The sequence below is a fragment of the Dipodomys spectabilis genome, unplaced genomic scaffold, assembly GCF_019054845.1.
Source record: "Dipodomys spectabilis isolate Male_0828 unplaced genomic scaffold, ASM1905484v1 ptg000054l, whole genome shotgun sequence".
Lineage (NCBI taxonomy): Eukaryota > Metazoa > Chordata > Mammalia > Rodentia > Heteromyidae > Dipodomys > Dipodomys spectabilis.
In genome coordinates, this window is record NW_024870731.1 from 13,003,885 (window position 1) to 13,580,600 (window position 576,716).

The 576,716-nt window shown below is 38.1% G+C and overlaps 1 protein-coding gene and 1 pseudogene across 1 annotated transcript; both read left to right on the plus strand.

The window, feature by feature from the left end:
- The first annotated feature begins 16,374 nt into the window (after positions 1 to 16,374).
- Positions 16,375 to 410,959, plus strand: Kcnh8 (potassium voltage-gated channel subfamily H member 8). The gene is made up of 16 exons (XM_042680104.1): positions 16,375 to 16,450; positions 135,357 to 135,590; positions 165,397 to 165,528; positions 217,133 to 217,260; positions 222,014 to 222,254; positions 257,552 to 257,709; positions 263,142 to 263,349; positions 317,941 to 318,138; positions 330,599 to 330,798; positions 332,130 to 332,379; positions 337,889 to 338,103; positions 375,589 to 375,627; positions 380,942 to 381,297; positions 384,045 to 384,151; positions 387,408 to 387,484; positions 410,255 to 410,959. Exons 1-16 carry the CDS (start codon positions 16,375 to 16,377, stop codon positions 410,957 to 410,959), a joined length of 3,324 nt encoding a protein of 1,107 aa, XP_042536038.1.
- Positions 410,960 to 502,696: 91,737 nt separating this feature from the next.
- LOC122107921 lies at positions 502,697 to 542,528 on the plus strand (annotated as a pseudogene).
- Positions 542,529 to 576,716: the final 34,188 nt, after the last annotated feature.

A 576,716-nucleotide genomic window follows, 5' to 3' on the forward strand; every position in this document is an offset into this window, starting at 1 on the left:
TTTATTTTTTGCTCCTTCCCTGCTGGGAGGTCTCTGGTATTCACAACAAACAAATGGGCAGCCCTGGCCTATAAAAGGATGGTTTAAGTAGGTAATCGCTTTGTGATGAGGCATCTGATTTTTTATTAATTCTTGTCCTTTTGATTTCAAGGGAAAGCAAGGGGGAGACACTGCCTGAAACTTGTCCTTACCAGCCAGTAACTGAGGGGTTTGTTTTTTTCAAGTAGATGGTAATTATATGATGCTAATGTTCATTTCTAATGCATCTTACAAAATACTCTATGTGCATTTTTTTCATAATAATTCTGTCAAGAAAAGGCAAGCAGACATTATTATCTCCATTTTATTCAGCAGAAAACTGAGTTGCAGAGCCATCTTGCAAAATAAGCACTTTATTTGTAAAGAGTTAGGGAGGGTGTAGCTTTAATATCACTGTCTGACTTTTAGTTTCCCTGGAGGCAGATACGGAGCCAAGAATACAAGCACAAAGAATTTCTTTCAGAGAAAACAAAAATATCAAAAGAATGGAGAAGTAAGTCAGGGAAGAGAAATCAATTCATGAAAGGATATATTATCCAAATCTATCACTATGTACTACAGGAATTTAATCCTGCTCTGGTAACCAGGGTCACATATGCACTTGAGAATGCTGTTGCCCCAGAGCAAGGGCTAACTACATCAACTTCTTATCTATGGCTGGTTGAGTTGGTGGGCAAAGAAGGTGGAGGGTATTGACACCTGGCCTTGGGCAAGCATTGATCTGGTTTCTGTTACTACCTATTAATTTTGCTATTTCTAGAATTGCATATAAACATTATGATATGCCATACAATATTCGGTTTCTGGCTTGTATATACATGATACTTCTGAGACGTATCCATATTGTCACATTTAGCAGGCATTCATTCTTTTCATGGTTCAGTTTTAGGATATTGCAAGGATATAGTTTTCTATTCTTCCAACTCCAACTCTGAGGAGTTTGGAGTGATGGTGATTACAACTACAAGATTGTGTGTACCATATATTTAATTTCTACTAGATAAATATGTACAGTTGGACTTTATAGGTATGTGTGTGTGAATCACATCAATATATATGCTTAGTTAAAAAACTGATTTCAAAGTGTCTTCATGTGTCCACCAGATGTATGAAACTTGTAGTAACTCCAGTTTTTTTTTTTACCAATATGTTATATTATCAACCTTCTGAAAAATTTCACTATTCAGGTAAGTATCTATTGGTAGCCACTGTTGTTTTAATTGTATATGCCTGATGATTAATAATATTGATCCATAGACTTATCAGTAATTTCTCTATCTTGTGTGAAGTGTTTATTCAAATATTATGCACTCTCTTATTTAGTTAGCTGAGTTATTTCTCTTCTTATCTGTTCACTGGAGGATTTATTTTTTTCATGTTTGTTGGGCACTTTCAGCAGATATGTATATTGCAATTTTTCCAGTCATTAGCTTCCCTTCTTTCTTTGTATATTAATTTTTTTCACAAAGCTATTTCTTATTCATTTTTATTACATCCATTTTGTATTTCTCCATATATAGTTGGTGCTTTTGTAGCACTAAAAAATTACTTTTACCCTACATTAACAAAGATTGTTCTTCTTGCTACTAGCTTTTATGTTTAATTGTACTGATTTTTGTATATGACCTGAGACAAGGATCAAGACTCACCTGTTTGGGCTGGGATGTAGCTCAGTGGCAAAGTGCTTACCTAGCAAATGCAATGTCCAAGGTTCGATCCCCAGTACCAAAAAAGAAAAGACTAGAAAAATACAGTTAAAAAAAAGACTCACCTGTTTGACAGAATCAATTTCCAATTGTTAGCTCAAAATTTTATAATTTCTCCACTGAAATATTATCCTTTAAAAATTCAATTAATCCTACATAAATAGATCAATTTCAATTGTCCTTTGTGTTGATCATTCCTGTCTGTGTTTGTACCAATATTGTATAGAATTCATTATTGGAACCATGTGCTCTCAGGAGGGTCTTGGGTAATGAGCTATATTCACATCATAGCTTTGTCTTGCAAGTCTTTCAATAACAATAAATGCACATGAATAACATGTGCATGAAGTACCCAAGATATAGGGAAACACTTGCAGTCCCCCAAATTTAACTCTAAGATACACAAAAGACTGTATTGTCATTTTTGTTTGTATAGGTTTGTTTCCCCTTTCAAGTGGTTTGCTTTATGAGAAATAAATATTTAAAAATTGGAAGAAATCAGCCAGTGCACATAGCTCACACGTGTGATCCTAGCTACTCAGGAAGATGAGATCTGAGGATCACAGTGCAAAGCCAGCTTAGACAGGAAAGTCTATGAGACTCCAATTAACCACCCAAAAGTCAGAGAGGGGCTAGCCTTGTGCAAAAATGCTCAGGGACAGAGTCCAGGCCCTGAGTTCAAGCCTTAAGACTGGTACATGTGCACACACGTACGTGCATGAATGAGTACATACACACACACACACACACAAGCACACACATATACACCTAGAAAAATCTCAAATATCAGAAAGTGTTGCAATTCCCACACTGAGATGTAGAGGATCTATGGATTATTTCCCAGTATGATAATGCCACTTACATGTTTTTTGGTTACACTGATGATTTGGTTCACCCTTTCCCCAACATTTCTGTGCTTTTTCTTCCCCACCACAAAACGGATAAACCTATACACCAAAAAAAGGGTACAGAAATTTAAAAACAAAAACAAACAAACAGAGACAGAAGGGAAATAACCAAATGAAAAAAAGAACCACAAACAATATAGTAAAAAAAAAAAAGCTCTTCTCATTTCTTGGAGTTCATTTTGATAAGCATCATTTTATATGATCTTATGCACATAGCTATTGAGCCTTGCAATCCTCTTCTAAGAATATCTTCCTTTGTTCTCACTGTATAAATATTTACATTGCTGTTTAATTAATCATGTCCAAGTGCAATTATTTGTCTTTTACTGTCCATTGGGTTTAACTGTAAATTTAAAGGCACATTCTAGTTTTTACAAAAGAGGGAAACCATGAAGCCTATGTTTCTTTGAGTCTGGCTGACTTTGGTTTAATTTTTTTTTTGTCGGTTGTGGGGCCTGAACTCTGGACCTGGGCACTGTCCCCCAGCTCTTCAGCTGTAGACCAGTGCTCTACCACTTGAGCATCAGCCCCACTTCTGGCTTTTTCTGCTTATGTGGTGCTGGGGAATCAAATCGAGGGCCTCATGCATGCAAAGCAAGCACTCTACCACTGAGCCACCTTCCTAGCCCCAGCTTTAATTTTTTTTAAAGAAAATAAATGTACTCTTTATCTGACTTATATAACTCTAACCCCTCTGTTCATCAACCTTTATAACACTAAAATGCATGAAAGTGCAAAAAGAATATTTTAATCACTGCTGAGATGAAGAAATAATTCTTTAATATTCATACATATAATTGATCATTGAAATGAAACTATGTCATCGTGGTACAAACCTAAAATCATCTTACAAAGAATGCCTAACTTCATACTCTGAGACAGAGCAGAAATGTAAGTATTAGTGTATTAAGCCAGGAAATTTCATTTTTGGTGGTAAAGAGTTTGAATATTTGCAATACAATCTAGAAGTTGTACTTACAACTAAGGCTAATGGCATCTGATTCCAAGACTAGTAGTTTTATGTAACACCACTTTTTTCTATTTGTTCTCTGAAATACATGTGTTCTAATTGTTTCCCATGGGTTTGATGTGGATGGAGAAATGGACTACATTAATAAACTAATCTAGAATTGGTAAGTCAAACTTTGCTTTTGAGTCTTAAACTTCTACAAGGAAAGCAGTAAGTTTTCAGCTTCTTTTAGGTTATCTCAGTAATTAAATAAAGTTGAAATGTTGATGAGAAAATAAAATTTCAATTCATTATTTTTAATGATGTAGTTTTATAATGGAATTTTTAATTTTTCTCTGAATACAATCAATAGAAATTTAATTCATTCTCTGGATATAATAGTATTTATTCTCTGAATATAGTAACACATTATTTGCCTATTATTTGTAAAAAGAAAAAAAAGCCACTGAAAGACTTATTTAAAAGAACTGAATCCTTTAAAATACATAAAGCTAATACAGGTAATTTTAGTTATTCTTTTCAAAATTATTCCACTTGTGCTTAAATAAGCATTTAACAGCAATTAATATACAGTCATTTAGATGTTCCCTTTGCAGAGCAGAATGAGGAAGGTTTTAAAAAAAATGCTATCCAGGGAAGTGTTTAACTGATGAAATCGGAAGTCAGTGTAAAGGAATTTTCTGCCATGAGCACATGCTGATCCATAAAAATACTCTTCATTTTCCAATTCAAATACTTGGGTAACCACAGTACCTGCTGCTTAGCCAACACCTGCCTGATTTCATTCACTCACTCACACTTCACAGGGACAACATCACTCTGTCACACGGGAATCATTTCTGTGAATTATGTTCCTTTTGTATCTTTTAGTCCCGCAAGCACAGCTGTGGTGTTAGTCCTATGTATTGTCAGTGACAATAAGCCATGGTATCCTTACCCCATTCACAGGTATTTAGGACTTTAAGTCCTGTTTCTCCAGATATAATCTCTCACCTCCCAGAAAACATTGTGACACTAATGGAAATACCAGCTGAAAGAGACAAGTTAATTTCAAATTAGATTCTCTTTAGGGGAAAAAATAAAATGTGTGTGGTCATCTAGCAAGGTACCTATGTCTTGTGCCTGTAATCTTCATTATTCAGGAAGGCTGAGATCTGAAGATTGCTGTTCAAAGCCATGGTAGGCAAGAAAGTCTGTAGGACTCTTCAATTAACCACAGAAACCTGAAAGTGCAATTGTAGCTCAAGTGGTAGAATATTAGCCTTGAGCAAAAAAATGCTAAGGTATAATATCCAGGGTCTGAGTTGAATACCCCAGTAATCTCTCTCTCTCTCTCTCTCTCTCACACACACACACACACACACACACACACACACAAATCACCATCTTTGTCTTTGGAAAATAACTTCTCCATAAGCTCTCCATAACAATGTTAAAGTATTGGCTGTAATTACTTATTTATTTTTTGATTGATTGGTTGATTGATTGCCAGTCCTGGGGCTTGAACTCAAGGCCTGGGGCACTGTCTTTGAGCTTCTTTTGCTCGAGGCTACTGCTTTACCACTTGAACCCTGCTACTTCCGGCTTTTTCAGTGTATGTGGTACTGAGGAATCGAACACAGGGTTCCATGCATGCTGGGCAAGCATTCTACCACTAAACAACATTCCCAGGCCCCAGCCCCCAAGTATTGGCTTCTTGGTTAAAGAAAATCCACCAATATAAAGATATAAAATACTAATGATTGCATTATTTCAGAAACTTTGTTAAAGTTTTCCATTTCCTTTTTTTGATTAAAACTCTAATGTTGGCTTCTCTTTAATCTTACAAAGGGATTTTCATGTGGGTATCTCTTAGGAAGGATAAAACAGCATATAGAATCAGGTAATTGTATAATAAAATGGTCAATTAATGTGCATGTAGAAGTTACTGAGCTTTCTATTCTTGTTCTTATAATAAGGTTCACTGAATTTGCCATCTGTTTTCTCTCACATCAGCAATTTAAAATGGAAGTGTTTCTTAAACTAAACCGAGAATTGTTCCTTTCTAATTTTTCTTAGAGTCTAAAATAGTCTCCAAGTTTGGTATGCTCTGTAAAGTTCTGTGACATGTACTATGGTACATGTTTGGAGGCACAATCTGCCATGCCCTCTTGTTTCACAAAGAGTCTCAATAATTATTAGTCATCCTCAATATATATCCACATATGCTAAGAATTTTAGTGGTATTGAGGCTGGCAATTTGAAATGGTAGGGAATTCAAAATGCAAGACTGACAAATAGAAAGTCAGCATCAACCCACAAGTGGTATGGAAATTGTAATCCATTCTCTAAAATTGATGTTGCATATGGTTTCTATTTCACGACGTAATGTCACCTTCTCTACTTCCGCTTCTTTTCTTGAACTCTGATAACCTCAAGGCAGCCTTTGAACCTTTCAGAAAGAATAGCCCAAAGAGAGAACTTAAAATGTTTTAATGTCTTCGTTAGAAAAGAAGCAGATCACTACACTTTAATATGAAAATAAGTTTCTGGAAGAAAAACTCTGTTTACCCCGTGACTTTAGAACTAGCATCCTCACATACGATAAATCAACAGAAGTGGCTATACGCCAGCTTGAGAAACTTTGAAGGTGGTCTACAAAAGAGGAGCTGCAATAAATATTTTATCAGGAGAGTTCCATCTCAAAAGAAAAAAGAGACTTAATCTTCTTCCATGGCTACATTAAGAATTGAGAACCAGGAAGTGTACCCTGTTGAAATAGTTTGAAAAATATTGATCCAGAAAACAGCAGAGCTACAAAGGCAAAGTCATGAGGACATTTGACTAAGACAACTTAGACCTGAGTACTTTGTGACTTAAGTACCCACTTTTTCCTAAGGCTCTTTTGCCCTTGGAAAGTCCTATTTGTTTTCAATGTACTCCATCTCCTCTGATAGTGATTGCTTGGGCTCTAATGTCTTCTCTTGCTTTGCTATTTTGTATTTCTAACATGCATTGAATTTCATGCCACTTGATAGCATTCTGCTTTGAATTCATGAATGCAGTAGAGTGACAATGGTCCCTTACTGACAAGCTCACCACCAGAAATAATCTCAGGAGTGCATTTTGAAACGTATTTTGACGGCCGTTATTTTGATACTGCTACAAAGAGAAGAAACTGGTATTTATTGAGCTCTTTCAAAGTGCCAGGAATCATATATATTCAGCAATATATTCAGAAATAACCTTACATACACTGCTCTTTCTACTCCATCTAGACACAAAGATTTTAGCGTGCAAATGGGGAAATATTCAAGATTTAAATCACTTCAAGCTAAAGTAATGGTTAGAGTGGAACAGAAATTAGGAACAAAAATCTTTTCAAGGAAGAAAATTTTGAGCTGGATCTAGAAGAAGCTAAGTAATAGAGGGGGGAAAATGAAAGAAAGTGGAGTTGGAGAACTAACAAATAGTACAGTTGAATGAATCTGCCATTCCAGGATTTTGAAAGAAGAACCAGCAATAAGGTGGCAACATGGAGGTCCTAGCTAAGTTTCCTTAACTATCCAACACTTCCTGATTAACTTACCATAGACAGAAAACACAAATTGATAGTGGAAACCTACAAAAAATAAAAAGATAGGGTAAGTACCATGAGACGTACAAAGTATCTACATCACAATGCCTACCTCAGAGACAGATCTGTTCTACTAGGAAACCCAAGACCTGCAGCATCAAAGATGTTTTTGATGAAGACAGATCTTGATGTTGCATGAGATTTTAGCAAATAGAAAATTTGGAGAGTGCTACAATAACCCAGGAAAGAAAGAGAGCACTGAGCTTAATACATGCAATAAGGGATACATGAGAAGAGTATCATCATATTTGACCCCAGGAAATTCCATTTGACAAACATCTATGTGATGAACACACAGAGCTGCTCAAACTCTCTCCTCTTTATTTCTGGGTTCTATTAACTGAGTGATGACGTCATTGCCATTTGCATCAGCACCAAGAATCTATTCTCATCTTCTGCTAAAACATTGGGTTTAAATACATACAAAGGAGCAGCAGGAGACTTGGAAAAGACTGACTTTGTATATATATTTTTTTCTTGTGTGAAGTCTAAAAACAGAAACTGGGTAGAATCTAGAGAAGAGAAGGAGGGTGTGAGAGTCTCTCTCCTCATTTGAAGTTCCTAGGCAAGACTCTGAATTGTCTGTATCAGGGACAGATACAGGTTCTTTTCAAGTTCTCAGGAGTGCCGAAGATTGTGGCTGAGTTTCAATTTCCATAATTTCCATGTGTTAATGAAAAGACCTCCACATCTTTGTTTGAAATTTTCTGCCTGAATATAGATCATGTTGTACTAGACCAAAGGGACCTTGAAGATCTGGAGCTCCTCTTCTTCTTTCTCTCTCCATGTGAATCCCCGAGATAACAAGTAATGTGTTTAACATGTCAGAATTAGTTGAAAATAAGCTTGGAATGGAACTTGGATTTTTTATGTCTATTATTGTGCTATTTCATTCTTTTGATATCCATTTTTGTGCTACTTCCTTTCCTTTGATCTTTCCTTCCTTCCTTCTTTCCTTCCTTCCTTCCTTCTTCTTTCCTTCCTTCTTTTCTTCCTTCCTTCCTTCTTTTCTTTCTCCACTCCTAGATTTTTTTGAGTAGTTTGTCGGAGTTAAGAGTCTCACCCGATTTCCTGCCCTAGCTGGCTTCCAACTGAGATCCTCAATCTCAGCCTCTTGGGTAGCTAGGATTACAGGCATGAGAGACCATTGCCTGGCTTTTTATGCTATTTCTAAGAAAAGCAAAATTCACAGTTTCTTCTTAGAATTTAGTACCAGGGAAGATTTTGATCTCACTCAAATCACTAAATTTTGACTCTATTAAAATCAGAGCTTAATTTGATGTTTAGATGGGTAAATTACAATCTTTGCATGATAAATTTCTCCTAGCTTCATAATTTCTGGAATATCCCATTTTCCATATATGTTGAATTTCATTATTAAAGATACACATGTGCATTCAGACAAATTTGGAAAACATTTTATACTACATTCATATAGTCCTACCACTTACATCACTTTGCTTGAAATGCAACTCTAAGTTTTATTTTAAACTATAGCTGTGGAAGTAGAAAATATGATAAATAAATGTAGTTTATGAAGCAGAAATTGCATAACTATACTTTCCACAAATCACTCATTTATTAATATGCATACTATGTTGCAGTATTACAAGCACCAAACAAATGAGACTTCTGTTTTCAAATATTGATGTCATAAGGGAAGGAGATGTTAATACAGGACAGGGGTGGGGATCTTGGCTATCTAATGAATAGTTTCTGGTTTAAGAAAGATGCTGAGACAGATGTTATAGTTGATGAAGCAGCCCTGAGAAGTATTACAGTTTGAGGAAAACCAAAGCAAAATGTTCATGAAACCTTATCTCAGTATGTACAAATCTGGTGGTGGGGGCTGGGAATGTGGCTTAGTGGTAGAGTGCTTGCCTAGCATGCATGAAGCCTTGGATTTGATTCCTCAGTATCACATTCCCAGAAAAACCCAGAAATGGCACTACAGCTCAAGTGGTAGAGTGCTAATCTTGAGCAAAATAAGCTCACGGACAACGCCCAGGCCCCAAGTTCAAGCCCCAGCACTGGCAAAGTAAAAATAAAATAAATAAAACGTATTTAAAAAAATCTGGTGGTGGTACTTAGGAAGCTAGCTACTTAGGAAGCATAGTAGAAAATGGAATTCAAACCCAGGATTCCTGGGGAAAATAAGACAATAAGATTCTATAACCTAAAAAAAATTCTGATTTAAAGAAGTGCATTAACAGAAAAATACCTAGATGTCCAAGCATTTGAATGGGGAAGTTTGGCTCACATACCAAGTCCTTCATCTTTGTATGCAAATGATCCATCCACTGTATGGATATTATTTTCTAGTTCAGTGCATGGATGACATTGTTGAGCTTTTAAACTTCTATCTGCAACTATCCCTATTACATAGCCACTTGATTTAGAGAACAATAATCCTGGTTGCTTAAGCCAAAATTAGTTGTCAGATAATTAGATATCCTAATAAACATAGGCACTTTTCTTTGTTTTAGCTGGTCAGCACAGGCTTGAATATAAAGAGAAAGGGTTATAATAGAGGCATACATGGGTTACTGGTGAGGTGCTAGGAAAGACATCCCTATGTTGGACTGGGAAACTCACATAAAGGTTTCAGTGGAAGAAACAGTGAAAGTAATGCTTAGGCCGGGTGCTGGTGGTTCACATGTATAATCCTAGCTACTCAGGAGACTGAGATCTGAGGATCACGGTTCAAAGTCAGTTTGGGCAAGGAAAGTCCGTGAGATTCTTTTTTTTTTTTTTTGGTCAGTCGTGGGACCTGAACTCTGGGCCTGGGCACTGTCCCTCAGCTCTTCAGTTCAAGGCTAGCGCTCTACCATTTGAGCCACACTAGCCACTTCCGGCTTTTTTTCTTTTTGCTTATGTGGTGCTGAGGAATTGAACCCAGGGCCTCATGCATTCAAGGCAAGTACTCTACCACTGAGCCACCTTCCCAGCCCCAAGTCTGTGAGATTCTTATCTCTGATTAACCACCAGAAAACTGGACGTGGCACTGTGGCTCAAGTAGTAGAGTGCTTGCCTTGAGCTGAAGAGCTTAGGGACAGCCCAGGCCCAAAGTTCAAGTTCTACAACTGACAAAATGCATTACTTATCATAGCTAAGATATGGAACCAACCCAGATGCCCCTCAGTAGATGAATGGATCAAGAAAATGTAATATATATATATATATATATATATATACATATATATATATATATATGCCTTCATCAGAAAGAATGACATTGCCCCATTTGTAAGGAAATGGAAAGACTTGGAAAAATTATATTAAGTGAAGTAAGCCAGGCCCAAACTAACATAGGTCCCACGGTTTCCTTTATTTGCAATAACTAGTATATGTCTAGGACAAGCAGAAAAGGTCAAAAGCTATGTACATATGACCATATAAGATGATACTAAGCAAAATGAACCCCAAGATAGGGACACAAGTGGTTTTATCTTTATTACTGTTGTTTTTAATGTATTTATAATGTACCATGTGATTTTTTGTTTCTTTTGTGTGTTCTTCCCCTGTGGTATAACCCCTGTTGTGACTGTATTCGATTCCGGTGCCCTGCATTCTTCTAATTTGGGGAGGGGAAGGGAAATAATAAAATGCTGAAATTAGGATACAGGATGACCCATTGTAACAATGAGATGAACAAGACACTATGTTGGAAACGAACTTGGCTTGGGGAGGGGGGAGTGAGGAGTTGGGGAGGTGGTAAGGGAAGGGATGGTAGGGGAAAAACAAAGGAGGAGGTAACAATGCTCGATAGAAAATGTACTCATTTCCTTACTCATGTAACTGTAACCCCTTTGTACAGTATTTTACAATAAAAATAGATAAAATTTAAAAAGAAAGAAAGGAAGTAATGCTTAGGCCCATAAGTTCAACTGGTGTGAAAAGTTATCAAGTGAGAGTCATTTGGGATAAAGAGGTAACGGGGTGGGCTGGGAAGGTGGCTCAGTGGTAGAGTGCTTGCCTTGCATGCCTGAGGCCCTGGGTTCGATTCCTCAGCACCACATAAACAAAAAGAAAAAGGCCAGAAGTGGCGCTGTGGCTCAAGTGGTAGAGCGCTAGCCTTGAGCTGAAGAGGTGAGGGACAGCGCCCAGGCCCAGAGTTCAGGCCTCACGACCAGACCCTTCCCCCTCATCCTCCAAAAAAGAGGTAATAGTGTGTTATAAGGATGGAGGCCTGAACTGAAGCAACACATTCTGGGGAATTGTACATGAGTCAGAAGGTAGCAAGTGCAAGATGATGCCGAGGTTAGGCTACTAGGTGGGTGGTGAATGAGTAGAGAGAGCTAGGTGGAGGACAGCCCTTGAATGGCTTTTATGGACAAGAAAACAATTTTGCTTTGTTCTCAAAGATATAGAGATTTTTAAGGAGTTACATGATTCATTTATATTATTTAAAATGACCACAATGCAACAAACAGGCTGATTTGAAGAAGAACGGTTTTGTGGAAGGAAGACCAGGGAAAGAAAATAGAGTGAGAAGCGGAGGCAGGAGGATGAAAAGTTAAAGGCTAGCTTGGGCTATGTGGTGAGATACGGTAGGAACAGCAAGAGGATAAAGCAACTAAAAGGAGGAGAAGAATCCTGAAGAAACCAGAGGAGAATGATATCTGGGGACAGATGACTTATTTATGTCTAAGTGAAAATATTTAGACTAGTTCCTAGATTACAGTTCAAGAAAGTGGTGAATCATGGATGATAAATTGGGGAAAGAGGAACAGATGCTGCTGGGAAGGCAACAGGGAGAAAGAACTGTGAGGTGTTCTTTGTTGGCGTTTTTTTTTTTTAAATGATGAGTCAAGACTATTGTCAGCAGTGGAATCCAGCAAATGAGCTATGGTTCTCTCTTCTTACTTAGACTCTCTGATTTGCAAGGTTGGATATGGAAATTCCCAGAAGTGTTCAACCAGACTGGATTAGCTGTTGAGACAGAGCCTGTGATGATGAGTATGGGGAGTAGGTAGGAAGAATCTTCCAACTTGAAGACAGGACTGACACTCAAAGAAGAAAGAAGGTAAGGTGGATAGGAAGAGTGATATTCTACTAAGAGGGTCTTTGAGGAGCCAATGGGAGATCCTTGAGCAATGATCACCTGTTTGCTACATCATAGGACTGGGCTCTGATACTATCCTCATGTTGGCCATTGGCTGGAGCCTCAGAGGGGCAGGGCCCAGCATGAATGGAGCAGCAGACTCATGGGCATGGCAGCTGCAAGCTGTTACTCACAACCTTTCAGGCAGTAAGGTCGCTTGAAATGAGATCTGAATGGTGCTCTACTAGAAACACCGAAAGTTTGCTCCTAAATATTCCAGAGGTCATCTTCCTTGATGGTTATGGTTGCACGGTATTTGAACACCTCTTTAAAACTAATATGGAAGTTGAGAACCAATGGCTCATGATTTATAATCCTAGCTTCTCAAGAGGCTGAGCTTTAAGGGTTGAAGTTCTAAGCCAGCCTGGGCAGAAAAGTTCATGAGACCCATATCTCCAATAAACTAGCAAAAAAAAAAAAAACTCTAGAAGTGGAAGTATGACTCAAATGGTAGAGCGCCAACTTTGAGCAAGAGAAGCCAACCAAGAGTGTGAGGCCATGACTAAACAAAACAAAACAACAACAAAGAATAGGCTTGAACTTCCCAAGTTGTTTATATTTAGAAGGAAACACTTTACAGGTCAGTTTGTAACAAGTTACTAATGAAAAAAATATAGAGAGCTCACCCAATGTAATAAGCAGTCACCAATATGGCCAGGTACAAAGAACTTTGAATTAGATCTGTTCAAATGCATATATAGAAATAGAAATTATGTACTGTTGGTATAAACAGCATTCACTGTACATTTTCAGATTCAAAGGCTTTATACTAATGCTTTCTTCCATTCAGAAAAGCAGGTAAAGGAGTGTTACCAAGTATTATGGGAAATCAACAGATTGAAAGCTTGCTGAAAAGTCACATGCAAGTCAGGAAGAAAGTAAGTGGTGGGAACAAAACTGTATTTAAACATTTTTTGATAGTTTATATTGTTTTATTGTTGCTGTTTGAGATGAGGTTGTAGTGTAAACAGCTGGCCTTGACCATGTGAACCTTAGGCCTTAGCCTCCTGAGTGCTGAGACTACAGGAATGTACTACCATGTTTACACAGGTGCTTATTTATACAACATGTAAGTAAAAGATGTCCTTCTCTTGAGGGTTAAAATTCTTGGTGCTGGAAAAGGTTTTAGAATATTTCCAGTGTGTCCAGTCAAATGTGTATTTATCAACAAGGCATACACAGATGTTTTAAAACTGGATGCGGACTCTCCCAAGGAAATGAGGAAGGCCTAAAACTATCAAGCAAACAGAGGGTCTTTGATTTCCAGGTGACTAAGTAAATCTAGTAAGATTTTCAGCAGGATAAACTCCCCATCCAGCTGAGAAGTTTGGCCTCACTGGCATCTCCAACGTAGGAAAATCATTGGGCCTTTGTGCCATAACATAAAAAGGGCCCAGAACACCACCCCAAAGTGGTAAAGGCAGTGTTCATTATGAAAATCTGGATGATGGTAGAGCCGGGCCTCAGCAATAGGGAGGTCCTGAGTTCAAGTCCCAGTAAGAGTGTAGAAAAGGATCTGCGTAGAGAAGAGTTATGAAAGAGGTGAGATCTACCTCTTTGCAGATCAACAGGATCCAGGCCTTGAGTGTTGATTTAAGGCCAGGATCATGTCATGCCCAGGATGGACTCCAAACAGCGTAGAATGAGGCAGTGCTTTACCAATGTCTGGCTCGTTTTGAAATCATACCTAGCCATCTTTTGGATTTCTCTTTCTGCGCCTTCTGCAGTTTATTGCTCACCAGTGATTTCTACCATTAGACAAAAGGGGCGCGCACACATACACACACACACACACACACACACACTCACAGCTCTGCAGTGCACATATTATGAACTGGAGTCCTGGCTTACAACTCATCAATTTTACTGTGCACTTCAAGCCACGTCTGGCTTTCCCATCCACCGAAGCAGCCTGGGTTTTCTTGGGCGCCATGCAGCCCCGGGAAGTGGCAGCAGCGGGAATTCCCTCCTTGTTCTGGCCCGCGCAGCCCGCAGAAGCCCGCGCAGCGGCGCTCGGGCGCTCAGCTGGCGGCCGGCGGGGACACCGCGTCGGCCAGCTGGCTTTCTGCAAGGCACAGCCCACTTGGGACAGAATAGGGGGCGTGTGTGAGTTGGGGGCGGGTGGGGGGGGGCAAAACCAGCGACCGGGATCTAGATCCCGCTGGGAAAGGGACCCCATGCGGAGAGCCTCCCGGCGGGGCAGCCACGCGCGCCGGGATCCCGCGCCCTCCCAGGCGCGCCCCCGCCCCGCTAGGAGCGCGCGCAGCCGGATCTTGAATTTCAACACAAAGGGAATCCTCGGCCGGCCGCAGGAAGTGCATCACGAGAAAGGGGGACCAGGGGCGGGGACTGGGGGATGCCGCCTTCCTTTCTCCCGCCCCCCCCCAACCGCCCGCCCACCCGCCCGCCCGCCCGCCCGCCCGGAGGCAGGGTGCAGCCGTGATGAAACTCGTCCGCTCTCTGCATCTCTCCTGGAACCCTGAGCCCTGAATCAAGACCCTCGCCTTCCCCCCTCCCCCGACAGCTGCAGCCACGCCCGAGCCCCTGGAGGCGGGGATGAGCGCGGTCCCGTCACCGCTCAGCTCAGACACCTGTTCGCGTTCCCGCTCCTTTCCTTCCGGGTGCACTAGCACCTGGGCTTTACATATGTCGTTCGCTCCCGGGGCTCTCAACTTTCCTCCCTTCCGGGGTTTCTGCAGCATCCCGGCTCGGGGGTGATCGCGCACCCCCATCCAGTCCCCAGGAACAGGGCTCCCCCGCAGACCTGGGCGGGCGGGGGGGGGCAGCTGGGGGCTGGGGCCCGGGGTGGCCGCGAAGGGCGTGCAGACCGCTTTCGCTTTCCGGCGCACCTGCAGCTCCGGGAGCCACGCCAGGCTTTCTGTCTTTATTTCTCGGAGGTGTCCGTCGTGGGGGGCGGGGAGAGGGAGGGGGCAGGCCAGGGGATCCCTAGGAAGGCTTTTTTCCCCCCTTTTCTTTTGCAAAACATCCTCAATGTGTTCACCTCCAATGCTATTTTACAAATCAATGAAAATAGCAAACTTTCCACATTTCACCAAGGAATTAGAAATCACCCATTGTCCATTTAAAAGGCTCTCTCTCGCTCTCTCTCTCTCTCTCTCTCTTTCTCTCTCGCACCACTTTTCTGGAGATTAGGTAGGAAAGGTCGGGGAAACCCCGGGGCTTAGGCCGATTTCCTGGTAATCGAGGAGGGGGCCGCGCAACTAACTTGGAGCAGCCCCTACTCGCGAGGCGGGAAGCTGCAATAGCAGGTGCAGCAGAAGTGGGGGGGAGCTGCCTCCCTCCCAGGAGCCCCGGGCTGTCTCCCCTCCTCCGGGCTTCCACTGGGATCCTCCCACCCTTCCCAAGTTGTAGGCGGAGGCGGGTTACCTGCCCGGACCTGTCTCCTCCCCTGGAACCACACCACACCCTCGGGACTCCAGTCTCCCCCGGAGAGGGACAGGGCGGGAACAAAGGGGTCTTTGTTCACCAGCTCCTGGTGGGGCGGAGTGGGGTGGGGGGCGGGAGTGTGCGCGAGCGCCCCTTGGAGATCGGGAGGCCGGCCCCCACAGCCTCCCCCAGATGGGGCGCAGTCTTCTGTGACCCCGGAGCCTTAGGTCAGGGCGCGGCGCCCTGGCCGCCGAGGGCGAGGGGGGTGTGGGGCGGCGCCTGGCGGGCCGTGTGTCGCCTGGCCGGCTGAGGTGTGGGAGGGGGGGTGTCCCCGGAACGGGCGGGAGCGCGGGGCTGAGCCTCGAGGTGCGGGGCGGGCTCGGAGCGCGCGCGCGCGCGCGCGGGGCTGCTCCTGCCTCGGCCTCGGCAGCTAGGACTCGCCGCCTCTCTCCTCCCTCCATCCTTGCGCCCCCCTCCACACACACACACACACCCCAACCCGTCTCCGGGATCGGCCCCATACCACGCCAGGCCCCCCCTCTCTCCTGCCGTCGTCTTCACGCTCTCCTCCCTTCTTGGGCACTTTCCTTCGAATCATCCTTCCGGACAAACTTTGATGGAGAATCTCACACCGCGCTGGAAAGATGCCGGTGATGAAAGGATTATTGGCGCCCCAGAACACCTTCCTGGACACCATCGCCACTCGTTTTGATGGAACACGTAAGTCGGGCACTTGGCTGAGTTGCCTGTGATCGTCCGAGAATGATCTTTGAAACCATTACTTTTGCCTCCCCGCCTTCCTTTCGGCCCCAGTGGAACGATTTGCCTTCTGTTCTTGCCAAGGTGTCTTTTGTGCGATCTATGTTTTTTTTTTTTTAAACTCTTCCATGAATCGGTGTCGTCTTCACAGTCGGGATGGAAGTAGTTCATTCTCTTGACTTTCTGGGGTTGAAAAGGGCTGGAAAGAGCCGGGAAGAAAGGGGGTACCCTGGGACCTCTGTGTTGGTCCATCTTTAGGAGATGGTGATGTTAGGTGGTGAAGATCAGAGAGGCTGCACTTTTATTTTTCTAGAGTTTCGAGGCTCTCTAGATTCGAATTTGGAGTTTTCTTTCTCAGAGCTTTATCCTGAGGTGTTTCTTTTTTTTTTCTAGACCTGATTTCCCACGCGAGTTTAGGAAATACAGTCTAGAATCAGGACCGCCAAGCGGGAGCTTTCTTTAGACTGAGTTCTAAGTTGGGCAGAGCCTTCTTTCCTGCTTTTTAACTGGAACAAGTAACCTCTTAATTCTGAAATTATCCTAACAAGGAGACACCTTGCAGGTAGGTCATTATAATGGCTGATCTGAGCAGAATAGAAAGTCCCAACATTTTTTGGTTTGGTTGTTGGAGGATGGACATTTGACTCTTTTAAGCTGGAGAGAAGAAGAAAATAGCCTTGTTTTCTGCATGGAGACAGTTAAGAACCAACCCCCTGTTAAGTGACTCTGTTTCAGGACCACGGTCAGGTCCTCCAGCAGTGGCAGGTTTATCATTCTCTGCCTGAGTCAGTGGGTTTTCAGGGTAGCCCTGTGAACAGGAGTCTGTGCTCCCAACCCTAACAAACTGTCCTCGGTGAGTTCCACTGGGAAAATCTACCATCCTCCTGGCATATGCTGCGTCTGCGTGCTCTATTCCTCCTTTCTGCCCATGATAGGAGATCTAGATAAACTCACTTATTCTAAAAGCCTCCTCAGCAGTTCAAGAATCATTACTGTTATTATGACTGTGTATTTCTTAGAGACAATATGAGAACTTAGGTCTACTTCCATTTCCACCCTATTAGCCTAGACACACACTGTTATTAGCATAAGGAGCAAGTCTTGCATTTCTATGTTTCTGGAATAGTTGGATAAGTTTTACATTGAGAGCAGAATGAAGAACTTCCTTTGATTTCGTTCATATTCTGTGTCTGATACTCAGCTTCATCACAGGCTGGTGTGGAGGAGATTTGGTCACTTCTTCCAGTGTTTTCATCTTCAGGAGTACCCATTGTTCCCCTTCTTATATTCTACTTGTGACAAATAATATGGGTGAATTGAGCCAATAGATACTCACTTGTCTTGTGTAGATACTAGTTAATAAAATATTGTAGGCAAAGCTCAGTTCCACTGTTGCCACCACATAAGTGCCACCAGACATGACCACAACTGTCTCTAACCTTGCCTGGTTATTGGAACTATAATTATTACTCAAGGAGCCGAGCACTTTTATATGGATGTTGGCCCTTCAAGTTGAGTGTTTAAATGCTCTAAGCATTGATCCTCAATGCATCTCTTCAAAATGAGTTTATTAGAAAATGGTAATTGCTTATCTCAATGTCATTTAAAGTTGAATGGAGTGCAATATGTACTAAATTATCCCAGCAGAACTCCAGGAAGTACTGCAGAAGATACAGTTAGATACCAGTTGCTAATGAAAAAGGATTTAGATTCTAAGGAAGAGCAGATCCTGGCATCTTTTCTACTTTCACCAAAAGAGGGGTGTGTGTGTGTGAATCACTCATATTGTGTTTTAGCCACACATTAGTATGAAGAAAGAAATTAGAAAATTGAAATCTTTATGAGGAAAAACTGTCACCCACCAACCTTTAGGCATAATAGAACGCTTAAAACTCTGTTGAAGACTGCAGAGACTGCCAGCCCCAAGGTTTAGAAGATCACTGGAGGGATCCAGTCTGCTTGAAATCTGACAGTCAGTGAAGTAAATTTCAAAGTGATCAAGTAATGTGAAGGTTGACTCTGGCAAGATTTTCTTTACAGCGCTGAATGAATTCCTCTCTCCAAAGAAACACATGCCTTAAAAAGTGATTGTAATTTCTCATTTGCTTTTCTTTTTCTTTTCTTTTCAATTGCTGGGTGACCTGGATAACCTGAAATTTAAAGAAAAGGCCTTAAGGAAATTGGTGCTGTAGCTAATATCATAGGAATATCATTTCCCTGGCTAAACTTTACCTTATCTTCTGGTATCTATTCTTATAGATATCCTTTTATTATATATTGCCACTCTCCCTGAAACACTTTTGCAGTATTCTTCTTTTCTCTTGATTTTTAATAGAAGTTGTTTATTTTGTGAGATAAAACTATTTTTGAGTTTTAAGTTCTCAAAATTGTCACCCATTCAAATAAAAACTATGCTGAAATGAATATTGTTACTATACTCAACATGTGATAAACTGACTTGGTATACTTCCTGCCATGTTTCTGAGATATATATTATGATCATGCTTTAAAAAAATCTTACTTGAAACAACTCTAATGAAAAAATAACACCACAAAACCCTGACCAACCACTTTCTAATCTATAGTACAGAATTATTATTACTCCTGTTGACTTAGAATTATAATGGAAAATTATAAACTAACACATCACCTAAAATTCTTCCAAGAAAAACTAAATCTATGCCCATATAAAAGCTTATAACATAATCTTACAAATTTATCAGTTGTGTTCGTAACATAAAGGAAGTTAATGTATCTTTTTATCTGGTGACACTTTATTGGCTTACAGAATGATATTATTCTCTACTTTTAATATTTATGAAGTAGAATCTTTGTTAGCATTGAAAGTAAAATGTGGAGCACTAGTTGAAATCATTTTTCCTGATTTGCAAAGCAATTTGTAAAGATTATTGAAAAATGCAAAATATTTTCTATAGAATAGAATAAATAAAATATACTATTCTTGACACATGTTCGTCTACTTAGTGCTTAATTAAATATAAATGAGGCAGACAACCATTCAAATATTGAATATAAGTGCCCTGTTTACAAAAAAAATTCCAATTAATTTCTTTAGCTCTTAGCATGAAACAACACCTCTCTGGAAACACTCTACTACACATACCTCACAGAACTTACCATCATGGCCTGAAGATTATACAACAGCCTATTAATCTAGACAAGAGAACATGTAAGGAAATATTTGAAAAAATAGTTTTGTAGTACAAATATTTGACACGTGGTACCATTTCAGAAACATTTTTCTTTTTCTTTTTTTGAAGATATAAAACTTTCAGAAGGAAGCATCCATTTTCAAACATAATGGTGCATTAGCCTACATTTTCTAGCCATATCAGAACTTGACCACAATTCTTCCTTCCCTTTGGGGTTATTAAGACAAGATTTAAGTTTTAAAGGAAGTTTGGAACCTAGTTTGCTCCATCAAAAAGATATCACTTAAAATATCCAAAGTAAAAAGGATTTAGTTCCCATTACTATCTGCGTGTATTTAATGCATGCTTACATAGCATGTTCAAAAGGGTTCAAAGAAATTTGTTAAAATTGAAGTATTTTCTTAACAGAGCAATTGCTAGTATTTTTCACCTTTATGCTTTCTTCTAGATACATAAATCTCAAAGCAGGAAATGTAGAAATGAATACCTCAGTATTCAGTGCTGGATTCAGGGGAGGAGTAAGGTGGGACAGGAGGGTTCTTTCTGAGCCTTTGCTTAGTTGTGGTCTGGAGATGACATTGAATATGCCTAACCAATAAAAAAAATGTGAGTTTTATTGTGTGCATCCTGTCTGTAAAAGCCTACTGCATGAAAATGTTTAGGGAAAAAAATCGCACACTGCATAGATATTACTCACCAATGAAAGTTTGTAAAGACTTCTGTTTTCTTTTTTTTTTTTATCCATGTGACTAGTAGTCTCTTTTCTTCCTATTTATTCTGTTTAGAAACCTAACTTCCTATATTTGTGTTATATTTCTGAGTAATAAATGACCATAAACCTGTAGACTTTTTTCTCCTTTCTGGAGGTCAGGAACTCATGCATGATGAGCTGGATTCTGTACTTGGCATTTCAGAAATCCATGAACAAACTATCAGCTGGAGTTGAGGTCTGGTCTGAGACCTTGAGATCCTTTTTCCAACTTCATGTAGCTATTGGCAGAGTTTCAGTTTTATGATTGAGGTCTCCGTTTTCTTAGCAGCTCTCCACAGGAGACTTTCCTTAGCTTCTGCAACCTGCCCTTGGGTTTTTTGCTCTAGGGCCTCTTTCCTATGCTGTCTCATAACAGGAACAACTCACTGATTTATGATCAGCAGTAAAGTCTTTCTTTTAGAAGTTCACCTGACTAAGTCAGATCCACTTAGGATAATCTCCACTTTGAAAAACTCAAAGTCAAATAACTATACATCTTAATTCCAACCTTAACCTCTGCTATGTCAATCTTCATATGTTTTCTGCATGCTCTGGAGAAAGGGGTGTGCAGGAGTTGGTCTCTTGGGAGTCACTTTCGAATCCTTCCAGCCACTCTTTCTGACTCTTCACCATTGCACTACCACCACCACCACCACCACCAACAACAACCCCAGCATCTCATACCCACTGTCCTCCATGAAGCAGATTTTGGGAGCACATTGTGACATTCAGCATGCAAGACACTCTAACGTCTTTGGGAACATAAGGCTCTACTCACTGGAGGGTTTTTCCTCACACCTGGTGATAGCATATGTGTAAGCCCAACCCGGAACTTTGCAGTCATCTGTTCTGTCATTCCTCCTTCTCTGATCTAGATGTGATGTGTGACATAGAAGAATACTCTCAGCATATTAACCTTAGTCTCCTTCTCAGAGAAATAAGTAAACATGGGGTCTCTTGGTCTGCCTACAGGTGCTTTAGCCTTCACTGGATGGGGAACCCATTTATGAACATGGCCTCTGAAAGAATGGTACCCAAGGCAAGTTTACATGTTAAGGAGACAAAATGACAGAATTATTCTTTCTTAGTTAACCTGAGCTGTTTCTGGGCCGGCTGTGTGGACTGTTTGTATTTTCTTTCTCATGCCTCTAACCTTGTTTCAGTTTCAAGAGACTCCCCATGATGTACTCTTGTAAGAATTTTACAACAAATTACATTTTTAAAATTTAAACCTTGCTCTGGGTTCCCCACAACATGTATGTACATATATATGCATATAAATGTTTGTGCATATTATATGTGCATATATGCACATATGTATGACATATGTTTATATACATAGAGATAAACTTTATTTTTATCTTGACTCTGTAGAAGATTTTTTTTGCTCATCAAAGGAGTTAAAGTAAGGAAGGTCCCATAATTTCCCTGTAGTCATTTGTAAAAACAGTATTTATGTCTTTAGCAGAAATTCATTTCTTTTGGTAAGTCAGTAATGCAAATAATAGAAGAGTTGCCTTGTGTAGTCTTAAAAAAACACCAGATAATTTCATTTTGCCATCATTATACAGAGGAAAATGCATATCTAATATGCTGAGAGCAGAAATTAGGTCCAAATTTTTCTAGGTTCTGGAATTTCACATTACTTCAGATAGAAGACCATGGCATGAGATTTCTTCTGGCCAATGAGACTGGCAAAGAGCAAAAGTCTATTGAATACATGTGCCAAGTTACCAGTTCCCGAGATAAGCCAGAGTCAACATAGTTCTAAAAGTGGCATATTCCCTCTAGAGAAATATGTACTTCATTTCTTCAGTCATTTTCTAATAATGTCTAACAAATACTATCTATGTACCAAACCATACACCAGGATCTTTGAGATACATCTGACTGATCCTTTTCTCAAATGAGGCAATAAACTTACAAACAGATTGCCATAACTTAGGTTGTAAAGTGTAGAAGCTCAGGAGGTACAGGCAAAGGGCTGTGTACGTTTGAAGGAGAGGGCAACTTCCAGGACAGGAGTAGGGAGAGTGACTTGGGAGGTCTTCAAATAGGAGATAGCTTCTGTAAGAAGCCAGAATTGTGTTTACTTTGCTAATCTTGGCAGTGTTTGACTTTTGAATCTTAATGGGACATTCCAAGAGGGCTTACAGTAGAGCATGTGCCGGAGGCAACATAGAAAAAGAACCCATGGAAACATTTTAGGTTAGAATTGGAAGATCTATAAAGACAGGGCTTTGTCATCATAAGCCATTAAGGTAAAAGATCTCTGTCTTGCTCTATAAGAAGGAAGTATGATACCTCTTATGTCTGGCCTGGAAAAAAAAAATCTCAAAATGCTCAATCTCTCCATGTTTTACAATCTTCAGGACAATACAGGAGGAGCACCAACCTTGAGACTTAAAACATTTCTTTTCTTTCAAGTTTTGGCAGTACTGGGGCTTGAACTCACAGTTTTGCATTTCATAGGCAGCCACCCTAACACTGAGCTAAACCTCCAGCCCTTCATTCTCTCTTCTATCCATACCTTTTATTCAGGTCCCATAGATTGCAGTGATTTTTTTTAAAATGCCTGTTTTTTCCCAAGGGGGTTAACATTCTTGTAGGAAGGACCAATATTGACCCTCTTGCTGACTACTCTTGTTCTCTAGGGCTGTTCACTTCTGTGTTCTGCCTGTGGTGAAGAAAAAGAATTGCAAGTGTGTTGGAATGCAGCCCCAATGACTCAGATTGGAGAAATGCCATAAGAAAAGGTCCAGAATGACAACTGCTACTATACAGAGAGTAAAGTTCACCTGGAAATGTAGGTTTGCTGATATCATAAAAAAAATACTAAGTTTTTAAACCATTGGGCTTAGCAGAGGTATAAAAAAAAAGATGAAATTTCAGCTTTACCTATGGCATAGTGAAAACTTAGCAGCTGAAGCAAAGAGCTTTCTCAGTAATCTAAACCATCATATCTATTTCTTGGCTTATCATTTCCCTACAAGGTACATGTTGCTCTTCTTTAGAGTTGTTAACATAGCTATCTATCTCCCGTAACGCCATTGAACTCACTTGTCCCTCAACAAACTAATAATCTTTTTGAGCCTTCAACCTATTTGTCTTCTTTCACTTTCTGGTCCTGTCTGGACTCTCCACCCACCCATTTCTTCAAACTGGAAATGTGAGTTGCCTTGGCTGCCCACACATTTAATTGGTGATGGGAATTTTGAGGATTTTTGCTGTCAAGAGTGTCCTAATTTGTCCCTTCCTGTCCCTCTTCATTGCTTCTGATTTAATTTAGGTCTGCTTTTCCTGAAATCTCCACAATTTCAAACTGAATCGAACTTGTGTCCATCATTCCTTTCTCTCAGTTCCGACTCTTTAGTCTCTACCATCCTCAGAAGTGCTGTCTGTTAGAAGCAATAGTAGCATTTAGTCATGTAACACTCTGGCTTAAAGCCATCCATTGGCTCCCTGCTACCTCTTGGATAATGTCCAAAGTCCTTAGTGCTATGTAACTTGAAAATGATTCTGCAGAATCTTTTCCAACTACTGTCGCCAAAGCTATAGACGCTCATTCTAAATCTGATGTTCATTCAGGCTTCTGGGACATCATTTTAGTTGAAGATGGATCTTGATATTTCAAGACTCATCCTGAGTGTTATCTCCTGTGTGGCTCCAAGTAACATTTTTGAGTTATTTTTCTCTTTGCTTTCAAGCAACCTAGTCTATCATTCTAACCAGCCTGTATACAAGATGTAATTAGATCCTTTCATATTTCAAAATGCTGTGGTGAACTCTATAAAGCTGAGTTTGGTTTTATCCATTTTGTATTTACATTTCTTGGACTTGAGACAAAGTATTTTTTAAAATTATTATTTATTTATTTATTTTGTCTGTTATAAGGCCTGAAGTCAGCGCTTGGGGCTGTTTTGCTCAAGGCTAGCACTCTACCACTTTGAACCACATTGCCATTTCTGGTTTTCTAGTGGTTAATTGGAGATAAGAGTCTCATGGGACTTTATTACTTGAGCTGGCTTTGAACTGTTATCCTCGAATCTCAGCCTCCAGACTAGGATTATAGGTGTGAGCCACCAGTACCTAGTGGAACAAAGTTTTGGTCAATAAATACTTATGTAGAAGAATTTCAAGTTACTTGAAAGCCTAGGATGCATATGAAACACTTTTATTTCCTCTCAGTGGTAAATAGACTCTATGTGATTGGACTATTTAGAATGATGGGTTTTTGCCTCATTTTGAAAACCAGCTTCCAGTCCCTCATCTTCACATGGTTCAAGCATGTGAAAATTCAAAGCTCGTGATAACAGTGACATTGGTTCTGGGTGCGACTCCATGGGTGCGACGCTGGTACCTCACCTATCTGTTCCTACTACAAACCAAAGCCCTGCCCAGTGGAAGGCACGGCCCTCTCTTTAAGAGAAAGCTGACTTTGTTAGGAAATGGAAAGACTTGGAAAAAAAATCATATTAAGTGAAGTTACCCAGTCCCAAAGAAATTTAGGTCCCATGGTTTCCCTTATTTGCAATAATTAGTATACATATAAGATACTCTTATCAGATGAGCTGAAAAGCTCAAAAACCATGCACAAATGAGCATATAAGATGATGCTAAATGAAATGAGCCCCAAGATACAGACACCAGAGGTCTGTCTTTACTGTATTTGTTTGAAATGTACCATGTGATTTTATTTGTTGTTGTTGTTGCTGTTTCCTTTGTGTGTTCTTTCCCCTATGGCATTTCCCCTGTTGTCATTGTACTTGATTTTGATACCCTGTATCTTGTATATACATTTGTCTAATCTGGGGAGGGGAAGGGGAATAACAAAACTCTGAAACAAGGACACAGGATGATCCATTGCAACAAGGATACACAGAGGACAGTATATTGGAAACCAACTTTACAACTTTGGGCAGGGTGGAGGGGTGTGGGGGGGAGGAGTATGGGAGGTGGGAGAAGAAGAGATAGTGGGACACAACAAGGAAGGAAGGGAAGGGGTAACAATGATTGACAAGTAATATACTCATTGCCTTACTCTTGTAACTGTAACCCCTCTGTACAGCATCTTAACAATAAAATAAAGTGAAAGTTGACAAACTTCAGCCTTGGAATGCTGCTACATCACACCAGCCTGTAATTTTCCCATATAGCCTGTGATTTTTCTACTCTGTCCTGCTGCCTCTAAGATGTATTTATATAGAAAGTATCAACAGGCCAGAGTAGCAATCAGTGGTGATGTTTCTGGTTTTAAACTTTCAAATTTTACAAAAGGGAATTTTCCTTCAATATTTTCAGTCATTTCTAGTTCATGTGCTGGTTTCGTTTCCTTCTGAGGTATTATATCTTGAGCAATTGTCACTTAAAGAGTGTTTTTAAATTGGTATTTAAGACTCATATCTAACTCGATGTACTGTATTCATTGTACAAAGCAGTTTTTCTCATCAAAGAAAATCTCCTGTTTTAAGAAGTAAAGAAGCCCATTTTCTCTGTGATTTTGGCGCTTGGAATTTGCTGACTTTAGTACTTCCTTGGGTGTGTGTTTCTTTTTCATTGTGAGGCTAATCTCCCTGCAAAGATACTAAGTCTCAAGGGTGTTACAGTGATATGGTTTTGGATTTTTACCTTGTTAAGGTTTTATGAAAGCAATTCTACCTACTTTCAGTTTGCTCTTATGGAGAAAAAAATATTCTCCAATGTCAAGTACTGATACATCTTTCAGCAGAAATCACTTACCTTTCCTCGACAATGAATTTATAGCTAGAAATAAGTGAGCCTAGCTCTCCAACTCTCAAATCTAATCTAAGCTTTTTATTTATTTTTTCCTCCCCTGATTTTCTTTTTGTTCTATTACGACTTTTGAATAGATGTCCAAATGAGTTTCCTATTTCAGTTATTGAGCTAAAGAAAAGTCAAACTAGGATACTTCTCTTTTCTACATATTCTATATTCTTCTATGTCACTATCTAAGGTTTTTACTTTGTGTCCTATTATATTCTTCATTTTCTTGCATGTCCATGCTGCATTTGGTATAGTAAGAGTCTTATGCTCTGTCTCAAATCTCATTCCAGTATTTTTTTTTCTAGAATTTTTTTTTTGGCTTACTGTATTTATTTGGAAGGAAGTCAACTGGCACTCAAGTATCAGCTCATCTTGTTGAAAAGAAGCCTGATTATACTTTTAGTTTAATATACTACACAAAATTACATTTTCAGGATGTTGAAAAATCCATAGCCAAGATTTTGCTAAGTATTTATATTGTTTACATCTATTTGGAAGGTTGTCAATAAAATTATCAAATGGATTCTGCTTATTTTATTCCTAGCAATCTTATCTTTGTATATGCTGTATAAAATATAATCTTTCCACCAATATTTTATGTAATTGAATCATATTTGCTTATTGGAGGTTATGAGTCCTCTTTATTGACATATTTTTAAATCAGTCAGCTTATAATATTCTCTTATTCTTTTTTAATTTTTTGTAACAGTTTTTCAATTTATGTCTTGAAATTTTTTAGGTAGAAATAATATTAGTCTCAAATAGAAACAAAATTATATTCATTTTCCTGTCTTTACAACTCATTTTTCTTCCCATATTTGCCTATTGTCGAACTGTTTTATTACTGTAAGAGAAATGTTAAAGAATGATGTTCCCAACTGCAAATTTCTAATAAGTGTTTTCTTTTAGTTAAGTTATTTCATTACATATTTCTGTCTTATTAAGATACTTTGTCATGTTCCCCAATTTTGCTAGGCAGCCTTACCAACTGCCCTTCAATTATCTATCAATTATTTGCTTTCTAGTGAATCAATTAATATAATAAATATAACAGATTTCATATCACTAAACTATCTTTTCATTCTTTTGCTCAAAGTCACATATTCAATTTTCTTGATTCTCCCCCACATTTTCTTGCCCTCAGACACATGCAGATACACACATCAAAATATGTATGCATAAATATATACATATATACACACATAAGGCATATTTATATACATATATAAATATTATATAATATGTATAACATATAATATATAATATGTAACAATATACAAATATACATTTATATATACATATATATAAATATTAACATTCATTTTCTCTCTCTTTGCACATATTTATGTTATTGAATTTTCATGGGTTAACCACATCTTCATAATTTTTAAAAATGTATTGGTGAGTATTCAAACCCAGAGCCTCATGAATGCTAGGCAAGCACTCTAGCACTAAGCCACATTCCTAGCCCACATCTTTGTATTTTTAAAAAAATTATAATGGTTTTTAGCATTTGTACCAAAATTTTCATACCTTAGGGAAATATTATTAACTGCTACACTAATACAGAGCTGAAAATGGGTTGGTAGTTAGCCAGATAAAGTATAAAGCCTTGATGATGATCTTTTTAAATAGTGTCTCAGATGGTCCTGCAGTGAATACAGTTTTTGAATGTGTGTTAAAATCTGAAAGGTGCTGGCCTAGCTTACATTCTCCCCTCCCAGCATTTTCCAGATACAAACTATCTTCTCCTATATTTCTACCAGTGTCCACAGAACAATGCACATGTTCTCCCCCATTAGTGATAGGGACTGTAGGATGCATGAAGTGAGCAGGCCACAAGCCATACACACAGCAGGACCTATTTATGGACTTATGTATATATGAACTGTATGCTACATATATTTGTATTTTTGGAATTGATTTTTTCCTAGCAATAAACTCTTTTGAGTACTAAAGACCTCACAAATTGGAGCATTGGTTCCATTTCTTAAGAATGCTAATGTTGAGTATATAACTGGGAGAAAATTTTGACATTTGTAGCTATCATTTTGTATCTATTGCCAGCTGCTTTCAAATAAGAACACACAAATGTGCGATCATCTCCTTAAAAAATGAGTTTTTGTCTTAAGGAGTCTCTACCTAAATATGGTATTTTTCCTTCTGAAGGCTTCTTGAACATTTTGTGTGAAGCATGACTTTTCATTTAGATCTAAGGACTTCTCTTCCAAATGAATTTTGTCCTTTCGTGTTTGGCAAGGTTTATGAATACATGACTGACAGCCAATGAATGCTACCCCTGAAGAACAGAGCTCACTAATTTTGCAGTGTCTCCAGTCACATATGAACCATCACAGTTAAGACATGGAGAACCATTTTTAGTCCATGGGTTAGTACCTGTCTGCCACTCCCTTCTAGCAACTCATAATCTGTGCTGATTCCTTGAGTTTATTTCATTTTATTTAGATATAATACTAATGGAGAATACAGCATGTGATGTTTTTTAACCTGAATTATTTTACTTGGGTATAATGATTTCAAAATGTGTTCATTTGTTGTTGTTTTGATATTTTTGGGAAGGAATGAGTAGTTCTATTTTTTAATGAAAACTTTTATTTTTAATTTCAAGAATTCCTGTGCATGTAGGAAAAATGAAGCATGAAACAAAATGTGCTATTTCATTAGCAAAACTTCATAAATACAGTAGCATCTGAACTCTAGAAGAGAACATTAATTTTAATAATGCTCAAAATTTTCCATCTAATTTTTGGATGTAAGTAAAGTTTAACAAAGTTCATTTTGTAGGAAGAAAATTATATATTGTTCTAATTTAGTTTAGAGATCATCTGGTTGTTAGTGGCTCACACCTGGAATCCTAGCTATGAAGGAGGCTGAGTTCTGAGGATTGTGGTTCAAAACCAGACCAGGCAGGAAAGTTTGAAACTCTGATCTCCAGTTAACCAGTAAAAAGACAGAAATGGAGCTGTAGTTCAAGTGGTTAGAGCACTTGCCTTGAACAGCAAAGGTCAGGGACAGTGCCCAGGCCCTGAGTTCAAGTCCTAGGGCTGGCATACACACATAAAATCATTAACCTTACTAATTTTGTGGTGACAGGAAAAATGTTAATTTTGGTAGAGCACTGTGTTATGATAAAGAGCATATCATTAAAATTTTATCAAATATGTGGAGTAGAAAAGCTCTTGGACTTAGTGTGTTAAACACATAATTTAATTTAATTTCCTAAAAAATATGATGCTCTTCTCTCCATCACCGTACAAACTGCAGTGGTGAAAATGACCAAAGACCTTTAATGTATGAAGAATTATGATAATTACAACACACATTTATGCTGTTAAATAGAGAAAATACACTTCATGGTAGTGTGCAATTTCTCCTTTCACTGTCTCTTGTCAGAATTCTGTGATGTCTTATCCCGTGAATTTATACTGTGTAAGTAAATCAAGGGTCAAGCAATGTTATTGGTCTTTTCTAAGTGAGCCTTCCATTATTTTCATTTGATTTTGTGTGAAATCACTTAAAAATTTAATCAAACTATTAAGGAACAGAATACTAAAATCTTCAGCTTTCAAACATTTAGTGAATAGCAATTTTAAACTAAACCTGCAGGCATGAAGACATTGAGATGTATCACTAGATAAGCAAGGGGAAACATTTAACAGTGAGAGTGTAAGTTAGGTACTAGATTTCATCATTGAATTCTCTAGTTTTCATTTGGAATATTTCAGACAAAAAGAATATTTTGGTGGAATTTTTTATAGTCTCTAGGATTGATCTCAGGCCCTCACAGCTTGTTAGGCCAGTATTCTACCACTCATTATTCTTCTTGAGACAATGTATTAATCATTTTGTCTGGATTGTCCTCAAATTTATAATCCTTCTCTTCTGATCTCTCAAGGAGCTTGGATTACAAGTATGCATGCCATTATGTCCAGCAATATTTCTAATATTTCTGTTTTTAATTGCATAAGGTTATGTTTGGGGCATTTTATTTTAGCACATTCTTTAAGTCATTTTTTTAAGTGATGCTGGGGCTTGAACCCAGGGCTGCAGAAAATTCTAGAAACTCTATCCTTTAAGCCAAGCTTGTAGCCCTTTCTGCTCTGGTAACTTTTTGTGGAGTTAGTCTGGACTGTTTATTCTGCTACCGCTGAGATAACAAGTGTGGGACCCATGCCCAGTTTCTTCTGTTGATGGAATTTTCCATACTTTTTTTTTCTGGGCTGTCCTAGAACCACAATCCTCCTGATCTCAGCCTCTGGAATAGTTTAGATTACAGGAGTGACCCACTAGTTCCTTCTAAGTTTAACAGTTGTAGTTTTAGTTAATATATAGGATAGTTGAAACTCAAAAAGGTTCCATTAATTCTTAGAGTCACATCATTAATATGTAACAAAACTGCCACTTACACACATGGTTTTTTGACAATTTCAACCTGTGTTTAATAAAAGACAAAAAATGGACCTAAATGGTGAGGCACTAAATATATGATTAGTATCTTGATAGTCATGCTTGACTTTACTGGGAGACATTTCACAACCTGTTTGAAAATTTTTCAAATTGAGGTAACTTAATCATAAATAAGGCAACATTTAAGAAACAGGTGAGTTACTTATGATTGGCCTCCTCTGTTAGCAGTAAATAACTCCTTTTATCTGAGGAGTCATGACATACCTGTGTTGGAGATTTGAATGTGTTACAATAGATCCAAATGCACAATAACAGCAGGACAGATTCCAAGATATTGGTAGAATACTGTAGGATAAAATGCTCAGGCCGGCCAGTGCTGGCTTAGAAGTTGGATAGAGCCAGGGAGGTAGAGTTGCAGGGGAGCCTGGAAAAACTTGTGATCAGCCATGGCGATATATTTAGATATGTCAACTGGTAATTTATTTATTTTTTAAATATTTATTTATTTATTTTGCTGTTCCTAGGGCTTGAATTCAAGGCCTGGGCACTGTCCCTGAGCCTCTTTTTGTGCTGAAGGCTAGTGCTCGACTATTGGAGCCACAGCACCACTTCCAGCTTTTTCTGAGTAGTTTATTGGAGGTACAAGTTTCATGGACTTTTCTGTCTGGGCTGGCTTTGAACCACAATCCTTAAATCTCAGGCTCCGGAGAAGCTAGGAATAGGCATGAACCATTGGCACCTGGCTTAACTTGTATTCTTGATGTCAAGTTTACATATGTGAATTATACTTCAACAAACTGATAGAAATACTTTCTGGTCTAGTCCAAGAGAGGTGTAGGAATGCTGTATACTCTGTAGTCAACCTATTAAATATTGAATAATTTCTTTTTTTCTGTTTTTGTTTGTTTTGTTTTTGTCAAGTCTCTTTATTAGCAAGTGCTCTACCACTTGATCTATACTCTCAATCCTTTTTTCTTGTTGTTTTGCTTTTTGTTATTTTTTTCAGATCGGGTCTCTCTTGTTGCTAGGCTGGCCTTGGACAGAAATTTTCCTACCTAAGCCTCCTACATAGCTGGAATTAGAGTCATGAGCCATCATACCTAGCCCTCAGCTTCTTGATGAGCAATCTTTTTAAATTTATTATTGTATGAATTCAAACCATTGGCAGTATGAAATGAGTAACAAGTGAAATCGACAATAAATACATTGAAATTAATAACTTAAAATTGTCATTTGAACATTTGCTTCAGATTGAAGTAAATGCTGACTTTGTTTTTGTCCATAATATAGACTTGCTTCCTATCTTAATATTGTATTATAGTTCATGTTTGTGGATTGGCTCCAGATTGGGCTTAGCCAGGTTGCTGTGGGATCTTGGCTGGGCTCACTTATGCATATGCAAATTGTCTTCAGGTTCCTTTTTTTCAGGCTTGGCTGAAGAAGCTCAGTTGGAGTTTTTCTGTTCCAGATGTCTCTCTGGTTATGCTGGTGTGAGAATGGTGATCTCCTGGTAAAGGGCAGAGGTAGAACAAAGCCAACCTAGTAACACAAAGGATTTTCTTGACATGGCATGTTTGCTAAGATCCTAATAGTTAAGCCAAGTCCCATGGGCCATTATTCTCCTACCACAGTTTGTGGATACTGAAAGTTATATCATAGAGTAACCAGAGCCAGCAACAGAACTATCACATTTGCCTTGTATTGTTATTGTTGGAAGGGAACTACCAGTTTCAAAATTTTAAAGTTCCTTAAAAATATGACCCACATTAATTTTCTTTGTAAAACTGGAAGTTTTGTAACCCCAGATGGCTGTTTTATTCTCTCATATACACTCAGTATTCAAAATGAATAACATTGAGGCCACTTGTGCCATACATAAAAATGTTACCGAAAGAATTCTTCGCGTTTGACTATGATGGAAGACTGCAAAAATATTGCACACTTTTGCATGTTGCTTTGCAGCATGTCTATGTAGTTTGGTAAGAAGAATGCAAGTTAATGAGGAGGGCAGGCTCAACATTGGATCCTGTGGCCTAGTGGAGGATTACTTCATCCTGGTTCCCAGTAAATGGTCAAATGTGTGCTGAATGGACTTGCACATTACACAAAAAGCTTTCATGCAGTGAAAGTTCTATGGATCCAAATTTGATTATATGAACTTGCTGGAATGCTGTTCTGTAGTAGAAATAGCATATATATATGTACATATATATGTGTGTATATATATACATATATATATATGGTCAGGGGGAACAATAGGAAAAACCAATAGCTTCTTTGAAAGTCAAATCAAGGATGATGTTAGCAAGTAATTAATTATAAGCACTACATTTAACAAAACATTGAGCAGCGATATGTAATACCCTTAAATCTTATGTACTAAGGTCCTCAATAGTGTTTATGTTGTGTGTCTGTGGCAGTTATCCACATGAGATGTTTGGCAGTAGGTCTTTAACAGGACCACTGACCTTAAGACATGGTAGAGGAAATTGAAGGCTGAAGCTCTGTCCTGAGCAGCTAGCTCAGCTGTGGAGCTGGAATGTCAGGTATAAATGATGAGATTGTAGCCAATCCTGTCTCTACTAGATACTGTGATATGTTTGTGTGATAACTATTAATGTTCTCTGTTAGAAGTGACCATTTTATTTGTCGTTCACATTAGCAGGAGATAGGCTTGGAACAAATTAATGGATATAGTTACTGAGCAGATGAGCCACAGACTCAGTTGGGGCCCATTGTCCTAATTGGCAGGACTGTGTTTTCAAATCATATCACATTGCTACCAGAAAGGGTTGGATGAGGGAACTGAAATGATTTACATAAGACAGACCACATGGAATTGAAGCAGTACAGCTTTTGCCAATGTAGATGTATCAAAGCATTATTCAAAATGCTCCTTTGTGCAAATGCAAACGTCCTTATGGCTTTCCACATTTTGATAAGTTGAAGACTCTTCTTTCATGAGGGAAGACTATCCATTGAGTTTTCTTATTTTGAAAGCAAGGACTGTGATGACTATGATTCTACACCCCACACCCCCGCCCCTCAATACAACATGTACCTGCACTGTTGCTCTCAGGGTTTTTTTGTAAATCTAATGAATGTACCCCTGTTGTAGACATTTATTGTTCTAATTTTTGGATGTAATTACAGATTCACATGCAATCATGAGAAATGAGGCAGAGATCCTATCTATTCTTCAGTCAGTTTCCCCCGACGCCAAACAGTTGTGTCTTGTTGAACTGTAGCATAATATCACAACTGGAAAGTTAACATTGAAACCATTCATCTGCCATACTCTAATTTTACATGAACTTATTTGTGTGCATTTAACTGTATGAAATTTTGTCACATTCATGGATTCAGAACAACTACAGTCAAAACACAAAATAGTTTTCTCTCAAGTCCCTTGACTTACCTTTACATGACTTTGGTACCCACTAATTTATGCTTCATCTCTACAATTGTATAGTTTCCACAACATTATACAAATGAAATAATATAGCAAATGCTTTGCGAAGTTGACTGTTTCACTTGGCACTTGGCATCATTCCCTTGAGAACCACCCAAATTAATACATGTTCCTTTGAGTAGTTTGTTATTTTTGATTGTTGAATAGTATTCTATCCTTCCATTTAGGTCCAATTTCTTCATTTGTTTTATACAATGGGTTCTGAGTTCTTGACCCTGGCCTCAGATGGTTTGCTTGAACAAATAATGAAACACCCCCAGAGAGCCAAGAGATACCGCGAGATTTTGCGAGCTACAAACCTGAGGAAGAGGGCTGCCTCAAGACACTTTTCCAGTCACAAGATGATCATATTCAAATATGAAAGTTGAAGAGTAACAAATTTTAGCAAGCACTTTAAGAGGTGGCTCATTAACAAGTTTCCTTAGAAAAACTTTTGAAGCTATTGAATTCTCATCCCTCAGAAGATTAATAAACACAGTTAAATATAATTATAAATTCAAAGGCTTATCCATTGCAGTCATTAGCAAGGGCTGCCTTTTAAACTATCTTGAAGCATCCCCAGGGCCTGGAAGACCCCTCCTCCTCCTTATCCACTTCTTCCCGGCCCACCTACAGCAACTCTGAGGCAATCTATTTTACACTTGGACTTTCTCATCAGCTCTCCTTTGAAGAATGAGTTCTGTGACTGGAAGGAAATTTGAAAACACCAACGTCATCACCTACACATTATGTAACTGCAACCATTTGATTGAATAAACAGCCCTCAATCCAAAGCCTGTTCCAGGTCATTTTTATGGAGTTTAACCCTTTTTAAAAAAAATTTGGATGAAATCTAGGTCAAGTTTCATGACATTTCTGGTCAATGTTAACTTATTGAAAAATAGATGTTTTACTTTCTAGAGTTCTTAAAAGAAGTTAAAGTCAATTAATAAAGGGCCAATCTAGTGTAATAGTACCAATAGCTATCATCTGTTGAAATGGCAGCTTGTTCCTTCTCTCAAAGTGGCTTCAGTGCAGCCAGGCAACAAGGACTGGGAAGTTTTCCACTTATGGTTTATACAGCATTTTCCTTTGTCTGTCTCCAGCTCACCTAGATTGACCATGGAGAAGGGAGGCCAAAGGACAAGAAAAATCATTCTTCTTAGACTACAATTATTGTAAGCTGTCACTGGCATTTTAGACCAAACTGAAATTCATGTGGTATATACTACTTTTGTGAAACTGGTATGAGCCATTCTGATTGGTCACTGTCCTGTTGTTAGCTGGTTGTTATGTCATCTGGTTTTTCTGTCTTTGGAATATGGCATATGCTTTGTGGTCATGCTGAAGACGATTTCATTTTGGAACATTTTATTTGGGTACTTAAAACTTTCTCTAACACTCTTTCTCCCACCCCCTCCCCTCTCTCTCTCTCTCTCTCTCTCTCTCTCTCTCTCTCTCTCTCTCACACACACACACACACACACACACACACACACACACACACACGTACCACCAGTGGGATTTATCACCTGTATTCACTGTAGCAATCTCTGCACTCCTCCAGATATGTAGATAGTTCTCATTGGCAGATGCCCAGCCATCATATCTTGCTTTTCAAATTGGTTTCTACAAATTTCCAGGTGGTATTCTTCTCAATGGAATTTTATCCATCCATCAGAAAGGATAATGTATCATTTGTAGGGAAATTGATGTATTTGGAAAAAATTATATTTCATGAAGGAAGTCAGGCTAAGAGAGGCAAAAAGTATGCATGTTTTATCTCATATGAGGATGTTAGCTATAAACCGTAAACATGAAAACACATGCAGGGCCATATGTACATACATGTAGTCTGACTACAGTATGGTATACTAAGAAGTAGATTTCCATGGTGTCACTCATTGAAAAATTAATAATAATTTAAAAAAATGAATACCAGGAAGCCTCAATATGTCTGAGTGGAGTGGTAGCCAAGGATAGGGGACAGACAAATAGAGAAAGGCTTGGTGGATGAACACAGTCCTAATATTCAATGTACATATGTAAGAATGGGACAAGGAAACTAGAAGAGACAGGTGGGATTGGAATAGATGCAAGGAGAAAGAGAGAATGATGGAAGGGATGATCCTGATCAAGTTGCATTGCATTGACTTTACAAAAGAACATGTCATATTGAAACACTTCTGTACAACTATTTCAAGATAATCTTAAAAAGGGTGTCTTTTTGATTTTTCAACATCTATTATGTCACTATCATTTGAATACTTTTGACTACTTTCCTCAGGTAAGCAAAAAAGTGGTGATACTACTGTAAATGTTATCACTTCTTAATATCTAGATTATCTATCTTCACAAAAATTGTATTTAGAAATACAGAGAGCAAAAGAGCTAGACTTTGTTAGCACTCATAATTTCTTTTATTTTGGTTGGTCATGGGGCTTGAACTCTGGGCCTGGATGCTGTCCCTTAGCTCTTCAGCTCAAGCACCACTTCTAGTTTTCTGGCGGTTAATTGGAGATAAGAGTTTCAGGGCCTTTCCTGCTCAGGCTGGCTCTGAACCATGGATCCTCAGATGTCAGCCTCCTGAATAGCTAGGATTGCAGGTGTGAGCCACCAGTACCCTTCCAACACTCATAATTTTTTTTAACTTATATACTGGTCTGTCTCTCTGTAATGCTATCTCCTTAAAGACAACCTTATTTTCAATGATTATTTCTCTTAATGTCTTGCAAAGCAAGACATTATATATTATATATTATAATATTATATTAGATGTACAATAATGATAATTACTGAAAGTTCTTAACCAGAATAAAGGCAAGCAAGAAGCAGCAATCATTACAGGAAGTCTTCCCTATTCAACTTATTAGTTTTTCAAAATTCCTTGACCATTATGTTTAGAAATCCTTGTTATCATCATTGTCATCATCTGCATCATCTCACCTTTCCATTGTTGATCTCTTACAAGATTCCAGCTGCTCTTCTAAGTGAGTTTTATATGTAACCTCATTGAATTCACACAGCAATCTTCTGAGTTAGTGATTTAGAAATCCCCTGTTTATAAATACTCATTTCTCTATGAAGTCATTGATTTGACACATGTAAAATGATTGTTTTGTAATTGTATCAGAAATACCTTTCTGTATTCATTCTTTTATTTCAAAATAGCCCATAAAATGATAATGAATATTTTAAACATTTTGTGACTATATGTAGTTGGTATGCTTTATTTTCTATAAATCTTATGACAAACACAAAGACACAAATTATGCTATAATTTCTAGTATTTTTGGAACTCCTGCCAAATCACCTGCTCTTCATGGCTTCCCAAATGAAATTTAGTTTATCATCTTGATTTCTCTATGATCATATATTTATCTAATGAAGTACAAAGGCTGATTATAAACTGCTTCTGTGATATTACAGAGGAGAAAATAATCTGCTGTCTATTTATATTTACATTTAAATTCAAGTCCAAGTTCTCATAGGGTAGTCAGACTTCATATTGGACATTTTTCTTCCACTATTGAATTTTTAGCAGCTGTGTGGGAGTTCAGGATCAATTTAGGTACATTGTCTTGTTTAGAAATAACACTACTCAAAAAATGATAAAAATTCAAGTGATGTCAGTATTTCTGCTGAACTTGTTTCCTGTGATTAGAATTTTCTCAGAAAATGTGTGCAGCTCAGTTTGGGGTAAAATATTGTCTCACCTCTTGTCCTTTCCTATTTTATTATGATTTTGCCCTCCAGCACATTCAAAATGCCTTTTTGAGACTTACTTTATTTTGTAAATCCCTGAAAAACACCTGAAGGATTATGTTATTTCAGCTCTTTATTTAAAGATTAAGGAAACTGAGACTTAGAGAGGCCCAGTTAGCTAGAACTTGCTGTGTGTTGTCATGGCCATGTTAGTAGGGTAATATGTGAAATTAGAAAGATTTGAGGTTGTTTTCTACAGACTTTACTTTTATGAGAATCAGACTCTGGGAAATAAAAATAATTCTTAGAAGTCATGAGAGTTTCTTGAATGACATCGACTGTCATGCTAACTCATGGGTAATTATTTTGGAAATGATCATTTGGTAGACACTAACGTTGAAGTGATACAAAGATAGAAGAACACAAAAGCATAATGAGGACTCAAAAAGCAGAAGATTTTGAGGTTTGAACTATGTTATTGGCTCTTCCCAATTTCCCACAATAGGCAAGGTCCTTTTTAGCAGAAATGTCCAAACAATTTATCATTTTTTTTCTAAAGATTCTAATATCCTAGGTTATTGACTGAGTACAAAGAAAGCCTATACTGAAAGCTATGTAAGTTCTACTGGGCATCGCTGTTGTCTGAAGTTTGTCTTTTCTTATTGCGCTTTCTGAATCACAAGCGGCCTTTGTTATCCACTCAAAAATCAGGAAAGTAGAATCCCCTTTTTATTGTAATCTTGGCAAGTGACAAATGCACCCTCTAAAGTCTATATTCTGGGATTTGGATTGAGTTTGTTATCCAAGTTCCAGCATCCAAAATCAATGCTACATCAGTATTAAATATCTGTGCTTTCCAGAGCACGAATTTGTTTTCTGTGTGGACAGTCAGTCACATCCTGGACATAGAGTAATTATTGTCCTTTATGTTCACTGTAGTTTATCCAGCAGCATTCTAATATCTTTCTCTGGGTCCAGGACTGAGTGTGGATAAAGCACTTTCCTTGAGCAAAGCAGCTCACAGAATTCTGTCTCCTCTCCTCAAGCCATATGGCAGTTTATTCTACATCTTGCTGTGCTGCTTGCTAATATGTCTAAGACATCTTGTCATGATGAGTGGGTAGTGAGGGAAGTTCTTGCCAATGCATGTATTTGTTTCCCTGTTGTCTAGTCCTAGCAATGATGCCTTCAACAAACATTCACTGAGCACTTACTATAAGCCAGGCATTGTTCTAGGTAGCAGGAATATAACTGAATAATTTAGGAAAAGCCTGTACCTTCCTGAACTTAGATTCTGATGGTAGTTGGTGATGGGAGGAAATCCCACACAAATAAAATCAGTTCAGAAAATGATGCCTGGCATTAAGAAAGTAGGAGGAAAAAAGAGACGTGGAACATAACTGAAGGGAGGGAGTTTTTTTCTTCGCACAAGATGGTCAGAAACAGGCTTTCTAAAGAAGTGATCTTTTAGCTAATTCTTAAATGAAAACAAGCCAGCAACGGAAATATTGAGGGAACAAATAAAGCAGATGTGAATAAACCTTGCAGATGAGAGGTTGAGGATTTTGGAGGAGCTCTTGCCTAGCAAATGCAAGACCCTGAGTTGGGTCCTCAGCAGTGCAAAGATAAACAATAAATAAATTTTAAAAAAGATTTGTAGGTGCTAGCAGAGAGTGAACTTGTATAAAACAAGTTCTGATGACAAGAAGAGGCCGTTTAATTAATGACTTAATTAGGTTACTTAATAATGATTAATGACTTAAATTGTGATAAATTCCAAGGTCCCTATTTATTCTGCAATCTCATTGATTAACAGGGAAAGATTTTCATACATGATAGATGAAAGCAATCTCATTTATTTTAACAAAGCTTGAGAACATAAACTCAAGGAACAGCTTAGGCTGGAGGCATTGTTTGTACCATGCATTTACCTTACAGAAATAGAGAGGCAACACAGCATGTGGATCTGCCAACATGGAGGAAGAGGACTGGACTATCAGCAACCTTTCTAGTTTAAGCAGAACAATGGAGAGATGGAAACCTGGAAATAGCTGAAAATAATATCTGCTTGTGGTTAGTAGTTGCTTTTAGTGGGACAAATAAGTTCCTCCTTACTTTCCCAAGACTTCTTTAAAATTATTTTCTATCTTTGAAGTGAACAGAGAAGTTAGTTAAAAAAATGTTTTTCCTCTTACTAGTATGCTGTATTCAGTTTGACTAGATCATACTCATTTAGGGTAAGAATTGTTGTTATTTTACTTTTCATAGCATATTGTTTTTTATTTTATTTTGTTTCATTTTGGGGCTGAGATTGGACCTAGAATTCAATGTCTTCTGCTGTTGTTTCATTTTGTTTTTTGTTTTTGTTTGTTTGTTTTGGTCACGAGGCTTGAACTCTAAGCTTGGGTACTGTCCCTCAGCCTTTCAGCTCAAGGTGAGTGCTCTACCACTTGAACTACAGCACCATTTCCTGTTTTCTGGTGGTTTGTTGGAGATAAGAGTTTCTTGGACTTTCCTGCCTGCGTTGGCTTTGAACTGAAATCCTGAGATCTCAGCCTCCTTAGTTGTTAGGATTACAGGATTGAGCCACTGGTGTCCAGCTTAATTTTTTTTTTTTTTTTTTTGCTTGTTGCTATTATTCACTATTCCAGCCACATCTCCACTTCTGTTTTTAATTAATTAATTAACTAATTAATTAATTAATTTGTTAGTTGTCAAAGATAAGAACTTCACAATGTTGTCTTCTCAGACTAGCATTGATTATAATCTTCAGATCTCAGCTTTTTGAATAGCTATGATTAAAGACATGAGCCACCTGTGTCCTACTGTTTTATAATTTTAAAAAGTGATTTTTCTTTAAATTATCTCTTTCTATTTTATTTTTTGTGTCAGTCTTGAGGCTTAAGCTCAGAGCCTGGGTATTGTCCAGAGCTTTTTTGCTCAAGGCTAGTGTTCTACCACTTGAGTCACAGCTCTACTTCTGGATGGTTAATTGGAGATAAGAGTTATTAGAGGTAAGAGTCTTGCAGTCTTTCCTGCTTGGGCTGGGGATCCTCAGATCTCAGCTTTCTGAGTAGCTAAGATTATAGGCATGAGCCACCAGTGCCTGTTCAGCATTATTTATTAATCATTTAATTGGTTAACCTTTATATCAGATCATACAATGTTTATGGATATGATATGCAGTTGATTATTTTTGTTTGCAGGAACTATAATCAACAAAGTTTTGTGAACATTGAATTAATGAATACTAAACCATTTTTCTAGGGGTAGATAACAGTTTCCTATGAGCATCTCATACCAATTGTCCACTTTTTCATACATACCTTTAATTTATGTATGTTTCTAGTTAAAAAAAGTTAAAGCTTATTCTTCATTCATTTGCATTTACTTAAAACCCAAAGAACTATAACTCAAAGTTTCTGTGACACATGCATTGGTGTTAGTCTTGTACTTAAGAACGCTAGATAGCACCTCAACCCTATACTCAGGTGCCAGTTTAAATAGCAAAATCAGCAACTAAAACACATGTGTGCATGCACATGCACACATGCATGCAAACACACACACACACACACACACACACACACACACACAGAGGAAACACAGTACTAAGTAACCCTCAAAAGAAGACAAGTTGTTTTCAGTGAGTTATGAAACAGGAAAGCAGAGATTGTGTTTGTTCAACCACAAATGGGGACACATTTGGTGACTCAGGGAGTCTTGTTCTCTGTGTGCAATGCAAATGGCCATAGGATCTCCATACGTACTGATTTTGTAGTTACCAATATATTGGAATGGGTAGGCAATGAATGAATCCAGGAGTCAGAATCAATGATAATATCATGCATGAATGGCTTATTGAGTTAATATAAGTTGGGAATTATCAGCTCTTAAATCTCAGCCTCCTGAGTAGCTAGGATTATTGATTAACAGCATCTTCCATTCTTTTCTTCCATTTATTGTTAGTATAAGAAAATTTCTTTATGCATGGTATTTAATATCTTTCAAATACATAATTATTAACTTGAGTATGTAAATGCATATATATTTAAACATGTATGCAGCATTTATCTACACATGCCAACAGGAGAAAGCAAGAGAGACAGAGTATAAGAACATGTACAAAAGAAATTCATTGTAAAAAGTAATAGATATCCTAATTATTCACATGTTTTTGCAGCAGCCTGCTTAAAATTTCTTTGATGTACATAAAATTGACTTAACCTCTAATGTTTATAGACAATTAAAACGAAAAGCCTTCCTAATTAGTATAATCTAAACATTATTTTAAAATGTAGCTAATGGGAAGTCATCTGTCTTCTGACACAGGTAATTTGGTTTTTGCCACACTTCTGATTATTGAATTTGAATATGTCATTATATATCAGAAGGTGATACATTGCTTCACTTACCACTTTCTAAATGTGAAACCAGTAGAATGTTTGTCTAGTATGTTACCAACTCAATTCTTTGCTCATTTATCAAAATTAATACATGCCATATATTAACACTCAATAGTGCAGGAATATAAATACAGTAAATGAGTGGCTTATTCCAGGAAATTCTGAAAATAATAAGACTTGGAATTGATTCTTCTTTGAAATAAAATTAGTTCAATGGCTTGTATTATAGTTTACACTTAGAGATTTTTTTTTTGTTACTATAATTTTTGAAGAACAAAAACTTGTGGTCATTTTAAGTTTTGATTAAACAACTGAATAAGATATTTTAAAGAATCGATGTTTGCTTTCATTTGCTTAAGCTCTGACTTGATGCTTCAACCATCAGTTAAATACTATCTCAGTATTGTTGACTGGCTGCAATGGAAGAATGATCCTTTCCTGTCTTTAAGTCATTCACAATACAGAAAGTGCTAAGACTGGCATGACTAAGACAGGAGGTAGACTAGAAAGGTAATAGGGAACAGCAAAAGTAGCAGCAAGAAGTTGCAGATGAGAAGAGGACTGTTTTCTAAGGAGAACCTTCAGGTAGGAAGGGAGTGTGTTTTACTATTGCAGTGCGCTCAAGATGAATAGTTGGGGGCAAATTTTAGGGAGTATGGAATATTAATTAGGATTTGTCATTGAGGTCTTGCCTGTCAAGTAATGTGATTGTACGTGAGTGAATAGGCAATGGGAATCTATTGCAGAATATTAAGTTGACAAAATCAGAGCTGTGTAAACCATGGAGCTAAGTAAGTTCAGACAAGAAGGTCGCTAGAGATAAAAAGACAAAACACAAAACAAAAAAAAAAAACAACAATTGGGGTTATGGTGTCAAGGGTCTTGATCTGAGAAACAAATATAAAGAAGGACCAATGAAAATTAGAGGAATTAAAAAAATACCCAGAAATTAACCAAAAAGTAAAGGACTTCTATAATGAGAACTTTAAAAACCTGAAAAAGGAAATTAAAGCAGATTTAAGGAAGTGGGAAAACCTCCCATGCTCCTAGATTGGGAGGATTAACATCATGAAAATAGCAGTACTGCCAAAGGTTATCTACAAATTCAATGCATTACCCATCAATATCCCAACAGCATTCTCTAAGGAAATAGAAGAAGCAATCCAAAATGGAATAATAAAAGATCCCAAATAGCAAAAATAATGCTTAGCAAGAAGAAAAGTGCTGGAGGCATATCAATACCAAAGTTCAAACTCTATTACAAAGCCATAGTAATAAAAACAGCTTGGAACTGGTATATGAACAGGCCTGAGGACCATTGGAATAGAACTGAAGACCTAGAAATGAAACTGCAGACCTGTGTTTATCTAATCTTTGATAAGGGAGCCAAAAAAAAAATAGGATGGAAGAAAGCCTTTTCAACAAATTAGATCCTTATATATCACCCTGCACCAGACAAACTCCAAATGGATCAAAAACTTCAAGGTAAAAGCAGATACCCTGAAAACATTACAGGAAGGAACAGGAGAAACACTAGGGCTACTTGGCACAGGTTGAAATTTTCTTAATAAGCACCCAGAAACACAAGAAATCAAAGAAAAACTAGATAAATGGGATCGCAAACTGCAGAGCTTCTACATGGCAAAGGACATAGCTAAAAAGATAGAAAGCCCACAGATTAAGAGAAGATCTTCACTGGCCATACAACAGACAAGGGGCTCATATCTAAAATACACTTAGAGCTCAAAAAATTAAAACCACTGGGTGCCAGTGGCTCATGCCTGTAATCCTAGCTACTCAGGAGGCTGAGATCTGAGGACCAGGGTTCAAAGCCAGCTGGGCAGAAAAGTCTGTGAGACTCCTATCTCCAATAAACCACCAGAAAACCGGAAGTGGAACCGTGGCTCAAACTGTAGAGTGCTTGCCTTGAGCTGAAGAGCGCAGGGACAGCTCAAGGACAGCGCCTAAGCCCAGAGTTCATGCCCTACTATGGTCAAAAAAAAAAAAAATTAAACCCACCAATAACAAAGCCTCAAAGAAACAATCACCCCATTAATAAGTGGGCTAAAGAAAATGTACTCATTAGCTTGCTCATGTAATTGTAACCCCTCTGTACGGTATTTTCACAATAAAAAACATTAATAAAAAAGAAAAAGAAATTGCATTTCAGAAAACTCTTCATGGGAACCAAATTATACCAATGTTCTAACACACATAATCAAATAAAGTGCCCCACTGCAAAAAAAAACAAAGTGGGCTAAAGACTTAAAAAGAGACTTGTCTGAAGAAGAAATAATAATGGCCAAAAACACATAAAGAAATGCTCAGCATCATAGCAAAAACGCTCCTCAACGGAAAGAACCTGCTGGAGGAATATCAATACCAAATTTCAAACTTTACTATAAAGCCATAGTAATCAAAACAGCTTGGTACTGGTACAAGAACAGATCTCAGGACCAATGGAATAGAATTGAAAACCCAGAAATGAACCTACAGACCTATAGCCATTTAATCTTCGATAAGGGAGCTAAAAAAATAAAATGTAAGAAAGACAGCCTCTTCAGTAAATGGTGCTGGCAAAATTGGCTAACTACTTGTAGAAAACTAAAGCTAGATCCTTATATATCACCCTGCACCAGAATCAACTCCAAATGGATCAAAGACCTCGGAGTCAAAGCAGACACTCTGAAAACATTACAGGATGGAATAGGAGAAACCCTAGGTCTCCTTGGCACAGGCTGAAATTTCCTTAATAGAGACCCAGAAACACAACAAATCAAAGAAAGGTTGGACAAATGGGATTGCATGAAGTTGCAGAGCTTCTGCATGGCAAAGGACATAGCTAGCAAGATCAATAGAAAGCCTACGGATTGAGAGAAGATCTTCACTAGTCATATAACAGACAAGGGTCTCATATCTAAAATATACTCGGAACTCAAAAAATTAAATCCCCCAACAACAAATCCTCAAAGAAACAACTGTCCAATAAATAAGTGGGCTAAAGACTTAAAGAGAAACTTCTCTGAAGAAGAAAGAAGGATGGCCAATAGACACATGAAGAAATGCTCAACCTCCCTAGCCATAAAAGAAATGCAAATCAAAACAACATTGAGATACCACCTCACCCCAGTTAGAATGGCAAAAATCAAGAACTCTAAACACAACAGATGCTGGAGGGGATGTGGACAGAAGGGAACCTTACTTCATTGTTGGTGGGAGTGTAAACTTGTTCAACCACTTTGAAAAGTAGTATGGAGGTTCCTCAAAAGACTCCACATAGAGCTCCCCTATGATCCAGCAATCCCACTTTTGGGCATTTACGCAAATGTTTACAAACAAGACCACACTAAAGCTACCAGCACAACTATGTTTATTTCAGCATTATTTACTATAGCTAAGATATGGAACCAACCTAGATGCCCCTCAGTAGATGAATGGATCAAGAAAATGTGGTATATATACGCAATGGAATTCTATGCCTCCATCAGAAAGAATGGCATTGCCCCATTTGTTAGGAAATGGAAAGGCTTGGAAATAATTATATTAAGTGAAGTAAGCCAGGCCCAAAGAAACATAGGTCCCATGGTTTCCCTTATTTTCAATATCTAGTATATGTATGAGTCAAACAGAAAAGGTCAGATAATGTGATGTTAGGAAAATGAACCCTAAGATATGTATTCAAATGTTTTTTTCTTTCATGCATTTGTTTCTAACGCATTTATAAGATTATTCCTTTGTTGCTTTGTATGTCCCTCCCCCACAGTATAACCCCTGCTTTCACTGTATTTGATGTCGGTATAATTTGTGGAGGGGAAGGGGAAAAACAAGTCGTTTAAATAAGGATACAGGTGGACCCGTTGGAACAATGAGAAGTACAAGTCTTTGTGTTGAAAACAAACTTTACAACTTCTCTGGGGTGGGGGAGGATTGGGGCGAGGGAGGGGGAGGGGAGGCTGGGAAGGGATGGGAAGGGGAAACAAAGGAGGAGGCTACAACGCTTGATAAGAAATGTACTCATTATCTTGCCCATGTAATTGTAACCCCTCTGTACAGTATTTTCACAATAAAAAATAAAAAAAGAAATGTTCAGAATCTCTGGCCATAAAATAAATACAAATAAAAACAAATAAATACAAATAAAAACAAATAAAAACCTTATCCCAGCTAGAATGACCATTATCAAGGAATCTAATAACAATAGATACTGGCAGAGATGTGGCCAAAAGGGCTACACTGGGTGGGAATGTAAACTGGTTCAACCACTCTGGAAAACAGTAATCAAACAGTAATCAAAAGATTACACCTAGAGCTCCACCGAGACCCAGTAATCCCACTCCTGGGCATTTACCCAGATGACCACAAACAAGGCCATACTAAAGCTACCAGCACAACCATGTTCATTGTAGCATTATGTACCATAGGAAAGACATGGAACCAACCTAGATTTCCCTCTGTAGATGAATGGATCAAGAAAATGTGGTATATATACACAGTGGAATTTTATGCTTCTTTCAGAAAGAATGCCATCACCCCATTGGTAAGGAAATGGAAAGACTTGGAAAAAATCATATTAGATGAACAATATAGCATAGGCTCCATGGTTTCCCTAATTTGTAATAATTAGAATATGTCTAGGATAATCCTAGCAGAGGATCACAGTAGCTCAATAGCTATGTACATATGACGGTATAAAATGATGCTAATTGAAATGAATTTCAAGATATGAAAACAAGAGGGTTTTTTTTTTTTGGTTGTTGATGTTTTATTTCTTTTTTCTTTCACTTTCTCTCTCCTCTCTCCACACCTTTGGTTTATCTATGTTGTCACTGTTTTGATTTTGGTACCCTTGGTATTGTGTATGTATTTATCTGATTTGGGGAAGGGAAAGGCAACAACAGAATGGCGAGACAAAGGATAAAGGGTGAACCAGTGCAACAGCAATGCTCATAAGACACTATGTTGGAAATGATCTGTAAAACTTGGGATCGGGAAGATGAGGGGGAACGAAAGTGGGAAAAATGAGGGAGGGGGTAACAATGTTGGACAAGAAATGTACTCATTACGTATGTAATTGTACCCCCTCTGAACATCACCTTGATAATTATAGTAAAAAAGAAAATGAGAAGCATTTTGGAGAAAGAATGTTTTCAGTAAAATTACTTTCCCCAAATATACTATTTACCTGACGTATGAGACTGTAATCCCTTTGTACATCACCTTTATAATAATAAAATAAAAAATAATTTTTCCTAAAAATTTCTCTGTTCCACCTGCTGTGTTTTATATATAAGTCACTTCTGATGAACTGTTGGTTGTGTTGTTCTGGTTTTTACTAAAGATGAATGAATATCTGTGGTCTTAGTCAAATAGTATACATGATTTAGCTGTTTTTGAGTAATAGGGAAAAATGTTTCACTTAGATATAAAGATATGGTGATGGTAATTTTTTCTCTCCTGAGCATTCAGAAGATACTTTAATATCATGGAACTTCATGTTAACATTAAGAAAATCAGTTATCTTAAGACTCTCTTTATTATAATAAGGTGATTTAATGGAATTCAGTGGAAGAACTTACGATTATATACTTCACTTAGTATTTTATAGTAATCAGTTTCAATTACTTGATATATAAAGGACTTTTGAGCCCAGCATTGTTGCTTGTACCTTTTATGTTTTTCTTCAAGATGAAAGATAAGTAAGACAATCAAATACTTTTGATATCTATCTTACTAAAAGCAGGAATATTCTTGTTTGTCTCAGGGAATTCAGAAGAATTGATGGCTATCTTAAGAACAAGTTTTCCAAGAAAGAGTAAAAAAGTTAAAAATCATTCATTATAATCTTTAGCAAATTTAACAGAGCAAAGAACAGTAGTAAAACACCAATAAAATCATTCTTTTTATTAGAATCAGAAAATATAGTAATAAAATTATTTAAAGAAAGCATTGGAAACAAAGGTAATAATGGTTGTTCAAAGATAGTAATGTTTCACATAATGGAAGACTTTGCCTCCAGCCACCTTAGACTGTATTCTTAACTCTGATTACAGTAGAGAAGACACCTTTGACTGGTATGATGCAAACAGTGTACATAGGGATTTTGCAGTAGAGTTGATGATCAGGAAGAGGAAAGACTTACAGCATTTGACACTACTAAAAGAACACTTCATGAAATGCAGGTAGAATCTAGTTTTTTTTTTTTATATATAAGAAGTTGATGCTTTTAAACATGGCAGAATGAACAAATATCTTCAGATAGTCTTTAAATGAATATATTTACTTCAGTTTGTACCAGCCACTTTATATTTAGCTCTCAAAACACTTGAAAGTTAAAATCATGACTGTAGGTAAGAACCAATCTTTTATATTAAAACATTTGGATAAAATACATTAGGTCCGAGTAGAAAAACATTTTAACAAATATAAACTAATTTAGGAGAATGAACATATCTTGTTTGTTGAAGCTATTTCTATAGAAAGACTTCTTTAGTCCTAAGACTGCAGGAATTTGTACTCAATAAACATTCAGAAAATTCTTTTTCAACATATCCTGTATTAAAAGGGAGGAAAATTGAGCCTAGAAGAGATGTATGCTGATCTTTGCTCTCTTCCCTGTCACATTTATTTCTTGTCCTTTCTCCTATTTTCTTTGTATTTGTTTGACTCCCGAAGTCAGAAAAAGAAAAATCAAATCAAAACACCATAAAATTAAAGTATGAGGAAAGAAGGAGAAAGAACAAAAATAGAGCTGGATAATTGTTCAGTATAAGATCAAGGACGATGCAACCAAGCAAACCAATGTGTGTGTGTTTTTTAAGGGAATTAATGACATAAATATATGTGAGGTAGCCTAGAAGAGGAAAAAAATGAAAAGCCATAAAAATTTATTTGGAATAAAAAGAGACATGCAGATAATTTTAAACGTTCGTTATTACCATGAACAAATTCAAACTGCTGCAAAAGCAAGCAAGCAATGGATCCATGTCTATAAAATTATAAATTTCCAAAGTTAACTAAAATGTAGAAAAATTAAGTGAAAAAAATGGAATAAAATTCGACTAAAAAATGCTCATGCTGTTAAGCGCCAGTGTCTCACACCTGTAATCCTAGATTCTTAAGAGGCTGAGAGCTTAGGACTGGAAATGTGAAACCACCTGGGCAGACAAATTAGTGAAATCCTCAACTTTAATTAACAAGCCAAAGGCCAGAGGTGGATGTGTGGCTCAAATGGAAGAGCACCAGCCCTGAGTGGAAAAGCTAAAGGAGATAAAGAGGTCCTAAGTTCAAGCCTGGTACTGGTGCACACACACACAAAAGTGCTCCTGCCACCCTTCCTCAGCCTTGTCTTGCATAGACAGCAGGATTGCAAAATCTGCCTTGAAGGAACCAGGGACCTCTTCACTGGACAGAGGACTAAAGGAGGAGGAGTGAATCTCTCTACTCTAGAAATCTTAAGATGCTAGAGTAGGGGCTAATATTCTATATATAAAATGTGTAACAATAGCAAAATGGATTTAGTGTCTTACATATGTGACATTTGTGTAAGAACTAACCAAATTCCTAGGAATCTGTCGCTCAGGAGTGGTCTGATGTAAGCTTTGGAAACCCTTTTCGTAAATATGCTACAACAATAAATGGACTCGGGATGGCAGAATGGCCAAGTATTCTTTTTTTAACTTAATTTAATTTTATTGTAAAGGTGATGCACAGAGGGGTTACAGTTACCTAAGTCAGGTAATAAGAACATTTCTTGTTCAATAGTGTAACCCCCTCTCTCATTTCCTACCACCTTCCTTCCCCCACCAAGTTGCAAATTTCATTTCCAACATAGTGTCTTGTGAGTATTGCTGTTGCAATACTTGTTCACCCTTTGTCCTTTGTCTCACCATTTTGCGATTTCCCCTTCCCTTCCCTGATCAGATAAACATATATGTAAGACACAAGGCACCAAAATCAAAACAGTGACAACAAGGATAAACCAAAGGAAAATAAGATGAAAGAAAAAAGAAAGTCACATAGTACATTTACAACAACAAAAACAACAAAAGAAATCCTCTTGTTTCCATATCTTGGAGTTTATTTTATATGTTTGTATGTACGTAACTATTGAGCTATTGTGGTCCTCTGCTAGGACTAGCCTAGACATATACTAATTATTACAAATTAGGGAGACCATGGAACCTATATTTCTTTGGGTCTGGCTTACTTCACCTAATACGATTTTTTCCAAGTCTTTCCATTTCCTTACCAATTGGGTGATGTCATTCTTTCTGAAGGAAGCGTAGAATTCTATTATATATATATCCACACACACACATATATATATATATATACATACACACATACATACATACATACATATCACATTTTCTTGATCCATTCATCTACTGAGGGGCATCTGGTTTGGTTCCATATCTTCACTGTGGTAAATAATGCTACAATGAACATGGATGTGCTGGTAGCTTTAGTATGGCCTTGTTTGTGGTCATTGGGTAAATGCCCAGGAGTGGGATTGCTGGGTCACAGGGGAGCTCTATGTTTAGTCTTTTGAGGAACCTCCATATGGCTTTCCAGAGTGGTTGAACCAGTTTTCATTCCCACCAACAGTGTAATAGCAGTCCCTTTTGGCCACATCCCTGACAGCATCTGTTATTATTTCTTTTCTTGATAATGGCATTCTAACTGGGGTGAGGTGGAATCTCAATGTAGTTTTTATTTGTATTTCATAGCCAGAGATATTGAACATCTTTTCATTTATCTATTGGCTATTCTTATTTCCTCTCCAGAGAAGTCTTTTTTAAATTCTTTAGCCCACTTATTAATGGGGTGGTTGCTTCTTTGAGGATTTGTTATTGGTGGGTTTAATTTTTTAAGCTCTAAGTATATTTTAGATATGAGGCCCTTGTCTGTGGTATGGCCAGTGAATATCTTCTCCCAGTCTGTGGCTTTCTATTTATCTTTCTGGCTCTGTCCTTTGCCATATAGAAGCTCTGCAGTTTAATGCAATCCCATTTATCTAGTTTTTCTTTGACTTCTTGTGTTTCTGGGTGCGTATTAAGAAAATTTTGACCTATGCCAAGGAGCCCTAGTGTTTCTCCTATTCCTTCCTGTAATATTTTCAGGGTATCTGCTCTTATCTTGAGGTCTTTGATCTATTTGGAGTTTGTCTGGTGCAGGGTAATATATAAGGATCTAACTTCAGTTTTCTACAGATGTATAGCCAATTCTGGCAGCACCATTTGTTGAAGAGGCTGTCTTCCTTCCATCTGATGATTTTGGCTCCCTTATCAAAGATTAGCTGGCCATAGGTCTGTGGGATCATTTCTGGGTCTTCATTTCTATCTCCCTGGCCTTCAGGTCTGTTCATGTGCCAGTACCAAGCTGTTTTTATATCTATGGCTTTATAATAGAGTTTCGGTATTGATATTTTTCCAGTACTGTTCTTCCTGATAAGGATTATTTTTGCTATTTGGGGTCTTTTATTATTCCATATGATTTTTTGGATGGCTTCTTCTATTGTTGGGATATTGATGGGTATTGCATTGAATTTATAGATAGCTTTTTAGTAGTATTGCATTTCCATGATGTTAATCCTCCCAATCTAGGAGTATTCGAGGTTTTTCCCACTTCCTTAAATCTGCTTTAATTTTCTTTTTCAGGTTTTAAGGTTTTCCTCATAGAAGTCCTTCACCTCTTTGCTTAAGTTAATTCCTAGGTATTTTATTTTTCGATGGTCAGGTGTTCTTTGCTCCACTTTCCTTCATGGTGTAGGATCTCGTTATTCATCCCTTGAATCTTGGCTCAGCATGGGCCTTGCATTGACCTGTGGGCCATTAGCAAACCTAATGGAGGCAGAGGTTGTATATCTGCCTTCCTCTTTCATGCTTGGCCAGCCTGACATCTCAGCCCTCCCTCATTTGTACAATGAAAAGGCAAATTGAAGTGGCCATCAGTGGCAGGCATTAGGCCTCTCAAGTGGATATATGCTGCTTCACAAGGGAACTCAGTGGAATCATGAGAAAAAAATGGAGTCATGAGAAAAAAATCATTTTAGTACTACTATTGTCATTAACTTTTATTATTTTTTAGTGATACTGGGGCTTGAACTCAGGGCCCTGTGCTTGCTAGGCAATACTCTACGACCGAGTCACACCTACAAGCATGTTTTGAGTTAGTTATTTTCTAGATAATCTCAAGTTTTTGCTCAGGGTTGGTCACAGACTGTGATGGTCTTATTTATGGTCTCCTGTGTAGCTGGTAATAGAGATGTGAGCTGCTCAGGTTGTTGGCAAAGAGAAAATCTTGCTAACTTTTTGCCTGGATGACCTTGAATCTTCCAGTTTCCCCCTCCTATATACCCATCTCCCAAGGAGCTGGGATTATATGTTTAAGCCACAACACCATTCTAAATTGTTTTAAGCCACTAAATTATGGGGACATCTTATTAATTCATCAAAGGCTAAATAGTAAAAAAACACATGATGTGGAAGTTTTAAACTTGTTTTCAATGCTTCCTTCATATGAGATACCACAGCAAAGTATCAATAGAACTTTCTCAAAGTATCAGTAGAACCTTCTCAACCTGATTAAAGATATTTATCTAAAGCTTAGAGCTAAGATATTTAGCTGACAAAAGTAATGAAGCTTTAGAAGCATCCTCATTGACAGTTGAAGCCAGTAAGAATCCCACTATTATCTGTCCTTATACTGGAAGTTCTAACCAATTCACTATAACAATGAAAAAGGAAATGAGATATGCATATTAAGAATGAAGAAAAAAGTTGTCATGATTTGTAGGTGATATGATTCTGTATGTAGAAAGCACTGGAGAATGTACCTGCTGACAAAACAGAGAACATTGCAGATAGTGCTGAAGTATAACAAGGTGTGGAGAACTAATTACCCAGTGGCCACATTTATTGCTTAGTAAGTAATTATCTTACTCAGTAAGGTAAATTGGTAGGTATTGTGCAGGCATTGGAAAATAACCAATGGAATAGAATACAGAGCCAAGAACCAGAACCACATGTTTATAAAATCTTGACATGCCGTGCTAAAATAACAGAAAAGTTGAGAAAGAATAAACTGGCTCTTCTGGGGGAACCAAGATTTGGATGTATGAATTAAAAAAAAAACAACCCACACTTAAAAAAATGAAATTGTAAGAATATCTTAAGAGTCGTTATGTTTTTAAAATATACAAAACAAACTCAAGCTATAACAAGATTGAATAAATGTTATTAAATTATAACTTTAAAATTACTTAGCAACCACAGTAATATCTATTTGTATGTCTGAATTTTATGCTGCCTGATAGAGATGTTTGTTGCCTTAATTTTTTTTTTTTAGTAGTAGTGGTACCAGGGTTTGAACTCTGGGCTTTGTGCTTGCTAGGCAAGTACTTTATCACTTGATCCATACCTCCAACCTAAATTAGAAGTACATACCACACAGAACTAGCAAATGATTTCACGCAGAGTTTTCTGTCAGTCTACATGGAAAGTGGAGGAGGAAGACTACAGTAGTGCAAAGTTTCCTGGTACATCAACTGAAAAAGAAAGTCAAGAAAGACATTTCACTTCACCAGTAACCAAGAAAACTCAAGTCAAAACATGTCATTCTCCATGGTCTGCATAATCTTGAAATTCAAAAATCTGAATATAACTTGCATTGGGAAGAATTCGAGCAGGCTTGAGTTCTTGTGATGGGATGAAGTAAAAGATCCTCTCAGGCAAAACCATGTAGCCAGTTACTATAAATGTGAATATAAGCATATGCTTAAACAAAATTGTTAAAATTCCACTTTTGAAATACATTTTAGGGGAAAAAAACCCTGTGAGTGTACAAAAAGATATTCTAGAATGTTGAAATTGACTTTTTTTTTTTCCATATGAAGACTCCATGTAGATATAGCTTTGGCTGGCCTCAAACTCTTGGTCCTCTACATCTCAGGCTTCCTAGTGTTAAAATTATAGGCATGAACTACCATTAATCATTATTTATTGCAGCAAATTTTACTATGAATTGGCTTGTATCCAGTTTGGGCCATTGTGGGTAATTTTGTTATAAGTAAATATATCCAAGTCTTCTATAGCCATAGCTTTCCTTTTCTCGTGAGTAGATTCAGAGGCATAAAACTGTTGGGTCATTATAAGTTAATGTTTAAGTTTTTAAATTAGTACTAAATTATTTCTTTAAATGATCGATGACAGGTTATTTTGTGTGTCTATGTCATAACACATGAACATTTGATTTTGTCTGCCATATTTTAATCTACCAAATTTGTTTATAGTCTGTGCTTCAATTATAGTTGTTCAGTGGGTGTGCAATGGTATTTGAATGGTTTTACTATGAATTTTCCTGGCAGTGAGTGATGTTGAACACTTTTTTTGTATATTCATTAGCTATTAAATGTCAAAGAAGGTGAATTGAATATGGCTGTTGCAGTACTTAAACTGGATGGTGGCTATGATGATGATGATGTTATGAAAATGATGATAATGGTGTTGATGATGATGAACTCATCAAGGGTGCTGACCTTGAAACACGTCCTTACTAGATAAAAGAATTGCAGATGAGGGGCTGGGAAGGTGGCTCAGTGGTAGAGCGCTTGCCTTGTACGCATGAGGTCCTGGGTTCGATTCCTCAGCACCACATAAGCAAAAAGAAAAAAGGCAGAAGTGGTGCTGTGGCTCAAGTGTTAGAGCTCTAGCCTTGAGCTGAAGAGCTGAGGGACAGTGCCCAGGCCCAGATTTCAGGCCCCACGACCGGACCAAAAAAAAAAAAAGAAAGAAAGAATTGCAGATGATTCAGCCAAAACAATTATCTTATTTTTTTTTCTCTGCTTTGTTTCAAAATGTATAAACATTGTTGAAAATACTTTTTGAAATATTCTCTTGATTTGTTTTTGATCCAGTTTTAAACCCCTGTATATTATATCATCTATCTACCTATGTATCTAATTATCTATCTGCTATCTATCTGTCTATATATGTTTATTATATATACATGTGTATGTATATATATATATATACATATATATATATATACTCGTGGTTTTTTTTTTTGCTTCAAAATTCTGTAATTAAACATTTTCAATTGTACATGCTATTTTCATAGTTTTGGGGCAAATTCCAGTTGGCAAGATTAGTGTCATATGGAAAACAAGGTTTATTGAAAAAAATTCACTAAAAATAATCACTAATTATCTTTTAAAAGCCAATCAGAAGTAATAATTCTAGAAGTCAAATGGCTCTGTGAAAGAGATAGATTAGTCAGCATAAAACCTGCTGGGTAGGTAGCTCAGGAACTGCCCTCTGGGGTTGTCTGGGAGATACTGCTGAGAGAACACAATGTACTGGGAGATTTCTCTTGCAATGTCTTTGGATGCCAAGTGTGTGTGCCTCTTTAAAAAAGAAAAGAAGAAGAAGAAAAAGGGGAGGAGGAGGAGGAGGAAAAGTTTTGCAACTTGCCCTTACTGGCTTGAAATAAATGTCTTTCAGACTTGAATATACCTTTTGTTTCATTTTCAACAGTCTTTCCTGAAGAAGACCTTGCACCAACACCTGGCATTTCACAAATTGTCTTGTTGCTTAAGGGTACTTTTTCTAGGCATTGTCTTTTATTCATGCATTGAAAGGGCAGAGTACAAACAGACCCAGATTGTTTGTCTGTGTTCTACCTTCATGTGATGTAAGAGTTGGGGGGCAGGGTGAGTAACACATATTCTTTAATGTGTTCTTTGAAGGATAATTTCTATTGTAATTTTTTGGCTGTGCTGAGGATCAAACCCAGTGCCTTTAAGCAAGTGTTTTCCCACTGAACTACATCCCTAGTACTTGAAGGATACATGTGGGTACGTGAGTACATGTGTGTATGCATGTGTGTGTGCATATGTTTGCGCCAGTACTGGGCTTGTATTCAGAGCCTGAGTTTATCACTTAGTTTTATTGCTTATGACTGGTGCCCTACCCTTGGAATCCCAGATCCACTTCTGGCTTTTTGCTGGTTAAGTCAAGATGAGAGTGTCACAGACTTTTCATCCAGGGCTGGCTTTGAACCAGGATTCTGAGGTCTCCACCTCTTGAGTAGCGAGGATTATGCACATGAGCTACTGGTGCCTGGCTTAAGTCTTTTAAAAGGAATATGCATAGCTCATACTAGATATAAATGTGTTAAAGATTCAATTCAACTCATAAAAAGAGAACTGGGTTGATATTAACAATATTCAAAAGAGAAATGAATGTAGCCGAAATTTATTGGAATAGACGAATGTCAGAATGATTGTACAGAAGATAACACTGAAGGTGAGATAGGCAAGAATGTTTTCTTTGGAGATACTGGGGAATCTTGTTTACTCCCTTCTTAATTTCCATAGTTTTAAATGGACTTTGTCCAACAGTATTCCATAACATGCCAGAAGATTTTTAGGATTTGTTGGCCTCAGGGTCTCCTTTCCACTCAGTTGTTGTACTATGAAAATAGCCATAGACAATACATGAATAAATCTAAGCAATTATGCCTACGTAAAAAATTATTTGTAGACATTGAAATTTGAAGTTCATAGTATTTTCCCATATCATGAAATATTACTTGTTTTATGTTTTCTGTTTTTCAACTATTTAAAGGTCTAAATGGTTTGTAGCTAATGGATCATACAAAAGCCACCAGAAGACTGGCTAACATCTAATCTACAGAAAATACCTGGAAATTTAAACTATATGAAATCACAATAGTTTATCAATCCCAGAAATCCATATTTTGCTAAAAGATCAACTATGGGTAACTTCTCTTCTTTACTTAGAGCCATAACCCCTGTAGATTTGAATACTTAAGCAAACTGTATCCCTAGATACCAGGCCAAGTAACCAGCAAGTCCAGGGTTTTTAGAAGCCAAACAAGCCAAAGGTACCTGAAGAAACTTCAATTGTTAAGATAGAATGATAGATTTTTCTTAACATAATAGAGAAGAAATGTGTACAGGCTGATCAGTTCCCCTCAAATTGATTTTCGGAGCTACCAATTTGCATAATCAAAAAATTACTGTTTCTGCTTGAATATATTCAAGGGATATTGAATACTGAATTAACTATTTTTGTGACTAAATTTATAATGCCTTATTATTTCTAATGAGTCTAACCAATGTTCATATGAGAATTAACATAATAATCTCTTTCAATTCTTCATTTCCTCTTCTAAAGGATCTTCCTAATTCCCAAGTAATATTGATTTTGCTTATTTTAATTATTTAAATTATATTTTTGTTATCATTAAGTACTTTTGTGAGGGGGTTTCCATTCAACAAGTCTATAAGTACAATGGGTCTTGATTGATAGAACCCCTTTTGCAATTCCTCCCTATCTGTTCCAACCCAACCCCTCCCTCAATTTTCATGGTTTAATAGGATATTCATTAATATTATTACTGTATTTTTCCCCCACACCTATATCTCTTCATTTGTCTACCCTCTATTTTTAATTATTTCTATATAGTATTGTAATTCACATTGTGGGGCTGCATTTGGTAGTTTTATATTTCTGTATTTTTCAGCTTCTTTGGTTTTCTTTTTTGTTTGTATAGTAATATTTTGAAAGATTGTTTTGTGGAATGTTAATTTTTAGAACGTCACAGTAGGATTTAATTTTTTCTTATGGAGGATTTTTTTTGTAATGTTCAGAAGTTTGTAATTCATGTGGAAAATCCAAAATTAGAAAGTCAGTACCCATGAGCTGATTTATAATCACCTTCAGAAATATTGCTTACCTAGAAATGTTCCAAAATAAATACATCAATATCAAGTGCTAATGACTTTGCTATTAATCATAAAATTATGGCTGATGCAGCATTTAGTGAAATTATAGCAAAATTACATAAAGTGTAAAAGAAAAAAAGCATTAGGAAAGAATGAGAAAGAACTAAAAAATTTAAAAGCCAATAACAGTTTTGTCATGTTTGAAATGCTGAAAGTTTATATTTCAATTGCTACTGATACAAAATTAAAGACTGGATATTAAGAGAATGATAACAAGTTCATAAACACAACTTATATCTGATAACTACCATTTAAACAATATTAGAAAAGTTGAAGCATTTGGCAAAGGTTGGTGATTATTTCGCAAAACTGATCTACAGTGAGTCAATATCGCTGTGAAGTCTGATTTCAATTAACATCATAGAACTGGTGCACACAGGTTTTCCATTGATTCAAGTAAGGAAGAACTAATCACTGCTTTCTTTTCTTTTAAAACACACAGAAATGCAAAGAGAAATAGTGTATTTATTTGAGCTCTGTATTCTACCAGTAGCTGGCCTACTTTGTAAAAAGTCTACTTTCTTGTGGTTCTATGTCTTGCCTAGAGCAGATGCACACCAAATTCAGAGAGCTCCAAGCTTACCTAACCAAAGCTACTTGTCCCCAGTACATCAAGTTGCTTTGTGTTGTTTCTTTTTCTCCAACATTTATTATTATTTATTATTTTTTAAAGGTGCAAAAGAATTCAAGTGCATTTAATTTGACTTTTGATGAGGTATCAGAAAGAAAAGATACCAGCCTGAGTATTATCAAAATATTTTTCCCATAATAGCTCTATGGAGGATTTGTTTCTAATTTATTTATAGCCAAAGGAATATTAACTACATGGGCAGCAAGTCCAAAGTTTATTGCGGGGGGAAAAATAAAATGCTATTGGGGATGTGCTGATTTCTTAAGGCAGGATGTGGAAATGGCAGTGTGGCCGCATTTGATTTTCACAATATGTAACAGAGGGCAGAATTTAGGACTAAGTACACTAAAAATTTACTTGTACTCTCATGTTTCAATCCTTCACTCAAAGTCTCTCACACAGGAGCTGCATAGAAGCAGAATAGCTTCTCTATGTTTTTAGGGCCTTATTTTAAGTGACTTGTACTATTTTATTTGTAAGGAGATAGAGATATACAATAACACTTTGGATATATATTTAAGAAGTGGTTTTTATTGTTCTTATTATATAGAATTACTGGACTGTGAGCTGGATTATTTTGAGAAATTAACATGATTAAAATTTTCTTTGAAAATTGAAAATGGACCATTAAAATAATTTTCAAATTATAAAATGGGTACATGAATATTGAAATAAAATAGTAAATACATATGAAACTAAAATGTAGACTCTTCCAACTTCAAGTATTATAAATGCACTGATATGTGGGTGTGTGCATGCATGTGTGCACATGCATGAACGTGCACGCACACACACACACACACACACACACACACACACACACACACACACACACACACACACTTTCCTGACCCTCTACAAGATGTTTTCTAAGCATTTTTTCAGATCTTTATTATGTATATTATAATATGTGTGAATATTATTATATAATATAGATAATACAACTTTTTCCCCTATTGTAATACATCTTGGGGATCTCTCTATGCTAACATACATTTATTCTTTCAACATTTGTATAACATTGTATAATGTGGATAACTTTTGTAGTCATATGGAAATTACCATAGTTTATTCCTTTGTATTGCTGTCTTGTAACAGATTCCAAAGCATAGACATAAAATCCTTCAAAGTTTTCTGTTTTATATATTTCAAAACTGTTTCTGTTTTTACTAAGCAAACCTTCAATAAAGAGATTCTGGTAAGGGCTGGGTACTGCAGGAAGAAGGATGAGCTAACAGACAGGATGAATGATGATAAATGTGGTCAAAGTAGACTGTGTGAAAACAGAACAATGAAACCTGTTGGAGTTGTTCTAGGAAGTGGGGAAATGGGGAAAGGAGAGTGATAGAGGGGTGGGTTTGATTGTCATATATACTTGATAGTAAACCTCCTCTTTTCTATAACTAATGTATGCTAATAAAAAGGCTTCACTAAACTGAACTTTTGCATCTTCTAGCATTGTTGTGCACATCTTTAGAAAAAGTCCTAGAAATAGAATTGCAGAGTTAAAATATACTCACAGTGAATATTTGAATAGTCTAGTTTGCCTGGTAAGTTAATTAGGACCCCACTGAAGTGTGAGGAAATCCATTTGCTATTAAGCTTGCAGGCATTACATATACATCAGCCTTATAGTGTCTGCTAATATTATGAAAAAAAGTGAGAGATCAAGTTATGTTTTTGATATTTTTGATTAGCAATACAATGAATTTCTTTTGTATGCCAATTGTCTGATCCATTTATAACGAATTGGCAGATTTTATTACTTTGTGTAGTATTAATTTTTATTAGTTTTTCCAAGGCAAAGAAAAAATTTCTTTGATTAGTCATTCATCTTTGTCACCTCTTTCTAGAATAGCTATTAGAGGAATGTAAACTTTTATATTCAATCATTATGCCTTTACCTTCTCTCTCAATACTGTTCAACATTCTGTTCTTCACTGTCTAAGTCTTGTCCACTGCATTGAGCAGTGGTGACCATGGTCTTATCCCAGTGTCAGAATTTCTTATTTGATACAATGTGTTCTTGTTTGGTTTTGTTTTTCAAGCTAGAAAGCACAATCATTACTCTTACCATTTGCTGGTGACTCATGCTTGTAATCCTAACTACTCAGGAGGCTTAGATCTGAGGGTGAAGGTTCAAAGCCAGCCTAGGAGGGAAAGGCAATAGGACTGTTATCACCAATTAACCACTAAAAAGCCAGAAATGGAGCCGTGACTCAAGAGGTAAAGCCCTCCCCTTTTGTACAAGGGCTCAGAAACAGTGCTCAAAACCTAAGCTCAAGCCTCAGGATGGAAACAACAACAACAATGAATTAACTACTTTGATGGGTGATTAATAGAATTTTTTTTCTCTTCACTCAGTGATCCAATTCTTTTTCTTTTTTTGCTTTTTGCTTATGTGGTGCTGAGGAATCAAACCCAGGGCCTCAGGCATGCAAAGCAAGCGCTCTACCACTGAGCCACCTTCCCAGCCCTCAGTGATCCAATTCTTGTCTTTACCCTAGGTTTAAGGTCTTCTCCATTATCTTAATTCAATGGATTATGACAGTAGTCTATTCTTATTTGCTTTATGTATCCAGGAAATCTACCTGTAGTCTTTTGTATTTATGTCAGTGTTCTTTTGTATTTATGTCATTTTCAAAGGTATGTAGGAACTGAGAAGATCTGTTCAGTAAGCTTTCTTCCATGCTAATCTAAGAAGATATCATTTATCACTGAGAATAAATGTCTCTAGCTAAACAAAACAATCATTTGAAGTAATTGACTCTGTGTGTGTGTGTGTGTGTTTGTGTGTGTGTGTGTGTGTGTGTGTGTGTGTGTGTGTGTCTTGGTAATGGGCTTAAATTCAAGGACTTATGATTTTGCTTGGCTTTTTCTTCTCAAGGCTGGCACTCTATCACTTGAGCATCTCCACTTCTGACTTAGTGATGGTTTTGCACCTTAGTCCTCAGATCTCAAGCCCCTGAGCAGCTAGAATTACAAGTATGAGACACCAGAACTTGCCTAATTATACTTTTCTTCAAGTTACTCCATTTTAGCATTCCCTGAAATTAGCTTGAAGTTGTGGTTGAATTTGATTCCATTGTATTTATTTTTGCTCTGTGTTATTTCAGTAAAAGAGATGACTAACCTTGTTGAAATACCTGGGAAATATATTAAGACATGGGTTACAAACTAGCTGACAAATCAAACCAATCAAGTATTATGGAAGCATTATCTTTCATTTATTTTACTGTTTTATACTCAGGATTGCTAATGATTGTCATGATAGATTTAACATTTACACATGACCTTTTAGAAAGTTGTGTTTATAGAGGCATTGAAAGTTCCTCACTTGAAAGCCTCAGTAATGACAAAGTTTTGCTTTCAAAAGCAAAGCTGGTCCAAGACAAGGATTATGTTCATTCCCTATTTGACTAAAACTTTTAAACTCTCAAACCTGTACCATTTAGAAGAATAGCAAAATAAGAGCATCTTCTAAGTCCAGGTGCTGGTGGCTCACACCTGTAATCCTAGCTAATCAGGAGGCTGAGATCTGAGGATCATGGTTCAAAGCCAGCCCGGGCAGAAAAGTCTGTGAGACTCTTATCTCCAATTAACCACAAGAAAACCGGAAGTAGTGCTGTGGCTCAAGCAGTAAAGCGTTCGCCTTGAGCTGAAGAGAGCAGGGACAGCGCCCAAGCCCAGAGTTCAAGCCCCACGACTGACCAAAAAAAAAAAAAAAAGAGCATCTTCTAATTCTAATAGTTACTGCAAATATCTTTGCAAAACCTATGTTTAAATACTCACCACAAAGAATATATGGAAGATTTGTTGTGAAATTAAGATTAATGTGAAATTTTTAGTGAAGCTACTGCACAAAAACAAACAAGAATGATTTTTCTGTCCAATTGCAGATACTGATCTTTCCTTGCTTTAGAATTATGCCATTCTTCCTCTTTTCTCCAAGATTTTCCTCATCCTGTTTCATTGCAGTTCATTTCACAGCCCTCCATGCAGGATTGCATAGGTGCCAGGCATCTCGTTTGATGCAGTGATGCAAAGGTGAGTGTGGAAGATATGGTTTCTACCTCATATTTGATGTGTTTGTGTGTGTGTGTACATGCGTGTGCACGCAGGCATACATGCGCATGTCTGTATGTTTGTGTGTGCAAAGATTCGATGTAGGGACAGCAATGCTTTCTGGCTTTATAATCTAAAATGTGGTCAAAGGTATCATAGAAAGTCCAAGTCACTACAGAACCTTCAAATTTTAAATTTGGATGGATAAAGTTGTAAAATTAGCCTCAAAAGCTTTCTGCCAGTAGTCTTAAGTATGGCATGTGAAATCGGAGATAATTGTGGCATTGTGAAATACTATACTCCCCAAGAATTATTTCACTCAAGAAATTTTGCTGTAACTTTTAAAGTTTACACATTTATGAGGAGCTTATTAAGCATTCACATTTATTTGTTGTAGTTGTTATTTGTGCAAAAAAAAAATCAAATGGTGAAAGAGTAGGTGTGAAAGTTCTCCATAAACTGTAAAGTGCTGTGTGAATAAGAGGTGCTATTATCAGAAGGGAGGTGTGGTTAAGGGGATGGGGAGTGAGTTGGATAGATTGGGAGAGAGTTAGGTTCCTGAGAAGCCATACAGAAGGTACGTTAGGTAGTAGGATATAACAGAGCAAGTTTTAAGCAAAATTAGCATGACTTGTAAGATACACTTTAAAACATGCTAGAAAAAGCCTTCATTTCCAAAAATACCTGTGGTCTGTAACCTGCTATGGCATTTGGAATTCAACTAGAGAAATTGCTTTTGTTTGAAGCTAATAATATGTAATAGTACGTGTCCAAAAATAACATTTTTATCACACAGTGTTTCAATGTTTCCAAAGGACCTTGCTGTGTTTTACTGGCTCAATATTTTGAGCAGGGTGTTGGTTATGTTTTAATTTTCATCATCTTTATGGTTCATGTTTTTATGGATGGAGATGTGAAGTCAAAACTAGACTCATTATTTATTTATTATGACCAGTATGGAATTGTCCTATTTAGTGGAGGACAGTGGAGGTCGCACATTACATACACCAGCTCACCTAGGTTTAGGCATACACTCTACGCCCCCAGCCCTATTGAAAAACTAGAATTACAAAATGTTCAGTTGGCTTCAAAGAGGAAGAATGTTTAGGGCAGGTTAAAAACATTTTTAGGAAGACCCTCTTCACCAAAAGTGGCATTAAAAGATGATAAGACATTATGTTTTAGGAGGAAAATACAAATAACATACAACCCAACGTTCTCCTGAATGTAAGCAGCAGTGGCCACCGAAACAATTAATTCCCGTTTGTCAGCCACCTTGGGTTTCCTGTCAGTGTACCATCCGTTCGTTTCCCCTGCTGTCTCCATCTGTGTCTGCTGTGCCCCTAATCTCTGCTGCCCTCAGGAGCTGCTGGGGCTTCCTGAAGTTCTCAGAGTCTGTGTGCTCATCATCCCTCCTGCTGGTTGTGAAATGCTGCTTCTTCCTGATTACTCAGCCTTTTAAGAAGGGATGCTACAGAAGAACTGCTTGTCTCTGGCACTGTAGGCATTTTATTTTGACTCCCATAGTCTTCTCTTGCATAATGCTGAGTCAAAAATCAAAACAGTATATGTAAACTAGTACAAAAAATTCTAGACAGCAATCTGGAGACTCCTCAAAAAAAAATAACATAAATCTTCCCTAGGACCCAGCCATACCATTCCTGAGCATCTACTAGAACATCACAAGCCAGGATACCATAAAGACACTTGCACATCCATGTTCACTGCTGCACTAGTCACAATAGCAAAGTTGAGGAAAAAGCCTGGATGCCCTACAGTAGATGAGTGGATCTGAAAAATGTGGTACCTATACACAAGGGAATTTTACACAGCCATTAGAAAGAATAATATTACATTATGTCACTTGCAGGGAAATGGATGGACCTAGAACAAATCTTGTTAAGTGAGGTAAGCCAAGCTCAGAGAGACAAATGGCATATGTTTTCTCTCATATGTAAAAGCTATATCTACAATACATTGGGACATGGTAAATTATACAGGTCTCTAGGCATACACACTTAGTGAGACCAAAGGAGGATACTTTTAGGAGACGAACACAAAAGCACAATGCTTATGGACATTGGATCATATAAAATAATAATTATTGAAATGAACTCCAGGAAATGGAAACAAGTTTTTTTTCTTTGTTGCTCTTTTGCTTTCTTTTCCTTTAGTCTTGTTTATTCACTTTTATGTAAGGGAATAAGGGGGGTAAGGAGGGCATAGAAATGGAGGGGAAAATGGTGAATAAATGTGGCAGTGGTACTCACTGGACACTATGTCTAAAATGAACTATATAAATTGCGAGAGAGGTAGAAGGGCAAAAAATTGTGAAAGAGTGAGAGAAGGGGTAACGTTGTCCAAAAGTAAATATATTCTTGATTTTGAAAATAATTTTAATGGCTATTTTTCCTTTTATTTTATTAATCTTATGTGGTACCAAGGAATTGAACCTAGGGCCTCATGCATGCTAAGCAAACACTTAACCACTAAGCCACATTCCCTGCCCAGGAAATGTACTCTTTACCTGACTTATGTGACTGTAACCCCTGTGTATATATATCACCTTTACAATAAAATCTAAATTTAAAAACATTAAAAAACAAAGAAGTATATGTGCCTTATTCACCCACTGAACTCAAAAGATAATCTTTCTAGTCTCAGCTCCTAGCCAGTCCAAGACTTCTTCCTTAACACTTGTCAATGAAACATCTTACTTCTTTATTTTAGAGCAGATTTAATGTCACGTGCTGTGCTCTCACTACAAAAGAAGAGGGGGAACCTCCATCCATCTGATCATTAATTTCCTACAGCCCAGGGTGTGGCAGGTGGCTAGTCCAATAGGACTGTGTGGGGACCTTGACCTTAAAGCAAGTGGCCCAAGAAAGAAGGATCTGTCATAGTTACACTGATGACAAAGTTTTCTGAGTTGGGTCATTTCTTTCATTATCATCATTTTTATGGGACTCACCTTGCAGTGAGTCAGTCCAGGCCTTCCCTTTGTCTTGCTTTTTTCCCCTAGTTTACATCTTCCTCTAGACTTCTTGCATATTCTACACATTTGATAACCTTCTGTCAGATTCTTGGGTATGTCTTGTTTTTATTATCATCATCGTCATCATCATCATCATCATCATTTTATTATACAAAGACAACTCAAGTTTGTTTTCCTACAGCCACATAGTCTGAAATAATAGCTTTGATAGCCAACTCTAGCTTCTGGGCCAGGTTGACATTTATTTCCTAGTGCTAGATTCCACACCCCCTCCACCCCAGGACAATACATTTCTCCTGTTCAGCTATTGTCTTTCTTTACCACATTAAAAGTAGCCAGATATACTTACATAAGCTTCAATCTCATGAAAGATATACCCCTTTTTCTTTTTTTTTCTTTATGAATCTTTTAATTAACTGCATATTGAGAAAACGATAAGATACTCTTTAAGAGATGGGGAGAGAGAAAGTGCGACTTAATCCTATGTGTTAAGAAGCGTCAAATCTCTTCTTGGATCCGGTACCATAGACCTTATCACTTAATGCTCCTGTCAATATCTTGTAATGTGCCTTTTTGCTCAGCAAATGACTGAAGAGGGGGAAAAATTGCTCCATGTCCTCAGTGAAAAAACTCACAAGTTTTTAGCAACACATCCTTCCTGGTTATCTGATTCTATGAAAGTCTCTAGGGTGTTGGTTTTGTTGAGCTACTTATAACTTTTAATTGTAGATAAGCCATAGAAGTGCAAATGGGTCTTTGTCTGGTGAAGGCTAAGTGGACTTCCTTTCCTTACTGTGGAAACCCATTTTTAATCTATTTATAAATATTTTTATTTAGTATTTCTTACTTCCTGTCTATATGACTCCTTGTATTCGTCTTTGAACTAGTTATAATTATCTGAGTGGTTATCTCACTAATTAATAAGTAAAATCTTTGGCATCTGTGTACTTTCTATGTATATAAGTCATACCTTTCTTTTTTCTTTTTTTTTGTCGGTGGTAGGGTTTGAACTCTAGGCCTGGGAGCTATCCTTGAGCTTTTCAGTTCAAGGCTAGCTACCACTTGAGCCACAGGGCCACTTCCGGCTTTTTCTGTGTATGTGGTACTGAGGAATCAAACCTGGGGTGTAATGCATGCTAGGCAAGCACTCTACCACTAGGCCACTTTCCCAGCCTAAGACATATCCTTTTTCTTTTCTTTTTATTTAATTATGAAAAATGCCATACACAGAGGGGTTGCAATTACATGGGCAATATAATGAGTACATTTCTTATCAAGCATTGTTGCCTCCTCCTTTGTTTCCCCTACCCATCCCTTCCCATCTCCCCCCCCCCCCCCATCCTCTGCCCCCCCCCACCAAAGTTGTAAAGTTCGTTTTTCGACATAACAATTTGTACATCTCATTGTTGCAATGAGTCCACATGTATGCCTATTTAAACGATTTGTTTTTTCCCTTCCCCTCCACAAATTATATCAAAATCAAATACAGTGAAAGCAGGGGTTATATATATATATATATATATATGCTTTTTGAAAAATTATTCTGTAACCATTTTATCACATTAGAAATAGTAAAGTTTTATTGTCCAATGACTAGGCAGAGATAGAATTTTTTTCCAGATATATTTTTTATTGTAAAAATACTGTCCAGAGGAGTTACAGTTACATGAGTAAGGTAATGAGTACATTTCCTATCAAGCATTGTTACTTCCTCCTTTGTTTTTCCCCTACCTTCCTTTCCAACCTCCCCAACTCCTCTCTCCCCCACCTCTGAAATTGTAAAGTTTGTTTTCAACATAGTGTCTTGTACATCTCACTGTTACAATGGGTCAACCTGTATCCTTATTTAAGCATTTTGTTATATCCCTTCCCCTCCCCAAATTACAAAAATGTATATACAAGATGCAGGACACCAGAATCAGATACAGTGAAAATAGGGGTTATACTGTCAAGGAAGAACATAGAAAACAAACAAAAGAATCATGTCCATTATAAGTATGCTAAAAACAATAGCAAGAAAGAATAAACTACTTGTGTCCCTATCTTGGGGTTCATTTCACTTAACATCATCTAATACGGTCATATGTACATAGCTTTTGACCTTTTTTGCTTGTCCTAGACATGAACTAGTTATTGCACAAAGGGAAACCATGGGACCTATGTTTCTTTGGGCCTGGCTGACTTCACTTAATATAATTTTCACTTAATATATATATATATATATATATATATATATATATATACCATATTTTTTGATCCATTCATCTACTGAGGGGCATCTGGATTGGTTTCATATCTTAGCTATGGTGAATAATGCTGCGATAAACATGGTTGCGCTGGTAGCTTTGGTATGACCTTGTTTGTGATTGTTTGGGTAAATGCTAAGAAGTGGGATTGCTGAGTCATAAGGGAGCTCTATGTGTAGTCTTTTTGAGGAACCTCCATACTGCTTTCCAAAGTGGTGGAACAAATTTACACTGGAACAATGCAGTAGGGTTCCCTTTTGGCTACATCCCCTCCAGCATTTGTTGTTACTAGATTTCTTGATTATAGCTATTCTAACTGGAGTGAGGTAAAATCTCAATGTTGTCTTATTTGCATTTCTTTTATGGCTAGAGAAGATGAGCATTTCTTCATGTGTCTGTTGGCCATTCTTATTTCCAGTTCAGAGAAGTCTCTCTTTAACTCTTTAGCCCACTTATTTACTGGGCAGTTGTTTCTTTGAGGATTTGTTGTTGGGGGACTAGGAGTTAACTAAAGAGGTGAAGGATCTCTATAAAGAAAACTTTAAAAACCCAAAAAAGGAAACTAAAGCAGAACTAAGGAAGTGGAAAAACCTCCCATGCTCCTGGATTGGAAGGATTACCATCGTAAAAATGGCAATACTGCCAAAGGCTATCTACAAATTCAGTGTGATACCTATAAACATCCCAACCTCATTCTTCAATGAAATAGAAGAAGTAATCCAAAAAAATTTAGGGAACAATAAAAGACACCAAATAGCAAAAGCAATTCTTAGTAGAAAGAACAGTGCTGGAGGAATATCAATTCCAAATTTCAAACTCTACTATAAAGCCATAGTAATAAAAACAGCTTGGTACTGGCACAAGAACAGACCTCAGGACCAATCGCATAGGACTAAAGACCCAGAAATGAACCCACAGACCTATTGCCACTTAATCTTTGACAAGTTAGCTAAAAAAATAGAATGGGAGAAAGACAGCCTTTACAGTAAATGGTGCTGGCAAAACTGGTTAAACACCTGTAGAAAAATAAGCCAGATCCTTATATATCACCCTGCACCAGAATCAACTCCAAATGGATCAAAGACCTCAGAGTCAAAGCAGACACCTTGAAAACATTACAGGAAGGGATAGGAGAAACTCTAGGTCTCCTTGGCACATGCTGAAATTTTCTTAATAGAGACCCAGAACCACAACAAATCAAAGAAAGGTTGGACAAATGGGATTGCATGAAGCTGCAGAGCTTTTGTATGGCAAGGGGCATAGCTGGCAAGATCAACAGAAAGCCCAGACTGGGAGAAGATCTTCACGAGCCATACAATGGACAAGGGTCTCATATCTAAAATATACTTAGGACTCAAAAAATTAAATCCCCCCAAAACAAATCCTCAGAGATAGAATTTAAACTTATACTTTCCAACTTCAAATGCAAGATATTTTCTTTCAAATTCACATTCACATGGGAAAGAATGACAATAAAAACAAGAGTGCTATCACTTCTATGGAAACCTCTAAATTAATGTCCCAGATTCTTTCCCCTTGCTTTTTGCTTTGCCAGACACTGGGAGATTATTATTAAAAAAACAACAACAACAGTACTTTCTTCAATCTCTTTGGCAATTTGTCCCAATGACTTCCATGGTCAGCTAGAATGTATTGAGCTACTGACGCTAGAAATTATTGCCTCTATGTATTCTCCAATGCTGTCTTATAAAGAACACTTCCTGTTCTTCTGTCTTTGTCTGCTCAGATTTTGTTTTCTCTCTTATGAGGCCTTTTACTCTAACATGCCAAATCCAGTCAATTCAAAAGTTACTTTCAATTCATGTTCACCTCTCCCACAAAGTTTCCAAAATTGTTTTGGACCCCTTGTTGCCCCCTCTGAAGTTACAGTTACAACACTGTAATTTTTGGTAGTTCATCTTACTGTTCAACATTAGAATGGTTAATCTTAACAAGGGTTTGGTGTTGCAAAGGCTTCCATGTTGTTAGGGCAATATAACGCAGTAGTTAATGAAGACATAGATTTTGGAGCCAGTCTGTCTGGATTCAAGCTCCAGCATGGCCATTATACCCTGCACAGTTTGGGGAAAGTTACATAACTTATTAATTTTTTGATTTCTTTATTTTAATATTATTAATAGAATCTTGAGAGTTTCTATCTAAATGGATTTTTGTGAGAAATTCAGAAGATTAATGTATGTTAAATACTTAGGAATTTATTTCACTCACAGTACGTGTATAAAGTTTTACACAATTGTTGATACTATTCCTATTTTATTCATTCTTGGCTTATTTTTTCCCCGCTATATTAAAAATTATTTGGCCAAAGAAACAGCTTAATTTTTTTTAATGTGTAACAAATGCCCTTAATCACTTGGCAAAGGGGAGCGATTGATGGACGGCTTTGGAGCAGAAGTTTATGCATCAAAGGCAGTATTTAACCACTGTGCAGAAGGTATTGGAGAGGTTTTTAGAGAGGTTTGATCACACACTACTGAAGTAATTCCAATGCATGATAGATCTGATCCATTTCCTAGCAACAATTATCTGTGGAGTATTCATCTCATGCCTCACATAAAAATAGTTGCAGGAATTGTGAATGATCTCATAATCGTCCCCATCTTCAAAGCACTTAATGGACATCCAGTAGAGGGGACTTGACTTGGGACTATCCAGTATATAGTTTTGAACAAAACTATGCAGAGGTTCAGGATTCAGAGGAAAATAGGGCAAGGATAGAAATGGTTTCTTGAAGGAAGTGGTTCTTAAGTCTTGGATGGGTAGTACAGGCAGGACAAGGTCCTGCAAGTGTGTGGTGGCCAGAACCAGTGTGGCAGCATAAAGCAACTGTGGTGGGTTCTGGGTTAGGTGAGGCATAAGATAAAGCTGGAGAAACAATGAGTCCAGTCTGCTATAAGTACAGATTTTGACTCTATTTCTTTTGGCCAATAGAAAATGTATGCAGATTTAAGTTTCTTAAATATCCAACAAGATATAGGGACTATGGCAATTCTAAATTATGGCTGGTTTTAATATTATAGAAACGAGGTTGCATCATTAATGACAGTCAGTTGAGAACAATAAACTTTCCCAAACAGTAACAGCTCATGCAAACCCCTACTCTTCACTGATATTTTTAAATTCTTCGTGATACACTACAAATATACGATTTGGTTTTTAAGAACATCTTAAAGTATAAAATCCTATAGCTTTTGAGATAAATTAGCGGTATCTGAAGAATAGTGATCTACAGAAATAAGATTCAGGTGAGTATATACAGAGGAAGAAGATAGGAAGTGAATGCCTCGTGTGTGGTCACTTCTGAGAAGAGCTAGAAAGTAACCAGAAACTCAAGGGGGGACTGGTGGCGGGTAAACAGGTTAAAAAAAATAAGGCTGGCTGTTTGACTCTTGTCTATTAACAGCTTTCTGCTTGTTGGAGGAAGAGATAGCTTGACACTTCCAGAATTGTCATATCCTCCCATCAAGCATTTAACTTTTACCTTGCTGCTGTTCTTCCATTCCCTGTACTGTTCCGGGCTATAAGATATAAAATCGGATAGTCATTCATCACTAGTCAGGTGGAAGTAAGTCCAGGGTGTTAAGCTGAGCTTAATTCTACCCTTTTACATCTGACATGGTGTTTTAGAACAATAAGTTCCATAAATGTCAGAGGAAAAACCTTTCATTATAGGAGCAACTCACGAATATTACATAAACCATGACGAGAAACAAAGGACATAGTGTCCTCAGAAGCAAAGTTTTCAATCATGTAATAAAGGTACACTGTCCCAAATGTGTAAATACGTATTTCAGCTTGTAATATTAGAAGGTTTTGTAGCTGTTGCAAAAACTATTGATGCATGTAATTTATGCAGCAAAAATGTGTTCATCAGTAATTATTAGAAACATATAATTTTCTATTTATATGCCTTCATCATATACGTGCATATATCACATAAATATATGCTTAAAATCCCTTAAAATCAAATTATAAGGAATAAGTCTCTCCTCACAAACAATATCCTTTCTCTCAATATATTCAGTATTAGCAAGTGACAGATGTGTAAAAAAATAATGTTAGGCATGAACGTTCTTGACTGTCCAGAGAAAGTGGATGTTATTCAGTTTATTTCCTGATCTAATACCACTGTTAATAATGAAGGGGTTCATCACATTGTATTATATACTGTCACGATGTTTGAATTTCTTGGTACAAATTTTCAGTGTCAACCTAGTAACAAGGGGGAGAATAAGCCATTCCAGAAACTAATATGATGATTTCATCCGAGGTTCAAACTAAGCTCAATAAAATGGTTTTCCACACGAGAAAATAATCATAAATGGTTGAGGAATTGGGTGATGAAAATAATAAAGTTAAAAAGTAATATGAAGTTTTAAGAATAACATTGGTGTAAAGGATGATTTTCCAAATTTGCTCTAAATGTCAATCAAACATATCTAAATCCCAAGAGGAAGTATAAAGCCTAGTGCTGGTGGCTTATGCCTGTGATTCTAGCTACTCAGGAGTCTGAGCTCTGAGGATCAAGGTTCAAAGCCAGCCCAAGCAGGAAAGACTATGACAGTCTTATCTTTAAATAACAACAAATCCAGAAGTAGAACTGTGACTCGTGAAGGAATAATAGCTTTAAGCAAAAAAGCTAAAGGGCAGTGCCCATACTGTGAATTTAAGCCCCAAAGCTGTTACCAAACAGCAAAAACAAGTATAGCTAAGTGTCATGTTTTACACCATTAATTCTAGCTTACTCAAGAAATGAATGCAGAAAGATAGAGGATCAAGTCCTACTCTGACTGTCTTTGAACTATACTCAGCCTCCTGAATAGCTAGACATGAGTTACTAGTGCCTGGTACTAATTACATTTTTTAATATGTAATATTTTATAGAGAACTTTATACAGCTATTAGAAAGAATAATATTATGTCTTTTGCAGGGAAATAGCTGGACCTAGAACAAATCATGTTAAGCTCAGAGAGAAAAACAACACATATTTTCTCTCATATACAGAAGCTAGATCTAAAATGTACTCGGACATAATAAATCAGGTCTAGGCATTCACACACAGTGAGAACAGAAGAGGACATTTGTAGGGGAGGAACAGAAAGGCACAATGCCTATGTGCATCTGATCATACAAAATAATTTATCGAAATGAACACCAGGAAATGGAAGGAAGAGATTTTGTTTCTGCCCTTTTTTGTTTTCTTTTCTTTTTGTCTTGCTTGTCTGTATGTCTTTGAGAGAGTAAGGGGAGGCACAGAAATGGAGAGACAAAGGGTGAACAACTTCAGCAATGGTTCTCACCAGACACTATGTGGAAAATGAACTATACAACTTGTGGGTGGGATGGGAGGGAAAAACGGGGAGACAGTGAGGGGAGGGGTGCTCAAAAGGAAATGTACTCTTTGCCTGGCCTATGTAACTATAACCCCTCTATTTTCAGCATTTTCAAATAAAAATTTAAAATTTTGGAAATATATATATATATATATATAATGTTACAAATCTGATTTTTGCCTACAGTTTTGACAGTTTATAGTAACAGTAATTTTGGCATGTGAGTTTTCCATCCAATAAACTGAAATGGGAATTTTTCTCCAGACCATTACTTGTACAGTAAAATAGTTTTTATGAAGTTCTGGCCTTAAAGTTGCACTATTAAATTAATTTTCAATATATCCTCAGGTTAGGCAATGGTAACTGAGATATTTTCAAGTCTAAAAAATACACACACACACACACACACACACACACACACACACACACACATATAATATTTTCAAGTCTAAAAAATACACACACACACACACACACACACACACACACACACACACACACACACACACATATATATATGTATATATTAACAATTATTCCCTCAGAAATTCTCTTACTATTTATATATGTGAATGATAGAATTTTCTTATTGTAGCATGTTTATTTTGTTAATTAATGCTTTGTTTCTAGCTAATTATCTTTTTGTTTTGTTTTGTTTTTGCCAGTCCTGGGGTTTGGACTTAGGGCCTGGGCACTGTTCTTGAGCCTCTCTGTGCTCAATGTTAGCGCTCTACCACTTGAGCCACAGTGGTGCCACTTCCAGTAGTTCATTGGAGATAAGAGTCTCAGAGACTTTCCTGCCCAGCCTGCCTTTGAACTGCAATCCTCAGACCTCAACCTCTTGAGTAGCTGGGATTACAGGTGTGAGCCACCAGTGCTCAGCTAGCTAATTATCTTTCACCATATTTGTTTCGGGGTCAGTTATGTACCAGTATGCCCAATCTTACCCTTCTTGCCTTGGAGAACATTGGCATCTTACAGATTTGAAAACTGAGTCAGCACAGGTCATAGTGAGTATAAATTTCAATACCTTTGCATAAATATAAACGAATTAAAAATTTAAACATATTTACATAACATACCATCAGCTGCCACATAATAAAATTCTGCTGAGTTATATCCTTACTGATAACCCTGTTGTGAAGTTTTATGTCACTAACCCCATATCTTAATTCATCAGTCTCTTGGGTGCTTTGAAGAGCTAACCACACTGACATACATCAGATCCTCAATCTAACACAGAGTAGGTGGCTGATGTCTCAATCTTACCACACCAAGAGTTTTCCCTTCATAAAGTCCCATTAAGTTCCCTTTCTGTCTATAAACAAAATAACTAATAAAGGCAAATTCCTGATTTGATAGATTCATGATTATTTTTAAAGATTAACACTTGATAGTGTGACTTAATAAACATAGTTTCATTAGGAGTCAGGAGAATTGGATAACAATTCCCAAGTCCTCTTGGACTTAGGCTGGTAGTACAAGGAGTCCTCACAAGGCACTGGTTTGTGTTGCGCAGTTCTGGTTTCTTCATTTTTCTGGCAGCTCATCTGGTTTAGCATCTAGCCAAGTATTTGCATCTTTTAAGGACACGTTATTATGATTCATTTTACAAAATTGAAGTGAAGCCAGGTGCTAGTGCTCATGCCTGTAACCCTAGCTATTCAGGAGGCTGAGACCTTGAGGATCATGGTTCAAAGCCAGCCTGTGCAGGAAAGTCCGTGAGACACTGATCTCCAATTACCCACCAGAAAACTGGAAGTGGCACTGTGGCTCAAGTGGTAGAGTGCTCGCCTTGAGCTAAAGAGCTGAGGGACAGTGCCCAGGCCCAGAGTTCAAGCCCCACAATGGACAAAAAACAAAAATGAGCTGGGTTTCTATATTCCATGTACACTGGTGAAATGCCTTATTTTAGCAAGCAGTTAAATGGAAAGCAAAAAGACTCACCTATCTCTCAGTTCCCAACCTTTCCTAACTCCAGTGTCCCTTCAAAGATGGCATGTACTGGATTTGCTGATAAAACAAAGAGCTGTCAGACTTTACAGGCAAAAAAATAGCTAACTTCTTCTGTGCCAGATGCACAAAACTGCCAGGCCACCAGTAATTACAGGTTGTAAGAAATGTTGAAGACCATGCTTGGGGTATGGGAAATATGTACAGAAAGTGGACAAGTAGCTCTGTTGTATAGAGCGCTTTCTGTATTGTTATTTGATCACTCATTGCACATACATTGTAAGTCTGCAAATATATTACATTATGTGAAAAAGTATTTTATTTTGTAACAAACCCTTTTGGTGATAATAAAAGAGGGAAAAAAGAAAAAAGAAACAATGAATGAAATGTTAGGTAAAAAAAATTACTCAAAATGTTGATGATAAACCTATAATTTATAGATATTTGTTGACATTACATGCTTTGAGGGCCATTGGCATGTCACTAATCACATGACCACTAAAAGAGGTAAGTTGACTGAAGAACTACAAAATTTGTTGAAATTTAGAATAAAAAAAATTCATGTTTGAACCTGCAACAAACCTGTACCTATTGTAAACAATGCTCACAAATAAGAACATATTGACATGGATTCTTATGAAAAGAAAATCTAAGTCAGTTAAAGCAAATTAAATAGGAGAAGCTCTCTGGGCACCAGTGGCCTATAATCCTAGCTACTAGGGAGTCTGAGATTGAGGATCATAATTCAAAGCCAGCCCGGGCATTAAAGTCTGTGAGACTCTTTTCTCCAATAAACCATGCAGAAAACTGGAAGTGGTGCTGTGGCTCAAGTGGTAGAGCGCTAGCCTTGAGCTGAAGAGCTTAGGGACAGTGACCAGGCTCAGAGTTCAAGTCCCACGACCAACCAGAAAAAAAAGATTAAATAGGGGAAGCTCAATTGGTATAAAAAGTTAATTTTGAATTTTATAAGTGCATCTTGGAATATCTTGAGCTACAGGAAGATTTTTTTTTAAGTTAGAGTTCAATGGACATAAGTATATATTTTGGTATTTTGAAATGTTTAAATGTAACTAATCTTAATGTTTTTTCTTTTTTTTTTTGGTTGGAGGGTCCTAAGACTGAAATTGTGGATGATAGTCTTAAAATCTACTTGTACCCTCTCCTGTAAAGAAAGAGCCAAAATGAGTCCTAAAGGAAGTTTATATATATGATTGGCAATTTATTCCCTTTTAAAATTTATTATTTAAAATAATTCAATATAGCTTATAAAATGCATTAAGAATTTAATCTAGCTGGGAAGGTAGTTTAGCAGTAGAGTGCTTCCTAGCATGCATAAAGCCCTGGGCTGGAGTATTCAGTACCACATAAACAGAAAAAGCCAGAAGTGGCACTGTGGCTCAAATGTTAGAGTACTATTCTTGAGCAAAAGAAGCTCAAGGACAGTACCCAAGCCCTTGGGCTGGCAAAAAAAAAAAAAAAAGAATTTAATTTATCTTTTAGGTGATAAGAGGATTAAGCCAGGGCCTTCTACATATAAGCATGCATGTTATTACTGAGTTCCAATCCACTGTGGTACAACCGAAATATTTAAAATAGACTGGGAAAAAATACTGGGTTTGGAGAAGCGTCCATAATCTATCTAAAGGAAAGACCTGAAATGCTCTTGTCAATCCATTATAAATAAAGTCAACATGCTGTTCATGCAATCCAAAAATATTGATCTACTATATAAATGCTCTGAGTGGTCTTTGTACCTGTTTGTCCTAAATCTTGTCAAAGTGAAGGACAAGAGCATGTACAAGGTACTTCAACAGTTAGGCACAGAAGTGTTTTCTTGTCCTATGAGCAAGCAGGTGGCATAAAAGTGACCCAAAGAGGTTGAAAGTACATAGTGTTTATATTACCAATGAGTAGACCATTCTTGAGTCTACTCACCCATCCAAAACCATCTATCCTTTCTCCTATCAATTCATAACTCATCAACCTACCTACCCATCCGTCTACCCATTGATTCACACATCTGATCAAGAGTAATTAGGCTATGCTTTCCACATATTCAAGTGTTAAAAAGAATATGAATACCAGACCTATCTTTCAAGTTGTTTTTATTCTGTGCAGGTATTTGATACTAATAAATATATTGCAATATACTAAGGAGATTTCTGCTATATTCTACTACCTTAGGGCAAGATGAGTTGTTTTCTGAGAGTTTGGAAAAATGATACCTCAGAGTTACTTTTTAAGCTAATGAAAGTCTGGTCCTCAGGTGAATCAATCTCCACTTAATTGTTCAAGTTGATTTCAAGAAATGTTTATTGATTGCTTACAGTCCAAGCTCTAAGAGGCAGAGAAATCAGATAAAATACCATCACTACAATAAAATAAAGGGTACAGACCTGTGAATATTTTGAAAACTACCCCAGAGATTTTCTGGTAAAGCAATTCTTTTTGTAATGTGAGAATACAAAGAAGGGGCATCTATATTGACCTGAAGTTCTGGGGAATGGGAACTGTAACAGCGAAGACCTCTACAAAAAGTCTTCAAGGATTATGAAATGCATCTCATGGATTTTGAGAAGCACTTCTGGCCTATACTCTTAAGAAATCAGTTGATTTTATTTAAAGTTTGTTTCAATAAAGAGAAAAATTGTTCTAAGAATCATCATTTTGGATGAATCATCCAGTGGATGAATTTAAGAATGAAGATAAGGGGAAAAGTCAGAAATGAAGGTTTTGGAGGAGAATTAAATGAGAAACCAGGCAAATACCACTGATACCAGGAGAGACATGGGGATGGCAAATATCAGAAAAGAAATGGTGAGATGGGAAGGGGTGGTAGAGCTGAGTCTGGAGTAGAAGATACAAAGCCTTAAAAATCCAGGAAGTTTGCTCTTAAAGGAGAGATTTTTGGGGTTGTAGCTAAAAGTAAGGTTAGGAAAAGTGTATTGAAAGGGTTCCCCTAATTGAACCTGTACAAATAGAAGTAGAAGAGTAGACAGCAGGAGAGAAAACTTCAGACAACAAGGAATGCCAGGGAAGAGTAAGGAAACTACAATGTCAAGGCTTTTAAGAAGAGAGTATCTCTTAGGAATGGTGTACAGAAGCAGCATTCAAATGAGAAATGAAAAACATTCTTTGAACACAGAAGAGAGTTTGAGCAGAAACACTAGTCTAAATGAAAACTCTGTAGACTTGGTGGCTGGCTTATAGTAGTTGCTCAAAAATGTTATGAAGTGAACAGAAGAATACACAAATAAATCACAATGACTTATACTGAATCGAGGAAGTTTTTTGAGAATATAGCAATTCTATAGACCTAGATTAGTTAAGTGCCCGTTGGTTATTTTGTCAATATCATACCTAAAAATATAGATATAAGCACTGCTTCTCTTTAATCACATTATAAAAGGACAAAATACTTCTGAAGTATTTTGAGACATTCCAGACCAAAGAGCTGAATTATGCCAATGATAAAATAAAGCCGGTGTATAATTGGATCAATTTAATTTATAAATGATTGTTTATGTGTACAGAAAATGATAAGATTTGTCTAGAAACGTGTGAACAGCTACTTACTTTTCTCACCAGAAATGTAAAAGTAGATATGTAATACAAAATGTAAAAGTAAAAACTGGGAGAGCCAGTGAAGGCATAATATAGTCCAGAAAGTAATGTATTTTTTACCTGACTTTTGTAACTCTAACCCCTCTGTACATCACCTGTATATTAACAATAAAAAATTTAAAAATGTAGAAGTAGGTATAATAATATTCATCACCTACATGATATGCGCTGTATACCAAAGATGGGAAAACTTTTCTTCTTTGTGTGAAATTTTAACGTAATTATTATAGATTTCAATGGGTTATTTTACATATAATTTAGAATATTCAGTGTGCTTTAAAATCATCTTGCAGTTTTATTAAGATTTTTTTTAAAATGAGAAATTAGTGACAGTTGAGTTAATAAGACTCTAGCATACATAATCTTGGTGTGTTTATCTTATCATTCTGTACTTGAGGATGTCAAATGCTGAATACTACAGAAATTAATTTCCCATGATTGAAACTCAATTTAAGGAAATTAGTCATTTATTCTTTTTGTCAATGGTGCAAGAAAGGTGTTATACAAAATGCAAGAGGTTCTCAATTTGAAAAACACTATATTTTATTCACAAGGGGGCACCTTATTCTTTGTATTTATTATCAGAAATTATCTATTTAATATTTCAAACGTTATTTTTATTCCTATTGTACATCTTAAGCATATTCTAAAATACGGCAAATGATTTGTTCAGAAGTTGCCTGGATGTTTCCCAAGAATAAACTCATTTGCTTCCTCCAAAATCTATTGTGGAGATATATTTTCAAGGACTTAAAAGACTATGAATCATATTTGGTGGTATAGACCTATAATCCCAACACTTGTGAGGCTGAGGGGAAGATTTTGAGTTCAAAGCCAGCCTATGCTACATAGCCACTATAGGTTAGCCAGTAGTATAAACAAAACCCTATTTCAAAAAAAGAAAAAAATAGAAACCAAGGAAAGAAAAGGAAGTCAGGCAGGCAGGAAGGAACAAAGGAAGGAAAGTACGATTAATATTTGTTTTTCAACTGATACAGTACTGGGTACTTTGAAGCACAAATAAATACAAATTATAGACAAATGCATAGAAATTATCAAATTTATAATTAATCAAATTATAAATACTTATAAATTACCAGATGTTTGCTACAAGCACAGTGGAGAGAAGGAACAGATCTATATCAGTAAGAGATCAATTCAATGTTGAGCTCTGTAGGACCCCACCAAGTGATGAAGGCATCCATTTAAAGAAGGGTAGATCCACAGGCATTGAGGGAGTTAAAGGAGGCTTCATAGCAGAGGTGGCCTCTCTGTTTTCATTGAGGATAATGATCCCAAAGGGATTTGTTTTTCCCATTTTGTACTAAAAAATGGAACTTCACCTTGAAAAATAGCAAGTGATTAAGGGTTTCAGGTCCTTGGTATTTTGGGATCCCAGAAGTGTTTCTCTATATTTCCTTATTCAGGAAACAGAAACACAAAAACTGCTTTGGGCAGAGCTAATTTTCCCTCAGTCTTTTGAGACTTGTAGTAGCTTAGCTTTGAAGAACAAACTGCAATGGCTCCTTCAAAAGAAGATTAATGTGTGTGTGTTTATGTCATTTACCTACGTGTGTGTGTGTGTCTCTGTGTGTGTGTGTGTGTATAAATTTATACCTCTTTAAACCCTTTTTCTTGGCTATTTCTATGATAGATTTTTCTTTGGTGCTTAAAGCACTATGTATTTTTTACTTAAAAGGATCCATTGTGATTGCCTTCACAAGCAAACCAATAGTCTCTTTTTGCCTAAAAGTTTATTTACTAGTGAAAATAAATCAGTAAAGCATGCTTTTTTTTCCCCCATGTAGCAGGATAATTTGTATTTCTTAGGTACAACGTTATTACACTTTTTGAGGCCAAGGAAGTATATTTATCTAGAAATTAATGCTCATAAATTTAAGAACAGACATCGACTATTTTAAAATAGTCACTTTGCTAGCAAAGCGAATTTACTCCTGGGGAGTTTGGAGGATTATTTAACACTTACCCAGAGATTGGCTATTACATTTTAAAGCATTCAAAGCAGTCATGTGGACTGCTTCAAATTATCCAAGGGATTTGAATTCCTTTGCAGAAGTAAGCAAATGATTGTGCCTTCACATCTGCTGAGTATACAGTGCAGCTCTGTCTGCTAGATCCTGAACTAAACACGACTTTGCATAGAGGGAGGGAGATGTGTCCTCAATAGAAGCATGAAACCTGAGAGTTGTACTGCCTGTTCACTCCAGCTGCCAAGGAGAGAAGCACTAGACAGGAGCCATATGCTTGCTAAAGGCTTATTAGCAGGACCATTAGTAGAAGAGTGTCAGGTTTTTGTTTAAGGTATGTTCCTGCTTCTCACCCTTACCAGAGCCTGACCTGACAGGGAGGGAAGGAAAGCCTCACAGAGTTTGGGCTCAAAGAAAACTTTGGGGGAAGTGCTGGAAAGGTTGAAGCTGCAGGCCTGGCTCTTTGTCAAATCTAACTGAGCTATCAGGCAATTTACACTCTTTTCTAGTCTTCTTTTTCTTTGTACAATGTAGAGTTTGAAGTAGGCAGTTTTTGTAACATGCCCCTTTTGAATTTCCAGTTTGCTTCTTGGAAAATTTTTACCACTCCATGAATAGAGAGACTTGACTTCACATTTAAAAATGAGGAAAGATAGAGGGCAGGAACACCCGGTTCTCTACTACGATTCGTTTGTTACTTATACTTGCTTACTTTCCCGTTATCTGATCTCCTCCAGAGTGGCACTGCCCAAATGCATAAAATGAAATTATGTACTTTGAAATTATATATCTAGCTATGTGATGATTAATACCTTGTTTATTATACAAGGCTTCACAAGAAAATAACATGAACCCCTACTACTGGGTTAGCAAACCCTTCTTACTGGTGTTCCAATTTGACTAAAAGCCTAGGATGTTAGAGGGTTCAGTTTCATACTTTACCTTACTTTGTAAGATACATTTTTGAGCACATATATTTTTTACTTTATTTTCTTCAAGATTGTTTTCTGAAATTCCACGATGGTGAGTCCTGACACACCATAACATAGCCACTTCAGTGTTGTAGTAGGTTGTTTCATAAACCTACCAATAAAAGAGGAGAATGTGATTAGAAAGCAGAGCAATCAATCTGTTCAAAAAGGAGTCACTCACATTTCATAGTGAGTCAAATGAGATGCCATGAAGGTACACTACTTGAGGAAAACATTTCCCCACTATTCAGCTCTCAGATATTTGTAAATCAATAATGCCTAGCAAACACTAGACTTGATTCCTGTTGCTGCTTCCCTTGGAATTCCATTGCCACCTCTTCTACCTAGATATGAATGACTGTGATTTATTGGTTGCTTCTCAGCTACCAGGTATTTATTAAGTTTCTCAAATGCAATGAGCATATTTTTATCAAAACTTCTCTCCAAAGAGGCAATTTGCCTCCATTTAGAATTAGTCATCCAGGATCACACAGCTGATTTGAACTTGACACTCAAGTGTACTTAATCCAAAGCACCTATGCATCTTTAAATATCAACATGGAAACTATTGTCTCTGTTCTAAGCCCAAATTTCCAATAGGTATTAATCTCATCTTTAGCCAACAGTAGACATTTCTGAGTAGCAATTTTCTTCTCCCTTTCGTTAGAATTATCTGGCCATCTAATGCTAGATTGTAAATCCCAGGAAGGAGTATTCACACATCCCAAGTCATTCTGTGTTATACCTTTCTGGTGACCAGCACTATTATTGTTTGAATTGGGCTAAATTTCTTCCTTTCTCATAGCTTATCTCAGAAATCCAGCTGCACCATCTAAGACTGGAAGTGGAAACAGGAATTCTAGCCAAGATAACTCAGGAACTACCTGAAAAGGCTTTGCCAAGAATCTAATTAATTAATTTTGAGGAAATCAGCAATCCTTCAGATGTGTTAAATCCTTTTGGAGTTTTCTATAGTTAGGTTTTTATAACATCTGAATTTAATAACACAAAATGAATGTCTAGTAATTGTATACTTCTGGTCTCACAGAAAAATCTTAAAGGAATATCTTGTCTAACTCTTATTTTATCAATGAGAAAATTAAAAACTAAGGGGTCTCATGATGAGTTTCTTGAAATCAAGTTCAGATCAGGCCTTAATGTCAGTTAAGGTCTGAAGTTCTCTCAATTTCAACTCAATTATCTTTTATATTATTTGTTTTGACCTTGGAGGTCTTAGGTTCCTCCTCATCGTAGAAGTACCTGGCTGATGTCCACAGGTGCTGATTGTGAATGTGTCATAGGAACTCATTACCTTTGGAAACAATTTATTCTTTTTAAATTAAAGTATTCTCTGTTGAGCAACACAATAGTGTAATTCTGTCCTAGCTTAAAGGAATTCTCCAGAGCTCTTTTGAACATTTCTGCTTTGTTACCCAAGTGGACTCCACCAGTGATCCTCTCAGCCCCAAGGCTTTCCAACATCTACTCATTTTTACATTTTTATTACTACAACAGCTATTTGTACTCTGAACTCTAGACCCGTGTTTAACTGCTTATTGGATATTACCCTGTGGATGTCTAGTAGGAATCAAGCAATATAAAAAGTGAAATCTTGATTATACCTTTCTCTCTCCCAGTCTTCACCTTATGAAAGGAGACTTTCTTTTCCCAGCTGCATGAGTCAAAGGCCCAAAAGTCATGCTGATGTGTTTTATTCTCTTGGTTCTTATTTAACAGGCAAAGTTTTACCAACTTCTCCCATTCAGGCTAGCATTCTGTTATGTACATACAGCTTCCTGTCCCCCTAAAACTCTTTGCTATAAAACAGCCTGTTTTCTTTGTAGCTGGAGCATAACTCTGCTCATGTCATTCCATTGCTTAAACTCTCCAATGGCTTTCCATTATATTACCAGTAAAATAAAAATCCTTACCAGGGTTGCAAGATTCTAAATCTGTAGGCCTTGACCTTTTTTTTGCTGATTTTATCTTCTACTTCCTTTCCTTTCCCTTCTTTGAGTACTATGCCTCCATATTAATCCCGTAAATGTAAGAAGTAAAGTCTTACTTTTTTTTTTGTTTTGTATTTGCAGTTTCCTCTGCTTAAATTACTGTATCGTCTGACAAACTTTTTTTTTTGGGGGGGGGGGGTCCAGTTGTGGGGCCTGAACTCTGGGCCTGAACTCTGGGCCTGGGCGCTGTCTCTCAGCTCTTCAGCTCAAGGCTAGCACTCTACCACTTGAGCCACAGCGCCACTTCTGGCTTTTTTCTTTTTGTTTATGTGGTGCTGAGGAATCAAACCCAGGGCCTCATGCATGCAAGGCAAGCGCGCTACCACTGAGCCAACTTCCCAGCCCCATCATCTGACAAACTTTTTACCTACGCTCCCTTTTGCTGCCTTCAGGACTTGGGAGGCTTTCTCAACACATAGTTCCAATCTCCAGCTGATTTGTTTTCACAAGATTTGAAGTGATGGTCTGTGGCAAGCCACTTTCACCTGTGTTCTATAGTTTTGTATAGGCCCAAAACTGAGCCCAATGAAATAGGGAATTTTTGCATTTTTCTGTTTCCTATAGCTTCTGTACTACCTAGAACTGTGGCTACAAAATAGAAATATTGCTTGTACTTGTTCATATAGTTGTTAAATGTATTTTTCCTTCAACTTTACCCAGTTACCAGGTCTTGCACTATATTGATTTTGAAATACATTTACAAGAATTTACCCTTTTTTAGAAATAAAAATCATTCCACCTTAGAACCATTAGACCAAGTAGGTAAAACTTTTTTTTCTAAATCTGAACTTCGCATAATATGAATCAGGGTTACCACGCATTCAACACTTATCTCTTATCATTGTAAATGATTTTATAATATATATATAATGTGCTCCTCACCATGACTTTATGGGGAATTTTGCTGTCAACATAATTTTATATTAAATTTTCTCTCTTTAGTTTACGATGTGATGTTTATATCTATATTAAATCCAGACTGCTATAGTCCCATTTCATAGAATATGCTAGAATAACTGGATACTAAACCCACAGCTCTTTCATTTCATGGATAATTGCCCTCAGGTGATAGAAGTTGCCAGACCTGGGAGGTTAACAGTCTCCTCCACCCACCTGGACAATGATGAACCTATAAAAGCCAACTCCTCTGGCTCACCTATGGGAGGGAGGATTCTGCCATATTGTTTTCCAGTCTAGGGTTCTGAAGATCACAACTAAGCTATGCCAAAAACCTACGTTCTTCTATTTTTCCTCTCAACACCGCTTTCCTTAGGTCTCTTTCTAAGAGTATTTTCTTGGTAAACTCAATATTTTCTAATCTTTTCCTAAAGCGCTGTGTCTAAGAAACCTAAACTTAAAGGGGAATTGGGGCTGGAAGCTAGGTGGAATGAAATCCGATCTAAGAATTTGGAGCTAAGATCAAGTATTGCTGAAGAGCTGCTAAACTCTACCAAAAAGAACGTTCTTCTACCTCCTCAATCCTGCTTCTTTTAAAGCCTTTCCTGAGCGTACTTCCTCTGTGAACTTAATCCTTCCTGACTTTTACCTACCGCTACTGTCTGGGAAAACTAACCTTGAAGATGAATCAGGGCTGGGGGCTTGGTGGCTGCTCTTACCTAAGGATAAAAAACTATATAAAAATTTTGAGCAGGGCTCCTGATGGGCCACTTTTGTAATACTGGCTGCTCGGGAAGCTGAGTTCTGAGGATTGAGGTTCTAAAACATCTCAGGCAGGAAAGTCTGCCTATACAGCCAAAGGCCAGAGGTAGAGCTGCGTGACTCCAAGGGTAGAGTGCTAGCCTTGAGCAAACAAGCATGGGAAGGCAAATGTTCCCTGACTGGAAGCCCTAGTACTAGCACCACAGGCATAGGAGATAATGAAGCTGGTAGCTATAGTGGGTTTAGCAGACTTAGTGCTGTTAGCTGCTTTCATCTCATGTTGTCATGGTTGAAGTAATCTACCTCCATCATGTTCTCTCATATCCAGTTTGTCTGACTTTGGGTTAGAGTAGTGTGATATCATTGGTTCTAATGTCCAAAATCTGAGGCCAGTTACAAGAGGTCTGCAGCAATCAAGAGTTCTAAAGATTACAATTAAACTCTACCAAAGTACCCCCCCCTCCAAAAAAAAACTCCTATATTCTTCCTGTATTCTCTTCCCTCTAAATGCTGTTTCCCTAAGGTCTTTTCCTAAGTACTTTCCCTGCAAATTTGGTGCTTGCTAATCTTTTAGATCTAAATAACTTAAAGAAGAATCAGGGCTAAGGGCTGGGTAGATCTCTCCATCAGGAAGGAAGGCAGATTTTGTAAGAGTTTGGGCCTGGGATCTAGCTCAGTTAACTCTATCAAAAACTGTTAATGCCTATTACAATCTAAATTCTTTTTCCGGTCCCTTCCCACTCAGTGCTGCTTCTCTAAAAGCCTTCTTCTACAGTTTCTCTGTAAATTTGGTAGTTCCCAATCTTTGCCTAAGACTCAGGGTCTAGGAAACCTAAATATAAAGGTGTATTGGGGCTAGGGGCTGAATGGTTGGTCTCAGATTCGTCAGGATTTAAAAACAACATAAGATTTAAGAATTTGGGGAGGCCCTCTGAGTCACTTCTGTAATAACTATTCAAGCTGAGGTCTGAAAATTGCGGTTCCAAGACAACCCAGGCAGGAAAATCCACAAGACCCTTTGTCCAACTAACCAATACAAAGCCAAAAGTGGAGCTGTAACTTGAGGTAGCGCACTAAGACTTGAGCAAACAAACTCAGACAGCACCCTGCCCTGAGCTCAAGCCCTAGTACTAGCTGGTTCTCAAAAAATTCTACTGGTACCTTCATCCATTCTCTCGTATCTTTTGTCTTCCATGCTGAGCCATCTGATTTTGGGTCTGAGGAGTGTGTGATAATTGGTTCAAGTATTCACACCTGCACCTGGCAGAAGGTCTCTGATGTTGGTTGCCAATCTAGAGTTCTAAAGATCACAGCTAAACTCTACCAAAAAACTATTACCCTGTATTTTTCCTCTGCTCTGGTACTCAGTCCTGCTTAAGACCTTTTCTGAGAGTAATTCCTCTGTAAATTGGTACACCTAATCTCTCCCTAAGAGGTAAAGTCTAGGAAACCTCAACTTAGTGGTATTGGAGTCTGGGGCTGAGTGGCTTGTTTCATCTCCATGTATGAAGGCTGATTATATAACAATTTTGGCTAGATGCTGGTGGATCATGCCTGAAAGACTAGCTATTTAGGTGGCTGAGATCAGGATTGAGGCTCAAATACAACCAAGGCAGGAAAGCCAATTAAGGCTCTTGTCTTCAAATTAACTAACAAGGGAGTCCGGAGGAAGATGGTGGAGGAAAAGCTGTGGGCTAAATAAGCTCTCATGTAGAAACCAGTTTCAGTGTTCCAGTGAAAAGCCCAAGGCTAGAGAGTCACACCACACCAGAGTGCCATCATAGCACAGAGAGTTTGGCCAGAGAGGGAAAATCCAGGCAGCTTGGTTAAAGAGACAGATTCAAGCACTCGCCCGTGGCCAGGGTGGTGGTGGTTGCCTCGGCCAACAAAGCCCAGGACTAAGGCACCAGAGACAGTGTGTCAGCAGATTCTATTCACTGCCAGCAAGAACTGACAAGGAGCTGAAATGTTCATCCTGCTGACCAGAGATGGTCACACTACTGTTATACCCCATGGTATAACCCCTGTTGTCACTGTATTTGATTTCGGTGCCCTGCATCTTATACATACATCTTTCTAATTTGGGGAGGGGAAGGGAAATAACAAAATGCTGAAACAAGGATACAGGTTGACCCATTGTAACAATGAGATGTACAAGATACTATGTTGAAGATGAACTTTACAACTTGGTGGGGGGAGGGAAGATTTGGGTAGGTGGAAAAGGGAAAGGATGGTAAGGGCAAAATGAAGGAGAGGATCACAATGCTCTATAGGAAATGTATTCATTACCTTATTCACATCTAGTTTGTCTTCATGCTGAGCAATCTGACTTTGGGTCAGAGTAGTGTGTGATAACTGGTTCAAGTGTCCACACCTGGGCAGAGTTAACAGGAGGTCTGTGATGTTTGCTAATCAAGAGTTTTCCTGAAGATCACACCTAAACAATGCTCTTCTGCATTCTTCCATCTCAATCCTGCCTCCCTTAAAGCCTTTCCTAAGAGTATTTCATTTGTAAAATTACTACATCATCATTTTCTCAAAACTCAGGGTAGGAAAAATAAACAAAAATGTATCAGGACCAGGCAGAAAGTTTAGGAGTATCTTTAATTTCCAGTTAACTAACCATCAAAAGCTGGAAATGGAGCTGTTGCTGAAGTGGTAGAGCACTAGCAATGAGCACAAAAAGCTCAGGGACAGACCTGATGCCATTAGTTCAAGCTCTAGTACTGGACTAAGCAAAAAAGTGGCTCAAGCTTATAATCCTATTAAGAAGGCTGAGAGCTGAGGATTGCAGTTCAGAGACAGTCTGGGCATGTAAGTCCCTGAGACCCTTAGCTCCAGTTAATCACCAAAAAAAGAAAAAAGAAAAAAGAACCAAGGTGTGGATCAAGTGGTAGAGCGATAGCCTTTAGCAAAACAGCTCAAGGACAGGAGTTCAAGTACCAGGACTGGCACAAAAAGTGCTCCAGGATCAGGAAAAAATAAAGCCTGAAATGGTGTTGTGATACAAGGGGTAGAGTGCTTGCCTTGAGCACAAAGGCTCAGGGACAGCACCCAGGTCCTAAGTTTGAGCTCCAGGAATGGCAAAAAGTAAAAAGTCCAGAAGTGATGCTGTGATTCCAGGGGTAGAGTGCTAGCCTTGAGCACAAGAGTTCAGGGACAGCGCCTGGGCCCCAAAGGGTAGAGTGTTAGCCTTGAGCACAAAAGCTCAGGGACAGCACCCAGGCCCCAAGTTCAAGCTCCAGCACTGGCAAAAAAAAAAGGCCAGAAGTGGTGTTGTGACTCAAGGTATAGAGTACTAGCCTTCAGAAACAAGCTTAGGGATACCGCACATGTCATGAGTTGAAGCCCCATTAAGGGCCCATGGAAACACACACACACACAAATGCACTGGTACCAAGAATGTAGGAGATACAGAAGCTGGTGGTTGTTCCTGGTTTATTGGACTCCAAATCTTGGTGCTATTAGCTCTCACTTTCTCATGGTTGAAGACAACTAGTGAGAGACCAGAGGAAGATGGTGAAGGAGAAGCTGGAGGCTAAACAAGCTCTTGCGTAGAAAGCAGTTTGAATGTTCTAGTGAACAGTCCTAGGCTAGAGAATTACACCAAGTGTGCCATCACAGTACAGAGAGTTTGGCCAGAGAGGGAAAATCCAGGCAAGGAGACAGATCTGAGCACTTGCAAGCAGCTGCGGTTGTGGCGGCAGCAGCAGCAGCAGCAGCGGCGACTGTAGGCGCCCTACCTACAACACGAGTCCGGGACAAAGGCACCAGACGCGGTGTGTGAGCAGATTCTACTCACTACCAGCAAGAACTGACAAAGAGCAGATATCTTCGTCCCTGAACACTGACCAGGGACATCCCAGGAACCAACAATCTGGCATGAGTAGAACCCTGACATCCTCACTCCATCTCAGAGCCACGGAGAAGATCTCCACCTTTGATTCTGACAAAGGCTGGGCCAAGCAGCTAGCTCATACCCAGGCCTTGGAAGGAAACAATTGGAGCCATTAGCAGGTCACAGGAACCTGACCTGACCTTCCAGGCTCAGCTCTACCCAGGGGAAAGTCACCCCACCCAGGAAGAGGAAGCTGTCAAATTGGGAGGCTATTAGAAAGCCTGTGACTTCGAGAGGACGCTTGTTACCCTCCAAAACTTGTAGAAAAACAGTCTTAACAAACCACTGTGGCATGCACAATGAACAAATCTACTGGTACCATAGATCCATCAATACTGAATCTAGTAATTGAAGCAGGTTTAGCAGACTCAAAATCTTGGTGCTGTTCTTTCTCATTGTAGTGGTACTTTCTTTCTCATGGTACTTTCTGTCCATGTTCTCTCATATCCAGGTTGGCTTCATGCTGAGCCATCTGATTTGGGGTCAGTGGTGTGTGATGATTGGTTCAAGTGTCTAACACCTGAGCCAAGTTACAATCTGGATGTTCCACTGTTTCCTGGCATTTACAAACTACCCACCATTGACATCCTATTGCCCATCTCTCTGTTTCTGTTACTGCCTCTCCTTCTCTCCTGTGTCTCTTATTTGGTTGTTGATGGGCTAGGCTATTTTCCATGCCCTATAAATTCTTTCCTGGCCTTGACTAAAGTAAGGAATGAAGATGACAGCTATCTTGAATTCCTTTTAGGTAAATAATAGAATTTGTTTTAGGTAAATAACAGTATCTGAGGGGCCATAACAACAATATTATAATCCTTCCACCACATACTGGCCTTTCCAGAAAGCATGAAGAGCGAGGTAATAGAAGAGATTCTTAGCTTCAGGAGAACTGAGAAGACCTAGATTTATCAGAGATTTGGTCTTGCAGGATAATTGGGCCAACACTGTGTGAAAAGAGCTTTTATCACCCTCTTCATTGTCAAAGGCTCTATCACACAGGAAATAAGCCAACAGGTTTCCTGTGGAATCAGTCTCTTTTCCACATTTTAGCATGTATTTTGGTGTTAGGAGTCACTTAGAGTCCACTAGGTAGAACTAACTAGACTCAATTTCCCTGTTTGGTGGTAGATATATAATGGCCTTTTCCCTCTCTTCTTCAGAAAGCAAAAGTAGCAATATATAAAACACTGGTGTGCCTTGTAGTTGGCGCTCTCTCCTTCAGGGGCAAATGATTTCCCTTGCAACAAAGGTGCTTCTGCTCTCTTCTCGGCATTACTACTTCCTTAGTGGCTGGATGTGGTACAGCTGTAGCTAATTTAGTCCCATTTTCAGTTGTCCCAGAGTTAGATGAAATTATTAGCCATTCCTACAGAGTGTCAGCAACTGTAAATAGAAATGTGCCTTTTGAAGACGGGGTAGCCAACTGGGAATTGGGAACTTAATAGGAATTTAGAATAATGGACATGCTTGCAATGAACTATTTATAGGTTCAGAAGCTCAACTCCTCTGATAATTTGAGCAGTTTTGCTAATACAGTTAGTCTGTGTTTGTGGATGACAGGTAGATATACTAGATTCACTAAACAACTTGAACTCTCCCTTATCAAATTTTACTCTTGTCCATAACTTGCTGGCTTTCTCCATTATACATAAGGGATAGACGAAAGGTTTAAAAAAAAAACCCTCAAGTGAACCTTACTGCATTGTTGGTGGGAGTGTAAACTTGTTCAGCCTCTTTGGAAAACAGAATGGAGGTTCCTTAAAAGATTCCACATAGAGCTCCCCTATGACCCAGCAATCCCACTTTTGGGTATTTACCCAAATGATCACAAACAAGGCCACACTAAAGCTACCAGCACAACTATGTTTATTGCAGCATTATTTACCATAGCTAAGATATGAAACCAACCCAGATGCCCCTCAGTAGATGAATGGATCAAGAAAATGTGGTATATATACACAATGGAATTCTATGCCTCCATCAGAAAGAATGACATTGCCCCATTTGTTAGGAAATGGAAAGACTTGGAAAAAATTATATTAAGTGAAGTGAGCCAGGCCCAAGGAAACATAGGTCCCATGGTTTCCCTTATTTGCAATAACTAGTATATGTCTGAGTCAAGCAGAAAAGGTCAGATAAGGTGATGTTAGGGAAATGAACCCTAAGATATGTATTCAGATGTCTTTTTCTTTTATGTGATGATTTCTAACACATTTATAAGATTATTTCTTTGTTGCTTTGTATGTTCCTCCCCCACGGCATAACCCCTGCTTTCACTGTATTTGATGTTGGTATAATTTGTGAAGGGGAAGGGAAAAACCAAATCGTTTAAATAGGGATACAGGTGGACCCATTGCAACAATGAGATGTACAAGTCGTTATGTCAAAAATGAACTTTACAACTTTGGTGGGGAGGAGGAGGATTGAGTGGGAGGGCAGAGGAGTATGGAAAGGGGTGGGATGGGGAAACAAAGGAGGAGGTTGCAATGCTTGATAAGAAATGTACTCATCTTGCCCATGTAATTGTAACCCCTCTGTACAGTATTTTCACAATAAAAATACGCTCAATAAGTACCATCTGAGGCAGGCTGGCCTTAACCTTCATCCCTGATAAAGATATTTTTCTGAGGGTAGGAGGTCTGTCTCGGTAAAATCTCATGCTTTTGCTCATTGGCTGGCATTCTGAGTCCCAGTCTCCAACAAAAAATAAAGAAATTAGGGACTGAGCACCAATCACTCACACTTGTAGTCGTAGATACTCAGAAAGCTGAGATCAGAGGATAGAGGTTTGCAGCCAGCACTCAGATAGAAACATCCAGAGATACTTTTCTCCAATTAAGCTTGACTTCTGGCATTTTGGAGGTAAAGTGGTAGAGAACCAGCCCTTGCCAAAAAGCTAATGGACAGTATCTAGGCCATGAGTTCAAAGCGCCAAAACTGGTGCACACTTGTGCACACAGGGTGCACGTGACTCATGCCTGTAATCCTAACTATGCAGAAGGCTGAGATCACGGTGATATACCAGCCTGGGCTGTGAGACTCTTAACCAGAAAAGCTGGACGTGGAACTATGGCTTACGTGGTAGAGCACTAGCCTTGGTCAAAACTCAGGGACAGCCTTTGGGCTGTTGCACAGGAATACGATTGCCAGATACAGAGAAGCCATATTTTGAGAAGTCAAATTTGGGAGTCTATTAGAAAGCCTGTGACTTTGAGAGGACACATGTTACCCCCAAAACCTTGTAGAAAAACAATCTTAACAAGCCAGATCAACTGTAGTGGAGAGTTGAAGAGGGACTCCATGGTGATCTGAGGAGAGTTAAGCACTGTTGCTCTATGCCTCGTGTTTTCTGAGGTGGTTGGGGCCTAAATAGGGTCGTGGTCAGAGGGCAAGATCACATTTAGTTTGAGTTCAGTCTTACTTGTTCATCTTACAGGTCTGGCAGGTCCAGTAAGCTATTTGTCTAAGTCCCCACCCCTGCCTGTAGGAGTTAAGGCATGCCACGGGGGTTGAGGTTTTAGAAAGTCCCCCATCCACCAAGATGCCAAGATTACACCAGTTAGACCCAGTATCCTTATTTCAGGACTTGAAACAACTTCAAAAATGGATGAAATCCATGTAGCACTTCAGTAGAGAAAAATGCTCAAAAATTTCCTACTATGCTCAGCATTGATTGGTAGTTCCTGAGCTTTCTACTTGGTAGAAATGGATTTTACCTACTGAAGAATGAGCAGATGCCAGCAGCTTTAGAATCTTGACAATAACAAGCTATAGTGGTGAGGAGTGATTGAGTTTTTCCTTTGCACTTTTGGAGGGAATTTAAAAAAAAAATGGTGGGCGGGGGAAGATGGGAAGGGATGGGAAAGGGAAACAAAGGCGGAGGCAACAATGCTTGATAAGAAATGTACTCATTACCTTGCAATGTACTCATTACCTTGAAACCCCTCTGTACGGTATTTTCACAATAAAAAGAAGAAAAATCATGATCTTAGGCGTGTCTATATACCATTCCATTCACCACTGGACATAGTTCCTTCAGGAAGTGAAAAGCCTACCCACTCTCAATGAGTCAGGAACTCCTGTATTCCCTTAGCTCCTGTATTCACAGTAGTTAAAGTGCTGTTCTCAAGGAAACAGTTATCAGCATAATTGATTCCCCGCCCCCCCCCCCATTTGGCCCCTGGGATTGCAGCAGTGAGGCAACAGCCCTGATCCAGGCTGAGGCCCTCTGGGAAGGGCGAGGAGGGAGCCACAGAGCTGAGGGTAGAGTGAAGATCTGACAACCTTGTTTTGGAGCAAGTGTGGGAGAGGGCTCAAGCTAGGCTTCTGCCATCACTTTCCAGCTGGTGAAGGGCTAAAGAAAGTACTTTAACATCTCTGAGGTTATTTGTCTTATGATTATGATCCCAGGATGCTTCTTGTAAAGATTACTGAAAGATGTATGGGAAGACATCGCCAAGTGCTTTCTGTCAGTTAACATTAAAAATTGTTAGCCTAATTGTAGAATAATGTGTACTAACTGAGGCAGAGGTGAAAGCCACTTGCTTTTGCTGGAAGTCCTCTGTTTCAATGTATTTGATAATTAACTTAAACGTCACCTGACATTTTGATAAACTAAAAAAAATGTCAGGTGAACATCTTAAGCCAATTATCAAAGTATTGAAGTAAGGAGGGCAGGTCTGGCTGGCACCATACTGGCCACATGGTGGATGGTAGGGTCTGGCATCTTGTCTTCATGTTGGGGGAAGGACTGCCCCCCCCCATCATCTGCCTCCCAGGTAATGGGTATGCCCGGATCCCTGGAGACAGGGGCAGGCACTTGGCTGATAGGTTCCTGAATCTGTCAGTCTAGTGCCTGGGACTGGGAATTTCCTAAGGCTCTGCCCCTTGTGCCCCTATTAGACCCTGACCAACCTAACCACTGCATGCCATGTGTCTCTGTGATCATATCCTGTGTCCTGTCTCCTGGCTCATCTCCAGTCATCATGGTGTCACAGTTCAGTTCTCCATTGGAGCTGAATTTGCTTGTTGGTATTGTTTTCGTTATTTTTTTCCTCTTTAGCATGTTTCCTAGCTGTGTTATGTGTATTTACGTGCTGCCGGCCTTTGTAACAACTGGCAGCCTGCAACCTGTTAACTGTATATATATATAACTCCAATATTCTATATTTTAAAATGTGGCTTCTGGGATGATTTACCTTACAACATATGGCACCCAATATGGGTCGCCAGTGCCAAGTAGGGAATCTTGGGGTTCCTTGAAGCCACTGGCAGATGGTCTCGGTGGGCCGGCCGCCATGGGATGGAAACCACTACAGGGGAGGTGTGCCCCCTGGGAAGTTCCAGGGCCCTGTGGTCTTTCCTTCACTCTGACAGCCAGCTCATCGACACCAGACTTGCCATCCAAATGTCTTTTTTTTTTATTTTTTATTTTTATTTAATTTAATTTTTTTTTGTGAACATACTGTACAGAGGGGTTACAATTACATGGGCAGGATAATGCGTACATTTCTCATCAAGCATTGCAGCCTCCTCCTTTGTTTACTCTTCACATCCCTTCCCAGCCTCCTCTCCCACCCCCCCCCAATCCTCCCCCTTCCCCTAGCCCCCCCCCCACCAACGTTGTTTTCGACATGACAACTTGTACTTCTCATTGTTGCAACAGGTCCACTTGTATCCTTAAACGACTTGTTTTTCCCCATCTCCTCCACAAGTTATACTGACATCAAATATAGTGAAAGCAGGGGTTATACTGTGGGGGAGGGACATATAAAGCAACAAAGAGATAATCTTATAAATGTGTTAGAAACAAATGCATGAAAGAAAAAAGCATTAAAATACATAGCTAAGGGTTCATTTTCCTAACATCACATTATCTGACCTTTTCCGCTTGACTCATACATATACTAGATATTGCAAATAAGGGAAACCATGGGACCTATGTTTCTTTGGGCCTGGCTCACTTCACTTAATATAATTTTTTCCAAGTTTTTCCATTTCCTAACAAATGGGGCAATGTCATTCTTTCTGATGGAGGCATAGAATTCCATTGTGTATATATACCACATTTTCTTGATCCATTCATCTACTGAGGGGCTTCTGGTTGGTTCCATATCTTAGCTATGGTAAATAATGCTGCAATAAACATAGTTGTGCTGGTAGCTTTAGTGTGGCCTTGTTTGTGATCATTTGGGTAAATACCCAAAAGTGGGATTGCTGAGTCATAGGGGAGCTCTATGTGAAGTCTTTTGAGGAACCTTCATACTGCTTTCCAAAGTGGTTGAACAAGTCCAAACATCTTTTTGGAGTCACTTAGAAATCTTCTGGAAGTAAGTCTGTTTCTGTGTCCTATATTGTGTTTATATGTTTTTCTGAAACCTGGGGGACGGTCCATCTGGAAATTGAAGAGGATGGGGGGCAGACCTGCTTGGTAACCCGCCATTCTTTCTCTTGATCGATGGATCTGAGAGGTTCTGGGACGCTGAGTGGGAGTGGCTCATTTGGCAGACTCTGGTACTGTGGAGAGTTTTGCAGCTTCTGTGACTCTCATACAGTAGGGAATTCTGGATATGGTTGTGTTGGGGGGGGAGGTGGGTCCCACTCATGGTGGGAGAGGCCCCAGCTCAGCCGGCTTTCCCGGCTTTTTCTGTATTTGTCTTGGTCTTGTGTCTCTTCTTGTGTTTGGTCTTGTGTCTCTGTGGGGGAAATCAAAGCCTGCTATGTGTTGTACCCCGCTCCTTCTGCAAAGAGGCAGTAGGGAGTTTGCAGGCAGCTGAGGGCCTGGTTCAAACAACTAGCTAATTTTAGCAGTCTAAAAATTAAGTGCTCCTGGTTAAAATTGGTGAAAAAATGAGGCAACCTGGTGGGCTGAGAGATTAGCTTCAGGTAACCTCTCCCTCCTTCCAATTGATGGTATTCAAAAAGTCAATTGATGTATAAAATGTTCTAGATAATTGGGACAAAACTAGAATAAAGTACTGGGTGTGTCAAATTTGGGCACCAGGGAACCTCCACCCAGCATTCTTCAATAGAAATATTTGAGATGCTAATATGCCTTGGTAAAACAAGCTAGCCCTGAAAAAAGTAGACCAGCAAAGTAATTGGTTAAAAATTTTGTCTTAAATCTTGGTCAGCGAGAGTAAGATTGGCAAAAAGATCTCTTGCCACTAATATTCAGGAAAATGTATGACTGATACTCATTTTGTACACTTTAAGATCTTTGTGCAGGGCTGGGAAGGTGGCTCAGTGGTAGTGCTTGCCTTGCATGCATGAGGCCCTGGGTTCGATTCCTCAGCATCACATAAGCAGAAAAAAAAACGGAAGTGGTGCTGTGGCTCAAGTGGTAGAGCGCTAGCCTTGAGCTGAAGAGCTGAGGGACAGTGCCCAGGCCCAGAGTTCAATCCCCACGGCCAACCAAAAAAAAAAAAAAAAAAAGATCTCTGTGCACAAATTATGTATGAACTTGTTAAGATAAAAATTGTCATCATGATGTTAAAGAAATGTATGTTAACTTTAAACTGCAAGGAAAGTCAGCAAGTTTGGACATTACCAAAAGTGTAAAAGGATTATTGCATTTTTTTTGCATTTGTTTTAAAGAACTTTAGTTAAAAGATTTTGTAAGGATTCTTTGATCTGGAAACCAAAAAATCTCATGTTTTGATGCATAAAGCTGTTTACATTGTAATCAAGTTATCTGGCTTAGCAAAACACATTGGAAACTTGACATTTCCCACCACTGCTAAAATTTAAGAGTGATTGTTATAATTTGGATGTAAAGTTTTGTTTACCACTGTTAAAGACATTGCTTCCTCTGTGTGTCTAAACTGTTTGGTTTCTCATTCAGAGATTAAAAGGGACAGGACAAATTTAGGATAAGCCTGCTTGTGTATCTTCAGGGGTGAGGGGTGCTCTGACAAAGGTGCAGTTCAGCTGCTCCATGCATGGTGGGACAGGCCCTGGGGGAGTCCACGCATGGTGGTAGAGGGTAAGCTGGCACAAAGACAGTTCATCTAACCCTAAAGAGTCAGATTGGGTGTGTGCCCATTCTGTAGGACTGGCCAACTGGCCCATCTTCATCCTGTCTTTTTTCCATGCAGATGGACACTGGAAACCTGATGGTAAAAATTGATATTTCTAAAATTGCTCCTTATGATGTATTTAAATTGAAAAAGTTTTAAAGAAGCGTTTAAAAGAGTTTATGTGATGTAATTTGATTTCTATGCTATATTTGCAATTGGATGTATTTTTTTAAATAAAAGACAAAAGATGTTAAGTCTAAATTCTTGGTACAGCATTAGTGCTTGTAATTCTCACTTTTTTTTTTTTTTTTGCCAGTCCTGGGGTGAACTCTGGGCCTCAGCTATCCCTCAGCTCTTCAGCTCAAGGCTAGCGCTCTACCACTTGAGCCACAGTGCCACTTCCATCTGTTTCTGCTTATGTGGTGCTGAGGAATAACACTGATAATTTCTTAAAGGTAACTTGGACTGCAAGAAAATGGCCAGTTTCTGTCAGATAAGTTGATGTTAGACGAAATGAACCCCAAGATAAGGATTCAAATGTTTCTTTCTTTCTTGCAATTGTTCCAACATATTTATAAGATGATTTCTTTGTTGCTTTGTATGTACCTCCCCCTTGGTATAACCCCTGCTTTCATTGTATTTGTTGGTATAATTTGTGTAAGGGAAGGGAAAAAACAAACTGTTTAAATAGGGTTACAGGTGGGCCCATTACAACAATGAGATGTACAAGATGTTATGTTGAAAAATGAACTTTACAACAACTTTGGCGGGGGTTGGGGGTGGGGTGGGGGTTGTGGAGGGGGTGTAAAGGAGAAGGGATGGGATAGGAAAGGGAAACAAAGGAGGAGACAACAATACTTGATAAGAAATGTACTCACTATCCTGCCCATGTAATTGTAACCCCTCTGTATGGTATTTTCACAATAATAAAAAAAAAAGAAAGAAAATGGCCAGTTTCAAAACCTTTGGCTGAGAAGTGTTCCAACCAAGTCCAGTGTTCCAACCAGGCATTTAAATAATTAAAGTCCCTTTTGGAAAAGGGATTAAAAATGGCATCCCCATTGTCAACATTGGGAAGGAATAAGGGAGGGGCTGGCCTCCCTGAAGAAGTTTAAAATTAAAATTGTCCTAAAAGTTTCTTTAAGAACCCAAAAAGATAAATTAGGATTACCAAAATGATAGTTTAATTGCTATTCCAGTTTTCCCTTATAGATTTTTTGTAAAAGTTTCCAGCGGGCCCGCAAGTTTGTTAGATATTGGCTCTTAATAAGTTCCAGGTAAAGGGCTGGGAAGTTGGCTCAGTGGTAGAGTGCTTATCTTGTATGCATGAGGCCCTGTGTTCGAAGTGGTAGAAGTGGTGCTGTGGTTCAAGTGGTAGAGTGCTAGGCTTGAGCTGAAGAGCTAAGAGACAGAGTTCAAGCCTCATGACCGACAAAAAAGTTCCAGGTTAGACCATGCTTATAGAACTACTTCCAGTGACCATCTTTGTTGCTTTTAATGGGAGTAAAGTGGCCATATGTATAAGACTCATTGATCTGAAAACTGGTTCAAAGCCAGCCCAGGGAGAGAAATGTCCCTGAGATTGTCATTGCTGATCTACCAGCAAGTGCTGGAAAAGCAGAATTGCTTTGGAGCTCAAAGTGGCAGCCTTGAGCTGAAGAGCTGACGGACAGTGCTCAAACCCTGAGTTCAAGTCCAGCAACTGACCAAGGAAAATGCCAAGGGTGCATTTATCCCAGCATGGAGAAAGGCACTCCTGCGACCCTGGCAAATGATGGAGCATCCTGAGGCATAAGCCACTGCGCAGGTGACAGAAGTGGTGTCAGATCCTGGAGTCATTTTTGCATGGCCCTTCAAAATTGGTCAGAGCCAGGAGGTCATGGGAAGATAGTTTATAAGCATGCCTAATGTCTATGACTGTCTACCTTGTAAAGGAACAGGGACTTGCCAGTCATCTGTGATAGTAGTAAAAAACTAAGGTAAAATGTGGGAGATAGTTTAAAATTCCAACTCCCTTGTATTTGCGAAAAGCTCTAATTGGCAGTAACTTTTTGGGCTGGCAGCAGCCACCTAAATTCATCTATTCAGGAAAGAAAGTTGTGGACCTGAGATTGTGTTCTATTGAGATCTGTCTAAAGGCCTACACAGGTAACTTAGGCATTGGTAGGGTCACTAGAGATCATGTTCCTATGCCAGCCAGAAAGATGCTTTTGCAAACTAGTGTGCTAAACAAGGTACACTGCTATAACTGGAGAAAAGGTCTATGCATTTGTTAAAAGTTAAATGTTGTACATAATTTCCAGTTTGGAGTAAAATAGTGCTCCTAATAACATCTCATCCTGGCAACCCATTGGTAAAATAGGCTAAGGCTACAGGTTCCTGACTAGGTAGTCTCAATGTCCCTGAGTCAGCTTGAAGAAGTTACAGAAGATGGATCTTCACCCATCAACCCTCTTAAGATCAAGGGCCCAGAGTCATTTTAAAAATGAAGCAGGATAAATTAAAAGGAGGCATGGAAAACTAGTGGTGACAAATGGACAAGTGTAGAAACTGCACTTAAAAATGGTTAGAAACCCAAGCCCTCTGTGTCTGCCTAGAAAAACCTAGCCTTATTTAATAAAAACTCTGGTTATTAAAAAGGTGTCACCTTGGTAAATTACCCAGGAGGAGCTACTCCCTAAACTGCCTTAAAAACCAGTGGGGCTCCAGCCTTGCAAGAGCCAGTGTACAACCAGGAAGGTAGTGGGGGAATTTTACTAAAGTCAGACCTTAGGTTAAGTTTCTTAAACCAGTTTGTGCAGAAATGGCAGGTACCTCAGCAGGAGGTGTGAGTTACTGGGAGACAGTGCTGCTGCTGTCTAGCCCATCCCTTCTAATCTGGAGATTCCTGTTTGAGTAAAGTTCAAAAATGGCCTGGCAAATCTGGAGGAGACTACATTATCATCCTGACCCCCTCCACCATGGTCAAAGTGGACTGAAGTCCTTCTTGCCTGACTCCATCCTCTGCCTGCAGCTGATAGCTGGCGAAAGACTGTTTTGAATCTGCCTAACCTAAGATTTTTGTTGCAGGACATTCTTTTGTGGGACATAGACTTGTAAATCAGAATGTACCTGACATGGGAAAGCAGTGCAAAGTCCCCTGACTGTATGGTGACAACCTTATGGACCCAAATTTTTATTTTTAAATAAGTTTTTTATTGGGAAAATACTGTATAGAGGGGTTACAGTTACATGAGCAAGGTAATGAGTACATTTCTTATCCAGCATTGTTGCCTCCTTTGTTTTTCCTCTACCATCCCATTCCTCCCATCTTCTCATCTACCCCCCCCTCCCCCCGCCTAATTTTCGACATAGCATCTTGTACATCTCATTGTTGGGCCCAACTTTGAACTGCTGGAGACTCCATAAATTACAGGAGTAAATGGCCTAGGCAAAAATTTGGCCCTTTTACAGAGAAGTCAATGATTTGGTTTCATGCACATAAGTAAAAAAGGAGGGAACGAAGTAAGGAGGCCAGGTCTGGCTGGCACCATATTGGCCACATGGTGGATGGTAGGGTCTGGCATCTTGTCTTCCTGTTGGGGAAGGAAACCCCCTCCCCCTTATCACCTGCCTCCCAGCCAATGGGCATGCCTGGATCCCTGGAGGCAGGGGCAGGCACTTGGCTGATAGGTTCCTGAATCTGTCAGTCTACTGCCCAGGACTGGGAATTTCCTGAGGATCTGCCCCCTGTGCCGACCTAGTTAGACCCCGGCCAGCCTAGCCAAGGGACACCGTGCCACATGTGTCTTGTGATCGTGTCTTCCTGGCTCATCTCCAGTCATCATGGTGTCACAGTTCCGCTCTCCGTTGGAGCTGAATTGGCTTCTTGTTGGTATTGTTTTTAGTATTTCTTTGCTCTTTAGCATGTTTCCCAGCTGTATTATGTGTATTTGTGTGCTGCAGGCCTTTGTAACAACTGGCAGCCTGCAGCCTGTTAACTGTATACTGAAGACTCCAATATTCTATATTTTATTTATTTTTTTTGGGTCCGGTCATGGGGCCTGAATTCTGGGTCTGGGCGCTGTCCCTCAGCTCTTCAGCTCAAGGCTAGCACTCCACCACTTGAGCCACAGCGTCACTACCGGCTTTTTTCTTTTTTGCTTATGTGGTGCTGAGGAATCGAACCCAGGGCCTCAGGCATGCAAGGCAAGCGCTCTACCACTGAGCCACCTTCCCAGCCCAATATTCTATATTTTAAAATGTGGCTTCTGGGATGATTTACCTTACCACAGTATTCACATTGGAACTTTGTGTGTTCCATGAGCAGGTGGGCCCACAAGTTTGAGGAGTTTGACGCTGGGGAATTGAGTGTTTGCCCTACCACTCAGCTACACTCTAAACTACACTAATCCTGTAGTCATTTTTTGTACCAAAGCCTTTTTTTCCTGGGGAAAATGCACATTTGTTCATGTATTTCATAACATTTAATACTTAGTGTATGTTTGTAATGCTCCCATTACAAATATCCACTCATTTAATCTTTTAACTTTATGGGGTTGGTTCTATCATTCTTGATTTCCAGTTTTATATGTTCAAACACAAAGTAGTCAATTGCTGAAACTTTTAGAGCTAAGGTCAGTCTTTGAAAATGGCTAGCAAGTCATATTTATTATGTGAGCTTTTTTTTTTTTTTTTTGGTCAGTTGTGGGGCTTGAACTCTGGTCCTGAGTACTGTCCCTCAGTTCTTTAACTCAAGGCCAGTTAGTGCTGTACCACTTGAGTCACAGTGCCACTTCTGGTTTTCTGGTGGTTAATTGGAGATAGGAGGCTGAGATCTAAGGATCATAGTTCAAAGCCAGCCAGGGCAGGAAAGTCCATGAGACTCTTGAGTAGTTAGGATTACAGGCATCAGCCACTGGCCTGTCCAATGTGGACTTTTTTGAGTAATTGGATTTAGGATTAAATCATTCTTTGAGAAGTGTCTAGTCTGTGTTAACAAGGTCTTTTTGTTTTGTTTTGTCCCCAGAGACCTGTAATTATTATGGTTTTCCCTTTTGTCTAAGGCTGTGGACTTTCTCCTTGCTTGAAACTATTCTGAAAATAGAGGGAAGGCCTATAAAGGGAGGGAAGCCAGCCAAAATGCTAACTAAGCATCCCCATTAACAACCTTGATCATTTCAGTGAGGCACCCCAGAATGGATTGAGAGTAGCTAATTTGTATTTGTTAACAAAATAAGCTTCAGAGAACTAGACCTTTGTGCTGCTTAGAACTATCTCAACTTGACCCAATAAGCAACAATTCTTAAGGTGACACAGAAGGACAAACTGGGGAAGGAGACACAACCTCAGAGATGGGATTTTATCACTTAATTTCTTTTTCTGAAGGAGGAAAAAAAATATAAGAAAGTTTAAAACCACAATGCATTGTGTGGATTTGAGATTGAAAGCCTATAGAAACTGAACAACAATTCTTTGTATTTTAAAATGCTACTGAACAGAGACTGTTAAAACACTAGCTATCTAGATTGAGGGACAGAGCATTGATGTTTGTGGAATATAAAAATACCAGGAGAAGCATTCACAGCTGTACTTAATTCTGATTGTCCTCTGCAGATGGTAGACTGCTTTGCACCTCCTTTGCCATAAACCCTCTTTTCCTGGAGCTTCTAAAGCCAAAGTCTCCTAGAACTCAGCCTGTAGTCAGTCCTATTCTGTACTCAAGCTGCTGTAATGACTCCTTGCTGGCAATCATCACAATAAGAACCATTATCTTGTCTGTTGGGTTTTTTTTTTCACTCTTTATGGAAAACTCCATGCAATTGGCAAATCAGGTAAAAAACAAACAAACAAAACAAACAAAACAGCATTTGGAACTCTTGAACCTGTAATCCTAGCTATTCTGAACCTCAATCCTCAAATCTCAGTCCAGGCAGGAAAATCCATGAGATTCTTTATCTTCAATTTACTGCTTGAACTATAGCTCTACTTCTGGTTTTTCAGTGGTTGAGTGCTAGTCTCCAGCAAAACAAACTAAGGGACTTTGCCCAGGCATATTGCCCAGGTCTTCTGTTTAAGAACAGCATTTATTTCAAGTTTCAGAGGCCAGGAATTCAACATCAAGGTGTGGGAAGGGCTAGATTCCTCTGTTGGTGCTAGAGAAGATTTGAAGCTGCTTTTCTAGTCTCTAGGTGGCAGTTACATGTTCATACACATGAGACTTCTAGACATAGACCTGAGGATCCCAAGTTGTACTGGAATTGATTTTTTTTTAATTGTGAAAATACCATACAGAGGGGTTACAATTACATGAGCAAGGTAATAAGTACATTTCTTATCAAGCATTGTTGCCTCCTCCTTTGTTTCCCCTTCCCATCCCTTCGCATCTTCTCCCACATCCCGCTTCGCCCCGCCTCATGCCAAAGATGTAAAGTTCGTTTTTTGACATAATGTCTTGTATATCTCATTGTTGCAATGGATCCACCTATATCCCTATTTAAACATATTTTCTCCCTTCCCCTCCCCAAATTATACCAACATCAAATACAGTGAAAACAGGGGTTATACTGTGGGGGAGAGACATACAAAGCAACAAAGAAATCATCTTATAAGTATGTTAGAAACAATAGCAAGCAAGAAAAAACATTTGAGTCCTTATCTTGGGTTTCATTTTGCCTAACATCAACTTATCTGACCGTTTCTGCTTGTCTCAGACATATACTAGTTATTGCAAATAAGGGAAACCATGGGACCTATGTTTCTTTGGGCCTGGCTTACTTCACGTAATATAATTTTTCCAAGTCTTTCCATTTCCTAACAAATGGAGCAATGTCATTCTTTCTGATGGAGGCATAGAATTCCATTGTGTATATATACTATATTTTCTTGATCCATTCATCTACTGTGGGGCATCTGGGTTGGTTCCATATGTTAGCTATGGTATAAACATAGTTGTGCTGGTAGCTTTAGTATGGTCTTGTTTGTGATCATTCGGGTAAATGCCCAAAAGTGGGATTGCTGGGTCATAGGGGAGCTCTATGTGGAGTCTTTTGAGGAACCTCCATACTACTTTCCAAAGTGGGTGAACAAGTTTACACTCCCACCAACAATGCAGTAGGGTTCCCTTCTGTCCACATCCCCTCCAGCATCTCTTATTAGAGTTCTTGATTATATCCATTCTAACTGGGGTGAAGTGGTATCTCAATGTTTTTATTTGCATTTCTTCTATGGCTTGGGAGGTTGAGCATTTCTTCATGTCTATTGACCATTCTTATTTCTACTTCAGAGAAGTCTCTCTTTCCCTCTTTATCCCACTTAATTAATGGGCAGTTGTTTCTTTGAGGATTTGTTGTTGGGGGATTTAAGTTTTTGAGTTTCAGGTATATTTTAGATATGATATGAGACCCTTGTCCATTGCATGGCTAGTGAAGATATTCTCCCAATCTGTGGGCTTTCTATTAATCTAGCTAGCTATGTCCTTTGCCATGCAGAAGCTCCGCAATTTCATGCAGTCCCATTTGTCCAACCTTTCATTGATTTGTTGTGTTTTTGGGGCTCTATTAAGAAAATTTCGGCCTTCGCTAAGGAGACCTAAAACCTTCCTGAATATTTTTGGGGTGTCTACTTTGACTCCAAGGTCTTTGATCCATTTGGAGTTGATTCTGGTGCAGAGTGATATATAAGGATCTAGCTTTAGTTTTCTACAAGTAGTTAACCAATTTTGCCAGCACCATTTGCTGAAGAGGCTGTCTTCCATTCTATTTTTTTTTAGCTCCCTTATCGAAGATTAGATGGCTTTAGGTCTGTGGGTTCATTTCTGTGTTTTCAATTCTATTCCATTGGTTCTGAGGTCTGTTCCTGTGCCAGTACCAAGCTGTTTTGATTACTATGGCTTTGTAGTAGAGTTTGAAATTTGGTATTGATAATCCTTCAGCACTGTTCTTTCTGTTAAAGATCATTTTTGCTAATCCTCTTAACTGATTAATTACAGCATAATTTCATCTTTTGTGGCTGTTTTTTTTCCCAAAGAAGCATGTGAATGGATATAACATATGAATGGATATAAACTTTCAATCCAAAACATACCTTTGCTTCTCTTTATCACTGTAGGCAGCCACATTATCCTCTTTCCTGAAGACCCTTTGTGTTGTTCCTACTGGCTAGCACACCACTTGCCATCCATCCATATGTCTCATAACCCTCTAAACCTTCCAGATCTTCCCTTCTTCAGATGCCTTATTTTAAACCAATCTCTATTCTTCCCCAAGCTGTCTTCATCATTTTTCTCTTTTCATCATCATTTTTCTCTTTTCCCATCATATTTATCACCTTCTGACATAATCCCTAACTTGCATATTTACTGGTTTATTTATTGTATGTCTTACTCCCATACGGACACAGGAGTTAATGCATATGTGGAGTTCTGTTTTATTCTGATATACTTAGAACTTACTAGCTGCTCAAACAACAACAAAAAACCTTGCAGCTCAAAAAAAGAAACCTAAAATCTACTTGAGTATTTTGAATTTTTCTTTGTTGGTTTGGTTTTATACTATAGATGTTTGACACATTTGAGTAAAGCAGGGAGGAGGAGGGCCAAATATATTTTAAACCATTGTTTTGAGCTCTGGGGTTTGGCTTTCCCAGGCCCCTACACTGTGGTTTGCCAAATCCCCCATTGGGTAGACTACAGTTAGTTCCTAGTGGGTGTAGTTTGTCTCCTGTGGATGAAGCCAACCCCTGCTGGTAGGATGCACAAAGGCTTTATTTGACTTGTTCCTGCCCTCCTTTAGCACATGGGGAAAACAATCACTAAGGCTCCAGAAGGAACTGAGAACCAGGATCCAGGGTGAGAACTCAGACGCCACAACCCACTGTGATTTTCCCTTTTGATACTTGTAGAAAAAGACTCCTGGAACACTTTGTGGTCACTTTTGAAGACATCTCTCCCTGCCTACTTTGGAGCAAATGAGGTTAAAACAAACCGCAGATGTCACAACCAATTGGGTTAATGGTCACATCAAAGCCTCTCCAGGGTCCATGGTAGCCCATGTCAGGAGAGATTCCCAGCAGAAGGACTGAGATCACCAAGCCACTCTGCCTTTCTTGATCATCAAATCCATCATTTTATATGTAAATGACTCACTTGTTAGCAGCCTCTGTCCTCTCAAATAAGGGCAAGCAAGCTTTCTATGCCCATTGATGGTGTTCACTCCATGCTGGCATTTCTGCTTGGGAGCCAGAGTAGGTGCTTGAAAAATGCCCCCTAGCCTCACACTTCAGCTAAAGCTTCAGCACCCTTGAGAACACAGTCCTCACAATTTTATGTAGGCTGCATTACCATTCAGCGTCCTGGGCCAGATACCACTGCTGAAGGGCATCTCTTCACTTCTGTTTCTGAAGAACTGCTTATGAGCCACCATTTTCTGCTTTTATCTATAATCCTTGCTACTTAGGAGGCTGAGATCTGAGTCTCATAGGTGCATCTGCCCAAGCTGGCTTTGAACCATGATCCTCTTACTTCAAATTGAAAATGAAGTTGTGGTTCAAGTGGTATACAGTTCAAGCTTGGGCCAAAAAGTCAAGCCCAGAGCACAAGGCCCTGAGTTTAAGGCACAGTAGTAGCACACAACCTCACCCACCCTACAAAACAATAAAAAAGGCTTACAAAAACATGCCAAAACACTGCAAGGGAAGGGTGTTTCTGATACCATAGGACCTGGGTGGTGAAGCATTTCCTCAATGCTTCCACAATGAATGAGGAACAAGAAGGGAAGGTCTGGCTTCACAGATGTGAGAAATGCCAGATTGATTATTTTTTCATCCATGTTCCTCCATGATGGCAACATTATCCATGACTGACCATAAAACAGGAAGGGTATTAGGAGTCATCTGCTAACCAAGGCAGCACAGTCCCCTCAATCCCGAGGATAAAAGGTCTTAGAGGCTTCCAGAACAATGACTCCTCTTTCTCTGTAGTTCTACCAGAGCAATCCACATGAGTCAGTTCAGAAGAAACTGCTAGATGGGTCAAAAGCTATTTCTTTTTGATGGGGTTAAATTCTTCTGATAAATCTCCACGTGCAGAAGAGCCCAACTCTAACAGGGATTTAAATTTCAAGGACTGCTAAGGTCCCTGCCAAGCCATCATTGATAAACTTTAGAAAAGTAATATATTTCAAACAGCAGATTTGTTGTAATACCACTTCCATTCTGATTTTCCTTCTGCCACAGTTTCTTGGATTTCCTCGTAGGCAATTTGGGGGTCCAGTTACAAGGGAGATCTGGGCTAAGAAGGCATTTATTGGAACAGGATTATTATGTTATTTGCAGTAATTTCCAAGAGTAGCAGTTGCTGGTTGTCTTGGGGGTAGAAACAAAAGACTGGCAAGAATACTGCGTACTTTCTAGTGTCCTAACACCTGGTGAGTCAGAGACTGGGATCTGAGGCAAGACCTCTTTTAGTGCATTGTCTTCTCCATTGCTTCGATGATTCTGCAATGCAGCAAAGTCCTAAAACAGGTCATTCTGCCCAGATTGGTGTCAGTCTTGACCTAAGGGGGTGAATCATTCAGTTGACCAAGCCATTATACCTTTTTTTTTTTAATGATGATGATGATGATGTCTGGTAGTCTGTCACTTTCTGTCATTGCTTTCTGCTTTTGTGCTTTCCCTCATACTAAATAGATGTTTATGTCCATTACTAATTTTTGTTTTTTTCTTTTTTTCAAAATATGTTTTTTATTGTGAAAATACCATACAGAAGGGTTGCAATTACATGAGCAAGGTAATGAGTACATTTCTTATTAAGCATTGTTGCCTCCTCCTTTTTATTTCCCCTACCATCCCCACAACTACACTCCCCCCTCCTCCCCCGCCAAAGTTGTAAAGTTTGTTTTTCGACATAACATCTTGTACATCTCATTGTTGCAATGGGTCCACCTGTATCCCTTTTAAACAATTTGTTTTTTCCCCTTCCCCTCCCCAAATTCTACTAACGTCAAACACAGTGAAAACGTGGGGGAGAGACATATGAAGCAACAAAAAAATCATCTTATAAATACGTTAGAAACGATAGCAAGAAAGAAAAAAACCACTTGTGTCCTTATCTTGGGGTTCATTTCCCTAACATCATCTTATCTGATCTTTTCTGCTTGTCTCAGACATATACTAGTTATTGCAAATAAGGGGAACCATGGGATCTATGTTTCTTTGCACCTGGCTTACTTCCCTTGTCTTTTTCTTATATTATTTCCCTTTTAATAAAGCATTAGGACTGCCAAAACCATGTATCTTCTCTAATTCTGCCCTATCGGTTTTCTTTTAATTCATTACATTTTTGACAAGTTCTCTTGGAGTCTAATAGATTAAAATGCCAAATAAAGTCTAGAGTTGTTTTTAAGCTGATAGAAATAATTTTATTGATGCTTCAGTAAAATGTGATGTAAATACTAAACATTAGGTATAGATACTAAGCAATTGGATATTAAACAATTAAACAACTATTAAGGTTGCAAGGAAAAATTGATTCCAGTTGGTTCTTAATTATTGTAAATGTACTCACTAATGTCACCTCTCTACATCACATTTCTTTATTGAAAGACAGAGCAGAAGGTAATGTTATTAACATCTATCCTAACATTTTCTAATAAATTGGTATTTCCAGCATCAGCATTATACATTCTTCCATACCAGAACAGTAATATTTAAGGTTAAGGGTTATGATTTGGTAAGTAGGTTAGGGTTATGATTTGGTGAGTAAAGAAAACTTTGGCAGCCATGGTTGTTGGTACATAGACCCCTTGAAATATAGGAAGTCATATTTTAAATGTCCAGGAAGTCTTGAAATGTGAGCATTGAACTCCCCATGAGTATACGTACTTCCAAATGGCGGCGAAGTGAAGAGGGCCACTAATCATGTTCCATCTTATCTGATCTTTCTGAGGTGCAGTAAAGAGCACACAGGAGCATGTAGTTTGTTAGAGCTACAGCAACAAAAATGCTCTGCCTGTGTGATGAAAAGATCATGATATTTCTGTGTGTGTGTGTGTGTGTGTGTGTGTGTATAACTTGCCTCATTGTGGAGGGCCATAATGGGTACTCAGGAGCATGTTTTGCAATTAGTGGCAATAATCATTTCCAACATACCTTTGATATATTACTATTCTACAAAACTTATTTTTCCTGTTACGGTTCTTTAGAAAACACGAGTGCTAAGAATATAGGCTGACATTGTCACAAGAGGAATTTTTCCTATGTAAATCTATAGTGCTAGTCCAAAGAATTAATAATATTAAATTGCTGAATATATATTAATAATATATGTTATATTAATATACTATAATATATTATATTAATATATATACATATATATGTATTCCTAAGGAGGTGGATTACCTCCTTAGACTTGGAAAGTGTAGTCTGTAGGGTTGTAATGGTGGTGTTTGTCCATAGTAGGGGCTGAGTTAGTTGATACCAGCTGACATATGGTCTATATTGTTTTGAAAAAGCTCTTATAACACCTTATTTTGTCAAGGTGATGTACAGGGAGGCATCAGTTACATAAGGTACATTTCTTTTGGAACAGTGTCACCCTTTCCCTCATTTGTCATCCCTTCCCACTCTTTCTCCCAGATTTTCCCTCCCATCCCCCTCCCACAAATTGTATAGTTCATTTTCAACATAGTGCCTATTGAGTATCACTGCGGCATTGGTTTACCCTTTATCCCACCATTTCCGTATTCCTCCCTTACCCACCCCAAAACAAACAATAACTTATAAGGCAAAAGGTATAGAAAACAAACAGCCACAAAGGAAATCAGAAAAGGAAAACAAAAACTTTCTTGGACGTGGTAAATTATACAGGACTCTAGACTTTCACACAGTGAAGCCAAAGGATATACTTAGGAAATGATCACAATAGCTATGTTCCTATGATCATGTAAAATAGTATTTATTTAAATTAACACCAGTTTTATTTTACAGGATAAGTGGAGTCAAGTAACTTGAGATTTTTACAGCTCAAAAACTTTTTTTTATTTATTTTTTTGGTCCTGGGGCTTGAGCTCTGGGCCTGGGTGCTGTCCCTCAGCTCTTCAGCTCAAGGCTAGCACTAACATTTAAACCATGGCGCCACTTCTGGTTTTCTAGTGGTTAATTGGAGGTAAGAGTTTCATGGACTTTCCTGCCTTTGCTGGCTTTAAACTGTGATCCTCAGATCTCAGCCTCCTGATAGCTAGGATTATAGGCGTGAGCCACCAGAGCCTGGCTAGCTCAAAGCGTTTTGAATCATTATTTATCTGTCAGCCTTACAAATGAGGCTGTTGGCATCTGCATTACATAGTTCTGATCATTTGCAGATATTATCAGAGAATTAACTGAATGTGAATCTGCATTATACAGTTAAAATTATTTGCAGATACCAGGGCATTAACTGAATGTACTTTTTCTTTTTAATGTCTTTATACATAAATGATAAATACTTTCTTGAAAAAAAAACAAATGTTTTGATTTTGGTGCTTACTTTATACCCCTGAGCTAAATATGCAGTTCTATAATGTATGGTTATATACTGTAATATGGGAACTACATCAACGAGATAGAGAAGCCAAACTTAAAGAGGTGAGGTGGGGCGTCTTTATTAGAAAGCTAGTGACTGTAGGTGAACCAGCATCCCAATGAATCTGCATCACTGAATGTAGTTATTACACAGTTTATAAAGGCAAAAACCATATGAAGGCAGATGCTATCTAGGGGGAACAATCAAGGACAACCAAGGGCAAGTATTCTCTGGAGCAAAACTTTCCTGGAGCTCAACACATCATTCTTTAAATTGTAGGTGTGTCATCTCACCTCTATATTGCTTAACAACCCACAACACAGCTTCAGGTCAAAGGAAATCCTATATCACCTCTACAGTTCTTAGAACTGGGGGAAAATTTCCCATCATCTATGCCAAAATGGCAACGGAAGAGAAGATATCATTAGCATTACTTAGATCCAGTATCCATATGTCAATACTAGTCTCAGAATGTGCTAACTGCAGGAGCTTTGGCCTGTTATAATTAGTTGTTAGGCTCACAATAACCCTTAACCCTTGTATCCAACAGTGAAAGTTTCAGAAGATAGTAATAAACTGCCTGTGATGTGCTAAGAACTATCTCACTTTTTAAATAAATGGAACCACCATAAAAAAGGGAAATTCAGCTTTGATAACTCCTAGAATGGTCCTGTAAGGTCTTCCCTGGTCATACAAGCCCAGTGCAGACATCTTCCTACCGATTGCCTAAGTTTCTGCCAAGTATCTGCTTCCAGGTGTGCCAGTTACCTAGGTAACACAGTCACCCCCCCCCCCATCCTGCTAGGTTATATATATCCTGGGCCACTTCTGGTCACATGCCTCCTATCTGACCTCTGGAGGGTCCCAGGCCCTGAGGTCACATCCAGATTCAGTGTAGCCACACCTTTCCCCCACCTGGCCACACCTCTTCCCATCCCTTGCCTTGATAAGTCCTGGTGTGGGTCGCCCCTTTTGGCCATACCTCTGCACCATGCACAGCAGGGTCAGCAGTTCAGTAAATAAACTTCTTTTCCTGCTTGATTATCGAGTGGTGTGCTCTATTGGCTACCTGATTAAACTTAGTATATTTAATTTAACTTACAAGTCCAAAGCTCAATAGTTTCTAGCTCAAGTGTTAACCAGCCAGAGAATCTATTGAAATGTTTTGAAATTTCTGGTTTGTTCACAATTACAAATCTGCAGCAAAGTCACTAGATCTAGTTTGTTCCAGGATACTGTTAGAATTAAGCCTGCAGAGGGAATTTAAAAAACAAAAATCTTATCTATACTTTCCTTTTGAAAGAGGATTTCCATTTCCAGTCCTCAGCAAAGGGTGGTGAATATTGCACTTATTTCTTCAGTTTAGTCTCTTAAGTGTAGACCTTGATCAATTCCTGTGTACCTTTATCTTGGGGTCTACATCTCCAGTTATAGCTCTGTCACAACTTTTCTGTCATACCTGTTTTCTATAAATCTGACCCTGGTACTTATAGCTGATCTAGTTAGCGTATGAAAAAAGGAAGAGTAATTTAGCACTTCAGGTATATTAGATGACTCAGAGGGATGAATATAACCATTTAAATCTTTAGGAGTGCCTTGAGTTATCACTTAAAACTTGGACCACAGATCACTTGAGAGGATAATTGTCTGGAGATGTTCATCTCAAGACAGAGTTATGGAGTTGTTGAACTCCAAATAGGACATTTGGATTGAGTTGAACATGATCACAATTCTTTACAAATGTCTTTAAGATTAAATTTCCATATGATCCAAATTAACCTACCACTGTACTTACGAAGTAAATCTATTGTGGTCTGTTACTGTTATTTTTTTAAAGAATACTGACAGATTTTTCCCAGCATTGAACAGAAAACTAGTCCTTGGGTTGAGCTTCTGATGAACTAGCTAGTTGCCTTGCATTTTGGGGGCCATGTCCCATGTATGTATGTTTTTTATATTCACCTTCAAACAATTCTAATGGAATGGTTCAGCCAATTTAAATGATATTTCTTTTCCTTGATTTTAAATTATTTGTGTATGAAGTTGTATATGTGTATGAAGTTGTATCTTGAGATTTCGTAGTTTTATATTGAGATTTTTGTAAAATATTTGTTGATTTGGATATGGAATCCACTGTACCATCCACTTAAAGACTCAAAGTTTGCTTCTGACAGCACAGGTTTGTCTTAGGTGATCCGGTAAGAGGAGCCATTTTTAGAATTTGCCTACTATTCATGCTTTACCATTAGAGACTGTGAAACCTCCAAACTTTATATCTCTTCTCTGATGGTTTACTACTTAGAAACATAATGCCTTTTCCCCCCTTCTATTTGAATATCAGCCATCACCTGAGGATTGAAGTTCAGAGCCAGCTTGGGCAAATTGGAGGGACTCTTATCTCCAATTAACCAGTACAAAGCAAACACTTGGAAGTGAGGTGTGTCTCAAGTGGTAAGAGTGACAGCCATGAGCAAAAGCTAATCTGCAATGTGAGGCCAGGAAGTCAAGCCCCAGTACTGGCACACACAAAAAAACTAAATAAAACAATAAGAAACCCCTTTATTACTAGTTCATTTTCTAATTTCAAATGTTTTAGTATTTAGTATTTTAATGAGCTATAAAGGTATCCAAAATCACTCATGAGGAAGGTATAATTATTTGAAATCATATGTGATGAAACACAAAAAATAGATTAAAACCAAAAGTAAAAAGTAAGTAAAAAGCTTTAAGTAATGACCTCTTTTTTTTTCCATTTGTTGTTGGTTTTGGGGCTTGAACTTGGGGCCAGGGCACTGTCCTTGAGCTTTTATTGCTCAAGGCTAGCTTTCTACAACTTTGACCCACTGAACCACTTCCAGTTTTCTGGTGGTTAATTGGTGATAAGAGTCTCACGGACTTTTCCTGCTTGGTGTAGCTTTGATCTGTGATCCTCAGATTTCAGCCTCCTGAGTAGGGCAGATCACAGATGTTATCAGTCTCAGGCTTCAGTACCTCTCATCTTTATTTATTTGCCAGTCTTTTAAGGCATATCAACATTGTCCCACAGGAAGCAAAACAAACAATTTCTTTTAATTATAGTAGATTTTCTCTCGGTGATTTCAAAAAGAAGCTTTTTTTCTACATGGGAAATAAGAGTAGTCTAATTCAAAATGAACCAACTTTTCTTAGTCCAGTGGTTAAGTTTACAGAACACTTTGACAGCATTGTTTCATAAAAATATCCTGTAGGGGCTGTGAGAACTTTGTCAAGCAATGGTGATAGTATTTACCTGAATAATAACTTATTTGAGCACTAAAAATTCTATTTTTGTTTAAAGAGAAAATAATTTGTAATATAAAGTGGCACATGTTTCTGTCTCTTTTTGAAAAAATATAACCACTAGAGTGAGAATTCGCTTTTGTTAAGAGTGATTCCCTTTGTTTTAATTTCAAACAGTTGATGATTAAAGTTTAATACATCTTTTGTTGCTTTCTGTGACATAGATAGGAATCCCGAGTTATTACCCAACAGAACACAGACCAAAATACTGACTTGGAAAGACAGCAATGGCTTTGGATAGTGCTAGAATGAAGAGAACAGTATTTCAGTTTGACAGGAGGAAAGAAAAAACATAGATAACCGTGATTACTACCAAGAAAGAGGATTTATTGTGGTTTCAGGAATAAAACAAAAGTCCAAACATGGAGAGTCTTAGATTGGCATGTAAAAATTGTAAACCCTTTGTGTAACCTTTTACTTTATTTTTTTTCTGAGGTTTAAAAGGTTATACACATACAAAAAGAATTAAGAAAAATTGTATAGACAAAGGCATGAACACATTGAGCAATTATTGGCTAGACAAAGGTAATTACCAAGCAATTACTCTGCAATTACTGAGTCATAAGTCATAAAAATCAAATTATATTTTATACTTTAAAAGCAATAAATTATTTGATTAAAAGCAATAAAGTTTACCATTAGCTTATATGTGGGTGTATTAATGTGTGGATCTATTAACTCATATGAGGGTATATTGTGATTTCATCACTTTTCAAATGTATTTATATTTTTCTAACATGGAGAAACATCTGTCAAAGGTAAAAAAGAAAAAAAAGCAAATAATATCTTGAGACATCTTTAGATGTTAACCTGAAGAATTGAGATTTTTTTATGTCAGTGCATGTAATTAGAGGACAGTATGATGATTCGTGTGAAGACAATATAGAATTACACATTAAGGAAGACAGGATCCAGAAACATGCAATCCAGTGTTATACAGATAGGGAAACTGCTGTATAAGTTAACCTCTTTGTGCCTCAGAGTCATATAGAAACCAACAGTGAAACCAACAGGACAAATCTGCTGATTTTCAGCTTAGAGTCTTTCTACCACATCAGCTATACAGTGTTATTCAAGGTCAAATATTTCAGCAGTTATTGCTTCTTGAATATGAAGCAATTGGCCTAGTTGTCAGTGAGTTTTAATATTTGTTTTCCTTCTAAGGGCTTCTAAAAATTAGACCTTTCCCTCTGCTTTCTGAATGTGGTGTCTATGGTAATAATGTTTGTCCTACGTGTGTGAAAGACTTAAATTTCTTTTCTTTCTTTCTTTTTTGTTGGTCGTGGGCCCTGAACTCTGGGCCTCAGCTATCCCTCAGCTCTTGAGCTCAAGGCTAGCCCTCTATTACTTGAGCCACAGCACCACTTCTGGCTTTTTCTATTTATGTGGTGCTGAGGAATCAAACCCAGGGCTTTATGCATGCAAGGCAAGTACTCTACCACTAAGCCACATTCCCAGCCCCTGTATTTTCATCTTTACCTTCACTTGGTCTTAATCCCTCATTTTTCTCTTTTATTCCTATCTCTAGCAGTTATTATTTATAGCATTACTAACAAGAGCTTGGCAAGAAATACATGTAGGGACATACAAATATAAGACAATATAAGACACCATATTAACTAGGTAGCATTCCAACTATATGGTCAACAAATCATTTTGTCTTGTAAAGATTCACCAAAAGTTTAGCATAAAAATGACAATACAAAAATGTTTAAACAGCTTATCCATATCTTGGATTCAGGGAAACAGTGTCTATACTTTTAACCAAGTTGCATTTCTGGAGTTTAGGTCACACTGGATGCACAGTGTTCTAGTACAATAAGCTGTATCAAGTTTGAAAATTAGTTGCTGTGATTTGGTGTACATCTGCCTGATTTCATGATAGTCCATCTCTGCTATACTTCATGCCTATGAAAATGAGATATTGGGTGAGAAAGAGTCCTGCCATCCCAGAAGGGGTCTCTAGGAGTCATAAATTCTTCATCAAAACCATATGAACTGTGAGTTTACATCATTCTTGTGAGAGGAGAAAAGAGGCTCATTTGTTCCTGATTACCCAGCTATACATAGGTCAACCAGAATTTGAATCTAGACAGCAGTGGCTCGAGAGCAGAACTTTGTGGGCATCTGGGTACTGTGGTACTATCTATTCTTTTGAACAACTTTTAACATAATAGTAATTATGTTAAGTGGTTAAAATAGGAAGAGATAATATTTACCCATTTCTTGTAACTGTTTTCATAATACAATGATAGATGCACATTATGACAGAGACCATATGGCTCTTCACACCTCAAGTCTTTAGATTCTGGCCTTTTCCAGAAAGCTTGTGACTTTTCTTCTAAAATCTGTTTTTTTCCCCTGAGGCAATACTTTATTGGCCAGCCCATATTAAACACATATTGATTACTATTATGATTCTCAGCTTATTTGTGCATCAATCAAGAGTTTTAGAATGAAAATAGTTTTGCAATCAAAATAACAATCATTTGGCATTCTGTGGATGATAATAACACAGATGTGAACTTTTAGGAACAAATTTTTTTAAAAAAACCATGAAATACATTCTGTGTTATAGTGGGACAACATGACAATGTTTTTTTCCCTATGGTTGCTGGCTCTACAGCTTGATAGAAAAAAATTGTCTCCATTGACAAATAAAATGCATGTTATTTTATTATATCAACTAATAGGTTTAGCTAATTTATGTTCATTTGTTTTTCATCAAATTACAAAGGATCTTAGGTATTAAAAAGAATTGTGATGAAACTTCCTGCCATGTGCTGTGCACTTTCATGGTCTCTCTCTCTCTCTCTCTCTCTCTCTTTCTCTCTTTCTCTCTCTGTTTCAAGCAAGACGTAGAGGTAAAGTAGCTACAAGTCACAAAGCTAGTAAGTGACAAAGCCAACCCAGTTCTTTGAACTCGTAATTTCTGTTATAAAAAACATGGAGATTTGAAGACATTTACCATTATTAGTTGTAAAATAGTGGAAAATCTGCTCATCCAGTTGGTCAGAGGATTCTTTAATCAATATTCATTTTTTGACTTTACCACTTTGTATTCAAAGGTACTTCAAAGGTAGAGGAATAGTTGAAGTAAATATCACCTATGATTAATCCTTTATAAAACTATAGTCAGATATTGACCAGTAAGAATGTGTTTCAATAATTTTGGAGCTTCTATGAATTTTATTACCAGAGTTCATAAAATCTGGAGAGGTGACTTTCTGATTTTCAAGTATGTGACTAAGTCTAAAAGCTAAACCTTAACATTGCAGTAATTTTTTAGTGAATTGAAATAATATTTTCACATTAAGATACTACTCTATCTTCATATCATGTAAATACATACTTTTGTTCAGAATGAATAGATTATCAGCACCTATAAAACTCACAGACTTGCGTTTAAGGATTCAGGTGGACCTGTTGCAACAATGAGAAGTACAAAATGTCATGTCAAAACCAGCTTTACAATGTCGGTGGGGGCGGGGGGGGAGGGAGGGTATGATTGGGTGGGGGGGAGGGGGGAGGCTGGGAAGGGAGGTGAAGGGTAAACAAAGGAGGAGGCTGCAATGCTTGGTAAGAAATGTATGCATTATCCTGCCCATGTAATTGTAACCCCTCTGTACAGTATGTTCTCAAATAAAATAAAATTAAAAAACAAACAAACAAAAAAAAACCCTCACAGACTTGGAAGAAATCAAGAACCACACAGATTATGTATGTATTGTATGTTTTCTAGAAGACTGATTCAGAAGCTAAGTAGTTTTCTAAAACTTTTGGCACATATTACATTGCTTTCCAAATTACATGCCCACGAGAAACATTTTCTTTAACTTGTGGGGCTTGGCTTTAAGAAAACTATAAAAGATGTTCATCATTATGATGGTTGTAAGATGCATGAACAAATATAACAAAAATGCCTATAGTTAATATATCCACATCCATATATATATATATATATATATATATATTAATGGGAATGTTGCTCGATTCCTTGGAAAAATCCAGAAGTGGCACTGTGGCTCAAGTGGTAGAGCTTGAGCATAGAGAGCTAGCCTTGAGCATAGAGAGGCTCGGGGACAGAGCTCAGGCCCTGAGTTCAAGCCACAGGACTAGCAAAAAAAATAATTTTTTACTGGTCATAAATTATCCCATACTTTGGATATACCATAATTTCCTAGCCAAATAATTTTACAGTGTCATAATAAAGGTATGTATATTTTACATTTATTATGTTTTGTTATATATAGTACTCTCTTCATTAAGCCACACAAAATTGAGAGCAGGAATCATGCCTTTGTCACTAGCAATCTCCTACATAAGGATTATATATATATACATGTACATAAATATATATTATATATCTGTAACATCTCTGAATAAATAGAAAAGGTGAAATAAAATGATTTGTATGCATATAATAGAATTATGGTAGAATAATTCTTTTACATATTGGAAAAAAGATGGCAACTTTTTTTCTCCAGAACTGTTGATAGCTTTGATATGTATTGTTGAAATTCTTCTTTTTCAATTTGGCTCTGGTTTAAATTTGTTTCTAGTTTAAACAACTTTCTCTTAGTGGGCCAGCCTGCAAGGGCCTATCTATTCTTTCTGTCCCATGGTATGTTCCTTCAGAATGAAAGTCTCTCTCAGTGCAACTTTGAATTATTATTAGCTCTAATTTGGGGAATTGTGCATGAAGTAATGAGTGATGTGGGTCTGATTCTAAATGATACCCACTCTCAACTTTCAATCAAAAGAACTCATATTTTACATTTGTAAACAGAAAATGCATTTCTCCTGGAAACATCTCCCACAGAGCCCTTAACAGGTAAATACATGTCTGCCTGAGATATTAAATCAATACATCAACTTAATTGCAACAATACTGAGACCTGACACAAGAGAAATGTAATGCCCAGCTGAAGTCAGAGGTGAGGTAAAATTAAAATCTTTGAACTTTGACCTACTTTGAAGTCTTTGAACATTTGAGATGATTGCTGTTGTATCTCAGTTGGAATTTATTTTTTGCAGGAGAATACTTGAGAGGAATTAGTGCTACAGTTTTCCCTTTCTCTTTTGTAAGAAAAATCCAGGGTCCAAAGGAAAGCACCTGCATGATCAGCAAACAAAACACACCTTACAGCTTTATTTACTTCAATCAATAGATTGCAAATACGCTAATGTAACCGGAACACATAATCTCTGTTTGGTTGCCAAGAAGATAATCTGAGTCCTCTGACTCATTTCATTTCCCCAACTGTATCTGTCCTCCACTGAGAATTTGAGGAACTTAGTGAAAAAATTGTCAGCTGCAAAGAGATGTCTTGTTGTAGAAGGAACTGAATTAGGAGAATGACAAGGATTCAGTATAACCTGGTAATGTGCATTCACGTGTATTATGATGTCCTGGTTCATGTTACCCATCCAGTTCATTTTATGCTTCAATTGAGTTGAGACTCACACAGAATTTAGGAATGATTCAAAGTCACCTGTAGTGTTCGGTTTTGGAACATAGCCAAGGAACACATACGGGATAGATTATTTAAAAAGAATTCTACCTTGAGTAGATTCTGGGTGTTAGTCATCAGACCCTGGGAACCACATTGAATTTAACCCTCCAGGGGGTAGCCTTGAGTAAAGATAAGTATGTGATAATTGTATGAGGCATTTAAGAATTGCTTTTCTGTTCAAGGCAAGGGCTTTACCACTTGAGCTATAGCCCATTTCTAGCTTTTATGGTAGTCAATTAGAAAAAATTCTGAGTCTCATGGATTTTCTTACTTGGACTAGCTTCCAATCATGATCCTCACATCTCAGCCTTGTGAGTAGCTAGAATTAGAGGCATGAGCCACCAGCGCTCAGCTTGATTTGACATTATTACTACTGTTAGCACACTGTGTCAGTGCCAATTTCAGGATCCAATAGTAAGTGAAAGTTTTTTCATTCGTAGGGATTTTGTAGCAGAAGAGTCATGGGCATCCTAGAAAATGAGAATTGCTGGATTAATTACTGCATACATATTTCAGAAAATGCATGCATTACTTTTGTAGATTGTAACACTTACAGCAGGCTTCAAGAAACTCTGATGTTCATACACCTGCTTTACTGCTTTGTTCAGTATTGCAAGAAAAGAGAAGGAAATAAAGGAGCATAGAGGAATGGAGGGAGGAAAATGTCCATGCAGCAAAAAGTGGATAAACTATATACGTATCCCTAGTTAACTATACATCTAATTGTTTTATTTTGAGTGTTCCTCAGTAACAACTGGTATCAAAAAGAATTTACTGGCAGAGGGAGAAGATCTCAGAGCTGTCTCTAAAAAATGAAGAAATGTATGTAAAATTTACAAAGATGTACAGCGTTTCTCTATGCTGTTTTTATACATATTATATATTATGAACTTGAAGATGGGTTTAGATACATGCTCTCTGTAGTGTTATATATGTTTATAGATCATATATGTACCCCACTGGGAAGGATGAGAGAGACTGTTTATATATTATATTTGTCTGTAGTATAGAATGGTATGAGATTATTGGATATAAATGTAGCTCTTATGGTATGAGATTATTGGATATAGATGTAGCTCTCATGATGAAGTTAAGGGTGCACTTTAATGCATCAAATGCAGTATAGCTGCATTTGTTTTTTAATATTGCTATTTACAAATCTCATGGGAGTAGCATTTGCTGAGAGGTCACAGGAAGCATCTGTCGATGTTTTCACTGCTGTTTTCATTGCTTAGTAATGGTAGAGTCTTAAGATAATAGTCAGGACATTCTCAGAGCTACTCATGTCCTTTGTAGGAATTAGACAAAGACATTCTTCCTCCACTAGGCCCATGGGTTCATGGCCAATTGAATTATGGGATGTCTGAGTGGAGACTGAAATCAAGCTGGCACTCAGACACTCTTGTTCAAAGTGTAATCTGTATGTGGCAACCTTAGCTCTTTTCTCTAAGAACCATGAAGTCTTTACAAATCCCTTTTCTTCACATTAGCACAAGGAAAACACACCTGTATGCTATAGGGCAGGTAGATATAGCAGACACATGCGTAGGATTGAATGCAATGATTGACAGTAATCTGTACAGAATAACATGGAAGAAAACAACTAGGGTCCTATAAATGCAGGTGATAGAGTATCAATACTTTTAAGGTGGAATTTGGAGCAAATACAAACAAGACTGTGAACTATGTGCAATTAGTATATCAACCCTGATAGATGAATATATCAACTCTGATTAAAGTACATGGATGATTGAGAGACCCAGAATAGAATCAAGAGATAATGTAGATTCACTCACATCTTTTTTGGTTTGTTTGTTTTATTTTTGTTTTTGGTCAGTTGTGGGGCTCCAACTCTGGGCCTGGGTGCTGTCCCTCAGCTCTTCAGCTCAAGGCAAGTGCTCTGCAACTTGAGCCATAGCACCACTTCTGGTTTTCTGGTGGTTAATTGGAGATAAGAGTCTCATGAACTTTCCTGCCCAGGCTGGCTTTGAACCATGGTCCTCTGATCTTAGCTTCCTGAGTAGCTAGGATTACAGGCATGAGCCAACAGCGCCCTGCCACCTTTTGCTTTAATACTACCAATCAGATCTTTATTGTCTTAGATAATCCTGGGCACTTTAATTACATTCTTCTAATTTGCCTATATCCTATAAAATTTATGACAAGAAACTTCACATTTAAGGGCTGGGAAGGTGGCTCAGTGGTAGAGTGCTTGCCTCGCATGCATGAGGCCCTGGGTTCGATTCCTCAGCACCACATAAGCAAAAAGAAAAAAGCCGGAAGTGGCGCTGTGGCTCAAGTGGTAGAGCGCTAGCCTTGAGCTGAAAAGCTGAGGGACAGCGCCCAGGCCCAGAGTTCAGACCCCACAACCGGACCCAAAAAAAAAAAAAGAAACTTCACAATTAAATGTGCAGTATATTTAGAAATTTCTAACCTTCAAGACTTAGAGGATATAATATAAAAATCTTGTAATATATATTCTTGGATTTTTCTAATGGTGTTAGAAGCCCTTGATGCAATGCTTCTTCTCCTCACTATGGCCCTTTCTCAGTTGGATCATGCTAGGAATAACGAAGTCATAGAATGTAATGTAGCTTATGGCCTTCTAACAGATGTGTTTGCCAATAAATAGTAATCGGATGCTGAGATCAAGTATTTTTCATTGTAAATGCTGCCTCTTGTGCCTCACGTCAGCTTTCTGAACAAACATAGAATGTGATTCCTCTTTCTTGTATTAGTGCAGGAAACATACGAAATGGCCCAATTTTGCTCTCACTCTAAACTGAAGAAATAATATTCTAGACATTAACCAAACAAATATGGGGAGATGGGGAGAAAATATGAAACAGAGATGTTGTTCTAGGTCGTTGTGTTTGAAGACACTTGGACCCCTTTCTGAGAAGTTCTTATTTTTGCAGAATAATCACTCATCTTGTGATTTAATAACCAAATGCTAAGCAAGTGCATAATGCTTTCCAATTGCAGATGAATAACAGTCCCAGGACAGCCTTTCTAAGGGCAAGAGAACCAATTACCTAACCTCCCTGTCTGTACCAAAGTGTAAAGTTAAACAGGAAGCATCCAGTGTCCCATGATGTTAACTTTGTAGAATGTGTTTATTCCATCTTTGGATTTTTACTTAAGTGTGCTTTTGTCGGAAATTTTAGAAATTGTTTAAGTTTGAAGGTTGATTTTATTCTTATTCCAGATGAGGTTCTAAAATATTAACTTTAATTTTATTAATGCTATTTTTAATGAGCAAACATTAAAAGTTCCAAGTAAACATACATAATTCTAAGAGAAGAGGACTAGCTAAGTAACTCTTAATGCATTATTGATCTTGATTATAAAGACAGGTGTAAATAGAAAAATATTCCTGATATTTCAGTTAGTTGTTTCTGATTCAAATACCAGAAAACTTCAAAGGGCTTAGAAGTTGGTTCAGTGGTAAAGTGCTTGCCTTGCATGCGTGAAGCCTTGGGTTCGATTCCTCAGCACCACATAAGCAGTAAAAAGCCGAAGTGTCACTGTGGTTCAAGTGGTAGGGCACTAGCCTTCAGTTGAAGAGCTGAGGACAGTAGATAAATATTTTTATCATTTAATAAAGCATCTGAATATGTTGCTATTTCTTTTGCTGTACCATCAACTCCTGAGGTCTCTTCATATGTTAGTTCTGACATATCTAGACGTAACTGCCTCAAAGTCACAAGATGAATTCCACAGCTCTGAGTTCTGTTTCAAGGCAAGATTGAAGAGCCAGAGAAAGTAGAAGGGCATGAAAGTTTCATGGAAAGAACATTCGTTTTCCCATGTTCTCCTTTAATACAAATGGAAATACCTTACTAGATATGTCTCAATGAACAGATCTAACTTACCTAGTCATATATTGACAAGTGAAAGTAAGTTTTACTACTGTAACTATGTTTCAGAAACAGGTGTAAAATTAGTACCAGTAGCTGAGAAAAGTAGAAAAGTATTGGTGTATGTGTACATATATATAGATAGATAGATATAGATATAGTGCATACGTATACATAATATGTATACATAAACATATGTATATCTACATCTAGATTTGTGTTTCTATCTGGTTTCCTTCTTTTCTACTTCAGAATGTGGCAACATTCATTTAAGTATTAAAACATGCATTTATATATTTATTTATATTGTGAAAATACCATACAGAGGGCTTACAATTACATGTAAGGTAATGAGTACATTTCTTATCAAGCATTGTTGCTTCCTCCTTTGTTTTCCCCTTACTATCCCTTGCCTTCCCATCTCTATGACTACCCCCCGCCCAGCCAAAGTTGTAAAGTTCAGTTTTCGACATAGCATCTTGTACATCTTCTGACTAACTGAGGCAGAGAGAAGGCAAGAAGCAATGCTGGTGTCTTTTGGTCCTTATTTTTCATAGACAATGTCACAAAGCCTCCCCAGTGTCTTTTGGCTCAAAAATGGTCATACTGATTCATTCATAAACATTTAAACAGGGCTTAGAAGTTGGCTCAGTGATAAAGTGCTTGCCTTGCATGAGTGAAGCCTTGGGTTCGATTCCTCAGCACCACATAAGCAGTAAAAAGCCAAAGTGTCACTGTGGTTCAAGTGGTAGGGCACTAGCCTTCAGTTGAAGAGCTGAGGACAGTACCCAGGCCTAGAGTTCATGATCAACAAAACAAAAATGAAAACATTTAAACATAAAATATGCTTAGTATTTATGTGGAAATACTGGTTTCATGGTCCCATTCTTGATTCTTCTTTTGAAGGCCCTCCCTGAGTCTTCCCACCTGTAACCATTGAAGACCCCTCAACCAGTATTTAGACTTTGTCTTTTTCTCTATATGCACTCCCTAAACTATTTCTGCAAATTCTTTTCTTTGTTTTTACCAGTATCTTTAGTTGTGCAAAAGAGTTGCCATTAAGCAGAACATTTTATGAATATAATATACTTTACTCAGTGTCATTCCTTTTAACGTGCTCACTCATCCCTACCCAGCCTTCCCTCACTCTTCTTAGTTTTGGACTTGACTGTATTCTCCCTTTTCTTCTTTATTGGTCTACCCTTTCCCTTGACCTTAACCCACCCCTTTTGAGTACTCATTTCCTAGTTAAGGGAAAACATGCATCCCTTGTCTCTCTGAGCCTGATATACTTAACCTTTTTTTCCAAGTCTTTTCATTTCCTTAAGAATGGTACAATGCTATTTTTTCTAATGGATGAGCAAAATTTCATTGTGTGGATATGCCACGTTTGCTTGATCCATTCATTCATTGAAGGGAATCTGGGCAGATTCCATACCTTGGACTGTGGAGATGGTGAATAGTACTGTGATAAACAAGGTTGTGCTAGTGGTAGTACAGTATCCTGATTTGCAGCCATTTGGGTAAATGTCCAAGAGTGGAATTGCTAGACCATAGGGTATTTCTGGTTTTTTTTTTTTTAAATTTTTATTTGTCTGTCATGGGACTTGAACTCTGGGGCTGGACACTGCCCCTCAGCCCTTCAGCTCAAAGCTAGTGCTGTACCATTTGAACCGCTTCCAGTTTTCTGGGTGGTTTATTGACGGTAAGAGTCTCACAGACTTTCCTGCCTGGGTTGGCTTTGAACCCCAGATCTCAGCCTCCTGAGTAGCTAAGATTACAGGCATGAGCCACTGGCACCCGGCTTTTTCTGTTTAATTTTTTTGGGGAACCTCCATACTGCTTTCCAGAGTGGCTAATCAAGGTTATAATCCCACCAACAGTTGTACTAGAATGGCCATTATCAAGAAGACAAACAATAGTAGATGCTGGCAAGGTTGCAGCCAAAAGGGATTACTGCAAATTCTTAAGCTGACATCTTCAGGGTACCATCAGTCTGACACTCATACTCATTTATCCATGTGTCAATGTTATGTCTCCTTGTAGAAACTTTAATAATCTTCTTTTTTTATTGTGAAAATACTGTACAGAGGGGTTACAATTACATGGGCAAGATAATGAGTACATTTCTTATCAAGCATTGTAGCCGCCTCCTTTGTTTCCTCTTCCCATTCCTTCCCATCCTCCCCACCTCGTCCCCCCACCCAATCCTCCCCCCCACACCAAAGTTGTAAAGTTCGTTTTCCACATAACAACTTGTACATCTCAATGTTGCAATGGGTCCACCTGTATCCCTATTTAAACGATTTGTTTTTCTCCTTCCCTTCCACAAATTATTCCGACATCAAATACAGTGAAAGCAGGGGTTATACTGTGGGGGAGGGACATACAAAGCAACAAAGAAATAATCTTATAAATGTGTTAGAAACAATCGCATGAAAGAAAAAAAACATTTGAATACATATCTTAGGGTTCATTTCCCTAACATCACCTTATCTGACCTTTTCTGCTTGACTCAGACATATACTAGATATTGCAAATAAGGGAAACCATGGGACCTATGTTTCTTTGGGCCTGGCTTACTTCACTTAATATAATTTTTTCCAAGCCTTTCCATTTCCTAACAAATGGGGCAATGTCATTCTTTCTGATGGAGGCATAGAATTCCATTGTGTATATATACCACATTTTCTTGATCCATTCATCTACTGAGGGGCATCTGGGTTGGTTTCATATCTTAGCTATGGTAAATAATGCTGCAATAAACATAGTCGTGCTGGTAGCTTTAGTGTGGTCTTGTTTATAACCATTTGGGTAAATGCCCAAAAGTGGGATTGCTGGGTCATAGGGGAGCTCTATGTGGAGTCTTTTGAGGAACCTCCATACTGCTTTCCAAAGTGGTTGAACAAATTTTCACTCCCACCAATGCAGTAGGGTTCCCTTCTGTCCACATCCCCTCCAGCATCTGTTGTTTAAATTAGCACATTTAAGATCAAGTCTTTAAGATCTTCCCCTGTAGTCTTTAAGGCAAAACTATTGACATTTTTCTTAAAGTCATTTCTTTTTTATAGCAATTATTTTTATTATGATTAAATGATTACATAAATTTCACAAATTTCACAGTATTGTGAGATAGTGATAGTTAAAGTTGCAAACACATTCTAACCTTCATGGGGCAAATTGTCTTTATCGTGGTCTATAAAGTTTATGAATTCTATGAGCTTCAACAATACAGTTATTTCTTCCACATGGGGTGATATGTACATTTTTTTCATTTGGCTTAGTGTCTGCTGTTTCCGCTTTCCCTGTTCATTTCTTCCTTCCCATTGCTGCCATTGAGTTGCTTAGTTCATTTTGATCAATGACCAGTAAAGCTGATGGGTCCCGCTGTTGTATGTCTTAAAGTCATTCTTAATATTCCGACTTACTTTCAGCTGCTGCTTCTTCTGTTTTGTTTTGTTTTTTTGGTCAGTCCTGGGGCTTGAACTTCTGGGCTTGGTTGCTATCCCTCAGCTCTTCAGCTCAAGGTGAACACGCTACCGCTTGAGCCACAGCGCCACATCCAGTTTTCTAGTGGCTTATTGGAGATAAGAGTCTCACAGACTTTTCTGCCCGGGCTGGCTTTGAACCGTGATCCTCAGATCTCAGCCTCCTGAGTAGCTAGGATTACAGGTGTGAGCCACCAGCGCCCAGCTCAGCTGCTTCTTCTAACAATCATGTACTATTATAATAATTTTAATTGGTCATCCATGGTTGGCCTTCTTTTCTCTTAAAGCACTTGGAATTGCCTTTCATTCCAAAACTTAGACAGCCACCTGCCAACTCCAGCTCACCTCCTGCTATTACACAGAGTAAAAGTCAGAGCCCTTGTCAATATCACCTACCTCTGAATGACTTCAAGCTGTCCTGACTTTAATATTGTAACCTCAACTGCCCTGAGGTTCTTCTGATCACATGCTGCAGATACAGAGACCTTGTTTCTTTCTATTTTCAGATCACCAGTTCCAGAGCACGCATCCCCCACACCTCCAACCTGGAAATGCTTTCTCTGTATACATCCTTTGATCACCCGATCACTTCTCTTAGGTTTCCTCTCCAATCTCACATAATCAGCAATGCTAATTTATATTATGCAAATTATAAAATCTCCCATGAATCATTTCTAATTCTCCTTAAGTTCATTTTGCTTTTGCCATATTATTTACATTTTTGCTTCTTCCTTCTCTCCTTCCTCCTCTGCTCTCTCCCTCTCTCCCTACATACTTTCTTCTGTCATTTTTAAGATTAATATTGCATACAGTATTTTTATTTCATTTATTACATCCATTATGTTCCACTCACTGTTTATACATACCAGTGTATCCATAATTTATTGCTTCGCCAGGTGTCTGAAATGGAAAGAATCTTGGAGATCATATGATTCCACTCTCTCTTTACACTGAGTCAAGAAAGGTCCACAGTGGGGAGAGGAGGTGGGCATGATTACACAGCTTGTTATTTATTGAGCTAGAATCTTGTTCTAAGATTTCTCACATGAAGAACATTGTGTATTCAAAACAGAAAATGTGTACCAGGTAGGCTGTATTTCCTATTTAATCCTCTTCATGACTTAGGTCTAAAAAATGTTCCATCTAAAATCTAAATAGCAACCAAAATTCTCATGAAAAGATAATTTGTGTGTTGTAAATTAGATGGCCACCATGGTATCAATGTAACTAAGATTACATTCTCTTAGGAAAAAAAATGTGTGAAGGAGAGAATATTCAGGTAGAGAAACCACAGAAACACAGAGGCAGTCACATATACACACAGAGACATACACAAGGCACCAAGGGCTTTTTCCATATAGATTATACAGTTGGGTTTGTATTGATTGTTTTGTGTAGAGTAACTTAAGTATGAGTAGCTCACACATCATAAGGAAATAGCAATCTTCAATTGCAATTGAAAATTGCAATCTTCAGTCTTAAGGGAAAACCAGCTATATTGTTAGAATAATGGCAGGAGTACTTAGGTCTACTGATAAGGAAGCAAAACAGAGACCTGAAGTATGAAAAACGGGGGTGGGGGTGGGCACTGTATACATAAAAGCCTTGGAAATGGACAAAGCTGAAAAGAATGTTCTCAAGTGTAAGGTTCCAGGTGATCAGTGAGTAAACTCTTAGGCAGGTAAAGCAGGGATGAGGGAAGGAGTTAGCATCACATCCCTGGTGTAATGGTAAGTAAACCTTTAAGAGACTTACACGTAGGAGTGTAGAAGACTCTCCTCGTGATTTTCTTCACAAAGATTTGGTAGGTAAGAATGCCAAAGACAACTGATAAATTGACATGTGAATTAAATTAGAATCTTTCATCTCTAAGGTCCTAGAGGATAGACCAAGTCACCACAAGATGAGCGTATCACATAGGGGAAGGATTCTACATGGCACAGGAGGTTATGGGTTGACCTTTCTGATCCTCCCAAACTTTAGCTCAGATCATAGAACTATAGAGGCTGAATTATTGAAAGTCTCCCTAGTAATTAAAAACATACATTAGAAACACACACAGGGATTACTCTTCATAAATGGTATTCACTAAGCTTTAGAAATCTATTATAGACCTACCTACAAAGGTGGTAGTCTTCCCAATTGGAGTTGAGAAAGATAATCTGAGCCTTTTTCCAATAGGGCATATGGTCTTAATTGTGTGTGTGTGTATGTGTGTGTGAGAGAGAGAGAGAGACAGAGAGAGAAAGAGAGAGAGACAGAGAGAGAGAAAGAGAGAGAGAGAGAGAGAGAGAGAGAGAGAGAGAGAGAGAGAGAGAGATGTGTATCCCAAGAGTGTGAGACCTTTGAGTTCAAGTCCCTGTACTGTGGTACTGACAAAAATAAATAAAAATAAAAGATCTTCAGGTTCTTAGAGATTTCTGTTTAGTGGATATGGATTGAGGTTTGGGAAACTGCAAATGAAATAAGGAAACCCAGGACTTGGTAATAAATTAGGTGGAGAAGGAAGATGAAGACCATACTTGAGAAACAGAGGACTTGGTCATGAGGGAGCTCCTCTTCAGACTGGCTGTCCAATGCACATGGTCATCTGCTTAGCTCAAGGATGTCATAGCTCTGAAGATATTTTAACTTGCTGTTTCTCATTGTTAGGCTAGTCCAGCTTTCTGAGCTGAACTCCCTTCATCTGCGGTGACACTTAGTTTAAGATGCTACTATGAAGGCCAACGCTTAAAATTTAAGATGCTATTATGAGGACCAGAAATTCAGCATCCAAAATGCTGACAGGAGCACCTGGTGTATCACAGCTGTGTAACAAACAACAGCTATTAATCTGCCTTTGTTCATCCTGTCTTGTTTTATTTGGATGCTTCCTGCCTACTCATCTTTATTTCATAAATGCTGGGTCAGCGTTCACCTGTGTGGGATTCGTCCAGCAATTATCAACTTTGTCCATGTCCCTCAAAATCCCAAGAAACCTACCTTTATTAGGTGCTATCACCTTCCTTAATGTCTTGCAATTCAGTAGCATAAAAACATTGATACTAAAGCCATGGAATATCCATATTGAATTAGTTGAATTTCCTGCTACAATTAACTTACAATTATCTCCTGTAAGGACACTCATCTTTCCTGGTTAATCTAACATAAGTACTATGAAGCAGAGAAGGCTATGTAGTGGACAGATGAGGCTCTGCAGAATGCTACTGAATTATGAAAAATACTTGAATTTCATTAGCTCCCATGAAGTACAAACAATGCTTAAGCAGAGAGAACAAGGTCAGGTGTTCCTTAGTATGTGGAACACACTGATGTGTATATGTTGTCTTCACATTTTTTTTTTTTTTGGTCCGTTTATGGGGCCTGAACTCTGGGCCTGGGCGCTGTCCCTCAGCTCTTCAGCTCAAGGCTAGCGCTCTACCACCTGAGCCACAGCGCCACTTCCGGCTTTTTTCTTATGTGGTGCTGAGGAATCGAACCCAGGGCCTCTGGCATGCAAGGCAAGCGCTCTACCACTGAGCCACCTTCCCAGCCCCCTTCACATTTTTTTAATACAAAAGACTTAAGTGTAAAAACAAAATGAAGCGACAAAAACATGAATCCATTGATGACCTTTCTGCCTTTAAATCTTCATGTGTGTTTGAAAAGCCTTGTTCCAGTCTGTTTAAAATCAAAAGGAAATACTTGTTGAATTAACCATGGTAGGAAGCAAAGTCTAGCTTCTGCTGCAGGAGAATCAGGGGAGGAGTTAAATACTTAAGGAATCTGAATATTCATAGTGTCTGGCTGGTTTTGTTTGCTGTATTTCATTTAATCTGTTTTCCCTTTGGGGTTAATAAGATCCAAAATCAGAGCCTGTTTTCCAGAGCAAAACTACTTTCACATGGTCTTAACTTTGTGTTTCAATAATCTCCTTTAAATGTTTTACCATGGTATAATAGTTAAATTAGAATGATTTACATAGCTATTTATATTTATGAGAGTATAAAATGACCGTGAATGATCATTGTTCCAGAATACTGCAACCCTATTACTCTTCTTATGTCTCCACCTCCCCTTGTTCTGGGTTAAGTGAGTTGGAACTTTCACCACACCCCATTGTGTATTCAGGGAGGAACATCTGAGCTCTCTCTCTCCACTTCTGCTCTTTGTAAAAGCAGAAGATAATCTTGACTTGCCAGGATGCTCATCTATGATTCACATTTTATTTGGGAAAGGGTAAGGAAGGACAGGAATTCCAAAGATAAAAATTTGTGGAGAGTTGATACGCAAATGTGAAACTTCTTCATCGTACCATGTTCAATCCACAGTTTGGCATAGGCTAGCCAGCCCTCATTAGGTCAGAGACTGAGATGCAGCATCCTAGACCAGAAAGTGCCAAAGCAGCCCATTTGCCCCTTAAGAACCCCCAAATCCCATTCTAATCTATATATGTTTAATTCTTGAATGCATAGGTTTTCTTCACTGTTACTGTAATGTCTCATCTTTTATCAAGTATACTGGAGAATGGGATTTCTATAGCATTATTTCGCTTTCTAACTGTTCAATCAGTTTCTCCCCTTTCCCCCTCCCCCTTTCCCTCCCCGCTTCTCTCCCTTCCCCTTCTCCTCCCTCCTCCCTGTTCTCTTTTCCCCCCTCTCCTCCTCCCTCTCTTCCTCCTTCTGCCCCCTCTCCTTTCCACTTCTCTTCCTCTTCCTTCTTCCCCACCCTCACCCCCACCCTCCCTCCTTCCCACTTGGCCCCACTCTTTTTCTTATTTTCTCTTTCTGATAGTACCACGCCTTGAGCTCAGGGCTTTGAGCTTGCTAGGCCAGGAGCCACATGTTAAGTGGCTTGCTGTTTACTAATAGGAATAAACTTCTGTTTCTGTTTACCTAAGCTTTTTCGGAAAGTAGTATGTCAAAATGAAAACTTTGAGCTGTGAATTGCATTAAGTCCAAGCTACTAATTTGTTACAAATGATTTCTGTTTAACAACAGGGTATGCTTTGAAACAAATTTATAGCATATTTGTGGAGCCAATGACTGATGAACAATATTTGTGTACCTGAGATACCACCTTACCCCTGTCAGAATGGCCCATATCCTAAAGTCAGCCAACGACAAATGCTGGAGGGAAGGCAGAGAAAAAGGAACCCTATTACACTGATGGTGGGAATGTACATTTATACAATCACTTTGGTAAGCAGTCTGGAGGGTCCTCAGAAAGCTAAATATTGACTTCCCCTATGACCCAGCCATATGTATATAATATTGACTCAAGAAATTATGAAGAAAAAAAACCAAAAAATTAATTAATGAAGTCATCACCATAATAACATGATTTGGCATATCGTAGCTACTAAACAAATATTTGTTTTTGCAAATTCTTTATTGTGATCAAGTGATTACATAATTTCACAAATTTAACAGTATTGTGGGATAGTAATGCTTAGTTAAAGTCACAAACATGCCTGTAAACCTAGCTACTCAGGAGGCTGAGATCTGAGGATGGGGGTTCAAAGCCAGCCCAGGCTTTGAAAGTCCATGAGACTCTTATCTCCAATAAACGAATAGAAAACCAAAGTGATGTTGTGGCTCAAGCAGTAGAGCGCTCATCTTGAGCTGAAGAGCACAAGGACACGGCCTAAGCCCAGAGTTCAAGCCCCATGACCGACAAAAAAAAAAAGTCACAAACTCATTATAACTTTCATTGGGCAAATTGTCTATCGTGGTCTATAAAGTTTATGAGTTCTATGAGCTTTGCAATACAGTTATTTCTTCCACATTGGGTGATATGTACATTTCTGTTGTTTTGCATAGCGTCAGCTGTTCCCTCTTTCCCACTCGTTCCCTCCCTCCCATCGCTGCCATTGAGTTGTTTAGTTCATTTTGATCAATGTCCAGTGCAGCTGATGGGTCCCACTGTTGTATGTTTTTCCCTGATTCCCTCTAGTTCTGTGTTGTCCTCCTGGTTTCCCTCCAGTGTGCACATATATATCATATATGTGATCAGCAGCATGAGGTTATTTAGTAGTGATACGACCAGCTGAGTGGAGGTCCTTTGTTTCTCAAGTCTTCTTAAATGTCATATCACCTTACATTTTAGATTTAACACCCATTTATCAGGGAGACCATGTGCATTTGTCTCTTTGCTCTTGGCTTACCTCACTCAACATGATTTCTTCTAGTTCCATCCATTTCCCTGCAAATGCCATTATTTTGTCCTTTCTAATGGCTGCGTAATATTCCATTGTGTATAGATACCACAATTTTTGGATCCATTTATCTGTGGTGGGGCATCTAGGTTGTTTCTATATCCTGGCTATTGTGAACAGTGCTATAATAAACATGGAGGTGCATGTGTCCTGTATACTGATTCCTGTTGTTCGGGATAGATGCCTAGAAGTGGTATGGCTTCAAATCCCTTGGACAGAGCATCCAAATGACAAAAGTATAGACACCAGTGCTAATTTGTGGAAGACCAATAACATGATAGATGCCGGTGGCTCAAGTGTTTTAATTTCAGTTTTCTTGCTCACCACTGGTTCTCCAACTTCATGTTTCAGTACTGGCATGTATATGTGTGCGTGCGTGTGCGCGTATACACACACACACACAAGAAAATATCAAATTTGTTTTAAATTTTATCTTTTTTATTTGGAAATTAATTTAGATGCATGTCACATATACATAATTGATTCTTTAAAAGGTTAAATACCCTTCGTTTATGTATGGGTAGTGATATGCCCATGAAGAGTTCTGAATCATTATGGCTCTGGCTTTGTTTTACATAATTCTAAAGTAAATGTCATGTTTCTTCTTTGGGAATTCCAAGACTGGCATTCAGAAAAGCATATGTTTCCAAGTAGATAGCTGGGCGAAGGAACTATACTTTCCTTGAACAGAAGGGCCATTCATGTAAGTGAGTACACTAAGCTTTACAAAGCAGACTGCCAGTAAATTCTTTTTGGAATTGAAATGCAATAACATATTGAGGACAAGTGCTAAATATAAATAGAAAAGACCAAATACATCCCTTTATTTATTTTCTTGCTTTGTTTTAGCAGTATATTTGCAGAAGAATTATCCACCTCAAATACCATAATCCTTAATTGAAACACATGCAACTTGGTGGTCTTTCAGCATCTTTCTCCAGGAGCTAATTGTAATTCTAAGACTGGTCTTTCCTTAGGTCCACAAGCAATTACAAAAGTACAAAATAAATTTTAAAATCATGTCTCTAAGAGATACATGGAATCTTACTATACATGCCATAAATATGAGAGGGGGAAAAAGACAATATTTTGCCTAAGGATAAATAAAAAAGTGGTAAAAAATTCTTATATTCAGTTTATAAGTTTCTTTTTTGGGGAAGAAAGAAAATACAGTATGTATGGTACACAGAAACACTTTCTGTGGATGAATGGGTCCAAAGTGTTGTTTTGTATTTAAATATTATATAATATCAGAGTATATTAGATTTCTCAATATTTGTAATTTTCTGTTTCTAACACATCTGTAAACTAAAACATTATAATCTTTGTAATGTACCTACCAATGACCTGTAAGCATTATCTTGACTCATCTTGCGATCATGTGAAGACTGATTTATTAGATACCAGTAGATTTTAGTATCTGCTTGAGTTGGCTTTCAAGGATGTGGTAGGTGAGAAGTGTAGCACAATCACACCCCAAAAGTGATCCTTAATAATGATGAGTGGATGTTGGTGGATAAATAGTTTCTTTAATGAGTTGTGTTTTCCATAGTTACTTTTAGGACCCAGGAATGGAATAGTTGCTATAGCCCTAGATTCCCTTTAACAGGTCCTTTCTTCCCTGTCTTTTCCCAGTTCTTCACTTACTTCCTGGACTTATCTACCAAGTAACCTAGATTCAAGCCTTGATCTTTTCAGAAAATCAAACAACAAACATGTTCATCTACAGATAAGGTTAAACCAGGATATGAACCAGAAGCCAAAAGCATCATCCCTAACTGCCAACCACATAAGTGCCTCAAAATAAGCTGATCAACCCTCAAAGTCAAAGCTACCATTCAATATGTTAAAGCAATTCGTCTTCTGCTTCATGTCATTCTCTGTGTACATGTATCTCCATTTCACGTAGAACATCAGGACAAACCTTTTAATCACCCTTTGCTAAACACATATGCTTATAACTTGTTACTGAAACTGTGATTTAAAGAAAAGTTGTACAGTGCTGAGTGTGTTCTTCTCATGTTTCTGCAGATAGCAATTTCATCCTGGCTAATGCACAAGTGGCAAAAGGCTTTCCCATAGTCTACTGTTCGGATGGCTTCTGCGAGCTTGCTGGATTTGCCCGAACTGAAGTCATGCAGAAGAGTTGTAGCTGCAAGTTTTTATTTGGGATTGAAACGAATGAGCAACTGATGCTTCAAATAGAAAAGTCACTGGAGGAAAAGACAGAATTCAAAGGAGAAATTATGTTCTATAAGAAGAATGGTAAGTTGGTTTCTTTGGTATACTGGAGAATATGAGAGATTGTCTTGCCTTCCTTCAACTAAGTAATTACTCCAAAAGTTCCATTTCCATTAAGGCTTAATGAGATTTCACACACACACACACACACACACACACACACACACACACACACACACACACACACACACACACACACACACAGAGTCTCTAATAGAAGTTCTACAAAGGACTTAGATGATGGCCTTGTTTTAGCCATTCATAGCATAGACCAACTGGAAATTTATCATTAGATTTATAATATTAGTTCCTATGCTGACATGGAGTAAATCCAAGTTAATATATTATGTTTTATATATAATAATGTATTATATATTATATAATATATGAATGGAGTATATTATTATTACATTATAGCAGTTCCTTAACATGTATTTTGTTGGTGTTAACATGTTGAGGTTTTTTTTCAAATTTTATGTGTTTAAGAACTCTACTTAAATCCCAGACATTAAGAATAGAATTCGATAATTCAGCAGTGATACTCATAGACACTAGGAAGGAAAACCTGGGAGGAAACAAGGGAAGAGGTGACACTGTTACAAAAAGAAATTTATTCATTACCTGACTCATATAAAGAAAGCTCTGAGTACATTACCTTTCCAATTAAAAAAAAACCAACAATGGTTTTTTTAAGGGTCACTAACAGAAAGTTACTTTAAAGGATATCACTGTATGCATTTCATTTCTAGTTCCCTTGGTAGAGTTTTTCTTATTATTCTCTTAAATTCTTAAGGACAAAAGAAAACACACTGGTCTCTCAGGGAAGAGTAGATGGCTAAGAATCAAGACTACCAGTAGAGAAGTACCAAGTATTTTTTTTTCTTTTTTGTCAGTCCTGGGGCTTGAACTCTGGGCCTGGGCACTGTCTTTGAGCCTCTTTGTGTTCAAGGCTAGTTCTCTACTACTTGAGCCACAGTGCCACTTCCAGCTTTTTCTGAGTATTTATTGGCAATAAGAGTCTCATAGACTCTTCTGCTGATATTGAACCCTGACCCTCAGATCTCAACCACCTAAGTAGCTAGGATTACAGGCATGAGCCACTGGTATCTGGATTACAGGCATGAGCCATCCATTTCTGGCTCAAAGTATTTTCTTGTTGCTGCAGTTTTGTGACTCTTTCCAAAATGAAAGACAGTCTGTAGAGATGTATGTTGTCTACAGTGTCTGCATCTCATGATATAACAGACATCACTCAGGTATGGTATTTACAGGTAATCTAAAAGACAGTATATAGGATAAATGTAAAACACTAATTAGAAGAAACCATCATTTCTCAATATTCCAAATTCTTCCTTTTCCTCATTAACATAACCCCATAAGTTTTAAATGAATATATGCCTATCAAACTAAAAAAGCTACTAGCAGCCTTCTTTGTACTTAGGAGGGGCAGGCATGTAAGAAAGTTTTAAGACAATTGTATGTAAAAAGGAATGGTCTATTTTACCTAGACCTGTGATCTGTTGCCTAAGTCTGTGATCTATGATCTAGGCAAAAACCCTAAAAGTGAAAGTATCTTCCCTCAAATTTTCTTTGCTTTTTTATGGCATTATTCACAGAATTGTCTTGTCCCCCCAAATTTCATATGTTGGAGCTATAATCCTTATTGAGATTGTTTGGTGATAAAGTGTCTAAGGAGGTAATTAAGATTTAATGAAGCTATAAGACTGTTTTTTTCTGTTTATTTTTATGTTTTTGGCAATATTGTACTGGGAATTGAACTCAGGGCTTTGCGTTCAGGACCCTTCTTCCCACTTGAAAATGACTCTACCTCTCTTTTTGTATTGATGACATTTTTTTTTGCTGGTCTGGGGGCTTAAACTCAGGGCCTGGGCACTGTTCCTAAGCCTTTCTTTTTTTTTTTTTTTTTTTTTGTTCCTAAGCCTTTCTGTGCTCAAAGCTAGCGCTCTTATCACTTGAGCCACAGTGCCACTGCTGTCTTTTTTTGAGTAGTTTATTGGAGATAAGAGTCTCATGGACTTCCCTGCCTGGGCTGGCTTTGAACTGCAATCCTCAGGTTTCAGCTTCCTGATTAGTTAGAATTACAAGCATGAGCCACCGGTGCCTGGCTGTATTGATCATTTTTGAAGTAGGGTCTTGCTTTATGCCTGAGCTAGCTTAGGCTTCTAATTTGTGCTTCCTATGTCACCAGGGATGACAGGTGTATACCATTGTGACTAGTCATTGCTTTCCCCAGACCTGCCATAGCAAACATGCACCACTGTATCCAGCCATTGGTTGAGATGGAGTCTCGTGAACTTTTAGGGGAGCAGAGGTGGGGAACTGGTTTGGACTAGCCTTAAATTGTAATACTGCAATACCCCCAAACTCTACCTCATGAATATCTGCAGTGGCAAGTTTGGTCAACTATGCCTGCCTAAGAGTATATCTTAATCCACTATTACCTCTGTCCTTCCAAGAAGTTAAAGAGGCACCAGAAACATGGAGAGATGTAAGGGTACATCAGGAAGACAGTTCCCTGCAAGCCCGAGAGAGAGGCCTCAGCAGGAATGAGTTGTACAGGAACCTTAATTTTGAACTTTTGACATTCAGAACTGTGAGGAAATAGATTTCCTGTTGTTTAAGGCACCCAGTCTGTGGCATTTTGTTAATGGCAGCCCTAGAAAACTAAAGCACATGGATCAGAAAAGTAAGGCAAAGCTGGAAAGCCAGCTTTAAACATTGGACAAAGGCAATGCCATAGTGGAATTTAGAACTGGGGCATTATTACAGATCCACCTTTCAACCTCAGATAAAAACTTAAGACATTTCTGTTTTGAGTCCCTGCATTTGGGATCGCTGAGGATGTTTTACGGTGGTTCTTTGTTGTTGGGTTCTTTCCTGTGTTTGTAAGTGATGAGTCGCATCCTGGACTTTCTATCTGAACTCTCCATTCTTTGAGGACATTGAGGGAGAGGCGGACAAAAGGAGGCTGCACATGGAGGCTTCATCAGCATTGATAGTGCGCTTGTCCTTACAGGACATTGCCTGTCCCTGTGGATTTGGGGTTACACAGTCATTGTGACATACTGGAAAACACCCTTCTGGAACAAGATGCCCTCATTCCTTGGCACCAGGGACATGGTCAGACCACCATGTTCCTCTCCGTGTCAATAGATAAGGCCTACCTAGCAAATATGATAAAATAAAAAAATTCGAGTTCTGTGTAATTATGCCATAATCATTGAAAAGAGAGCCCGAGATAAAAGAAGATGCTGACTGGCAGGGAGTGATTTAAAAAAGGAAAAGCCACACCATCCTGTGGAACAAAGCAGAAAGGGTATTTTTTTTTGTCTGCAGTATCCGCTGACTACACACTCATTCTTGTACAGGGTAGATAGAACCCTCCTGTAGGGCACTCCAAATCCATTTGAATATCTTGCTTTTTATGCTACTCTGGAATATCCAAATATGCTACGTGAGACAGGGTTCAGGACAAGGTGGAGAAAAGAGGCACCAAGAACAAAGGATGGAAGGACCTTGAAGGCACAAGTGGGAAAAAGTGCCAAGTGTATGATGGGAGCCAAAACTCAAATGACTTTCCAAACCCAATTACTTATTAGCTGCCTGCAGCCTTGGACTCATGTGGGTGGAACTCATTCATGGCACCAGTCCCCTCTGAGCAGCCACTGTGGGGAATTGTCTGACATTCTGAGCAAACTAATTGATCCAGTTACAAATGATTGAAAATTGCTATCTACTCTATGCTAATCATGAGGTATTATAGCTATTTATATGAATATCTGTCTCTTCATGCAATTGTGAGCCTTTGAAAGCACAGGCTATATTTCTCAGACTTTCACAGACCCAGGGCCTGGAGACTTGAGTCTTGATTTGCATTTGCTGGATGGTTTGCTAAATGTTTGCTGAGAGGAACTGAAATGGGTTGTTAGAAGGACTTAGGCATACATGCCAGGATGTCTGGTTTGTTTTTTGTTTACTTTTTTTGTCGGTTGTGGGTCTGAACGCTGGGCCTGGGCGCTGCCCCTCAGCTCTTCAGCTCAAGGCTAGCGCTCTACCACTTGAGCCACAGTGCCACTTCTGGCTTTTTCTGCTTATGTGGTGCTGAGGTATCAAACCCAGAGCCTCATGCATGCAAGGCAAGCACTCTTCCACTGAGCCACCTTTCCAGACCCTGGTGTTTTTATTTTTTAAAAAAATTATGATTACCAGGCTCTTCTTTTTCTCTTACAAGGATCATTTTCTTTTTTCTGCTTAAAAAAAATCTAAATGAATTCTTTAAAAAAAATTAACTTTATTGTCAAAGTGAGATACAGAGGGGTTAGTTACATATGTAAGGCAGTGAATACATTTCTTGTTGAATTTATTACCCCCCCACTCCCCCTCCCTAAGTTGTGCAGTTGATTTCCAACATATTGTGCTGTGAGTATTGCTGTTCATTTAATGTGTTTTAGGAAGCTTCCATAACAACTCCTGTTGGTCAACTGGTTGGTGACCAGCCTATCTAGCTGATGCTCCCCATGGCTGTATGCAGCTGAGATTTGTGATTTAGTGATAGTTCCCCAAATGGCTTCACTTCTCCATGTTTCTTGTGATTATTATCCATCTCTGTCAATCGTCGCCTTCTCTTTGATGATGTCACTGGTCAAGGCATTCACTGTTGGTTTTTCTATCATTTCCCTTTCTCTCCTAGAGTTAGTTATAGGTGAGGATGCCTATCCTTCTTGCTGCATAGAAGCAGTGTGAGTTTTTAAGAATACATTCCTGGGCTGGGAAGGTGGCTCAGTGGTAGAGCGCTTGCCTTACATGCATGAGGCCCAGGGTTCGATTCCTCAGCACCACATAAGCAAAAAGAAAAAAAAAGCCGGAAGTGGGGCTGTGGCTCAAGTGGTAGAGCACTAACTTTGAGCTGAAGAGCTGAGGGACAGCACCCAGGTCCAGAGTTCAGGCCCCACGACCGGACCCCCCCCCAAAAAAAAGAATACATTCCTGTGTACTATCACCTTTCCTCAAAAGCAAAAAACCACCTCTATACTGGTAGAGTAAGCCTGACAAACAGCTTCTCTTCATGAGTCCCAAAATAAGGAGAGACAGTTGTTTTTGATTTTTGTTTTCTAGAAGGAGCAACAAACAAACAAACAAAAACCTATTTTCTGCATTTCTTGCTCCCTCAAGCTGAAATAGATACTCCAGGATATTTGCTTCCTCCTTCTCCCTAGCTTCTCAGATAAATTTTAATGGTGGTTAGTTGTGTCTTCTCTATATCATGGAAGATAGATTGGCTTGACTACTCCCATCCCTTAAATGTTCTTTTGAACATTGTTCCTCCACAGATAATGTCTCCTCCAGTCCTTTCTTAAGTAGTTTCAACACCATTACTTGCCTTCCTTGGGGATCCCTGCCTTCTTGGTGTCCGGGAATAGAAAATCTATTGAAGAGGTAATACTTATGGAAGAAGTTAAAATAATTTATTATAATTTTATGAAAATGTGTTCCTGGAACATTAGGTTTTAGGGCTATTATATGTATTTATATATGTATGTATATTTATATATTAAAAGTGCTACAAATTAAGTGACTTAAACATCAGAAATGCATCATTTCTAGCTAGGCACCCATGGTTCATGCCTATAATCTTAGTACTCCGGAATCTGAGATCTGAGGATTATTATTCAAATTTGGCCTGGATAGGCACATCTGTGAAACTCGTATCTCCAACTAACCAGAAAAGATCTGGAAGTTGGGGTATAGCTCAAGTGCTAGCGTGCCAGCCTTGAGTGAAAAACAGTGTTTAGGACCTGAGTTCAAGTCTTAGCACTGGCACAAAATATAAAGGGATAGGGACGGGGAGGAAAAGAATATCCTCTCACAGCTCTGGAGGCTAGAAGTCCAAGATTCAGTTTTCTACTGTGTTGTCCAGGTGTCCTGTGGACTCTAAGGAGGAATGTGCTCTTTGTGTTTGGTGGGAACCATTGGTATCAGTTATCTATAGAAGCATCAGTCTGATGTCTGCCTGTGGCTTCACAGTCTTCTCCCTGCATGATGTCTAGATCTAAATTTTGCCTATTACCCCAATCCTCATTTGTATCTTTAGAGAAGCTGCTTGCGAGGCTAACTTAATTATAATAAGATTCTATTTCCAAACACGGTCATAGTATAGCATAGTTAAATTGGAACTCTAACACATGTGGGAATGTAACCGAGCCTTTGGTTACATTCACTATATAAGAAGTTCAGTTACCTGCTCATGATCATCTAGTAAAGAAGCAATTATGCACAAGCAAAGAGGCTTGCTTCCTCTTGTTCTGAAAGTCCTGTATTCTCTGTGGAAATAGGGATGATCCCACTCACTTCCCAGGAGGACTTTGCAAATCTCCAGGGATATTTGACTCCATTATTAGAGAAGAAGTTTTCATCATTTCATGGGAAACATTCAGAGATGCTAAATATCCTGTAGTGTGGTTGGCGGCCTTGCAAGAGAATTGCCCTGTGTCTTGTCTGATGTCTTGATACCCATCACACTTTCCAGGAAGTAAAACACTGGTTTCTAATTACCTGAACCCAGAATCGATTGCACATTTTTTCTGTTATTGTAGTGGAAGGCCTTGATTTCCCACTGAGAATAAAACCAGAGTGTTAAGTGAGGGATGATGGAGCTTTAAATTGTTCACAAATCTACCAGTTCAGAAAAGCTCAACACTGTCAGGGTTCTTGTTTGGACACAGCCTGTCCATTTGCAAGGTCCACCTGTGAGCTAGGCATTCGTTGATTCCACATATGGTCCAGATACCCAGCACTGTCGTCTTCTCATCAACTCTAGTTGGTCAAGCTGAGAAATTCTTGTTAAGATCCACAGTGCCACTTTAATTTTCTGTTTTGTTAGTGACATTTGATTTTAGGTTATGTTACTGTTCACAAGATATATACACGGATTTTCTGAAAATCAATTTGCCTCCTAACAAAGTAGGCAAGTTTCATTATTAAAATTTTCACTTGTAAACATGAAAGGAGATACAAGTATTTGTTATAAAAAGAGACCTTGAGTTGATAAGAAGGTAGATATCTGCTGTAACTCATTCCCATGTCACCTTTGAGGTTGCTTATTTTCACTTACCTTCTGAACTATTGCTATCTAATATTTTTCCTTATGTGGATGCTCTTTGATTTTCATAAACCACAGCAAAAGAAAATTAGCCAGACATTGTGGATCATTCCTGTATTCCTAATTAGTCAGGAGACAGATCTGGAGGCTCAAAATGCAAAGCCAGCCCAGGCAGAAAAATTTGCTAAACTCCATCCCAAAAATAACCAACAAAAAGCAGGGCTGGCTGGTAGAGTCAGCTTAGCCAGCTTAGGGTCCTGGGTTCCAATCTCAGTACCCTTTCTCCAAAACACAGAAAGAATTAAATCATTACTCTGCATGGAGAACCAGAATAACTAGCTTCAAATCAAACGCAACAATGAACATGCAATTGCTTTTGATAAAATTTAAAGTTTAAAGAGAGGAAAGTATACCATGAAATTTAAGTTGTAACCAACCTAAATATCATTTACATAGCGCTGAGTAGCACTTACACTATTTCCTTTTATTTTCCAGATAACCCTTCAAATAAATGAATTATCTCATTTACCTAAAGAGAAAGTATTAGGCAGAAAAATGATTTAGCCTGTATGTGAGGTCATACAGAGTCCTCAGTCATCCTTCTATACTAACTTTTTAACCCATTGGTATACTATATATTTCCTTATTTACAAATATTTTTATTCAGTTATCTGATGACCTGGTCCAAAAAATGTCTTGTTCAATTTCTTTTACCACTGTACTACTATAGTTTTCAGTGTATAGACTTTCAGTGAACAGGTCTGTTAAGGTCCTTCTAACACTGAATTTATATAGACATGTGTGTGTGTGTGTTTGTGTTTGTGTGTGTGTGTGTGTGTGTGTGTGTGTGTTTGATGTTCTCAGTGGACTTCTTTTATATTCAGTTCAATATGACTCTGAAGTAGGTTTTTAAAATAGTTGAATATGTCCTATTGGTATTTTAGAATGGAGCTCAGTGAAGGAAAACAAAGTCTTGGGGTTGCAGGATGTTGTATTATTTTCAAAATTAATAGTTTAAATGTATAGCATATGTGATTAATTGTTAAGAAATTTATATTGCACACATAATGGTTTCATATAAGATTCAAAGAGTATGTCATGTCAACCTCCATATTAAGAGAAAGAAGGAAAGAAAGAAGAAAGAAACATGGAAAGCATATTCCTATCATCCCAGTCCTTGGAAGTCTAAAGCAAAAGGTTCATAAGTTTAAGGCAAACTTGGACCACGTAATGAGAAACTGTCTCAAAACAACAACACAACAACAACAACAAAGCACCAACAAAAGCATAAAACTCTCAGAATGAATTCTACCAAGATGTACAGTGTAAGGCAGTACCCTGAAAATCTTTTATCACCACTAAGGAAGGAACTATTTTCTCTAAAAAGAAAATGTATTCACATTTTAAAATAAATTAATTATATTAAATTACATTAACTTTATTAAAATAAAATGACACATATTAGTTCTACAGGAGGGGTTTCTTTTGTGACATTTTCTTCTATCTATCCATCCATACATATATACATACATACAGTGCTTCTCAATCCAACTCCCCCCCTCCCCTCTCCCTCCTTCATACCCTTGTGGATGTACCTTCTCAAGAAAAAGATAAATTGGACTCCAGGATCCATTGATCTACCAGCTTTCATAAATGCTCCCCATTAGATGGTCTCAACATAACAGACTCAACGTAATCAACAATGAGTTCATCTTCCTTATTCCCAAACCAATTTCCCCATTCACAAAAATGGCACTACCATTTGACAAAACACCCCAAGTAGAAATGAAAGGTCTTCTGTCTTTTTGTTTTCTCTCCCTATCACACACACACTTCTTAAAAACATAATCCTCTTTCTTTCTGTTACCAGTATGATCCCCTTAAATCTTTGTGTTTTGCATCAGGATTGTCTCCTGACTCAGCTTTACCTTTTGTCACCTTATCTCCAATCAGAAGAGCCTCTTTGATGTTTTCTAATGCATCAAATGTTGACCATGTCAGTAAAACTCTTTAGGGAAAAATAAAAGTGATCCTTTATAATGCAAAGAAATTCTCCCATAAAGTGCATTTCATGTTTGATAATAAAAATATGAGAGAAAAGAACATGAAAGTATAGACACCAAATAAGAGTTTCCAACATCATCATAGCTTGAAGTTACTTCATTAATCTCCAAATGTGGTCAAATTTTAAAGAAGGCCAGTTAGAAATCTATTTCAACTTGAAATGCAAAACACAATTGGAGATCACAGAGAGAAAAGGTACTTTATCCTAAACTTGAGTAAGACCTGGAGTGGAAAAAAAATCTTTTTAGCAAAGCAAGATCAATGCAAGCCAAGAGGAAGGTAATGCAATGGTAAGTGCAACACTTATTTTGTAAAGGGCTGCTGACGACATTGAAATCATCAACGTTGTAAAGTTTCCCTGCATGGGAAGGGATTAGGGATTGGCAGCAATTGAGAACATCTCCCAAGATCCTGGAAAACAATGCAGAAATTTTATTCTTGCATCCTTGGAAGTCAGCAGGGCTAGTTTGTGGAGAGATTTCTGTTGAATTTTAGAAATATTTGTGAAGATCTCAAAGTGAATCTTCCTGAATAATTATAAAAGTTGAGACCCTGAAGTGTGTGTTTTTTTTTCCTGTGGCATGAATGTCACCATATTCTAATAAATTGGTAGAGTTAAGAAAGCACAGTATAATTTTCTAGTATTGCAATTAGCTATTGCCATGTAAAAACTTGTATCTTAGTTGCTTAAAATAGTTATTAATATAGCCTATAAATGTGTGAGTTAGATTCAGTCTGAGCTCAGGCAGATAATTTTTCATCTCTGTGGAGTTAGTAAAGGAGGTTGGTTTTTTGATGGTAATCAGTTGAAAAAAGCATCTTCATGTAAGATGCCTTACTTATGGAGATCTAAGAAGGCCTCACTTAGGAATAGCATCTTGGCAGCCTAGGATCAGTGAAGATAAAGAGTCCAGATGTGGCCTTTTTGCTGGGGAAAGCCTGGTTGTCTAGCATTTGATGAACCAAGCAGAAGCTGGAAGACCTTTTGTGACCTCATCCAGGGAGTCCCATAGCATGATTTCTACCATACCACACTGACTAGTGGAGACAAAGTGCCCTCATTAGAAAGGAAGCTCTAGATCCAAACTCTTGATATTAAGAGCAGTGGAGAATGTACAGCCATGTGATATGCCTCCGCATGATATATAGTGTACCATGTTTGTTGAGTCTGTATGTCTGTGGTCACAAGTATGCAGAGAATTTCATTCCGATGCTTATAAACTCAACTGTTTCCATCAAGCCTGTAGGTACTATCAAATAAGTACCGTACTTTTCTCTCCACTAGTGTATGAGAGAAGAATAGGTCTATGTCACTATGGACTCCCAATTGCTTTCTCTGGTTTGATTCCCCTGAGACTGCATGACTTCAAATGGAAAACATACATTACTCTGGATGGGTTGGCTGAAGATTCCGTGTGTGGGGGGACAGGGAGAAGAGGAGGTGATGGTTTTCTAGTATAACTTCTTCCTGTATCTTTTACATTCCACATGTGAATCTCACAGATAGTAAACAACTTCACTATGATAGCTACAGGGAGACAAAGGGCTCAGAAAAAAAAAAACAACATGCTTGTGGGTAGCATGTGTGAGCTGTATGCGGAGTGGGCCTTGTAACTCCTCTTTCCTGCTTGCATGTATTCAGGCTTTGTGCTTGGAAGTGTAGGCAGCTTTTCCCTTCTGCCACTCAGATCAGAGTGAGCCACTCAAAGAGAGAGCCTATTCTCTTTCTGTGATCATGGTTAAGGTAGTATTTTTCAATTAGTAGAGGATTTGCGCCAGTCCAGTCACTGAAGTGCTCTGTGATAGCCTATGCTCTTCAGCCTGGACGCTCAGAACAAAAGCAGGCTTCATGCTGATCAGGCTCCCAGCATTCTTCAGACACTGCTTAGCCTTTCCTGTCAAATATTAGTGTTCTCTCTTAACTGCATAACTAGATTCCTCTATGTGTTACCACTTCCAGATCATACTCGACACCTTCCTAACTGAGAAAAGATAACTTCATAAAAGAGGAAGGGCTAGCATTTACGAAGCATTCTTTGTGAGTGATCTTCTTGTGACTTCAGTTAATCCTTTCATTAACTCTTTGAGGCAAATCCTACTGACATCCCATTTCACCATTAATGATACTGAATCACACTGAAGTTAAATGAAAGGCTGGGATCCAAGTCCTGACTGTCTGTCTCCTGACCCTTTTACTGTGAAACACCAAGCCATAATCACACCGTGGCAAACCCAAACTTCTTACTTGGGAAGCCCATGGCTCCCTCCACCATGCTCCCTGCCTGCATCTCTCATCTGTGAGAGTAGATGGAATGCTTCCCAGGTGTTGTTCTTGAAGAGACATTTCATGTTCTTGACCCTGTTGCTATTCTTTATAAACCAGAAAGAAAATATAACCACAATGTTGGAAACTCTTTGGAGCTAAAGAAGTTCCCTTTCCAGTAAGAGTACTTCTCATTTTAAAGATTGTCTCAGTAGTGGGAAGAAATGACAGGGAAAGGGAGGACCATGTCCTGGGATAGGTTCTCCTGTTACACTTACACCCAAGTTTAAAACTAGCCTTGAAGGTTACAGTGAACAACAGTTAGATTCAGAAAAGTTCAGAGTAGGATCTCAGTTCTCTATGGCTCAGTAAGTATATTCCCAAGTTAAACGACTCTTTCTCTTTTACCTTTTACCTCCACTTACCTTCTTCTAAAAATGTTTTAAAGGTGATATAGAGAGGGTTTAAAGTTGCATAAGTCAGGTAAGGAGTATATTTCTTCTTGAACCCCCTTCCTCTCTTTCTTCACTTTTCCCTCCCATCCCACCCACAAGTTGTATAGTTCATTTTCAACATATTGTCTAGTGAGTACCACTGCTGCATTTGTTCACCCTTTATCCCTCCATTTCTTTGCTCCTCTTACCCTCCTAAAGACAGATAAACAAGACAAAGGAAAACAAAACAGAAAAAAAAAAAAAACAACCTTGTTTTTACTTCCTGAACTTCATTTCATTAAATATTACTTTGTATGATCAGCTGCACCATGGGCATTATGAGTTTGTGCTCCTCCATGAACGCCTAGAGACTTGTATGATTTATTATATTCCAGTGTATTTTAGATCTAGCTTCCACATATGAGAGAAAACATGAGCTGTTTGACTGAGCTTGGCTTACCTCACTTAACATAATTTGTTCCAGGTTCATCTACTTCCCTGCAAATGATACATTATTCTTTTTAATGACTGTGTGTAGGCACCACATTTAAAAAGAAATCTACTTATCTATTATAGGATGTACAAGTGTCTTTGTGGTATCCTGGCTTGTGATGTTCTGGATGGATGCCCAGGAGTGGCACAGCTGGGTGGTAGGGAAGATCTGGGTTGGTCTGCTTATCTTCTTAAAAAGAGATTCACTATCATGTAGATATTTAATGAGAAAATTGAAACATGGGTCAACAGCTAGTTATCCGGCCCAGCCACATAAGCTGCAGGGCCCACTGCAGACCATTTTTATTGAAAGATTACTAAGGCATGTGAAGACAGCAAGGGCAGAACATGAAATGAAAATATGGGGCCCTTCTGATCAGAGGCTCTTGGTTTTGCACAATCCATATGCCCATGATGTAGGCCACAAACATACTAGCCATTCAGTCATCTATTCCCAAAGTGCCAGGTCCTCTGAGTCTCATTGTTAGGTTGTGGAAAGGTAGTGTGTGGCCCCTGACTAAGAATATTACTCTCCACTCTGAATCCTCACTCTGACAGTAGCTAATACAACCATCATGACTCAATTCAAGTTCATCTTCATGGTGACCTTTTCTTTAGATTTTCCATGCACCTGTCCCTGGTGCTCCCTTTTCTTTCCATTTTGTGACATAAGATTTTATTTTGGGGATATTTTCTTCTTTTCTACTTAAAGAGTCTCTTTCAATTCTCAACCTTCACGGAGAGATGTTCCCAACGCTCTGGGAAATGGCCAAGTTAGCTTAAGGCATCTTAATTTAGAATGCGAGATTGACATCTGGGTGTTATTCATTAACGTCTCTTTGCTCTACCCTGGACCTGTCCATCATAATTGCATCTGAGAGACTGGACCAATACTGGGATAAAAGAGAGCAAACAGATAAGGCAGCCAAGAGAGAGGAATGGCTCCCTAGAGCACACTGGCAAGAAAAAGTAAGGCGAATATGGCTGGAGAGCCCCTCAACAGAGAATGCAGAACAGTACCAGCCACTTGCACAGAACTCAGGAATTTCTGTCCTTGGTGATGAAGACAACAGACCATGGATGACCACGCTGAAAGTGAAAAGAAGTAGTATTGAGCTCCCTAGGAGCTCTTCTTCTGAAGCTATCTTCCAAAGCTGAAAGAGATCTCTCGGAGAAATAATTCGATTGTTGGCTGTTAGCAAGTTGGCAGGATGCATTCACATTTGAGAACAAAAATGAAATGAAAACCATGTGTTAAAAAAGCAGCTTTTGGCAAGTTCAGTCTGCTAATGTGGAGAAAATTGTGACCTTTGTGTGCAAGGTTCTTGTAAGTTCAAGTTCTGTCCAGTCAGTAACATGCTGCATGTGCTTTTAGCTAACCACACTATTTAACTCTTCAATACTTAATCTTTCCTATAAAAGCCAAGAAGAAATCTATATCTTAATGCTGGTAAGAAAACCAGACAGTTGGAAGCAAGCTATTGAAAATATGAGGAATCACATATATGCTTGTTGTAAAGAGTGGCAGTCTAGACTTCTATCTGCCCATCCAAAATCAAGAAACAAAAAATTTCCATCGCACCTGTTGCAACAATGAGAAGTACAAATTGACATGTCCAAAACGAGCTTTACAACGTCGGTGCGGGGGGAGGGGGAGGAAGGAGAAGGATTGGGATGGGGGGGAGGGGGGAGGCTGGGAAGGGATGTGAAGGGTAAACCAAAGGAGGAGGCTGCAATGCTTGGTAAGAAATGTACGCATTATCCTGCCCATGTAATTGTAACCCCTCTGTACAGTATGTTCACAAATAAAATAAAATTAAAAAAAAATTTCCATCGCTTAATGAACTGTGTGCTTTGGGGAAGTTTAGAAAGCCTTGGCTTTCTCTTCCATCAGTAACAGCTGCTTTAAAGGATTAAAGGAAATATTGATTATAAAAATGTTTTGCATAGTATCTGACAAGAGTGTCTTTGTAAGCAGTAATATCATTTATCTCAAAGTTTGGACACATCTTAGAGGAATTAACATATTTCTTTAAATGATGTTTTGTACATCGTTTGTTGTACCTACTATATTTTGACCAAATGCCCGTCTTTGTTTGGAGTGAGTACAAGAACAGGAATGACATAGTCTTTGTTTTCTTGAATCTGTTAGGTAGTTTAGAAAAAATGCAGGATCTATAAGGGGGATCTGGTCAAATATAAGGTATAAGGAAGTTTTCATTAAAGGAACTTTTTTGAGTTGAATTTAAGAAGGAAGAACATACATTGACTAAATGGAAGGAAGAAAAAAATCATAGGCAAAAAGAGTTGCATATACAAAGGCCTTGGGGGAGTCTATCTCATTTGAAAAATCTAGGTAAGATTAGTGTAGCTAGCAGACAGGCAGCCCAGTATCATACAAGTGCAATAAAGTAGGTAAAGCAGATTATATAAGGTTTGGTAGCATTGTAGTGCCTGACCAATCAATTATAGTTACCAAAGTGATTCCAAGTATTGGAAGCAATAAAGTCACAGTACAAATACTTCATTTTACAAAGATTATTCTTGCTCCCACGTGAGGCAGGGGATCCATATGAGGAATGATGATCAGTAGGAAAACTGAAGACCAGCAGCACTGGCATCTCCTGAGACATGTGAGTGATGTAATTTATGGGATTCTACCCGAACTTCTGAACCAAATTTGGGAGCATGGCTCTGCAGTGTGTGCTTTTCTATGCCCTCCAGCTGAGTCTGATGTCCACAAAGGGTTGAGAAGTCCTGGCTTAATCTAGACTTTAGCCAGTGAAAATGGAAAAGGGACTAGATTTAAAATTGATTTCAGAGGTATAGCAGCTGGAGTTCCAGGACTAGGTGATCTTGCTTGATTATGGCACTAAAATGTGTGTAGAAATCACTTAACCTGGAATTTTACTCTATTAAGCATATGGATTTGTAGGTTGGGTTATAACAAAAGAAGTACTGCATCATGACTTTTGGTTTTCATATGCATGTTTGCACTTGGTTATTATACATCAGTCTATACTGTTGATAAGATCTAAGATGGATGTTATGAAAAATGACTGGATTCAAGAAAATACCTTATGACAAGGCATCCCTACGGATGGATAATATAACCAAGTTATTTCTAGAGAGCTGATTTCCTCTATGATGAGGGAGGCCATCTTTCTGTAATTTCTACTTTCCCAGAATTCCTCAGTTTAGGACTCAGTCAATTATCTCTTGAAACATCATGTTCCACTACCTAAAAAAGACACTGTTTCAGAAATGTACTAGAACTGAAACCACAAAAGAATTCTTGTTAACAATGCTACTAAGAACAGATAGTATTAAAAGAAAATGTTAAACTCAAGATGTGTTTCAAGGTTAAAAAAAGTCCCTGACTACTTAAGGTTTTTCATTGTGCATAATGTCTATAATGACTTAGAAATTACCTGTTCTTCTCTTTGCATAAAATTATTGCCAGAATGGAAAAAAAGTGTTTAAATTTTTTGGATTTCTACTTACACTGACCTGACTGTATAGATCCTTGATCACAACCTTTCATTTCACTCCTTTAAGTTTCTAAATTATATTCATTTTTGCCTTTAGATACAACTTGTAATGCTGCTACTCAAGTTATAATTACCAACATAGCACCTATTCATGGATTGATAGTTAAATATATTCTCATCATCAAATGGGAAAGGAAAAACATAGCCTTTATTTGAGAAAATAATTTGTCTTACTTGTCTTTTACAAGGCACCATTTTTGGTCTGTAAAAAGGCTATATGCTTCTTGTACCAACAAACAGTGCTTCGTAAATACTACCAAAATTGTATTTAAGTATTCTTGGTGGTCTCAAACACCAGAAATCAAGAACTGACCCATAGTGTACAATAATCTGGAGATTTCTACATCAGGAGTGGCACATTATGGCCTGTTTCTGTCAGGATGTCTGTTTTAGTAAATGAAAATTTATTGGACAACTGCCATGCTCACTTGCTTCTGTATTGTCTATCACTGTTTTAGCAGTATAATGGCAGAGCTGAGTAGCTGAGACAAATACCACATAAACTTTATGTCCCAAAATATTGACTCTCTGGTTTGTTATAAAATGTTTGCTAACCTCTGAAGTTAAATAACCCAATCTGTTAGGTTGACTATCCAAATGGAGCCTTTACGGTTAAGAATTCTTTTGTGTGTTAAGTGCACATACATACAGATTTAATATGTTCTCTTCCCCCAACCACCAGTCCTAGGGCTTGAACTCAGGGCCTGGGTGCTGTCTCTTGGCTTTTGGGCTCAAGGCTAGTGTTCTACCATTTGAGCCACAGCTCCACTTCTGGATTCTTTGTGGTTAATTGAAGATAAGGGTCTTTCAGACTTTTTTGCCTTGGCTGGCTTCAAACCTTGATGCTGAGATCTCAGCTTCCTGAGTATCTAGGATTGCAGGTGTGAGCCATCAGGGCCAGGCTGTCTTCTTGTTCCTTTAATCATATGGGAGCTAATGAGAAAAATTTGTCTCAAAATGATGTCTGCTTGAGGACAGGTGTCTGAGAAGTAATCTGAAGAGGAGCTGGTTAGAACTAATAGCTCACCTCAGTAATCTGGGTCTAGCAGTGCTTACTTAGGAACTAGAGTTTAGCCACGAGTTCTGGCAGGTGCAGGTGTCCGCTGCATTTTGGAGGAGAGACAGTAAGTTGTGGAATGTTGCCTCCCATGTCTGCCAAGTTATGACTCAGAGCAATCTGGCACAGCATTCTCAAGTCTGTATTGAAAGTTGAGTTTGCATGATGCTCGGTATGTTTGCTGACTATATGTTCTTGGAAAGTGCTAAATTGCCACATAAAACTATAATCACAGATTTGTGTGCTAAAAATATATGATATTCTTTATCCTTTTTAATTCAAAGTTCTTTATTGCTAATTCTCATATCAGTGTATCTATTAGAGGACATACTTTCCATGACTGTAAAATTGTGTTTTCCCAGTCTTTTAAGCACAGAATCTAATTTTAAACCTAATTGCCTAAAAAAATAGGACTTGAGCTGGAAGGTGTCTCAGTGATAGAGTGCTTGCTTTTCATGCCTGAGGCCCTAGGTTTGATTCCTCAGCACCACATAAGCAGAAAAAGCCAGAAGTGGCACTGTGGCTCAAGTGGTAGAGCACTAGCCTTGAGCTGAAGAGCTGAGGGACAGCACCCAGACCCAGAGTTCAGGCCCCACGACTGGAAAAAAAAAAAAAGGACTTGATTGATGCTGCATTTGTTACACATTTTAACTTTTTTTTTTTTTTTTTACCAGTAATATCAACATTACATGAAAATATCACTTCTTTTAAAATATCAAGTCTTGGTCATACTTTCATAATAATTCCTTTATTACTTGTTTTTAATATCTGAAGAAATATAGCAGACTACTCATGAACCTGAGTTATAGGAAAACGACCTCATCCCAAATCATCCAGTAATTAATCTCTGATCCATACAGCTTACTGAACTACTCTAAACTCAGGCTTTTCTTCTTTACTCTAAAGAATTCCATCTCATCATCTCTAAGACTTTTTCTAGCTCCAGCAAAGTAAAGTGACCTTGCCAGTTTCAATTTAATATTAAATGAACTTTTCAAGGAAATGCTAAATTCTCTATTTTTCAAAGTGTTTGTGTGATATGTGTTTCCTTCACTAAAATTATAAACTATCTCATACATAAAGACATAATCTATTATAATAAATTCTTGTCCTACCCCACTGCTTTCACAAATGTTAGTACTGAGTCAGAGTTGTACCTGATAATTTTCATAGTGAAATAATCAAAATGTTGCTGGGTGCCAGTGGCTCACACCTGGTAATCCTAGCTACTCAGGAGGCTGAGATCCAAGGATTGAGGTTCAAAGCCAGCCTAGGCAGGAAAGTCCATGAGATTCTTATCTCGAATTAACCACTAGAAAACTGGAAGTGGTGCTGTGATTCAAAGTGGTAGAGTGCTAGCATTGAGCAAAATGCTCAGGGACAGTGTTCAGGCCCTGACTTCGAGCCCCACAACCAACCAAAAAAAAAAAAAGAATCAAAACATTATCTATGCAGCCAAATTCCTTTATGCAGCTTTTTAAAAATATATGAACAACTTCACAGATCTTAATCCTAACCTTTTAAAATCTCTTAACCATGAAAAGTAGCTTTATATCCAGTATGTAAGTATGTTGGAAATATAAAAATAACAGATGAGGATACTCAGATGGAAAAGTCCAGGACTTGACCACATAAAATGGCATCTTGGCTCTGTATTTTCCCCAGTACATCTTGAGTCTCTATTTCTAAATATAACACTGTTAGTTGGGATTCTTTGTTAGCAACATAAATTGATTCTGATTATTAGGCAAAATAATAATTTATTGAGAACATATGATCATATAACTTACAGAAGCAAAGAAAGTAATGAAAAAGGCAAGAAGGCTTTTTTTGTGTGAGGTCTAGATAGCAGGAACAACGGTAAAAATTTCTCTTCCTTTGATGATCTAGTAAGGAAAAAACTCATTCATCTAGCGTGGCTTATTTGCCCTGAAGTTTTAGTCAGAGCGTCAGGTGGGATGGATGGTTCCTTGAAGGCCACATACAGAGGAGAGGTTTGGTCCCTAATCATTTGGAGGTATGATAGAAAAAGAAGTCATGGATGGTACTCTGAGAAAAATGAGTTCTTGTCTATACCAGAGAGGCAACCATGAGAAGGTACCACTCATCCATCCATTTATAGGAAGATAGTTGGCTGGTAGTCACAATTGCTATGTTATAAAACACCTCACTCTGTTGGCACAGAGCCAAACTTGCCATGGAATACTTCCAGTCAATGAATGAATGATGCATGTAAGGTCAACCCTGTTCCTCAGCCCAATGTCTCCTGATGGCCTTGCTCAACTGAGATCTGCTCTGTGACTCAAAGCACTTGGTCCAACATTTCTTGCTGCTCTCCTTTTTTGATCTCAAACCTTCATCCTAGTCTTCTCATGGTTTATATCTAAATGGGCCTGAAATAGTACACTGGTAACTCATCAATATTCAGAAGCAATATTAAGAACACTTTCATAAACAATTTGAGAATTGTCATGAAGTCCTACCTTTTCTTCTTATATACTCATCCTGCTCTACTACTCTTTCTTTTTATTAGAATGTATTAAGTATACAGAGATATCAGAGAGATTTTTCTTGGGATGGTTCCATAAAAACAAATAATGTATCTGGAATGTATCTTAGCACTTTCTTCTTATCCCCACCTCTTTTCTAAAAATAATGGGTTTCTTATTCTATCTTCATGTTTGCAGATGTAGTCCTTGGGTTATAATGGTTCCTATTACTCTCTCCTTTATTTTTCATTTTTCTGTAGCATTTTAAGATCTTTGGACTTATCTGTCACAGGTATAGTTTGTTATTTTCTCTTTAAAAGAGAATGTAGTGTTGTTGCTATTTTAATTTTGTTTTGTGTTGGTTTTTTTTTTGGGGGGGCTGGGAGTACTGGGGTTTGAACTCAGGACCTTGTGCTTGCTAAACAGGCAATCTACTTTCATTTTGGACTAGGGTTGTGACTCAAGAAGTAAGTTCTTTCAGGGCATACGCAAAGCTCTGTTCTATTTTATTTACTTACATACCCAAACAAGCAGAACAATGGTTTCCCTGATGAATATATTAACATCTTTCTGTCCAATTTCTTGTCATAAAAATATTTTCATTTGGGTCCTAAACTAGGTTTTCCCAGAATGCTGGTTCCAGACACCATGCTGAGTTCATGTAGGCAATACAAGTGTTTATTAGTACCAACAATTGTTACCATTGCCCTAAAAAAGGCTATAGATTCCTTTAACTAAAGCCTTGTGCAATCGAAGAGGGTTAATGTAGTCCTCAGATTCTCATTTAAATCAAGGTCTTTTTCATGGAACAACCACTAGTTTGATGAAATCTTAAATTGTTTTCTTAAAATCAAGTATCAAGGGAAATGAGTTAATTTTAGTGCCTATCTTCAGACAGAAGTAGCAATCATGAAACCACCAACCTGCCAAATTAGACCTGTTTTTTTCTGGTCTTTCACAATTATCAATCACTTCTGCCCATAGTTCAGACCTTGATGAAGACCCAAGGCCATTTATTATTTCCAGTCTTAGTCATGAGGTTAAGAGATGTTTCTGTGGGCCCTACACAGAGCTGCCAGGGTACACCAAACACAATTTCAGGAGCTTCCTAAAAGAATAAAGCAGAAGCTTGGTTACTGCTCAAGCCCATGAATGTTGTCAAAAGACGCACCTATACTTGGAGACTATAATCATGATGTTTGTATTCCTATACTCCCTCTTTCTTATCTGGAGATGGAAGTCACCACTAGTGTTTTTCTAATTCTAGTTGACCATTGGATACACAAACAAATTCTAAAATTGAAAAGCACAAGTACCTTAACACAGTGTAAGTTCCAGTCCTAAACTGAAATAGTGAACTTTCATTTCAAAAAGAGGTTATACTCTTTCGGGGGCTGAAAGTGAGATTTGTGGATTATCCAAAGACCCTTCTTCACCTTTTCTCTTTCCTCTTCTTTTTTATTGTAAGGGTGATGTACAGAGGGGTTACAGTTACATACTTCAGATACTGCGTACATTTCTTTTGGAACAATGCCATCCCCACCCTCATCATCCCACCCTTCCTCCCCCGACAAGTTGTAACGTTCAGAGTGTCTGGCGAATATCACTGCTGCATTAACTCACCCTTTTTCCCACTTTTTCTTTTACAACAGGAAAAATTTTAAAGCCCTGTAAGAAAAGAGAATGAATGAAAATGAAACTCAATTGTTCACAGAATAGTGTCATTCCCAAACTATTATAGTAAAATAAATTAGAAAATCAAACTCATACTTGTGTGTAAATTCTAGTCTTTGACATTGGCTGGCTGTTAAACCTGAAAAAAAAATTGATACATAGTTCAATTTCTACAACTCTTAAGTATGTTTCCAAGTGTGGGTCATAACTGACCAGTGGTGAGTTTAGATATGATACATAGTATAGATCACATAGTAGATGCTTAGCTAATGACAGCTCTTACCAACAATTCTCTGTGTCCTATATTGCGTGAGCTCTTCTTCTGGATTGATTATTGAGCAACACTTAATTTTTCAGCTTTCTACTCTAAGCTAATCCCAGCTGGTTCTGTATTTCCATCGGCAATCCTTTTAATGATAGGCAAGAATTCTCCTTGTATATGAACCAAATTGACTACATTCTAGAAGCATGCATACTAGGCAAGCACTCTGTCACTAAGCCACATTACCAGCCCTAATGTATTCTTTTTTTTTTTTTTTGTCTGTCATGGGGCCTGAACTCTGGGCCTGGGTGCTGTCCTTCAGTTTTTCAGCTCAAGGCTAGTGCTCTACCACTTGAGCTACAGTGCTACTTCTGGCCTTTTCTGACCTCATGCATGCAAGGCAAGCACTCTACCACTGAGCCATCTTCCCAGCCCATATATTCTTTTTTTTAAAGAAAGTAAACTTAGAGCAAACAGAAAGAGAAACCTTCTTTCATACAAATCAGTTCGGTATCATTTGATTTTTTTTTCCTTTCGTCCCTTCTTCCTTTCCTCCTTCTCTGATCACTTTTTAGAGATATTCTGACTTAACCTAATACTTCTTTTTAAATTTAATTTATTATTTAGGTGAAGTACAGAGAGGTTAGAGTTACATATGTAAGGTAGAGAGTACATTTCTTCTCAAACCTTGTTATCCCCTTCCTCATTATTCTCCCACTTTTGCTCCCCTCCGCACCCCGCCCAGTGCCTCCCCACAAGTTGTAAAGTTCATTTCCCACATATTGTCTTTTGAGCATCACTATTGCATGGTTCACCTTTTGTCCTTTGTCTCACCATTTTGTTGTTCCTCTTCCCTTCTCTATTTCAGATAAATGCTTATACAATACACAGGGTACCAAAATCAAATACAGTCACAATAAAGGATAAACCAAAGGGGAACAAAAAAGAAAAAACAGAAAGAAAAAAGAAATAACTTCACGTAGTACACTTAAAAACAACAACAACAAAGAAAAACCTCTAGTTTCCGTATCTTGGAGTTCATTTCGCTTAGCATCATCTTATGTGATCATATGTACATAGCTATTGAGCTATTGTGATCCTCTTCTAGGACTATTGTAGACATACTAATTATTACAAATGAGCGGAACCATGGAGTCTGTTTCTTTGGATCGGGCTTACTTCACTTAATATGATTTTTTCCAAGTCTTTACATTTCCTTACCAGTGGGATGATGTCAGTCTTTCTGTTGGAAGCATAGAATTGCATTGTGTATATATGCACATATTCTCGATCCATTCATCTGAGGGGCATCTGGGTTCGTTCTATATCTTAGCGATGGTAAATAATGCTGCAGTGAATATGGTTGTGCTAGTAGCTTTAGTATGGCCTTGTTTGTGGTCATTTGAGTGAATGCCCAGAAGTGTGATTGCTGGGTCATAGGGGAGCTTTATGTTTAGTCTTTGGAGGGACCTCCATACTGCTTTCCAGAGTGGTTGAACAATTTTACACTCCTACCAACAGTACTCTGGTTTCTCTCAGACCATATAAATCTTTTTCTTTTTAACATAAAACTTTTAACAATGATTAAAGTGGACTATGTTTGAAGTTCTCTTTTAAATCATGGCTAATGTCTTAAATAGTGATCTCTCCAGAAATAGGACCTCTTGTTGTGCCAATCTTGAATCAATTCCAATTAAACCACTTTAATCTCAAATCTCTAGACTTATTAGAATTTCACTTATATTCTTTACATATATTTGAAAAAAATCTAAACGTAGAGATGTTTGGAAAGAAATGAGAATGAATTACAATTGCACATTCAATCAATATTAATATTTTATATGTATTCTGCTGTTCCTTTGTTGTTGTTGTTCTGAGGTTCAAACTAGAGCTTTGTGCATGCCAGCCAATTTTCTACCACTGTGCTTCATCCTAGCTCCATTTTTATTTTCACAGAAAGAAATTTCAAACACACTGCTTTCTGAGGCCCTTGTTTTCCATTCAACATTGAAATGAAGGTTATTCGTAGCCTCTGTCTTGTTCTCAAAGATCTCCAGCTCGTTCAGCTCCAGTTCATCTCTTGTCTAAGCCATTCTACCCAACCCTGCTACAGAAAAGCTGGGGTTCCCATTCATTTTGGTCCATTGGTGTCCTGGGGGCATTTAGAGGAAGGGTTTCCACTGAAAGTCAAATTAATGTGTACTGAGAAAAAGCTTACAACCTGTATAGACTATATTAAACAAGTCCACAGAGAGGTGTTCATAACAGAACAATGAATCCTCTATCTGATACTTTAGTAGAGAATCATTAATATCATCCTTAGCAGAGGATACCAGTGAAGATACAAGAATCTTCATTAGTTAAAGCAAACTAAGCCAGACTCAAAGAAATACAGGCTTCATGGCTTCCCTCATTTTGTGATAGTTAGAATGTGGTAAAAGATAAAAATATACCAGGACATAATAAATTATACAGCTCTCTAGACATTTACACAGTGAGAGAGAATCACAAAGACTCAGAAGCTATGTGTATATGATCATAATAAATAGTAATCAAAATGAACTCCAAGAAATGGAAATGAGTTGTTTTATTCTTTGTTGCTGTTTTTGTTTTCTATAGCTTTTGACTTATTTGTGAGTTTATCTGTTTTGGGAAGGGTAAAATGGGGCACAGAAAGGGTGAGGAAAAGGTGCAGATGCAGCAGTGGTACTCACTGGACACTGTTGAAAATGAACTATATAACTTATGGGTGGGAATGAGAGAGAAAAACTGCAAGAGTGAGGGGAGGGGTGACATTGTTCAAAAAGAAATGTACTCACTACCCAGTTTATGTAACTAACCCCATTGTACCTCACCTTTACAACAATATATACACATATTATATATTGTATATGTATTATATATATGTATACTAGAATCTCCATTGTAGCTCTGGAACCTTCCCCTGGTTTGTAATGTAATGCTTCCTTTATCTATCCAGCCCTTGTTTTCTCTTGTCGTCTATTGGACACAGAACCCCTCAGGCTGAAAAGAGGCTGGAATGTCATACTAATAATTTACACAAGCATTAAAAGATATTGGGTGATTTTAATCAGGACCCTATAGATTCAAAATTTATTGGAAGCAACATGGCAAGAAGACTAGAAGCAGGAGAAAAATTTTGGAAAATAAGAAGTACTAGAAACCAGGACGCAGCTTCAGGAAGTGTGATAGAGAACCGTGAGGGCCAGCGTGGGGACTCCTAGCAATGCCCACACTCCTTTCCGCTTCCAATGCAGGTGTCCTGTCACCCAGCTGCCACTGCCACTGACAGTGACTTTGTTCACACATCTGAATCCCTTTCCCACTTCGTCCCCAACATGCATTCTTGGACTAATATCTAAAGTTGGCCAGCTTCTCTTGACATCATTGCAGAAGTAACACCAGTGAGAACAGAATCCATTAGACTTCCTGTGAAACATGAGAAACATCTGATAATGGTTAGGTCATATGGCACAATGCTGCTAACAATGAAGGCATTCCATTTGTAGTTGCCAAAATTTCAAAAACAAACAAGAGGTCCTGCCAAGGTATGACAGTGATCAAGATGCGTGGCATTGATAAACTGCTTTGTGGAATGACAACTCCTTTGTACAACCACTTAAAGATAATAAAAAAAAATGACATGCATTCCAGATCTTGTTGAGGATAATAAACAATTGGTGATATGGTGTTTTGAGAAAAAGAAGACACCTGTCATGATACTGCATTCATTGTAGAGAATAAGACCCCTCAACCTCAGCATTCTTCATGTCAGTACCTGCTTGTATTGAGTTAGTAGACCTGATAGTCACAGTAGACACCTTATTATTAATCCCTGCCTTCTGACAAATACAAAATGGATTGTGGAACCTTCCACTAGTTTAAGTTCCTTTGTAACTATTTATTTGACTCCTCAAGTACACTTTACCATGTATGGTAAAAACCCTATGTGGTTTTATTTTTCTCCATCAATTGTATTTATCCTTGGAAATTAAAGGTGTTATTAACCTAAATACTGGAAGGTCTTTGTTTTGGCGCTCCCAGACCTACATGATGATTACTGTTGCTATATACAGAGGACTTAAATCTGACACAAGATTTCTGCTCTGTAACCCTTCTCTTAAGAATCACTCACATCTCTTTATTCAAGGTTGAAGGACTGTGCAAATTCCATGAAAAGTCTATTAGAGGTTTATTACACTGGGATTGAATTACTCTTGACTGAAGTTGGTCACCTTTGTGCCATTAAGTAAATGAAGAAAAGCCATACCCTGTTGAGTAGCTTTGAATAATTAGATTTTTCCAAGATTGGAGATATTGTCCAATAGCTAGTGTGGAAGCCTTCTTGGAGAGATTTAGGAAAGTAAAAGATAGGACAAATGATCTAGCTAAGTGTGAATGATCTTGTGTTGGGAGCTTTTGGTTATTTATTCTCCCTAGAAGAGCTACAACTGCAATATGCTTTACTTTCCAACTTTTAGAGGTACTCAAAATTTGTCAAGGCATTTGATGTGGATAAATCTGTAACAGCAGCAGAAGGAAAGATAGAAGGGAAAGAAGGGAGGAAGAGAGGAAGGGAGGAAAGAAGAAAAGGAAGGGAGGGAGGAAGGGAAGGAGGGAAGGATGGAAGGAAGAGAGAGAAGGAAGGAGGGAAAGAAGGGAAGGAGAGGAGGAGGAAAGGGAAGTGCAGGAGAAGAAAGAGGAAAGGGAGGAGGGAAAGGAAGAAGAAAAAGGAGGAAGGAAGGAAGGATAGGGAGAAAGAAGGGAAGGGGAAGTGGAAGGAAAAGGGGAGAGGGAAAGAAGGGAGTGAGGAAAGGGTAGAAAATAAGTAGTTCTATATGTTTCTTATACGGTCATAATTTTTAAAACGAGGGTCACATGTACTTATCACAAATAGAAAGTTGAAGTTTTGCTAAAAACTTGAATGCTTTTAGTCATGTAGGACCTATAAAGATAGACATGGTCTTAGTTTATGCCAAATCATTATAAATTGTGAATAAAGAGACCCACATTAATGAAGTCTTACTGAATTTACAAAATGTCAAAGATCACATCTCCTAATTTAAAAGACAATTTTCAAAGTAAACTTTCAGCTCTCTCAGAACATAATGTGAAATGATGGCTGTGCATAAGGAGCTGATCAGAGCATATTTCCAGGTTGGTTGCTATTTCCTTAGCTTTCACATCATTTTGTACTTTTCCTTTCTTGCAAAATACCTTGGTGCACTTGGCTCCGCAAGACAGTAATGATGCTTGTCTGACAGCGTAGGTAAGAGGGACTTTCAGGAAAAAATAATAGACTCTGTAATGATTTGGTGACATTTTCCCAAGGTAATTGGCCACCAGATGCACTAAAAATGTGAACGAAATGCTAGATTTATGCCATTCCCCGTATCCTCCTCTGTTACTTCTATAGGATCTGATTGTTAGTTTAGTTTGACCTGATTGCTTTTGGTTTTTTTTTTTTTTTTTTTTTGCCATAGCAATAGCATTAATGAAAAAAATCCCAATTTGATAAGGTGGTCAGAGGTAAAATTTAGGATGATGGCGGGGAGAGCAGTGGTTAATCAGAGATAAGGCTCTTTCATGAGGTTCCTGGATATTCAGAAGAACTGGTTTGTTCTATCAACTTGTTTTGGTTACCAAATCCACCTCTAGATATGGATATGAGAATGTTATAATGGTGGAAACCAAGCTCCAAACAGCATAATTGGCTTCCCCACTGTCACGTGGCTTGTTTGATGTTGTAGAATTCAGAGTCGATTAATGAAAGAGGAAAAAACAGTTCTGAGACAAAAGAGTAAGGAGGAAATCATATCTCAAACCATGTGCATAAGCAGGCATCCTTCACTATGTAGGTATGTTATGTTCCATGCATACGTCATGATACTTAGGATAATCCAGGATGGATTATGATAGCAACACACCATAGACATGTCCATTGTGTGTGAAGTCATCCACATGTCTCAAAATATAACAGCTTAAATAAAATACTATGCTCCTTACAAATGGCTTCTAAATAGAAATCAGGTGCTGTATGCAGTACTCAATTGCATAAAGGAGAAACAGCAGACTTCACACCTGGGATATGTCACCTGTACTGGAAGTTATGATTCAAATACAGTATATATAACACAAGTTAAAATAGCAAAAACAGGGCGAGGAAGGTGGCTCAGTGGTAGAGCGCTTGCCTTGCATGCATGAGGCCCTGGGTTCGATTCCCCAGCACCACATAAGCAAAAAGAAAAAAAAAGCCGGAAGTGGCGCTGTGGCTCAAGTGGTAGAGCGCTAGCCTTGAGCTGAAGAGCTGAGGGACAGCGCCCAGGCCCAGAGTTCAGGCCTCATGACTGGACCCCCCCCCCAAAAAAAAAATTAAAAACATTTTTTACTTTATTTTTGTCTTCCACCTTGACTTTGAAGTTAATTCCCAAATAAGAAGGAAATGTATGTGAGCATGATTGAAGTACCATCATATTCATGTATGAAAATAGAATAATGAAACATTAAGAATTGTGATAAAGGGATTAAGAAAGAATAACATGGAGTGAATGTGATCAAGGTATATTATATGCATATATAGAAATATCACAATGACAGTTTGTTCAATTAACATATTACACAAACACACATATATAATTACAAATAAGAAAAGTACTTCATAGCATTGAACTCTTTATCCTCATTGGAAAATTAATGAGCTGTATAAGAACAGATTAGTAGTTTAATTTTGAGTTAAAATGACTGTTACATAACTTCCAACATTTCTATCCAGAAGGCCTGCTAGTAAATAATGCAGTGAAGGAAATGTCATACATTTTAAAAATATTTATTTTGTAATAGATAAAAATATTGACTCCAATAAGCCTCATGTAAGACCCTTTGATGACTATATTTTTAAAATATGGGTCTTAATATTCCTCATGTTTTTTTTCCAAAAATTGAATTTAATTTGCTTATTGCTCTTTAAAATATAATATCCATATAGAAAAGGTAGATATTTTTTCAAAATCTGAATGTAAATAGCATGAAGACCATAGGATGAAACCTGTACAGCATCTCAAAGTTCTTCCATTACCCTTTCCTCAAAGGCAAACACTAATCTGACTTTCAACACTAGAGATTAGTTGTGCCTGCTTTTGCAGTTTATATAAGTGAATGCATATTTCATTCTACTCTCAGTGTTTGGCTACTTTTGCTCAACATTATGTTAGCAATGTTCATCCATTTGGGTGTGAATAATTAAATCGCCCATTCATAGTGATGCACAATGTTATATGGTAAGAATAAATCTTCATGCTGACAAACTGTAAAGGAGGTGTTAATTTCAAAACAGCCAAGTATATATGAGAATAAGTGGTTATGCACACTCCCTCACAGGTGGTATTTTCTTTTTCCTTTCTTCTATTTTAAAGGTATGTTAATTGGCTTTATATATTCCATAGGGGAGGGTTCCATTGTTACGTCTCCATATTGTTTATATTGTATTCCAATCAGTTTTACCCCTTCAGTCACACTGTTTGCCCTTCTCCAGTACAAAACAGCGTCCCCAAGTCTCCCTGTTCTGTTTTCATAGCTGGAAATAAACCGTTTCCTCCCTGCCAACACATACCCCTCCTGCTAGTCCCCACCTACCTATGGGATTTATTTCTCTCCCCTCTCATCCTTCTACTGTGTTCATTGATTTTTTTTAATTGTTCAAGCTTCTAGCAAATGTGGGCAAAATAGGTGTCTTCATTTAAGAGCCTCTTGAATCTAAAACTTGCAAGGTGCTGAGTTCAAATCCCAGTAGTGCCAAAAAAAAACCACCTAAAGCACCCCAAAACCCTGTATGCTATGATGTCTGGAACAACCTCTTTTAAATAATGTGCATTGTTTCTTCAGCAAAGAAGAAATATAATTTGAATGGTGTAAGCAGAAATATCTCAACACAAATCATTTCATTTAAAATAAATGGTCTCTTTTCAAGAAATTATTTTACTTAAGAATCAAGAGATATGCAGATGGGATAGATATTTACGGAATAGAAAAACTGAGCTGAGTGCTGGTGGCTCACACCTGTAATCCTAGCTACTCAGGAGGTTGAGATCTGAGGATTGTGGTTTGAAGCCGTCCTGAGCAGGAAAGTCTATGAGATTCTAATCTCCAATTAACCACCAGAAAACTGGAAGTGGTGCTGTGGCTGAAACTGGTAGAGTGCTCACCATAAGCAACAAAGCTCAGGGATAGCACTGAGGTTGAGTTTCAGCCCCAGTACTGGAAAAAAGAAATCCTGATTTTTTTTTTTTAATATGGAAGAACTGTGGGATAGAAGAAAAATCATTGAGGGCTTTTTCTATTATTAATGATTATTTCATAGAAAAAGTTGAAGACAATGGTTGATATATGCTTTTATTTCTATTGCAGGGTCTCCATTTTGGTGCCTACTGGATATAGTTCCTATAAAGAATGAGAAAGGAGATGTGGTACTTTTTCTGGCTTCTTTCAAAGATATAACAGATACAAAAGTGAAGATTACTCCAGAAGATAAAAAAGAAGGTTTGTACTGTTTTCTGAAAACATTGACAGATGGGGTAACATTTTGAAATTGTTTACTCAAAACCTTGGGAGAGGAAAAAAACTGCCTTTTAATAGCAGCAACTGATAAATATTCATAACTGTGAAAGTCAGTATTTGCTACATAGTCCAAAATCACAGAGAAACACATGTGTTTACTTTCTTGTCTTTGTAAGAAAATACAAGACATGTTTAGCAGGAAGCAGATGTTCATTTTCCTACATTACTAAAGTGAGGGCATGAAAACAATTTATCACACTATAAAGATTTGTACCAACTCATTTTATTAAGCCACCAAAATTTCTTGATAGCAAAAATGGTGCAATTAAAAAGACATGTCTGGAGCCAGGCTGGTGGTTTACACCTGTAGTCCTAGCTACTCAGAAGGCTGAGATCTGAGGATGGGGATTTGAAGCTAGCTTGGGCAGGAAAATCCACCAAAAAGCAGAGAGTGGAGCTGTGGTTAAGTGGTTGAGTACTAGTCTTAAGCAAAAGAAGCTCAGGGACAGTACCCAACCATAGAACCAACGTGCGCACGTGTACACACACACACACACACACACACACACACACACACACACACACACACTAACTTTTATCTAAAGATATTGTACCTTAAAGCTTCCAAATGCACAATGTTATTTATGTATAGTTGTTAGAATAAAATGTTGCTGCTAAATGTTGAGCCTGTGCTTTATAATATCTAACAGTATATTTCATATATATATATAAAACAGACTGTTCATCAAATGATTATTTTGTGTGAAATTAAGCATCATTTCTATAAGATACTAAACCCTCAAAATCATTTTTCCCTTATTGCTACCTTGTATCCGTCCCCTAAAAGCATATAGGCTTTTCAGAGAGCCAAAGTAGCTATTGTAAATCATCCTTATTATAAAACAATTATTTTTTACTAACCTTAATTAATAATATAAAAAACATCTTAAAATTCACCAACTGATGGCATATCTCACAGGAAAGGTATTAACACGGCATTTTTTTTAAACTTCAAGTTAAGTGTTTGAAAATCATTAAAATGTCACTGGGTAAGCAGAGCAGAATTGTATTATAGCACCTGAAAACTCGGCGGACTGAGCTGACTTTACCCCAAATGACATCACTGAAGTTCATCTAAATGGTGCAAATAAGGTTTGTGTTAGGTAAAGTAATTTCCTATAAGCTCAGGCTACAGTCTTTATTTAAAAGACATGACCTGTATGGGTTTCTATTTTTTAAATATTTTATTATTTATTTATATATTGATTTGGATAATTGAAAATGAAAAAAACACAGTTTAAAGAAAGGGCTGAGAAACAATGGAATACAGCCAGGACTGCATCAATGAATTTCATTCAAGGAAGATTAGCACAGAATGCAAGCTACCCTTTGTATTTGCTCTTGTGTATTTTCACTTGTATGTGTGTAAGACATGCACATAGTGATTGATACATATATTACTTCCATTACAAAAAGAAAATATGTATACTGTATCAGATTCACACCTATCATTACTCATCGAGTTAATTTGATATGGGATCCTGTTTTTTATGCTTCTCATCAGTTGATTACATAGACTCAAATTTGATATTAAAATGTATCAGTCATCTTACCAATTTGGGGTTCTTTTCTTAAGACTTAAATATATTTAAAAATAAAATAGGCAGTGTTTCCGGCCACAGGTTTTTTTTTTAAAGGGGAAAAAAATTGAGAAAAACTTTCCCTGGGCTTAAAAGGGATCATTTCTAAATGAAACAAGTGCAGAGGGCATTAAAAATTTAAAACTAACTGTAACTAATTGAATAAAAGCTAATTATATAGACAAAATTTGAATAAAGCTAATTATATAGACAAAATTGTTGAGCTTTATTTAAATTGGGAAAACATGGATGAATTGTGGGAAAACATGGATGAATTGTGGATGGACTAAATTCAGCAAATACCAATTGAGTACCATTCTCCCGGCCTAGCTCCTGCCTAGTAATGAATTCTCATTTAGAGATGTCAGGATGAAGTTAGTGTGCTTTGTATTATCACACTCGTAGCTCAAATTTTGGTTCAATCATATGTTGGCTCTTCAGCTTTATGCAAGCTTCAAGAAGAGAGAAGTGAACTTAGCAACTCTGGAAGAAGCACAAGGAGGAATCATTAAGAGATAGAGAGGAACAGTGATCAGTCAACAGAGACAGCCAGAAGTTGTACAGAAGTTAAGTCAGACGGAAACAGAGATGTTCCCATTGGATTCTGCAGTTTTCAGACTGCTAGGTTTTTCAAGACAGTGCTGAGAATTAAAACCAGACAGCTTCCATAATAAAATTTCATTAACTTTCTGACATTTGAGGCCATCGCATTATTAAAATTAAAGAGGCACAATTGAATCTTTTTCTGGCATACTCTTTTCTCACATTAAGGGTTTTAAAGTTCAAATTATTTAAGAATCAGCTGCTAAAGCTCCTCACAACCCACTGTATCACTACCATTTCACCTCTTAACCTCCTAGCAGTGTCTGGGCAAGCCAGCTGGCCTGATTGTTCTAGCTAATAAACCTCTCACCCTTTTTTCTCACTGTCTACATGATCAAATTTGCCCTCAATTGGAGCTTTCCTGTCACCCATCTTTTCTCATGGAAATCTTTTCTCTGTATAGTCTAGTGAGCGGGATTTGCTTCTCTCACCTCACCCTCCTTTTACCAATCTATTCAAACTTCTATACATCTTCTTTCCCAAGTCACTATGGGCACTGAAGCTGGCATGCTGCTTTGTGTTTCCTACTGTAACCTGCAGATAATAGATGCTGAGTAAATACTTGCTTAAGTAATTAATTTTGTTAAAGGAATATTACCCATGTAACAGCATAAAGTACCTTTCCTTTCCACTCTGAGTATGTGTGTTTAACCTTTCAGATTTTTTTCCACCGTGGCTTACTCATTATGCTAATTTTGTTTTTCATTCAAGCCAGTTGAATATAATAATAGGTGTCATTTTTTTCCAGACATGGGGCTCAATTCTATTATTGTTGTTGATTTCTTATAAGGGAGCCCTGCATTTGCTTTGCCGCATTGGTTGATGCTGGGTTATTCATTGGTTGGGAAAAATATCATCAGTTATCACAGAACAGAGAAATCCCAATTACAATTTCTTTTTTTTTCTTTTTTTTTTTTTTTGTCGGTCGTGGGACTTGAACTCTGGGCCTGGGCGCTGTCCCTTAGCTTTTCAGCTCAAGGCGAGCACTCTACCACTTGAGCTACAGCGCCACTTCCGGTTTTCTGGTGGTTTATTGGAGATAGGAGTCTCACGTTCTCTCCTGCCCAGGCTGGCTTTGAACCACTACCCTCAGATCTCAGCCTCCTGAGTAGCTAGGATTACAGGCGTGAGCCACCAGCGCCCGGCCCAATTACAATTTCTATACAGTAAGCACTTCCAATTTGTCCGGACAACTCCAAGGATAGGTGTGTGGCTTGTCCTATCATATTCAGTGCAGAAAAAAAAATCAAGAACCTTCTTTGTAGTCTAACTTTTGGCAAGCAGCAGCAGGTTGTCATTATCAAGTATACTGACAAGTTTTATGTTACACCTGCCTCTCCCTATGACTAAGGCCTTGAGGAAAGATAATCGTATTCATAAATTAGTTTTACTAAATATTAGATGTACATTTCATTTGGCTCAGAGAATCTGGGAATTTAGGAGCTAATTTTTCTTACATTTTCTGTTTTTTCATTTTTGTTTTTGTTTTTTAATTTCCTAGCCTCTCTTGCAGCTATAAATGGCCATGATCACCTGTCAGAGTTACTTCCTCACGTTCCAGTAATATCCCCAATATGTGACTACCACTGAGACGGAGTATCCCTAAGAGAGCTATTGACCCAATTCTTTTACCGTACTTGATTTTATTTAAGGTCCATATGATTTAAAGAATGGTCTGGATGCCTGGCATATCAGCATCACCTGGGATTTGCTAGAAATGCAGAATCTTAAGTTCCACATTAGAATTTACTGTTTAACAAGTCCCCAGGAGGCTCCTAGGCACACTCAAATTTGAAAAAGTCCTGTACTCACCTACAGTCCCTAGAAAGACCTTCCATGATGACCCAGATTAAAGTAACCCACCTCCAGCCGCCAACAGCACATCACTTCATTGGTGGAGGTTCACAGCATTGATGCCTTTTGGAAACAACTTTTTCAAAAGATGATCCCTATTCATTGTTCTCTGCTTCATCAAAGTTTTTGTGCTTTATTAGGGTACAGGCTTTGCTTTCATGTTTAGAGGATCATATCCCCAGGGTGTGACAGGCTGATGGTAAGAGCTAGCTAAATGAATATACAAATGAATAAATAATGTCCTCCATAGAAGGGTAGCTATATGGCTACAAAATAATTACACCATTATCATCAAAGCTGGATGTCTCCTGTGCACAATCTGATGACTATATTGCATGGCTGTGTTTCACTTGATTTGATCTGAATAAATCTGTGTGCTCTCTCCTTGTGTTCTTATTGCTAGTCTAGACTGACATTTTCCCTTCAAATTCAATCTCCACGATTGGCTCACATTTTGTTCTAGTTGACTCTCCTACTTAATTTCTGAGAATATTAATTTGGTTACATTTTACTAGATAATGGAAGTTATTTGGTGAAAAATACATAATTATCCAGAAGACAGAGGACTGTAATTCTAGCTACTCTAGAGGCTGAGATCTGAGGATCAAGGTTTGAAGCCAGCCTGGGAAGGACAGTCCTTGAGACTTTTGTCTCCAATTAACCACTCACACAAAAGCTGGAAGTGGAACTGTCAATCAAGTGTTAAAGCACTGGCCTTGAGCAAAAAAGCTCAGGACAGCACCAATATCCCTGAGTTCAAGCTCCAAGACTGTTTGCATGCACGCACATGCACGCGCACACAAATACACACACACACACACACACACGTCAGAAGGAAAAGCATAAAGCTACTGATTAGATATTAATTAAATCTAAGATGATTTTGTGCATTTTGATTATCCACATGGAATATTGTAATAATGTTCTACTTGCTGAAATACTCTGCATGTTTTCTTTTTGTCTGTGTAATGGAAGTAATGCATATATAATACCAATAAAGAGCAGTTGCCACATCAGAGAGGTGTTGTAATAAACATTAATCCACATTAGAAAAAGAAAAAAAGATACATTATCCAGGGAAAAAGACTTATTCCTTCAGGAGATTTATGCAGTTTTCTATTCAAATATGTTATGAAGTTGGAATGGAAGAGCTTAGGTAGATATCCAAAGTATTTTATTTTACTGGATTTACTATACTGCACACATACACACAAACACACACACACACACACACACACACACACACACACACACATATATATATATTATATATACACACATATATATTATATACTTATATATACACATATATACTTATATAATATATATACCTATATATTCTATATGCTGTATAACTACTACATACTTACATATATGTATACTTATATATTTGGGGTTTTTTTGTTGTTGCTTCCATCAGTCGTGCGGCCTGAACTCTGGGTCTGGGTGCTGTCCCTCAGCTCTTCAGCTCAAGGATAGTGCTCAACCACTTGAGCCACAGCTCTACTTCCTGCTTTTTCTGCTTATGTGGTGCTGAGGAATCGAACCCAGGGCCTCATGCATGCAAGGCAAGCACTCTACCACTGAGCCACCTTCCCAGCCCAACTTATATATTTGTATATAAAGAAGTATATGAGAGAGAGAGAGAGAGAGAGAGAGAGAGAGAGAGAGAGAGAGAGAGAGAGAGAGAGTTTTGCCTTTAAAGACCAGAGGATAATTTAAGAGGGAAATGTTGTCACAGATGGTCATAGGGACGGAGAGTAAAAGACATGTTTTCCTGGGTCATTCCATTGGAAGCAAGGAAACATTGCATCCAATCAGAAGACACTTGTGCAATGATTTCTTTTCTCTATGCTAGTTTTTTGTGATCCTTGGACAAAAACTATACAAAGATACCATTTCTTTAGCCTGATTTTTATTAAGTTGAATTCCTACTTTTGTTAACTACAAGAATGGAGCATGTTTTAAACCCTTTTTTAGAGTTAATTTAACCTTGTAAAACTTTTTGAAATTGAATGAACAGTTCAATAAAACACTAAGCAAATATGGCACTAATAAGTTCAACATGCAAGTAAGAAAGAAATAGAAAGCCACATAATTTGATTCTGTGTGGATATACATTTTCATGATATTCACTCTACCCAGGAGTCACCTAGACATTTATTTATTTATTTATTTATGTAAATTTTTGACATCAGTTTTTAAATTCAGCCTTGTGCCACTTGGTTGGCTTTCTTGCTCTTATATTTACCACTTGAGCCATTCCTCTAGGCTGACTTTTCATTGATTACTTTGGAGATGGAGACACAGGGCTCTTCTGAGCTAACCTCAACCTGGGATCCTTTGGATCTTAGTCTCAGAGGAGCTAGGATTACAGGTGTGAACCACTGGTATCCAACATCTAGACACTGATTTTAAACACGATTCAAAATGAGGATCAGATATGGCAACAGCATTACTTGGGGCAGGCTGGGACCGTTCTAGAAACATGCATCTCCCGGCAGTTGTAGCAAGGCATGTTTGGGACCGGCAGGACACACTGTAGGTTTATGTTTCAGTGGGTGAATGGAGTGTATTTTCCTTTTGGGCTTGTCTGTTTATATGGGGTTAGTGTGGTGATGACTTCATCAGTATGTTTTGGGACATTGATGGGATTAAAAAGCCAGACTAGCCTGGTGCTGCTGGCTCACACCTGTAATCCTAGCTACTCAGGAGGCCTGGATAGTCTGGGAGAGTCGTATTATCTCCAGTTAACCACCAGAAAACCAGAAGTGACAGTGGCTGAAAGTGGTAGAGTGCTAGTTTTGAGTGAAAACAAACTGAGGGATAGCACTCAGGCTGAGTGCAAGCCCCAAGACTGACAAAGAAAAGAAAGAGAAGAAAAGATAAGCCAAACTCTTTTTGTGCCAGAAACAGGGGCATAGGGGCAAGCTGTTAGGAAAGGTGCTAGGACACTATGTGTTTCTGAACAAGAGAGAGTGCCCCCAGTGTCACTGGATTTCAAGTATAGTTTCTTCTTTTTGCTTCAGTAAAAATGAGCTCTGAACTCCAGCTAGCTTGTTTGGGGACCCTGAGAAAAATGTCCACAAGTCATCATCAAACCAATCCTGCTGTCTTCACAAAGAGCCCTTCCAAATCCTATGAGTTTTTTTTTAATCCTTCAGACATTCATTTGACACATTTTTGAGGAACAATTTGACTTATACACAATAGAGAAGTTGCAAGGGCAAATGGTCTTAGAAATATTTATGTAATTGGTTCACTCTCTAAAGTAGTTACTCCATTAATTTGATATACTTTAGAAATACAACTTTCAGTCCTTAAAAAAATACAAATGTGCTTGGATGCTTTTTTTTTGCCCAAGAATTAATATTTCATGGCAGACACTTATATTAAGATTTATGCAAATGAGAGGAATGAGACAAACACAAATGAACTAGAAAGCTGCAAGAAGGACTGATTATATTGGGGGGGGGGGAATTCAGTACTTATAGATGCTGCTTATGGACCATTGGCTTGTACTCTTGGATTTTCTTCAAGTTTAGCCTAGGGCACCTGTGATAGAAGAGTACCAGTGCATCAAGATATGCAGTATGCTGAGTGCTGTGGCTATTTAGAGTCGATCTCAGATGCTTTTGTAAAATTATATTTTTTATTCTTTTAATTGGTTGTACAAAAGGAGTTACCAGTAACAACTCAGTTTAGGAGTACAGTGCATCTCAGTTGGTGTTCACTTTTTCATTGTTCTCCCCTCCCTCCCAACCCAAGCCCTCCCCTGAATTTTCCTAGTGTCATAGGATATGTGTTGAATATTATGACTGCATTCTCTCCCTCTGTACCTCTCTTTCTCTACCCCTCTCCCCCATACACACTTTTCAAGGGTGGTTTCCTGGTATTCATTTTATTGGACGATGAGTTCATTTTTCTAAGGAATTATACCATTTGAATTCCCTCCTACAAATATCATACTTCAGGGTATACATTTGTGAACACTTGCATACAACCCACATATGTTTACTTACACATTTATGAATTAGCTCTATCTTCTACATCTGAGAGTAAACATGTTCTTTGTCTCTCTGGGTCTAACTTACTTAACATAATTTTTATAGGTCCATCCGTTTCTTTGCAACTGATGTAATATCATTCTTCCTAATGGATAAGTGAAGTTTCATTGTATATATGTACCACGTATTCTTGATTCATTCATCCATTGAGTGGCATCTGGGCTTTCTAAAACTTGGCTGTGGGGAGTAGTGCAGCAATGAAAATGGTTGTGCAAATACTTATACTGTATGCTGATTTGTAACTTTTTGGATAAATGCTTGATTTCTGGATCATAAAGTATATGTTTAGATCTTTGAAGAATCTCCCAAACTGATTTCCAGAGTAATTTTAAACACTTGAAGAAAAGGAACATTACCAGCAATAACCTGAGACTTTTACAGAGTGTGTAAGGATATTTAAGAATCTAAGAAATCAGCTGGGCATTGGTGGCTTATGCCTGTCACCCTAACTACGTAGAAGGCTGACATTTAAGGATCATTATTCAAAGCCAGCCCTGACAGGAGAGTCCATAAAACTTACCTTAAATAACCACTAAAAAGCTAAATGTTGAACTGTGGCTCAAGTGAAAAAGTGGTAGTCTTCAGCACAAAAGCACAGGGACAATGGCCAGGCCCTGAGTACAAGCCCTAGGACTGACATGAAGGAAGGAAGGAAGGAAGAAAAGAAAAGAAAGCAAAGAAAAAAATTAAGAAATCGTGAGCAATAGAATGAAATAAAGTACCAAGGAAAGCAAAAAACGTGGAAATAGTGAAGAGGAGCAACTTCTAACAAATAAAAATTGGAGATGAAAAAAATGTATCGAGACAGGGTTTCACTCTGTGAAACAGTTTGGTCTTAAATTAATAATCTTCCTGCCTCAGTGTCCCAAGTGCTAGGATTATAGATCTACCTGCAAATCTTTCATAAATTTATTAATAGAATATAAAAAGTAGTAGCTAGAAAAGATGACATTTATCAGTACAATCTTAGTGTTAAGGTGGGGAAGTCACAATTCGGTAGAAGATGAAAGCCAACACATCATCGTATCGTAGAGAGAGGCACCTGAGTGTCTTTCTCTAAAAAATGGTTTAGAATAATGTGCTCATCAACAAATATACCAGAGAGCATTGAAAGAACAGTTACATGTCACAGAAGGAGGAATATAGTATGGTCCTTATGGCACTAGAGCACATTATTGAAAAGAAGTTGTTACAATGGGAATCCTGATTTAATACTTATGGTACACATTTTCATTCTTGTTTTATACCATAATTGGAGCTCTAGAAGAAAGAAAAAACGAATTATCCTATAATGACTGAAACTACCAAATTGTTGTTTGCTTTTTTTAAAAAAAATATCACCTCCAAAATATTAATCTTAAATGATAAAGATGATAAACGCAGGACCAGCTGGAGAAACAGGAAAAAAGAAAATGACAAGCTAATCTCACTGTAAATATAGGGTATAGGTATGAGAATTTAAAACAAAAATGTAAACACACTAAACTTCAAACATATTAACTTGTGTGAATATGTGGCGTATGACTCTCAGTCCTCACATAAAACAACATACAGTGTGATTCAGAAGTCTGTTCAGGGAAGGACACAACTCTCTCCTAGCACTCCTGGAGCCCTAGTCTAAATCATCCCATTCAAAGTCCGTCTCTGAGCTTCTATTTGTAGGCAAGAACAAGGAACAGTCATTTAAACAGCCCTTAAAGTCAGAAATGCACAGGTGGAGTACAATGTGAGCTCTGTCATAGGTCTATGGACTATGGGAGTGGTGTTCTGCAGACTCTGACAGGAAAATTACCTGAAATAGATATAAAAGAAAGCAATTCCATCTATGACAGCTACAAAAACATACTCAAGAATTGTTTTAACAAAATGTTAATGAAAAGAAAAAAAAATGAAGAGGAGACAAAAGAAGCAGAAAGTTATCTCATGTTCATGGATTAGAAGGATCAACATTGGCAAACAGTGATCTAATAGAGTCCATGCAATCTCTGTCAAAAATACCAAAGACATTCTTTGCAGAACTAGAAATGTCAACTCTAATATTTAGAAGAAACTATAAAATAACCGTTGTCTACTCAGGAAAGGGATATTTTCAGTCAGAGTGAGAAGCGTGACACTACCTAACTTCAACATTTACTATAAAGCTTTTTTTACTTTTTTTTTTTTTTTTTTGTATGTCATGGAACTTGAACTCTGGGCCTGGGCCTGGGCACTGTCCCTCAGCTCTTCAGCTCAAGGCTAGTTCTCTACCACTTGAGCTACAGTGCCATTTCTCATTTTCTGGTGGTTTATTGGAGATAAGAGTCTCACAGACTTTCCTCCTCAGGCTGGCTTTGAACCATGATCCTCAGATCTCAGCCTCCTGAGTAGCTAAGATTATAGGCATGCACCACAGGCACCTGGCCCCAAAACTACACTTTATATACTATGTGGTGCTGACATAAAAATAGACAAATAAGCAAATGGAGCAGATTAGACAACCTAGATGTAACCCACACATCCACAGCCTACTGATTTTTGAGAAAGGTTCTAAGAACATGCATTGGTGAATGGTAATCTTTTCGGTAAATGGTGCTGGAAAAAATGTGTGTGTGTGTGTGTGTGTGTGTGTGTGTGTGTGTATATATATATATATATATATATGTATATATATATATATGCAGAAAAATGAAGCTCAACTCCTACCTCTGTCACATTAGAAAGATGAACTAAAATAAAAAAGGATTTAAGAATGTAATTTGATCTGGGTGCCAGTGGCTAATACCTATAATCCTAGCTACTCAGGAGGCTGAGATCTGAGGATTGTGGTTCAAAGCCAGCCCAGGCAGGAAAGTCCTTGAGACTTTTATCTCAAACAAACCACTAGAAAACCAGAAGTAACACTGTGGCTCAAGTGGTAGAGTGCTCACCTTGAGCTGAAGAGCTGAGAACAAGCATCCAAGCCCAGAGTTCAAGCCCTACGACTATCAAAAAAAAAAAAAAAAAGGAATGTAATTTGAGATCTAGAACTACCAAATAGTTCATTGAAAATGGGAGAAGATATTTACCAGCAATATATCAGACAAAGGCCTAATATCCACTAGGTACAGGGAACCTAAGACACTAAAACATCCTAGATGGAACAAACCAATCATTAAATGGGCAAGGGGGCTAAAGAGAGATTTCTAAAAAGAAGAGGTTAAAATCGCAAAGGAACACATGAGGAAATGTTCATCATCCCTGGCCATAAAGGAAATGCAAATAAAAACAACAGTGAGATACCACCTTACCCCAGTCAGAATGGCCTACATCCTAAATTCAAGCAATGACAAATGCTGGAGGGGATGCAGAGAAAGAGGAACCCTACTGCACTGCTGGTGCGAATGTAAACTAATACAATCACTTTGGGAAGCAGTCTGGAGATACCTCAGAAAACTAAAAATAGACCTTCCCTACAACCCAGCTGTACCACTCCTAGGCATCTACCCAGATCAATAGGAACCAGGATACAAGGACACATGCACCTCCATGTTCATTGCAGCACTGTTCACAACAGCCAAGATATGGAAACAACCCTCTTGCCCCACTACAGATGAATGGATCCAAACATTGTGGTACTTATATACAATGGAATATTATGCAGCCATTAGAAAAGACAAAATAATGGCATCCCTAGGGGAATGGATGCAACTAGAACAAATCATGTTGAGCGAGGTAAACCAAGATCAGAGAGGCAAACTGCATGTGTTCTCCTTGATACGTGGATGTTAAAATTAAAATGCAATGAGATATGATAAAATAAAACAGGACTTGTTACCCATACACAGTGAGACCAAAAGAGGATAGTCTTAGGAGAAAAGCACCAGATTGCAATACCCAAGCACCCCTTCATTTGTATATGAAATAATAGACATACTGAAAAGAACCCCAAAGATAGGGAAACAAAGGATCTCTTCTTAATCTGTCCTATCATTTTTTAGATGACTGTATTCTTTACCTCATATATGGTGTATTTACATGCACAACTTAGGGAAAGTGGAAGCAGAGCACAGAATCAGAGGAACGCGAGTGAAATAAATATAGCAGAGGGACCACCAGCTACACTGGACATGGATGAAAGTAAACTAAGCAACTCAGAGGCAGTGATGGGAGGGAGGGAATGAGAAAGAAAGAGGGAACAGCTAAGCAAGAGGAAAGAAACGCACATATCACCTGATTTGTAAAAAAATAGTTTGATTGTTAAAGGTCATAGAGTTCATAAGCAGTGTAGATTATTATAATGATTTCTGTCATTGTGAAGATTAAAAGGTGTTTCTGACTTAAAAAATATATAAAAAAAAGAATTTACCCAATGCACACACCAAAAGTAAATATGTAAATATTTAAAAATTAAAAAAATAGGGGAAACATTCAAGATATTGAAATGGGCAAAGAGTTTTGCTTTTTCCAACAAGATCCCTAAAGTGCAAGGAAAAAAATGAAAAGTATATGAATGGGATTCCATACACCAACATGCTTTGCACAGAAAAGCAAATACTTAACAGAATAGAGAGACAACATGATATAAAAAAAACTAAATTGGAATGTGTATATCTGACAGGAAGTGATATCCAGATTACATAATGAACTCCAAAAACCCTAGAACAAAAAAAACTCAAATATTTGGATTAAAAAATAGACTATAACTCTGAATAGAAATTTTTGAAAAGAAAGCATAAGGGAAAAAAACCAACATCACTAATTATTAGGAAAATGCAAATCAAAGCAACAATAGATGCTATCTCATACTTGATAACAAGAGTTAAAGTAAAAAAAAAAAAAAGACTGGGTCCAGGAATGGAGATACAATGCTATAATCCCAGCTACTCAGGAGGCACTGGTTTGCAGGATTAAGGTTTGAGGTAAAGAACTGTAGTTAGTGGTTTAAGCATGGGCAAAAATTTAACAGGACCTCCACAAATAAGCCAGCTTTGGTGGTTCATAATTTAATCCCAGCTACATAGGAGGGATAGGTAGGAGGATCAATCTGAGATACACTAGACAAAAATGTGAAACCTGTCTGCAAATTAACTTGGTGTAGTGCACCAAGATTAAATAAAAATGCTGGTAAGGATGTGGAGCAAAAAGTACCACTGCTGAAGGGAATGTCAATTACTACAGTGATAATAAAAAACAGTATAGAAGTTCCTCAAAAAAAAAATAAAAATAGATTTACCCTATGCCTTTGGAGGCAATGAGATTATTATACAGAAGAGACATCTATACTTCCATGTTCATTGAAATTTTTCTCACAGTAGCTGAGGCATTGTATCATCTTAGGTGTGTATAGACTGATGAATAGATAAAGAAAATATTGTGCATTGCACAATGGAGTAGTATTCAGCCTTTAAAATATTATAGTCCTATTATTTGCAACAATGTGAATAAAACTGGAGATCACTATGTTAGGCAAAATAAACATTTAAAGACATAATCTCACTTATACTTGCATTCTAAAAGAGACTCATCTCACAGAAGTTGGTTAGAATGGTATGTACCTGAGGCTGGGCATGATAAGGCATGGGTAGGTTGGGTGAGGTAATGTTGCTCAATGGTTACTAATTTACAGATGTATCACACATATCTGAGGTTCTATTGTAAAATATAGTAAGCATAGGTATCAACAATGTACTCTCCAGTTTAGAAAGCTTGAAGAGTCAAATGTAGTAGCTCTGAGAGTAGAGAACCACAGCTACTTGGCAAATAGAGATTAGAAAGAATCACAGTTAAAGGCCAGTCTAGGCCTCATCTGAACAAAGAGGAAATAATTGGCACACATCTCCCAGCTACTTGGGAGGCCTAGGTTAAAAAAAATCATAGTCTGAGGCTGGTCTTGGGTAAAAGCCTGGAAAATAAACTAAAACAGAAAAGAAAAAAGGAAGGATTCTGAGTTGTGGCTCAAGTAGTAGCTTGCTCGCTTAGTAAACATGAGGCCATGAATTCCAATTCCAGACACAGACAGACAGACAGACAGACAGACAGACAGACAGACAGACAGACACACACACACATACACACACACACACATACTCATTAGACTTTGAATGTTTTCATCACAGAGAAATTATGAATATTAGAGGAGATAGATAGATATATTTATTTAACCTGAATTAAACATTGCACTATATATACATAAATATATGGAATATTACATGATACTCCTGAATGTATACAGCATTTGTTTTTGTATATCAGACAAAAATAGAAAAAAAAAAGTGAAAGAACTAACCCAGCAGAAGAGACACAGGCTTGATTTTCAGTTACTGATGTGATGTTTCCTCAGGCTTTCCCTTGATTTTCAGTTAGCAACGAAGTAGAAGTTGCAAATTAGAGATTATTAGCTTTCACATTTAAAATAACATTTAATGAGTATATGTGCTTCAAAGTATAATTTTCCAATTTAATATTTTTGGTGTAGCAGTACAAGTCATGATTACTGCTAGCAATATACTGTGACTTTTCAAAGGATACACAGAAAGCTTCTTATAGAAGAATTTGATATTTTAATATATACTGGGAAGCAAATAATTAATGCATGGGCATTATTAAAATGATAATACATAAATAATCTTGTAATCCTAGCTATTTGGTAGCAGAGATTGAGGGATCCTGCTTCTAGGCCAGCCTGAGCACAAAATTCACGAAGCTTCTTCTCAATGCTGAGGCAGTGACATGTGCCTGAGACTCCAGCTCTAGGAGAACACAACGGCTGAGTACAGTGAAGCACTTGTTAGCCAAGCTACAAGGAAGCAGAGTGACTGGACTCAGTGCCCTACGCCTGTCATCCCCAGCAACAGAAGTCCAAGTAGGATGACTGGAACCCAGTCCAGCTTGGGCATACAGATTGACCCTTCCTTGAAAATAAGAAAGGCCAAAAAGGCACTAGATGCATGGCTCAGTTGGTAGAGTGCCTGCTTAGCCAGCATGTAACCCTGAGTTCAATCCCCAGTACTACCATAAGTGTTTTTTAGAAATGAGTTGTTCAGATGTAAGTTTAAAATAAAATGTATATGAATAAGCATTCTGTAAGGATGGGGGAAAAAGGGAAGGATGATTTCAAGTGACTGTAATGTGGTTATCATGTATTATCATCCATTGGAAGAAGACTCTCCATGGGGTAGGGTGGTGAGTAAAAAAACAAGTCAGGAAATTGTGATTGGCTCCAGAAGCATTACAGATTTCTTAGGATATTGATCTATTTCCCCATAACTCGGCAGGGGAAACACAAGCTCCTACTCAAGAGCACTTTGCTACACAGTTTTGATTGATTTCTGCAGTTTAGGAGAGAGGTAAACTTGCATTAAAGGATGCCAGGACACCTGGGTATGCAGTAATATTTAGAAACTGAATTTGCAAGGTGTTTTAAGTGTGGAGATTATATAACAGGTTCACATTTTTAATAAACAAGTTAAGTATCCCAATGACCTCTTTATGAAAATCTTAGAGCAAAATTTCCCTTAGGTCAGGTGGGGTTTCGTGTATTTGTTTATTTTTTATTTATTTGTAAAGTGATAGGCTCTGTGATTATTAAAAATGAACCACATTTTTAATTGAGAAAAATTTTACAGTACTAAATTAAATTAATAAATAATATGACAGCTCGGTGCTGGTGGCTCATGCCTACAATTCTAGCTATTCAGGAGGCTGAGCTTTGAGGATTGCAGTTGGAAGCCAGCCAGGGAAGAAAAGTTCCAGTGAGAGTCTTATCTCCAATTAATCACTCAAAAACAGGAATTAGAGCTGTGGTTCAAAGTGGTAGTGTGCTAGCTGTAGTTCAAAGTGGTAGTGTGCTAGCTTTGAGCAAAAGAGCTCAGAGACAGTGCCTAGGCCCTAAGTTCAAGCACTATGACTGACAAAATAATTAATTAAAATTTTAGCTCCTGTGAGTTCATTTCATTATTTTCTACCCTTCTCCTAATTTCCCTTGACTTCTTGAAGGCTTGCTAATATATTTATTTTCATAAGCTATATCAAATGTTTTCAAGATAAATAGGATGCAACATTTATTTACTGCTTACCATTAGCCAGTTGTTCTTTAAATGGCTTATAAATACTTAGCAGTTTAATATACTCAACAACCCATTAATGCAACCAATATGACTATCAATGTGGTCTTCCTTCTGTTTTCTTCATATGTAATCTAGGGCAGCCCCAAACTCATGATCCTCCTACCTCACCCGCTTGAGTGCTAGGATTATGGTATATACTACCACACAAAAGTGTGATAGCATGTCCACATTTACAAAGTTAGAAAAATAGCCAGGATAGAACTTAGATCCACATCTAATTTCGTTCATCTCATCACAGTCCTATAGAATTTTTACATAACAGTGCAAGCAAATATATCGCATGCAGTGTATTATGTTGTAATTAGCTCTAATTAATTGTAGCATAACATATTTTTTATTGTGAAGATACCATACAGAGGAGTCACAATTACATGGGCAAGATAATGAGTACATTCTTATCAAGCATTGTTGCCTCCTCTTTGTTTCCCCTTCCCATCCCTTCCCATACTCCTACCCTCTCCCCACTTGATCCTCCCTCCCCCGCCACCAAAGTTGTAAAGTTCATTTTTCGACATAACGACTTGTACATCCCATTGTTGCAATGGGTCCCCCTGTATCCCTAGTTAAATGATTTGGGTTTTTTTCCCCTTCCCCTCCACAAATTATACCAACATCAAATACAGTGAAAGCAGGGGTTATACCGTGGGGGAGGGACATACAAAGCAACATAGAAATCATCTTATAAATGTGTTAGAAACAATTGCATGAAAGAAAAAAAAAACATTTGAATACTTATCTTGGGGTTCATTCCCCTAACATCAACTTATCTGACCTTTTCTGCTTGATTTAGACATCTATTAGTTATTGCAAATAAGGGAAACCATGGGACCTTTGTTTCTTTGCACTTGGCTTACTTCACTTAATATAACTTTTTCCAAGTCTTTCCATTTCCTAACAAATGGGGCAATGTCATTCTTTCTGATGGAGGCATAGAATTCCATTGTGTATATATGCCACATTTCCTTGATCCATTCATCTACTAAGGGGCATCTGGGTTGGTTCTATATCTTAGCTATGGTAAATAATGCTGCAGTAAACATAGTTGTGCTGGTAGCTCTAGTGTGGTCTTGTTTGTGATCATTTTGGTAAATGCCCAAAAGTGGGATTGCTGGGTCATAGGGGAGCTCTATGTGGAGTCTTTTGAGGAACCTCCATACTGCTTTCCAAAGTGGTTGAACAAGTTTCACTCTCACCAACAATGCAGTAGGGTTCCCTTCTGGTCACATCCCCTCCAGCATCTGTTGTTATCAGAGTTCTTGATGATAGCCATTCTAACTGGGGTGAGGTGAAATCTCATATTAATCAAAATTTATATGAGTCAAATAAGTGATAGATTTTAGAAATTTATTTGTGTGATCACTTGTGGAAAAATCTGAGACATAACAGAAAAAAATGTTTAGAGTAAGTTCACTGTTCAGGATATCCTTATGATTTAACTCAATTCAATTCTAACATTATTTGGAGTTAGCACCCTCTGTACAGGTGAAAGGCTCCGTTCCACAAGACTACTCCTATGTCACACAAGTCATGAGACCTCTAGTTGTTATTTCTTCCATCCTCCCCAGTTACAAGTGTGCTTCCCAGAACACACTCCTCAGAGACTGCTAGAGCACTCAGGAAAAACGGTGCACATTTATTAGCTTCTTAGAAAGGATATCATTTAAAGATACAAATGTAAATGAAAGAGTCCAGAAGGTCCTGAGGCAGGATTTCTGTCTCAGGAGAGTTGGTGTATACCACCCTCTTACACATAAGTGTTCCCCAAAGCTCTCCAAGCTTTTTAATGGAGGTTCTGTTATGTAGACATAACTGGTGACAGCATTGGCCTTTGGGATTAACTTGGTCCCAAACCCTTGTCTCTGGATGGGAAATGCTGAAAACTTCAACTCCCTAATCCTAAAATTGATTCTTCAGGCACTGGCCCTTCACCTTCCAGGAGTTAGCTCATTAGCATAAACTCAGCCTTGGCTGGAAAGGGGCTATTATGGATAACAAAAGGCAATTTTTGCCTCCCTCATTGAGAAAATCCTAAGGGATTTAGCATCTCTAGGCCAGAATCCATGGAAGAAGGCAAATATGTACCTCATTCTGTACTATAATGTCATACTTCCATTCATTTCTCTGATTAATAAAGTTTTATAGGAATTCTATAATCTATCTTCTAGGAAAGTATTTGGGAGAGGTTCATTCCTCTTGTTGAAATTAAAGATGATTTTCTTTCATCATGCTTAAATCCTTCATGGAAGAGGAACCTTGACCCAGATGTCCTGCTAGCAACAAGGTACTTTTACTTACCAATTATCCAGTTACGTTTTCTCAGAAAAAGCACTTAGAAATGAGTAAAATACTGAGCATTACCTCGTGTGCTTTACGGGTATTAGAAAACCATTTAATTTCTCTTCTGAAGAAACTGCATGTCCCTGTAATGACTACTTAAGTTTTCTCCCATCCCTCCCATTTCATCACAGTTGCAATTTTCCTTTGAGGCCTCTTGAAGTACATTCTACCAACCTAGAATCTAGAATAGTACATACTAATGCACCCCATGTCATCAACATGGAGTATGTGAAAGAATGGCTTTTATGAACTTACATGACTGCCAAAGTCATTCAAGATAAGGTCTGTTTCTTATAATCCATATGCAACCTTTTCTTAAAAATCATCTTGTAATTGCAATAGTTGTGGGAATGAACACTGTAATGAGCCTGTATCTGATAGGTTCTGGCTACTTACTTCCTCAAGAAATTATCAAATTTCAGTCCTCATTCACTCTCCTTTGCCACATTACTACAATCAGAAAAAAATAATAGTAGCTTTCATTTGCCATGTGATATGACCTGCTAAGTTTACATTAGGAAACTTCCAAATAAACCTACTAAAGTCAAACAATTGTAAAAGGCATAGTTTCTACCCTCAAGTCCTCTAATAGCTCAGTAACAAGTGCTTGTAGAAGTAACACTGAATTAAGATAATTTGAAAGTTTTTCTTTTGGTTTGGTTTTTGGTTTAGGTGTCCATAGTGGGGCTTGAAGTCAGGCCCTCAGGTACTTCCTCAGCTTTTTCTGCTCAAGGCTGGCACTCTACCACTTGAGCTTTACTTCTGGCAGTTTTTTGTTTGTTGTTGTTGTTCATTGGAGATGGAGTCTGCCAGGGGCTGGCTTCTAACTGCCATTTTCAGACAGATCTCAGCCTCAGATTGTAAGAGTGAGCCACAGCCACCAGGCTTGAAAGGATTTTTCAGAAGTATCTATATCAACAGATTTGACCCTTAATCTATGCATGGAGATAGTTGCCCTTGGAAAACTATTATATTCTCTTGGAGACAATATTAACAGCATCAGTGTCTGTGTGGGGAAGAAAGACAGGAAGATTAAACAGTTGCTGGGCTCTGATATACTCCCAAAGTAGCTTTCCCAGCTGAGATGAATTTACAGAATCCTGGTCCAGGGGCTGGGAAGGTGGCTCAGTGGTAGAGTGCTTGCCTTGCATGCATGAGGCCCTGGGTTCGACTCCTCAGTACCACATAAGCAGAAAAAGACAGAAGTGGCAATGTGGCTCAAGTGATAGAGCACTAGCCTTGAGCTGAAGAGCTGAGGGACAGTGCCCAGGCAGAGTTCAGCCCCCATGACCTACAGAAGAAAAAAAAAAAAGAATCTTGGTCCAGAGTCCTGGGCATTTATAAGCACTCATACTGACCAATCATGACCGGTAAATTGCCCTCACAGATACTGCCGGAAAACAGAAAACATGATCCTCTTTAGCCAAGGACGTTGAGGAAAGAGGTCCATTAATCATGAGGTCCATTAATCATGAATGGGATGGACTACTTTGATCATCAACAACTAATGAACTTTTTAATATACCATGAACCACCTCCTTGCCAGAAAACTAGAGGCTTGTTTCTTTGTTTTGATGTTAAAAATCTGATGTTTGAACTAGGCCCCCAAAAGCATACTTGGCCTGCATCTATACCTGAGCAAAACCCAAGCCTCCAACCCTGCTTTTGGCTGATTATTTTGGAACCTCTCAGGTTTCTTTTTCTAAGCTAGCCTTGATCAGCCATCCTTCCAGTCTCAGCCTCCCAAGTAGCTAGGATGAAGGGTGAGCCACTAGCTCTCTTTTTTACAGAGTAAATTAGAAGCTTTCTGGGCTAAACAAAGGAGGAGGCAACAATGCTGGATAAGAAATGTACTCATTACCTTGCTCATGTAATTGTAACCCCTCTGTACAATTTTCCATAATAAAAAACATTTAAAAAAAGCAAAAAAGAAACCATGCAATGCCAGAAAATGAGAAAATATGCATGTGTTTATATGAATACCAAGACTTCCAGTTCACTTGCTCACCTTGACATCTAGAATGCTAGACAGAACTCTGTTCCCTCTCAGTAAGGCTTTGGAAGAATCTTCAAAATAATCTGGATAGTTCTGGAAGAGAGTTCCATGTATATTTATACCAGGCCTTATTCAAGGATATGCTTCACTCTATGTCAAAGAGGAAGGTCCATACTTCCCATATCTGTACTCACATGATTTCTTATTTAAATTGATTCACAGGTTAAGTCAAAGAATCTGGCAAGAACATGAGCGAAGTGGTAAAGACAAGGAAATGATGGTTAGGAGATTCAGTTGGATTTGGCTGTCCTGTAATTTCCTGTGACGATGGAAATGGTCTTTGTGTTTCTCCATCAACATCCATTTGGTGTGTGTGGCTATCAAATACTTAAAATGTGGCTAATGGGCATAGTTGTTTTATTTAATTTCAATTAACTTATGTGACTAACAGCTATTATATTAAACAATACAGATCTAGGAGGCTTAGAAACTTACTTACAAAGAAAAAGGGACCTAACAGAAAAGGAAAGAAAGAAAAGGAAAAGAATGAGAAGATAAAGAAAAGCAGACAAAGACAGAGGGAAGAAAGGAGAGAGGGAATAAAACTAGTTGGAGGGGAGAAGACTCATCATTATCAACTATTCTATATTATCAGAACTGTAGGATATGGGTTTCTATACTATGAATTATTTTTTTTAATTTTATTGTCAATATGGTGTACAGAGGGGTTATAGTTACATAATTAAGGTAGTGAGTACATTTCTTTTCTAACTTGTTATCCCTCCCTCATTTTTTCTCCCTCTTTCCCTCCTTCCCCAATACTTCCCCAAACTTGTACAGATCATTTCCAACATATTGTCTTGTAAGTTGACACTGTGATACTACATAGAAAAAGACAATTCTTTTGGCCTATAGAAAAGAAAAAAATTCTAAAACACAAAAACATAGCACAGAAGTTTAGGTATCAGAATGACTTTCAACTTTTTTTTTCTTTTTGGTGGTCCTAAGGCTTGAACTCAGAGCCTAGGCTGTGTCCCTCAGCCTCTTTGTGCTCAGGGATAGTGCTCTACCACTTGAGCCTCAGCACCACTTCCGGATTTTTCTGAGTAGTTTATTGGAGATAAGAGTCTCATGGACTTTCCTGCCTGGGCTGGCTTCGAAAGCTATTCAGGAGGCTGAAGTCTGAAGATCATGGTTTGAAAATAGTCTGAGCAGTAAAGTCTGTGAGACTGTTATCTTCAGTTAAACATCCCAAAAGCTGGATGTGGAACTCTGGCTCAAGCAGTAGAGCACTAGCCTTGAGCACAAAAGCTGAGGGACAGCACCCAGACCTTGAATTCAAGCCCCAGGAATCACACACACACATACACACACACACACACACACACACACACACACACACACACACACACTTAAATAAATATAGTGTTCAAAGTGTATCTATATACAGCCAAAATGGCAATAAAGTCAAAGGTAGAACAGATGTAGTTTAAGACAGGAAAGATCTAAAAGTATATCTCTTTAATATGCCTTTCCCAAGGAATCTACTAGAAACTATAGTACACCAGAATAAGTCAATAAACTAAGATGAAGGCATTATGAGCTTCAGAAAGTGAGGATAGGACTCAAGAGTACATGGTATCACAAGGACCCTAAGCAAGGCACAGCTCAGGGTGAGATCTGGGCCTGGTTCCCCACTTGACCCTGTTCTGGTTATGACAGGAAGAAGCTCCATGAGAAGATTTCAAATTATGTTGATGACCCCCTTTGTTGTACCGAGGGCAATTGAGAAAAAATTCATATATACAGTTGCTAAGGAATTTGCTTCACACTTACAGAGTTGCATTTAAGCAAATCCGATCACCCCAATCAGAGAATTATTAGCTCCAAAGGAAACAAACATTTATGCAGAAATCCACAATTCTCATGCATCAGGACTGGAAGTGTGGCTGAGGGGTAGACCTGGGTTCAATCCCCAACCCCAAAGGGTACAAAAAAACAAGTGTATCATATGTCTCAGCCCACATTATCATGAACATTGGATACAGATCTGGGCAGAGTAGAGCCATACCCTCTTTTCCAGAGGTTCAGTTATGCATAGTCAACCAGGGCCTGAATATATTAATATTTGTCATAACTCAAAGCAAAAGATCACATTCATATAACTTTTAAGATGGCATGTTATCATGATTTTATTTCATTAGGAGATGTTAATTTCTTACCCCCTTAATATATAAATTAAATATTATCATTAGTATTATACATGGGAAATAGCTAGGATACCTAGTGTTTGTAAGTGTCTGGTATCTCAGCCATCCACTGCAGGTCTGGAGCTCAGCTCTCATGGATAAGGGGGGAAACCTTACCAGTATGACCATACTGGAAGAAGAGAGAGGTGTGTGTGGCTGATGGAATATAAAAATGAGCTAGTGTCATCTGTCATGCTGGGTAACAAATTGATAATGCCTACAACTGGAAAGCGGCAATTGCTTGTGTGTATACACATACACACATACATATATATATACACACACATACACACACACACACACACACACACACACACACACACACGCACACACACCTATATGCCTGAATATAGCATCCTGAAACCTACCAACTCCTGCTTGAAAAAAGGAGGTAAGGAAGGAGAAGAGAAATGGAAATATGGAGATGAATGAGTTTGTTCCAAGTACCTGTGTATATGGAAACATCACTGTGAAATTCCTTCATATTACTAATGTATGCTAACTCAAAGACAAAATTAATGCTTAAACAAAAAAAGAAATTTATAAGGAAGTGAATGCTTAAAAAATGACAAGAGACTTGCAACATTTTGCTTCTAATTCTAAATAATGGGATGAAAGGATCCGGAACTTCTGGTTTTGTAGGAACCATTGGACTACTTTAATGCTACATGCATTTATAAGCTTGATTTAATTTTTAAAGATTTTTGTATGTCAAATTAGCAGCACCAAATGTATTCAGAAATTACCAACCTTTGCTTCTACTGGCACTCATCCAAACCTATACTTATTAGTAATAATAAACTTCCTAAAAGCTTATGAAAACCTAAAACAAATTAAATTAAATTGAATAAACAACTTCTCCCCTTTTCTATATGAGGTAGTTATAATGGATGACTTGGCCTATTAGGTAAGGGGAAATGCATAATAGGCCAAAGGACGAATAACAATAAAAACACTATATGAAGATGATGGGGGATAGCAGAAAGACTTCCATGGTCTTAGCAAAGCCACACTCTGTGTGGAAGAGTGATGTCCACTTCTTCTGTGAATGCCAGGCAGTCTGGTGGGTGACTTCACCAGGGACCTTAGTAAGCCTGCGCTAAATTCCTGACATCTAGTGAGAGCCTGACATTCTATCCTAGGCCATTTTCAAAGCTAAAAGAAATAATGCAGTGTAAAGAAGAAGCAAAATGTTACCAGCAAGGAGGAAAATTAGGGAAAAGAGGACTAAAGGTGAAGCCTAGAGTCAGAATGGCTCTTCCATATTCCTTGGCAAGGGAAAAAAGTAGTAGGATTTGTACATGTGACTCCTTGATTCTTTTCTCTAAAAAAAAGTAGTAGGATTTGTACATGTGACTCCTTGATTCTTTTCTCTATTAGATGTGTTATTATATTAAGAATTAAATATTACAGATGATCTATGTCCTTCAATTACTTTTAAGAGCCCTAGATACAGAAGGAAGAGGAGGAAGAAAAGAAGAGGAGGAGATTTTAAAGGACTGCCTTGTAAAGCTTACAGATTTCCTAAGACATAGAAACTAATTTGCCCACATTTTTCTCAAATGATAACTAGAGTTTATATGGCTTTACCTTACTCTAACTCATCTGTGCAAAGCAACCTTAGCTGGACAGCGACTCACCCACCTGACCTAAGCCTGAGCCATCTGTCATAGGTCTGGATGGAAATTTAACAAGTTACCTTTGGGAAGGTAACTGGTTAAAGTTTTGTTGCTCAACCAACAAGGGTTGCTCAGCCATCACCTCAGCAACAAGGCTGATTCCATCACCATCTTCACATTTGAGTGAAATCTGGCATGTCACATTTAATTCTACTGCAACAAGACTAAAAAAATTCCAAAATTGTTTTTTGTGCTCATCCATGAGGAGCCTCTTTTGGGGGAGGAGGGAGCTAAATGCAACCTCCATTGAAATCCAACGTTTCCAGGACGTGGTGTTTTGGCCTCACTTGCTAGTGAAACTTCTGAATATGTTGGATCTTGAGACTTTCCCATTTCTATTTCAGCCACGGTCCTGCAGTGGCTTTTGTGTGATCAGCAATAGTGCATTTCAAGGGAATCATGTGGAAACCAATAGTCAACAAGTCTCAAAGCACTGTGCCAACTACTGAAGGCCCCTGTCCCACTTGGGGCAGAAATCAGTCATTCTGTTTACAAGGATAGAGAGTGTCCTCCTACATCTTGTTGGGAAAAATATAAATGATCACTTTCAACTTTCATTTTACAATAACTAAGAGAGAAATGTAATTCCAGAACAAAGGACACTAGTGATCGAATAAACTTGCGTCCTCTTGGTATAAAAGCCCTCAGTGCCTTTAATTTCACATATGCTCCCTGAACATTCTTTTTCCTCAAAGGATCATAAAAAACAAAACTAGACAAAATAGTAGAAAAATAAAATAACTTTAATACCTCTAGATAAAGAGATCTCCCACGTCCAAGTTAGATGAGAAGGAAACAAACGTTCAAATTACTGCTGTGTTGGTTCCTAACCATCATTTCTACAGCTATCTTCCAAACACAGGATTTTGAGAGAATTATTTAAGATATTCCAGATGTTGATCAAGAATACCATGTTATGCTCTGGATCCTTGTTGGCATTTAGTACTTATTCCCAGAAGATGTTAAGTGACATCTCCCAGGGATTTTCTGGGTGAAGAAAGAAACCCTTGGTCCTGTTCCTTTCCAGGCAATCTTCAAGCAATGCCTTGTCAGCTGTAGGAGCGCAAAATCTAAACTATACAGTACAGCCCCAATTCTCTCTTCTAATTTGGAACAGTTCGGAAGGCTCTTTCCAGCTCTAGATTTCTTCACAAATTGGCTGAGTCCTTTGTTGAGATTTAGCATGCCCACCCTGGTTTGTTCTGACAGATGCTAACCCTGAGGATATTCCTATGATCACTTGCATGCAACTCTGATTTAGTTGGCTTCTTGAGATACACTGCTCTCTCATTCTTTCCTTCTGTCTTCATCTATGCATAAGTCTTATCACTGTCTCAGTCTCTCTTCTCTGTCTGCCCTCTTCTCCCCCATCCCCCACACAGACACACACACACACACACAGACCCCACCTCCCTTGATGCCAAACATATACAGCAAATATGATTTCTGGATTTCTGTCATAATGAAAACCAAGGATTAAATTAAATCAGTTTTCAAAGGGAAATCCCAAAGTTGCTAACAAGCACAAATTAGTGATGTGAGCATCAGTAGCAAGCAGAAATAACACTGAATCACTCACAACTCTTTAGCATTCCAGTAGAATCAGAATGTGAAACTAGGATTAGCACTTGACACTGGCAAAATGCTTATCTTACAATATTTCTATTGGATTTGGCATGCATGGGTAAGGGGGGATGCTTAATGATTTAAGCTGAGGTCCTTAAATGTTCTCTCTCATCTATCACCTAGGTCTCTGTTCTTCCATGCTGTTATGTAAGTCATTTTTTAAAAGATTCTCTTACATACATGAAACTTATGGCAGGAAGAAACAGGACTTTACACCCCAGAAATCCCAAAATAGGCAGAAAGCATCCCTGTCAAATTGGTTTGTCTACAGTTGACTATTGTTTTGTTACAACATCACACTTTGGCATGGACCATTCCTGTTCCCATTGGGAAGGTCTCCTCACCCCATGGCCCATCACAGCTGTCTACTATTCTCTGTTAAGGGCTCTTTTCAATGTTCTTCCCTGCTCAGTGTAGAAATACTTTCTAGCCACTGGTGTTTTATCTTTGCTTTTCACAGCTAACATTAGTAACAATGACAATAACAATGAGGTAACGTTTTGGTAGATGATCAGGCGTTTTATTGCTTTTACCATATTTAATTATCACAAAATACTCTGTGTAGGTATTATTGCATTCACCATGTTTTAGAAATAAATGGGAGACTAAATCACCTTCCTGGGCTCACAAACATTAGTAAATGGTGAAGTGAGATTTTGAACCTATACTTTGTAGTTCCTGAGCCTTGACTATAAACTGCTACGCATTTATTGCCTTTTATGCTACCTTTTTCCATGTCATATATATCTTCAATAATTTTTAGTGCACGATGTCAAGGCTAGGTTTTGCCTCTTGGTCTTCTCATATTTTTTTATTTTTCTGGTCGGTTGTGAGACTTGAACTCTGGGCTTGGGCGCTGTCTCTCAGCTCTTCAGCTCAAGTCTAGCACTCTACCACTTGAGCCACAGTGCCACTTCCAGTGTTCTGGTGGTTTTTATTGGCGATAAGAGTCTCATAGACTTTCCTGCCCAGGCTGGCTTTGAACTGTGATCCTCAGATCTCAGACTCCTGAGTAGCTAGGATTACAGGTATAAGCCACTGGCAACCAGTGCCATCTTGTATTTATTGGTTTTATTTTCTATAAACTACTTGGGAGATAAGGGGTCACTCAGGCCATTGTTCTGGCCAACTTTTTCATCTTTCCTTACAGATTAGAGGGATGGAAGGAACACAGACTGTGTTGGACAGAGCTGCTGTCTAGTCATGGCTTGGCTTAGAGGTAGACATAATCTCAGCAACACAGAGGAAAGGGAAAATGCAGGCCTGTATTTTTTTCTAGATGAAAATTAAGGTGATGAAAATCCTTCAAAACTTTTTAAGAGTGGAGTTAACCAGAGGCTTGATCAAAATCTCCCTTTCCCAAAAAAAAAAAAAAAAAAAAAAAAAAAATCTCCCTTTCCCTTTGTTTAGTCAATTCAAATAGAATTTGTTTTGTCAATTGCTGAAGAGTCTCTAGTATCTTAATTGATATAGATTAGATTCTCCTAGACTAATGGTGAATCTTTAGACCTAAGGACTGCTTTTCTCAAACTTGTTAATCTACACAGTGTTTTTACACTTTCAAACAGTGTAATATTGATTGTACTAATTTTGAAAATTATCTGAAAATTCATGCTAAGTATACTTCAAATTACATACTGACTTAGGTGACTCTAGTGTGTTCAACTTAAATGTCTTTGCTTGAAATCAAGCACTTTAAAAGTGCCAATGTCTATAAATTCATCAATGGCATAAAAAGGAACTAAATTATTTCTATCTCTACCTCCATGATTTTTCTTCCTTATTTCTTTCCTCATATTAGAATATGTGGAAGACAGAGCTTTGTGACAGGTTTGCTATAGAAAATCCCATTTATAAAGTAGCATACAAAAAAATAAAAATAATGTAGTATATAATAGTGGAATACAATTGACCTAGAAATGGGAAATTTGGCAAGCTACTTTTGGCAGGTGAGTTCTTGAATACACTTGCAGATATGGGCCTTAACTTCCTCATATATACCCTATATTCATTTGATAATCTCGCTTCTTTGCTTCTACATTTTTTGTATTTTATTCTATTTTCTTACTTTCATGTTTTTATTGGCTTATATCATTTACACAGGAGAGGATTTTGTGACATTTCCATAAGTTAACACTATATTCCAATCCATTTAGGAAGTTAACCGTATATTCCAATCCATTCTCTACCTGCCCACTTCCTTCTAAGAAATAGTATCCCAAACAGGGTTCCTGGTACCATTTTCATAGCTACAAATAGTTTATGCCTCTACTTTATTGAAGGAAGGGAAACCATGTCTATAGACATTTCTGGACCACCAGTCACTTCCCAGAATCCTTCTGGGGTTACTTGCTAACCAATCAGAGCTTCAGGTTTGTGATGTAAGTAAATATTATTCAAGATAGCATAGATTAGAAGAGTATTAACTAGACCCTATCCTTCTTGATGCCCACAAAGTTTTACACCATATTAAAATTAAGTCAAGAGTTTGCTCTCTCATTGCTTCTGTAAACCATCTAATTGAAACCCTGACATCACTGGGTCACACTTTCCACAAGGCTCCTCTCAGCTTCAGTTTGCTCTGAAAAGATGCAGCCATTGTCTTGATGGATGCTGGGAGCATTTCATGGGTCAAAATGCCATCAGCTTAAATGCATGATTTTGCCTTGTTTCACATATCCATTCTTCGGAATTAGATAGTTGAAGTGTCCAAGCTTCCTAAAGCTCTTTCTAATCTGTCTTCCTGCTCTGTTGCTGGCGTTTAAGATTCTCAGAGACATCCTTGGCTGTGAGCTGCTTGGGAATTCCAGGAGCATGAGTGGTAGTGCTCAGTGGGAGAGCACCGAGGCAGAGCAGGCTTCCCATCACAGGCCACTGCTAGGGACATTTAGTTTTATACTTCACTCAGTGCTGACCGAGTTTTCTGGCCAAAGAAGACAATGAAAGGGAGGTTAAGTTACTTAGAGTTACCTGAGGCAGCTTTTCTATGTTTCCTAATCAGATCTGCAATAGGTCTTCTTGCTAGCCTTGTGATACAATAAAAGGATTTAGGAGTTAAAGTTTCCACGTCTTATTTCTGTTTCTAGTTAACAATGTGACCTCAGCCTGTTTACCTCTCCTACTTGCAGTTTTCCTACTACAACATGAAAGAATTGGACAAGACCATTTCTAAGACTTCTTTCATCATAAGACCTTTAGTTCCATAACTACACCTTGGGTCAGAAAGGCTTATAGGATGCTGGATCATAGATACTCATGGGTTGTGAACTAAAGACCTTATCTTTCAACTTTCCCATCTAAGTGTACTAAAACCAGAAACTACTCAGAGTGTTTGCCGCATACAATATTCTAACCAAACTCCTGCTCTGCCTAGGTTCTCGTATATGACATATATACAAGTGTACATTATATCGGACATACCCCAGATTCAGTTGAAAAACTCAGTAGGCAGCTCTGGTCAAGGTGAAATAACACTTCCTAAGGAATTTCATGCATAGGATTATAGATGGTCACATGACCACCCTAGATAACCTATGGTCCTATTCCAGAAGGATAAAAATAAACGTTAGCATTCCTGCTGAATTTAGTATGGATTTGTATTACAACAGTAGTACTTTAATGATTTGATTCTCTTAAGCTCTACATTAGGATGTTTTACACGCCATAAAAGTGAAATGAATAGAGTTGGGAAATAGTTGAACTTCACACACACTTGCTGATGTGCCCACCTGCTTTAAGCCACTATCTACCTAAAACTCTGGGATCAAATATATGAAGTTTAATTTCCAAGTGTTTTGATAAAACTCGGTCGTGACACCCTCTCCTTCTGTAGAAAATTAGTTGTTAAATGGGATATAGTTTGAAAAACAGTTAGCTCAGATTTTCTCTGACATTTTTTCTTAAATCTAGATTAGAAATCACCAAAACCTTCTGTAAAAAATCTGATAGTGATTGGGGTCTTGTGGGTCATACAACACCTGCCACAACAACTTATCATCCACTATATCAGGAAAAAAGCTTCAGATATCATGTGAACAAATTTTCACAACAGGGTTCCAATAAAACTTCATTTATAACAAATACTGGATTGAAACATACACATCTCTGTTCTAGATGTTGAACAAGTGATTTTTCCTTTGAAAACCTCCAAACCTAGACTTAAAAAAATTTTTTTTGCCAATCCCAGGGCTTGAACTCTGGGCCTGGTGCTGTCCCTAGGCTTTTTTGCTCAAGGCTAGCACTTTACCACTTGAGCCACAGTGCCACTTCCAGCTTTTGATGTGATTCATTGGAGATAAGAGTCTCATGGACTTTCCTGCCTGAGCTGGCTTTGAACTATGATCTTCATATTTCAGCTTCCTCAGTAGCTAGGAATTCAGTCATGAGCCATAGGTGCCCAGCTAAACCTAGACCTTTCTATATTGAAAATAGCATTTGAATAAGGACTTGGGATACCTACCGTGCAGTGTGGGTTTTTCTGATCATTAGACATCACTAGACATAATGCTTTGGAAAGTCTCATTGACCTGGGTCTTATTTAAGTTTTATTTTACTCATCACATTGAATATTTAAAGTGTATAGACTAAGAATGGATAAGATTGTTGTTTGTGGTGTGTTACATATCTCATGTCATATTTTAACTATTAGGTCACAGGAAGTCCTGTAGCTTACATTAAAATTGAAATTGATAAGGTTGTTTATATAGATTGGTTTGAAGACAGGGAAGAGTGAATTTTCTCCATGGTGGTCTTAGAAGTACTCATGTTCTCAAATCATTACAGACATGGCACAGAAAAAGAGAGAGTTGAAATTAGGAGATGGGGAGTAAAATGGTAAAGAAAATGATGGTTGGCTTTCTGACTCAAAAGTTGTGATCAGGAGATTTGGGTCTCTGAGGTCACCCTAGAGTAAAAACTGCCAAGTATTAGAATCCTAGGAATCCGCAGGATCTGACCAAGATAATGAGACATAAAAGCTTGCCTGCTTTCTCTGTGACACCTCTGCAACCCTTGGTAGCTTCTTGCATATTTAAGAGTTTCTATTGATGGTCTAAGCTTTTGTTTCATAAAATTTAAAGGTACCTGGGGACCGCTTGGTATACAACATAATAAACAGGAATAATAAAATGTTGACCTATAGAGATCCTTTGGATACCTATTTTGATTACTAAAAAGCAAATAAATGGGGTGTGATGGTACAAGCCTAAAACAAGACATTTTCTAAAAAACAAAAAACAAAACAAAACAAAAGGTGAATATGTGTGTTAGTCAGCTTCCTGATGCTAGGACTAAACACCTGGCATATACAAGTTAAAGAGAGGAAAGATTTCTTTTCCCTGAGGGTTTCAAAGTTTCTGTAGACTGTTGTTTGGCCCTGAGGCTTTGGGCCTGAGGTAATGTCAAACATCTTGGTAAGGAGGATGTGAGGATATCAAGCTGTTCACTTCATGAAAACCAGGAAGAGAAAGCGGGAGGAATTGGATCAGAGCCTTGCTATTCCCTGCCAATGACCCAAAGTCCCTTGAGTAGGCCCAGATGTTCCCACCACCTCCCAATAGTGCCTTCGACAAGGCGCTTCAACAGGTGAGCTTTTCAGACATTTTAAGAACCAAACTGAAAGTAAATTGAATCATGAGGTTATCAGGATAAAGAAAGGTCAGAAAGTGAACTCTACAGATTTGGGAGTGATTGAATTTCTTTCAGCATGAGCTTCCCTTACAATTCGGGTCTCTTTAAAAATGAGGCAGAAATGAAGCAGGGTGAGATGGAAGTGGAGTAGGTGCGCAATGTGACTGTGACGGAAGAGTTTCAAGGTCTCAGCAGCCTCTGTGCTTATCAGGGGACTCAGCATCAGACATGGCCTTGATCTAAGGTTCTTTTCCTCAAAACCATAGGGTTTGTTTGTCCAGGGGGATGGGAAAAGGAAATAGTTCAGCCAGGTTTGCAGCAAGCTCTACGACTGGGTGCTTTAGGTTAAATCATTTTCCATCACAAACTATGACATTATATATTATCTCTTAGTGGGTGGACAAACTACTGGCTTATCAAGAATGCTTTAAAATGCCTCATAACAATTCTTTTGTGTGTTTTATAAGGTCTATTCATTTACCTATATTAGTGATTTTACTGAATTTAGAATCAAGACTAGAATCTGGAGTGGGTGACTCACTAACTTCTCAGAAAGCTGAGATTTGAGGATTACAATTGGAAGCAAGCCTAGATTAAAAAAAAAAAAGTCCTTGAGAATCTTATCTCCAATTAACCACCAAAACATGGGGAGTAGAACTAAGACTCCAGTGGTAGAGAAAAACTGGGAAGAGAGTATGCAAAGGGTGACATTATCCAAAAAAAAGTATACTCTTTACCTGACCTATGTAACAGTAACCCCTCTGTAGGTCACCTTTATACTAATAAATAAGAAGGATACAATTGTAAAAAAATAAACATGAATTGGACATCCTTGTCTTGGGAGCCCAAGAATTAGATGGGTCATTTTCTAACTTCCCATGATACTCTTTGTCTGTATAGATTAGATTATCAACTTTTCTTTACAATTAAAAAGTGTGATTTACTTTTTCAACACCAAAATAGATGCTCTAAATCTATATGAATAGGTTGAATTTACTTGTTGACCTTATAGACAAGGCGTTGGCATAGAGTTTCAAATTTTTCTATTCTCCCTCTTCCTCTTTTATTACTACACTTGCGCTCCTAGCTATATTATAGTAGTAGTAGCAGCAGCAGCAGCAACAGCAGCAGCAACAACAGCAGTAGCAGTAGTAGTATTTTGGTTGTATACTAGTAATGGACTTCAGATTCTCACCTGCGTTTCTTATTTATGGTTGTAGCTCTACCATTTGAGCCACACTTCTAGTCTAGCATTTTGTGGGAGTCTCAAGGTCTTTTGAACAGAAGTCCTGCAGATCTTAAGCTCTTGATTGGCTAGGATTGTACATATGAGCCAGCAGTATCCTGTTTCTGAATTGATTTCTTTGAATATCCTGTTGGGTTCCATCATTGCCTGAAAGTATGACCATGTATTTCTCATTTTGACTTCTGACACAAATTCAGAACCAATAAGCTCTTCAGTATAGGACATTGAGGAACAACAGTGAGAAAAATATTGTCTCATTTCAATTCCCAACATTATTTTTTTTATTGTGAAAAAGCTGTACAGAGGGATTACAATTACATGGGCAAGATAATGAGTACATTTCTTATCAAGCATTGTAGCCTCCTCCTTTGTTTCCCCTTCCCATCCCTTCCAAGCCTCTCCCCTCACCCAATCCTCCCCCCTCCCAACATTATTATAATAAAATTATTATTAAGGACACTGTACAAGGCAAGTCAGCTCTCTTACCTCTTACCTCTCTTACCTTCTCATTTATGAACCAAGCACAGAGGGAAAAACTTACCTTAAGTGGTTTATACATATTGGTGAACTGAAACTAAATACTTTTGTTTTGACTAAAAGAAGCATTTCTTTTTGTAAATTTCTAAACATTGCTTATAGCAATCAAATATATATATTTTCCTAAGCCTACTGATAACTTTGACAATTACTATTCTTCCATACTGAGAGGATTCCAGTCTTTTCTGTTTTATGCTCCCCTAGACCTCAGCTCCCATTTTTCTTTTGCTGGGCAATACATCTCTTCTTGCTATCACTTCCATATGATATCTTGTTACCTCTAAAATTCTTGTTTGAGTCATCTGGTACTTGGTGTAATGTTTTCAACTTTGTATTTTAATTCCTTACGTTCTAAAATCTTTTCATGAGTGTTGTGTCCAGTGATGACTTAAGTCGAGTCTTTATGCCATTATCTCCCTGGTCACCTCACTCTTATTTTACATACTGGCTGAATAATTTATATAATTTTAGTAACAGAATATTGAAGTAAATTCTTCCCCCAAGTGACTAAAAGAATCATTAAATATTGGCTTTTATTATCCACATCATCCATGAACTATTCCACAGACAGCATTACTCAGTGACTTGATAAATTCTGTGAGAAAAAATAGAAACTGATAGTAATGGCCATGATTAGGAGCAATTGAGTGACTGTAATTTTTGAAAAGTCAAAATTGGTAGAAACACATCATCTTTCTTGATTTGTGTATTATTCTATGTGATTAGAATTTCTACCAAAGAAACTCCTAACCAGTGTGTCACTAAGCATTAACATATAATAGTGAAAAAGTAAATTTTGCTTCTATCACATTATAATTCTTGTTATAGTTGGAACATGCAAGGACCTAATTAGTGTGTGTTGCTAGATCATTTCCTTATTGATATCCTTGATTCTTACTCTCACAATTGTGTTCTAAGACACTAAATAATTAGGGCACATTCTTTTTATCATTCCAATAAAGTTTTAGAAACAAATTAACCATCGTTCTCTCTTTCTATTTCTAAAATCTTTCTCTTCTTTTAAAATCAGTCATGGGGCTTGGACTCTGGGCCTGGACACTGTCCCTCAGCTCTTCAACTCAAAGCAAGTGCTCTACCACTTGGGCCACAGTGCCACTTCCTAAAACCTTTCTTTAGTATGTACTTTAATATAAATCCAAAAGTGAAGGTCAAATATGATCTTCCTCTTTTAAATTACCCTTATATTTCTTTGAAAAGTAAATACTGTGTAAGGTCACATCTATAATCCTAGCTATTCAAGTGGCTGAGATCTGAGGACTGCAGTTCAAAGACTGACAGGGCAGGAAAGTCCATGAGACTTTATCCAATTAACTATGAAAAAAGCCAGAAGTGGTGCTGTGGCTCAAGTAGTAAAGTTCTGTTCTTAAGCATAAAAGCTCAGGCACAATTCCTAAGACCTGAATCCAAGGCCTAATACTGCCACAAAAAAAGTGTGAATATTAACTTCTTTAACATATATGTAGGTGAAAGTTTATTCCCAACTTCATATCTCATAACATCCATCACATATCCTGTTATAGCATACTATAAGGAATGCTAATATGTTTTTGTTTAAATCCTCTTAGTCTTTGATATTCTTATTCCTTGAATTTGGCCAAATGTATCTTTGTTGAGTCAAATCAAAGGCCTACTTTTCCTTTTGTTGTTGTTGTTGTTTTTCTATCTTGTAACTCTTTCCTTGTTTTCAACAAGTTTGTCCGTGTCAAGGTCACACCATCCATCTTCAGTCAGGACCATCTTTGCAATCAGAGAAGACTTTGGGAACATCAAACCTTGAGTAGGTCAGTTTGGTGTCTCTACACATCTTTCTTGTATATCTGATTGCATTGTACATAATTAGACTTAATGAATTTCCATCAGGCTTTGTGAAACTCTTGTGAGAGTTATTTATGTTGAAATCTAAGTTAAATTAAAATTAGTTTGGGGACCATCACAATTATACTTAGATTAGTGTCATCCTGGTATTACATAATCACAGAGATTTGTAATAATATTTAGAGGTTAAAACAGGAAATAGGGGAGCAAAAAAATTCCTTTTAGTCTTAACCACGAATAGGACAATTTTAGGTTTTATTTTATCACTGGATTTCTTAGGAAAGTTTAACCAGAGAAAAACCTGTCATTTTTATAACTTCTTCGGTCTTGCAGGATACATCTAGACAAAGGATAATAATTTGTTGTCATGTGTCAGGTTTTAAAAACTACATTTTGATGTCTGAATTCCATAAAACATTTTTATGCTCTCTTAAAATGTCATATTGTCTACTAAAGCAGCAAAGTTCAAAATCATAGTAAATACCAATCTCTGTAGAAGAACATGAAATCTCTAACCAATGAGACCAAATAGCTGTAAATTCACTGAAAGCAGGCTGCTTTCCATATCATAGTATGACTGTCTTTAAAATAAAAATTAATAGTTTGCATCATTTATTTTATAGTTTGATCAAGTTAGAAGCAATGCTACTCTTCTGATTTGACTTAACGTTAATTATTTAATAATTGCCCTTTCTTTAACTGACATAACTCAAAAGCCCATTTTGTGACACCAGAACAGAGTGAGTTTTCTTGACTTACAGCATTAGCTAGTAAATTTTTCTGAATTTCTCACATGCTTTTCCATCCTCACAGGATGAAAATAGAGGGCATAAAATATTTCTCTTTAAATATTACAGCTTCTCAATGGCTGAATATTTGGTAATACTAAAGCACTGCTATTATATTTTCATGTGATCATTATTATAATGGTGATTTTAGAACATTTTATCCTACATGTGTATGTACAGATGTGGATAGAGATAAATACCAAGATAGACAGGTAAATACAATGTTTTTAATTTGCCTCCCAAGAACTTAGAGAAGTGAGTGGAACTAAAAAAGACTCTAATTGTATTCATAATTCTTTTTTTTTCTGGTCCTGGGGCTTGAACTCAGGGCCTAGGCACTATCCCTGAGGCTCTTTGTGCTCAAGGCTTGTGCTCTACTGCTTGAGCCACAGTACCACTTCTGGCTTTCTCTGAGTAGTGTCTTAGAGGTAAGAGTCTCATGGGCTTCTTCTCAGGCTGGATTTGAACTATAATCCTCATATCTCAGCCTCCTCAGTGGCGTGAGCCACCAGCACCTACTATAATGCTTGAAGTTGGATGCTGAATATATCAGTCACAGTTCTACAAACAATAAGAAACAGATATATACATAGAGACATAAAAACATAGAAATACAGAGAAATAGTTACATGTGCATATGAATACAGCTATTAAGAGTTTTACTTCAAGGAATTAACACATGCAAGTGAATAGCATTACAAATCTAAAATGCGTATATCCAACTGGAAACCTTCAGGTAGAAATGGATGCTACTGTCTTGAAGTAGAATTTGGGTTTTAGGAAACTCCTGTTTTTCTCTTTTCTTATTGTGAAAATACTGTACAGAGGGGTTACAATTACATGGGCAAAATAATTCCTGTTTTTCTCTTAAGGCTGTTGTTATCTGATTGGAAATTTTAGGATGTTAATGTTTGAATTATGGGAGCTAATCTGCTATACACAAAGCTAACTGATTGTACATGGGCATACCCACAAACACATTCCTAGGAAATTACATTAGTGTCTGATTGGATTACATAGAGTTCTAATATAGCCAATTTGATAAATAAAACTCACCCTTAGCAGGCCATTCTCTGTTATTTTGTGATTTTTCTATACTGAAAAGTTACACAAATTAAATCCAGTTTTCAAGTTAATTAGTTTGGTAAGAGCTAGGCTTATAATATGAGCTTAAGTCCAGTATTTGATTCGGGCTTTGTATTTACAGGACTGGACAATGTCTACCAAAGTTAATATATCAAAGTCAAAAATATCTCAAAAATATCAAGTCAAAAATATCTCAATATTTTTGACTGTCAATTCTGCATTTCTACATTTGGGATTGTTTGGCAGCTTTTTGGAAAATGTGTTTTTGTTTACTTTAGATTTCTTTAAAGAGGATGAACAGATTTAGATATGCATTTGTAAATTCATTAAGTCTCTAGTGAAGTATAATTGATACAAAATCCATAACAGAACCATACACTGGATGATCAATTACACAGAGGATGGAGTTTTAGTGCCACTCAGAGCCCTCAAAATGTAGAAGTGATGTTTGAAGCAGAATTAGGGATGGGGTAAAGGGATTCTAAGATATTTCAAAGCAAGTATCAATTTTATCTCTATAGAAATTTGGAAGTTAAACATTTTGCTTTAGAAATTTTATTTTTGAGGAAAAGGGGACAAAGTGCATTCTTTTAAAAAAGCATGTATTACAGAATCTAACATAAGAATTCTAAATTATAGACACTATATTTCTAGCTTAAATATTTGATCAAAAGTAAAACGAAACACACAACATTAAAAACTCACACTTGACAAATTGTTTTATTGTTATTATAAAGATGATATACAGAGAGGTTAGTTCCATAAGTCAGATAAAGAGTACATTTCATTTTGGACAATGTCACCCCTTCTCTCACTCTCTAAAACTCAGTCTCACCTGAGAGTAGGAATGGGATGGGGAAAGATGGAGAAGGATGAAAGGGGAGACATTGACCAAGATGCATTTTACTCTTAACCTGACTGCTGGAACTGAAACCCTTTATAAAATTACTTTGTAAAAATAAATTTTCAAAAGGCTAGGTCTTGTTATCAATTTAGAGAGTGGGAAGGTGAGCAATTTCTACTCACCTTAAATCTGATGAAAACTGTGTCCCAGGAAATGGTTCACAATCTCAGAACCTTATCATAACCTTCTACTAGTATATATTCAAGATGAACAGCAGTCAGAAATGAAGCTGCACAATTTTGATTTGTTTCATTCTGTTTATATACCATATTCAAAATATTTACCAAAATATGAATAAGATGAATAATTAACAATATTTCTATGAAGCTGGCCATCAGTGGCTTATGGCTTTAAGCCCAGCTTTGAAGCCAGCCTGGCATGAATATCTAAGACTCTTATCTCCAATTAATCACCAAAAAGCTGGAACTGGAGCTTTGGTTCAAATGGTAGAATGATAGCCTTGAGCACAAAAGCTCAGAAATAACACCCAGGCCCTGAGTTCATGTCTCAGAATCAGCAATATATGTGAGAACCTCATAAAGTATACACTTCTTTGTGAAAAAAATGTGTGTGTGTGTGTGTGTGTGTGTGTGTGTGTATAATGTGTGTGAGATGCATATATGTGATATATATGTACATATACATATATACGTGAGTATATATGAGGGGCTCATATTGTGTGGTATTGGATTTGCATGTTGTGGTATTGGATTTGCTTTCATTTCCAAATGGGTAGCACAAGCCATAGAAACACAAGAAAAAATGGCAACTAAAGGAACCTCAATGCCCCCTCAAAATAAATAGGCCACAGAGTCGTTAATGAAAAACCTAGAGGATAGTTCTCAAAATGCTCTACAAACAGTACTGCTAAACATGCTGAATAGAATGATTGAAAGCCTGCACATGGCTATGCATGAGCATGATGAGGCTAATCAAAGATTAATAGAGGAACTGATGGGATCCACAAACAGAAAGCTGAATGAATTCCAACAGAAGGAAAGGGAGTCCAATGAAACTATAGCCACTCAGCTAAAGGATGGGAGAGAGAACCCTGAAAATCAAATCAAGGAAGTAAGAAGTCCATACAAATTGAAAACAAAACTTCAACAAAGAAATTAAAGCCATCAAAACTGACCAATTAGAAGGCAGAGAACTAAAAAAACAAAGTAGAAAGTCTTGACAACAGATTAGAGAATACAGAAGTTAAATCTTTGAACTTGAAGATAGTCGAGACTTTATAGAGAAAGAACAATTACTCAATACAAATCCAAGAAACAAGATATATCCTTATAAGAGATACAAAGCTTTTTAATCCAACTAGACAGTCTATGTTGCTTAATTGGAGAGTAAAGTCCGTTAATGTGAGAGTGAGGATGAGAGGTGTTTGGTAGTTCCTACCATGTTATCCACCTTCTTGGGGTCTGCAGCAACTAGGTTACCCCTCCTAGATGAAAGGATCAAGAAAATGTGGTATTTATACACAATGGAATTCTATGCCTCCATCAGAAAGAATGACATTGCTCCATTTTGTAGGAAATGGAATGACCTGGAAGAAATTATATTAAGTGAAATAAGCCAGGCCCAAAGAAACATAGGTCCCATGGTTTCCCTTATTTGCAATTACTAGTATATGTCTGAGACAAGCAGAAATGGTCAGATAAGTTGATGTTAGGCAAAATGAACCCCAAGATAAGGACTCAAATGTTTCTTTTTCTTTCTTGCGATTGTTTCTAATATATTTATAAGATGATTTCCTTGTTGCTTTGTATGTCCCTCCCCCACGGTATAACCCTGTTTTCACTGTATTTGATATTGATATAATTTGTGGAGGAGAAGGGAAAAAACAAATTGTTTAAATAGGGATACAGGTGGACCCATTGAAACAATAAGATGTACAATTACAACTTTGGCAGGGGGGGGGAACTAACGGGGAAGGGGAAAGGGGGAGATGGGAAGGGATGGGAGGGGGAAACAAAGGAGGAGGCAACAATGCTTGATAAGAAATGTACTCATTACCTTGCCCATGTAATTGTAACCCCTCTGTATGGTATTTTCACAATAAAAAAAAGAGAGAGATACAAAACACAACCAGAAGATCAAATTTAAGGCTAAAAGCTGTTGTGGAGAGTCTAGAAAGGGAAGCTAAAGGGATAGGTAATATATTTAACAGAATCCTAGCAGAGAACTTTCTGAACATTGGTAAGGACAGGCTTATCCAAATACAAGAATCCTTTAGAACCCTAAACATTCCAAACCAGCCCAGAACAGGACATACCACAACCATACTGCAATCCACACAGGATCAATAGAGACCAAGGAAAGGATCCTTAAAGCTGCCAGGAAGAAGAGAATAATTACCTGTAAAGGAAAACCAACCAGAATAACTACAGATTTCTCAGCAGAGACCATGAAAGCAAGAAGAATTTGAAGTATGCCACACCATGATAACAACCAAGAATAGTGTACCCAGTTAAATTCTTCTTCATAATGAGGAACAAATACAAACCTTCTACAGAAAAGAAAAAATTGAAGCAATGTATCTCCACCAAACTAGCATTACAAATGATACTTAAAGACTTTCTAAACATAGAAAACCAACAAGAACAGGATATTGACAGAAACAGCCCCTTAACAGAGAACCAGATAATTATAGTAAGAATTCATGAGGCACAGCCCCTAAGAAGGTGGATAACAGCTGGGTGCCAGTGGCTGACGCCCATAATCCTAGCTACTCAGGAGGCTGAGATCTGAGGATCACTGTTCAAAGCCAACCTAGGCAAGAAAGTCTGTGAGAGCCTTAACTCAAATACACCACTCAGAAAACTAGAAGTGGCACTGTGGCTCAAGTGATAGAGTACCAACCTTGAGCTGAAGAGCTGAGGGACATTACCCAGGCCCAGAGTTAAAGCCCCACTACTTACACACACACTCACAAAAAGAAGGTGGATAACATACCAAGCATCTCTCAATCCTAACTCTCAATATTAATGGACTTAACTCTCCAATAAATGTCATAGGTTGACTAGTTGGATCAAAAAACATGATCTATCTGCTGTCTTCAAGAAACATACCTTGCCCACAAAAACAAACCTATTCTAAGTGAAAGGCTGGAATAAAAATCTGTCAAGCAAATGGCCCCATAAGCGGGCCAGATTTGCAATCCCTGACCTTACTTGCTGAAGGCCAGGTCTCTATTACTTCGAGACACAGCACCACTTATAGTTGTTTGGTGGTTAATTGGAAATAAGAGTCTCAAGGAATTTCCTGTCCCTGGCTTTGAAAGGCAATTCTCAGATCTCAGCCTCTTGAGTAGCTAGAATGACAGGCATGAGCCACTGCCTTGCTATATAAAATCCTAACAGAGAAGAATTTCACTTTGTTCATTCATTAACAAAAAGGAACTTTCTATTATTACTAGGCTCCATTTTAAATATTAATAGTATGATAACAAGCCATCCGTATTTCATAAAATGTATGAATCATAGAGTATACATATTTTCCTTGTAGGTAAGTTAATGTGTATATGACATAACAATAGTAAGGTGGCATTTTCTAATAAAACCAACATCTTGTAACAATTTTTTTAATGCTACATGGAGGGAGCCTTGTACAAATCTGCACAACACATGGGGCAGGCCCTCACTGCAAGCACAGAAACTCAGCTCCAAGTTTTTCTGCCACTTAGATTTCCAAGTGTGGAAAACAATTAAAAGCACCTCAATACGCTTCAATTACATTCAATAAAAGACATTAACAACTAGTCACAATGTGAAAATAATTTTTGTAACAAAATAGTTATAGATTCACAGGAAATTGAAGGACACTGCAGACTGACCTTCATCCACTGCTCCTGGTACTTCCAATTATGTAACTGTGGTACAATTTCAAAACCAAGAAACTAACATTGAAATATGTGTGTAGTTGTGTTGGTGGTTGCACAAGTGCAGGTCTGGGCAACCAACAACACAACTAAGATACCTAGCTATCCCCACCACTATCAAGATTTCCTTGTTGCAGATGATACAAATATATACACAAACACATTAACTTAAATATGGTATATGCAGAAGAGGATTCCAATGGTGTTACTCCTTTTACTCCTCTGAACAATTAATTTACAGTTTAAAAACATGAATATCAGGAAGGTTGAGCATATGTTGGTGGAGGAAGTCAAAGGCAGGAATGGCAGACAAATGGATACGGGAAGGATAGGCAAATACAGTCATAATATTCAATGTCCATATGTGAAAATGTACATATGTGAATATGTAACTTGTACAGATGGGTGGGATTGGGAGAGATGGGGAGAGTAATAGAAGAGGTAGATCAAGATGCATTGTACCCATAAGCGAATATGTTCAAATCCTTTTGTACAACTACTTAAAGACTTTAAAACACTTTTTTTTATTATAAAGATACTGTACAGAGGGTTATAGGTTGGCTTTGAACTGCGATCCTCATCTCAGCTTCCTAAGTAGCTAGGATTACAGGTGTGAAACATTGGCACCTGGCTCTTGTCTTTTTAGCATTGATTTTTTTAAAAATTATCTTTATATAGATATCCATATCCCCTTTCATCATTCTCCCCAGCTCCAAATCCTACCCTTTGACTTTGTTATTTTGTTTTGTTTTGTTTTTGTCAGTCCTGGGGCTTAAACTCAGAGCCTGGGCACTGCCCCTGAGCTTCTTTTGCTCAAGGCTAGCATTCTACTTCTTGAGCCACTTCTGGTTTTCTCTGTTTATGTGGTACTGAGGAATCAAATCAGGGTTTCATGCATGCTAGGCAAACACTCTACCACTAAGCCACCTTGACTTTGATAACTGAATTCATCTTGCTTTTAATGAAAAAAATTAATAAATAAACTCAATGTACAATGCATATGTGCATAGGATCATACAAAAACACTTACTGACGTCAACAACTAGAGTTATTTTTTTCTATTTTTGTTTTCTTTTTTTCTGTTTGTTTATATGTCTTTGGAAGAGTAAGGGGAGACACAGAAATGAAGGGACAAAGAGTGAACAAATGCAGCAGTGGTGCTCACTGGACTACATTGAAATGAACTGTACAAGTTATGGATGAGGATGGAAAGGAGAAAACTGGGAGAGGGTGAGGAAAGGGGTGACATTGTCAAAAAATGTACTCATTACCTGATTTATGTAGTTGTAACCCCTGTGTATGTTACCTTTATAATAACAATATTTTTTAAAATGCAAGAAAAAGAAATAAATGATCATTCTTATCAGAAAAATATAAATAAATAAAAAATAAAATCTCCCTCTTGGTACTTTCATAGAGCAGAACTCCTATTATCCCTGTTTTCCACTTTGAGCATTTGAAGAATTCTGTATAAATGGAATAACACAGTATGTAACCTTCCATCATTAGTTATTTTTTCACTGAACAGAATACAGGTTGTTTTCTCTGTTCTGGTAGAAATCCATTGCTGGCATGTATTTCTCCATAGGAATATACTCATGCAATGAACTATTTCCAATTTGAGGGACATTTTGGTTATTCTCAATTCTTGAGAATCTTCTATGGACAAATGCACATCTGTGTATTTGTGAGGGCATGATTATATTTCTCTGGGATAGTTAGCTAAAAGGTAACTGCTGATTGATATAGTAAGAATTGCTTAAGATGCTATTCCTTCAAGAATTTGCCAAACTACTTTTCAGAGTGACTGGATCACTTACATTTGCACCAGCAATGCATGAGAGACCCTATTTCCTCTCTTCTCCCTATTTCCTCTCTTCTCACTAGCATGTGGTACTGTCACTGTACTTTTTTTTTTGCTGTCATAAGAGGTGTTCATTGAGATCTCAGTGTAGTCTCAATTCTCATGGCCCTAACAGCTGGTGTTCATTAACATACTTTCATGTGATTTATTATTGCTTTTGTACATTCACTAGTGAAATGACTCTTGTCTTTTGTTTTCTGGTTGAATTGTTTGTTTTTCTTAACATGAGTTTTGTGAGATCTTTGTATTTTATACCAGTCTTTTTTCAGATAAATAGTTTAGAAATGTTTCCTCTTATCATATTATTTGTATCACAAATGCACTCATTTGGCATGTAATCTAATTATTAAAATTTGCTAGTAACCATAGCAGTTGTTTTGAACCTATATCGACAAAAGATTTTTCTTTGTTTAGAATTGCCAGCCCATGTTGATAATAAGAAGCTGACCAAATACAGTTGCATCATTTTAGATTTATTTATTATTGTGCTATATGTCTCTATCTCTATATCTATCTCTATCCAGTGTATTTGTGTTTGTGTGTGTGCCAGTATTTGCCTAGGCATTGTCCCTTACCTTTTTCACTCAAGGTGGGCACTCTGCCACTTGAGCCGCAGCTTCACTTCTGGCCTTTTCACAGGTTAACTGGAGATAAGAGTCTCATGGTTTATCCTTCCCAAACAGGCTTCAAAATGCAATCCTCATATCTAAGCCTCCTGAGAAGCTAGGATTACAGGCATGAGCCACTAGCATGTGGCTTTGTTTTAAATTTCTATTGACTGCATTTCCTTTATCTCCTACTTCTCATTTATTCTGAACAATATGCTATGGATTTCATCTGACTGCCAAATTAGCTCACTTTGTGAGGCTCTCATAGTTAAATATTCACAACAGACTATTATACAATTTATTATAACAAAAATGGAAAAATAATAACATATACAATTGCCATACCTCTCAAAAAGTATAATAATTCAGAAAAGCTCAAATGGTGAAAATTTGGATCAGTGGAGGGAAGATTTTTTTTACCCACATGGGTTGTGGTGGGTTTTCTTTATTTTTCCTTTTTTGGAACATTTTGAAATTGTCTTTGCAGCATAAAACTAACTTACATTTGTTTCATGTGCATATGAAAAGAAACGGAAATTCCTTGTTCGATGGATTCCTTAGATATATGTTCATTGATTATAAATATAAATACTATCCAAATTCTCTACAATTTTAGTTGATTTTACTCCTATAATATACTAATTTCTGAAGCAAAATTTTAATTTTCACTTCAGTTAGATTTTCGAATTTCTTGTGTTTCTCTAGCAGTCCTTTACTTTCAATACTATATAATTCAGAACATCAAAATTCATAATGGTTATTTTAAGAAGGGCATCCAGAGCCAGAAATCTGCACCGGTAGTCAATGTGAGCCAGGCAGGGTGGCTCACACCTGTAATTCTAACTACTCAGGAGGCTGGAAAGTTTATGAGACTCTTACCTCTAATTAACCATCAACAAGCTAGAAGTGAATCTTGGGCCCAAGTCATACAATGCAAACCTTTAGCAAACAATGCCAATCCAGGGTGCAAGGCCATGCATTCAGCCTCCAATACCAGCATAAAAATAAAATTAATGAAGACAAGTGCTCAAATACTTTTGTTGCTGTTGGTGGTGGTTGTAGGGCTTGAAATCAGGGCCTCGGCACTGTCCCGGAGACTCTTTGTGCTCAGGGCTAGTACTCTACCACTTGAGCCACAACACCACTTCCAGGTTTTGAGAGGTTAATAGGAGATAAGAGTCTCACAGAGGCTTTTCTGCCCAGGCTGCCTTCAAACTGCAATCTTCATATCTCACCCTCCTAGGTAGCTAGGATTGCAGGCATAAGCCACCAATGCCTGGCTGCTCAAATACATTTTTAAGCATATTATAAAAGTAGACCATAAATGCAATGGTAGATCTGAGGCAAAACAGAAGAGAAATGGAATCCAAATTAAAGCTGAAGAGGGAACATTTTTTAGTCTATATATGCTTTTTGGTTTTGGTTTTGGTTTTTTGTTTTTATGGGTCTTGCAACTTGAACTCAGAGCCTATGCACTGCTCCTGTGCCTCTTTGTGTTGAAAGCTAGTGCTCTACCACTTGAGCCATAGCACCACTTCTGGATTTTTTGAGTAGTTTATTGGAGATAAGCCAGTCTGCCCAGACTGGCTTCTAACCATGATCTTCAGATCTCAGCCTCCCGAGTAGTTAAGACTTACAAGTGTGAGCCACTGGCTCCCAGCCTATATCTATTTTGGTGCAGCAAACTAGAAGAGTAGACCCAGTTTAGAAGAGAACACAATTGTCTAAGAGACACCTATTTTTTACTCTACTGGATAACACAGAGAAGATAAAACATTTAACAAAAGTCAGTGTTCATAGTTCTAAAATACAGTATGTTGTAGAGGAAAGAACAGGAAATTTCAATTCTCATTAATGCGAATTCAGATATCAATCCCCCTACTTGTGTCAATTTGCACAAGTACATAATTTCTATGACATTTTCTTTCTCTTTTTCTTTCTTGTGTATGTGCCCAACCTGGGGCTTGAACTCAGGATCTGGATGCTGTCCTTCAGCTGCTTGGCTCAAGGTTAGCACTCTACCACTTTGAGCCACAGCTTCACTTCTAGTTTTTTGGTGATTAATTGGAGATAAGAGTCTAATGGACTTGGCTGTCTGGGCTGGCTTTGGACTGTGATCCTCATTTCTTAGCCTCCCAGGTAGCTAGGTTTACAGGTGTGAACTGCTGTCCCTCAGCTTACTTTACTTTTTAGTAAGTGAAAGAACTAATGCCCAATGGAATAAGGATTCAATGTGGCACAAAGCCAAGGCCCTGAGGGGAATTAGGGCATATCAGTCATACATAATGTTTTGTACAGAAGTTCTAAATCATCAGACAGAAACAAATTAATTTTTGGCCAAAAATTATCATCACTTTTTATTACTCAATAATTAAAATTGCTTATTCATCCACCCATGGACTAACAAGTACATCTCCTCCTTTTTGTTTTTTTGGTCAGTCGTGGGGCTTGAACTCTGGGCCTGGGCGCTGTCCCTGCACTCTTCAGCTCAAGGCTAGCGCTTTACCACTTGAGCCACAGCGCCACTTCCAGCTTTTTCTGTTTATGTAGTGCTGAGGAATCGAACCCAGGGCCTCATGCATGCAAGGCAAGCATTCTACCACTGAGCCACCTTCCCAGCCCTATATCATCTCCTTTCTATCTCAACATTTACCACCTTTTACCAGGTAATAACCCCCAGATCTCTGAAATGCCTACCTTCTTCCTATTGGCCCACTACTGTTGCTTTCATTTTCCTTATGCTTTAATTTTTAATTATCTACACAACATTAGTTTTACGAGGAAGAATGTTCATTGTGACATTTTCACACATGTCCAACTCATTCCCATCAATGACACCTCCCCATCACTCTTCCTTCTTAAAACAATTTCAACAGCATACTTTAGCACTTCATGGATAATCATTTTAAAGTTGCTTTTGCATCTACCTTAAATCTTGCCATACCTCTTTATTTTCTCTATACCTGTCTGGCAAATCTATAAACCCAAAAGAACCAACAATCCATTTTCATTGACTGCACACAGACACCTAAGAACAGTGGAGTTAAACCCTACACTGGAGCAGATGGAAACTACGTTAGTTATCTAATAAGCTCATTGGATTCCCTGTTAGAACTATCACTTTTCTTTATGTGCTTGATCTCCCTGCCATCACATTTCTTAGTATAGTAATTTCTGTGTGTGTGTGTGTGTGTGTGTGTGTGTGTGTGTGTGTGTGTGTGTGTGTGTGAGTGGGTGTGTGTGTGAGAGAGCATGCACATGCAATAATACTGGGTCTTGAACTCAGAACTTCTCAAACTTACTTGGGATTTTTCTTGAGCCATGCCTCAATTCGATTTACTTCCATAAATATTTACTCTAGTCTTTTTTGAAATAGGGTGAGTCTGCTTGGCTTCTAAAACCCAACTGATAGAGCGAAAGCCTTCTGACCTTACCACATTCCTATTGTCACTGTCTTAAAACTCTTAAAACTTAAATTTGTTGTCAAATTTTAATACTCTTTATTTTATTCTCAGCTATAGCAATATTTCCATTTTTAAGTGTAAATTAGAAGAGTTCCACGTGAACCAAAACAATTTAACACATGAAGACATGGTTTGAACTTTTAGTAACATAATAAAATTAACCTTTCAGTCGTGATTTTTTTTTTAATTTGTCCCGTCAGGATGTATGGTGGCTCACTGTCCTACCCTCCCATCTGTGAACATGCCTCTCTCAGGTAGCTGGGGAGATGGAGACTAGAGCTTCCTGGTGAAGCATTTCATAGGGTTTTGCTTTTGTTAAATTCTTGCCTTCACTCACAGCTCAATTGTTTTCATTCTGGGTAATTCCTTAAATACACAGACAGACAGATACATGCAGAGACAACCACATATTTACATAAAGCTGCTTTTGTGCTTTGGAGAGATCTTTTTCAAACATCTCTCTCATCTTCTTATTTTCTTGTCACCTTATTTTATTTATAAGATAGTGAATGACACTGTTATAGACACTGAAGGTAAGAATAGTCTGGTTAAATATATACATCAAGGGAAAAGTAATCTTAAGCCCTAAAATGGAATGAAAAAGTAGCAACATCTCATAAGTTTATGTTCACTGTGTTCACAATCTCATGTTCATTGTTTTCTGTATCAATATACCTTTTTATCAAGCAGAATTTGAGATAAATAAAACTCTTATGCCAATAAAGAAAACTCTGTCCCTTTTCATACTATTTTAATCTCCTTTCATTGAGTCAAGTCTATGGTTAAGTAACATATTTATGTTAATTTTTTCAAATTACCTTGTAACAGGTGAACAATTTATAAAAATAAAATTGTATTGGATATTTGCTTTGAATAAAGCATACTGATTATTGGTCAGTCAAGCATCCCAGCCTGCTATGGGGATGGAGGAGTCATTAAAGTCCTTTGAAGACTTGAAGTTCAAACTCAGGCAGAGCCTATTATACCCATCAGTCTATTAAACTCTGTACATGATGTAGCAATCCTGAACAATGGGGTCATAAAAGGTCTTGGAGATGTTTGTGTAAGGTCTAGGGTCTTTAGACCAATCTGGATTCACATCTATCTCCACTCCTTAGCAGCTGTAAAACCATGTGATATGTTTTCACATCTGTCAATGAAAGATATAGTATTTGTCTCACATGGTGTTATGGGGAGTCCCTAAAATAGTAAATACTAAAGATCTAGATCAGAGCCAGCAAGTACACAAAAACAACCATACATCAATATGCATGGCTTTCCCAGCATAACCACCAAACCTAATTATTTTTGTGAATGAGAAAGAGTTTGTAATGCTAAAGAGAATTTAATGATGAAATAAATAATGGGACTCAAATGTTGAATTTTTTTTTGTAGGTTGTTGGGCTTGAACTCTGGGCTTGGACACTTTAAAATACAGATACAATTTATTGAGAATAAGATGGTGTATTGACCAGTTAACCAAAGACAGACTAAATGTTTCTTGAAGTAGTATAACACTTTATTTTTATTGGACAATGACACTTTAGAAAGAAATAAACTAGTTAGATTCGTACATCACTTTATGAGCTCAGAATTGGACTTAGATGTCTAAACATTTGAATGTAAAGACAGTGATATCAGAAGAAATGTTTAGATTATTAAACATCTTTTAAGTGAAAAAATTGAACTATGCAGATATAATCTTTTAAAAGGTAGATAAGTGTGAAAACAATGCAAAAAAAAGAATGCAAAGCACAAAGTCAAGTAAAATAATTGGAGTTATTTTTGACAGCACAGATGACAAGAAAATAGTAATTAGTATATGAAGAACTATTATAAATCAAATTTAAAGTACCATATTTTATAATTGGCAAAAATAATGGCTTCTGAAAATTCAATGCAAATGAACACTAAATATTTAAAGATGTGCTCACCCATATTTATGAATTTAAAAGGTAAATCCAAACTATAGTTTGTTATTTCTCAACATTCAAAATGTTAGAGGCCATTCTGGTGATATTTTGTAATTTAGCTATGTATGATAAAGTATGCTATCCATTCACTTGCTTTACTTGTTAAATTTTTTTAATGAAATTTAGAATGTTAATACAAAACTCTGTATGTATTTACACATAATCTTCTCTGGTAACTTATTTGGTGGTATGTTGGCCCACATACGTAAAGCTTTATACATTCAAGAATTTTCACTGCAGGATTATCTACACAAGTTATTTTTTATACTCCTTGATAATCCTAAATATGCATGATAAATTCTAAACTGAAAAGGCTAATCAGATTCTTGATATGGAAGCTCTTAGCCAATGACGTGGACAGGAAAGAATTACAGTGTATACATTTGGAATGACTTGCAAGTTATTTTGAGGTTAAAAATTGGTGCTTATAGCTAGGGGTCAGTGGCTCATGCCTGTAATCCTAGCTATTCAGGAGGCTGAGATCAAGGATCACAGTTCAAAGCAAACCCAAGCAGAAAATTCCAATAGACTCTTATCTCCAATCAACTATTCAGAAAAAGCCACAAGTGGTGCTGTGCTCAAGTGGTAAAGTGCTAACCTTGAACACAAAAGCTCAGGGACAGAACCCAGGTCCAGAGTTCAAGCCCCAGAACCAAAAATAAGTAAGTAAATAAATAAATAGTATTTATTGTAGATTCCATTATACAAATATAAACAATTATAAATGTGGCTATAACATATATTTCAAAAAATTATATTAAGTGAAGTAAGCCAAGCCCAAAGAAACATAGGTTTCCCTTATTTGCAATATCTAGTATATGTATGAGTCAAGCAGGAAAAGTCAGATAATGTGATGTTAGGAAAATGAACCCTTAGATATGTATTTAAATGTTTTTTTTCTTTCATGCATTTGTTTCTAACTCATTTATAAGATTATTTCTTTGTAGCTTTGTATGTCCCTCCCCCACAGTATAACCTCTGCTTTCACTATATTTGATGTTGGTATAATTTGTGGAGGAGATGGGGAAAAACAAGTCGTTTAAGGATACAGGTGGACCCGATGCAACTATGAGAAGTACAAGTTGTCATGTCAAAAACGAACTTTACAACTTTGGTGGTGGGGGGGGGGGATTGGGTGGGGGGGCGGGGGGAGGCTGGGAAGGGATGTGAAGGGTAAACAAAGGAGGAGGCTGCAATGCTTGATAAGAAATGTACTCATTATCTTGCCCATGTAATTGTAACCCCTCTGTACAGTATGCTCACAAAAAATAAAAATTTTAAAAAAAAACAAAAAAACATATATTTCAAAACTTTTCTGAAAGAAATTTTCTCATGGTGAGTAGAATAAGAGATAGAAATGTGGGAATCCCAAGAAAGGGAAACCAATGCTCCTTAATGCCTTCCTGAATGAGCTGAAATGCTCCTCTATTCTTATGTATGTTTTACTTTAAAAAACGAATTCAGTTAATGTAATGATGAAATATATGGATTAAAATATGCTACACTTAAAGATTACTAGGAGCTCTGCAACAGATAGCCACTATGTGATTTTGAGAGTAAACTATCACAACATGACATTCCTGAGATGAAATGATGCATTTGTTGGCATCTAATGAGTTTTCTTTTACTTCCCCCAGACAAAGCCAAAGGAAGGTCGAGAGCAGGCACCCACTTTGAGTCAGCCCGGAGAAGGAGCCGAGCGGTCCTTTATCACATCTCTGGACACCTGCAAAGAAGAGAAAAGAACAAATTGAAAATAAATAATGTAGGTGGTATGTGTACACCTGATGAATGCTAGAGTTTCCCTTGATGGTCATGCTGGATCCACTAAAGAACAGCTCCAATTATTCATTTATTGGCTCTCTCAGATTATTTTTTTTTCTACTATGGCTTGTGCTTGCTTATAAAGAATGAACTGAGAAAAGCCAGTGGTCATAAGGCATTGTATAATAAAAGTTCTTAATCATGCTGTTATCACAGCCCAGAGATTAGAGTATTATTGCAGTGCAGTAATACATGGAACTACAGACCCTGCAAATCAGGACATACTGGCTGCGCTGTTTGAAAGAATGGATGTGGCAAGTCACATTATACATTCAGAGTTTGTTGGTTTAAATTCCTTGAATTTATTTGTAGTTGCATCTATTTTGCCCTTTATGAACAAAAATTCATTAGAAGTTCATATTATGTACAGAACGCAATTGGTAATCCCCCACAGTGAAACCATAACTCTGACATTACATACCATCCCTTTCACAGTTCCTTAAAAGGTTGTGCTTTTAGTAAATTACCGTCAAGTTCCCTATCCCTGTCTATCCCTATGGAAAAAAAAATTTTTGTTTTAAATAAAGACTTTACTTTCATGAAGATTTCCAGATCAAGGCCTATTTAGTTGCAGATGTCCAAAGCTAGCTTTTTTTTTTTTTTTTTTTGTCGATGGTGGGGCTTGAACTCTGGGCTTGGGTGCTGTCCCTGCGCTCTTCAGCTCAAGGCGAGCACTCTGCTGCTTGAGCCACAGCACCACTTCCAATTTTCTGGTGGTTTATTGGAGATAAGAGTTTCAGGGACTTTCTAGCCTGGGGCTGGCTTTGAACTGTGATCCTCATATCTCAGCCTCTTCAGTAGCTAGGATTACAGGTGTGAGCCACTGGCGCCTGGCTTCAAAAAGCTAACATTTTGAATGATATTAATGTCATTAGTTTACCTTGTGGAATCATCAGAGCAAATGGGGAGTGAGAGCAGTTGTGACTAGGAACAGGAGCGCGAATACCTGGTCTACCTCACCAATGCTATTAGCATCAGTCACACCAAACAATCAGAACTACTTTAAAATTGGTCCCAAATCCAGATGTCTGAGAGTTAAGGATACAAGGGATTCTTTGGAAATTTACTTTAACCCAATAACTTCTGGTACACTGTTATCTTACATACAGATAATTTTGATAAAACAGGTCTTTCATCAGGCACAGAAAGCATCTATTTCTCTAATTTTAGTGCAGAGAGAGAGAGAGAGAGAGAGAGAGAGAGAGAGAGAGAGAGAGAGAGAATACAAATGTTGCAAGCCTGGTCCTGGAAAGCAGAATAAAATATTTTAATCCAATTATATTTATGGACCATCTCCATGCCCTTTTTGGTCAGCCATGAACCACTATGGAGAGTTATATAATGTATTATCTTTGCCCTGCCTAATATGAAGGTTTTCTAGGTGGACCTACTCATTGATTCCTGAGAATCTAGGGAAAGACAACATCACATGTCACTCCCTCTCTGAATCCTACCCCTGGTTCCCTTAAGTTACTAAGTCAGCCTTGGTGAAAGCAAACAAGTTCTAGGAAAAAACAAAGGTAACTACATCTGAACAGGATTCCATGCAATCCAACCAGCAAAGCACCTTTATAAATGCCATCCAGAGATCCTATTATGCAGAAAGCTGACAGGATCTTCTAGGTTTGTACTGAGAATCATTTAAATATCCCAACTATTAGTGAGCTTTCCGATGCATTTGCTAAGCTTTCTGCTTTTCCCTTTCGACTTAACGAAGTACAAAACACCCCTTAAAATTCTGATTAAAAAATTCGTAACTCCCACTGCTCAGCTAATTGCCTAATTGCCTTTCGTAGAGGAAGTATAAACATCAGGGTGGAGTATTAAAATAATATACAATACAGTATTCAAGGATGTCGCATCCACACAGGGACTCTGCTGGGACAAGTAAATCTTACTTGTAAAGCCAATTGTAGAATCGGGACTGACTGGTCATGTTTCCAACTGTTTTCCAGGAGAGCAGAGGAGAACGTCTAAAGCACACAGAACAAAAAGAGAAGGAAGGGGAGAAAATACTCTGGATAAATTACTGGCTAAATCATCTTTTGGGGGGTGGGAAATTCTGATGATAGTAACATGGACACACACACCAGAATTATAGCCCCTAGCTGTTTAAAAATACCACTAAAAGTTCCTTTTGCTTATATTATTTGGTTCTTACGTTTTTCTTAGTCTCATTTTAACAATTTGCAGAAACTAACTTACCAACTTACTTAAAATTTCTAAAGCAGGAGGAGACACCGTGGGACTCAGCCCTTAAATCTTCTGACACAATGTAGACACAAATCTCCTCACCTTACTTCTCCTCTGAGATAGTTTTATGGGACAGGTACATAGGCTTCAAACTCTGAAGAAGAAGAAAGAAAAACACATTTTTTTTCACCCAGTTGATTACATAATGATTTGTGCACGACTTTAGTGAACATTTCAAAAGTTAAGATGTACCTGAGCTGAACTGAATTCTCAGTATAATCATATAATAATAATACAAGAATATTAAATAATATGCTTTAAGTGGCCTACATAAGTGAAATTGTGTATTTCATTTTCTGAGTGGTGGAGATAGCTAAGGTTCATTAGAGCAGTAGTTCCCAACCTTGGCCTCTCCCCTTGAACAAGGTAAAACTTAACTTTCACCTTATTAAAATTACTTAGACTGAAAAATGTGTTGTTCCTGATGTCTCTGATCATTTCCTATTGTGGTAAATATTTAGGAAAATGTATGAGCTATAAATATAAGCGGCAGTACTCACTGATTTTGAGGAGATGAATATCATAATGTTCTCTGCCATGTTCATGCCTGACTTTTGTAAGAAGTTCAATTCAGGACTTCATCTCCTCTTCTTAGTTTTATGTTAAAATCCACTTTGTAACTTAACCCTCAGAATCAGACTGGAGTAAAAGCAGCAGTTCTTTTTTATTGGGATCTGTGTGGAATGTAGATGCAGTAATTCATTGGGTACCAACAAACCAATTAGAAGAAGCAAAATACGGGCTTATCATGAAGAATTGGCACGATGAAATGCCTACATGGGTTGAGTAAGAATATTAACAGGAAAGGGAAACGTGTTTGGTCTACCAGACATTTAGCATGACTATTTAGACAAGGATAGTCATGGATAAGAACCAATTCTTCCTGCTCTCTCTTGCTGATTCACGAAGTCTCAGATACTTTTGGGTTCTCTGAACATCCCACATTATTTGTCTTTCCCTCAATAACCAAGACAAGAAAACAACACTGTGACCTGAAAGTAATATGTATTCCAGAACTTTAAGCTAGTCTGTTCATTCGAACTTCACTTTCAAATTTAAGTTTTCATTACCTATCTTGCATTTCTCATTAATTGAGGTCAAAGCAAGGTCTGAAAGTATCTAGTTACAGGCTTGTCAAATTTCCACACACAGTATTGTAGGGCCTGCCTTTGTGTCCTGGCAATAAGGGAATTGTTCATCAATTTGGACTGCTTTCAAAGTAAAAAGCTTTTGCAGTTATCAAAAACTCCAGCTATTCTTCTGCATTTCATCAGCTATACAATGAACATGGCCTTCCTCTTTCAATGACCCAAATAATAACCCTTAATTAACTATTTCTTGCCTTACCCTGGAACCAAAGTCTGGCCAGTGTGTGAATGCATTACTGTTCATAAAGATAATAAACTCTTCATGAAGATAATAAACTAGGAAACTTCACTAACCAACATAATGAAAACAGCATATACAACCTGGTTCTATTTTGAAAGAATGTAAACAGCTATTTAGAATAGAATGTTGGTCATCCCTATCCTTTCTAAGAAAGCAAATAAACTACCTTTGCTGATTTCAGCAAATCTCAGGTCAAATATACTCTAGACAATGACTGTCATCAGATTGTCCTCACAGAATCAAAGCATAGAGACATAGTTTCATGTTTCTGATGTGTGTAGGGTTATACTAGCAACTCTAGCTATTTTTAGATGACATTTAAAACAATGGTCTGTTAGTTTTTTAATGAGTGAAATCTAGATTACTCACTCCACATTCATGAGAAAACTCTGAAAATACCTGTTATTCACAAGAAAGATCTCTGCTCAATTTTAGAACAGTCACATGCCACATTGTAGCAGCAAGAGACATTCTGCGCATTGTGGCTTAGATTATTTCATCTTTATGTGAATACTACAGGATGCACTTCAACAAGCCTAGATAGTGCAGGTCAATTAATCAAACTGACTGCCTGACAAATCAATAGAGAGATAAACAGGAGATGTCTAAGGCTGCTGCTGGTTGGGATGTTAGGCACTGCTTCAAATAACTCTAAAATAACAGTGTTTGGAGTAATTGTGTAAACCAACAACACTGTTGGTTATTGTAATTTTCAAAGGTCATCTACTGTACATCATCAATGTGTGGGCCAGACCTTTACATGACTGTTAATCTAATAAATTGGCTTACATTAACATCATCAAAAATGAGTGGTATAATTGGTCAGCCTTTCCAACGTGGTCACCATTGTATAAGAGGTCCTTCTTCAACTGAAATATAGTTAGGCAGCACATGGTTGGATGTCCATATCAAGTCTTAAGAGTCTTGAAAAATTTATTGACACTCTATGCACAAATGAGCCGTCTCCCAGAAATGTAATGTTTAAGCCTCTCTGAGCCTTGCTTCTAATGTATTTCTTTTCCTCCTTCTCTTCTTTTTGTCTTTCTGCACAGAATGTTTTTGTTGACAAACCAGCATTTCCAGAATATAAAGTTTCTGATGCAAAAAAGTCCAAATTCATCCTTTTGCATTTTAGCACTTTTAAAGCTGGCTGGGACTGGCTTATTTTGTTGGCGACGTTTTATGTAGCCGTGACTGTCCCTTACAACGTTTGTTTCATTGGCAATGATGACCTGTCCACAACTCGGAGCACGACAGTCAGTGACATCGCAGTGGAGATCCTTTTTATTATAGGTAAGAGCTGACAGCTGCTCTCCTAAGTTTGCATATGGGAAGTAAGTGTATCCCAGAATTTTCTAACAGGAATTTGAACTTAGATCCATTTGCATAGGCATGCCTCAGCCTGGGATGCAAATTTTGGATAGGTACATATTTGGGTTTCTGGAAATTGCCTCTTTCAGTTTTTCCACTGTTCCTGTTTTCAAACGAATATAAAATGGTACATGTTTCTAACTTTCATTGTTTTTTTTGAAGGCTTGAAAAAGATTTAATGGCTGCTTTGTCAGTATTTATGTATCCTTCATGATGTAAACCATGTATAGTCACCATGGAGATTAACAGGATTTCATGAGTATTATTCTAGAAGTGGTCCAGAAGGTCCACTGGACATGTAGGTCTTATGCCAAGTCTTTCCATGCTCTTTTTAGCATGTGGATGGAACTTTCCACAGGTGGTTTGGTTGCAGATGCCAAGCTCATAAGCCAATCAGAAGCCATGAGTGTCTGATTTCAATCAAAGAAGAGGCCCCAAGAGATGTTTGCTAGGATATTTCTCTTTCGAATACTGGATTGGTTGTTTCCTGCTCCAACATTAGAAGCTCTATACTTTATATATTCATCTTAAGACCATTGCCAACCTTTGGCTTACCCAGGTAGAACAGATTGTGGGTTTCCTTTAAAACTTAGATTGACTTCCTGTTGTGTAATTGACCTTCATTGATGAATGATACCTCTTCATCTAGTAGTGGTGATACATCCTGATTGTAAAGAGAAGAGAATATGTGGAAAATATTTCAGTCAAATGGGTAAACAAAGGGGTGAAAAGGGAAAACCAAAAAGGTCAAAAAATTGCAAGGCAAATCGAAAGCTTGTTTCAATGGTGATAGGGTTAGTTTTTGTTTTCTTGGTTTTTGTTTTTGGTCTTTTCTTGGTGAAACTACTAAAGCTTTGAGCCTCACATACTCTCTGTAACTGAAAGTCAGTGCGATCTTGCTCTGGGTGAGTTTGGTGTAGCTTCCTGGACCACTGTAAACATCACACATAGTGGGCTCTTGGCTTAAGAGTCCTTTTGGGACCCCAGCTCCCACCCCAAAAGTGGCAGATGTAGTATGTTTAGACCACTAGATGGCAATGTTGTCTAGTCAGGTAGTTTTGGAAAAGCTACAAACTACTAATTTTATTTTGTTGTTGTGTGTTCATCCTGGGGCTTGAACTCAGCCCTTGGATCCTTTTGCTGAGCTTTTTTGCTCAAGTTAGCTCCCTACCCCTTGAGCCATACTTCCTCTTACAGCTTTTTGGGGTACTTAATTGAAGATAAGAGTTTCACAGAACTTCTGCACAGGCTGGCTCAGCCTTCTGAGTAGCTAGGACGACAGGTGGGAGCCATCGGCCCGCCTTAAAAATTTTGGTTTTGTTGTTGTTCTTGCTGTTACTGGTACTGGTGCTTGAACTCAGGGTCAGGACACTGCCCTTTAGCCTTTTCACTCAAGGATGGTGCTCTATCACTTGAGCCACAGCTCCGTATCTGGCTTTTTGGTACTTCACTGGACATGTCTCATGGACTTTCCTTTCAGAGCTGGCTTTGAACCATGATACTCAGATCTTACCCTCCTGAGTAGCCAGACTTCCAGGCATGAGTAACTGGCACCCAATGAGAGATAGTCTTTATTATAATCATACAGGAATCTATTAAAATCACTGTTAAATGGCAAATACCATCATTCCAAAGACAAACTGGGTGTACCTAACCACCAGTTCATTGTGGTTTCTTTGCTAATCTTTGATGTCTCCTTTTACCTATCTAGGACGTACACATATATTATCATCTTAAAACCACCAGGACTTGGCCAATCATTCAACATGACTAACCCTGGGTTTTGTTTTGGTTTGGTCTTTTCCCATGTAACCACTAGTTGGTAGGGCTTCATGAAAGAGTAAACAAAAATATTTGTTTACCAAATATTTCATCTTCTTGTATGTGGTTATTTACAATCTGTCCTTAGGACAGAGATATCTCTTGATTTTTTTTTCTCCCCAGCTTTCCTGATTTTTGGCATCTTCTGGATTTAGAGAACATTTACATGACTATATGCTATGCTCACTGGAAGACATAACTTGTTTGCCCATGGGAAATCCTTCTTATGACAGATATTCTGTAAAATTTTGCTTGTTTGTGTTTGGGTGCTTCCCCCCAAAGAAATGATAAAAAAGAAACTAGTTGCCTTTTGCTCTTTTTCTCTATGTGCTTTCCTGTGTCACTGGACGCTGCCATTTCTGCTGATTCAGGCAGTCAGTTATTCCAAAAGATAATTCAGTCCATTACTAGCAGGATTTAAAAAAAGATGGAGACTCACTGCTATTTTTATGCCATTTAGCTCCTACAATGATTACTTCTGAATCTGATTGGCTCATTTTGATGAGGCCTAAGAAATTCCTTGCTATGTTCTACTGTTACCTTCCTCTATTGTGTGTCTTTGCTATTTATCTTCAGACAAGTTCTCATTATGTAGATCAAGCTGGTACTCCTTTCACTTCTTCTGGGATTGTAGATGTGCACTGCCATGCTGTTCATTCTCCTAAATGAGATTAAGTATACCTACAATTTATCACAACATACTTGGGAAAAAATAGCTTAACCTAGTATTCCTTCAAGTGTATTTTTCTGAACTTTCAGTCTAAAAAGTTTTCTTTTACAAAGGAAGGAAGAATTTATTATTGATAAATAAGTTATTTAGGAATACAAGTTAATAAGAATTAGAAAGTACATAGCCTGTGTTGTGCCTTTACAACACGAAGATATTGTTACACCATTTAATAATCTTAAATATGTGTGGTATACTTCATCCATATATTTAGCATATTGTTTTCTATTTCTAGAATAGTGTTACTGAATTGGCATCTTACATGAACTGAGTTGAGAAGGAGGGTTTTCTTTTTGCTTTTTATTGTTATTATAAAGGTGATGTACAGAGGGGTTACAGTTACATAAGCCAGGTATGAATGCATTTCTTTTTGGACAATCTCACCCCTTCCCTTGCTTTTTCATGAGTGTCTAGTAAGTACCACAGCTGCATTTGTTTCACCCTTTGTTAGGAAGGGTTTTCTTATAAGTAAAAGATGATTTTTTTTTTCATTTTCACCAAATCCATAGAAATGATAGGCAATGTCATTATTTTTTAAAAGGAGGAATCAGTAAATGTTCTAGACCCCCCCCCCCAAAAGATTCATGATGAAATTAAAGTTGGGTAAGAACAATAGATATCTTTTGGAGATGGCACAATACACTTTAGCAATGTAAATTCTCTAAGAAATCCTGTGATAAAGAAATCTATTTAAATGTAGTTAGCTGAGCATCTTGCTGGATTTACTTTTACCTCAGAACTGATCTCTCTACAGACCACTTAGTAATACTTCTGGCATGACTGACTGCAAAGCATTCTTCCCTGTGGATTCACCAAAAAGAAAAATGTCAGAGTGCACTTTTGTTATCAGAACTTCATGTGAACTGTGAGCTTGCAACTACAGGATACTCTCCCACTCTGAAAGTCAATACTTTTGGAACCCCCCCCCTTAGCTTTTGGGATTGATAGCATGCAAAGGCTTGGCTGAGTCATGAAGACTGGGAATACAGTTAACTTTAATCTGAGATGATTGCTATGAGCAAGTTTCCTAATCCAGTCCTTTTTTTTTTCTTTTTTAACTTTCTAGCTGGGGAAAGTCTTAGTGATATATCCAAGACCTCAGACTAACTGATGTCAGACTCCAGTCACTAAGGGTGTTGGATCAGATTTTTCACATGAATTTATAGTTAATATGATTCTACTTTATGAAAAAGTCCACTTAACTTCTTTTTCTTTATTTATAAAACCGAAGCAGAAAGGGAGAAGATGAAAGACTAACTTCCTTTTTTTCCCCTTCCATGAATATAAAAAGTAATGGCTTGAGTCTCTGTGGTCTTGGTAATGAAGCTGCTGTCCACTAATAGGTTCGATACTTAATTCCCTCATTTCTGCAATAAAGACTCAAGGATTGTGCAGGAAATAATATAGTCAGACCAACCTAATAAACTAAAGGTTGTCTAAGCCACTGCTAATTCCATTCCCATTAGTCTGCTTGGGGGTGAGGGGGAGGGACAAGCATGGGACCAAGTCTGTCCAAACATAAAGAGATCTCTTTGTGTGTGGGGGTGGGGCAAGTACTTACAAATAATTTGCTAATTGCAGATAAAAGAGCCATGTGCTGGAAAGATATTTGCATCACCACTATTTCCTTCTCTTCCCCACCCCATTTGTGGGTGGGAGGATATGATTATAATCATCTGGAGAACAATAGCATGGATGATGTGGATGGATAGAAGAGAAAAAAAGTTTGACCTCCAGATAGATTCCTTGTGGGTTAACATAAAACCTTCCTTTATTTAAACTACTGTTACTAGAGTGCTCTGTTACTAATAGTTATATCATTCTAAATGCACAGATACCCAGACAGACACACTCATACACACGAATAGTACTTGATACCTTCTAGTACCTTCCACTGGATCATTTAAGGTTCACTTAGAAATAGTACTTGATACCTTCTAGTACTTTCCACTGGATTATTTAAGATTCACTTAGAAATTGATTAAAATACATGTTTTTTTGGTCAGTCATGGGGCCTGAACTCTGGGCCTTGGCACTGTCCCTCAGCTCTTCAGCTCAAGGTTAGCACTCTACCACTTGAGCCACAGCACCACTTCCAGCTTTTTCTGCTTATGTGGTGTTGAGGAATTGAAGCCTCATGAATGCAAGCAAGCACTCTACCACTGAGCCACCTTCCCAGCCCTATTAAAATGCATTTTTGCTGGGCATGGTGGCACCTGTGTACTCAAAATACTACGAGAGGAGGTCATAAAGTTTGTGGTCAGATTGGGATACATAAAAGGACTCCTTCTAAATACAGATGAAAGTATAAAAAAGAGTATCTTCTTTAGCAGGGAATGAATACAGAAGGAAAGAATTGATTCAACATATAATATTATTTAGAATGAAAATTGATAAAAGTATTATAACAAAGCTAGATTAACTGCTGTATGAAAAGAAAATTATTCTGGTTGACCCAAAGGGAAAACATTCATGTTATAGCAAACATTGAGGAAACATGCCAGAAAATTTAATCAACTATTTTTCCTGTAAAACCACATTTGTTCTTGTTTTTCTGTTTTCTCTTACTCTTTCTTTCTTTCTCTCTTTCTTTCCTCTCTCTCTCTCTCTCTCTCTCTCTCTTCTCTCTCTCTGCTAAGGATCAAATTCAGGACTTACTTCATGTTGCTAGACAGGATTTTACCACTTGAACTATACTCTTACCCGGTTTTGCTTTTAGTTTGTTTATATATAATATATATTATATATAATATATATATTTATATAATCTCCTACTTTTGCCTGGTCTTGCCTTAGGCTACAGTTCTCCTGTTTCCCCTCCAGTTTAGCTGGGATTATAGAGATTCTTCTCCAAGTTTAGCTATGCCATGTAAGCAATGGTGACTAGAAGGAGGTAGTTGCAGTTATGTAAAAAAAAATGTCATAATTTAAAATGTTCAGAACAACTATAAAGAGATTGGAACCTGGGTGTTATTATTAGAGAAATTAGCCATTATTTGTACATATTAAAAATATTGCCAGCAATGGTGGCCCATGCCTGTAATCCTAGTTACAGGTTGAGATCTGGGATCAAGGTTTGAAACCAACCCCCACAGGAAAGTCTATGGGTCTCTTATCTTCAATTAACCACTGAAAAGCTGGAAGTGGAGTTATGGCTCAAGTAGTAGAGTGTTAGCCTTGATCAAAAAAGCTCAAGAACAGTGCCCAAACTCTGAATTAAAGCTCCAGGACTGGCACAAAATTAATTAATTAATAATAATAATAAACTATGCAAAGATTAAAATCAAAATTACTGCTGGATCAATTATTTCCAAGCAACCAGGTAAAAGAATGGGTAAACTACCAAAAGGAAGATCCAATGAAGACTTTACTGTTGACCTTGTATAAACTTTTAGGGTTTTGAGATAGTCTGCCAGTGAAAATTGTACGAACAACATAAAAATTAAAACCTTAAATATAAGAGTTAAGTTATTGCTAGAGAATTTAGAAAATTGTAAGCAAAACACCTGAAGAGAGGATGCAGCAAGGGCAAGATCAGAACAAATACTGCAAAGACAAATGATACTAAGAACGATGTACAAATCTGATTGGGTTGGAATTGTGCGTGCCACAGGTCCCACAGGTAGAGAATTGCTTTGAACTGAATGTGGGGGAAAGGTAAATCATTTGCTGGGACTTTCCCTGCAGAAGCTGAACAATACAAACAAACTAAGTCATCTCTGAGTAGGGTGGTTGATGTATACAATGGAAAAAACTCAAAAGAGAATCTTGTGCTGAAATAGGCAAACCAATTATCAGAGACTGAAGCTTCTCTCTGTCTGTGTTTCTAAATAAAAGTAGAGTGCTAAACTAACTGCATGAATTTCCAACTTTTCTAGCATCCCTTTCACAAGACAATGTCAGAATTAAGCAGTTGTGGCCAAAACTACACAACCAACAAAGTCTAGAAGGTTTCTGATGAGGCCCAAACAGAAAACTTCTGAACTAGAGACCTTGGCTTCTCGTGCAGAACCTCAAGATGAACACAAACTAATACAGCACGTTCACTCTAACATCAATGAGAGTAAAAGGACATTAGAATTCCTAATGAATTCCTAATGTATTTTAATTTGTAAGACAGTGAGCCTGACAGAAAGGGAGATAAATTCCTGCACTTACTTATAATAAACAGATCAGATAATTCAACTGAAAATGCATGCAAATCAAAGGAGTAGAAGAAAAAGTAGATACTACATCTCATGCTAACTCTTATTCTGTATCAATGAGAGCAGATATGTCTGTTTATGAGAACAGAAATAAAAATTAGCTAACTCTTGTAGGAATAACTACCCAAAACACACTCTATCAAAATGGACAAAGCTGGGTACAGGAGTTGTTGACAGTTGGATGATGTCCTACAGTCCTATCTTGTCAATTGGATTTTGTCTAGGACAGAAAGAACCCTGAGAAACCTCACCATTGCACACCAGAAGTACCCACTGACCATCATGGCCACTCCACATGCCCCCCAAAGAGTTGTAAAGCATTTAAAATAATTTTCTTAGCATATACTAAGTGTACACTGAGATTTCATTGTGATTTCCCATTCATGGCTATAGCATTCTTTGATCTTATTCATTACCTCTACTAGTCTCTCTAATCCTCCTTTTAACTTCCTTATAAATTTTAAAAATGTGTTTCAGTATGATTTTTTTTCATGATGAATGTATTTGGATCATAGGCTCCATTGTACACAAATTAACCCCTCCATACTCTCACTGGCCTCTCCCCCAATATAGTTCCCCTGTGATGTTAATATTTGTTGATTCTTTTTTGGATCTGGTTTCTGCATATGAGAAGAACGCATGTAGTATTTATCTATCTGAATCTGGCTTATTTCCTTTAACATGATTGTTTTCAGTTCAATTCATCTTCCTGTAGATGATAAAATATTATTCTTCTTTATGGCTAAATAATACTCCATAATGCTTCTGTAACACATTTTATTTATCCATTCATCTGTGGATGGGCATCTAGGCTGGTTCCTTGGCTACTGTGAATAGTGTTGTAAAAAACATTGGATGTGCATAAATCTCCATTGTGTACTGACTTACATTTCTTTGGGTCTGTGCCCAAGAGTATAGTAAGATCGTATGTTTGCCATATGTTGATCTTTGTTGATTCTCAACAAAGCCACCGAAACCAGAAAAGATAGACTCCTCAACAAATGGCACAGGAGAAAAAAAAAACTAGATAGCCATGTGTAGAATTTCTTATTCTGTACAAAAATTAATGCAAATGCATCAAAGACTGTACTGCAAGATTTGAAAATACTAGAGGAAAACATACAGAAACTGACTCAAGATATGGGCACAGATGAGGACTTTCTGAATCGAGATCCAGTTGCTCAGGAAATAACAACAACAATGGGATAAATGGGATTGTATCCTAGCAAAGGAACTTCTTCATGTCAGATAAAATGATCACCAGAGTAAACATGAAGAACAGAAGAAAATCCTTGTGAGCTATTCATGTGCCAAGGGATTATTGCTCGCAATATATAAAAAGCTTAAAAAGTAAACACCAAAAGAAAAGCTAATCAGATTAATAAAGATGCAAATGAATTGCAGAGACAGTTCGCTAAAGAAGTACAACTAACTAATAAATATATGAGGATTATCCAACTCCATAAAGGAAATACAAAGCAAGACTAACTAAGGTTCCATTTCACCCAAGTCAGAATGTCCATCATCAAGAAACAAACAACAGATGCTGGTGAGGTATTGAGGAGGGAGAAAGGAACATCCACTATTGGCAGAAATGTAAATCAGTTCAATTACTATGGAAACCTGTACAGAGGTTCTTAAACCCACTGGTCAGTAGCTTAATGAATGGATGGATCTGACTTCAATTCTTGTATTTATAAGTACATAAGTTTTTTCTTTGCCAACACTCCTCTTCATTGTACACCATATTTATGTGTATGCCTTTTCCCACTTGGTATGGAACTGTATCACTCAACTACTTCCAAATAAACACTCATTACTTTCTAGCGGAGAGCATTCCCCATATAATTCTGTCATGATTCTTGCATGACTTTTTCTATGAGGGTAAAGTATTTAAAATTTCAGTGGTTCCTGAAAGAGTATAAATATATTACTATCATTTTATCATACAAACAAATTCTAATTTATAATGCTTTCACTTTCCTGGAAAATGCAAAAGTAGGTTATTTTTCTCATTAGTTGAATGATGAAAAGTATGGGTACATACTTAAGTGAGGGTGATGATTATTTCTCTCAGTAAATTCACTGAAAGCTTCATGGTGGTGAAGAAATTAATAATATTTACCTTCAATGACTTGGGTATCCCAGATTGGGCATTCCTGTACTGCGTAGTTGGAAACTTTGATGACTTAAAACTTGTCATTTAGTCTTTGAGGACTTCCTTACAGCCTGTCACCCTCATAGTGAAAGATTGTGGTAAAAGTATGCAATCCTACACTCCCATTCACTCTCGAATCTGCAGACTTGATTGCTAACATGTCATGTCTTAAGTAGATTAAGGAATGTCTTTCTGGATGTTTCACTGGGCCATTCATACTGATCTTGGATGCAGATAGTGTCTCTTACTAACAACTCAACATGGTGAACATAATAATGGCTCAGATTTGGCTCGTGTGGCTCCTGTGAGGCTATTTATAACCTCCTCATGAGACTACACCAGATGTGTAGTCTTCGATAATATATTTGGAATAGCAAATAAGTGAAATGTATTATATTGACTACTAACCAGTGACTTGAAATGAAGCAGAGCCCATTTGTGTATCAACCGGCTATTTTCTGTGGAGTTTATCTAAGCCAGAAGTTGGAGCAATAATTAGAAGCCAGAAAACTATCTTGCCATTTCAGACTCCTGCTGAAGTGTAAAACAGTTTCATCTCAAAAGTGAGGAGATTCTATGTGTCAAAAAGTCTTCGAGGAAACAGAGATTGTACTGACAAGTACAATAAACTGACACATTGAATTGAAACCCCTTTGTATAACCACTTGAAGATAATTTTTAAAAAATTAAAAATTAAAAAAAGAAAAGTAGAATACTATATTCATTGTTGGTCTTAACAGCTTCCAATTAAGTTGACTTAAAAGTACCTACTTAAGCACTTACGCAAAGACTAAAGCTGCACTTCTTTTGCAAATGCATTATTAGTGTGCATGTATTGCTTTTTTAGCCTTTCTAGAATTCCCGATGGGAAGATGAAGTGCTATGGCAAATTAACTATTGAACAGATACCCAAGCTGTATGACCACTGTATTGTCCTTAACTGTATGAAACTGCAAAGCAGTATTCTTTACATAATTGGGTCAAACATAGCAATTGATGTTTTCCTTGGGCTAGATATAATAGGCTCAAGTTTGGTTTCCAAAGTGCTTTATCACCATTAGTTTCCATTATACAGGCTCACAGATTTGGGGAAATATTTTAACAATTCTTTATGTGGAGAAAATCATACTCAATAATATCATTCTTAACAAACCTTCAAATCTCATTCTGAAGGCTTTTGATAATTTAATTAAATTATGTTGATTAGTTTCTCCTCCGTCAATATACTATACCAATTATGTGAACTTTAAAATAGAAAAAGTTTTTTTTTGTTTTTTATTTTTAATAAAATAGTCTTGGAGCTAGGAATGTGTCTAGTGGTAGAGTGCTTGGCTAGCAACATAAAGCCTTGGGTTCAATTCCTCAGAACCATATAAACAGAAAAAGCCAGAAATAGATTATTATTATTGTGAAAATACCATACAGAGGGGTTACAATTACATGGGCAAGAGAGTGAGTACATTTCTTATCAAGCATTGTTGCCTCCTCCTTTGTTTCCCCTTCCCATCCCTTCCCCTCTCCACCCCCCCACATCCCCAACCCCCTACCACCCCACACCCTGCCAAAGTAGTAAAGCTTGTTTTTCAGCATAATGTCTTGTACATCTCATTGTTGCAATGGGTCCACCTGTATCCCTAGTTAAACGATTTGTTTTTTCCCTTCCCCTCCACAAATTATATCAACATCAAATACAGTGAAAGCAGGCTTATACCCTGGGGGAGGTACATACAAAGCAACAGAAATCATCTTATAAATATGTTGGAAACAATCGCATGAAAGAAAAAAACATTTGAATCCTTATCTTGGGGTTCATTTTGCCTAACATCAACTTGTCTGACAGTTTCTGTTTGTCTCAGACATATACTAGTTATTGCGAATAAGAGAAACGATGAGACCTATATTTCTTTGGGCCTGGCTTACTTCACTTAATATATTTTTTTCCAAGCCTTTCCATTTACTAACAAATGGGGAAATGTCATTCTTTCTGATGGAGGCATAGAATTCCATTGTGTATATATACCACATTTTCTTGATCCATTCATCTACTGAGGGGCATCTAGGTTGGTTCCATATCTTAGCTAGGGTAAATAATGCTACAATAAACATAGCTGTGCTGGTAGCCTTAGTATGGTCTTGTTTGTGATCATTTGGGTAAGTGTCCAAAAGTGGGATTGCTGGGTAATAGAGGAGCTCTATGTGGAGTCTTTTGAGGAACCTCCATACTACTTTCCAAAGTGGTTGAACAAGTTTACACTCCCACTAACAATGAAGTAAGGTTCCCTTCTGTCCACATCCCCTCCAGCATCTGTTGTTATTAGAGTTCTTGATTATAGCCATTATAACTGGGGTGAGGTGGTATCTCAATGTTGTTTTGATTTGCATTTCTTTTATGACTAGAGAGGTTGAGCATTTCTTCATGTGTCTATTGGCCATCCTTCTTTCTTCTTCAGAGAAGTTTCTCTGTAAGTCTTTAGCCCACTTATTTATTGGGCAGTTGTTTCTTTGAGGATTTGTTATTGGGGGATTTAATTTTTTGAGTTCCAGGTATATTTTAGATATGAGACCCTTGTCTGTTCTATGGCTAGTAAAGATCTTCTCCCAATCCATGGGCTTTCTATTGATCTTGCTAGCTATATCCTTTGACATGCAGAAGCTCTGCAATTTCATGCAATCCCATTTGGAGTGCTAGCCTTTAGCAAAAGGAAGCTTACGGATAGTGCCTATGCCTATGCCCCAGGACTAGCAAAAACAAAAACAAAAGATCCCCAGTCTTTAGTTATAGCCATTCTGAAATACCTCCCACTCTCCTCTTAAATACTTCTGATTGTTGTTCTTGTTTACTTCTTGAATGTAGTTGTGATCATAAGTTAAGTGAATTTGAGTAATTTTTCCATGGAATTTAATATGAGTATCTTTTGTTTCATAAATATTTATAAACTCTTCATGATTATATAATATGCCATCATATAAAACTGTTTAATATTTGGAACTGATGTATGACTCAATGGTACAACACAAACTATGAGCAAGTAAGCCAAGAAAGAGCAGCACATGGCCCTAAGTTCAAGCCCCAACACTGGCACTAAAATAAAATCACACAAAAAAATAATTGTTTACTTATGTCCTTGGTATTCCATATTTAAAATAATTTTTGCTACTTAAAATATATAATGAATATTTCTGTGAAAAAAAAAATACCCGTTTACTAGCCTAATGTACATTGCATGCCTGCTATTTACCATTTACTATTTGGATGTTAGAAACAAGAATAAGACTACTTCCCTTTATATTCTAATAAGAGGAAAACAGTTAACAAAGAAAGTAATTAAAATACATCAAATGCTACCTAATGGTAACCTGATAAAGAAAAATAAACTGGAGACAGGCCCTGGTAATTCACAACTGTAGTTCTAGCTGCTCAGGAATCTGAGATCTAAAAGATCACATTTCATATCCAGCCTGGGCAGAAAAGTTTGTGAGACTCCATCTCTAAAATAACGAGCAAAAAAAAACAAGGCTAGGTCATGGCCCAAGTGGTTGAGCATTAGTCAAACAAGCAAGCTGAATGAATGCTTGTGTGGGACCCTAGGGTCTAAACCCCAGTACTTCCTCCTGTAAGGGAAAAAAAAACCAGAAAATAAACTATCAAGTAGAGGAGGAAGCCATGGGCTGCAGTTTTAAATAAAGTCAGGGTGAATGTAATTGAGAATGCAACAATAAACAAAGGCAGCAGGAAAATGAGGAAGCGTTCACCATAAATCAAGTCTTGAAGTACATTCTAAGCAAAGAGTACAACACATGCAAATAGGTTCTCTCGCCCACCTTTAGAGTTATTTTCAGGAGAAGTGGAATTATTGGGTCAACGAATACTATTAAACACAGCTTATAATACACTTTCAAATGGGTCTCTTTGAAAAATCACATCACCTTTAGAAGAGTATATCGGTCAATAAAGCTTTAGTTGAAATGTAACTTGTCTAGGCTAATATTTATCATAGTAATAACCATTGTGAGAAATTCTATGTTGCATGCTGCTTTGTGAATTTTTTATAGTACTATGAAATCATTGTTTAGTAATTCAAATAGCATATCGTCAACATTACACTGTTGTTATTTATTCTGACTTTTGTCAGATGTAAGGAAATGGAGTTATTTTTTTTCTGACAAACACAAAGCTTCTTTCACAATGCACTTGAATGTCCAAATATAAAGGTTTGTGAGATCGGTACGGTGGGGGAGAGTGTGGCTGCCCTATGACTCACCTGTTACTGTAAATAGACTAGAAGAAGCACGTGCTCATAAAATATGAAACAATGCTGCTTCCTTTGAACGAGATAGGGGTATTAAGAATAGAATGTTACTAAATTTCAAAACCCAGAAGAAAACTGTGAGCTCTAGATTTAGAAACTTATTGCAGGAACAATGAGGTTTTTTTCCCCCCATTTGCCTCTTACAACTCTGCTATGTCATCTCTCCTCTCCATAATTTTTCTACTTTCTAACCAGAAATGACATTACTCATGTGAATTATATTTCCCATTTTAATATGTGGAGTTAGCATTAGAATAACCTCCTTTCTCGCTTTCTCTGTCTCTTTCTGTCTCTCTTCCGTTACCTCCATAAGCGTTAAGTGAATAAATACAGAAGCAGTAAGAAATAAAAATAATAAATAGATATGGAATATAGCAAGAAGTTGTTTAGGGCCCATCGATGACATGAAATGTTATGGTTACTGAGGCCTCTGTGGGATTCATTATGTATTGTTCAATTCATTAACTACTTGTTATAGGTTGATATGATGTCACCCAGTTCAGTAGACTCAAGGATTCCATGACATAGAAGAGAAGACCCTTCTGGTCTGGTCTCTCCATCTTCTTCTTCTACCTTTTCCCACTTCTCCTTGTAGTTTCAGCCAAACCTGGACCACTTACTATTCTTAGGGAGTGTTTTATGTTTTACCTTCCCACCTGTCTTTTGTGTGTTCTACTCATATAAAAAGTGTAAGATATATCCTTAGTCCCTCTTCACCCAAATTCCTTGTGTCCTTGAATTATCATCTCAGTTCCTCTATCACCTCTTCTTTAAACCTTTCTTCTTTGTCCCCAAGAATCTAGGCTAAGTTCTTAACTATTTCTCTCACCCCAAATATATATAATGAATAAGCAATGAACTTTTTTTTGGGGGGGGAGGGTCCGGTCATGGGGCCTGAACTCTGGGCCTGGGCTCTGTCCCTCAGCTCTTCAGCTCAAGGCTAGCGCTCTACCACTTGAGCCACAGCACCACTTCCGGAGTTTTTCTTTTTGCTTATGTGGTGCTGAGGAATCGAACCCAGGGCCTCATGCATGCAAGGCAAGCACTCTACCACTGAGCCACCTTCCCAGCCCAGCAATGAACTTTTAAAGGACATGGACTATAAAGTTTATTTTCGAGTTCTATCATGTGTAAACCCCTGTTAGGAAGTTTTAATTCTGAAGGTAGGTTTAAATATTCTTTTTCTTAAAACTTGGCTCAGCAAGTGATCTTTATTTCTAAACAATACATCTAAAATTAGACTTATCAAACATAAAAAATCAAGTACCAGTAAGCAAATGGAAGATACCTTGAGAAAGCCCCTAGATTGTTGTGTCTTGCGTAGACCCTGACAAACATGCCACTAACTTATCAAACTCCTTCCAAATGATTCAGTAGAGAGAACATGGAATGATCCTTTCAAGTCTAAAGAGTGTTTAGGATGTTCTCATGACAACTGTAGAAAGAGTAATTATTCACAGACGCAGGAGAGGCTACAGCCTCAACTCAGCTGGACATATTGGCCAGCATGCAATTGACCAGCTTTCTTTGTAATAAGCTATTATCATGATAATTTAATTTAATTGTATCAGGCCTGATCTAAGCCTGATATGCTTTGGATGATATAAGGGGCTACTGAAACAACTGCAAGTGTTCTCTATGTCTTCAGAAAGCTTATAGGGTGATTAGAGAAATTTGTCTTGAGCCTGAACAATCTTCTCACATAATAAAAGAGCCTGTGTCAAGTTGGGGCTGGTGAGTCTATGCTGTAGGGAAGATGTTGTGTTGTGTTTTGAAGCAGAGGTCGAGCTGGTCCATAATCGTCATTAACTCAGAAAGCACAATTAGAGCAGTCAGATTGAAAGGAAAGCGAGATGAGGTATGGTGAATAATGAATACCTGGAATGAAGAAAAGCTTATGAAGGTAATGACAAGAAAGTTGTGTTTGTGTCATTCACTATGGGCCAAAAGGAAATTCATTAATGGTACAGAATCAAGAATTCTCCCATGAAGCTATAGCATATCATTCATGGAAGCAGAGTTGTGCATAAGCGCATTGGATCCCTGGTGGCTGCATGCAGAATTATTGAAAGGCATCCTGTGTAAGAATGGAGGGCTAGGGCTGGGAAGGTGGCTCAGTGGTAGAGTGCTTGCCTCGCATGCATGAGGCCCTGGGTTCGATTCCTCAGCACCACATAAGCAGAAAAAAAGCCAGAAGTGGTGCTTTGGCTCAAGTGGTAGAGGGCTAGCCTTGAGCTGAAGAGCTGAGGGACAGTGCCCAGGCCCAGCGTTAGGCCCCACGACCGGACCAAAAAAAATAAAAAATTTAAAAAGAATGGAGGGCTAGAGTAAATATTCACTTGGGCTGATTCATATACTGACACAACTAAAACAGCTGGGCTCATTGAAAAATATTCCCCACAAGAGTTTGTCTATTTTTAAATATCAGTAGTGTTGCTTATCTAAAAAGGTATTAGAATATATAATAGCCCTTTTCTACTTATCCCAGACATATACTAGTAAAAGCTATGTACATATGACCAAATAAGATGATGTTAAGTGAAATGAACGCCAAGATAGGGACACAAGTGTTTTTTTTCTTGCTTGCTATTGTTTCTAATGCATTTATAATGTACCATGTGATTTTTTTGTTTCTTTGTATGTTCATCCCCCGTGGTATAACCCCTGTTGTCACTGTATTTGATGTCGGTGCCCTGCATCTTGTATACACACTTCTCTAATTTGGGAAGGGGAAGCGAAAAAACAAAATGCTTACATAAGGATACAGGTTGACCGATTGTAACAATGAGATGCACAAGACACTATGATGAAAAATGAACTTTACAATTTAGGTGTTGCGGGGGGAGGGAAGGGAGTGTAGTTGTGGAGGTGGGAGGGAAGGGATGGTAGGGGAAAAACAAAGGAAGAGGTAACAATTCTTGATAGGAAATGTACTCATTACCTTGCTCATGTAACTGTAACCCCTCTATACAGTATTTTTACAATGAAAACATAAAAAGAATATATAATAGATAGTTTCCTTAATTGGGTGACTGTGGCTCGCACTTGTAATCCTAGCTGCTCAGAAGGATGAAATCTGAGGATCATGGTTCAAAGCAAGCCTGTGCCATTAAGTCCAATTAACTACCAAAAAAGAAAAAACAAAAAAACAACTCAGAAGTGGAGCTATGCACAACTATGTTTATTGCAGCATTATTTACCATAGCTAAGATATGGAACCAACCCACATGCCCCTCAGCATATAAATGGATCAAGAAAATGTGATACACACACACACACACACACACACACACACACACACACACACACACACATACAGTGGAATTCTATGCCTCCATCAGAAATACTGACAGTGTCCCATTTGTTAGGAAATGGAAAGACTTGGAAAAAATTATATTAAGTGAAGTAAGCCAGGCCCAAAGAAACATAGGTCTCATGGTTTCCCTTATTTGCAATAACTAGTATATGTCTGGGACAAACAGAAAAGGTCAGATAAGATGATGTTAAGCAAAATGAACCCCAAAATAGGGACACAAGTGGTTTTTTCTTTCTTGCCATTGTTTCTAACATATTTATAAGGTACCTTGTGATTTTTTTGTTGCTTTCTCCTCCCCCACTGTATTTGATGTTGGTATAATTTGTGGAGGGAAAGGGAAAAAAACAAATAGTTTAAATAGGGATACAGGTGGACCCTGAAACAGTGAGATGTATAAAACGCTATATTGAAAAACAAACTTTACAATTGAGGGGGGGCAGGGGCCAGGAATGGGGAGGAGTGTAGTTGTGAAGGTGGGAGGGAAGGGATGGTAGGGGAAAAACAAAGGAGGAGGCAACAATGCTCAATAAGAAATGTACTCATTGCCTTGCTCATCTAACTGTAACCCCTCTGTACATAATTTTCACAATAAAAAATTTTAAAAAGAAGTGGAGCTATGGCTCAAGTGGATTCCACATTGAGCATAAAAGCTTAGGGACAGTACCCAGGCCCCAAGTTCAAGCCCCAGAACTGGCACAAACACATACACACACACACACACACACACACACACACTACTTCCATTTTAAACATAGAAAAATGCATTTGGAAGACTGACTCCTTCTTGTTTTTCCTATCTCAAAATATATCAAGAGCTGACCTTACCCACCATAATATAATGAAGAGCTATGTTAGATGGTAATATTCATGACAGTTTATAGGTTTAAAAAAATACACCTGAAGCATTTAAAACAATAACAATAAAGATAGACCTCATGTACTCATATCTTGAGGTTCATTTCACTTAGCATCAACTTATATGGTCATTTGTACATGGTTTTTGAGCTTCTAAGATCACCTGATAAGATTATCCTATATGGATGCTAATTATTGCAAATAAGGGAAAACATGGGACCTAAATTTCTTTGGGACCGGGTAACTTCACTTAATATAATTTTTTCCAAGTTTTTCCATTTCCTTACAAATTGGGCTGTGTTGTTCTTTCTGATGGAAGCATAGAATTCCATTGTATATATGTACCACATTTTCTTGATCCATTCATCTACTGAGGGGCATCTGGGTTGGTTCCATATCTTATCTTTGGTAAATAATGCTGCAATAAACATAGTTGTGCTGGTAGCTTTAGTATGGCCTTGTTTGTGATCATTTGGGCAAATGCTCAGACGTGGGATTGCGATTTTATTATTTTTTGTTGTTGCTCTTTCCTTTGTATGTTTTTTTCCACTACAGCATATCCCTTATTGTCACTGTACTCGATTTTGAAATCCTGCATCTATGTATATTTGTATGTCTAATCTGGGTAGAGGAAGGAATAACAAAACGCTGAAACAAGGACATAGGATGACCCATTGCAACGAAGATACTTACTGGACAGTATATTGGAAATGAACTTTACCACTTCAGGCGGTAAGGGGGGGAGGGGAGTAGGATAGTGGGAGCTGGGGGAGGGAAGGGATAGTGGGATAACAGCAGGGAAGGGAAGGGGTAACAATGATGGACAAGTCACGTACTCATTGCCTTACTCGTGTAACTGTAACTCCTCCGTACAACATCTTAACAATAAAATAAAAAATAAAATACACCTGAGTGAGGGAGGTGGGGGGGAGGGACAGTAGGAGAAAAACAAAGGAGGGGGTAACCATGCTCAACAAGAAAGGTACTCATTACTTACTCGTGTAAGCGTTAGCCCTCTGTACAGCGTCTTTACAATAAAATGAAATTTAAAAAATACACCTGAAACTTAGAGCTCAAATCACTTTGAAAAGAAAGCTAGAGTGAAATGAGGTATCAACTTCAATGTTGAGCAGCAAACTTAAGATGAGAAATTATGTATTTCTTTTTTTCCTTTTGAAAATTTATCTTTAAGTAGTGTTACAAAGGAGTTACCATTCAGCAGTTTATGAATACAATGCATTTTGATCCAGGTCACCCCGTTCATTATTCTCCCACATCCCTCTCAACCCATCCCTTCCCTCAACTTTAATTTTGTAGGATATGCATTGAATTTTATGACTACATTCTCCCCTTCCAATGATTGTAACAAGACTACAGAAAAGGTTTTTAGTCACAGGTGTTTGTCAATTGCAGCTCTTAGATTTTATCTCACTAGGTATCTTTCCATATACTATTTCCTCTCTTCTTTTACATACTAAGTTCTGCTACTTTTCCTTGTTTCTGGATGTTTCTACTCAGCATCTTTCATAAGTCTTTCTCCTTTTCCTTGTACCATGAGTGACACTTCACCCCCCGGAACTTATCCTCATCTCTCTCATGTTTCCATGATTCCATCTTTTCATCCATGGTGATTTTATTCACTTTCTGCTGTTTCCATGTTGATGGTTCTCAGAATGGTACTTGGGTTGTGATTCCTTCCTTCGCATGTTTATTCCACCACTTGCAATGTATCAATGAGACATAACTACTTCAATACCACAGTTCAGAAGTTGAGCTCATCACCTTCACAGAAAAAAACACACAGACGTTACTTTCCTGGGTTTTTACCATGACTGTGAATGATCCCATAAGCCATAAATATACAACTCTTCAAAGATTCCATACCTCAGTTTCCAGGAAAATCAAACTCAAATCCCTATCATATAACAGTATTCTCTCTTCTTTCCTTCCTTCCTTCCTTCCTTCCTTCCTTCCTTCCTTCCTTCCTTCCTTCCTTCCTTCCTTCCTTCCTTCCTTCCTTCCTTCCTTCCTTCCTTCCTTCCTTTAGTTTATTTATTTATTTTGCTGGTTCTGGACTTGTGTACTCAGTTCCTGGGTACTGTCCTCTATGTGTTCAAAGCTAGTGCTCTATGACTTGAGCCACAGCTCTATTTCCTCTCTCTTCCTATTTATGCTGCCACTAAGTTCTACTCACGATCACTTCTGCCTAGATTATGACAATTAGCAACCTCCTTCATTGCTTACACTGTTGGCATGTTTACTATGCTTGGAGCAGTTGTGGGACTTTTGTTATTGTTCTGATTTTTGTTTTAATAATGTGTCTATTTTGTTATTTATTTTCTTACACTTCAATCATTTCTTATACCTGAAATTGAAATGCATGGGTAATTGTTTCCTGTACATGGTTCCTCTTCACCTTGCCACCTCTTAAATTCCACCTGTACATCACAAGCTTCACCTCCCAAGTTGTTGTTGTTTATTGCTTCTTGGTGTTTGGGAAGCATATTGTGTGTGACCTTCTAATTCCCAGTTTAGTTACTGGTGTTCTGTACTAAAGTATAATTTCTTTGGCTTCAGGAACAGAATATTCACTATTTAAGTTCTTCCAATGCATTGTATATGTCAGATGCTAAATAGATCTTGGTTCAATAAGTAGATGAAGGACAATCATTGTCATTTAAGTGGAAATTTGAACTGAGGGAAGGTAATTAATTTTTTGTTCATTTTTTTGTGCCAGACCTAGAGCTTGAACTCATGACCTGGGTGCTGTTCTTGAGTTTGTTTTACTCAAGGATAATGTTCTACAACTTAAGTCACCATTCTGCTTCTGGCTTTTTGGTGGTTAATTGTAGATAAAATTCTCACAAACTTTAGTGCACAGACTGGTTTCCAACCACAATCCTCAGACCTCACCCTCCTGAGTAGCTAGGATTAAAGGCATGAGCCACAGGCACCTGGCTGATAATTAAGTTTTCAAAGAGCACACTCTTCTTTTTTTTATTGTGAGAATATGGTACAGAGGAGTTACGATTACATGGGCAAAATAACGAGTACATTTCTTATCAAGCATTGTTGCCTCCTCGTTGTTTCCCCCTCCCATCAGGCAATAAGACTTAACAATAAATGAAAAATCAGTATCATCCTAAAGGATCATGACATTTTAAAATATTATCACACCTATCTTAAATTCAATTAGGTAAAGAACAAAATACAAAGCCTATCTTTTTCAAGCTTTCTAGCATTGAACCTATAGCATAGTTATTATTGTGGCTTCCATAGAAGCCAGCAATTTTTGTGATACTGTCTTCCTCCACAGAAACTTCAAATACTTTGGTTTCATTGAAATACACTGGTATAAAACAAAGCTATAGTAAATAAGCAATTTCCATTTAGTTGACCAATAGTGAGCAGATACATCCAAAGTTGGTGATTTTTTTTAAGTGTGAAGAGTTTTAAAAACTATTCTGTGGATATACAGAAATGCTGTATAAAAATAAGATAGATGTTGGATTGCCCAATCATAAAAATTGATGGAAGGAGGCAAGTAGAATTTTCATTGCTTTGTATGAGGTGATAATAGAAAGTCTTGAGTACACTAAAAGTAAGTTCTAGATTTCTACACTAAAGTAAGTTCGAGATTTCTCTAAACAATTTTTTCCTAGCCTGCACATATTCATATGATGAACCAGGACAGAGAACAGAACAACCATAGCAACCAACAAATGATCTCTTTCAAAGAATAAACACTAAATTTATTAGTGAATAGGAGGCAAAGAAGAAGGTGCTAGATCATGTGTGTGTGTGATGCTGGAGCACGTTTCTTCTGTATAATACACTTCCACATCAGGAACTGATGCACATACACTGTAGATTTGTGATCTGGACATTGGGTGGATTTGTGCGTGTTGGATGGAAATGGATACCGTGAAGCTAAAGAATGCAGACATGCTTATAACAATAGAAGGACACTTGCTTTTGTATGAGATACATTTACCCTAAGTAATAATTTGTTCTTCATCTGAAGTTTAAGGTTAACTGGCTGTCCTGTGTTCTCTTTGCTAAATTGGCAAGTAAATACAAGGGTGACCTCATGGGATTGTATTAAGGCCTTGGCTTAGCAAATACCGCCAGGAGGTTCTTGCCCAGGAGCAGGTGGAAAAAAGATGCATGATGAGATGATACTTATCAATATTACACAAGGCATTGCAAAAGAAAAAGAACTGCTTAGGAATCTGTTATCTTGGTGGAGACTATGGAACTAGGAATTGGTGAGTCTCTTTTCCATAATGATAAAACTCTTTTTTTGTTGTTTGCTTTTTCTGACAATGGGAATTGAACTCAAGGCCTCATATTTTCTAAGCAAGTGATCTACAACTTGAACTATGCCCATGGTGCTTTTGCTTTTCTTAGTTTGTTTTACAAACAGGAGTCTCATGCTAACATTGGCAGGGCTGACCCTGAACTGTGATTATCCTGTCTCCACCTCTTGAGTCGCTGACATTTCATGCTTGAACTACCAAAGATAATGGCCTAACGGCTTTGTTTTGATTGAATTTTCAAGACTATTCACCAAAACACTATTCTCCTAAGGCTTGAAAATTGTCTAATATTAAATTTAATAGAAGGAAGAGGGCAGGGACCTTAAAATATGTCTTAGTATTAATGTACTCTTTTAGCAAGAGCTACAGTAATAATTCACTGGTTTATGAGGGGTAGAGATTTATTTCCCTTTCATTTTAATGATCTGGAGAGGCTAATAAGTCTAGTAACAGAAATAAGTGTGTGTGTGTGTCTGTGTGTGTGTGTCTGTGTGTGTGTGTCTGTGCGCACACGTGCACTTTTCAGCCATACTTAATGGGTAGCTAATGTTAGTCTGTCTATATGACCTTAAAGAAAAAGATCCTGAAGAAATAAATATATACCTGTGTGCACAAACCACAAAATTTACACATTATTCCATTGCAACAGCCCACTCACGGAGCCATGCTAGCTTCAAAAGTTTCATGCTGCTATTAATCCTACTGCTCTAGAGGAAAGCTAGGTAGCTAATATATTGAAGGAAAAGCAATAAGGAAAAGAAATGGACTATTTAAAATATTAAAGGCAATTTTCCTCGTCAGTGAATTCACAGAATACGTAGTAAGAGCTGAGATGGGTGAGGCCCTTGATTGGTCTTTGTTTCTCCTCTAGAGTAACAGTGTAATAGATTTGAATGTAATTACACTATTGAAAAGAATGCAACATCATGGCTAATAGAAGCAAGCCATCTCTTTTTACATAGAATGAAAATGTGACACAAGTGATTCACATGCTTATTAAAGGTAACAGAGGAAAGGGAACCAGTAAAACAGGGAGCATATTTAGGGGCAGAAATTAGATCAAATGTATTAAAGCTGTCTTGTTCAAATTTATTCAATAATACAAATTAATCCTTATCACCAAGAATTTATTTTTGTAACAGATTGAAAATTTGGATTAACCATACACAAGAAAGTCTAACTATAATTGAAAGTAGGACTGGGAGATGTGTGGCTTAAGTGGTAGACTGTTGTCAAGCCAGTCAGGCTTCAGTTCAAACCCCAATACTATCAAGAAACCAAATAATAATTTGAATTATACAGAGTAATGCAGCCAATAGAAATAGCAAAGCAAGTTGAAAAGCACTTACGTTTGAATCTCTTGAACAGTTTCTGTGACTATCTAAAGTTCTGGTTATTGATCTTTTCAACAATCTGTACCTGCGAATCATATGTAAAACACATGCCAGGTTGGTAGATATTGTGGAGTTATGTTTTGTCCTGCCTGAAATATCCTTGAGAATATCTAGACACTTTATTTTATTCACAATAGCACATACAGAATATTTGTTTCCCCTTCCATCTACAAATATTTCATGAGGATTTTAAAGCTTTGCCTGAACTTAAAGAAAAAAAACACTTGAATATGAAATGTAGAGAAAGTTAAATAACTGGCAATGTTACATTTCTTTTAAGTGTCCAGCTCAAATTTGTCACCTCTTCAATTCTGTGCTTTTCCAACACAGAGATGGACTTCCGGTCACCCGTGATCCACCCTAGACTCATTAAAAGCCAAGTATATCTTGACAAAGGGGCTGCTGTTTCCTCCTAGTTCACACACTTCCATGTTGAGTTCCCCATATGACTTTTTGGATTTTGAATTTTTCTTGCATGTGATTTTCCTTTCTGGGTTTACAATCTAGCTCCCACGCACAAGCTTGGTTATAAATGGCTAGTGATACTGAATTGGCATGTCAATAGGAACTCTCTATTCAAATAACACTGAGAAAAAAATAACAAAATGTAGACACTATTTTGATTCCAATCTGCCTTTTGGTGTAAGTGATGTGGATTAAGACCATTACATTGTGCCTCATTCTGTCATGAGTGCTTGATCCTACTTATGTATTACCAACAGCAAATAGGTGAAGTTTGGTACTAGGGACCTTTTTTCTTAGTACTGTTCATAAAGGCTGAAAATACACTGAATTATTGAAACCACAAATAGAAATGCAATTTTGGCATAACAAAAGTAAGAGAATTTATACTGATAATATTCACAAAAATAACTGAAATCCCAGTGTGCTTCAGAGAGAAACTATTTTTCCATTAAGCGTGGTTTTGTTCTTTCAAATAGTGAATACTTTACTGTATTTCATTTTTCAATATAACATTTCACATTCTTTACTAAACCATATTTAAACTTAGCTTTAGAACTCAAATTGGTTAGTTATATTTAAAATGTCTTGAGTATTCTTAAAAAGAGTTTGGATATATTTGCTGCTGTACATCCTAAGAAAGTGGAAAAGCTGGTATTTAATAAACAGGCCATTGGAACAAATTTGCATGTGTGATATCACACATATCTCTTATATAACTATCCATAGATACATACATGTATGCATATACACACATACATATGTTTGTATATGTGTTCCTAATAGCTTTAGCAGTAGTAGCCCAGATTTGAAACAACACAATTCCCATCAAATAAAATTAAAAAGTGAATTTCTTTAGTTTTGTAATGAAATATCATAAAGCAATAAAAATATTTCAGTGTCTATTGAAGGAATTTATGCTCAAAAGTTCTATCATTTAATTTACATAAAATTTTTTTTAAATTTCATTTCATTTTTTTGTGAACATACTGTACAGAGGGGTTACAATTACATGGGCAGGATAATGCATACATTTCTTATCAAGCATTGAAGCCTCCTCCTTTGTTTACCCTTCACATCCCTTCCCAGCCTCCCCCCTACCCCCCCACCCAATCCTCTCCCCTCTCCTCCTCACCCCCCCCCCACACCAACAGTTGTAAAAGCTTTACAAAAGTTGTAAAGCTTGTTTTCGACATAATTTAAACAATCTTTTCTGTTCTCCACAGAGATTATCTATTGGGAGATTACTATTAGGTTAGGAACTTAAGGTGTTCTTCTGATATTTTGATCCCGGTTATCTTTTTTTTATAATTTTTAAATATTATCTTTTAGTAGTTGTGCAAAGGAGTTGCTATTGAACAAAGCACTTTATGAATACAATATATCTTGATCAGTGTCACCCCTTTCAACATTCTCACCCACCCCTCCCCTATCCACCTTTTTGTCACTCTTCTTAATTTTATGAGATATACATTGGATTCTTGACTGCGTTTCCCACTTTTTCTCCTCTTCATTTGTCTACCCCTTTCCCTTTGGTCCTATCCCTACCCCTTTCAAGTACCCACTTGTTTTATTTTGCTGAACTTTGATTTTGTCTTTCCAAGGAATTAAACTATTTGAGTTTTACCTTGAATCTAGCTTATTTCAATGAACACATTATATACACTTGCATACCACCCAACATATTTACTTATATGAGTTAACTCTAGCTTCTACATCTAAGGGGAAACATGGATCCTTTATCGCTCCGAACCTGACTTAGTCCATTTAACATTTCTTTGCAAATTTCTTTGTACAATATCATTCTTTTTAAGTAATGGGTAAAATTCTATTTATATATATATATATATATATATATATATATATATATATATATCCCATTTTCTTGATCCAGTTGTCCATTGAAGGGCTTCTGGGTTGTTGCCATACCTTAGTTATCATGAAAAGTTATCATGAAAAGTTGTGCTGGTGGCTTTACTATATGCTTGTTTGTAATCTTTTGGGTAAATGCCCATGAGTGGAATTGCTGGATCCTAGGGTATTTTTATATTTAAGTTTTTGAGGAATTTCCACACTGGTTATGTCTTTAATCATGGGTGATTACAGGGAATTTTAGCTTCGGGGAAATTCATCAAACTACCCCTTAAGTCAGTATCTTTATAGTGAACAATTTTGCATGTGCCAATCTATAATTGAAATATTAAATATTATCTTTCTGATCCCAAAAAGTAATCAAATGAAAAGAAAAAAAACTAGTTCCTAAATATTACTTCAAGACTTCTTTTCCTGTGTTGCAAGAAGGAAAGAATTATATGTAGAAAAGAAGGAGGAGGAAGAGTTGGAGGGGGAGGAGAAGGAAAGAAGAAAGAAGGAAGAAGAAGGGGGGAGGAGAAGAAGGAAAGAAGTTGAAAGGAAGAGGAAGTAAGTGGCAGGAAGAAGAAGAAATGTTTTACTGGGTTCTGCTGGCTCATGCTTATAATCCTAGTTACTAAGAGCAGTAAGATCTGGAGGATCACTATCAAAGCCAGCAAGCAGAAATGTCTATAAGACTCCATCTCCAAAACATCCAGCAAAAAGTTGGGATATAGGCATGAGCTCCTTCCAAGGAGGAGGCTCAAAGTTAAAACCCCAGTATCAAAAAAGAAAAGAAAAGAAACAGATAAAGGAAATAACAGAAAGAAAAGAAAAAAATGTTTTGGTGCCTATATATAGACAATTCTGGCTTTCAATTGGGTAGTGCTGAGAAAATTAATTTTCTAAAGTTACCTATTATTAGCCTTTTCATGGCACTGTTATGTGGTGTGCATCACTCTGTCAAGTGAAAATAAGAGTAATATCATAAACACTCTATGCAATCCTCTATCACTTGTTGATTTTGGTTTTCCAATTTTGAAAGTTGTGAAGTTATTGTAATACCTCAGCAATTGTAACCGTGACAAGCAACATTCATTCAATTGTCCTCAGCTCAAGGAGTCTGAGTCCAGATGCTACACACTGAGCAATACTCTTGTCTGGACTGTCAGAAATCTCTGTCAGCCCAGATATACCTGCTTTGCTAACAAGCAACTTCGCCACCTCATTGGAATATAACACAAAGGTGTATGTTTCTCTCACCCTGAGTTCATGATAGGTCAGCTGTGAGCTATAGCTGAGACAGTCACTCAGGCCTTTGGGCTAACAGAAGTTTCATTTTTTTTCACAAGTTCTAGCAACTGAGAGATAAATTAGGAGAAATTACTTTATTTGGGGCATTAAGTTAGCAAAAGTAAATAGTGGGAAATTCAGTTTGGTTGTCTTTTTTAATGTATATTTTTATTGTAAAGATACCATACAGAGGTGTTACAGTTATATGAGTAAGGTAATGAGTACATTTCCTATCGAGCATTGTTACCCCCTCCTTTGTTTTTCCCTACCATCCCTTTCCTCCCACCTCCTCAATTCCTCCCTCACCAAGTTGTAAAGTTCGTTTTCAACATAGTGTCTTGTACATCTCATTGTTACAAGGATCAACCTGTATCATTGTTTCAGCATTTTGTTATTTTCTTTCCCCTCCCCAAATTAGAAAAATGTATATACAAAATGCAGGGCACTGCAATCAAATACAGTGAAAACAGGGATTATACCATGGGGGAAGAACATACAAGAGAAACAAAAAAAATCACATAGTACATTATGAGTACATTAAAAAGAACAGCAATAAAGATAAAATCTCTTGTGTCTCTATCTTGGGGTTCATTTCGCTTGGCATCATCTTATCTGGTCATATGTATGCAGCTTTTCACTTTATTATCTTTTTTATACATTTTTATTAGAAATATTGTGCAGAGGGGTTACAGTTACATGAGCAAGGTCATGAGTATATTTCTATCAAGCATTGTTGCTTCCTCCTTTGTTTTTCCCCACTATCCCTCCCTCCAACCTCCACAACTACACTCCCCGCCCCCCACCTAAATTGTAAAGTTTGTTTTTCAACATAGTGTCTTGACCATAAAAGAAATGCAATCAAAACAACATTGAGATTCCATCTCACCCCAGTTAAAATGGGTATAATCAAGAAATCTAATAACAACAGACGGGAGAGAAGATGTGGCCAAAAGGGAACCCTACTGTATTGTTGGTGGGAGTATAAACTTGTTCAACCACTTTGAAAAGCAATATGGAGGTTCCTCAAAAGGCTCCACATAGAGCTCCCCTATTTCCCAGCAATCCTACTTTTGGGCATTTACCCAAATGATCACAAACAAGGTCATACTAAAGCTACCAGCACAACTATGTTTATTGCAGCATTATTTATCATAGATTATTATCTTTTTAAAAAGCTACTCCAGCGTTTACTGTCTCAATCACTAGAAGTATTAGAAATCAATTCTAGCCAGGCATCAGTGGCTCATGCCTGTAATATAGGTACTCTTGAGGATCATGAATTCAAGACAGTCCAGACAGGATAACCCCTGTATTCAGAAATGGAGCTGTGGCTTAAATGGTAGAGTACTAGCCTTAAGTGAAACAGCTCAGAAACAAGTGTGCAGGCCCTGATTTCAAGCCCCAGGACAGGCACACACATGCACATGAAAAAATCCGTTTTAACTGGACTTGGCTATGTATAATACCAGCACTCAGGAAGGTGAGGCCATAACATTGTAAGTTCAAGGTCAGCCTAGGATACATAGAGAAACTGTCTTTGAAAACAAACAAAAAAAAAAAAGAAAGAAAGAAAGAAAGAAGAAAAGCCAAGAAGCTGGGTGCTGTGGCTCATGCCTGTAATCCTAACTACTCAGGATGCTGAGATCTGAGGATGGTAGTTCAAAGCCAGCCCAGGCAGGAAAGTTCGTGAGACTTTTATCTCCAGTAAACCACCAGAAAACCAGAAGTGGCGATGTGGCTCAAGTGGTAGAGCGCTTACCTTGAGCTGAAGAGCTGAGGTACAGCACCCAGGCCCAGAGTTCAAGACCCATGACCGACAAAAAATAAATAAATAATTAAGAAAGAAAGAAAAAGAAAGAAAGGAAGACAGGAAGACAGACAGAAAGAAAGAAAGAGAGAGAGAGAGAGAGAGAGAGAGAAAGGAAGGAAGGAAGGAAGGAAGGAAGGAAGGAAGAAAGAAAAAAAGAAAGAAAGAAGGAAGGAAGGAAAGGAGCTAACCATTTCTGGAAGAATTTAGTGACTGGTTAACTATATTCTGATCAAGGTGGTTCTTGCATTAAAAGAAAAATTAGGATGGAGGAACTTTTAGGTCCCTTCCATACCACAGAGGTCTGTATGTTGTGGATGTTGAAGACCACCAATATGCATACATGTCTTCCATGACATCGACCCCAACGGCACCAACAGAAACAGAAATAAGGATCCTAACTGACTTGTCAATCTCTCTGGCTGCCTTTTTTTTTTTTTGTCCTTTACCTGGGGCTTGAATTTAGGGCCTGGGCACATTCCATGAGTGTTTTTTTTGTTTTGTTTTGTTTTTTCTCAAGGCTAGTGCTCTAACCATTTGATTCACAGCTCCACTTTCAGCTTTTTGGTGGTTAATTAGAGATAAGATCTCATCATTTTTTTCCTGCCCAGGCTGTCTTCAAACCATGATCCTCAGATCTCAGCATCCTGAATAGCTATGGTTACAGATGTGAGCCACTAGCACCCAGCTTGGCTGCATTTTTGTCCCAATATTTCTTCTCAGTAGAGTCAGTAGCTCTTACATGCTATTTCTCACAGGATCCACTGCTGTTTGATTCCCATAACTCTTTCACTTTAGAGTAGAGAAGAGAGACAAATGTTAACAAGATGCTCAAGGGTGGAATGATAATGAAATCTTATCCATTAATATTGGTGATCAATTGTAGGTATTCTTAGGATGCTTAGCCCTCAACTCTCTTCATCAATCAGCTTTCCAGTCATTACTCTCACACCTGCTAGCCCTCATATGCTGTGACATCACGCCTGGCTCCAAAGAGTACCTCACAAGCAATGAAGAAAAGACAGCACATTTTCTGACTATTAATAGCAGCTGGTTTAAATATCCCTCCACCCATGCTGTGCTACATCAATTAATTTTTAAAGAAATGGCTAAATGAAGTTATTAATTATTTGTGCGTAGTGCATATGCTCTTGTACGCCTCATTGTAGTTTAATTTACTTCTTAACGAGCAAGCCCAATATAATTTAAAATTATTTTCCATCTGGCATGCAGGCTAATAAAGAAATCTACTTATTCATGCCATATTACATTTAGATTTTTGTTGTTGTTCTTTCTAAGTATGTAGTTCTTAAGGATCTCAAAGAAAATAATGGATAAAACTCTCACGGTTTTTTCCCCCATGCATAGCTACTTAGTGCTGGAGAGAAATAAAACACTCATTGTGGAAGGTCTTAGCTATATGTAAACAACCGCCTTCCAATTATCTCTAGTAGTATTTATTTTAATTACACAATGGAAAACAATGAGGTGAATTAATTGCTTTGCAACAACCTGTGATCTGGACTATCAGAGAATTCCATTATATGCTGTTTTATTTTGGTGTAATGTATATTAGGATTAATGTCTTGAAAATGTTATACACCATAATGCGTATTATGATAATTCTCTATTCCCCTGTTTACCTACTCATTACCTATGAAACCAGTACCAGGGCCACAAGGGATTATTCCTGCCTATGTGAGCACATGGAGGTATTGAGGTTTGACGGCGACAAACTCTTCAGAGTCAATTGGCTATGGATTTAGGAGTATATTTCCTGGTTCACACTGTGTGGGTGTTTTGTACTCATTTATAATTGTATACATTAATAATTAATAGAATCAAGAAAAATACATATGAAAATCTGAGTGTTAATAATTCTATTTTGGTGTGGTTTTCCACATTAAAAAAAAAGCTTTAAAAGTATTATACTTAGACTCTCTAGATTCTCAAAATGAACCTACACTGCTGCCTTTTAGGTGGGTTGTGGAATGCCCAGAGGAGACCATTTTCTTACTGCGGTATTTGAGTAAGCCATTGATTTCATTAGCCAAACACACCATAGTCTTGTGGGAAACAAGACAGTCCTGGGGAAAAAGCAGGTGCTCTTTTGTCCCTGTGACACTCTCGGGAGGGACAACAGCTCTAAAAGCTCTTCTTCCCTTTCACAGTCTTATTTTATTCTGTGCTTTCCTCAGTCTGAAAGAAGAATGTGTCCCAGTCTCATAGAAGGAGATATTTGCAAACACTGAGTTCACTAAGTCCTGTTCTTGAACACTACTACCCCATCCTCAGTACCAGAGAGAAGGCAGAGTGTGTTCTTTGTGCCTGAAAAAAAAAAAAAAAAAAAAAAAAAAGCAAAGCTTAGTCTGTGGATTTTCAGAGACAAAGAAAGTTCATTCTCTCACATTTAATTCTGTGACTGATTTGATAGTCTCTTACCTGGGTGGTGAGACTCAAACTGTTCTAAAAACTAAAATAAAAACAATCAGAAATGCATTTCCTTGCAGAGACCTATTGATATTTAGTTTAACATACATTTGAGGGTTCCATAATCCTTAGAGTCTGTATATAAAAGATCAAATGTCAAAGATGGCACCTCTGTGCTGACTACTATCTGCATGACTTAAGTGCATTTGCATGAATCTTCTGCATCTTCTTCTACAGGAATCACACAAACTAAGGAATAAGAACAGCTTTTTTGTAAGTAAGCCAGTACCACATCTTTTCTTATGAGTGTGACAAAAGTAGGTTTGTATTGTTGTTTTGAAATTAACTATCCAAAAAGGATAGTTATAGAATAAACCACTGCATAACTCTTTTACTTTAGTCCTGAAATAATTCTTAGAATAGGAAGTATCTCTGGAATTTTTCTCTGAAAATGAGGTATGTAGACATTTTAAAAATAGATTTACACATATAGATTTTAACAATCCTTTGTTCATTTGCTATTACCATTAATTGTGTGTCAGATTTTCCAATTCTTTGTAAACCTAAAACTAGAATATTACTTTTTATCTAACTCAACTGAATAAACAGCTTTCCATGTTAATACTCTATGATGACTCATTTCTAACGTTCACCCTAAACCTCTATTTTGTTTCTGAGTCAACCACATAGTTAGCTACATAGCTTTTAAAATGTTCGCTGACTTAATCAACCAGATATTATTCATATAATTGATTCTCCAGTCAATGGGAGTGCTTCAGTGTATGGATTGCAGCAATGCCTTTTCTGTGAAATTTATGGACACCTCATGATCAGTTAATAAATAAATATACAAGGAATTTGTCCACTAAATTAAAAATATAGTTTATGACATATAGTAATTGTACATATTTATGGGGTTCAGTATGACATTTCCATACCTGCACTCAGGACAACTGATTTATCAATGACCTCAAACACTCATCATTCATTGTGCTAGGAGCACCCCATCCTCTCTACTATTTTGAAGATTGTTATCAATTATAGTCACCCTGCTGTGCTATAGGACAATGGAAAGTAGTTCTATTCAATGGTAGTATATCTTGGTCTTACCCCAGCCTGTGTCATTCAGGTGTTGAGAATCTACAAACCTCCCTGTGCTTACTTTTGGTAACACAGAAATTGCAATGGTCTGCCTGTGTTTCTGTTTTGGTGCCACTACCATTCTATTTTGGTACTATAGCTCTGTTGTCTAATTTGAAAGCATGTATTGCATGGTTCCTAGCATCTCTTTGTTTCCTTGGAATTCGGTTGGTTGTTTTCATTTTTTTTTTTTTGTTCTTTTATTCTCCTGGGATTTTTAGGCATGCACCATTATTCCTAACTTGGTATTTTTTTTAATGTAGACACTCATAGCTATAAACTTCCTTCTTATGTCACAGATTTTGATATACTGTGTATCCACTTCCATCTGATTCTAGAATTTATTTTTCAATACCTACCAACTTCCTCAATTATCTACCAATAATTCAAAAGTATATTTTAGCTGGCACTGTCATTTACACCTGTGATCTTAGCTACTCAGGAAGTTGAGATCTGAGGATCATGATTCACAATCAACAGAAAAATCCCTGAGAATCTTATCTCTAACCACCAAAAATCCAGAAGTGGAGCTGTGGCTCAAGTGGTAGAGTGCTGCCTTGAGCAAAAAATCTAAGAGGTAGCATCTAGACACTGAGCTGAAACCCCAGCTTAGTGCACACACACACACACACACACACACACACACACACACACACACGTGTATTGTTCAATCTGTTTTGTGGGTATAATTTCTGCAGTTCCCTTTGTTATTTATATCTAGTTACATTCCATTCTGATCTGATAAAATACAATAAAAGTTTTCCACTTCTTGTAATAGTCAAAAACTTGCTTTATGACCTAAAATAATGATCTTTTTGAAGAAAATTTTATTCAGAAAACAATATTTATTTATTCTGAAGTTGTTGGATGGCAAATTCTGTACATGTTTGTTAAGTTTGTGTGAGCTATAGTATAGTTTACTTCTGAAGTTCCTTTGCTTATGTTTGTGTTCATGATTTATCTATGGTTACAAATGGAGTGCTGAAGTCACCCTTAATTATATAAGGGATTATTTGTCCTTTATATCAATAAAGATTTCATTATGAAACTAGGTGAGCCATAGTTCAGCTCATCTATATTTAAAATAGTTTTATCATCTTGAAATATTATCATCTATCCAATATGAACTGACTTCTTTGTCTATCCTAATTTTGGCCTTAAGTTTGTTTTACTAGTTTGTTTTGCTTGCCTCTAAATTCTATTTGCATGGATTATCATTTTTCTTTTCTTCCTTTTAATGTTTTCTGGTATTATTTCACTTAGATTTTTGTATATTTTTAGTATACCTCTACGTCATCTTCTACACTCAAACACACATGCACATTCACACATACACACACACACACACATACACACACACTGCAATTTATGTCTTTTAATAGTGTTTCAGAAGTCCTGCATATTCTGATTATAATTTCTTATTTGTTTCATATTACTTGGTGACTGATCTAATCATTAGTTTTGTCTTTGAGCTATAAAATGTTCTCTTATGCTTGTTCTGTCTGTTCACTAGGCTTTCCACAGAATTTTTTATTTGCCCAATTGAGCTTTTCATCACCCAGATTTGTTTGTTTTTTCCAAAATATATGCCTCTTTTGTGAACTTCTAACTAAATATTCTCGATTGTTTTCCCTAATTCATTCCATTGTTGTTCTGCTTTATTTTCTTGAAGTTAGTTGCTCATTTTAGCTATCAGTTATTTGAAATGCTTACCCACAAGTTTCTCCACTTCATTGACTGGAGAATTATAAAATTTTGGAAGATTGTGAAATATTGCTTTCTGGTGTTTATTGTATTATGCTTTCAGATTTATGCATCTTGTTCTCACAAATGTGAATGGAAGTGAAATGTAGGTACATACATATGTACAAACATACATAAATACAAACCTTCATACAAAATAAGGATTACTATAAATCATTTTTATTATCGTCTTCATGGTGACAATAAGAACAAATTCACTACATTGTACTATAGCTATAAAGAATATCCATTATATTATGTAGCTCAAGGCTTAGCATTGACTTCATTCAATCATGAAATTATGCTCTCATTAACTGGAGAAACTTTTTCTGGTAACTTTGATCTTTGAGTGACTGAACTATCCTGCTTTGATCTTAATTAAGGTGAGCTCCAAAACAAAGTTCCGTTGAAGAAATCCCTTTCCGTGGAAGTCAATGATTCATTTATATGTGTACACATTTTCTCTGACTTGCTTGTAGTGAATCAAATCAAACAAATCAGGGGGAACTTATTAATGTTATTTAACCCAGGAAACAATATGGCAATCTTAAATATGTTTATCCTTCACATGATGTGAATTTTAAATGATTCACTTGGGTGTATGGTTGTCATTTGATCAGTGAATCTGGTACCTCAATTATTGTACAGTGCTCAATAAATGTGTAGTCAAAGAATAATTTAGGGAAAAGCTGAAATCACTTACATAAAATACAAAATTAGAATGGTGAAAGTTAATCTTGTTACTCCAAATAAGATACAGCAAGGTTTTTTTTAAATAGGAATCCCTTCAAGTCAGGAATGAATTCCACAAATAACAGAAAAACTTACATGTGGGGAATTTGCTATATCTATGCACAAATAATCTGTTTCATTGTTTGAAATATGATCATGGATAGTGTTTTCTCACCAGGACTTAGTTTCTAACTCCTTTGAGAATTGATGGGAGATAATTTAAGAGTAAAATGAAATAACCCATGCTACATTCTTTGACAATGTACATAGTGAGCATTTATACATTTTGACTATGGTTATTGTTACAATTATTTAATCACACTCAGCATATGGCCCAAAGTTGAGCACATATTAAATGCTCAGAAAATACTACTGTTTCATCCTTTTATAATTCCATTTTGACTGAGTCGATCTGTTAAACAGTATTTGGGACATTAAATGGGCTGAGGTTACTGTTTTTCTAATTTTGTATAAATTTTATACAATTTCCTTTCCCTTCCTTCCTGTTTGCTTCCTTTCCTTCCTTTCTACCTTCCTTCCTTCCTTCCTTTCTTCCTTCTTTCTTTCCTTCCTCCCTCCCTTCCTCCTTACCTTGCCTTTCATTTTTCTTCTCTCACACTTCTTTTTCTCTCCATCTTTTTTTTTTCCCCAAGCAGATATTATTTTAAATTTCCGAACAACCTATGTCAGCAAGTCTGGCCAAGTTATCTTTGAAGCAAGGTCAATTTGCATCCATTATGTCACAACCTGGTTCATCATTGATTTAATCGCTGCCCTGCCATTTGATCTCCTGTATGCCTTCAATGTCACAGTGGTAAGTAGACAGCTTCCTTCCACGTGGCTGAGAAGCTTAATTTTTACTCCTGCATTGGATTTTGACATGCTCCCCATATTTCTGGTAATTTGTGCTTGCTGCATTTTGTGCCTTCCTTAATAAGGATGCTTGGGTGCCCAATAATATTCAGGACAAATTCCTCAATTGAGGAAGTTACTTCCTTTCAAAGTCTTATTTAAATACCAGGAGGCCCATATTTGTCATAAATACTGAATCACCAAATGCTTTGGTGAGGAAAATACCTGTAATGATGTAGATATATGAGAAATAGTTTATATTGCCATACAGAGAGTCGCTTCTGTAATTTAATGAAGTGTTTGAACTCTTTTCTCCTTTTATGATTTTTACCTCCCTACATCTGCATTATTTCACTATTCACTGGCAAAAGCAAGAATGATTGGGAAAAAAAGAAGAATGCTGGAATAAAGTAAGGAATTCAAGCACTTCTTAGAATTTCTCATGAAAATCTTGGATGGAGTAGAAGCCTAAATGATAAAATAGCCAACATTAAAGTGGAGCTCTCTTGCATTTGCATTAATACTTGTACCATCTCTTTCTTCTTCTGAACTACTTGTTCTCTTGTTCCTTCACAACTTTTGTTTTTTCTTCCTACTTAATGGTTAATAGTCCTGAAGATACTGAGTGCTTCATTACAAATAGATTTTATGGAACCCATTGAAGATTAGTGCAATTTCCTGTATATAAAAATTTACCAAAGATTACCTCAAATAGAACACATTTTCTATTAAGTTGACAACACCTTATACTAGTCATATTTTTATTATGAATTTAAAGATAGGAAACGCTAGGAGAGAGCGAGGGAAGGGGTGACATTGTCCAAAAAGAAATGCACTCTTTACATGACTTATGTAACTGTAACCCCTCCGTACATCACCTTTAAAACAACAATTAAAATTTTTAAAGAAAAGAAAAAAGAATTTAAAGGTAGATCTTTCAAGATTAAACTGATCAATGTTTCAAATCCAGTCATTGACTTCCTGATGAATACAGAATTGTAATCCCAGCTCTTAAGTGTTTGCTTCTGCAATTGTTAGTTGCATGTACAATAGTGTTTTTTTTTAATTTGGGAGGTTGAAAGTGTCAACATTATTAAAAGGATTATATTTGAAATGAAAGATGTTGAGAAAAGTCTATTATACCATGTTAGTCATGACTACAGTGAATTGTTATCCAGGCTTTCTAAAGTGCTTTTAAGATTGACTAGATGACTACTCTAATGAAAGTATAATGACTTAAAACAAGTCTTTTTAAGACTGAAAAAGAATCTAAAACAAATATATAATTCACAATTTTTAAACTTTTTGAATTTTCTTGGAAATTGTTTCATAAGTACAGTTCCATAGAATTCTATTACAAATAAATTTTCTACTTGGCTAATAGATACTAATGGTTTTATTATGTTTCATTTTTCTCTGAGCACTAACAAAAGAAGACAATTTAAAATGTACATAATATACAATTATGTTATAAACATACATAAAATAAATAAAAATTTATACATCATTAATATCCTTATTGCCTAACATTAACATGGATAAAGATTTTTCATAAGTCTGATGCTCATGTGTGTGTAGGTGGGTGTGTGAGTGTGTGTATGTGTGTTTTGGTCCTGGGATTTAAACTCAGGGCCTTAGTATTGTCCTTTTTGTTCAAGGATAGCACTCTACCACTTGAGCCACAGCTCCACTTTCTGATTTGTGTCAGTTAATTGCAGATAAGAATCTCACAGACTTTCTTTCCTAGGTTGGGTTCAAACCATGGTCCTCAGATCTCAGCCTCCTTAGTAGCTAGGATTAAAGCTGTGAGCCACCAGCGCCTGGGCTGATGCTCACATTTTGATAAATTATGATGTTTGTTCTGCCCTCCTGTTCCACTTCCATCTTGCTGTCTTATTTGATTCAAGATGTAGATCAACATTTTCATCATGAAGAAAGACAAAAAGGCCTGAGGACATCTCTCCTTTAGGGGTACTTTGCTTTGCTTGTAAATGAGCATAAGACCATTATGTTATATGAACATATAATATAAATTTGTTACCCTCCTCAAATGAGTTAATCATAATGAAATATTCTCTTGGAACACAAAAGCTTGTTGAAGATACTGTATTTACTTCCCAAGAAAACATAAGTTATGAGAAATAACTTATGATTAATTTGAGCAATAAATACCAACAAATATATAACTAGCTTATTTTCCAGATTTAACAAGTATCTAGTTAATGTATCTTCTTAGATGATAGTCAAGATGCATTATATCCACCACAAAATGTATATGTTGGCTCTGCCTGTCATTAATTCTTAATGGCCATTGTTTTAAATACAACCCAACTATTAGTTTATTGAACTTGATATATGTGACTATAAAAGGCATTGTGAGAGATATAACTATGTGATCGGTGGAAAAAGCGAAAACTAAAATTCCTGGTTTTATCAAATAACATCTGAGTGACTTCCTTGGGGAGGTTAATACAAAAATAGAACTAAAATGGGCACAGAAATTTCCTTCAATTTCTGTGCAGCCTAAAGAGGAAATATTTCTACCAAGTCTGTTGCTCAATGTCTGACATCTAGAAAGGTCTCACATGTTCGTAGCCTTTTCTCTCTTCTCCCCTCAGCCTCCTCTTCCCCAACTGACAACCAGGAGGTAGTTAGGCCACCTAGTAAGAGAAATTGGTTTGACTAAGGGTTTTGATGAATGTTGTGGTCTGCAAGAAACTTAAAGTTCTCACCAATGACATATTCAGAATAGCATTCCAAGAGTAATAAGGATCCTGTCTTTTGATATGGATTACATATTTCCATTTAACTCAAATAGGCCTCTTTCTTCTGGCATTCATCAAGAATGAAAAATCCATATTTATATCAGGAAGCTGATGACTTTAATTAGAGCAAGCATGATTATTATTTTTTTAATGTCAGCAAAATAACTAAGGATTCTTTGTCCCAAGTACCCAGGCTTATGTTCTTTGCCTCTGCAAACTACTATTGTTCTTGTGTGAGGACACCTCCATATTCTTCTTTCAAATATTCCCTTTCTGTCTGATAAGAGAAAATCAGGAGATCACTGCATCACTGTCATGGTTGTATCTCACTTTTTCCACTTGTAATGTTTGTACCACACTTCATTTCACGTGAAAAATTGTCACCAAGCTGGATTCTGATAGCTCACCCCTGTAATCCTAGCTACTCAGGAGGCTGAGATGTTAGGATCAAGGTTCAAAGCCAGCCTACGCAATAAAGTCTGTGAGACTCTTCTATCCAATTAGCCACAGAAAACTAGAAGTGGTGCTATGGCTCAAGTGGTAGAGCATTTGCCTGGATCTAAAGAGCTCAGGGATAGCCCCCAGGCCCAAAGTTCAAGTCCCACGATGGAAAAAAAAAAACACAAAAAACAACCTGTACAGACAAATCTCTGAAAGTCTTACTTCCAATTAACCAACAAAAAGCCAGAGGTGGAGGTATGGCTCAAGTGGTAGACTGGCCAGTGTTGAGCAAAAAAGCTAAGGAACAGTACTTAGGCCCTTAGTTCAAGCCTCAATACACACACACACACATACACACACACACACACACACACACACACACTTGTCACCTATCTATCAAACCTACCTACTTGTCAAATACATTCCATCCCCAGTAATTCCTCCAAACCACAAAGTAGAGGTTATAAAATTGCGGCATGTGACCCCCTAGTTCAAGACCAGTTTGAAAAATGGTAGATGAGAACTTGGTCATGGTGAAGGTCAAAACTACAGCCATACCAACCCCCATCTGGCAAGTTCCGCAAATGCCATTAAGATTTTCTTATATTTGAACAGAGAATAATTCCCAAGATTACAATTGAGCAGACTTTTATTGAATACTATTTTTATGCCAAGGTTGATCTGTTTTGTGTCTTAACAATGATTTATTTATCCCTTCATCTGCACAAGATACATTGTACTCTTCCAATGGACCAGGCATTGCTCTGGGCATGTATTTTCTTAGTGATAAGGGAAGATGGCAATTAGAGGAAGAGCTCAAAAGTCAGTGGACTCCAGCTAGTTACAAAGGCACAAATTCCCCAAAGGTGCTGAGCACTTTTAGGGTTGCCTTATGCATATAGAGGATTTTAATAATGATAACCTACAAACAACCCTTTTCCTTTCTGCTTAGGGTTTGTCTCCCTAAATAAGACATCAAGGTGTCTTTCCTCGCACTCGATTTCCACATGAGTCAATATTTTCTGTTTTCTATTTTAGAACACTCCCTGAGACTCTTTGAGGGTGTTTGTTATGAGCCATGTTTGTGTGTAGTGGGTTTTGATCAAAATTCCCAGAGGTCTATATCTTTCAAATGATCACTAATCAACATAAAACAACCCCCAAGCTGTTAAGTCTACCATTTGTGTGCATGAAAAGATAGAATTTAGTTGTTTGAGAACATTTGTGAAACTTTGGTTTTCTAAGCATGCTTGAGAGAAAGTTAAGGATGTGTTTGCTCCAGGCCAACAATTTCTGTGTGCATGAGAGTGTTTGAAGCAAAGCAGTTTAGCAAAAGAGGCAGTAAAGATGTGTTATGTCCGTCATGATACTATAACGTTTCAGTTGTGTATCCAAATACATAAATTGTATTTAATCAAGCAAGTAGAGAAGAAAAAAGGTAAATCTTAATTAAGATTGTCCTATTCTTTAGCACGTCTTCTTTCACCTTCCCATCCTTTATCTTCCTTTCTTTTTATAACCTGTTATGAGCAAAGAACCATAAAAATGACTTTAGGACTGAAACAATGGTTATACCCAGCTACAGGAACTTTCCCCAGTGGCTGTAAATGAAAGAAACATAGGTCCCTTGGTTTCCCTTATTTACAATAACTAGTATATGTCTGAAACAAGCAGAAAAGGTCAGATAAGATGTTAGGTGAAATGAACCCTAAGATAAGGATACAAGTGATTTTTTTCTCTCTTGCTATTGTTTCTGACGTATTAATAAGATGATTTTTTTGTCCTTCCCCCCATGGTATAACCCCTATTTTCAGTGTATTTGATGCTGGTATAATTTGTGGAGGGGAAGGGAAAAAAAACAAATTGTTTAAATAGGGATACAGGTGGACCCATTGCAACAGTGAGACGTACAAGACGTTATGTCGCAAAATGAACTTGGCAATTTAGGCGCGGGAGGTGGGATGTAGTTGTGGAGGTGGGAGGGAAGGGATGGTAGGGGAAAAACAAAGGAGGAGGCAACAATGCTTGATAAGAAATGTACTCATGACCTTGCTCATGTAATTGTAACCTCTCTGTACAGTATTTTCACAATGAAAAATGTATTTTAAAAAAAGAAAGCATATGGAGATTGTGCCATGAATTTCACCCAGCAGAGTACCAAGCTGTGCTTCTCTCTCTCCTACCACAGGTGTCTCTGGTGCATCTGCTTAAGACAGTAAGGCTGCTGCGCCTTTTGCGTCTCCTGCAGAAGCTGGACCGTTACTCCCAGCACAGCACCATCGTCCTGACACTGCTCATGTCCATGTTTGCCCTCCTTGCCCACTGGATGGCGTGTATCTGGTATGTCATTGGAAAAATGGAGAGGGAAGACAACCGCCTTCTCAAGTGGGAAGTTGGTAAGGGCCTATGTTTGTCACAGTTTCCATTTTGACTATGAAAAAGTAGAGTTACCTAGGATTTTGGAGGAGGTGAAAATTCAGTCTGTAAATTTATTCTGTCTTACAGCCAATCTGTCTTTCTCTCTTTTTGTTTTCATGGATGAATATCCCTGATCCAAGTGATTTTTTTTTGTTTGTATTTTTTAAGTTTCCTGAAAGAACTTCCCATTTTTTTTTAATCAATGAGTTAAAACTTTAAGCTAGAATAACTTGAGAAAAAGACCTGATTTCTTCAGACTGGCCAGCAATGCAATAGAAGTGTTTCGATAAATAACGTGTGATTTTTATCTTGACGTGTTCCAAGACAGAGCTTATAATAATAATTCACTAAGAAACTGGTCTATGCCCTATCACTGTGAGATTTTAAAATCCTAAGAAAATAATTGTTTACATTTGAGGTGGTGTGTAAAAGGAAAAGTTTCCTTCCTTTCTTTTCTTTATTTTTTAAGTGAACTATCAAAATGACATACTTTTCACACTTAACCTTCCATGAGCACTAGGTATTTGCCAATAACATTTGTAAAGTGTCCCCATAATCCATAGAATTTTGTTTCTAAGTAATCCAGATTTATTTTTTAAATTTTATTTTTTGTAAAGATGATGTACAGAGGGGTTATAGTTACATAAGTACGGTAATGAGTGCATTTCTTACTGAGCATTAGTGCTCCTCCTTTGTTTTTCTCTTACTATCCCTTCCATCCCCTACCATCCCCACTCTCCCCCAAAGTTATAGAGTTCATTTCCAACATGATGTCTTGTGAGTATCATTGTTGCAATGGGTCAGCCTGCATAATCCATAGAATTCCATAGAATTTTAAGAGATTTTCCAAGTGTTACATAATTCTGCATAGATGAATCTGAAATACTATGCACATTTTTAATCTTATGTTAACCACAGGAAATTTTTAGAAAATAATAATTCTGAAGATCATAACCCTCTATCCAAAAATATTCCACCCCTTGTCACATTTATACACTTTAGAAAACCATCATTGTATCCTCTGTAGAATAGTTTATTTTTCCTTCATGTGACATTTAAGCTAATGATTTTGTTTCTTAGTTGACTAGATTATCCTTCACTTAACTTTTCCAGCAAAAATCAATCCCAGGAAGTAGAGCTGTGGCTTAAGTGGAAGAGTGTTAGCCTTGAACATAAAAAGCTCCAAGGACAGAGCCCCAGGCCCTGTGTTCAAGCCCCAGAACTGCACCAAAAAAAATTCAAACTTTTCAATAAAACTCAGACCTTGCACAGGGATCAAACCACAGGAGAGTCTGCCTCAGAGCAGGAGAAAAAAAGCCCCAATTTTTCCAGTGAACACTTAATGGGAGTATGCACTTAGATTATCAACATGTTAGCTTTCCTGAATGCTACTCTCGCACCAAATCCATATACAGAGCCTTCAAAAGGCATTGCTGGATAACAAGCCAGAGATATCTGAAACCATTTAGAAGAAAGTGAATTCCTGGTTCAAGTTGTTTTTTTTTTTAATACCCTTCATATCAGCAACTGATGTGTTGTGAGAATTTTGTTCTCAGAGTGAATGATTTTCTTATTTTTATTATCAAAGTACTTCTTGTTTGCTTTGCTGTGGTTCTCAACTCCCAGAAACCAAGAAGGGGTAACTAAAACCTTGAATGAAGCAAAAGTATTCTAGATAAAAATAAAGTTTGGAGGGGCCATAGTGAGGAAGAGAGTAGATCAAAGTCTGAACTGTTCTATGACAAACTCTAGCATGGGTTTAGTTGTCTTGAGTGAATTACAGCCTTAGACCTCTGCCTTTTGTTCTGAATCCATATTAAAATTGTGACGTGACCTCATTTCCTTCAAACCCCAGACCTATACATTTATATTAATTTGTTAGACATGTCTAGTCAGAAAGTCTCCAGACGGGGGAAATCCAACTTATTCACGCTCTCAAATTTAGTTATGTGAACGAAGTTTAATGTTTCATTTCCACTCTGTCAGTCTTGCAGATGTACAGTCTGCTTGTTGTTTTTCCTCCCACAAACATCTCACAGTATTGATTGTCCCAGAAAATTGTCCACAAACAGTCAATAACCTGAATCTCCTCCATGCTACCCACTTCCTTGGTCCTGCCCTGTGGCTCCATGGAAGCTAGGGGAGAGTGCCAAGTGGAGCTGATCCAACCAAGATAGCGTTGGTCTGAGACAGTGCTGGGATGAGCACCGCACAGGGGACCTCTGCTGTCATCATGGTACCATCACTAATCAACCTACATTTCTGATCATTGCATCATCTGTGTTGGCCTTCCTTTCTTTATTTTACAACATTCTTTTTAAAGTTCCTTGTGATACGCTTCTCATAGCAACACAAAGTTGGTGTTTTCTGTTTCATGTGAATATATACACATACAAATATTATTATAGCTCAGTCTTTAGAGAGGGGTGGGGAATGTCTGGCTCATGTACTTAAAAAGACTTCAAAATCACTTGGTATAAAATAGAACTTATATGTTTTTGCTCAATGGCTACCTGTAGTATTTGACTGTATTGATCATTTTTATGGCCCGTGAGTGATATTATAAATACCTAAATGGCCTTTGGCACAAAAACAAAACAAAACAAAAAAACAAATGTTCTCAAGACTCACACCATCAGTTGCAACCATCCAGCGGCAACTAGTTTGAGGGCTTGTCAGAAAGCACATCCTTGGCTGACATGTCAAGGATTTGGTAGTTTTATACAATTATAAGAGGAATAACTGAACATTTGTCTTTAGAGAATTAGATTTCCTGACCAAGCCCCTCTGAGGATATGATTAGGAAGACACTACCCTTATTATGTCTATAAATATTGTGTTTTTAAACATGGACAAAAACTTGCCTTTCCTGTACAATTACTTCTGTCATTTGTTCACTAAAAACATTCTCCAGGTGAGATTGCTATGCAAATTAAATAATTGAAACCTTTCCTAATCTTATAATAAATCAGATTAAAGGCTAGGTTAATTTAAACAGTGCAAATGTTTTCAATAGATATGTTTTACCTTCCCTGGTATGATTAACATGAATCAAAAAATTCATCACACAAGATCCAATTACCATACATATTGTTCTTTTATGTTTGTGAGTTTAATATATAGAGCAAATCCATCTTACTGAAGGATAAATTCCTTGTTAAACCCTGATAATTGCTCTGAAATGATTTTTGACCTTCTTTTGTTATGCCAGACCTAATACTTACAGATAAACAATATTTCAATATTTGTATGTGGATGAATCAGAGTGAGTGTTCTAAAGAGATTCAGTGTCACTATCACCTCTTTATAAGATACCTATTTCTTCAAAGGAAGAATTTATACCTATGGACTTGCTCTTTTTTTTTTTTGTTTGTTTGGTTGCTTGTTGGTTCTGAATTTTTTTATTTCTTTATTTTATTGTGGAAATACTGTACAGAGGAGTTACAATTACATGGGCAAGATAATGAGTACATTTCTTATCAAGTATTGCAGCCTCCTCCTTTGTTTCCCCTTCCCATCCCTTCCCATCCACCCCCAACCCCCGCCCCACCACCCAATGCTCCCCGCTGCGCCCCCTCTTCCCCGGTTCTGAATTTTTTTTTCAATTTTATTTTATTTTATTTGAGAACATACTGTACAGAGGGGTTACAATTACATGGGCAGGATAATGCATACATTTCTTACCAAGCATTGCAGCCTCCTCCTTTGTTTACCCTTCACCTCCCTTCCCAGCCTCCCCCCTCCCCCCCACCCAATCATACTCCCCCTCCCCCCCCACACACCGACATTGTAAACCTGGTTTTGACATGACATTTTGTACTTCTCATTGTTGCAACAGGTCCACCTGAATCCTTAAACGACTTGTTTGTCCCCATCTGCTCCACATGTTATAGTGACATCAAATATAGTGAAAGCGGGGGTTACACTGTGGGGGAGGGACATACAAAGCAACAAAGAAATAATCTTATAAATGCGTTAGAAACACATGCATGAAAGAAACAAAAACATTAAAAAACATATCTAAGGGTTCATTTTCCTAACATCACATTATCTGACCTTCTCCGCTTGACTCATACCTATACTAGATGTTGCAAATAAGGGAAACCATGGGACCTATGTTTCTTTGGGCCTGGCTTACTTCACTTAATATAATTTTTTCCAAGCCTTTCCATTTCCTAACAAATGGGGAAATGTCATTCTTTCTGATGGAGGCATAGAATTCCATTGTGTATATATACCACATTTTCTTGATCCATTCATCTACTGAGGGACATCTGGGCTGGTTCCATATCTTAGCTATGGTAAATAATGCTGCAATAAACATAGTTGTGCTGGTAGCTTTAGTGTGGTCTTTTTTGTAGACATTAGGGTAAATGCCCAAAAGTGGGATTTCTGGGTCATAGGGGAGCTCTATGTGAAGTCTTTTGAGGAACCTCCATACTGCTTTCCAAAGTGGTTGAACAAGTTTACATTCCCACCAACAATGAAGTAAGGTTCCTTTCTGTCCACATCCCCTCCAGCATCTGTTGTTGTTAGAGTTCTTGATTTTTGCCGTTCTAACTGGGTTGAGGTGATATCTCAATGTTGTTTTGATTTGCATTTCTTTTATGGCTAGGGAGGTTGAGTATTTCTTCATGTGTCTATTGGCCATCCTTCTTCTTCAGTGAAGTTTCTCTTTAAGTCTTTAGCCCACTTATTTATTGGGCAGTTGTTTCTTTGAGGATTTGTTGTTGGGGGATTTAATTTTTTGAGTTCCAAGTATATTTTAGATATGAGACCCTTGTCTGTTGTATGGCTAGTGAAGATCTTCTCCCAATCCTTGGGCTTTTTATTGATCTTGCTAGCTATGTCCTTTGCCATGCAGAAGCTCTGCAACTTCATGCAATCCCATTTCTTTCTTTGATTTGTTGTGTTTCCGGGTCTCTATTCAGAAAATTTTGGCCTGAGCCAAGGAGACCTAGGGTTTCTCCTATTCCATCCTGTAATGTTTTCAGAGTGTCTGCTTTGAGTTCAAGGTCTTTGATCCATTTGGAGTTGATTCTGGTGCAGGGTGATATATAAGGATCTAGCTTTAGTTTTCTACATGTAGTTAACCAATTTTGCCAGCACCATTTACTGAAGAGGCTGTCTGTCTTCCATTCTATTGTTTTAGCTCCCTTATCGAAGATTAGATGGCTATAGGTCTGTAGGTTCATTTCTGGGTTTTCAATTCTATTCCATTGGTCCTGAGGTCTGTTCTTATGCCAATACCAAGCTGTTTTGATTACTATGGCTTTATAGTAGAGTTTGAAGTTTGGTATTGATATTCCTCCAGCAGTGTTCTTTCCGTTGAGGAGCGTTTGTGCTATTCGGGGTCTTTTATTTTTCCATATGAATTTTTGGATTGCCTCTTCTATTTCCTTGAAGAATGAGGGTGGAATTTTGATAGGTATTGCGTTGAATTTGTAGATAGCCTTGGGAAGTATTGCCATTTTCACGATGTTAATCTTTCCAATCCAGGAGCATGGGAAGTTTTGCCATTTTTTAAGTTCTGTGTTGATTTCCTTTTTCAAGATTTTAAAGTTTTCATCATACAGGTCCTTCACTTCTTTAGTTAATTCCTAGGTATTTTATTTTTTGTGGGGCTATTACAAATGAAGTTGCTTTCCTAATTTCAGCCACACTTTTCTCATTGTTGGCATACAGAAAAGCCATTGATTTTTGGGGGTTAATTTTATACCCTGCTACTTTGCCAAAGTTTTGAATCAGCTTGAGTAATTTGGGAGTGGAGTCTATGGGATTCTTTAAATACAAGATCATGTCATCTGCAAAGAGGGAGAGTTTTATTTCTTCTTTCCCTATTTGGATCCCCTTTATGTCTGCATCTTGTCTTATTGCTGTAGCTAGGCATTCTAATACTAGATTGAAGAGAAGTGGAGAGAGTGGGCATCCTTGTCTTGATCCTGAGTTAAGAGGAAATGGCTTTAGTTTTTCACCATTGAGTATAATGCTGGCTGTAGGTTTGTCATATACAGCCTTTATTGTATTGAGGAATGTTCCATGGATTCCTAATTTTTCCAAAACCTTCATCATAAAGGGGTGTTGGATCTTGTCGAATGCTTTTTCTGCGTCTATTGAGATAACCATGTGGTTCTTATTCTTGCTCCTGTTGATGTGATGAATAATATTAATTGATTTGCGTATATTGAACCAGCTTTGCATCCCTGAAATGAATCCTGTTTGATCGTGGTGTATGATTTTTTGGATGAATTGTTGATGTCGGTTGGCCAAAATTTTGTTGAGAAGTTTTGCATCAATGTTCATCAAAGAAATGGGTCTATAGTTCTCTTTCTTTGATGAGTCCCTGCCTGGTTTTGGGATGAGGGTTATGATGGCTTCATAGAATGTGTTCGATAGTGAGCTTTCTCTTTCAATTTCATTGAAGAGTTGGAGGGGAATTGGTGTGAGCTCTGCTTTGAAGGCCTTGTAAAATTCCGCTGTAAAACCATCTGGTCCTGGACTTTTCTTAGCTGGGAGGTCTCTTATTGCTGTTTCTATTTCAATGCTTGATATGGGCTTGTTAAGATAGTTTAACTCATCTTGGTTTAGTTTTGGCATGTCAATATTTGCTAGGAAGACGTCCATTTCTGTCAAGTTCTCAAACTTATTAGCATAAAGTTTTGAGAAGTATTCCCTTATGATGTTCTGAATCTTGGTTGTTTCCGTGGTGATGTTTCCATTCTCATCTCTGAGTTTATTAATTTGGGTGTGTTCTCTTCTTTTTCTGATAAGATTTGCTAAGGGTCTGTCAATTTTATTAAGTTTTTCTAAGAACCAACTCTTTGTTTTGTTGATTCTTTCTATAGTTTTTTTGGATTCTAATTCATTTAATTCTGATTTAATTTTGATTATTTCTTTCTGTCTACTGGATTGGGGTTTATCTTGCTGCTCTTTTTCAAGGAGGTTTAGATGTGTCATTAAATTGTTAGTTTCAGATCTCTCCAATTTGTTGATGTAGGAGCTCAGAGCTATAAACTTGCCTCTGAGTACTGCCTTTGCTGTGTCCCAGAGGAGCTGGTAATTCGTGTGTTCATTTTTGTTGAATAGCATGAACATTTGAATTTCCTTTCTAATCTCTTCCATGACCCACTCATGATTCAGCAGTGTGTTGTTCAGCCTCCATGTGATACCGGACTTTCTTTGGTGGCTTTTGGTGTTGAGTTCTAATTTTATTCCCTTGTGGTCAGAGAGAATGCAAGGTATAACTTCAATGTTTCTGAATTTAGACAAGTTTGCTTTGTGGCCTAAAATGTGGTCTATTTTAGAAAACGTTCCATGTGCTACTGAGAAAAACGTGTATTCTGATGCTGGTGGGTGAAATGTTCGGTAGATGTCTGTTAAGTCTAGTTGATCTATGCAGCTGTTTAGATCTGCGGTTTCTCTGTTGAGTTTTTGCCGAGTTGATCTATCTAGTGGGGAGAGTGGTGTGTTAAAATCCCCAACAATTAATGTCTTTGGATCTATATGGGATTTGAGGGAAAGTAGTGTTTCTTTGATAAATTTGGGTGCTCCATTGTTTGGCGAATAGATATTTAGAATTGTAATATCCTCCTGAAGGAGAGATCCTTTAATTAGTATGTAGCAACCTTCTTTATCTCTTCTCACGAATTTTAATTTGAAGTCTATTTTATCTGATATTAGGATTGCAACTCCCGCCTGTTTATGGGGTCCATTTGCTTGGTAGATTTTGTTCCAGCCTTTAACATTGAAAATGTGTTTGTTTTTATGGGCAAGATGTGACTCCTGGAGGCAGCAGATAGAAGGGTTTTTGTTTTTTAATCCAACTAGACAGTCTATGTCGCTTAATTGGAGAGTGTTAAGAGATAGGACTGAGAGGTATTTGGGAGTTCCTGCCATGTTATCTACCTTCTTGGGGGCTGCGAAAACTGGGTTCTTCCTATGGTTCTTGGATTCTCAGTTTGGGTGCAGTTTCTTGGCCTTTATTGCGGTCTTGTTGGTTTTCTATGTGTAGGACATCTTTAAGAATCTTTTGTAGGGCTGGTTTGGTGGAGATGTATTGTTTCAATTTTTCTTTGCTATGGAAGGTTTTTATTTGGCCTTCAGTTATGAAGGAGAGTTTAGCTGGGTACAGTATTCTTGGTTGATAGTTGTTTGTTTTTAGGGCATGGCATACATCATTCCAGGCTCTTCTTGCTTTGATTGTCTCTGCTGAGAAATCTGAGGTGATTCTAATTGGTTTCCCTTTATAGGTGATTACCCTTTTCTCCTTGACAGCTTTAAGGATCTTTTCCTTGTTCTGAGTTGATCCTGTGTGGATTATAATGTGACGGTGAGATGTCCTATTCTGGTCTGGTCTATTTGGGGTTCTAAAGGCTTCTTGTATCTGAACAGGCCTATCTTTTTGCATGTTTGGGAAGTTCTCTGCTAGGATCCTGTTAAACAAATTTCCTAGACCATTAACTTCTGTTTCTAGGTGCTCCTCTACACCCATTATCCTTAGATTAGGCCTTCTGATGGTGTCTTCCAGGTGTTGGATAGATCTATCATATTTCTTGGACTTGTCTTGGATGGTTGTATGTTCTTTCTCTATAATATCTAGGCTGTCTTCAATCCCTGAGATTCGATCTTCTGCATGGTCTAACCTGCTGTCAAGACTCTCTACTTTGTTTTTTATCTCTTTTCCTTCTAATTGGTCAGCTTTGATGGCTTCAAGTTCTTTGTTGAAGCTCTGTTTTAGGTCTTGTATGAATTTCTTTACTTCCTTAATTTGGTGTTCAGTGTTTGTCCTCAAATCACTTAGTTGATTGGTGATGGTTTCTTTGGACTCCCATTCCTTCTGTTGGGTTCCATTCAGCATTCCCTTTGTGGTCTCCCTGACTTCCTTCAGCTTTTTGTTAATGGATTCCATGAATGCCTTTAGTGATCTTTGTGTGTTCTCTACCTGGTCTCTTAATTCCTGTATTACTCTTTGATTAGCTTCCTCCCATTCGTGGGATTCCTGCAGTTCTCTTTGAGTGTTCTCAGCCTGCTCACGCCATTCCTCCCTTTCTCTTTGAGTATTCTCAAGTTGTTCACACAAATCCTGTATCAGTTTTTGAGTAGCTTCCTCACGCTTATGATATTCCTGTATAAACTTCTGGGATGCCTCCTCTCTCTCCCTATCACGCTCATACAGAGTCCTTTGTACGTTGTCAAACTTCTCATTTATCATGTTTGCCAGCAGTGTTTGTAGAGCTATTTGGGAACTCTCCTCTGGATTATTCATTATCTGTTCTAACCCCTGATTATCAAGATTGGGAATTGAGATACCCGAATTTGCCATTTTTCTTGTGTTTTTCCGGCTTACTCTGCCCATTTGAGATGAAGATAGCACCAGTTTTGTGCTAGAACACTATCTTAAGGCAACCATCAACCAAAGTTTGCATTTGTACAGTCAATAGTCTACAGATACAATCTAGTTCAACAGATACATCTATTCGACATCAAACAACTATATGTTAAAGGACTTCGAACCGCAGAGAAGAATTTGGAAAACCAGAAATTATTAGGGTTAGGGAGAGATGTGGGTAAAAAATAGGAATAGATTGGTGTGGGGAGGCACACGGAGAGTTAACTATGTCCTAATCACAATGCAGGAAATAGGTTGGGTAGGATGCAAGTAGAGAGAGAGAGAAAAAGAAGAAAGGGAAAGGGGAATGAAAAGAGACCAGAAAAAAAATAGAAACGTAAAAATTAATGTTATTATAGAGAATAAAAGACCCTCTGTTTAGAGAGGAATGTGAATATATTGAGAGAAAGGGAGGGACATAGAGGAGATGTGAAAAACTTTAAAAAATGCTTAAAATATTATATAGGTATAAAGAGGTAGTACTGCTATTAGTGAATTTAAGTCTCAGAGGTTTTGAATTGAGTAATAAGTTTGTGGATTAAGTGTGTACACAATGGGGGATAGGGTCTACTAGTTAACTACGGGTTTATCTGAGGATGTACAGGACAAGAGTTAAGTCACATAAAAAGAACAAAAGAGAGGAAAAGGTGGAAAGGATAGGAAAGTGAGAAGAAAAGATCAGAAGTTCAGTAGAGCTAGAGAAAAAACAAAAAGATAATTAAGAAAGAAAGAAAAAGAGAAAGAAGACAAGAAAAGAAAGGAAAACGCACATTCACGTATTCCTAAAATAAAAATTATAAGAGGAGAAAAAAAAAAGTTACTGGAAAACAATTATTTTTTCAGAAGAGGCAAAAATTAAAGATTAATAAAAGTTTTAGAAAAGGAAAAAAAATTTTATATAGATAAGGTAACAAAAAACAGAAAAAAAAAAAAAGAAAAGAAGAAGAAGAAGAAAAAAAAAAGTTCTTTGATTTTTTTTTTTTTAGGAGGGGTGGGAAGAATCCTGTATCTCCCTTTTGTCTGTAACCAGCCTCTTGTTGGAGTCTCTGGTCAGCTTGAGGTCCTGTGGCTTGATTGGTTTCTTAAGTCAGTTTGTTGGAACTGGCAGAAAAATGCTCTGCTTTACCCAAGATTTTGAGATCCCCCTCCCAGATTAGTTTACTGGGAGGGTGATCTGCTTTGAGAATCACAAAAGTGGGGGATGCAGTGATGATTCTAGGTTCTGGGTAGAGTTGAGGCCTTTCAACAAACAGTAGCTTTTCCCTGGGGCTATTTTGTGAAAAAAGTCACAGAGCCCAGCCTGGAGCCATTCTCAGGGTTTCTGTTTTTCAATTGATTGTGGTGGCTGCTAGAGGGAGGGGCAGCCTCTGGCTCTGGTTATCCAGTGAGGAGAGCCACTCCAATGGCTGGCGCCTGAGCTGGGTGACTTTTCCCTGGATGGAACTGAGTCTGTGAGGTCACTTCCCCGTTAAGTTCTTGTGACCTGCAAAATGACTCGTTTTATTCCAAGGCCTGAGCTGGAGCTAGCAGCTCCTCCGAGCTTTGTCGGTATCCAAGATGGAGATCACCGGTGCTGGGGGGGGGAGGGGTGGCCTTCCCTCCTCTGCTCCCTGAGAAGGAGTGAGGACGTCGGGCTTCTACTCACACCGAGTCTTGGATCCTGGGTCGTCTCTGGTCTGCAAAGTGCAGGATGAAGATGTCCGCTCCTTGTCGGTTCTTGCTGGTGTTGAGTAGAATCCGCTCGTCCGCTGCGTCTGGCTCCTTCGTCCCGGACTCTCTGTGTCTCAGGTATGACCCCGCGGCGGTGGTCGCCGCCTCGACCCTGCTGGCAAGCGCTCAGATGTGTCTCCTTGGCTTCCCCTCTCTTGACTAACTCTCTGTCCTGTAATGGCACACTTGGTGTGATTCTCTGGCTTAGGACTGTTCACTGGAACTCTGAAACTGCTTTCTATGCAAGAGCTTGTTCAGATTCCAGCTTCTCCTCCGCCATCTTCCCGGAACTCCCCCTGGACTTGCTATTATCAAGAGTTACGCAATGATTTTCCTGGCAGGATCCCTTACTTCATAATTTTATCTGTTTTGAATCTGCAGTTTAAGAAATTTTGAGATTTGGCTTTTAGTTTCATGGCATTTTAGACCTAAAAAGACCGTAGTCCAATTCTTCATCCATAGGACTGATTTGATTTGTCACACAAGTTCTGTGGTGGAAAGAGCTAATCTACTGTAACCACAGCTCTACTTCCACTATGAGGTACAGCTCTCAGCCATGACAAATATACACAAAAAGTATAGAAGTTCAAATTCAATGTTGAAGGTCATTCCTTTACTGAGTAAAAGTCAGGGAAGAAGAATCTAGCTTCCCAAAAATCCTTGTCTAGAAATCCTTCTTATAATTTTGAATACTGTGAAATTAATGAAGAAAGCCCATTCAGCAAATTATTTCTTACCAGGAAAAACAAATGATGAGAACAAACAGGCTGATCATTTTGGGTTTTCTTGCCCATTATTTGAAAAAAGAAATCTTTAAGCAGTTGTATTATGCCATACCACCAATGAAAGTTCCAAAGGAGGGAATACATTTACTATCATGGAGCTTAAAGGCTAGTGAGAAAAACACAGATAATTCAGTGGGTATATTACAACATGGCACACTCTATCAGAGGAATATGCACAGAGGGGTGACAACTAAATCTAATGGTACTATTAGTGAAAACATCTCAGATTGACCTGAGGTTTATAGGATGGTTTGGTCTTGTTTGTCCAGGCATTGAGAATGGAGCGTCTGGGAAAGCAAGTTCACAGAGATATTACATAGTTCACCAGAACTATGGCACCAAGGGTGAATGGAGAATAATAGTAAAGTAAAACTCTTTAGAGTTAGATAGGCAGCAGAATGTGCCAAGCTTGGGAAGGATTATACTTTATCTTAAGGCCACAGTGAACCACAAAGTTCTTTCATAACAAATCCTTTGAATACAGAGCACCAGGAAATGGCAAGAAGGTTTTCTCTGCTTTGTATTCAATATTTGTAAAATAGCAATCATAGTACCCACCTCTGTGTTTGCCAGTATCCAATTACATAATCTGTATGAACCATCTATCTGTCTCTAGTACTCACTATATATTATATTTTATAAATATTACTATAACTTCATTATAACCAGTATTATCATGCAAGAAGCTAACATGAGCTATAACTAAATACTTAAACTTTGACATGGGAAAGTTATTTAGAAATTGCTCTAAAAGTATTGTTTGGGACCACCAAAATAAGTGGGCTTAGAGCCATGGCTCAAGTGGTAGAGTACTAGCCTTGAGCGAAAAAGCTAAGGGACTACACCAGGATTACAAGCATGAGTCACAAGTACCTGGCTTGTAACTTTGTTTTTGTGAAGTAGTGCCTTGAACTTTTGAGTACAGGACTCAATGGTGGATCTCTTTAACATACTGATTCAAATTTATTCCATTTGAGATTGAATCCAGTTCCTTTTTTTTTTCTTACATTCCTAGGTGGCACTGGTTTTTCTTTCACCAGACATTGAGGGTTTTTGTTTGTTGTTTGTTGTTGTTATTTAATTTTCTGACTGTCATGGCCAGTACTGGGATTAAAATTCAGGGATCCAGGCTAGGTAGGCAGGTGCTATGCCACAAAAGTCACACCACCAACCCATATTTGCTTAGAAGTGTTTTTCCCAGGACTGACCTTGAACAAGCAATCCTCCAGTCTCCTCCCGAGCAGGTGGGGTTACAGGCATGTGTGCCACCACACCAATTCCAGTAGTAAAATTTAAAAAGTCTTGGAAATTATACAGCCCTAGCCAGTGATCATTCAGGGCTTCCTGACTTTTTCCTTCTGTGCCCTTTCCTCTTTCAACCCCCAACATGTCTATAAACCTACTGGGATCAGGCTTATTCCTAATGGACCAAGGCATCCACCAAAAAGTAATGAACCTCACCGCTAAAGCCAAACCACACTGTTGTCATCATCAGAAACCATTTACGATTCTGTTAGTTCTGAGAAAGTAATCAACTGCTATTGGTTTTTTAAAGAGTTTCCAATTCTTCTATATCGAAATGAAAGTTTTTAGAAAATAGAAAAAAAAACCCATCATTTTCTGGGGAGGACTAAGACTTTACTTTTTTGTTACAAAGAATAAATGGTTTATTTTTAAATTTCAGACTCCCTTTACATTTTATTTTCCCTTTTTATTTTTTTATTTATTCTTTATTATCTTTAAGGAACTGTACAAAGGAGTTGCCATTTAACAAAGCAGTTTATGAATACAATAAATCTTGATCAATATCACCCCTCTTCAACATTCTCAAACTTTCCTCCCCCATACACCTCTTCCTTCATACTACTTAATTTTATAAGATATACATTGGATTCTTGTCTGCATTTTCCCCCTCTTCTCCTCTTCATTGGTCTACTCTTTTACCCTTGACCCCACCACATCCTTTTGAGTACTTGCTTCTGGGTATTTAATTTTGCTAAACTTTGACTTTGGCTTTCTAAAGAATTACACTACTTGATTTCTCCCTTGAGTTGGCCACATTTCAGTTCATCCACTTGCATACCACCAAACCTATTTACTAATGAGTTTGTAAGATAAATCTGCCTTCTACATATAAGGGAAAACATAGATTCTTTATTTCTGTGGGCTCAACTTACATATTTTAAACATAATATTGCACTTCACTTATTGTAAAAAATAGGTAAATAAATATATGTGGATTCATTGTAAAGTTGAATTGTTTTTGCATTCTGATCTTGAATTTCCAAATTATTTGAGCATTTTATCAATGAAGAGCAAGAGAGTAATCAGACTTCACAGCTGTAATCTTAGCTACTTAGGAGGCTAAGATCTAAGGATCATAATCTGAAGCCAGCCTGGGCAGAAAATCCCATGAGACTCTTATCTCCAATTAACTAGCTAAAGGCCAGAGGTAGACATGTGGCTCAAGTGGTAGCAGCAGCCTTCAGTGAAAAAGCTGAGGGAAAACACCTAAGTCCTGAGTTCAAGCCCCCAGAACCAGCATTTTTTTAAAAAAGTGAAGAGTACAGCAATTAGCCTTCAGTTGCATGTTCTCAGTTCTTTGAAAGGGTACTCCTGCGTTTCAGGTAGCAGAGTCTGAGATTATAGAATTTTATTCAGGGTTGTTTGGAAAAGAGGAAGTAACGCTTAGAAAACAATGACACTACAATATACGTAGAGTCTCTGCACTATATTTTCTAAAATATTTCACACTTCTGACTATACACTTCAAATGACAAAAGTTCCATTGCAGTGTAAGTTTGAAAAAGGTAGCACAGTCTGTCTCTGTACATAAGGACTGAATGGGTTTGTTAGTCTAGGGTAAACTCCCAGAAATAGAGAATGAAGAGATTAATCTTTAACCCAAATGATTCATCCATTTGTTTTGTCCCCATAATTCTTCCCTTTGGTGTAAATCATTAATTTTTACTCTATTAATATTTATGAATTGGGAATTTTAAATTTATTTATTTATTTATTTTTGGTCGTGGGGCTTGAACTCTGGGCCTAGGCACTGTCCCTCTGCTCTTCAGCTCAAGGCGAGCGCTCTACTACTTGAGCTACAGCACCACTTCCGAATTGGGAATTTTAAAACACATAGTTTAGTGGAACTCTGGTGTCTTGTGCCTACAATCCTAGCTACCCAGAAGGCTGAGTTCTGAGGGTCACAGTTCAAAAGAAGTCCATAAGCCTCTTTTCCCCAATTAACCACCAAAAAGCCACAAGGAGAGCTGTGGCTCAAGTGGTAGAATGCTAGCCTTGAGCAGAAAAATCTCAGGGACAGCACCCAGGCCAAGAAGAATAAGAGAGGAGAGGAAGGGAGAGGAGAGGAGAAGAGAAAGGAAAGGGAAGGGAAGGAAAGGGAAAAGAAAAGGGAAGGAGAGCAAAGAGGAGAGGAGAGGAGAGGAGGAAAAGCAAACACCTTAAGGGAGAAAATGATTAATACAGTATCCTAATAGGAAGAATAAAGATGACTAAGCTTTTTAGCATATAGGATACTATATGTATCATCTGACAGAAAATCCTTTTATAGATTTTCCTCTATACATGGAGATAGTAATACCAATAGCTAACTGGAAAGTCATTGATGAGCCTGAATATGATTGTGTATATTTTTAATAGTTAATAATATACACATAAACACACAAATATCTGTATAAAAGCACATATACGTGTGTGTGTGTGTGTGTGTGTGTGTGTGTGTGTGTGTGTGTGTAAATGTGAGTATCTCTAGCTCTGGAGGCAGATAAATATACCATATATATGTATATATATAAATATATCATGTTCTATAACACAAATTCCTGCTGATGTGTTCTTTCCATGATATTGACCAAATATTGAATCTATACATAATACATGTATTTGAATCAATTCAGGAATGAGTGTAGGAATAAATAAGTAGACCATACCACATAAGAAAATCATTCTTCAGTGTTCGGAAATGAACTACATTTTCTATATTTTTTCATGGGAACTTATTCTTTTATAATTGAACAATGATATGCATGACTCATTTGGTTAAAACTGGGCTTCCATGAACTATACACAAGAAACAAAATGTTGAGATTCTGTTTTTATTGATAGTCTACCCCTTTTTCTTTATCGTGTGTGTGTGTGTGTGTGTGTGTGTGTGTGTGTGTAGTGTGTGTGTGTTGATGCTGGGGCTTGAACTCTGGCCTGAGTACTGTCCCTAAGCTTCTTTTTGCTCAAGGCTTAGCACTCTGCTACTTCAGCCACAGATCCACTTTCAGCCTTTTTTTGTGTTTAATTGGAGATAAAGGTCTCATGGACTTTTCCTGCCCAGGCTAGCTTTGAACTATGATCCTCAGATCTCACTGACCTGAGTAGCTATAATTACAAATGTGAGCCACTGGCACCTGGCTTGATAGTGTATTTCATTTTTTTTTTTTTTTTTTTGTCGGTCGTAGGGCTTGAACTCTGGGCCTGGGCGCTGTCCCTCAGCTCTTCAGCTCAAGGCGAGCGCTCTACCACTTGAGCTACAGCGCCACTTCCGGTTTTCTGGTGGTTTATTGGAGATAGGAGTCTCACGGTCTCTCCTGCCCAGGCTGGCTTTGAACCGTGCTCCTCAGATCTCAGCCTCCTGAGTAGCTAGGATTACAGGCGTGAGCCACCAGCGCCCAGCTGTGTATTTCATTTTTGAGATTTTTTTTTCCCTATCTGAGTACTGCATTTACTCAGTGTTCAGATCATGACTAATGAGTTATTGTTTTGTGTCATTAACATAAAGTGAATTACTAGTGAGTGTTATAATATAAAGTAACATAGTAATATAAAGCAAAAACACTAGTAAGTGTTCATAAGTATCATTTGTTAGTCTGTTTTGCTTTTGGAGCTCATAAAATATTAATTAAGCTACTATAACCTTGACTAAATTGTTCAAATGTTTCTTGAACACCTACTTCTGACCTTTTTGTCAGTAATCAACTTCTACTCCATTGTCCAATTATTCCTCCAATCTTCTTACAGTCTCAGGGAAACAATTGTTAGCTTCTTTCTATATTTCACTCTTCGAAAATGAATTATTACTTGCTTTTTATTTGTTAATTTAAATTGGAAGTAAATTTATATGCATTATAATTCTTCTGTTTATGGAATTACTAAAGAAGAAGTTTTAGTTATCATGTTAAGCAATGAAAAATCCATTGCAATCATTAGTCTATTATATTTATTATGGAAAACGGTAAGTCTCCAGGCAGTGACTACAGCATAAAGATTAAGTATTGACTGAATCTATGGTCCTGATTTGAAATATGAAATGTGAAATTTCAAAGTGCTTTCAGAAAAGCGAAGGTCTGGGTCACTTACGCTGTGTTCTAACTGAAATAAACAAGACAAATATACTTTGACGATGGAAATAAAAACCAGAACCACAATGTCATCTTGAAAATGAAGAGATTTTGAGCAGTTAATACCTTATGACCAAGGCTAATTCTTCTTTAGGAATAGAGCAGTCATCTCAAACCGGTGGAAGTACCTAGTATATATTTTTTCAACACCCCCTTTTTTAAAAATAAGTTTTTATTGTGAAAATACTGTACAGAGGGGTTACAATCACATGAGCAAGGTAATGAGTACATTTCTTATCAAGCATTGTTGCCTCCTCCTTTGTTTTTTCCCTACCATACCTTCCTTCCCATCTTCATAGCTACATTCCCTCTTTTTCCCCCTACCCTGCCTAAATTGTAAAGTTTGTTTTTCGACATAGCGTCTTGTTCATATTATGTCCCCTGATATTTAACATTTTAGAAGCCCTATATGGTGCTCCTCAGACCTCATGAGCAACTCGTGCCTGGCCATATGCTTCTTTTGTTAAGGGAGTATCAAGGTTGAAGAAATATCATACAGGACATATTAATTCTAGAGTGGCCCAAAGGTAATGTGAAAAGAGAAATAACGAAAGCTAATTTCTAGTGGCCAAGAGGAGTTTTATCTAGTTGATTTGAGGCTTGGATGTAATTTAATCAGTTAGCCAATTAATTAATAAATATTATAAATGCCTGTATGGTTTCTCATTATAATTTATGGAATAATTTATGTATTCCTGCTAACTTAAGATGACATTTAAATCATATTTAATGATGACTTATGACTGTGTACTTATGACTGTTATTAGGCTTCATTTTTCTTCCATTGACAGCCTAATTTTACACCAACATTTCAATTTTGACTACTGTGTGGCTTAACATTTTAAGATATGTTAGTGTAAGGAGAAATCTTGATACAAAATAATCTAAGGCTTTAGATTTCCGTGATAACTTCTCTGTGATGAAGACTCATAATCTGGTGGGAAGAACATGGACTGGGGTCATAGAAGGTCTGGTACTGACTCTAGGATTCACATTTCTTCTCAATAAGATGAGGTTGTCTTTGTGTGTCAATTAAACATAAATAGAGCCATTTCATGTGTTCATCTTTGGAAATACCATAGAGTAGAATAAGTCCACTTAAAAGCCCATGATAACACTTTTATGTATACTAACAAGAGATTCTGATACTCTAAAGGTCTCAGAGACCATGTATCCATATTTCTACTTCCCCAAATACATGAAATGGCTTCTATGTCTTTTGGCCCTTCCTTCAGAACCAGAGTGGATTTGACCCAACTTATGACTTCTAATATGCTAGATATCTCCCAGATAGTATGTTTTTAATAATATACAATTACTTCATCATTACTTGCAAATTAAGGGAAATGAAGCCAGACCCCTACTGCAATTCTATTCTCACTACTCCTTCTTTCTCTAGCTTCCCATTCAAAAGTTGATGAATAAGCAATTGCTTAGAAATTTCTAATAGTGTACAAATATACTAGAAAACGCATGTTTGCTATTATTTCGTCTTCCTATTTCTATTAAATCAGATCAACTGGCAAAATTAGTGGTTCATGCCTATAATTTTAACAACTCAGGAACTAGGATCTGAGAATCATGGTTTGAAGCCAGCCCAAGGCAGGAAAGTCTGTGTGACTCTTATCCCAATTAGCCACCAACAAGTCAGAAGTTGAGCTATTCATCGAGTGGTAGAGAGCTAGGCTTGAGCACAAAAGCTTCAGAGACACAATCCAGGCCCTGAGTTCCACAACAGGGGCACACACACACACACACACACACACACACACACACACAAAATCATAAAATCAGTGGAATTAATGATGAAACAGTTGATGATGATAATAATAGCAATAACAATAACAATGTTATATATGGGTTGTTTTCAGAGCCAGGCATTTTTCTTGGTGGTCATGATCTATACTGAGTAACTCACTCCATTCTGCAATAATGTTAGAAGCAAAATATTGTTATTATCTCTTTGTACAAGATGAAACAGAGCCACATAGATTAAATAACTTGTCCAAGATCACATGGGCACTATATACAGGAGCTGGGTTTGCTGTATTCCTTTTATCTTTTTATTTTCACACTGAGATTTTTTTAATATGTAGTTTGTATTGTAAAGCTACTGTACAGAGGAGTTACAGTTCCATGAGTAAGGTAATGAGTACGTTTCCTCTGAAGAATTGCTACCCCTCCTTTGTTTTTCCCCTACCATCCCTTCCTTTCCCACCACCACCAACTCCTCCCTCCCCTCACCCCACCCTACCCATTCCCCCGCTGAAGTTGTAAAGTTTTCAACATAGTGTCTTGTACATCTCATCGTTACAATGGGTCAATCTGTATCCTTGTTTCAGCATTTTGTTATTTCCCTTTCCCTCCCCTAATTACAAAAATGTATTTAAAAGATGCAGGGCACCAACATCAAATACAGTGAAAAGAGGGGTTATATCATCAGGGAAGAACATACAAAAAGAAATATCACATAGTACATTATAAGTACATTAAAAACAACAGAAACAAAGATAAAATATCTTGTGATCCTATCTTGGGGTTCATTTCACTTAGCTTCATCTTATATGGTCATCTGTACATAGCTTTTGACCTTCTATGATTGTCTGGTAAGATTATCTTGGACATACACCAGTTATTGAAAATAAGGCAAACCATGGGACCTGTGTTTCTTTGGGCCTGGCTTACTTCTCTTAATATAATTTTTTCAAGTCTTTCCATTTCCTCACAAATGGGATGGTGTCATTCTTTCTGATAGAGGCATAAAATTCCATATGTATATATATATACATACATACATACATACATATATATATATATATATATATATATATATATGTATCACATTTTCTTGATCCACTCATCTACTGAGGGGCATCTGGGTTGGTTCCATATCTTAGTTATGATGAATAATGCTGGGACAAACATAGTTGTTCTGGTAGCTTTACTATGGCCTTCTTTGTAATCCTTTGGGTAAATGCCCAAAAGTGGGATTGCTGGGTCATAGAAGGGCTCTATGTGGAGTCTTTTGAGGAGTCTCCATACTGCTTTCCAAAGTAGTTGAACAAGTTTATACCCACCAAAAATGCCACATCTCCTCCAGCATCTGTTGTTATTACATTTCTTGATTGTGGCCATTCTAACTGGGGTGAAGTGGAATCTCAATGTTGTTTTGATTTGCATTTCTTTTATGGCCAGAGAAGTTGAACATTTCTTCATGTGTCTATTGGCCATTCTTATTTCCTCTTCAGAGAAGTTTCTCTTTAAGTCTTTGGCACACTTATTAATGGGGCGGTTGTTTCTTTGAGGATTTGTTGTTGGGGGTTTTAGTTTTTTGAGTTCTAAGTATATTTTAGATAGGAGACCCTTGTCTGTTGTATGGCTAGTGAAGATCTTCTTTGGATATTGCTAGCTATGTCCTTTGCCATGCAGAAACTCTGCAGTCTCATGTAATCCCATTTGTCCAAACTTTCTATTATTTGTTGTGTTTTTGGGTCTTTATTAAGAACATTTCAGCCTATGCCAAGGAGTCCTAGAGTTTCTCCTATTCCTTACTGTAATGTTTTCAGGGTGTTTACTTTGACTTCAAGGTCTTTGATCCATTTGGAGTTGATTCTAGGGCAGGGTGATATATGAGGTTCTAGCTCTAGTTTTCTACAGGTGTTTAACCAGTTTTGCCAGCACCATTTACTGAAAAGGCTGTCTTTCTTCCATTCTATTTTTTTAGCTTCCTTGTCGAAGATTAGGTAGCTATAGGTTTATGGGTTCACTTCTGGGTCTTCAGTCCTATTCCATTGGTCCTCAGGTCTGTTTTGTGCCAGTACCATTGTTTTGATTACCATGGCTTTGTAGTAGAGTTTGAAGTTTGGTATTGATGCTCTCTAGCACTGTTCTTTCTGCTAAGGATTGTTTTTGCTATTCAGAGTCTTTCATTGTTCCCTATGAATTTTTGGATTGCTTCTTCAATTTCACTGAAGAATGAGGTTGGTATATTGGTAGGTATCATATTGAATTTGTAGATAACCTTTGTCAGTATTGCCATTTTCATGATGTTAATCCTTCCAACCAGGAGCATGGATGTTTTCCACTTCCTTAGTTCTGCTTTAATTTCTTTTTTCAGGTTTTTAAAGTTTTTATCATAGAGGTGCTTCACTTCTTTAGTTAACTCCTAGGTATTTTATTTTTTGTGGGCTATTACAAGAGGAGTTGTTTTCCTGATTTCAGCCGTGCTCCTCTCATTATTGGCATACAGGAAAGCCATTGGTTTTTGAGGGTTAATTTTATACCCTGCTACTTTGCTGAAGTTTTGAATCAGCTTGAAGTAAATTGGGAATGGAGTCCATGGGGTTCTTTAAATACAAGATTATGTTATCTGCAGAGAAGGAGAGTTTTGCTTCATCTTTCCCTATTTGGATCCCCTTTAGGTTTGCATCTTGTTTTATTGCTCTAGCTAGGCATTCTAATACTAAATTGATGAGAAGTGGAGAGAGTGGACATCTTTATCTCGTTCTTGAATTTAGAGAAAATGGCTTTAGCTTTTCACCATTAACTATAAATCTGACTGTAGGTTTGTCATATACAGCCTTTATTATATTGAGGAATATTCCATGGATTCCTAGTTTTTCCAGAGCTCTCATCATTAAGGGGTGTTCAATTGTCAAATGCTTTTTCTGCATCTATTGAGATAATCATGGGGTTCTTATCCTTGCTCTTGTTAATGTGATGAATTATATTAGTTGGTTTGCATATATTGAACCAGCTTTGCATCCCTGAAATGAATCCTGTTTGGTCATAGTGTATGATTTTTTTTGAGTTGTTGAAGTTGATTGGCCAAAATTTTGTTGAGAAGTTTTACATCAATGTTCATCAAAGAAATGGTCTATAGTTCTCTTTCTTTGATGAGTCCCTGGGTGGTTTTGGGGAAGAGGGTTATGATGGCTTTAGAGAAAGAATTTGGTAGTGAACTTTCACTTTCAACTTAATTGAAGGGTTGGAAGAGTATTGGTGTGAGCTGTGCTTTGAAGTCCTTGTAGAATTCAGCTGCAAATCCATCCAGTCCTGGGCTTTTCCTAGGTGTGATTTATCCTATTGCTGTTTCTATTTTGATGCTCAATATGGGTCAGTTAAGTTGGTTTAAATCATCTTGGTTTAGTTAGGGAATGTCAATATTTGCTAGAAATTCATCCATTTCTTCCAGATTCTCAAACTTATTAACACAAAGTTTTGAGAAGTATTCCCCTATAATGTTCTTAATCTTGGTTGTTTCTGTGGTGATGTTTCCATCACACTGAGATTTTTTTGTTAATATTTTTTCATGATAATAAGTGTAAATCTTATTTAACTATTTGTTAGAATATAACAAACTATAGAAACTATTTGTTTCTATGATATAACTAATTAACTTATTCTTTATTTATGTATACATTCCTGTAGTAAAGGAAGATTTGTTGCTTTGCACTTATTATAAGTTGTAAGCAATAGGCAATTGCATTCAAATTTTCTTATACATGCATAAATTTATATATGCAAGAATTTTTCTGTGTCAGATATATACAGGTATACCTCATGATTCAAAGGGCTTGTGCATCATGTTTATTGCCATATTCCTTTCTGATAATTGTACTCTCTTATTAGTTTTTAATGTTATGTGTATATTCCTTCCTCAGACCCTTGCTAATGTGTTTGTGCAACATGTGTGCATGCATGCCCCCAGTAACCGAGTTTGAACTCAGGATCTCAAGTTCTCATTCAGCTTTCTTGGTCATGGCTGGCTGGCCTTCTACCACTTGAGCCATACCTTCAGTCTAGTATTTTGCTGGTTATTCAGAGATGGAGCCTTGCAAACTTTTCTTCTCAGGATTGGAAGGTTTCAACTCTGAGTAGCTAAGATTATCAGCATGAGCCACCAGCTACTGGCTTACCATCATTTTTTTTTTTTTGTATCAGTCTTGGGGCCTGAACTCTGGGCCTGGATGCTGTCCCTCAGCTCTTCAGCTCAAGGCTAGTGCTCTACCACTGAAGCCACAGCGCCACTTCCAGCTTTTTCTGCTTATGTAGTGCTGAGGAATCAAACCCAGGGACTCATGCTGCAAGGCAAACACTCTACCACTGAGCCCCCTTACCAGCCCCTTACCAACAATTTTTCATCAGTATATTTTAAGATCTGAAAATTCAAGGGAAGGTCATATTAAAAACTACATAACTGTTATTTCCTTTATCCTGAGTTTATGAGGAAGAACATCTTTTTATACATTTGTTTTGGCCAGCCTGCTTCTCATTAATGACTTAGAATAGGTCATTAATTTAAAACTTCTGTACCTTCCAAAATCATCTTTTTTTTTTTTGGTCATGGGACTTGAACTCTGGGCCTGGGCACTGTTCCTCAGCTCTTCAGCTCAAGGCTAGTGCTGTACCACTTGAGCCACAGTGCCACTTCCAGTTTTCTGGTGTGTTACTGGAGATAAGAGTCTCACGGACTTTCCTCTCCAGGCAGGCTTTGAATTGCGATTCTCAGATCTCAGTCCCCGGAATAGCTAGGATTACAGGCATGAGCCACCAGCACCCAGCCTAAATAATCTATTTAATACTGTATATTTTTCTGTGAAGAAGTCTTTAAATTACTACTCAAATCAAGTAAAACTTTGAAGTCCTTTGTTTTTAACTTCCAATTTTGTCTATTAGTTTTCATAGAACTTAATGTAACAAATCTTTAATATTGGTGAAGATTGAATTCATACATACATTTGTGCATTCAAAATGTGCACATACTTTTGAGTTCAAAGGTTTTATATGTCTACATTTGATCCAGGTTCTGAATTTAGTTATATGCATATTATAGATCTTTATTGTTATAGCTTTTTCTTCAGTTATGAAGTTATTCCATTTAGATTTTTTCCAGATCTCTTTATCTTCCAATGTTTTCACTCTGCTTTTTGTAGTTCAGGTATTTCTGTTAGTTCCAATTTTGAACTGAATATAAGTATTTAAAGAATATTATCTGACTGCTTTTCATATTTTTGTTTCATTAATTTAAATTCATTAGTTTCTTAGTTTTGTTCTGCTAACTCTGGTGATGGATTGTTTTGTGTCTGTGTGTGTGTGCTTTATAATTATTGTAGTACTTCCTCAGTGGGTCTTCTTTCTGCTCAAAACCAGCACAAAAATAAGTAAATAAGATAAAATTTCTAATGATAAATGGAGACTAGGGAATACATGGGTGAAGCAGGCTACTGATGGACAGTTTAGGAAGAAGGTTTAATCTCATCCGAGGGGACTAACCACCATTTACCTCCAGCACAATGCAGATGACTTGTGGTCAGATCTGAGAACCTGGGAATCAAAATTATTCAAGCAATCTTTTAATTTTTAAGCAATGAATATAATTTAGAAATTGGAAAATAAAATCTAAACATTCCAAAAAATACTGGTGTTCCTGATCATGTCCATAGATCACTGATTTACCATCCCAGATTCTAGTTATAAAATGTGGGCTGATCCCTAAGACAATAGAGACTGAATTGATTCATGCTGTATTTTAAGAATTTTTAATCTAGAGAGTAAAATACAGAAGGAAATCCTTCTCTGTATGTTATTTTTCTGTTTCTTCCAGCTGTACCTCCTTTTGGAAAGGGACTTGGTCATTGTTTTTAGATAATTGATCTCACACCCTATACATTTGCACTAGTAACAAGTTTTTCTCTGTTAGCCAAATTGTGTGCATTTTTATAAAGAAGTTTTGCATAATGAAGAATTGCCACTGAATTTTCTTGCTCTATGTGAGATTTTAACAAACACGTACATAACTCATAGATAGATACATGAGAGGAAAAAAAGATAATTAAACATTTTATCTAAACTAATTAGACATCTGGCATAAAAATATCAATGCATTTTCCCCACTCTTGTCGTATGTGTATGTGTGGGTGTTTGCTTTGTATTGGGGATTTTCCAACCAGCCTCCAACAAAAGAAATAATTAAATATGTTTCCTAATGATCAAGTTCCTAAGGAGACTACTGCCAAAATCTTGTTGCTAACATATCCTTATTTGGACATTAAAATCTCTTTATATTTTTGTTTTCTCTACCTATAAAGGCAGAGAAAACACCATTTTAATTTCTCAGAAGCTCAGAGCAAAGTATCTCAGATTTAAGAGCAGGTACCACTTCTGCCTTATCAAAAACTGGTGCTTCTCACCTATTGTACGTGTCTACACCCTTGTGGTATAGCTACCACATTCAAATGTGGTACATAGAAAAAGTTGGATACCTAAAAACAGAACTTAGAAAGTGGCAAAAACTCCCATGCTCCTGGATTAGAAAGATCAACATCGTGAAAATGGCAATACTTCCCAAGGCTATCTACAAATTCAATGTGATACCTATCAGTATTCCAACCTCATTCATCAAGGAAATAGAAGAGGCAATCCAAAAATTCCTATGGAACAATAAAAGACCCCGAATAGCAAAAACGATCCTCAACGGAAAGAACAGTGCTGGAGGAATATCAATACCAAATTTCAAACTCTACTACAAAGCCATAGCAATCAAAACTGCTTGGTACTGGCATTAGAACAGACCTCAGGACCAATGGAATAGAACAGAAAACCCAGAAATGAACCTACAGACCTATAGCCACTTAATCTTTGATAAGGGAGCTAAATATAATAGAATGGAAGAAAGACAGCCTCTTCAGTAAATGGTGCTGGCAAAATTGGTTAATTTCTTGTAGAAAACTAAAGCTAGATCCTTATATATCACCCTGCACCAGAATCAACTCCAAATGGATGAAAGACCTCGGAGTCAAAGCAGACACTCTAAAAACATTACAGGATGGAATAGGAAAAACCCTAGGTCTCGTTGGCACAGGCCAAAATTTTCTTAATACAGACCTAGAAACACAACAAATCAAAGAAAGGTTGGACCAATGGGATTGCATGAAATTACAGAGCTTCTGCATGGCAAAGGACATAGCTAGCCAGATCAATAGAAAACCCACAGATTGGGAGAAGATTTTCACTAGCCATACAATAGACAAGGGTCTCATATCTAAAATATACTTGGAACTAAAAAAATTAAATCCCCTAACAAATCTTCAAAGAAACAACTGCCCAATAAATAAGTGGGCTAAAGATTTAAAGAGAAACTTCTCTGAAGAGGAACGAAGGATGGCCAATAGACTCATGAAGAAATGCTCAACCTCTCTAGCCATAAAAGAAATGCAAATCAAAACAACATTGAGATATCACCTCACCCCAGTTAGAATGGCTATATCAAGAACTCTAATAACAACAGATGCTGGAGGGGATGTGGACAGAAGAGAACTTTACTTCATTGTTGGCGGGAGTGTAAACTTGTTCAACTACTTTGGAAAGCAGTATGGAGGTTCCTCAAAAGACTCCACATAGAGCTGCCCTATGACCCAGCAGTCCCACTTTTGGGCATTTACCCAAATGTTCACAAACAAGCACGACTATGTTTATTGCAGCCTTATTTACCATAGCTAAGATATGGAACCAACCCAGATGCCCCTCAGTAGATGAATGGATCAAGAAAATGTGGTATATATACACAATGGAATTCTATGCTTCCATCAGAAAGAATGACATGGCCCCATTTGTTAGGAAATGGAAAGACTTGGAAAAAATTATATTAAGTGAAGTAAGCCAGGACCAAAGAAACATAGGTCCCATGCTTTCCCTTATTTGCAATAACTAGTATATGTCTGAGTCAAGCAGAAAAGGTCAGATAAGTTGATGTTAGGGAAATGAACCCTAAGATATGTATTCAAATGTTTTTTTCTTTCATGCGATTATTTCTAACACATTTATAAGATTATTTCTTTGTTGCTTTGTATGACCCTCCCCCATGGTATAACCCCTGCTTTCACTGTATTTGATGTTGTTATAATTTGTGGAGGGGAAGGGGAAAAACAAATCATTTAACTAGGGATACAGGTGGCCCCATTGCAACAATGAGATGTACAAGTCATTATGTCGAAAACAAACTTTACAACTTTGGTGGGGGAGGGGGAGGAGGGATGGGTAGGGGGGGAAGGATGAGATGGGAAGGGGAAGCAAAGGAGGAGGCTACAATGCTTGATAAGAAATGTACTCATTATCTTGCCCATGTAATTATAACCCCTCTGAACAGTATTTTCACAATAAAAAAATTAAATCCTGAACAACAGGAACCAGGAAACAAGGACACACACAAAAAAAGAAAAAGTTGGATACCAGAAAATCCAATATGGAGGACAGCTGGGCCCCAGTGAGTCATGCCTGTAATCCTAGCTATTCAGAAGACTGAGGTCTAAAGAATCACCTTTCTAAAGCTTCCAGACAGAAAACTCTGAGATTCCAGCCCAGATAATAAGCAAAAAGCTAGACTGGCATTATGGCTCAAGTAATAGAGTGCCAACCATGAGCAAACAAACTGAAGGAGAGTGTGAGGCCTTAGGTTCAAGCCCCGAAACCAGCGAAAGAAAAAAAAAAGAACAAAAAAAAGTGAGTGCATTCCTACCTTTATGTAGCTTCCGCATCTTTTGTTCATTTTTGTTTAATTTTTTTTTTTTTGGGTCCGGTTGTGGGGCCTGAACTCTGGGCCTGCGCGCTGTCCCTCAGCTCTCCAGCTCAAGGCTAGTGCTCTACCACTTGAGCCACAGCGCCACTGCCAGCTTTTTCTTTTCTCTGCTTAATGTGGTGCTGAGGAATCGAACCCAGGGCCTCATGCATGCATGGCAAGTGCTCTGCCACTGAGCCACCTTCCCAGCCCACTTTGGTTCATTTTTGTTTAAAGAAGATATTCAAAGTTGACCTTTGACTTGACAACCTTCTGTGAACTTACATTGGGTCTCATACAATAAAATATACATGCTCTAAACATAGACTTAAAAGCCCAAATGCTGTAATTACTATGGGTGAGAATTTACCAGAGCTACTAGTCTACATTTCACCTTATAAAACAGAGACAAAATTAGGGACTTTAGAAGGTAGTTAGAAGGTTTAAATGATGTACCGTGATGACTGAATCCTTACTACATATTCATTGTCACTGCAGCTACTTGCTTCTTTTGTTGTTTTAGCTCCTGGTATCATTGATGTGTTGATACTTTATTAAAATGACTACAAGGACTGATGTGTTCTTAAGACACTCAGTGCACCTTTGGTACTGTTATTTGTGATTGTAACAAATCCAGCCCCAAACTTTCTTCAGTCTCTCCCAAAACCTGCTGCTGCTGGTGGTCAGAGACTTACTGTGGTCTTATTTTTAGCAACCTTTCTAGCTTGAAATGGAATTCTGTCAAGGTTGGCTTTTTTGAGCATGACGCCCAGAAGGAGGGCAGTATTTCTAATTTTATCATCTGCCCAGAAAAAAAAATCATGCTTTAGTGCAAGCTAATTTCATTAATTTTTAAAATGTACTGGTTTAGGTTTACAGGTTGCAAAACTGTTCTGTGGCTGCAAGGGTGTATTTTGGGATAGGTGATGACTGTTGGTGAACCCACTAGGGAATTGGGAAAGAAACACATCCAGAATCAATTAGTACATGAATCCAGTCAGGATCAAGTCATCAGAGAGAGCCTGCCATTCCAGAGTATTTCTTGTGTGCCTCATACAAAATAATAATAATAAACTAATATACAGCATAAGGTAATATACAGAAATATCAGTTATGTCTGCCAAAAGTAAGTTAAGAGTACTTAAATAATTCAGCATTCTTTGTTTGGCAACTGAGACTGTATGAGTATCTGTAGCTTTTCTTTTGAAAACATGTTTTGTGAGTTGTATAAATGAGTCATGTTATGACGGTCATTCTTAACAAATATCATTGTATAGCCTATGTTCTGTGTGTGCGTGTGAGAGAGACAGAGACAGAGACACAGAGAGACAGAGAGAGACACACACACAAGCAATGTATTGCCAAGTTATAGAATCAAATTGATAGAATTTCGTCTCCTTCTCCTTATATTCCTGCTTCTTCTTCCTGTATTCCTTCTCCCTTTTCTGGTGGTTAATTGGAGATAAGAGCCTCATAGATGTTCCTGCCCAGACTGGCTTTGAACCATGATCCTCAGATCTCAGCCTTCTGAGTAGCTAGGGTTACAGGCGTCAGCAACCAGCACCTGGCTTTCTTGTCTTTTTTTAAAAAAGAAAAGAATGTTTTTATTTTCTTTAAATAGTTGTACAAAGGAGTTGCCATTCAACAGAACAGTTCATGAACACAGTGCCTCTTGATCAGCGTCACTGCTGATCACCCACCGCCTCCACCCCATTCCTTCCCTCTCTTTTCTTAATTTTTAGGTGATGTATTGAATATTTTATCATTTAAGAAACCAATTTATGAATACAATGCATCTTGATCTGTGTCATCACTTCAGCATCTTTAACCCCCCCCCCCATTTCAACCCACCCTTTGCCTTATTATTTTTCAATGTTGTGGCATATGCAATGCATTCTTGCCTGCCTTCTACTCATTTCCCCCATTCATTCTTCTCCTCTTCTCCTCTTGCCTCTCCCTTGCAAGTCCCCATTTCTTGGTACTTATTTTGTTGGATATTGACTTAGTCTTTCTAAAAGATTATACTATTTATATTCTCCGTAGAGTCTATTATACTTCAGTTAATTCACTTGGATACCACCCAGTATGTTTACTTGTAGATGTATAGGCACATTCTAGCTCTCACAGATGAAGGAAACCATGAAATCTGTATTTCTCTGGGTCTGGCTTAATTCATTTAATATAATTTTTCCAAGTCTTTCCATTTCCTTAAAAATGGTATGATATCACTCTTTCTGATGTAGGAGTTGTATTCCACTGTATCTTGTCTTTTATTGTATAGCCAAGTCTGGCCAAAAAATCCCAATCCTTATGCCTTAGTCTTCTAAAATCTGAGATTACAGGCATGTACCAACATCCCTAACTGAATTTGACATTTTTCATTTGTTCAGATAAATAACCTTTTATTTCTTAAAAAGGAAGTGTTCCTTTATAGAAATAGTTAAAGATATTTTAAAAATTGAAAGAAACCTTCCACCATTGTGTGACAAAAGTTTAATGAAATTACTTTAGTAAAATTTATCTGTAGTACCATGATGGAAATCTACAGTAAAGCTAAAAACAAATGGCATGTGAAACAGAAATCACACCCCAGCTCCATGCCAGATGGTTCATAGAATTATATTCTACCCTCAAAGAATAAGGAGACATTTTTTAGTTCCATGTCATAGCAGAAGCTAAAACTTACCCAGATCACTTAAAAGTTGCCAAGGCTGATGGCTCATGCCTGTAATAGTAGCAACTCAAAGGGCCTATCTGAGGATTGGGGTTCAAAGCCAGCTCTGGCAGGAAAGTTCATGAGACTCTTTACTCCAGTTAGCCACCAAAAAGCTGGAAGTGGAGGTGTGGCTCAAGTGGTAGAGTACCAACCTTGAGGAAAAAAGTCAAGAGCAATGCTCAGGCCTTGAGTTCAAGTCTCAAGACCAACACACACACACACACACACATTCACACACAGGCAAACATACATTGTTTAGGAGTGTTGCCTCATACAGGTAATTCATAATGGTTAGAAAGTGTTATCTAACTACCAGTTTAAACAAGTGCCAGCAACTCGCAATCTACATTAAGACCTTCTCTGAAGAAGAAAGTATCTTGTAGGCTACTACGTTTTTTGGGCTTTATTAATCAGACTAAGCATCCCACGATAAATCTAATTTTTTTAGTGTTTTATAAACACTTCAGTATTGTTTGCCTTACATCTCATTTTTTTAAATTGTCTTACATTTTACTAAAAACTGAAGAAAATTGTGCGTTGACTTTGACATTGTAAGTTACTATGAAGATAAAGTACAAAGAACTCCTCAAGTCTAGAGAGGATGGCACTAAGTTCTCCTCAAATTATTTGTGATTTTTCCCTGCTACACACACACATACACACACACACACACACACACTAACACACACACACAGAGCAAAGGAACATAATAATTTTTTCCTGTTAATTTGTTCAAAAAGGCTTAAACTTTTTTCCCCCAGAAAGGTAGCCATTATTGGAAAGAGGTAGACAAGGGAAGAGAGAAAGAAAGAGGCAAATGAAGTCACAATATTCAATACATACCCTGTGAAATTAGGAAAATTGAGGGAGGGCATGGGTTAGGAGGGATGAGGAGGATAATGAAAGGTACAATCAAGATCCATTGCATTCATAAACAGATTTGAATTGTAAACCTTTGCACAGCTACTTAAAGATGATAAAAATACAATTTAAAAGGATAGTTAACCATTATTATTCCTAGTATTAGTAATCTATTATATCTAAGTAGTTGTACAAAGGGATTTCAATTCAATGTCAGTTTGTTAGTACAATGCATTTGATCAATGTCACTCCTTTCTTCATTCTTCCTTATCACTCCCAATCTTAGCCCTTATTTGTAATATCATCCTAGTTTACATTTGATGGATCAATTTAAACCCAGTATTTCCAATATGTTTTATTAACACATATTAATTGTACAATAAGGAGGGTATGTCTGTGTGATTTTTCTATACATGAATATAATACATCTTTATTAAATTCAGCCCTTCTATTTGTCTTTCTTATCTTCCTTCTACCCACTCCCTTTGCTATTTCCTCCAGTTTTTAAAGACATAATTTCCTTTTTACATAAACCTACAGATAAGTCTATCTATTTTCCCTTCCCCTATAGTCTCCTTCCCACTTCCCGTGAAATCCCCAAGTTTTCTTGTGATTGACTGATTTTAAACACCAAAGAAGAACACTCAAAGATCTGGAAATTTGTAGATTGAATATACTGGACAAAACTTCTGCCCCCACACTGTTTTGAGAACCAACTGTCAAGGGTAGGAGTACTCCGAGACCCAAGAAAGACCCAGATACATCCAGATGGCACACAGTGCAACTTATTAGAGACTTGTGGACAAAAGCATGTCTTGGGTGATGGCAGTGTAGGTGGATTTCCTGCCTCACAGTGAGAAGAAGGGAGCTCACATGGCCCAATGAACAAAGATGGGTTTTGACCCACTGAAATATACCTTGACTTCCTCAGAAAGGAAGAGGACATCAGCTGGACATCTGTGGCAAAAACCACTCAGTTGGCAATTTTCCTCATCAGGCAGGGTTTAGAAAGTATACCCATCACCATATGGGAAAGATGATGGTTAAAACCAAAATGGCAGTTGTCTTGTCAAACTGGGTCCCTTCACATATCTTAACTTGAACCAATTGTGTTGGTTTTACTTCCCCCCACACCTGCTGTGCTAAATGCACTTTATCTCTGTCTTTGTTACTCCATGTACTACTCACTTGACCAGTGCAATTTGAATATTCCCTTCTGCTACAAACCATCTCTGATTGCTTCAGACAAAAACATTTAGTTGCTTAAACTTATTTACACTCTTAAGGAGGTTTCCCTAGGAGGTGAAGGTATGGCTTAAGCAATAGAGCACTATGGCCTTGAGCAAAAAAAGCTCAGGGATAGTAATCAAGCCCTGAATTCAATCCTCAGGACCAGCACAAAAGGCGGAAAGGTATTCATCTCTCTCATACAGCATCTTGAATATTATTTAGAACCACAAAATAATTTCTGAGGGAATGGGTTAATTAACTAATGAGGGGGCTACAGACAACTGGACAGATGGCAACAGTAAAGGTGATACGCTATTCTGGTTAAAGAAAAGCTTGTCTAGAGACCATCTGAAGATATACTTGGCTGGAGACTGGATATGAAGATAGAGACTTGAGGAATTGTCTTTTCATGAAAGGAAATTGCTTACATAAATACCATTGAGTGTTCAGTTCTAGGACAAAACAACAGATTAGACTTTGGCAATCTGCAGGTGCTTAGAAAAGGAAAGCCAAGCATGAGAATTGGTGTCATATGAAAAAGATGACCTTCTAGCAGGATGGGGTTGAAGCTGTGTTGTTAATAACTTTATTCTTAATCATTGGAAATACAAATGACATGTATGTTTCCCAGAAATTAGATCTATAATCAATATCTTTTTCCCCAGACTGACAGGATGAGACTTTGGCAAATAAACAAATGAGATTGCTTTTGGATTGTTTATTTTGAGATTCTCCAAACCTCTAAAGCAGTTATTCACCTTGGGCCTCTAGAGTTTAATTACACCAAAAAGAATATTTGGTTAACCCCAAATTGTTTCAAAATTGATGCAGCACACTTGAGACATGAAGCCAATTCGGACTTTTTCTAGTTGGTCAGAGGCTGGTTGTCACTTGATTCTATGTTGCAAGTTAAATAACAGAGTGGATGAGTTCCTTGTTATTTCCATGACTGAATGGAATGGCCCTTGAACAAAGAGGAAGCTAAACACACACCGAAAAAACAGGCAACAGCCATCCATCCTAAAACATCCTTCTACTTTGCCTTAAGTCAAATGTATTTTTCCTCTTGATTGGCCAGTTTTATTCTATACTTTTGCTCCTTGGCCACTACATTTTTCCTTCATTTCCAGCGCATTTTCATGGACCTTTTTTCTCTTTCATGTTCTTGTATAACATGTCTCTCCTTTCTAGAGAGTTCTTTCATTTTCTCTGTTGTCTTGAATTGGTGGTACAGAAAATATCCCTGGGTTGGAATATTGAAAGTGCTATCACCAGTGGAAAGAGCTAAGGGTCAGAGTGGACATGGACAAGGGCAGGAATCTGAAGCCTGATGCAAAGGGACAGAGGCATTGTCAAAGGAAGCTGGGCCCTGGATGCCTGTGTGGGGAGTTGGATCGAGACATAGCCCAGACACACCATTTATATGCTTCAAAGGCACTGGTTCATCTGCATTCTAGCAGTACTTTTAACAAGTCACAGTTGACCCTGATGAAACTTTCCTATTTTAAATAGCACATTGTACTTTGGTTGTACCAGAGTTAAACCAGCCTTTGGGTGTCAAGATGTAGACTAACCCACCTTTTACCCTTGTGCCCATTTTTTTAAAGTCCATTAAAATGCATTGCAGTTGCCAAATATGTATGTGTACACAGAGAGCTAATGTCTGTGAGTGAAAATAGAAGTCAAATGCCTTTGAACGCGATGGGTAAAAGGTGATCTAAAGTGCTTCATTTTAATTGGTTGAAGAAACTACACAGGATAGTGGGTTCTCATACAAAAAATGAAGTCATGAGGTCTTTAATTTCTCTAAAGTGTGGGTCTGACCTATATAAAAATGTCTTGCAAAGTCCATAAGAGAGAAGGCAAAGAGAGCTATTCCTGGAAAATGAAGCATTGAGAAATTGTAGGAATTCAATCTGTGGTTCCAAAAAGCCTTCCTCCCCAAGCCTTTGCATACACACCATATAAACATATCGATTCCTGCCAGTGGTCTTTGTAATAATAGCTAAGGCTCCTGAGGGAAGGAAGGAGGCCTCAATGAAGTTTCTACTCAAAATAAAAATGGCACAAGGTCCACCAACAAGATGGCCTAGACGATGACAAGTAAGCAGAAAGAAATCAACATAAGAATTTCTCACTACTCATAGGTTAAGAGCTGAGGATCATGGCACAAAGCCAGTCTAGGCAGACAAATCTGAGATACTCTCATTTCCAATTAACTACTAACAAGCTAGAAGTGGAGTTATGGCCCAAGTGGTAGAGCACTTGCCTTGAACACAAAGGCAAAGGGAGGTTGCCCAGGCCCTACTTCTGTTACATAGACGCACACACACACACACACACACACACACACACACACACACACACACACGCAAGAAATTTCCATTTTCAGTAGAAGGGAAGATCAATTTAGATCAATGTCTACTAGGGAAGACATTTCTATAAAAGAGATGAAGTCTTCAGAAATTCATTATTTCAAAACCTTGATTAGAAAGTAGGATGACATGCTAAGCAATGTAATGATCTAAAATTCAGACAAATCCAGAATCCAAACCCTGTCCTTCTCCTTAACACATGTATCTAACCTTTGGTCATGTCTTGTTTTAACCTTCCTAAGTAACAGCATTCTAATATTGACCTTTCAGACGGTAATCCCTAGTTCTTCTAGTTCAGAGAAGTAAAAATGTTCTTTAAAGATGAATACATACATGAGAATTATAACATGCCACCTTGATCAAAAGGACTTGAACAAGAGCAGTAAAAATCGATTCTAGAAAAGATTCCATGTGTTGTCCTTTGAGAGTTTTCAATATGCCATAATGCAAGTGCCATTTGCAAGCACCAATCATATAAAGACCCTGGTTTACAAAAATGATGCAACCATGAACACTATTTTCTAACATATATGAAGTTGGAATTCTGGGTTTATATGTCATACAGATTTTCACTAATGAAAGATTCTTTTAATTTTTTTGTAAAGATACTGTACAGAGGGGTTACAGTTACATGAGTAAGGTAATGAGTACATTTCCTATAGAGAATTGTTACCCCTCCTTTGTTTTTCCCCTACCATCCCTTTCCTCCTCACCTCCCCAACTTCTCCCTTCCCCCCTCTCCCCCCCCACCTCCCCCTCCCACCCCCGCAAGTTGTAAAATTCCTTTTCAACATAGTGTCTTGTACATCTCATTGTTATAATGGGTCAACATGTATCCTTGTTTCAGCATTTGGTTATTTCCCTTCCCCTCCCCAAATTAGAAAAATGTACATACAAGGTGCAGGTCATCGATATCAAATACAGTGAAAACGGGTTATACCATGGGGGAAGAACATACAAAAGAAACAAAGGAAATCACGTAGTATATTATAAATACATTACAGCAAGACAGATAAAAACCTCTTGTGTCCCTATCTTGGGGTTGGTTTCTCTTAGCACCGTCTTATGTGATCATATATGCATAGCTTTTGACCTTTTCTACTTGTCTGGTAAGATTATCCTAGACATATACTAGTTATTGCAAATAAGGCAAACCACGGGACCTATATTTTTTGGGCCTGGCTTACTTCACTTAATATATTTTTTTCAAGTCTTTCCATTTCCTAACAAATAGTGGTGTCATTCTTTCTGATGGAGGCATAGAATTCCATTGTGTGTGTGTGTGTGTGTGTGTGTGTGTGTCACATTTTTTTGATCCATTCTCTACTGAGGGGCATTGGGGTTGGTTCCATATCTTAGATATGGTAAATAATGCTGCAATAAACATAGTTGTGCTGGTAGCTTTAGTGTGGTCTTGTTTGTGATCATTTGGGTAAACTGCATAAAAGTGAGATTGCTGTGTCATAGGGGAGCTGTATGTGGAGTCTTTTGAGGAACCTCCATACTACTTTCCAAGGTAGTTGAACAAGTTTACACTCCCACCAACAATGCAGTAGGGTTCCCTTTTGGCCACATCCTCTCCAGCATTGCTTGTTATTAGAGTTCTTGATTATAGCCATTCTAACTGGGGTGAGGTGGAATCTCAATGTTGTTTTGATTTGCATTTCTTTTATGGCTAGAGAAGTTGAGCATTTCTTCATGTGTCTATTGGCCATTCTTATTTCCTCTTCAGAAAAGTTTCTCTAAGTCTTTAGCCCACTTTTTTATCAGGCAGTTGTTTCTTTGAGGGTTTTGGGGGGGATTTAATTTTTTGAGTTCTAAGTATATTTTAGATATGAGACACTTGTCTGTTGTTTGGCTAGAGAAGATCTTCTCCCAATCTGTGGGCTTCCTACTGATATTGCTAGCTATGCCCTTTGCCATAAAAAAGCTGTGCAGTCTCATGCAATCCCATTGGTCCAAACTTTCTTTGATTTGTTGTGTTTCTGGGTCTTTGTTAAGAAAATTTTGGCCTGTGCTAAGGAGCCCTAGAGTTTCTCCTATTCCTTCCTGTAATGTTTTCAAGGTGTCTGCTTTGACTCTGAGATCTTTGGTCCATTTGCAGTTGATTCTGGTGCAGGGGATTTAGCTTTAGTGTTCTACAGATGTTTAACCAATTTTGCCAGTACCATTTACTGAAGAGACTGTCTTCCATTCTATTTTTTTAGTTCCTTTGTCAAAGATTACGTGGCTATAGGTCTGTGGGTTCATTTCTGGGTTTTCAATTCTATTCTATTGGTCTTCAGGTCTGTTCTTGTGCCAGTACCAAGCTGTTTTGATTACTATGGCTTTATAGTAGAGTTTGAAATTTGGTATTGATGTTCCTCCAGCACTGTTTTTTCTGCTAAGGATTGTTTTTTTTTTCTATTTGGGGTGTTTTATTGTTCCCTATGAATTTTTGGTTTCTTCTTCTATTTCCTTGAATAATGAGGTTGGAATATTGATAGGTATCACATTGAATTTGTAGATAGCCTTTAGCAGTATAGCCATTTTCACGATGTTAATCCTTCCAATCCAGGACCGTGGATGTTTTCCACTTCCTTATTTCTGCTTTAATTTATTTTTTCAGGTTTTTGAAGTTTTCATCATAGAGGCCTTCACTTCTTTAGTTAACTCCTAGGTTATATTTTTTGTGGGCTATTACAAGAGGAGTTGTTTTCTTGATTTCAGCCATACTCCTCTCGTTATTGGCATACAGGAAAGCCATTGGTTTTTGAGGGTTAATTTTATACCCTGCTACTTTGCCAAAGTTTTGAATCAGCTGGAGTAATTTGGGAGTGGAGTCCATGTGGTTCTTTAAATACAAGATCATGTCATCTGCAGAGGAGAGTTTTACTTCATCTTTCCCTATTTGGATTCTCTTTATGTTTGCATCTTGCCTTATTGCTGTAGCTAGGCATTCTAATACTAACTTGAAGAGAAGTGGGGAGCATGGACCTCTTTGTCTAGTTCCTGAATTTAGAGGAAAAGGCTTTAGCTTTTCACCTTTAAGTATAAATCTGACTGTAGGTTTGCCATACATAGCCTTTATTGTATTGAGGAATATTCCATGGATTCCTGGTTTCTCCAGAGCTTACATCATAAAGGTGTGTTGGATTTTGTCAAATGCTTTTTCTGCATCTATTAAGATAATCGTGTGGTTCTTATCCTTGATCTTGTTGATGTGATGAATTATATTAATTGATTCGCATATATTGTTCCAGCTTTGCATCCCTGAAATGAATCCTGTGGGATCATAGTATATGACTTTTTCTTTTGAGCTGCTGAAGTCGATTGGCCAAAATTTTGTTGAGAAGTTTGGCATTGATATTCGTCAAAGATAGGTGTCTATAGCTCTCTTTCTTTGATGAGTCCCTGGCTGTTTGGGGGATGAGGGTTATACTGGCTTCATAGAAAGAGTTTGGTAGTGAACTTTCACTTTCAATTTCATTGAAGGGTTGGAGGAGTATTGGTGTGAGTTCTGCTTTGAAGGCCTTATAGGATTCATCTCTAAATCCATCTGTATTTACAGATTTTCTTGGGTGGGAGGTCTCTTATTGCTGTTTCTATTTCAATGGTTGATATGGGTCAGTAAAGTTGGTGCAAATCATCTTGGTTTGGTTAGGGAATGTCAATATTGGCTAGAAATTCATCCATTTATTCCAGATTCTCAAACTTATTAGCACAAAGGTTTGAGAAGTATTCCCTTATGTTCTCAATCTTGGTTGTTTCTGTGGTGATGTTTCCATTCTTATCTCTGAGTTTATTTGGGTGTGTTCTCTTTTTTTTCTTGATAAGATTTGTTAAGAGTCTGTCCATTTTGTTAATTTTTTGAAGAACTCTTTGTTTTGCTGATTCTTTCTGTGGATTTTTGGACTCTAGTTCATTGAATTCTGATTTAATTTTGATTATTTGTTTCCATCTACTTGATTGGGGTTTAGCTTGCTGCTCTTTTACAAAAAGCTTTAGATACCTTGTTAAATTATTGGTTTCAGATCTCTCCAATTTGTTAATGTAGGAACTCAAGAGTATAAACTTCCCTCTGAGTACCTCCTTTGCTGTTTTCCAGAGGATCTTGTAGTTGGAGTGTTCATTTTTGTTAACTATCATGAACATTTGAATTTTGTTTCTAATCTCTTTCATGATTCACTGGTGGTTCAACAGTGTGTTGTTCAGCCTCCATGCATTACAGGATTCTCTTTGGTAGCTTTTGGTGTTGAATTCTAATTTTCTTCCTTTTTGATCTGAGAGAATGCAGGGCATAATTCCAGTGTTTCTGAATTTGGACAGATTTGCTTTGTGACCTAAAATGTGGGCTATTTTAGAGAATATTCCATGTGCTGCTGAGAAGAATGTGTAATCTGATGCTGCTGAGTGAAATATTCTATAGATATCTGTTAAGTCTAGTTAGTCTATGCAGTTGTGTAGATCCAAGTTTTCTCTGTTGAGTTTTTGACAAGTTGATTTATCCAGAAGGATAGTGGAGTGTTAAAGTCCCAATAATTAATGTCTTTGGATCTGTTGGAGTTTTGAGGGTAAGTAGTGTTTCTTGGATAAATTTGGATGTTCCATTATTTGATGAATAGATATTTAGAATTGTAATATCCTCCTGTGGAAAGATCCCTTAATTAGAATGTTATAACCTTTATCTCTTCTTGCTAATTTTAATTTGAAATGTATTTTATTGCATATTAGGATAACAGTTCCCACATGTTTATGGGTCCGTTTGCTTGATAGATTTTATTCCAGCTTTTTATTTTCAGTATATTTTTGTTTTGGGGGGCAAAATGTGTCTCTTGAAGGCAACAAAAAGATGGATCTTGTTTTTTATCCAACTGGTCAGTCTGTGTCATTTAATTGGGGAGTTGAGTCTATTGATGTTGAGAGTTAAGATTGAGAATTGTTTGTCTGTTCCTGCCTTTTTATCCATTTTTTGAGGGGTAGGCTCTGCCCTGACTGTCTTACTGTGATTACATAGTTCTCTGTGGGTCATTTCACTGTCAATATCCTGTTCTTGTTGGTTTTCTATGTATAGAACGTCTTCAAGGATTTTTTGTAAAGCTGGTTTGGTAGCGATATATTGTTTCAGTTTTTCCTTGCTTTGGAAGGTTTTTATTTGTCCTTCCACTATGAATGAGAGCTTAGCTGGGTAAGTTATTCTTGGTTGGTAGTTATTTGTCTTTAGGGCATGGCATACCTCATTCCATGCTCTCCTTGCGTTCACTATCTCTGCTGAGAAGCCTGAGGTGATTCTGATTGGTTTACCTTTTTTTTTTTTGGTGGGGGGGAAGGGGGGATGGGGGGCCAGTTGTGGGGCCTGAACTCTGGGCCTGGGCACTGTCCCTCAGCTCTTCAGCTCAAGGCTAGCACTCTACCACTTTAGCCACAGTGCCACTTCCAGCTTTTTTTTTTTTGCTTATGTGGTGCTGAGGAATCGAACCCAGGACCTCATGCATGCAAAGCAAGCGCTCTACCACTCAGCCACTTTCCCAGCCCTTGGTTTACCTTTGTAGGTGATTGTTCTCTTCCTGGCAGCTTTAAGAATTCTTTCCTTAGTTTCTATTGATCCTGTATGGACTATAATGTGGCAGTGGGATGTCCTATTCTGGTCTGGTCTACTTGGGGTTCTAAAAGCTTCTTGTATCTGGTTGGGCCTGTCCTTTTGTATATTTGGGAAGTTCTCTGTTAGGATTCTGCTAAATACATTTCTTATTCCATTGGCTTCCTTCTCCAGGCCCTCCTCAATACCTAATTAGTCTCAAATTAGGCTTTCTGATTGTATCTTGTAGCTCCTGCAATGATCTATCATGGGTAATGTAAGATATTTTAAGTCTGCATAATTTTCTGCCAAACAGAATACCTTCATTCCTTTAAAATAACAGGAAGTGACTGTAATAGCTTTATGTTCGTTATGTGCAGTGCTGTGTTCTGCTGTGCATCTTATGTGAACTCTGCCACTGAAACTCAAAGCAGATGAAGGAGTGAGTGAAACTCATGTTCTCCATTTTAGAGAAGAGGAAACTAACAGAGAGAGACAGACAGAGAGGAAATTTTACAACTATTAAGTGGCAGGCAACATAGTTTTTATTGTAAAGATACTGTACAGAGGGGTTACAGTTACATGAGTGAGGTAATGAGTACATTTCCTTACAAGCATTGTTACCCCCCTCCTATGTTTTCCCCTACTATCCCTTCCATAGTTTTAAGACAAGCTTCCCTATCCATTCTTACAGGCTGCATTACTTGCTTTCTGGATTATTAAAGTTTACAGTATTATTTAAGTCTGAAACCTGCCTCTTTCCTTATGTTTCTTTCTGTGGTTTCTATATCATTTTGCTTCTCTGCACTGCATCTACTTATCACTTAAAAGATATTTCCAAGCCATCACCCTTTAAGTCTCTTCTGCCTGTCTGTTTCTCTTTCTGTCTGTCTTTCTCTCTGCCTGTCTCTATTCTCTCTCTCTCTCACTTTTCCCTCTCTCTCAGTGGTACTGAGGATTGAACTCAGGACTTCACACTTGTTGTACCAACACTCTATCACTTAAATTATACCCACAATTCTTTTGCTTTAAGTATTTTTCTGATAGGATGTTGTATTTATGTCAGCTGGTATAAACCACTAAGTCTTTCTTAGATCTTTTTTTTTAAGTGATCAGAAAGATTATTAGGATATACTTTCAGAAAACTGAAAGTGATTCATCTCTAATGTGAGAAAACAATGCCCAGCTTTTGTTGTTTGAGATACGGTCACATGAACATTTTGCCTCGCCTGAACTGTGGTTTTTCTGATCTCTACCTCTAGCCTAGCAAGTTCTCCAGGTGTGAGCCACAATTTAGCCCCTTTAGGGCTTTCTAACAGGTCCCTATTTGTCTTGTGTTCACTTCAATGGCAATCACTAAAAACTTACTTTTGAATGTTTATACAAATTCCCACTGCATATTGTACTTCACACACCATTAAGCCATCACACAAAGTTAGTTATATGATTTCAGATGCACTACTAGACATATTAGTCACAACTAACCCTCCTAAAGAACAAAGGCTGCCACCTCAAGGTTGGTATTTTTATTTTGAGATTTTAGCATTTCCTAGAAACTTGAACTGAAGGCTTTTTAGAGCAGTATTAATACCAAACAAAAGATAAATAAAATCCAATGCACTCTTTTCCAAGATATTGTATGTGATGTTCAAACATATTTATTATAGTTACTTACTGTATTTATTATATAGTTCTATATAGTTATTATATAATTTATTATATAGTTTTTTTTATAATGGAGATGATAGGAAATTTGCCTCCCTCTAACATAATGGAAGAAATCTAACTTTAAGTTTTAGAGATCAAGGTAATATAAGATATTCTTCCAATGGATGACATAGCCTTCCTTTTTAAAAAATTAATTAATTAATTTATTTTTATTGTGAAAATACTGTACAGAGGGGTTACAATTACATGGGCAAGGTAACGAGTACATTTCTTATCAAGCATTGTTGCCTCCTCCTTTGTTTCCCCTTCCCATCCCTTCCCATCCTCCCCAACCAAAGTTGTAAAGTTCTGTATTTGATGTTGGTATAGCCCTACATTTTTAAGCTAAATGGCACCACTAGGCACAGCTGAGAGGTGTTTTGCAAATTTTAAACTTATCGCTGCTTTTTCTTCTCTATCTTTGTACTATTCCGAGCCTTTGAGAGAGGAAAGGAAAAATGAAAGAAGCCAAAAAGGAAATTTGGAACCAATAATGAACCTTTTAGCATATCCATAATAAAATAGAATGATGTGGCTAGATTCAATTATTTTGATACAAATTGTCTTCCTGAAACAGGGTTTCCATCTTAATATAGTCACAAGTGACGAGTGCTTTGGATTAAGATTTTCTAATCAAGTAAAAAATTATCTGTCCAATGATGCTCTGACCTCAGACATTAATGTATGTCCTAGAAGTCCATGGAAGCCAAGATAAACACTAAAACAATTAAACTATAGAAGAAATGTTCCAGTGGGGGGACAGAACATAAAGCATTGTCAATTGCAAATATCTTATGTAAGAAGGATAAATACGAACAGTTTACAGTGTATTCTCTGCCAACTTAACCATGAGCCTAATCTTGGTTACAATTTCCACTATTTTTAGTTGAGATTTCAGAAGCATTTGCAAGTGGCCTAGTTAGCTGGAAACAGATGGTCTGTTCTGTTTCTTCCTGGGATCAATCAGAAAGTCTACAGTATCTTCTCAACTGTGGTTTCAAACTGTTTCACATTATTTATTCTTTCCAGGGATTTTTTTTTCTGGTTTTGGTTTAGGTTTGTTTGTATGTGTTGATGGTCTATTTTTGCAGTTTGATCACTAAATTAATTGTTGCTTGATGAGATGCTATGCTCCACGAATCAATCCTTATGATAAAAGCTCTGGAGAAACTAGGAATCCATGGAATACTCCTCAATATCACAAAGTCTATATCTGACAAACCTACAGCCAGTATTATACTTAATGGTGGAAAAGTCTCAAACCATTTCCTCTAAAAAGAGGAATGAGACAAGTTTCTCTCCACTCCTCTTTGATATAGTACTAAAATTCCTAGCAAGAGCAAAAAGGCAAGAGAAAAACATAAAGGGGATCCAACTAGGGAAGGAAGAAGTAAAATCCTCCCTCTTTGCAGATGACAGGATCCTGTAGGTTATAGACTCCATACCCAAACTACTGGAGCTGATCCTACATTTTGGCAAAGTAGCAGGGTATAAAAGCAGTCTCCAGAACATTTCTATGGTGCAATCTTTTTCTACTTTTTAAAGTAGACTCTGGAGAACTAGGAACCTCTGGATTGGCTTGAGCACACATGATACTTCTTGTCAACTAGCAGCAGGCAGCCTTGCTTGCTTTGAAAGATAATCTGGCATTGGAAACAGCACAAGTGGCACATGTCTAAAAATGGGAGAGGCCACTCTTGTACATATGAGCATGTAAGATGATGCTAAGCGAAATGAACTCCAAGACATGGACACAAGAGGTTTTTCTTTGTTGTTGTTCTCAGTGTACTATGCAATTTCTTTTTTCTTTTGTGTTTTTATTTCTATGATTTATCCCCTTTTGTGACTGTATTCACTTGGGTATTGTGTATACATTTATCTGAACTAGGGAAGGGCAGTGGAACAACAAAATGGTGAGACAAAGGACAAAGGGGAGCCAATGCAACAGCGATACTCACAAGACATGTTGGAAATGATCTGTACAATTAGGGGGACTGGGTGGAAAGTGGGAGAAAAATGAGGGAAAGGGTAACAAGTTAGACAAGGAATGTATTTATTACCTTACTTATGTAACTCTAAACCCTCTGTACATCACCTTAACACTATTTTTAATGGAAAAACAAGAAAAAGAAAAAAATGAGAGAAGCTTCCCTCTTCAGTTCATCACTAGTTGCTGAAGAGTCTCCAATCAGTTAAAAACAAATAAAAACGAATCTATACAATTGTGGGGTTTTACACAAGTATTTTGCTTTCAGATTGTTCAACTTTTTGTGGAAAAATGTGACAAATTCTAATATAAAATCTCAGGTCTGAAAGAGAATCTAGATTTCTAAATTCTATCATGTCACATTTAAATACGAAAAATAGAAGACCAGAGAAGTTAGATGATGCATAAAGAATCACATAACTATTTCATTAGTGTCAAGATCGAAAAAGCATCTCAATTTTCTCTACTATTTTATGAACTGTTTTGGTTTCCCAATAATAGGTTTCATTTGGTTTATAAAAGCCAAAGTGTGAAGTCAGGCACTGGTAGCTCATACCTGTAATACTACCAACTTAGTAGCCTGAGTTCTGAGGTCACAGTTCAAAGCCAGGCCACTGGGCAAGAAAATCTGTGAAACTCTTATCTCTAGTTAACCACCAAAAGGCCAGAAGTGAAGCTTTGGCTCAAGTGGTAGAGTGATAACTTTGAAGCACAGGAAAAGTGTACAAGCCTTGATTTCAAGCCCCAGGATCAGCACTCATGCATGCATAAAAGAATCAAAGTATTAGATTAGTAGGATTCCCTCCCACCCCGCTAGTAATGACTGCTCTACTATCACAGTGAGACCTCAGATTTGCTGATGAATCTTTCTTAGTGCAATCAACACATTAATATCAAATACCACTACAGCCTTGTGCCCACTTATTACTGCTCTTACTCACATCACATAAAATGGGGAAGAGCTGGAGGATGAGAGATCATTTTGATGGATGGCTAGGTCTGTGAACTTCTTAATTCTATATATTAAATTAAGAGATGAAGTGCCCATAATTTAGTAATAATAAACCAGGGTTAACTTTATTTAAAAATATGAAGTGTGCATGGTAATATGATTAAAATTGGAAGAAACTGGATGAAGGAAGGTATACATGGACTTTCTGTGCCCTTTGTGACTTGATGTACATTAAAGACTATTTAAAAACAAAAAGTTTAATCAAAGCAGTTAGAACATTAAATGTTGAAGACTGGTGATAAGTTTGTTTCCTGCTGTCAGTGATGTGATGTGAGGTATAGCTATTTTACTGGACAATGAAGGTGAAGTGCTAAGCTTTCTCTTGGTATCAATATTGACTTTTACAAAGTAGCTATAGCAGTAAATACAAGATTTGACAAATCCTGTGGATCTCAATGATCTTCTACCAACCTCACCATAAATCCTGGCACACACATTCACACACACACACACACACACACACACACACACACAGTGACAAGCACACAGTAAAACTTCTAACATGTACTCTGCCATTGCTGTCACCTTGACAGCCCCAGGACTCAGCCCCTTATACAGAAGACTACTACAGAGACCAGAGAAACTCTCATGTTGCACCTTAGGATAGTCATTTCCTCCCAGTTCCCTGCCTCCCAGCTACCTGCCACTTATGAATTGTGGCACTTGCCACCTCTCATTCTGATGTTCAGCCAAATTAGGTGCCCTTCAGAACAAAGGACAGAAGACAAGCAAACATCGACTCTGGTACTCTGTGTTTCTAAGTTTGCAGTTTTCATTTTTAACCTTTTGATCACTGTAAATATGATGTTCAGGTTCTGAATACAAGTTATACTATGTCAGTATTATGAATTCTATTCAGCTAATTCACCTGTTTTCTATGATGTGATATTAAGTTCTTGAGGTGCATATTTCATTTGAAGTAAAAGTGGGCACTGAAAATATAAACTTATTTAATAATGATTTTAAAACAGCACAACTTAAAACTAAAATGATAAGTCATCTGAAGAGCATGGTAACTAGTTAATAATAATGTAAACCATGCAGTTTATAATAGTAAGAACATAATATAACTAGTATGAAAATGGCAAATGAGAACATTTTTTTCACCACAAAAAGATACAACTGAGTTGATGGGCTTATGAATAAGCTTGTTTATGAGAATTGTTTTGTAAAATTATCAAGGCATCATAGACATTGTAAGTACATATAGATTTTGTCAAACATTCTCCAAAGACCTCTGGGTGGGGGAGGTAAAACGAACTGATTACTATTTTATTTTTTTATTTTTTGTTTTTCATTGAAAAAATAGTGTACAGAGGGGTTACAGTTACATAAGTAAGATAATGAGTCCATTTCCTATCGAGCATTGTTACCTCCTCCTTTGTTTTTCCCCTACCATCCCTTTCCTCTCCACCTCCCCAAATCCTCCCTCCCCTCCCCCGAAGTTGTAAAGTTTGTTTTCTACATAGTGTCTTGCACATCTCATTGCTACAATGGATCATCCTGTGTCCTTGTTTCAGCATTTTGTTATTTCTCTTCCCCTCCCCAAATCAGAAAAATGTATATACAAGATGCAGGGCACCAACATCAAATACAGTGAAAATAGGAGTTGTACCATGGAGGAAGAACATACAAGAGAAACCAAAAAAAATCACATAGTACATTTTAGATACACTAAAAACAATAGCAAGAAATAAAAAACAAGGTGTGTTCCTATCTTGGCTGATTGCTATTTTATATAGTACAGTAGAAAGAAATTAGATGTTGAAATTAGAAAATTAAGGACTTACAAAAGGCAAAGTTATTAGAAGAGCTGGAGAAATAATGTTATGTGAAAGACTAGCAAAGTATTTGGCAGTCAGCAGTCTTAGAGACTGCTATCCAAAAGGTGGTGATCCACCTCTGTGTGACCTTTCAAAGGTCATCTTCCAAGGTGAGGAAATATCTTGCCAGAAGAGGGAGAAAGAATGCTCTGCAAGATCAGGAGAGCTAATAGCTTTTGATCAATAAGGGACAATAGTTCTATGGACGCCCTTGAACTCTAGGACAAGGTGTACATTCTACCATCCACACCTTCCTCAATGAGGTTGAGATTACTTGGTAGATTTCAAGCTCCAATTATCTCTAGCAGTACCTTTCTTCATTATGGTTACTTCATTCTCTGCCTTCCCTTCTCTGAGTCCCTCTCCCACGGATGTAGGCCACACCAAACAGCAGAAAGATTTAGGTTAAACTTCTGACATGATTGCTTGGAACAGGTAGTAGTTTTCTTACCTTTCAAATAGAGATTATCATTCCTAAATTGGGATTATAGTAAAATAATGAATGGTAGTATGATGGTTATTGTGTCTATTCCATGAGAATGATTCATATAATTGGGTTGGAAGACATACTACAAAGTGTCTGACCCACACATAGCACTTGATGGACTAGTAGCCAATGTACTAACCTATAAAAAAGTCATAATCTTGTCCAGTTCTTGCTTACAGATGACTCCTTATACAGTGGTTGGTTTTGTACCATTTGAGTGATAGGTGAAATTAGTAGTTAATTCTTTCTCCTTTTTCTCTCTCTTTCCACACATACATATTCAGATCATATGTAAATCTAATTGGATAAGCTTATGTTTTACTAGGTTGTTTGTCATATTCTTGAAGTATTGTATATAACTTAAGAGATTTGCCATCGACTTTCCTCAAATACCATAGTTTATTCCTAGCCTAAAGTTAATTTGCCAAATGCAAATATAAACTAAACTTTTCAGGAACACATCTGTTGTATAAGACTGCTCACATTTTGCACAAATTGTGAATGCACACATATAAACAGTAAAACTAAGTATATCATTAGAGGAAACCTAAGGAGAAAAATGAAAAGAAACTCCTTTTTAGAATTAAACATACATATCTTAGCAAAATACTGGGTGCATGATTCTTATGCAAGCATAAATAAGTACCCTGAATTATCTTTCGAACTATCAGCTTGGCATAGTTGTTGATAGTCACTCTGTCTTTCAGACTGATGACTATTCAACAAATCTCTTTTATTCATGTGCTGTATTTAGGTAATGATGGGATAATTTCATGCTATCTTTTGTTTGCATCATGGGACATCATATTTAGTGTATTTAGAATCTTCTTCATGAAGTGTGTCCTTCAGTGCAAAAAAAAATGAGCAGAAATAGAGTTTCAGCACAGCCCTTCCTTTAGAGACATGAGTTCCTCCGGCATTTTTTTTTAAAAAGATTGAATTCCAAATTGGTTAAATTGCTTCTTCTTGTGGCACAGTGACATGTTGTCTTGTTACAGTGGGATATGTGCTCTCATTTTGGAGGAGCTGTTCTGTGAAAAAGTTTTATTTAGCCCATATAGCCAATCCCCAGATTTGTAGGTGTTACCTCCTTTTCGAGTTACCAGTTTTTTTTCATTATCATTATTGCTTCTGCTCTGTCAGCTGTAATAGAGTTTAGTAGCAGCCTTTTAAAAATAAGATGTGGCTCAAAATAGACAGAACAGTTGGCCAGACAGAAAAGAGATACAGTAGCAACCAAAAAAAGTAGGTCTGTTGATCATCTGTGTGCTGCTTGGGGAACCACTTCTGAGACCTGTGCTCACACGTATGTAAATGAATAAACTTGGATTAAAAATAGGATCTGGGTATCCAAACACAGGGCTTTTAGCTGATGTTATTAGAGACATCAAATGATAAAAGTGGTTTGATATAGAGAATATTTCTATATTTCACTTGTGGCTCAAATTAAAACATCTAAGCAAACAGATTATCTGGCTTTATTCACTTGGTTAATGAGAAAACTTCGCACTCCAGAAATCAATGAATACTTTAAAACTTCAAGATCAGCAGATGGGTCAGGTTGGGTATTCAGTCTTTGCATAGCAGAAAGCCAGCAGAAAGGAAGTATCATTTTTGCTGTAGTTTATTTCCTCTTTAAATCAAGTGAAATAAAAATGAGGTCTTGCCATATTTACCATGTAGGCACAGTGACATTTTTCAGCTACCCAGATATCCTGTGGTTATCCAGGATGAGGATTGCCAATGAGGAACAAAGGTTCTAGCCCCTTTGGAAGAATTCTGGCAAACAGCCCTTCCACTCTTAAACATCTTACTTGGCATCCAACAATGACTAATCAGTGCCCTTAAGAGACTTGTTTGCAGAAATTCCCATCCTGAATGTGATGACAAATACAGAGGTCCCCTCTGCTTCTCATTTTACCACTCGGCCTTAACTCTCTTGCTACAGTGCATATTTATTTGATATCAGATTTTTGGAGATTCCTCAAGACTCCATATAGAGCTCCCTTATGACCCAGCAAGCCCACTCTTGGGCATTTACCCAAATGATCACAAACAAGGTCATACCAAAGCTACTAGCACAACCATGTTTATTGCAGCATTATTTGCCATAGCTAAGATCTGGAACCAACCCCGATGCCCCTCAGTAGATAAATGGATTAAAAAAATGTGGCATATATACACAATGGAATTTTATCCTTCCATCAGAAAAAAAGACAATGCCTCATTTGTTAGGAAATGGAAAGACTTGAAAAAAATTATATTATGTGAAGTAAGCCAGGCCCAAAGAAACATAGGTCCCATGGTTTCCCTTGTTTACAATGACTAGTACATGTCTAGGACAAGCAGAGAATGTCATAGGCTATGTATATATGACCACATGAGATCATGTTAAACAAAATGTACCCCAAGACAGGGACACAAGTGTTTTTTTTTCTTGCTAGTATTTTTAATGTACTTACAATGCACTATGCAATTGTTTTGTTTCTTTTGTGTGTTCTTCCCCCAAGGTATAACCCTTGTTTTCACTGGATTTGATGCTGGTGTTCTGCATCTTGTATATACATTTTTGCAATTTGGGGAGGGGAAGGGACATAGCAGAAGGCTTAAATGGGGATGTAGGTTGACCTATTGTGATGACGATATGTACAGGACACTATGTTGAAAACAAACTTTGCAATGTCAAGGTGGGGGGGGGTGTCTGGAGGAATTGGGGAGGTGGGGAGGAACGTGATAGTAGGGGGAAAACAAAGGAGGAGGTAACAATGCTCACTACGAAATGTACTCATTACCCTACTCATGTAACTGTAACCCCTCTGTACAACATTTTTACTACATATATTTTTTAAAAAGCACACATTTAACTTGCTTTTGGTGCTATCTGTTTACTCTTAGGTAGCTGTCTTCTTTTCTAAACCTTTTCCTCTAAATAGTAAAGTTTTACTAAATCTTATTTCCATCATTTCTTGTCCCTTGACCTCACTTAAATTATAGAACACAAGTTTTAAGCTGGGTCCTTAGACCAGGAATGTGTGATGAGAGAAACCATGGCCATCTAAAAAGTGTGCACAAAATTACATATGATCATTGCATATCTCCAGTATGTCTAGGGGTTTGTTGGTTGTTTTGTTTTGTTTTTTTTTTTGAGAAAATGATCCATGTCTTTTGTCAGACTAATAAACAGGCATTCTAATTCTCCAGATCTCCCTCTCTCCCTTCCTCCCCCCTTGCTGTGTGTATGATGTGCCAGTACTAAGGCTTAAACTCAGGTATCATGCTCTCACCTGACTTTCTCATTCAAGGCTTGTACTCTACCACTTGAGTCACAGCCCTACTTCTGGCATTTTGCTGGTTAATTGGAAATAGGAGTTTCATGATTTTTGTGCGCAGGCTGTCTTCAAATCAAGATCCTCAGTTCTTAGCCTCCTGAGTCACTAGGATTATGTATTTGAACCACCAATACCTTTCACCTCTCCAAATCTTAAGACCTACTATCCCTTGAGGGTTTTTCTTCCCCTTCTCATATCTATTAAATTATATTACATGGCACTCCTGGAGTCTACCAAATATATCTTGTCATCTACTTCTTTTTTCCACTGCTGTTTACAGCTGACTTTACAGCTGACTTATTTCTCTTAGCCTTTTGTACAATGTTCCATTTAATTACTAGAAGAAATCAAGAAGGAAAGGGAGGGGTAATATTACAAACCTCTGCCAATAACCTTGGCTGGTATTTTCTGTATATAGCATCTCGTGCCTCTGCAAACCTCCTAGTTAGACAGGATCCATAATTTTAAAAATAAGAAAATGGGACCCCAACAAAGTTAGTTATCACCACAAAATATAAATAGTAAGTCCAGATTAAAATCTGTTTAAATCTAGACTTTATTCCCCCTCATGAAGTCTCTCTAGGCAAGGTGAGTATCATAGTCTAATAATAGCATTGCATTTTATAACAAAATTCTTACACTTTATTATTATTTCTATCACCAAAATACTTTAATGCTGGGTATGGTAGCTCATGCCTATAATCTCAGCTACTGCAGAGGCAAAATATTGTGTTTCAAGGCCAGCTTGGACAAAAAAATTAGGAAATTCCATCTTAACCAATTAGAAAAAAATGGGATGTGTTGGTACTCACCTTGTCATCCCAGCTACTCTGGAAGTGTAAATAGGAAGATAACCATCCAGGTCTGCCCAAACACAAAAGCTAGACTCTATTTTAAAAACTAGGCTGGAGGCATGGCTCAAGTGGTAGATTACCTGCCTAGCAGATAGAAGGCCCTGAGTTCAAATCCAATGCTGCTCTAAAAAAGATGCATTTATTAAGCCTTATACGCAAAAAAAAATCGAAGACAAATTTACAAATGCTTTTGCCTTATATCTAAATCAAAAGCTAAGACCATTTATTAGCACATTCACTTTATGAACTAATGTATTAAATCCCACTATTACCCAGTGCTTTGCTAATGCTTAGAATACAGTGGTTCTAAGCCCTCTGATCACATTACAACATATCAACATCCGGTCATGACAGCAGAAATTTGGATTCTGGAGGCTGAACCTGGGCAGTATGTTTTCTAAAGCTCTCTCAGGTACAGTCAGCTGGGAGACTCCCTTGATATAGAACAGTGCTTCTTCAGTGTTGTCTAATCACACCAGTATCACCTGGGATCTGGTTACACAGGTAATTTCTCAGTCCTGGCCTCACCTCCACCCTCATAGTGGAAGTGGCAGGGTGTGGCCAGAAAGTCTCTGCTTACCAAGCTATTTAGATGTTCCCGGTGCAAGCTAAAGGTACAGAAGTATTTCTGTAGAGACAGAAGATGGATCAGGTATAACACTCACTGCTAAGCATTTCTACTGGGTCTCCAAGAATTCTAGAATGTTTCAAATTTACATTTTAATGACCTAGCACAGCTCCATAACCTGTAACTTTTTCAAGTATTATCACTGCTTTAAAAAAGAAATGGCGAGTGTAGTTGTGGAGGTGGGAGGGAAGGGATGGTAGGGGAAAAACAAAGGAGGAGGTAACAATGCTTGACAGGAAATGTACTCATGGCCTTGCTCATGTAACTGATGTAACTGTAACCCCTCTGTACAGTATTTTTACAATAAAAAGTATAAAAATAAAAAAGAAATGTCTAGGTCAAAGGGGGGTGAGGTTGGGAAGGGAGTGACACAGGTCAAGATGAACCGTATTCACATACTGCTTTGTTAAATGATACCTGTCTTTTACAACTATCTCAGAGATCATTTTTAAAGGGGGGAGTAACAAAGAATAGGAAGATGACAGGCAAGGACGGACAGTATTACCAACCACCACACATGCTTTCTGACCAAGACAGATTTACCAGAATGATCTTTACTTTTACTTTTTCTTTTTTTTAAAGTTCATATGAGAGAGTGACACTGTTCAAGTTGCATTGTACAATAAACTGATGTGCTTAATTGAAACTCCTTTGTATGACTACTTAAAGATTTTTTAAAATTATATAAAAAAAGAAATGGCTATCTGTGCCTGGCAGCTATTAAATGAAAGAATGTATGGATATATATTATATATGGATATATAGTGTATATTATTCACAAACCACTAAGAAAGTGGCTTGTGAAGAATATCCACTATAAAGGTGGCATGAGCCTTACATATATATTACATGCATATATATTACATACTGTAATTTTAAGATATCACAGGTTAATAGGTAAACATTTCTGCTGAAGGATCTTAAAGTGTTCTTTGTGTTGTGTTTCTTTGCTAAGTAATGCCATTGTTTTTGATAATACATTAGCTATGCTTCCATCTCTATGAATATAGATTTTTAAAAATAAATATATGATGGTATAACTAATATACAATAAACTAGTCATATTTGAAACATTTATTTAAATAAAAATTGGACATGTTTGCATATGGGTATCATACAACTGTTTTAAGGGTTATCCAGTTCTATCATGGTATCTATTACTATAATAGTACCTAATGCTATCTATTATAGTATCTTTTATAAGCCCCTCCCCCCCACCTTACATTCACTCTAAATGAGGAATGAGGTTACAGAAAGGACTCCTGAATGATTAGGTAACACTTATAAGGTAACTAGATGTCAGTCCAAATCAACAACATGGAGAAGGGCTTTACAGAATGGAAATAGGGACTGTCTTACCTATTTGAAGGTTATTGATGTTGTTGATATTTATCATGGAGGGTTTTTTTTTATTGGTCGTGGGGCTTGAACTCTGGGCCTGGTCCCTGTCCCTCAGCTCTTCAACTCAAGGTGAGTGCTCTATCACTTGAACCACAGCACCACTCCCATTTTCTGGTGGTTAATTGGAGATGAGTCTCACAGACTTTCCTGCTTGGGCTGGCTTCAAACCCTGATCCTCAGATCTCAGCTTCCTGAGTAGCTGAGGATTACAGGAGTGAGCCACCAGCACCCAGGTATCATGTAGGGTTTTTAAATGCCTATTAGACTGGGGATGTAGCCTACTGGTAGGCACTTGCCAGACATTAGCAAGGCCCTGGATTCTATCCCTAACATTGCAAGAGATAACATGAAAATACCACTCAACTGTTGTGTTTCTTAAAATGTCAATGGAGACTAGCTTAATGGGCCTAGTGTGTATTTCACTCCCAGTGACTGAAAGCAGCAAGCATCCCCTGTTTCAATGTCTTCCATTGACTCCTCATGTTGGGGTGATCACAAATTGCTTTAACCACCAATCCAGTCTCAAAGGCTTACTTGGCTCTTCTGTGTAATACTGAAGACAGCCTGCCTAAGAGTGATGTTTTTGTGTTCATAGCAACAATATAGAGTACCTGGCTTTTGATTTCTTTTGAACTCTCTTCCTTCTTTCCCTTGAAGAAATGATGACATCTGTAAATGTTCCTTTATCATTACCCACGTGTGCTAATTCTGGACATTAACTGTTCTAATGTTGCAATCTTTCCTCCATTTCAGGTTGGCTCCATGAGTTGGGAAAGAGACTGGAGTCTCCATACTATGGGAACAACACCCTGGGTGGCCCATCCATCCGCAGCGCCTACATTGCTGCCCTGTACTTCACCCTGAGCAGCCTCACCAGTGTTGGCTTTGGGAACGTCTCCGCCAACACAGATGCCGAGAAGATCTTCTCCATATGCACCATGCTCATTGGTGGTAAGGGAACGTCTTTCATACCCAGGAAAGGAACTGGAGCCTGCCAAACTTGCTGTTCTGTGTGCTCTGCCCTAAAACACAATGGAGCCAAATTGGTTGACATGGGAAGTCTCTAAAAGCACTAATTAGGAAACCAGTGACAAGCATTTTAATGTGTGTATAGATTAGCAATGAAAGCCCTGGATGTTAATGAGTTCCATTTCTTTTTCTGGGCAGATGAATAAACACCTGATAGTTGATTTTCAAAGGGCAAGCCCTTTGTTTCCTTAACATAGTGTTTACCTCCTGTGATTGTGAGTTACCTCTGTCTGAATTGCAAGGATATATTTAAAACTGTATTTTAGAGTCCCAAATAGGTAAGCATTATCAAGTTTTATTAATAGTAGTGTAATAAGTTGAGGATATTCAGTATTTCATTTGGTTAAAAGTCAAAGTAAAATTAAAGACTAAAAACTCCAGTGAATTATAAATAATAATTATGAATTCATTTTATACTCTATTCTCTGTACTAATGATTTAACCCAATACCATAATAATTCTGTGTGTGTGTGAGAGAGAGAGAGACAGAGACAGAGACAGAGAAAGAGAGAGGATATGTACTGTGATTTGAACACAGGGCCTCATGCTTTTTATTTAGCCTTTTCACTCAAGACTGGTATGCTACCACTTGAGCCACAGGGCCACTCTCAGCCTTTTGCTGGTTAACTGAAGATAAGAGTTTCATGAGCTTTGCTGATGCTGGCTTTGTTTTGAACAGTGATCCTCATATCTCAGCCTCCTAACTAGGATTACAGCAGTCATCAGTACCCAGTTCAATAAGTAATTCTGAATACAAGTTTATGAACCTGACATTATTATTGTCCCATTTAACAAACAGGTTATGGTGATATTTTCTCTGAGCTCTAAACCTACTCTTCTATACTTGCTTTGAAATGTTGGTATTTGACTCTACAAACCGTTCTTCTTTGCTAGCTGACTTTACTTACTTCTGCCAGTAGGTGGCACCAGAGGGAGATTGGCAGGAAAGAAAAAAAGAGAAAAACTGGCAAGCTTCTGGGGCCCGCCCTTCATCCTGAGAGATCTTTTCCTCTCTTTGGGAGTACCAATGCCAATGTCAAAACTCTGGCTTCTCGAGGGTTCTCACAACTCTTCCTCTGGGCACCTATGTCTGATTTCCACACTTAAGGGGAGCACTTTCTTAGTTATTATGTCCATTTTATGTCTGTGTTCCCTTTGTGCTCATCAGCCCTCCAAAACATCAGAGAAATGCATTCTCCATAAAAATCCCCAATGTTGAAATATTTAGAATATTTTTGTTTTTCTGAACCTTCTAACTGATACAGAACTGAAAATATTGTTACCTATAATGTTTTTAAATGACTCTTCTCAAGCTTGAGAGATGAAAGAAATGATTCCAAAACCACTTGGCCTGTAAGTAAACATGTCAGAATTTGAACTCAAGGTATAGAGGGCATCTACTGAATTTCAAGACTACCATCTTAAAGTAGGAGTCGATGTGGACATCTGCCTGGATTGAATAAGCATTTTTCTAATAGACCAGAGTTCTATTAGTATTTTATGCCCTCACGATTCCTACTCCCTAAGGCTATCCCCCCAGATGCTCTTAGTGGCCTAAATCCAAGACACTACTTGGAGTTTTGAACCTTATAATAAGGGATGGCTTGTATAGTGGGAGCCATGTGTAGGACTTAAGCAATGTGTCCTCTGGCACCCACTGAGAGATCAAAGTATAAAAACAAACATTCCCTCAAGAAACTTATAAATGCTAAGATGATTTCTTTGTTGCTTTGTCCCTCCCCCACCGTATAACCACTGCTTTCACTGTATTTGATGTTGGTATAATTTGTGGAGGGGAAGGGAAAAAAAAAACAAATCTTTTAACTAGGGATACAGGTGGACCCATTGCAACAATGAGATGTACAAGTACAAGTCGTTATTTCCAAAAACGAACTTTACAACTCTGGGGGTGGAAGGATCTGGTGGGGGGAAGGGGGAGTATGGGAAGGGATGGGAAGGGGAAACAAAGAGGAGGCAACAATGCTTGATAAGAAATGTATTCGTTATCTTGCCCATGCAATTGTAACCCCCTCTACGGTATTCTCACAATAAAAAAAAAAAAAGAAGCTTATAAATGGTAGATGAACATTAAGAAGTAGTGAAAGAAAGGAGTGCCAGGACCCATACAATTTCTTGGAAAGTCAGAGCTGCAACACAGTTGCTAAAGTAGCAAGCTGGGATTGTAGCAATTTTAACAGGCTCTTGGCTGATGCTGAGCTAGCAGTAAGAGTCCAAAGAGCTGAGAACAGGAACTCTTGTTTTCTGAAGAGCTACAATGTGCCAGACCCTGTGATGGCTGTTACATATCCAATATTATGACTTACATAATTTCCACTCTCCTGAAGGGCCTGTATTTTGCAAATAAATGCAATCTATACTCATTTAATATTTGCCCATGTTTTTTTTTCCCTATTCCTGATGGAAATTTGGTGAAATGCTCAAATTGCTTCAAATAGGCATAAGCCCAGCAATCTGGTATTTGAGCAATCTGTTAGATAATTGAGATTTTTCTCTATTGATCCAGCTACCCTAGTGAGTGGTGAGTGGACCTTGATCAGGAAGTGTTAAGGCAGACTGTTTCCTGACGATCATGATGGGAAGGGCTATTCTGGTCACAAGGCCAAAAGAAGTAAGATATGATCTGATAATGTCTCTTTGCCAGTTCTTTGTTCAGTATTTATGGAGCAAATTTCCTGGTGCAATGTAAGTGTTCATTTGTTGATGGCATGGACTCTTTAGGTGGTTTGAGCAGTGCTTAGAAAATACTTGCTTTTGAGGGCCAAATGGCATCTTAGTAACTTGAATTTATTAAGGCTTTCTAAAATTTGTGTTTATAAGGGAATTAATTCTGTATTATTGTGAAACATTAACCAAGGCCAGGAGAAATGCTGCCTGCAACTTAATATTAATAACACTGAGAAGTAATTATAAAAACTCACAATACTGAGCACTTTGTTTATTTAATTTTAATAACACTGTAAGACAGAGATACTAATATACCAAGGTAAATGTGTCAGGAAGCAGAGGAAGACTGAGTTTAAAAGGTAAGGCTCGCTGAGCATCGGTGGCTCACACCTGTAATCATAGCTATTCAGGAGGCTGAGAGCTGAGGATCGCAGTTCAAAGACAACCCGGACAGAAAAATCCATGAGACTTTTATCTTCAGTTAACCACCAGAAAACCAGAAGTAAGTGGTGCTGTGACTCAAGTAGTAGAGTGCTTGCCTTGAGCTGAAGAGTTCAGGGACAGTGTTCAGGCCCAGAGTTCAAGCCCCACAACCGATAAAAGAAAAAAAAAAAGACTCTCTAAGACCTGGCAAAATTCTTGCAAATCCAATTTGTTATATGTTAGCAATATGTGTATGTGTATATGTGTCTGTGTCTGTATGTGTGTGGCCAATACTGGGGCCTCCTACTCTTACTTGGCATTTTTGCTCAAGGCTGGCACTCAATCACTTCAGCTACACATCCACTTCCAGTTTTCTTCTGGTAAATTGGAAATCAGAGTCTCACAGTCTGTTCTGTCCAGGTTGGCTTTCAACTGTAATCTTCTGATCTCAGCCTTCTGAGCTGACATCACTTCTAAATAAGCTAGATCCTGAGCCAGGATTACAAACATGAGCTACCATTGCCTAGCTCACAATTTTGTTTATAAAGGGACGTGTGTGTGTGTGTGTGTGTGTGTGTGTGTGTCCGTGTGTGTCCATTGTGGGGCTTGAATTCAGGGCCTAGGTGCTATTCCTGAGCTTCTTTGTGGTAAAGGCTAGTGCTCTCCCCTCTACTACTTGAGCCACAGCACCATTTTCATTTTTTGAGTGGTTAGTTGGAGATAAGAGTCTCACAGACTTTCCTGCCTGGGGTGGCTTCAAACCAGGATCCACAGATGTCAGCCTCCTGAGTAGCTAAGATCACAGGCATGAGCCACCAGCACCTGGCTATAAAGGGACACCTTTTGTTCTTTCTTTTTGCCAGTCTTGGGGCTTGAACTCAAGGCCTGGGCACTGTCCCTGGGCTTCTTTTGCACAAGGCTAGCACTCTACCACTTGAGCCATAGCATCACTTCCAGCCTTTTCTGTTTATGTGGTACTGGGGAATCAAACCCAGGGCTTCATGTATACAAGACCAGCACTCTGCTGCTAAGCCACATCCAAGTCCTAAAGGGACATTTTTAAAGTGTATTTTTTACCATGGACTCAAGTCTAGAGAATCATATTAGAAATTCTCACATAGGGATTATGAAGGCTCCATTGGTAGAGATGCAGTAGTGGACATCAGTATTAAAAGACAACAGGACTGCTTAAACCCTAGATAATTACCTAGGTCAAAGGCACAAAGAAGTCTGTGACGATAAATATGTAGAAACACACTGAGTGGACCAATCCGGGAGTACTCTAGAACATACTCTTCCTCCAAGTTTCCTTAGAGATTATACAGGATTTATCTTTTATCTATTAAAAATCCATTTTAGGATGCTATAGAGCTTCCATATAAATACCTGTAATTATGAAATATGAAGAGTACTAAAATGGGAGAAAGATATCTAAAACTAGACAACAGCAATTGAGAATCTTTCAAAAAAAAATATCTTCTTAACCGTGGGATAAGCAAAGATTACGGAAGTACAGTCCAAATGCCCTAGCCATAAAGTAAAAGAATGAGCAGTTGAACTGGAGAAGTTCCCTTTATCAAAGACAATATTAAAAGCAAGGCAAGTCTAACCACAGGATAGGCAGTTACATTCACAAACATTTGTTTAACTTATCTAGTGTATTTAAAGAAGTTACTAGAGACATGCTTAGGTAGTAGAGCACCTGACTAGCAAGCACACAGCCCTGGAAGAGGGAGGAGGGAGAAGAGAAAGAGGAAGAGGAGGAGGAAGAGAGAGAAGTGGAGGAGGAAGAAGAAAAGGAGGACAAGGAAGATGAGGAAGATCAGGAAGAAGAAAAGGAATGACAGGAAGAGGAGGAAGAAGAGGGGGAGGAGGAGGAAGAAAAGGAGAAGGAAGGGGAGAGGAAAAGAGGAATTACTCATAGGGAATTCCACCTTCCCCCCCCCCAAAAAAAGGACAAAACCTTGCAAAAGCACTTCAAAAAATGAATCTTTTAATACATGAATAAACATAGAAGAAGATGATATTCGGTACCATTATATGCTTAACAGAATGATATATTTAAAAACACTGGAAACCCTCTATGTTTGTGAGGCTATTAAAACCTTTGATTTCTCCTGTACTGTTAATGGCTGTGTCAATTAAATTGATGCCGTGATTTTTGCCAACATCTGCCAAATCTGAACGTATGTCTATTTCTTTTTAAAAATTTTTGTTTTTATTGAAAAGGTGATGAGCAAAGGGGTTACAGTTACGTAAGTAAAGTAATAGTACATTTCTTTTTAATCATGGTTACACCATCCTTCATTTTCTCCCGCTTACCACTCTCTAGTCCCCTCCCCAACAAGTTGTAAGGTTCTTATCCCACATAGTATCAAATGAGTATCAATGTTTCATTGGTCCATCCATTGTCCTGATGTTTCTGTGATTCCCTTTCACTTCCACGTATCAATTAATGTTATATACAAGACACAAGGTACGTAAAACTAAGAGAAATTAAAAAGAAAACAAAAAACTACATACAGGACATAATAAGAACCCCTTATTCCATATCTTGGAATTCATGTTGATAGGCTTCATTATAGTCCTATGCAATAAGCAATTGGTATACCTCTATTTCTGACCCAACAGTTCCACTTCTGAGTTTATAATCAATGGAAATGCAAATCTATATATATGAAAAAGTGTATATATAGATGCCTATAGAAGAATTATTTTAAGAATACCAAACAGGAAATGTCCAGTTAATAGAAGAATGTAATCAGTTAAAGAATGCCCATCAAGCTGGACACTAGTGCCTCACGCCTGTAATCTAGTTACTCAGGAGGCTGAGATCTGAGGATCATGATTCTAAGTCAGCCCAGACAGGAAGTCTGTGAAACTCTTATTTACACTAAACTACCCCCCCCCACACACACACAAAAAAGACAGAAGTGGAGCTGTGGCTCAAGTGGTAGAGTGCTAGCTTTGAGCAAGCAAAGAAGCTCAGGGACAATGTGCAGGCCCTGACTTCAAGCCCCAGGACCGGCACCAAAAAATAAATAAAAAAGAAGCTCATTGATAGGGTAATAAATAAGCTATAATCTGTAAGAAAATTACTCAACAGAGAAGTGTACAGTATGCGAATAAGTGAACAATCTCTCTCTCTCTCTCTCTCCCTTTTTTTTTGTCAGTTGTGGGGCTTGAACTCTGGGCCTGGGCACTGTACCTCAGCTCTTCAGCTCAAGGGCAGATCTCTACCACTTGAGCCACAGTGCCACTTCAGGTTTTCTAGTGGTTTATTGAAGATAAGAGTTTCATGGACTTTCTTGTCTGGACTTTCTTGACTGGAAAATGGGGGAGCCTTCTGGGATGCTATTTGTGATCTGGTTATTCCTTTGGGAGGTGATGCCCTATCTGTGCTTTCTATGAGAAATCTCACTTAGTATTTGCATAGCTTTCTCTAAGTGGCTCTTTGACACTGATTTGACCTTGTAAATTCATAACAAATAACATTACATGAACAATGAGAAACAAAGTAATAGACAGATTTTTGCCTATCATACCAGGTTGATTTACGTGTGTGTTAATAGTAATGAGTCAAGCAACTACAGGAAAATCATGTTATCTAAAATGTTGGCAATAACCACAAGAAGATCTGAAATACATCATTTTGAAGACTGGGAAGAGGGCTGGAGGTGGACCAATGTGTTTGAAGCTGAACTGTTCGTTTTAAATTTTCTATACTACTGGCTTACTATTATAAAACTTTTAAAAGACAATGTCAAGCTACTAAGGGTTCATTTTAGTTCCATAAATAGTTATGACACATATATCAACTGTGATAGACGCTTGGGAAACAAATGAATAAAATTCAACCTTTTTGGGAGTTCACATCTGAGCAATAGAGAAGACATTTAACCAGATAATGGTTTCTCTTTACACATTTTTCCTCTTGTAATACATATTGAGAAAATACTTATGTATGCAAAAATTACACATAATTCCATCAGTGGAAGATAACATTTTCAGTGTTCTTACACATACAAGCTTTTTAGATGACAGATAGATAGACAGACAGACAGACATCCTTTATGCTATCAAACAAAATATATTGAGAACTTTTTCTCCTGACTGAAATGGTCTTCTATTGTATTTAGTAGAGACTGCATATAGTCCTCTAAGGAGTTTGCCCCAACTGACAGAATCCTGCCTTGGGTCTACCGACCTTACACATACCAGCTGACATAATATTATTGGACTCATATGAGCTACACTGTCTATAAATTCATACCCTCTTTAAGATGCCTTTGCTCTGATATTTAAATTCATCCCTGAGAAACCATTCTTACTTTGTTTCCTCTGCCATTTGTATTCTACCACCTGATATAACAAAAATGGAAAAGTTTCCAGTGGGAAGAGGGAAAAAGGCTTCTAAGATTACCCCACACCTGAGCTCTGGTGTCCATTTATATCAGGAGAAACTAGCCTATGCGGAGAGTCTGAAGTCATAGCAAAATAGTTGGTTAAAGAAATCAGCAATGATGTTATACCCACATCCAGAAAAGAAAACAGAGATGGAAAGGAGAAGGGAAAGGGAAGATACAATCCAGAAAATCTTACAGAGATGCTCTTTTTCATGTGGTATCTGCCTTCTTTCTTAGAGCTCTCAATGGTTAAGTTTGCTTCAAAGACCTGATACTGAGATGAGATTTCACCAAAAAAAGCATTTTATGCAAAACTCCCACATGAAGGAAAAGAGCCTCCCACACACTCAGCAGGTCTAGCACTTGGGAATTAGATACATCAATTTTGCCAGGAATGAAGGGAAAGTGAGTGATAATTTCTAAAGTGACCTGGATACAGAAGTTCTCAAGTCAAACTTTCACAGCAGATAGAATGATTGGGCCTGACAGTTACATATACTCTTTGCCAAGGAAAAAATGAAAATCAGTGACAGAAAGGCCATAATAACTTCGAAAAATAAAAGAAATCCTATGAGAGTCAGTTTATAAAATAACTCTTTAAATTAGAAGTAGATTCTTATGCTGAAATAAGACTTTGAAATTATGGTGACTCAGACATAGACTGGTACTTTACAACACCACTTATGAATGCTACAATTAATCCAGTAATTCATTTTATTGATAATGTACAATTAAGGTGCTAAATGATCTGAACATATTACTTCTCTTACTTTAAGTGCTTTACACATTATAATTAAGCGAAGCAAAGTGAAAATCATACAAATAATTAAGGAAACCAGTGTTCAAATAAATGAAATAAAATTGTTCTCAGTACTCATTTTAATCTCCATGAAAAGACTATTACATACTGTTAAAGATGGTAGGGCTTCCAAAAGCACATTAACACAGTCTGAAATTGGTATTTAATTTCTTTGACTTGGAGTCAAATCAATTCTTTTCTCTGGTGAGTGTTTTTCATAAAAAGAGGTTTCCTCTTCCAAATAAAAATATTGAAGTAGCATCAGGATTGTGCTTGTAAAACCGAACAGAAGAATGATACTCTAGTTAGAATCCACAAAGAACCAGGCAACTTTAAATTACTAAGATATATATATATATATATATATATATATATATAAAGATATGTGTGTGTGTCTGTGTGTGTATATATATGTATATATATATGTGTGTGTGTATATATATATATATTTTTTTTTCTCTCCTTGGGATACTTTTGACTGTCTGGGAAACTATACTTGAACACCAGTTAGCAATGTATTTGTACATGTACTAGTATGTAGCATGTACTAATTGAATATATCTTTAGTTCTTTTTACCAAGAATTTATTTCCACTGAGATCTTAACTAGTTGAAATATGAAAAAGAAAAAATTAAATCATAGTCTTTTCCCCAAGTGTTACTCCATGGATTGTGTCAAACATTTCAAACACTCATACACACACACATACACAGAGTTTGAATATCAAAACAGTCGTATGAGTAAGATACTAGCATGTCCCTTTAAGATATATAAGTAAAATTAGTCCATGTGATGAGATTGCAGTAGAACCTTGCTACCTTGGCATCTGTAGGTGTGTGGTTCCCAGAATGCTGCCATTGAGGAAAATCATGCATACTCAGGATGCAGTTTCATGTTGTACTGAGGATGTGGATGCTTGATTCATTTTCCCTCATAACATCACTCAACTTCCACTAAAAACATGCTTCCTTTCAACAAAACTGAAATTTTCACTCCATTGCTTGAATGAAGCACATTCACGTTTTACCTTGCAAGACAGGGTATTTGAGAAGCAAAGCTTCACAAAATTGAGGCTAGGGAAAACATTCAGAAGATCACGTCAAGATTTAAACATACTGACATACTGACGATGACACAGAACTGCCAAGAGCGGCTTACCACCAAGCCGTGTAATGCAGGCAGGAACTAAAATTTTTGTTTTTGAGATTTATTGATTGATTTATTTGGTCAGTCGTGGGGCTTGAACTCTGGGCCTGGGTCCTGTCCCTCAGCTCTTCATCTCAAGGCAAGTGTTCTACCACTTGAGCCACAGCACCACTTCTGGTTTTCTGGTAGTTAATTGGAGATAAGAGTCTTACGGACTTTCCTACCTGGGCTGGCTTCAGAGGGCAATCCTCAGATCTCAGTCTCCTGAGTAGCTAGGATTACAGACGTAAGCCACCGGTGCCGACCGATATTTCTTTTTTATCTATTAGTATTGTTGACAGCACTTGATCAAAAATCTACAAATAAGGCCAGCCTATTGTATATAACTTGATAAATTCACACAACAAGAATTCAAATCTAGTCATATTTGATCTTCTTGGCAACATTATACGACCTCTTGTGTATAGACCCTTAACTGCATTCCATGCTAGTAAAATTTTCAGAATATTAATTTCTCTTGTAAAGCCTGCCTTTATAGGCACAATAGCCATTATTTCGAAGAGAAATTATGTTATAGAATATGTTAGATAATTTTAATTCCAATATTGGATTAAAATGGAATTTATATAAGTGGTGTTTGATCATTTCTGGTAAAATAAGAAAAACAAAGCAAAACAGAATTGAATTGAGCTTCCCTGAAATATCCAGAAGGTAAATGAAATAACCTGTTGACACATTTGCACTAATATGTCCATTTTAATGCCAAGTACGTTTTAACACAGTTGATAGATCATAGCACATGTACCATTAAACATTCAGTCTCTTCTTAAAGCAAAAACTATTACTGGGATCATGTCTCAAGTGTGAGAGCACCTTCCTGGTAAGAGCAAGGCCCTGAGTTCAAACCTCAACACCTCACCAATAAAAGTTCTTTAGCCAAAAACTACTGGAACAGGTAATCCTTGAACTTCTTATCTCTTGGCCAATCCTGCCCCAGGATCAAGAGAGGGCCTAAAATCTGGTTATCACTTAGAGTAATAAATATAAGTACCCCCTGGCTCTCTACTTCTTTCCGTTTCAGCCCTAGCCAAGTCCATGACTATTTGGGTCATTTTCCAGCATCTGCATAAACTGTTCCAGCTCATTCTGCTAGTGATTATGGAGGGCAAAATCTTACCTGGTCTTCCAGGCTTTAGGTTACAGCTCTTCCCCAGAGTAGTTCCTTCCTGAAAGTGAGATCCATCCTTTAGCTCTACTTTTCTCTAGAAGAAATACCTATCCATACTACCCATCCACTCCCAAATTCTGGTAAACAGTCTCTTCCCTCATAACACTCTGGTGATGTGTTTAAGAATGACAAGCCTCAGTGAATGGTAGGATATTTATCCATACCATCTGACTCACAAATCTCACTGAACCTGGAATTGCAAATATATGCCCTATGCTGCCTATTCCACAGATTTCAACAATGACTACACAGAATGTCTGGTTTCTCTGTGCATTCCAGGCCTTGAATGACCTAGAATTTTCTATCGTCTCCTTTAAAGGGACTGCATAGCTGGGGTAGGATTAAAGATTGAAGCTGTATTCATTTTAGCTTCAGACTAATTTCTAACAATTCCATCCATATTTGGAGTAAAATAACTACACATATTACTAAGAATACTCTAAAACTTATTTACTTTTGCAGCCCTAGGGATGGAACCCATGCTCCTGTACATGCTAGGCAAATGCTCTAGCACTTAGCTATATCCCAGTCCTAAAATCAAATTTAAAAAGATGACATGTGGGAGGTGAAACTAAAAACCTCTGCAAGGCAAGCGCTCTACCACTGAGCCACCTTCCCAGCCCCTAAAAACCTCTGCAAAAGTCTATTAATTATGATAGGTTTACATTTTTAAAATAAACCTATCTGTAATTACCATCTTAAAATAACCTATCTGTTAGTACCATAAAATAATTATAAAACTATAAATTCATAGCTTATTCGACAAAACTGTTGAAGTAATTGTATAACTATTATACAACTGTTAGATTATATACAACTTTAAAACAATACTGGTATGAATGGAGATCAAAATAAAATCTTATTAGCTGGGCACTAGTGGCTCACACCTTTAATACTTGCTACTCAAGAGATAGAGATTTGAGTGTCTCAGTTCCAAGCTAGCCCAAGCAAGAAAGTCCAAGAGACTTGTTATCTCCAATTAACCACCTCCTCCCTCCTCAAAAAAACAAGTTGAACTATATAGCTCCACAACTTTTAGACTTGAGCTAAAGCCAAGTGAAAGCCCATGGATCCTGAGTTCAAGTCTCAGTAGTAAATAAATAAACAAATAAATAAAATTTTTTCCTTCCAGAATGACAGCCAGCAGCTGCCAGCAGATGTGAGACAATGTGCTCTGTTTTGTATATTATTTGTGTGTGTGTGTGTGTGTGTGTGTGTGTGTGTGTGTGTGTGTGTGTGTCCTGGGGCTTGAATTCAGGGGGTCTGGGTGCTGTCCCTGAGCTCTTTTGCTCAAGGTTAGGATTCTATCACTTGAGCCACTGCTCCACATCTAGGTTTTTATTCGTTCATTGGAAATAAGAGTCTCACAGCCTTACCTGCCCAGGCAGGCTTCAAACAGCAACCCTCAAATCTCAGCCTCCTGAGATTAGGATTACAGGTTTAAGCCACCAGTGCCCAACATATAGTATTGCTTTTAAATTGTATTTAGAATGTTTCAAGTCAGGTGAGAGCAAAATGACTGCTTTATGATGTACTCTGTAGCCTAAGTGCTCATACTCAAATAGTATACCAACTGGTCACCTAAGCCCATTCTGCTGTGTTCTAATATACATAGAATATACATGTGTGGGGTGTGGGTAAAGAGCGGCATCCGTGCTATTTCTTACATGTTATATGTGGTGATGTTCCCTCTAGCCTTGATGCATGCCTTGGTGTTTGGAAATGTGACAGCAATCATACAGAGGATGTACTCCCGGTGGTCACTCTATCATACCAGAACCAAGGATCTGAAAGACTTCATCCGTGTCCATCACCTGCCCCAGCAGCTCAAGCAGCGGATGCTGGAGTATTTTCAAACAACCTGGTCAGTCAACAATGGAATAGATTCCAATGAGGTAATGTCTGTTTCTTACATTGCCATTTACAGACAGAAAGCACATATTCTAAGGTAAAAGCCAAAAACTCTAATGTAGGAACCAGGTAAAGAAAAAAAAAAACCTGCCAATATCTTTCTTTTTTGTGTATCAGTCCTGGGGCTTGAACTCAGAGCCTGGGGGCTGTCTTTGAGCTTTTGTGCTCAAAGCTAGTACTCTACCATTTGAGTCTCACCTTTTTAGTGATTAATAGATGTTTAGAGTCTCATTGGAGCTAAGAAACTATGCCTAGGCTGGCTTTAAACCATGATCCTCAGATCTCAGCCTCTTGAGTAGCTAGGGTTACAGGGATGAGCCACCTGCACCTTGCTAACTTCTTTAGTTTCCTAATCTTTAATCCAGCATGAAACACAATCCATTTTCTTGAGTCTCCATTTTCACAATGCCACTTTAGATAAATTGACCAGAAATTTGTATTAATTTACTCCTGTGGTCAGTCAGATCTCTTTTCATTCTCATTATCCCTTTTTGAAGCAAGTACTTCTTATAATAGTTTAATGGTGGATTTTGGATAATTATATTAATCAACATAAAGTTCCTATTAGAACCAATAAAGTTTAAAAAATAAAATTCTAGAGCTGGGTGTCGGTGGCTCATGCCTGTAATTCTAGCTACTCAGAAAGCTGAGATCTGAAGATTACGGTTCAAAGCCAGCCAGGGCAGGAAAGTCTGTGAAACTCTCATCACTAATAAACCACCAGCAAACCAGAAGTGGCTCTGTGGCTCAAGTGGTAGAGCGATAACCTACCACCCAGGGACAGCGTCCAGGCCCAGAGTTCAAGCCCCACGACTGACAAAAAGTAAAAATAAAATAAAATTCTAGAAAAGTGTTTTCTGACACCTAACAATAACACCCCACGCCATCACTGTGATACAGGTAAGATGTAAATCATCCAGCCTTTCTGCAACCTACCCACAAACCAATATCCCATGTTTTAAGAATGGTGATTTAGTTTCTCCTCTCTTCATATGATCATGGTGCTAGAGGAAACACCAGTAGGTCCAAATCCCATAGCTTCTATCCTGAATAAGAGTCCTTGACAGATACAAACCAAGGTTATCCTCCCATGAAACTTTAATTTTTTTTTTACTTCTGCAGATTTATTATCAGATGATTATTTCATGGCACAAAATTAGAGTCACAGTCACTGAAAAAGAAAATCTCTTCAGGATTGTACATGGATGGATAGATTTCTTCTTCTGTGACCTGCTTGACCACACACTAAGAAGAATTCCTTGTTGTCTTGTAAAATGATCATACTTAACTCCAACTTTGTTTCCTCCTCTGGCAGCTGTTGAAAGACTTTCCTGATGAGCTCCGTTCTGACATCACCATGCATTTGAACAAGGAGATATTACAGTTGTCCCTGTTTGAATGTGCCAGCCGAGGCTGCCTCCGGTCTCTGTCTCTGCACATCAAGACCTCATTCTGTGCTCCGGGCGAATATCTGCTGCGTCAAGGGGATGCTTTGCAGGCCATCTACTTCGTATGCTCGGGCTCCATGGAGGTTCTTAAGGACAGCATGGTGCTGGCCATTCTTGGTACGTCTCCACCGAAAAACATCTCTGAAATTTTACTCTAAAGTATGAATGTGAGGAGGTCAATTGGGGTGGGATGGGGACCAGCCAGCAAGAGTAGGAAAATTACACATGATCCTATAAACCAAGACTATTGTTCAGACAGGTTTAATTCCCCTAAATGGTACATACAACCTATTAGTATGGGCTTTTAGAAAATAACCAGTAGTATTAATAGTACCCTTATCTTACAAATGAATAAATAGTACATTAGTGGACTTGCCCAAATCAGATAGTAAGAAAAAGAATTCAGTTCTCTTCGATCCTTAAAGTCAAATCATTTATCATTTATATTGCCTCCTGGTAAAATCTTAAGATAGCACTTTTGTATTTTTGCGAAGAATCAGTTCACAGAACCCAAATTAAGTTTTATCTGCACTAAAAATAGAACAAGAATGGCTGTACTTTAAGAGCAGACTCTCATTATAGTCATTAACTAACATTGTCAAAGTAACTATGGGCTCTTTGTAGTTCCTGAAAGAAAACTCATAATGGTGAAAATTTGGTCCCATAAATATTAAGACATAATTATTCTTCATTAGAATTTAAAGGGCATCTGACAAAAGATGGTCAGTAAGGCTAATGTAGGAAAACTTCTAACCACTTCTTTAAGAAAAAAAATCTACTCATATGCTGATATATTCAAATAATACCTATTGAAAGCTGGTGGGTAAAACAGGTACTAAAATCGTTACCTTTGTGACATATATTTCTTCTCATATGTGGATCTTAGACCCAAAATATAACCTCCTATATAAACACACATACAGGCATATGCTTAAATACATATTTTCATTGACTCAAGTATAGTATATACAGAGTGTCAAAAGAGGAAATTCAATACTCGCCCAGCCTTCTCTCAAGTTGGCAAAGTTAAAGGCCACTTATGCCATCATTCTGTGACTCTAAGTTAGAATTGACCATTATTTCTGATTTGTTTTGGAAGCTTAACTTTTGATTATATTTTCCTGTGCATTTCCTTAGGATGAATGTAACTTTTATAGCCTGCCTATTGACATTGCCGGCTTTTGAGAGGCTTCTGGCCATTTTTCATAACCTATGGGTTGATACATGTAATTAAAAATAGTGAACTACTTAAAAATAGATTAATGTGGACCTTATCCTAATCACAGTGCCTTTTTTTTTCATGCCAGTATTGAGACTTGAACTCAAGACCTGGCTACTGGTCCCCTAGCTTTTTCATTCACGGTTGCTGCTCTAGCAATTGAACCATTCCTCCACTTAATGGGAGATAAGAGTTGCTCATATTTGTCTATCCAGACAGGCCTAACCCCTGTGAGTGGCTAGGATTACAAGTGTAAGCCACTAGCAGCCAGCTTCATAGTTCATTTTAAATGTGGTTAACAGCCAGATGCCAGTGCTCGTGCCTGTAATCCTAGCTGCTACTCAGGAGGCTAAGATCTGAGGAGCGTGGTTCAAAGCCAGCCCAGGCAGAAAAGTCTGTGAGTCTCTTATTTCCAGTAAACCACTTGGAAAAAGCTGGAAGTGGCACTGTGGCTCAAGTGGTAGAGCACTAGCCCTGAGCACAAAGAGACTCAGGAACAGTGTCCAGGCCCTGAGTTCAAACCCCAGGACTGGCCAAAAACCAAAACCAAAACCAAAACAAACACCCAATAAAATGTGGTAACCAGTAATGATTTAGGCAATGGTATATGAAGGCATCTCCGTGACACCAAAGCAAAAAGGTACATTCAGAGACTTCATTGTGACTGTAAAAGATATCTAAATTTAGATTTCTTTTCACTGAAAAAAAAAATCACTTATAGCTGAAAGGTATACTCCATTGTTACTTTGTTTGTGGCTTAATGTTCTTCCATGAATTGTGATTTTCATGACTAATATTTTCACTTCCCTCCCTTAAACATGTATATATTCAAGTGATCAAAGTGCAGAATTACCACACGGCCATTTTAAACACTGGTGTGTGGTATTGAAGCTAAACTCTAATAAAGATAAAGCATTGATATTTTCTTTTTGTGTTTAACATTGTTTCAAAATAAAATTGTGTATTCTACCTCTCTATGGTAATATGAGAAGGAAATTTTAATCCAACCTGACTTTGATCAATATAAGCACAGCTTAACATTTGATCCACATGTTCACTCTGCCAATGAAATGAATTAACATAGAAAAATGTTATAAGGGAGTAGCATCAATGAAAAGCTGTCAAACCATGAACTTCCTCAAGCAACTCTATTTTCAGTCAACACATGAATATTGATATCTGGAGAAATAGTTGCCACAGGGGTAGGACTTAATTATAAGCATATAATTTGCTTTATGTACCTTCATTTCATGTCTGAATGATTGTGGTTTTCCACCGAATTCTCAGTTGTCATTTTGTCATTTAAATGACAATTGCTAAATGGAGTCCTCACAGATGATGCACATTGACTAAATTTGGTTCTAACTCCAACCTGATGGTCTACAGAAGCATCCTACTATCTTTTTATTTCTCAATGGCACAATAGTTGTAAAAACTGTGACCTTAAGAGGTGGTAGAAACCTGTCACTTCTTAGAGAAATAAGGACACTGAGAGCCAGAGTAATGAAGTAACTTAGCTCAAGATTCTAATTCTTAGGATGGCCAATAGACACATGAAAAAATGCTCAACTTCCCTAGCCATAACAGAAATGCAAATCAAAACAACTTTGAGATACCACCTCAACCCAGTTAGAATGGCTATAATCAAGAACTCTAATAACAACAGATGCTGGAGGGGATGTGGACAGAAGGGAACCTTCTCGTGGGAGCGTAAACTTGTTCAACCACTTTGGAAAGCAGTATGGAGGTTCCTCAAAAGACTCCACATAGAGCTCCCCTATGACCCAGCAATCCCACTTTTGGGCATGTACCTGAATGATCACAAACAAGACCATACTAAGGCTACCAGCACAGCTATGTTTATTGTAGCATTATTTACCATAGCTAAGATATGGAACCAACCTAGATGCCCTCAGTAGATGAATGGATCAAGAAAATGTAATATATATACACAATGGAATTCTATGCCTCCATCAGAAAGAATGACATGGCCCCATTTGTTAGGAAATGGAAAGACTTGGAAAAAATTATATTAAGTGAAGTAAGCCAGGCCCAAAGAAACATAGGTCCCATGGTTTCCCTTATTTGCAATAACTAGTATATGTCTGAGTCAAGCAGAAAAGGTCAGATAAGTTGATGTTAGGGAAATGAACCCCAAGATAAGTATTCAAATATTTTTCTTTCATGTGATTGTTTCTAACATATTTATAAGATTATTTCTTTGTTGCTTTGTATATCCCTCCCCCACGGTATAACCTCTGCTTTCACTGTATTTGATGTTGGTATAATTTGTGGAGGGGAAAGGAAAAAACAAATTGTTTAAATAGGGATACAAGTGGACCCATTGCAAGAATTAGATGTACAGGTCGTTATGTCAAAAAAACGAACTTTACAACTTTGGCCTGGGGTAAGGGTAGGTAGAGGGGGGTGGAAGATGGGAAGGGATGGGAAGGAGAAACAAAGGAGGAGGCTACAATACTTGATAAGAAATGTACTCATTATCTTGCCCATGTAATTGTAATCCCTCTATACAGTATTTTCACAATTTTAAAAAAATGATTCTAATTCTTGACAGTGAGAAATCAGCAAGACTATAAAATAGCTACAGGTGAGGACCATGCTGGTATTTCCTAGTACTTGATTGCCAAGATTCAACCTAATGTCCAGGACACAAAAGTCATGTTACATAAAGATTCACTGAATGACTACATACACTGAAATTCTTTCTAAGGTACCAAAATGTGTTGGTTACGATCATTGTGCCTGAAAGAGCCATCCCCTGGCAATCCAAAAATATGGAAGTATAATGAAGTTGAGGTTCTTCTAGACACATTTGTCTAATAGACAATGTACATGTTCATTGTATAGGATACTTCATTCCACTAATTTCTTTTCAAATGTACAGATGTGAAAATGTATAGTATTCAAAACACACACGCACACGCACACACACACACATATCCCAAGCCAGCCAGGATATAACCACTCTATCTCAAAACTAACCATCCTAAAAAGGGATTGGAGGCATCACTCAAGTGGCTGAGCATTTGCTTACCAAGTGTGAGGCCCTGAGTTCAACACCCAATACTACCAAAATAATTAATAATAATAACAATAACAATCATAAAAAGTAAGGCCTAGGTGTGATGCTATGGATGAACAGGCAAAAGAAACTCCTACTTTGTTGACATAAGGGAAATCTAGTGGCAGAGCCCTCTGTGAACTTAGTCACATGATTTCAGCTGGTAACCTGAGTTTATATAAAAATTAAATGGGTGTTTATTTTTATATATTTTTCACATGGCTGCTGAATGAAGCAATGACTTTGTCTAAATTAAGCCCAAGGTTGAAATGAGCCTTTTCTTAGCACATCTGATGATGCTCAGTTTCCTGTTAAACTGAGTAAATCAATTTAATGATCTTAAAGATTGAAACAGATTGCCTAATATTATTCAGGCAACAATCTCAAGCAAGATCATTCCTTGGCAGGTGAATTTTAGCCTTAGGCTGGTAGGCAGATGGATTGCAAACAAAAAGCAATCAAGCATGCTGGGTGTTGGATGAGGCATGGATCATGTTCTAAACAATAGAGTCAGATCTCAGTTTCTGTGGTGGCCCATGTTAAGAGCCCATAGCTTTTATTATTTTACTTATTTACTATTTTACTTATTTATTTATTATTTATTTTGATGGAAAAAATGGGGCTTTTTATTGTTACAGAGCATTAGGACTATGAGCTGTATTTTGCATGCTAATTTTGCATGTTAATGTAGAAGATTCACAGTCAGTAATGTCTAAGAGTTTTCCCTTCTCTTGACTTTGAGAAGAAGGATGGAGAGTTTTTCTTTTCATATCACTCTTTGGTCTTAAAGACATGATCAAAGGCAAATAAAAAACCTGAGGATGTTCAGAAGCTGAAGTTCACTCTTACACTGTTGTCTAAAACACTATAATCAAAATAATAAACACACTTTTCAACAGTCATAATTCAGTAACACAGAGCCACATTCTAGTAAGAAAAATCTAAGTCGTCATTACTCCCCTTAACCAATGTCAGTTGATAGGTGACATTAACGGCCAAAACCATTCACCAAATCCTGCCAGAGACATTCCTGCGGGCCCTTCCCGCTAAGTCCTCCAGCCCTGGACCAGTATTCATAACCAGGGATGGATTTACCCACTCAAGGCTTTTGGCAATATTATAAGATACTTTTGACAAGTAGGAGGAGAGTGCTGCTCTGTTTCACAACAAAGGATTATTGAATCCCAATCTCAGTATTCTGCCTGAGATAAAGACTATTCTCTTTTCAGGGTAATTTGAGAGAAACGAAGTCCTTAAGTCAATAGAAATTTATGGTCCTAACCTTGGTTTTCTTTAAAATGGTGTCTTTTTTTCATTATTTCTAGGGAAAGGAGATTTAATTGGTGCAAACCTATCAATTAAGGACCAAGTGATCAAGACCAATGCAGATGTGAAGGCTTTAACTTACTGCGATCTCCAGTGCATCATCCTCAAAGGACTCTTTGAAGTGCTAGACCTTTACCCAGAATATGCTCACAAATTCGTGGAAGACATTCAGCACGACCTCACATATAACCTTCGAGAAGGTCACGAGAGTGATGTAAGTCTCATTTCTAATTAGTGCTGAGCTCTGTTAACATGAAATCTGGAGATCATTGACAACAGTAGAGAAAGATGCCATAACCTCACTTTTAAAAGTCCTTTAATATAAGGTGTGATTATTCAGCCTCTGGCTCTGATGAATTAGCTAGAAGCCAAACTGGGAGTTTGTCACTAACATTCTAGGAAAATTATTTGTACATGATTTCTCTTAACTCAGCTTCTTTCTTGATTTATTTAATGTGCTTAAAATTAATTTGAATTTCAATAACTATAATATTTTCCTAGAGATGTATGATTTCTCCAAGAGTTAAAGATCTCAAGGTAAAGTGCATAGTTCTGTATGCCATATTTGTAATTGTTCAATACTCAAATTGTTTGACATGAATTTCCTTAAAACAAATGATTTTTAGAGAAACTGTTCCCAAAATTATCTAGCTTAAACTGACTAAATAAGCACAAAAAAATTCAAAACCAAAATTGTCACACTGAAATCATAATGAGCACTTTATGCAATTATATATTTGCTTCATGCTTTGGTTTATACAAACACATTTCCTGTTAAAATATGTGCTACTGTGCAGCTCTATGGTTATGCTGATCATGAATATGACTCCATTAAATATGTCAGAGACAAATGATTTAATAGGAATGATTGTTGAAAGTTGAGCAAAATCATGCACAGTACTGGGTAACAAATGCTTGTCCCTGATACTTGCAACAGTCAATATTTAAGGGGTTTAAGAAACTGTGGTTTTGACCAACCGAGTAGACAATTGTAGCAATTAACATTGAAGAAAATTCAAATGGCTCCATTTTGGTTGGAGATATAAAATAATGTTAGATACCTAGGTGATATGCCATTCATGACGATCAGTTATGTGTGGACATCTTTCCATTTGGTAGTAAACAGAGAAGGTATAAAAATGAATTGGCTGTTATGTATAAAGCCCTCTATCTATATAAAGTGTCTTATTTATTGCTTAAAACAATCTTTAAGGTTAAATATCAATCTACTTCCATGGAAGAAACAACCGAGTTCAGAGTACTGCGTGATCATACAAATTTGTAGATGGCTGAGACAGAGTTTGAGCATAGGTATCAGACTTAAAACCTACACAATTTCTATGAAATATATTGCCTCTTTTTGAAGCCAGTTTCATATAATTACTTAAATAGATTAAAACTTAAAGCTAGATTGTTCTTTGTGCTCTCCATGAAAACATAAAGTAACAACTTATTTGAAGACTAAAGGTGAGCTGGGGATGAGGAAATAATCAAAAAAGGAAGAAGAAATGAGAAACAATATCAGTGGGAAAATGGAAAATACTAGATAAAACTTGTAATTTTTCACATTTGATGCTTGGATTTTAAGGATCTTTACATTTTCTATTATTATTTATGGGGTACAACATGATGTTTGACTATGGTTTGAAATATTCCCCCCATAGCCACCAGGCTCATATCTTCAACTCGTGGTCTTCAGCTTTTTGTTCCCTGGGGGAAGCTGTGGCAGCTTTGGGAGGTAGGACCTAGCTGGAGGAAGGAAGGAAGAAAGGAAGGAAGGAAGGAAGGAAGGAAGGAAGGAAGGCAGGCCACACCTGTGTAAGTGATTTGACCAATCTCTAGTTTGTCCACCACACAAACTCACTGACATGCTGTTCTGTCCACACACGTGGAATAGCCAGATCTGTGCTGTATCAGAAAGGAAGGATGGATTGGCTGGAAATTGGACTAGAGACTATTGCACTCTTTATTATTATTGTTGTTGTTGTTATTGTTATTATTATTATTGTAAAGGGGATGTACAGAGGGGTTACAGTTACATAATAAGGTCATGAGTACATTTCTTTTTGAACCATGTTACGCCTCCCTCAATGTCTCCCACTTCCCTCACACACTCCCCCTCCCTCCACAAGTTGTAAAGTCCACTTCCAACATAGTGTCTAGTATCATCCTTGCATTGGTTCACCCTTTGTCCCCCATTTCTGTGATTCCCCTTCCCTTCTACAAATTGGATAAACTAATATACAAGACAAAGGATATGGAAATCAAAAACAGTGACAACAAAAGAAAAAGAAAGAAGAAAGAAAGAACTGCAAACAGTACATTATAAAAAACCTCTTGTTTCCATTTCTTGGAGTTAATTTTGATAAGCTTCATTTTATATGGTCATTTGCACATTTCTATTGAGGTATTGTGATCCTCTGCTAAGAATATCATAGACATATTCTAGTTGTTACAAATAAGGAAAACCACGCAGTCTGTGTTTCTTTGGATCTGGCATGCTTTGCTTAATATAATTTTTTGTTACATTCTGACAAAGAATTCATCTACATTTTGTCTATGTTCTGGATATTTTGAATGAATTGCAATTCACAATAGTGGACTGATTCATTTGTTTAGGAAATTAAAACAAGCAAGCAGTAGGGCTACGGTATGGTTATTGCTAACTACTTTTAGACAGGCATATAGTGAAAATCTGGAGCCCAAAGCAGAACAGAAAGATTTATAAAAGCATGCAGGTGGCCAAGAATGGAGTGTCTTTAAGCTTCAGAGATACTAATCACTACAACAACAGGGACAATGCCTAGAAGGCATCACAGGACATGGCCAAACTCCACCCACTGAGGATTCCTGGGTATAAAATTGTGTGAGATCCTATAAAAGACATTCCCCTGTGAAGGGGAATGCTACACTCTGCCTGTGTCCAGCAACCCAGGGAAGTGTTTTCCTATGTTCAGACGCTAGGCACTAAGAGGCCACTATAATCATGGTCCACAGAGATCCAGCTATTGCTGATGACCGACCTTGTCATTGGTCATGCAATACTAGCTTTGTTACAAGAATTGTGGGGTCATAGAGGCATCAATGGAAAGCTTGAGTAATGTGTAGCAGAATTAGATTCTTCGCGAGGAGTCCCTTGGTGTACAGTGTGTGATACTTTAAGGCTAAGAAGCCCATGCTAAAATGGAGACTCTAGGATATTAGAGATTCCAGAAATATAACATGTATTCTCAGGACAATCACAGGCAATGAGTAATACACCAGGCAGGATGCATCGTAAATCCTAGGTACTTGGGGGGGGGGGGGGGGGGGGGTTGAAACAGGAAGGGCTGCAGTTTGGGACCTGCCTGAGCAGAAGAATGTTTTGTGAAGCTCCTTCTCAATGAAGAGCTTGATAACATGCCAGTTCTCCTAACTACAAACAAGTCTAACATAGATGTATTTTCACCCAGGCGCATGCCAGAGCAGAAAGCAAGACTCTGTCTCCAAAATAATGAAGAAAAAGTCAGAGCTAGAGGTGTGACTTAGCAGTAAGAGCTTCTGCTTAACAAGCATGCAAGGCCCCCAGTTCAAAGTCCATTATCATTTGGAAAAAATGAGAGAGAATGGAGTAGGTAGATGCTCATGACCAAGGTCTTCGGTTCAGGGTTGTGCACTGAAACTCATGTTGCAGCACTATGGGTCCCAGTAGTCAAATATGGGGCTGAAGGTATGAGTTTCAGTCTTGATTTGGTTTCCTACCTTTTGTTGAGTCAGGTGAAAGTTGCCAATACTAGGGCTTGCCTTCAGGTCCAACCTATTCTTTTTCAGCTGGTGCTCTACCACTTGCACCAAAGCTCCACTTCCAGCTTTTTTGAGCTTAAATGGAAGTAAGAGTCTCATTGACTTTTCTGCCCTGGCTGACTTTGAACTATGATGTTCAGATCTCAGTCTCCTGAGTAAATAGGAATACAGACATGATCCACCGTCATATATCTCCATTCCTCCCTTTTGGAATAGTATGATTTCTCTTTTTTTGTAAGTTTTTTTATTGTAAAAATACTGCACAGAGGGGTTACAGTTACATAAGCAAGGTCATGTATTTCCTATCCAACATTATTGCCTCCTCCTTTGTGTTTCCCCTACCATCCCTTCCCTCCCACCTCCACATCTACCCCCCTGGATAGTATGGTTTCTCTGAGCCATTGTGATTTGGGAGTATGCAACCTGATCTTTATCTGACACCGCTCACAGCTTAGAATTGGCTTTGAGTCTTAGAAGAGATTTTAAACTCAGACTTTGGAAAGTCGGGGGAACTGCTAAGGCTGCGGGGAGTCTTGGAGATGGTGAATACATTGTGCATTATGAGCTACACAGGGGCCTTTGGGAGTAAGGGCTGGAAGGTCATGGTTTGGATATGAAATGCCCCACACAGCCTCATTTACACTTGGTCCTCAGATAGGGGTGCTATTTGAGGAGGTAATGGAAACACTGGGGTCAGTACAAAAAGTAGGTTTCTCGGGGCATGCTCATGAAGATTGTACTAAATCTCAGTCTTCTCTACTTCTCTGCTACCTGTCTAGTGAGTAGGGCGGAACAGCTTCTGTCACACACTCCTTTAATCCTTCCTCCTTTAACTTGCTTATATCAGGCATCTTGTCACAGCAATGCAAAAGTAACGTTCCATATGTACATATTGTGAAACGGGTAAGTTAAGCTAATTAACGTCTGTGTTTTCTCACTTAGTTATTATTTACTGAAGATGAGAATACTTAACATCTACTTTTCTAGCAACTGTCAAGTGTGCAATACTATAGTAATAGTAGCTACCTATTAATGATAGATATACAAGATCTCTTAAACATATTTCTCCTAACTGAAATTTTCTACCCTTTAGCCAACAGCTCCAACAGGGTTTGGTTTTTGTGTGCTAGTTTTTTGTTTGTTTGTTTTTACTGGGCCTAATATCCTCCTGGTTTACACAGATTGTCACAAATGACAGGAGTTTTCTCCTTTAGGAAAATGAATACTATTCCAGTGTATGTATATACAGTTTTTCTTTATCTATCCATAGATATGCTGATAGTTACATAAATTGATTGCATATCTTAGCTACTGTGAATCAAGCTGCCATGAATAGGGAAGTGTAAATATCTAAGACTGATTCTGGTTTCAATTCTGTTGGATCTATAGTCCGTGGGGGAATTGCTGGATCATGTGGCAATTCTATTTTTAGTTTTGTGCGTAACTACCATGCAGTGTTGGCAACAATACTGATCTACAGTCCCTTCACTCCACATCCTCAGCTGTCAATTCTTTTCTTCTTTTTATAACAGCCATTCTAAAAGATGTGTGCTGGTATGCCACTGTAGTTTTATTCTGAGTTTCCCTGACTATTCACAATGTTAAACTCCTTTTCCTATCTTTGTTTTTTTTTAAAAGAATATCAATATGATCTTTTATACATTATAAAATCAGGTTGTTTCTTTGCCATTGAATTTTCTGAGTTCCTTACCTGTTTTGAGTATGACTCTCTGTCAGATGTATGCTTTGCAAATATCCTATAAGGTTGAATCTTCCCTTTGTTGTCCCTCTTACTATGCAGAGATTTTCGATTTATCTAATTTATCTTTTTTCATCATTTTTCTTTTCTTTTCTTTTTGAGTAATATTTTATTTTATTGTATGTCAGAGGGGTTATCGTTACATGAGTAAGGTACTGAGTGCACTTCTTGTTGAACAGTGTTACCCCTCCCTCATTTTCTCTCACTTTCTCTCCCTGTTTTAACTCTACTCCTCCCCAAGTTATGAAGTTCATTTCCAACATGGTATCTTGTGAGCATTGCTGTTGCATTGGTTTACTCTTTGTCCTTTGTCTTGTCATTTTTTATTCCCTTAAGTGATGTAAGCCAGACCCAAAGAAACATAGGCTCCATGGTTTCCCTCATTTATGATAATTAGTATACGTCTAGAATAGTCCTAGCAGAGAATCAGAATAGCTCAATAGCTATGTACATATGACAATACAAATGATGATAATTAAAATGTACTCTAAGATATGGAATCAAGAGTTTGTGTGTGTATGTGCTTTTAATGTCCTGTGTGAAGTTATTTCTTTTTTCTTTTGTTTTATTTTCTTTTGGTTTATCTCCTGTTGTCACTGTTTCTTATTTTGGTACCTTGGGTCTTGCATATAATTTATCCTCTTTTAAATCAATTTATCAAATTGCTTTAATTTACCTTTTTTTGTTACCTCTGCTTTTGGAGTCATGTTTCCCAACCACATCCCTGCTTCCCTGGAGTTTTTCTCCTATGTTTTCATCTAAAGTTTTAGGGCTTACATTAGGGTCTTTTATACATTTTGAATGGACATCTTTGTATGGTGTGACATAAGGATCTAACTTTTTTATCCGCATGTGGAAAATTAACCAGTGCTAAAATTTTAACCTTGTTTCTGTTTGCTGGAATATTGATAATAGCAGTAATAAAATCCTTATAGGTTTAACCTCAATATTTGAATCATCGTGTACAAATATTTATATTCTCTCCCCCCCTTCTCTTGTCTTCTCTTTTCTCCCCTTGTTTTCCTGTATCATTTGGTCTTTTTATAGCAGTAGCTATAATTTCGTTTAAATATAGCTGTTGCCTATGAAAGATTATTCATCTCATTTCCTCTGTTGAATCATTTTCTTTCAGCAGGCAAATAGAACATCAGCAGACCACTTGAATTTTATTCATAGATTATCTAAGGCTTGTGAGAGTGGCCTCCTTCAGATGCTTTCTTAGCCTTGAACTGTAGCCTTGACACTTAAAACACAACTTTTCTAGAGTCTCTGCTGAAGCCTTCACATGTTTACCACGTCTTCTCCTGTTTGGATGGACTTAGGTTCTAAGCCCCATCTTTTCAGAACCCTGAAGCTGCTGACATCTTTATTCTGCAGTTCAGCCTCCCAGCTGCTGATTTCTTTACTTTTTTATTTATTTTATTTTCCTTAAATACTTCTACAAAAGAGTTTCCATTCAACATGCCAGTTTATGTACACAATGCATCTTGATTAATGTCACCTCTTCCATCCATCAAAAATTGTGTGTGTGGGGGGGGGGGGGGTACTGGGGCATGAATATTCAGAGCCTTATGCTGGCACTCTACCACTTGAGCCACTTCCTCAAGTTCTTGCTACTTTAACCTAACCTATGTAGGTGTACTTAGCGTAGTGCTAAGGTAAGGTGTTGGCTAATGTTTAAATGGGAGCATTGATGAAGTTATTTCTTCTCTGGGATTATATTTGTTGAATTCCAGGTGGTCTGGCTAGTGTGAACATCTTCAGTCAATATACCGCCTTTCTATTTTCCCCTGTTCTCCTTTGCAATGTAATACAAATGTCCTCCGAATAATGACTAGCTCAGTGAGACACCCAAGCTGGTGTGATTCTTTATACTCAGCCCTCTGAGCCATTCAAGTAGATTGTTCTCAGTGCCTGCAGGCAGCAAGCAGTTTAAGTATTTCATCCAAAACTTTGTAATTACTTTTGACTGGAGGGCAAATTCAATGTAAGCTACTAATCTAAAATATGGCTTCTCTTTTTCCAGGGTGATGGGTTGGACATTGGGCTTAGGGCCTCACCCATATGAGGCAAATACTGTATTCCCTGAGCTAAACCCTCAACCATTTTGCTTTTCAGATAGGATATTGGTAACTTTGCTCCAACTTGCCTTGAACTGACATCCTCCTGGTTCCATCTCCTGAGTAGGAATTATAGGCATAAGTCATCATGCTCATCTAATATTTCTTTAAAAAAAATACAGGGCTTCTGAAAGGTCAGAAAAGGAACCCTGGAAAACATTGGAAAAACAAGGACAGGTGCAAAGGAGTGGCATACTAGGAAACTTCCCTAGCCTCGGTGAGCAGCCATCCCTCCCTCAGCTAATATTAGCAGTTTTCTGGGAAGGCCAGGCTGTAACTTGCTGACAGGAACATAGTCATGGGATGACTAGCTCTGGAAACAGAACAAGAGATGGTATTTTAAAAAAAAAACCCTAATGGTGATGCAGGGGTTTTTTGTTGGTTTTTTGGTGTGTGTGTGTATGTGTGTGTGTGTGTGTGTGTGTATGTTTTGTCAGTCGTGGGGCGTGAACTCTGGGCTTGGGCGCTATCCCTGCGCTCTTCGGCTCAAGGCAAGCACTCTACCACTTGAGCCACAGTGCCCCTTCTGGTTTCCTGGTGGTTAATTGGAGATGAGTCTCATGGACTTTTCTGCCTGTGCTGGCTTTGAACCTTGATCCTCAGATCTCAGTCTACTGAGTCCCTAGGGTTACAGGTATGAGACACTGCCGGCGCCTGGCTTCCTGATGATGTTTTAAAGGGAGAGAGATATACAAAAAAAATTTTAAGGCTAACTAAAGTTAGCCTATCCATTTAGCATAAATAAAGATGGCTACTTATATATCTGAGAAAGATGATAGAAGATAGATTATAGATAGATAGATAGATAGATAGATAGATAGATAGATAGATAGATAGATAGATAGATAGATAGATAGAGTCTTACTGTCTTACCATGTGACAGAAGAACCTAAAGGATTTCCTTTAGGCCACAGTTTCAGAGACGTCAGTCCATAGTTATTTGGCTCCATGTTTCTGGGACCATTGTGAAGCAGAACAACAAGGCACCAGAAGTATGTGGAGAAAGATACTGACCACCCCATGATGGACAGCAACAAGAAGTGTCCAGAGCAAGATACTGCTTTTGAAGCATGCCCAGTGACCTACTTCCTCTAACTAGGCCCGTATCCTATTTTCTACTACCTCTCAATAATGCTAGTAAATTATGAATGCAGAAAGGGATTAATGCATTATTAGATCAGAATCCTCATGATGTAACCACTGCTGAAAACATTCTCACAAACACACCTAGAAATATGCTTTACAAATCTCCTAGGCTTTTCTCAATACAATTCCGTTGACAATCAAGATTAACCACCATAGCATATAATTATGTGGATGGGTAGGAAAGTAGATAATAGGAGATAGATGGATAGGTAGGTAGATAGCTAGAAAGACAGACAGATAGGTAATAGATAGATGATAGATAGGTAGATAAGGTATAGAAGAGGTAATCCAAAAATTCATATGGAACAATAAAAAACCCTGAATAGCAAAAACTATCCTTAACAGAAAGAACAGTGCTGGAGGAATATCAATACCAAATTTCAAACTCTACTACAAAGCCATAGTAATCAAAACAGCTTGGTACTGGCACAAGAACAGACCTCAGGACCAATGGAATACAATTAAAAACCCAGAAATGAACCTACAGACCTATAGCCATCTAATCTTAGATCAGGGAGCTAAAAAAATAAAATGGAAGAAAGACAGCCTCTTCAGTCAATGGTGCTGGCAAAATTGGCTGACTGCTTGTAGAAAACTAAAGCTAGATCCTTAAATATCACTCTTACCAGAATCAACTCCAAATGGATTAAATTCTTACTCTTTGTATTTGCCACTCTGTTCTGGTGTCAGTCCAAATATGCAACCAAGCCCCTTGCCTTATTTTCCATACACCCACACAAAACTACTTAATCATACAAGGTTCCCCAGTGGATTGAAGCACACTACTAGCATAAAATTGAAAGTTTAGCAGTGGTTTTGGTACTTGAAATATTTGCACCACCAAATGCAACCAACATAATTTATCTTCATACATTTATCCTTTAAAAGATTACATGGCATTCTTCCCTGTTATTAAGCTGATCATTATTGCTCTCATTTTTTTTCTTGTGCCCTCCACGCTTCCCCCTTACCCCTAAATTCTCCCTCATTTCTGATACATATTAGCCTAATTTTCTCTTTGGCTGTCTGGTCATCTCTCCAATTTTGTCCTCTGGAGGACACCTAGCATCCCAATTAGCTCATAGATTATTGAGTGACATAGATAGGTAGCAGAATATTTGGTTAAGAAGGTTACTGACAGTAAACCCATTTGAAACAAAATCAAGGCCAAAACCACTTGGGGCAAAAGTCAACAGTAAGAAGGGACATGCATACAGCAGTAAGACTATGTCTTCTAGCACTTTGTAAATTGCATAATTTTAGAATGATAGCTTATCTAATTCACATATGAAATTAATTAAAAAATATAAAATGTTTTGTATCTTTGTTGAAAAGGCTAATTACCACTTGTTTTGACCTCATCCTAATTATACATTTCATATAATTAGTGTGTTTTCTGTATTTGCCTTTATTTATAACCCTTGGATGGCCCCAATAATGACAGATTAATTTAGCTATTTCTGTCTATGCAGTTTATGAGAAATTTGTTTCACTGCTTCTTTTTTTCATTAAAAAAAAAACCTTTTACTATTATTTAGGTATTGTGCAGAAGGTTACCAAAGGAGTATGTATCTTTTCTAAACTTCATTTTAAAATCTGCTTTCATTTAAGTTTATGCTGAATCACATCTTGCTGTTTCACTACTTCTTAAGATAAACTATAAAACTGATTTTAGTGCATACTTTTCTGTTGTTAATTTGGAGTCTAGTTTGCCTAAAGATAAGAAATATGAATTTGTGATAAAAAATAAAATAATCAGAGAATATCCAAAATGGCCACTTTCAAAAATGAATAAAGCTAATAGAGCAAAAAGCAGATATTCTGTGACTACATGTGAATATCTTATGTAATTTTTTGTGCCAGTACTGTGATTTGAATTCAGAGCTTTGGCACTAGATTTTTTTGCTTAAAACTGGAATTCAACCACTTGAGCCACAGCTCCACTTCTAGCTTTTTGCTGGTTAATTGAATATTTGAGGCTCGTGGACTTTTCTTCTTTGGGCTAGCTTCAAATTAGGACCCTTAGATCTCAGCCTCCTAAGTAGCCAGGATTGCAAGTGTGAGCCACTGGTGCACAGCTTATGTGCTGTTTATACAGTATAGGAGTTAATTTGTTATTTATGGTATGTGATGGTAGAGCAATAAATGTCAATGATACTTGAAACAAGATAATAAATTCTCTATCTTTACTTATGAGGAGAATGTATAAGAAATTATTAAATGTTAAATGTGTTGATTGCTTTATCTCTTCTTTTGTCCATTCTATATAATTAGACAAAGCAAGAAAAATGCAGCTTCCTCCTCTGTCTATACACCTCTTCAATAACGGAAGGGATAAAGGAAATCCCCACTTTGTCCTGAGATTTGATGAAGGTCTTTGACCTCTTATCGCTAATAAGTACAAAAGATTCCACTAAAGATTAGACAGATCCCCTGAAGCAGAGATAAAGGAGACCATAAGGGTCACCAGCCTGTGTCACCAGCTTCTCTTCACTTTTGAGATATATGAGGTCTCTTGGGTGAGTCAAGATATGGACCCCTAGCAGCTTAAAACTTGATCATTTATCATGATATTTAAGTCCTCTTACTTTCCCTATCCCAAGCACCATGTTAATGGAGTGTGATCACAAAATGGTATGGTTCAGAAGGCTGACACTCAAGTGAAACTAATACATATACAATGATAATACATTACAAAAGTTTTAGAGTTGTCATATGCACCAAGTTTAAACAAATACAGATCAACTATTGAATAGAAAAGTTCATCTTAATAGTGTGTATAAAGTTAATAGAAGAAAGAATGGAAGAATATATCTCTAATATCTAAATCCACTGGGTAGAGCAACCATTTAATCAGAAATTAGTAATCAGAACCAAAGTTGCCATGAGGCACTTCATTAAATGTTTAGATTAAGAGAGAACTTAATATATGTGGTTAGGAACCCTAATGTAATTATTTGTATACCTCCTCAGTCTAGGGTATCTGTTTTGTAGAAAAGCATGTGGCACTATTTAGTCTACTTAAGTACAAGTATTCATAATCTAGGATTTGTTAATTGCACTGCTAAATATGTATTCAAGTTTTTCACATAAGTCCATACAGGGAATTTCATGGAGACTTTCATGGTAGCTCTATTTGTTATAAATGGAATCTGAAATCTAGGTGTCCATTACTGGAAGAGTGGATTCAGTAAACCAGAGTGCATCCATACCCTAGATTCTATGAAGCAGGGAGTTCAAATGGAGTTGATCAACACATAGCAATACAGATAGATGTACAAGTGTTGAATTTATTGGAAAAAAGAATAAAATATGAAACATTTACATCAATTAAAATGTACTCACATAAACTAGTATACATTTTCCCAAACTAATTATAAATTGAACCACATGGTCAGAGAGTAACTATGGCAATGAAAAGGAGCAGAAGGAGGAAGAAGAAGAGGAGGAGGAAGAAGAGGAGGAGGAGAAGGAGGAGGAGGATATATGCTACCATAAACCAAAATATTATAAACTTACAATAACTGAATCAATGAATTATTAGAGAAATACTATACAATTAGCCAATGGCGAGGGTTATTGACTAACTCACAGTTTATAGACCAAGATGCTACTATAATGAAAAAAAGATAAGCTACACTATCAATAAATGAATGAATCTGATTTAATCCATGAATGATGATTCATCAATATGTGATTATTTAATTATAAATGATGATTCATTAATAAATGATGAATCCATTTTAATCCATATGAAAAAGTAAATATTGGTCTCTACTTCATATCATACATAAAACTCAATTCCAGATGAACTGTAGACCTAAATAAAGCCAATTTTCTAGAAGCAAACATTTCAGAATATCTTGCAAAATACCCTCATGTCTTTGGAACAAGCTGAAATTTCTTGAACAGGACATGAACACAATAACAATAGAGAAAAGGATTGATGAACTGATAAATTAAGAATTGATAAATTAAGATAAATTCATCATGACTTTGTTAAGACAATAAAAGGGAAAGCTACAAAGTGAGAAAAGATGTATGTCATACATCTGAAATGCAATATGTACTGAAAACTTCCAAAAACAGGTAGGGAAAAAGACATTCTTAATTTTTATTGTTATTATGAAGGTGATATACAAAGGGTTTACAGTTACACAAGTCAGGTAAAGAATACATTTCTTTTTGGACAATATTACCCCTTCCCCCTCTCTCTCTCCCAGTTTTTTCCTTCCATCCTGTCCACAAGTTGCATAATTCATTTTCAAGATAGTGTCCAGTGAGTACCATTGCTGCATTTGTTCAATCTTTGTCCTTCTATTTCTGTGTCTCCCCTTACCCTCCCATAGTCACATAAGTGAACACACAGAACAAAACAGAAATAAAAACAACAAAACTTCTTTTCTTTCTCTTCCTTTCCTAAGGGTATCCTCCCTTGGTCTTACTGTGTATAACTGCCAACAGATCTGTATAATTTATTATGCCCTGGTATTTTAGATCTACTTCCCCATATGAGAGAAAACATGTACCATTTGTGTCTCTGAGTTTGGCTTAATCATTTAACATAATTTGTTCTAGGTCCATCCATTCCCCTGTAAATGACATATTATTCTTTCTAATGGCTGTGTAAATTTTTATTGTGTATAGGTACAATTGTCTTCTCGGATCTACTCATCTGTTGAAGGGCATCTGGTATGTTTCCATAACTTGGCTATTGTGAACAGTGCAGCAATGCACATAGATGTGCAAGTGTCTTTATTTTATCCTGGCTTCTGATGTACTGGATAGATGTCCAGGAGTGTTATGGCTAGATCATAAGGAAGATCTATGTTTAGTTTTTTAGGAAGCTGCAGACTGCTATTCAGAGTGGTTGTGCTAGTTTACATTCCTACCAACAATGCAATAGGTTTCTTTTTTCCCCTCATCCCTGCCAATATTTGTTGTTGTTCGAAGTCACATGGTTGGCCAATCTAACTGGGGTGAGATGAAATCTCAGGGTTTTTTTTGCATGTGTGTGAGTGTGTGTGTGTGTGTGTGTGTGTGTGTGTGTGTGTGTGTGTGTGTGTGAATTGTGGAGCTTGAACTCTGGGCTTGGGTGCTGTCCCTGCACTCTTCAGCTCAAGGCGAGCAAGCGCTCTACTGTGTGAGCCACAGTGCAACTTCCGTTTTTTTGGTGGTTTATTGGAGATAAGAGTCTCACAGACTTTTCTGCATGGACTGGTTTTGAATCGCGATCCTCATATCTCAGCCTCCTGAGTAGCTAAGATTACAGGCGTGAGCCACTGTGATGTCCGGCTTCAGAGTTGTGTTGACTCGCACTTCTTTATAGCCAGGGGTGATGAGCATTTCCTCATGTGTTTCTTTGCCATTCTTACCTCTTCTTGAGAAGTCACTCCTTAGCACCTTTGGACATTCAGCAATTGATTTATTAGCTTTGGGAGGTGTTTCTTGAGTTCCTTGTATAATTTGGATATTACACCTTTTTCTGATGTATTGATGATAAGGCTCTCCCAGTCTGTTTGTTGTCTTTCTGGTGTAGTAATTATGGCTTTTGCTGTGCAGAAACTTCTCAATTTGAAGTAATCCCATGTGTCAAGTCTCTCTCCCATCTGATGCCCCCCTGGGGTGCTTTTCAGAGAGTTTCTACCTAAACCTATGAGTTCTAGTGTTTATCCTACTCCCTCTGCAGTAATTTCAACGTTTCAGGTCTGAGGTTGAGATAAGACATATTTTTTAAAGGGGAAAACACCTTAAAAAGTCCTCTATAGCAAAATATTTCAAGGTAACTAATGAAGTTTGATCTTTAGCTTCCTGGGCACCTTCCTTAGTCTTATCAAAGTCAGTAGAGAAAAAAGGAAAGGTTATCATTATAGCAAGAATGACGTAATTCCTTCAGCTCAGATTGAGATTGGCAGAAACAGCAGGTAGAATGCAAAGTCATTAAAAGCAAATATGAAAAAGGTCATTTGGAAAAGCTTTTAAGGGATTACCTACTATATTTCATTATCTTTTTGCTTGTTTTTTATGTTAATAGTGCTGGAGAAATTAACATCAATCATATATTTTAATTTACTTAAGTCAGAGTTACAGGCCATGTATTGATATGTGCATGTAAAATGAAAATATAAATGGAATGCTGACTCATCTCTCCAAGTTTAAAGGCAAGTGCAAAGGATGGCTCAGTCGACAGTCCATTTCAAACCAAGTGATGAGTGGCTTGATATTAGTAACACCGTCAACACCTCCATTTAAGGTGCTCCTGGCCAAGGCTAGGAAGCAACAAGGATCAGGGAGGAGTTTCCGTAGAAGTATTGCCCTGGAAAACAAATAGGAGCCAGGCTCTGGTGACTCACGCCTATAATCCTGGTTACTCAGGAGGCTGAGATCTGAGGACTCTGGTTCAAAACCAACTCAGGCAGGAAAGTCCATGAGACTCTTATCTCCAATTAACCATCAACAAGCCAGAGTGGAGCTGTGGCTCTACTGATAGAGTGCTTGTCTTGAACACAAAAGCTCAGGGACATTGTCCAGGCCTTGGGGTCAAGCCCCAGGATGGGCACAAAGAGAGAGTGTGTGTGTAACACAGAGAGAGAGAGCTCACTAACTAGAGGGAAATTGTAGGCACAACAATCTAAGACACAAGTATATATGAAGCAGATCTGGTGACAAGAAAGGAAAGTGTGAAAGTAAGTAAGGATTTATGAGGCTGTAGGAAGTCTTGAAAGACTTGCATGTCATGCCATGAAGTTTGAACCTTATAAACTTTATTCAGAAATTCACCTATTAATATATTCTGAAATGTAAGTCATAGAGTCCTACCAAGGGGCTGTGAGCAAAGGAGCAAGACTGCACATATGCATATAATCCAGTACATGAAACTGTTTAGAGACAGCAATACCAGTAGTAGAGACAATAGCAGAGGTTAAAAAAAAAAAAAAAAAAAAAGGAGTTTCAATTGAACAAGTCAATTTCTGAATACATCTTGATCAGTGTCTATCATTCTGTCCACCCCTATCTACGCCGGCCCTACCTATCCCCCCCAGTCACCTAGTTCCATTTTTACATATGTACATTGAATATTATGAATATATTTACCTACTATTCCTCTCTCCACTCATTTTCCCTCCCTTCTTCCCCTTAACACCTCCCCCCCCCCTTGCAAGACATGTTTTGGTTTTCTGGTATTCATTTTGTTAAACTGTAAATAATTCAATGGGGTTGACACCATGGGAATCAAACCCTAAGTATACCACACTTTAGTTAGTTTGATTGTGAATATATGCATATGGCCAGGAATGTGGATTTTATACATGCACCTTTTTCCTTTGTCTCTCTGAGCCTGACTTATTTCACTCAACATGTTTTTTTCCAGGTCCATCTATTTCCCTGCAAATGACATAATATTATTCTTCCTGATGGATGAATACAATTCCATTTTAAGTTTCTTTATTAAGATAAGAAAATAGTGAAGAACAGGGCATGGGAAATTTTCGGCTATATTAAGAAAGCAAAATTGATGGAGTTGACAGGTGGGTTAGTTAATATGAGAGTAAAGGAACAAGACATACAATAAGATGATATGTGTATTATGGCAGTCTTGACTCGGGAGAGGAAAAGAGGGGAATAAAGTTGGTGAGAGAAAATAGTGAGCTGCTTTTTGAATACATTATGCTTAAAGCATGAGATGTTAGGGAAGTTTTGCCCTTACCATTTTGGATATGTAAAGGAGAAGCCACAAAGGAGACATGTCAGTAGAAAGTGCAGATTCAAGAGTAATGTTTCCAGTGCCAGGAGCTCAGGCCTATAATCATAGCTACTCAGTGGATTGAGCTCTGAGGATTAATGCTCAAAGACAGCCTGGGTAGGAGAGTCCATTAACTCCCAGAAAGCTGGGAAGTGGAGCTATGGCTCAGGTGTTAGAGCGCTAACATGGAGCAAAGAGGCTCAGGAACTGAGTTAAAACCCCGGGACAGGCACAAGAAAAAAAAAGTAATGTGTTTTTCTTCTTTCAACAGAGAAATAGTTAGGTTTTGTGTGTGAATGTCTTCAAGTAATGCACTGTTTACATTTATAGGTTCTGTGATTTCTTTTAATGGTGCCACCTTTAGGTGTGTAAACCACCCTCTACTGGATTTAAGATTGCTTCTAAAATTGCTCCATGTCATTAATCACGATCACTTACTCATTTTTATTGCTTCCTAATATTCCATTGTGTTAAAATGAAACATGTTAATCATTCCTTTTGCACAGTTTAATTGTATCTATTTTTGTCTTATGTCCATATTTAATAAGTTTGGTTTTCATGTGGTAACTTGTAAATGGTGTATATATTGTCTTAATAATCCTGTATTTCCCATACATAGTAAACACATCTCTCAGCTAAGGTGTCCATAGGATACGCAGATAATTTAATTTTGGTAATTTGATATATAAATCTTTTAAAGCTAATTTTTTGTTTTATTTAAGAAATGATTCCATAGCCTAAGGCCATAAAGATATGTGAAATTATTTTTTTCTAAAGGTTTCTAAGTCTTTCCTTTAACCATTAAAATTTTGAATCTATTTGCAATTGTTTTTATTAACGATGTGAAGTAGGAATCCTGTTTTTTAATGCGAAATACAAAGCAATAATATTATTGGAAGATAATAGAGGAGAAAATCTAGGTTATTTTTGTCTTTGGTAGCAACTCTTCTTTTACATTTTTTATTGTTATTATAAAGGTGATGTACAGAGGAGTTACAGATACAAGAGTCAAGTAAAGAGTACATTTCTTTTTAGATAAGGTCAGTCTTTTCCTTGCTCTTTCCAGAGGGGTTACAGTTGCATAAATAAGGTAGTTAGTACATTTCTTTTCAAACTTGTTACCCCCTCCCTCATTTTTCTCCCACTCCCCTCCCCAGTCCTCCGAGTTGTACAGATCATTTCCAACATATTGTCTTGTGAGTATCGCTGTTGCATTGGTTCCCACTTTGTCCTTTGTCTCACCATTTTGTTGTTCCCCTTCCCTTCCCTAATTCAGATAAACATATATACAATACACAGGGTACCAAAATCAAATACAGTGACAACGGAGGACTAACCATAAAGGGAAAAATACAAAAAATAATAAGAAATCACATGTCCATTAAAAATAACAACTTTTTAACTTATTTTTATTACCTTTAAGTAGTTGTACAAAGAAGTTGTCATTTAACAAAACCGTTTATGAATACAATGCATCTCGATCAATGTCACCCCTTTCAACGTTTCTCAAGGTTATTTACTACATGATGCATTGTTGTTCCCACTGATCTGCAATGTTACAGTGTGTTTGTTATGTTACAGTTTTTAAATGTTGTTGAGTATTCTCAACATTCCTCTGATCTCCCATTTTTTACTGCTTTTCATCCGTTTTTTACACAATAGCACACTGCATATATTAGTTTACATATGTAGTAAGTTTGACCTTCAAATAAGTTTTACCTTCAAAAAAGGACCTCCATTTTGATCTCATTATTATAATCACTAAAAACTTAGCTGATGATTTGGGTGTTAGTGGCTCATGCCTATAATCTTAGCTACTCAGGGAGCTGAGATCTAAGAATCACAGTTCAAAGCTAGCCAGGGCAGGAAAGTCCCAAGAAACTCTTATCTTCAATTAACCACTCAAAAACTTAAAGTGGCCCTGTGGCTCAAGTGGAAAAGCATTAGCCTTGAGCACAGAGAGGCTCAGGAACAATGCCCAGGTCCTGAGTTCAAGCCCTACAACTGATGGAAGGAAGGAAGGAAGGAAGGAGGGAAGGAAGGAAGGAAGGAAAGAAGGAAGGACTTGTCTAGTGCTTGTTGTTGTAGGCTTTTGTTTTTATTTTCTAATTTTATGAACTTACTCTGGATTTTATTGTTATATTGAGAAATATTTTATTTAGTTGTTCTACTTGTTATTTCTTTGTAAATGATCTGTCATCACTTTTCTCTGGCTCTCTGGCTACTTTTAGTATCTTTTGTTTTTAGTGTTCACTATAAGATGCCTATATCTTTCTTTGTCTCTCTCTCTCTCATTTTCTTTGGCTATCTGACTCCCACACTATCCATATGTTTCTCCATCTCTATCTCTGTCTTTTTAATATTTTTTATTGTAAAGATACTGTACAGAGAGGTTATAGTATATGAGTAATGAGTATATTTCCTATTGAGCATTGTTACCCTTTCCTTTGTTTCCCCCCTACCTTCCCTCCCACCTCCCCAACTCATCCCTTCCCCCCCCACACAAGTTGTAAAGTTCGTTTTCAACATAATTTCTCGTACATCTCATTGTTACAATGGGTCAATCTGTATCCTTGTTTCAGCATTTGATTATTTCCCTTCCCTTCCTCAAATTAGAAAGAATGTATATACAAGATGCAGGGCACCAGAATCAAATACAGTGACAACAGGGGTTATACCATGGGGGAAGAGCATACAAAAGAAACAAAAAAAAAATCACATAGTACATTAAAAAATCATAGCGACAAAGATAAAACCTCTTCTGTCCATATCTTGGGGTTCATTTCACTTAGCATCATTTTATATGGTTATATGTACATAGCTTTTGACCATTTCTGCTTGTCTGGTAAGATTATCCTAGACATATACTAGTTATTGCAAATAAGGGAAACCATGGGACCTATGTTTCTTTGGGCCTGGCTTACTTCACTTAATATAATTTTTTCCAAGTCTTTCCATTTCCTAAAAAATGGGGCAGTGTCATTCTTTCTGATGGAGGCATAGAATTCATATATCTAGATATATAGATATATAGCTATATATTCCATGGGGCTTTTGGGTTGGTTCCATATCTTAGCTATGGTAAATAATGCTGCAATAAACATAGTTGTGCTGGTAGCTTTAGTAGGGCCTTGTTTGTGATCGTTTGGGTAAATGCCCAAAAGTGGGATTGCTGGGTCATAGGGGAGGTCTATGGGGATTCTTTTGAGGAACCTCCATACTACTTTCCAGAGTGACTGAACAACAATGCAGTAGGGTTCCCTTCTGTCCACATCCCCTCCAGCATCTGTTGTTACTATTTTTCTTGATTTTAGCCATTCTAACTAGGGTGAGGTGGAATCTCATTGTTGTTTTGATTTGCATTTCTTCTATGGCTAGAGAGGTTGAGCATTTCTTCATGTGTCTATTGGCCATTCTTATTTCCTCTTCAGAGAAATCTGTCTCTCTTTAAGCCTTTAGCCTACTTATTAATTGGGCAATTGTTTCTTTGAGGATTTGTTGTTGGGGGATTTAATTTTTTGAGTTCTAAGTACATTTCAGATATGTCTATTTCTGTCTTGTTAGTCAACTTGTTTGATACTACTTTACTCAATTATATATATGCAAATCCCCTTTTCTGATCAAAGAAAAACCTAATGACCTCTTCCCTGATGACAAATTATTTATAGTAGCACACTTACAAGGGTATCACTGTTCAGTTCAAAAACAGACAACAGGCCACAAGAAACTCAGTTTAAGAGTACACACTTGGACTCGGAAGTTGACTCAGTGGTAGAATGCTTGCCTTGCATGCATGAAGCCCTGGGTTCAATTCTTCATCACCATATAAGCAGAAAAAAGCCAGAAGTGCTGTTGTGGCTCAAGTAGTAGGGTGCTAGCCTTGAGCTGAAGAGCTGAGGGACAGCGCCCAGGCCTAGAGTTCAGCCCCCACAACTGACAAAAAAAAACATAGTACACACTTAACATAATGGTAGTGGAAATTCTATGCTATTTTCACAGGTCCAAATACACAACGCACACACACACACACACACACACACACACACACACACACACATACACACACACATAGAGAAGCAAAGAAAGAAACTGATAATCAACAATAATACCTGCCACTTCTGACTACTCTGTAATGGATGCCATACAGGCATCGTCCTGTGCAGATTTTATGACAGTCATATAACTTAGATACCAGCTGTTCTATATATGAAAAAGGGTCTCTTCCAAAGAAATGATTTGCTTTTAGTCCCTATTTCAATCTAAAATAAAACTGGGAAGCAGTTTTCTTAAAAATGATTTACCAATGTAGGGCATTGGTGGCTCATACCTATAATCCTAGCTACTTGGGAAGCTGAAATCTGAGGTTCATGGTTCAAAACCAGCCCTGGCAGGAAAGTCTATGAGACTCTTATATCCAATTAATCACCAGAAAGCCAGTAGTGCTGTGGCTCACAGTGGTAGAACACTAGCTTGAGCAAAAGAACTCAGGGACAGCACCTAAGTTTAAGCCCTAGGACAGACAAAAAAAAAAAAATAACAAATTTAAAAAATCCTATCTGACCATCCAGTGTCTTAGTTTCTCATCGGTCACCTGTATGTGTGTGCTTGCTAGCACAGTCTAGTGTAATTAGAGAACATAATTAATAGTGCACCTTGGAAAATTGCATGCTGAAGGGCTTATAATACACACACACACACACACACACACACACACACACACACACACACGCACGCACATGCACACACATATATACATATATACATATGGCCCCAGATGACAAGGAAAGCTGATATGATAGATGGATATATAAGCCCTTCAATATGCAATTTATATATGTATATATGTAATGATTTTGTTTTCTAGCTTTCTTGCCTTTATGAAGCAAAATGTACTTCCTAAAATGTCTGGAGTAAACTGTTTTCCCTAATGTAGATTTTTTATGATGCTAAGACAATATCAGAAAAGCTCAGTCGATACTAGGCTAGAAATAGTGCTGGTATTTGGTCAGTTTTATGTTTGGAAACTTCACACCTGCTGGTGCCTTTGGTAAATTCTGAAGTGACTGGCAAACGGCACCTTGAAGGAAGAGATTACACTTCAGTATTTCAAGAACCAAGTAATGTGTCTATATTCATAGTTTTCAATAAATGAAGATTATGGATGGACTGACTGCACATGTTCACAATGAGTACTTCCTCTGACTGCAGCAAAATAGTTTCTAGTGCTTTTCCTTCTTTGTGATAGCCTAGATTTATTGCTTCATTCTCTGTCTTATTTTCAGTCTTACCCCTTTGCCTTCCTCCTTAGACAAAAAGAAAATCTCAGTGAAATCTGACTTTACTAGACTCCACTGGCCTCTAAATTTATGTTCCTTCTAATCTTGCTTCTGCTTGTAGACCTCTGCTTCAAAGAGAAGGTTTTTTATCAATGTATGTGTATGTGTGTGTGTCGGGGGGGGGGGGGGGGTGAATGTAAGTGTGTGTATGCATTTAGAGAGAATTAAGGATGGATAAATATCACACTCTACTACCTTGGTGGTTTCCATAGCAACCACCAGACTAAGGAGTTGAGAGAAGAGACAGGCTCCAGGGAGGGGATGAGTGGACAGAGGAAGCAAAGCAGATGATTGTATGACTTGTGGGTTTCCTTTGTGTAATTGGATCACTGTAACAGATCCCTACACAATCATTCCAGCAACATATCCATAGAGCCCAAATGTCACTTAAATAAATGTTAAAAAAAAAATTAAATCATAAAAAAAATCTAAACCACTGTCACTCACTATGTGAGTTTTCCACAACTGTGACAAGCATCTGAGAAAATATCAACTTGATGGAGGAAAGATGACTTTTGCCTCATGGTTTTGGTCCACAGTCAGCTGGTTGTCTTGTCTCTAGGCCTGTGGTAAGGCAGAACATCAGAGTTGAAGGTCACGGTGAAGTCCATCTCTCACACCAGGCATCTGGAAAGGAGAGCAAATGAGACACAGAGAAAGGGCCAGGATGCAGGGACAAAACATACTTTCTCATATCTCCTAAAATCTCCACCACTTCTCAATATCCCATTATATTTTGAGCACACCATTGGATTAATCCATTTTGAGAAGTTTAGAGGCCTCATAAGCCATTTCATTCCTCAAACCCCACCTCTGAATACTGATGTCAACACCAGTACCTAGATTTTAACACTTGAGCCATTTGAGGACATTGATGATTCAAACAATAACGAACACTCATAGTTCTTCTCCAGATATTTTTATGGGCAGCCCTTTGTCAATCAAAGAGTATGACACAAACTCTACAGAGAGACCAGGCACATTCTGACAACATCTGAGTACTCCTTCTTGTGTCTTAAAATTGGTGAGTGAGCAGTTCGATTTTTAAGCTCCTGGAATGGAAGGTTTAGTGAGTTGGGCTGGGAAAGGCAGAGGAATAAAAGGCCACCTGCTACCCCATACACATGACAAAAAAAGTCTTTCTTCCCTTCCCTGGTTGTCTCCATCCTACGGGGAACAGCAGATGTTCAATCTAAATAAGAAGTGTCACATTTGCATATTCATACACATACCCACCAATAGGAATGGCTACATGTATATGTACTTGAGAATGAACAGCTCCCTACTGCTTCATCCACCAGGAATCCTCACACCTGCCCCACTGTGACTTGGAGTGTGGGCAGGAGAGTTCTCCATTCCACATTTACATTCTAGATGATGGTTTAGGCTGTCCAGTGTTCACCCTCTAGAGTTCTGTAGCCTGGCATCACAGAGCCTCACCCTCATCACAAAGGGTGAGAAGATGATCCTTACCCTGCTACTAATGGAGTACTGTAGCTTCTAAGAGCCAAATGTTCTTTACATGTTGTAAGCACTTTACTAATACTAGCTCATTTTATCCTATAATAACTTGGTAAACAAGTTGTCTGTGTTATGTTCTAGAGAATATACAGATGATAGAAGTAAAAAAAAAAAAAAAACAAGAACAAAAACAGTCCAGAGTCCTTCAGCAAGTAATTAAGGGAGAAGAGGAGCTAGAATTTTAGTCCCAAACCTTCTGACTCTGAAACCCAATTGGGATCTAGTATACATATAATCCATTAAATCCAAGTTAGAAACCATTTGTGTGCATGTACATGTATGCTGGTACTAAGGCATGAACTCAGGGCCTAGGCACTGCCCCTTACCTTTTTCACTCCATGATAGTGCTCTACTCCTTGAGCTACAACTCCATTTCCATATTTGGGCATTATTTTTTGGTGGCTAATTAGAAATAAGAGTCTGACTTATTTTTCTGCCTGGGCTTCCTAAGTAGCAGGGATTACAGGCATGAGCCACTGGTACACTGATACAAATTCTTATTCTGTACTACAATCCTAAAAGGTTCAAGTACCAGCTATAGAAAAGATTAATGAAGTATTCATTTAAAAAAGAAGTGTTCAGGGCTGGGAAGGTAGCTCCATGGTAGAGTGCTTGCCTTGCATGCATGAGGCCCTGGGTTCCATTCCTCAGCACCACATAAGCAGAAAGGGCTGGAAGTGGCGCTGTGGCTCAAGTGGTAGAGAGCTCGCCTTGAGCTGAAGAACTGAGGGACAGAGCCCAGGCCCAGTGTTCAAGCCCCACGACCAGACCAAAAAAAAAAAAAAAGGTTTCCATAGATAAAAAGAAGCTTCATAAGCCAAACATGTACACAAATGAGATGAAGAAATTTTTGATAATCCATCAGCTACATACTTGATTTCTGTGTTTTTATTTTTCTACATGTTATACTTTAAGAGAAAGTTAAACTCAGGGCCTTTTGCTCTCACACAGTTTGTTCATCCCCAGCTGGTACTTCTGGCATTTTGCTGACTAATTGGAGATGAGGAGTCTTGAGAATTTTTGTGCCCGGCTAGGTTTTGAATTGCAAACCTCAGATCTCAGTCTCCTGGGTAGCTAGGATTATGTGTGAACCACTAATGCCTGAACAGGAAAAATCATGAGAATTCAGCCATGTTATTAGTAGAGAATTCAGATGTATGTGTATATACACATATATACAGGAACCTCATTAAAAGCTTCTTGAACTATGGCAAATTCCTTGAGAATAAATCATGTTTTATTTATTTTGGCATGCCTGTTTCTAGTGGCATTTTGGTTCAAAGCATTATATGCTTGATGAACACTTACTTTAATTTAACTCATACATAACTCAGTATATATATGCACACACACATATACGTATATATTATACACACATACATACACACATACATACATGATAGATTTCCATGCCCACAGAACTATAGAAGTTTGTTACTGGAAGGATTCTTAGGTACCATCCAGTAAAAGTGTCTTTTCTTTTGATTATACGTGGCATATGCCCAATTCAAAGTAGCTTAAAGGTAGAGAAACAATTTGTTCATTCACAGAACTCAAAGTCCAGTCATTTGTTGGAGTAGATTTGTTGCACAGAGAGAACTCTCTCATTTGAATAACATCTCCCAACAACCACACCAAGCTTGTGTTTGAAATCAGAGCCTGTCAAAAGACAAAGTGAATTTTATCCCATTTTATGTTTCTTTTGTCAGCTGGATTGTACCATATATACAGATGCCAGTATTTATTAAGCTTATATTATGAGCAAAGTAGTTTGTTTACATTACCTGCTTTGACTTAGTTTTAATATGTACATCATTCACAGAAGTTTGGATTACATTTATACTTCATGGGAAGAGCATTGGATGTCTGAGATTATAGAAGAGATTATAGAGTCAACCAGTATGAAATCAGGCTGGATTCTAATATAATAGATTTGTCCACTGACACACTGTCACAATCAGGGAAAGAGGGACTTGTCTTCTTCAGACATGCTTCAGGCAGAGGGTGTACTGAATCTCAAGAGTAGCTTTTACTTCAATCTTTTTAACATTAATTTTATTACTGGGCAGAGCTCATCAGAAATCCACTGTAACTGAATATCTTAGGAAGCATCTCAGTCACAAGAGGACAAGATGGCAAAATGACAATACTTTGTCCCTTTGACTTATTCTTTCCACTAATATTTGACTTTCTGTGCATTCATCAATCCATTGATTCATTAAAAGATCATGAGGTCTTGGAGTAGCTCTGAGAGAATTTCTTTCCATCAGGTATGTGCCTTTTAATCCTCTACATATATCAAAGTTCCTCATCCCTCCCTGGCTCCATTTTCAAGAGTATAATTGTGAATTCTCCACTTCATTGTCATCTCAAATGTACAATTTCAAATGACTAATGTTATTAGTCAAGAAATAATACAAAATAGTACTTCGATTTCTTTCCATCTCAAGTCCATTCTTGTGAGAAGTTTTAGGTCTTATCATTTGAATTAAACAAAAATCTCTTTGGACTGTGAATATATCACATTTGTCAAGATATGACACATTCTCAGAACCTCTTGAACACACACATTGGTATAGAGGAATTAAGAATATAAATGAAAGAAGCCATATTTTTCCTTGAGATTTGTGTTCACATTTCTCTTTCGAATACTTTACCGACAGATACTTTGGAACTTTTATCAAAATATCATCATTATGATTTTTTTCTGTCGGTCATGGGGCTTGAACTCTGAGCCTGGGCACTGTCCCTTAGCTCTTCAGCTCAAGGCTAAGCGCTCTACCACTTGAGTCACAGCACCACTTCCGGTTTTCTAGTGGTTTATTGGAGATAGGAGTCTCACTGTCTTTCCTGCCTGGGCTGGCTTTGAGCTGCAATCCTCAGTTCTCAGCCTCCTGAGTAGCTAGGATTACAGGCATGAGCCACCGGAGCCTGGCGGGACTTTTTTTTTTTTTACAAACAAGTCAAACAAAACAAAACAAAAATAGCATCCAAGAAAAAACCTTTTGTTTCCATTTCTTGGCGATCGTTTCATTAATTATTATTTTATATGATCAGATGCACATAAGCATCATGTCTTTGTGTTCTTCTAAGAATATTTTCCTTTGGTCTCACTGTGTGTGAATGTCTAGAGTCATGTGGAATATGAGATATTTTTAATAGTAATTCTGAAGGTTTTATTGCAATAAATAGTTCACCCCTTGGAACTGTGCAAGTTCTACTAATGTTTCACACGTCATCGCTGCTTTTGTGGGACATTTCCACAATTAATTCTCTATTCCCAAACCCAGATCAAACGCTGGGAAGCATAAAGTCGGTGGGTGGTACGTTATAAATTTGCTAAGTTAGTGGAAATTAGATTAAAATTAAAATCAAATTACAAAATCCCAGGATGAAAATCTTTAATAGCGCGTTTCCCAGGAAGCTCTCCAAAAGGATGTAGACAACAGAAGGATGACATATGGCTGAGATGGTCTGCTTGCAGCGCCACACAGACTGAGCTCAGCAGGCAGATCTTGAGGCCCTCAGCTTGATCAGATTTGCGGCATCTATTTGCTTACCGTTTAAACCCAGCATTCTGGGACACCAAAAGAGCGGCAGCTTTGAGAGGAGGAAACAGCAGCCAAGTCGTCAGAAACATGAAGCACACAAGATGCTGAGTTAGGAGGAAAAGCTGGAGTGCCTCAAAATTATGAATTGCAAGGCCAGCAGGTGGTGACGACACATCTAACAAGGGTGGAGGGACACAGAAACATGCGTTTCTGCCAAATGAACTGGGATTTAAAGGATTTGGTTTCCATGTCATTGAGGAAAATGATTAAAGAAAACTCTGACATGAACATCTGCAAGATGCTAAGCTTTTAGTGATGTGGTAATCCCACTTATATTTTCTACTGTTAAGATTAGGTTCTCTCAAAACAGAGCATATGGTGGCTGATCTGTGCCACTACATTTTGCCAGTATTCATATACAGTCCCGAGTCTGACTAATGCTCTTGAAGTATGTTTACATTCTAGATCATATGGTTTACATGTTTCTTTAAGGCTCTTCTGTCTTAATAGTACAAACACTCATGCCATAAATGGAGAAAACAAACTTTAGGCTTTTGTCAACAAAACAATGGATGAGAATCCATCACTTCAAGCACTGGACCCAGAACGAAAGCCAGAATCATTCATTCCTCCAAATGCTTCAGTGTTACAGGTTTCCTACAACTCTCAAAGAAACAACTGGACAAGCAGAGTTTGGTCCAGCAGACTACAGTTGGTTTGCAGAAATCTGTATAAATAATCATGGACACATCTTGTGTTACTTGTCTATGTTTTCCTCCTATGGAAATAGCTTTGAAATTGGAGAGAGGACGGGGCACTGGTGACTCAAGCCTGTAATCCTTGCTACTCAGGAAGCTGAGATCTGAGGATCAAGGTTCAAAGCCAGTCTGGTGAGAAAAGTTTGTGAGAATCTTATCTCCAATTAGCCACCAAAAAAAAAAAAAAAAAAGCTGGAAATGGAGCTGTGGCTCAAGTGGTAGGGTACTAGCCTTGAACAAAAGTTCAAGCACAGCACCCAGGCCTTCAGTTCAAGCCTTGGGATAGGCAATTAATTAATTAATTAATTAAATTGGAGAGAGGAAGTGAGTGGAGGTGTTGCTCAAATGGTAGAGAGCCATCCTTAAGGGAAAAAACTAAGCAAGAATGTGAGGCCCTGAGTTCAAGCCCCAGTACTGCCACAAACACATAAAAACATTCTGAAGATAACTATGTGAATACATTTTGTATATATAGCTAAACAAATTATTCCTTTTTAGGAATCTATGACTGAGTTAGTTAAATTCGAGCATGACTCTACTGTGAAACATTATACTTGCTCAGAATGGGTAGGCCCTGTTCCTTGCCCACATTTTTATGAAGGTAAACTCCTCAGTAGATAATCACTCTCATTTTCCCCAAACTTGGAAATGGGGGTTATATGACTAGATCACCATGTGCTACCTCTAAAAGCTTGTCTGCATTGTTATATTTCAGGAAAAAGTCTTGTTGCTTTATCCTTTGGTCTCATAAACCTTTTCCCTGAATTCTCTGTAGAGCACTGGCCTTGAGCTGAAGAGCACAGGGACAGCACCCAGGCACAAAGTTCAAGCCCCACAACCGCCAAAAACAAAAACAAAAACAAAATAATCTTTACTGCTTATTTTAATAGGTTAAGGAAATGTCAATCCTATGATGAAGGCTCAGACACATACACATTTGCATGAGAAAAGAAATAGAAAATATATACCACTGTGTAAATAAAAAGAGAATGATTTTTTTCCCATAGGAAAAATACTCTAGGTGGAAATATTATTCAGAGAATACTATCAAGTATATTTTATTTATGATGTAATTTTCACTTCTGGAATTTCCTTTCTGGGAAACTCCATTGGGTGAGCAAAAAAATTAAACCAGATATGTTCCTTCCTGAATTAGTGTTCTTAAAATCCAACTGTGAATTCTCATAATAAAGACTTGTTTTTAGTCAAAATATAATTAATAAATAGTATCTTCTTCATGATGTTTGATGTATTGATGTGTGTGTGTGTGTGTGTGTGTGTGTGTGTGTGTGTGTGTGGTGTGTGTGTGCATATACGTATGCACACTCGGGCTTGAACTCAGAGCTTGGACACTATCCCTTAGCTTTGTCAGTGAAGGCTGGTGCTTTACCACTTGAGCCACAGTTCCACTTCCAACTTTTTGCTGGTTAAGATACCATTATCACAGACTTTCCTGCCCAAGGTGACTTAGAACCAAGATGCTCAGAGGTTAGCCTCCTGAGTGCATGGACCACTGCTATTAGGCTTGATGTATTAACTTTGAATAGCACAAAATATTGGCTGGGCTGGGAATGTGGCTTAGTGGTAGAGTGCTTTCCTAGCACGCATGAAGCCCTGGTTTCGATTCCTCAGTACCACATAAACAGGAAGAGCCAGAAGTGGTGCTGTGATAGAGTGGTAGAGTACTAGCCTTGAGCAAAAAGAAGCTCAGAGACAGGGCCCAAGCCCTGAGTTCAAGCCCCAGGACTGGCAAAAAAAGAACAAGATATTGGAAGCCTTGTCTCATATTGACTAGTCACGAAGATCCCTTTCTCATGTGGAAACAATTGAGTATGTTAATACTGTGATGAACCAATAGTTCTTACGCTTCAATTTCAAGATTTCCTTAAGGCAAAACTGTATTCCTTTGGCCATGTAGTGGATGCCTGTAAACTCCCTATCATGTCTTTCTTAGCCCCTCTTCTTATTTGCTCTGGCTCAGTGAGCTTAACCCAGGCACTATAGTTCAAATAAAGAAAGTAGCTTGTTTTACTTTGCTGGCTCAGACACAATCTTTAGCATATGGGCTGTAGTTTCCTTTTTTTTAAAAAACAGAATTATAATTAGTAATGGAATTCCTAGGCAGTAAATTAGGCATTTCACTTTACTTTTAAAAAGTACCATCAGAACTTAGCAAGGACAAGTCTCTGACATCAAACTGAGCATCTTTCTTAATGGACCTGGTTTGGAACCAACATACCCAGGAGTTATCCTGAAAACTCAGCTGTTGTACTTAGTTACAACTACACAGCAGCTGACTTTACAGAAGGGCCTGGGATTCACCTTCACACAATGATTAAACCATGTAATTTCTTTCAACTCAGATTACCCTGCTGAACTCCCAAATCATTGGCTTCAGAAACACTGTCTTTAAGCTTCAGAGTCTTTGAAATCCTTGTATGAGAGATTTTCAGTTAATTTTCTACCTATACTAGTATATTAATAGTAGTAAATAACATTTTCTCTCAAAAAAATCATCCTTCATTTTTCAAGTATCTAAATAACTACCAAGGAATGCTTGTGAGGTTTCTTTTCATCCAAAACCCTCCTGTTTTATAAAACTTGAGTTCAGAGATAATCACCTTTGAGTTGATTTGCAACCCTGACAACCGTAGTGTAAATTCAAGTGATGTGTCACTCTAGGCTGCCATTTTCATGTCCCAGGAGCTGCCAGCTGCTGCATGATCCCAGGAGATCCTGAGGTCTCATAGTACAGAATTATACAGTAGAGGAGATTCTAGGCCCCAGATACCTCTTGGAAGAGAAGTGCTCCACAGACATGAAATTACAAATGACTGAGAAAGCTCTTCTGCAAGAAGTCATTGAAATTGAAAGCATTATTGTCACCTCAGTACTATCTGCTCTGTCCTAATGAATAGGCCTCATAAGATTACACAGCTAATAATTGAGAGGACCAGGAAGTCCCAGCTCTTATCTAGCATGGTGTCTTACCTGCTGAACGGGTCCCACTTCCAGTACACAAATGTTTCACTGTAGCATAGAGCAATGAGTTTCTGTGATAGTCCCTACGCTAAGGGCTCAGCATGTGACCCTCCAGTTGTAGCCTTCAATAAACCCTAGTCAAGACTCTATTACTTAACTCCTGATTCCACAGAAAAAGTAATAGTACTTATAAGATTTAGAAAATCTTAGTAGGGGGCTAGGAAGGTGGCTCAGTGGTAGAGCGCTTGCCTTGCATGCATAAGGCCCTGGGTTCCATTCCTCAGCACCACATAAGCAGAAAAAGCCACAAGTGGCTCTGTGGCTCAAGTGGTAGAGCGCTAGCCTTGAGCTGAAGAGCTGAGGGACAGCTCCCAGGCCCAGAGTTCAGGCCCCACGACTGACAAAAAAAAAAAAAACCTTAGTAGATTTTACCCTTTCTGATGAGTATATATTAATTGTATGTAAATGGTTTCGTGGTGATATTTCCATTCATCCACACAACGTACCCTGATCAAAATCCTTCCATCTTTCTCCCTTGCCACCCTTCCTCCCTTCTTTTTTTTTTTTTAATTTTATTTTATTTTATTTGAGAACATATTGTACAGAGGGGTTACAATTACATGGGCAGGATAATGCATACATTTCTTACCAAGCATTGCAGCCTCCTCCTTTGTTTACCCTTCACCTCCCTTCCCAGCCTTCCTCCCTTCTTAAAACAATTTCAACAGGTTTTGTAGGCTTATTTTCATACATGCATATAATGTATTCTAACTGTATTGGCCCTCTCCATTTCCTTTACAACTCTTGCCCCGACATAATTTATTTTACTTTCTGTGAGTCTTTTATTTCCCAAGTTTTGCATATGGTAATCATACAGAGGAGTTTCACCACAGTATTTCACCAGTGTATGTTATAAATTAACCAGATTAACCTAAAATATTGTTCTCTCTCTCTATCTTTTCTTTTTCCTCCAATATTCAGCGGGGGGAAAAGGAATAAGGAGAGGGAAAGAGAATGATGGAGGCTGGATGGTATTAGTATACCTGTTGCCTGGATCTGCAAATGTTATATGGAAGCTCACTGGAAGTCTTAGGAGTTTGTCTTGACCTTGAAGCTCAGAATAAAATTTGGAAACTTTGAAAACATCAGTTCTTTTGTTCCTAACTTATGCAACAAGCTAAGGAATTGTAATAAAAACTGAGTTACTCACATGAGGTTTAAAAGGTCTTCTTCAGATTTGATGTTGTGAAATAACAGAGTGTTTTCCTTGAGAATTAATGCTCCTTTATTCAAAGCCTATCTTTTCTCCTGAAAGTTTCATTTCCTCTTCCCAGCCTCCACCTACCATCGGTGTCATTTCCTACTTACTGACACCTCTGCTTCAGTCTCTAGGAGGAAAAAGTGGAGCAGAGATGGAAACAAGATCTCTCTATTTGCTACTTGACTCCATTGTGTAAGAGTTATTTACAGTATTAGTGGACAGTTTAACTATGTGAGTTATAAGACAACTTGTGAATATATTTCATATTCATTTTATTCCAAATAGCCTCCAGCACTGATTACACATATCCAGGGAACAAGATAAAATGTGGAACAAGTCCTTTTTTTGTTAATAAGAACCCATGCTCCTTCAATCTGCTGTGTGACTAATCAATGTCTCATTATGAATGAAGTATATTTCCTGAATCCATCAGAAAGAAGTGCCTTGTAATGCACATAACATTTCTCAATTGATCATTCATCTGTAGATAACATTCCTGCCAGAATATTGTATGGAATTCTAGAATTGAAAAGACAGAAAACAATTTATAATTCTGACTTATGGATGGAAAAAAATTAAAATAGCATTCTGCCTTCATTGGCCATTAGCCAAGTTGTAGTTTAGAATTTGTAGGTCCATGCTATCGATTCCAATAAGATTTGCTTTTTTCTTGCTTTGCTGTTTTCCAATTTTTGTTGGCTCAGAGTCAATAAAGGAACTTGTAAGTTAAGAAAGGTTACTAATAATACCTCACCACTAATTTAAAAAATGCTTAAACTCTAAAGATGAAGAATTGACATCCTATGAAAGATCAAGGTCCAAACTTCGCTGCCATACCACCCACTGCCAGAATCCAGAGGTATTACATAAAGGAAGAAATTAATAGAACACAAAGAATTCCCTTCCCAACTAAAAAGAACTGGTTGGTAAAAATGCCAAGAACAAGAAAACTTGCTATTGGGGGAATTTAAGGAAAGTATGAGCTAAATAGAAAATCAGATATGACCCTATGAATGTTCTTTGAGAAATAAAATTTAATAAAATAAGGACAACATTAGAAAACATAATCCCACTTTTCACACCTAAATTACTATTCATGTGCCTATCATGTTCAATTTCCATTTGGAAATAAAAGTCAGAAATAGGATATTGATGACTTCGCTCTACAGTGTGAAAGAAAAACCTTAGGAATTTGTTTTGAATTTTTGTTGCACATAGCATGAGTAATTAGAAAATGTTTGCTCCTCTGTCTGATTCTCCGTGTAGATTTAAGAACCTTCCCACTTGAAAAATGTGGTATATATACACAATGGAATTCTATGCCTCCATCAGAAAGAATGACATTTCCCTATTTGTTAGGAAATGGAAAGGCTTGGAAAAAATTATATTAAGTGAAGTAAGCCAGGCCCAAAGAAACATAGGTCCCATGGTTTCCCTTATTTGCAATATCTAGTATATGTATGAGTCAAGCGGAAAAAGTCAGAGAATGTGATGTTAGGAAAACGAGCCCTCAAATATGTATTTTAATGTTTTTGTTTCTTTCATGCATCTGTTTCTAACGCATTTATAAGATTATTTCTTTGTTGCTTTGTATGTCCCTCCCCCACAGTGTGACCCCCGCTTTCACTATATTTGATGTCAGTATAACATGTGGAGGAGATGGGGACAAACAAGTCGTTTAAGGATTCAGGTGGACCTGTTGCAACCATGAGAAGTACAAAATGTCATGTCAAAACCAGCTTTACAATGTCGGTGTGGGGGGGGAGGGGGGTATGATTGGGTGGGGGGGAGGGGGGAGGGTGGGAAGGGAGGTGAAGGGTAAACAAAGGAGGAGGCTGCAATGCTTGGTAAGAAATGTATGCATTATCCTGCCCATGTAATTGTAACCCCTCTGTACAGTATGTTCTCAAATAAAATAAAATTAAATTAAAAAAAAAAAGAAACAATAGCAAGAAAGAAAAAAAAAAGAACCTTCCCACTTGATCCACAAAGTAACAGCAATTTAGTTGGTTAAGATTGAAGGTGGGGAAGGAAATTTTTTTAAAAACTTATGTGCAAACTTTCCAACTTCCTGCAGCTGAGAATGTGTTTCTTTTCTAGTCTATAGAGTAAACAAGGGTCTCAGTACTGTCAGACAATCTTGAACAAAGGTGTGTTTTCATGATGTACTCTTGGCTTCTTCTGTCCTGACAGATTGAAGGGCTCAAGTCACAGGTCCAAGTGGGCTGTTGCTACTGCAACAACTTCCATTCCTAATGCCTAATCTTCTTTCTGTTTTTCAACCTCTATAGATCTAGATCTAGTTTGTTAAAAATTAAAAATATGACTACTAATAAAAATAACCTCCATTAGTGATATCTAGATGGTCTTCCTGTTGTCTAAAAGATACTTTAAAAAATCTCCTGGGGGAGGGAAAGTGGAAGAAAACAAGGGAGGGAGTAACAATGTTCAACAAGAAATGTACTCAGTACCTTACTTATGTAACTCTTAACTCCTCTGTACATCACCTTGCAATCAAATAAAATTAAATTTTTAAAAAATCTCCTGTAAGAGGGACTCCAATTGGCTAAGAATGTCTTCCCAAAACTTTCCAGTCTTTCTGAAACAAGAGGATTCAATCAGCGTTTTCCATCCAAAGATTGTACCTATGTGTTTCTCTGAGAAGAGAAAGCCTATGCATTTTCAGGTTTCCAGAAGGTGTATAACCCCAGAAACATTTAAAGCAGTGCTCAAGCAACCTAATTGTGTAATAGTTGGGGTCTATTGGATTGGAAATCATCAAATCTTATTCCAGGCTTGAGTTTCATAGTGGACAAGGCATTTAGTCTTTCTGTCTAAATAGCAGTGTCCAAGAAACATTTAGTTCAGTGTGAAGAATCCTGGGAGGAGTCAGGACACAAAGCTTCTTCTGGAGCTTCTACTATTTAAACTTTATGGATGATGTAGGAAGGGTGACTCATCTCCTTCAGCTACTGTTTCCTTCTCTCTGAAGTTAGGGAATTGGATAAACTTTTACTTCAATCCTGGACCTGGAGACCTTTAAAAACTCTGGACCAACTGGTGTACGAAAGTTTTTTTTTTAAGGCTCTGGATCTTCAGGTGCTGGTGGCTCATACCTGCAATCCTAGCTACTCAGGAGATGGGATCTGAGGATCACAGTTTGAAGTCAGCCCAGGCAAAAAAAACCCATGAGACATTTATCTCCAATTTTCTACCCAAAAAAAGGCAGAAGTGCAGCTGTGGCTCAAGTGTAGAGCACTAGTCTTGTGCAAAAGAAGTTAAAGGAAAAGATAGCACTCAGGCCCAGAGTTCAAGCCCCAGGACTGGCAAAATTTTTTAAATTAAAAAAAAACCCTCTGGATCACTAGACCCCATACTCTACCAGATAATAAGACCGGACTCACTCACTAGAGTTAGCAAGTTGGAATATGGTTTTGTTTTTTTAAGAAAGCTCCTTAAAACATTTTCTCATCAGCAAGGTGTAGAACACTGTAATACATATTCTTGGGTCACAGCTAACTTTAAAATACTGTGATTCTATTAAACGAACATTCCTTACATTTTGTTGAATTTTGATCAGCCTTAAAAATTATCTATTAGAATAAAGATACAAATTTTAAACATGAGTGAGTCATATTATGCATATTATATATAAATAAAAGTATTCAGAGAACTCAGAGCTGGAAAATTACCAATCATATAAATACATGTGGATACTGTATATATTTTTACTGAGTCCGTGTATGTTCTTGTATGTGCACATGTGCATGGATGTATGTATGACATAGATTTAATTTGCTTTGACTGTCTTACCAGTCATTTTTAAATCTGCAGTTACCTTTAACCCTGATAACAGCCAACTATTTTCCTACTCCTAATCAGTTACTCCCTTGCAATCTTCAGCAAGTCACTTAACTCTGTCTAGGCTTTTATTTCCTCCAAAAAGAAAAAGAAAAAGAGCTTACCAAACCTTTCTCACCACAATGAGAATTACTGAAAAGCATTTACCAGGCATTATACTTGATATCATTTACTTATCACACAATAAATGCCTAACTAATTAATGGGAAATAGGGTGATAATAACTATGTATTCCTTGTGAGAGCTTGTCAGCAGTACCAATATTACCTGGGAGCTCACTGGAAATAGACAACCTCAAGTCCCATCCCAGACTTCCTGCATCATAACCTGGGGTTTAAGGAGATCCCTCAGTGATTCACCTGCATGTGGATGATTGTGGAATACTGCTATACTAAAACAATGGAGACTCAGCAACTTGACAGACTAGTAGTAAGGCAGAGAGCAGGGAGCATATCCAAATCAGATAACTGTCAATGCACCCTCTTCTATACCCCCACCCCCGACCCCGAGTTGTCAGGTTATCTGAAACCCATTGTTCCTTCTCTACAACTAAGCTCCAAGCAGCAACCAAAACTCTTTGGAAAACATATTTTTGTGTCTACCAAGGTAGCAAGAGCACCATCATTTTGCTTGTTCTTTTTTCACGTTTTTAATTATTCAGCTGTCTCATTTGTCACTGTTTAGGGAATTATTACAAAACTTATGTCTACAAGGCTTCTGCTTAATGCATGTTCAGGCAACTAAGCAGATGTGGAATGGGTTGACTGCGCTGATAAGATTAAACATTGATGAAACATATATTTGCACAGCAATAATGATGCTGGCATTGGTATAAATAATATCAGGTAGATTCCCTGATCATCTTGGGGAGAAAAAAAATGAGGAGAAGGTGACAGAACTGCCAAGTATGTCTGGCTCACTAGGCAGATCATTTGCAAGTACATTTTTTTACATGTGAATAAAATTATGTTAATTTATAGCATCTATTACCACATTAAATTGAAAGAAGCATAATTAGGCAAAAAGAAACAAAGCAATGTTGATAATCCCAGAGGTATGTTTCTGGATATGTCACAATTTCTAGAGCTGCTTTGCATATCATGGGAAGTACATGTTTTAAATATATTCTTCTATACTCCTATAATTTGGTGTTATGTAATATGTACCCTGCAATCCAAGTTTAAAGGATCTTAAGACCCATCTCCCTACCACACACATTTTAGTAACTCTGAAATTAAAACCTATCTTAGAGTTGAACATATATCTCTATTTGACTGACAACATTTTTATTTTTTGCAATCAACTGGGGTCTTGGATCCAATTAAAGAGGGAATTAGGATCTCGAGTATACTTATCATAGTCCACAAAAAACATCATAGTGAATAAAACAAAAGAAGAACGAGATACCCACACAGCATTCAAGCAAGAGGTAGAGTTAGGTAAATAAAAAGTAACAACATTAAATAAGATTCCATGAATGTTGATTTCACAGAGCCAAAGGGAAAGATTAGGGAGGATGAGAGAATTTAGTGATATAGAAGTGTATAGAATTTAGTGTATAGAAGAATAACACTAAAAGAGAGAAAAAGAAGCATCAAGATGGAAAATATGATTATTCTGTAATAAGACCTTCTGTGGTAAACATTCAACCTTTTCTTTTTATTACACATACTGGTTAATCGTTGTTCTAGAAGGCAGGGTCAGGGAGATGTTTTCAATGTCTTTCAGAGGTTTTTTTATTCTCTTTCTCTTTTTTAGCCTATGTCACCTTCACAAACAAATGCTTCATGATGATTTTTCTCTTTCCATTGCCCCCTTCATTTCACTTGGACCAAAGAGGCTTCAATGATTGCTAAAACTTCTGTTTGTTGTTTCAGGTGATATCAAGATTATCGAACAAATCAACAGTCTCACAGGTATGGCTTTTTCTAGACAGTGAAATAGTTATCAGAAATCTGGAGGATTTCCAAAGTATCTGTCTTCCCCTTGAAACTTTACACATTTACTTTTTACTTTACTGTTTTTTACTTTTTACTCCAATTTTCTTCTCCATATGAGATGCACTGATTTTCTTGAGCTGAAGGATACCAAAACCTGCAAGAAAGTATTGAAGTTCTGAAGTATTGATCTTAAGAAGCCTTTCATTCTTTATTCACTGTCATATATCAACAATGTTTAGATAGATAGATTTTATATATATATATATGGATCTGAGATATTTTAGATGTAGTTTTATTTAAATGCTTAAGACAATGCCCACTTTTAAGAACCCTCTACTTCTTTTTGGGGGGGGGGGGGCGGGAGTCCAGTCATGGGGCCTGAACTCTGGGCCTGGGTGCTGTCCCTCAGCTCTTCAGCTCAAGGCTAGCGCTCTACCACTTGAGCCACAGCGCCACTTCTGGCTTTTTTTCTTTTTGCTTATGTGGTGCTGAGGAATTAAACCCAGGGCCTCATGCATGCAAGGCAAGCGCTCTACCACTGAGCCACCTTCCCAGCCCAAGGACTCTCTACTTCTATAGGAAACTTTTTAAATTTTTACTTACTGTAAAGGTGATGTACAGAGAGGTTATGGTTATATACATCATAAAAAGAGTACAATGTCACTCTTCCTTTCCTCTCTCCCAGTTTTCTAAAGAAAACTTTTGATTCATCATTTTTGCTAACTAGACTTTCATTAATGAGAATCATATAAGCCTAGGAAGAGCTCTTTTTATTGCTTTGTGCCCTAGAACTCAACACCTTACCTGCACAAGCACACGCATGTTCACACACACACTCAAACACACACACAAAATAGATCCCATTACACATTGATAATTTATTGACGATAGTAAAAGTAGGGCAAACATTTCATGTTCACACCAAGAAACTTCTTAGAAGGTCCTAACACAACCCACTTCTTTCAACCAGGCTTCTCTCTGGAACTAGCTGCCTTTTCTCTCTCATCTCTACAAATTCCTCCTCATCAAAAGGAAAAAGGTTCCTTCCATTTCACCTCTCTGGGCAGATAGCTCTTCTCAAAGCAGCCCCTACTCTCCCTCATACCTTTCTCTATTCTCTCAGTCATGAAGAAAAAATAGGATTTTTATGGTAGCTGTTTTTCCCAATTTCAATTTCTCACCCTTTCATAGACCTGTGACGATGAAGCTCTCTCCTAATGATATAACATCCTTGACTTAAAAATAATCTCCTCTAGAATTGAGACTGAAGTTCCTTACATTTCTAAAAACCACCAGAATTATAATAGTTTAAAAAAATGCTTATTTCTCTCTTGTTAAAAAGTCTAGGCAAGGGAATACTCCTAGTATATCACTAAAGTACCTGAATTTCTTCTTTCTGCTTCATTATCCTCAATATACCTTTCTTTGAGACCTCCTCATTCTCCAAAGTAGTTGCTGAACCTCCATTCATTTCATCCATATTCCAGTGTGGATACCCAAGAAATGAGAAAGAGTAAGTTAGATGCTCCCTTGTTTTAGTAGCCTCTCTAAGGGTCTTCAAATCATATCCACTTATATTGTCATCCTAGAACTTAGCCGCATGGCCAAACCAAGTGGCAAAGGAAACTGGAAAGGTGATTTTTGATTGAGTGCATTGCTAATGTTTTGTTAATTGCAGAAGAAGGAAAGATTGTGTTTAAAAAAGAGAAAGTAGGGGCTGGGAAGGTGGCTCAGTGGTAGAGTGCTTGCCTTGCATGCATGAGGCCCTGGGTTCCATTCCTCAGCACCACATAAGCCGAAAGAAAAAAAAAGAGAAAGTAATCAACTTATTCTGACATAAATGTGTGTTTTCAGAATCTTTTTCCTGATAATCAATGCAAATGCAAGCACTTATTCAGGTGTTTCTTTGCACATGTCTAAGTACTTCATTTCCATTATCTAACACCCCATATCACACTCACACAATTCCTAATTTACAGATGAGGAAATTAAGATCTTTTTAATTTTTTATTGTTATAATAAAGGTGATAGACATAGAGATTATAATTAAATATATCAGGTAAAGAGTACATTTTTTGGGTCCGGTTGTGGGGCCTGAACTCTGGGCTTGGGCGCTGTCTCTCAGCTCTTCAGCTCAAGGCTAGCGCTCTACCACTTGAGCCACAGCTCCACTTCCAGCTTTTTTTTTCTTTTTGCTTATGTGGTGCTGGGGAATCAAACCCAGGGCCTCAGGCATGCAAGGCAAGCGCTCTACCACTGAGCCAACTTCCCAGCCCCAGAGTACATTTTTTTTCAGACAATGTCATCCCTCCCCTCACTCTCTCCCAGTTTTTCCCTCTCGTCCCCACTTACAAGTTGTATAGTTGATTTTCAACATAGTGTCTAGGGAATTGCAGCTGCTACATTTGTTCACCCTTGGCCCCTCCACTTTCGTGCCATCCTTGACATCCGAAAGACAGATCAATGAACAAACAAAAGAAAAGAAAAACAGCAGCAAAGAAATAAACTTTGTTTCCATTTCCTCATTTCAGTTTCCATATTATTTTATATGATCAGGTAGGTATTGCATCTTTGTGTTCCTCTCCTTAAAAGTTTCTGCATGGCAAAGAAGATAGCTAACAAGAGAAGATTTTTTAAAATAATTGTACACTTATGAAAGTTTCAGCTAGTAAAGGACAGGAGCTGTAGGACTGTGGGACCAGAATCCCAGGCTGACCCTAAGACCTGGTCCTGCATCCTCTCTGATGAAGACAGGTTTGACTAGTTATGTGTCAGTTTGCAGTGGTTTCTCCAGCAAAACATTATAAATCAAATGTAAGGTTGCTTTAACTCTGAGTGTATAAACTCTATTGCAGTCCTGAAGGCATCAGCTAGGAAGACCATGAAGGGATGGGTCGGATGAGAAGGGAGAGATCTGTAACTGAACTTCCTGAAAGTGTAGCACAGGTGAATCCTGCTTTACAAGGAAAGAGATCATTCGGTATAGGTGGCCTGAAGAAAGAAACTGGGCCTCCTGCACAGAGGCTAGTATGGGGCTGGATGTTTTTAAAAATGTAGTCAGATGCTGGTGGCTTATGACTGCACTCTTAGCCACTTAGAAGGTTGAGATCTACCTGATCGTGGCTCAAAGCTAGTCTGAGCAGTAAAATCGAAGAGACTTCACCTCTAACATAACTAACCAAAAGCCAGGTTGAATGTGTAGTTCTAATGATAGAGTGCTATGCAAACAAGCAAGCTGACTAATCACAAGGTCCTGAGTTCAAACCTCAGAGATACTACTAATAACAATTATTATATCATTGTATATAATAAAACCTTTATAATATATGATAGCATATAATATAATAGCTATTATTTAAGTCTTGTCAGCAATGATGGCAGGTACAGGTAGAATAACTAATTGTTGTTATGAACACTGTCTTCTGCCTTAATTACAAGAGTCAGTTTCTAAGAAACTAGTCCAAGACACTAAGACTCCTTGCCACAAAAAACAAATGTGGAATTTGAACAAAATTATAGAAGCACAAACACTGAACAGTTATTAATCAGGAAATTCTATTAAAGTCAGTAGAGAGTTCTTGAAACAAAAGAATGAATAAATCATCAATGGAAGTGTAAACAGAAATCTAATTAGAGAATGTACTCAGTGTTTTTCATTTCTTTGAGAAGTTTGCCCTGTTGTGTGTTTAGCTGGGTGAGCGAATTTTTCTATTATACACTGCTAGTTTGCAAATGTTCCCCTGCAATCCATGTGGGTCCAATTTTTGTTAAAGCAGAGAGTTGTAAATGCTCTGGAAAATAAATAAAAGCAACACCATGACTTTTCCAATAAAGAACTTCTGGCTTCTCCATTAATTAAAATAATCATAGCTAGCGGGGATGAAGAGTTTAGGAACACCATTTTGTTCAGAAATGTTGAGCCATCAAGACTGCTATACTAAACAGCTTTCATAAGTAAATCAATAGCCCTACTTAGCAGCTATCATCTAAAATGAATGGGCAATTGCTTGAATTCACCCCAAGTTTTTGGTTGTGTCAGTTATGACAACTGCTATAATCATGACAAAGCCCAAATAAACCAATGAATTAATTAACTGTGCATTGAAGTCAACCTGTGAGACTTTACATAATCATCTTAGTGATTTTCAGTTCTCAATCATATTTGATAAGCAGTGTTTAAATGATTTTATCTTTAAATAAAACTGAAGCACAGAAAAGCAAATTGGCCTTTTGAGGTGAATTGAACTCTGGATAGGCACCCAAGAAGCCACATCAGAAACAAAGCAAAAAACATACTTTTCCAGTGACTCGTCAGGTCCACTATTTTACCTTTTGCTGGCTTTTCTGTCCTGGTTCACCCTCATGTCGGCTATCTTCTCCTATCTCCTCTCAACTTCTAAGCCTCCAGGATTCAATGACTCCAGTCAAGAGTCCAGCAGTCCTGGGGAAGAGGAGAGTTGGCAAGACTACTTTTCCTTCTTCTTCCAAAACTTGTCCAAGAGAGTCACCTAGTTCATTCTTGTTAATAAATTGTGAGAAACCAGAATTGGAAGCAGAGTAGCTTAAGGATGTTTCTTTTTTTTTTCCCTGTCCAAGTGTTCTAAAATAGGAATGTTTCAGGGCCTGGGGCACTGTCCTTGAGCTTATTTTGCTCAAGGCTAGCACTGTACCACTTGAACCCCACTTCTGGCTTTTTCTGAGTGGTTTATTGGACAGTTAGACCTTAGAGTCTGGACTGGCTTCAAACCATGACCCTCAGATCTCAACCTCTGTGTAGCTCAGATTACAGGTGTGTGCCACCAGCACCCAGCAGCAAGATTTTTGCTGTTGAGGATAATACAGTTTTGCCAGCTGACCTCCATGTAAAGTTGCAGTAAAGACCTTATCATTTTAAATGACAAAGCTTAAGAGTTTCACTAAAACTGAAAATACGTTCATTCTTAAGATAGTATTCCATACACTATTACAAGTGAGCAGCTGAGTGAACTCTAATCGGAAGCCTCTACGAATGCAACACCTTTCATAGTGTTGTCCACCAACAGTCTAAAAGACCAAGGAAGAAGAGTTAGGGAAGGGGGTAAAACCAAGCAAGAAGAGAAGATTCACTTGGAGATCAGAACTGAGAGAAAAAAAAAAACATTCAAAAACTAAACACAGACTTCTGTTTTTTAGGGAGTAGTAAATCTCTTAAGTAATTTGATCTTCTTCAATGGGCCTGCAGCATGAATGATGCACCACCACATAAGAAGTCTGTTCAATTTGTGCTAATCTGTGTTATCCCTTGATTTAGTCAGAGCCGAAGGGAAATGGCAGCATCAACAAAAGACTACCATCCATCGTGGAAGATGAAGAAGAGGAGGAGGGAGAGGAAGAGGAAACAGCCTCCCTCTCTCCCATCTATACAAGGAGATCCTCCTCTTCACTCAGCAAGAAAATTGGAAGCAATAAAAGCTACCTAGGATTAAGCTTAAAGCAACTGGCCTCAGGGACAGTACCATTTCATTCACCTATCCGAGTCTCCAGTTCAAATTCCCCACAAACCAAGCAGGAAGTCGAGCTCCCTAACCATGGTAAAAAGAAAGAAAAGAACTTGAAATTGCAACTTTCCACTCTGAATAGTACTGGACCTCCAGATCTCAGTCCAAGGTACAAATGCATGTCATATAAGTCTTTCCCAGGTGAATATGATTCCCTTTTGTAGAGATTAGGGGGTGCGTGGCAGATTTCTCAGCCTATCCACCACATAGGATCATAGACTAGATTTTTCCTCCTTCCTGAATTGTGTGTAGAACTTTTAGTACATGCACAGGTATGCATATGTGTGGCATGATAACAAACAATTCTATCAGCATTCTCAAAAGGATCCATGAAATGTTCAGCATCTCTTAAAACCTCCCTTTACATTCATTTAGCTATCTTTTATGTTAAATGTATAATCACTGTAAATGTAAAATACAAATGCGAAAAGAAGCTATTGATTTCTTTCTATGTTTCATATACTACTACATTCTGACTATAATTTATAAATTTATTATGAAAAGTAAAAGACATGGTACAGAGTCTATTATTGTTATTGTCTTCATACTTGATCTCTTCATAGAGCAAAAACTGCAAATTGTTAAGAAAATAAAATGTTGATTTTCATTTTCCATTATTATGATTGTGGATAGCTGAAGCTATTTCATTGCTGATCCCTTCAGTAGGTCACACAGCTTTACTTTTTAGTTAAAATTCAAGTTAGTAGCAACAAAAGTTACAGAGAATGTAAAATTATTCACTTGGAAAATGTGAAAGGGCAGGCTATCATGCATAAAAGCAATAGCAATTATCAAAGTCTCATACCAGCTGAATAATTAAGAGAAGCAAAAATTAATATTCAGTGCTTTATATAGTCATGTACTTTGCTAGGTAATGTCATCCTTCTTACTTTATTTATTCTTTTTGAAATCCAGAAAGTAATTTATGTTATTTCTACTATAAATTTGTAAGAACAGAAAATCAGATTTTAAATATTCTGTCCAAAATCTTAGATGTTAAGAACTGAATATTAGATTCAAATCACTCTTCTACTTGTAATCAGGTGACCTTTCTGATATACTACATATTTAACCTCTTAATGGGCACAATTTACCCATTAAGCCAATTAGGAAAAATGTAAGCTGAGAAGATTTAGCAAAAAGTATGTGACATTAAGTTGGCAGGCATTCGTTTGGAGACAGTAATTTGACAACTGCTTCTCTTCATCCTAGTTATTTACTAGAAGGATAACAAAATAAATTTTAAATAAGAGAAGAATCAATCAGTGGCAGAAAAGAAAGATTTATGGCTGGGCATTGGTGGCTCATGCCTGTAATCCTAGCTACTTAGGATGCTGAGATCTAACGATCCCACTTCAAAGTCATTCCTGGCAGGGAAGTTCATGAGACACTTATTTCCAACTATCCAGCGAAAGACTGGAAGTGGAGTTGTGGCTCAAGCGGTAGAGAACCAACCTTGAGCATAAAAACTAAGGGATAGTGTCCAAGCCCTGAGTCCAGCCAGCTCTAGTATTTGGGAGAAAAAAAAAAGATTTATGAAGAATATGATCTTATACTTACAAAAAGAATGTGTGTTCTTTTATGTATGGAAAAAGATTCTGAGAATATACGCTAGCATAGATGATTTTTATTTTCTGGTTTTGTTATGTGTATATATAATCTTCTATCATAGATTCCTATTTTTAGTTAGTGAGTTTTATATGATTTATCAAGGAAGATGAGAAAAATTCTGATATCAAATTAAATAGAAAGGGGCTGGGAAGGTGGCTCAGTGGTAGAGCACTTGCCTTGCATGCCTGAGGCCCTGGGTTCGATTCCTCAGCACCACATAAGCAAAAAGAAAAAAGCCAGAAGTGGCACTGTGGCTCAAGTGCTAGAGTGCTAGCCTTGAGCTGAAGAGCTGAGGGACAGCGTCCAGGCCCAGAGTTCAGGCCCCACAACCAAACCCAAAAAAAAAAAAAAAGAAAAGAAAAGAAATTAACTAGAATTAGTTAGTACTTCTATACATTTGTCCAAATCTAGAGTGAATTGGCCACAGATTTATTTTTCTGTTATTCTGGAGTCATTAAGCTACCAAGTTTTACTCAGAGCATTTATTTAATATCTACTCAAGTAAAACAGCTTCTGTGTATGCACATATATATGCACTTTAACCTTTGATTTGAATCTGAATCTGAGTTTTGAATCTGATAATATGTAGGAATCTGAATTCTCCAACTTCAGTTTAGATATGTAATTTTAAATTGTCTAGTAGGAAAAAGGTGAATTTTGTTCTATATTTTGTATATCATATCTTATTGGACACTGTATGTCTCAAATATTTTAAATGTGAAGACTATAAAAAATAATTACATAGAGATGAGCACCGGTGGCTCACACCTGTAATCCTAGCTACTCAGGAGGCTGAGATCTGAGGATCACAGTTCAAAGCCAGCCCAGGCAGGAAAGTCTGTAAAACTCTTATCCCCAATAAGTCACTAGAAAACTGAAAGTGGCACTGTAGCTCAAGCGATAGAGTACTTGCCTTGAACTGAAGAGCTGAGAGGCAGCGCCTAAGCCCAGAGTTCCAATCCCACAACCAACAAAAAAATGTACATAATTTATACTTATTTTGTCATTTATTCTCCAAAATCCATAATATATTGTATATGCCCATAACATCTCAATTAACAGACTCTGCATACTAGAACCTTAGTAGTCATGTAAAACAAGTGGCTGGCATATTGGATAGCACAGCACTGAAATATCCAGAATGTAAAAAGTTAGCGTCAAACTTCTTAAAATCTTCTTGAAATACTAGAGTTCATGAATATAAATGCACAATGCACTACCAGTAGTTTCCTTTCTCTTATACAGAATTGTTGATGGAATCGAAGATGGAAACAGCAGTGAAGAAAGTCAAACTTTTGACTTTACCTCAGAGCGAATTAGATCAGAGCCCAGAATTTCTCCTCCTCTTGGAGGTAAGTGCATTGTTTAATCTTCCCTGAAGAATAATATGTCTTTTTAACTTGTATCACTTGACATAACAACTGCATTCCCATCTCCATATATTAAAATTCTACTAGTGCCACCGCCTTGAGTCTGAGCCATTTTCTAAGCTATTAAGGTAGGATTTATAGCAGCTTTTTGTCATTCTGGCTAGATGCTCTGCCACTTACGAACCAAGCTAAATTGGTCAGGAAAGTCAAAGGGTAGCTGTTTATCAGATAATACCCATGTTTTCCTATTATAAATTCAAACCAATTTACAAAAACATCACCTAAACTAAATGCCATATTGCTTGTATACTATAAGAACACTAATTATATTTAACCAATAATTCAGTGAGAAGTTATGTATTTGCAGTTTATCCAATAATAAACAACTTGAGAACAGTGTAAGAAACTTGGAAATTATAAACAACTATATGAGACATTAACGTTGCACAAAGGTGAATTCATAAGTGTTTCTTCAACTAAAGCTCAGGCTTCTGCCTCACTTTCAATCTTGAGTACATTGTCCATACAAAGAAATCTGCCACCATAATGAAGTCCAGAAATGACAAATGAAATTTAAAGAAGACGCATTTGTATTAGATAAAGATAGAGTAAGGAACAAAGGTCAACAGGTTTGATCCCAAATAATTACCAGCAAACTATTTTTGTTTTCTTTTCCTTTTGTTTGTTCATGTATCTGTTTGGGTGGGGGCATGGGGAGACACAGAAATGGAGGGACAAAGTGTGAACAGATACAACAGTGGTACTCACTGGACACTATGTTGAAAATGAACTATACAAATAGTGAGTTGAGACGGGAGGGGAAAGCAGGGAGAGAATGAAGAAAGGGGGTGACACTGTCCAAAAGAAGAAAAGCAGAGGAGACAATGCTTGATCAGAAATGTACTCATTACCTTGCTCATGTAACTGTAACTCCTCCTTTGTACAGTATTCTCACAATAGAAAACGTTTTTAAAAAAGAACTGTATTCTTTATCTGACTGTAACTGTAACCCCTCTGTACATTACCTGTACAATAACAATAAGTACATTAAAAATAATTACCAGCAAACTAATAGATGCAAGATTATTTACCTCTACCCATCCTCTTCTCCTCCTTCCATTGAAGTGTTAGGATCTCCTGCTAATTACCAAATCCCTCTATAAGAAAAACCAAGCCCAGAGAAGACTTTTTTTATTTAATTTTATTGTAAAGATGTTCAACAGAGGAGTTACAGTTACATGAGTAAGGCAACAAGTACATTTCTTGTTGAACATTGTTACCCCCCTCCTTTGTATTTTTTTTCCTACTATCCCTTCCCCACCCCTCACCCAGCACTGATGTTGTACAGATCTTTTCCAACATAGTGTCTAGCAAGTATCATTGTTGCAATGGGTCAAAGAAGACTTTTGATTGTAGAGCTCTGAAATATGTCTGTTTCATCTCAATTAACAATCTTTCTCAGTACTTGTCACTTTCTGGGGACACTAAAGGGTCTTTGTAAGATTTCTCGTGGGATGAGGGAAGAACATAGGAAAAGGAGTATGGTTGTGATTTATTGGTTCCATTGCTTTATGAACACTATTGCCTTGCTCAAAAATATTCTATTAGAGTCAAGCTAGCAATAGAAACCAATTATGGGTCTCAGTGATGCGTTTTTCCTTTTAGGTCACCTAGATACCATGTACACATCATGTCTGTCAACCTACTACTTATTTTCTAGCTATTTCATTCCTTTTATCAATCACCTTCCCATACACTCATCCACTGAAATAACAGATTTTCTTTATTCTGCCTCTTAAGTGTTTCTCAGTTCTGCAATGGCTTTCTGTCCTTCCCTCCCTTAATCTTGTCTTGGTGACTGCATCGCTATCAAAGTCTATGCTTGAATCTCATACCATTTACTGTGCACAAATGGCACTTTTTTAAAAGTTACAAGTTTAACTAAAAAATTGCAAACTGAGCTTTTTAAAGCTATAATTGTTTAATTAAAAATAAAATAAAACCACAAATGTACTTGTGCTATTCTTCTCTGCCTAAAGCCCTTAGATGTTGCTCTTAGTGTGAAATCTAAACCTATTGCCTACGTCCCTACTGGAAATTAAACCCAGGCCTCCTGCTTAATCGGCAAGGACTATATCACTTAAACTATGCTTCCAGTTTTTTTGTTTTTACTTATTGTTTTCACATAGAGTCTCACACTGTTTGCCAGGACTGGCCTCAGACCATGCTCCACCCACCTAACCTGCCACTGTGGCTGAGATCATAGACATGAGGCACCATACTCAGCTGCCCTGAGTACTTTTTAAGTGCCCCTTTCCCCTTCTGGTGTCTAACCTTCAGGAAGGTCAATTATTGTATTTTCTTTATTCATGTATCAATCTACTGATGTCTATAGCAGGCAGCCATTTATTGAATAATTGGATTATCTCTGCAAAATAACTGTTCAATAATCTATTATGATTACTTTGCTTTGGGCCATGTTGAGTGACTTTTTTCTCCCATGAACAAGTTTGCTACTCATAACTCATGAGAATTTGAGAAATAGGAAAGAGGAGAAAGAGAGAGAGAGAGAGAGAGAATTAAAGAGAGAGAGGGGAGGAGGGAGAGAGAGAAAACCACTGAGTTTGTCAAATATTTTTTCTCTTCAACAAGCACTGACTCATTTGTACTTTTTGTCCTGGACAGAAGTAAATGTCCTTGGAAAATAGAGAAAAAGTGAAGAGGGAACCAGGAAATGGAGTAAATTACCTTTTGAAATGACACAGGAAGAAATAGGCCATACACAGTACAGATTAGTACCTGAAATGTAAGTGGCAACAGAAAACCATGTTCTCCTTGGCAAAGAAATAAATATTTGGGAGGGAATGAGAGGAGGAAAAGAAGAGCATCCTTTCGCATGGCATGGACACTGACTGATGCCGTTTTGGATAAGAATCAAAGAGGAAGAAATGTGCCGTCTTAGAACACAGTAGTAATTGAGTCTTGAGTAAAGGCAGGGTTGCCGTGGACACACCAATTGCTGGGGTCACAGTGACCTGTGCCTTGTTACAGAGTACATGGGCCCCATCCAGAGAACTACAAGAAACTTGTCTGATTCTGGGAAGATAGAACCTACCCAACATAGACAACAGGCTAAAGGTGATGGCGTGGATTTCCCTCCATGTTCCAATGACTCCGGAGTGCTCAAATGTACAATCTGTTTCTAAAAAGAACTCATTCTGTACGTGTCGCTTTTCAGACCCAGAAATTGGAGCTGCTGTTCTCTTCATCAAAGCAGAGGAGACCAAACAGCAGATAAACAAGCTCAACAGTGAGGTATGGAACTCTTTTTTTTTGGTCATACTGAGGTGATAAATGAAGATAATCCTGGTTTCCAAATTAGCAGCATAAAGTTGTAATCAGCCTTGCTAAGATTTTAGTCCGCCATGCAAGAATGCCCACTCAACTCCATAGGAGTCCTGTGATCTCCAACAAGTCTCTTACCCCTTCTCAAGCTGCAGGTATCAGAAGGGGATAATCATTATATCTGCCTTTTCATCTGTTGTGAAATTAAATGAGTAAATCTAAGTAAGTCATTTGGCATATAGTTAGCATTAAATAAATAAATATTATTGTAATTAATACCATTGATATTTAATTTGAGGTGTATGTTTATATCATAAAACTTAATCCCTTTCAGTATATAATTCAGTGAATATTAGCAATCTCATTTAATGATTTAATTATCACTATAAACCAGCTTTAGAGTACTTTTGTCTCCTGAATAAACTCTCTCATACAAATTTATGTTTAATCTCTATGTCTAAACCCAGCCCTATGTAACTATTTACTTTCTGTTTGGATAAATTTGACTTTTCTAGTCATTTCAAATAAAGACATTACTTCTTGATTATTACCTCGGTTTCAACTTCTTCTCCCCCTCAAAACAAAATAACAAGAGATTAAAGTAGATACTGAGGCTAAGCATGGTAAATCATGCCTGTCCCAGCTACTTGGGAGAAGAAGCAAGAAACGCAAGTTTAAAGCCAGACGAGCCAAAGTTAGCAAGGTACTACCTCAAAAGAAGCACCTAAAAACAAAAGACTAAGGTCTAAACGGTCCTGGGTTCAATCCCCAGTTCCTAAATATAAATAAACAAATCGATTCTTCTTATTTAAACAGTTATTTGAGAGATAATCTAATGAGCACAGTAAAAAAAAAATACGTATCATAGAGGATAGAAAAGCTTTAAGGCTTGACAGACACTAGTGGTTCACACCTAAAATCGTAGCTACTCAGTAAGCTCAGATCTGAAAATCACAGTTCAAAGCCAGCCTGAGCAGGAAAGTCCATGAGACTCTTATCTCCAACCACCAGAAAAACAGATGTAGCACTGTGGCTCAAAATGGTAGATCACTAGCCCTGAGCAAAAAGCTCAAGCAAAAAGTTCAAGACCCATCACCATCAAAAAGGGGAAAAAAAGATAGTGAAATCTGTGATTCGCTGGGTCTCAGTTCTCCTGGAGACCTCTGAGAAACTGTGTAAGACTGGTCAATTATCACACCAAGAAGCAGCAAGAAACAAGGAAAATAACATTTAGGCTCTTGATACTGACCTAGCTCCTCAGGAGAGCAGAAAGACTCCCAAGAAAAACAAACAAGAACATTTTCATTTGGTGATGCTGGCCTATATGGTGAAGGGGCATGTGCAAAGTAACAGAATTTCCTTCTAGAACTGAAGTTTTAGATTAGAAGGTATCTGGAGGACAAGCCTACACCCATACAACAGTAGTGTTGAGAATTTTTTTTTATTATTTCATGATCGTTTTTATTGTGAAAATACCGTGCAGAGGGGTTACAATTACATGAGCAAGGTAATGAGTACATTTCTTATCAAGCATTGTTGCTTCCTCCTTTGTTTCCCCTTCCCTTCCCTTCCAATCTCCCCCCCCCCCCCGACTCCTCTCCCATGCCGAAGTTGTAAAGTTCATTTTTTAACATGATGTCTTGTACATCTCATGGTTGCAATGGGTCTACCTGTAGCCCTATTTAAAAGATTTGTTTTTCCCTTCCCCTCCCCAAATTATACCAATACAGTGAAAATAGCGGGGGGGGGGGGGGGGGGGGACATACAAAGCAATAAAGAAATCATCTTATAAATATGCTAGAAACAATAGCAAGAAAGAAAAACCATTTGAGTCCTTATCTTGGGGTTCATTTCACCTAACATCAACTTATCTGACTGTTTCTGCTTGTCTCAGACATTTACTAGTTATTGCAAATAAGGGAAACCAACAGACCTATGTTTCTTTGGCCTGGCTTACTTCACTTAAAATGAAATTTGTATAATCCTATTAAATTCTAATTAGCTATAATAATGGATGACTAACTTGACCTATAATCCACAGATATCTCTTAAAAGTTCTTCCTTCAGCTTAGTGAAGGTTTATATTTAATTGCCATCTTTCCTTATACACCTACCATTCTTGGAAGAACACTGTGACTAACTGGAAGTAAGAGTGTCAACGACCAGACTAACAGGACAGAAAAGGAAAAAGCAGATGATGTACTAACTGAAAGCCGTTAAATTACAAGCACTTGGCCAAGCATTATATCACCCAAATAATCTCTTTAAAACTATATCTAAAAACAAAACAATGAACCAAATACCCCAATGAAGAGCAGAAAAGTTTTCTTTCAGGGATTGTCTCTAGTTAAATCTGCTCATTAATACAATTCTACACACATCTGAGAATATTTATTTTTTTATTATTTTGTTATTTATTATCTTTTATTCATGCTGTCTCATCTTTTTTTTTTTACTTGTGAAAATACCATACAGAGAGGTTGCAATTACATGGGCAAGGTAATGAGTACATTTCTTTTTTCTTTTTTTTTTAATTTAATTTAATTTTATTTGTGAACATACTGTACAGAGGGGTTACAATTACATGGGCAGGATAATGCGTACATTTCTTACCAAGCATTGCAGCCTCCTCCTTTGGTTTACCCTTCACATCCCTTCCCAGCCTCCCCCCCTCCCCCCCAATCCCAATCCTTCTCCTTCCCTCCCTTTCCCCCTCCCCCCCCCCCCCCCCCCCCCCCCCCCCGCACCGACATTGTAAAGCTCGTTTTGGACATGACAACTTGTACTTCTCATTATTGCAACAGGTCCACCTGTATCCTTAAACAACTGGTTTTTCCCCATCTCCTCCACAAGTTATACTGACATCAAATATAGTGAAAGCAGGGGTTATACTGTGGGGGAGGGACATACAAAGCAACAAAGAGATAATCTTATAAATGTGTTAGAAACACATGCATGAAAGAAAAAAACATTAAAATACATATCTAAGGGTTCATTTTCCTGACATCACATTATCTGACTTTTTCCGCTTGACTCATACATATACTAGATATTGCAAATAAGGGAAACCATGGGACCTATGTTTCTTTGGGCCTGGCTTACTTCACTTAATATAATTTTTTCCAAGTTTTTCCATTTCCTAACAAATGGGGCAATGTCATTCTTTCTGATGGAGGCATAGAATTCCATTGTGTATATATACCACATTTTCTTGATCCATTCATCTACTGAGGGGCATCTGGGTTGGTTCCATATCTTAGCTATGGTAAATAATGCTGCAATAAACATAGTTGTGCTGGTAGCTTTAGTGTGGTCTTGTTTGTAAACATTTGGGTAAATGCCCAAAAGTGGGATTGCTGGGTCATAGGGGAGTTCTATGTGAAGTCTTTTGAGGAACCTCCATACTGCTTTCCAAAGTGGTTGAACAAGTTTACATTCCCACCAACAATGAAGTAAGGTTCCTTTCTGTCCACATCCCCTCCAGCATCTGTTGTTGTTAGACTTCTTGATTTTTGCCGTTCTAACTGGGGTGAGGTGGTATCTCAATGTTGTTTTGATTTGCATTTCTTTTATGGCTAGGGATGTTGAACATTTCTTCATGTGTCTATTGGCCATCCTTCTTTCTTCTTCAGAGAAGCTTCTCTTTAAGTCTTTCGCCCACTTACTTATTGGGCAGTTGTTTCTTTGAGGATTTGTTGTTGGGTGGTTTAATTTTTTGAGTTCCAAGTATATTTTAGATATGAGACCCTTGTCCGTTGTATGGCTAGTAAAGATCTTCTCCCAATCCGTGGGCTTTCTATTGATCTTGCTAGCTATGTCATTTGCCCTGCAGAAGCTCTGCAACTTTATGCAATGCCATTTGTCCAACCTTTCTTTGATTTGTTGACATTTGAGAATATTTAATAGTTTCAACCAACTATTGGCTCAGAATGGTTGACCTATTTCTTAACTCAAGTATTAAAGTCAGTCATTCTTTCATGAAAATATATGCCTATATCTTTCACTTTTAAAAATATAAATAATGAATGGAGAGAGGAATGAATACAGTCTGAATACTCAATGTATATATGTGAAGATAGAATCAGCTAGCTCAAGGGTTAGATGACAGTAGGATAGAATTTGGGGAGAATGAAAGAAGAGACAACAGTAATCAGAATGCATTGAAGATATAAATTGACTTGCTGAATTAGAACTTTTTTGTACCGTTGCTTAAACATAATAAATACAAAGTAATTATCAGAACTTAAAAATAATATAGAGGTAATATTTCCAAGTTAAAGTATAGAGTGGCATGCTATATTATTTTTTCTTGACAAAGTAGACCAATGGTAGATCCATTAAAGCAACTAACCACTTGAAAAAAAAGTATTTCCTTAGTATGATTCTGTGTTTATTATTGTTTTTATAGTGAGATGACTTCAAGTGCTTTTCATATATTGAAATAAACGGCCAAGAAAAAAAATACCAGTGGCCCAATTATCCTTCTCAAAAAATTAGATTTTCTTTATAGAAAAAAAAATTGAGCTGTGGCACCAAGGACAGTATCCAGTTCCTAAGTTAATGCCCCACCGCCTTCACGCACATATACAAAATAAATAAATAAATACAAATCGGCTTTAAATTGTAAAGTTTCCCCTCTTGCAACCACCTACTTTCATTGTCTTCACACGTCTTACAGAGTAATGTGTCACTTATACACCAAACAAGAATTGATAATAAATGTGGAATATAATGTATATTAACTATCACCCAAATGGCCACAACAAATAGAGCCAAGGCCCATGATGTAGGATATAGAACAGATGTGAGGTATAAAAGATCACAGAAACTGTTTGCTCTAAGAGTAAGCTATAAGGAAATCGTTAATGTGCAAATTTCATAGTCAGCTGGCTAAATAGAGAAGGAAATCGGGAGAGGAATAACGGTGGTAATAACGTAGATCCACAGAAGGGTTAAGAGAGTTTACATGATATAGGGCAGCTGTTGGTAGTAGTACAACTGTGGACAACAGTGGCATGGCTTTACAGGGAGGTAAGTGTGGGACTATGAAGAAATTCTTTGAAAACAACAACAAAAAGTCACCATAGGAGCCATGGGCTGTGTAAGCCAAATGCTCCATTTCCAAAAAGGTTTGTAGGTAAGGCTAAGTATGTGCTCTTATTTCTAAAATCTGACTGACCCAGAAAGACATTATAGCAAAGCCTACCATAGAAATCTGCTCTAGCACAGTGGAAGTAAGGGATAAAACATACATTGGAAAAAGTGAAGGAGGGAAAGAAATATTTAGATCCTTGCTGTATGGCTTTAACCAGGTGTTTGCTTTTCCTAGGCTAACATTGTTCTTCTATTAACTGGTAAAAATACCTAGACTAGAGGGTAGGGGTGATAATTTAATAACATGTGTAAAGGGAATAAGTAAATTCCACTGAAGTATGATAGCTTCCTTCATAAGTGAGCAGTAAATGCTAATCCCAACCATAGTAGGTCCCTTGTAATTCCATATGAATGCCTATTTAATTTTGCTCAACCTCAAATCCAATGGCAAAATATCTCTAATTAAGTGCATCATACAATACCCATATGAATATTTACAACCAATGAAATAGTCAAGCGCTGTTGGCTCACACCTGTAGTCCTAGCTACTCAGGAGGCTGAGATCTGAGGATCTCAATTCAAAGCCAGGCCGGTCAGAAAAATCCTGGAGACTCTTATTTCCAGTAAACTATTCAAAGCTAGAAGTGGCGCTGTGATTCAAGAGGTATAGTGCTAGCTTTGAGCACAAAATGGCTCGGGAACAGCACCCAGGCTAAGTTTAAACCCCAGGACCAGCATAATAATAATAATACATGAATAAATAAATAAATAAAACCTATGGAATGCCTTTTCCTAGAAAACAGAGAACAAATATCAGTTATCTAATTCATACTTGAGAATGCTAATTGGTCAGTAATGTCTCCTTGAGTCAAAGAAACAAAAGGGTTGAATTTCAACTAGGAGGTGCTTTATTACTTTTCTAGAAGCCTGAGAAAGCTCAAAAATCTTTATCAATAATTCACATAAGAAATCTATATGACACTACTTACTAGTTTATGGTAAATTCATTCCTTATTGTTACCATTATATCTTTTCAATCTTCAATTGAATTACTTAAAAGCATAGTGATAGAGTTGCTAGGCTATCCCAAAGCCTATCCTGGGATACCTTCTTCATTGTAGTCATATGTAATTCTTTATCATCAATCCTCAAATGAAAAATATAAACAAGTGCTCTACATTTGTTTTTTGACATAGTAAAAGTATCCATATAACTGCTTGTGAAACCATTCTATATTTTCCACATGTGTTTTAACACATGCATTATACAGATTATACATTACACAGATTAATGTTGAGGTTATTAACATCTTGTGGGCACAATTATTTGAACTGGAATATTTCCAACCAATTCCTGCTTTGTAATATTCTTTCTGTTGATTTTACAGTTATCAGATGTGCATGAATTTTAGTCCTATCATGATAAATGTCTTCACCTGCTTTATTTTCTCCTTATGGTTAGCACAGAATAGACATACGCTTATAGATGATAAATGAAGAACAGATGATTGTAAAGTACATGTTATTTATTTTAGTGATTAGGTGTTAGAACACTGATTAGAAGAGAAACTCAGTTTAAAGAGTTTAAAGAGACATTAGAGATCCTGACAGACATTCAGATAGCAGGCAAGTAAAATGATACCCAAAAGTTATCACTATTCTATAACAAGTAAAATGGAAAGAAATTTAAAAAAAAGTTTGAGTCTTAGTCTAATGGATTTTTTTATTATGATGATTTTGTTCAATTTAGTTAGCATTTCAAACAGACTACCCTTCTGAAATAGAAGCTCACATAAAAACTTGAAATTCTGATTCTTTACCCATATGCATGTTAAAATTTGAAACCACAGTTTAACTGTGGACAGATAGAGTATTTCCAAGATAACTTTTTTCTGAAAATTGTTGTTCTTCTTTTGTGGTTGTTCAAGAGGAAATATGTGGTTTTCATTTATTTTTTCCATATGTGATGACAATTCATTTCTCAAGTTAGCCTTTCAAAAATTAGTTTTTTGGAAGGTTTTTGTTTCTTTGTTTGTTTGCATGGGGTTTTTTTGCAGGGCTTGGGATTCAACTCATGGCCTCATAAATGTTAGGCAAGTACTCTACCACTGAGATATCCCCAGCTCTGATGAAGAATTTCAAAGGAGAGATAAGGGTGGAGAGAGAATCCTTTGGTAATTTGCTGACACTTTGATTCATTTTGTTTTTAATCAAATCAATACAAATATCACTGTGGCCAAGGGCTGATATCTGATCTGAAAGCTCTAACGTTTTTAAAGTGAATCTCTGTAGTGCTGGAAACAGAGGCATTTCTGCTCAAACAGCATGTACTAAAGAGCTTACTAGGGGAATCTACTTCATACTTAGAACTCTTTTATCAGAAGCGGTATAACTCAGGAAGTGTTCTGCCAGTGGCTAAAAAAGAACGTTTTCTAGCACCTTGAGGTGAGCTTTAGATACAATGATTCTTTGATGGCTTTCTCCACCACCTTGCTGGATCTGTCTTTTTTTCACAGGGGTGTTCATTAAATCAACCACTCTGAGAGGAATAAAGGAATCTCTGCCTTAATTCAAATAAGAGCTGAACACCTACCTTGTGTGTGTTTTTGTGGAAATTCATTTGCATGAGGCATTGAAGTAAAATATGGCTTATTGAAATAAGAAAGAAAAATAATTTAGGAAAAACTAAGCAGATTTTTAAAATCTTCACTAACTATAATTTTAATTTAGAGTGAAAAAAAAACCAAGAGAAGAAATAGTCACTTTCATCGCTGCTACTTAATTTCACTGACATACCAAATAAAGCAAGATGACAATAATACCCTTAAGAATTGGATTTTTAAAATTGTTATTATAAAGGTGATATACAGAAGGGTTACAGTTACATAAGTCAAGTAGTATTAGGTTTTTTATGTACAATATTTTGGGAGTCTATTTCAAGAATTAAAGGTATACATATACTTTTTTTTTTCAAAAAATCAGATTCCAGAATGCATAAAGGCCTAGAGTTCATCCTCATAACCACAGAAGAAAAAAAAAGATTTTGGTATACACAATTAATATTTTGTTTGCCTTTCTGAGCTGTCAACCTTTTTAGCTGTCAGATAGTTTAAACATATGGAAATCAATGTAGCAAATGATCAAACAGCTTTTGTCCATATTTAGTAAATAATAATGGCATATTTCCTTATTTCAGATGTTATACATCAAAACTTTTTTAAATTATATTTTATTTTCCTGACAGTCCTGGGGTTTGAAATCTGTGCCTGATCTTTTGTGTTCAAGGCTAGGGCTCTAGCACTTGAACCACAGCTCCACTTCTGGCTTTTTGTGGTTAATTGAAGATAAGAGTCTCACACAGACTTTGCTGTCCAGACTGGCTTTGAACCATGATCCTCAGATCTCAGCCTAATGCATAGCTAGTATTACAGGTGTGAACCACTGGCAACTAGCTTAAATTTTTGTATTTTTAAAGTTCTTTCCTATTTGGTGATGTGATATTACTCAAAAAAGAGACTATGTTTTCAAGAAACATCAAAACTGAAAGAAAGCTACTTTAGAAAGTAAGTGTACATTTAAAAGAACAAAGAAATAATGTCTTCTAGGAAATAGTAAGTAAAAGGAAGAATTTTTAAAGCATCCAATCTAAATGAAGTTTTTTAAAGGAATTTTTGGAAAGTAGCAAACACTGAAGATAAAGAAGTTCTAACAGAAAATGGAGATGCATGAGGAATAAACTCCAATGAGGAAACTAAATAAATACTAAAAACGACAATTCAGTAAAACTCTCTTGCAATTAAAAACTTAAGATTTAAAACTACACATTGAGTTATGTATTCTACTGGCATTACTAGTATTTAAAAATAAAAGAAAATATTCTCTAGGGAATCTAGCCAAGTAATGTTTTTATAAGAAGAAAATTTAGACAATCCTTCTACTTTGAAGAAGTCATACTTTGTAAGAGGTTCAAGTAACATAGAGAATACATAAGATACTTAACAAAATATACAGATCTGATAGACAGCAAAATTGTCCAGTAAGTATAGATTGGCAAACATAAGAATTCAGGAAATATTGTTTCCATAAACATTTCTTAAAGAATGTACTGGCCAATAAGAGGTCATAAACTAAAGTCATGATTTTACTCTTTTTTTTAACATTTTTATTGTAAAAATACTGTACAGAGGGGTGACAGTTATATGAGCAAGGCAATGAGTACATTTCCTATGGAGCAGTGCCTCCTTTGTTTTTCTCCTACCATCCCTTCCCTCCCACCTCCTCAACTACCCACCCTTCCCCCACCAAAGTTGTAAAGTTCATTTTCCACATAGTGTCTTGTACATCTCATTCTTACAATGGGTCAGTCTGTATCCCTATTTAAGCATTTTGTTTTATCCCTTCCCCTCCCCAAATTAGAGAATCTACATACAAGATGCAGGGCACCGGAATCAAATACAGTGAAAACAGGAGTTATACGGTGGGGGAGAAACATACAAAGAAACAAAAAAAAAATCACATAGTACATTATAAATACGTTAGAAACAATAGCAAGCAAGAAAAAAATATTTGTGTCCCTATCTTGGGATTCATTTCATTTAACAGCATCCTGTATGTTCATATGTACACAGCTTTTGAACTTTTCTGCTTGTCCTAGACATGTACTACTTATTGCATAGGACCTATTTCTTTGGGCCTGGTTTACTTCAATTAACATAATTTTTTCCAAATCTTTCCTTTCCATTGTGAAAATGGGAATACTTCCAAAAGCTATCTACAAATTCAATGTGATACCTATCAATATTCCAACCTCATTCTTCAGTGAAATACAAGAAGCAATCCAAAAATTCATATGGAATAATAAAAGACCCCGAATAGCAAAAATAATCCTTAGCAGAAAGAACAGTGCTGGAGAAATATCAATTCCAAATTTCAAATTCTACTATAAAGCCATAGTAATAAAAACAGCTTGGTACTGGCACAAGAACAGACCTGAGGACCAATGGAATAGAACTGAAAACCCAGAAATGAACCCACATACCTATAGCCACTTAATCTTCGATAAGGGAGCTAAATATAATAGAATGGAAGAAAGACTGCCTCTTCAGTAAATGGTACTGGCAAAATTGAGTAATCACCTATAGAAAACTAAAGCTAGATCCTTATATATCATCCAGTACCAGAATCAACTTCAGATGGATCAAAGACCTTGGAGTCAAAGTAGACAACCTGAAAACATTACAGGAAGGAATAGGAGAAATCCTAGGTCTCCTTGGCACAGGCCAAAACGTTCTTAATAAAGAATCAGAAACACAATAAATCAAAGAAAGGTTGGACAAATGAAACTGAATGGCAAAGGACATAGCTAGCAAGATGAATAGAAAGCCCACGGATTGGGAGAAGGTCTTCACTAGCCATATAACAGACAAGGGTCTCATATCTAAAATATATTTGGAACTCAAAAAATTAAATCCCCCAACAAATCCTCAAAGAAATAACTGCCCAATAAACAAGTGGGCTAAAGACTTAAAGAGAAACTTCTCTGAAGAGGAAAGAAGGATGGCCAATAGACACATAAAGAAATGCTCAACTTCTCTAGCCATAAAAGAAATGCAAATCAAAACAGCATTGAGATTCCACCTCACCCCAGTTAGATTGGCTATAATCAAGAACTCTAATAACAACAGATGCTAGAGGGGATGTGGCCAGAAGTAACCCTATTGCATTGTTGGTAGGAGTGTAAACTTGTTCAACCACTCTGGAAAGCAGTATGGAGGTTCCTCAAAAGACTCCACATAGAGCTCCCCTATGACCACTTTTGGGCATGTACCTGAATGATCACAAACAAGACCATACTAAAGCTACCAGCATGACTATGTTTATTGCAGCATTATTTACCATAGCTAAGATATGGAAAAAACCCAGATGCCCCTCAATAGTTAAATGGATCAAGAAAATGTGGTATCTATACACAATGGAACTAAAATCATTTGAAGGACCTTGTTGCATTAATTGTGTAGGACAGGACCAAATAAATCTAAATAAGGGTTTACAAAAAAAGAGAGAGAAAGTTAGCAAGGGCTATTTTTATTGCAATGCCATAAAAATATAACTTGGAAAGAATGAGAATGTGTATAATCACAATTTGTAATGATAGCCTGGCACTGATATTCTGTGGAATATTGGATAGACCAATAGGGATAAAGCAAATGAATAATTATGGGATGATCTGAATTCATAGCATGAAAGAAATCATGTTGAAACTGTAATATATAAAGGTTAGGTGCCAACACAGTTTCATATATATGTAAACATCTCCAATCCTTTTCAAAAAAGGAAGATAAAAGAACAAACAGCCCAAATGCCAGTAAATATTTTTGCAATATCATAACATTCACCTTTGGTGAATTAAAAGATTGAGGAAATGACCATCACCAAAAATATGCTTCCAAAAGCAGCTCACCTCCACCTTTAGACTTGCCCAAGGGTTTGTGAGACAGCAAGTTAAACTCAACTTTAAACTCAGACTGAAAGACCAACACACACAGAGTTAAATGAACTGCCTAGCCGGAGTTGGAAATGCGATTATATTGTATTTGTTGAACTCACAGAAGCAGAGAGTAGTACTGGCCCTCGGAGACTGGAAATTGGGAAGATGCTCGCTAGACACAAAACGTCAGTTAGAAAGGTGGAATAAACTTAGAGAGTGTATTGTTCAGCGTAGTGATTACAACTAAAGACCATGCATTGTGTACTGAAAACTGTTGAGATCTTAAATTCTTACACCACAAAAATATACCAAATACTGAAGTGATGTGTTAATTATCTTGAAATAATCATTCCATAACAAAATTTCCATTGTGCTATGTACCATAAGTATTTACTCTTTTTAAATTTTGTAGTACTGGGTACCAAACCTGGGACCTTGCATATACTAGGCAAGTGCTCTACCACTAAGATATACCCTAGCCTTTTGCCTTTCTTTCCTTTTCTCTTCTTTCTTTTCTTCTCTTTTTTCTTTCCTTTCTTTCTTCCACTTTCTTTTTATTTGAATGAAGGGTCTTGCTAAATTGTCCTCCTTCACACAAAGTTGGTTTTGTTTTGGTTTTTTTTTTGGTTCTGGTCATGGGGCCTGAACTCTGGGCCTGGGCGCTGTCCCTCAGCTCTTCAGCTCAAGGCTAGCGCTCTACCACTTTGAGCCACAGTGCCACTTCCGGCTTTTCTCTTTTTCCTTATGTGGTGCTGAGGAATGGAACCCAGACCCTCATGCATGTAAGGCAAGCGCTCTACCACTGAGCCACTTTCCCAGCCCTCACTTACTGTCCTCCTTCAGCCTCTCAAGTAGCTGAGATTATCTGTGTGCACCACCACAACTGGCTAATACATAGGAAATAACAAAATAATGCTAATTCAAAAGGATAGGCACAAAAAAGAGAATAAGAAATAATTATCTGATCCTGCAAAACACAGAGCAATATTGTTGGCATTAACTCAAAACTTCTTAGATACAGAATCCCAGATACCACCGCAGTCAACTCTGAATATATACTTTGTCAAGAATCCCCAATGATTCTTACATGTACTAATGTTGACAAGCACTATTGTATTCAATGGACATCTGAGAAGAAGCAGACTTGTCTGGTGTTTGCAGTAAGAATCCCTAATACTGATCAAACATGGTTGTAGGAACCCGCAAAACAGATGTGGGAAGCAAAGGATTGAAAGCTAATGGATGACCATGATCCAGCTGAAGTAATAAAGTTGTATACAAAGACCTGAGCTTGCAGAAATGTAATGAAGCCATTGAAGTAATCACTTGGAAGACCACAATTGGTCATTCTTTATTGGTAACGCTAGACTTGTAATTCTTCTGCTATTATCATTTAAGAGACATCAGCTGCACCTGCAAAAGTAACACCCTGGGTAATATTCCTGTGTAACCTAGGAAAAGCCATGTCACCAACCAGCATTCTCCTCTTTCCAGCTGTAGACAAAGACTTACGAGTTTTGACCATAATGGGATTGAGCTCCCCATTTACATGAAATGTGTAAAAGTGCCAAGTATGATTATTATTTGAGCTGGTAGATAAAGACTGCCACTTGTTTGGGGATGTTTTGTGAAGCAAAAGACATGAGGATGAAATTATGCCCATCGTCTTTTTTGTTTTGTCGGCTTATGGGGTTTGATTGAACTTGTCTGGATCTCATGATAAATATGCAACATAACAAAAGATTAAATGAAAGACCATTTAATCACCTGCACTGTAGCTTGTAAAAAAAATGTATATGTGTTTGTAGCAGGGGGGAAAGATTGGTGTAATTAGTACCCCTGAATTTAGGGAAATTGTGTCTAAGCAGGAAAATGTGTACACTTTTGGCAAAAAATGAGTGACAGGTCAAGAACTCTTCAAGCTAAGAAGATTATGTCAACAGATGTATCCCCATCTGCTCACTGAGTGCATAAAAATGGAAATCACATTTTTTTTCTTTGCCTTCCAACTAAAGTTCCAGATATATTCAGAGCCCATGGACTGTACCATACAAATAGCCAGGATTGAAAAGGAGAAAACATATCTAACTTGAAGGAAAGCTGTTCACATGCAAAAAAAAACGGCATTATAAAAGACATTTTAGACTCATATCCCCATTCCCAAAAGACATGATGTAAAGATATACCAGAACAACAAATTTGTATTGGCACTAAAAAAAAATGCAACTCAAAAGCTGACAACTCATGGTGTTATTGGAAAAACAAGGCGCCGGAACCACAGATGGATTCTTCAAATCCTATAATTACAGAATGTTTTAAAATCATTTTTTTAGTGGTGAGGGACTTTAATGAGACATTAAGATCATATGATACACTCTTGCCTGCTAGAGGTATGGACACTCATTGTGTCCTACCAGGCTAGTTAGTGGAAATTAGCAAAGGAAAAAAAAACTAATATTTAAATCTTGTTGAAAATAGCATAAATGAATACAAACAAATTTATCATTCTCTAACACATCCTCGTGTCAACAAAAGTTCATTGAGTGCCTACTAGGCAGAATTTGTGCAGGAGCTTGACCTGCTGCCAATATCAATAAATGACCTTCCCTCTCCACTCCTCGGTCCCACATTCTGTTATAATCAATACCATATTGCACATCCATATATTTTACCTCATATCTTTGATAGAAGGCAGAGAGGAGCTGAGGTTCAAGTGCTAGAGTACATACACACACGCACACGTGCACATGCTCGCGCTCAAGCACGCGCGTGCACGCGCACACACACACACACACACACACACACACACAGCCTTGGTAGAGAATTCTTAATCCATCTGACAATAACTACTCAAACTTTAGACTGGAAATGCAGACTCTTAATGCTTTTCTATGGCTCCACTTGTTGATTGTTGTGACTATAAGAATCTGCAAGGCAATATGAAAAATTAACGGTTCTTCCAATATTACTTTTGGAAAAGGGTTAACAGAAACGAATTTCTTCTCCATGCTGAGGCAGAAACAGAGTTATATAGATAGCCTGTGTTTTCATTTCTTTTGGGTCAAGTGCTTCTTAGATTAGAATTCCCTGCCATGCAGAATTTCTCAACTAAGCCTAGTGCCTGTATTGCATATCAAGCCCAGCCATGTGGGATTCTGACTTAATACCAGTTATACAGGGACTGATACTTTACATTCATTATATTATTTAATCCTTACAATAAACCCCTGTGGAAATATGATGCAGAGGAGGTGAGAATAACCTTACATTGATGGAGCTAACTAAGCAAGCACAGTAATCCAGATACTCTGGAAATGTAGGGCAACAGTGGCTATTTTGAAGCCAACAGAAGTTCTGAGGGATCCTGGGTGGGACAGAAATAGAGCTGTGGTTCCTTGGTGATTCCCTACTTAAGCTTGTGGAAATCAATGTCTATTGTGGCCAATAGAAGAATCTGTTGTCACCCAGGCATCTCTAGTTACCCCAGGAGGTGACACTCAACAAATGCAAGTGCACCTGCTGCTTAGAACCAAAAGATTTGTGTGGTTAATGCAGGGTCCTGGAAGAACAAAGAAAAGGAGACTTTTTAATTGCTCTCAGGTTTGGGCTGGAAAATTGAACCACTTGGAAGTATGGACTGAGATTTTATCACTTCTTCCTACAATTTGGGACCTTGAACAAAAAAGTGTTAGATATGAACAATTAGCTATGCAGGTATTTATGGTAATTGGTTTGGCCAACATTTTTTTAAAATATTTTTATTGTAAAAATAGTGTACAGAGGGGTTACAGTTACATGAGTAAGTTAATGAGTACATTTCCTATCCAGCATTGTTACCTTCTCCTTTGTTTTTCCCCTACCATCCCTTTCCTCCCCAACTCCTCTCTCCCTCCCCCCAACAAGTTGTAAAGTTTGTTTTCAACATAGTGCCTTGTATATCTCATTGTTACAATGGATGAACCTGTATCCCTATTTAAGCATTTTGTTTGACCAACATTTTTAAATCCCATGATAATAGATTTTCTCTGAGGTGTGTGTGTGTGTGTGTGTGTGTGTGTGTGTGTGCGCGCGCTCTGGTCCTGCTGCAGATATGTATGCATGTCCTGGGTGTAATCCTTGAGCTCTTGTGTTGTGTTCAAGGCTAGCAGTCAACCACTTGAGCTACTGCCTACTTCCGGCTTTTTTTGAGAGTGATTAATTGGAGATCATTGTTTCATGGACTTCCCTGGCTTGGCCGGCTGTGAATGGTGATCCTCACATCTCAGCCTGCTGAGTAGCTAGGATGACAAGTATGAGCTACCAGTGCCCAATCAGATGAGTAGGTTCTTATCCACAAAAGAATAAAGAGAAAGATGAGGAGGAAGAAAATGGACTGTAAGTAAATAGACAAAAACCATAAGACATCAGTAAAGGAATGTGTATTGGGACTAAGAAGGTGGCTTTAGTGGTAGAGTGCTAGCCTTGAGCAAAAGAAGCTCAGGCACAGTGCCCAGGCCCTGTTCAAGCATCAGGACTATTAAGATATGTTTTCCTTTTTAAGTTATACATTCATTAATATTATTGTTATTTTAAGTGGTTGCATGAAGGGATGTCTGTTTATGAGTACAATGTATCATGATCAGTGTCACCTTTTCCATCATTCTCCATCCCCAGTCTATGCTCTCAAATTACTTAGCTCCATTTTCACATAATTGCATTTTATATTATAAGTCTTCTTTTCTTTCTCCCCTCTCTGCCTAAGTAGAAAGAATCAAAGGGCACATCAAAAGTAGCCAGGCAGATTAGAAACCAGACATGCAAAAACTTTGGAAAATTTCATTTGATAAATAACTGAATTCCATCTGTGAATTTGTTGCTTGACATTTATAATCCATTTCTGATATCTAGAATCAGTAAATGTAATTCCCAGAGAATTAAATCTACTCATGGAAATCAAGTTTTGGTAGGACATTTGACAAAACAGTATCATAAGTGAAGTTTAGCAGAAGTTTGGCCACCAGAGACCCATTGCTACAGCTACCAAGGAACTATAATAATAGAACAAACATGGTGTGTGTGTGTGTGTGTGTGTGTGTGTGTGTTTGCCTGTGTGTGTGTGTGTGTGTCTCTGTGTGTGCATGTGCATATGTATGTGCATTGGTACTGGGACTTGAACTTAGGGCCTGGACACTGTCCCTTTAACTTTTCACTGTCCCTTAACTTTTTCACTCATGGCTGGTGTCAGCTTTTGCTAGCTAATTGGAGATGAGTCTAATGGACTTTCTTACCCTAGCTGTCTTTGAACTCCAATCCTCAGATCCCAGCCTCCTGAGTAACTAGTGTTACAGGTATGAGCCATCAGCACTCTGTAAAGAATCCTTTTTTTTTTTTTGCTTCGCCAGCTTTTTATTGTCTTTAGGTGGTTGTACAGAGGAGTTACCATTTAACAAAGCAGCTTATTAATACAATATATTTTGATCAGTATCACCTCTTCCTAACAACGGAAGTTACCTACTGCTAGAAACCTGCAGATAGTCAAGGCATTAGATTAAGCAACTGACATATAAAATGTTTAACAGTTATATAATACCTATTTCATATATACCTGAATGAAAAGTTGTAGATTTTTCAGTACCATTTGTAGAAGGCAGATTTCCTTCAGCCTGTTTTTGGTAAAAATCATAAAATATGATCAAAATAGAAGGTGATTAGGAAACAATATGTTTTCAAAATGGCAGTCATTACATTCATTTTACTCTCAGGAGAACCAAGTATGTTATGGTCTACACATTACTCGGAGTCCAGGAAATACTGAGAGACATATTATTTTCTACCCTGAAGGAATGTATGGCCTAATTGGACATACATAGACTTATAGATTATAAAACTGAAAGACCCCCGACAGGGTGGGGTGCCTTTCAATCTAGAGAGACCCTCTCCCAAGGAACAACGAGACCACTTGTGCGGATGCAATCAGCAAGAGGTTTATTCGGGCATGCCCCAGACTCCCAGGTACACACGACCTCGAGATCCACAAGGTTCGGGTCGGTGGCTGGGAACCTGCTACACGGGTACCCGGGGCGACAAAGTCTATCGGGAGACTTGCGCGCCGAGGCAGCTGAGAGCACCCTCTTTTATGGGGCAGCTGGAAGCAGGGTTACAGGGTGTTGATTGGCTGATTTTGGTTATGTGTAAGGTAGGGATTGGTGGGCTTGAGTCAGGCGAGTGGGTTAGGCAAGGTCCGCTCAAGGGGGTGTTGGGACTTTCCACGGCAGGGTGGGGTTGGCTAACATGTCTGTACATGTCCGTACTTGCCCTTCAATTGTTAACTCAGAGACCCTTTGTTCCTCATTCCTGGTTAACAGTTTAATCACAACATCCTGCCTCGCCTTCTCTGGTGCTTTTCCACCCACATAGTTTCGCGGAAGGAGGTTGGTCAGCAAGTTCTCTGGGGGACCTAGTGGCAGAACATATACTAGGGTCTTTCAAAACGACCAGGTTTTAAACTACTACCACTGAGAGATTAAAAGAGAACAGCAGGTCAACAGGTACCAGAGTCCTGAGCGGTGACTCTCACTGTACCCAGACTGATGTAACATAGGCCAAAAGGTACCATTAAAATGAGACAGGCTGAGAGCACCGATAGCTCACACCTGTAAGCTACTCGGGAAGTTGAGATCTGAGGATTGAGGTTCAAAGCCAGCATGGACAAGAAAGTTCATGAGATTCTTATTTCCAATTAAGCACCAAAAAAGCCAGAACTGGAGCAGTGGTTAAAGCACAAGTTTTGAGCAGAAAAACTTAGGAACAGCTCCTAAGTCCTGAGTACAAGTCCCAGAACCAGCACAGAAAAAGAGACAGAGAGACAAAGAGAGAGGAGAGAGGGAGAGAGAAAGAGACAGACAGACAGAGAGAGGAGGTTATGAAATACTCAGATATTGCGCTTTCTGAGTGGCAGAAACAAAGGTTTTAAGTTGCCGTGATAAGTATAAAACCATTGATTTATTTAAATAGAAAAGGTTTTGTCTGCTTTTATTGCCCTATCTCTTTGCAATACTCTTGGTTTTTTGTTATATTTTAATGACAGATCCCCTTCACTGGATGGTCTTGTTCACAAAGCAGCCCCCCAAGAATTTCTTTAAAGCAATAGTGTGATTTGAAACTTCAAAAAGCAGATTCTTTGTTTTCTACATTTAATTAAGAATAATGTCTTTCCTGTTTTAGAATAAGCTCTGTTATCAAGCACAGCAGGAATCAGGACTTTACCAGCTCTTCCTGCCTTTCCTGTGGCAATCTGGTGTCACCTTCATTGTCACCCGGGTCTCCACCTTCAGGAGATGCTGTCTCTTTTGGGAACATCTGGCTTTGTTCTTGTAAAGAGAGAGCTCTTTCCTACTAGCAATAATTCCCTCATGGAACTTGAATAAGGAAAGGGAGTGTCTCTAGAGAGACAATGACAGAAATCTCCCTTAATATCAATTGATTGCTACACTCTAGAGCTAAAGAAAGCTCGGCTTCCTTGAGTGCTTGACTGCTTTTCGTTTCAGATAGGCTAGTAATTTGTTTTCTGGAAATGTTAATGCTAGTTTACATTCCTGGAGCCAGTCAAGACCCTGGATTTCCCAAGTTCATTACCTCTACGATTGAGGTTGGGTACAAGTTAGATGTCAAGAACATAGCCTTGAAAAAGTGTTTCAAACGAAAGTAGGAACATGTTTTTCATCTATGGTTTTGATTTTGGTTTTGTTTTCTTTACATCACTTACGATGAAGAAAATTTACTGTGTTTAATCTGTCTCCTATTATTTTTAGAGAGGACACAATTCATATGTTTGGTATGGCACTGACATTGCAGAAACCTTTGCCTAGGAATTTACCTTTTGGTGTCATTGTGTGCTGCACATATTCTGGCCACATTAGCAAAACTCTTGCCAGCTCTCCTTTAAGTGTCTCCTACCACAGGTCACCATCTAACTACCAATAACAAATAAGAACTAAATTGATCATTGAATTCTGACAGAAGGCTGTCATTTGTGTGATAAGTGACCTGAGAAATGCTTTATGTCTGGGTTTGGGTATCCGTGTCAGAGAATGGGAGATAATAACATAACACTACCTGTGATAAGATTGTGGATTCATTTAATGGAGTAAGTGGACCTCAAAGTACATCGTATGAAAATTTTTACTCAGATATTTATTGAATGACATAGTGGTTAGTGTCCCTAAAGCTCAAACTTGTCTTTCAAAGACCGTTCTTCAATCTTCCATAAAAGGGCAATTTTAGTGGGAGGTAAGCTAATCTAGCTGTGGTAAGTTTGATATGAAAATTAACTTCGCCCTGCTTTCACTATATTTGATGTCAGTATAACTTGTGGAGGAGATGAGGAAAAACAAGTCGTTTAAGGATACAGGTGGACCTGTTACAACAATGAGAAGTACAAGGTCATGTCGAAAACGAGCTTTACAACATTGGTGCGGGGGAGGGGGGGAAGGGGGGAAGATTGGGTGGGGGGTGGTAGGGTGTAGGTAGGGAAGGGATGTGAAGGGTAAACAAAGGAGGAGGCTGCAATGCTTGATAAGAAATGTACGCATTATCCTGCCCATGTAATTGTAACCCCTCTGTACAGTATGTTCACAAAAAAAAATAAAATTAAATTAAAAAAAAAAGAAAATTAACTTCGGCCATGCCACAGATAGTTCATATGTCCCTTCAATCATCTCATTTAGTGACAGAATTCTCCTCTGAGACTTTGAAATTTTGAAATGGAACCTGCTGTAACCAGAAATTTAGGACAGCTAAGTTGGCCTCAGTCCTTACATCTGGCAAAAAAAAAAAAAAAAGCATTCTCTTTGCTTGTTTCTGGCAAGATATGCACAGAAGTAAAGGTGATAGGAAAGCTCATTAAAAAAGAAATAGGACAGAGAAAGAGGACACGTAACATAGATGTGCCACAGGAGGACAGAACTTAAGCCAATCTCAGCCATCTTGTGCATCTTCAAGGCTACTGAATGGCCTTGGGTTAAAGAAGGAGAACTAGAGTCCTTGAAGACAGCCTTCTGATTGGTGCCTCTCCTTTCCGTGTTCTGGAAGATGATGACACCAAAAATTGACTGTCTCATCCTTATTTCCTCATTCTTTTGTGTTTTTACTTCCACATGTTTTTGCAGTTCCCTGGACCCATTTCATGATCAAGCAGGTTTTGGTTTATCAGCTTATTCAGCCTTCTGCAAGTTTTCCTACTAACCAAAAGCAGTACTGACTGAAGTATTGTGCTGTGGAATGGATAAAACTATAGTGAACCTTTTAGAGTATCTTCCTCAGAAATTCCGGCTCACATAAGTGTGAATGAGAGAGGCATCTTGTCTTTCAAAATTTTCAATCTACTGAAGAGTCTGGACAAGTGTTGGGTCAGATTCCTTCACTTTGATGCCTATAGCAGGCCAGAAACCATTTTGGCCTGGCAATTTCCAAGCAGGTGTTACCAGTTGGTTGCCTGAACTATAGAAAACCCTCCCTCTGGCCTTCTTTAAATGCTTGACTTTAAGCTGTGCAACCTCCTGGTGGGCCTGCCAGGGAGAATTAGCTTCATAATGCACTCACAGGAAGTAATCTGAATTAACTTACTACATGAATTAGGAATGTGTATGTAAATGTTGAAGAATGTCTACCCAAAACAGCAATCTTGGTTTTGGCCTCATTGAAGATGAAATTCCCCCTTCTTTGGTCCAGATGATCATTAGCTAAAGCATCCAGCTGCTTCTATTGAAGTTCTGTGGTTTATGATAGTAAACTCAAATCAAAGAAAGCAAGATCTTACAACAATATGTCTTAGTTCTGTAAAGCTAACTGCAAGTACATGTGTGCTTCCTGTTTGCTGAAATCTAAGTTTTTCTCCTTTTGAGAAGCAACTACTTCAGAAAAGGTGGTTCTGAGTTAAATTCCATGGGGATGGTAACTGATGGGTTTATTCGAAAAAAATACCTCCTCTAAGGAATTTTATTATTGGTTTTAAGTGTAAATTGAACAAATGAAAGTTTAAGTATTTAGGAGCTATGTCTACTTTGAGGACATGATAAAGAAAACTAAAAATCTCGCCTAGAAAATCTGTCAGAGCACATACACACCCTTTGAGTTATAATTTCGTGGGTCTCCGAATTCCTGGGTAGATCCCAGGGGTCCTGGGTACCCACAGTGATTATCTCTATACAAGCACTCTTGAATGTATTTTATAGATTTCTCTTTTCCCCCGAACTCTCTAGTAAATCTTATGTGAGTTCTTACTTACCAGCTCTATCACCACAGAAGGAAAAAATCCTTCTATCTCTGGACTCCATAATAGCATGACTCTCAGATGTGAAACAGCATGACAGAGGACTACCATCTACTTAGGGCTCACTCTGGGCATGTGGCCCTGCATGCCATGTGCTTCGTATTCCATTCACCTTGTGGTGAAGCACATGTAGCTTCCTGTGCTCTGTTCTGCATCCCATTCACTCTGAGGAAGCCAAAGACACCAGTGGTGCTTAAGAGACGATAGACCCACATGGCTAATTCTCTCCAGTAAGTCCAGAAACACACTAATTAAGAACTATAGCCTACATATGACTCTCTAGGCTCCTTCGGAATGACTATGGCTTTAGAGCTGGATGTATATTAACCTACATGACCCCTCCACTCACTCACTGCCTAGGCTTGGTTGCATTTGGAATGGAAGCAGACCCTTCAGGCCTTCTCTGTGTGTGTGTGTGTGTGTGTGTGTGTGTGTGTGTGTGTGTGTGTGTGTGTGTGTGTGTGTGTGTGTGTGTGTGATGCTTCAGAACTGGGGCTTGAACTCAGAGCCAGGACATAGTCCCATAGCTTTTACACTCAAAGTTGGCCCTCTACCACTTCCTGTAAGCTGGCCCTCTACCACTCAAGCCACAGCTCCACTTCCTGTATTTTGCTGGTTGATTGGATATAAGCATCTCGTGGGCTTTTCTGCCTGGGGTGGCTTCAAACCACGATCCTCAGATCTCAGCCTTCTGGGTAATGAAGATACAGGCATGAGCCAGCAATGCCCAGCCAGGCCTTCCTGTTAAAACAGCTCATTTCCCAGCTCCACTGCTCCAAAATTTGAACATACTGTAAATTTCTTATAATCACCTTTTGCTTTTGTTTTGTGTTGTTTTGTTTTCCACACAGGTAACAACTCTGACACAGGAGGTCTCCCAATTGGGTCGAGACATGAGGAATGTGATGCAACTTCTGGAAAACGTCCTATCACCTCAGCAATCCACACAGTTCTGCTCCCTGCATTCTACATCTGTGTGCCCCTCCCAAGAGAGCTTACAGACCAGAATAAGTTGGAGCACACACCAACCTTGCCTCCACTTGCAGACAGGTGGGGCTGCTTACACTCAAGCACAACTTTGTCGAGGTAATGTGGCTCCCGACATCTGGAATGTGAATCCTTCCTTTGTCGGGGGTAGCCCTCCACGAACTGAAGCTCATGAGCCTAGCCCTGCGGGGAGTGAACTTCTTCCTTCTCCAAACCTTGATTATTCACCTTCCCACTACCAGGTTGTCCAAGAAGGTCATCTGCAATTTTTAAGGTGCATCTCCCCGCATTCAGATATGACCCTGACGCCTTTGCAGTCCATTTCAGCCACTCTCTCATCCTCTCTCTGTTCTTCTTCTGAAACGTCCTTGCACCTGGTTCTCCCAAGCAGATCAGAGGAGGGCAGCTTCAGTCATGGACCTGTAACTTCTTTCAGTCTGGAAAACTTGCCCGGTTCTTGGGATCAAGAAGGCATGGCATCCGTCTCCAGCAAACCCTTGGAGAACTTTCCCCTGGAAGTTGTCACAAGCACAGCAGAAACCACAGACAACAAAGCCATAGATGTATGATACCACCCCCTGCCACGCAGCTGCCAATGCCACAACCACCTCTGCATGACAGCTTTAGTTTGCCTTTTTAACTCGGGGAGGGGAGCATGACAACTAGTCCAAGTTGGAAATCCTGCAGAAGAGAGCCATGAGAAGGGAACCAAGGAAACTGCAGCAAACAATTTCTAGATCCTAGAAGCATCATGCAAACATCTCTTTTCTGTATAGGTATCAACTTACTAGTCTGTTTGACAGACTTTGGTTTAAAAAAAAAAAAATCCAAAAACCCTGAAGGTCTGAGCAGCTAGAACTCCCAGACAAAGAACCTGTGGATTAGTTTTGTCCTAGGTGGCTTTTGTGAACTGAAGCAAAGGTCTTTCCTGAGTGCCTATTTGTCATTCCCGAACAATATCCATAGCACTATTGGCCTCAGGACCGCACAACTCCTGCTGATCTATTTTTCTTTTTTGTGAAGGCCAGGGGACAATTACCTCTGCATGTCATCTAGACAATCAGTCAAAATAGAGCTGGTGGCCAGTGGTTAGCTATTCACACGTTATTTGCCATGTAAATGAAAATGTCTTTATTTATCAAAAGAAGAATATTTTTATATCCTTGGTATGAGATATGTATTTAAACTATTTAAACTATTTATAAAGAAATGGATGTTTTCTTTTCCTTTTGGTATAAAATAATAAGCTTGCTGTTTTAACAAGAAATGCACTACTGATATGTATAGTAGATCAGAAAAATATTTATTATTAAGAAGATGTAGTTTCAAAAGGAATCCCCCTTTTATCTGCATGCAGTTTGCAAAAGAAAAAAATATGTATCTTCACATTCCCAGATTACAAAAGCAAAATGAGGTTATATTTTATTAATGAAATAAAAACATGTACTAAATGACAATGCACAGGTTTTGCAGTGGAGAGAGTGTGCCTGACCACCGCTGACTCACATTCACAACCTGAATTACAGCAGCCCCCCGCCATTTTAGCATGAATGTCTCCCCTCTGTACCTTATTCTGTGAGTCAGAAACCCACAATTAGTCTGTGGCCTATGCGATCACCATCTCCACTGTGACATGGGAGACTCCAAATGAAGAAGTCAATTGCCAATTTGTTTTTCTTTGAGGAGAAGCTACAGACCAGCAATCACTTCCAAATGGAGCCAGGATTTCAGAGCTGTGACTGCCCCGGAAGTGACCCTGGGTCAGCCCCTGACCTTTGGCTTTAAAGCTCCCACAAAGCTGTAAGTTATGTAGAGCAGTTATTATTCCTATGTGGCAGAAAGTCACAGTTTCCACAGCCAAACTGCTGACCTAGGCTAGATCCCAGAATCCTCCCTACATTTCCTATCCATCAACATGCACCATTTGGATGCAGAGTTGGGCAATCCTTTAAACGCCTTCACTGAAGGTATACTTTAAATGTTTAAGAATATTTAGGGCCAGAACATTCCAGACATTCCTAGAAGACATATTAAGCTCACCTTCTGGAGTCCTTCTGTTCTGTCTTGCCACAAAGAAGGGGGAAAAAAAAGAATCTGAGGATTGCACCATTAAAAATATCTAAACAAACTCGAGTGTTTGATGTTGTGTGAGTCATGTGCTTTGAACCTAGCTAGAGCAGCAGGAAAACAACGAAAGCTTCTTAGACGAAGCAGATAAGGCAGGTCACAAAACTCAAGGTCATTTACTCCTGCAACTCCACAATTCAGGCTCTCCTTAAGGAACACGGATGCAAAATACGTCCTAGATTTCAACTGTCCACTTGTATGGGTTCATGTTCCCCTTTCCCTTATCCTGCCTATGTAACCATTTTAAGTACTGCCCATGAAGAAATTATTGGGGTTTCCTTATGAATAACGCAAAGCTCACTAGCACTATTATTGCAGGTGCTGACAATAATCGCAGACATTCTATTCTTTGAGTTCTATGTCCTAACAGTTATCTAGGAGTTGGAGCATGGTATGCTGTCTCACATAAACAGTGAAGGCAGTTACTTGTCCTTATTATTATCCTGTCTTACACATACATAATTGGAACACAGATTTTTCTCTTCTTTTTTTAACTTTCTCAGTCACATTATTTTAAATAACAAACCCAATACCCCAATGGTCACTTTGTCAGTTTGGGTACTTTTCCTTGGAAAAATCATCTCTAAATCTATTCCTGATGCCTGTGTATGTGTGTGTGTGTGTGTGTGTGTGTGTGTGAGAGAGAGAGAGAGAGAGAGAGAGAGAGAGAGAGAGAGAGAGAGAGAGAGAGAGTGCTTAAACTTAGGGCCATGTGCTGTCACTGTGCTTTTTCACTCAAGGCTGATGCTCTAACACTTGAGTCACAGCTCTACTTCTGTTTCTTTTGCTGGCTAATTGGAGAAAAGTATTTCACACACGTTCCTCTCTGGGCTGACTTTGAGCTGAGCTCCTCAGATCTCAGCCTCCTGAGTAGCTAGGATTACAGGTGTGAGCCACCAATACCCGGCTTCCTGTTGCCCTTTAAAATATTGTTAGTAATTAATTTCTTTTCAAGTCAATGAATAAAATAGTTCTTTGGGTTTTTGTTGATATTGTTCTCCAAAAATCGGAACAAATGGGATGAATTAGGTTTGGGGAAGCCCTGTGAGATGGCTGGAAACATACCCATGTTTTTTTACCCAGTCACCTTTCTCTTTTCTCCTAATATATGACATTAGCACAACTAAGAAGCAGCCCCCTGAATGGCCTGTAAACACAGCAGGACAAGGATGAGCCAGAAGGATATCTGGCTTCTTGTCAACCTCACCACATCCCTTCCGGGCCTTTTCTCCCATCGTCTCACCCCTGTTACAAGGCAGTTTGGTCTGTGAGAGTTTTGTTTTGGTTATGTGTGGTGTGGGAATTTGAGTGTTTCATTTTCCAAACATTGCTGTTCTGCAGCCAGCCAGGCTCCTGCATGCTCACTGACCCACCCTCTACGGAGAGATGGAACAGAGGCAGTTATTTTCTTGATGGACACATTTCTTTAAAAATAATATTGAACTGGACCCTGGTAGATTATGTCTGTAATTCTAACTACTCAGGAGGCTGAGGTCTGAGGATCATGGTTCAAAGCCCAACTGTAAAGTCCAAAAGACTGTTATCTCCAACCAACCATGCAAAAGCTGGAAGTGTGGCTGTAGCTCAAGTGATATAGTGCCAGCCTTGAGTGAAAAATCTAAGGGACATCAAAAGAGACAATGCCCAGGCCCTGAGTTCAAGTCCCAGTACCAGCACTAAGTAGCTAAGTAAGTAGCTAGATAAATGAGAGAGAGAGAGAGAGAGAGAGAGAGAGAGAGATAATAGATAATATTGGGAACTAATATCTTCTGTATAGTTCTAATTCAAAGAAGTAGGCAGATAGATTAGAAGAAACTTCATATTAATCCAGTGTAAATGCATATTGGTGCCAGTAGCTCAAGCCTATAATCCTAGCTATGCAGAAGCTGAGACCTGAAAAACTGATGAAGTTTGAAGCCAGCCTAGGCAGAAAAGTCCCCAAGACTCCATCTCCAAATAACTACAAAAATGCTGGGCTGGAAGCATGGCTCATGTGGTAGAGTGCCATCTGTAAGCAAGAGAGCCAAGTGAGAATGAGGCCCTGAATATAATTCCCAGTACTTGCACATGAGTACACACACACACACACACACACACACACACACACACACACACACACAAACTGATCTTATAGTTTATCTCTAATAGATAATTTGCCTTCTCAGAGACTGTGGCCATTTGACAGCACAACAGTGTTTTCCAGAATATCCCTAGGCTGCATGTGAGATAAATTGTAAACATCCATATGAGAATAACACAGTATATGATTAAAATGCAGAAAATCTGGCTTCAAGCTAGTTCCTTTGGGTGAGGTCTTAGGAATCTACCATTTCATAAACTCATTCAGTTACATACATTAAGAATTTAAAAGTAGCTGGGTACCAGTGGCTCAGGCCTATAATCCTAACTATTCAGGAGGCTGAGATCTAAGGATTGCAGTTCAAAGCCAGCCCAAGCAGGAAAGTCCCTGAAACACTTAACTCCAATTAACTACCAGAAAACAGGAAGTGGCACTGTGGTTCATGTGATAGAGTACTTGCCTTGAGCTGAAGAGCTGAGGGACAGCACCCAGGCCCAGAGTTCAAGCCCTATGACTGATTTAAAAAAAAAGAAGAAGAATTTAAAAATAGTGGTCTACACTCATTGATTACATACATTAATAATTTTAAATTCATGGTCTATACTCTGTACAAACACAAGTCTAAATTCTAGGTAATTTATATCTAAGTGGATTCATATCTATTTAAGATCCCTGAGTATATGATTGTACCATTGAGAGGCTTGGTTCATCCCTAAAATCACTAGCTCAATGTATTTCTATTAAAATAGAGATTTTGGTCTCTGATCCTTCAGATATGGCTGGGTCTCATATGATTTGAATTGGGATGTTCCGGAGAACAAATCAGAAACACTGTGGTGAGCAGTGTAGTCATCCATCAGCCCATTGTCTCATTGGTTTATTAGGACCGGCTTCTATCATAAAGCAGACTCACTAGAATAAAGCTCATTTACAAGACAAAATTTTGTGTTAGAATTTCTGCACAGTTGCTAACACCAATGATTATTTCATGGAATGGATCAACCACACATTTCTCTACAACACCTTGGACAACAACATTTCTCTACAACACCTTGGACAACACGCCTTGTGAATTTAGCTAAAATCAGTTGAGTACCTCATGTGGCATAGATCAACTCCTGCTTTGGTATAGGTCTTTGTCTTCTTCTTTAATCTAGATTTCCTACAAGCAAAGACAACAAAGATGTCTTTTGATCTTGTAAACAGATTGTTTTCCCATTGGGAAAGGAATTATATTTGACTGTAAAACAAGATAACTAGTCAGAAAGAGGGCAGCACCCTCAGCTCTGTGGCTGGGCCTTTAGCAGAGGGCAATTGTTAATGCTGATATGGTTTTACCGTAACACTAAAGAGTGTGTGTGTGTGTGTATGTGTGTGTTTGTACCAGACCTTGAACATCAGGACCACCTACTCACTCAACTTGTGTGCTCACAGCTGGCACTTTACCATTTGAGCCATGCCTCCAGGCCAGTTTTTCACTGGTTAATGGGGGACCAAATCTTACAGACATGTATGCCCAGGCTGGTTTTGAAGCTCCCAAATTTCCAGACCTCATCTTCTAAAATTGACTTCTAAAATTGGCTGAATTATAGGCATGAGCCAGCAGTGTCCTGCTCCAAGTAGTCCTTGCCAAGACTCTTCCTTCTCATGAAGTATGTAGTCTATTTTTCTCAATCATTGTTCTAAGATGCTGCTTTTACTGAGACAGTCTTCCCTCCGTTCACTCTCAAGACCCAGCACCTACAGTACTGTATTGAAGGCTGTTACAAAAAGAGAGCCTTTGCCTTCTTTCATTTGATGCAAAGACATTGCTCCAAAACATATACAGTATCTAGAAACAAACAGGAGTTGTTGTTGTTTTTACTTTTATTGTCAAGGTGATGTACAGAGGGGTTACAGGCAACAAACAGGAATTTTGAAGAGACACCAAGGAACATCTGTGTCCATTTTTCCTTCCTCCGTGACCTCAGGCAGGTTATATAACTTTTAAGTTTCACATTCTTCATCTAAAGTTGAAGATTAAAATATATGTAATTTGCAGAGTCCCTGTGAGATTTAATGCAATAATTTATGTGAAATCACATTGCCTGACCTACAATGAAGGCTAAGCAAATGTCAATTCATCTCCCCTGGTCTTCTACCTCCTGTTCTCTTTCTTCCTCCCCTCCCTCACACCCTTTTCTCCTTTCCTCTTGGTCCCTTCATTCCTTGTACCCAGCCTCCTCTCCTCTAGCGCTCCCGCTCCTCTGTTCTCTTCCCTTTCATGTTATCTTCTCTCTTTCCCACTCTAGTTCTCTCTACCTTTCTCTTTTCTCTACCCTCCAGAGTCCTAAGCTATGGTCAGTAAACTTGACCTCTTCTGTGTATAGGTTAGAATCCAGTTTTCATACCATCACCCCAGAATCTATTTATAATATCAACAACAGAGTTAAATTTCACCTTGAAAAGTAAGGTATAGGCCAGGTACTGAAAGCTGTCATCTGTACTCTTAACTACTCTATCCTAACTACTCCTCGATCTGAGGATCAAGGTTGAAAGCCAGACAGAACAGGAAAATCCATGAGACACTCCACTTAACCATCAAGAAAACAAAAATGGAGCTGTGGTACAAATGGTAGAATGTGACCCTGCATCCCTTGAATGAAAACTAAGAAAGACTGCCCAGGCCCTGAGTTCAAGCCCCAGAACCAGCACGCACACACATACACACACACATGAAAAAAATATACCATTTTTCCTCCCTGCCTTCTTAGCCCCACTTCACATGCCTTCTGATTTTTTTCTGAATTTTTACTACTTTCTAAAACTTCTTACAATTACAGAAAGACCTGACATTTATTCATTAACATGCAGACAGTCCATAGACAAGTGCCATTATTTTCTTTTTGCTCATACATTTTTACTATGGAAGTTTACTGCTGCTTCAGAAATCATGTGCAGATAGATGCCACACCCCTCCCCATCTCACTCCCCACCCCAACACACACACAACACTCAAACTAAAGCCTCAGAATTTTCTTGGTAGTTAGTGGTCTTGCCCCTTGCTCATAGCTCCTCAGGCTAGAAGCAGAGCTGATCCACTTCACACAGATGCCTTCAAAGCTTCCTCTGGTGTCCCATGTGGAGAAGAGGTCCCTCCAGAGGGAATAAGCTAAATGTCACTCCCTGCAGTTCCTGGTCTGAAAGAACAGGGGCTGTGTCTTTCAACAAGAGCCTGGAATAAAGAGCTCATAAAAGATGTGAAGACAGCTCAGCAAGGCAGAAACCTGTACCTGCACATACCTGTTATTTCAGGGAATGAAATAAGCTGTATAATCTAGCAAAAGACAGCTAGTTGGGCAAAATTCTGGCAAAATGTCCTTCTCAGACATTTTGCTTCCAACTTAGGTTCTGCCCCTGTGGGAATAGGAACCAAGGGTTTGGATAGAAATTGATACTGAAGCTAAACTTCTGGGGGTTTTTTTTGTTTATTTGTTTAGCTTTTTTCTTATCATTAATAAAAATACAACATGCATATGTGATATGTTTGAATCCAACAAAAAATAAAATAGGAGAAAGTGAGACTTAAAAGTGTGCCTGTTATTTTCATTTTGATAGTTTTAAAAAATCATGTCTTAAAGGGATGATTTTTATTCCCTCTAAGGTGAAAAGTACCCTATCCTTTTGGCAATCCTGTTTCCAGAAAACAGATGGACAGACATAGACATATATCAGTGCTAAGACCCTGAACACCAGTTTCTATCTTTATTCTTCTCTGTGGTTTATTTATCCTGAAGGAAAATTGTTACAGAACTCAGTAAGAAGGTTAGGGCTAACTGTTGCTTAGGAAGGGTTCGAACCCAGGAAGTTTCAAAGGGATGCAGCCATGTGGTCAATGCTCCATTTGTCCTTGAGGCCCCTTGTGAAGGTTGGCAATGATGTCTCAGAATCTCCAGCATGAAATACAGTTTCCTGAAAGTTGCCATGGTAACCTGTTGCCCAAAATGATTCATGAGAGCTACTCTCACACTAACCAGACTGACTGTAGAAGCAAATCAAAGAGCCATCTCTGCCTCTTTAATACGCAAAAGACATCTGAGCCCTAGTCTTGAATTACTTAGTATCTTTGGTTAAGTTACAGAAAAGAGATGGGGAGAATAGCATTTCTGACTTATCTCTCAGGAGCTTCACCTGCAAGTTTTTGAAAAATGCAAACTGTTGCCAGATGCCAGTGGCTCACACCTATAATCCTAGCTACTCAGGAAGCTAAGATCAGAAGATCAAGGTTCAAAGCCATCCATGAAGGGAAAATCTATGAGACTCATATATCCAATTAACCACCAAAAAGCCAGAAATAGAGCAGAACAGCTCAAAGATAGTACCCAGGCCCTGAGTTCAGGGATCAGCACAAAAAATAAAGTGCATAATATTGAACCCCATCCCAGAACAAATGAACCAGATTTATAAGATTCCCAGGTATATATTTACATGATTCGGTCTTAGAAACATCAGCACAGCTATCGGATTTAACTCCAACTATCCATTAAAATCATCTGTGAGATGTCTAAAACACAAACTCCTAGATCTCCAGTTTCCTGAGTTAGACTAGTAATCTGGGTCAGACTAGTAATATTTTTAAACTTCCCTGGTTGCTCCAGGACACACCCAGAGGTCTAAGAGCACTGCTCTAGAGCAGTAATGCTCAAAAGGCGGGTTCCCTTGGCCAACCACAATCTCGGGAATTCATTAGATGCAGATTCTACCCAGGCAGCTAGAACAGAAATCTGAGGGAATCATTTGTGCCCATTCTATGGCCAGCTGCAGTTTGGCATCCACTGCGTTAGAGTATATGACAAAACAACAGTATGGCTGACAAAGGTCTTAAACAGGGAGGGAGGATGGTGCATGCAATAGTTAGGTATATCCTGTTTTCACTATCAACTTTTCTTGTGGATTCGTCTCTCTGTTTCAAATACCTCTCTCCTAAACTTACCTGTATTAGTGAATGTAACACTTTCTAATCAGAACAAGCTCCTACATTGTTGTATTTCCTGTTTCTACAGTTGATCTCAGGGAGATCCCCGTGGACAACATTGTTTCAACACAGAACCATCCACAAGCCAAAAGAATAGCATGATGATAGTCTGACCACATTCATTGAAAGAAAATAATGAATAAGCCATAACTGACTGCAGAAAGGCATAACCTACTAACAGTAAAATATCAGACCTATCAAAACTGTGTCTTGCCGGACATCTATAGCTCATGCCTGTATTCCTAGCTACTCAGAGGCTGAGATCTAAGGATCAAGGTTTGAAGCCAACCCAGGCAGTAATTCCATAAGACTCTTATCTCTAATTAACCACCAAAAAGCCAGAAGTAGAGGTGTGGCTCAAGTGGAAGAACACCAGCCTAAGGGAAAAAGCTAAGGGAAAATGCCCAGGCCCTGAGTTCAAACCCCTGTACCAATACATACAAACAAGCATACATGCACACACGTATGCACACACATACACATCACATCATATCACAAATAATAATAATAATAATAAAATTTTTAAATGTAAGAAAACAAAAAAAACCTTTCTCTTATTTTAACCCAGTCTGAGCCCTGCTATTACAATCCTTTACAGAGATTTACTTTTAAAAATTAATTTTGCTTTTCTTTGTCTTTTGGGGTTTTGTTGCTATATTTTGGGTTTTTGTTTTTGTTTTTATTTTGTGCCAGGTCTGAGATTTGAACTCACTCAGGAGCTACCACCCTTGCTTAATTTTTTCACTATAAGTTAGCATTCTACCACTTAAACTACAACTTCACTTTAGGCTTTGCTTCTGATTAATTGGGGATAAGAGTTTCAAGGATTTGTTTGCTTGGGCTGGCTTCAAGCCTTAATCCTCAGACCTCAACATCCTGAGTAAGTGGAATTATTGGCGTGAGCCACTGGCATCTGGCTTAATTGCATTTTTGCATGTGAAGTAAATATAGTGATTTTATATTTAGATTCAGCTAATAAGTCTACTCTGCTAATAGGTCAGCTAATAGAAAATTATCTTTATATATAAGCATGTTTACTCAAGCAAATTGAAAGAGTGAGCCTGGAGCTAAGACGAAGTGTAGGTCCTAATTCCCCTGACCTATTCAGATTCTTCTTTCTTCTATCACTGGGACTAGATTATCTTCATTTGAGTTCCCCTAGAAGCAAATCTTGAAATAAGGATTTTAGTGGTGAAATCGTTCATTTGAAAGATGACTTCAGGAAGTGCTGGTTGGGGAATAGGAAGGGCTCAGGAAGGAAGCAAATGGAGGGATACATCTTCTGTGCTACTAAGGAGCTTTGTAAAGCATTATAGAACTGTCACTACACAGGCCAAAATTATAAACATATATGAAAACATATGCAGGACAAGATTATATTCATATATATATATACACACACACACACACACACACACACACACATATACACACAAATGCACACACATTGACTCAAAGATAATATGCATGGGGGAGGATTCCAATGGTGTAACCCATTCCCATAGGAGAATGGCATTCCCCTATGCAGATACAGAGGCCAGCCTGAGCAGAGCCCACGGGGTTTGGCATGACACAGCGTGAGCACAGTGCACATGGCAGGGAATGCCGTCTGTTCAAAAGACAGAAACCACACGAGTACTTAAAGAATTAGTACCAAAGGAAAGATGAGAGAGAATGTTGGATATCCTGTAGTGGAGGGAAGAGTCCCCTACAAAGGAACAAATTTAGAAGGCAAACCCTCCAGACATGGATCCAGACTGTTGGAAAGGGTACCGAGACTGTCCTGTGAGAGATTTGCTGGGTTGCATACGTCAGAAATGCTCCTCCTCACTGCACTGAGGCTGGAGGCCCAGGAAACCCAGGTCTGACAAACAGCACACTCCTATTGACTTGCAGATACCCCAAGGTTGGTATGAGACATGTCAACGTGCCCTCCAGCAACACAGAAACTAGGAAAAAGGTTCGACTTCTGGGGTGCCTCTCCACTTCCCTCTACTGGCAAATGGGAAATATTACAAGCAAGGGCGCAATTTCTAGAGGTTGGTTGTTTTGTTTTTAATTTTATTTTATTGTCAAGGTGATGTACACAGGGGTTACAGCTACACACGTAAGGTAGCGAGTACATTTCTTGTCAAACTTGTTACCTCTCCCTCAGTTTTCTCCCACTTTCCCTCCCCCCAATTCTTTCCCCCCAATGTGTACAGTTCATTTCCAACATACGGTCTTGTGAGTATCGCTGTTGTATTGGTTTGCCCTTTGTGCTTTGTCTCACCGTTTTGCTGTTCCCCTTCCCTTCCCTAACTCAGATAGATGTATATACGATTCCCAGAGTACCAAAATCAAATACAGTGACAACAGGGGGTAAGCCTTGGGGGGAGGAGAACAAAAGAAAAAAGAAATCACATAGTACACTAAAAAAACAACAAGAAAAGCCTCATGGTTCCATAGCTTGGAGTTCATTTTGCTTAGTATCATCTTATATGGTCACATGTACATAGCTATTGAGACATTCTGCTCATCTGCTAAGATTAGCCTAGACATATACTAATTATTACAAATGAGAGAAACCATGGTACATATGTTTCTTGGAGTCTGGCTTCCTTCACTTAATATGATTTTTTCCAAATCTTTCCATTTCCTTACAAATGAGGCTATGTCATTCTTTCTGATGGAAGCTTCCCTTGTACCTATATACCACATCGTTAGCACAGATTGAGAGAAGGTCTTCACTAGCCATACAACAGACAAGAGCCTCATATCTAAAATATATTGAGAGCTCAAAAAATTAAATCCCCTCAAAACAAATCCTCAAAGAAACAACGGCTCCATTAATAAGTGGGCTAAAGTCTTGAAAGACTTGTCTGAAGAGGAAATAAGAATGGTCAATAGACACATGAAGAAATGTTCAACTTCTCTAGCCATAAAAGAAATGCAAATCAAAACAACATTGAGATTCCACCTCACCCCAGTTAGAATGGCTATAATCAAGAACTCCAATAACAACAGATGCTGGAAGGGATGTGGCCAAAAGGGAACCTTACTGCATTATTGGAAAGCAGTATGGAGATTCCTCAAAAGACTCCACATAAAGCTCCCCTATGACCAAGCAATCCCACTTTTGGGCATTTACCCAAACGATCGCAAACAAGACCATACTAAAGCTACAACTATGTTTGTTGCCGCATTATTTACCATAGCTAAGATATGGATCCAACCCAGATGTCCCCCAGTAGATGAATGGAGCAACAGTGCAATTTGAAGCCAGCCAATGCAGGCTGGAGTCTGAGGTGAGGCAGTAACTTTGACAACTGACCCAACATAGTACCATTTACCTAAGATAGTTCTCAGTGAAAAAAAAATGGAATAGCACTCACTAAAATTATTTCTTAAACTTCCACATTCTCTTTGGGAATAATTTTATTTGCTTATTTTTATTGGTATATATTAATGTATACTTTAAGCAAGTTTACCCCTCCATTATATTCCCTTAACTGTCTCCTTCATCTCCCTTTTTTCAATGTTTGCCAGTTTTCATCACACTATGTGTGTGTGTGTGTGTGTGTGTGTGTGTGTGTGTGTGTGTGTGTGTGTGTGTGTGCTGGTCCTAAGGCTTGAACTCAGGAATTGAACATTGCCGCTAAGCTTTTTTGTTTAAAGCTAGCACTCTTGATCCACAGTTCCACTTCCAACTCTTTAGCAGTTAATTAAAGATAAGAGTCTCACAGACTTTCTTACCCAGGCTAGCTTTGGACTGCAATCCTCAGATCTCAGCTTCCATAGCTAGAATTACAAGCATGAGCCACCCATGCCCAACTCACACACATCTTCTTTCATTGCCTAAAAGTCCTCTTACTGAGGATCACATTTTTCTTCTGCAGTTAATAATATGTTCAGTGTATTCATTTTAATCAAAGAGAAGAAAAGATCTATCCTGTAACAAAAACAACTTCTCTTTCTTCTTCTTCTTCTTCTTCTTCTTCTTCTTCTTCTTCTTCTTCTTCTTCTTCTTCTTCTTCTTCTTCTTCTTCTTCTTCTTCTTCTTCTTCTTCTTCTTCTTCTTCTTCTTCTTCTTCTTCTTCTTCTTCTTCTTCATCATCTGCTTCTCCTCCTTCTTCTCCTCCTCCTTCTCCTTCCTCTTCCTCCTCCTCCTCCTCCTCCTCCTCCTCCTCCTCCTCCTCCTCCTCCTCCTCCCCTCTCCTCCTCCTCCCCCCCCCTCCTCCTCCTCCCCCTCCTCCTCCTCCCCCTCCTCCCCCTCCTCCCCCTCCTCCTCCTTCTCCTCTTTCTGTGGGCCATAGAGCTTTGAGTCACAGCGCCACTTCCAATTTTCTTCTTTTATAGCAGGTTTTCATAAGCCTGGGGAATGAGGAGCATGTGGCCTGATATAGGTGGATGATCTTTCTGAGCATTTGAGTTGTTGACTCTCTTTAAACTACCATGTCCCTTTCTCCCAGCCTTCTAACATACAGTCCACAGGAGTTCAGTACCATGACGGCATCAAGCTGAAATCACCTGATTTATCATCACCTGATTTATCATCTCACTTTTCTCTCTCATCTTCCTTGCTAGTGATGTGACTGTCAATTGAAATGTCTCCTTGCGATGTCTTTGTCATATATTCATCCAATTAATTAACCTCTTTCTAAAAATGAATTAACCTCTTGACCACTAGATATTAATTTCTTGTTTCCTCCCATTGATGTTCAAACTGAAAACCCTTAAAGATAGGGAAAATATCTGTTTAAGGGTCTATTGATAAAGTAGAAGATCTTTCTTGCTCTTTCTCATCTTTGCTTTAAATCATTAAACCACCAGGAATGAATCCCAGTAAAGCATCATCCATGGGTACAACATCCGAAGGGTAAGAGGTAGCCATTGGTGGGGCTGTATGTCCTGCCTGGAGAGTTGGGTACACGATAGAGAACTCGCATTTGGGAACGTGCATAACGCAGCAATTGAGAAGTGACTGGAGGGCCACTGGTCAGACCCTGAAAAGAGGCGACACATCATGGGAGAAGTGAACTGTGCTCAGTAGCTTCTAAACCATTTTCTAGTTTGAGATGCTCAAATCATTGCAGCAAGGAGATAAAAGAAAAGCTAAGAAAAAAAAATATCATGGGTCACTTGGACTTTACTCAGATGTGATGAAAATTAGAGCTGCCAGTCCTTAGAAGAAGAGAAGATGATTACGTAGTTAGGAAAGTGAGAGACAGTTTATAATAGATAGTTAAACACCTGTCCATTCCCCAACTTGCAAAGCTCAGAGAAACTCCATTTCCAGCACCAGCAGAGAAAAGAGCTGCGTCGTGAACGGACTCAGGCATGTCATCCAAGTCCTTCTGCTCTGAAGCTGAGAGGAGAGGCATCACTTAGATATAAATGACTAAAGACAAAATACAGCAGAAGTGCGGAGGGTGCGCTCCATGCGCTGAACCCAGGATGCTCACCGGTCTAGTGAGATGAGAGCGGAACCATTGGGTTTCCGGCAAATGGGTTCTGAGCAGTTCAGTACCCTTCCATGGTCTTCCTTCCTCCCATGCTTTACATTTTTCCTGTCTCTTCATACCAACATAATATGATTTCATCGGCTGGCTTGCTTTAGAGTAAGTACATTAAATGTATAGCACTTTCTAATCTTCTTAACAGCTCTATTAAATACGTTTTCTTAGTCTTTGTCATCAGATGATGAGAAACGGTGCAGTATCTACAGCTAATTTGGAGTGCAGACTCTTCATTCAGATTCCAAAGATCACAAGCCAGACACCTTCACTGAGTCATTCCATCTCTTTCTCTGACTTTCCTACATGTTTGTAAGTACAACATAAACCTTGTTTGGGATCTGGACTTGGAAATGTACATGCTTATTAATGAGCATGTGCATTTGTAAAACCCCATAAGTGCTTTTCCATGAGTCTACTATGAGCCTATAGTCAGAATATATAATGTGAAGTTTATTTGATAGATAATATTCACACAAAGTCAAGAAAGGAGTCAGTTTTCAGGAACTTAATATGCACTTACAAGGTGACAGGTACTGTGCTCAGTGCTTTACATATCACTTCATTTTGTCCTGACAAGAATACTCTCAGGGAAGTGGCACTGTGGCTCAAAGTGGTAGAGCTCTAGCTTTGAGTGAAAAAGCGCTGATAGTGCCCAGACCCTGAGTTCAAGCTCCACAACAGACCAAAAAAAAAAAAATTCTCTCAGATAGTCATTCCATAGCTGAGAAAAAGGAATGTGAAATAAATTTAAAATATCTAAGATCATCCACCAATAGGGCTGGGGTTACATTTAAATCCAGTTATATTGCTTCTTGGTTTTGTTGTTACTGTTTTTGTTACCGTTTGTATGTGCTGGTACTAGGGCTTGAACTCAGAGCCTGTGTACTGTCCCATTTGAAGATAAGAATCTCACAGACTTTTCTGCAAGCGTTGGCTTTGTGTTGTGGTCCTTAGATCTTGGCCCCTTGACTAGCTAAGTATAGGCATAAGCCACCAGCACCTGGCTTATATTGTTTCTCAAATTCTTACTCTTCCTAACATCATATCATAGGTGAGTGCTTGTTGGCTCTCATATTCCCCTTCAAATGGCAAGGGTTCCAGGACAGAGTTTGGGGCACAATGGTCCTGTAAGTGTCGCTGATAGGCCTTATGATCCAATGACTGTTATTCACATTGATTTAAGAAAAAGAAGCTTTATGATGTTTTTCTAACACCCCTAGCATCTGCAGCGGATAACTAAAATGGTATTCAGTTCATCCATCCCAAAAGATGTAGTTTAGGGCTTCTGGATTTTCTACAATCTGGGAGTCAAAAGCTGAATGAAAAGATTTCATATAGTAAAGCAACTCCTTGTAACTGGTACCGAGACAGCAGGGTCTCCATTCAGCACCCATTTTCACCACTGCCAGCCCTCTTTGTTAATAGAGCCCTCTTTGATGGATCTTTGGAGTGTTTGTATGCCTGGTAGTATTGATTATCCAGAAAATAAATGTTTTAAGTGCACATCATTATTGTCTTTATTTCTTATATCTCAAAAACTGGTCGTCAAAGGAAATGGCATCTTTTCTTAAGGCTTAAGGTCTCTGCGTTACTTGAAGTCAATAGCACTCTCCCCACTGGTGGTAAATAGGACAGAAATACTCACAAAGGATTCTATTCCTCTTTCCAAAACAAAATGGCACGCCATTCACACACAACCATTCATGCCCAGCAGATGTCTTCCCCCTCAATCGCTCATTAAAACAGTCACCGGATAAATGCAACTCCTGTCCTGCTTCAACTAATTTCTGGGTTAAACATGAATTTCTTTTTTATTGAGGTCCCACATCTTTAGGTTTGCTGCTGGAACACATTTGTTTGATTTTGTGATGTTTGGGTTTTGTGTGTGTGTGTGTGTGTGTGTGTGTGTGTGTGTGTGTGTGTGTGTGTTTAAAGAACCAAACTCTAATACAGCTTGAGATACAATAAAATGTTTCTCCACCCTTCTCTTCCCCTCCTTCCCACACCTCTTCCTCAGGTCATCCTTGTCCTCCAAGTTGAAATATCAACACAAGAGGGTTTCGATGTGAGATGAAATATTTCCATCATCTGTTCAGAGACCTCTGCCAAATACCAAGGTTGTTGACCCACATGGAGTATAAATATACTTTGCAAACCATATGTCAAGGGACCTGGGCTTACATTATTCACTTGGGCCTGCTCAGAAGTAGGCTGCTCATGGGGAGGGCCCATCAGAGTGAGCTTTTGTGTGGCTGCTTTCTTAGTGCCCTAAATAAAATCCAGAGGAGTAATTCACTTGAAAAGACAATTTCCATCTATTGAAAACTCAAACAACCAAAATTTTCATTTACAGAGACCATACTCCATAGGGAACTTAGTTTGTCTAAGCAATCCTCTGTACTCATTTCCAATCATCACGATACATTCCTGACACTGCCACAACAATCTGTAGGTAATGAGTATGACAGGAAACTTCCCCTTCACATAGTTTTGATGATTCTCATGGCCTCATGTTCATGCTTATGGGTGATCCTCTTTTCTTATGTGTAGGCTGGACCTAGTGAATTTCTCCTACCACACATGACACAGTAAAGGTGATGTGCTATCACACCCATCACTGAGCAACAAAGGACTTCTCTATTGCTGGCATGTTCTCTTGGGTTTCTTATGGTAATAGAAAACACCAAAAGACAAGGAATTATGGGCAATCTCTGGGCAAAATCTGGGGAAAAAAATAGAGGACTCAGTCAAAAAAAAAACAAAACATCAGCAAACTAACCCTCATTTGTAACTATTGACTGAGCTTTGAAGCTGATCCTGCCTCCCCAGTGGACTGTTGGGTTCAACCTACAATAACCGTAGCTACCAGCAGCTGTAGATACCTACCATACCAAAGAGGCCCTGCCTATGCTCATTGAAGCTTTGTGTCAGACTCTAGCAGAGCACCCACCAAGCTACGTGCAAGCTCCATATCCAAATGAACGGAAAGGTTATACCACTAAGATTTGGGGAAAGTTCTACGTGACAATAGATAATTTACCCAACAGGAGGAATATATCCTTAAATGGAGCAGAAACCAAATCATCTCTTTCTCAGCAAAAAGATAGTAGAAATAAAGTGAAAGCAAATGAACAAAAAAATGCTTCAGATGCACAAAGTGGCTTGTGAGCAGGACATAAGGTAGACAGGGACTCTTACACCTTGAGAGCTATTTTGTCAACAATTGAAGAGCTCTTAGTCTGAAGATGAAAAACAATGTTCTTTTAGAGAGGACTAGAATAAACAATGTTCTTTTAGAGAGGACTAGAATATACTTGTGACTTTTCTCTCTTTTTTGCTCTTTCATTTAGAGTGTTCAGTTACAATACAGCTGATTAGGGTTCTGTTTCCTGCAGCTATCTCTCAGTAGTCATGACCCTCTGACCACACTGATTGGGTTCATGCTTTCTAAGTCTCTGGCAGATGGTCCTACTGTCTGTCTTATACTGATTTCTACCAGCTCCCATCTCGGCCTGATTCCAATAACGAAGGATTATTAGCTCCATTTCCTACAAAGGAAATCTGAGAGGGATCACATGCCATGTAAGTAGACAAGCTGAGAATAGAATCTAGTCTCCAGGGCTCATCTGTCAACTTCTTCATACCATTCCTTCTTGATCCTTTGTGGAAATATAGAGTGAATTTCCAAATTCATACACTGACGAGTGCTCACAGCTTGCATCCTGTGCTTGCTATAAACCTCTTAATCACCTCAGGTTACATGGCTCCTGACTCAGCTTTGTGCCACCAAAAATCCATTCTCTTCTTAATGAGAATCTTTACAATCGCAGAATCCAGAATCTTAGAATCACATCTTCATTTACCTTCTTGAAAGGCCGAGGAAAGGTGTGGATTTTTAAATCGAACATTCTCAGGTTATAATTCTGGTTCTACACTTGCTAACTATGTGACATTTGATCAGGAATCTGATTTTAGCCTCCGGAATAGCTAGGATTACAGGTGTGAGCCAAGCACCTGGCTCTAATGTTGTATTTTTTTTTTTTTTTTTGCTACTTTTAAGTTGAGTCTGCTCATATTTGAAGATTTTGTATCTATATTCAGCAAACAGTTGCATTGCCCTTGCTTACTTTCTTTCCTTGCTTTATTTATTTACTTTTTGGTTGTCCTGCAATTTGACTGTCTTGGTAATACTGGCTTTATGAAATGATTTGGGGAGTGTTCTTTTGGTCTTTTGAGGAATAATTTGAGGAGCCTTGGGCTTAGTTCTTTTAAAGTCTGGTAGAATTCACTCCATGTAAAAACACACTTTTCATTCTCTTTTCTAATACATAATTATTTAAAGGTTCCATTCTTATAACACAGTGATGTTAGCTTTTGTATGATTTAAAGTAAATATGTGTGCTATTCATTTAATTAATTACTATCTCTTTCCTCATCAGACTGTCAATTCTTAAGAGAACAGACATCTGTCTAATTTTTCTCACCATTATGTTAACAAATAACATAGAAGTTGCCAAAGAACCATGTGCTTAGTAGATCAATGAAAGGATGAAGAAACAGATAAATAAGAAATGAAACTTTTTTTAGCTACCTTGCCAAAGATTAGGTGGCTATAAGTCTGTGAGTTCATTTCTGGGTCTTCAGTTCTATTCCATTGGTCCTCAGGTCTGTTCTTGTGCCAGTACCAAGCTGTTTTGATTACTGTGGCTTTGTAGTAGAGTTTGAAATTTGGAATTGATATTCCTCCGGCACTGTTCTTTCTACTAAGGATTGTTTTTTGCTATTCGGGGTCTTTTATTGTTCCATATGAATTTTTGGATTGCTTCTTCTATTTCATTGAAGAATAAAGTTGGGATATTGATAGGTATCGCATTGAATTTGTAGATAGCCTTTGGCACAATGTTAATTCTCCCAATCCAGGAGCATGCGAGGTTTTTCCACTTCCTTAGTTCTGCTTTAATTTCCTTTATCAGTTTTTTTAAAGTTTTTGTTATAGAGGTCCTTCACCTCTTTAGTTAATGGAATTCTACGCCTCCATCAGAAAAAATTACATTGCCCCATTTGTTAGGAAATGGAAAGACTTGGAAAAATTTATATTTTAAGTGAAGTAAGCCAGGTCCAAAGAAACATAGGTCCCATGGTTTCCCTTATTTACAGTAACTAGTACATGTGTAGGACAAGCAGAAAAGGCCAAAAGCTATGTACATATGACTATATAAGATGATGTTAAGTGAAATGAACCCCAAGATAGGGACACAATATCGTTTTTCTTTCTTGCTATTGTTTGTAATGAATTTATATTGTACCATGTGATTCTTTTGTTTCTTTGTATGTTCCTCCCCCACAGTATAACCGTGTTTTTACAGTATCCAATTCCAGTGTCCTGCATCTTGTATATACGTTTTTATAATTTGGGAAGGGGAACAAATATAACAAAATGCTTAAATAAGGATACAGGTTGACCCATTGTAACAATGAGATATACAAGATATTATGTTGAAAATGAACTTTATATTTCGGGGTGGGAGGAAGGAGGAGTTGGGGAGGTAGGAAAGGAAGTGATGCTAGGGGAAAAACAAAGGAGGAGGTAATAATGCTTGACAGGAAACGTACTCATTACCTTACTCATGTAACTGTAACCTGTCTGTACAGTATCTTTACAATGAAAAATATATATGGACAAAAAGAAATGAAACTTAAGACTCTTTGTATCATAGAAGCTGTGTCTGTAAGAAATCTTGTTGACGTCATGCTAGTCTCCAAACCGCATCCTCCATGTACAGCACACTTGCTATTTCCCATAATAAGGGATATTCCAGGACAGTTCAGGGATGACTGAGTTCTGTAGGCTACAGGAAATCCGTGTCATGAAGCTGCTCTGGTAAAGCACAGGGCACCTTTAGCTTCCTCTGCCTCTCCAACACAGCAGAGTAGACTAAAGAATCATCTAGCTTACACTAGAACCCCTAAGCTTCTCTCTAACAAGCAGGAAATGATGAGCACAGACGTGAAAGCAGCTCTGGACCCAGCATTTAGTCATAATTGAATACAGAAGAAGAAAATGAAGGAAGGAGAGAAGAGAAATTAAATAGAAAGGCAATAGGAAGAGAGTGTTCATTTTTTAAAAGTTATTGGAAATAAGTAAAAGAACAGAAAAGGTCAGATAAGTTGATGTTAGGTGAAATGAACCCCAAGATAAGTATTCAATTTTTTTTTCTTTCTTGCGATTGTTTCTAACATTTTTTTTTAGGAGGGGGGGGGGGTCCGGTCATAGGACCTGAACTCTGGGCCTGGGTGCTGTCCCTCAGCTCTTCAGCTCAAGGCTAGCGCTCTACCACTTGAGCCACAGCGCCACTTCCGGCGTTTTTTTTCTGCTTATGTGGTGCTGAGGAATCGAACCCAGGGCCTCAAGCATGCAAGGCAAGCGCTCTACCACTGAGCCACCTTCCCAGCCCCTTTCTAACATATTTATAAGATGATTTCTTTGTTGCTTTGTATGTCCCTCCCATGTGGTATAATCCCTGCTTTGACTGTATTTGATGTTGGTATAATTTGTGGAGGGGAAGGGAAAAAACAAATCGTTTAAATAGGGATACAGGTGGACCCATTGCAACAATGAGATGTAAAAGTCGTTATGTCGAAAACGAACTTTACAACTTTGGTGGGGGTGGGGTGGGGGGGAGAGGGGAGGAAGAGGGGGAAGGGAGGGGTAGATGGGAAGGGATGGGAAGGGGAAACAAAGGAGGAAGCAACAGTGCTTGATAAGAAATGTACTCATTATCTTATGTAATTGTAACCCCTCTGTACGGTATTTTCACAATCAAAAAAATGAGAAAACAAATAAGTAAAAGAACAATAAATCTCAGTTAGTCATATAGTCCCACAAGTACCAAGGAGTTATGGGACACTTTTCAAAGCTCAGGTTTTTAAAATTGATCAATAGAAGGTTGAGCTTGTGGTGTTACCTCCCACAGCTAAAGATGCTGCCATTGGGAACATAGCGAGATATCTAGTGTTTACATTTAATATAAGTTTTTAATCTTTCATCAGGGAAAAGCTGAATAAGAGCACTATGGTTTAGAATCATTTGCAATTCCTTAGCTTGGCTCAGTATACAGATGGAATTAGTGATAGGAACGGAAATTCCCCACACTGGGAATGCTAGTTTTATTGGACTTAAATCCTCTATATAGAGGTTGAGACAAAAGGTCTTGGGACCAAATTCACTTCTCCTCCTATCCTGTATCCATGTCTGTTACTGAGAAGATTTCTCCCTGGGAATAAAACCATCAGACATAAATGGCACCTGTTGCCATGGAAGCTAAATTGTTCACTTCTTTCTTCTTTTCTCAAAGGTACTTTAATGCATTCAGTACCTTTCTTGGGATTAAAGCCTAAGTTAGGAGCTTTGCTAGGATTAGCTTCTGCCATTCTGTCAACATATTGCAATTTTTTGACTGTTGATATTCGAAATTATAGTCAAAGCATTTATACCATGAAAAAATAAAGAATCAGCCACATTAATGACTGGTTGTTTCATATTAACAACACCTGAACTCCAGAATTCTGAGGAATAATAGTCTGAGAGAATACTATTCAGCCATGGAGCCCGGAGTTTCTGGGACATACAGCTGGATACATCTTCAGTTAGATTTGCATGTTTGATTCCCTGCAGTTTAATTTAGCAAACAATACCTCATTCAGGTTGGTTCTCCCTCTGATTAACTCATATAATTGCTGATACTTCCCAGTTTTCTCAGCCCTCCTATCCTTCCAGGTTATTTGTCTTCTCAAAAGAGCCATTTGCTCAGTTGGTCAAAAGGATTGAATCCTCACCAAAGGAGAAGTAGGATGGTTTCTTTGAAGGGGCAGATCTCTGTCTCTACAACAGAAACAGGAAAGGCAAGAATGTTCTACAAACACTTGCCCATGTGTATTGCTAAGTCCGTCCATATCTTTACCTGTCAAAGCATGTTGCCATAAAACCATACACAACCAAATGAGCAGACAGATTCTAAGGCAGGAAAAACAAAACTAACAGAGAAATCTATGTCTACCAAAACTGTATACATATGTCCATACCAAATTTATTAACAATTGCCTCAAACTGAAACATATGGAATGCCTATCAACAGGGAATAGGTAAACAAACTCAGCTCGATGAGTCTCCAAAGGATTATGCTAAATGAAAGAAATGTACTACACAAAAAACTCTAGAAGAGGCAAATCTACAAAAACAAAACTCACTCCAGTTATCATTTTTTATAAAAGAGAGAAATTTCAAGGGTTGGAAAAACACAAGGAACCTTTGGAGTGATTATAACTACTCATGGTTGGGCACAGAGGTTCATTCCTATAATCCCATTACACAGGAGGCATAGACCAAGTGGATCATGATTTGGGGCCAGCCTGGAGAAAAAGATAATGAGACACTGATCTCAACCAATAAATTGGGAATGGCGGTGTCTCCTGCCCTCTAAGTTACATGGAAGATGTAGAATAAGAAGATTGTTGCCTAGATGGGCCAGGGCAAAAAAAGCAAAACTTCACCAGACACTGGTGACTCAGGCCTATAATCTTAGCTATTCAGGAGGCTGAGATCTAAAGACAATAGTTCAAAGACAGCCCCGGGAGAAGACTCATATCTCCAATAAACTACTCAGAAAAAGCTGGGTCACTGTGGCTCAGATGGTAGAGCATTAGTCTTGAGCACAGAGAGGCTTAGGGACAGAGCTCAGGCCCTGAGGTCAAGCCCCAGAACTGGCAAAAAGAAAGAGAGAAAGAGAGAGAGAGAGAGAGAGGGAGAGAGAGAGAGAGAGGAAGGAAGGAAGGAAGGAAGGAAGCAAGCAAAACCTCATCTGAAAAAGCAAAAAAGGTCCTAGGGCTAGGTCTCAAGTGGTAGAGTGCCTACCTATCAAGGGCAAAGCCTTGAATTCAAATCTCAGTACCATCAAAAAATATATTCTATATATTGATTTCAGTAGTTATGTTAGTGTATAAATTAACCAATACGCTTTAAATGATTACTATTTTGTATATTTTATTTCTCAGTGAATTATTTCTCAGTGAACTAGATGATTCTTTTCTTACAATCTTCAGTTCTTTCTATTAAACCCTTATGAACACAGAAACTACCTTCTGCCCTAGACTTCATTTCCATGTAATGAACAGGCTCAACATAAAAACATTAGATCTTCTTGTATATTGCTCCTTGTACTAGATGGTTTTCACAAATAGTTGGATGGTTAATATCCTCTCAAAGATACAAAGTTTTATTTCCTAAAATGTGCGCATGAAAAGGACTCTTTCTGAATGTAATTAAGTTAAATCTCATATACTGGATATGCCAGGTGAGATCTAAAAAACAATATACTTATATATGTATGTATATATATATATATGTGTGTTCGTGTGTGTGTGTGTGTGTGTGTGTGTGTGTGTGTGTGTGTGTGTCCTTTTTAAAGGCAGATTACACAGAAAGAAAGAAGTCAATGTGAGGACAGAAGAGACATAATGAAGCTACAATCCAAAGAACGCTGGCAGTCACTGGAGGCTAATAGAAGATAGGAAATTATTCTTTCTTACAGCCCTTGGAAGGATTGCAGACCAGCTTGATTTGAGCCTACTGATACTGATTGTAGGCTTTCTAGTTTCCAGAACTATAAGGAGAAGTAATAGTCTTGAGTGATAATTTATTGCAGCAGTCACAAGCAACCAACACAAAAATTTACGTAAAGTTCAAAACATTAGAAGGTTCTTTTTCAATTCCATAGAAAGGTTTTAAGGAAGAGTATAAAACAAGCCTCAGGGAAACCCAGATTATAAAGATACTTACTATCACAGGGCCCAACAGCAGTTGGAAGATGAAAAAGCAAAGAAAGAGATGTATTAGAGAGGCCACTGGTAGAAGGGATCAGCAAATGCTTCAGGGAATAGCTGCTTTTAGATATGGCCTCAGAGAATTGGTAGGACTTCAGTGACAAGATACGTGGAAGTTTTGAAGAGTGGTTTTTGGAAGTTAATTCCTTTTTAAGTGTTCTTGGGACTCTCAGTCTCGTGGACACAGATATCTGGTTCTTGTCCTGTTCCAGGAACTCCTAGGGCATGGAAAACCTATGCATTAGCATGCTCTTCTTAGAGCCTAGAACAGTGCTCCCTTCTCTGTGGGAAAACTCTTCATAGCTTTAATGAATGCTACAACAGCTTCTTTGTACATTTGTCTTTCATGCTTTAATCTCCAGAGAGCTGAAGTATTGTGGTCAATTTATATCCTGAACATTATTTTTCAAAAGAAATAATAAAGAAGAAAAATGAAGAAACGCAACAACTGAAGTGTGCCACCATAGATATTCAGGAACTAGTGAGTAATAGCAGCCCTTCTTTTTTGAATATAAATTGGATACTTTATTTATAGAAATTTTCTTTTTCATTATTAAATATATTTTTGTAAAGATACTGTACAGAGGGGTTACAGTTACATGAGTAAGATAATGAGTATATTTCCTGTCCAGCATTGTTATCCCTCCTTTGTTTTTCCCCTACCTTCTACTCCCTCCCCCATCTTCCCAACTCCCCCTCCCCCCTCCTTAAAATTAAAACTCAACTCCAGGATTTACAGGTTAGTAAACGTTAATAGTCCCTCCTATTCACCTCACCAAGTCTCTACTTAGCCATATGCTCACATATTATTAGTACTTAATGGGAACAAACTCTAGCAGGTATGAGAATATTTAAAGCAGTTTGGTGCTGGAGATTGAATGCAGTGCTTCATGACACAGATAGTGAAACTTCCCTTATTTCTATTTTCCACATCTTCTTTAGAATTACCAGTCCATGTCACTTACAGCTCATTTTTTATAGTCCTGGTATTTTTCTCATAACTTGGAGTGCAAACTTAATATTTTATAGATACTAAATTGCTCTTTTGTACAACGATTTAAATGTAATACAATTAATTTAATAAAAATACAAAAACAAATTATTTTATATGTATACTTAAAGAATTTACAGTTTGTATGAAGTATTTGATTACACATTTAATTCAATGTGATAGTTTTGTGGACTCACTGATATTATTAAAGTTGAACATCTTCCCTTGCAAAAAAAAAAAGATACTAAATTGAGCTATATTTGGTATAAACATGTTGTTTATCATCTTATTTTTAACTACTTTCTTATCAGAAGGATTTGTGTGTGTATATGTGCACACACACGCGTGTGCATGCACATGCACATGTGTGTACACCAGTCCTAGGGCTTGAACTCAGAGCCCAGGCACTGTCCCTGAGTTTTCTTTTCTTAAGGTTAGCACTCTATGACTCAAGCCACAGCTCCATTTCCAGAATTTTTGGTAGTTAATTGGAAATAAGAGTCTTATGGAGTTTCCTGCCCAGACTGGCTTTGAACTGTGATCCTCAGATCATAGCTTCCTGAGTGGCTAGAATTACCAGCACCTAGGTATCCTAAGGATATTTTAAGCTCATATATTTACATACCGTCATTACTTAGAACTTGAAAAGGTTTTTGTTCCTCCGTTGAAGTGATAAACTTTTATTTTGTGCCAGTTCTACTGTATTTCAGTAATTTGGGTGTTTTGAGGCATTTCTTTCCCTTCCAGCACTCAGCAGAAACAGGTAAATTGTATAATTCCCATCCTTGATGGAAGCAGCAGGAGTCTACAACAGCACTTGGGGTAACAAAGCAGACTGCATGCTAAAGGGAGAAAAAAAACACAGTGTGATTCCATCTCATTCTAGCCAGTAAATGCAAATCAAAACAACACTGAGACTCCACTGCACACCAGTTAGAATGGCCATCCACAAGAACACAAACAATAACCAGTGCTGGCAAGGATGTGGGCAAAAAGAAGCCTTCGTACACTGTTGATGGGAATGTAAATAAGTTCAATCACTCTGGAAAGCAGTTTGGAGCTTCCTCAAAAATCTAAACATGGAACTACCCTATGACTCAGCAATACCACTTTGGGGCATTTATCCAAAGCATTCAAGCTCAGATACAATAAAGTCACCTGTACAACTATATTTGAGCACTATTCACTATAGCCGAGGTATGGAATCAGGCCAGATGCCCCCTCAGTGAACAAATGGGTCAAAAAATGTGATATATATACACAATGGAGTTCTTCTCATCTGTTAGAAAGAATGATATTGAATCATTTGCAAAGAAATGGAAGGACCTGGAGGAAAAATAACATGTTAAGTGACACCAATCCCAGAGAGACAAATGTGATATATTTTCTCTCATATTTGGAAGCTAGAATTAATTTATACACATATAAACACTTTAGGGTGCAATCAAAGTGTACAAAAAAGGATTAACAAAAATATGGTAGAGTCAGGGAAAAACTCAAATGATGTAATTCCTTAGAAAGACAAAAAATTTTGTATGGTTTTTTATTGTAAAAATACTATATAGAGGGGTTACAGTTACATGAGCAAGGTAATGAGTACATTTCCTATGGAGCATTGTTGCCTCTCCTTTGTTTTTCCCCTACCATCCCTTCCCTCCTCCACAGCTACTCCCCCACGCCCCCAAATTGTTAAACACCTTTTCAACATAGTGTCTTGTACATCTCATTGTTATAACGGGTCAACCTGTATCCCTATTTAAGCATTTTGTTTTTTCCCTTACCCTCCCCGAATTAGAGAAGTGTATATACAAGATCCAGGGCCCGACATCAAATACAGTGAAAACAGGGGTTATATCGTGGTGGGGAGGAGGACATACAAAGAAACAAAAAAAATCACATGGTACATTATAAATACATTAGAAACAATAGCAAGAAAGAAAAAAAATTGTGTCCCTATCTTGGGGTTCATTTGGCTTAACATCATCTTACATGGTCATATGCTTTTGACCTTTTCTGCTTGTCTCAGACATATACTAGTTTTTGCAAATAAGGGAAACCATGGGACCTATGTTTCTTTGGGCCTGGCTTACTTCAGTTAACCTTATACAAGTTTAGAAAGACAAAATTTTAAGAGTCCAACAAAATAAACACCAAGAGTCTAGTACTCAAAAGTCTGGCGGGGGGAGGGGCAATCAAGGAGAAGGAGGTAGTCAAATGAAGAGAGATGAAGAGAGGAAGTGGGTGGGGGAAATATATCTTAAAAACAAGCTATGAAATTAAGAGGAAGGATGAGGTCAGGAGAGATGGGAGAGAATGATGGAAGGGGTGGCATTGGTCAATATGCACTGTATTCATATCCTACTTTGTTGAGCGGCAAATCCTTTATATAATTACTTAAAACAAATAATAATGAAGGTTGTTAGGGAGGAAGAGGAGAAAAGAGACTCTTTTTTTTTAATTTAATTTAATTTAATTTGTGAGCATACTGTACAGAGGAGTTACAGTTACATGGGCAGGATAATGCGTACATTTCTTACCAAGCATTGCAGCCTCCTCCTTTGTTTACCCTTCACATCCCTTCCCAGCCTCCCCCCTCCCCCCCTAATCCCAATCCTTCTCCTCCCCCCCCTTCCCCCCTCTTCCCCCCCCCCCAACCAACGTTGTAAAGCTCGTTTTGGACATGACAACTTGTACTTCTTATTGTTGCAACAGGTCCACCTGTATCCTTAAACAACTGGTTTTTCCCCATCTCCTCGACAAGTTATACTGACATCAAATATAGTGAAACCAGGGGTTATACTGTGGGGGAGGGACATACAACAAAGAGATAATCTTATAAATGTGTTAGAAACACATGCATGAAAGAAAAAAAACATTAAAATACACACCTAAGGGTTCATTTTCCTGACATCACATTATCTGACCTTTTCCGCTTGACTCATACATATACTAGATATTACAAATAAGGGAAACCATGGGACCTACGTTTCTTTGGGCCTGGCTTACTTCACTTAATATAATTTTTTCCAAGCCTTTCCATTTCCTAACAAATGGGGAAATGTCATTCTTTCTGATGGAGGCATAGAATTCCATTGTGTATATATACCACATTTTCTTGATCCATTCATCTACTGAGGGGCATCTGGGTTGGTTCCATATCTTAGCTATAGTAAATAATGCTGCAATAAACATAGTTGTGCTGGTAGCTTTAGTGTCATCTTTTTTGTAAACATTAGGGTAAATGCCCAAAAGTGGGATTGCTGGGTCATAGGGGAGCTCTATGTGAAGTCTTTTGAGGAACCTCCATACTGCTTTCCAAAGTGGTTGAACAAGTTTACATTCCCACCAACAATGAAGTAAGGTTCCTTTCTGTCCACATCCCCTCCAGCATCTGTTGTTGTTAGAGTTCTTGATTCTTGCCGTTCTAACTGGAGTGAGGTGATATCTCAATGTTGTTTTGATTTGCATTTCTTTTATGGCTAGGGATGTTGAACATTTCTTCATGTGTCTATTGGCCATCCTTCTTTCTTCTTCAGAGAAGTTTCTCTTTAAGTCTTTCGCCCACTTATTTATTAGGCAGTTGTTTCTTTGAGGATTTGTTGTTGGGGGGTTTAATTTTTTGAGTTCCAAGTATATTTTAGATATGAGACCCTTGTCTGTTGTATGGCTAGTAAAGATCTTCTCCCAATCCGTGGGCTTTCTATTGATCTTGCTAGCTATGTCATTTGCCCTGCAGAAGCTCTGCAACTTTATGCAATCCCATTTGTCCAACCTTTCTTTGATTTGTTGTGTTTCCGGGTCTTTATTCAGAAAATTTCGGCCTGAGCCAAGGAGACCTAGGGTGGAGAAAAGAGACTCTTATTCACTGCTGGTGAGAATGTAAACAGATCTAGCTACGATAGAAATCTGTGTGGAGGTTCCTTAAAAATTAACAATAGAGAGAGTTCCGGGAAGATGGCGGAGGAGAAGCTGGAATCTGAACAAGCTCTTGCATAGAAAGCAGTTTCAGAGTTCCAGTGAACAGTCCCAAGCCAGAGAATCACACCAAGTGTGCCATCACAGGACAGAGAGTTAGTCAAGAGAGGGGAAGCCAAGCAGACACATCTGAGTGCTTGCCAGCAGCTGCTGCTGCGGCGGCAGGGTCGCGGCAGCAACCACCGCCGCGGGGGCATACCTGAGACACAGTCCGGGACGAAGGAGCCAGACGCAGCAGACGAGTGGATTCTACTCAACACCAGCAAGAACCGACAAGGAGCGGACAACTTCATCCTGCACTTTGCAGACCAGAGACGACCCAGGATCCAAGACTCGGCGTGAGTAGAAGCCCAACATCCTCACTCCTTCTCTGGGAGCAGAGGAGGGAAGGCCACCCCTCCCCCCCAGCACCGGTGATCTCCATCTTGGATACCGACAAAGCTCGGAGGAGCTGCTAGCTCCAGCTCAGGCCTTGGAATAAAACGAGTCATTTAGCAGGTCACAAGAACTTAACGGCGAAGTGACCTCACAGACTCAGTTCCATCCAGGGAAAAGTCACCCAGCTCAGGCGCCAGCCATTGGAGTGGCTCTCCTCACTGGATAACCAGAGCCAGAGGCTGCCCCTCCCTCTAGCAGCCTCCACAATCAATTGAAAAACAGAAACCCTGAGAATGGCTCCAGGCTGGGCTCTGTGAGTTTTTTTTCACAAAATAGTCCCAGGGAAAAGCTACTGTTTGTTGAAAGGCCTCAACTCTACCCAGAACCTTGCCTCACCACTGCATCCCCCTCTTTTGTGATTCTCGAAGCAGATCACCCTCCCAGTAAACTAACCTGGGAGGAGGATCTCAAAATCGTGGGTAAAGCAGAGCATTTTTCTGCCTGTTCCAACAAACTGACTTAAGAAACCAATCAAGCCACAGGACCTCAAGCTGACCAGAGACTCCAACCAGACTCTGGTTACAGACAAAAGGGAGATACAGGACTCTTCCCAATCCTCCCCCCCCCAAAAAAAAATCAAAGAACTTTTTTTTTCTTCTTCTTCTTTTCTTTTTTTTTTTGTTTTGTTTTTTTTTTTTTTGTTTTTTCTTACCTTATATATATAAAAAAAATTTTTTCCTTTTCTAAAACTTTTATTAATCTTTAATTTTTGCCTCTTCTGAAAAAATAATTGTTTTGCAGTAACTTTTTTTTTTCTCCTCTTATAATTTTTATTTTTAGGAATACGTGAATGTGTGTTTTCCTTTCTTTTCTTGTCTTCTTTCTCTTTTTCTTTCATTCTTAATTATCTTTTTGTTTTTTGTCTAGCTCTACTGAACTTCTGATCTTTTCTTCTCACTTTCCTATCCTTTCCACCTTTTCCTCTCTTTTGTTCTTCTTTATGTGACTTAACTCTTGTCCTGCACATCCTCAGATAAACCCGTAGTTAACTAGTAGACCCTATCCCCCATTGTGTACACACTTAATCCACAAACTTATTACTCAATTCAAAACCTCTGAGACTTAAATTCACTAATAGCAGAACTACCTCTTTATACATATATAATATTTTAAGCATTTTATTAAAGTTTTTCACATCTCCTCTATGTCCCTCCCTTTCTCTCAACATATTCACAGTCCTCTCTAAATAGATGGTCTTTTAATCTATATAATAACATTAATTTTTACGTTTCCATTTTTTTTCTGGTCTCTTTTCATTCCCCTTTCCCTTTCTTCTTTTTCTCTCTCTCTCTACTTGCATCCTACCCAACCTATTTCCTGCATTGTGATTAGGACATAGTTAACTCTCCCTGTGCCTACCCACACCAATCTATTCCTATTTTTTACCCACATCTCTCCCTAAGCCTAATAATTTCTGGTTTTCCAAATTCTTCCTGCGGTTCGAAGTCCTTTAACATATAGTTGTTTGATGTCGAATAGATGTATCTGTTGAACTAGATTGTATCTGTAGACTATTGACTGTACAAATGCAAACTTTGGTTGATGGTTGCCTTAAGATAGTGTTCTAGCACAAAACTGGTGCTATTTTCATCTCAAATAGGCAGAGTAAGCCGGAAAAACACAAGAAAAATGGCAAATTCGGGTATCTCAATTCCCAATCTTGATAATCAGGGGTTAGAACAGATAATGAATAATCCAGAGGAGAGTTCCCAAATAGCTCTACAAACACTGCTGGCAAACATGATAAATGAGAAGTTTGACAACGTACAAAGGACTCTGTATGAGCGTGATAGGGAGAGAGAGGAGGCATCCCAGAAGTTTATATAGGAATATCATAAGCGTGAGGAAGCTACTCAAAAACTGATACAGGATTTGTGTGAACAACTTGAGAATACTCAAAGAGAAAGGGAGGAATGGCGTGAGCAGGCTGAGAACACTCAAAGAGAACTGCAGGAATCCCATGAACAGGAGGAAGCTAATCAAAGAGTAATACAGGAATTGAGAGACCAGGTAGAGAACACACAAAGATCACTAAAGGCATTCATGGAATCCATTAACAAAGAGCTGAAGGAAGTCAGGGAGACCACAAAGGGAATGCTGAATGGAACCCAACAGAAGGAATGGGAGTCCAAAGAAAGCATAACCAATCAACTAAGTGATTTGAGGACAAACACTGAACACCAAACTAAAGAAGTAAAAAAATTCATACAAGACCTAAACCAGAGCTTCAACAAAGAACTTGAAGCCATCAAAGCTGACCAATTAGAAGGAAAAGAGATAAAAAACAAAGTAGAGAGTCTTGACAGCAGGTTAGACCATGCAGAAGATCGAATCTCAGGGATTGAAGACAGCCTAGATATTATAGAGAAAGAACATACAACCATCCAAGACAAGTCCAAGAAATATGATAGAACTATCCAACACCTGGAAGACACCATCAGAAGGGCTAATCTAAGGATAATGGGTGTAGAGGAGCACCTAGAAACAGAAGTTAATGGTCTAGGAAATTTGTTTAACAGGATCCTAGCAGAGAACTTCCCAAACATGCAAAAAGATAGGCCTGTCCAGATACAAGAAGCCTTTAGAACCCCAAATAGACCAGACCAGAATAGGACATCCCACCGTCACATTATAATCCACACAGGATCAACTCAGAACAAGGAAAAGATCCTTAAAGCTGTCAAGGAGAAAAGGGTAATCACCTATAAAGGGAAACCAATTAGAATCACCTCAGATTTCTCAGCAGAGACAATCAAAGCAAGAAGAGCCTGGAATGATGTATGCCATGCCCTAAAAACAAACAACTATCAACCAAGAATACTGTACCCAGCTAAACTCTCCTTCATAACTGAAGGCCAAATAAAAACCTTCCATAGCAAAGAAAAATTGAAACCATACATCTCCACCAAACCAGCCCTACAAAAGATTCTTAAAGATGTCCTACACATAGAAAACCAACAAGACCGCAATAAAGGCCAAGAAACTGCACCCAAACTGAGAATCCAAGAACCATAGGAAGAACCCAGTTTTCGCAGCCCCCAAGAAGGTAGATAACATGGCAGGAACTCCCAAATACCTCTCAGTCCTATCTCTTAATGTTAACGGACTGAACTCTCCAATTAAGCGACATAGACTGTCTAGTTGGATTAAAAAACAAGACCCTTCTATCTGCTGCCTGCAGGAGTCACATCTTGCCCGTAAAAACAAACACATTTTCAATGTTAAAGGCTGGAACAAAATCTACCAAGCAAACGGACCGCATAAACAGGCGGGAGTTGCAATCCTAATATCAGATAAAATAGACTTCAAATTAAAATTCGTGAGAAGAGATAAAGAAGGTCGCTACATACTAATTAAAGGATCTCTCCTTCAGGAGGATATTACAATTCTAAATATCTATTCGCCAAACAATGGAGCACCCAAATTTATCAAAGAAACACTACTTTCCCTCAAATCCCATATAGATCCAAAGACATTAATTGTTGGGGATTTTAACACACCACTCTCCCCACTAGATAGATTAACTCAGCAAAAACTCAACAGCGAAACCGCAGATCTAAACAGCTGCATAGATCAACTAGACTTAACAGACATCTACCGAACATTTCACCCAGCAGCATCAGAATACACGTTTTTCTCAGCAGCACATGGAACGTTTTCTAAAATAGACCACATTTTAGGCCACAAAGCAAACTTGTCTAAATTCAGAAACATTGAAGTTATACCTTGCATCCTCTCTGACCACAAGGGAATAAAATTAGAACTCAACACCAAAAGCCACCAAAGAAAGTCCGGTATCACATGGAGGCTGAACAACACACTGCTGAATCATGAGTGGGTCATGGAAGAGATTAGAAAGGAAATTCAAATGTTCATGCTATTCAACAAAAATGAACACACAAATTACCAGCTCCTCTGGGATACAGCAAAGGCAGTACTCAGAGGCAAGTTTATAGCTCTGAGCTCCTACATCAACAAATTGGAGAGATCTGAAACTAACAATTTAATGACACATCTAAACCTCCTTGAAAAAGAGCAGCAAGATAAACCCCAATCCAGTAGACGGAAAGAAATAATCAAAATTAAATCAGAATTAAATGAATTAGAATCCAAAAAAACTATAGAAAGAATCAACAAAACAAAGAGTTGGTTCTTCGAATAACTTAACAAAATTGACAGACCCTTAGCAAATCTTATCAGAAAAAGAAGAGAATACACCCAAATTAATAAACTCAGAGATGAGAATGGAAACATCACCACGGAAACAACCAAGATTCAGAACATTATAAGGGAATACTTCTCAAAACTTTATGCTAATAAGTTTGAGAACTTGACAGAAATGGACCTCTTCCTAGCAAATATTGACATGCCAAAACTAAACCAAGATGAGTTAAACTATCTTAACAGGCCCATATCAAGCATTGAAATAGAAACAGCAATAAGAGACCTCCCAGCGAAGAAAAGTCCAGGACCAGATGGTTTTACAGCGGAATTTTACAAGGCCTTCAAAGCAGAGCTCACACCAATTCTCCTCCAACTCTTCAATGAAATTGAAAGAGAAAGCTCACTACCGAACACATTCTATGAAGCCATCATAACCCTCATCCCAAAACCAGGCAGGGACTCATCAAAGAAAGAGAACTATAGACCCATTTCTTTGATGAACATTGATGCAAAACTTCTCAACAAAATTTTGGCCAACCGACTTCAACAATTCATCCAAAAAAATCATACACCACGATCAAACAGGATTCATTTCAGGGATGCAAAGCTGGTTCAATATACGCAAATCAATTAATATTATTCATCACATCAACAGGAGCAAGAATAAGAACCACATGGTTATCTCAATAGATGCAGAAAAAGCATTTGACAAGATCCAACACCCTTTTATGATGAAGGTTTTGGAAAAATTAGGAATCCATGGAACATTCCTCAATACAATAAAGGCTGTATATGACAAACCTACAGCCAGCATTATACTCAATGGTGAAAAACTAAAGCCATTTCCTCTTAACTCAGGAACAAGACAAGGATGCCCACTCTCTCCACTTCTCTTCAATCTAGTATTAGAATGCCTAGCTACAGCAATAAGACAAGATACAGACATAAAGGGGATCCAAATAGGGAAAGAAGAAATAAAACTCTCCCTCTTTGCAGATGACATGATCTTGTATTTAAAGAATCCCATAGACTCCACTCCCAAATTACTCAAGCTGATTCAAAACTTTGGCAAAGTAGCAGGTTATAAAATTAACCCCCAAAAATCAATGGCCTTTCTGTATGCCAACAATGAGAAAAGCGTGGCTGAAATTAGGAAAGCAACTCCATTTGTAATAGCCCCACAAAAAATAAAATACCTAGGAATTAACTTAACTAAAGAAGTGAAGGACCTCTATGATGAAAACTTTAAAATCTTGAAAAGGAAATCAACACAGAACTTAAAAAATGGCAAAACCTCCCATGCTCCTGGATTGGAAAGATTAACATCGTGAAAATGGCAATACTTCCCAAGGCTATCTACAAATTCAACGCAATACCTATCAAAATTCCACCCTCATTCTTCAAGGAAATAGAAGAGGCAATCCAAAAATTCATATGGAACAATAAAAGACCCCGAATAGCAAAAACGCTCCTCAACGGAAAGAACACTGCTGGAGGAATATCAATACCAAACTTCAAACTCTACTATAAAGCCATAGTAATCAAAACAGCTTGGTATTGGCATAAGAACAGACCTCAGGACCAATGGAATGGAATTGAAAACCCAGAAATGAACCTACAGACCTATAGCCATCTAATCTTCGATAAGGGAGCTAAAACAATAGAATGGAAGACAGACAGCCTCTTCAGTAAATGGTGCTGGCAAAACTGGTTAACTACATGTAGAAAACTAAAGCTAGATCCTTATATATCACCCTGCACCAGAATCAACTCCAAATGGATCAAAGACCTTGAACTCAAAGCAGACACTCTGAAAACATTACAGAATGGAATAGGAGAAACCCTGGGTCTCCTTGGCTCAGGCCGAAATTTTCTGAATAGAGACCTGGAAACACAACAAATCAAAGAATGGTTGGACAAATGGGGTTGCATAAGGTTGCAGAGCTTCTGAAGGGCAAATGACATAGCTAGCAAGATCAATAGAAAGCCCACGGATTGGGAGAAGATCTTTACTAGCCATACAACGGACAAGGGTCTCATATCTAAAATATACTTGGAACTCAAAAAATTAAACCCCCCAACAACAAATCCTCAAAGAAACAACTGCCTAATAAATAAGTGGGCGAAAGACTTAAAGAGAAGCTTCTCTGAAGAAGAAAGAAGGATGGCCAATAGACACATGAAGAAATGTTCAACATCCCTAGCCATAAAAGAAATGCAAATCAAAACAACATTGAGATATCACCTCACTCCAGATAGAACAGCAAAAATCAAGAACTCTAACAACAACAGATGCTGGAGGGGATGTGGACAGAAGGGAACCTTACTTCATTGTTGGTGGGAATGTAAACTTGTTCAACCACTTTGGAAAGCAGTATGGAGGTTCCTCAAAAGACTTCACATAGAGCTCCCCTATGACCCAGCAATCCCACTTTTGGGCATTTACCCTAATGTTTACAAAAAAGATGACACTAAAGCTACCAGCACAACTATGTTTATTGCAGCATTATTTACCATAGCTAAGATAAGGAACCAACCCAGATGCCCCTCAGTAGATGAATGGATCAAGAAAATGTGGTATATATACACAATGGAATTCTATGCCTCCATCAGAAAGAATGACATTTCCCCATTTGTTAGGAAATGGAAAGGCTTGGATAAAATTATATTAAGTGAAGTAAGCCAGGCCCAAAGAAACGTAGGTCCCATGGTTTCCCTTATTTGCAATATCTAGTATAGGTATGAGTCAAGCGGAAAAAGCCAGATAATGTGATGTTAGGAAAACGAACCCTCAAATATGTATTTTAATGTTTTTGTTTCTTTCATGCATGTGCTTCTAACGCATTCATAACATTATTTCTTTGTTGCTTTGTATGTCCCTCCCCCACAGTGTAACCCCCGCTTTCACTATATTTGATGTCAGTATAACATGTGGAGGAGATGGGGACAAACAAGTCGTTTAAGGATTCAGGTGGACCTGTTGCAACAATGAGAAGTACAAAATGTCATGTCAAAACCAGCTTTACAATGTCGGTGTGTGGGGGGAAGGGGGGGTATGATTGGGTGGGGGGGAGGGGGGAGGTTGGGAAGGGAGGTGAAGGGTAAACAAAGGAGGAGGCTGCAATGCTTGGTAAGAAATGTATGCATTATCCTGCCCATGTAATTGTAACCCCTCTGTACAGTATGTTCTCAAATAAAATAAAATAAAATTTAAAAAAAAATTAACAATAGAGGAAGTGGCGCTGTGGCTCAAGTGGTAGAGCGCTCACCTTGAGCTGAAGAGCTGAGGGACAGCGCCCAGGCCGAGTTCAAGCCCCATGACTGACAAAAATAAATAAGTAAGTAACCATTAAAATTGCACAACTTAAAAAAAATTAACAATAGAAGTCCCATACGATCCAGTTACACCACAGTTGAACATATACTCAAAAGAAACAGTCCGCTGTACTATACTTACATTTAAATATTTGGTATATTTAAAACTTCCTTTATTTTAGAAAATAAGAGAAAATTAATGATGTACTCTCAGGTTTGAATTCTTTTGAGAAGTATCTTTAATTTTGAGACAGAAAAGGCCTTCGGAGAATTTGATAATATAAAAACATGAACCATTGTGACAATGACTTGCCAAGTGTCTTTGATTGTTTGGTTTTTCTGAAATATAGTGAGACCTTGCTGTTTTATTATTCAGTTACTTTTTAATATGTGCATTGCTTTTCCATGTGTGCTGTGTATTATTTATGTCTTTAATTCTGTCTTTTTTTCAGGGATTTCTATTCCCCAGGCCTGGTGTGACATCTTTCACATTCCTTCCATTGTTTTAACCAAGCCACACTGAATTCCTCCCCTCTGACTCTCAGCATTGTTTCTGCTAAATGTTGTTGCTTGTGGCAGAATTCTCTCTTTCTTTACCATAACTCTCCTAGTTATCACTATATACTTAACTATTTTCCAAAAACCATTGTGTCTTCTGCATAAAAGCTATTATGCTTATTATCAGAGTAAAAGAAGAACAGTTTCAGGACACACGAAGAAATAGTTAGTTATACTCCCTATCATAAGTAACTAAAACAAGAAAAGAAGAAAGTAGGAAAAGTCAAAAATGTCCTTTTCTTTCCTATCTCTACCTTTCTCATACCTCATTATGGAGTTTATAATCTTATCAGAATTCAATTAGATTTAATCCAATGGCCATGTTGCTAAAAGATGGCACTGTCCAGTGTTAAGCAAGCTGACTAACTCTATTAAATTAAGGGTGGGTCAGTTTGCCAGGGCTGCCGTAACAAAACCCCACAAACTAGATGGCTTACACCACTGAAATTCATGCTCAGTGTTGAACTGGAGAGCTTAGCCAAGGTGTGAATGGAGTGATTAGAGACTGTGAGGGATAATCTGTTCAATATCTCCCTCAGCGTCGATGACTCTCAGGAAATCTCAGCCTTTCTCTTCCATAGATGTAACAGCCTTATCTCTGGTATCCCCCATGTATGTATGTCAGGTCTTTATTTCCAAATTATCCGTATTGAGGACAATGAACCAGAGTCCACTGTCATGATTTTGTCTCACCTTGGTCAACTGCAAAGATCCCATTTCTCAATCCAGTCACCTTCATAGATATAAGAGGCTGAGATTTGAATGTCTTAATGTAAGGAGGTGTGATTGAATCCACCTCATCAAGGAACATCAAACTAAGAAAGGGCTGAAGCATAGGACAGTAACCACTTTCCCATATTTATATTCTAGTCAAACAGTACCAAGTTATGGGCTTGAATTAGTCAGCCTTCCTTCACTAAGGCAAACTCTCTAAGCTAAATCAATGTGTAAAGGAGAAAATTTTTATTTTGGCTCAGAGTTGTGGAGGTTTCAGTCCATGGTTCATTGGTCCTTTTCCGTGTGGACCTGTTGTGAGGCATTTGGAGACTGGTGGTTCAAGCCACCATGTCATAGCATCTGAGAAACAAAGAGAGGGAAGGAGGAGGGACCATGGCCCCATTCAAGAATACACCTTTACTCACCTAACTTTGGTTCCCAGGGTTCCATTTTCTGAAGGCCCCACCACTTGCCAATAGTGTCAGGCTGAGGACTAAGCCTTTACTTCATGAGCCCCTTGGGGCCATTTCAGATCCAAACCCTAGCAGAACTGGTGGTCAAACTAGCTATTGTGGAAGTTTGCTATTCTGCTTCTTCTGTAGGAAGGATGTACAAATCATTTACAATATTTTTAAATAGTCCTGATGTTTTTATTAGGCCAGTGCCAGCTTATTTTTTTTCTGAGCTTAAATGAGCTCCTATGCTTTTCTTGAAAGAATTAAAAGAGGCCAATTGGTGTTTTTCCTAACTCAACATTGTCTTAGACATCACCTACTGGAGATTAAGGAAGAACAATTCTCTCTACTATTGTCAAAGTAAATTAAAAGAAAGTAATAGCAAATAGCGGTATCATTTCTACTTTCAAACATTCAGTAGGATAACCATCGATGATAAGTATTTAAGGATTTTTCAATGATTGATGGAACATTTTATAATAATCGCCATTTACATGCATAAACACATATTCAATTGGCAGTTCATAATCCAAATGAAGTGGAGGAATTATGTATTCACAATGCAGTGCTGGTCTTATAGAAAAGTGTATTAAGACCATTTACTAGTAGATTTATTACAGATAATTTTGCCCAAGCATGGTCAAAACACAATAATAAATAAAAGAAATCAAAAGAAATTTTAATAACAAACATTTTAATTACCAAACACATACTGCACAGCTTTACTGATGGATACAATAGCTCAGCACTGAATTATTTTTAAATGTATTTAAATCATTGTATAAGCTAACCTGCTGAGGACTTCCCTGGCCCTTAATTTTGTCATCATCATCATCATCATCACTACTATGGCTATTGTAAATTATTTAATAATTATTTTATTCATTAATCAACTATTAATTGTTATTGTTAATAATCATTGTAATAATTAAAAGTATGTCATTAATTGTTATAACGTCCTAAAAGCAAGGTAGAAGTTAAGGCTTAAGTGATAAAAGGAAATATTTTAGATTTATTAAAAGGCAACCATGTCTCTGGGCACCAGTAGCTCAGATCTGTAATCTTAGCTAATCAGGAAGCAGTGATATGAGTATCAAGGTTCAAATTCAGACCAAGAAGACAATCCATAAGACTCTTGTCTCCAATTAACCACCAGAAACCAGAAGTAAAGGTGTGGCTCAAGTGGTTGAGCACTAGCCTTGAGCAAAAAAAAAAAAACAAAAAAACAAAAAACATACCTCAGGGACAGTGATCTATCCCTCAGTTCAAGCCCCAAACTAGCACACATGTTCTTTCTCTCTATCTCTCTCTCTTGCTCTTTCTCTCTCTTTCCCTTTCCCTCTCTCTCTCTTTCTCTCTCTCTCTAAATTAAACATCCACACTAAGGTCCTGAACTGTGTGCATCTGGAACATTAGAAAGGCTTTCAGTGGTGGTCTCTTGGAAATCATATACTCATGGATCCCAAGAATACAAAATAATAGAAACTGTCAAAATATCATTTCTTACTTTCTGATCTTTAAACTGGAGTTCTTTCAAGTAGTACTGCTTGATTTTGTTTCTTTTGCTATTAGGAATTGAATCCAGGGCCTTGTTCATGCCAATCTCAAACTCTACCACTAAACTACCCCTTCAATAACAGATTTTCTTTTTTTGCAATTATTCAAAGAAATGATTGTGTGGTAATAAGCGAAGAAGTGGATGGACCTCTGATCATTTTTCCTGAATTATGCAGTTGTCAGCCAACTCATTTAGATTCATTAGTCCCTATGATCACTTCCAGGACTTTTATTATAAAAAGATGCTTGATTAAATTAATTGACTATTCACAGTTTAAGCCAAATTTCTAAACTATTTTATTAGGCCTTATATACCATATTACATGGATATTCTGCTGTCAAATTTTGTGTTCTTTCATGGAATTTAATTCCATATTAAAATACTCAATGGTCTGAAACCATAAGCACTCTGACCTCCACTCTGGTTAAGTAAAATGCATTATGCTAGTTACCTGGTATCCATGGATACGGGACTGAACAGATAATGGGATGCTGGAAAAGTCAGAGTCTTTGTTTTGAGGCTCTCCTAACTGCGCAGAAAGATTGACAGTCCTAAATCAATCACCCAGAGACCAGCACAGCAGATCTGGAATTTCAAATGCAGTCAGTATCTGTGTCTCAAGTGGTTGCAAGTGGCCATTGACATTCAAACAGTCACCTTTTTAGCATTTCCTTTTTTCTTTTATTCTTTACCTTCAATACAAATGCCATTTCTCAAGCAGTTAAGAAAATAGAAACAATAGGGAAATTGAATGAAGGCATAGCAGCAAGAATGAGAACAGAGGAATCAGAGCGTGACCACACATAATGTCTGAGAGGTTACAGAATCTTCCAGAATTGTTTTCTGTATGTTCCAAACCACTCCTTGAGTACAGGCTTCATTTATTCTTGTTTTTTCAAACTATATGAATTTAGTATTTCATCAAATAACTCTGATAGTCCTTAAAATTTAGCAGGAAGAAGGAGAGAAAAAAGGATAAACACTGAGAAACAAAGAAAGAAGCGAACAATTTTGGGATTTAGGGAATTGTTCCTGCAGACAAAACAATGGAGACTGGAGAGATAGCTGAAAGAGAGGTTCTGAACCCTACTTGAGAGGAAACTTCCTCATGTGCCTTCCAGGAATCCTAATCTTTGTCAGAATCACATGATTCAATTGAAGCAAATTGCCTGATGCAGAGAAGATGGGAGTGGCTTGTATCCATGAGGGATGCAAGGTAGAGCATCAGATAGAGAAGCTATAAGGAAAATAATTTACTTGGAGGCTGTTGTGATAGAGCAGCCTAGAATGAGCTGAATTTTTCTGTAATACAGGCCAGAGTTCTTGCAATTTGTAATGTTGGAAATGTTGCCCTGGTTATGACCTATAAAGTTTATGTAGAATGGACAGACTTCTACTGGGATGGCAATCCCAGTCCTACATCTCCTAAGGCCATCTGTCTACATATCACTGAATCTCAGCCCTGCACTGATGCTCGAGGACACCAAGGTGAATAGCCATGAGGAAGCCTTCCTATGCTTAGATTGCCTAACTTAGGATCTTCTGGATGAGAGTGGGATAACATATGACAAACAAACCACTCTGTGATTGACAAGTGACATGCTCAGTGGATATTGGACAGCAAGAGCTTGTCCGTGAGGTAGAAGGCCACTCAGGTGGTACTGAGGTTCAGTGACCCCAGTAGGAGATGTGCATTGCAAGCTCCCGCAGAGGTAGGCTTTGAGCATCATAAGCATCCTGGTAGGTGTTAGTTCTTCTGCTCCTTCTGTCACAAGCTGAACTTACAAGTTGGCACAACTACCCTTCAACTCTGGAACCTGGTATCAGGATGTGGGTGGATTTCCCGCTTAGAGGAATTAAGTCTTGAACTGTGTACACCCTGTATCATTACAAACTGCACATGGTGTCCTCCATATGTTTGCCATTCCCTGCAGTGGTCCTACTTTATAGGACTTGGCAAGTCTTCAGGTTTATGCACCATACTTCTGAATGTCCCCTAAGGCATTCAGGCTCCCACCTTATTCAGGCTCTTACCCAGCTTCTTAAATCTGCATCCATTCAGAAAGCTTGGAGGATGATAATAGCAGTGAAAGTGATATTTATAATTAAATAACAGTTAAAGCTCACAATGTGCCAAGCACTATGCTGAGTGCTAGACATATATTTTCTGACCAAATTATCCAAACAAATAAACTTCCATTGGTGAAACTTAAAGTTAGGAAAGAACCTCCTGGGAATCTGACATCTGGAAAGTAGTAGAAAGGAATTCAAGTTCTGTTTGGTCAAGACATCACTGACCATATCGTTAAACATGCTCAGGAAATGCATTCAGGCATATACCATATGAAATTTCTGCATACAAGTACATACCCACACACAAAGAGATAAAAGATTATTCACTGAAAAGAGGTTTTGGGAAACTCATCTCTTTTTCTCTCACTAGCCAAACTCTAATTTTCATAGGCATCCACTTCATGCATCTTCCAATGTTGGTTTCTCTGCCATTCTATGAGTACTCCATGGGCCTCCCCCCTGACTGAGGAGATGCAATTGGAAATCTCTTGGGAATGAAGTAATTTGATCATTTTTATTTACTGACAGATAATAATTGTACATCTTTGTGGAGAGCAGTTTTGATATTTGGGGATATTTATATATTATGCATTGATCAACTCAGAATATTTGTTTACCCACCATCTCAAACATTTATTATTTTTTCCTCTCTCCTGAAGTAGGTGCTGCTCTTCCTCTTCCCTTCTCCTATTTTTAGACCAAGAGATGGAAGAAACCAGAAACTCTCATGTTCCTGATTCACAGTGTTGCCAGATGATTGCTTGACTTTATGTGTGGGAGGGAGGAGACAAACCTTAGGTGTCTGAACCATTGATTCATGGATTTTCTTCTGCTTGCAGCTGAGTAAATACCAAGCTAATAATAAATATTAAAGAACACAAAGAACATACAGCTCAAACTTAGTGAGTCAAAGGCCCTTCCTGTTTAATTCTTGTCCTAGAGTCATCCTTGGTAATGAGCATTTCTAGATGATGGCAAGGTCCCTCTTAAACTTCAGTGCTTTTCTATCTGTGTAGATATCATTGTGGTTAAATGATGACACACAATTACACAACACGAAGCACCACATCTCAAGCACAGCATTGGGACAGCAGCCTGAGTAGTTTAAATACATTTCAGGAAGGAAATATTGTGATAGCTCCCGCAGCTCTCCAGCCAATTTGAACACTTTACTAGAATTACTTCAGATGTTGTTATTATCCAAACACCTGCTGCTATGTAGGCATAAAAACAAGCCAAAAACATGGGAGGAAGCAAAACATAGAAAATTAAGGCAAATGTGCACAATGCCTAAGTATAGAACATTAGTCACAACCTCCAAATTGGAAGCCAGTACCCTGGTTACTAACCACCACCAAATTACCCATTTGCCTAAACCCATTTGAAGAGGAAAAGGTAGGCTACGAGTTCATATGTTACTTTCTTCTTTGTGTGTGTGTGTGTGTGTGTGTGTGTGTGTGAGAATACCATACAGAGGAGTTACAATTACATGGGCAAGATAACGAGTACATTTCTTATCAAGCATTGTTGCCTCCTCTTTGTACTTTCTTCTCTGCTTTTGTATTTCCATTCTGCTTTCTGTGAAATGGAAAGAAAATTAAGAACACATTCTTTTCTCTTTTTTCCCATTTTTAGCAGCTCAAGCTTCAGTTCTGCATTGAATATTTTGCCCAAAAATATTTATAAAGCTTCTTTACTCAAAACCACAGGCCTACAAAAAGGTAGACAGTAAGGGGGGGAATTGGCATTAAATATAACTTTAAAGAATTTGAACTGTGAAAACAGGTGATTAAAAAAAAAATCTGAGCCGGGAGCTGGTGGCTCATGCCTGTAATCCTAACTATTCAGGATGCTGAGATCTGAGAGTCACACTTCAAAGCCAGCTTGGTCAGGAAAATCTGTGAGACTCTTACCTCCAATAAACTACCAGGAAACCAGAATTGGCACTCTGGCTCAAGTGGTAGAGTGTTAGCGCCTTGAGTTGAAGAGCTGAGGGACAGCACCCAGGGCCAGAGTTCAAGCCCCACAACAAGAAAGAAAGGAAGAAAGGAAGAAAGGAAGAAAGGAAGAAAGAAAGAAAGAAAGAAAGGAAGAAAGGAAGAAAGAAGGAAAGAAGGAAAGAAAGAAAGAAAGAAAGAAAGAAAGAAAGAAAGAAAGAAAGAAAGAAAGAAAGAAAGAAAGAAAGAAAGAAAGAAAGAAAGAAGGAAAGAAGGAAAGAAAGAAAGAAAAAGAAAGAAAGAGAGAGAGAGAGAAAGAGAGAAAGAGAGGATGGAAGGAAGGAAGGAAGGAAGGAGAGAGATAGAGAAAAAAATACAATCAGAATACTCAATGATTGAGAGATTCAAGAGAACACCTCAGAGTTTATGACAAAGATTTTCAGGCTGGGTCTCACATTTCCAGAGCCCTTTTGTTATTCCTAACACTAGCTAAGAGAAGATAGATTCCCTCTTCACTTTCTTCTTATTTGAGCTTGGAGAAAGGAATCACAAGAGAACAAAAACCCAAACTTTGGTGTCTCAGTGACCATCTGTTCTATATTATAGACTAGTTTATTCAGCATGGTACATCATGGAGTTAACATCTGATTATCATGAGAAAGCCCGTCAGCGTAGGGACAGGCCATCTTCTCAAAGGTCATCCATAGACACTGTGAGGCATTGTGTTGAATAAGGTGTGCAATTGGGCAAGAGAAAGTCAATAAGACAATAAAAGAGAGAGAAGGGAAAAGAGTTTCAGCAGTTGTTATAAACATTAAAAAAAAGACAGAGAAATCTAAAGATATTTACAGAAAGTTTTCAATATTTTTGAATGAAATGTTTCATGCTGTCCCTTGAAAACCTACAATAGTGATACTACTCTTTAAAGCGTATAAAAGCAAACTATGAATTGTTAAGGAGGCTGAGTTGCACAATTTATATTGAGGTTCACCATATAGGTTTATGCATTTAGGCACAGCATTGGGCTGGATGTAGAGGCCAGCAGTACCACATTTCATGCCCACTCACCTTAGCAGATTGCATCCAATGTCATAAGGCACCAAACACTACTGAGATGATTCTTAGAATATCATTGGAAACCCAAAGGAACAATTTGGTGAATTTAAACCATATGCTCTAGAAAAAAAAACAGATGCAGTTATTCATACTATGAATTCTCCAAATTATGGAAATCTAAAAGCTTATTCTTGAATGGCCTACTGGAAAGTAGTGCTTAACATAAGCTTAATCTCTTGGTTTTTGTAGGGTTTTTTCCCTCATAAAAGAACTGAGGGAGTATGCACAGAAAACCTGGAACTGGACCCAATGCTTTGCCTTCTCTAAGCACACTAAGCCCTGATGTTATGCAGTTAAGGAGACTCTTGAATTATGATTCAGTCTATTTTCTATGAGAAATTACAGGAAACTAGTTTGGAGCATAGTTATAAGATGATATAATATTATTACCTCTACTTTCTCCACTCCCTTGTCTAACTTCCTTCCCTTGAGAGTAGACTCGACTTCTAAGGAATTGGTTAAAGCAATGAAACATCACTTTTTGAAGGTGGGTTACAAAAAGATGATGGTTTCCACCTTAGGAAACCTCTCAAATTCTTTTGCTCATTTGCTCTGTAGAAAGCCAGCTGCCATGTTGTAAATGGATCTATGGTGAGGCTACATGGTGAAATATTGAGGTCTCTAGTCAATACCCAGGAGAGACCCTAGGCCTTCCCACAATCTTATGAGAAAGGATAGAGTTAGTTCTTCCCCCAGATGATCCTTGCCACAACTGTAGTTTGGCTAATATATGGATACAACTCAAAGGGAGACACTTGGCCTGAGAAACACAACTAAGCTAGCTACATCTGATCCCTGGACCATGGAAACTGAGAGATAATGAATGCTGTTTTAAGCTCTATATTTGAAAGGGAACTGTCATGCAGCAATGGAAAACTAATGTAGCTGTCATGGCTTCAAAGCTTCAAAGACAGAACAATGCTGAAAAACAACACTACATAGAGTCTAAATTTAAGTCAGCTTCCATCTCAAGTCTACCCAGTAGTATTTCCAGTTCATCAGTAAGTCTCTCCACTTGGAAGAGAATACCCCTACAGGGTAGCAAACTAGCAGGAATCCCAGTCAGTCAAAAGGAGAGTAAATTCACTAGCTTGAAATACATTATGGTAGAGGTATTTATACCAAGAACAGTGGCAAAAGCTATAAATCACAATTACTTTTTTCCAGAGACAACTATTAACCATCTACCAGAATACCACTGTTCATAACCAAAACTACAAAGTATATATATATATATATGTATATATATATACATATATACACGCATATATGCATATATATATGTATATGTATACATATATATATTTATATGAAGACTAGATGTATGTGTGCATGTGTGTGTGTGTGTGTGTGTGTGTGTGTGTGTGTATATATATATGTATGTATATGTATTGTCTTCCAACCCTGTAAGCTCAGCTGTCACCATCCTTGGCCTGATGTACTACATAATTTCTTTAAAAGGACATCTTTAAAAAAAAAAAAGAGTATTTATAGCTGGGCACTAGTGGCTGATGCCTAAATCTTAGCTACTCATGAGATCTGAGGGTCTAGTTCAAAGCCAGCCTAGGCAAGAAAGTGTGTGACACCTATTAACTACCAAAAAGCTGAAGGAGGAGCTATGGCTCAAGTGCTAGCCTTGAGTTAAAAAAAAAACAAACTCTGAGACAGTGCCCAGGCCCTGTGTTCAAGCCCCAGGTGTCTGTCTGTCTCTGTCTCTCTTTCTCTCTCTTAAACACACCTGACTATATATATGACTATACATGACATGAAAATTTGGTATCATAGAAAAGCATCAAAAAATAAAATGAAAAAGACCTTCAACTAATCAGATAAAACACTAGCAAATCTTTCCCTTGGGTTACCACAGACCTTAGTAACAAGCCTAAAACCTGCTTAGTCTATTTCAAGCCTAGGAGCAAGATGATTTCAATGACTTTAAGATCCTTTCACAGGAGCATCTTTGGCTGAAATATCTCATTAGGCTTTTATTCTTTCCTAGATGCTACCCTGTGGCATGGACTTAGACTCTTGTGAGACAAAGCATCAGAAGGCTACATGATGAGGGCTTGAGAGCACTGATGTAGAGATTTGTATCATTAGAGAGCACACATTAAAAGACAAGATATTAAACACCTCAAGGTAAGAGCGGATACTCTGAAAATGTTACTGGAAGGGATAGGGGATACACTAGGGCTTCTTGGCACAAGTTGAAACTTCCCAAATAAAGATTCAGAAACACAAGAAATCAAAGAAAGAATGGATAAATGGAATTGCATCAAACTTCAGAGCTTCTGCATGGCAAAGGACATAGCTAGCAAGATCAATAGAAAACCCACAGATTGGGAGATCTTCACTTGCCATACAACAGACAAGAGTCTCATATCTAAAATATACTTAGAGCCCAAACCTTAAACCTTCCTAATAACAAATCCTCAAAGAAACAACCACCACACTAATAAATAGGTTAAAGAGTTAAAAAGAGGGACTGGGAAGGTGGCTCAGTGGTAGAGCGCTTGCCTTGCATGCCTGAGGCCCTGGGTTAGATTCCTCAGCACCACATAAGCAAAAAGAAAAAAAAAACGGAGGTGGCACTGTGGCTCAAGTGGTAGAGTACTAGCCTTGAACTGAAGAGCTGAGGGACAACGCCCAGGCCCAGAGTTCAGGCCCTACTACCGGACCCCCCCAAAAAAAAGTTAAAAAGAGGAAGGGATAGTAGGAGAAAAACAAAGGAGGGGGTAACAATGCTCGACAAGAAATGTACTCATTTATCTTACTGATGTAACTGTAACCTCTCTGTACAGCATCTTTACAAGAAAATAAAATTTAAAATAATTAAAAAGAGACTTCTCTAGAGAGAAAATAAGAATAGCCAATAGAAACATGAAGAAATATTCAACATCTTTGGCCATAAAAGAAATGCAAATCAAAACAACATTGAGATTCTATCTCAACCTAGTTAGAACAGCCATTATCAAGAAAATAAATAATAACAGATGCTGGCAGGGATGTGGACAAAAGGGAATTCTACTATACTCTTGGAGGTAATGTAAACTTGTTCAACCACTCTGGAAAGCACTATGGAGGCTCCTCAAAAGATTAAACATAGAGTTCTTCTATGACCCAATATTCCCACTACTGAGCATTTACCCAAATGACCACAAATAAGGCTACACTAAAGCTAGCACCACAACCATGTTCATTGCAGCATCATTTACCATAGCCAAGATATGGAACCAACCCAGGTGCCCTTCAGTAGATGAATGGATCAAGAATGGAATTCTATGCTCCACCAGAAAGAATGACACTGCTCCATTTGTAAGGAAATAGAAAGGCTTGGAAAAATCATATTAAATGAAGGAAACCAGACCCAAAGAAACATAGGTCTCATGGCTTCTCTCATTTGTAATAATTAATGTATGTCTTGGATAATACCAGCAGGGGATCACAATAGTTCAATATCTGTGTACATATGACCAAACAAAATGATACTAATCTAAATGAACTCCAAGATATGTAAATAAGAGGGTTTTTTGTTTCTGTTTTTGTTTTTTTAATGTACAGTGTGAAGTTATGTCTTTATTTCTTTCATTTTTTCCCACCTCCATTATTTCATTTTATTTTTTATTGTGAAAATACCATACAGAGGGGTTACAATTACATGGGCAAAATAATGAGTACATTTCTTATCAAGCATTGTTGCCTCCTCCTTTGTTTCCCCTTCCCATTCCTTCTCATACCTCCCTGCCCCCCGACCTGATCTTATTTTATTTTTACATCAAGAATTACACTTCTCAAGTAGAATGGGGGACACATTCAGATGATGGCAGACAAACACATCAATTTTAATTTCACATTTGGACTCTGGTTTCTATTTTTTTCTTTTTTTCTTGTCAAGGTGATGTACAGAGGGGTTACAGTTACATAAGTAAGGTACACGTTTCTTGTCAAACTTTTTACCCATTGCCTCATTTTTCTCCTACTTTCCCTCCAACCCAATCCCAAACAAAGTTGGACAGATCATTTCTAACATATTGTCTTGTGAATATCCCTGTTGCATTGGTTCTCCCGTTGTCCTTTGTCTCATCATTTTGTTGTTCCCCTTCCCTTCCCTAATTCAGATAAATGTATATACAATACTAGGCTACCAAGATCAAATAGTGACAATAGGAAATATACTAGGGGGAAGAACATACAAAAGAAATAAGAAATCACATAGTACATTAAAAACAACAACAACAAAGAAAAACCTCTTGTGTCCATGTCTTAGACTTCATATCTTATATGGTCATATGTGCATAAGCATTGAGCTATTCTGCTCATCTAAGATTATCTTAGACATATACTATTTACAGAAAATAAGGGGAACCATGGGACCTATGTTTCTTTGGGTCTGGCTCACTTCATTTAATACGATTTTTTTCAAGTCTTTCCATTTCCTTTGCAAGAAAACAACTAGAGATCATCATGTTGTGTGAGGTAAGGCAAGCTCTCAAAGACAACACATTTTTCTCTCATGTGTGGAATCTACATAAAAAAAGGAGGAGGAGGAGGAGGAAACGAAGGGAAGAGAGGAAAAGGAGAAGAGAAATAATAAATGTAAAGGGAACCAACCAAAGTAAAAGGAGAAAAAAGAAGGAAATAATGGGTGATGAATAAGATCAGAGTAGATTATATGGAAATAGAATAATGAAAAATTAAATTAAAACTATAAAATAAAGGGCCTAATAAGAAAAGCTGACAGTGGGTGAAACAGATCAATAACCATTATAAGTGTGCATAGAAACATCGCAATTAAACCCCTTTGTACAATTAACCTACACTAATAAAATTAGAGAAATGATGTACCATCAACTCATGAATAGTTCAATGTAAATAAATAACCTGGAATAATAAGTAGCAAATGTTATGGAAATAATGTAGATGCATCTTCAGCATTCTAGAAGTTGAAAGGCTAGATTGGTCACTTTGGGTGGTAAAATCATAGGCAAGGTTACAGTACTCACTAGTAAAGCAGTCAGTGGAGGAAATCAGGGAGAAAAAAACAAGGCTGCTTTATTTATGTATTCATTTATTTTCTCTATTCAGTTTGTTGTCTGGAAGTACTAGAGGTTGTACACAGCCTCATACTTGCCAGACAAGATGAGCTACAACCCATCCCCTCAGCCTTTATTTTATTGCTGGCCATGGGGCTTAAACTCTGGGACTGAGCACTGAACCTGAGCCTCTTTTGCTTTAGGCTAGTGCTTAACCACTTGGGCCATAGTGTCACTTCTGGCTTTTTCTGAGTAGTTTATTGGAGATGAGTCTCACAGACTTCCCTGCTCAGGCTAGCTTCCAACCATGATCCTCAGATCTCAACGCCCTTAGTAGCTAGGACTACAGGTGTAAGCCACCAGTGTGCAGAAGCCCTAGCCTTTTTGCTTTTAGTTATTTTTCAGATAGGGTCTTGTGCCTTTTGTTCAGACTCCCATCAGACCATGAACCTCCTACCTATGCCCCCGACTTTATTGTCCACACTGGGGTGCCAAACCATGATCTCCCCATCTCTGCTCCTCACAATGCTGGGATTAAAGGCATGAGTCACTATGTCACTGCATCCTGCCTGAGAAATAACAAGGCTTTGTAGCTAGAGATAAGGGCAGAATTATTTCCAGTCCAATTCCATCATTTATAGACTTTGTGAGACCTTTGGCAAGGAACTCTTAATAAGCAACTACTGGCTTTGTCTTCTGAGCCCTTCTCCAATTTCAAAATGAAATTCCAAATCTGCTGCTATAGTGGAGACCAATCAATCTTAATACCTGAGACTTTGTGAGACCTTTGGCAAGGAACTCTTAATAAGCAACTATTGGCTTTGTCTTCTGAGTCCTTCTCCAATTTCAAAATGAAATTCCAAATCTGCTGCTATAGTGGAGACCAATCAATCTTAGTATCTGATTTCTCACCTCTTCTATTGGCCCAGGAATACCAATGAGAATTATTGTCTCAACTGCCTCAATAGTAAAACTGAGAGAAAGAGCTTCCTAAGGCCAGCCATATGGTGAACCAATACAGAGGAATACACCTAATATTCAGACAACTGCAGAGATAATAATAGCCAGAGGAGAAGGGAATCTGGCAGCTATGCCCTCCCTTCTTCCAGAAAACTCAAATTCAGCATCATCCTTCTCCTTGTAAGCTTGGGTACTTTTGCCAAGTGACTCCCTATTTGACCTACATTCGTTCAAACTGTCATTTTGTTATCTATAATCAAAACAACCATGACAAAACCATTTCCCTCACTAACCTAAGGTTCCCTCATCTGGAAAATAGAGAATACAAAGACAAAGTTGAGATGCTTAAAGCCTACTTGTTCAATATTTTTCCTTACCTTTTCCTATCATAAGAATTTCCAATACCTATTCACAAATTCTGTAAACTGGTGTCAATCTACATTGCCTCTGACTTTACAAAGCAGCTACATAATCCATACAACACACACACACACACACACACACACACACACATACACATATTCATCCAACAAGGTAAAGGGTGGGTATCTCCAGTACATCCCATAGGTCTTTTTCTCTTTACTCTACCTGCTCCCATTTCTTTTTCTATTTTCTTTATACCTGCTCCAATTTCTAACCAATAATAGCCTGATTCATGATGTTAGTCTCCAGGCTGATGCCCATCCTGCTCAGGTCTATTAAACTAGCATTTATTTCCTATTTTCCATAACCATTTACCTACAATATAACTGAAGGATGATTCATTGGCATGCCCTCAAATTTTCCTTCCCAGAGGCTGGTTTAGTTAAATATATACTTACTTTACCCCTTGAATTCCAACCCCTAGCATCAGATGTGTAGTCAGCACTGGATGGCTCTTCACTCATTTCTAGAAGAAAATCCTGAGCAACAAATCACCTGCAAAAGCAAAAGCAAAATAAAATTTATTGAGCACTTATTTATTATTGTGTTTAAGGCTCAACATAACGCTATAATGTGGACACCTAATTTCCATAGGTATTGGACCAAGAAGTTGTGTCACTGGATATTCATATGACTTATTTTGTCACATAATAACTTTCATGAATTTATTAGCTATTAGTTATGAAGCTCAAAGATAAACTCAGGCAGTGTGACACTCAAGGCTACATTCTAAATACTATGAAACAGTATGCAGTATCCAGATAGCTCCAACCTTAGCCTGGTACAATCTCCCTTTCTCAAGACTCCAACAGATCTTTGTTCAAATATGAATTAACTACCTAGGTTAGTTTTCACATGAATTCAATCACCAGGGACAGACGTCAGTGAGTTTGTCAGTCATTTTATCTGACAGAGACTCAACCTAATGGAAGAACATTGCTGCATCCTCACATTTATTCCAACCATTATAGATATTTCCATTCTCAGAAACACAAAAAAAGCACGTAGAAGAGATATCTTCTTACAAAAAATGTTGATAAGAGAGTAAGTCTTCAGGGAAAAAAATAGCTTGCAAATAAAAGCATGAGACTAAAACACTAAAAATACCAGACATATTGTTCATATATTTAATTGTGGCATAAAAATATTAACTTCCACACTTAAATATCACATCCACAGAAGATGTTACACAGTTTTAGAAATAAAACTTTGTAAACATCAAAATTATAGTCATATTGCTACGCAAGGAGTGGTTGACAGGAAATGCCCAACGTCTTATTTGTTTTAAGGCCCAGAACTAGATAGGGTGACCCTGTTATGCTGGGTTGATCTCATTGTGTGCCATCAGGTGAATATTAATTCGTGATTGGACAAAGCATTCATTTGGCTCCCATATTGCTCATGAGCTGTATGGCTATGATGACATGCGACACCACTTAGGTCACTGGAGTAACAAAAAGGAGAATGACTCAGAAATTCAGTCATTGACAAACACTTCATGGGAGAAAAATGCCATAGAGAAGGCATTTTAATAAGTGGAAACACCTAGTTTGCCTCAATTAGAAGACACACAGTCCTCCTCCCCCAAAGAACATGGCTCAGAGGTAGTAGGCTTGAATTCTCACTCAGGAGTTGACCCTAACAAAGTCACTGCTGTATGGAAATGAACATACATAACCACTGAATTGTTTTATTGATGGGGTTTTTGTGTAGATGTATGGAGAATAATTGTATTGGAGGGCAATCAGAGAAGCAGACATCTTAGGAATCATAGATAATAACATTTGTAACAGGGATTTCATTTCCCTCCTTAGGGGCTAGATAAGCAATCCATTTAAAGCTGTTCCTGTGTAGTATTAGAAACCATAGTCTACAGGAAATGCAATCAGAAACAAAAGATGGAGATAAAGTAGGAAAGGCCATCAGAATACCTAGGAACTCCTGCAACTCAACAACAACAAAAAAAACTTGGGAAAATGTCTGGAAAAGTCCCATTTCCAAAGAAAATATACAAACATGCAGTGAATATTTGTAAAGATTCCCAGCACCACTAAACTGCCACCCTGCCTTTCCACAATCATGGGCTGCATTGCCTCGTGTTCCAAAGCAATAGAACCAACCACTCATTGACTGAAACTCTCAGCACTACAGGTCAAAAGAAACTTTGCCTCTCTTGAAGTTCATTCTTTGAAGTAATTTGTTACAATAACAGAAAGATGACTAACACAAGTAATTGTAAAAGGAAAGGTAGGAAGGAAGAAGGAAGAAGGGAAGGAAGGAAGGAAGGAAGGAAGGAAGGAAGGAAGGAAGGAAGGAAGGAAGGAAGGAAGGAGGGAGGGAGGGAGGGAGGGAAGGAGGGAGGGAGGGAAGGGAAGGGAAGGGAAGGGAAGGGAAGGAAAGGGAAGGGAGGGAAAGGAGGAAGGGAGGGAAATGGCATTGGAAATAGAGTTGAATGGCATTTTAACTCATAGTAAAGGGAGAGAGAGAGAGCCACAAGAGCAAGAGTGAGAGAGGGAGGGAGGGAGGGAAGGAGAGAGGGAGAGAGAGAGAGAGAGAGAGAGAGAGAGAGAGAGAGAGAGAGAGAGATTTCCAGGCCACAGAGTAAATTTGTCATGAATATTATTATTATATTTCTCCTCATAGTCCTTCATACAGACAATTTACTCAGCAAAGAATAAAGTACTGACTCTTTACTTAGACTGCTTATGTCCTAATCCTGACTTTGTAATTTATTGGCTTTGTGCTTTTGAGCCATTAATAACCTGCTTCTTCAAGTCTAAAGAGGATATAACAATAGCGCACACCTCTGAGTGTTCATTAAGAAGATTAAGTAAGACAGCATCTATAAAGTACTTAACATAGAACCTTACAAATATAGCAAGCACTCAATCAACACTAGCCACCATTATTAATTTTGTAGCTGAAAAATAACACTTCCTTAATTGAAAATTGGAGCTTATAATTTATAAGGAAGTCCCAGAGTGTAGTACCTGAGCTAATTCAAAGTAAGTTTGATAGAACATTGATCCTAAAAATATACCTCGTCGTAGCTTGCTTAATTACTTTGCCTTGTAGCCACTCAATAGGACTGACAGTAGTTATGATTTTTCAGATAACTTCTCAAAAAAATACATTTCCCCATCTTTTATACTTTAATGAAATTTCCAAAACATGAGAAATCACTTCCACTGCTCCACAAGACATTTTGAGGAACCTCATTTAAAAGTAACTATCAGCTGGGCATCCATAGCTCATGCCTGTAGATAGCTACTCAGGAGGCTGACACCTGAGGATATTGATTTGAAGCCAGTCCAGGCAGGAAAGTCTGTGAGACTCTTATCTCCAAAAAGCACTAAGTGGAGCTGTGGCTCAAGTGGTAGAGCACCAACCCTGAACAAAATACCTAACAGGGCCCAGGCATGGAGTTCAAGCCTTAGTACCAGCCCAAAAAAGGAAAAAAAATCACCATCAGTAACCAAAGACACTGGGTACAGTTTGTATTTCACTCTTCTGTGCTGATTGCTACAATTCCAAAGAAAGTTACCTGCCCACCTTTGTACTATACATTAAAGAATATGATCACATGATAATTTTCGGAATGAAAGACCTTTTTTTGGCCAGTCCTTAGGATTGAATTCTGGGCCTGGGCACTGTCTCTGAGCTCTACCACTTGAATCGTAGTCCCACTTCTGGCTTTTTTTCTGTGATTTAATGGGAGGTAAGAGTCTCACAGACTTTCCACCAAGGCTGGCTTTGAACCACGAGCCTCAGATCTCAGCTTCCTGAGTAGCTAGGATTCCTAATGGCTCATTATCTGACTGCAACTTCTGCTCGGAATATTTAAGATTCTCTGTTTCCTATATTGATCCACCAGAAAACAAACACTTTTAGCTGATCCAAGAAAACTGTGGATTAAAGGAAAATTGTGTATATTCATTTTAAATTTGAGTCGAGAGACAGCCACCTTTTAATAATTCAGTTTGAACTTTCATGTAATTATTTTTGTCTTGGTAGAACACTATTTCTTGTTGACATGCTACTTTTGATTTAGTTTTGGGGTTTCCAATTTGGGAATGGCTCTGACAGCAGGGTTCCCAAGAAGGATGCTTTCACATCACAAAGAAAGCAGCCACCAAAATGAACCATTTTAAGTGGAAGAAGACTGGAAGGACTTGCAATCACTCAAGATGTAATTTCCTAAGAGGGATCTGTCAGAGCAGTGAAGTTCCAGGATTTGAAGAAACCTTAGTGAAGACTGAACTGTGATCAAGACCTGCAACTTTTTCATCTCTTTTGAGGGTAGGAACAAAGGCAAGCCAAGGTTATGTCAAGACAAATAGAGTCAAGAGAGAAAGAAAGAGAGAGAGAAAGAAAGAGAGAAAGAAAGAGGGAGGGAAGGAAGAAAGGAAGAAGGAAGGAAGGAAGGAAGGAAAAAGAAAGAAAGAGAGATAGAAAGAAGAAAGAAAGAAAGAAAGAAAGAAAGAAAGAAAGAAAGAAAGAAAGAAAGAAAGAAAGAAAGAAAGAAAGAAAGAAAGAAAGGCCTACTAGAAATACCTTGATGCAGCCATAGCCTATTCTTTTTTTTATTGTGAAAATACTGTACAGAGGGGTTACAATTACATGGGCAAGATAATGAGTACATTTCTTATCAAGCATTGTAGCCTCCTCCTTTGTTTCTCCTTCCCATCCCTTCCCAACCTCCCCCCACCCCCACCCACTCAATCTTCCCCCCCCCCCACCAAAGTTGTAAAGTTCGTTTTCGACATAAGGACTTGTACATCTCATTGTTGCAATGGGTCCACCTGTATCCCTTGTTAAACGATTTGTTTTTGCCCTTCTCCTCCACAAATTATACCGACATCAAATACAATGAAAGCAGGGGTTATACTGTGGGGGAGGGACATACAAAGCAACAAAGAAATAATCTTATAAATATGTTAGAAACAATCCCATGAAAGAAAAAAAAACATTTGAATATATATCTTAGAGTTCATTTCCCTAACATCAACTTATCTGACCTTTTCTGAGCCATAGCATATTCTTGACTGGCAGTTCCCATACATTTTGAAATTGATGTTATCCTCTAATGAATCCCCTGAAAGTCAATTTCGTATGTTACACAACATCCCATAAGCCAGTCTTTCATGATCAATCCCAACTTTGATTTATCCAGTACTGACATATCTCTTCCCAGTTTAGAGCATCAACAATGTTAACATCAAGATCAACAAAATGTATCAAGGTACTAGTGTGACTCATGCCTGTAATCCTAACTACTTGGGAAACTGAGAAAGGATCATGGTTCAAGGCTAGCCCAGGCAACAAAAGTTCAAAAGAACCACTGTCATCCTGGCTTCGTAAGAAGCATACATAGGAGGACTGCTGCCCAGACATATGCCAAAGCAGGAAGCAAGACCCAAAAATAACCATAGCAAATAAGAGCTGGGGGAATGGTCCAGTGGTAGAGCGCCTGCCTAGCAAGTATTCAGCTCTAAGATAAAAAAACTTCTGTACCATGAGCAAAAAATAAAATATAATATAATTTTAATTTAAAAAAGAAAAAAGAACTTGCTTTCTCTTAGCAATAATTACAGGGAGGACAGACAGCAACACAATGAAACTCAAGACAATCGCTTATTCACTGTCATGATGGAGTTCTTAGTAGAGTTCTAGACCCTTAGTGTATTTATGTGAATACACTAACCTACTCATGTTGCTTGTGTATTCACGTGAACATGACAATTCACTTACATTGAGCATGTAGTGTTCAACTGGTAATAGGCCTGTCTAATTTCTTCATACTGAGAACAGAATCAGCAACTTTTTCTTATATTCTTTTACATTATTTTTTTTATGTTCCGATCATTATTATGTATTTGTCCAGAAATCAAGACTAGAATATTTCCTTTCTCCCAGCTTTTATTCCCAAGTTTTTCTCAGGATATTATAATGACTTTTGAGAACCCAATTCGTTTTCCACTGAATTACTAACATCTTCTGGGAATGCTGAATTGATATAAATCAATACCCAGGTATGCATTTTTACATGTTATAGTTGTCAAAGTTTCAGATATGGACCAAATTATTTCTGAGTCTAGCATAACTGGTAGCTCTCAAACCAATGCAGTTTCTGATAGTTATCAGGCTTTCAATAGATAGTGATGCTCATTAATAGGTGTTCACTTTGTTGGGTTAAACAGAGATATTTGAAAACTAAGTAATGAAAAAATGTATACAAATCACTATTTTACCTAGCCAAAAACAAAAAACAAAAATCAAGAGCTCACACCTACAATCCTAGCTACTCAGGAGGCTGAGATCTGAGGATTATGGTTCAAAGCAAGAAAGTCCATAAGACTCTTAGTTCCAATTAACTACCAAAAGCCAGAAGTGGAGCTGTACGTCAAATGGTAGCATGCTAGCTTTGAGCACAAAAGTTGAGGGACAGTGCCCAGGCCTTGAGAGAGAGAGAGAGAGAGAGAGAGAGAGAGAGACAGACAGACAGACAGACAGACAGACAGACAGACAGACAGACAGAGACAGAGAGACAGACACAGAGAGACACAGAGACAGGGAGAGACACAGAGAGACAGAGAGAGAAGAGGAGAGAAATAGAGAGACAGAGACAGACAGACAGAGAAAATTAGTTTGAAACAAAGTGTTGGTGAGTTGGTGATTTTTTCTCCTATGTGTTCTTTGCCAAAACTAACTGATATTTTATCAGTAAGAAAAGGCTTAACAAAAACTAACCACAAACATAAGAATCTAAGCTATGATTTGTAATAACATGTATAGACACATAGGAAAGTTTTTGACCAAATACTACTGAGATTAGCAATAGAAATTGCTCTTAGAAGAAATGTCTTCAACTATTCAGACTCTTGTAGATAACATGGAAAGCCCAACTTAACTCAAATGTTCTTCCCTTATATAAAATGATGTGATTATTAAAAGGAAAATGAACAGATATAATAGCAGAATGGGAAAACTCCTTATTTCCAGTTCCATGGGTGTCAAATGCTATCTTCCAGGCTGCGGTTCATGAAGAGGGTGTGGATGTCACAAGCAGTTATTAGAACATCATTCACTTTCTTCTCTCAAAGCACAAATTCTGCATTTGGGATTGAATAGACGCTGCTGTTTCTTGGAGTTCAGATTGCTCCACCCACAAGCCACCTTCATAATTTATTCCCCTTTTATCTCTGTGCACGAGACTCTCTGTAAGCGAACCTTAAATTTGAAAGCAGTTTTCCCCCTGATGAATGTCATTCACATACCTGCTCATTTATTCATGACCCCATTCATTTATTGCTCTCTCTATCCATTCATTCATGGAGGGCTTGCCATATGCTTGTCACTAGGGACAAGAATGACACAGAAACCCACTTCACACCAAGTTTAAGAAAAAAGAAAGCTATCATGTGAATAAATATATATATATATAATAAATGAAAGAAAAATACATCATATGTGCTTGTTTTAAATGGCAGTTTTTACTAAACCCTTCAGTTATATCCATATTTTTGCCAAATGCTTAATTTTATAAGCAGAAAATATATGATGCATTAAAAATTGTTCTTTTTGAAGGAAGAGATTAGCCACTGATGTTGGCTAGCGTGATGAGATGAAGCTCGCACATATTGAGAAACTATTTCTACAGTACTAAAGCCGTATGAAGGATAACTGATAGCCTGAAGGCTGAACAAGTTTATTGATCACCTTACTAATCACACATGGGTTGTCTTTCATGCTAACAACATATTGTACTTTTCTTCCTGTAATTTACAGGGAGTGCAGGTCCAAGATTGTGCTGGGCAATCCTTTACTAGGTACATGTGATCATCGAGGCTTGAGTAGGCAGCAGCTCTTATGGGATCATGGGATACAGTTTACATTCAAATAACATGTCCCCTAGTGGATTGACTTTCCTGGAAACTGCACATCCCCCAAGTTCTCTGGTCTTCATTTCAGATTCCACCAAAGATTGAAGACTAACCATGTAGCCCTTCAGTCTCTAGAGAGAACAGAGCACTCTAACTCAGCAACTAGGGTCAAAAAGAGGTATCAGTGTGCTTATTACTTTACTCTTAGAACTGTAACCCCTCTGTACAGTATTTTTACAATAAAAATATATACCAAGAAAAAGAAGAGGTAGAAGAACCTCTAAGAGCCTAATGCTAACCAAGTGCGATGGTACATATCTATAATCCAGGTACTCTGGAGGCAGTGGCAGGAGGATTGAAAGGTTGAAGTCAGTCCAGGAAGAACGCTAGTAAAACTGCTGAACACGAAAGGATGGAGCTGTGAGTCAAGTGGTTGAGTGTCTATACATAGACACTCATGTGTGGGGCCCTGGTTTCAATCCTTAATACCACAAAATAGAAGAGGGAGAGAGAGAAGAGAAAGAGAGGGAGAGAGGGTGGCGGAGGGAGGGAGGGAAGAAAGAGTAAGCATAGTGCAGGTGAGGTGTGGTCTTTTTGCAGTTCTTGGGCAGAGGAAGCTGGGAAAAACTGGCTACCTCCAGAGGAGTCTGCAGATATGGTTGTGTTGTAAACTACGCTTTTTTCTCTCATCTTATTTTTCACTGACTTTCCCTTTCACTGTGTTCCTAGCTTGATGCATCTTTAGGTATTTCTTTTCCCTCCACCCTTGTGCTGGAGAAAAATAGAAATTGCTTTTTAATGTGTAACATATTTATTTGGGTCTTCATGTCTCTGAGTTTGAAGCCTTCTCTCTCGAAAATGACATTGACCTTATCATGAGCTAACCTTCTATGGCATGATGTTCCTATGCTGTCATTGTGACATAGAATATTACTCCTCCCATTGTTATCCGCATACAGCGTTTGTCCTGCGTTATTTTTTATAGGCAATAGTTAATTAAAATTGCCAAAAATGTTTTACTTGGTCTCAGTCCTAATATTTTTCAGTTCTTATAGCTCTTTCCCCTCAGTGTTTGTTTTTTCTTCTTGACAAAGATAAACATTTAAAACCTCTTTCATCGAGAAACGATGGCTAGTAAGCTCTCTTAATCATGTATGGTTTTTTTGTCCTTCTTGTTCTTTTTACTTGACAGTCTAGCCAAATATAAAAATGAAAGGCAAGCATGATGGTGCATGTCTATAACCCCTGTGTGAGGGAAGCTGAGACTGGAGGGTTGTGAATTTGAGGCCATTGTGCTACATAGTGAGACTCTGTCTCAAAGATGAAGGAAGAGGAGGAAGAGGAGGAGGAAAAGGAGGAAGAGGATGACGAGGACGAGAAGGACGAGGAGGAAGAGGAAGAAAAACCATCACGTTTTTTCCCTCACTACTTTAAGACAGTCCACACTTGCTTTTGATATCTCTGTCCATGGTATGAAGTCTCTTGTCTTCATTATTTGGCACTCTGGGTACTCTGTCCTTTTTTTCTAGAGCTTTTAAGAATGTCTTTATCCTTCTTAATGTTCTAAAATTCCACTCTAAGTCTAAGTTTTTGTCCTATCAGTATTTAGAGCATTCTTTCTGAGTACTCATATTTGTTTTCAGTTCTGCCATCAGGCTTCAAATCTTCCTCCAGAATCCAGCAGGCTCCTGTTGAACGTTGTTGGCTGATGCTCCACGGGTGCCAGGTGCTTGTCAAGTTAGCTGCTTGTCTTTTGCTCTCTGCGGCATTCCAGGAAACGAAGTCTCCATTGTGCCACCTGGGTGCACTGTAAAGTTTGCTCCCTTAACTGATGTCATTTTTCAAACATACTGATTCTTTTTTCCATGCATGTGTCACTCTTTATACATGTTTTTATAATATCCTGTCTTTGCAACTGAAGATCCCATTACTATAAGTAAACAAGCTTTTATGTCATTGTCTCGTAGGTCTGTGACACTAATTTTACACAGAGTAAACATTCCTTTCTATGATTGTTGGAAGTGTTTCTGCCTAACAGCAAGATTCATGGTAAATCCCAGAGAACACAGATGTGAGTCTGTGTTTTCCACACTCAGATGGTAAAATGGGTTATTCATCCATCAGCCAGGAGGTGGGTACTGCTCTCATGAAGAAGGAAAGTGGCAAAATTGGAGGTGACAGTGATATCTCCTCCCAGATGGGTTAATATTCCCTTTAATTACTCTGTTTTAAATTCAATTCCCTAAATGAATTAACATGATGAAAACAAAATGAGACATTAGAAGCTGCCCAATGGTAATTGCCACTGACACCTGTGAAAGAAATAAACCTAAGATTGCTGCATAGCAAAGTCCACTCATTGATATGAAACTACACATCCTGTGGGCTCCGTTGCACTGATCAGTCCTGAGGACTGACTTTTTTTATGGAGGGGTCATCTCATTGTGTATATTTTACTGTGTACTCTGAGCATGCAAACCTTCATTGGAAGCCAGCTTGATGTGATTAAATGGTTGTCATAATGAATACTGATTCCTCTACCAGGTGCAACATGAATACATTGATTCAAGGAAATATCTCAAAGGCCAAAATGCTGATCAGAGATTTCATTCAGTACCCTTTTCTATTCAATCCATGTCAACATACACACAGACACACACACACACACACACACACACACACACACACATACATACACGCACACACAAAAATTGTAATTATTTATACTGTGGTTCTCTGAACTTTTGTGGGAGGGTGGGGTATGTTATATGTACTAACAACCTATTCTACGAGAAACTCTAGGGCTCCTTGGCACAGGCTGAAATGTTCTTAATAGAGACACAGAAACACACACAAAAAAAATCAAATAATGTTCGGGCAAATTGGATTGCATGAAACTTCAGAGCTTCTGCATGGCAAAGGACATAGCTAGCAAGATCAATAGAAAGCCCACGGATTGAGAGAAGATCTTTACTAGCCATACAACCGACAAGGGTCTCATATCTAAAATATACTTAGAACTCAAAAAATTAAATTCCCCCTAAAAAAACCTCAAAGAAACAACTGCCTGATAAATAAGTGGGCTAAAGACTTAAAGAGAAACTTCTCTGAAGAGGAAAGAAGGATGGCCAATAGACACATGAAGAAATGCTCAACTTCTCTAGCCATAAAAGAAATGCAAATCAAAACAACATTGAGATTCCACCTTACCCCAGTTAGAATGGCTATAATCAAGAACTCTAATAACAACAGATGCTGAAGGGGATGTGGACAGAAGGGAACCTTACTACATTGTTGGTGGGAGTGTAAACTTGTTCATCCACTTTGGAAAGCAGTATGGAGGTTTCTCAAAAGACTCCACATAGAGCTCCCCTATGACCCAGCAATCCCACTTTTGGGCATTTACCCAAATGATCACAAACAAGACCACACTAAAGCTACCAGCACAACTATGTTTATCACAGTATTATTTATCATAGCTAAGATATGGAACCAACCTAGATGCCCCTCAGTAGATGAATGGATCAAGAAAATGTGGGATATATATATATATATATATATATATATATATATATATATATGTATCCATATGAATTCTATGCCTCCATCAGAAAGAATGATACCTCCCGATTTGTTAGAAAATGGAAACACTTGGAAAAAATTATATTAAGTGAAGTAAGCCAGGCCCAAAGACACATAGGTCCCATGGTTTCCCTTATTTGCAACAACTAGTATATGTCTGAGACAAGCAGACAAGGCCAAAAGCTATGTACATATGGCCGTAGAAGATGGTGTTAAGCCAAATGAACCCCAAGATAGGGACACAAATATTTTTTCTTTCTTACTAATGTTTTTAAAGTATTTATAATGTACCATGTGATTTTTTTTCTTTCTTTGGTATGTTCCTCCCCACGGTATAACCTCTGTTTTCACTGTATTTGATTCCAGTGCCCTACACCTTGTATATACATTTTTTTTTAATTTGGGAAGAGGAAAGGAAAAAAACAAAATGCTTAAATAGGGATAGAGGTTGACCCATTGTAACATTGAGATGTACAAGACACTATGTTGAAAAGAACTTTACAACTTTGGCAGTGGGAAAGGAGGTGTGAGGGGGGTGTAGTTGTGGAGGTGGGAGGGAAGGGATGGTAGGGGAAAAACAAAGGAGGAGGCAACAATGCTCAATAAGAAATGTACTCATTACCTTGCTCACATAACTGCAGCCCCTCTGTACAGTATTTTTACAATAAAAATATGTTAAAAAATGAAAAACCTATTCTTTTTAAGTGTTTTGGAATCTCTATGTGTCTATCTGTAGTGTACAGGAATATCAAATAGATTAGGATATTAGCCAATCGAAAAAAAATATTCCTGTAACTATAGTACTGAGTGAAGTTTTATAACTAATACTGTAGCTTTTTCTTTAAAAACCAGTTGAAAATATTAGACAAAGGTTTTTGAGAGATCCTGAATTTTCTGTGACTCACCAGCTGATTTTTTAAGATTTAAACACTTGCTAAAGAAGGCAGATGTTACTAGGGTCTCAGGGTACCAAGGGTCAGTACTTCAGGCATGACCTCCTCCTGATGCTTTCGAGGGCGATTTTCGTGTTTGGAAATACCTGCCACTCATTTGTCAATGTGTTTCTGCCTCTTTGAAGAAGAAACAACCTGAAAAGTTCTGATAAACAAAAACAATTCAATGGGTTGGGAATGAGGCATGAAGCCCTGGGTTTGAATCCTCAGTACCACAGAAAAGACTGAAAGTGGAGCTGTGGCTCAAGTGGTAGAGTGCCATCCTTGAGCAAAAAAAGCTCAGGACAGTGCCCAGGCCCTGACTTCGAGCCCTAGAACTGGAAAGACAAAAAAAGAAACAATTCAAAAATGAAGGTTGATTTCTCCCAGCTTTTGCTATCTCACTTTGGTGGATTCTAAAACCTTGGTTGGAAGGAAGAGAAGATGAATGACACGGGGAATAGCGAGTGGAATAAGGAAGGAGGGAGAAAAGAAAGACGCGTGGAAGATGGAGGTGACTGCAGCTCAGGGGGTATGAAGGGGCCTGCAGAGGCCCAGGACACAGAGAGAAAGGCGGCGAGGAGGAGCCACCGTCCAACAAGGATAGAGACAAACCAGGAAGAAGAGATGGCGGAAAACTCTAGACAGCCAGAAAGGAACTGTATTCCTGAATGAGCAAGAGATAACTGCGAAATGATATCCCTTCCTCCAGAATCCACTAAACCATGTGTGACACATGTCTGTAACTCAGCACAAAGGACTGGGGCAGGTGGAGCTCAAATATGAGGTCACTTTGGGCTACACAGCAAGACCTACCCCCATCTCTCTCTCTCTCTCTCTCTCTCTCACACACACCCACACGTATAATATATACATATATCAGAAAGGAAAATATATATATATGTGCATATTATATAATATACATAAATATATACATATTATATAGTATACATATATTATATGTTATATATTATATAAAAGAGAGAGGAGGAAGGGAAGGAAGGACGGAAGGAAGGAAGGAAGGAAGGAAGGGAGGGAGGGAGGAAGGAAGGAAGGAAGGAAGGAAGGAAGGAAGGAAGGAAGGAAGGAAGGAAGGAAGGGAGGGAGGGAGGGAGGGAGGGAGGGAGGAAGGGAGGGAGGGAGGGAGGGAGGGAGGGAGGGAGGGAGGGAGGGAGGGAGGGAGGGAAGCTGGAAGGGAGGACAGGAAGGAGGAAGGGAGGGAGGATAGAGGGAGTATGCTCCATTCGGTGTGAACTGTAAATCTGGCACACTTTGGGGAACTGTGTAGATCTTGTTTTTTAATAAGTGTAGAAAAAAGAAAGCGAGAAAGCAGCTCAGCAATGTAAAACAGCAAGAGACTCACTCACCCTATTGAAGCTCTTCTTTCAGCTGAAGATCATCTGACTTGCAGCCTTCCCAGACCCCTTCCTTTGAACTCCTGTCTCTCTTCATCAGAGTTGCCACCCGCCCTTGCTGCAGCCATGCCAATTAAAAAGCAAATGAAACCACAGCCTTTCTTCAAGGCTATTGACTTCCTTCTACCGGAAAGTTTTCATGATGAGCTAGCCTTCTTAGGATATTCTTACTGTTGCCTTCCAAAATCTTGCTGAGGGCATATGCAATGTATGTGCACACACACACACACACACACACACACACACACACACACACACGTGTGTGTCACGTGTGTACAATGTCAATGCCACTCGGCATAGGTGTGTTCTTGTGTGATGCTGGTCTACACAGCTGTCCTCCATGCTGTACTAATACTCAGTGTTATTATTCTTGTAATTTTTAAAATTTTCTTTAAGCAGTTGTACAAAGGGGTTTCAATGCAACCTGTCAGTTTATGAGACTTGATCAAAGTCCTCCCTGCCATCATTGTCCCCATTTCGCCTTCTGAACTAGAAGTTTAACTTTAAAGGATGGAGTAGCCATCCCTTTAGTCTGAAACTGAAAAATCAGAGACATACATTTACATGTACTGTGCCTCTACAATCCAGTGGCTATTTCAATTTAAATGGATGTCAATTAAGTGTCAGTTTCCATTGACCCCTTCAAATGTAGCACCAGCCGCATGTTAAGTGCTCAGTGCGACCTGTGGCCGGTGGCTTCCACTCTGGATGGCACAGAGTGCCCTTCCTAGTGAGGAGTTCCTGTGGATGGTGCCACTCCAAAGAAGGAGGAACAAGCAAGATCAGCATTGCCCCTAAATGTTTTAGACTTGAGAGCTGTTAGAAGGTGGCATAATGGCCATATATCCCTGGAAAATACTGGGTGTATTATATCTTATGTCTGCTATCACAAATTACTAGACATGGTGGCGTAAAACAACACAACTTACCTTTACAGTTCTAGTGCAAGTCGAAAGGGGGTCAGTCTGGGTTAAAACTGGAGTGTCAGATGTCTGCATTCCTTTTGAAGGATCTTGGGAATGTATGCTTTGCCTCTACTAGCCTCCGGAAGTTTCTTGCTTCCTTCTTCAAAGCCAGCAGCAGTCAAGTCTTTCTATGTCCAACTCCCTCCAGTTTTATAGACTCGTGATTACATGAGTCCCACCCAAATAATGAGGGTAATCTTTCCATCTTCAGGTCAACTGATTGACAGCCTAATTCCATCCACTAATGCCCTTCCTCTTGCCCTGTAACATAATGTAGCCATCGCTTTTAAAGATTAGAACACAGGTATCTTTGGAGAACATGTTTCTTTTCTATCGTCATACTATGTCAAATAAAATTTGAAGAGATCTCTAGCAACAATTCAATGAACTTTTACTATGAAGAAAAATAAACTTCCAGGGAACTACAGAACACAACTTTGTCAGAACTATTTCATTGCTAAATTTTTTAAGAAGATATTTTTAGACAGTCACTGAAGGAACCAAACTTAAAAATGTCACTGTTGGAAATCAGGAAGAGTTATTCAGAAAGGAGTAATCCTTCCAAAGAAAACCATGATTGTCGCAGAATGGTCTCTAGCTAACATAGATAAATTATTTTACAGGTACTTACAGACTCCCGCTGAGTCCTTGTTCCTTTCGACAGGAAGACATGGGGAGGTAGAAATGACATAGCTGTGTAGAAATTCAATTTTGCTGATCTGGTCTGTGTTGTGTATTGCCACGCAAACATGCCTGCTTGGAGCCCAACTCATGATTTAGAGTACCCATGGAATATGATAATTATAAGTTCTTTGTAACTAAGCACTTGAAATAGGATATTTGTCCTTTCTAGGGATTAATATGTGTGTGTGTGTGTGTGTGTGAGTGTATGTGTGTGTGTGTGTGTGTGTGTGTGTAACATGATTTATTCTATTCATCAGAAATTTCCCAGTAACACATAGAGATATCTGTTTGGCTTCCTTATGATATAGGCTTTCTAAGAGGAAAGATCACTGTCACTTTCTTGACCTCCCTCCTAAGTGCTTTATTTGTTCTCTTCCTCTATGAAGCCAGCAACCAAGTAGGTGAGACCAGAAGAATAAGATCAGACAAGCTGACGACTTGGGAAACCTGTACCTAACAAAACAAGGAGACTATTTCAGAGAGGGAATAGGAAGGACGCTGCTCATCCCAGAGTGAAAATTAACCTGCTGTTGACATTTCTCTCCCAGGCTAACAAATACGTATGAGGTGTATAGTAAAAATGATGGATGCCCCACTTCATCCAATTCCTAATGAAGATTTTTGTGGTGAATTTGAAATCTTGCTATATTGTAATAAATTGACTTTGCTATTTTGATGATAGTTTTCCATTTTGCAATTTGTCTTATTGGTTGTTAATAAATGGGCCCTTTGTAGAGAAAGAAGATGAGTCATAATACTAATGTTTACCTAATGACTTCAATGATAAATACTTAAGAAATAGTAGCCATTGAGAAGTCGAAGAGATGGTTAGTTCTTACAAGATCTTATTCATGGAATCATAAAGATTCACGAAATAGTCTGGTTTTAAATGATACTTCAAATACTTGAAGTATTTTTAGATGAACTAACAAATGAAAGCAATACAAACTAATTGAAAGACAACATTATTTTCACAGAATTTAGATCTTGTGTAACTAGATTAAAAATATGAACACAGCTGGGCACTGGTAGCTCATGACAACAATCCTAGCTACTCAGGTTGAGATATGAAAATCAAGGTTTAAAGCCAGCCCTGGCAAGAAAATCCATGAGACTCTTATCTCCAATCAACCACAGCTCCTAAGTGAAACTGTGGCTCAAATGGTGGGACAGTACCCAGGCCTTAAGTTCAAGTCCCACGACTAGCACACATGTGCGTGCACGCGCGCCCGCGCACACACACACACACACACACACACACACACACACACACAGATCGACACAGATACACACAGATCCCTGGTCTAGAAATACGGAGCTGATCATTGAATCGAGATTGACCTCTAACCTTAGTAAACATATCTGGAACATTGACTTGCCATTAGGAAAACAGCTTTATTAACTTTTAAAATCTCTACCTCTGTAAATTCAGCAATCTGGGAAAATCAGACAACCTTACTCCAACACAGATTCTCCACTCCAAATAGTGCATCTTCCACAGCATGCATTGTCCAGAGACAAGGGTGGGAAGGAATCCAAGGAATTCAAGACACTGCCTTAGTCCCAGCTAATAACTGAGAACAGAAGAGGTCATTGAGACAGGTGCTCTAGAAATGTAGGTGGAAATTACTAAAGCCCAGAGTAAGTAATATGCTGTATTGGCCAGAATTTCTGGTTTTAAATGATACTTCAAATATTTAAGAACACAGATTGAGAGAGAGAGACAAAGAGACAGAGAAAGAAAAAGAATAGAACATTGTGAAAGCTATTTACTCAGTGGATTTAGGAATACTGCTAACTCATATGACACCACCAAGACTTCCTTGGGGCTGTTTGTATGTGTGGCTCATTCTAGACTTTCTCTTTTGGATAGGATATGAGGAGATGGTCACAGACAAATACAGTCAGATGACATCTCACCTCGGGGTGCTCAAAGAAAAAGTAAAACTTCTCTTTTCTTCATAGGTTAAAAGCTCAAGGGAAGACTCTTAATGATACTCAGAGCTAATGTCAGGGAACTAGGGTGTTATGTGTAGCCTGGCTTACAGAAGCTTCAATACTTTGTGGCAAAGACGTATAGAGTAAGCTGAGCATCAGTGACTCATGCATGTAACCCTAGCTACTCAAGAGGCTGAGATCTGAGGCTCATCATTTGAAGGCAGCCTGGGCAAGAAAGTCCCTTGAAACACTTATCTCCAACTAGCCACCAAAAAAATGCCAGAATGGAACTGTGTGTAACCTTGAGCAAAAAAGTGCAGAGACAGTGTCCAGGCCATGTGTTCAAGCCCAGGACTGGCAACAACAACAACAACAAAGTATAGAGTACAATCATTGCAGCTCATCCAGAATGAGAGGGAAAGAATTTTGGCAAAGAGCAAGGGAGAGTGGAGATTTCTTGCAGGTAAAAATGACATAATATTCTCAATTATGCACAAGGCAAAAAAACAGTTTCAGTGGTCTGAGGACCCCCACACACACCCACACTGTCCTTCATGTGTATCTTTGGAAGGTCTTTTCCCCTCTAAGACATTGATGTTAATAGCAGAGAGAGTACATGATAGAAACTGGAGAATTTAGCTTGCCCTTAACTCTCACACTGGCAGATTATCCAGAAACAATCCAAATTTTCTGAGGCTCCTTCACAATTTGAGGTTAACCAAAGTGATCTGTTCAAGATCTCCTCCCATGAGTCTCTGATATAGACTGGTAGGCAATGTATAAGAATGTGTAAGCATTGTGTAGCACCACATCAAAGTCACCTGGACATAGCTGTGCTGTGTCCACAGCTCTGTTATGTTCAGGGGAACCTCCTTCCTCATCGACTCTGGCACATAAGTGGGGTGCTCTTCACCATCTACTAAATGCCAGACATCCCTAAGTAGCAGACATTGCACCAGGCACTTCAATAGATTTTCCCTATTTAATATAGCTCTGGAAAGTCAGTAGTATTATTTTAGTCTTGTAGTTGAAAAATTTGGGTTGTCAGAAAAGTGAACTGTTTGATATGACACTGTTTACATCCTTCTGTGATTCAGTTCTGTGTCCTGCTATAGTTCCAAGAGTCCTATGGAAATGACAGAGGAAGTTCACTATTGCTCAGTAACCTACTTTTAAAAGCTTTAAGTGTTAAGATGTAATTTTAAAACTAAGCTTGGCCCAGTGGTACATACCTATAACCCCAGCTACTAAGAAAACTGAGGCAGGAGGTACACAAGTTTTAAGTCAGCCTGAGCAACTTAGTCACACACACACACACACACACACACACACACATACACACACAAAGAGACAGACAAAGACAGAGAAAACTATAACATTGGGAAAGCTATTTATTATGTCTCACTATATACTTACTTACATATATACATCTATATACATATATGATTGTTATGAGTATCTATATTAATAAATACATTGATTAGTAGATAAGTGTATAGTATGCAAACTGATAAATATATAGTCATAATTATATCAGAGTTAATCAATCATTGGTGTATACATTTCATTTATTATTATAAGAAATTAATATCTTTGTCATTCAACTATTTTCTTGTGTGTATGTGCTGGTTCTAGGGGTAGAACTCAGGCCTAAGTGCTGTCCCTGAGCTTTTGGGCTCAATGATACTGCTCTAACACTTGAGCCACAGTTCTACACACAGCTTTGTGGTGGTTAATTATAGAAAAGAATTATAGATAATTATAGGAAGAATCTCACAGATTTTCCTGCCACAATCCTCATATCACAGCCTGCAGGGCTGCTAGGATTGTAGGCATGAGCCACCAGTGCCTGACTCTTTTCAATTATTCTTTTATTTGAATTCTAGTAGGTAAAATCAGTAAAAGAGTAGCTATATACTAAGGACCCATTGCTAAACTGACCTCTAAGAGATACTATCCCAATTTAGACTTTTATAAGGAAAATGAGAGTATGAATTTTCCCACATTCATACCAACATTGAATGTTTGGATCCTTTGTATTATTTACCAGTTTGGAGCTGTTATATAATACCTTATTTTTAAATGCATCACTCTGGTTATTCATGAAGCTGCTATTTTTGTATTCTTACACAATACTTCTATGACTCCCTGTGACTTCCTTGTTCACATATCCTTAACCTTACATCATACACTTCAAACTTTGCCTTTAACTAGTATCTACATTGCAAACTGAAGCACTCAATCAAAGGCAAGTCTTTTTTATTATATTTTATTAACTTCTAGTAGTTCAACAAACCAATTTATAAGTGCGATGCATCTTGATCAATGTCATAATCAAAGGTGTTTCTTTAAAAACAATCTGAGCTATTGTGTTAGTGTTGAAACTTGTAAAAACTGTATTATGATAAGAGACACTGCTCTAAGTGCCTATGGAAAGTATGGCATACTTGAGTTCTGAGCTACACAAACAATAATCATGTAAGCACATAATAAAGGGTAGAGAAATGCCAATTTAGTACATTTTTGAGGTTTTGTCAAGCCTCTCTCTCCTCCATGTCCTGTTTTAATCAGAAAGGTGTCACAAATTCCCCTTTATCAGGAAAATTGTCCTCTGTTGATGAGAGCCGCACGGCTGGGAAGGTTATGCGCCAAGTCTGGAATCGTTCCCGAGTCCGATGTCCCTGCGAGGCCAATGCCTGCATTACGAAGGGGGAGATGTGCCGTGGGGTCTGTGCTCTAGAGCTATCTACCTCACCAGCAGTGGATGAAGTTGTGACTTTTCTCACAACAACTTCACTAAGGCTGTTCCCCTGAACTAGTCTGTTCCTCACTTGCTTATAGCTTTTTGTAAGAATACCCTCCTGGGCTGGGAATGTGGCTTAGTGGCTTAGAGTGCTTTCCTAGCATGCATGAAATCCTGGGTTCAATTCCTCAGTACCACATAAACAGAAAAAGTCAGAAGTGGTGCTGTGGCTTGAGCACAGAGAGACTTGGGGACAGTACCCAGGCCCTGAGTTCAAGCCCCAGGATTGGCAACCCTCCATCGATCATAGGCACCTGAGTCCCTGCCCTAGGTTCTGCTTCTAAAATCCCAAGGATGTCTGGAAGTGATGGCCTTTCAGCCGATGGTACAGCTGAGCACAGAACATTCAGGTGGGGAAATGATGTGAGTACTGCATGCTGCAGTACGGGTGAAGGAAAGCACTGAACCTTAGGACTTAACAGCCGCCTTCTTTATCTAGAACATAAGAAAATTCTAGCAGAGGATCACAATAGCACAATAGATATGTACATATGAGCCTATAAAATGATGCTCCAAGATATGGAAACAAAAGTTTTTTTGTTTTGTTTTGTTTTTTAATGTACTGTGTGAAGTTATTTCTTTTTTTTCCCTTAGGTTTTTTTTCTTTTTTTTTTGCTTCCTTTGGTTTATCCTCTTTTGTCATTGTTTTTGATCCTGGTTCCCTGTGTCTTGTGCATTCTAATTTAGGGAAGGGAAGAAGAAGAAAAAATGGTGAGACAAAGGGTGAACCAGTATAACCGTGATACTCACAAGACACTATTTTGGAAATGAACTTTACAACTTGCAGGGGGGGGGGGGGGTAAGGGGGAGGGAAAGTGGGAGAAAATGAGGGAGGAGTAAACAATGTTGGACAAGAAATGTACTCATTACCATCCTTATGTAACTGTAACCCATTTGTATATCACCTTTACAATAAAAAAAGAAAGAAAAAGGAACAGAGGGTTACAGAAAGAAGTAATAAATATACATAAGAATTCAGGGACTAATGTACTAGTCTTGTTTAGGGCTGATAAGTGCCTTAACTTCAGCATTAACAACCATAATCCAAACCCCCTAGCCAACATTTCAGTAACTGACATTGAGTCTTGGGGAAATTGTATACGCTCGTAGGTAAAGATAGAGTAAATGTGATTTAATGTGCTGTGACTGGGCAGAGAAAGAAACTACAGCTCAGATTTCCATCATAAACAACAAAACCACGTGTTTATTCCCCGTTGGAACTTTACCCAATGACTAGTCAGAAAGACAAAGCCTTAAATGAAAGGAGAGAAGGAGAGAAACCTGCCAACTCAGCAAAAGTTGACAGGTGTTCAAGAATTGGGGATAATTAATTGACCACATGGCCAACAAATAAAAACAGCATCCTTGTTTGGAAGGAAGTGAATATGCCATCCAAATTTTAGAGGGTAGTAATAAAAGAAAGCGGGAAACATAACTGAAGCTGAGAATGAAAGAAATGATAAGCTCGAGAAAAATGATTAAAGATAGTAATAAGCTGTGAGAAGTATAGGAATTTAGATGATCATCTAAATTATAGGCACAATTATCAGCCTACAGTAGAATTTAAAGCCTGATTGCTTTATAGAACTGTCAAAACATTGTCTGACCACCAAGTCTTGAAAAGAAATCCACTGAGAATGATGATAAATGGTGGCAGTGAATAGATTGAAGATGTATTTACTACCCATCATGCCCTAAGCAAATATTCTTGAAGGCAAGTTCTGCTTTCAGAAGTTAAACTACTCCAATATCCAAGGAAAGGTCATTACTCTAGCAACACAAATGCCTTATAGTACTCTTAGTAAAATACTTCAATAATAAAGAGTTGAATGTCTTCCTCAGAGTTTGGGAACACAGTAAGTCTAACTTGCTATAAAAATGTTATCCTCCTCACCACCATAACTCTGACCAATCACTTCATGTTTTGCTCCTCACCACTATAACTCTGACCAATCACTTCATGTTTTGCTCCTCACCACTATAACTCTGACCAATCACTTCATGTTTGCCTAGAGAAAATAGAAAAATACACCATCTTCAACCTAGCCCCAGCTCTGCTTCTGTCAATAGCCAACTATGTCACAATGAAGAACCCATAACCTTTCTGGTCTTTTGTTCCCTTATCTATAAAATGAAAAGAACTGCACAAAAGAAATGAATCCATCTGAATGCTAATCCTCTATTTTTAAGCCTACCACAATCTTAGACACTAACATAACAACTCAGAATGAAGAGCAATCACCTTTGCTGGTGGCTTTGTTAGCTTTTTTGACTTAAAATATTTTATATGAGCATATTGTCTATTTCTTCTGAGGACCATATCTCTCCTATTTTGACCTAACTTTGCATCAATCCACTGATGGTAACCCTTGAGATATTTTGTGTAATTATTAAATAACCATTTAACCCCGAAGGCAGTAAAGTCTAACGGAAGGCATATGGCATTATGGAACAGAGGCTCTGATATCCAAGCCAAACCTTATTGCTATTGAATTACTTGGAGTTTGGGGAAAACATTTAATTCTGACTAGAGAGAAACCATAATAGACCTCTTCTTCATGTTATCAGGTTCAATTATATATGACAGAGATCCATTTCACTGTGATTATCCGAGGTTTAAGTGTTTCTATGATTGAATTTAATTACTAGCTAGAGTTCTCATTTCACTAAACATGAAAAGTTCATCTCAATGAATTCAAATCCTTCTTTATTTCATTTGCATTTGTGCCCACAATCCAGAAAGGTGACATGGCAGCAGCGTGTTGGTGACGTGGTCTTTGCTCTCCTAACTTTGCCTATGGCCACCTCGCCCCTGGTCTCCAGGTCTCTGCTGCATCTTCTTCTTTCTAATTTCCTGGGCAAATCTTGCAAAGCTGAAACAGCGGGCAGAGAGGTAAAAGAATTGATGTTTTTAAATGTCATGGGAGCCAAGCACTACTAGCTCAAGTCTGTAAGCCTAGCTACTCAGAAGTCTGAGATGTGAAGATAGTGGTTTGAAGCCAGTAAACTCCAAAAGATTCTTATTTCCAAATTAACTACAGAAAAAGCCAGAAGTGGAGGTTTTGCTCAAGTGGTGGAGGACTAGACTTGAGCAAAAATGCTAACAGAGCCTAGGCCCTGAGTTCAGGCTCCTATATACCAGTACTGACACCAAAACAAAACAAAACAAAAGTCCTGGGAGCAGGAATGTAGCTTAGTGGTAGAGCATTTTTCTAGCATGAGTTAGGTCTTTGGTTCAATACATAACTCCATCTGAAAATTTAAAAAGACAAGTTTTGGAAGTTGAAGGAGGAGGATAAATGCTAAGAAAATGGTGACATGTAGCCTTAAGTTACTCAAGGACATCTTGGAGAAATATAAATGAAATGGAACTACAAAGAGCCTCATAAATAGTTTCCACTGGATATTTCATGCATACTCTGTTTGCAGAGATAAAATAAAATGATAGAAGTAATGAGTGTAACAATTCAGAAAAAGAACTTTTTTATTATATGTTTTTATTGTAAAAATACTCTACACAGGGGTTAGAGTTAATGAGTAAGATAATGAGTATATTACCTATTGAGCAGAGCATTGTTACCTCCTCCTTTGTTTTTCCTCTACCATCCCTTCCCTCTCTACCTCCCCATCTCCTCCCACCCCCCACCCACCTCACCCCACCCCCACCTCTGAAGTTGTAAAGTTCGTTTCCAACATAGTGTCTTGTACATCTCATTGTTACAATGGGTCAACCTGTATCCTTATTTAAACATTTTGTTATTTCCCTTCCCCTCCTCAAATTAGAAAAATGTATATACTGGAATCAAATACAGTGAAAACAGGGGTTATACTGTGGGGAAAGAATATACCAAAGAAACAAAAAAAATCACATAGTACATTATAAAGATGTTTTAAAAAAACAATAGCAAGAAAGAAAAAAAACACTGGTGTCCCTATCTTGGGGTGAAAAGGAACTTTTTTTAAAACAATGTGTTTTTGATTATTCTGCCTTTGGAAAAGGTTAAAACTAATAGTCAAGATTTTCATTTTAACTATAATAATTGGAGTAAATGATAGACAATAACTCTTTGTCCTGGTCAGAGAGACCTGACCACAGGAGAAATGAAGTTCTACCATTTTTATACCTAACCTTTCTCCCTCAGTAATACTCAGTAATATGAAATACTTAAGCCATAACTTCTCTGAGCTAATCTTAAGAATAGATAGCCAATGAAAATTAAATCTCTTCTTCTCTTGTAACAACCTGTGACAGTGAATGAACAGTGAGTGATGAAATGGGTATAATCTCAGAAGAGAGGAAGAATGAGATAAGTGGGATTTAGGAATGGTTGCCACAACTTCCTACTTTGCATGATTACTGAGACTAGTGTAATACCCTTGAGTATAAAGACAACCATGAGCAATCAAGATTATTAGCTAGAAGTGATCATTATCAAAGCCAAAATGCCCAGACCAAGAGAATTGTCTAAGTTATTCTTCAAAGTTGTGAGTTGGAAGAGGATATGAACAGATGTTGCAATGATTCTACTCCTTCTCTATCAGTCTAAAAAATCCCAATAAATACATTTTTTAAAGTTTCAAACACTGAGTACTAAAACATTTAATTTAGCTGAATTGTAAAGTGAGTTTTTTAAAAATCCACAAATTTTTCCTTACCTTATGGCTATCTCTTCATTCTTCTGAAGAAAGAAAGTCATGCAAGAATTAAATAAGTAGAAGTGTACATCCTAATTCGAAAATACCAAGTACCCCCAACTGGCTTATAGATTCAATGCAACCTCAATCAAGATCTTTGCAGGATTTTTTATATAACAACAAATGGATTCTATTCTAGAGTGTACATGGAAAGCTAAAATAGTCACAATTTATAAAAAGAAATACGAAGTGAGATGGCTCATACTATTTAACTTTAAATTTATTATAAAGCCATAAACCTGGCAAAAATATGCATCAATGGAACAGAATAGACTGTCTTGAAATAGACCCTTGAAAGCCATGATAAATTAGCCAGGCATGGTGGTGCATGCCTATAATTGTAGCACTCAAGCAGACCGTGATTTCAAGGACAGACTGTTTCATAGCAAGTCCCTGTTTCAAGAAATAATAAATAAATAATAGAATGTCACCTATACCACAGAAAGCATTCTGCATACAGTAAGTCAACAATAAAAAATGAATTATTTAAACATGTAACCACTTTGATGGACTTCCAATGAGTTATGTCAAATAGATAAAACTTGATCTCAAAAGGTTATTCCAGGGATAGGATATAGCTCAGTGGAAAAGCACTTGCCTAGCCAGTACAACATCCTGGGTTCCATCCCCAGTACCAAAAAAGTAAACATCAAAACCTCAAAAGATTATTCCACTGTGTAAGTATATCTTTTCTTACAACTTTTATATATCTCCAAATTATGCTGAGGGGAAAAATACCAATAGATTTCCCCCAAAGCCTCTCAGAACTCAGACACATGAGGATTTACTACCCAAGCAGGACATTGAAGCATCTTCTCTTTAGAATCTATGCAGTCCAGGTAAAGGAAACAAAAAGGAAACAAAAATCCTGGTATCACAGGCTTCCTGGCAGACTTCCAACCTGGTCAACTTCTATGTCTGTTCCCAGTCAACAAGGTCTATCCACATCTCCAGAGCTTCTAATCAACAATTTTTGTCCCTGATTCCTAAATAATAGTAAATAACGATTACCAAGACTAAGGAAAGTCTTTAACACAAAAGATGGCGATTCAAATCACAGGAAACGAAAGGAAATTGGAAAAAAGTACAACTGCTGAGAAAAGAAAAAAATTCACATTTAATAGATGTTGAGAGATAATGGAGTAATGTACTCTGAGATATAAGGGAATAAATCAAGCATAGAAAATAAGAACTGCTTGCTACTCAAACGGACCACTTAGGAAATAAGAAGGAAACATCCTTATTCCAAAAAACAGAATATGATAGTCAAAATAAGATCATAAAAAGAAAGGTTGGAAGACAATGTCAAGTACCCTATATTGCAAGACAAAGAGTTGGAGATGGGAAATCGAGTAGAACAGGAATGAAATTAAGCTATTAACTTATCAACAGACCCAGGAAAAGGAAAAAGATTAGAGAAAAAGAATGAGAAATCATCTATGAAATAATTGAAGTAGAAGATAAGCATGTATTTACTGATTTATTGTGATAGTTTCAAAATATATTCTCAGAAAAAAGATCTGATATGACAAGAATTTGTGACAAATAAGCCTATCACAGACAACAAAATGCGAAAAAACATGTCTTTTGAGCATCTTAGGGAGATAAAACACACCCTGTCATTTCTTGGACATGGACTGTCTTCTAGTCAAGATTGTTGGACAGAGCCAGGTGTCAGTGGCTCATGCCTGTAATCCTAGCTACTCCAAGAGGCTGAGGTCTGAGGATTGCAATTCAAGGCCAGCCAGGGCAAGAAAGTCCATGAGATTCTTATCTCCAATTAACCACCAGAAAACTGGAAGTGGCACTGTGGCTCAAGTGATAGAGCACTAGCCTTGAGCTGAATTGCTCAGGGACAGCACCCAGGCCCAGAGTTCAAGCCCCATGACCTACAGAAAAAGAAAAAAGATTGTTGGACAGAAAAGACAGGGAAATTCTTTCTCTTCATCATCAACTTTATGTTTCCATTTTAATTTCAAGGAACTAAACAAAACTTAAAATGAACTCCAATTATTGGTTGCAGAGCATTTTATTTTATGATAAGGGTCTATGATTTTGTTTTTGTTTTGATTGGTAGTACCAGGGAATTGAACCCAAGGCCTGTGTAAACTAGGCAAGAACTTTATCACTTAATCCAGCCTTCCCAGTTATTTTTGTTTATATTTTGTTTTTGAGATCAGATCTGGGCTGACCTTCAATTTATAGTCCTCCTACCTTTACTTCCTGAGTAGTTTGTGTTATAGGCGTGAACTGCCACACTCAACATGGTCTGTGTTTTCTAACTAAAGGCTTGAAAACTGTGCCTCAAGCTGCCTATATATAGATTTGTTTCCATACTGGCCATCCATTGTGTGTGTGTGTGTGTGTGTGTGTGTGTGTGTGTGTGTGTGTACACTCATGTGCAATACTGACACTTGAACTCAGGGCCAAGGCACAACCTCTTAGCATTTTTATTAAAGGACGGCATTCTCTCGCTTGAGCCACAGCTCCATTTCCAGCTTTTAGGTAGGTTGATTGGAGATGAGTCTTACAGGCTTTCCTGACTGGGCTGCCTTTGAATAATGATCCTCATATCTCAGCCTCCTGAGTAGCCACTGTCGGCATGAGCCACTGGCACAGAGCTAAAAAAAATGTATTTTTGATAGTAACATTTCTTTTTTAAAGTTATCTTTCTGTAGTTGTACAAAGGAGTTCCAACTCAACATGTCAGTCTGTGAGTACAATGCATTTTGATAGAAGTCTTGCCTTTCATCCAAACAGTTCTTATGTAGTCACTCTTATGGTAGCTTTGCTGTTCTGAGGTAGCAGGTGGCAAAGACAATGAATAGAGGCCATGTCAAAACTTCCTCTCCCTTCCACCCCATGTTCAGGTGGCTGCATCAGATGAAATATGGTGGTCATTACCATAATAAAAGCTGTGAGCCCACAAGAACTCCATGTCCTAACAAGGGAGATCTTGTCAATGTCTCCACTTCATTACCTACAGTAATGTTTAGATCTGGTGTTTTTGAAACATATTGCCCATCCACAGAATCCGTTCTAAGTTATGAATTACTTTTTTTTGTTTTGTTTTTGGTTTTTGTCAGTCGTGGGGCTTGAACTCTTGGCTTGGGCCCTGTCCCTCAGCTCTTCAGCTCAAGGCTAAAGCTGTACCACTTGAGCCACAGTGCCACTTCTGGTTTTCTGGTGGTTTATTAGAGATAAACATCTCATGCACTTTCTTGCCCAGACTGGCTTTGAACCATGATCCTCAGATCTCAGCCTCCTGAGTAGCATGAACCACTGGCTCCCGACATGAATTACTTTTTTAAAAGTTAGTATCCCCAGAAAATGCATGCATAGTTCTTTCCTATTTTAAGAGAAAGTGGCATCCAAAGAGCAAAGTCCAGGATAAATAGTTGCTTGATCCATAGTAGATTAGGCATTAGAAATGACAGGTTCGTGTCACGCTTGTTCTTCACGCCCCTTCATCTTCAAATTCTCTCTGCCTTTTCCTCCTCCTTCCTGTCTCAGTCCTCTTCTACCCGCAACTTCTTGTGGGTAGACACTGCTATGTAACAACAGGTATAGTAAATATTTATTCAGTGCTGCTTACATAATAACCAGTACGCTAAAGATTTATTCATTAGAAATACTGAGATTCTGGGTGGACAAATGTAGAAAAGAGGGAGGAAAAGCAGACAAGAGTCCTTCAAAATGAAGAAGAGTGAGAGAAGGGGTGAGTAACGGAGGGATGGGTGAGAATGTTGAAAGGCGTAACACTGGAGATATATTGTATTCATAAACTGCTTTGCTAAATGGCAACTTCTTTTTTTATTGGCAACTCCTTTTATACAACCACTTAAAGATAGTTTTTAAAAAGAAACACTGAGGTTCTGTGTTATGCACTGTATTCTGAAGATTAGAAATACAATGATCATGGTCTTTGTGGGGTTTAAAAGTCTAGTGTAACAAAATTTGAAATTCCTGGTGTTGCCACATCTTCCCTCCATCTGCCCCGTCATCACTTAGCTCTGCATCCGTATTTATCACCCATCATCCTCTCCTGTAGCATGTGCCCAGGACAGGGAACTGGCTGCCAGTGCAGTTTTAATCAATAGATTCAGAAATCAGTAATGCAGAAGCTGTCAAGATGCTAAAGATAGATCTAAGGCTCCCTGCGCAGTCAATAACCACAAAAAAAATAAAGATTTAAGAGGAGTGAACAAATAAAAAGAGTTTAAACACATAAGTTGGCTCATCAGCTTAAGTATGACTAAAGTAAAAGACGTGCAAAACACCTGTCTAGAGTCCCTTAGCACCCACATTTCCTCCAGCCCTACCAGGTCTGAGTAACTGGGAGTCATATTTAGAGATATACTGTCCTTTTTTATTCTAATTCTTTTTTTTATTCTAAATCTTCATTCTAAGTCTATTCTGAGACTTTTATTCTAACTCATCCTTCCCTCTGAACATCTTCCAGAAAGCCCTAAGAGCTTTCCTCCATAAAGCATATTCCTATATTCTCCTCAATAGTTTCCTTCTGGTGTGAATAAGGGAGCCTTACCACTCCCCCCTCTCCCCACTCGGGGCCCAGCTCTGTCTCTGTATGGCCATCTCCCCAAGTCCCCCTCTCCCCACTTCCTGCATCCCATTTCTGCAAAGCCAGGTGGACATAACATTTCACTGATGCTGTTCTAATGGCATCTTCTGTCAATGTCTGCTAAAGTCATGCTGTGTTCGTGTGGCGCTTTGCTGAGGCTGCCAAAACTCCGATAGAGCTGCTGCCCTCCCCTGCTGACTTGCCGGTGCCCTCCTCGGAGCAGTGGCATTCTACTTTCTCTGCTGCAGTGGAAAAAACTGACAGCCTCACCTGTGCTCCTTTCTGCTAAATATATCACATCGGTAGCTCAGAATGCCGCCACACGCAGGATGAAGAAGAAACGCAGGACCCGTTTACTTGTGTAGAATGTCTGCAAAATGCTAGGCCTTGGGAGGGCACAGTTGGAAGGCCAAAGCTGGGCTTCCAACCTCACCTTCTAAATCTAGATCTCATATGCACGCGGAGACACGTGGGGGTCTGAAAATCTGGCTTTGGCATGGCTTACACGACAGACCTGCTTTGTATACCTAGTTCCATGCAGTACAGAGACAGCTTGGGGAACAATGGTGCGAAGCCAGCCAGAATGAGGATTTCAGGCAGCACAGAAAGCCTTTCCCAAGGTTACAGTGATCCAAGGAAATAGAAAGAAATAAACTGAGAGTGTGTGTATTTCTAACACATGGAGACAGTCACTTAAAGAAGTTTGACATCCATCTACTTCTTCTTTTGGAGCTGCTCTAATCTGGAGAGTACTTGTCTCCACTTGAGCTGTGACAAATCTTCCAGTTTACCCGCCAGGAGGCCGTTGGAAGCATTAGGGAACTTTTCCTATGATCCTTCCTGGGTATTCTTCATTTCACATCTCATTCTTTACATTGCATGAGGAAACACAGCAAAATTAGGTAACAGTAACAGTGAACCAATCAAAAGGAACTATCCACAGTCAAGCTCCTTTTTTTGTGTCTGGTTTAGCTCACAGGCTTTCTCCAGACAATAGAATGCAGGCCACTCATAAGCTAAAAACACGGTGATGACACAAGTGGCCAGGAAGTAGAAGAGTGGAGAAGGTCTGGCGCATATGAACTGTGGATGAAGCTCAGGCCAATCAATGTGTTATTCCTATCCCTCCCTCCCCTTCCATGGGAACAGGAGAAACAAGAAGTGTTCCTCCATGTTCTCCAAGTAGGCCTGAGAAACAAAATTCACTCAATCTTCAAACCCATACGATGCAAAGACAAGAACTGGGAAAGCAGCACAAATACCTCTCCCTCCAAAGGAAAAATGTCAGTGCCTTTGAGATTACTTTGATTCTTCAGGAAACTTAACTTCATTTCCTTGCTGGCCTCCTGCTCTAGAATGCAAGCCAACCTCTGCAGGCAACACTCGAAGATGATCTGCACATAGATTTTAATATCACCTTCTCCCCTATAGTGCTTTGGGCTTGTGATGTACTAACACACTATCTTTCTGGGGAAAATCTTTCCCAAGATGGCTCTGCCTATTCATAAATAATATGCCTGATAGAGAGAGATAATGAAGAGTTTTTTGCCACAAATAGACAAAGCATTTTGTGCCCAAAAACTTCATAAAGATACCCCCCCAAAAAAAATATCTACAGCCTATTCAGCCTATTCAAACATACACAAACATATTAACTGGAGTAAGGTATATGCAGGGGAGAATTCAAATTGTGGAACTCCTTGGAGAAACTAACTCACAGTCCAACAAAACAAATACTAGGAAGCTGGTACTTGAGCTGTGGGGTGGAGGAAAGGGAGAGGGGTACAAACTAGTGAAGAGAAGAAGAAGGAAGGATGTAGTCATAACACTCAATGTGTATCCTATGAAACTAGGAAAATTGAAGGGAGGGCTTGGGTTGGGAGGAATGGGGGAGAAGATGAAAGGGGTACATCAATGAGGATCCAAATTGTTTGAGTCTCACATTCTGGGCTATTACTTCAGAAAAACAGTTGTTTTGTTTTAATGATATAACTAGTGAAACCGAGTGAAGGTTGAGGTGTGTTGTCCCTGGACTGCAATATTTGCACAATGTGTTCGATGTGTCTGTAATTACTGTACTCTTTGTACTGCAGAAATTATAAGGTCTTAATTGAATATACCAGAAAAGATCAAAAACAGCAAGCATTTTGATTAGTAATTTTTGCCAATGAATAAAATACCCTGGAATTAAAAATCTTTTCCTTAAATTACTCAGGATCAAGTATATAGAGCTCTGGATGTACTAGCAACATGAAATTCTAAATAAATATCTAGTAGACTACACTATCCCTAATAAATACTTTGCAAAGAACTATCATCATTGGGTTTATATAGAAAACTGTGAAATTAATTAAATCCAATGATGCTGCATCACCCAGTGGTAAATTGTATCCTTTGTCCTATTTTTTTATACTTGCTCCCTGCTTCTATAACTTTTTTAAAATTTACTTTTACTTTGTTGTAAAGATAAAGCACAGAGGGGTTAAGGTAATGAATACATTTCTTGTCAAACATTGTGACCCCTTCCCTCATTTTTCTCCCACTTTCCCTTCCCTACTACTCCTCCCCTCCCCAAGTTATAGAGTTTATTTTCAACCTAGCATCTTATAGGTACCACTGTTGCATTGGTTCACTCTTTGTCCCTTGTTTCACCATTTTGTTATTCCCCTTCCTTTCCTCAAATCAAATAAGCATATAGACAAGACACAGGGTACCAGAATCAAATATGGTGACTACAGAGGATAAACCAAGAGAAAAAAGAAAAAAGAAAGAAAGAAAGAACTTCATATAGTGCATTAGAAACAACAATGTCAACAACAAAAACCTCTTGTCCAGATCTTGGAGTTCATTTTGATTAACATCATTTTATATAGTCATATGAACATACCTATTGCATAACTTTTTGCTATGTGATCTTCTAGTTACTCATGCAGTTACCCATGATGGAAAACAAATTATGCCAGTACCATCCCCAAGTTCAGCAGGTTTTTCCATTGTGGTGTTTCTACCATCTTTATAAGTTCATGTGTGAGCTAGCCCACTAGTTCCATGAAGAGCAAAGCCCCCTCTAACCAGAATAGATCACCTGACTCCCAGGCAATCTACAGACATGTGTATGAATTTACCCTAGACCAACAAATTTAAGCCACCTCAATCCTATAATCCCGGCAGCTCAGGAAACTGAGATCTGAACATCAGAATTCGAAATCATCCCAGGCAGGAAAGATTGTGAGACTCGTATCTCCAATTAACCAGCAAAAAGCAGGAAGTAGACATGTGGCTTATGTTATAGAGTGCCAGCCTTGAGAAAAAAGCTAAAGGGACAGCCATGAGTTCAAGTCCCAGTATGGCAATAATAATAATAATAATAATTAACAATAATAATAATGTCCACATTTCTAGCACACACCTCAAAGCTCCTCTAGCCTCTACTCATTCCCTGGGTATAAGCCCATTTGCAAGTACCCAGTTATTGGCTACAGCAGCATCCTACATGTTAGTGTATCAATCATGTCCTGCTACCATAATAAAATGTTGCCATATTACACTTCTAAAGGCTAGAAGTCTGAACTCATGGTGCCGCCATGGTTTGGTTTCTCTGAGGCTTTTATCTCTGGTTTTCATATAACTGCCTCCTTGCTGTGTTTTCACAAGGGAGAAAGGAAAGGAGGTTCTAATTATTCTTTTTAGAAGGCATTAATCTTTTCTTGAAGGCCATACCCTCAGAAATTGATGATCGAATTCTATGTCTATTTCTAATTACCTCTCAAACATCTCCAACTCCTATCAACTGGGAGCTAAGGCTTCAATGTGGGAAGGGCACAATCCAATCAATTATAAAAGAAGAGATCAGAGTTTCCAGCAGTCCTGAGGAAAGAGTCTGGCAGTGATCATCTACTGTAAGTCAAGCAGTGACTTTGGAAAATGCAGAGACCTAGAAGCCACTTGCCTAGGAAGATGGCCAGCAGCCAAAGCGATCATGTTCCCTCCCTCTCTTCCCACACTTTCTTGCCAGGGAATTGAGAATACAGTGACAAACAAAAGAGACCAAAACTGCAGCTATTCAACATGTGACACTCTTACTATGGGAAATACAGAAAACCAAACCCATAGATATGGCCAGGCTCACACTGCTGATAAAGGAAGAGACCATATGCAATTTAAATAAGGTAGATCTTGTTAAACAAAATGGTATTGTGGGTGAAGAAGCATTCCAAGTAGAGAAGGAAGGAAGCTCAAAGATCCTGAGTGAGGAACATATCTACTCTGTGTGAGGGTCAGACAGGAAGTCACTGTGAAGAAAGAGGAGAGGAATTGAAGTTTGGGTCTCAGTGGGAAGGAGAGTTGACTGAGCAGGCCTTATAGGTCACTATAAAGTCTTTGGCTTTTATTTAGAGACACAGGAAGCAATTCGATGGCTGTCAAGTTCAGCAATGACCAGATCAGATTTAAGCTTTATTGGCAACCACTCTGGCTGCTGACTGGAGACTAGACTAAAGGAGAAGAGTTTGAGGCAGAAAGCCTTATTAGAAGGCTACTCCTTGTACTGCTTTGGTGGCAGGGAAGGTAATAAGTAAAATTCACTCTCTTATGAAGAGTAGAGAAGTTATTATCAGGACAAGATTGAACCTCAAATCCTTTTATGACATCAGAGAGACCTAAACCAGCCCTAAGCCATCTGTCATAGGATTCTTACTATCTTCAGAAAAAAATAATCCATTCTAATTATGCCTCACTTTCTTAAAGGCTTATAGATTTCTATTAAAAATGCCATTAAAAACAATCTTGTCTTTTAAGCCTGTGATTCAGTCCTAATTCTACTATCATCTGTATGAACTTAGGCAAGTACTTACGTGATCTCTACTTTGCTTTGTGTAAATTGTGGATGCTAGATTAGAAACTCTCTAAGTCTTCTTCATGGACTAATACCTCACACAGATTTTCTAATCAAAGCACACCTGCTAATAAATCGCTTTAAATTCATATCAAATAACTTACCTGAAAGCAAGATTCATTCTTTCAATTTGTCTTTTTGTATTTGAATAGCATTTATTAGTCCTAGCTTAGTGTCTTATGCACAGAAAATGTTTCATAGATGGCTGTTGGATTTAATATAGTTAGAAAGACTACAGTAGAACCGCATTTCTTATTTCACTTTTCTCTGAATTACCTTTTTCTAATCTTCAGCAATTTGCTAAATAAAACAGCACTTATAAGCAATTGCCTCATATATTAGCTCTTTTAAGCTTTCAAGCTTGTAACTTTATTATATCATCAAAATCCTTCTGCCTAGCATATTTCCTTTCCTAGTCACAAGTAAATGTATTTTAACTATAGAAAGTTGAGCTGCTAGAGTAATATACTAATTTGGATGTGTTTTGCTCAATACTGTTACAGACATGGATATGAAAGAATATTACATTCTTTTTTCCACTTTATTTGTTATAATAGTATCTCAACTTGGTCAATTGTCTTTGGAATGTGATATAGCAACCAATAATTCTTTTTTTTTTTTGGGGGGGGGGTCCGGTCATGGAGCCTGAACTCTGGGCCTGGGTGCTGTCCCTCAGCTCTTCAGCTCAAGGCTAATGTTCTACCACTTGAGCCACAGAGCCACTTCCGGCTTTTTTCTTTTTGCTTATGTGGTGCTGAGGAATCGAACCCAGGGCCTCAGGCATGCAAGGCAAGCGCTCTACCACTGAGCCACCTTCCCAGCCCCCCAATAATTCTTTCTTTAATGATACATTTCAGTGAAATTTATTTTTATCCAAAATTTATTTAAAGCTGAGTGCCAGTGGCTCATACCTGAAATCCTGTTTACTCAGGAGGCTGAGATCTGAGAATGGCAGTTCAAAGCCAACCTGGGCAGAAAATTCTGTGAGACTTTTACCTCCAAAAAGCCAGAAGTGGAGGGATAGCTCAAGTTACAGAATGTCAGCCATAAGATAAAAAGCTAAGGAAGAGGCCCCAGGCCCAGATTTCAAGTACTAACATCTATACACACACACACATATATAAATATATTTATATGTATATACATATATATGTGTGTATATATAAATATAAATTCAGAACTTTAAGAACAGAAAATTTTAGTTTTCTGAGGTTATATTAGTTAATAGCTAAAATACTGACACCTTCTGACCATTTTCCCTTGAAATGTGAAATAGATTTCCCCATAAGGATTCTAATATTCCAAAGTTGTAAAAATATCACATAAAATTAATTTGGCATATCAAAAGTCCATGTAAGTATTCATTGATAGCTGGATGAATGAATGAATTCAATGAACACACACGGGTAAATTTGATGAATAAGAATGAGATACCCCATAACCCCCAGATAGAGCAAATAGGCAAAGCCTCTATTAGAAAACATTATTGATAGGGTCTGAGATACCCCAAAAGTCTCGTGTGTTAGAAGGCTGAGCCCCCAGCTTGTCACTCTTTGAAGGTGGTGGAAGCTTTCAGAGACGGGGCCGAGGGAGAATCTTTCAGTCATTTTAAGCCAATCCTTTTCATTTATTTATTATTTTTGCAAATATTGGAGCTCGAACTCAGAGCCTAAGCAGTTTCTCAGCATTAGCATTTTTGTTCAAGACTGATTCTCCACCACTTAGGCAATAGCTTTCCTTCTTGGCCTTTTGGTGGTTAATTGGAGATAAGAGTGTCACAGTCTCTCCTGCCTGGGCTGGCTTGGAAATGCATTCTTCAGATCTCCACCTTCTGAGTAGCTAGGATTAAAGGCATGAGAAATGAGCAGCCAGCTAATTTAGTATTACTTTTTTTTGGGGGGGGGGTCTGGTCGTGGGGCCTGAACTCTGGGACTGGACGCTGTCCCTCAGCTCTTCAGCTCAAGGCTAGCACTCTACCACTTGAGCCACAGCGCCACTTCTGGCTTTTTTCTTTTTGCTTATGTGATGCTGAGGAACTGAACCCAGGGCCTCATGCATGCAAGGCAAGCGCTCTACCACTGAGCCACCTTCCCAGCCCCTAATTTAGTATTACTCTTGAAGTGCACTGTAGGACCTTAGCCCCTTCCTCTTCCGGTCTTCCCCACCTCTGTCTCATACTTGACCATGAGGTGAATCATATACCTCTGCCATGTACACCTGCTAATATGTACTGTATAACATCACAGGCCCAAAGCAATGGGGTCAAGGGGTCAGTAACTGAAACCTTCGAAACTGTAAGCCAAAGTGAATCTCTCTCCTTTGCAAGTTGACTGTCTCAGATATTTTGTTCTGATAATATAAGGTTGGCCAACACAGAGGGCAATATTTGGAAAGACAATGAAAGCTTAACTTCTTCTGCATTTCAGATCTAAAATGAGGAACTTTATTCATTCCTTACCAAATCTGTCTGATGAGAAAATGAGAATCCAGAAACCATATTTGATAGGAGTGAATCTTTTTATCACATCCAAACTTATCCCAGCTGGATTCCCCTAGTCCTTCACTTGCTAGCACAGAACCATTTCAACCCACACAAAGAGCCACTACAAACCACGATGCAGTACAAATAAGTATTCATGGCACGGCATAATCTGCTTCCTGCGTAATAAGATGTAATATTTGTTCTTCTTAATTAACTCTATCTAATTTCTGGAGAACATATTCGGGCATGAGTGAAATCAATTACAGTATCAGAAACAGAAACTATGCATTGGAAAGAAACCCTTTGACATTGCTAAAGAGACAACGAAGGAAGGAATCAGGGGTTAGCTACCTACTTGGAGGTGGGAAGTAGATTTTCTCAGGCATTTTCTCTTGTGTCACAATGATTATACTACCTTGTAATGTTAGTAAATCACTTGAACTCTACCCTGTCATTTCCTTAATCCATACTAAAGAAAGTAGATTGCAAAGCTGGGCCCAGTGACTTACACCTGAAACCCTAGCTACTTAAGGAGATGAAATAGGGAGGACTACAGCTTGACATAAGTCTGAGCAAAAAGTTCAAGAGACCCATTGTTAGCTAATAGTTGGGTGTGGTAGCATATGCTATACAGGAAACTGAGATTGGGAAGATCACAGATTCAGACCAGCCCAGGCAAAAAGAAAAAGCAAATCATGAAACTCCATCTACCTGTCATCCCAGATATAACAGCATAAAATACTAGACTCATGCTGCAGGCACAGCCTAGACAAAAAGCAAGAGCTGATTTCAAAATAACCAGTGCAAACTAGCTCTGCAGGTATGGCTCAATAATGGAGTACCTCCAAATGACATAGCTAGCAAGATCAATAGAAAGCCCACGGATTGGGAGAAGATCTTCACTAGCCATACAACAGACAAGGGTCTCATATCTAAAATATACTTGGAACTCAAAAAAATTAAATCCCCCAACAACAAATCCTCAAAGAAACAACTGCCCAATAAGTAAGTGGGCGAAAGACTTAAAGAGAGGCTTCTCTGAAGAAGAAAGAAGGATGGCCAATAGACACATGAAGAAATGTTCAACATCCCTAGCCATAAAAGAAATGCAAATCAAAACAACATTGAGATATCACCTCACCCCAGTTAGAACGGCAAAACTCAAGAAGTCTAACAACAACAGATGCTGGAGGGGATGTGGACAGAAAGGAACCTTACTTCATTGTTGGTGGGAATGTAAACTTGTTCAACCACTTTGGAAAACAGTATGGAGGTTCCTCAAAAGACTTCACATAGAACTCCCCTATGACCCAGCAATCCCACTTTTGGGCATTTACCCAAATGTTTACAAACAAGACCACACTAAAGCTACCAGCACAACTATGTTTATTGCAGCATTATTTACCATAGCTAAGATATGGAACCAACCCAGATGCCCCTCAGTAGATGAATGGATCAAGAAAATGTGGTATATATACACAATGGAATTCTATGCCTCCATCAGAAAGAATGACATTGCCCCATTTGTTAGGAAATGGAAAAACTTGGAAAAAATTATATTAAGTGAAGTAAACCAGGCCCAAAGAAACATAGGTCCCATGGTTTCCCTTATTTGCAATATCTAGTATATGTATGAGTCAAGCGGAAAAGGTCAGATAATGTGATGTCAGGAAAATGAACCCTTAGATATGTATTTTAATGTTTTTTTCTTTCATGCATGTGTTTCTAACGCATTTATAAGATTATTTCTTTGTTGCTTTGTATGTCCCTCCCCCACAGTATAACCCCTGCTTTCACTATATTTGATGTCAGTATAACTTGTGGAGGAGATGGGGAAAAACCAGTTGTTTAAGGATACAGGTGGACCTGTTACAACAATGAGAAGTACAAGTTGTCATGTCCAAAACGAGCTTTACAACGTCGGTGCGGAGAAGGGGCGGGGGAAGGGGGGGAAGGAGAAGGATTGGGATTGGCAGGGGAGGGGAGAGGCTGGGAAAGGATGTGAAGGGTAAACAAAGGAGAAGGCTGCAATGCTTGGTAAGAAATGTATGCATTATCCTGCCCATGTAATAGTAACCCCTCTGTACGGTATGTTCACAAATTAAAAAAAAATAAAATAATTAAAAAATAAAATAATGGAGTACCTCATAGCAGGCATGAGTTTAAATTCCAATATCAGGGCTGGGAAGGTGGCTCAGTGGTAGAGCGCTTGCCTTGCATGCATGAGGCCCTGGGTTCGATTCCTCAGCACCACATAAGCAAAAAAGAAAAAAAACAAAAGTGGCGCTATGGCTCAAGTGGTAGGGCACTAGCCTTGAGCTGAATAACTGAGGGACAGCGCCCAGGCCCAGAGTTGAGGCCCCACGAGCAGACCAAAAAAGAAAAAAAAACAAAAAACCTTTGAAATTCCAATATCACAGAACAGAAAGCAAGTTTTAAATATTTATGGGTGAAATAGTAAACACTTCTTTCAAAATCAAAATTCTGTTGTCAGTTTTGAACAACTAACCTTAACTTCTTGATCACTATTTAGTTCTCTCTCTCTTTCTCACTCCTCACTCTCTCCTTTTTATGTTTAAGTCTTTGTGCATATCACAAGACCTGAAAATTTCATATATATTACACTAGGTAAGCAACAGGTTACAAGTCCCTCTGGTCCCTTTTAATCTTTTCACTTTTCTTATTCTAGTTTCACTACCATAGTAACCAGATGGCCAGTCTGCTAACTTTTTCACTATGTATTTGTTACCACTAACATTCCTAGTCCTCTATATATCCTGTAAATTCATATTAATTTCTCTATTTTCTATAAGTCAAGAGACTTGATTTGACTTGCACTGGATTTGAGAGGGAGGGGGACAATTTGCCTCCTTTGAATATCTAAAAAAAAAAAAAGTATTTGGTTTCATAGACCATAATATCATTGAATTACTTTGCTTCTTTTTAATGAATGCTCCTCTCAAATTTTATCAAGAGACCAGGGAAAGAATAAGCACATTCTGACTGTCATCACCCATATCTCCTGCTCCGATGAAGGATCATCTGTCCAAAATTCAGAGCCAAGCTCTAACTTTGATGCAGCAGCTGACCACCCATATGCCAATCTCAAGCTCTCAAACGCTTAGCAGTAAAATTGGGTCATGGTTACAGAAGCCCTCGTCATGCTAAGCAAGTTTCTCCAGCAAAGGTCTTCAGTAAAGATCCTCTTGATCTGCCAGGTAAGTTTTCTTGAAGGAATGTCTTTACCTTGAACCTTTGCTCCATAAAGTTGTGGTTGTAGCCTCCTCCAGCCTTTGTCTTCCACCTTGTTGTCCTTACAAGTACATTTTTCTTTTCCTTTCCTTTCTTTTCTTTCTGTTTCCTTTTTTTATTATGAAAATACTGTTCAGAGGGGTTACAATTACATGGGCAAGGTAATGAGTGCATTTCTTATCAAGCATCGTTGTCTCCTCCTTTGTTTCCCCTTCCCATCCCTTCCCATCTCTTTCCCCCTCCCCCCCCCCCCACCGCCAGCCAAAGTTGTGAAGTTCATTTTCGACATAACATCTTGTACATCTCATTGTTGCAATGGGATTTTTTTTTTGCCAGTACTGGGGCTAGAACTCAGAGCTTCAGTGCCGTCTCTTAGCTCTTTCATTCAAAGCTACCACTTGAACCACCTCTCCATTTACAACTTTTTGATGACTATTTGGAGAGAAGAGTCTCATGGACTTTCCTGCTCAGGCTGGCTTCAAACCACAATCCTCAAATTTTAGCCTCTTGAATAGCTAGGATTATGGCACATGGCTTACACTTTTTATGAAGAAAGTCTACATTATGAAGAAAGTCTACATATTATCCAAACAATGGAAGCTTTCTGGAGGACTGTCAGTGAAATGATAGAAGAGAAAGACCTGGCATTGTCTTCCACCTACAAACAGTAAATCAGCAGCAATTCACAGAAAAATTTCCCTTGTGAAGAAAAAAAGAACCAAAACCTAATTTCTAATTAAAAGCCCTCAGAAAGACCAGACTCTGGTGGCTCACACCTGTAATCCTAGCTACTAAAGAGGCTGAGATTTGAGGATCATGGTTCAAAGCCAGCCTTGGAAAGAACACCTGTGAGACTCTTATCTTCAATTAACCACCAGAAAAACAGAAGTGGTGCTGTGGCTCAAGTGGTAGAGCACTAACCTTGAGCTAAAGAGCTGAGGGACAGGGCCCAGGCCTCATGATCACCACCACCAACAACAGCAACAACAAAAAAAGATCTCCAGAAAATGTGAAATAAGACTCAATGAAACCAGCAAGGAAATTTTAGACACTTTTTTCACCAAATACCCTGTCCTGGGTTCAGTGCCATATGATCAGAAAGAGACCCTTAGCATCTGGCTTCACCAGGAAGAAATTTGGCAGGTACATCCAGTGCTTCACCTTTTCTAACAAGACTCTCCAAAGGACTGGCTTTTACCATACCAGGCTCTGATTCCCAATGGATCTAGAGCAGGCTTGCCATTAATGCTTTCTTCTGCTCAACAAAAGTGGAAGCAGACAAGATCCCAATTCTTAGCTTCCTCTAGGGACGATAATAGTTCACTATAGATATAGTTCCCCAACCTCTCTGGTATTGTGCAAATAAGTGAGTCTCTGTCTTACCAGTCCTGAAGTGCTACCAAGCCCAGCACAGTCTACTTACGAGGGGGAGAACAAAGGCAGCAGTCTGAGCGGCTGGACACCACAGCTGGCTACCAACTACAGCTCAACACAGAGCACTTGGACAGGAACCACAGCTTCCTCCTGACCCCTGGAGAGAAAAAGACTTCCTAGAGGCCCCTGAATCTCTTACAAGGATGATTGGTAGACTATGGTCCCAAGAAGCACAGGCTTTAAAACCATAAACAAACACACAGTGCTATACAAAGCTTAAAAATGCACAACACAGGAAATAACCAACTAAGTACCCAGCCAACCTAAGGAATAGGGAAAAAGTATTTATAATCCATATACCTGGGAATAAATAAACTCCTATAGGTAAGGAGTAAAACACCTAACAACCAAAGTTAAAAAGTGGGATAAAATTATGAAGAAGTGATTCATTAAAGGAGAGAGAGAGAGACAGACAGACAGACAGAGAGAGAGAGAGAGAGAAAGAGAGAGAGAGAGATTAGTTAGGTGCTTGTGGCTCACTCCTGTAATCCTAACTACTCAGGAGGCTGAGATCTGACAATCACAATTTGAAGCCATCCTGGGCAAAAAAAAATTCTGTGAGACTATTAGTTCCAATAAACTACCAAAAAGCTGAAAGTGGTAGAAGAAGGGAAAAAAGTGTACATATACATCTATGTATGTATGTATATATATGTATATATATATATATATATTACATTATACACATGATTTCAGACCACTTAAAAAGTAGGATAAAACCAAGAAGAAATAATTCTTTAAAGAATGTATATATTAATATATTAAATTCAGGATTTTAGCCCATTTTTTTATAAATGGGGTTGTTAGGATTGGAGGCGTGGCTCACTGGTGTATTATTCTAGTTTACCAAGCAAGAGGCCATGAGTTTAAACCTCTTTTCTGACAAACTAAATAAATAAAACAGCTTTTGAGTGAGGATAGAGATTGCATATCAAGTGTTCTTATAACCACAATTTTAAAGTTTATTATTATTATTATTGATGGTGATTAAAGAGAACATTCTCCATTACATAATTTGTGGGCTGTATGTATTGAAATAGTGGGCAGTCTGTTTGATAAACCTCAGCTCAAGACACAGCATTTAACTTAAGCATAATCTTACAGAAGTGGGATATTTCATGTAAGGGCTTACAGTACGACTGGGAAATCAGTGTTTTCACACCATTACGTGAAACACTATTTCACACAATCAGTGCAGCAACATCATGAGTTAGGCGTGAGGTGTTCTCATCCTCATACAACTAGGATGAAGAAACTGAGACTCAACAGCTTGACCAATATAATCGATACCTCTTATCGATGTGGCATTTAATCTGTGTTCAAATTACCAGTGGTTGTTCAAGTAAGACAATGGCATAAAAAAGAATCCTATTCCAAAAGTCAGATAATGTGATGTTAGGAAAACGAAACCTCAAATATGTATTTTAATGTTTTTGTTTCTTTCATGCATGTGTTTCTAACGCATTTATAAGATTATTTCTTTGTTGCTTTGTATGTCCCTCCCCCACAGTGTAACCCCCGCTTTCACTATATTTGATGTCAGTATAACATGTGGAGGAGATGGGGACAAACAAGTCGTTTAAGGATTCAGGTGGACCTGTTGCAACAATGAGAAGTACAAAATGTCATGTCAAAACCAGCTTTACAATGTCGGTGGGGGGGGGAGGGGAGGTATGATTGGGTGGGGGGGAGGGGGGGGAGGCTGGGAAGGGAGGTGAAGGGTAAACAAAGGAGGAGGCTGCAATGCTTGGCAAGAAATGTATGCATTATCCTGCCCATGTAATTGTAACCCCTCTGTACAGTATGTTCTCAAATAAAATAAAATAAAATTAAAAAAAAAAAAAAAAGAATCCTATTCCAAGACTCTGCCTAGGTCTTGCTATATCAGCTGTATTCATTCTTAAGAGGTGCAGGGCTGTTTTTTGCAGCAAAAGAGTAATAAAGAAAAGCAAGTAGTTATGTAGGCCCAGAAGCCTAGCGAAGCACCTCTGAGGGACATTCCTCCCTTGCTGGGAAGATGCAAAGCGCTGACATTGCAGAAGCAGGACCCAGCTTGTTCCGGCTTTTAGCCCCTAAACCACAAACTGTCCTGGCTAAGCTGTTAATCTCCCTTCTCTCCCATTCTCTCACTTGGTGTCAGAGTGCTTTTGTGCAAGCATCTTTCTTCTATTCGGCATGATTTTTGACTCAGAGAGTATATGTGGTGGTAGGATTTAGATAAAAACTTGAGCTTCCCTATAACAATTTGAAAGCTAACCTCTTCTGCTTCTCTCTCTAACCCTCCTCATGAGCCAGCAACACTGGAGAGTCTGTTTGGTAGACTAGCTAGTCCCCGAGCATCTTCTGACTTGTCTAAACCTAGGAAAGAAGGAGAACTATAATTCAGGATCTGTCATGTTTGTTCTCTTAAAGTGACCGGAATCATAGGTAAATTTCTTGCAAATTCTCTAAAATAAGGACTCAGTCCATAGTTGCAATTTATTATTTCGCTACAATCACCGTTCACAAACCCATCTTTTTCAAACCAGTCTCTTCCATCTCTCCATCCATCCACCATTACATACACATACATACATACACATACATACATACATACAACAATTCACTTACTCATTTTTTATCTACTCATCTAACACATTTCTGTCATTTCCTATATCTGTGTGAGATAGCACTGCTAAAAATCTGCCTGTGTTCCCATGCAGTCTTTGTTACTTTTTTCTTGTTTCACTCAAACTTCTGGATCTACTTCACAAATTGTATAGCACTTTATTATCACCTTCAGTACCTTGCAAAGAGTGGTTTCTAATATTTATAGGTTGGTTGATTTTTTTAAAAACACACCAGAGTTTAGAAAACTCTGAGAAGCAGAATGCAGTGGGTGAGAAAAAAAATCTGGCTGGCACTGTGGCTCACGCCTGTAATAGGAGCTACTCAAGAGGTTGAGATCTGAGGATCATGGTTCAAAGACAGCTGGGTAGGAAAATCTGTGAGACTCTTATCTCCAATAAACTGCTCAAGAAAAATCCAGGAATGGCACTGTGGCTTAAGTGGTAAAGCATTACCCTTGAGCAAAAGAAGCTTAGGGATAGCGTCCAGGCTGAGTTCAAGGCCTAGGATCCACACACACACAAAAAGGGGGAGGAGGGGGGTCGAGAAGCAAAATGAGCCATGATTAGCTAATCTGATCAAGTTTCTAGGAATACACACTAGGAAGCTTGGTTTATGAGTTAAGATCTATATAACATGAGAAACGGGGAGAGAGAATTGATTTTTTTCATAAGATAAAATCTTTACAGAGGCTAAGCTGACAGTGGAAATTTTATTCCCTAAAGGGATTTATACTTAAAATGATGAAAGTTGGCAACCTGTGGCAATCTTGTGATATTTGACAAGTAATATTCTTTTGGTAAAGCAGCCTCATCTAGATCATAGTTTTAACAGAATTCATTAGAGAGGACCTAAATATTTTAAATATCATGTTGAGGATATGGGGAAAAGAATGTATCATATGGTTTTAGTGAGGGTGTAAACCAGTATGATCACTGTGGAAATCTGAATGGGAGTTCTTAAAAATGACATCAATCCACCTAATGACCCCCATTTTACTCTTAGGTATATATTCAAAGGAAAGTAAATTAATGTACAAGAAAGCTACCTGCATTCACAGCTTATTGCAACTCTGTTCACAGTTAGCCAAACTGGAATCAGTCAAAGTGCCCAAGAATCAATGAAGGGATAAAGAAGAGATGGTATAGATCTGCCATGGAATATTACTTAGTCATAAAAAATTAATAATGGCTGGGAGCTGGTGGCTTAGGTTGAGATCTAAGGATTGTGGTTCAAAGCCAGCCCAAGAAAGAAAGTCTGTGAGACCTTTATTTACAATTAACCAGCAAAAAGCTAGAAGTGGAGCTGTGGCTCAAGTGGTAGAATACTAGCCTTGAGAAAGAAAAAAAACCTCAGGGACAGTTCCTAGGCCCTGAGTTTAAGTCCCAGACTAGCACCAAAGCAAAATTATTGAAGAAAAATAAATAGATCTGTAAATCAACATATTGAGTAAGCCAAACTCAAAAAATCAAATGTCACGTGTTCTCACTCATTTGTAGAATATATAAAATGATGATAATGATGATGATGTCAATGAAAATAGCAATGGGAATGGGACATGAATATAAAGGGGGAACTCTCTAGACTGTCTATCAGGAGAACGGTGAGAGGAAGGGAGAAAGGAGGGGGAGAGGATAGTGATTGGAGAAGAGGGTCAAATGATGTCTATGTGGAATATGGCGTAATGAAACCTACCAAATACCCTGAAAAGGAGAAAAAAAAGAGAGGGAAGCAATGGAAATTCAGTGAAGGGGTGAATTTGATCAAAGTACACAATAAGCATATATGAAAAGATCACCACAAAACTCATTACAATTGTAAGATAACAAAACAATTTAATTACATCATACCATTTTTTAAAAGAGATTATATACCAGGGTAAGAATGAGATACAAGCCCAAGCACTCACATCTGTAATCCTAGCTACTCAGGAAGCTGAGATGAGAGGATCACGGTTCAAAGCCAGCCTGGGCAGAAAAGAGATTCTTACCTCCAAGGAATCACCAGAAAATCAGAAGTGGAGTTATGGCTCAACATGGTAGAGCACTAGCTGAAAGGCTTCCCCGTGAAAATCACTGGGACACATGACCACATACAGATGCTAAGGGATTTAATATCAGACACCTGACAGGCTGCCTGGTGGGCTGAACGCCACTGCTAGAGGGTTCTAGAAGCCCAGTTATATGGGGCTTGGGTGAGATGTGAGGGGCGTAGGATCAGGGGATTTTGTTGTGGTGAGACTGTGATTTATTGTTGTAGCTGCCTGTGTCACTCAGTAAGATAAGACTTGAGTCAGCTAATTTCAGAGAAGGGCCTGTGTCACCAGATTTCTGGGGAAAGCCATGCTTTACAGCAGAGCCTAATATAGTGGAGTGGCTCCTAAAGTGGAGGAGGTCAGACTAACACTAGCCTTGAGTAAAAGAGGAGGGACAGCACCCTGGCCCTGTATTCAAGCCCCACAACCCACAAAAGAGAAAAGAGGAGGAGGAATGAGGAGGAGAAGGAGCAAGAGGGAGGAGGAAGAAGTGGAAGAAGACAGAAGGAGGAGGAGGAGGAGGAAGAGAGGAGGAGGAGGGAGAAGAAGAAAGAAGAAAGAAGGAGGAGGAGGAGGCAGAAGAAGAAGGAGGAGGAGAAGGAGGAGGAGGAGGGAGAAGGAGAGGGAGGAGGAGGAAAAAGAAGAAGGAGAAGGAGGAGGAGGAGGGGAGGAGGAGGAGGAAGAGAAGAAGAAGAGGAAGAAGAGGAAGAGGAGGAGGAGGAGGAGGAGGAGGAGGAGGAGGAGGAGGAGGAGGAGGAGGAGGAGGAGGAGGAGGAGGAGGAGGAGGAGGAGGAGGAGGAGGAGGAGGAGGAGGAGGAGTATAGACCAATGTTTAAGTCCAAATCTTAACACCTCAGCAAATTATTGACTTCTCTAAATATTTGTTTCACATTTACCTATGAAATATAACAGTTCTCTACTCTGTGTGTGTGTGTGTCTGTCTGTCTGTGTGTGTGTGTGTGTGTGTGTGTGTGTGCACACACAACAATCCTGGGGCTTGAACTCAAGGCCCTTGCGCTTCTCTTCTCAGGTCTAACACTCTACCACTTGAGCCACAGCTGAACTTCCAGTTTCTGGTGTTGGTGTTGTTGGAGATTAATTGCAGATAAAAGAATCTCATGGACTTTCCTGCCCTGGCTAGCTTCCAGCAATGATCCTCAGATCTCAGTCTCTTGAGTAATTACCATTACAGGTATAAGTCCCCAGCACCCAGCCCTCTATAAAGTTTGGAGGGTTAACTGAGATACACATTAAAAATGTTCACTCTGTCCCTAACTTCCAGTAAATATTCCATTGTAATAGTCATGTGTAGTTCCAGCACATGGATTTCATATTTCCATTCAGCAGTCCTTAGGTGTCTGTTCTCACATACGCTTGCTTTTGCTTTTAAAATCAGAAGGATCATTGTCAATATTCAAATTGTCATAACTTCAGTTTTAGGGTCATTTAATGAATTTACCTGATATGTTACAATTTTTATAGAATTCCAAAACGATTTACCATATTGATGATGAGTTTTTAAATGGACCGATCTTCTGTAACAAAATCCCTAGGCTTCCTTTAGTAAACCATTCACTCTTCCCTTTTGGTTTTACTACACAATTCAAAATAAGTCTTTACAAATTAATCCTATTTGTTCTTACAGATTTATTTATTTATTTATTTATTTTGCCGGTCGTGGGGCCTGAACTCTGGGCCTGGGCATTGTCCCTCAGCTCTTCAGCTCAAGGCTAGCGCTCTACTGCTAGAGCCACAGCGCCACTTCTGGTTTTTTCTGCTTATGTGGTGCTGAGGAATCAACCCCAGAGCATCATGCATGAAAGCACTCTACCATTGAGCCACCTTCCCAGGCCCTTCTTACAGATTTTTTTAAGGCACACAACTGGACCAGAAGATAATAGAATGTGAGAGGATTGTGGGAGAAATAAGACAATCATGAGACAAACTTACAAAGTAATTCAGAAGCCAGCCAAAGTTCTGCCCTTTAAAATCATCAAGACTTGCTTGACCACCATGCCAGAGCAGAGAGAATCTAACATTTTCAAGATTTTTGCAACTGACCTTGGGAGTCATTAGTTAAGAACTAATTTTTACTATTTTTTTCAACCTCAAGACAAAGCTTGGAAAGGTTTAATAAAAATCCATCTCTTGAAAAGGCATCATGGGGACACAAATAAGACAGTGGTCATTTACATAATCTAAATAATTAAAATGATTTTTAAATGATCCATAAATGGAACTATCATTGTTATTACTATGATTCTAATGGTAACCTGGCATATAATAACCATTTTCACCCCCATTGTCTTGGACCAGACCAGATAGGGACCTTCGTTTTCCAACTACAGAGTTAACCTACTACAAAGCTAACAAATTGCCCAGATATACTGTGGAATCTGGCACAGGGTTTTCTTTTTTTTAATAAGTTTTACATCGTAAAAATACTGTACAGAGGGATTACAGTTACATAAGCAAGGTAATGAGTACATTTCCTATCAAGCATTGTTGCCTCCTCCTTGTTTTTCCCCTAGCATCCCTTCCTTCCACCTCCACAATTACACTCTCCCCCACCCCCCACCCCCAAATTGTAAAGTTTGCTTTTCAACATAGTGTCTTGTACATCTCATTGTTATGATGGATCAACCTGTATACCCATTTAAACCTTTTGTTTTTACCCTTCCCCTCCCCAAATCAGACCGACATCAAATACAGTAAAAACAGGGGCTATACAGTGGGGGAGGAACACACGAAACAAAAAAAAATCACATGGTACATTATAAAAAATTCTCTTGTGTCCCTTGTGTGTCTCTTGTGTTCTCTTGGGGTTCATTTCGCTTCACATCATCTTATATGGTCATATGTACATAGCTTTTGATGTTTTCTGCTTTTCCCAGACAAATACCAGTTATTGCAAATAAAGGAACCCATGGGACCTATGTTTCTTTGGGCCTGGCCATCCTTCTTTCCTCTTCAGAGAAGTTTCTCTTTAAGTCTTTAGCCCACTTATTTATCGTGCAGTAGTTTCTTTGAGGATTTGTTGTTGAGGGATTTAATTTTTTGAGTTCCAAGTATATTTTAGATATGAGACCCTTGTCTGTTGTATGGCTAGTGAAGATCTTCTCCCAATCCGTGGGCTTTCTATTGATCTTGCTAGCTATGTCCTTTGCCATGCAGGAACTCTGCAATTTCATGCAGTCCCATTTGTCCAACCTTTCTTTGATTTGTTGTGTTTCTGGGTCTCTATTAAGAAAATGTTGACCTATGGCACAGGGTTTTCTTAGTAGATTCACACAAAGTATTTGTTAGATTTTTTTTAATTTTTTATTGTGAAAATACTGTACAGATGGGTTACAATTACATGAGCAAGCTAATGAGTACATTTCTTATCCAGCATTGTTTCCTCCTGCTTTGTCTCCCCTTCCCATAACAATTGTGGCTTTCATTAAGTAAGAATCACTGCCCCTTGGTTATCTACTTGCAAGAGACTAAAGCTGAACCCTATCTCTCTTCCTATACAGAAATCAACTTCAGTTGCATCAAAGAATAAGCCAGGAGGTAAAGGCTGACACCTGTAATCCTCAGGAGGCTGAATTATGAGGATTGCACTTCAAAGTCAGGTTGGGTAGCAAAGTCTTTAAGATGCTTTTCTCCCATTAACCAGAAAAGCCAGAAGTGGCACTTTTGCTCAAATAGCAAAACACCAATCTTGAAAATAGCCAAGCAAGAGAGTAGGGGCCCTGAGTTCAAGGTCCATATTATTTTTTTAAGGATGATTAGAAAGAATAGTATTATAAATACATTAAAAACAATAGCAAGAAAGAAAAAAATACTTGTGTCCCTATCTTGAGGTTCATTTCACTTAACATCAGCTTATATGGTCATATGTACATAGCTTTTGACCTTTACTGCTTGTCCCAGACATATATAATGTCCTATGTGATATTTTTTTGTTTCTTTGGCATGTTCTTCCCCCACAGTATAACCCCTGTTTTCACTGTATTTGATTCCGGTGCCCTGCATCTTCTATATACATTTTTCTAATTTGGGGAGGGGAAGGGAAAAAACAAAATGCTTAAATAAGAATACAGGTTGACCCATTGTTAACAATGAGATGTATAAGACACTATGTTGAAAATGATCTTTACAACTTCAGGCAGGGGTGGTGGGGAGGAGTTGGGGAGGTGGGAAGGGAAGGGATGGTAGGGGAAAAACAAAGGAGGGGGTAACAATCAATGCTCGATAGGAAATGTATTCATTACCTTACTCATGTAACTGTAACCCCTCTGTACAGTATCTTTACAATAAAATATATATTAAAAAAAGAAAGAATAATATTATGTCATTTGCTGGGAAATGGATGGAGCTAGAACAAATCATGTTAAGTGAGGTAAACCAAGCTCAGAGACACCAATGGTGCATGTTTTCTATCATATGTGGAAGCTAGATCTAAAATATACCCAGAAATGAGAGATTATACAAGACTGTAGGTATTCATGCACAGAGAGACCAAAGGAGGGTACTCTTGGGGAAGAATATAAGGTGCAATGCCTCTGTGCCTCTGATCACACAAAAAATTAATATTTATCTCAATAATTTCCAGGAAAGAAAAAGAAGAATTGTTTTGTTTTGTTTGTTTGTTTTCCAAAAGAGAGAAGGAGGAGGAAGGGGAAGAGGAAGAGGACAAAGAAGAATTATTCAAAGTAAAGCCTGAAGCTTTACACTTTCTCCAGGAGTTTTAGGCACAGATAAATATTTTCTGAATAAGACTCCTAAAGGATCAGAGAAAGAATTGACAAGTAGACTAAATCTAATTAAAGAATGTTTGCACCGCAAAGAAAACAATCACTAGAAACAAGAGACAACCCATGGCATAGGAGAAAATCCTAGCAAGTTATTTAACAGATAAAGGATTGGTTTCCAGAATATACAAATAGCATAAAAATAATAAACAATAAAAGGACAAACAATACGTGGCAAATGCACTGAGCAGACAATTCTCAGAGGAAGAAATACAAATGGAAAATAGATACATGAAATTTCAACACAGAATTAGAATGGAATGTTCAACATCATTAGCCATAAAGGAAATGCAAATCAAAATCACACTAAGATTCCATCTCACCCAGAATGGAAACCATTAAGAAAAAAAAATGCTGAGGAGGATGCAGGAAAAAGAGATTGCTCATACATTGTTGGTGATGATGTAAATTAGTACAATCACTATGAAAATCAATATGGAGTTTTCTCAAGAAAGAAACTGAAAAGAGATCTTCTCTATGATCCTGACGTACCACTGTAGAATGTATATTTGAAGGAAAGTAAATCAATAGACCAGAAAAACACCTGCATGTTCATGTGGATTGCAAAACTATTTATGATATCCCAACAGTGGAATCAACAATATGGCCTAATAATAGATAAATAGATTTAAAAAAGATGTGACAAATTTGTATGCATGAGTGTGTGTCATGGAATATTGAGAAGCCATAAAGAAATATAAAGTCATGTAACTTTCAGGAAAATGAATAGAATTGGAGGATATATTGAGCAAGACAAAAGCAGGCTCATAAACCAATATATTGTATGTTTCACTCACATGAGAAAAGTCCACCCTATATATGTTATCTGACCATATATAGACATAGATAGAGATGATATAGATACAGATGTTAAGAAGAATATAAAAGAGATAGAGGGTGAGTAATTTTTGAAATATATTGCAACTATATATGAAGATAGCACAGAAACTTCAAAGCCCCTATTTCTCATGGGCTCTGGGAGGGGGCAGAGAAAGAAAACTAAGAGGATAAAGAGGATGGGTATTATTAAAGTGGGTAGTTAGGAAGTATGAAAATACAACAAAGAAGCTTCCTAAAATAGCATTAAAGAGTGGAAAAGCAGGTAAGAGAAAATGATAGAGGGGGATTTATTGGAATATATTATAAACATGCATATGAATATCACAACAAAATCCCCTGATAACTAATGTACTTTTGAAAATAAATTAATTTGAACAATAACAATCATCTTTGCATTCCCAAAGTGACTATATACCCTTTAGTACTCTTTAATGTCTCCTATCTTTTATTTCTTATAACAAATGACTGCATAGATCAAGCTGAAACCTTCTAGGGAGAAGAAGAGCTTGTTAATTGTTTTTCTCCTATCTCACCAATTAAGTAGAATAAACCACATTTGGACTTGGAAAGAAAACATTCCAATTTGAGATCCTCCCTCCCTGTTTGGCAAGTATATAGAGTACATGAGCAGTAAAACAAATGAAAGCAGAAATAGCAAAGATTGTAACGCAGGCTGAATTCTTCAAATGTTGAGACCACAGGTCATAATATTCCATGTGATCCTTCATTAACAATGGAGAAAAAAATGTATGCTTTTCCCCAACTTGATGTGTCACTTGAGATGTGAACATGTCTTTGCTTTTAACTTTTGTTTCTTGTTTTTGTTTTTGGGTGTTTTTTTTTGTTGGTCATGGGGCTTGAACTCTGGGCTTGGGCACTGTCCCTCAGCTCTTCAGCTCAAGGCGAGTGCTCTACCTCTTGAGCCACAGCGCCACTTCCAGTTTTCTAGTGGTTTATTGGAGATAAGAGTCTCATGGACTTTTCTGCCTGGGTTGGTTTTGAACCGTGATCCTCAGATCTCAGCCTCCTCAGTAGTTAAGATTACAGGTGTGAGCCACTGATACCCGGCTTGCTTTCAACTTTTAGTTACATCAGTCCACAGTCCTATGACCTTGAATAAAAAACACCCTAGGAATTCCTGTAAAAGTAGAAATAAGTTTTAGTTGTCATTTCAGAACTGTTGTGAGGAACAGATGAGAAAATACATACCTAAGAGTTGTATGAACTGGGAAATATCAATGAAGCTCCCTTTTTAAAAAATTGAAGCCTTCTTTTTTAAAAAAAAATTATAGATAACAGTGAAAAGTACACAAACTTCTTGAAAGAGATTTGTATCTAATATATGGTGTCAAACTAGATTCTACACAAAATTCTACTTCATTTTTGTGAATAACCATGTTAAATACTTTCTTAGTACATAAGACAAAACATATATATAGCCAGGCACTGGTGATTCTATCAGGCCTATAATTTTACTCAGGAGACTGAGATCTTAGGATCATGGTTTGAAGCCAGTCTATGAGACTCTTCTCTCCAATTTACCACTAAAAAACTGGAAGTGGTACCGTAGCTCAAGTGGTAGAGTGCTAGCCTTGAGCAAAATTGCTCGGGGACAATGTCCAGGCCCCAAGTTCAAACCTTACAACTGACAAAAAATAAAAGCAAGTGTTGGGGCTGGGAAGGTGGCTCAATTGTAGAGTGCTTGCCTTGCATGCATGAGATCCTGGATTTGATTCCTCAGCACCACATAAGCAAAAAAAAAAAAAAAAAGCCAGAAGTGGTGCCATGGCTCAAGTGGTAGAGTTACTAGCCTTGAGCTGAAAAGCTGAGGGACAGCTCCCAGGCCCAGAGTTCAGGCCCCACAACAGACAAAATAAGTAGGTGTTGGAGACATTGCTCAATAGGAAGAATGATAGCTAATGAGCAGTGTCATATACCAAGTTTGAGTGGCAGTCTCACAAAAATAATGATAATAAATAGAAGAAAAAATACCAAAATGTAAAGGAAAACAAATATCAAAATAGAGACCTCATCAGGAAATTTTGCTTATATTAACTAAAGGAAGTGATAAATATGCATGCTATGAATTATGCAGTTACATCAAGATACGTTACTTTCATTGGCCTGAAACATCCATTCTCCTCTGATATATAGAACCTGATGACAAGGTAAGTAGAAGACAGACAACTGAATGGCAAGCCTAGGTCAAAAGGAGAGAAATTAAGTGTATGATTGATTCATGATTTGTCTGCTTATGATCAGATAAATAATGGCCCAAAAAATCCATTTTTCACAATAGGAGCATACATTCCTTTAGCAGCAAATGCTCATCTTTGTTGCCAATATACTGGGATTTTTTTTAACTCCAGAGGTTATTTCTAGAGATAGAGCACTGCTTTCCTGACTTTCCTTTCCTATATTAAACCAAGTTGACCTGCCACTTCTCCATGTTGTTATCTTCTTTTCCAAAATATGCAAATAACCTCAATCGAGGCCCATAGCCCAGGAGCCATTCAATCTTACTAAGTTGACTTCACATACTTCTGAAGGGATCGACTGTGCTACAAACTCTAGCTATTATTTCACTCCAGGTCTGTACATCATTCTCTAATTTCTAAGTCATTTGAGAGGCACCTTGCAGATGAATAATATGTTCAAAAAAGAAATTACCAGCTTGCTATTATACCACATTCTACTTCCTCACCTGGGTGGAAATTCATCTACCCTTGTCTTTGGAAAGAAACTAGAAGGACCTCCCTCAGACACTGAACAGAGGCCTAAGAATAATCTTCCCCAAAATTCATAGAGTCCCAGAATAATAGTGAGGCATAAATCATAAAGACCTCTAGACGCTGGTCTCCGGAGGTTAAAAATAAAGTGTTAAAAGGAGTGAGAAAAGGAGTAGGCTTAAGTATATGAATTCTCTTAGTACTCTTCTTACTTTGTTCAAAATACTTTAACATGGCAAAACTTTTAATAACCACTGTAAAAAAGTAGGCACATAGCCACCAATATATGTTTCTAAATGTCATACTATATGTCTGTTTCCATAGCCAGGTGAGAGACAGCAAGATAAGGTCTTGTCTTACCTTTCAAGAACGGTACTGTACATCCAGGCCAGAGACAGAAGAAATAAGCCAATCACTGCAGTAGAGGGTAAAAACACTCTCAAAAAAGAATATAGCAACTCTTCCCCACACCCCACACCACCTTTTCCCTATCCTCTCCTTTTGGGAAGAGCTCAACCCTCCTTAGGAGAAGCAAAGGGGTAAAGAATGTCATCATGTGCTGGAGGGGATGTGGCCAGAAGAGAACCCTACTGCTTTGTTGGTAGGAATATAAACTTGTTCAACCACTTTGGAAAGCAGTATGGAGGTTCCTGCAAAGACTCCACATAGAGCTCCCATATAACCCAGCAATCTCACTTTTGGTCATTTACCCAATCACAAACAAGGCTATACTACAGCTACCAGCACAACCATGTTTATCACCACATTATTTACCATAGCTAAGATGCCCCTCAGTAGATGAATGGATCAAGAAAATGTGATATATATATATATATATATATATATGTATATATATACATATATACATATATATATATGAATTCTATGCCTCCTTCAGAAAGAATGTCATTGCCCCATTTGTTAGGAAATGGAAAGACTTGGAAAATTTTATATTTTAAGTGAAGTAAGTCAGGCTCAAAGAAACATAGATCCCATGGTTTCCCTTATTTGCAATAACTAGTACATGTGTAGGATAAGCAGAAAAGGTCAAAAGCTATGTACATATCACCATATAAGATGATGTTAAATGAAATGAACCCCAATATTGGGACACAATTTTTCTTTCTTGCTATTATTTCTAATGTATTTAATGTACCATGTGATTTTTTTATTTCTTTGTATGTTCCTCCCCTTCGATATAACTCCTGTTTTCACCGTATTTGATGTTGGGGACCTGCATCTTGTGTATATACTTCTATAATTTGGAGAGGGGGCGGAAAAAATAAAATGCTTATATAGGGATATGGGTTAACCCATTCTAACAATGAGATGTACACGACACTATGTTGAAAACGAACTTTACAACTTCGCAGGAGGTGGGGGTAGTTGGGGGGGTGTAGTTGTGGAGGTGGGAGGGATTTTCAACAAATCAAAGAAAGGTTGGACAAATGGGATTGCATGAAATTGCAGAGCTTCTGCATGGCAAAGGACATAACTAGCAAGATCAATAGAAAGCTCAAGGGTTGGGAGATCTTCACTAGCCATACAACGGAAAAGGGTCTCATATCTAAAATATAACTGCACCATGTGTCTTCTATGGATTAATGTTCATTCGGAGATTCTGCTGGATGCCAAAGAATGAGCACAACACACTTTGTAGGAAGAGGTAGTGAGTTTGGGCAAACACTCCTGAGAAAATAACCCTTCCTCTCTTTACAACAAGCTGTGGAATTGCCATTGCTGAAGGTTGTGCAAGTTAGTTACCATCTACACAATGGTAACTAAAAACCCCTCTTCATTCAGAGAATTGCGTTCACTTTTCCACCTGACTACATGGAGAGATGGGCCACCTTCCAGGGTGAGTCTAATACTTGACCATCAACTTGACTTATCTACATCTGTACAAGGCAGGTGGCAGGTGAGAAGACCCACCCCCGCCCCAAGTGCTCCAACAAGGGCTCTTGGGCCACATTTTCCACCCTGAGACTGTGTCGCACATCACCTCTTCATACATGGCTTCTGGTGAGCATTGTTCTTCTTTAATTAAATCCCTGCAGTGAAGATCTTTCCAATCAGAATGAATTGTGGAGCGCTCTGCAGAGGTAAGCAGATTAAAGAGAAGAAAAATAAGGTCAGCCAATTATTTGCTGAGGGAGAAAGAAGAGGAGCTATGGTGTACTTCTTTTAAAAAGGAAATGAATCCTGAGTATTACAAAAAAAAGAACTCCTAATAGTCATCGGCATTGTCTTCTTTACAAAGCAGAAGATTTTTATTTTTTTTCCAAAGCCTTTGAAAAGAGAATCAATGAGCTTCATGGCAGCCCAGAGACAAGAGTTTCTTAGACTGTCAAATAAAAGGGGGAAGAGGGGAGAATGGTTGGCATTCATTAGTATTAAATTGAGCATTTTCTCATATCAAAGTCAGCATGCACTCGCTTATCTTTATAATGCTTCATTTACTTGCTTGACCTCTATTATTTTGATGGTGCATGCAGACCTTAAAATTCATTTATTTTTAAATAATTTGTTCTCCGCTTCCCATATTTTTTCATAAAAAATAGATCTTCATTGGATTGTTATTATTCATAATTATTATTCGTGAAAGTTACCTTTCACATATATGTATACAGTGCCGCTTAAGTGAGCTCTTCTGCCAACTCTTTAGTAAGTGGCCCAGTGCTGGGAGCTGTGTGTCTCTCCTTTATTCATATGACTAATGATTCATTGACACTTGTCATTTGCTCAAAAGGAAGAAATGTGTCTCTTTGGCCACCTTAATGTGCACAACGTCTGTCTCCTCCACAGCCTTCTGTTCCAATGTCAGTCATTTTTACCATAGTTAAAGAGGATTAACTCAAAGAGTGGCAGCTGCATTTCCAAGCCGGAGAACCCCAGTGAAAGTCAATCTAGCCTATTGTTATATACAGAAACAGGACAAACAGGGAAATTCAAGAAACGTGCACTGACTCTTATTAGAAAAAAAGAAAGTCTCATGTGGGATCCACTTCCCAAATGAATTAACCAACTTGGAATAGTGTTTATCTCTTGAGGAAGCAGAGAAAAAGTAACTTACATTGTCTATGAAAGTTAATATAACCACTGTAGAAATCAATATAGTTATCAGAAACTAAAAATTGAACTAATGTGTACTTCATCATACCATGAATGGACATATATCCAAAAAGAGGGTAAATCAATATACGAGAGACAACTTCATACCCACATTTATTTCAGTTCTATGTACTACCATAGCCAAAGTGTGGAATTAGCCAGTGTCCAACAACCAGTAAATGGGCAAAGAAAATATGATATAAATCTATATCTGGAGTCGGGCGCACCGGTGGCTCACCAGCCTGTAATCCTAGCTACTCAGGAGGCTGAGATCTGAGGATTGAGTTTCAAAGCCAGCCCAGGCAGGAAAGTCCATGAGACTCTTATCTCCAATAAGCTACTCAGAAAACTGGAAGTGGTGCTATGGCTCAAGTAGTAGAGAGCTTGCCTTGAGCTGAAGAGCTGAGGGATAGTGCCCAGGTCCAGAGTTCAAGCCCCACAACCAACAAAAAAAAATCCATATCTGTGTTTTTCTATACCCCACACACATTCCACAGCCTTACCTTATTACTCAGCCCTAAAGAAAATGAAATTATGTCATTTGCAGGAAAATGGGTAGAACTCAAGGTCATTGTGCTGAGCAAAATAAGCTAAGCTCAAAAAGCAATGTGCTTCATGTTTTTTCTCATTTGTGGGATCTACAACTAAAAGATGTGCATAGAAATATACATATATAGGGTTTAAGTATATTTACATGTATACACAAATGAATATAGACTTTACAGAAGGCACACTTAATAATAGTGTTGATAAAATGCTTATTGGACATTTATAAATGCTGAGCATTATTCTAGTATTTTTTACATGAGTTCTTTGATCTAATCTTCATTAGGATGGTATTAGATACATAACATTATTATCCTCACTTTACTGATGCAAAAATGGAAGCAGCTAGATAAGTAATCCATGTACATTCCCCCCAGAGATTGAGACACTGAGACTCCTGAACTCTTGGTCTCCATGTCTATACCAGATTGTAGTGTATATGTGCCAAGTGCAATGTTTTTATCTTTATTCTATAAAAATACTACTAAAAATGGTTCATTTCATATTCAGAAATGAAAAAAGTCATGGAAAAAGCTTTATGGAATTAACTGAATCTGCCTAAAGTTTGTCCAACTTGCTAGTGGCAGGAACAGGATTTGAACCTTGATCATTCAAAGTCCAAGGCTGCATACAAGCCACACTGTAGCCAAAGGAGTACATGCCATAAGATTCATCAAAGCTCTTCCTTCTCCAAGACTGAGATTTGCAACAATACTTTCACTGGCAGAATTGTTTTTCACATATCACTCAGTGAATGGCAGCTCCAGCAAACAATCAACGAGTAAAGTACTTGTATCAACCAGCCCTTTCTTGCCTGATTGATGCTAATTTCCAACAAGGCTTGACAGTAGAACTCAACATTCGATAAGTAGCAGTGAAGCTGCTGTTTCTCTGGGGACTCTCTCACTGCAATATAGAACAAACTGAACATAGATTTCTACTGAATCCAGTTCAATTTTATACTATGCAGAGGGTGAAATCCTTTCAGAAAATGAAAGAAGACTTGGACAAATTCTTCTACCGGATCAACATAATATGAGATCATTCTAAGTATTACTTGGAAAGGAATGCAGTTGTATACTATTATATAACAAATTATGTCCATAGGATTGAGTATATATGGGCAAAATTAGTATATTATGAAAATAGTCATTAGTCACTTTTTATTCATAGAATTGTTATTATTTCACTATAGTGTCAGTAAGTCACTAGACTAAGTCGCTTTTTCCTGAATGATTTTGAATCTATTCTAGGACTCTCTTCCCCCTTTGAATTAAATAAAATTTCTAAAGACAAAAAGTATTTTTTTTTAATTTTATTATTTTTTTTTATTGTGAAAATACTGAACAGAGGGGTTACAATTACATGGGCAAGATAATGAGTACATTTCTTATCAAACATTGTAGCCTCCTCCTTTGTTTCCCCTTCCCATCCCTTCCCATTCTCCCCCTACCGCCCCACCCAATCCTCCCCTCCCCCACCACCAAAGTTGTAAAGTTCGGACAAAAAGTATTTTTATACATGAGAGAAAACCTGCGCTGACAAAAAATATATTGATTTGTTAATTGTGTGATAAAAAGTCATTAAGTATTTCTTAATGATGTTTATCTATTGGAAAAGTAATTTTATGTGTTTGTTTGTTTGTTGATTTTGGCATGCTAGGTATCAGAACCAGGGCCTTTCATATACTAGGCAAGCTCACTATTACTAAAGTGCTTCCTCAGTAGGACGTATTTTTTTAAGCTGGGCTTGGTAGTGCACTCCAGAGACTGATGTAGAAAAATCAAAAGTTTGAAGACAGCCTGGATTACACAATGAGTCTGAAGTTAGTTTGAGCTACACAATGAGTGTAAGGCTTGCCTGGGCTACATAATGAGATCCTATATTAAAAAAAGGAATTCATCTAATATGTGAACTTAGTTAAAATATTTCGCTAAAAAGGGGCCAGGTGACTCCCTATAATTCTAACTACTCACTAGGTCAAAACTTAAGAAGACTGTGGTTTGAGGCCAGACTGGGAAAAATATTTGAAAGATCCCATTTCAACCAATAAAAGCTGAGCACAATGCAGGGCACTATGTGCCAGTGGCTCACTCCTATAATCCCAGCTACTCAACAGATTGAGAATTGAGGGCTGAGAGTCAAGGCCAGCCCAGGTAGTAAAGCCAGAGACACTCTCTTATTTCCAATTAACTACTAAAATCGCTGTAAGTGGAGCTATGGCTCAAGGGGTAGAGCACTACTAGCCTTGAGCACAAAAGCTCAGGGACAACAGCCAAGCCCAGAGTTCAAGCCCTAGGACCAACACACACACACACACACACACACACACACACACACACACACACGGGGGAAAAAAACTGAGCAGAGTGGTACATAACTGTCATTCTAGCTACATGGGAAATATACATAGGAGGTCTATAGTCCAGGCTGGCCACGGCAAAAAAAGCAAGACTCTATACAAAACAAAATGAAATAAAAATTTTGAAAGTACCAGGCACAGTAGCTCAACTATAATCCTAGATACTTGGGAGGCAGATATCAGAGATCACATTTCAAGGCCAACCAAGACAAAAATTCATGAGACTCCATCTCATCAAATGATTATGCACCATAGTGTACCTATTATCCCAGCTATAACAGAAGCACAATGGTTAGGTGCTGTCATATATATACATTATATATATATATATATATATATATATATATATATATATATATATATATATCTCAGTGATATGGGAAAGCACAAAAAGGAGGATCTCAGTCCAATCAAGCCCAAACATAAAATAATACCCTGCCTTGAAAAGAAACAAGGAAAAATATGGACTGGAGGTATGTTTCCAGTAGTAGAACACCAGGCTAGCAAGTGCAAGATTCTGAATTCAATCCCTAGTACAACAAAAACAACAGCATAAAAAATGGCTGTGTGGCTCAAATGGTTGAGCATCTGCTTAGCAAGTTCAAGGCTCAAATTCAGGCCCTCATCCTGCAGATAGTAGATAAATAAACAGATAGATCAGTTGATTGACGGATAGTAGATTCCACCAATCAGTCTCCATCCCTAGCTTTTACTCAAATTTCAAGTACACACATACTCACACGTCAATCCAATTACTTACCCAGACTTTGGGTTTAAAATTGAGTCATTCAATGTATCAAAGTATCAAAGCTTCTTACATGCTTCTTCTCTAGGCATTAAGGGTGGGAGAATCGCATATATAACTCCAAACTTGAGAGGCACAAAATGCACTTTGATGAGGAAGCTGTTAGTGTAGGCACAGCGTGAAGTGGCCATTCTTTTAACTCAATTCCATCTCTGTTCTAGGAAGAGTGAACTTTCTGGATTGTTTTCACTAATGCTGACTTCTCTCTTTACATATTTTCTTTTTTTAAAAAATGGTCATAAAAGAATATGATGCAGTGTCCTATACTTTTGACCCATACCGTTGACTATAAGAAATAGCTCTATATTAAAATTTATTGTGCCTGACTCTATTTCCACCACAATGATAAAAGCAGATCCCTTCTATGGATCAGATAAACTTATATTCAAGACAAAGGGTACAGAAACAAGAACAGAAAAAAAAGAAATATCTGCATACGGGACATAATTAGAACCTCTTGTTTCCAATTCTTGTAGTTCATTTTTATACACTTCATTGTATATGGTCCTATGCACTCTACAATTGGGCTATTGTTAAGAATTGGGCTATTGTTAAGAATATCATAGACAGATTCTAGTTATTACAAATGAGGGAAACCATGTAACCTACTTTTCTTGGGCTTGCCTTGCTTCGCTTAATATAATTTTTCCAGGTCTTTCCATTTCCTTATGAATGGGGCAATATCATTCTTTCTGATGGAAGCATAGAACTCCATTGTATATATAGACCACATTTTCTTGATCCATTCATCTACTAAGGGGTATCTGGGTTGGTTCCATATCGTAGCTATGGTAAATAATGCTGCAATGAGAAAGGATGAACTAATGCAACACTGATATTTACTAGACACTATGTTGGAGGGGTAGGGGAGTAGAGAAGGATAAGCAGGAGGAAAATGAGTGTGCGGCGAACGCCTTCTCGGCCAGCGAGGAAGAACGACCACCACACCAGGAGTCTTCTCAGATCACACTTTATTGGAGAGCCTTTTAGTTGAAGGGAGAGCTTGAGCGCAAGAGAGCGAGCAAGGAAATACAGCCGCTTATATAGGGTTTGGAACACGGGTCGCTTCAGGATTGGCTGTCCGCCTTTTGCCGTCACCAGGTGCCACGGGATTGGCTCAGGATTTACGATGGTGGCGCATGCGCAAAGCTAGGGACCCGCAGCCCCGCCAAGCACTTGCCTAATATGGAGTCGTTTACCTCTAAGCTGAAAGGAAGTGGGCGCCATCTTGTAATGGCGTTTGTCCCAGCTCCCTGCATGAGTGAAAGGGTAACAGTGTGTAAAGAGAAAACTCATTACCTTACTTATATAACTGTACCCACTGTTTGTCACCTTTATAATAAAGATTTTTTAAAAAGAAAAGCATGTGGGGCTGGGAAGGTGGCTCAGTGGTAGAGCGCTTGCCTTGCATGCATGAGGCCCTGGGTTCGATTCCTCAGCACCACATAAGCAAAAAAGAAAAAAAGCCAGAAGTGATACTGTGACTCAACTGGTAGAGCGCTAGCGTTGAGCTGAAGAGCTGAGGGACAGCGCCCAGGCCCAGAGTTCAGGCCCACGGAACCAAAAAAAAAAAAAAAGAGAAGAAAAGAAAGGAAAAAGAAAAGCATGTGCTCTAAAAAACAAAATACTAAATGGCTCAATTAAGGGACCTTGAAATGCACATGAATCTTAGCTTGTTAACCAAAGTCTACAATTACATTATTTGTTCCTCTAATTAATGCAACTTTATTCATCTGAGTTTTTACCAATTTTTGGCAGGATAAAAAAAGGTTTTGTAGAAAGCAAAACAAGCTAAAAGCAATTTGAGAGAAGAAATAAAAAATTTTTATAATTTGAGAGAAGAAATAATTTTTTTACAATTTGAGATTTTGTAATGGAATACATGTCTGTTGTAGAAATTTTGAGAATATATCAATTCAGAGAAAAAAATAAAAACAAAAGGATGAAAACAAATATGTTTAATAGTTCCTTATTCCAATAATCACTAACTACTCACATGTTGATAGACTTCCTATCAATCTTTTTCATAGTGTCATTGCTAGTCACATATTGTTTTGTATCATGTCTATGGACATTCCTCAAGTTATCAAAGCAATCTTTAAAATAATTGTAGCTGAGCACCAGTGACTGATACCTGTAATCCTCGCTACTTGGGAGGCTAAGATCTAAGATTTGCGGTTCAAAGCCATCCTGGTCAGACAAACCCAAGAGATTCTTATTGCTAATTAACCAGCAAAGGGTCAAAAGTGGAGCTGTGACTCAAGTGGTAGAGCACTAATCTCGAGCCATAAAAAAAAAAAATGTTTAAAGGCTCAAGAGTAGCACTCAAGCCCTGAGCTCATCCCATACTAAAGCCATAATCCTTCAAGTCATATTTTCTAGGGAAGTGCTTAATTTTTCTATTAAAATTATACTTTATACCATCTTTGAACATGACGCTATATTTTACCTCTATTGGCTTTTGATAAAATCCACAACGTAAACGCATTGAATAAAAAGAATCCAATTAGGCTTTCCATGTTTGCAGTAGCTCATTTCCTATGCTTCATTACACCCATCGTGCTAGACTGTCACCTGGCATTAGAGATTTCTCAATGGTAAGAGGGAAAGGACAGCAAAAGCTGAGAGTTGTGAAGGCTCCACTCAGTGGACATAGCAGTATTCAACACTAATATTTGAACACTCGAAAAAATATTAAATTCTTTTTTATACAGCATTTTTAAGCCCCGTTGTGACTCTGTAGGATGGCGCTGTTATTTTCTTCATTCTACTGATAAGGAGTATATTCCATGCCCCATGAATGCAAGCTTGGAAGATCTGGATTCAAACTCAGTTAGGTACACTGTCTACCTTTATACTGAGTGCAGAATTCTGTGTGTAGACAAGTAGAACAAAGCACAATGAGAAAATGTTTCTTGAATGCACTGTACCTTTATAGTTTCCGTGCATTTCCCATCTTAGGATCCTAGAAAATATAAAAGGAAGTTCTTCTCTATCGTTCTGAGTTCAGGAAAATTCTCCAGATCTTCCTTCTTTCCTTCTGCTCTCTGATTCATATTACATTATTGCTTTAATGTTGACTCAAAAACTCAGCTACAGAATGACTTTTATTTTATTTTGGTTTAAGGTTTTTTTCTTGATTTTTTAATCATTAAAATATTTATTAGCATTTTAATTCATATGAGAGTTTTATTATATATCTTACATGTATGTCTATATATGTGTAATATACTTTGATCAAATTCACCTTGATTATATTCATTTTGCCAATCCTAGAGCTTGAGCTCAAGGCCTGGAAATTATCCCTGAGATTTCTTTGTGCAAAATTAGCACCCTACTACTTGAACAGCTTCATTTCCAGCTTTTTGGTGGTTAATTGGAGATAAGAATCTCATAGACTTTCCCATCCAGGCTGACTTCAAACAAAAATCCTCAAATCTCAGCCTGCATGGGTGGCTAGGATTATAGGCATGAGCCACTGGTGCCTGGAAATATTGCCCTTTTTAAAAACTCTTACCATAGCTAAGACATGGAACCAACCCAGATGCCCCTCAGTAGATGAATGGATCAAGAAGATGTGGTATATATACACAATGGAATTCTATGCCTCCATCAGAAAGAATGACATTTCCCCATTTGTTAGGAAATGGAAAGGCTTGGAAAAAATTATATTAAGTGAAGTAAGCCAGGCCCAAAGAAACATAGGTCCCATGGTTTCCCTTATTTGCAATATCTAGTATAGGTATGAGTCAAGCGGAAAAAGTCAGATAATGTGATGTTAGGAAAACGAAACCTCAAATATGTATTTTAATGTTTTTGTCTCTTTCATGCATGTGCTTCTAACGCATTCATAACATTATTTCTTTGTTGCTTTGTATGTCCCTCCCCCACAGTGTAACCCCCGCTTTCACTATATTTGATGTCAGTATAACATGTGGAGGAGATGGGGACAAACAAGTCGTTTAAGGATTCAGGTGGACCTGTTGCAACAATGATAAGTACAAAATGTCATGTCAAAACCAGCTTTACAATGTCGGGGGGGGGGGTGGGGTGGGGGGGTATGATTGGGTGGGAGGGAGGGGGGAGGCTGGGAAGGGAGGTGAAGGGTAAACAAAGGAGGAGGCTGCAATGCTTGGTAAGAAATGTATGCATTATCCTGCCCATGTAATTGTAACCCCTCTGTACAGTATGTTCTCAAATAAAATAAAATAAAATTAAAAAAAAAAAACTCTTCTCTTGATTCTTCCTTCTTGTTAACAGCTTAAGTGAGTTTTATGATGTTATTTGCACAAAAAAAATATCATATTTGCCTCCTGCCCCATTTAGAAGTCATCTCCTTGACTTATTCAGAAGCCAACAGGCCAGCCTACTGGCTACAAGTTCTATATAAACAAGGCAAGAAAGAAGCCCCTATTTGCCGAGGGTCATAAAAATGATACCTTCTCCCCTTTCTAAATCATGCCTGTAAACATTTCTTGGGAGTGACACCAGCCACCAGAATTATCTCCCTGTTTGTTGAGAATGTTCATTCATGGCTTTTTAATCACTCATATATATTTACTTTGCCCCTCTCCAAATTTTGTTCCTCACTTCTAAAACCTCAGAAATGGTGTTTAAAAACTAAACCAACTGTGAAAGTTCCAAGATCAGAGAGCTTGGTAAAGTGCAACTTTGCAAGCTTTACCTTAAATGTATGATGGCAGAATTTTAATTTTAGGAAAAAAAAGACTTTAAGTTAATGACTTCCTCATTAATATTTGAGAAGTATTACAAGAGCTGATAATCTCTCTATTGAACTTCTAAGATATTTCCTATGTTCTTCTTACATAGGTCCTCAAGTTCAAATTTTCTGGGGGAAAAAAATCATATAAAACTGACAAAATCATAAATCCATCTAACATCTTTACTTGTATCCTGCTTGGGAAATTCATTGATTCAAGCATGCTTCTCTGAATGCCATTCTTTTGGAGTTCTCGGTATACTTTTCTATTCAGGCAATACACAAGGCAGAGGATATAACACTAATGTGACTTAGGGTCTACCATATCACCAGATTACCTGGGTGCTGTGTACATAGTATTTTCTGAATAAATGAATGAGATTTTTCTTTCTTCCATATATTAATTTTTAAAACTTAAGTCCCTTGAGAGATGGTAGAGCCTAGAAAGTATGTATCTTTCCCTATCCATCTTTTTATACTACCATCCAACATCTAATAGAGTACCTTGTATATAATAAGTGCTTTATAAATGTCAACTAAGTTGAACTAAACTGGTCACTGGGCATGAAAAACAACTGCCCATTTACTAAGTTGGAAAATGCAATCTGAGAGTGAAGTTCAGACTCTGGTTAAGTAAGTGAGATGTAGGAGCCATCAATGAGAACAAATTTTTGTCACTGAAATATAGTGGAGGAAATCTTGCCAAAAAGTAAAGAAAAAGCTGCATGCCAGTGGCTTTTGCCTATAATCCTAACTACTCAGGAGGTGGAGATTTGAGGATCATGGTTCAAAGCCAGCATAAGCAAGAAAGTCTGTGAAACTTATCTCCAATAAACTACTCAGAAAAAAGCCAGAAATGGAGCTGTGGCTCCAGTGGTAGAGCACTAGCCTTGAGCATAGAGGCTCAGGAACAGCACACAGGCCCTGAGTCCAAGCCTCAGGACTGGCAAAAAAAAAAAAAAAAAGGTAAAGAAAGGTCTGGAACATTAATCTTTAATGGCTTCATGAGCTTGAGATTGTTTCTTCTCTCAGGTAATTTTTTAATTATTTCTTATTATTATTATAAAGGTGATGCACAGAGGGGTTACATGATTCAGGTCATGAATCTTTTTGGACAATGTCAGATCTTTCTTCTCTCTCTCTCTCTCCCCATGTTTCCCTCCCATCCCCACCCACAAGTTATATAGTTCATTTTTAACATAGTCTCTAATGAGTATCATTTGGATTTTTTTAGTCTTATAAAAACAAAATAAATTCAACTTCATTCAAAGAAGTTATGAGGGGCTGGGAAGGTAGCTCAGTGGTAGAGCGCTTGCCTTGCATGCATGAGGCCCTGGGTTCGATTCCTCAGCACCACATAAGCAGAAAAAAAGCCGGAAGTGGCGCTGTGGCTCAAGTGGTAGAGCGCTAGCCTACCTGGGACAGTGCCCAGGCCCAGAGTTCAGGCCCCATGACCGGACCCCCCCAAAAAAAGAAGTTATGATTTCATGAGATTACCACAGGCATTTTCTCCTGTGTAACAGGGAAACAATGATCGTATATCTCTTTTTCAGAGACTGGTGAGGAGACCAAACAAGAATCTGTGAGTAAAGGATTCTTCACAGTACTTGACAACGTATTCGTTGCTGAATAATTAGTTTCCTTACTCTTTTTCACTCTTGGTTCAGCTTTACTTTTTTTCTTATGTCTTAAGTATTTAAGATTTTTTTTTAATATGATTCCTATTATCTTCAACGAAGTAGTTATGAATACAATGCATCTTGATCCATGTCAGCCCTTTCTTTTTTTTTTTTGTCAGTCATGAGGCCTGAACTGTGGGCCTGGGCGCTGTCCCTCAGCTCTTCAGCTCAAGGCTAACGCTCTACCACTTGAGCCACAGCTTTTCCTGCTTATGTGGTGCTGAGGAATCGAACCCAGGGCCTCATGCATGGGAGGCAAGCGCTCTACCACTGAGCCACCTTCCCAGCCCTATGTCACCCCTTTCATCAGTTCTTCCCCTAGCCCTTCCTCAGTTTCCTTAATTTTGTAGGATATGCATTGAGCTTTATGGCTGCATTTTCCCTCCCCCACCCAACCTTCCTCTCTTCATTCATGTGTGTGTACCAGTACTAGGGCTTGAATTCAGGACCTCCTGCTCTTACTTAACTTTGTTGCTCAAAGTTGATGCTCTACCACTTAAGCCATACCATCACTTCCAATTTTCTGTGATTATTTGGAGACAAGAGTCTCACAAGCTTTTCTACCCAGGCTGGCTTCACACCTCAGTCCCCAGATCTTAGTCTCCTGTACAGGTAGGATTACAAGCCCCAGCACCCGAAAGTTTTCTTGCTCCTTTTTTTTTGTTTGTTTGTTCTTGTTTTTGGTCCTGTTCTTGTTTTGGGGCCTGAACTCTGGGCCTGGGCGCTGTCCCTCAGCTCTTCAGCTCAAGGCTAGCGCTCTACCACTTGAGCCACAGCGCCACTTCTGGCTTTTTTCTTTTTGCTTATGTGATGCTGAGGAATCGAACCCAGCGCCTCAGGCATGCAAGGCAAGTGCTCTACCACTGAGCCACCTTCCCAGCCCCCTAGTTTTCTTACTCTTAATTAGAATAAATGAAGTTCATTTTACTAAACTTCATTCAGTCATTTCACATTCATTATACATTCCACATTGACTGAAGATCTAACTAAAGAAGAAATGACACTTTTGTTTTAAGTGTCTTGAAATAAAGATTATAAACATGGGGGTGAGCAGGGAGGAGTTCAGCTCACTAAACTGTGGACAGTTACACAGAGGTAGGTGTTTAGAATATAAGGTGAATTGGGGACTAGTAATAGAATGTTAATCTGAAGAGCCAGCAGATGAGAACAAGAAAATGGATGGCTTTGAATGCCAAAATTAATATTTGGATTTTTACCTTGTAGGCCATTGGAAAGCAATTTCTAACCTTCATGGTGGCTATTCTCATCTCAACTTAGTCTTAGCCAATTATTCTTGTGAAACTCTTTCTTCCTAAAGCCCCATCTCCAGCCATACCAGTTCTCTGAGTTCACACTCCTACATCTCCCTATGGAGACCTCAGAGACTTTTAGGCCATATATGTAAGAAATGAACTCATCATTAGTCCCGAAGATTCATTCAGATTCACTCAGTCATCCTCTACCCATTTCTGTAGCCCAAGGCTTGCGATCTACCCTTCCCCCCTCCCTTCTTGTCTCCTACCTACAGTCCTAACAGTCTCTGGAATCATATTCCTAAATACCTCTTGACTCTCTCTATTTTTCCTCATCCTAACAATCTCCTTCAAATGGGGTAGAAATGGATAACTATGAGAATACAGCTGCCCCAACCCCCATTTCACCTTATGCCTCTCTTCAATGTATTTTCCACACAGAGGTAAAGTTGGCTTTTTGGAATTGTCAGACTGAGCAAATTGTCTCTGTCCTTCGTGTGTGTGTGTGTGTGTGTGTGTGTGTGCGCGCGCGCGAGTGCCAGTTCTGGGGCTTGAACTCAGGACCTGGGCTCTGTCCCTGAGTTTTTATTACTCAAGGCCAGTGTTGTAGCACTTGAACCACAGCTCCACTCCCAGTTTTTAAGTGGTTTACTGGAGGTGAGAATCTCATGGACTTTCCTGCTCAGGTTGGCTTTGAAATGCAATCCTCATATCTCAGCTTCCTAAGTAGCAGGATAACAGGTATGAGCCACTGACACCTGGCTTCTCTGAAAAAAAATTTTTAATGATTTCCCATCACATCCTTAAGATTGTTTGCAAGACCCAACACATTCCTCTTCGCCACATTCCAGTTCGGTTTTACTATTGTGAGCATCTTCATACATGCAGTTTCCTCTTCCGTAACTTGTCTTTCCCTTCCCCTATCATATAGAACCATGATGTTATCACTTGCACAATGCCTGTCCTCCAGGAAATATTGCACAAGGGCAAACTTATCCCTCTGTGCCAGGCCTCAGCACTGCCTGCAAACAGTAGCTGCTCATTAAAGGCATAAGTAATAGAGGGTGATACAATAGGAACTGTGCAGCATCCTTTAGATGTCATATGGGAGGTTGCCTTGAACAAGCCAAAGACGAAATTCAGGAAGCTATTACCAAGGCAGATGAATGCCAGGCCTGAATTTGACACACAGCAAGCAGAGAATGAATACAGCATCAAAAGAAAATAAACCTGCTTATGTCCACTATCATGTTCTGGAAATAAAGTAAAAAACGTAGCACCTGGTCTCTACACAGAGACAAGGAATACGACAGGAAGTACCCCTCCCACCAGGATGGCTTACAGGAAGTACCCCTCCCACCAGGATGGCTTAAATGGGATTGGTTACTCTAAGGGTTTATCATGGCTCCACAGCCTTCATCATTCTCTGTGAAAGAGGCCCCCAAAGGCAGCTCACATTTCAGGACTTCATTAACCCAACTGTTTGTGAAGGCCTTTTGACTGCATTAGAAAGTAGCCTACAGACAGGAGCTGAGGTGGCTCAAGCCGGTAATCCTAGCTACTCAGGAGGCTGAGATCTGAGGATTGCAGTCCAGAGCCAACCCGGGCAGGAAATTTCCTGAGAATTTTATCTCCAATTAACTAGAAAAAAAAAGCCAGAATGGGGCTGTGACTCAAGTGGTAGAGCTCTGCCTGAAACATGAAAGCTCAGAGACCCCACACACAGGCCCTAAATTTAGGCCCCAGGAAGGGCACACCAAAAAAAAAAAAAAAAAGGAAAGAAGGAAGGAAGGAAGGAAGGTAGTAGCCTAGAGAGCGTTTCAATTGGCCTTTTAATCTATCTCAAAAGAAAAGCTATTTACATACATGTCCCACTAGAACCACTACATTATTTCCCCTATTACATTTGACATGAGCCAACGTGGAGGAAAATACCTAGTAATGTTAAATAAATCTCAAAGAATTGTTCAATGTGACAATTGGCTGATACTGGACCTACTTTTGAAAGTTAATTTCTTGTAAAAGTATTTTTGTTCGGTGTCTTTTTTTTTTTACCAGTGTCTTGATCACTCAGTGAACATAAGATTATTAAGCTTGTCTTTGAATAAGCTTTTAGTCAAAACTTAATAATCTAAAAACCTGATAAGTTATTTTAGAGTCAAGTCTCAATTCTTTGGGGCTTGTACAGATAGACATGTTTATTTATTTATTTATTTATTTCGTGTGCTTCTATTGGGACTTGAACTCAGGGCCTGTCACTTGCTTTTTTGCTCAAGGCTAGTCTGGATAGAGTTACACCTGTTCTTCTAGCTTTTTGCTGGTTCATTGGAGATAAGAGTCTCATGGACTTTTCTACCTGAGCTGGCTTCAAACCTCAGTCCTCAGGTCTCATCCTCCTGAGTAGCTAGGATTACAGGTGTGAACCACCAGAGCCCTGTTGGATAAATATACTTATAAGAAACCATTTAAACTTTGTATCAAGGTCAATTACAGATCTATCTCTTGTAGAATACTGGCTCCAACATATACATTTCCTGCAAATATATCCACCAACTCAGCTAAAATGGGCAAGGGGTCTTTATTAGCCATCGTGACTATATCCTGCCCATCAGGTAGTGAAACATAGTAACCATACTCTCTCACATTGTGGCTTATATAGGAAAGAGGCCATGTGCAGGTGGCACTGTACAAGAGGACCACACACTGGTGGCCAGTGTACTTGACAAATAGCAATTTCTGATGAAAACAAAGGCCACATTCTGGGTTTTCACTTTGTTACAGGTTTAACAGATATTTACGAAAACATGCTCCAAGCTTCCTGTTTGCAAAAACATCTCTCACACCTCCCACCAAAAAATTTATTTACTGTAAGACCTTTTGCACTTCACATTTCCCCCCAAAAAATCCTATTTACTAAGTCTAAGACCAAAGTACCTTCCAGGTTTCCAGGCTTTTCCTGAGTTCTGCTACATTTCAGTAACTGGTGTTTAGCTTTGTTCTATCTCTGATCTCACATTTGACATCTCTGTCTATGATTCTGGATTCACTAAAATCACAAAAGAAATGCTTTTTTCTTAAACTAGGATCAAACATATAGCTTCTGTAAATTTGATTTAAAAAAAAAAAAAAAAAGATGATGTTGAGCAAAGATTTATCCAATGTTCTTGAATGAATCACTTCTCTGCCTCAGCCACCCTATCTTCCAAAAGAGCTAGGTCAACCAGAGGACCAGTAAGGTCTCTTGGCTTTGGAAAAAAATATCTCACAATCTCAAAGGAGAGCCAGACATTACGTAACAAAGAGTTACACAATGTGATGTGCGCAACAATAGAATTGGGAGCAGGTAATTTGGCACTCTCTTCCTGGAGCGGTTGGGAAAGAAAGTCTTCAAAGTCTTTTGAGTTGAGCTCTCCAAGGAAAAGATCTGGAAAGAATGACATAAGTGAGGACCTCATGCCAGGCAAAAGGAGCAATGGGGTTCAAGATCTAGGGGTTGAAATCAGAATGTGGATCCAGGAAGGAGCTAGCAAGGGCTTTATGATAACTGGAGCAGAGCACACCAGAAGCAAAGCTGCAGGAAGTGAGCAGAGAGAGCTGCTGAAGCCAGCAGAGCTGGTTTTTATTGGGTAGATAAATGAGAAGGGATGGAGGTGCATATGTTAATTGACTAATTACGAGTATATGTGTTTTAAGGCACAATTTTTAATGCAATGTGGACTGATTAACTCAAGCGAATAAACATATCTGTCCCCCCCCCCAACTATTTAACATTTTTGGCATGAAAACGGTTGACACTTGCTCTCAGCCATCTTACACAGTATGGTGAATGTGGCTCATAATTGAGTTAAGGGATTAAGGGATTTTAAGGAATGAAGAACTCTGAAAAGATTTTCGTTATAGAAAGATCACCCTTGAGTCACAGCCAAAACCACAGAGAAGATGAGAAAGGTCAGACACAGGAAGCCTAAATGATACCATCATTGGCTTGAGTCTGCCAATGATGAATGACACTGGGATTTGTAGCATGGGTTGCAGGTACCCATGTTGAGCACACATATTTAACATGAGCGTATACACTGCACGCACATTTAGCATAGGTATGCACAAATGCACCCGCACGGCAACATGCATAAAACCATATAGTCAGAGTGTGGCAGCTGCTTAGGATACAGCAAAGCTGAAGGTGATTTTCTCAGGGGAGGAAATACAACAAAAGAGCTTACATGTGGCTGGTGGGAAGATAACATGGTACAACCTCCATGGAACACAATCTGGCAGTTTCTACAAAGATACAATAGAGTCACTACATGATCCTGGCATTTCAGTCCTCAAGCCATGTATAGGGGCTGAGAACATAATACTCCAAAGTACAACACCTTGGCATCCTAAGTACTTGGAGCGGAAGACTACTGGTAGGCCCCAAGGACAAGGTCGCTCTGACCTTCTCCTGCTATTTAATCACATACAAATAATAAGTCCTCGAACCAGCGTTCTTAGCTGAACCCAGTGACTAAATGTACAATCTCCCATTTCTGTCTATTACAATGGAGAACTGAACTAAAAGATGGGGAAAGGAATAGAAACTGAAGTGGGTTTTTTTTTTGTTTGGTTGATTGTTTATGAATTATTGGTTAGTGTTTAGTTGGGTTTAAACTGGCTTGATTTGCTTTGGGTTTTAGTCACTATAAAAAAAATAAAAAAAATAAAAGAAAATTAAAGGAAATTTCTAACTTTATAAGAACATAGGTCACCAAATGTACTTTTGGTTGTGATTGCCCTGATGAGCTCAACATTATTGGTTTCATTTCTTTGTTTTTATCTTAGGCTTTGTTTTTCTGTTTCTGTTGTTATTTTTTGGAGCCAGTCCTGAGGCACCAAATTCAGGGCATGGGCTCTGTCCCTGGGTTTCTTTTTTTTCTCCTCTCAAAGCTAGCATTCTACTACTTGAGCCACAGTTCCACTTCTAGCTTTTTTTCCTTTTTGGTGTTAAATTGGTGATAAGAAGGACTTCCCTGCTTGCACTGGCTTCAAACTATGATCCTCAATCTTAGCCTTCTGAGTTACTAGGATTACAAGCATGAGCCACCAACCAACTCCTTGCTGTATCTTCAGCTTTACTCTGCCTTGACTTGGCTTAACTTGCCTTGTTTAACCTAGCCTAACTTTGCTCTATGTTTGTATTTAACCAGCCACGCATTAGAATAATACAGGAAACAATAAAATTTAGCCATTATATTCGTTTAACCTGTGGGTGACATGAAAGGAAAGATACCTATTTTCATATATTCAAAGCATCACTAACAAAACCCAAAAAAATTACTAAAAATAAATTGGAAGTAAATCCATCCCCTCCTCTCCATCCCTCAACAATACACAACACTCTTGGCATCCTCCCACTTTGCAAAAAAAAAAATCACATGTATGGACAAGCTCTGGCTGGTCTAAAGAGGAGAAAGTCAAGCCCAAAATAGAACTATTTTGGCAGGAGTAAGGTGGGCCATGATTATTTCCACCATACTTTATCCCTTGGCAGAATTGTCCGTGTTTATTTTTATTGTGGGGCACTAACGGTTTTCCTTTTTGATTGTGGTCTATACTAATCCTTCCATTTGTTAAACATCTAGATAGAATCCCTTAGAACCCACATCTGGGTCTGTCATTTAGCTCTCCAAAAACACAGTGGAACCCAACAAGTCAATAAAGGCTGAGAGATTGGAAAACTGTGACTACATGGTACAACAGGAACAACTCTACGCCTCAGTGGGAAGGTTGTAAACATGACAAATAACAGCCAATGTGTCTACACACTGAATCCAAACAGATTCCTTCTATACAACAGAAAAATATTGGTGTCTCATCTCCCAGGAAGATGCAAAAATATAAAAGGTATGAGTGTACACTTTCTAGATCTCGATTCTTGTGCAAATATGTAATAAGTCCATGAAAAAAAGTTAATTTACCAGATTCTAACCTGTTTCAACTGTAAAACACACCTCCTGGTGTAAAATAAGCTAAGTATAGAAGTGTAAATAAAAAGTAAAATAATGACAATAATGCAAAAAGGGGGCTTTTATTGCATGCCTTTTCAAGTATACCAAGTGTTTAGTGCAATAACAATAACAGCAATACCCAGTGTACATACTACGTCTAAGCTCTACACACATTTTAACTCATTTAACTCTTAAAACAATTCCATGTAGTAAATTACTGTGCACAAGACTAAGTTCAGAACCATTAAGTGACATGTTCAATTATCTAATGGGTAATAACAGTCTATCCCCAGTTCATTCTTTGAACTATTCACAAAACTCTCTGAGCAAGTTCAGCTGTGACTCAATGTGGTAGAATACTAGCTTTGAGTGAAAATGCTCAGGGTCAGCGTTCAAGCCCTGAGTTCAAGTCCTACAACCAACAAAAATTAAAAATAAATAAATAAAACTTTCTGAAGTAGTTAGGAGATGGTGAAGGGAGATGATGGAAGTACATTTTGTGCATGTATGAAAACAGCCGAATGAAAGTTTACAAAACCATCAAAAGGGGGATCTTCAAAAGAATACTATAGAAGATGAATAAGATCAAAGCACACTGTGGACACATATGGAAGATCACAATAAAACTATTCCCTTTGTAGAATCAATATATACTAAGAAAAGATAACAGGAATAACACCAACAACAATCACTGTAACCTCTTGTTTCGTTCATAAAGAAAAAAACTCAAGTCCAAATTTCAGATTGTTTTGAAAAGTTCTTAGAATTACAGAACTAAATAAAAATGTAATAGTAGTCTACTCGTACATTTTTATGACTAACAGAAGAAAAAAAAAACCAGGAGTCAAAAAAAAGATAAAAAGAGCCAAGCGTTTTCCCTACCCCTTCCTGTGATATTTTCAGGGTATCTGGCCTTATATTGAGGTTTCTGATCCATTTTGAGTTGATTCTGGTACAGTGTGATGTATAAGGGTCTACCTTCCATGTTCTGCATGTGAGTAGCCAATATTGTCAGTACCATTTAGGCTCTTTTCTTCCAACATGTGTTTCTGGCTTCCTTATCAAAGATTAGGTGGGCATAGGTCTGTGGATTCATTTCTAGGTTTTCTACTCTATTCCTTTGGTCCTCTGGCCTGTTCTGCCATTTCAAGCTGTTTCTGTTCTGCCAGTCCCATGCTGTTTCTGTTCCTATGGCTTTGTAATAGTTTCACATCTTTGGATAAGTTAATTCCTAGATATTTGTTTTTAGGCTAGTTAAATGGAGTTGCTTTCCTGATCTCAGTCTCAATCTTCTCATTGTTGGCATACAGAGAAGGTACTGATTTTTGTGGGTTAATATTTTTTTCAATTTGATTGTAAAGGTGGTATACAGAAGGGTCACAGTTACATGATCAGGTAAGGAGTATATTTTCTTTTGAACGGTGTCACCTCTTCTCTCATTCTTTCCCAGATTTTCCCCCTCCCAACTTCTGTCTCCCCAAAGTTGTATAGTTCATTTCCAACAAAGCGTTTAGTGCATTTCACTGCTATGTGGGTTAATTTTATACCATGCTACTTTGCCAAAGTTTTGGATCAGCTCAAGTAACTTGGGAAAGGAATCTATGGGGTTCTTTAAATACAGAATCATGTCATCTTCAAAGAGAGAGTTATACTTCTTTCCCTATTTGGATCCTCTTTATGTTTTTCTCTTGCCTTATTGCTCTTGCTAGGACTAGAATTCTAGTACTATATTGAAGAGGAATGGAGAGAATAGACATCCTTGTCACATTCCTGATTTTAGAGGAAATGGTTTTAGCTTTCCATCATTAAGTATAATGCTGACTATAGTTTTGTCATATACAGCCTTTATTATATTGAGGAATGTTCCATGGATTCCTAGCTTCTCCAGAGCTTTAATCATAAAGGGATGCTGAATCTTGTCAAGTGGTTTTTCTTCATCTCCTGAGATGATCATGTAGTTCTTGTTCTTGTTTCTGTTGATGTGATAAATTACATTTATTGCCTTGTATATTTAACTAGCTTTGTATTCCTGGAATGCATCCTGTTTGATAATAGTGTATGATTTAGTTTGGTTAGTTGTTGAATTTGGTTAGCCAGAACTTTATTGAGAAGGTTTTGGTATCAATGTTCATCAAAGAGATGGGTTTGTAGTTCTCCTTATTTCATGGGTCCCTATCTGGTTTTGGGATGAGTGTTATGCTGACTTCATAGAATGAGTTTTGTAGTGATATTTCACTTTCTATTTCATTGAAGAGTTTGAGAAGTAACGGCACAAGTTCTCCTTTGAAGGCCTTATAGAATTTGTCTATAAATCCATTAGGTCTTGGGCTTTTTGTGGATGGGAGGTTTTTAAATTGTCATTTCAGGCTCTTGGCACAGGTTGAAACTTCCTAAGACCCAAAGACACATCAAAGAAAAACTGGATAAATGGGATTGTATCAAACTGAAGAGTTTCTACATGGCAAGGACAAACTAACAAGATAAATAGAAAACCCACAGAATAGGAGATTTTTACCAGCTATGCATCAAACAAGGGCCTCATATCTAAAACACACTTAAGAGCTCAAAAAGTTAACTCTTGGGCTGGGAATGTGGCTCAGTGGTAGAGTGCTTGCCTTGCCTGCATGAAGCCCTGGGTTTGATTCCTCAGCACCACATAAGCAGGAAACGCTGGAAGTGGCGCTGTGGCTCAAGTGGTAGAGCGCTAGCCTTGAGCTGAAGAGCTGAGGGACAGTGCCCAGGCCCTGAGTTCAAGCTCATGACCAACAAAAAAAATAAAGAAAAGAAAAGAAAAAATTAACGCTCCCCTCAAAAATAAACTCTCAAAGAAACAACACCTCAATTAATAAATGGGCTAAAGTCTTAAAGGGATGCATCTCAGAAGAAGAAATAGGAATCCTAATAGATACATGAAGAGATGTTCAACATGTCTGGCCATAAAAGAAATGCAAATCAAAACAATACTGAGAAGTGGCACTGTGACACAGAGGGATGGATTGCTAGCTTGAGGGGAAAAAAATTGAAATTCTACCTCCCCCAGTTAGAATGGCTATTATCAAGAAAACTAACAATAAATGGTGACAGAGATATGGCCAAAAGAGAATGTAAACTTGAACAGTATGGCAGTTCCTCAAAAGATTAATTCTACTCCTGGGCATTTATCCACTAGAACACAAACAAGGCCACACTAAAGCTACCAGCATAATCATGTTCATTGCAGCATTGTTTACCATAGCCAAAATATGGAATCAATCCATGTGTCCCTCAGTGGATGAATGGATAAAGAAAATGTGCTACATATACACAATGGAATTCTACTCTTCTGCCAGAAAGAATGATATTGTGTCATTCAGAAGGAAATGGAAAGACTTGGGGGAAAAACTATATTAAGTAAAGTAAGCCAAACCAAAGAAACATAGGTTGCCTGCTTTCCTTCATTTGTGGTAATTAGCATGTGCCTATGAATCTACAATTAAACAAACTAGGTGGTAAAAGACAAAGAATAGCTTCCTTCCTTCCTTCCTTCCTTCCTTCCTTCCTTCCTTCCTTCCTTCCGTCCTTCCTTCCTTCTTTCCTTCCTTCCTTCCTTCTTTGCTTGCTTGCTTGCTGTTTATTGGAGGTTAGAGTCCTATGAACTTTCTTGCCCAGGGTTGTTATTATTATTATTATTTTATTTTTTGGTCAGTTGTGGGGCCTGACCTCTGGGACTGGGCACTGTCCTTCAGCTCTTCAGCTCAAGGCTAGCGCTCTACCACTTGAGCCACAGCACCACTTCTGGCTTTTTCTGCTTATGTGGTGCTGAGGAATTGAACCCAGGGCCTCATGTATGCAAGGCAAGCACTCTACCACTGAGCCACCTTCCCAGCCCCACCCAGGGTTATTTTTAAATTGTGATCCTCAGATCTCTGCCTTCAGAGTTGCTCAGATTACAGGTAACAGAGTTAGTCCTTGATAATTGTGTCAATGGGGAAATTGAAGGCCTGAATGACACTTTTAAAGAACTAGAGTTTCTGAGTATGGCTAATGTGAAATTAAGTTCACTGGCTCAGCTTCCTAGCTTGAATAAACTTTGAAAGTTGGAACTTGGTGACAATATAATTTCTGGAGGTTCGGAAGTCCTGGCAGAGAAATGTCCAAATCTTACCTACCTCAATCTGAGGGGAAACAAAATCAAAGACCTCAATACTGTGGAAGCTCTGCAAAATCTTAAAAATTTGAAAAGTCTTGACTTGTTTAACTGTGAGATCACAAACCTGGAAGATTACAGAGAAAGTATTTTTGAGCTGTTGCAGCAAATCACATACTTAGATGGATTTGATCAGGAGGATAACGAAGCACCAGACTCAGAAGAAGATGAGGAGGATGAAGATGAAGATGAAGATGAAACGGTCTACTTGAAGGATATGAAGAGGAGGAGGAGGAGGAGGAGGAGGAGGAGGAGGAGGAGGAGGAGGAGGAGGAGGAAGAAGAAGAAGAAGAAGAAGAAGAAGAGGTGGTGGTGGTGGAGGAGGAGGAGGAGGAAGAGGAGGAAGAAGAGGAAACAGATTCAGAATTGGGAGAGGGAGAAGAGGAATTGGGCCTTTCATACTTAATGAAAGAAGAAATTCAGGATGAAGAAGATGATGATGACTATGTTGAAGAAGGGGAAGAAGAAGAGAAAGAAAAAGAAGGCCTTTGTGGAGAGAAGAGAAAACAAGATACTGAGGATGATTGAGAAGAAGAAGATGACCAAATCATCCTAAGATTCAATTTCCTAGATCTCCTGGGTGTGCAACAGAGTGATCACATCTTCTTTCTTTTTCATGTATGATAGCTCTCCCTACCAGAAGATAATCTGTAACTTTAGAAGTGTGGTTTTACTATTTTTGCCGTATCATTCCAATTAAGATTTACTAGTTTGCTAATGATCATGTTATATGTAGAGAAAAATTTTCATTAACTCCCTCATCCCTCCATTGTGCAATTCTCTAGCAATGTATTTGAAATCTTAATTTTTCTAATTCAGGCTTACTGTAGTAGACATTTTTAGCCTATAATTAAAACATGATCAATTTTTTTAAAAAGACAAAAGAATACTGGAACACTCACACAATGAGACCAAAGGAATATATTCTCAGGAGAGGATCACAAAGGTTCAATAGCTATGGTGCATATGATCATATAAAATAATATTTTTGAAATGAGCTCCAAGAAATGGAAACAAGAGTTTTATTTCTTTGTTTTTATTTTTGTTTTCTTTACCTTTTGTCTTGTTTGTTAGTTCATCTATCTTTGAGAGGTAAGGAGTAGCACAGAAATCGAGGGGCAAAGAGTAAACAAAATTAGCAGTGGCACTCACTATTCAACACTATGTTGAAAATGAACTATACAACTTGTGGAGGGATAACAGGAAAAAATTGGGAAAGAGTGAGGGAAAAGGTGACATTGGTCAAAAAGAAATGTACTCATTACAGGTTACTTTATGTAATTGTGACCCCTCTGTACATAACCCTTACAATAACAGTAATATATATTTTTTAAAAAGAAAATTAATGGGAATAGCCTATTGTAAGAGTAAACACAGATTTCCACATTAACAGCTGAACAGAGAAAACAAAAGAGCCCTTTCATTTAAACATCATGTGTGAGTCAGGTACTTGTGTCTCATGCCTGTAATCCTGGCTGCTCAGGAGATTGCAGTTAAGAAGATTGAGGTCTGAGGCTACTTAGGACATATACTCGAGGTCCCTTCTTAAACAATAGCTGGACATGGTGGCACATGCCTGTCATTCCAGCTATGTAGGGGGCCGAATCAGGAGGACCATTGTTCTAGACCACTTTCAGACAAATGAAAAAAAATCCGTAAGACTCTATTTCAATGGAAAGAAGCTGAGTGTGTGGCAGCTGCTGTGATCACAGTTGCAATGGAAGCATGAAACACACATGTATGTCACTGTCCAGGTGCAGGCTGGGAAAAATAGCCTGTAGAAAAATGAGCTGAGGATATGACTTAATGGTAGAGTACCTGCCTAGCAAGTGAAAGGCCCTGAGTTCAAATCCCTGTACTGCCGGGGGAAAAAAAAATCATGAGTGAATAATGAATTGTGTAAAAATTGAAAATTTGCAATCAATGACTGTTGAGAAACTATACTTATGGATCATGGCCAGGCCTGAGGGGGAAGGTCGTGGGGGAGGGGGAGGAGAGAAATGCAGAAAGGGATTATGGACTAATCTGCTCTGTTGTCCTTGCTCCCACACCTCTCCTTTTCTTTTTTTTTATTGTGAAAATACCATACAGAAGGGTTACAATTACATGGGCAAGAAATAGGGATACAAGTGGACCCATTGCAACAATGAGATGTACAAGTCATTATGTTGAAAAACGAACTTTGGCGGAGGGGGGGATGGAAGGAGGAATTGGGGGGTGGTGGGGGAAAATGGGGGGGGCGGGATATGGGAAGGGATAGGAAGGGGAAACAAAGGAGGAAGCAACAATGCTTGATAAGAAATGTACTCGTTTCAAGCAGAAAAGGTCAGATAAGTTGATGTTAGGGAAATGAACCCCAAGATATGTATTCAAATGTTTTTTTCTTTCATGCGATTGTTTCTAACACATTTATAATATTATTTCTTTGTTGCTTTGTATGTCCCTTCCCCACAGTATAACCCCTGCTTTCACTGTATTTGATGTTGGTATAATTTGTGGAGGGGAAGGGAAAAAAACAAATGGTTTAACTAGGGATACAGGTGGACCCATTGCAACAATGAGATGTACAAGTCCTTATGTCGAAAACGAACTTTACAACTTTGGTGGGCGGTGGGGGGAGGATCGGTGGGGGGAAGGGGGGAGTATGGGAAGGGATAGGAAGTGGAAACAAAGAGGAGGTAACAATGCTTGATAAGCAATGTACTCGTTATCTTGCCCATGTAATTGTAACTCCTCTGTACAGTATTCTCACACACACACACACAAAGGTGTAAAAGTAAAACCTAAAATTAAAAAAAAAAAATCCTATCTTTAAAAAAAAAAAAAAAGAGGGGGCTGGGAAGGCAGCTCAGTGGTAGAGCGCTTGCCTTGCATGCATGAAGCCCTGGGTTCGATTCCTCAGCACCACATAAGCAAAATGAAAAACAGCTGGAAGTGGCGCTGTGGCTCAAGTGTTAGAGCACTAGCCTTGAGCTGAAGAGCTGAGGGACAGCACCCAGACCCAGAGTTCAGGCCTCAAGACCGGACCAAAAGAAAGAAAGAAAGAAAGAAAGAAGGAAAGAAAGAAAGAAAGGAAGAAAGAAAGAAGAAGAAAGAAAGAAAGAAAGAAAGAAAGAAAGAAAGAAAGAAAGAAAGAAAGAAAGAAAGAAAGAAAGAAAGAAAGAAAGGAAGAAGAAAGAAAGAAAGAAAGAAAGAAAGGAAGGAAGGAAGGAAAGAAAGAAAGAAAGGTACTCATTAACCAAAGGAGGAGGCTGCAATGCTTGGTAAGAAATGTACGCATTATCCTGCCCATGTAATTGTAACCCCTCTGTACAGTATGTTCACAAATAAAATTAAATTAAATTAAAAAAAAAGAAAGGTACTCATTATCTTGCCCATGTAATTGTAACTCTTCTGAAGGTATTTTAATACTAAAAAATTTAGAAAAAATTACATGGGCAAGATAATGAGTACATTTGTTATCAAGCATTGTTGCCTCCTCCTTTGTTTCCCCTTCCCATCCCTTTCCATTCCTCCCCCCCTGCCCCCTCCCCGCAAAGTTGTAAAGTTCGTTTGCAGTGGGTCCACCTGCATCCCTATTTAAACAGTTTGTTTTTTCCCTTCCCCTCCACAAATTATAACAACATCAAATACAGTGAAAACAGGGGTTATTCCATGGGGGAGGGACATACAAAGCAACAGAGAAATCATCTTATAAATATGTTAGAAACAATTGCATGAAAGCAAAAACATTTGAATACTTATCTTGGGGTTCATTTCACCTAATATCAACTTATCTGATCGTTTCTGCTTGTCTCAGACATATACTAGTATACACCTCTCCTTTTCAAGAAAGCCTGACATTGAGTAGACACTGAGCCAAGCTACAGCTCTTAACCGATCCAAATGATGATAACCTGCCTATCAGTAGACACTTGCACTGGGTTTGCAGTTTTGATCTGTATCCCCACACATGTGACAGATCAATCAAATTGTCTGGAATAGTGAGTTCTCAAGAAGGAGTCTGAGAAGCTATGTCCAAACCTGGCCTGAATCTAATGTTATCATGCATCAGGGGAAAATGAGCCTGATTCATTGCCCACTGTCACCCTTTGATCAACTCTGACCATGGAATTGCACACTGTCCTTGAATAATGTGAATAATGAAGTGATCTCTCTAAGTTAGGGTTGGGAAAAGGTCATAGAGTCACTGCCTATGGAAGACTCTTCCTGAACACCTGCAGAGATGATTGCTTGGGCTGTTGAGGGATGAGGACTCCAACACGGTGGCACATATCTCTTTGGCACACTTAACGATGGATTGTGGAATGCCAGCAATAATGATAGCTCACTCAGCTGAGCCGAGGAGCACATCCCCCGCACCCTGAACCTGAGCCCTGTACTCTTCTATCTCCAGCTTGCATCCCCCTTTTCCAATGAGAGAGCTGCATTGACTAGCAGGGCCAGTAGAACCCTTGTGCTGTTGGTCACAGAACCTCTGATCTCTTCCAGTTTGTCAATGATCATTAAAACTCTGACAATGGGATGAATGAGTCCAGTCAACGTGATCATTCCCTCAGACAGCTCCCTTCTAAGATCTCCCTGTGTGCACTTGTCTCCTAGCTCATCTTCTTAACTGAGTCTCCTTTCTTTCCTATGAGACAAACAACTTCCTTTCCATGCGTAAGTACCCAGATGGGGAGAGTGACCACTTGCCATCACAACAAGTGTCCATATTGAGGAGTGTGGTGGGAAACTAGACTTGAAGTGGCCATGCCTTTGGTCCCTAGGGATGGAGAAAGCCCCAAGCTACAGGTGTGGCTGAAGGGAAAGAGGGAGCAAGGTAAGATGAAGGAGGCCCCATGGGTGGGCAGAGGAGGAATACATGGTAGAATAGGAGAAAGGATGAGGATGGGGAGGGAGGGGGGAGGAGACCCTGGGTGAGTTGGGGGCTGCGGAGGGTGGGCAAGAAGAGGGCTCGGGCTGTGGCTACTCCAGCTGCGGCTTCTGCTGGTCTCTTTGTTTTTACTTGTCTTAGTTGCTATCACACTTTCTGAAGCATTTCCAAACTGTGATTGAAGTTGTATTCATGCCGTTCACATCTGTCTTATCTCTCTCTTGTTTAACATCTCACTGAACTTCTCTAACACCTAGCATACAGCCTGTATGCCAGTAATAGATCATGATGTAAGATGTGTGTGTGTGTGTGTGTGTGTGTGTGTGTGTGTGTGTGTGTGTGTGTATGAGAAGGAGAAGGAGGGGGAGAGAGCGTACTGGGCTTGAATTTAGGGTCTCACAGTCTCACTTGGCTCTTTCCACCATTTGAGCCAGCCCTTCACTTCTGGCTTTTTGCTTGTTAATTGCAGATGAAGAATTGCTTGGATTTAGGATTTATCTGTCTAGGCTGGCTTTGAATCATGAGCCTCAGCTCTCAGCCTCCTAAGTACTAAGACGACAGGCTTGATGCCTGGCTTAGGCTGTTTAATTTTTTTTTCTAGTATTTTCTCAGGGTTTTGCATCTATATTGTGAGGATGCTGCCTGTTGTTTCCTTTTCTTGTACTAACTTTTTGTTTTGTTACTTTGGCAATAGGATAAGACTGACCTCATAACATGAACTTTTTGGAATAGTCTAAGCAGGATTGGTCTTAATTCTTCTAGAAATACTGGTGGAATCCACCCGTGAAGCCATCTGTTCTTGAGCTTTTCTTTTCGAAGTGGTTCCTAATTACCAATTCAATCTCCTTTTTAGTGTAGTCTATTTCTTTCTGATTTTGTCTTGGAAAGTTTTATGTGTGTTGGCTTGACTAGATTAAGAAGTCACCAGAAAAAAAAAAAAAGAAAGAACTGGAGGCTGGGTGCCAATGGCTGTAATCCTAGCTATTCGGTAGTCTGAGATCTGAGGATTGCAGTGCGATGCCAACCTGGACAGGAAAGTCTGTGAGCCTCTTATCTCCAATTAACCCTTAAGAACTGGAAGTGAACCTGTGGCTCACATTGCAGAGCACTATCCTTGAGCAAAATAGCTTAGGGACTGTGCCGAGGCCCTGAGTTCAAGCCCCAGAGACAACACGGGAAGGAAAGGAAGGAAGGAAGGGAGGAAGGAAGGAAGGAAAGAAGGAAGGAAGGAAGGAAGGAAGAAGGGAGGGAGGGAGGAAGGGAAGGAGGGAGGGAGGGAGGGAGGGAAGGAGGGAGGGAGGGAAGGAGGGAGGGAGGGAGGGAGGGAAAAGAGAGAGAAAAAAATTAGAAAGAGAAGAAAGAAAATGAGAGTGAAAACAAGCAGAGCATGGTGGTGTACCTGTACTCCTGCCTGCACAGAAGACATAGGTAGGAGGATCATGATCTGACACTGGTCCAGGACAAAAACAAATCCAGACCCTATGAAGGAAACATCCTATAGCAAAAGGACTGGATATGTGGCTCAAATAGTAGAGCACTTGCTTCACAAACACAAGGTCCTGATTTCAAGCTGCTGTCTCTCAAAAAAAAAAATACTTAAGCAGACATTTTTGTATGAATTACACAAATGAAACTTTCTGTTTACGAACATGATAAGTAAAATGAGTTCTAAAGGTGATTTTATTAAGAATGTGGAACACTGGGGCTGGGAAGGTGGCTCAGTGGTAGAGCGCTTGCCTTGCATGCCTGAGGCCCTGGGTTTAATTCCTCAGCACCACATAAGCAAAAAGAAAGTAGCGCTGTGGCTCAAGTGGTAGAGCACTAGCCTTGAGCTGAAGAGCTGAGGGACAGCGCCCAGGCCCAGAGTTCAGGCCCCACGAACAGACCCAAAAAAAAAAAAAGAATGTGAAGCACATATACAACACAAAGATACAGTGCCCTGGAGTGTGTTAGCACTGGATTTCTGGCTACACCCAGTAGAGAAGCCACTAACCCCACACAGGAAAGAAGATGGTCAGCAGAGCTGCCCCAGAACTCTGCCTTGGTCTCTTACTCAATGCCCAGTAACTCAATCCCACTTTAAAATAGTTTGTACCTTCACTATTCAATGCTAGTTGTAATTGGGGAAATCAAGCTAGCTTTCAATCTTCCTTTATACCTATTTTCTGGATAGTTACGTATCCATTCCTTTTATTAAGCCAGGAATGCAAACAGCAGGAATCTGACAGTAGGTAGTTTTAGAGTTGCCAGGGGTAGAAATGACTGCTTCTGCAGACTATTATTTTTTTTCAACTGCTCTCATTACCTACACAATAGCAATGGTGCAACCTGTCCAGGTTTAAGTTTCCAAAAATATAGAGGAACAGATACATAAGTTGTTTGAAAAGTAACTACTAGATGGCTAGTAGTTACTAGATATCCATCTATTCCCAGTATGGGAAGGATGCCCTTGGTAGCATGGACTGTCATTTGAACTGACATTCCAAACAGGCAGCCTGTCATGAACAGAGTCTCCTGTAGTGACTGTACCAACTCTGCAGGAGGAGCAACTCCCACCCAATAAGGAAATGAGAGAAAATCTAGCCAGAAGAAACTCCTGCCAGAGAAGAAAACTCTGAGGATCCACTGTAAGAGGAGTAGAAGCTGAATAAGATCCAGATTCCTCCCAGGAAAGTACTATGAAAGGAGGAAGTGAATGTACAAAGCTAAAGGTTGACTCACTCACTCAATTATGCTCTAGATTTTTAGTAATTACTCACTGAGCCACTCAATTGAAAAAAAAATTCAATAGAAAATAACTTACCAGTGTGCCGGGCCTGCATTTTTATTTCCCTTTGGAAAATGTAAAGTCATTATTACAGGTACTGGGTATCACTCGTGGCTCTTCTGACTTTTTTGAAACCCAAGCAAAATGAATCCTTGCTTATCTTTAGACAAATGGGAAGGGAGAAAGATGAAAAAGGCAGACCTGGGAGAAATTCCTAGGTGGTTCCTCCATGAAATTGTACTTTTCTTATGAAAGCTCTCATGCAGGGCTGGGAAGGTGGCTCAGTGGTAGAGTGCTTGCCTAGCATGCATGAAGCTCTGGGTTTGATTCCTCAGTACCACATAAACAGAAAAGGCCAGAAGTGATGTGGTAACTCACGTGGTAGAGTACTAGCCAGAAGGAGGAGGAGGAGGAGGAGGAGGAGGAGGAGGAGGAGGAGGAGAAGGAGGAAGAGGAGGAGGAGGAGGAGGAGGAGGAGGGGGGGGGAAGGAGGAGGGGGAGGAGGAGGGAAGAAGAAGAAGAAGAAGAAGAAGAAGAAGAAGAAGAAGAAGAAGAAGAAGAAGAAGAAGAAGAAGAAGAAGAAGAAGAAGAAGAAGAAGAAGAAGAAGAAGAAGAAGAAGAAGAAGAAAAGAAGAAGAAGAAGAAGAAGAAGAAGAAGCAGCAGAAGAAGAAGCTCATGCAGCAGGGTACAATGATGCACACCTGTAATACCAGCACTCAGAAAGCTGAGGCAGGTAGGTTTCCACGAGTTTAAAGCCAGCCTGGGCTCCACAGCAGGACCAACCAACATAAAGTGTACTCTCTTGCTCCTTTGAAGCTGGGTCTAGGGAGCTTCAATAGTTCTAGTCTGTGGTGTGCATGTCCCCTGTGCACAGATTTGATTTGTCACCTCTGTGCTAGCCCAACGGTCTTATTTTCAGGTGAGATAACTTCTTCTTTGTCCTCCAGAATCCCAGGGTGTTCTTTACCCACTAGCTCTTTCCTTGTATTTCTTACCCTGTGTCTGCTTGCTGGACCTCCATCTTACTTCACTTTAATTTGGATCTCCCACAGAAGCACAAATAGGTGATTTAGAAAGCACAGGAAAGACCTGCAGAGGATCAGGGAAAGCCATTAAGCAAGTCCGCACTGCATAAGTGCAGCTTAATCCCACAGTAAAATTCTAGAAAATCGTGTGGGAACAGAAAACTACATCTCAGATGTATCCCAGATGAGTGTGAGGGAGCGGGGTGGGGGCAGGAGGGTTAAACACCGTTTTTCACCAGGCAGGGGCTGAGAGCTGCTTTGGCGATAACTAGCACCCTGCTACTTCAAACCTGCCATGCACACGGGAAAGAGGAGCTCCCTAGCTTCCAGGAGAAGCAAGGGGAGACAGAACCTGAAGCAGCAGAAGTGATAAGGTAGGTCTTGGGATGGAGAATCCCTCCTCTTTCCTCAGAGTTTACTTTCTTTCCTGCTTGTCATTCTGTTTTGTTGCCACTGTGACAAATACTTGGACAAAAATCTTAAGGTAGGTAGGATTTCCTTTAGCACATGGTGTCAGGGCTGTATTCCACCGTGGCAGAGAGGAGATTGCCGAGATCGCTATGATCCAGAGATCACTCTGGTCTTTCTTCTCGCCTTTTATTCCATCGGAGCCCTAGCCTGCCCAGCCTAGAATGTCATGTTGGCCCCGTTCAGAGCAGGTATTTACTGCTAGCTTGATCATCCCTGGAAACATACTGGCAGTCACACACAAGGGCGTGTTTTATCAGTTTATCAATCTCTTCTCCATGGTCATAATTTCATCTATCACAAGAATGACTTTTCCCAGTTAATAAGGTTTTAACAGTTTGGCACTAGTGGCTCAGGCCTGTAATCCTAGCTACTCAGGAGTCTGAGATCTGAGGATCGTGGTTCAAAACCAACATAGACAGGAAAGGCTGTGAATCTCTTATCTCTAATAAGCCACCAAAAAGCTGAAAGTGGCTCAAGTGGTAGAACACTAGCTTTGAGAGGGAAAGAAAAAAAAGCTCAGGGACAACACTCAGGCCCTGAATTCAAACCCCAGGACCAACACACATAAAAATGTTTTTAACAGGTAAAACACAAATAGAAGACACTATATATTTCAATGAATTTTAATATTCTTCCTGATAATGATATTGCATTGCTTTCATTAGGTTCATTTCTAAGTTTTATGTTTTATACATGCAAATATATACACAAATGTGTCAAAAAATATTTAAATACTATTATTTTGAAAGTGTATATTCTGTTGGTTATTTGCTGATACTTGGAAATTAAATTGCACAGTGTACACTGATTTTATATCCTGTGTGAAAAGCCATAGATAAATAACACAGCACTTCAAAGTTCAACTGCTCGTGTGTTTGTAATGAGAAGAGAGCATATTCATTAATCATTCAGTCTTTCTTGTTTGTGAGATGTGAGCTATTTGGTCCTGACATTGTGTAGAGTATGAATATGAGGAACTGGTTGGCAGACATGAAAAGGGTAACACTTGTTACAGTCCTAAATGAACAAGCATTTGGAAGACTGTATTTTCAAAATAGCCACCATGATTTCTCCTCACAGTCATGATCTTCTACACTGTAACAGCACCACTATCTCGTGGAGAAATGATATCTATGCCACCTTCTCTTGGGATTGGGTGAGTCTCTGATTGTTTAAGTGAATAAAGCATGACAAGTGACACAGACTTCCAAGTCGAAATCACAAACAAATGAAACCATTTCTACCTTGCTGTAGAAGATACTCTCATTTAAAACTCAGAGACACCCAAGTCCAACTACCCTAGGATCCTACACTTGGGAGAAAGCCATATCCTGTGGCAAGACTGCATATGAATACTCAGCTTGGTACCTACCAAGGTGCCAGGCAAAATCAACACCAACATGGACACAGTGAAGAATATATCCCAGTAAAGAAGCCATCTTTGAAAATAGATTCTCTAGGCTCCAGCTAGTTCCATTTTTCCAGGCCAAAATTGCAAATATCACAAGGAAAAGAAATCTGTTCTCATAATGCCTGTGTTGAATACCCAACTAGAACTTGATGGCATAATAAAATTTGTGCTATCTGATTCTGAAAATTCTCATTTGAAGAATTTCTTAAAGATAATTTTCTGGCCGGACACTGGTGACTCACACCTGTAATCCTAGCTACTCAGGAGGCTGAGATCTAAGGATCGAAGTTCAAAGCCAGCCTGAGCAGGAAAGACAGTGAGACTCGAATCTCCAGTAAATCACCAGAAAACTGGAAGTGGCACTGTGGCTTAAGTGGTAGAACGCTAGCCTTGAGCTGAAGAGCTGAGGGACAGTGCTCAGGCCAAGAGTTCAAGCCTCATTATTGACAAAAAAAAAAAAAAAAAAAGAGATCATTTTCTGCAGTATTTTATGACATGGTGACATCTCTTCAATGGTGTTTTTGTAGGAGCTCACTCTATGATATAGCCAAGTAAGCCTAGACTTAAATGACCCATTGCAACAGTGATACTCACAAGACACTATGTTGACCATGAACTTTACAACTCCCAGAGGGTGGGGGACGCTGGGAAGGTGGCTCTGGTAGAGTGCTTGCCTTGCATGCATGAGGCCCTGGGTCCGATTCCTCAGCACCACATAAGCAGAAAAAGCAGAAAGTGGCTCTGTGGCTCAAGTGGTAGAGCACTAGCTGTGAGCTGAAGAACTGAGGGACAGTGTCCAGGCCCAGAATTCAGGCCCCATGACAACAACAACAATGGGGGAGGGGGAGGAGAGTGAGGGAAGGAAGGGATGTAGGAGAAAAAGGAGGGGATAATAATGTTTGACAAGAAATGTATTCATTACCTTACTCATGTAACTGTAACCCCCCTGTACAGCATCTTTACAATAAAATAAAATCATATATATATCAGCTATTAATTCGAGGTCAAGTGGCTTATCTTCTATAAGCCTCAATTTTCTTACCAATACCGTGGTGTAAGCCAGGTAGTGACTGAAGCTGTAATCCTAGCTAGGTGGGAGGCAGATATCAAGGGATTAAGGTTGGAGAACACCCTAGACATAAAAGTTCAAGAGACCTCATCTCAACAAATGTCTGAGTTGGGTGCACATGTCTCTTAAACAACTCAATAAAAGCAAAGCTATACAAAAATAACTAAATAAAATTGTTATTTTACACCAGTTAGTGTGGAATGGTTTACTACAGAACAATAGTAAAAGATATGTGGATTTAACCAATCATTCTCAGACCTCTGGTGATAGAGGATTAGAGACTTATTTCCTTACATTTACATACTAATTTCTCTCCTCCTCCCTCTTTCAAATAGTTTTTGATAGGTTTTATTATGCTGTATCATAGATAGAGACAAGGTAGATGATTAAAAAGAGACAGAGATGATAGATAGAGAGATAATAGATGGATAAGTAGGTAAATAGATAGATGGATAGATAGATGGATGGATGGGATAATATAGTTTGATCTTCACTCCTCAATATTTCCTTTTCCTCCTCCCTTTTTCTGCTAATCCATCCCACCAGACAGACCACATTTTTTTGGAGGGGGGTCCGGTCGTGGGGCCTGAACTCTGGGCCTGAGCGCTGTCCCTCAGCTCTTCAGCTCAAGGCTAGCGCTCTACCACTGGAGCCACAGCGCCACTTCCAGCTTGTTTCTTTTTGCTTATGTGGTGCTGAGGAATCGAACCAAGGGTCTCATGCATGCAAGGCAAGCACTCTACCACTGAGCTACCTTCCCAGCCCCTAGACCACATTTTATAGTCTGGTTCCATTATCATTATCATTATCACCATCATCAATTTAGGTCTAAATTCCATGTTAGGCAATTTTGAGACTGGCTTGCCTCACACAAGATGATGATCTCCAATTCCGTCTATTTTCCTGAAGATGATATAATTTCACTTTTCTTTATGGTCATGTAATATTCCATGTTGTGGATGTGTGGAAAGATAGAGAGATAGATAGATAGATAGATAGATAGATAGATAGAGAGAGAGAGAGAGAGAGAGAGAGAGAGAGAGAGAGAGAGAGAGAGAGAGAGAGAGAGAGATACTATATCTTCTTTATCCATTCATCTGTTGTTGGGAACTTCAGCTGATTTCACAGCTTGGCTATGGTAAACAGATTCATAAGCATGAGTCTGTTTTTCATATTCACTGATTTTGACTCTTGAATATCTACCCACAAGTGGTATGGTAGGGTGATAAGGCAGGTTAATTTTTTGAAGAACCTCCATAATGGCTGCCTTAGTGGTTATACTGGTTTACATTCCTACAACAGTGTTTCATTCCCCATCACCACATCTTTGACCTCATTTGTTGTTGCTTGTTTCCTTGATGATGACCATCCCAATGGGGGTGAGATGAAATCTTAGTGTGGTTTTGATTTGCTGTTCCCTCATGCCTAAAGACGTTGAACATTTCTTCTGTTATTTGTCAGCCACAAACAGCTCTTCTGAGAACTGTCTGTTCATTACACTTGTTCATTTGTTAATTGGATTGTTTGTTTGTTGGCTGTTTCATTTTTAGAGCTTTATTTTTTAATTTCTCACTCTTTATTATCTTTCAGTAGCTGTACAATGGAATTGCCATTCCGCAAAGCAATTTGGGAACACAATGCATCTTGAGAACTGATCACTTCTTTTAAAGACTCAGCTTTCATCAGAGCTAGTTCTCTACCAAAGAAACAGATTCAGACATGTGGCAAACAGAATTAAATTGACTCACTTACAGGATCAGGTTCTGAGATATGCATCCCACCTGGACCTGAGCAGACTCTCCTCGGGTGATTTAGAGTCCCCAAGTGCACATTATGAACAAACCAGAATATAGAAGAGTCCCTGGAGGTAATTTACAGGCTGTTCTGTGTATATAGGCAGACTCTATTACTAGACTCCTATGAAAGAACAGAGGGAAAGGGGGTAAGAAAACTAAATGAAGAGTGCAAATGTAATGCTGACAACTTCCAATGGGGTACAGTCCAAAGTCTTGCCTCCTTAACCAGAGTTCAGTGTCTTAACAAGTGTGCAAGCAGTGAACTTAGAGCTCTCCTATATGCTGGATGTTAATCCTTTACCCATTGAATAGCTGGTGAATATGTTCTCCCATTCTCTGGGTTGTTAGGGATTTAAACTCTGCTGGGTGGTTGATCATATTAGAACGGGGCGACACAGAATGTGTGTATCTAAATTCTAGCTACTGATTAAAGGTCCAGAGAACCCATTTTGTCACAGAATGATACACAATTCAGAATGAAGACTTGCCCACTTGGGACTATGTCTTTCTTTAGATATCTGTTTTTCCAATCAAGGCCATCACACATTTCTTGTTACTCTGGAGAAAGGAGAGCCGTGCCTACCTCATCCTTGGAACTGGCACCAACTTCAAACTAAACCTTGTTCAGTGACTTTAGCTTCATCTTGTATTCCTAAAGTGATGCTTTGCTCAGCTGATTTTTATCATTTTTTTACAAAGGAAACTTGAGAAACACAAACACACATACACGCACACACACAATGAAGAGGCTCTTACAAACACCCATTGTGTTGAATAATTAATTGCTCCCCAAAATACAATCGAGCTGACAAAGCTGAACTGAATTCCAGCCTTCTCTCGTCTCGCCCTTTCTCATGTCGGCTGCTCCTTTGGGGACCCCAGAGCAACATCTTGCTAGCTTTCTTCTTTGACTGCCACAAGCAGGAAAACATCCCTGTGCCTTCCAGTTACACTTTCCTCTTTCAAAGGAATTGCTGAGAATATTAGCCAGTCACTTTGGAAGATTTTCTCGTGTCCTTTTCTTCTTGCTATTTTGAGTGACTCACAGAACTATAAAGTTCAACTCACCATAAAATGAATGAGCATGCACTACAATAAAAAGACACTCTTTGATTGTACACGCCTGAAATTGCTGAATGATTTTAAAGAAGAGTGCAGAAGAATTCTTTGGAGAAAAATATCTTTCTTTTCTTTTTCCAAAACTTGCTTGTTTTCCATTCTGGAAGGAAGATGCTAGAGTCCCAATTTCAGGGATTTTAATTTAACAGGCAAGAATCCTGTCAGAATCCCAGGAGGATAACACTAACTCAGAGCCCTCAAAGTATTCCCACCCAAGACAATAACACCAGCTCCTGTGGTGCCTGCTGGCAGCCCTATTTGCCTCCTTTTAGACTAAGAGACTAACCTAAAGATTTTCAGAGATCTGCTCTTTAAAAAAGAAAAGAAAAGAAATCAAAACCCAGCACCAGGCTCTGGTGGCTCATATCTATAATCCTAGCCATTCAGGAAACAGAGATCTGAGGATTGCCGTTCAAAGCCAGTATGGACAGGGACGTCTATAAGACACTTATCTCCAATTAAGCACCAAAAAAGAGCTGGGAATGGAGCTGTGACTCAAGTGGTAGAGTGCTCACCTTGAGCAAAGAGAGCTCAGGGACAGCATACAGGCCCTGAGTCAAGACCCAGTTCTTGCACTCCCCTCCAAAAACAAAAATGTTAAACCCAGGTCACTTCTATTAATGAGAATGTTTCAAGAAGTATACAGCCTCAATTGTTTTCATGGGGGTGAGGATGTTCTAAAGGAGAATTATTACAAAAGGAACCACAGTATGAGAAAACTCATTTCCCATAGACACAGTCACTCCATGCGGCAGCCAGCCTGCTAAGACATCCCTGGCAATTTCTTCGCCCCTCTAAGCACATGCCACTCTGGATGCAGAGGTGGAGTTTATGCCATTGCCCCTTGCATCTGGGTGGAAATTCTTTTTACTTTGACCAATAGAATGATTATCCAGTGCTCTTTTGGAGGGTCTCAAACATCTCCATCTTTGAAGAGATCTTGAGCTCCCAATGGAAGAAATTTTAGTCTACTGGAGAGAATAATAAAGAGGATAATAAAGCAGAGACAAAGATTCTATGAAGGAGTACAGAAGACTGCTGCGGTAGAGAATACTCAATGCTCACCAATCCTGCAATTCATCAAATTGCTCAATGGCCCTGAATCTCAGCTTTTGAATCTGTAAAAACGAAGGCAGCACCTATTTACACTGTGTAGAAAATCCAATGGAATCGTTCTTTATCTGAGCATCTACAATGTGCCATGCACTAAGGACCCAACTGCATGGATAGAAGCAGTCATATACATTCAGACAGATGACTGCCAGACAGACAGACAGACAGACAGACAGACAGACAGACAGACAGACAGACAGACAGATAGACAGATAGACAGATAGATAGATAGATAGATAGATAGATAGATAGATAGATAGATAGATAGATAGATAGATAGATAGATAGATAGATAGATAGATAGATAGATAGATAGAATAGTATAGTCAGCTATATAGACAGGCAGCTAAATAGACAGACGGATACATAGATGTGGTTGTTACCTTACAAAAACCCACAGTCTAGAAGAATACACATGTCAAATCCATAAGCCTGGTCCTAGAGCATGCTTTGAAAATAGTTTTCAATGATAATATGATTTTTTAACTATGCAGCATACTGAGAGGCTGTAAGCTTGTAAGACATCATTCCTATCCTCAAGGAGAATGTTCCTGAAATGGTCTCACTGTGACACTGCTCAAACCCACAACTTCCTGCTTTAGTCCCTTGAATAATTTATTAGGTTACGTGTGTGTGCCACTCTGCCTGAATCTGAGGCGTTAATAGAGCTAAAAATCATGGGGAAAATCCATGCGGTGATAAAGTAAAAATGCCTACTACATATATCATCATGTTCTAAACTCTACAAATGCTACCCAGGACACTTAACAAATTGGAAGGTTTATTTGGGAATAGCCTTGTAGAACATGATGGAAGTGGAGAAAGAGATAAACAAACTTCCAAGGACTAGCGGTCAAGCCTAGGCTGTGTTATGAAGAGCTGATGCTCCTGAGTGAGAAATAGCTCCAGTGAAGCAGTGACTAGAGAAAACCTGTCCAAAGAACTCTCCCACAAAGGAAATGTTCTCTTTTATGTCCAGGATATCAACCCCTTGGCCACACATGGCCAGTGTATACTTGAAATGTGGCTGGTATAACAAAGAAACTGAGTTTTGAGTTTATTAAATTTGATCGCTTTAGATTAAGGCTGGTTCATGGATACTGTCTTAGATGACACACTTCTATTACTCTCAGAAATGTTACCCAAAATCTGATATATTAAGTTTATTATCCTACCATTCACTAGTCACCTTCAATTATCACTATAAAGTATAAAATCTAAGTGTTGGGCTGGGAAGGTGGCTCAGTGGTAGAGCGCTTGCCTTGCATGCCTGAGGCCCTGGGTTTGATTCCCCAGCACCACATAAGCAAAAAGGAAAAAGCCGGAAGTGGCGCTGTGGCTCAAGTGGTAGAGCGTTAGCCTTGAGCTGAAGAGCTGAGGGACAGCACCCAGGCCCAGAGTTCAGGCTCAGGACTGGACCCCAAAAAAAAAAAACAACTAAGTGTTTCCCATGCTACATGATACCAGGGCAACTTGATGAGTTACCCAGGTTTATATGTTTATCAATATCCTCAGTTTATCTGAACCACTGATTTTCCCCTTCACAAGAGCATTGCTTCCTGAGAAGAGGGAGGAGGGGAAAAAAGAGCCAGCAATGAAGGCTAAAATGATGGAAGGAGTATTTCCCAGAAATCTCTTAATATATATCTGTCTCCATGGTAACAAATAGCAGAGAAAGGAGGGAAGCCAAGAATAAAACATTGGAAGCATAAATAACTGGAATAAGAATCCAGCCAGTCAGGTACCAGTGGTTCACACTTGTAATCCTAGCTGATCAAGAGGCTGAGCTGTGATGATCATGGTGCCAAGTTAACTGGGGCAGACAAATCTATGAGATTGTTATCTCAACAAAAGGCTAGAAGTGGAGATGTGATTCAAGTGGTAACGCATCAACTCTGAATGGAAAGAAAGAAAAGAAAACAAGTCGGAGCACAAAGCCCTATAGTCACACCCCAGTGCTGACAAATGATAAAAATAAAAAAGAGATCAAGCAAAGAATTCTGAATTCAGAGTAACCTTTAGGGCACTAGTAAATCAAAGCTGGAAAATGAAGCAATTATCCTGATGGCCCAGAGCAAAAAGAAATGTTTCACCTAGAAACAGCCAGCTATTTCCCAAGTGGGATGATGCTCTTGTTGTTCATTTCTGTCAAGTTGAGCTGATAATTACTAGAATTCATTTTCTCAATATACTCTTCAGTATAGCTCTATAGAAAGAAAACTGCATAAGGACTTCCTAGAAGCGAAAGTCTGTCTGCAATGTGTCTGATGGAAACATTTAGAGGAACTAAATCAAAGGCCAGATTAGAAAACCAGAAAAGAATAGAGTGCACACAAATCATGAAGCCCTGCGGGATGCAAAGCCTAGCTACTTGGGTGTTTGAAATCAGGAAGATCACAGATGGAGGCCAGCCTGGCAAAGGAAATTATGAGATGCCATCCAGCCAATGAAAACTTGGACATGATGACAAATGCTTGTCATCCCAGATACTTGAGAAACATAAATAGGACTGCAGCTCTCCTAAGCAAAAGGAAAATCTTATCTTAAGAAGAATGAAAGCATTCAAATAATAAAAAATCATATTTTTAGGAGGTGGGCATATGGGGGGAGCACAAGAATGGAGGGCGGAAGAATGAGAAAATGTAGTTATTGTATTCATTGTATATCATGTAAAAATTGAACTGTATAACCTGTGGGTGGAGATGACGGGGGATATATGGGGGAATAATGGAAGGGATGACACTGACCAAGAAGCATTATACACATAATATGACTTACAGAATTGTAACCCTTTTATACAACTACTTAATAATAGTATTTTTAAATAATGAAAGCAAAAAGAGCTGAAGGCTTGGCTCAAGTAATAGAGTCCCTCCCTAGCAAGAGTTCAAACTCTAGTACCACCAAAACAACAACAAGAAAAATTAGATTTCTTTCTACCAGACTTGCACTGGTGCTTCATACCTGGCTCTGAACACTGGGGTCCCTGGGTTTGGGAAAGCACTTACTAGGGAGAAAAGTGGGGAATGTGGGTGGGACAAGAGGAGGGAAGGAAAGAGGAAGGGAAGGAGAGAAGGAGAAAAAGAGGGGAGGGAGGGAGAGCCAGGGACCCAGGGACAGGGTTCTCTGAGGGAGCAGCAGCTCCATGTCACTGTTTAGGACTGCATTAGTAGTGGAAACTATCATGACTGGTCTTATTTCCCCCACATAACACCTAAAAAAGAAAATCCCTTTAGAGTCTTATATATAAATATAAAAGGGGTAGCTGGGCACCAGTAGCTCATGCCTGTAATCCTGGCTACTCAGGAGGTTGAGATCTGAGGATGGTGGTTCAAAGCCAGCCCAGGCAGGAAAATCTATGAGACTCTTATCTCCAATTAACTACCAGAAAACCAGAAGTGGTGCTGTAGTTCACATGGTAGAGCACACTCCTTGAGCTAAAGAGCTGAGGAACAGCACTCAGGCCCAGAGATCAAGCCCCACAACCGACAAAAAAAGAAAGAAAAGAGTGACACTGATCAAGACATATCGCATTCATAACTGCTTTGTTAAATGGCAACACCTTTGTACAACTACTTAAAGCTCAAACAGGCTTGTGGAATCCCTGATTCAGAGAAATGGCTTTGAAAAAGAAGTGTGTTATTAGAATTGTTAATGAGGGGAAGAAATAACCAAATAACAAAATCAGTTTGAACATATTACCCTGGATTCAACAGTCCCCCCCCCCCCTCTCAGACCCAGCAGATCTAGAAAGTCTGAATAGATACTGTAGTAGATCGCACAAGGGAAACTCTCAAGCGATGACTTTGCCTCTGTGTACCCCAGGTAGCAGATACTGCTGGTTCTGTGGCAGGTTGAAAGGCTGATCAGTGGTGCAAGACTGTGTAAGGGTACATTAGCCACCAAAGGATACCCTCCTGCCGTTCAGCACTTTGTGCTAGGAGCAATCGGATTTCCAGAAATAGACTCACCCGAATCCCCTGTATTGTATTTTCCCAAACTGAACCTGAACTTTCAAGGGGCTGGACTTGACTTTTATTTTTTTTAACTCTCCTTTTCATAGATGATTGAATTTCCTAGTGCTGCTTTCAGATCAGATGTTATTTTAGGCACAACTCAAAGAAAGCCATCCGTATACATTGAAGAGCAGTGGGTGGCAGAAAAGTTCAGCTTCATTCCTGATTCAGCTATGAGACTCATCAGGGGGTGTAGGAGAAGGTGGAAAAAAACCCACAAAGGCTCCAAGGTCATTGGGAAGTACAAGTATTTGACTACACAGGATGCTGACTGGAGCTTAAAGTCTACCAAGTTTCTAAGAGGAATTTGGTCTGCCAAGTTTCTAAAAGAGATTTACAGGATGAGTGTGGTTGTGTTTGTGCATGTGCATGCACATGCAAATGCACATGCGCACTCACAGATATATATTGGTACTAGGGCTTGGACCCAGAGCCTGGGCACTATCCCTTACCTTTCTCTGCTCACGATTGGTGCAACACCAACCTTTGAGCCACACCTCCACTTCCATCTGTTTTGGTGATTAATTGGAGAAAAGAGTCTCAAAGACTTTCCAGTGCCTGGGCTCACATCAAACTATGATCTTCAGATCTCAGCCTTCTGAGTAGCTAGGAATATAGATGTAACTCACCAGCACCTAGCAAAACTTTTTAATATGAGACTTAATTCCCATGCACATGTGCTAACATCAAAAGCAACATATTTAAGCCTTGTACCTGGGCATTTAATTTTTTTTTTCTTTTGGTCAGTCATGGGGCTTGAACTCTAGGCCTAAGCACTGTCCCTCAGCTCTTCAGCTCAAGGCGAGTGCTCTACCACTTGAGCCACAGCGCCACTTCCAGTTTTCTGGTGGTTTATTGGAGATAAGAGTTTCACAGCTTTTCCTGCCTGGGCTGGCTTTGAACCATGATCCTCAGATCTTAGCTTTCTAAGTAGCTACTATTACAGGCATGAGCCACCAGTGCCCAGCAACATTTAAATTTTTAACAGTAACAAAAAGCTTGTATGAAGTCACAATGGGAAAGTATCACTTAATGTATTAAAGGAATCTTTGATGCTAACTTGCTGAGTTAACCTTCTCTCAATGAGCAGAATCACTCTCCAATCCTAGATCCTCACCTACCTCCAGAGCCTCCTCTCTCCCCTCCCTGACCTCCTCCTAGAACTGCCTCTGACCTACCACAAATAAATCTAGAGGTATTTGTGGAGCACCAGACTGTGCAAAACCATCTGCCTAATTGTCTCACTATTTTCACAACACTGGGGGAAAAAAATTCAGAGCTCAGGTAGATAAATAACTTGCCCAAGAAAAGACAGCTCATAATTAGATCTGTCTGGTTGCTGAATTTATACTCCAAAGCTTTTTGTTTGACCACAAGAAAAGAGTAGTGCTTTTTTTTTCCCCCTAAATTCAACGTTGGAAGCCTTTGTGATGGCAGTTTGAGGAAAGAATTTCTGGTATTGGCGAGACACCCACACCAACACACCCTCAGCTTTCGCTTTCATTTCTTCTTTGTTCTACAGTGTACAAGACAAACAGTCCTATCTTAATTTATTCCACCGGGAATAAATCACCAAGCATCTGGATGCCATGAACTTGAGGAAAGGTAGCTGATATTGGTGTTGTTTCGTTGCTTGTTTCCTTGTTCGCGATTTATTTCCTTCCCGGGATATCTAATCCGTCTGTGAGCACCTTGGACAGCGCCCACCACGGTCCTCTCTCAGGGGGCCCCTCCCTTCCCAGCTCCTAACTTGGAATGTAGGCAAAGAAAAATGTTTTTGTGCTTGGGGAAAAAAAATAACAATCGTAACAACAAAAATGGGGGAAAGTCATAGCAGCCCTGCCACACATCTGCTCCATGAAGCTAGAAGCAAACAAGGTAAATAAATGCAGAAGGGCTTAGAAGCTTCAGGGATCTGAAAGGTTGTTTTGTTTTGTTTTGTTTTATTTTGTTTTTTCAAGATGATTTTTGTCACCTACTTTCCACATTTCAGCAAGAATATTTAGGGTCTCATTGAGCATCTTAAATGGAACTAAGTGAGCCCTAGCTGTGTTGACAATGTGGCCATACCCTGGCTAAGTATCCAGAAGAAAATACAGAGCTGAGAAATGTATGCCTCATTCTTGGACATTTCTTGGTGGTGGAGTCCAGATTAATTGATCAGGCTCTTGTTCTGAGATTTCCTTATGACAACAAAATGTAACACCAAAATGCTAATAGGCAGGAGTGGGGGGAAAAGTTGTGTGTGACTTTTGTCTTTATCATTTTGGCAGATGTCTGGTTTTTGAATGCTGGCATTGCTTAAAGGTTGTTTTATTAAGAAGGGAAATTAGAAACCTGCACGTTTAAAAACAGAAAAAAAATGATCCAGTGTGCTTCTATTTTAGAGACTGCTGAGGAAATATCTATGTTTAAAGGCCTCATGAGGCCAATGCCTTTGGGAATTCCAAACGCAGGCATTAGTAGAGTTTAGCAGAAATCTACAAGAGCAGAAGGCTGTCTGAATTCTAACGCTCACAAATCCATACTGTGGTGGAGATGACCTTGGGTATACCGTTTAAACTCTCCAGTTCTTGATTTGCTTATTAGAAAAAGAAACCATACACCAGATACACTGTAAAGCCTTAGTTGTTCTCAAAAATCCATTGCAATATGTCACATTTAAACTGTAATGAATACATCCGCTGGAGGTAATTAGGCACCTTTTGGGATTGCAAGATGGTTAATGGATGCCTGTTTCTCTCAGAGAATATTATTCCCCCATCTGCCCATTCCCCTGGGCCAGGATTAGAATCATTAGTCCTCTCCCAAGTTTGTGCTTGTCTCTTTTACTGCACATATAGTTTGAAATGATATATACTCTCCCATCCTTTGCTGGCAACAAGGCACATATTCTCTGCCCTTTACCAGTACCCCAAACAGCCCTCACCTCTAATCTGCTGAAAAGCACAACACAACCTCAAAAGGACTTAAAAACAGAAAAGTTAGATGGACTATGACAAATGCTTTGATAGTGAATACCTGGGGAAGGGTATATCTAAACAGAATTGTGAGAAAGAGAAAAATCTCTATGGAAGAGAGATTTGAGCTAAGATGTGTTAAAGAAGCAGGTGGGCACACTCAAAGCAAGAGCTTCACAAGTAGAAGAAACATTAGGCTTGGTGGTAGAGTGTTTGCCTAACATGCATGAAGCCCTGGGTTCAATTCCTCAGTACCACACAAACAGAAAAAGCTGGAAGTGGCACTGTGACTCAAGTGGTAGAGTGCTAGCCTTGAGCAAAAGAAGCTCAGGGACTGTGCCCAGGCCCTGAGTTCAAGCCCTATGACTGGCAAAAATACAAGTAGAAGAAGAAGAAACAGCATATATAAAAGGTCCCAAGCTGGGCACGGAGGGCTTATACCTGTAATCCTAGCTACTCAGGAGGCTGAGATTTGAAAGTCATGGTTCAAAGCCAGCCTAGGCAAACAAATATGAGGGACTTGTATCTCCAGTTAACCAGGAGAAAGCTGAAAGTGGAGGTGTGACTCAAGTGTTAGAGTGCCAGCCTAGAGTAATAAAAACAACCCCTGTCCAAGGTGTTTTTACTTCAATAATCCAAGGATAGGTTTTGACTTTTTGTATTGATAGTATCAGTCATGGTGACCAAGCCAAGATTATGTTTTGCCTATGCTCTTGTGACTCAAGGCTATGTTTTGCTTCTGTAACCTTGCTTGGTTGCTTTAGTAAACATCACCTATGTGAAACCCCTTCCTATAAAAATCCCCCATGAAAAGCAAATGAGACTATTCTCCAAAGCTCTGCCAGCTGGAGACAGTTGCCACATGGCTAAATAAAAAGCTTCCAGCTAGGAAAAAAAATAGTGCAAGGCTCAGCCAGTTTCTGGTAGCTCATTCCTATAATCCTCAGGAGGCTGAAATCTGAGGATCATGGTTCAAAACCATTCCAGGAAAAAAAAAAGTCCATGAGACTCATCATCTTCAATTAACCACCAGAAAACCAGAAGTGGAGGTGTGACTTAAAGTGGTATAGCATTAGCCTTGAGCTAAGGAGCTCAGGGACAGTGCCTAGGGAGGGTTCTTGAAAAGAGAAAGGGAAAAAGGGATTTCCATATTCCAGGAATGCAGGATCTTCGGGGAGAAAGATAGACCATGAAAAGTATACCATGTTGCCAGCTGTGCTGAAGTGGGTTATGAGACACAGGAGCCACACGCAGGGGTGTGACATGATCTGACCTAAGCCTTCAAAAGAAAAAGTACATTGGCTGCTAGGTGGAAAGTGGTGCTTAGTACATGGAGAGAGCCAATCAAAATGGTAAGAACTACGGGATGAATCTGAGAACTGTTGGCTAGACCAAAATGGTGACATGGATGGCAGATGGACTTGAGATCCATTTTGGAAATCATGGGACTTGTTAATGAACTGGATGTTTGTGGAGGTGTGAAGTAAGAGTGCCTACCAGGATCAATGATGACTCCTCAGGGGCTACCCTGAGGACAAATAGAGAAATGAAGGGATTTCAGGAGGCCAAAGCAGGCTGTTGTCCAGAAACCTGAGAAAGTATTTCTAGAGGAAAGAAAGAGAACTGGGTCGGGTGCTACTCTGATATTTGGGGGGGGGGGGGGGGGGGAATGACATCTGAAAAACGACCATCACTAAGAGGAACCCAGAAGTGCTTGGTGACCTTACTCACATTATGATGTCATACTAGGGAAGCCTTCTTCACTGTGTTAGTGGATGGAAGGTGAAAAGGGTGGGGGAGGAGCAACCATCACATACATTCCTTTAGCCTCCAGTTTAATTTTTGAATAGCAGATACACTAATATGACTCAAATTCAAGTATTACACAAATCTATGCACGAGCCGAGCACTGGTGGCTCACATCTATTATCTTAGCTACTGGGGAGGCTGAGATCTGAGCCAGCCAAGCAGGAAAGTCCCTGAAACTCTTACCTCCAATTAACCACCAGAAAACCAGAAGTGAAGCTATGGCTTAATGTGATAGTGCTAGCCTTGAGTAGAAAAGTTCAGGGACAGCTCCCAGATCCTGAGTTCAAGCCCAACTAATGACCAAAAAAACTATGCATGGAGAATTGTCTGTCTCATATGCAACCCTGAGCTTTATGTATTTCCTGAGGAATTCTGTTCACGCATGAGCACTATTACTTTTTTGATTACATACATGCCAGTGCACTACATATACAGTTCTACACTTACAGTTTGTTTGAGGGCTTTCCCTACTAAAAAATTTATCATTCCATATCATTGTACCATTTCCTTTATTCTTTTAAGCCTAAATAGTGTACTATTGAAGCTGGGTGTCAGTGGCTCATGCTTGTAATCCTAGCTACTCAGGAGACTAAGATCTGAGGAACTGCATTTTGAGGCCTATCTGGGCAGGAAAGTCTGTGAGACTTTTATCTCCAATTTGGTACCAAAGAAGCCAGAAATGGATCTGTGGCTCAAGTGTTAGAGTGCTAGCCTTGAGTAAAAAAGCTCAGGGACAGCACCCAGTCCCTGAGTTCAAGCCTCAGGATCAGCAGAAAAACAAAACAAAACACAAAACAGCAACAATAACAACAGTGTTCCACCAAATTAGCTTAATAGCTTAAATAGCTTGGTTTCTATTTAACTAAACACATTTTTAAAATAAAATAATTTTATTGTCACTAAGATATTATACAGAGTGGCTACCATTTTATAAGTCCGGTAATGAGTACTTTTGCTTTTGGGGACAATGTCACTCCTTCCATTACTTTCCCCCGTTCCTCCCTTCCATCCCTGTTCACAAGTTCTATAGAGCCATTTTCCACATAGTACATACTGAATAGCATGATTACATTGGTTCACTCTTCTCTCCTCATTCTCTGTGTCCCCCTTTGCCTTCCTAAAGGAAAAAAAAAAAAGCAAAACCAAACAACAATAACCAAACAAAGGCTATGTTTCCATTTCCTCAAGTTTGTTTCAATAAATAATATTTTAAATGTTCTGAGATTTCACACCTTTGGGGTTCTTCCCCTAAAGACATCCTCCTTTAGTCTGACTGTATGTGAATGCCTAGAGTCCTGTGTAAGTTATCATGTTCAGTTATATTTCACATATGAGAGAAATCATGAGTTGTTTGTCTCTTTGAGCTTGGCTTACCTCACTTATCATGATTTGTTCTAGTTCCATCCATTTCCTTGTAAATGACATTATCTTATTCTTTGTAATGGATGAGTAAGAATCCATTACAAATACAACTTTTAAACAACATGTTTTATTGAACAGAGTTCTGTTAATAGCACTTAAACATGTCTTCCAAAAATTAATGTTCATAACCATATTCCTGTAGTATCCTAAGCTGCCTCATGAGTCTTTAGAACCTAATTAAATGTATTTTGCATTTACAGCTCTAGTATTATACTAAGTCATTCCAATATGTGCAAGGTAAGGAAGTTTCATGTGATATTATATTGTAAGTTGTAATATTGTGAATACTACTTACAAGAATAGTCAGTTAAGCAAAATTTGATTAGCCAGAGTATTGCTTTTTATGCTTAGAAAAGAAAAGGTAACATAAAATAACTATGATATGGCTGGGTGCTGGTGGCTCATGCCTGTAATTCTAACCATCAAGTCACCTTCAGCTCTTTGATCTTCTGTGACAAGGTCCTAGGCATTCTGGAGAGCACTGATATACAGTAAGCCTTATCTGAACTCCTGAGCCCTAGGATTGAGGCACATGATAAAAATGGTTGCTTTAAGCTGTTAAATTCTTAAGTCAATTATTAGGTAGCAATAGTGATCAGACTAGTAATCTTTGAAACAAATGAGTGTGGATGTAGATGTGTGGCTCAAGTGATAGAGTGACAACCTTGAGTAAAAAAGCCAAAGCAAGAACACAAGCCCTGGAATCAGTATACACACACACACACATACACACACACACACACACACACACACACACACACACACACGCACATACACACACACACACACACACACACACACACACACACAGCCCTTAAAAAAAAGAATACCAACATCAAATACCTGAAACAGGGGTTATACCACGGGGAAGGGACATACAAAACAACAAAGAAATCATCTCATAAATATGTAGAAACAATAGCAAGAAAGAAAAATCATTTGAGTCCTTATCTCAGGGTTCATTTCACCTAACATCAACTAATCTGACCGTTTCTGCTTGTCTCAGACATATACTAGTTATTGCAAATAAGGGAAACCATGGGACCTATGCTTCTTTGGACCTGGCTTACTTCACTTAATATAATTTTTTCCAAGTCATTCCATTTCCTAACAAATGGAGCAATGTCATTCTTTCTGATGGAAGCATAGAAATCCATTATGTATATATACCACATTTTCTTGATCCATTCATCTACTGAGGGGCATCTGGGTTGGTTCCATATTTTAGCTATGGTAAATAATGCTGCAATAAACATAGTTGTGCTGGTAGCTTTAGTATGGTCTTGTTTGTGATCATTTGGGTAAATGTCCAAAAGTGGGATTGCTGGGTCATAGGGGAGCTCTATGTGGAGTCTATTGAGGAACCTCCATACTGCTTTCCAAAGTGGTTGAACAAGTTTACACTCCCACCAACAATTCAGTAGGGTTCCCTTCTGGCCACATCCCTTCCAGCATCTGGTACAGACAATAGTAAGACAGATACTGTTAGATTATGTCACCACTGTGAGTAATGGGATTTTTTAAACCATTAATAATGCAGAATTCTCTAATTTGATTCTGAAAAGGTCAGTTTTAGGGACAGCAACCCAGTATAAATTAACCTAAAAGTGCTCTTAGTAAGAGCATGAGTGTAAGCCATATGAAAAGATGTTTTCAGGTTGGAATTCACATGAACTGAGGGAAAGGTTGTAAAAACCATGAACATGAAAATTTTTTTTTCTCACTCAGGGAAAACAGGCTGTGAGCATCTGGTTGGATGATTTTATAGTCTATTTAAAATTAAAATGTGAAATATTAGCAAGAGCACACTTATGCAAGTATTACAGACTAGGAAAAATCAATTAACACCTGATCATAAATCTCCTTATTTGTCCATTAATAGTACTTACTCCATTTCAAGTGTTTCTAATGCTCTGCCTACATCTTTCATTTTGAAATATAAAATTCTTTGCCATGAAATCCTGGTAATGAAATATAAAGGGAGTTATTCAATGCTAAAGTACACATTCATTCAGAGGCAAAACAGTCCATTCCTCACCTGGACAACTGCGATTGATACCAAAAGGCATTGTCTAAGATGGGCAGCAATGTTCATATAAATATTCATATGATAACCATGGGAGAATTCAGGAAAAGGAGAAAATTTTCACCTTCTGTATTATGAACAGAATCTATTGCGTTCAATGCTTTAAATTTAAAAATGCATTGTTTCACTGTATTATAAACCGATATGCTGAAATGAAATCACTTTGTGCAATTACTTGAAGATAATAAAAAGTAAAATAAGGGGCTGGGAAGGTGGCTCAGTGGTAGAGCGCTTGCCTTGCATGCCTCAGGCCCTGAGTTCGATTCCCCAGCACCACAGAAGCAAAAAGAAAAAAAAGCTGGAAGTGGCGCTGTGGCTCAAGTGGTAGAGCACTAGCCGTGAGCTGAAGAGCTGAGGGACAGAGCCCAGGCCCAGAGTTCAGACCCCACGACCGGACCCAAAAAAATAAATAAATAAATATAAAAAAATAAAAAGTAAAATAAATTTTAAAAAGTAAATTGAATATTTTAAGATGCATTTTTCTTGGGTGCCAATTCTAATTATTGTTTATAAGATGACTAAGAGAATCTGAGCATTGAGTGGATATTAGATAGGATGATGGCATTATAGTAATGCTTTTAAAGAAAAATTCATATATTTTAGAAATATAATGAGACTATTTCATCAGGTGAAATAATATGCCTAGACTTTCATCAGGATAATCCAGGATAGGAAGGTAGGATGGGAGGTTCAAGCAATGACAGGATGGTGTCCTTATGATGGGCACACAACCCTCTCTACTTTCCTGTAGATGTGGAACTTTCCCTGATGAAAGGTGAAGATATAAGTTGCTCATTAGGCAAAGCAGGATGTTGTCAATAACACTTTATTTCAGAAAATAAGTAGAACCATCATAAGTAATGTCATATAATGACAGTTTGCTATCATAAAAGGTATCAATAGCCAAATGGGTATCACATACCTGTAATCTCAGCAACTCCAGAGGCTGAGACAAGAGGAAAATAACCTCAGACAACCTGGGCAACTCAGCAAGACGCTGTCACAAATTAAATTTTCAAATGGGTTGAAGATATGGCTAGGTGATAGAAATGTTTGTCTAGTAGGCATGAGGCCCTAAGTTTAATCCCCAATAACACAAAAGGCTAAAAATATGTTGATATATTTCCAACAAATAAAAAGCACATTTACAAAATACATATATATTTCAAGGCATATACATAACACATACATATTATATAATATAAATGATGCAGATATTTAAATTACATAATAATAAAAACATGGGCATATATTATTCACATAAAAATAGGGCAAGAAAGAAAAGATGAAAACATTAACCATGTCTTGGTATTCGTGTTGTAGGTGATTATTTTGTTTGTGCTTTCTAATAAGGAAAATACTACGAGAGTCAATAATAATCTCAAAAGAAGGAGAGCAATGTAAGAGGTGTTTTATGTTTTATTAATTAGCATATGAAATTTTTTATTTTCAAAAGCAAAAACAATGTTTTCATTATGAGTCTTAGGATATACCAGGAAGCAACAACGTGTTTGAAGGGGAGGGAAATAGGAGAGGAGGAGCACAGGAAAGGATGGAGGAAAGGTGAGCAAATGCAGTCATTATAATCATTGTATATTAATATTGTATATCAGTAATCATTGAAGTTGAGGGTACAGATGGGGGGTACAGGGGAGAATGAAGGAAGGTGTGTCATTGATCAAGATGCATTGCACTCATAACCTGACATATGGAATTGTAACCTCTTTGTACAACTACTTGGTAATATTTTAATGAGTCTTATGCACACACATATATAAACACACATTATGTACATTTATTGCTGCATATGATGCTGTCAGATGTTTATGGAATCCTGAAAGACAATGTTACACTATTTTAACATGTAAAATATTTAAATATTGATTTAATATATTAACATTATTTAATGTAATAAATATTCATGTTCATTAAATAATTTTTAAATATTTTAATATTTACTGCTACTGGAGACAAGGTCACAGAACATAACAGACATTTCTCATGTAATAACCACTTCTTATTTTAAATACAAAAGACCAAGAGAGATTTTGTCACAAAAGGGAAAGAATTATAAGCTGGACCTTCCACTCTGATTTATGAACCTGCACACTCTTGTTCATTGTGCCCCTGTTCACAATAGCTAAGATATGAATTAAGCCCAGGTACACATCAGCAAAGAAATAGACAGAACATATTCCATATATTCACAATGGAGCATTATTTGGCGGTAATGAAAAAAGAAATCCTGACCTTGGCAGCAAAACAAATGAAAGTGGAGGGTATTGTGTAAATCTGAAATAGGCCAGATACAGAAAGACAATATTGCATGCTGTTTCTTTGTAAGTGGAAGCTTTAGAGAAAAAAAAAAAGTTGACCTGAAAATATACTAATGATCAGTAGAGAGACGGAAGGCTTCAGGGGTTGGGCTGGGGAGGGGAGGGGGAGACATGCTCATCAGCCTGCAGCTGATGAGTGCTACGTGCATATATGGAAATATTACAGAAAAATCTCATTAATATATGCTAATATAGATAAATGCTGTTAAAAGCCACTACATTTGCACCTATTAAAGCTGGAAACCCACTGGAGTTGGGAGGCTAAGGAATTCTTCTCTTTGAGACGGTGACTCCTAAAGAGAAAAGAGACATTTCTTCATTTAAACTGTAAATGGAAAGAATGTGAATGGTTTTTGCAAAATATTAGAATTTTCACCTTCATCTCTTTAAAGATGGCCTTAGAAAAGTCAGACTCATGAGCGGTTTCTCATTTGTTATCTCTTAATGAAATTCCCTTCCTTATATATCCATACCAAGTCACACTTCTCATAGCATATGTTGGTTTTCCTTTTTTTTTCAGATTAGCAATACCAACTATGGCAGAAGGTCATTTATAAATTCCTCTAAAGTTCTTCTTAGCTCAAGGATTACTAAAGTAGCCCCATTAAAATATTTAAAACACACTTAAGAATTCTCAAAAGATTATTCCTGGAGAGATGAAAATGATCATGTTGCCTGCCAGCCATCCAACCAAAACAGCTTCTACATTTTGCAGTGCCAACTTGGAAATTGCGATCAATGTCCCTTTCTTATATTTTTACCTAACTTGGTATGCAAAACACATAACTAAATTCCATCAGATTTAAAGTAATCTTTAGAAGATGGTGGGATGGTATTGAGGCTTAAACTCAGGATCTGGACACTGATCCTGAGCTTTTTTGTTCAAGGCTAGCAGTCTACCACTTAAGCCACAGCTCCACTTCTGGCTTTTTGGTAGTTAATTGGAGATAAGGTTGTCACAGAATTTTCTGCCTGAGCTATGAATCTTTATTCTCAGGTCTCAGGCTCCTGAGTAGCTAAGCTTACAGATGTGAGCCACTGGCACCAGGCATAGAAATGATGTTGATGGAGGGCATTATCCATGATTTTTTAAGCAGATGCTCTACTAATTACACAACCTTAAACAGCCCTGGGTTGCTTGATTAAAATGTTTCTTGTGTTATGTTCTGACCCTCTTTCCTATGTGGCTTCTGTCTTATTTTTGAAGATTCCTGTTAGCTATAGAATGAATTTTAAGGTTAAAAGTTGAATTTCCAAAGATTTATATCAAGGCCTTTTCAGACAGTTGGTCTTTCAAAGGATTTATATAGCAAAATGTCAAAGTAAGAATAAATTGCTTAATTCCTTAATTCCAAAGAAATCTAATAAATAGCCTAATGTCCTATTTAAACCTGTTCAGCATAGAAACTTGAAGGTTCACTCTGTCTCTAACAAACAGAATGAAGTTTAGGCCTTAAAATTGCCAGCTTTATGACTTTTTCAACAAAGGTTGACATCAAATATCAATAATCAGACCCTGAAGGGGAGACTTTACATTTTTAGTGTTTTCTATAGAAATTGACAAAATTCTAATCCAAATCTCCACAATCACAAATCATTTTTTTCTTTTTTAAGAATTTTAAAACTAAAAAAAAATCTTACTGGATTTCATGTGAAAAATAAATAAAACTTTAAAAGCTTTATTTAAGTCTATCATTTTACTGAAATTACTTACCTGCTCAATTTCCACTCAGCCATTATGCACATATGTTTATGTAAGTAGATGTGTATATGTGCAGGCAAGCTTCTAAGGAAAGTAATGCATGTTTCTTGTACAAAATCTAAATTATGGCTGCAATGCTTGGTAAGAAATGTACGCATTATCTTGCCCATGTAATTGTAACCCCTCTGTACAGTATATTCACAAATAAAATAAAATATAAAAAAAAATAAAAATAAAACAAAATCTAAATTATTACAAGAAAAAGTAACCTTGAAATTAATATTCTTTATAAATTCCACTTCCAAAAACAACTATTCTTATGATTTTTCTCTATCATTTCATTATTCCTTTCTATATTCTAATAATATTTTCACTTATTTATAACTCATTGAGCATTTCCTATGTATTATATACCAGTCTAGATACTATGAAACATTAAGAAAATTGTTTTTTTTTAATACCTGCCTGTCAAGAGAAAGACATAAAGGGAACCCAAATAGGGAAGGGAGAAATCAACCTATATCTATTTGTAGATGACATGATCCTATATTATAGGATCCTAGAGGCTCCAACCCCCAAGCTCCTGGAGTAGATAAATAACTTTTTTAATGTTTTTTATTGTGAAAATACTATACAGAGGGGTTACAGTTACATGAGCAAAGTAATGAGTACATTTCTTTTTTTATTGTGAAAATACTGTACAGAGGGGTTACAATTACATGGGCAAGATGAGTACATTTCTTATCAAGCATTGTTCCTCCTCCTTTGTTCCACCATTGTTCCACCTCCTCAACAACACTCCCCCCTCACCCCTGGATAAATAACTTTAGCAAAGTAGTAGGATACTAAATCAAACCACAGTAGCTTTTCTGTATGCCAACAATAAAAAATATAAAGGGAAATCAAAGAAAAGACTCTTTTTACAGTAGCCTCAAAAATAAATAAGAATCAACCTAACTATGGATGTTAAGGACCTCTACAATGCAAATTATAAAACTTAGAAGAAAGAAATTGAAGAAGATGCTAAGAAATGAAAAGACATCCCATGTTCCTGGATTCATAGAATGAATATCATGAAAATGGCAATACTGCAAACAGCAATATGCAACTTCAATGAAATACCAATTAAAATACCAATGTCATTCCTCACTGAAATAGAGTAGCTAATTCTAAACTTCAAATGGAACCACAAAGGGCTCCAAACTGTAAAAGTGACCCTGGGGGACAAAAATGCTGGAGGTATAACAATTTCAGACTTCAAATTTTACTAATGAGCAATACTAAAGAAAAAAAAAAAAGGCCCAAAGATCAATAAAACAGAATAGAAGACCTACAGTGATCTAACATTTGAGAAGGAAGCCAAATGCATAACTTGAAAAAAGGACAACCTCATCAACAAAAGTGTTAGAAAACTGGATCTCCACATGCAGAAAATTGAAATTGGATCTTTACCTGTCATCTTGTACTAATATAAATTCAAAATGCATGAAAGACTTCAATGCAAGACCTGAAACAATGAAACTACTATAGAAAGGAGTTGGAGAACCATTAAAACTTCCCAGAACAGGAAGGAACTTTCTGAGTAGAGTTCTAAGGACTCAGCAAATCAAAAAGAAAATTGATTTAAAATAAAAAGGGTGGGAGATTGTATCAAACTAAGAAGTTCTACACAGCAAAGGACATAGTTAATAAGCTAAAAAGAAATGGCTTAATATCTAGAATATAAACACAGGTCAAGAAACTAAACCTCCAAAAAAATAACTCAGCTGGGTGCTGGTGGCTCACGCCTGTAATCCTAGCTACTCAAAAGGCTGAGATATGAGGATCACGGTTCAAAGCCAGCCCAGGTAGGAACCTCTGTGAGACTCTTATCCCCAATAAACCAGCCAAAAAAACCAGTCAAGTGGTAGAGTGCTAGCCTTGAGCTGAAGAGCTCAGGCACAGCACCCAGGCCCAGAGTTCAAGCCCCACGACCAACAACAACAACAACAAAATCTCAATCAGTAAATGGGAAAAGAAGCTAAATAGAAACATCACAGAAGATAAAAATGGCTAATAGACACATGAAGAATTTGCTCAATGTCTCTGGCCATAAAGGAAATATAAATCTAAACAACACTGAGATTCCATCTCATCCAGTAAGAATGATGATCATCAAGAATACTACAAGTAATTCCCTACAAAATCACAGTGACTTCTAAGTCAGATTTCATTTCTGTTGTTTTATGTGACAAACCTTGAAGTGCATTGGGCTTGAATCTCTGAATACTATTAGGCCCATTAAAAGACTGTTTCTGATTGTCATAAGTTGTAGTGCCTGAAAACATTCAAAACTGATTGTTTTAAAATAACAAAATAAAACAAAGTGGAAGCCCTCCAAAAGATGAAACAAGAACAATTACTATAATGAAACAATCAAGGTCAAACTGTCTGTGGTTCCTTGGAAATGCTACGCTCTTTGTATTCTCCATCTTTAGTGCAGTTCAAATGAATGCTCATAGTTCAGAAGTCTTCGTGTTCACTGTTTGTTTGTTTGTTTCTTTGTTTGTTTGTTTTTGTCATTCATGGGGCCTGAACTCTGGGCCTGAGTGCTGTCCTTCAGCTCTTCAGCTCAAGTCTAGAGCTCTACCACCTGAGCCACAGCACGACTTCCAGCTTTTTCTGTTTATGTGGTGCTGAGGAATCGAACCCAGGGCCTCATGTATGCAAGGTAAGCACTCTACCACTGAGCCACCTTCCAAGCCCCAACACTTTAAAACTTACTAAATGACCTCAATCTTTCGAGCTTGAATTTATTTTTAGTTTTAATTTTATATAGTGTATAGACAATTCC

Bases quoted from the DNA above. Each gene is read 5' to 3' on its own strand.
- Kcnh8 (XM_042680104.1), top strand. From the start codon at position 16,375: ATGCCGGTGATGAAAGGATTATTGGCGCCCCAGAACACCTTCCTGGAC. The intron at 263,350-317,940 runs GTAAGGGCCTAT...CCTCCATTTCAG, and splicing joins CCTTCTCAAGTGGGAAGTTG to GTTGGCTCCATGAGTTGGGA. The intron at 375,628-380,941 runs GTATGGCTTTTT...CCCTTGATTTAG, and splicing joins ACAAATCAACAGTCTCACAG to TCAGAGCCGAAGGGAAATGG.